At 56.3% G+C, this 469,289-nt stretch overlaps 24 protein-coding genes and 2 long non-coding RNA genes across 46 annotated transcripts; 20 read left to right on the top strand and 6 right to left on the bottom strand.

Moving 5' to 3' along the window:
- Nucleotides 1-5,349: 5,349 nt before the first annotated feature.
- Nucleotides 5,350-7,041, top strand: LOC125125023 (cytochrome c oxidase subunit 8A, mitochondrial). Its single transcript, XM_047775431.1, has 2 exons — nucleotides 5,350-5,564; nucleotides 6,711-7,041. Exons 1-2 carry the CDS (start codon nucleotides 5,451-5,453, stop codon nucleotides 6,804-6,806), a joined length of 210 nt encoding a protein of 69 aa, XP_047631387.1. The 5' UTR covers nucleotides 5,350-5,450; the 3' UTR covers nucleotides 6,807-7,041.
- A 5,988-nt stretch (nucleotides 7,042-13,029) lies between these two features.
- On the top strand, nucleotides 13,030-20,143 carry OTUB1 (OTU deubiquitinase, ubiquitin aldehyde binding 1). Its single transcript, XM_047775429.1, has 7 exons — nucleotides 13,030-13,152; nucleotides 14,989-15,050; nucleotides 15,294-15,392; nucleotides 18,959-19,077; nucleotides 19,267-19,351; nucleotides 19,453-19,647; nucleotides 19,784-20,143. Exons 1-7 carry the CDS (start codon nucleotides 13,095-13,097, stop codon nucleotides 19,979-19,981), a joined length of 816 nt encoding a protein of 271 aa, XP_047631385.1. The 5' UTR covers nucleotides 13,030-13,094; the 3' UTR covers nucleotides 19,982-20,143.
- An 828-nt stretch (nucleotides 20,144-20,971) lies between these two features.
- Nucleotides 20,972-170,395, bottom strand: MACROD1 (mono-ADP ribosylhydrolase 1). The gene is given in 12 exon segments (XM_047775430.1): nucleotides 20,972-21,112; nucleotides 21,318-21,354; nucleotides 21,450-21,531; nucleotides 21,879-21,952; nucleotides 22,092-22,122; nucleotides 22,244-22,365; nucleotides 23,353-23,469; nucleotides 36,379-36,408; nucleotides 158,350-158,466; nucleotides 159,052-159,155; nucleotides 169,913-170,019; nucleotides 170,021-170,395. Coding segments are annotated over 11 exon segments (978 nt in total). The 5' UTR covers nucleotides 170,210-170,395; the 3' UTR covers nucleotides 20,972-21,112; nucleotides 21,318-21,349.
- Nucleotides 57,068-137,933, top strand: FLRT1 (fibronectin leucine rich transmembrane protein 1). The gene is made up of 4 exons (XM_047775427.1): nucleotides 57,068-57,218; nucleotides 117,768-118,667; nucleotides 126,194-126,274; nucleotides 127,989-137,933. Exon 4 carries the CDS (start codon nucleotides 128,040-128,042, stop codon nucleotides 130,062-130,064), a length of 2,025 nt encoding a protein of 674 aa, XP_047631383.1. The 5' UTR covers nucleotides 57,068-57,218; nucleotides 117,768-118,667; nucleotides 126,194-126,274; nucleotides 127,989-128,039; the 3' UTR covers nucleotides 130,065-137,933.
- On the top strand, nucleotides 170,208-184,448 carry LOC125124110 (uncharacterized). The gene is made up of 3 exons (XM_047774272.1): nucleotides 170,208-170,225; nucleotides 170,392-170,703; nucleotides 183,644-184,448. Exons 1-3 carry the CDS (start codon nucleotides 170,208-170,210, stop codon nucleotides 184,055-184,057), a joined length of 744 nt encoding a protein of 247 aa, XP_047630228.1. The 3' UTR covers nucleotides 184,058-184,448.
- Nucleotides 184,449-184,510: 62 nt separating this feature from the next.
- On the top strand, nucleotides 184,511-198,162 carry STIP1 (stress induced phosphoprotein 1). Its single transcript, XM_047775428.1, is given in 15 exon segments — nucleotides 184,511-184,630; nucleotides 187,564-187,773; nucleotides 188,712-188,771; nucleotides 188,773-188,854; nucleotides 189,009-189,150; nucleotides 189,628-189,796; nucleotides 191,161-191,287; nucleotides 191,374-191,476; nucleotides 191,733-191,853; nucleotides 193,723-193,819; nucleotides 193,945-194,069; nucleotides 196,540-196,576; nucleotides 196,788-196,891; nucleotides 197,074-197,246; nucleotides 197,670-198,162. Coding segments are annotated over 15 exon segments (1,632 nt in total). The 5' UTR covers nucleotides 184,511-184,621; the 3' UTR covers nucleotides 197,743-198,162.
- Nucleotides 198,163-199,958: 1,796 nt separating this feature from the next.
- Nucleotides 199,959-222,580, top strand: FERMT3 (FERM domain containing kindlin 3). Of its 2 annotated transcripts, XM_047775406.1 has the most exons (15): nucleotides 199,959-200,124; nucleotides 200,636-200,808; nucleotides 204,422-204,655; nucleotides 204,868-204,987; nucleotides 205,088-205,256; nucleotides 205,458-205,560; nucleotides 218,989-219,096; nucleotides 219,226-219,360; nucleotides 219,440-219,489; nucleotides 219,584-219,708; nucleotides 219,932-220,038; nucleotides 220,142-220,375; nucleotides 220,723-220,847; nucleotides 221,646-221,787; nucleotides 221,909-222,580. In XM_047775406.1, the coding sequence occupies exons 2-15, from the start codon at nucleotides 200,649-200,651 to the stop codon at nucleotides 222,086-222,088; spliced, it is 1,992 nt and encodes a 663-aa protein (XP_047631362.1). In that variant the 5' UTR covers nucleotides 199,959-200,124; nucleotides 200,636-200,648; the 3' UTR covers nucleotides 222,089-222,580. The 2 variants fall into 2 exon arrangements, with proteins under 2 accessions (XP_047631362.1, XP_047631363.1); XM_047775407.1 differs by lacking the exons at nucleotides 199,959-200,124; nucleotides 200,636-200,808 and adding an exon at nucleotides 200,832-201,860 and having other exon boundaries at nucleotides 221,909-222,456.
- On the bottom strand, nucleotides 222,569-225,499 carry TRPT1 (tRNA phosphotransferase 1). 5 transcript variants are annotated; one of them, XR_007134349.1, is made up of 8 exons: nucleotides 225,410-225,493; nucleotides 225,008-225,088; nucleotides 224,680-224,761; nucleotides 223,789-223,958; nucleotides 223,523-223,697; nucleotides 223,266-223,443; nucleotides 223,079-223,189; nucleotides 222,569-222,682 (listed from the first exon to the last, which is right to left on the bottom strand). XR_007134349.1 is itself a non-coding variant. In XM_047775419.1 (8 exons), exons 2-8 carry the CDS (start codon nucleotides 225,077-225,079, stop codon nucleotides 222,591-222,593), a joined length of 759 nt encoding a protein of 252 aa, XP_047631375.1. In that variant the 5' UTR covers nucleotides 225,080-225,088; nucleotides 225,435-225,499; the 3' UTR covers nucleotides 222,569-222,590. The 5 variants fall into 5 exon arrangements, 4 of the variants coding, with proteins under 4 accessions (XP_047631375.1, XP_047631372.1, XP_047631371.1 ...); XM_047775419.1 differs by having other exon boundaries at nucleotides 223,266-223,322; nucleotides 225,435-225,499; XM_047775416.1 differs by having other exon boundaries at nucleotides 223,266-223,322; nucleotides 225,410-225,492.
- Nucleotides 225,500-225,525: 26 nt separating this feature from the next.
- NUDT22 (nudix hydrolase 22) lies at nucleotides 225,526-228,427 on the top strand. Of its 2 annotated transcripts, XM_047775411.1 has the most exons (6): nucleotides 225,529-225,627; nucleotides 225,884-226,381; nucleotides 226,726-226,824; nucleotides 227,511-227,608; nucleotides 227,747-227,840; nucleotides 228,142-228,305. In XM_047775411.1, exons 2-6 carry the CDS (start codon nucleotides 225,902-225,904, stop codon nucleotides 228,241-228,243), a joined length of 873 nt encoding a protein of 290 aa, XP_047631367.1. In that variant the 5' UTR covers nucleotides 225,529-225,627; nucleotides 225,884-225,901; the 3' UTR covers nucleotides 228,244-228,305. The 2 variants fall into 2 exon arrangements, with proteins under 2 accessions (XP_047631368.1, XP_047631367.1); XM_047775412.1 differs by lacking the exon at nucleotides 227,747-227,840 and having other exon boundaries at nucleotides 225,526-225,627; nucleotides 228,142-228,427.
- Nucleotides 228,428-228,756: 329 nt separating this feature from the next.
- On the top strand, nucleotides 228,757-232,780 carry DNAJC4 (DnaJ heat shock protein family (Hsp40) member C4). 2 transcript variants are annotated; one of them, XM_047775413.1, is made up of 7 exons: nucleotides 228,757-228,834; nucleotides 229,164-229,256; nucleotides 230,179-230,272; nucleotides 230,755-230,939; nucleotides 231,024-231,185; nucleotides 232,405-232,491; nucleotides 232,581-232,780. In XM_047775413.1, the coding sequence occupies exons 1-7, from the start codon at nucleotides 228,776-228,778 to the stop codon at nucleotides 232,681-232,683; spliced, it is 783 nt and encodes a 260-aa protein (XP_047631369.1). In that variant the 5' UTR covers nucleotides 228,757-228,775; the 3' UTR covers nucleotides 232,684-232,780. The 2 variants fall into 2 exon arrangements, with proteins under 2 accessions (XP_047631369.1, XP_047631370.1); XM_047775414.1 differs by lacking the exon at nucleotides 228,757-228,834 and adding an exon at nucleotides 228,893-228,974.
- Nucleotides 232,781-233,054: 274 nt separating this feature from the next.
- On the top strand, nucleotides 233,055-236,513 carry VEGFB (vascular endothelial growth factor B). Of its 2 annotated transcripts, none has more exons than XM_047775410.1 (7): nucleotides 233,055-233,374; nucleotides 233,937-233,979; nucleotides 234,330-234,526; nucleotides 234,695-234,768; nucleotides 234,960-234,995; nucleotides 235,341-235,475; nucleotides 236,061-236,513. In XM_047775410.1, exons 1-7 carry the CDS (start codon nucleotides 233,315-233,317, stop codon nucleotides 236,080-236,082), a joined length of 567 nt encoding a protein of 188 aa, XP_047631366.1. In that variant the 5' UTR covers nucleotides 233,055-233,314; the 3' UTR covers nucleotides 236,083-236,513. The 2 variants fall into 2 exon arrangements, with proteins under 2 accessions (XP_047631366.1, XP_047631365.1); XM_047775409.1 differs by having other exon boundaries at nucleotides 233,223-233,374; nucleotides 235,240-235,475.
- A 1,693-nt stretch (nucleotides 236,514-238,206) lies between these two features.
- Nucleotides 238,207-241,168, top strand: FKBP2 (FKBP prolyl isomerase 2). 5 transcript variants are annotated; one of them, XM_047775420.1, is made up of 6 exons: nucleotides 238,207-238,355; nucleotides 239,602-239,770; nucleotides 240,295-240,407; nucleotides 240,527-240,573; nucleotides 240,908-240,943; nucleotides 241,031-241,168. In XM_047775420.1, exons 1-6 carry the CDS (start codon nucleotides 238,294-238,296, stop codon nucleotides 241,090-241,092), a joined length of 489 nt encoding a protein of 162 aa, XP_047631376.1. In that variant the 5' UTR covers nucleotides 238,207-238,293; the 3' UTR covers nucleotides 241,093-241,168. The 5 variants fall into 5 exon arrangements, with proteins under 5 accessions (XP_047631376.1, XP_047631378.1, XP_047631379.1 ...); XM_047775422.1 differs by lacking the exon at nucleotides 238,207-238,355 and adding an exon at nucleotides 238,747-238,886; XM_047775423.1 differs by lacking the exon at nucleotides 238,207-238,355 and adding an exon at nucleotides 238,884-238,946.
- A 434-nt stretch (nucleotides 241,169-241,602) lies between these two features.
- PPP1R14B (protein phosphatase 1 regulatory inhibitor subunit 14B) lies at nucleotides 241,603-244,321 on the bottom strand. The gene is given in 6 exon segments (XM_047775425.1): nucleotides 241,603-241,876; nucleotides 241,953-241,985; nucleotides 242,568-242,651; nucleotides 243,742-244,023; nucleotides 244,025-244,131; nucleotides 244,134-244,321. Coding segments are annotated over 6 exon segments (609 nt in total). The 5' UTR covers nucleotides 244,168-244,321; the 3' UTR covers nucleotides 241,603-241,807.
- A 4,931-nt stretch (nucleotides 244,322-249,252) lies between these two features.
- On the top strand, nucleotides 249,253-264,690 carry PLCB3 (phospholipase C beta 3). Its single transcript, XM_047775405.1, has 31 exons — nucleotides 249,253-249,482; nucleotides 252,148-252,225; nucleotides 252,501-252,569; nucleotides 252,655-252,795; nucleotides 253,024-253,103; nucleotides 253,196-253,249; nucleotides 253,358-253,433; nucleotides 253,537-253,637; nucleotides 254,142-254,308; nucleotides 254,383-254,529; nucleotides 255,350-255,590; nucleotides 255,791-255,875; nucleotides 255,958-256,147; nucleotides 256,944-257,137; nucleotides 257,937-258,033; nucleotides 258,114-258,198; nucleotides 258,500-258,624; nucleotides 258,911-259,065; nucleotides 259,162-259,323; nucleotides 259,962-260,061; nucleotides 260,150-260,254; nucleotides 260,468-260,559; nucleotides 261,922-262,075; nucleotides 262,165-262,200; nucleotides 262,297-262,489; nucleotides 262,906-263,047; nucleotides 263,147-263,223; nucleotides 263,338-263,427; nucleotides 263,520-263,577; nucleotides 263,902-263,988; nucleotides 264,080-264,690. Exons 1-31 carry the CDS (start codon nucleotides 249,384-249,386, stop codon nucleotides 264,281-264,283), a joined length of 3,684 nt encoding a protein of 1,227 aa, XP_047631361.1. The 5' UTR covers nucleotides 249,253-249,383; the 3' UTR covers nucleotides 264,284-264,690.
- A 2,074-nt stretch (nucleotides 264,691-266,764) lies between these two features.
- Nucleotides 266,765-278,298, bottom strand: BAD (BCL2 associated agonist of cell death). Of its 4 annotated transcripts, none has more exons than XM_047775404.1 (4): nucleotides 278,215-278,298; nucleotides 277,740-277,934; nucleotides 267,760-267,953; nucleotides 266,765-267,262 (listed from the first exon to the last, which is right to left on the bottom strand). In XM_047775404.1, the coding sequence occupies exons 2-4, from the start codon at nucleotides 277,924-277,926 to the stop codon at nucleotides 267,137-267,139; spliced, it is 507 nt and encodes a 168-aa protein (XP_047631360.1). In that variant the 5' UTR covers nucleotides 277,927-277,934; nucleotides 278,215-278,298; the 3' UTR covers nucleotides 266,765-267,136. The 4 variants fall into 4 exon arrangements, with proteins under 4 accessions (XP_047631360.1, XP_047631357.1, XP_047631359.1 ...); XM_047775401.1 differs by having other exon boundaries at nucleotides 266,765-267,266; nucleotides 267,761-267,953; XM_047775403.1 differs by lacking the exon at nucleotides 278,215-278,298 and adding an exon at nucleotides 278,070-278,208 and having other exon boundaries at nucleotides 266,765-267,266; nucleotides 267,761-267,953.
- Nucleotides 267,189-268,563, top strand: LOC125125010 (uncharacterized). The gene is made up of 2 exons (XR_007134348.1): nucleotides 267,189-267,316; nucleotides 268,331-268,563. It is a non-coding gene; the product is annotated as an uncharacterized LOC125125010 (long non-coding RNA).
- Nucleotides 278,299-278,393: 95 nt separating the features above from the next.
- GPR137 (G protein-coupled receptor 137) lies at nucleotides 278,394-282,975 on the top strand. Of its 4 annotated transcripts, none has more exons than XM_047775398.1 (8): nucleotides 278,394-278,910; nucleotides 280,060-280,431; nucleotides 280,514-280,563; nucleotides 281,261-281,486; nucleotides 281,600-281,749; nucleotides 281,872-282,000; nucleotides 282,106-282,221; nucleotides 282,516-282,975. In XM_047775398.1, the coding sequence occupies exons 2-8, from the start codon at nucleotides 280,075-280,077 to the stop codon at nucleotides 282,673-282,675; spliced, it is 1,188 nt and encodes a 395-aa protein (XP_047631354.1). In that variant the 5' UTR covers nucleotides 278,394-278,910; nucleotides 280,060-280,074; the 3' UTR covers nucleotides 282,676-282,975. The 4 variants fall into 4 exon arrangements, with proteins under 4 accessions (XP_047631354.1, XP_047631356.1, XP_047631352.1 ...); XM_047775397.1 differs by lacking the exon at nucleotides 278,394-278,910 and adding an exon at nucleotides 279,825-279,902; XM_047775400.1 differs by lacking the exon at nucleotides 278,394-278,910 and having other exon boundaries at nucleotides 279,389-280,431; nucleotides 281,261-281,384; nucleotides 282,516-282,838.
- On the top strand, nucleotides 282,889-286,458 carry LOC125124106 (collagen alpha-1(I) chain-like). The gene is made up of 4 exons (XM_047774269.1): nucleotides 282,889-282,985; nucleotides 283,637-283,756; nucleotides 284,580-286,183; nucleotides 286,397-286,458. Exons 1-4 carry the CDS (start codon nucleotides 282,889-282,891, stop codon nucleotides 286,397-286,399), a joined length of 1,824 nt encoding a protein of 607 aa, XP_047630225.1. The 3' UTR covers nucleotides 286,400-286,458.
- On the top strand, nucleotides 286,357-292,073 carry KCNK4 (potassium two pore domain channel subfamily K member 4). The gene is made up of 6 exons (XM_047775395.1): nucleotides 286,357-286,662; nucleotides 289,646-289,769; nucleotides 289,905-290,065; nucleotides 290,247-290,433; nucleotides 290,842-290,981; nucleotides 291,660-292,073. The coding sequence occupies exons 1-6, from the start codon at nucleotides 286,474-286,476 to the stop codon at nucleotides 292,071-292,073; spliced, it is 1,215 nt and encodes a 404-aa protein (XP_047631351.1). The 5' UTR covers nucleotides 286,357-286,473.
- Nucleotides 292,074-292,632: 559 nt separating this feature from the next.
- On the top strand, nucleotides 292,633-295,777 carry CATSPERZ (catsper channel auxiliary subunit zeta). The gene is made up of 5 exons (XM_047775394.1): nucleotides 292,633-292,800; nucleotides 293,035-293,392; nucleotides 294,461-294,540; nucleotides 294,745-294,811; nucleotides 295,540-295,777. Exons 1-5 carry the CDS (start codon nucleotides 292,633-292,635, stop codon nucleotides 295,647-295,649), a joined length of 783 nt encoding a protein of 260 aa, XP_047631350.1. The 3' UTR covers nucleotides 295,650-295,777.
- Nucleotides 295,778-296,502: 725 nt separating this feature from the next.
- Nucleotides 296,503-305,866, top strand: ESRRA (estrogen related receptor alpha). The gene is made up of 7 exons (XM_047775391.1): nucleotides 296,503-296,716; nucleotides 298,156-298,492; nucleotides 302,877-302,993; nucleotides 303,134-303,262; nucleotides 303,861-304,028; nucleotides 304,130-304,399; nucleotides 304,807-305,866. The coding sequence occupies exons 2-7, from the start codon at nucleotides 298,168-298,170 to the stop codon at nucleotides 305,064-305,066; spliced, it is 1,269 nt and encodes a 422-aa protein (XP_047631347.1). The 5' UTR covers nucleotides 296,503-296,716; nucleotides 298,156-298,167; the 3' UTR covers nucleotides 305,067-305,866.
- TRMT112 (tRNA methyltransferase activator subunit 11-2) lies at nucleotides 305,814-307,095 on the bottom strand. Its single transcript, XM_047775393.1, has 4 exons — nucleotides 306,619-307,095; nucleotides 306,405-306,506; nucleotides 306,185-306,274; nucleotides 305,814-306,097 (listed from the first exon to the last, which is right to left on the bottom strand). The coding sequence occupies exons 1-4, from the start codon at nucleotides 306,694-306,696 to the stop codon at nucleotides 305,990-305,992; spliced, it is 378 nt and encodes a 125-aa protein (XP_047631349.1). The 5' UTR covers nucleotides 306,697-307,095; the 3' UTR covers nucleotides 305,814-305,989.
- Nucleotides 307,096-307,364: 269 nt separating this feature from the next.
- On the top strand, nucleotides 307,365-310,440 carry PRDX5 (peroxiredoxin 5). Its single transcript, XM_047775392.1, has 6 exons — nucleotides 307,365-307,605; nucleotides 308,766-308,900; nucleotides 309,661-309,792; nucleotides 309,866-309,904; nucleotides 310,034-310,095; nucleotides 310,206-310,440. The coding sequence occupies exons 1-6, from the start codon at nucleotides 307,591-307,593 to the stop codon at nucleotides 310,309-310,311; spliced, it is 489 nt and encodes a 162-aa protein (XP_047631348.1). The 5' UTR covers nucleotides 307,365-307,590; the 3' UTR covers nucleotides 310,312-310,440.
- LOC125125004 (uncharacterized) lies at nucleotides 310,418-321,167 on the bottom strand. Of its 2 annotated transcripts, none has more exons than XR_007134347.1 (4): nucleotides 321,135-321,167; nucleotides 316,572-316,864; nucleotides 311,498-311,674; nucleotides 310,418-310,526 (listed from the first exon to the last, which is right to left on the bottom strand). It is a non-coding gene; the product is annotated as an uncharacterized LOC125125004 (long non-coding RNA). The 2 variants fall into 2 exon arrangements; XR_007134346.1 differs by lacking the exon at nucleotides 310,418-310,526 and adding an exon at nucleotides 310,564-310,895.
- A 3,689-nt stretch (nucleotides 321,168-324,856) lies between these two features.
- Nucleotides 324,857-340,642, top strand: CCDC88B (coiled-coil domain containing 88B). The gene is given in 29 exon segments (XM_047775390.1): nucleotides 324,857-325,061; nucleotides 325,363-325,505; nucleotides 325,669-325,780; nucleotides 325,866-325,935; nucleotides 326,014-326,072; nucleotides 326,158-326,181; nucleotides 326,183-326,242; nucleotides 326,325-326,468; nucleotides 326,677-326,822; nucleotides 326,955-327,036; nucleotides 327,179-327,337; nucleotides 327,878-328,024; nucleotides 328,202-328,310; nucleotides 328,488-328,624; nucleotides 328,706-329,725; nucleotides 329,727-329,843; nucleotides 333,126-333,253; nucleotides 333,332-333,449; nucleotides 334,774-334,869; nucleotides 334,955-335,095; nucleotides 335,461-335,717; nucleotides 336,063-336,206; nucleotides 336,406-336,592; nucleotides 336,715-336,860; nucleotides 337,092-337,190; nucleotides 337,389-337,555; nucleotides 338,066-338,272; nucleotides 338,411-338,479; nucleotides 340,149-340,642. Coding segments are annotated over 29 exon segments (4,404 nt in total). The 5' UTR covers nucleotides 324,857-325,001; the 3' UTR covers nucleotides 340,205-340,642.
- A 2,370-nt stretch (nucleotides 340,643-343,012) lies between these two features.
- RPS6KA4 (ribosomal protein S6 kinase A4) lies at nucleotides 343,013-356,374 on the top strand. Of its 2 annotated transcripts, XM_047775387.1 has the most exons (17): nucleotides 343,013-343,166; nucleotides 343,268-343,339; nucleotides 344,033-344,251; nucleotides 344,344-344,459; nucleotides 344,996-345,103; nucleotides 345,571-345,651; nucleotides 346,066-346,169; nucleotides 346,264-346,414; nucleotides 349,836-350,000; nucleotides 352,815-352,943; nucleotides 353,110-353,243; nucleotides 353,339-353,432; nucleotides 353,918-354,091; nucleotides 354,172-354,366; nucleotides 354,663-354,822; nucleotides 355,016-355,179; nucleotides 355,434-356,374. In XM_047775387.1, the coding sequence occupies exons 1-17, from the start codon at nucleotides 343,112-343,114 to the stop codon at nucleotides 355,626-355,628; spliced, it is 2,316 nt and encodes a 771-aa protein (XP_047631343.1). In that variant the 5' UTR covers nucleotides 343,013-343,111; the 3' UTR covers nucleotides 355,629-356,374. The 2 variants fall into 2 exon arrangements, with proteins under 2 accessions (XP_047631343.1, XP_047631345.1); XM_047775389.1 differs by lacking the exon at nucleotides 343,268-343,339 and having other exon boundaries at nucleotides 343,019-343,166.
- The last annotated feature ends 112,915 nt before the right edge of the window (nucleotides 356,375-469,289 follow it).

Here is a 469,289-nt window from a genome sequence, read left to right as displayed (position 1 = left end):
GTCTGGTGGGAGTGGAGGGAGAGGGTGGTGGGAAGACCTCTCTGAGAGTCCTGTTCACTGGCTCTGTGACCCTGAAAGTTATCTGATCTCTCGGGGCCTGTTACCCTCATCAGAGAAGTAGGCACACTTTCCTTGATGAGTTATTGCGAAGATTAAAATAAACACCCTCCCTCTTTCTTTTTTATTTATTTTTATTTTTTGTCTTTTTGCCATTTCTTGGGCCGCTCCCATGGCATATGGAGGTTCCCAGGCTAGGGGTCCAATCGGAGCTGTAGCTGCCAGTCTAGCCAGAACCACAGCATCGCTGGACCCGAGCTGCGTCTGCAACCTACACCACAGCTCACAGCAACGCCAGATCGTAAACCCACTGAGCAAGGGCAGGGACCGAACCCGCAACCTCATGGTTCCTAGTCGGATTTGTTAACTACTGCGCCACAACAGGAACTCCCCTCCTTTTTTCTTGAATGTCCTCCTTCAGACACTGGGCCCCGCCCGAGGCTCTGCAGGGACCTCCTGCTGCTACCCTCACCCGAGGGAGATGGTGCCCACAGGCCTATAGCGAGGCTGCAGCTGCCCTCAGAGCCCTGGGGTGGTTCTTTCACTTTATAGCCCACACTCGATGTGCCAAGAGAAGGGTTCTGGCCAGGCGGGGAGGCTGGTGACCCCTTGCTCCACTGCAGACCAGCTTTGTGTCAGATGCTTTGTTAGGTGGCAAAGTCCCAGAGGTGTGTGTGTTTGGGGGCGGGCAACTGAGGGATTTATGCCCCTGGCCCACAAGGCTGAGGCTTGGCCCCTCCCCCAACTCACAGCTCCGTATTTGGGGAGAGCAGTTGTTAGGCCAGAGCCTTTAAAGGACAGGAGCCAAGAATTCGGCAGGGGTCACCAGTGTTTCTCTAAGCCCTGTATGGCCAGCGGGGTCTGGGCATCAGTCTTGGGATGGGGCACCTGGGATTTTCTCGGTCCACATCTGACCGTCAGGGCAGATGCTGGTCTCAGGAGTAGGGAGGCTTCCCTACCCGTCCCCAAGGCTTGGGATCTATTCCCATTGCCCCATTCAGGGAAGGGGGTGACAGCTTGGGCCTTTGCATCAGAGCCAGGACCCAGGCTGGGCTCTCTAGGCCTCATCCCAAGGCAGGAGAACAGTTGGAGCCTAGGGGGCAGTCTTGGGTGGGGGAATGAGCTCCGCATCCTTGCAGATGGCACAGCAGTTGCCAGGGCGTTAAGAGGTTAGGGAAGCCTAGTCCAAGGTCCCCGCCTCCTGGAGAGTCTGTCACCCATAGGCCAAACATCCCTCCTCCTCGGGTCAGCCAGCCGCCTCTCCTTGCTTTGCTTATTCTAATGCTGTAAGACAGGCCCAAAGGGCAGTCTTAGAAACGCAGCAGAAAAAGACCAAAAATTACCTATTTTCCTGCCACTGTCTAGAGACAACCACTGTTCACAATTTGTGTGTGTCTTTCCAAGCTTTTATCTATGCATACCTATTTCTCTAGATTTTTTTTTTTTTAAGCACATCTTTTTTTTTTTTTTTAGGGCTGAGGTGCAGCATATGGAAGTTTCCGGTCCAGGGGTCGAATCGGAGCTGAAGCTGCCGGCCTACAGCACAGCCACAGCAACATTGGATCCTTAACCCGCTGAGCAAGGCCAGTGATTGAACCTGCATCCTAGTGGATACTAGTCAGGTTCTCCACCCGCTGAGCCATGACAGGAACACCTTTCTTCGGTTTAGAAAAACGAGATCCTGTCACACATTATGTTTTCCTTGCTTTCTTCTTATCTGTTTTAAAACTTTTTAAACTGAAGTATTACAGGCACACAGAAGATTGCCTGAGTCATGAATGTCCAGCCACATGATGGGATATCACAGAATGGACACGTTCGCGTAACCAGAAACCCCACGGTGCCTCTCTGATCCTATGCCCTCTGTCTTCTCCCAGGATCCCCAGTATCTGACATCAGGTCCCACCCCCACCCCCACCCCCAGTCCTGCTTGCACTTCATGTAAATAGTCACACAGTCTGGCCGGTTCTCGGTACTGTGTCTGTGGGAACCATCCGTGTTGTAGCTGTCGTTTGTTTCTTGTCACTGCTATATAGTGTTTCATTGTGTAAAACATCACCCAGACTCACTGCTCTCTGGTCGAAGGACTGTCCCCAGTTTGGGGGAGGGGTGGGGGGCTGGGGAGAGAGCAGAGACTTAGATGCCAACCCTGCCCCAGGCATTTCCAGACTCACCTGTCTTAACCTAACCTTGGCCAGCCTCTTTTCTTTTCTCCTCTTTGACGTGGGTTCTTTTTTTGTTTGTTTGTTTTTTGTTTTTTTAGGGCATATGGAGGTTCCCAGGCTTGAGGTCCAATCGGAGCTGTAGCCGCTGGCCTACGCCACAGCCACAGCAACATGGGATCTGAGCCACATCTGCAACCTACACCACAGCTCATAGCAACGCCAGATCCTTAACCCACTGAGGGAGTCCAGGGATCGAACCTGCGTCCTCATGGATGTGAGTCAGATTCATTAACCACTGCGCCACATGGGGAACTCCTTTGACATAGGTTCTGAAAGACGTCACCTCACCAGAGTCATGTGGAAAGCCCTGGAACAGCACCGATGTGCCTGCTCAACACATGTACACTCCTTTTCCTCCAGCGGAGGGCGGAGGAGATGAATATAGGTTCTTCAAGGGAGTGACCCAGGGAACCAGAGAGGCCTGTCCCCTCCCAAAGTCTCTCCAGGCCTCCTGCCCGGCAACGCTCTAATCCAGGTGTTACTGCCCATAGGGCTGCAGAGAGGTCCCTCTCCCTTCATTCTCCCAGGGCCAGGCAGCTGGGCTGGGCCATTGCGCCTTGGGATGGGGGAGGAAGTTGCTTAGAAGCCTCTGTCCTGAGCTCTTTGCCAGGGCCCAAGCAGGGTGAGGGCAGGGGCCTGGTAGCTGGGGGTGAGGCTGGACCAAGACTGCTGGACATTAACAACACCCAGCAAAGCGGGGGAGAAGTTGGGAGGGGTGGAGAAGGGCCCTGGAGGCTCAGGGCCTGGGAGCCCATGCCTCCATGAAGTTCAGGCACGGCCGGCCCTTTGGAGCACTCTGGGTCCCTTCCCACCTTTCTGTGAGTACACCCACCTCCCTGCTCCCATGGGGCAGGGGCTTCTCCCCCAAAGCTCTTATTTTCCGGGTTTCTTGTCACCTTACCTGACCCTCATCCTTTGATGCAAAAGGAGCCTTTGATATTTATTGGCCATGATATCAAAACTGGAACTTCTGGAAATTCTCCCTTTGTAGCAGCTTTTGTGATGGATAAAAGTGTGAGTTTCTGACTTCCCGTGTGGCGCAGAGGAGATGAATCTGACTAGTAACCAGGAGGTTGCAGTTTCAATCCCTGGCCTCGCTCAGTGGGTTAAGGATCTGGCATTTTGCCGTGAGCTGTGGTGTAGGTTGCTGACAGGGCTCGGATCTGGCATTGCTGTGGCTGTGATGTAGGCCAGCAGCTGTAGCTCCTATTGGACCCCCTAGCCTGGGAACCTCCAAAAAAAAAAAAAAAAAAAGTGGGGGTTTTGGATGGATAGATCTGCCCTGGAATCCTGGCTAGGCAGCCTTGAAGCTGCATGACCTTGACTAGGCCATGCAGTTCTCCAGGCTCATTTCTTCATTTGTAAAACATTTGAAATAATAAGTACATCTTCCTCATGACATTTAGTGAAGGTGGAATGAATAAATCATACAGGTAAAGCCCAGCTCGGTGGCGGTTCCTCTGCCCCTTTCCTGTTCTCCTCTACCTACTCTTTAGTCTCCTGCAGTTCATTAATGTTCTTGGAATGTGGGTCAGACCCTTTGGAGACAGTGATGAACCCGATACAGGCAGGCTCTGCCCTCAGATGGTCCCTAGGCTAGAGACGGAGACCACAGCTGTGGCAGTCCTACCACAGGGGCTGCTGGGCACAGAGGTGGCAAAAGGCTTCCTGAGACGGTGCTGCCCTTCCCTTCCTTTCACATCATGGCACTTCTCATTAAGTGTCCGTCTCTGACTCTGGAATGTGAGTTCTGTGATAAGGGAGTCCTTGGTCACCTTGCTCAGTATGTGTCTAGAACAGTTCCTGGCACACAGCAGGGACTAGTAAATATTTGTTTTGTGTGTGTGTGTGGTTTTTTTTTTTTTTTTTTGTCTTTTTAGGGCCACACCTACAGCATATGGAAGTTCCCAGGCTAGGTGTCAAGTCAGAGCTGTAGCTGCCAGCCTACACCACAGCTGCAGCAACACAGGATCCGAGCCTCGTCTGTGATCTACTCCACAGCTCACAGCAACACCCGATCCTTAACCCACTCAGTGAGGCCAGGGATCAAACCCGCAACCTCATGGATACTAGTTAGGTTCATTAACTGTTGAGCCACGAGGGGAACTCCAATATTTGTTGACTAAAGTTAGCTGTATCAGTAAGTGGAGGCCTGGAAGGAGGAGTTTCAGTGGTGAAAAAGAAAGGCTAGGTAGGTAAGAGTTGAAAAAGTGTTCTGTAGAACACAGGATCCGAAGAAGCAAAAGGCTTGGGATGGGGGAGTGGGGGGTGGAGGGAAGAACCAGAGAGCCAGGAGGGTAGAATAGCCTGGACACTGACATTCAGGAATTGAGATTTTTGTCTAGTAAGCAATGAGGAGCCACGGGTTTTTAAAGTAGGTGTAATGACTAGACTTGGTTAGATTTATGTTTAAAGGGAGGGGAGTTCCCATTGTGGCTCAGCAGGTTAAGAACCTGACTAGTATCAATAAGGATGTGGTTTCAATCCCCGGCCTCTGCCAATGTGTTGAGGATCCGGCAAAGGCAGCAAGCTGTAGCTCGGATTTGGAGTCTCTGTGGCTGTGGCATAGGCCCGTAGCTGCAGCTCTGATTAGACCCCTAGCCTGGGAACTTCCATATGCCACAGGGGCGGCCCTGAAAAAATAAAGACAAGGGAGGAAGGTCGGGAGAAAGGTCGGCTGCTACTGCCTGGAGACTGGAAGTGGAGAGCAGAATAGTAGACGGGGAGATTCCATAAGGAAGTTCCAGACATTCAGGCCAGAAATAAAGGAAGCCTGGCGGGAAGAGGGGATTACTGAATAGAGATTTGAGAATGAATGGAGGGAGGAGTCAAGAGTGCCGCCTAGGCTGTTGGCTTATGTGATTGGGTACTCACATCTGGCACTCACGAAGATGGACTGCTTTGGAGGCGGGGCATAAAGGGAAGTAACTCCGCCCCCCGTGCTCCGCCCTTCGGTGGTAAGATGGAGTCGATTGGCTATTTCGAGGAAGGCGCCAAAAACTGACAGGGGCCGGCAGGAGGTGAATCCCTACGTCACTTCCTAGGGACTTCCGGGCCGCTCTTCTCCCCTTGCCTCCGCAGCCGCGGAACTTCCGGCTGAGGCCGCCATTTTGACTTCGCGACCTTGGGCTCCGGCTGTGAGCTGTTTGCAGGCGGCTGTTTGCCGTGATGTCCGCGCTGACTCCGCTGCTGCTCAGGGGCCTGACAGGCCCGGCCCGACGGCTCCTGGTGCCACGTGCCCAGGTTCATTCCAAGCCGCCGCGGGAGCAGCTCGGGTCCATGGTAAGGAGCAGGCCGCGAAGGGCCTGGGAGACGCCGCGGGCCCTACCGGGGGCCCTCAGCATAACAGGGAGCAGCAGCACTGGTTTGGGCAGGTCTGGGGGGCGCAAACGAGGGGACGGTGCCCGGGCGACAGACGGTGCTCAGTCAGTCCAGCCCTGACTTCTTCGCTGTGCACGCTCGAGCAAGCTTCCATTGCTCTGCCTGAGTCTGTTTACACATTGGCTTATTGGAGGGGGTGGGGGTGGCTGACGGCTGTCGGCGCTTTTAATTATTGGGGGGGGGGGGTCAGGAGGACCCCAGTAGGCCTTAGTAATTCTCAGAAATATGGGAGAGTTTAACCCTTAATGACTTTCACCTATTTGGCCCTTTTCTACAATTGCCTCAGTGGCCGAAGTCGGCCTTGAATGCGAGCTTTCAGAGTCCAGGTCAGTGGACCTGCGGTTAGGAGCAGAGCCTGGCGAGCGCAGCGGGTGGAGGAAATAACAGTGACAGTACTTGCAGCTGAGTGGCTGCTGTGTGCCAGGCACGGTGCTAAGACTGCCGGGCTGGTCTCCTTCGGTCCTGCCAGTGACCCCAGGAAAGGGCCGTTAATCTCCATTTCGTGGTTGACAGAGCGAAGTGGCAAAGAAGGCATTTGAACTCAAGCCTGACCCCTGGTTGTGTGAGTTGTTTATTTGTTTTTTTTAGGGCCTCACCCGCAGCATGTGGAAGTTCCCAGGCTTGGGGTCTAATCAGAGCTGCAGCTGGCAGCCTACGCCGCAGCTCAGGGCAACGCCGGATCCTTAACCCGCTGAGCGAGGCCAGGGATCCAACCCGCATCCTCATGGGAGGGGGCGGTGCTTTTTTTTAGAGTTACTGGTCTATGCAAGGTTCCTAGGTCCCAGCATACCTGCTCTAGGACACGTTTAAATCCTTGTTTCTGTCCCTTCACTGTCATCTGGTGGTAGGTTTCACCATGGATCCTGATCTGGGCTGACCCCCCACCCCCACATCTGACTCTTTACCTTAAGGGCTCAAGGGCGCCTTGGATCTGCTACCGCCCTCCCCTCCCCTCCCCTGGAGCCTGAATCTTGGTTCCTGGAGGGGCTTTCTGCTGTTTGAGAAGCCTGTGGAAGCCTTACTCTGGGGGTTCCTTCTCCTGTGCAGGATGTCACCATTGCGCTCACCGCCTGCTTCGTGAGTTTCCTCCTGCCCGCGGGCTGGGTCCTGTCACACCTGGACAGCTACAAGAAGCGGGAGTGAAGGGAGCTGCCCTCGCTCACTCGCGCTGTGACCTGGCCACCCCAGCCTGTCCTGACCATGTCTGCTGCATTCCTGGCCGGCCTCCTTGGGATCATGTCCTTCCGTTACAGTGACCTCTTCTGCAACCATGACCTCTCCATTCCTCCATGGTGACATCCTGGGACCACATGTATTGGTTTATAAGGCCCTGCTTGGTAGGGCCTCCCTTGTAACAATAAAGTCTATTTAAACCCTGCTGCAGGAACTCCTCATGCCTTGGAACCTGGGCTCTGTCTCCTACTTGCGCTGAGGATGGTGTTGGGTGGGGTGTGGAGAGGAGGGCCTGGCCGCCCCACGGTCCTGCCCGGCTCCCTGCGCTGTGGTGGGTCGGGTGTGCTCAGCCATTATCCTTGCTGCTTTGTGTGCTTTCCTCTGTTTACATGGTTTCTGGCTTCTGTGGAGGACAAACCCTGTTGTCATTGGGCAGCCTTTCCTGCTTCCCCTCTAGCTCTCTTGTTTTTGCCGAGCCCAAGACCCTGTGTCTGTCTGTCCAGTGGGGCCCACTCTGCGGCTGGAAGCCCTCTCTCTGCAGGGCCAGCCTTCCCTGTCCTTGGTCAATGGACTCCAGCCACTGCTCAGGTGCTCATGGCCCTTCCCGGGGCGGGGGGGGGGGGGGGGGGGGGGGGGGAGGTCACATTATTGCAGAATCTTGCATCTTTTTTTTTTCTTTGTCTTTTTGCCTTTTCTAGGGCCGCTCCTGCGGCACATGGAGGTTCCCAGGCTAGGGGTCTAAATGGAGCTGTAGCTGCCGGCCTTCGCCATGGCCACAGCAGTGTCAGATCTGAGCCATGTCTGTGACCTATACCACAGGTCACGGCAACGCCAGATTCTTAACCCACTGAGCGAGGCCAGGGATTGAACCCGCAACCTCATGGTTCCTAGTCAGATTTGTTAACCACTGCGCCACGACGGGAACTCCGAATCTTGCATCTTTATGTCAGCCTGGGACCCCTTTCCTTCTAGCACTGCATCTGGGGTAAATTCTTAGACACCAACTGGCTTTCTTGTTCTCCCTGCCTGCTTCCCCGGCCCCTCCCCTCCTTGACTTGGAGAATCACTGCTCCCCAGGGTCCTTCCGCAGTGATTCTTCCCTGGGTGCCTCCTTAGCTGGGACAGGCACGTGAAGCACTTGCTCCCGCTGAGCTGGAATTCTGACTGCCAGTGTGGAAGGAAGGCTCCAACCTGGTCGTATCTCTGGAGGAGGATGAGGCTTTCGTTCTCCTGTGCATCCTCTTTGTGGGGGGTGACCTGAATGATTTCTGAGCAGACACAGGTTCAGTGTCACCTGTGGAGCTGCCGGATGGAGGGCGAAGATGCCGGGTAAGAGCTGAAGGGTTCTAGGGTGTGGGTGGCTTTAGGCCCAGGTTGTCTGAATACACCTCTCTCCAGCCCCTGTTTCCTGATTGATGGTGACTGGAGGTTCCCAGCTAGGGGTCGAATCGGAGCTGTAGCCGCCGGCTTACGCCAGAGCCACAGCAACACCAGATCTGAGCCAAGTCTGCAACCTACACCACAGCTCAACAGCAACGCCGGATCCTTAACCCACTGAGCAAGGCTGGGGATCAAACCTGCAACCTCATGGCTCCTAGTTGTATTCATTAACCACTGCGCCACGATGGGAACTCCTGTCTAGTCTTTTTGGCAGGTGTCCAGTACCCCCTGGTTGCTGTGGGCACAGATTAGGCCGTGAGTCTCTGATAGGAGAGCTGTCTTTCGTATGGTAGCTCTGCCCTGCCAACGCGTTTGATTTGGTGTCTCCCTATTTTTGTGCCCCTGGAGCCCAAAGGGATGCAATGATCCCCTTGGCCCAGGACAGCTACCTTCGTCCAAAGGTGTGCATCTCAAGCCGCCGCCCAGACTGCGAGGCCGCTTCGTCAGGACCCTTGCTCTCCCACTGCCAGCAGCTGCTGCAGTGTCTTGAAGGGGCAGGACCATAGATTTGGGTGAACGGGAGAGTTTACCTTGTGAGCAAGCTGTTGTGCTGGAAGCCCCTCCTCCCTTGTCCTTTACTGGGCCTTACCTCTGATCACCTTGCTGTGTCCCTTCTTCCTGACCACGTCAGAGGCCTGGGGGCCGCCTTATGTGCAAGCTAGGCTGCTTGTCCTCCTGGAAAGCAGTGTCTGGCTGGCTGTCATCATCCTGCGTCTGGAGGCGTGGACGTCTGTGCCCTAGGGTGCACACGGGCTGGAGGGGAGGCTGCCTTCGTGGCAGGTGACGTGTCAGCAGGGGACTGCGGGAGTTCCCTTGTGGCCTAGCGCTTAAGGATCTGGCGTGTTGAAATGGGAGATTACCCAGTGGGCCCAGCGTAATCATACGGAGTCCTTAAGGTGGATGGGACCGGAAGATAACTGGCATCTCACACACGCCGCCCGAGGGTTCTGCCGGCCGCAGGGCTTAGAAGGTGGAGAAATGGGCTGCCTTCCAAGGAGTGCAGTGGCCTCTAGAAGCTAAGGACAGCCCTCAGTTTACAGCCAGCAAGGACAGGAGGACCTCAGTTCCAGAGCTTCAAGGAACTGAATTCTGCAAACAGCCTGCATGAGTAGGAAGCAGATTCTCCCTCAGAGCCCCTTGAAGGGAACACAGCCTGCACAAACCTTGATTTTAGTCTGACGGAACCCATGCCAGACCTCTGACCTCTCATTTGCGTTGTTCTAAACCGAGTCTGCACTAAGGAAACAAATGCGTCATTCTGGCGCTGCGAAGCCAGCAGGAGGGGCGGGTGCCAGTGGATGGATCCTTAACAGACTTGGGGTGAACTGGGATGTGAGGCATTTACAGGAGGAAAATGCCCCGAGGAGGAGCATGAGGGGGTGGGGGCTCTCCCTCCGCCCCCTCTGCCCCCTCCTCTGCTTGGTTTCTGCCTTAGGTGGTGCGAACCCCGCAGGCAAGTATCACCCCGGCCAGCACCCCCGAAGCACAGCGCCTGTTCAGTTTCAGCAGCTTGGCCTCTGTGCCATTAATGCCTTGCTAGACCACGACTTTGGAGCCGGCTGCTGTGGGCCACTGTGATTCCTGTGTGGCAGCTCTGGAGGTCCATTTCGGGGCTGGGCACGCCCCCGCCCTTCCCATCTGGACAGCTGCCTGACTCCCGAGCTCGCCTCCGGAGGAATCGCCAAGGCCTCATCTTTGGCTCACCTTGAGGCTTTCCCAAGGCCCGTGCCATGTCCCTGTTACCTGGCTCTCTCCCCTGAGACGTTGTGTGGCTCTGGAAGTCATGTGGCTCTCTAGGGCCTCTGCGCTTCCTCTGGCTGAGGCTTCAAAGTCCCTGGGTCCTGGTATGGAGTCCCCTCTCCCTCCACTTGACCATCCAACGGTCATGGATGTGGCATCTGGGCACATTCTGGGGCTGGGAGGAGGCATTTATGCCGTGTCAGTTCGCTGGCTGCTCGCTGTTACCTTTGCCACTGTCTCTAACAGCAGCCTGAACCCAAGCATCAGTGCTGCCTGTTTCATTATAGGCTCAGTGGGCAGGACCAGCAGTGCTGGACCATTGCTAGGTTTGCAAATTAAGAGGCAGAGATAAATGTCTGGAGCTATGCTGGTGATTCCTGGCAAATGTGCTGTTGGGTTTTAGACGCTTCCAGATGGAGAATCAGGGAGTTTCCCTGGTGGCCTGGTAGTTAAGGATCTGGTGTTGTCACTGCTGTGTCACAGGTTTGATCCCTGACCCAGGAACTTCTGCATGCTTTGGGTGTGGCCAAAACATCAAACTACAACCAAAATCCAAAAATGGTAAAAGTACCAGGAGAGATGGAATGAGGGTAAGAAAACCATTATTAACCACCAAATTAATTGGCATGGAAAAGAGTGGGGCAGGGCGTTCCCATTGTGGCTCAGCAGAAACGAATTCGTCTAGTATCCACAAAGGTGTGGGTTTGATCTCTGGCCTCGCTCAGTGGGTTAAGGATCTGGCATTGCCGTGAGCTGTGGTGTAGGTCGCAGATGCGGCTCAGATCCCTGTTGCTGTGGCTGTGGTGTAGGCCGGTAGCTGTAGCTCTGATTAGACCCCTGGCCTGGGAACTTCCATATGCCACAGGTGCAGCCCTAAAAAGCAAAACCAAACCAAACCAAAAGAATGGGGCAAAAGTTGACCAACCTGGGGCTGGATGAAGAGCCAAAGCTTCTCTCTGGCCATTTCCTTCCCATTCTGCCTGACAAGCGGGGAGTTGGGCAGCAGGTCGGGGGAGGGGGGCCTCATTTACACTCCCTGTATACGCTGAGGGGGCAGGTCTGTTCCTCGAGCCCCAGACCCTTGTGTGGGAGGGAGGCATTCATTTGGTGTCGGCAGCCTTGCTGCAGTCCAGCCCTGGGCCACAACGGGGATTCCTTCTCTCTCTCCAGAGCTGGACTCCCTACTCAAAACAAGGAGTGTGGGTAAGAGTGGAGTTGCCATATAGCTATTTTCAAGATTTTTGTAAAAAGCCAAAGAGAAATCATCTTTTCGTCATTAACTGTCTTAGCTTCTCCTTCGGCAATATAGGTGCTACTGACTGACAATCCGATTGGCGGTTTCAGATTTCATTGTTAAAACTGGGAAAGGGAATGAACAGTTTGATGGGCATGGGGTCCGAATGGTGGACCCTCGGCTTTCTTGAGTTTGGAGCAATCCCAAGGTTCAGTGACCCAATACATGGTGATTTGCAATGTTGCTGGGACACAGACTTGGCATTCCTAGTGTTGCCCAGACAGCCTCTGTGGGCTGTGTGATGAGCCCAGGCACCAGCTGCCCCTGCTCCAGGGCTGGATGTAGCTCACGAAGACATTGAGCCGCACTGTGCTCCCATACTGTCAGGAACTGAGGGGTCTGACTGGGGCTCAGGCACAGCCTCCTCAAGGGCTAACATATCACTATCATGTCACAAAAAGGCCCTCCATAGTGAAAAGTTGAGAAGCTGAGCCCCAGATTGTAACCTCATTAAATAACAGCATCTTTAGCACCCAAGGCCTTGCCACATTTTTTTGTTTTTCTTTTTAAGGTCACACCTGCGGCATATGGAAGTTCCCAGGCTAGGGGTTGAATCGGAGCTGCAGCTGCCGGCCTAGGCCGCAGCCACAGCAATGAGGCATTTGAATACAGCTGTGACCTACACGACAGCTTGCAGCAATGCCAGACCCTTAACCCATGGAACGAGGGCCAGGGATCGAACCTCACAGACACTATGTTGGGTTCTTAACCTGCTGAGCCACAATGGGGACTCCACATTTTATTTTTAGATAATTCACAGGCAATCTGAGTAGACACATAAAGATCCCATCTACCCTGTCTACAGGTTACTCACTTCCCGCCACGGGTAGCGCCTTGCACCTGAAACTATAGTACCGCACATTCCAGGATATTCATATATAATCAAGAGAAAGAGCATTTCCATCTCCACAAGGAGGCTCTTCTGTTTCCTTTTCACGATCACACCCACTTCCCTTCTGCCCCCAACTCCTCCTTAAGCCTGGGCAATCACTAATCTGTTTTCCCTTTTTACCAACCCTTCTTTTTCTTTTCTTTTTCTTTTTTTTGGACTGTGCCCACAGCATTCAGAAGTTCCTGGGCCAGGGGTCGAACCCACTCCACAGCAGTGACCTAAGCCACAGAAGTGACAATGCCAGATCCTTAACCCCTAGGCCACCAGGGAGCTCCCTCAACTCCTTTCTTTAACAAACAAACAATCCCCCCCCCCAAATCTCTAATTTCCTCCTATTCATAAGGGCAGAGAGTCCAAAGTTAGGTCTTTGACCCCAAGGGACATGTTCTTTCTGCCAGAAGCAGGATACCAATGCCCGCTCAGAACTGAGGCTCAAGGAAGAGGGGGCGGTAATGCCCAGGGCTCTGATGTTAACACCAGGTGATCCTCATTGTAAGCGCCTGAAATGAGTTCTAGAGCCCGAAGCAGGAATGTTGCCTTCAGTGATTTTAATTTCATCTTCCTGCTTATCTCAATAACACAATCCACGCTTCAAACTCCAGTGAAAAGAAAACTGAAGCGGCCCCAGGAGGCTCTTATCACTACCGGGCACATTGGGAGCCTGGGATGATGGAGCTGAGCAAGCTTGCGGGTGGAGGGTGGGCGGTGACTGCCAGGCTTTCGCTCGGCTTCCACCGCAGCCACGAGGGACTGAGAGCCCCTCAGGTGGCAACGCCTAAGGGGATCCTGTTGCTAGGGGCGTTACTAAGGAGGTGCCACAAGGAGGGGCTCTCTTCCGGGAGGAGGGCGACTGGTAACCCGGAAGTGGTCGGCAGTGCGGCGCTGTTTAAAGATGGCGGCGGAGGAACCCCAGCAGCAGAAGCAGGAGCCGCTGGGCAGCGACTCTGAAGGTACCCACCCAGGGAGGGCTGTCCGGCCTAGGCCAGCGGGGGCGATGCCGGGTCACCGGCTCACGAGGAGGCCAAGGGCGGAGCGGCCAGCGGCGAAGCGCGCTTATGGCCCCTTCCTCCTCCACCTCCGCCGCCGCCTCCTCCCCTCCCCCTCACAATGGAAGGAGCGGTCGCCGCGACCCCCGGCCGGGCGGGCGGCGTGCGAGAGAGCAGTGCTAGCCCGGGCCCGCCGCTCTTCCCCATCGCGCGTTCCCGGGGCGGAGCCTGGGCCGCGCCCGCCCCCCACCCAGCCCCCTCTCCGCCGGGCGCCTGGCCCTGGGGTCCCCAGCTGTCCAGCCCTGGACCTTGCAGTCAGGCCCAGGCCTAGTCTGGGCCCGGCCGCCTGCCTTCTCCAGACCAACCCAAGCCCGGGAGGGCGTCGAATTACACCGGGCTGCGGAGCACAAAGGGCTGGGCAGGCCGCCGGGGATGCTGCGGGCGCCCTGGGGTCTTGAGCGGCCGTCGGTGTGTGCCCCTGAGGGCAGCAGCCTTCGTTTTCGGTAGAGCCCCTTCTTCTGCCTTTGCAGCCCCTTTCCGCCTGACTAGGCGTTGTATCCTTAGACTCCTGAAGAGCTGCTTCTTTTAAAATGGTCCACTCTTTTCTTTTTCACCCCAAGATAGACTCTGGGGCCTGAGTAGGTCCTCAGGGTGAGAGAGACATTCCTGTTGCAGGGCAGTGTAGGGGATGGGTCGAGGCCCAGCCGAGGATCCAGGATGCTCAAAGTTAAAAGTATTGGCCTTAAAAATCATTCAGGACACACCTCCCGTTCTAATTGCACACTTGAAGGACTGAACTTTGGGAGACCCGTCCCACTAGAAGGGACTTGTTTGTAACCACATAAGTTAAGAAAGAGTTGGGGCCAGGATTCAGGTCCCTTGGCTTCTCCGCAGTGGCTGCTCAGAGTGGGGCCCACAGGGTGGACCTGCTCAACTCACGGATGAACACTTAACAGTGTGCCTCTAAGGAACCACTTCCTCAGGACATCGTGGTGAGGGGATGGTGGTGGTAGCAGTCCCTGCTTACAGCCGAGGACAGGCCTCTGCACTCAGGTGGCCGGGGGGAGTAATTGTGAAGAGCTCAAACTTTGAAATGAGACAAACCTGGATTTGACCACAGGTCTTTCTGGTTGTGACCTTGGGTGGGTTACTTCACCTGTCTGCATTTGTTATCTGTAAAATGGGCATATGCAGGATGGAGAGTTGTTGTAGCACAGTGGGTTAATGATCTGGCTTGTCTCTGGAAGCGCCAATTGGATCCCCGGCGGGGCATGTGGGTTAAGGATCTGGTGTTGCCACAGCTGCGGCTTGGATTCCATCCTTGTCCCAAGAACTTCCATATGCTGCTGGTGTGGCCAAAAGAGAATGAAAGAAAAAAAAGTCCCCAGGATGGCAGGAGGAGGAGGAGGGGTGTGATTGGGTAGAGTGCAGACTCACAGGAAGCTCTCATCCGGCCCAGGACTCTGCCGCCTCATCTTTCTTTCCCCAAGAGACCCCGCCTGGCTCCAGGGCCTCCCCAGGCTGCTGGGAAGTGCTGTTAGAAAGCAAGGGGAAAGGGGGGTTGTTAGAGCCAGAAGAGTGGTCACCTTTGCCCCCTCATTTTAAGGATGAGAAAACGAAGGCCCAGGAAAGGAAAGGACTTGCCAAGATCACACAGTTGGGGTGGGGCAGGGTTTGACGCGTGCCTCCATATTCCAGGTCTGCTCTCCTGGCCCTGGGCTGCTCCTGTCCTCGACACAGCTGCCCACAGTGGGGCTAACCAGGGCCCCTTGTAAACCTTGACTTTCTTCCTTATTCCAGGTGTTAACTGTCTTGCCTATGATGAAGCCATCATGGCTCAGCAGGACCGAATTCAGCAAGAGGTGAGGGGCTGTGGCCAGCGGCCCTACTCTGGGGATGCAGGAGCTGGGCCTGCGGCCTATTGTTTTTCTCTATTTTGGAAGTCCCCTCCTCTCCAAGCTGTTCTGGGTACGGAACTCCTGTAGGGGAGAGGGTCACTGCTACTGAGTGACTGGCCCAGCACCGTCATTCAGGTGTTCTCGCTGCTGGGGGTGGGTCATTGCATTCACCTGTCGGAGCATCTGATGGATTTCCTGCCCCTGCAGATTGCTGTGCAGAACCCTCTGGTCTCAGAGCGACTGGAGCTCTCCGTCCTGTACAAAGAGTATGCGGAGGACGACAACATCTATCAACAGAAGATCAAGGTGGGAGCCTGGCCAAGGGGGCAGGAAGAGCCCTTGGGCAGGGGCAGGGGCAGGGGCAGGAGCATGAGCATGCCTGCTTGAGACCTGCTCCTCGCTGGGCCTGGCCTCAGAGAGGGTAGGATGTTGGGGGGGCCCTCTGGTCACTGGTTCGTCAGTGTTCAGACTCTGGAACCAAAAAGACCTTGATTCAAATACTCCGCCACACAGCAGCTGTGTCTCCAGCAGCTGCTGCGCCATCTCTGAGCCATGGCGCTCATCTGTGAAATCGGGAAGGTGAAAGCATCTGCCCCCGGGGCAGTCGCAGGCTGAGGGAGATGGTGCCTGTGGGGCCTGGGGCAGGCGGGAGCCGACGGTCTCAGGGCTGACATGGGGCTGAGCCAGCTGGGAGGAGGCCTGTGGTCTCGGGGACCTGCGGAGAGGCAGGGGAAAGGGACCCGGGTGTCACTTACAAACAGGTGAGTTCCTTGACAACCCCCTGTCTTCTCTGGGAGCTGGGAGTGTGAAGTGTGACAGTGGCACGTGTAAACAGCATCTCATGGGCACAGCCTGCGGGCTTAGTAAATGCTACTCCTCCCCCAGCTCCCCCGAAGATCAGAGATGCATAGAACCTTCCACCTGAAAGGAGGGCTTGGGGATTAGCCATCTCAGGGCCAGGCAGGTTACCCAGGTGATTGAAGGTGCCCAGGCCTGGTGGTAACAGCCACACCACTGCTCGGCGTCAGGGAGTAGCAAGGAGTGGAAACTCCTGGGGTGACTCGGAGTGTCCATGGCCATCGCTGCATTGGGGCTTCCAGGACAAGCCAGAAATTAGTTGGTTGTAAAATTTCCAGACTCCTAATAGTTGGCAGCTACTCGAAATTGACAGTGTTGAGCGGGTGGGGTGACACTCCTGCCAGCTTCAGCTGTGTGTGGCCTGCGGTCTCCTCAGACCCCTTGCTCAGGGTGTGTGTGTGATATACCCAGGAGGCCTGTGGAGAGAGGAGAACACTGGCTTTGGGGCCTGGGTTCGAGTTCTGGCTTCATTACCTCTGTGTGATCTTGGGACTTCTTGGGTCCCCCACTGATCTCTTCCCTCTGGGGGAGCTGTCTGCCTTGTGGGCTGGTCGTGAGGCTGGAAGGAGATGATGGCGGAAGGTGCCGAGCCCAGGGCTCTGGGCCGTGAGTCCAGTGGGATGGCAGAGTGGGGCCCTGGGGCCGTGGTTCAAGGCCTGCCTGTCGCACGAGGCCACCCTGGTAAAACTGACAGGATGGGCCTGTCTTCTTCCCATCGAGTCGCTGGGCGACTGTTAAGTGGCCTCTGTGGGCTGTGCGGGCAGGAGCTCCGCCTCCATGTGCCGACCCCACACCCTCTGCTCCCTGGGAGGGGCCCAGGCGCAGACAGACCTGCGTGACTTGGCTTGCCTGTGAGGTGGGCCCCTGGGAGGAAGGATCCGAAGACAGGGATGTCAGCCCCCAGCAAAGGGCCTGGCCCAGAGTAGGTGGCCCCTGTTCTGGTCGCTGCAGTGATTTGGGCTCTTGGTACCCATTCTGTCCTGTTCACTTAACACGCAGGACGAGCACATCCTGTGGGCCAGGCACTGTTTGATGTTCTGGAGGTGGAGTCATGTCTACACCGGTCAGACTCCGGCCCTTAGAAGGTCAGGGTCATAGTGGACAGACAGGCATTAAGCCAGAGGTGACGCGGGATGGGTGTTGGAGGGGGCGAGTGCGATGCAGAAGAGCGAAGCAGGACGGGGAGAGCTCACAGTTTTAAATGGGCGGGGGTGTGGCAGCGGCCCCGCCTGGAAGGTGGTGTCTGAGTGATGAGCCGAAAGGGGCAGGGGAGCCGGCCGGCCGGGTGGAGGCCAGAGCCCCCGGAACAGGGAGCAGAGGAAGCAGGAGAGGGTGGGACGTGGGCGGGGTGGGGGTGGGGGTGGGGGAGTAGCCAGGGAAGGGGCTCCAGGGGAGCGGAGTGTCCAGGGGGTTTCTCTGGTCGCTGCGGGGCTGGGGCGGGGATAGACTGGGCAGGGAGGTGGAGGCAGCGCGAGGCGGCTTCTGTGATACCAGCAGCGGGGATGGGGACTGGGGCGCCCCCCCCAACCCCCGGAAGCGGTCGCATGAGGAAGGTCTTGAAGGTGAAGCCAAAGGATCCGTGGCCGGCTTGGGTGTGGCGAGGGCAGCGTCGACAGAGGCTGTGAGGTTCTGGCTCCTCAGCCGGAAGGTGGAGTCCGGGGTGCTGAGGGGAAGCCCGAGAGCAGCCCGGGAGCCGCGAGGCCACGGCTGCCTGTGGCTGGGCAGCCGAGGAGGTGGGGGCACGGCCGCCGGATGTGTGAGTCACAGCTGGAGTTGAGGCCCAGAAGCGGGTGGGGGAAGAGTCCCATTGAAATTCCACGAGCGATGAGGTCAGGAGAGGAGTAGAGCCAGACAGAAGCTGCCCCAGGCCTGAGCAGGGATGTGCCGTTCACGCGGCAGGCGCCGGCATGGTCTGTGGCGTGTGACTGTCTTCTGGCAGGTGACACGGGGTCTTGAGGCAGGGTGTGTGTGGTTTAGTGGCAGCCCTCACCTTCCCAGGTTAGATGAGGAGGGAGCTGCAGGCCCGGGAAGGGAAGTAAGAGGGGGGTGTCAGCACACACGTGGGCGCTGCTGAGCAGTCGGTCTGGGGAAGAGGGGCACCCTTGGACTTAAGAGGCATCCGTGACCTTCACTAGAGCAAAAGCCTGCTTGGATTGAGGTCACAGCAGGAGGGGACGGAGACAGTGCACGGGGCAGGGGAATTGGGTGGTAGCTGGAAAGGAATTTGTGTGAAGCAAAGGTTTTTTTAAAGGGAGAACTCTCCTGGTGTTTAAATGCTGACGGGTCTAAACCCGTAGGGAGGGCGGCGACCCCCTGGAACAGTGTCGCATCCCAGGGAGGCGTGGCTGGCTCTGGGCGCGGCCTCAGACCCTCCCAGGGCCCAGAGTGAAGGCCATGGGCAGGTGTGCCATCGGGGCTGGGGTTCTCAGGGGAAGTCTTCAGTCCAAAAGGAAACAAGGTCAAGGTGGCTGGGGGTTTGAAGAGAACAGAAAAGGTATGAGATGGGTGTCGGGGAGAAGGGGAGGGCACCTAGGCTGAGGGAGTGAGGCCTTGACTCCTACAGGGAGGTTCAGCAGACAGAAGAAGAGATTTCACTGAGTTTGGGGAGGGAACCAGAAAAGATGGAGCCAGTGCCTGAGGGTGGGCGGGGTAGAGCTTAGAAGGAGGTGAGGGAGGCTGTGTCCAGCCCCAGGCTGTGCCATGGGCACCACGCTGCCCTGGAACTCTCCAAGCGTGAAAGGTCCTTCCCTGGAAAAGCTGCTTTGATCAAGGACTCAGTCACTTGCCCAGCCGCTGGTGACCCGTGCAACCTGTGTGTCCAGAAGTCAGTTTCCTGAGGCTTTGGGGGCTCCTGGCAGCATCACCAGAGTCAGCAGCCAAGGATGGCAGGCGGCTGCTTGGAGCTTAGTTGCCACCTGCTGTAGAGCAACCTCGTCAGGGCGGTTTCCTTGGCCCGCCCTGGCTCTGGCCTGATGTTGATGGGCCCGGGTGGGGCGGGGGCTGCCTCTCTGCAGGACCTCCACAAAAAGTACTCGTACATCCGCAAGACCAGGCCTGATGGAAACTGCTTCTATCGCGCTTTCGGCTTCTCCCACTTGGAGGCGTTGCTGGATGACAGCAAGGAGCTGCAGCGGTGAGGAGGGCGGGCCCTCGAGCACAAAGAGGCGGGTGGGGCAGGGTCCTAGGAAGGGCCCGTGGGGCTCCCTCCATCCTCCTGGGGACCAGGAGGCGCGGTTCCCGTGCTGGCCGGGCCCCCACCTCTGAGCTGGCCTCTCGGCTGGCCGAGGAGCCCGCGCAGCCTCTCTTTCCCTCCTGGCCACAGGTTCAAGGCTGTGTCTGCCAAGAGCAAAGAGGACCTGGTGTCCCAGGGCTTCACCGAATTCACAATTGAGGATTTCCACAACACGGTGAGCCCAGCCTCTCGGCCGGGTGGAGGGCGGGTGGCCTGGCCGAGGCAGCATCGGCCCATCTCCTCCCTCACTTGCTCTCTGTCCCCCTTGGGCGGCAGTTCATGGACCTAATCGAGCAGGTGGAGAAGCAGACCTCAGTGGCCGACCTGCTGGCCTCCTTCAATGACCAGAGCACCTCGGACTACCTGGTGGTCTACCTGCGGCTGCTCACCTCGGGCTACCTGCAGCGCGAGAGCAAGTTCTTCGAGCACTTCATCGAGGGTGGGCGGACCGTCAAGGAGTTCTGCCAGCAGGTGCTGCCCCCCTCCCCGCGCCCCAGACTCGCTAGGGGCCTCAGGGTGGGAGCCTCGGGGGCCCGGGGGTGCACCGGGTGGCTGGGGGGTGCGGAGGCGCCAAGACCCAGGCCCTGAGCGGCCCCCTGTGCTGCAGGAGGTGGAGCCCATGTGCAAGGAGAGCGACCACATCCACATCATCGCGCTGGCCCAGGCGCTCAGCGTCTCCATCCAGGTGGAGTACATGGACCGCGGCGAGGGCGGCACCACCAACCCCCACATCTTCCCCGAGGGCTCCGAGCCCAAGGTCTACCTTCTCTACCGGCCTGGACACTACGACATCCTCTACAAATAGGGCTGGCCCGGCCTGCCGCCGCCCCGCCTGCCCTCCCCTCTGCCAGGCGCTAGACATGTACAGAGGTTTTTTTTGTGGTTGTAAATGGTCGTACTTCACCCCCCCACACCCTTCCCTGTCACACGACCTTCCATGTTTTATTAAAGGGGACGCTGGTGGTGAGCCGCGTGTGTGCGTGTCCCTGCTCTGCTGCTGCCCTCCTGGCTGCTCTGTGTCTGGCTGCCCCACCCCCCTCAGGTGGCTTCCTCTCAGCCTTCCACCTGTCCACCCCCAAGCCTCCCCGCCAGGAGTAGTTTTGAGGGGGCTAGGCCTCTTGGGGACCCCCTCCTGGTTATTGGGCTTCTGCGTCCTTCCCTTCAGGCCTCTGCCCCTGCCCTCCTTAGCCGGCCAGGCCTTCCAGGGGAATTTGGAAGTTCCTTGGAGACTGGCCCAGAGCCCCAGGACCACCAAGGCTTCCAGCTGTGCCCTCATAGGCCACGCCTCTGCCCTGCTGCCCTGGCCTCCCCGGCCACCTGCCCTCCATCAGGGGTCTGCGTGGTGGAGAGGGCTGGCCTGATGGTGCGGCCTGGCTCAGGGTAGGCGGAGGAGCTGGGCCGCCCTAGTGCACCCCAGGTGCTGCCCTCCGGGCGGGGGAGGGCTGTCCTCAAGCCTGTCCTTCCCAGAGTCTAGCGGGGCTGGCCAGGCCCCCGTTCTTCCCCCACCCCACCGCCCCCTGCCTGTGCCTGCTTTGCATCCCCTCTGCTTGGGCCGCGGTGTCTGCGTTGCCTTCCTCTCTTCACTTCCCCCGGCACATGTGGGGTCTCAGCCCCCAGGCTGTGATCTCCTTGGGGGCAGGCCCTCAATAAATGTGAAGTGCTGCCCACCTCTGCTGTCTGGCCCGTGCCTCCACCTGCCTGGCTCACTGAGTGCGCTCGCCAGCCCCTCTAGGCCAAAGCACCCGTCCACACCCGGGCTGCCTCCCTCCCTGCCAGCCAGGGCTGGGACAGGAGCTGCAACACTCATGGTCTTTATTAGGAGGCTCCTGAGGGGGCAGGAAGCAGAGGGACAGAACGGGGTGGCCAGGCCCGGCCCAGATGCAGGCTTCCTCGACTTCTTAGAGCTGGGAGCGAGGTCCGGCAGGCCTGGGCGAGTCTGCGGGGAGGGCAGAGGTCAGAGCCCCGGGGCTGTGGCCCCCCCCCCCCCCCCCCCCCCCCCCCCCCCCGGCCTCCCAACTGTCTCCCTGGCCTCCCTGCATGGGGGTGAGCGGCGGGCGGGGTGAGTGGAGGGCAGGGGGAGTGGGTGTGTTAGTGGGCACGAGGTTAGTGGGCAGCCACACGGAGGGCCAGGCCCTTCTTACCAGTCCTGGTCAGGGTAGGTGGCGGGGTGCCGTCAGGCTGGAAGGCAGAGGACAGTGAGAACCTGCTGGTGGGGGCGGGGCGGGGCGGGGCGGGGCGGGGGCAGCCCAGGGTTGGCACCGCAGGGTACATACCAACCGGGAAGTAGTAGGGGAGCCGTTGCCGGTAAATGTTCTCGTCCTTCTCCAGGAACACGCAGAGGATCAGCCGGTCCACCTGCGTCAGGGCCAGGGGGCTCAGCCTGGGCGGAAGCCACCGACACCCCCGCTCCCGGGCTCCTCACCGCCCAGCAGGTTTTCACCCGCCTTGCCCCTGGGGCGCTCAGTGTAGCTGAGCTGAGCTCACGCTACACTCTACAGAAGGGGCTCGTGGCGTGGGGTGCGCCCCCCTGTCCCCTCCTCGCACTACCCTGTCTGTGCCCTGGGGAGTTAACGGGAAAGGAGAGGGGACACAGAGCCCTGGTGAGGTCGGAGCCCCAAGTGCTTGGCGCTCTGGTCTTCGGGGCTGGAGTTCACCCCGCGCCCCACCCGCGTCTGATCCCCTGGGCTGGGCCCAGGCCTCACCTTGTCCTTGTGCTGCTCCAGCCACTCGCGCAACGCGGTCAGCACTACCTCGGCCGCCGCCTCATTGGGGTAGCCTGCGGGCGGGGCGGGGCGGGGCGGGGCGGGAGTGAGTCCCTGGGAGGGCCCGCCCACCGTCGCTTCGCCCCGCCCCTCCTCGGCCCGGGTCCCCGTCCCCTGCCCACCCGCACCCTTCCTCTTCCAGACCCCACTTACCAAACACTCCCGTGGAGATGCAGGGGAAAGCCTAGGTTGAGGGGTGAGAAGGGATTGGGGACCGCGTCACTCCGATCCGCCTCCCGCCAGGCCACCCCCACCCCCCGCCCCCGCGTCGCCCCTCCACTCCGCCGCCGCCTGGCGCCCCTCACCGCGGAGCGGAGCCGGTGCTCCAGCAACAGGTCGAGGCTGCTCAGGTAGCAGCTGCGGAGCTCGGCAGCCTGGCTGGCGCTGGGCTCTCCGTGGGCGATGGGTCCCACCGTGTGGATGACATCTGTGGGAGGCGACAAGATCAGACCGACCGGGAGCTTCACGCGGTCCTCATCTTTCTCGCCAGCAGGCCAGGGCCCTGGAGGGGACAAGAAACAGGCCCCTCCCCCCAAGCTCTGAGACTCCCCTGGGAAGGACTTCACCCATGAGCACACACAGGTGTGCCCTCGAGCCTAAACCCACACCTCGACACACGCGCAGGCCCATGCTGGGCCCACTCCCCACATCTGTAGGGACTTGGCTGAGGCTTAGCTCTTCCCTCCCCCAGTCTCCATGCCTCCCCTCCCCCCACCTCCTTCCGAAGGGGCGTTCGAGGAGGGGCCGGGCCCTGGCACTTAAGAAGTGCCTCCGCGGAGTTGCCTTGTGGCTCAGCGGGTTCCCGACCAGTATCCATGAGGATGCGCGTTCCATCCCTGGCCTTGTTCAGGATCCAGCGTTGCCGCCGGCTGCGGGCGTAGGTCACAGATGCAGCTTGTATCTTGTGTTGCTGTGGCTGTGGCGTAGGCCCGCAGCTGCAGCTCTGATTTGACCCCTAGCCTGGGAAACTCCATGTGCTGCAGATGAGGCCCTAAAAAGATACCCCCCCCCCGAAAAAAAAAACCCATACATACCTTACATAGGGAGTTCCCATTGTGGCGCAGTGGAAACGAACCAGACTAGTGGCCATGAGGATGCGGGTTCGATTCCTGGCCGCCATAATGCATAATGGGTTAAGGCTCTGGTGTTGCTTTTAGCTGCGGTGTAGGTCGCAGACTCAGCTCAGATCCGCGGTTGCTGTGGCTGTGGTGTAGGCCAGCAGCTGTAGCTCTGATTCGACCCCCTATCCTGGGAACTTACATATGCCACCCCACGGGTGAGGCCCTAAAAAGCAAACAAGCAAACAAAGCACACACCAGAAGGGGCCCCCGGAGGAGGCCTCCAGCAATTCTGTGGGGGTGGCCCCCTAATCTCCAATTATACAAGGCGCCCTGTTGGGGTGTTGGGGGCTCACATTTGGCTGGCAGCCGATAGCCGCAGGTGATCTTGGCCTTGCCGGTCTCGCAGCTCTGCAGAGTCCTGCACTCGTCGGTGAGCAGGGGTCCAGCGGCCCGGTGGATGCAGCCGTCCACTGCCGGGGAGGGGGCAGTGAACGTGGGGCTCCCCGTGGCAACCCTGTGAGCCCGTTTTACAGAGAAGGCCGAGGCCCACGGACTTAATATTCCCAAAGCTCTGGCTATGCGGGACTCACCAGGTACCGCGCCTTTCTCCCGCGGCCTCCAGCCGCTCCCTTCCTCCCCGGCCCACACTTGCTCCACTCCTGGGGGAAACCAGGCGCAGAGAGGAGCCAAAGCGGGCCCTGGCGGGAGCCGGCGCTAACCAGCCGGCAGAGGGCGCGCCCGGCCCGCCCTGCTCTTTCCCGGGTACGCAGGCGGGGCGCGGCGGGGCTGAGATCTCCCCAGACGGAGGCTGCTCCAGGAGGCGGGGTTAGCGGCGGTAGGAACCTCACCCGAGCCCATCAAGGGGGCTGGATGTTCGCCCCTCAGGCTTCGCCCCGACATGCCGCAGGGCCGGCTGCCGGTCGCTGCTTCCGCGCCAGGTGCTCGAGCGCGCCGACCCGCACCGCGTGCAGGATCCCAAGGTCGACCTCCCAAGGCGAGGCCCCTCGGACCCACTTTCCAGACTCTAAGACCCACTTTACAGACAAGGAAACTGAGTCCACCTGGTTACAAGTGGCAGATCCGCTCCTGGCCTTGAGCGAGGTCTTGCAGCTCCTTGTCTGCGCCGCGCGGGGAGGTGGTTGGAGCCTCGCCTCCCGGCCGCGCAGGTGTCTCCGGACGCGCGCCCCAGCTCGTTAACGAGCTGCCTCGTTAGTGCATCCGGCTTAATTGGGGCCAGGCCTGGGCTCGTTTATCCGAGGGCGGCCCTGGGGACCCAGACCCAGATAAACAACTCGGGCGCGGCGGGAGGCTCGGAGGAGACGCTTCTTCGGGAGAGGCGGGGTTCGGTCTTGGGCAGGGTCAAGTCCTGGCTCGCCCCCCTTGGCCTGGGGCACCCTGGCCAAGTACTTTACCCTCTCAGAGTGTCTAGAAAATAGGGACAGCGATTCTCCCCCCTCCTCAAGGAAGGAGTGAACATGACCCGCCTCTGGCAGGTCCCCAGCTCTGATTGCACCCTGGGCCTGTGCCAGGAGCGTGCACACCAAGCTCAAAGCTCTGCAGCAGGAAAGGACTATCATTTCCCCATTTTACAGATGCGCAAACCGAGGCCCTCGCTCCTTCATCATAGCCCCACCCCCAGCATCTTGGCCCAGGTCCAGGGACACCTGTTGGGTCACCCGCTCTTCTTTGGTTTTCTCTTGTGCCCTATGCGGTCCAATCAAACCTAACTTTGCAACTGCATTCAGAGCTGGAACCAGGCCATTTCCCAGAATGTCCCTGGAGTCGGGGGTAGAGGAGTTGGGGGCACCCTGGGAGGGAATCTGGGACTGGGTGCCCCACCCCCCTCCTCTCCTGGGCAGGGATAAGGGCAGCTGCAGCCCATGGAGTGGGGATGGAGAGCGGGCCCGGCTGTGTATCCAGGTGTGGCTCAGTGGGTATACAGCCTGCATGTGCAACATCCATGTGCAGTGTGTCTATTGTAGGTGGGGGTGCCAGGCAACCACCCAGTAGAGTATGCACCAGGTTTAAATGCCAGCTCTGCCAGTCACAGATGTGTGACCCAGGCATAATTAGTGTACTTGTGAATTAAGTACTGCCCCATCTATAAGCTGGGATAATAGCAGCACCCACCTCATAGGGCTATTGGAAGGATAAGTGAGTCAATTTCTGTAAAGTGCTTAAGCCAGGGTGCCTGGCGTGGGTGAAGGTGCTGGGTGTGTTGGCTGTTACTAGGACAGTGAGAGCAGAGGCCGTGCCCATGTGTGTACACCTGGGAGCGTGGTGAGAAGTGTCATCCAGGGTGTATGGGGTGGCACGGGGGCCTGTGGGAGCCAGCTCTCCTGGGGGTCCCCCCCCGGCCCCGCGCCAGTGGTCTCATCCACTTGGCACCTGGTTGCCTGCCATCTGCCAGTGCTGTCCATCCTGCAGGCGACCTTGGCCCGCGGTGGGGGCCGTGCGGAAGTGGCGCTCAGCGAGATCTGTGGTTCAGGGACTTAATGTTTCCTGCAGAAGTGAACAGGCCTGCAGCCAGGCCTTTGGGGCTGACCTGGGGGCATGAGGTGGGAGGAGGAGGGAGGAATTGGCGCTAACGGAGCCCTTGGGCTGGAGCCCCCCCACCCCCACCCCGCTCCCCAGCAGCATCCAGAACAGGGCAGGGAGCCGGGTGACTGCTGTGCAGGCGCCTGGGGAGCAGTTCAGCCAAAGCAGAGATGAGGGCCAGGCCCTGAGTTCCGCCCCTGCGCCCCCCCCCCCCCGCAACGAGAGCCTGCGCACAGATGCTGCTCTGGCACTCAGGGTTTCAGCAGCCTGGGCCCCTCCTGCCCCCTCCCTTGCACATACCAGCCTTGCTCTCCCCATCCCCGAGGGCCAGAGGAGGCCCCCAGCCCCTCGGTCCTTAGCCTTAGGCCCAAAGGCCAGCCCCTTCCTTGTCTTGTACCATGACTCACACGTCCCCTGGCTCTGCCCCCACGGCTCTGTCCTGGCTCCTCCAGTGGCCCGAGCTGAGCCCTGAGACTGGAAGGAGGAGGCTTCCTGGGGGCAGATCCAAGGGCGAAGTCCTTCCTCCCCACCCACCGAAAGGAGGGTGTCCCCAGTTCATACCAAGTGACCCTCAGTCCCCTCCCTGGTCCCCCCAGCTACAATCAAACCTCCACCTTGCCCCCCACCCTGCCCTGAGACAGCAGGAAATCTGGGGTCTCTCCTGGGGAGACTGAACCCACGTGGTAGGCGGTAGGGTCTTCCTTGGATGTCTCGGCTAGGTCAAGGTCAAATCGTCTGTCTGTCGGAAGATGGCCCTGAGGGCGCTCTGCCTCTTTCCTCAGCCCCCTCCTTGCTCCTCCACCTTTCAGCTCCCCCATCTGGCTCAGTTTCCGTCTCAGAGTGAGCAGGGCACTGGGCCGTGTACATCCATCATCTAGTTTGGTCCTCACGGCCAAGGCCACCCTAGGAAGTGCTATTATCTTTTCTGCTTTAGAGAAGAAGAGCTTGAGGCATAGGCAGGGTGAGGGACTTGCCCAGAGTCACACAGCTGGACGGCTCCACTTCCTCCAGGACCACGAAGGGACCCGTCTCTCCGACCCGCCCGGAGCCTCCCACTCAGCCTGGCTGACCGCGGTTTGCCCTCCGCACCCACACACCGGGGTCGGGGGAGGGGGGGGCCCTTCTGTCTGTGGCCGCTGTCTCCTCACTGCCAGCCCCTGCAGCCTGGCTCCTGTCCCCTCCACGCATCGAGACATCCCCCTCCCAGCGGCAGGACTGCTTGGGGACCTCTGGTTGCTGAGTGCTCTGGGACCACTCCCAGAGCACGACGACAACGACCAGCTGCACCCACAGCCTGGCCGCTGCCTCCACCCAGGCCGGCAAGGCTGTCTCGGGGTCCTGGTCCCCCCACCCCTCCTGCCTCCCTCATCTCTTCTGCCTCCTTCCTGAGCTCCTCCGATGCTGCCTGCCGGCCGAGGTCCTGCCTGCCTTCTCTCTGCTCCAGCCCTGACTCTCCACCCCGTCCCGTCCAGGGCCTTCCCCAGAGAAGCCCAGTGCCCCCCCGCTCGGAGGCCCACCCCAGCCTCCTGCCACCAGTGTGGCCTGCGCGCCCTGCGCTCAGCCTTCGGGAGCATTGACTCGCTCCGGGCCCTTTCCTAGCAGGTCCTGGGCCGGGAGGGCGCCGGGAGAGGCAGGGGCTGGAGCCGGAACCTCCTCAGAGCCAGCGGAGGCAAAGCAGGCAGGCTCCCAAGGGGGCCATTTGCCAAGGCGCTTAGGATATTTGGCCGCTATTTAGGGTGCTGTAATATTCATGAAGGGAAGATTAGATATTTAAATTTATTCAGCAATAAATGCGTCTCAGTGGGGGAGCATTCCTCATGCTAAACAAACAAGCAAGCAGGGGCTAATTAATTATTTACAGGAACACAGGAGGCCGGTGGCCTGGGGGAGAGGAGGGCAGCTGTGCCTCTGACCGAGGCCAGGCGTCCTTGACCGCTGGGCCTGCCCCTTGCCGCCCCCCCACCCCCACCCCCGCCTCTGCCCTCCCTGTGGGTCTGGCCCCCTGCGTCGCCCACTCTGGGATTTCTCTTTCCAGAAATCCTGCCTGCAAGCTTGCTGGTGGCTTTGGGCAAGTCACTGTACCTCTCTGAGCCTCAGAACTGGCCTCGGAAAGTTGTGGGAGGACTGAGCTTGCTGAGCAGTGGCCCGGGGGGTGGGAGACTCGGGGCTGGAGTGACTAAGCAACTCCTTCAATCACGGGGGGGCCCAGGCTCAGAGCCCCCAGCTCAGGGGGACCGGGACAAAGGCTCGCGGAGGCCAAGCCACCTCAGCCAGGTGGGGGTTGGGAAGCCTTGCCTGCAGCCCTCCGCCTTGCCCTGGCCTGCTGCTGTGTGCTCCTGGGGGCCCTGGGTCAGGGGAGGGAGAGGACAGGCCTGGGCGGTGCCATCTGGTGCTGGGACCCAGGGCCCCTGAGATGAGCTTCCCTGCCAGCCCATGGGGGGCGTGGCTCTGGGAGCCCCAAATCCCCCTCCCCAGGGCTCTTCCACCTGCTCTGCGCTCAGCTTCCTCTGCCCAAGGTCAATAACAGCACCTCCCTCTGTGTTTGGCGTGAGCATTCTGTTCGAGCTGGTACCAAAGTGCCCCGTGCGTTATCACATGTCACCCCATTTTACAGACGGGGAGACCAAGGCCCAGCCAGGGACTCCCAGGCAGAAGACTCCTCCGCCCCTCGTGCTCTCGGGGGCCCCCTTTGTCAAGGGGTGGAACGTACTGCGCTGCCAGGTGGCGATGTTGCCCCGAAAGCCCTGGGCCCAGGGAGGGCTGGGGAGGCGGGGGTGGGGGGTGAGCCTGAAGCCTGAGGGGCCGCGGTGGGGGTCAGGGGGGCTACGCCCTTCCCGAGGCCCAGAAGGCACGCAGGTCTGGAGGGCCCTCGGGATCACTGCCCACTTCGAAACTCGCCCCCTAGACCCAGGGTGTGGACTCCTGGTGAGAGGCCACGCATGCCAACCTTGTCAGTGTGGCCTGCAGCTGCTGCCCAGGCCCCAGCCACCTGCACGAACGCCGAGCGCCAGGGCTGAAATGGGCCAGAAACCTGAGCCGCCGCACCCCCAGCCCCTAACTTGCTGAGGGCAGGCCCAGCCGTAGACCCAGGACAATGACCCAGACCAGGGGCCTCAGCCCCCCTTCTCTCTGGCCCTCCCTCCCCTCTTCCTCTCTGGTCTCCATTTTCCTCCCAGGCCCTGGGCGAGGTTTGGGAGCCTTGACGCCACATGATACCCCATGGCCAGAGGTGCCTCCATGTCCCACTGCCGCCTGGTCACTCATTCAGTCAGCAGATCCATGCCAGCCCTGGCTCTGTGCTAGGCTTGGGCTCAGCCCGCTGGGGGGATGCGGAGCCCACCCTTGTCAGGCCCCACCCTGGAGGTGCCAAGGCGGGTGGGCACCCCAGGGAGAAGATGGATGGACGACAGCTCCGTGATGTGATCTGAAATTCATTACGGGCTGAGATCAGCTCCTTAAATGGGGATTTGAAAACATTAGGGCTTCATTATGTACACAACGGCAGCGCCTCATTCATCATGCAAAAATCACTCCCGTTATTAAAAATCCCCATGGCAGCCACAGGCCGGGGCTGGGCGGCACCTCGCCCGCTGGGGGCAGGGGACGGGCCCCACGGGCCCAGGTGCGAGTTCCCGCCCAGGGAAGGCCCGCTGGGGTCGGGGGGAGGGCAGTGTGGCTCAGCTCGTGGGACTTGAGCCTCCTTTTCCTCATCTGCGAAATGGAGATGCTAGCGGTACCCTCGCACAGGGCTGAGAGGACGGTACGTGAATTCCGCAGGGAAGGCTCAGCGGGGCCCTGGCATCCACGCAGTGAGCGCTCAACGCCCGCAGTAGTCAGCGCCACCGCCGCCGGCCTCAGCCGGGGTCGGGCAGGGGCGGCAGGACTTGGCGAGACGGCCTCACTCCCTTGCTCATAAAACCTCCCGTGGCTCCCACGAATCCGTAAAATAAAATCAGCAGCTCAGAGTAAGACTAGGGCTCCCTTCAGCTTCCACCTGAGATGACATCTGGCCGGACACGGCCTGGGACAGTGGGGAGGTGGGCCCGCCAGGCGCCAGGCCCTGTGCGAGGGACGGGACGCATGGCTCCAATATCACCCAGTGAAAGAGCAGAAGAGACCAGAGTCCAGAGCCAGATGCGGGGGGCAGGAGTGGATGCGGCTTCAGGGCTGGGCCTGAGTGAGGAGAAAGAAGGCTTTGGGAGAGTCGGGGGTGAAGGGCTGCGGGCAGGGGGCTTGGGCAGAGCCTTTCTGGGAGCCGTGGGAAGCAATCACGGATTAGCGGCGCTGGGTGATGGGAGATAGTGCCGGCCGGGCGCAAAGCCCATGAGCCCCCTGGGGGAAAGGTGGGAGGAAGGGCTGCATCTGCAGGAACCCTCAGCAGAGGGAGATTCCAGCCAGGGAGGGGCGGGGTCTGAGATGGCCTCTGGGGCCCTTGGCCGTGCCCTCCTCCAGGAATGCCCTTCCCCCTAGGCCACAGCACAGCCCGCTGCTCCGGACAACTCCAGGTCAGAGGGTCCTTGCCATACACGCCCGGACACCCGCCGGCCCTGAGCCAGGTGCACAGCCACGTCCAGCCCCTGGACGGGCCCCTTGGGCTGCCTGCTTCTGCCCAGCCTAGCCCAGCCCAGGAGGGGCTAGCTAAACACAACCTGGCCTCAAGAAGGCCAAGGGGCCTTGTCTGCCCGCTGTGCCAGGTCCTAGCTAATCAGAGCAGAGCCTTTCTGGGGGCCGTGGGAAGCAATCGCGGATTGGCGGCGCCGGGTGATGGGAGATAGTGTCGGCCGGGCAGGCGTGGGATGCAAGCGAGCCCGGCAGAAGTCGAAGCCTGAATCCTTAGAGGCCTCGCTAATCCTCCCAGGGCTGCAGGTCCCTATGAACAAGGAGAGAGGGCACGATGGAGAGAGGGCGTGATGGAGAGAGCGCATGTGCAGGAGTTGGGAGAGGACGTGAGTGAGCCAGGTGAGCCAGCGAGAGCCAGACAGGTGGGAGCAAAGGAGAGCCTCCGGGACAGAGAGAGGAAAGGGGAGTCAGGGTACCAGTGTGGAGAGAGGAGAGGGTGGGCTCCGGGTGGCAGGTTCTGCCTGTGCCACGGAGGTGGGTGAAAGAAGGACATGCACAGATACCTGCGCTGGAGCAAGGGGTCCATGAGCACCTACTCTGCTGGGAGGCGGACAGACAGATGCCCTGGGCTTGCCCCTTAGTGGGGAAGTCTGATGGGGAGCAGCTGGTACTTAATCACACAGACAGGAATCTGATTATCAAAGGTGACAGAAGGCTGGCCCAAGAGAGGTCCCATCGCCAAGGACAGTGCCAGGATGTAGCAGGCCCTCAGTGACTAGAGCAGTGTGTGTGTGTGTGTGTGTGTCTGAAGAGGGGGTGCTGCTGGTTGGAGGGGCTGCCCTGATGTGGACATAACTAGGCAGGTGTGGTAGGAAGGAGGAGGAGCCCTCAGGCACAAGAGCAGCATGTGCAAAGGCCCTGTGCCAGGAGAGGGCTTCTCCCTGGTATGGGATGCGGAGCACGGGACGCAAACTTGCAAGGTGGGCCCGGGAGCCGGGCTGTGCAGTGCTGGCGGGCAGGAAGCTTGTGTGGGACCACTGACCAGGAGAGGGGTCCTTGGCAGGCGCCGTGTGGTGTGGGAGGGAATGGGGCAGCATCCGGCTCTGCCCCTGCCAGGGACCTGCCTGACCCCAGCCGCCCATCCGTCGGGTGGGCCCTCACTGCCCCGGCGGGGTCCCGGTGGGGCGGAGCCCAGATGGCCGCTGCAAGCAGGGGAAGGCGGCCCCGAATTAATCTGTCAGTAAAGCTTGGCCGTGGCAGGCGCAGTCATGATTTAGATGAATAATTGAAACGCTCCGATACATTTATTATCCCTTTAGTGCGAAAGTGGCAGAGAAAGACGAGGGGTAATTGAAAAAGAGCGCACAAATCTCCACGAGAAAGCCAGCTTCTTATCGCCGAGTAAACATTTCAGTCCTAATAAACAGGAGGGACGCGTCAGGGCCCTGTCGATTCCCATCCAGATTTAGGGCCCGCCTCCCTTCTTACCATACAATAGGAGGGTGGTTAAAAAAAATTTTTGTTTTTTGGATGGAGCCAGTAAAAGGCTCTTTAGGAGGGAGGCGGGAGCAGGATGGGCCTGGCATCCCCAGGCCTGAGGGTCTGGCTGGGAGGCTGTGTGTGTGTGTGTGTGTGTGTGTGTGTGTGTGCGCGCGCGCGCACGCCCTGGCAGGTCTCCCCACCAAAGACACTGGGCCCTCTTTCTGGTGGGCTTTTCTATCTCTCTGTTCCTGTTGAACTCCTATGCAGCCTTCAGGACCCAAGTCAAATGCCTCCTCTGCTGGGAAGACTTCTACCAAAATGGGTCTTTTTAAGGGCAGAGTCAAGTCTTGAGTCCCAATGTTTGACACAGGTGTCCTCCTCTACCCCAGACACACACACACACAGAGCCCTGGGAAGGAATGGGGAGTAGGGGCCTTCACTCTGTTGTCAGAACCATCCAGCCCCAGAGTGAGGCAGGACCAGGGCCCTGGACCCTTTGGGTTAGGTCCTTTTGGCCCGGCGGCCCCTGGGGGCTCCACTGAGGTTTGGGGTGCCAGCAAATTCCTGCCCCTACTACTCAGGGGGAACACTGTGGCTCCTGGCACCAAAGCCCTGTAGGGCGGCCCCGGGCCCTGTTAGGAATCCCTTTCTGACCTGATAGCTGCCCTCCCCCAACAGGACTGGACGTGAACCTGGGGCGGGGCTGTCAGACCTCCGACCCAGCTCCTAGGGCAGCACCTGGTGGACAGGAGTGCGACTAAGCGCCCCATAAAGGCTGTACCAGGGGCTTGGAGCTCCTGAACCCTGTTCCTGGAGAGAGTATATTCTAGTGGGGACAGAGGCAATAAAAACAAACATAAAACACAAGCGTGTTGAAAGGGGATCCATGGTCTGGGAAAAGCCACAGAGCAGGGGAGGGATGGGCACGGTGGGCGGGACTGGCTGGGGGAGGTTTTTTTTTCTTTCTTTTTTTTTTGATTTTTAGGGCTGCACCTGCAGCATATGGAAGTTCCCAGGCTGAGGGTGAATCGGAGCTGCAGCTGCCAGCCTTCGCCACAGCCACAGCAACTCTGGATCCTTAACCCACTGAGCAAGGCCAGGGATCGAACCTGCGTCCTCATGGATACTAGTCGGTTTTGTCACTGCTGAGCCACGACAGGAACTCCTGGGGGGGGCTTTAAAGAGAGTGGCCAGGGCAGGCTTCGCGAGACCAGTGCTTGTTAAACACATGGATGAGGGGGTGGGAGGAGGGAAAACAAGGTTTGGACTCTGGAGAGAGGGCACGTGGGCAGACCGGGTCTGTCAGGACCCGTCCAGGTGGGGACCCAGGCCCCCAGCCCAGGCAGCTCCTGCCTCTGCCCTCTACCCTGACAGGTCTGGGGTTAGGGCTGGATGGACCAGAGGGCAGGGGAGGGCACAGGCGGCAGAGGTGAGAGCACAGGACGTCCCGGGGCGGGTGGTTCTGGGATCTGTTTCCATTCCAGCCTCCCCGGGGTGTGTGCCAGGCCCCCCCTGCCAGCCCCAGCTGCTGCGCCGCAACCCCCGTCCCCTCCCCGCCACCTCCGCCTTGTTCCAATCACATTAGCAGAGTGACAGCCCCAGCGAGCACTGGCGGCGGCTCCATAAATCTCGGCCGGCGTTAAAAGGCTGGACTCCGGGCCCACTTCCTCTCGGGTCCTGTCCCACCCCCGACATCTCTACATCAGTCAGGCTGGGCTTGGGACCTGCGCCAGCCTCCGTGCACCCTCGATGCTGCAGGAAAGGGGGCTAGAAGGACCGTACTGGCCCTCCCCTCTCCAGCTAGCTGCCCGTTGACCTCCCAGAGGGAGGTCACCAGGCCATCTACGAGCCACTTGCTGTCCTGTCTAAAACCCCAGTGGCTCCCGCTGCCCTTGTCAGCAAGTCCTTTGCTTGACATGGATGGCCGTCCCTGCCTTTACCTGTAGTCCGTTCATTCATTCATCAACCATTTATTGAGCACCTACTATATGTGCCAGAGCCACTTCTAAGTGCTGGAGATAGAGTTGTGCCCTCTGGAACTACTGTTCTCAGCAGGGAGACAGACAATAAACAATGAACAGAATAAATAAGAAAATCAGTATATGGCATGCTAGGACAGAGGTAACTGGGGAGTTCCTGTTGTGGCTGAGCCAGTTGAGAACTCGACATAGTGTCCGTGAGGATGCGGGTTTGATCCCTGGCCTCACTCAGTGGGTTAAGGATCTGACATTGCCACGAGCTGCGGTGTAGGTCTAATACGTGGCTTGGATCTGGTGTTGCTGTGGCTGCGGCATAGGCGGTGGCAGCTTCCGGTTCGACTCCTAGCCTGGGAACTTCCATATGCCACAGGTGCGGTCCTAAAAAGCCAAAAAAAAAAAGGAGAGAGATGATTGGGAAAAAGGAAAAAGCTAGAGCAGTGTGAGGGGCCCAGGGAGGGCAGGGTAGGGCTGGGGCAGGCAGCTGCAATTTCAACGGGTCACTAAGACTATGACATGCAGGGAAACACTCGTAAGAAGGGAAGGGCACAGCCATAGCGCTCTCTGCAGAAGGGTATTCTGGACAGAGTGGGGAGCTGGTGCAAAGGCCCTGAGGCACGAGCCGGCCAGGTCTGTTCCAGGAACTACAGGGAGGCTGGTGTGGCTGGCACAGGTGGGAAGGACCAGGCAGTGTGGTGGGGAGTCTGATAAGTGACAGGAGACTTTGTGGGCTAAGGTAAAGACCTTGGCCGTGGCCCTGGTGAGGTAAGAGCCCTGGCAGGGTTTTGAGCAGAAGGAAGGGTGATGACCTGACTTAGGATTTATAAGTCCTACACCTTTTTTTTTTGTCTTTTTGTTGTTGTTGTTATTGTTGTTGTTGTTGCTATTTCTTGGGCTGCTCCCGCGGCATATGGCGGTTCCCAGGCTAGGGGTCGAATCGGAGCTGTAGCCACCGGCCTACGCCAGAGCCACAGCAACGCGGAATCCGAGCCATGTCTGCAATCTACACCACAGCTCACGGCAACGCCGGATCGTTAACCCACTGAGCGAGGGCAGGGACCGAACCCGCAACCTCATGGTTCCTAGTCGGATTCGTTAACCACTGCGCCACGACGGGAACTCCCCCTACACCTTTTTTGTGACCCTTTGTCTTCAGAACTGAATGGCTAAAAGTCTAGCACCTCATGTGCCCTCTGAGGCCCCTGCTTCCTCTCCCACCTCCCCTCCTTCCGGCTGGGCTCCGGCCCCTCCAGTCTCCGGAGTCTCCCTGAATGCCCCGCTGTCCCTCACTTCAGGCTTCGCCTGTGCTGTTCCCTCTCCCCAGCACACCCTTCCCACTCTTTTTCACCCGCTGTCTCCTCCCCGTCCCTCGGGACACAGTGGGGTCACCACCTCCTCTAGGAGCCCCCCGCTGAGTGCCCCCGCAGGGACAGGTGCTTCTCACTTCGAGCCCTCACCCCCCCATCACCAAGACCACCCTGTGTCATGGCGGCGCTCTTGTCTGCTGGGCCCAGGGTACCCTGCCTGGCAAATCTGTCCAGGCACCCAGCTCTGCACCTGGCACACAGTAGGCACTAGATTACTGGGTGATGAATAAACTGATGAAGGAGAGGGTGGTGTGGGCACAGCAAGGCAGTGTCACATCAACGAGGCCCCCGAGTCCTCCCCAAGGACAGGTTTCCAAAGAGGGTCTGGATGGGCCTGAGGGCCCCCAGCTCTCAGGGAAGCCCCCACATTCTGTGACGCCTGCAGGGGAGCTGTGACCTCCACCGGGACGGCTGGAGGAGAAGTGGGGGAGGGAGGGAAAACATCTCTAGCCACAAACAGACGCCCCCCGCCCCCCATCCTGCATCCTGGCCGGTCACCGACAGCTCTTAACGCTGCTCTTATTTATTCCTGACCTGTGTGCCCCTTTTATTTTTCCCCCTTTTAAAACCTGGCCTGGGCCCCGCCATGACTGCCGTAAACACGGCCCCCGGGATTTATCCGACGGCGCATTAACCCCTGCCCTCTGGCTCACCAATCATGCTGCTGCCTGCATAGACAGCGGGCAGCCCAGCCAGCTGAGGGGCCGAGGGGCTGGTGTGGTCGGCCTGAGCAGGGTGGCCAGGGGAAGCAGGTACCAGGGCCAGAGGGACTGCACCCTCCCCCCACCTCCCCCCAACCCCCGCTCCTCTCTGCGGGTACCTGCTGACCTTGGCCTGCAACCCTGGGGGCCGGGCCCACCCTGACCTCCGACCTCCTGCCCAGCCGGAAGCCCTGCTTTCCTTAACAGCAGTGAACACACACGCATTCTCGTGGTTAACAGGTGGCAGAGCTCTCCCCGACATTATGAGACCTGGTCCTGGCTACAGAGCCGCCCCGCGAGGTTTCAGGGCAGAGCAGAGATGCTGATTTTGCCCCCACAGGTGGGGAAACTGAGGTCAAAGGGGCCAGGCGGGGCTTTCCCACCACACCTGCGGCGGCCCAGCCCCCACCCCAACCCCCGGCCCTGGCCTGGCCCCTTGGAAACCTCCAGTGTCCCTCCAGCCCCTGGTTACAGACCAGGAGGCCTGGGTTCAGAGGGTGGGGACCTGCCCGGTCACCCAGCAGCGAAGGACCCTGGCCACCTTCCTGTTGCCCAGCTTTGTCCACAGTGACGGCGGGCCGGGCAAGGTCAGGGTGTGCAGAGATGGAGAAATGGGAGTGACGCATATGGGCACGAGGAGAGAGGCTGCGGAAAGGTGCCCGGCAACCAGCTGGGCACAGTGGCCGAGGGGGCCAGGAGGACAGAGCAGACCCCCACCCACCCCACGCCCCAGGCCGCAGGAAGGGTCTACTCACCACCGCCACCTCCGAGCAGGGAGCTGTTGGCTGCAAGAGAGAGAAATAGAAAGGCAGTCAGTCTGGGGGTGGCTGGGGGCAGGCAGCTATGTGGAGGGGGCCATGGGGGCTGCCAGCTGGACCTGACTGCCACCCCTTGTCCTGGGCACAGGCTCTCTGAGGCAGGGGCAGACAACCAGGAGGTGGCAGGGCTGGGACCTCCTCTCCTGCCCAGGCTCCCAAGGGGCCTGGTAGGGTGGCAGAGCAGAGGAAGGTCTAGCCCGCTGGCCCCTGAAACAGTGGCACATGCAGGAGGAGTGGCAGACGACCCTCAGCCACATGTATCTTTTTTTTTTTTTTTTAAAGGGCCACACCTGTGGCATATGGAGGTTCCCAGGCTAGGGGTCTAATCGGAGCTACAGCTGCCAGCCTACACCACAGCCACAGCAACATGGGACCCGAGCCGTGTCTGCAACCTACACTATAGCTCACGGCAACGCCAGATCCTTAACCCACTGAGCGAGGCCAGGGATCGAACCCACAATCTCTTGGTTCCTAGTCAGATTCGTTTCCGCTGCGCCACGACGGGAACTCCAGCCACACGTACCCATTCATTCATTCCTTCTTCCTCCCCCAGTGTCTCCAGAGGCCACCGGTGGCCAGGCCTGCTGCAGAGACGCAGGGCTCACGGGCTGGGAGGGCATGAGAACCGTGAACCAGGGCTGGGGCCTCACGGACGACAGCGCCGGTGCGCGAGGTAAAGGACTCAGGTCCCAGGGGCTGGAACCAAAGCCAGTTCAACAGGCGGGTGACTTGAGCCGCTTTGCTCTGTGCCTCAGTCTCCCCATGAAATGGAGCACAGGCCGCCTGACAGGGTTAGTGTGACGTCCTAGGGGGTGGGAGGGCTCCTTGGCTTCGGCCCCTGGCCCCCTCCCTCCACCGGAGCGGCCCTGTCTGTCTCGCTCTGCCTGGCCCCCTGCCTGCTCCTGCCTCCCCACAGGGCTGACTCGGGGGTAAAGTGGAGCCGGCACCTTCTCCACCGGAACAGCAGGGGCTCCTCCCAGCCTGGCCTCCAGCTTCCGGCCACGCAGCTGCACCTGTGCTCAGCCCCGGTGCTACTCAGGGCACGTGATGGGCGAGCAAGGCAGGTGCTGCCCGGGCGGGGAGATGGATCAGCTGGGCCTCCGGCCCTCTGGCCACAGAAGCCTGGCTCCCAGGCAGGGCCTTCAGCGCCCGCACTGCTCTGCCATCCCACCCCACCTCCCCAGGTCCTGTGGTGCTCCCTCTGTAGGAAGGGGACATGGAGCGGAGCCAAGCCAGAACCGTTTCTGGGCCAGCCAGGCCGCAGGCCCCGGGGTGCTGTGTGGAAGCCGTGGACACGGTTAAGTGGTGTCGGGTGGCTCCGAGTGGCTGGTCTCCCAGAGCTGACAGCTCTTCGCTTGGGAATAATTAATTCCACAGCCCAAAAACCCAGGGCTGCAAGTTGCCACGTTACTTGCAAGATTAATACAAGCAGCTAATTAAGATGGAGAGGCGAGGAGCGGCTGGGCGCTCCCAGAGCAGGGGTGGGGGGGCCGCAGGGAAGGCGAGAGGAGGCGGGCTGAGCAGGCAGGCCAGGCAGCCGGAGCCAGAGCAGGAGATGGGCCACAGCAGGACGCCCAGGCAGAGGTGGCGGGCTGCCGAGGGGCTGGGCCCCCCCAGGCTCTCCATGTGCCTCTGCCTAGGGACGCACACCTCCGATGACCCAAGCAGAGGCGATTTGCCAGGCACAGACTGATCCCATTTACTATAACACAGCCACGGGGGCGCTGCTGGGGCTCCACTTTGCAGATAAGGACACCCGAGCTCAGAGGTGGAGCTGCACAGTAGCAGGATGGGAACTGGTCTGTCTGACTCCAAAACCAAGCCACCAAGCAGGCCGACCTCAAGGGAGACTGCCTGAGGGACTGTCAGAGGGAGGCTCTCTCCTTGGCTAGGGCCAGGCCTGCCCCCTCCACACCCAGGGGGAGTGCACAGCGGGGACCCTCAGATGCCGTCTTGATCCACCCCTGCCCCAGCAGGTTGGCTGCAAAGATGCAGGGTTGGACGTCGGGGACAGCCCTGCCCTGAGCCTTCAGGGGAGCCTGGGCGTCCCGGGTCAGTGCAGGTCCAGCTCCCGGCCCCCTTGGCCATTTTAGTGGCTGTCAGAAGCTGCACCCCCCCCCCCGCGTCACCTCTCTCTCTTAATTAACATCGGCTGCAAACGAGCTGGCTCGTGCTCGTTGGTTCCTAGCTCGCTCGTGGAGGGCTGGGTGCCAAATGGATTGGCAGCGAGCCTCAAAGGGGTGGGAGGGGAGGGGGCACTGACCTGCTGTTCTGCAGGCCCCTGTTGGGAGGAGAGGCCAACACCCCTCTGCCCTGCAGCCCCTAAACCCCGGCACGTGTGGCCCTACCCAGGTGAGGGGACTGGGGTGAGCTGGCCGGATGTCCGCCAGGCTGGGGACATCAGGGGGGCAGAGGGAGGTGGGTCTGGGGCAGGAAGGACTATACCCAGGCTGGGCTGGGGGAAGGGGGGACCAGGGAGCCAGGTGGCTCTACCTGTCACAGGTGGGAGGGGAAGGTGTGGCCTAGCACTGGGGGCTCAGACTCAAGCTGCACAGAGGGCCCATCACTGGCCTGTCCCCAAGCTCAGGGGTATCCCAGGAGGCTGGTCTGCAGGGTCCCCTTCCCCCAGCGCACCACGCCCAGCAGGCTCACGGGTGGGGGCTCGGGGGAAGGACGGCAGCGAGGCAGCCTGTTCCCCGCTCCTCCTTCCCCTGGGCTCCTGTCTGGCCCTCTCCCCAGGGGCCTGGATGCCTGGCCACACGGTGCCCTAGAAGACTGCCCAAGGCACTCACAGCTGGGCCAGGCTGCTGGGGGGATGGCCCAGAGGCTTGGAAGGAACACGGAAAATGGGGAGCAGCGCCGAAGATACCACAGGCCGTCCACTGGATGCGCCGCCCAGCCTCCAACCCAAAGCAGGGCAGTTCCAGGGCTTCCTGTGCCGGGGCCAGGGCTGGCCCTTCCCATCCTACCTCACCAGACGCGGCGCAGCCTTCGGGGCCCCGAGCTCCCCTCCGGATGGTCTGAGGCTCTAAATCACAAATGGTCATTAGCCCTGTTTCCAGATGAGGAGACCGAGGCTTGCGGCGTGACCGGGGAAGGCGGCTTGAGCCAGGATGGCTGTGGTCAGTGCCCATTTTCACGGCCCTGCACGGCCCCCGTGTCTGAAGGAGCCTCTTGCTGAGGTGTGATGGCGAGAGTGACAGGGACGAGCACTGGACTTCACGTCCAAGCCAGAGTCTGTGCCCCTGCCCAGAGGACCGCCACCTGCCCCAGCAAAGCATCAAGGGGCATCGAGCTTGCGAGCGGCCGAGGGAGGGGCCCCAGGCCTGGCCCTGGGGTTTGCGGGGCTCAAGGCTTTTTCTGGCTTTGGGAGCACAGGCTCCAGGGCCAGAGTGGGTGCCTCCAGGGCTGTGAGGTGCCCGGGCGGAAGTCTGCCATTCGGGTCTCTGTGTCAGCTGCCACTGCAGGGTGAAGTGGTCCAGCCCTGCCACGGCCCCTGCCCGTGGATGTGCCTGTGTCGAGTTCCACTGGACACCATTAACCGGCTCTAAGCCTCAGTGCTGGGCCTGTGACCTTGGGGTGGCAATGAGGTCCACCCCGGTCATACCATATCCTCTGTCCCCTGATGGTGGCTCACCTCCCCGCCCCCACCATGCACACATTCTGCAGGCCCCGCCCTGACCCCACAGTGCTGCTCCTGCAGTGCTGTTCCCCCCACCTCATGTCACCCTCGGCCCACGCAGCACCCTCCCAGACCTGGGGCACTGGGGGGGCAGCCCCTCCCTGACCCCAGCCCCTGCTGTCCCCTGGGCAGGGGAAAGCCACTCCCCAGTTTGTGCCTCAGCTCCCAGCCCAGTTCAGGAGCTGGCATGTGGCCAGTGCCCAGTGCAAAGGAGACGGCTGCACCTGGAGTGCTTGGCTACTGTCACTGCAGGGGACCCAGTACCACCTCTCTGTCACTCTCTGCACAAAACATTTTAATTGGGTGCCACTCATGTGCCAGGGACCACCATGTGTACCCAAGTTGGAGGGGGCATGGGTAAACATCCAGTGAGGCATGGAGTGGCCCGGAGACCGGGGCGGAGGAGGCGGCCTGGGAACTGAGGCTCGAGGGAGGGCAAGGTCTGCAGGGAGGGGCATGGCCTGGGAACGGGCCGAATGAGCCTGGGCATTGCCCTGCTCGGGAAGGGCAGCCATAGGGGTGCCTGTGCAGGGGCAGGACAGGTGGGTCTCACTTGAATCTCCACAGGCCCAGGGAGGATCAAAGGCCAGAACGTGGTTGAACCTGGGCAGCTCGAAAACTGGATGGGGGGGGGGCGGAGGCTCTGGGGGCACACAGACGCCTCTTCCTCTCCTGGTTGCTGCCCCTGCCTACACCCTCCTGCCCTGCCAGGCAGCACCTCAACAGAAGAGCAGCCCCCGGAGTTCCCTGGTGGGGCAGCAGGTTAAAGTTCCAGTGCTGTTCCTGCATGGCTCAAGGAGCAGCTGTGGCTTGGGTTCGATCCCTGGCCTGAGAACTTCCACATCCTGTGTCATACTTTTTAGGGACCATGAAAATGTAATTTCTCTTATAATCAGAAGAAAAAACTGAGCCTTTAGGTTGAGGAAAATGTTATATATAATGTATATATGTATATACACATATATAATGTACATATATAATATATAATGTATATACATAATGTTAATGTATTTGTCTTTATGCCAACAAAGTCATACAATCAAATTTTAATTTTTTTTTTTTTTGGCCACCCCATGGCATAATTTCTCATGTTTTTATAGAGGAAGGGCCCACAGTGGCAGAAGTGCCTGGGCCTGGGCACTTGCATGGGCTCATTTAATCCTTACCCTGTGGGGAAGGCACTATCACTAACCCATTCTGCAGACGAGGGAGCTGAGCCGTGGAGAAGGATCTTGTCTCTTTCTCTCTCTCTCTCTCTCTTTTTTTTTTTTTTAGGTCTTTTTAGGGCTGCAGCTGCGGCATATGGAAGTTCCCAGGCTAGGGGTCAAATCAGAGCCGTAGCTGCTGGCCTACACCACAGCCACAACAATGAGGGATCCGAGCTGTGTCTGCGACCTACAGCACAGCTCATGGCAACCCTGGAGCCTTAACCCACTGAGCGAGGGCAGGGATCGAACCTGCGTCCTCATGGATGCTCGTCACATTCATTTCCGCTGAGCCACGACAGGAACTCCAAGAAGGATCTTCTCACAACGCAAACTTGAACATCTCCTGTGTTACCCCCGGCTTCCTGACGAAAGGTCCAAAAGCCCCCTTTTGCTCTTAGGATAAAGAACCGGCAGCGCCTCACCCCCGCCAGGCCCACAACCTTCGGACGCATCACCTCATCTCCTTCCCTTTCCGCCCATCTCTCCCTCATCACACGCCAGGTCCTCAACCTTGCTCTGCTTCCTCTGGCCCCAGGGCCTCTGCACAGGCTGGTGCCTCTGCCTGGAGGAGACCCCTATGACTCTGCCCAGATCTCGCTCTGGGAGCCAGGAGTGTGCCCAGCTACCCAGGTCTGGAGCTGGTCTCGGGCTACACCCTCCCGTGGGCCATGCATCACTGCCTCCAGCATTCTTCCCTCCCAAGCAAGTGCCTACCTTGCTACCCTACCCTGTGCCCGTGAGTCTCATCCAGTGTCCCCTGTGTCCCCAGCGCCCAGCACAGAGCACGGTGCACAGCAGGTGCCCATGAACAATTTCCTGAAGGAAACTGAGAGGTTGTGATTATGCCCAGACTCACTCGGCCAGGCCACACAGGGTCCCCCCTGGCTCTGAAGGCCAGGCTGTCATCCATTGGACCTTAGGAGAGCCCGCCTGAGGGGGCCCTGGGAGGCAGGACCTGGGGCGGAGGCTGGGCAGGTGACAAAGCTGGCTCAAGGGCAGTGGCAGGAGGCAGTGTAGGAGCTGCCTAGGCTTTTCCCTGACAGGGACTCAATTCTCCAGCCGGGTGGGGGAGTGCCGAGGGAGGGAGGGAGCCAGTGGCGGGGAGGACAGTGGGGGGTGCTGGGCCGCCACAGAGGAGACTCGGTGACCCGAGGAAAGAGCTGAGCAGGTTACTGGGCCAGGGAGAAGCCGGGTGAGTGGGCACAGCGGTGACTTTGTGGCAAGCACAGCCCTTCTGGGTGTTTCCGGAGGCCACGGCTGCCATGTGTCCTTGTCTGGGTCTCCAAGGCCTGAGAGGCTGCCAGCCAGGCTCAGGAGGCGTGCTACTCCCCCAAATCACCCAGCCCCCTGCCTGGCCTGCTTTCTCCACCCTCCCTTGCAAAGCCAGATCTCAGCTTTCCATCATTAGACAAAGGCCCATCCAGCCTCTACTCTGATGGTTCTGGGACACAGATGGGCAAGGACCTACTGGCACACAGCTCATCATCTAGCAGGGAGACAGTCAAGAAACAACAGGAAAGGGAGTTCCCGTCGTGGCGCAGTGGTTAACGAATCCGACTAGGAACCATGAGGTTGCGGGTTCGGTCCCTGCCCTTGCTCAATGGGTTAACGATCTGGCGTTGTCGTGAGCTGTGGTGTAGGTTGCAGACGCGGCTCGGATCCCACGTTGCTGTGGCTCTGGCATAGACCGGTGGCTACAGCGCCGATTTAACCCCTAGCCTGGAACCTCCATAGGCTGCGGGAGCGGCCCAAAGAAATGGCAAAAAGACAAAAAATAAATAAATAAAGAAACAACAGGAAGGGAGCTCCCACTGTGGCACAACGGGATCAGCGGTGTTTTGGGAGTGCTGGGACGCAGGTTCGATCCCTGGCCTGGCATAGTGGATCAAGGATCTAGCAGTGCCAGAGCTGCGTCTTGGACCTGATCCCTGGCCTGGGAGCTCCATATGCTGCAGGGCAGCCAACAATGAAAAAAAAATAAATAAATAAATAAATAAAAGAGAGAGAAAAAGAAACAACAAAATAAACTTGAACAAGAATTACCATTAGCCCCAGAGGCTGTGAAAGGGCTAGAAGGGTGGAGAGCGTGGCAGGAGGGCGGGCGCGGGCTCCTCCAGGAGGAGGGGGCTCACTGGAGAGGGACCCACTTGTGAGGAGCACACACCAGGCAGGGGTCGCCGGTGCAAAGGCCCTGAGGCAGGCGCCAGCCTGGTGGGTTGGCACAGCCAGGAGCCGCTGTGGCGGAAGCAGAGGGAGAGAAGGAGGAGAGGCGGTCAGAGGGCGGTGGGGGCAGGGGGGGGACCTGGGGCATCCCTTTTGCTGCACTTTCCAGGGCATCCCTTTCCAGACCTTCTCCCCATTGTTCCCCCGAGCCTGTGTGTCCCTCAGACAGCGCCTATTCTTCCACTGCCACGGCCCCGTTCCGGCCTGGCGCCCCCCAGTGGGGCCCCTGCTGCTCACCCTGGAGTCTAGCACAGTGCCTGGTTTCTACGGGGTGACAACTGACTGCTGGACCCCAGGTGGAATGGTGGGCCCAGCCACACGGGCGGTTTGGGGGCACAGTCTTTGTTCCCAGGAAACCAACAGCGTCGCCTCCCCCGGTGCCCGTGGGCCTGCGGTAGGTGTCCGTGTTACTTGAGGGCGAGCTGTTTAAAACACGGTTTAGATTAGAAACGCCCCACAGATGGAATAAGATGTGAAATGTGCTGAATTTTTGAAGATAAAACAAGAGACTTCAAAGGCATCTCAAGCTGTGCGAGCAGTTGCCATGTTTGACAAGCTCTGTCCCCCAGGCCAAGGTCACTGTTCTGGGAGGTGGGGCTGCCTGGTGGAAAGTGTGAGGCTTACTGGACATTTCCCAGGCTCAGGGAGGCCCTCGGGGGGACCAAGGGCCCCCACGTCCCAGCACCAGGCTTTCGCGTGGACCTCTGCTGATCACCTGAGCCTGTGTGTGTGTGTATACCTGTGTACACACACCCCTTCCCGCCCTGTTTACAGATGGGGAAACTGAGGCCCAGAGAGGCCAAGTGACGTGCCTAAGGCCACAGCCCTTATGGGGGGGGGAGTCAATGTCCTTATGCTTTGCAAGGCCTGGTCCTGTACACCCCGCCCCCTTCATTGGGCCCTTGGGCCAGTGGCTCCACACCCTGGGGCCTCAGTCTCATCAGTTGGGTGGGCACATCCGTTAAGGGAAGGCCTTTGGGGCATGGAGGATAAAGTTTAAAATGCCCGTAAAACTGTGACAACACCATACAGCTTTGTGGTGGCACTGGGTGCAAGAGCTGGGGTCCCCGGGGTGGAGGGTCCCCAGCTCTTCCCGGTCAGCCAGGGAGAGAAGGGTGAGATCAGCTTGCCGACTGGCTGGATTAATAATAACAACAGTAGCTTCTGCCCATCAAGGTTTGTTCACCAGCCTCCTAGGGAGAGCCGTGGGGACCTCGCTGGATGCCCAGCTCCATTTTACAGGTGGGGAGACTGAGGCTCAGATAAATGGCTGGTCTGAGGCCACTCAAAGTGGTGGAGATAGGATGCGAATCCCATTGGTCTGCCTCTGGAGCCTGGACCACTGAGCATCCTGCTCAGCCAGATGGGGCTGATTGGCCTCCAGGACTGAGCTCCTTGCTCCATCTTCTCTGAGCGAAGCCCTGGGATGCCCCGAATCTGTTGGGAGGTATCCCCACTGGGTGTCCTCTTCTAGAATCTCCTCCTCAGCCTCCTGCATCCCACTGGGCCTGTGCCAGGCCCCCCTTCCTCTGCTCTCCTGAACCTCAGACGGGGCTCCACTCTCCTCTTTCCCCACGTCCACCCCAGCTCTGCAGTCCCTTCGCCGGACCCTGGGCATTCCACCCCCAAGCCTCTCCCTGCAAAAGCCGCCCAGTCAGCCATTTCGTCAAAGCAGGTGACTTGGCTGGGCTTCCTGCCGCCCTAGGCCCCTCCTTCATCCCCTCCTGCCTGGGTTCCTTGGGCTCTGCCCCCAGAGACCCAACCTCCCAGCTGGCAGCCCCCAAACTGGACCCCCAAACCCTTGGACCCCCCCCTCCGCCAACACCCAGTCTCCAAGCTCCCCCGACACCTTGCACTCATTGGCATTTTGTTTTGCAAGACATTCATGTTCATTGCCCCAAATTGGATAATATACATCAAAAGCCAAAGAAAAGTGAGTCACCCATTAGCTCACCACACAGATTCGGCTGGGCCCTGGTTGCATCTTTCTGGAGGAACTTTTAGACTTTAAACAAAACCAAAAAATAGTTAATAACATATTTATCGAGCAAATTCTTTGTGCCAGGCATTGAGCCAAGTGTTTCCAGTGGATTCTTTCATTTTATCCTTCTCTCCCTGGAGAGCCTAATGCGAGGGTACTATTATTTTTCTCACTTTACAGATGAGGAAATAGAGGCCCAGAAAGGTTGAGTGACTTGCTCAGGGAGCCAGGGTTTGACTCAGGCAGCCTGATTTCTAAGGGAGCGCTGAGTCTGCAGGGCCCTGGGACCCTGGCTGCTGCCTGGCCTCCCCTCCCCCCGGAGCCAGGGGCCCGTGCTCAGCGTCCCACCATTAGCATAACCACTAGCATCCCTGAAACCCAATTACCAAGAGATGACTTGGGCCCCAGCCAGGCGGGCACAGCCTCCATCTATGCAGGAAAGAGGGGCTGGGGCCCAGGGGAGCCCTGGCGGGTGGGAGAGCAGCCAGTGAGGGGAGTATGTCCTGGGGGAGGGGTCTCGTATCCACTCTGGCTGGTGGGGGGGGGGGTCCTTAAGGCAGCCTTGGGCCCCGCTCAGCTCCGTCTGGAGAGGCCCACTATCACCAAGGAAGGATGGCGAGTTCCTGCCAGCTTGCTGGGTGATCCCAGGCAGCTCTTTGCCCTCTCTGAGCTTCAGTTTTCTTCCTAAAAGGGGAGAACGAGGGGCTGCTTGAGCAGAAAACAAACCACAGAGGTTTGAGCGCTGGATCTGAACAGCTGGGCAGGTCCGGGACCGCATTTCTTTCTTTTTTTTTTGTCTTTTTGCTATTTCTTGGGCCGCTCCCGTGGCATATGGAGGTTCCCAGGCTAGGGGTTGAATCGGAGCTGTAGCCTACACCAGAGCCACAGCAGCGCAGGATCCAAGCCGCATCTGCAACCTACACCACAGCTCACGGCCACGCCGGAACGTTAACCCACTGAGCAAGGGCAGGGACCGAACCTGCAACCTCATGGTTCCTAGTCGGATTCGTTAACCACTGCACCACGACAGGAACTCCGGGGGCCGCATTTCTTTTTTTTCTTTCTTTTTTTTTTCAGTGTGGCACATGGAGGTTCCCAGGCTAGGGGTCGAATCGGACCTGTAGCTGCCAGCCTACACCCCAGCCACAACAACGCCAGGTCTGAGCCATGTCGATGACCTACACCACAGCCCACGGCAACACCAGATCCTTAATGCACTGAGCAAGGTCAGGGATGGAACCGACGTCCTCACAGGTACTAGTTGGGCTCGTTATCACTGAGCCATGATGGGTACTCTGGGCTGCACTTCTCACTCCCCTGACTCCCCCCAGCGGGCTGCTCCTTTGCTGGCTCTCACCGTCCTCACCCTCCCCTGCTGACTCAGCCCCACTCTCCAGCTGGGGCTCCTTCTCTGGCACACGCACGCACACACACACACACACACAGCCTGTTGACCTACCAAAGGCCTGACAAATACAATGACAGACGAGTCGAAGGTCTCCCCTCCCCAAACCCACCAGCCTGAATTTGGCTTGTGTCTTCTCCAGAATTTTACTGTTTTGGCTCTCAACAGACTTCTTCCCCCCTTTATGGCCCCCCTGAGGCATAGGGAGTTCCTGGGCCAGGGATCAGATGCAAGCCACAGCTGCAGCAATGCCAGATCCTTAACCCATTGTGCCAGGCCGGGGATGGAACCTGCGTCCCAGCACTCCAGAGACGCTGTTGATTCCATTGCGCTGCAGTGGGAAATCCTTCAGTGGTTCTCCGTGTCTTCACTTTTCTTTTCTTTTTTTTTTTTTTTGGAAGCATGTGGAAATTCCCAGGCCAGGGATTGAACCTGGGTCACAGCAGTGACAATGCTGGGTCTTTAGCCCATTGAGCCACCAGGGAACTCAAGTCCTAGGATTTTTTGTTTGTTTGTTTGTTTTGTATTTTGAGGGCCACACCTGCGGCATATGGAGGTTCCCAGGCCAGGGGTCGAATCGGAGCTGTAGCCGCTGGCCTACACCACAGTCAAAGCAATGCTAGATCCAAGCCTCCTCTGCGACCCATACCACAGCTCACAGTAATGCTGGATCCTTAACCCACTGAGCGAAGCTAGGATCGAACCTGCATCCTCATAGATACAACTTAGATTCATTTCCCCTGGGCCATGATGGGAATTGTGTGTCTTAGTTTTAAACACAGTGGGACTCCTGGGATTGGCTGCTACCATTCACAGCGACGATCGGGAGGCTTAACCAGGCAGGCCCATGCCGCTCTGGTCGGTCTGCTTTCACTGCTGTGTAATATTCCAGGCAGGGACTGTCGACACTCATCTGCCTGTCCTCTCACTGACCACCAGTCAAGTGTGTCCAGTTTTGTCTCTTGCAAACCCAGCTGCAGTAGCAACTTGCACTTAGCCCGTGAGCCCGTGTGCCGGAATCTGTCTAGTGTCTGCCTTGGAGCAGGATTGCTGGGTTGCGGTCTAGGCACATCTTTAACTTGACTAATTATTGCTCACTTGTTCTCCAAAGTGGTTATTCAGATGATTGTTTTAAAATATAAGTTAGATCATACCGTATCCCTGCTTAAACCTCTCACACGTCTTCCTATTACACTATGAATAAAATCCATGTTCCCCTCACAAAAGCACAGCCGCGCCCCCGCTCTGTTCTCCCCACTTTGCTGGCCTCCTTTCTCTTCTGCGAATAGGCCCAGCTCTTTTGTGCCCCAGACCCTTTGCACACAGTGCTCCCTCTGCCTGGCACATTCTTCTTCCAGCTCTTTCTTTCCTTTTTTGCTTTTTAGGGCCACACCTGTAGCATATGGAGGTTCCCGGGTTAGGGGTCAAATCGGAGCTACAGTTGCTGGCCTATACCACAGCCACGTGGAATCCCAGCTGCATCTGCAACCAACACCACAGTGCACAGCAACACCAGATCCTTAACCCACTGAGCGAGGCCAGGGATCGAACCTGTGTCCTCATGGCTGCTAGTCAGATTCGTTTCCACTGAGCTGCAAGGGAACTCCCCCGGCTCTTTCTAAGCTAGCTCCTGCTCATCCGTCCAGGTCCTCAACGAAAATGTCGCCTCCGCTGAAAGCCCTCCCTGAAGTACCCCCCCTTCACCCTGTTTATTTCCTTCGGAGGGCATGTCACCCACATCATGGTCCTGTAGTGATCTGGTCCTCTCATTTTTTGCCGGTTTAGTACCATCATGGCAGCCGAGGGGAGAGGGACCTGGTCGGCTTTGGCCATCTCTGTGCCCCTGAGGCCAGCGCTGAGGATCTGCTCTCAGTGCCTTTCATTCATTCATTCAGCAGATGTTGATCCAGCCCCACTTGGCTGAAATGTCCAGAGGGGAGTGAAGCCGAGTTAGGGCAGAGGGGCAGCCAGGCCCACGGGGCCCTGATCTTTCTCCTACAGCCGTGGGGAGCCATGGCGGGTGCTAGAGTGAGGGAGCAGCAGGGCCAGGCTTGTGTTTTGAAAGCAGCCCCTCAGCGCTGAGGGGGGAGGGGATCGAAGCGAGTGGGCGTGAAGGCGGGGGCCGGGGGAGGGTGGTGGAGGACCGGCTGATGGAGGGCCAGGAGGAGAAGCTACGCTAAACCCACAGGGACCAATTAGGGGACCAGGGGAGGCAGGATTGGATCGGGCAAGCGATGGACTGCAAATGCGGCTCAATCTAGTCAATGGAAGGAGCTCACGGTGTGAGGAGATGGCGGGGTCTCTGGCCCCCTTGCTCCCACATCAGGAAGCTGGAGGGAGCGCTCCCTATGACATGAGAGGGCTGCTGGAGTCTAGAGGTGCCTGCCTCAATGGAGGCAGGTCAAAGTCAAGGGTGAGGCAGCCTTGGCTCAGTCCAGCCCCTGTGTGTACAGACGGGGAAAACGAGGCCCTAAAAGGAAAGGCACTGGAAGCCCACAGCGCTGAATCCTCACCCTCGTTGCTGCTTTTGGACTACGAAGTGTCCTGACACCAAACACACTCCCTCCTTCTCGACAGAGCCGGAGGAAGGCGGCAAGCGCTTGCTGTGCGGGAATTGGGGTTAGACAGCAGGAAGGACTTCCTTAGAAACTCCGCCCACTGGACACAGCCTTGTCAGGCCTGCCTCCTTGGGGCGGCCCCATGACTGACAGCCCCGCGTGTCTGGGCACAAGGTTGGGGAGGCGGCTCATTCGATGTTCCGTCTGGCTGTAAAGTGAGTGCTCTTTGGGGAGGGCCAGGGCTGGGGTGAGGCGTCTCAGTTCCCTGGGGTTCTGGAAAGCCAGAGGCCCCTTGCCCTGAGGGCCTCTGGACGGGCCTTCTTGCCCCCTCCCAGGTTGTGTCCTATGGGGACAAGATAGGACCTCGCTTGGTTAGGCCTGGCTGTCTCAGGTCCCCCTGGGCTGGGCACCCCTCCTCTCGGTCCTCCTGCCTCCCCAGCTGGAGCTCCACTCTGGAGGGCGGAGGAGGAGGCCGGGGTGGCAGCCATTGGTATGCGAGGCCAAGCCTCAGCCCCTCCAAGGCCCAGCCTTTCTGCTCAGCGCTTTAAGGATCCCTCTCGGCAGAGGCAGCGTGGTGGTTGCGTGGTGGTTGCTGGGCAACCCCATCCCCCACCATCGCTGGCGCCCTCCCCCTCCTCTCCTCCCCCAGCCCCCCTCGGTGGCTCCTCCCAGCGCCCAGTCTCAAAGGTGTACTTCACTCAGAACCTGCCAGGCCTGGATACACCTGTGCTGGGCAGGTGAGGGGCCTTGAGTGACCCCACCCAACCCCTGGACCACAGCGCTGCTCCACCAGGACTCAGGACACCCCATCTGCAGATTCCCATTGCTCCACCTGCCCCTTCAGTGGCTTCAGCTGCCCCGAGGTGTTGGAGCCTGTGGGGGGGACAGAGAGGACCCGAGGGGAAGGCCCAGGAATGGAGTCCCAGGGAGGTGGCCTATTCAAGACCCCCTGGGTGGTGACAGAGGCCAAGGCAGTAAAGTGGGACTGGGGCAGGGGAAGGAGAGGGAGGAAGTGAGGAGGAGCCTGGGGTCCCGAGCCCCTGAAATGAAGGTCTGCAGGGGGTCGGCAGAGGCTGGGATGGGTGGAGTGTTGTCACTGGAGGCCAGGGTCCAGCAGAGGTCTCCCAGCCTCCAACCTCAAATTTCCACCCCTCCTTCCTCCGCCCTGCCCTCCCCCTCCCTCCTCAGCAATCAGGGGGACACTGCTCCCTGACTCCCCAACATCCTGGGCAAGTGCCCTCTCTTTTCCTCCGTCCAACTTCCTTCCTGATTGGGCCAGCACTTCTGGTCTCAACTCGGACTCCCATTCCCACAGCCTCTCTGCCCATGAGCCGCTTACCCTCCAGCCCTCTGTGCCTTGGCCCGTGCTGGTCCCCCCGCTTGGACCGTCCTTTAAGAACCAATTCATGTCTCCTTTCCTGAACTTGACCGGGGAAGGGTGTAACAGGTGAGTTTCAGCCAGAGTCAAGAAATGCTTAAATCAGAGGCATGACTTCTGCTGGGAATAATGGCCTCGGAGCGAGGGAGCGAGGCAGGCACCAAGCCTCAGGTGTCTGGAGGAGGTGTGGGGGTGGTGGTGATGTCATTTGTGGGGGCAAGACAAGGTTCCCAAGGGAGAGGAAGGCTGATCAGAGACAAGCCTGGGCAGCAGCCTCGGTCCTGCCAGGGGCTGGGAGGGTGGGCTGGTGTGGAACCCTTGCCCCAGGGATGGCACGGTCCTGCCTTTGCCTGGTCCTGGTTCTGACTCTCTCTGGCATCTTTCTCCTGACCCATCCAGGGGCTTGGAGTGGCAGCTGTCAGTCCTGGTCCCCCTCCTTCACTTCCCATCACCCCCTACCCATACACACACACCAGGACTCCACCCTGCCGTACTCCAGTAGCTGGAAGTGTGTCCCCTCCCCCCCCCACCTGGAACCATCATCTTGGGGTGGCCTCGGGCAGCTCTGTCACCATTGCCTGCAGGGCTGTTTCATCCTGAAGCTCAGTACTGTCTGACTGTTCTCCCCACATGCCTGGCCCTGCAGCAGGTGCTGGGGACACACAAGGGACCACAAGAGGCCCGGGCCGTGTCCTCAGGGGCTCACGGTCTGTTGGGAGAGAGACGCTAACAAAACACGCAACACTGAACACGGGCTTCGTCGGTTCCAAGTCTCACCCTGGCTTTGAGTACAATCGGGGGAGAAAACACGCTGCCAGCCACGCCCTGACTTCAGAGATGTAACCTGTTGTCCAGCAGATGAGAAACGAGTCACACAAATCGCGGCTCATCACGGACTGAGCTAAGCGCTACCAAGGAGCAGCTGAGGGGGGAGAGGGAACAGGTGATCCAGTTGGGGAGAGGGGTTCAGGGAGGCCTCTCAAAGGACAGGACGGTCAAGCCCTGGGCTGACGGGTGGGTAGGAGCTGGCTGGGCCTAGAGAATGGGAGAGTACAGGGAAGTGGGACCCCTATTTCAGCACCAAGGCAAGAGCCAAGGGAGTACCTGGGGCAGGGGCAGGCGGAAGGGATGTCTCCCAGCCCGGCCGGAGGCTTTCCAGGCAGGTGCCCCGGCCACCCTTCCCCACTGCTCCCAGCACCCATCCCTGGGAATTGCTGGCTTTGTCCTACCCAACTTTGTCCCTGCTGTGTCTGCTCCCTGGAGCCCCTTCGCTGGGCGTTCCTTCTGGGCCGGGGCCTTGCTGTCCTTGAAATTCTGTGCTGGGGCTCAGGCCTGCCTCTCCCGTGTCCCGACCTTGTGCTTGTGAGGAGAAGCCCCAACCCTCTGTGCTGTGGGGGATGGGGAGGTTGGGTGCCTGATGGCCAAGGGGGAGCGTGGTGGTGTTAGGACTTGCATCAGAGAAGCTGTTGGATTTTTCTGGGGAGAACTGGTGTGGCCTGCCAGGTGTACCCGCCAGCCTACCCACAGGCCAAATACCCGTGACTCATGGAAACGTAGGGGGCACCTGGGCATCCCCTGGAGGCCACGGTCTGGGATGGGCAGGTATTCAGTGACTGATTCTCTAGGGCCCCCATCAAGTGCCCCCAGGTGCAGAGGACACTGAGGACCTTGAGGGCAGTGACCTCCAAGGCTAAGAGCCCTTTAGGAGGCTCTCTGGCTCGGTGGGGGGGCGGTGGCTGGAGGTCTTCCTCTCCCTGGGCCTGTGGGCGAGGCTGAGCCTCTGACTCTTGGGCAGTGGGCTGAAGTCCAAGGTCATGCCCTCTGAACAATAGCTCTTGGCGTTTTCAGTGGTATTGACCCCTGACCACTCCCCCAGGAGGCTTCATTCCTGGGCACCCAGCACAGGGCCTGGGGCCAAGGGGTCCCCGGTGATGCTCACTGACTGTGCAGTGGGGAAGCCCCTGCCCCTCTCTGAAGTCAGCCCAGCCCTTTCTGCTGCCCCCAGCCCAGAACAGGCCCAAGCAGGGCCAAGGGTGGCACAACCTTGGTTGACAGGCGTCTAACCATGATGAGTTGTGTTGTCGCCACGCCTGACAGTATACAGTTTTCCCCTGGGACCTCATCAGCCCATCACAGCAGCCTTAGGCGGCCTGCGACGGCCCCACTCAGATGAGAAGCAGGGAGGCTGGGATGGTGCCTGGGGTCGGCAGCGGGTGAGCGGTAAGGTGGTGAGCAGAGTCCTCAGCTGAGGGCTCCGAGGGCATAGGTGGGGGTGGGGGGGCAGGGTGCTGCGGGCAGGGCCAGCGTGACCCCACTCTAGGGCCTGCTGCACCTGGATGCCAGACGCTGCCTGGGCTACCACTGCCCTGGGAGCTGGGGACCTGGGGCTTGGCGAGCCCAAGGCTGAAGGGACACCCATGAACTGTCCCCGGGTGACTACTTGTGCTGCCTCGTGCTGACAGCATCTCCATGAGTGCCTGGCTTCAGGCACTCCTGGGCTCCCGCCTCCTGGGCTACCACTTCAACACCGACCGTGCCCTCGAGGACCCCACAGCACACAGAGACTCAGCAAGTGTTTGCTGAATGAACAACTGATCTTTCTAAATCTCAGAGCCAATCATGTCCTTGTACTTACACTCTCTCCCTGGCGGCCCTCCCCTTCCAGGTGAAGGCCAGACTCTCCAAGCTTGTTCAAGGCCCTGTACACCTGGCCTGGCTGACGTCACCTGCCTCCTCTTCCACCACGGCCCCCCCCTTGACTCCTACCCCCCAACTCCAACGGTGAATTCCAGATTTCCAAACTGCAGGCTTTTTCATGTCACAGTCCCTGTGAGCCAGCTGCAATGAGCTTATAGAACATTCCTCCTGACCCTCTAAGACCAGCTCAAGAGCCACCGCCCCTGGAGGCTGGCCTTGGATGTTGTAGTTGCCCTGGCCCCGTGTCCTGGGGTCTGTGATAATGTCTGTTTCAGCAAGATCCTGCTAAACCATAACTACCCAGGTCGCCCTCCCCTGTCCCCTGGCCAGATTTCCAGCTCTTTCAGGGGGGCCTCCAGCAGGGCCCGAGTCCCTTCATTCTTTGATACCCCAAAAGCACTCAGCGCAGTGAACCTCCATAAATATTCCCTGAACTGTATGCAGCCACCAGGTGCAGCATCAGCTTGATGGAATATCACACGGCCATTAAAACCACTACTATGGAGTTCCTGCCATGGCCCAGCGGTTAATGACCCCAACTAGTATGCATGAGGATGCAGGTTCGATCCCCGGCCTTGCTCAGTGGGTTAAGGATCCGGTGTTGCCACGAGCTGTGGTGTAGGTCACAGACGCAGCTTGGATCCCGTGTTGCTGTGGCTCTGGTGCTGTATCCCAGCGGCTATAGTTCTGATTCGACCCCTAGCCTGGGAACATTCATATACCATGGGTGCAGCCCTAAAAAGACCAAAAAAAAAAAAAAAAGTGCAAACTCTGGAGTCTCTGCTGTGGCACAGCAAATTGAGGATCTGACATTGTCTCTGTAGCAGCTCAGATTCAATCTCTGCTCTGGGAACTTTCACATGCCGTGGCTAAGGCTGGGAAAAAAAAAAAAAGAACAAAAAACCACTACCATGAAGATGATTTTTTTTTTCTTTTTGCCTTTTCTAGGGCCACACCTGCGGCATATGGAGGTTCCCAGGCTAGGGGTCGAATCAGAGCTGTAGCCACCGGCCTGCGCCAGAGACACAGCAATGTGGGATCCGAGCCACGTCTGCAACCTACACCACAGCTCAGATCCTTAACCCACTGAGCAAGGGCAGGGATCGAACCCGCAACCTCATGGTTCCTAGTCGGATTTGTTAACCACTGTGCCATGACGGGAACTCCTGAAGATGATTTTTTTTTTTTTTTTTTGTCTGCACCTACAGCATATGAAAGTGCCCGGGCCAGGGATCAAACCTGGGCCACAGCAGAGGCCCAAGCCTCTGCAGTGACAACACTGGATCCTTAACCTGCTGCACCACAAGAGAACTCCTGAAGATGATTTTTTCTTTTTTCTTTGTTGGCCACTCCGAGGCACATGGAGTTCCAGGGCCAGGGATCCGACTCAAGCCACGGTTGAGAACTAAGTCGCAGCCGCGGCAATGCCAGATCCTTCACCCACTGTGCCTGGCTGGGGATCGTCGAGCCTGCCTCCCAGTGCTCCCAAGATGCCACTGATCCCAGGGCACCACAGTGGGAACTCCTGAAGATGCTGTTTTGATATCTAAGCACAACCCATCAAGTACAGCTATATCCATCCCACTCACTCCACTCTGAGGCCCTGAGCACCTGCTTCATGCCAGCCCTGTGCTTGGCATGCGGGATGGAAGGGATGCAAAGGGGTCCCTCCTTCAAGGGATACAGTTAGAAGAGAAGGAAGACACACACATAATTCCTGAGCAAGATGCTAAGTGCCATGATAGAGGGAAGATGGAGCCCGAGGGTCCCCACCTCCATCTGGGGGTCTGGGGAGGCGGAACGGAAACCACAGCTCTGTAAAATTTACAGCCGACAGTGCATGGACAAGCCTGGAAGGGAGCAGAGGAACGGAGACTGTTGACGCCACAGGGCGGTGGTGTTGTGGGTGATTTTTCTTTCCTTTATTGTTGGTATAATGTTGTTTGGACAATAAATAAAAACTGGGGGGAAAATAGCTGTTTGGTGAGTTGAGTATAAAGCAGGGGAAGGAAGAAGATGAGAGAAGGGGAGGAGTGGGAAGGGAGGGGGAGGAGGGAGAGGCGAGAAGGGTCCAGGCAGGGATGCTCTCCCCATGAGGACAGCAGCAGTGGCCTCAGCAAGGCCTCAGCCTACTCCTGGGCTGAGGGCAACAGGGACAGGGGAGCACAGGACAAGGGAGAGAGGGGCCGGTATCCCCTACAGAGACGCTGGGAGGGCATCCCAGAGGAGGGGGGGGAGTACCGAAGGACAGCAAAGCTGCGGGAGGGGTCCCAGCCAGATTGTGGGGAGTCTGGGGGTGGGCCTGTAAGCAGTGGGGCCTAGGGGAGGTGGGGGGGTGGTTCTAGGCAGAAGCCAGGACTCACTCAGGGCGCCCTCCAGGGAAAAGGGTTGCCACCTGGGTGACAAGGTCTGGCCAGGGGGAGGCGGGGCCGACAGAGAGCTCCTTCTTTTCTCCGAGGCAGCCAGGCGCATGGGGACTCCCACCCACCCCCACACCAGACCCCACCCACCCCCACACCAGACCCCACACAACACGTGTAGGCATTTCCTAAGTTCCCAAGGAGTGCCAGGCATAGCCCAGCCACCTTCCTACTCAGGGTCTCCCTCGACCCTCCTGATAACCCTTGGAGCTCGGTTGTCCATGCTCCCATTCTATGGACAGGGGACACTGAGATTTAGAGAGGTTAAGTAACTTGCTCAAGGTCACAGTCAGCTAGCGAGGGGACAGGAGGAGCTGGGATCTGACCCTCGGGCAGCAGCTCGGTGGAGCCAAGCGAGCAAGGCAGGTGAGGGGGTCGGAGAGGGGAAGGGGCGCGAGTCAGGGAGGAAGGGGTTACCCGCACGCAGAGTAGGCGGTGGGTAGCTGAATGAATGAATGAGTGAATGGATGGACAGTGGGAAGGATGAATGAATGAGTGCAGAGAGGAGGGGAGTCAAGGGAAGGCGGCCCTTTCCTCTCTCCCCGCCCCCCGCGCTGGAGGCTGGCTTTGGGAGCCTCCCTCCTCACCCCCGCCTCAAGGACCGACACCCCAACCCCCCCCATCATCCATCCTAGCCTAGGGCTGGGGGAGGGAGACGCGCAGGCCGGTTCTCCTAGGCTGGGCCCTAGTCCCCGCGCGGCGGCGCAGCCTCCCGCGCCGGGTCCCGCCGGCCAGTGCGCAGCGCGGCGCCCCCGCCCCCGTCGCCTCCTCCCCGCCCGCTGTCTCCCCCCTCCTCCCGTCCCTCCCCGCTCCGCGCCTGCACGCACGGCCCCCGCCGCCGCCGCCGCCGCCGCCGCGAGGGGAGAGGCGGCCGCACAGCCTGGTTCCCCGCGCCCTGCTCGCCGCCGCCGCCGCTCGCGCAACCACTGCTGCTAGCCCTACCCCCCGAGCGCACCCACCTGGGTACACGCACCTCTGCCGCCGGGCGCACCCCTGCGCACGCCCCCCGGGCTCCAGTGTGCGCCCGAGCCGGGCAGATGCGCCGCCGCGCGACCCCCGCCCCGGGCCCGCCACCGCGCTCCGCTGCGCGCGGGGGGCTGCTCTCCCGGGCCCCCCTGGGCGCCCTCCGGCTCCAGTTCCCGCCCGCTCCTTGGAATAACCCCTGAGGCTCCAGCGATCGCCGCAAAGTTTCCCGAGGAGACCCGCCTCCCCGGCCGCTGCGCAGGTAAGGATGGATGCAGCGGGCGGGGGCCCGGGTCCGCGCGTGCGGGACGGGGCGCTGGGGCCAGCAGAGCGGGGTGGGGGAGTGCATGGAGGCGCCGCAAGATCCGGCTGCCTGGCTTTGCCGGGCCGCCGCGGGGACCGCGCAGCCTTTGGGATTTGGGGTGGGGGGCCCCTCGAATCGACCGCCGAGTATCCGCGGCGCTAGCTCGGCTGCGGGGAGGTGCGGGGTGAGCGGCCAGTGGCTCCACTCTCCCCAGCAGAGGCTGGAAAGGGCGAGGGCTCGGGCGGGAGCCCCAGTCCGAACCCTCGCTGCACCCCCCAGGGAGCCGGCCCTGCCCGCGGGGGTCGCCAAGCTGGGCTGGCCGTTCCGGCTCGGGAATACCCGGGAACTGGAGGGCTTGGGGCGCGCGGAGAGAGGCAGCCCGCCGGCCCGGGCGCCGCGCTCGCGTCCCCACCAGCCGCGTGAGTCACGGTTGGAGCGAGGTTTTATTTTTAAAACGACTTCAAGGGGGGCATAAGCAACCTCCAACTTCCCTCCCTGTGCGCGCACTGGACTGTCAGCCCTGTGCGGGGCAGGGGGCCAGGGCGGTGCACCTGGCAGCTGGAATGGTGGGACCGCCGGCCCCAGGCGGAGGGGCGGGGGCAGCGGCTGCCCCCCCATCAAGCCAGAGGCCGGGCGCACGCCCCTCCTCCCAGGGAACTGGAGGCCCAGGGGCGGCAGGCTGGGGAGTGTTGTTGCCCAGATGCAGGGAACTGTGGCGGATCAGATCTCTCCAAGGAGGAGAAAGTTGTGGAGCATGGACCTCGGGGAGCTGCCCCAGGCTTCCTAGCGGTCCCGGGGGCTGGGAGGCTCTTGGGGGGGGGGGCGGTTTTACGAGAACACAGCCCAGCTGGGCTGTGCGAGGCTACTGGGGCTCAAGCCAGAGCCCTGATGTGAATAAAGCCCAGGCTGGGGCAGGATGGGGGGGGGGGGCAGCTGGGTCCTGCCCTGCCCCACACTGGCCCCTGCATCCTCAGGGAGGCGGGAGACCAGGCTCTCCTGTCTCCCTCCCCAAGTGGCTTAGGAGTCGGGGAGGAGGCCACCTGTGTGGGGGCCCAGAACCCCACAGAATGCGGGCTGCCACTGGCAGAGGATGTGGGCTGAGGCATGCCCTCTCTGCTCAGCAGCCGTGGGCAAGGCGGCCACACTCAGGGGCTCTAGGCTTCGGTTTCTGGAGTGAAAGCCAACTGCATCTCTTCCTGCCAGCCCCAGGAGGAGAGGCGCAAACATCACCTGTCAGCTGGTGCCGACTCCGTGGGCGACTGTTCAGGGCTTCCTGGAGGTTTAAATGGAAACAGCCTGAGCTGCCAGGCCCCAGCCCAGAAGGGGTTACTGCCCAGCTGAGCAGGCAGAGAGGGGCAGGAAGAGCCGAGGGGCTGCCACATCCTGGCTGAAGGATCAGCCGTGGGCAGGTTTGAGAGCAGGAGCGAGGAGGGCAGAGTGTGTACTGGGGGAGGGGTGTGCGCCCCGGCCCCGCGATCTCACATAGACACGGGGACTGGACGCTCTTCTGAAAAAAAGCCTCTCCAGCGTGATTTTAAGCCAGGCGTGCCCCGCTCCTAGACCGTGGTCTGTGTGCCTTTGCTCTACCACTTACTGCCTGCAAGTCCCTCTGCCTCTGAGCCTCAGTTTCCCTTGCTGGTAAAATGGGGTTGACTGAGCTCACCTCCTGGTGCTGAGCTTAGGGGGCTGCAGGATGCATTAAAAAATGGGGTGAGGTGGAAAGATGTCCTGCTCCTGGGTTGAAGGGGTCCCTAAGGGCCCCCCGCAGAGGCCTCAGAGGGTTGGGGGTGGGTGGGAAGCCCACCAGCCAGGAGGCAGCACCCTTCCTGGTGTCCCTCCCCTTTGCACCTCCTCCGAGTCCTCCCATCGTGAGCCCCTGAGAGGTCCCCCCAGCTGGTCTCTAAGGAGGTGATGGGAGGGGTGGTGTCACCCCATTGCGTCACCTGCTGCCTGGGTTCTACAGGGAGGGCCTTGGCCTGCAGGGCTCAGTCTGTGCAGACTGAAGCCTGGTGGCTGAGCCTGTGTCACCCGCTGGGTGACCCGAGGCCTGCACCTCTGGGGACCTGTTTCCTCACCTGCACGGGGTGATAGAGTGGCTCCCCCCCGCCGCCCTGAGAATGGGCGCACACTCTGAGTGCGGGTGGCAGGGAAGGGCAGTGCACGAGAGGGGCGGCTTTCAAGTTAGCTGAGAGATGGATGGGAGCTCCAGGTGCACCTCAGATGGCGGGTGTCGAGGGACAGAGAGGCAGGCCTGGAACCGGCTCACTGCCCGCAGAGGCCCAGTGCAGCGGCAGTTGTCAAGAAGCAGCGGGAGGACAAAGTGCCTGGGGCCCGCTGGGCACAGCCCCGCTGCCTAGTCTGGTGGGACAGTGACAGGGAGGCAGTGCTGGGCGGGGCAGGGCAGTGTCCCTCCTGCAGCCCTGTGTGGGGAAGGGGCAGATGTGAATGGGTGAAGGCTCTGCCCCTCGGTGTGGATGGCCTCCTGTGTGTCCTCTGGGAACTGGGGACCTGCTGGCAGCCACTCCTGAGCCACCTCCTGACCTTGGAGTCAGGGCTGAGAAATGGGCTGAGCTCAGCGATGAGGCCTGTCTGGGGCTGTGCGGGGCTCTGGCTGGGCCAGCCCTTCTGCTCCAGGGTCCTAGGTATTTGTAGTTCCTGGGGAGAGTTTCTCGGCCTGGCCTGCTGACCTCAAGCAAATGCCTGGAGCTCACTGGGCCTCAATATCCTCATCTGTAAAGTGGGATGACAGCAGTGCCCACCTTGGGGGTACCTGCTGTGAGATGATGCATATGAAGCTTCTGGAAGAGTTTATGCCCAGCAGTGTGGCACCCCCTGTGGTCCCTGGCCCTGGTTCACACTGGGCTGAGGGCTTTCAGCTTCTCCAGGCCTTGGAGTGGAAGGAAGGAGACTGCTTTGCCACCCCCCGGCCTGGCCCCCAGCCATCAGAGTCCATTCTGGGCAGGATCTCACTTGCCTGCTGACTGGGGGTGTCCACTGCAGTGACAGCGGGAAAGTTCAGGAGAAACAGGGGTGAGGTTGAGAGGTTTTCATCTTGGAGCCCTCATGGGATGGGGCGTATGGGCTGTGATCAAGTGTGTGGACCAGGAGGGGTGTGAGGGGTGTGGGTGTAGCTGGAGTCCTAAATGCCTGCAGTGTGTGGGGGGGAGCGCCCCTGGTCCAGAGAGGCCACCAGGCTCCAGAAGGATGGGGCTGGTGCAGGCCTCAGGCCTTGCTGTCCTTGATGAGTGGGTTTGGGGGATCCTCTCCCCAGAACCTGGGTTGTTCTCTCTGAGACAAAGTTCAGGCCTGCTCTGGCTTGTGGCAGGGCCCAAGGCAGCTGCCTTCTGTCCTCTGCCACGAAGCAGTCACCCCGAGAAGGCTGGGGTGGGGGTGGGGTGGCTGGAGGGAAAGAGTGGGACCGCAGGGTGCTCCTGCCGTGCTTCCTCCCCCACCCCCGCCCCCACTGGCTCAGCACCCCCAAGCAGCAGCTGGAGCGGAGAGGCTCCGCCGCCGAGAGGGCCATGTTTGTGCAGGCCTGTTTGCCTGAGCGGCGGCGGGTGGATGTCTGTTTACCGCTGCCTGCGGCCCCCAGAGCCCAGCCGCTCCCTGGGGTCAGCAGCTCTGCAGATGATGTCAGCATTTGGGGGCCTCCACTCTCTGTGTGGAAGTTGTTTGCTGGATTTGCTGTAGCCCTAGGTTTTGAAACTCCCACCACTGAAGCCTGGCCTCCTGGGGGGCCCCCCTCTTCAGAGCTGGGGGAGGGGAGATCAGCGCAGGCATTGCTGGGGGGCAGGGTTGGCTCACAAGGCTCCGAGCGGAGCCGGGCACCCCCTGGTTTCCTAGCTCTTTTTTCATTGCTTCCCTCCTTCCCTCCTTTCCTGCTCATTCATTCATTCATTCATTCATTCGGTGTTGAGCACCAGTCATGGGCCAGGCCCAGTGCTGGGCTCTGGGCTCTTAGAGCAGCTGTGGTCTTGTCCTCAGGGAGCTACAGGTGGGAGGTGGGGTTGAACTGCAATCAGAGCCTTGGCTCTGAAGGGGAGGAGGCTGACCTGTCAGGGGATTGGGGGGTGGGGGGCTTCTGGGGCCTGGGATTGGGCAAGGGGGTGCTTGAGCCAAGGACACGCAGGTGGAGCAGGAGCCGGAGAGGAGGAGAGACAGGAATGAGGGGCCGGGAGGGCAGAACCGGTAGAAGGACTTGGCAGGAGGGAGGAGCTTGGGGACGGGGAGGCCTCTGGACAGAGGTCTCTTTGGAGCTTGTGGTCTCTCTCCCTGGGCCTCTGCCGGCCTGTCCATCTCCATGTCTCAGGACTCCGGGGCCTGCCTGCATGGCCACGTGCCTGGTCCCCCCGGACGGGCCCCTGCAAGGGTGGCTTCCTGGGCTCTAAACCCGTGCCGAGAGCTGTGGGTCTGCCTGTGTGGGCAGCCTAACCCGGCCTCTGATGGGCCAGGAGGGAGAATTTCTGGGCTTGTTTGTGATGGGGCCAGTGGCCCCGGTGTAGACGGAGGGCTGCGGGTGAGAAGGGGTGTTCCTCAGAAACCTTCTCCCGACTCTGAAGGTCCCTCCTTCCGGGCTGGGGAAGAAGAGAGAGAAGAGGGGGCGGGTTTCCCGGAGGCCTGGGGCCCCGCTAACCACTAGGGGACGCTGCCTTCCAGGCAGAGCGCAGGACCCAGGCATCCCGGCGGGCGGGCGGCCCGGCCCAGGTGCTGCAGGCTCGGCCCGCGGGCTGCGGGTGGGGTGGGGCACTGGCGGCTGGGAGGCAGCCGCCCGCCGGCGAGGGGATGGCGTTGGACCTGATTGCAGCTGGGGCGGCCGAGGCGCCGATCCGGCACTCTCCCGAGGAGCTGCTCTGTGGCAGCGTGTTTTTTGCTCCCCGTTCCCTCCCTCCGCCTGAATTAATCGTTGGCACCAGATTACAACAGATTTAGCAAACTGTAAAAAAAAAAAAGAGAGAGAGAGAGAGAGCAGGCGCGAGGAAGAGAGAAAAGAAAGGGGGACTCACTTCGGAGGAGAGGACGACGGCATTTATCTACCGAAGCGAATTGCTCTTGTCGCCGTGTCGCCCCTCCAGCCTCCACCCCCAGTGACGCCGGGGGAAGGGCCGAGGAACATGTCCTCAGTACCGCTGCTGGGCGCCGGCGCCAGATGGGCTTTCCCTGGGGGCGGCCTGCCAAGGGCTGCCTGGCGGAGCAGAGGGGAGAGCTGAGTGTTCAGGGGGCCATGGGGGGCGCCCAGGGCCGCTCGGGGGGGGGGGGCACGCCTGGCTGGCTGGTCCTGAGTGGTGGGGGGGCTGGGGGTGAGGGGCTGGAGGCAGCGTGGCTGAGGGCAGGGGGTGGGTCTATCTCGCTCACTGGTGCAGCCCCAGGGCCTGGTAGGGGGGCGGGCACATAGTAGGTGCTCATTATGGATGACCGGATGAGTGGAAACCATGACTGAACCGCCTTAGGAGCTGGTGCCAGTGGCCATGGAGAGTCCGAACCTGCCAGCTGGGACTCCTGGGGAGGCAATCCGCTGTGCTGGGCTGCCCCTCAAGGGATACGCCCCCCTGGGTCTAGGTTCCCTGCAGGCCCTGCCCGGGAGCTGCCCACTGGCTTTCCCGGGATGACCTTGATTTAAAACCTGCTCCTCTGTGATGAGACCTGAGGGGCCTGGCTCTGGCACAGGGAGTCTGGCTGCCTGCAGGCCCACTGGGTTCATAGCCTGGGATCAGCGGGGGCAGGAAGGGCTCATGCTCTCTCAGGCCCGGAGCTGACCACAGATGAGTTACCCATAGTCCCAGTCATGGCAGAGCCAGATCAGGACGGGAGAAGGCTGTGCATCGTGTTCACAGATCCCACCCACACAGGCTCACACCCACCCCTCCTACCTGCCCAACTCTGGTGAATAAACCCCACAGTCTGCTCCCTCCCCTAGGACCCCACCGCTAAGAAGAGCCTTGAGTGGCTGCTGGCTGCCCAGCTCAGGGCCTCTCCCTGCACAGCCCCTGCCATCCTGCCCCCACAGACAGGGCTGGCTGTCATCTGAGGGCTTTCCCTGAGCCCCTCTCTGGGGAGGGGCTGGGTACAAAAGAGAGAGCAGCCGGATGAGTGCCCCCTCCCCAAGCCCTGCTCCAGCTGAAGCCGCCCTGGCAGGTTGTTAGCCTTGCAGGCTAACCTCTGACCCCAGGAGGGAGCCCAGCAGTCTGGCTGGCACTTGGCAGGGCCACCTGCTTGCAGCCAGCAGGCAGGGAGGGGCTGGCCAGTGAAGGGAGAGATGGCGGTGGGGGTCGTGGAAGCCCTTCCCCTCCTCATGGAGACCATACCTAACCCCTACAGACGGCCCGCCTACCTCAGGGAGACAGAGCACACACTGCCACCCCCCAGTCAGTCCGTGCCTCGGTTTCCCCACTCCTGCCGGCCAAGGGGTTGGACCACCAGGCCCCAAAGGGCCCAAGAGCATCATGGCTCTGGGACTCTGAGCCCTGAGACCCCAGGCTTGGGCTGTTGAGAAGGCCGGGCCGGGCCATGCACCACTCTGCCTGGCTTGTCTTCTTCCCGCTGTGGGTAGGGAAGCGGAGGCACAGAGTGGAGAAAGGCCTTGTCCAAGGCCACGCGGAAGTCAGGATCCACTAGGAGGCAGCCAGGCTGCGGAATGAACGTGCCCGTGCTCTGGGGTCTGGTGGACCTGGGTTCCAGTCCTACTTCTGCTGGGTGCCCTCGGACACCTCACTTTCCTCTCTGTGCCTTAGTCTCCACAGCTGTGAAATGGGCCAACAGAATGCACTTCCCAGGGTCAGTGTGAAGATTCAATGTGAGTGTCCGTGGGAGGTCTCTGTAGGAGCCAGCAGTTCCTGCCCTTCAGCAAGCAGGCCAGGCTCCTGCCAGACACGGGGCTGGGATGCTGCCCTGCTCGGGGGTTGGAGGAGCTCAGGGCCTGGGGAGGGCTGCACACACTGGCCTCTACCCCTGGCAGCACCCACCTTTCCTTTCCTGGCCGGCAGCCTCATGGGGCACTTGCTAAGCTCCTCGCTGGCCCCCTCATGGGGCAGAGGTTGGACCCTGACGCCGAGGCCAAGATGTGCACATAGCAGGTGGGAGATGGGGGAGGGGAGGAGCCCCCAGACCACTCAGCTGTGATGAGGGGAAGGTTGGAGTGTGGGTGACTCTGGGTGGGCTGAGAACTGAGCTCCTGGAGGCTCTGGGAAGCAGTAAGGGTTGGGGCAGGAGTAAGAGGGGTTGGGGCCAAATTATGAAAAAGGAGGGCATGAGGCTCAGATGTCTCCTTCTGCTCAGGGTGAGTCCCCTGGTAGCAGGTCAGGTGAAACCCCCATGGGTATTTGCTGGGCACCTGCTGTGTGCCAGGCCTCACGGTGGAAGCCAGGCCCAGGGACCAGTGACTTGATCCCTCCACCAGGGCAGCAGAGAGAGGACGTTACTGCTGTGTTTCCCATCTACTGTGTTTTCTGTCTACACCACATGCCCTGAAGCATCTGCTACCGACTTGGCTTGTGCACAACTCCTTGAGGCTTCACAGCAGCCCACTTTACAGAAGAGTAAACTGAGGCGCAGACAGATTAAAGTGACAGGACCAACCGTCACACAGCGGGGACAGGGCATCTTACCCCCAATCCTCCAACACACAAGGAGATGGTGGTCACTGCCTAGAGGTAGCAGCAGGCAGACTGCGCTTGCTCGGCATCCGGCGGTATTAACTGGATTAATCCCCACAACAAGCCTCTGAGGTAGACGCTTTGATTATCCAGATGTGACCCCAGGAAACTGAGACACAGCTGAAGTGACTCACCCAAGGTCACACCGAGGAAGGGCAGCTGTTGAGGCACCCTTGGTCCCATCCCCGTCCGGGTCCTTACAAAGCCCTGGCAGTCTGGAGCCGGGGCGCAGAGGTCTCTAGGGCCCGAGGTTCGTCTCTCATGCTCTCGCCTCCCCCTGGCCCCCCCGCGCTGTCCCCTCCGGTCCTCCCTGTGGCCCTACTATGTGCAGGGCGGCGCTGCCCTTGGCGAGGGCGGCCTCGTTGAACCAGGGGCCCTCCGGGCGGGGTCAGGCTCCCAGGCGCGCATGGTCAGCGGGGCCTGCGGGGCCGGCGGTGGGCAGCTGGGGGCGGGCACGTGCCTCCCGCTCCCGCAGCTTCTCTCCAGCCAGACGCTGCCCGTGACGTCAGCGGGCGGCCGGGCTGGGCCTCGCTGCCCGCCGGGCGGGCGGGAGGAGCTGGCGGCGCGGGGGGCGCGGGGGCGCGGGCGGCCCGCGGTCACGGAGCAATCTCCATTAGGGCCCCGAGCGAGTGGCTGCAGCTCCTGGAATCCTATTAAAAGCTTTTTCATTGTTCCCTGCGATGTGCTCGCTCCGCCGGGACCTGGGCATGTTGATAATTTATTTGTGGAAGGGAAAGGGGCGAAGAGCGCGGGCGAGAGGAGGAAATGGCATTATTTACTCAGCCGGCTTGCTTGCGGCAGAGTGGCCCTGCGCGGGGCAGCTCCAGTGGGGGCCCCCCATTCAGGAGGTGGGGGACAGCCAGGCTCTGCCAGGGTGCGGCCGAGGTGGCCTGGGCCTGGGGCGGAAGGAGGCCTGGGGAGGTGAAGGCCAGGCCGCGGAGGCCCCAGACCTCCCCCTGCGGCGGTGGGGGACTCGGGCATCCTCATTCAGCCCCAGCCTCTGATATGACTGGGGGTGCGGCCCTGATGCTGGAGCGGGTGGTGGTGGTGGCATCCTTGCTGGGTCCCGAGGATGCAGAATCCAGAGGTGGCTCCTGGGTCTCAGGTTGCTGGGAGAGGGTGGCTGGGGGCCCCACACCCCTGTAGCTGCTGGCTGTGTGGTGACACAAGTCCCTGTGCCCCTGGACACCATAAAACAGGAGGGGGCCTCGGCCTCTCTGGGGGACGGGGAGGGACTCAGAGCTGACACTGTGCAAAGCACTGCGATGCTGGCCCGTCTGCTGCGTTCTCTCCGTATGCTGAGCACTTCGCAGGCAGCGTCTCGCATAATCCTCACAGCAGCTCTGGGCGGTGGAATGCCATTTGTGCCTCTTCACATACCAGGAAACTAAGGCACAGAGGGTCACGACCACTCAGCTTCTAAGAGGCAGGGGTGGGATTCGAACTCCGGCTTCTCTCAGTGCTGCCTCTGGTGGGGGCTCCACAGAGACCCAGCTCCCCCTTGGTCCCCAGCCCCTCCCCCTTCCAAGGTGAGGAAGGCCCAGAGGAGGGACCAGGGGGTCCCCTCCAGCAGGCACCTTCGCGTGTTGGACTTAATGGTCACAGCAGCATCATGGGGCTCGGGCCCCCTTAATTCTTTCACAGACGTGGAAACAGAGGCTCGGAGAGGTGATGTCATTTGCACAACGTCAGAGCAGATGTGAACCCAGGCTGGCTCAGGTTCTCAAAGTATCTGCTGTGGCGGATGCCAGGCTGCCCATAGGGCACGTCAGGGTAGCCCTGGGCAGTGGCGGCTCTGGGAATAGGACCTCACGGAGGGTCAGGCACCGGACAGCTCTGCTTGGCCCGGAGTCCCCTCGCACAGGCTCTAAGCTGCAGCAGAGGATGTCGCGTGGAACTTGCTCCATCCCTGCCCCTCTAGCACGGACACTGCCAGACCTTTTAAAAATTCATACTTGAGCCATTCACTGGCTCTAAGATCGTCAGTGGTGCCTATCTGAAACATCAACCAAAGCCCCTGGCCTGGCATTTCAGACCCTCCCAGCTCTGGCTGGCCCACCAGCCTCTCCTCCAGACCCTCCCACACTAGGCCCGTGGATGTCATGGTGCACCTCCACTGTTCCCAGCGTCCAGAAGCCACCCTCAATCCCTACATGAGGTAAATGCTGCCTCCTGCACGAAGCCCTCCCCGATTGACTGCAGGAACCAGCCCTGCCTGCTTCCCATCCCCCCAGGACTTGGCAGTTCTCCCTGTGACAGTGTAGGTGGCTTTGTTTAGACATCTGTCCCACCTCCGCCCATGTGGATTCCTCCTCCTTCCCCTCCCAGGTCCCTGCAAGGCGCCATTTAACCCTGGAATCAAATCTTGAATCTTGGATACATTCATTCCTCCAACCAAGGCTTCCTGAGCCCCAGGCATGTTGGCAAATGCTTTTCTCTTTACAGCAGCCCTGGCAGTGGGTGGCATTAGCCCATTTTATAGAGGAGAAACCAGAGACTGTGAGAGGTTCTGTCACCAGGCCAAGGTCCCCGGGCTGAACTGGGGATGAAGCTGGGCCCCAGGTAGGAGTCTTGCCGGGGCTGTGATTACAACCCTGTTGTGCTGGCAACCCCTGAGTTCTCACGCCTGCCTGGCACCGAGTAGAGCTGGCCTCTCTCCTTTGATCTGCACAGATGCTCTGGCGGTGGGGAAACTGAGGCTAAGAGAGGGAGAGAGGCCTGGAGGCAGAGCCCCAGCCCTGCAGTGACTTCCTGAGAGCCCTGGGTGGGAGGGACGGGACTTTTCCTGTGTTCTGTGTGCCAGGCTGGGAACTGTCACTTCAGACAGGGATGTGGGCAAGCCCTCCGCTCCACCCTCGAGGCCCAGCCTGGCTCTCCGGCCTGCAGCCTTCCCTGGCCAGGGATTCTCCGGGTGAAAGGAGGCTGGGGAGGCGGTGTGCCCGCAGCAGGGTGGGCCTGGGCCCTGCCCCCACGGCAGCTGCCTGCCTGGCCCCGTGGCCTCACAGACAGACAGGGCTTGTGAGAGCAGGGGCCCTTCAAGGAGAGCTCCGCTCCCGCCGGCAGCTGCTCAAAGCCCTCATTGTGGCAGGAGGGCCCTCCCTGGGCAGCTGCCCCCGCCGCAGGCAAAGACAGAGCCCAGCCTTTGTGCCAGCCAGCACACTGCCCCTGCCCTGACCCGGGGTCAGCGGGACAGAAGCTCTTGTCTGCGGGATGCTGGGGGCCTCCCAGGAAGGGGCTGCCTAGGATGGGTGTGGTCTGTGTTGCTAAGACCCAGGAATTCCTCCCAGCACACAGATGGGGGCTTGGAGGGAGCTGGTCCCTGGCCTGACACAGGCTCAGGGAGGAGATGTGGAAGCTAGAGGGTTAATAATAATGATAATAAAACTAATAACGATATCAGTAATACGGATGACGGCTACTGCCGTTTGTGGACCTTTCGTGGTGTTTCTGCCGATACGTGTGTATGTGTCTTATCCCATCAGTTCCCCAAAGCAGCCCTGCAGGGGAGTTCCCGCTGTGGTGCAATGGGTTGAGTATCCGATTGCAGCAGCTCAGGTCGCTGCAGAGGTGGGGGTTTGATCGCCTGCCAAGCACAGTGGGTTGAAGGATCTGAAGTGGCCACAGCTGAAGCGCAGGTCTCAGCTGTGGCTCAGATTCAATCCCTGGCCAGGGAACTTCCAAACTCCGTGGGTGTGGCCATTAAGCAAAAAAGCAGCCTTGCAGGTTGTGGAGGTTACTTGCCACCTTTGAGAGGTGAGGGGGACTGAGGTCCTGCAAGGTGAAGACATTCACTGCCTGTCAGGTAGCTCGTGATTCAATCCTGAGCCCATTCTTTTTTTTTTTGGCCACACCCACGGCATGTGGAAGTTCCTGGGCTAGGGATCCAGCCCGTGCCACAGCAGCAACTCCAGCTGCTGCAGTGACAACATTGGATCTTTAACCCTCTGTGCCACAAGGGAACTCCTAGAGCCCGTGCTTAAGTGCCATCCCTGCCAAGCACCCAAATGGCCCCCTTGGTGTACAGAGACAGAGCCACTGCCCTGCCCTGCAGAGATCTGAACCATCAGACTTGGTCTGCACTGCCGCCCCAGTTTAGGGCCCGGGAAACTCGTGCTCTAGGAGGTTCCTGCCTCTGGCTGGTGAGGGGCAGGCTCCATCTTCTCCACCAGGTCGTATCTCGGGTTTTCCCTTTTGGGCAGGTAGGATGGTTGCCCAGATTTTGTGGGTGGGGCACCAAGGTCCCACGGCAGGGGTGGTGGAGGAGGGGAGGGAGCCTCCCCCACTGAGAGCTGCTCCTGGGAAGACCCCCCCCCGCCCCAGCCACGAAGAGACCATGTGTTCTACGACCTGGATAGTTAGGGAAACAGGCACAGAGACGGGGAAGGGGCCTGGCCCAGGTCCCACAGCCGTGAGGACTAAACATGGGCCCGCTGGCCCCCGAAGGCTCTGCTGTTCACTAGGACACGGCGTTGGCCTTGGGCAGGGGTGGGGGGAACAGCACACGCAGCACTTGTCCCAGGCCCAGTTCCTTTTTTTTTTTTTTGTCTTTTTAGAGTCACACCTGTGGCACATGGAGGATCCCAGGCTAGGGTCTAAATCAGAGCCGCAGCTGCCAGCCTATGCCAAGCCACAGCAATGTGGGATCTGAGCCACATCTGTGACCTACACTGCAGCTCACAGCAATGCCGGATCCTTAACCCACTGAGTGGGGCCAGGGATCGAACCCACGTCCTCATGGATGACAGATTCATTAACCACTGAGCTGTGACAGGAACTCCCCAGGCCCAGTTCTGAGCACTGACCTGCGTAACTAATCAACCCTCCCAAGGACCTTATAAGGATGTACTGTTAGTGTTGCCATTACGCAAATGGAGGCACCTGCCCTCAAGCCAGGCCCCAGGCCTCCCAGCCCGTAGAGCTGGACAGCCCCTCCCCTCCCTCCCGGGCCCCGACCTCTGGCACACACGTCCTGATGGCTGAGGGTCAGAGATGTCTCCGGGACGAAGGACAGGGGCTTTGGGGCCGGATGGATGGCCTGCAGGGCAGTGTCCTGCTGCCGAACCTGCCTTCTCATCCTGAGCCGGGTTGGTTTTCCCATCTGTGAAATGGGCATCAAGCCTGTGCAGCCCCTTCCTAGGGGACCCCCAGGTGAAATCCTCTCTGTCGACCCCTCGTTGCTGGGCTGGGCTTCCCCTCACCTCCCCCTGTTCTTCCCTTGAAAGGTTCTGCCCCAGACCCCGACCCCACATCCCTGGGAAGGCCAAGCCTCGCTCAGAGCCTGGTGGCCTGGGGATCACTCACAGTCAGCCGAGGCCTGGAGGCCAGATCAGACCTAATTAATGCTATTAATATTCATAACGAGCGGCCTGCTCCTCCTTCGGGCTCCCTCCCGAGGATGGGACATCGGGCTCTCAGGCCCCGGTGGCCCAGCGTCTCCTGGGCAGATGTAGGAGACCCCAAAGCCTCCTCAACACTGCTGGCTCCCTGGCGGGAGGGTCTCCGGGGTGGGGAGGGGGCTGGTTGCTCGGTTTCTCACACAAGGGACCTGAGTCCCAGAGAGACGAGTGGTCCTCAGGCCCCTCAGCCACCAAGAGGCGGGGCCGGGGCTCGGTCCCAGGACTTGACTCTGTGTCCAGAGCTCTCCCTCCCTCTGGAGATGTGCAGGCTGCCTGCTGTCGCTGGGGGGGTGGGGGGGCTGCTGTCCCCCAGGCAGAGCCTTAGGCAGCCTTCCAGAGGACACAGTGAGGGGTGTGGCCCTGCTCCTTCCCGAGCGGGTAGCTTCTGTTCACGGGTAACCAGGGGAGAAGAGTCCCCCTCCCCAGGCTGTGTGCCAGCCGGTGGCACAGTGAGGGCCGCACAGGGGTTGATGGGCGTCACTCGGCCACCAGCCTGAGCATGTGACTTTCAGCTGAACTGCAGTGGGTTCCAGGTGTATCAGCCCCCGCCCCGCATCTGAGGGTAAAAAAAGACACTACAGCCTCCCGTGGTCCTGGGCAAACTGCATGCCTGCTGGGGCGGGAGTCGGGCAGGGCTGCGGTTCAGTGGGCAGAAGGTCACCATGGGAGGGTTCTGATTTGTGGGGCGAACATGAGGGCCCTGGGAGCCAAGGCTGACTCTCCTTTGCCCCCAGGTCTGAGCCGGGCCTCTGGCCCTCGGCCTGCCTCTTGTCCAGCCTCCAAGGCCTTCCTGTTGCAGGCGGCCCTGACTCCTCAGCCACCACGTCTAAGTTTGCCTCACTCAATCTTGCCAGGGGGCAGCCGGATGTCCCCCACCATGCATCCCAGGGGTTTGGGCCCAGGTATCCTGCCCACCTGGGTGGCTTGACTCCCACTGGGTGCAGCTCCCAGACCCTTAGGTTTGAGTCCTGCTAGCCTCTCGCCCAGCCACCTCTCTCGGGCTCAGCTTCCTCGTCTGTAGCATGGGCCCAGAGCAGCAGGGTGGGAGGACGTGGGCAGAAGCTTGCCTCTTGTGGATGCCTGGTGGGCAAGAGGAGGGAAAGGGCTGATCCCTCTGGCTGAAGCAGCTTTGGGAAGACCCCTGGATTGACAGTCCCCTGGGCACCTAAGTGGGTGACACAGTTGGTGTGTGGGTCTTTAAGCCCAGGAGGAGCTGGGGAGGGGGCAGGGGACTCGGGTGGCATGGCCTGACACTGTTGGGCCCTCCCTCCCCGAGGCCTGGCTCTGATTGAGTCTCATTATTACAGGGCAGGGGCGCCCTCACGGGAACCTCGCTCTGGGTCGGCAGCCGAGTTGTCTGCTGAGCGGCTAACAGCTGTTTGCACAGAGACTAAATCTGTCCGGGCCTGACAGGCGGGCCTTGAGCCGCCGCTGCAGCAGTCTCAGTGTGGGAGAGGGCAGCGAGCTGCCGACGGTAACGCGGGGCTTGAGTCTATTCACTTAGGGTCCCTGAGCATGTGGAGGGCAGGGCGCCACAGGCGGTGGGCTGGCCAGACTGCCCTTAGGCCTCGTCCATGAGCTGGGCAGCAGGGTTGGACCCTCAGGGTTCGCGCTGACCCCATGAAACCTTTTACATCCTAAACCGAGCACCCAGGGCCCCTGGCCTCACTTCCTGTCCATCCCCCAGGGACTCTGGGGCCTAACTGGGCTCCTTTGGATCTTGGGGGCCACCCCGCCCCATCTCCAGGTCCTATCTTTCCTCAGGTGGGGGGACGCTTCGAGAAGGGCAATGAGTAAATATTCCAAGGCCACTTGGTCCCTGTGCACCGTGTTATGTGTCTAGGCCATTTCTGCTTGAGAGACAAGTGGTGGCTGCTCATGAACTTGGCTGGCATCTTGGGCAGAGTTTGGGGGTGAGGAGGGCCAGGTTTCCATACCAGTGCAAATTTCTTCCTTGGAGGATGTCCCTACCCTCCTCCTCCTAGTGACCCTCAGAGCCAGGGGACAGCTCCAGACAGGCCACTCCAGAGTCTCAGTTCTGAACTGGGGACGCTCAGTTCAAATCCTGAGGGGTAACGGGAAGCATAAATGAATATTGTCTATTAAAAGCCTTTTTCAGCTGTGAGGTCTTATATTTGAGGATTTGTGAGACTTGTTTTCCTCGGACTGTGATAAAGGTCTGAAATGTTGACACAGAGATTCGCCTTCTCAGAGGCTGGCAGGATGGTTGGGATCAGAGTGGCACACGAGCCTCTGCTCCTTTCCTTCTGCCCAGGGCAGACATGACTAATCAATCCTAGCACTCTCCTCTGCCGAGCTGGGGAGGGCCTGCCTGGGAGGGGGAATTGCCGGGCAACCCTAGCAGGTGTTTTGCAGATGAAGAACAGGGACTCAGAGAGCAAAGCTGCTTGCCACAACCACTCAGTCTCTAGGCTGGAGGTGGGATTTAAACCTGGTTCTCCCGACCCCAGAGCTCCGTGGTCACAGAAGCTGATGGTCTAGGGGCTCCTGGCCCAGGTGGAGTTCTGCTACATTGTGGATCATGCTCTCACCAAAGCCCACCCAGCTCCCCAGGGACAGGCACAGTGTGGCCAGGCTCGGCCTCCCTACCACAGCCATCCCTCCCTCCTGGCCTGCTAACCTTTATGGCTGCAGCCTGCCTGTGCTGTCTAATTACAGCCACTTATATTCCAGGCTCTTAACTGCAGCCAAGTGGTGCATGAGAATGTGGGGTTTCTGACTCCCTCCAGCGCGCTGAGCCCAAATGAGGGGTGTGTGGTGTCAGGGAGCAGGTCGGCAGTCACGGGGCCGATGGATGGAGGCTGGGAGCTGCCAGGGATGGGCTGGGCCCTAGGATGGGCAGACTGGGAGGCAGGGCAGGGGGCTTTCCTCTTCCCAGCGCTGCCTCCAAACAGCCTCATGCCTTGTTAGGAGTTAGCTCTGCTGGCTTCCAGGTTACCTTTTTAATTAAGCCAATTAATTAGTGCCTTTAATGAAGCAGATTAACCAGGCTGGGCTCTGCACACGGGGCTGTCGCGTGCACAGTTTCCTGTAGTTTGGGATGTGGAGGTGGCCGCTAGGCCGGGGCTGTAGTCCTGGGGAGCTGAGGTGCGGCTCAGACACGGATGTCTGTCCCCCCCTTGGGAGTGTGGCCAGGAAACCAGGCCTGGAAGGGGGCAGGCAGGGCTGGGCTGAAGCCACAGGGAGGTCTCTGGACCTAGATGCCACCGAGCTGGAGCGGGAGAGATGCAGGGATCCTGCCCAGAGGACCCACAGGACACTTGCTCAGTGGGGTCCTTGGCGGCAGGTGTGACCGCCTGGGGGAGGAGGCCTGGGGGAGCTGCGTCTCTGCTCCCCTTCCCCTTCCCTCTTTGGCTGCTTCCAGCCCCGCTCCAGAGCCCCTCACTCGCCTGCAGATGGGGGTGGAGACTTGGGGAGTGAGTCGCCGGGAGCTAGTGCCCGGCTGGCATGTGAGGCCACGTCTGGGGTTCCTTCCACACCATCCCGCTCACCTCCCTGATGGCCTGGGGGCAGCTGCCTTTCCAGGCGCTTTCTACGTGACGTACTAGGCACCACTCAGTGCTCCACACAGGTGATGCCACTGCCTCCTGTCCCCAGCCCCGTTCAGGAAGGGAGGCCTGGCCCCCGGGTGCCAGGAGGTGTCCCAGCCTGTGTCCCAGCCTTCTCCCACAGGCGGGAGAGAGGAGCAGGTGCTACTGGGGCCAGAGGACAGGTCCAAGCTAAGAGAGGAGCTCTAGGAGGAGATCAAGGAGGCCCCCAGCTCCCTGGAGGCACCCTCGTGAGAAGGGCAGGAGGCGTCAAGGCGTTTCTGTCCCTAGTGCCCATAGCCAAGGGCGCCAGAGCAGGGCAGGCCTCCTAAGCAGGCCAGGCGGCAACCTGGTCCAGAACAGCTGAGCCACTCAGAGACAGTTAGTGCAGCCACAACGGGAGAGATTTAGGTTAGACTGACGAAGGACTGTCCGACAGCAGGGATTATTAATAAGTTTGTGGAGAAGGCAGCATCTGCTTCCCCAGGAGACGGCATTTGGCACTGGGCTTGATCAGGGCCCTTTGGAAAATGTGCTGCCCTACAAATGCAGGTGGCGCTTCCCAGCGCAGACCAACAGAGTGGGAACTGGGTGCCCTGTGGGATGTCCTCAAGCCGCACCCCCTTCATCCCCTCTCAGCCCAGAGTCTATGAGGGTCTATGAGCCAGGGCAAGTCATGGAATTTTCCATGGGCCTCCGTTTCCTCATCTTTTAAATGGGTATTTCTTGGGGAGAAGGAGGGCCTCGTCTCTCACGTCTCAAAGGAGACAGAAATTTCCTTCTTGCTCCCCAACTATAAACGTTCCTGCTCCTGGCTTCCCCTCCCACCTGGCCAGCCCCTTCTTGCCTCGAAGGGTCTGCCCTTTGAAACTCCTCTCTTCTTGAATGGCCACCCCCTCCTCTGATAGCATTTCCAGGCTTTTTAGTGTCTCCTTTTAAAAACACCCTCCCCAAACCTCCCTTTTCCCTCTAGCTACTGCCCTCCTTCTCTCTTCCCCTTCATGGCCACATTTCCCAAAACGGTTGATGAATCTCCCCACCTGCCATTTCCCAAAGCCCTGAAGTCCGGCTTCCATCTGCCTTTTCTGTGCTGACACTGCCTCCTCCAGGAAGTCTTCCCTGCTTCCCCCACCCTGATCCAGAAGTTGAGCCTCATTCACAGGAAACTGGTGGGACCTAAGAGCAGCCCCAGGCCTTAGCTGTCCCCAGATCTGCTGTGCCCCACACAGGGCCTGGCAGGGAGCCCAGCCTGGATGCGGGGCTCCTCTGGGGCCAGAGAAGGGGTGAGGCGCAGCTAGTAGCTCTGTTTCCAATGTACCTTGAGAGGGACACTGTGGGGTGGGCGGGAGACAGGAATGGGAACAAACGCCATCATCACACTCAGAGACACCTCTTTAAATACCAGCTGGAAGCAGCCCGGTTTCTGGGTGGGTGGAGTTGCCCTTCATTAGCAGGAACCACAGGGGACAGGCGCTTCGCATAGGATGGGGGCTGGGGGGGAGGCAGAGCCAGAGCTCTGGGTGGGAACAAGCCCCTCGGGGGTCTGCCCGCCCCCATCCCACATGGCTCCCCCTGCAGAGGGTCTAGGAGGAGCGGGGCAGCATCTCACCTGTGTCCTTTCCCCAGCTGGGCACAACGTGACATTTTCTATCTATAGCGTGGCTCCTATCCATTGTCTGTCCCCACCAGGCAGCGAGCTCTGCAGAGGCAGGCGCTTCAGCTCTCTCCTGTTCCCCGGGGCCTGGCGCCCTCGACCAGCAGTAAATAGCTCAAGTGGCTGGAGGATGGCCGTGGGCGGAGGGACAGGTGTCTCCCCTGTTCCTCTGCTCTGCCTTGGGGCCCCCCCACCCCGGTACAGAGGGCACCGGCCAGGTACAGCTCTCAGCACCAGGCCTGGCTCGTGACTGCCGGCTGTGCTCTTGTCCCTTCGGGACTGTTCGAGCAGGCAGGGCACAGCAGAGTGAGACAGAGGCCACGCTGGCTCCTGCCAACAGCCATGTGGGCCAGACGCTTGGGGGATCATGTGAGCAGTGGGCCCCAGGGGACCTCAGTCCTCGGGGTCTCAGGCCCCCTGGGCGCAAAATGGGGGCACAGTTTGTCCTCGCTGTGGGGAAGGGTTGACAGGAGGGTGCGTTGGAGGAGGAAGAGAAAAGGGGGTGCAGGTGTCTACTCTGAGCCCCCAGCATGGAGCCGGGGCAGCCGGGACCACAGCCCTCTGTGCTCTTAGCTATCGCCTGTTTGGCTTTGCAGGAGGTGCCGTGGCAGGCGAGCCCCTGGAGAGGCTGAGGGAGCTGGACCTTAAAGCCCCCCCCACCCCACCCCTCGCTGCCTGCTCCCTCCCCAGGCTCCGCCTCAGGAACAGAAGGAACAGGCCCTCCCTCCTGGTGGAAATTCACACCCGCGGCCCCACCAAGCTGTCTGCAGGGAGGAGGGTGGTGAGGAGGGGGAGCAGCTGTGGGAACAGGAGGCCCACCGAGAGAATGGACAGACGGACGAGGAGACAGAGCCCAGGTCCCCATCTGTAAGTGACAGCTGGGGGCCAGGTGGGCCTCCAGCCCCACCGGCCCCCAGCCCAGTCCTCATGGGCCAGAGGGATGGGGCCTGGCGCTGATTCCCGAGTCTGGTGGCAGCAGGCAGGGCTGGTTGTGATGAAGATGCAGGGCCAACAGGGGTTGTGGGACAGAGGGGGCCCCCCAGGGGCTCTGCCCACTGGCAGCACTCACCAGGGACAGTTGAAAACCTGGCAGGGGTGCCAGGCCAATCCTAGGCTCTCCATGACATGGGGCAGGGGTGGTATGATTCTCAGGCTGAAGTCAGGGGTCTGAGACACCGGGTGAGGGGCCTGTCCCACCCCCGGGAAGCCTCCCAGTATGTCCTATAAATCACGCCTATGCTCCCCAGGCTCAAGGCTCTAGGCTTGGGGCTGGTCTACACTCCAGACTCATGGCCATAAGGACAGCCTCCTCCTTTCTGTCTGGTACCCCTGCCCAGCCCAAGGCCTGTCCTGGCCTTGCCTTTGGCCTCTGCTCCTGTGTTATCTCCCCCGAGAAGCTCCCTCGGCCGCTGGGCCTCGCCCTGCAGGCCAGTCTACACCACACCCATTATCATTAAACGAGATTTTCAGTATACCCATCTGGTGGTCCGGGGTGGCCCCTGTGCCATTCTGGGCCTTAGCCCGCTGCTGGTTTATAAGGCTGGGAGAAAGGGCAGGACCCAGGTCTCTGGGGTGAGCTGACTGGGGGCTAGATTTAGGGGAAGGGACAGCCTGCTCCGGCTTCCTCCCAGTCCCCAGCCTGTGGCTGAGAGTAGGTGGTGTCCCTGTGCTCAGGCCAGAGGAAGGGCGGGACCCTTTGTCTGACCAGTTCGTGCTCAGCTCCTGTTTCTGGAGGTGGAATGAGAACCTCGTGCGGAGTGATCACTCGGTGCCAGGCTCCATGCCAGCTCCAGGACCAAGAGGAGCCAGACAGGCTGGGTCCCAGCCCCGGCAAAGCTCAGCTAGTGAGGAAGCCTGGCGTGGCGTCAGTGCCTCTGGGGCCAAACAGACCCCCTTTCAGATGAAGAGAGAGGGGGCAGAGGGGCAGAGATGCTGAAGCCGTCTGGTTCCTCCTCTCCGGCTGGGGAAGGGGGTCTTCCAATAGGAAGGGGGCTTTTGCAAGACTCTGTGGACCCCGGGTGCACATATGTGTGTGCCGTGGGAAGGCACCCAGCACCCCGAGGGCACAGCAGAGGGCACTGAGCACACCGAGGGCGCACCCCGAGAGCGCACCCCGAGAGGGGGCTGCCGAATGGTGGACTTTATGCAAAACTGAGGGAGACTTTTCCGGAAAGGGGCGTCTGACACTGGAGCGCTTGTGGGAGGACGGGGAGGGGATGGTCATTTGTTGGCATCTACTCTGTCCTCAGCACTGTGCCAAGCGTTATGTTTGCGAGTGCAGTTGAGTTCTCACAACGAGGCAGGCAGCAGCACCTCCACTTTATAGATGCAGATATGGAGGCATGAATTGGTGAAGTCACAGGATTTGAATGCAGGCGGGTCTAATCGCAAAGCCAGTTCTCTTTCCGGCGTGCCACCCCTGGGCCGAGGCTGGGCACACGGCACTGCCGGGGCATCCCCATTGCCCGTCTGCAAGGGAGGCCCAGCCCCGCCTCGGCTCAGCCCCGTGGGACAGCCATCCCCTCTCGATCTGTGAGCCACAGTGTGATCCGCTAATATCGGGCTGCGTTGCGTACAAATGCAAACCCATTACAGTCCTGTTTTCCTAATATATGACAGACTCTCACAGCCCCCAGTGGTGCTGTGTTTCTGAGCGTTGTCCACCCACGGCATAATTATTAATCCTCTCCTTCGGTGGCTGGTAGAGGGGGCGAGGCATCTGAGCAGGGCGACCTGCTCCTACAGTGCTGGGGGAGCCCTGAGATGGGGCAGCTGGGGACCTGTGATACCCTACTGGGCGCCCCTCACCACCCCTCTCAGCTCCCAGCCTGAATACTCCTGATACTTTGGAGAAGAGGCAGCCCAGGGCAGGGACAGTCCCCTGCAGGTGAGGAGGGCCTGGGGAGGGGGACCTGGCAGCTGCTTCCCCGTGTGCCAGGCCTGCACACCTAGATGAGGGGGCCTCAGGGAAGGCCTCTCTCTGGGCAGCTGCCTGGTGCTTTCTGGAAGGGGCAGCAGGTGCTTCCAGGCACAGGGATGCTATAAGGACACTGAGGAGGGGGCAGCGGTGGAGCGGGCAGCTGTTGGGTGGAGCAGGCCCGGCCCTATAATTGGGCAGCCTGTTCCCTGATAAGGCCGATGACACTGAACAGCTTCCCGCTCCACAAGGACTGCGGCCGCTCATTTCCTGCTCCCGCGGCCGGCGATGCCAATTACCTCGCCTCCTGCTTGCTAGCGGCCGCTCCTGGGGCTGCCAGACGATTCCTCTGCCATCGGCCAGGCCTGGATTCTTTCTGGCGGAGTGGGAGGGTGTGGAGAGGGCAGCGTGGCGGAGTGAGTAGGACGGCGATGGGGGGTTGTGCTAGGCGTGGCCGGAGGTAGGGGTGTGACACACAGACCCAGGCCATCCTGGGAAGGCCCCATGTCTTTCCTGTGGGTTCACTGTTGGCTGAATGGCCTGAGGAGCTGGCGAGTGGACATTGAACAGAACAGACAGCTCTACCCACCCCTGCAATGTCCCCTGGCCCTGCCACCCCTCAGCCTGCTGACTGTGTCACCCCCGGCCACTCCAGAAGACCCTGGGCATGTCACTGACCCCTCGGCGCTGTTGCCTCATGTGTAAAGCGGGGTGATGGGGGCACTGCCCTTGAGCGGGTGAGGTGAGACCTCCGAGTGGGGAGGGCCAGCTCCTGCTTTAGTGTCCCACACTCACAGTGCAGCTCCCCACACTCACACCACGCTCATAGGATGAGGACGGGCACCCATTTTGCACTGGGGTAAACTGAGGCTTGCACAGGGGGTTGGCTAGTGCTGAAAGGAAAGAACAGCCCCTGGCGATCCCCGGGGGATAGACTTGGGGGCAGTGGGGGCTGAGGGGCAGCCTGTCTGAAAGGAGCGAAGATTGCCTGCAGAGCCCGCCAGCCCGAGGAGGAGGTGGGAGAAGCACGTGAGAGATGTGGGCGGTGAGGAGGGGACACGCAGGTCCCACCTCCACTTAGGGTGGGCGTGTCCAGCCACTGAGGGCGGAGGTAGGAGCACCTGCCGCAAGAAGGGGGGTGGTGGAGGCGTGGCCCCCTCCTCAGGTGGGCTACTTGGAGGTGGGCGAGAGGCCGGACAGGGAGGGTGGCTTACCTGTTCTGAGGGGCATTCCCAGGGCCTTCCACAGCTGGACTGTGAGGGCTCTGGGTCCCCCAGGCCACACCTGCCTGCAAGGCACATCCACTCAGATTGGGGGAGCAGGTGGCCCGGAGGCTGTGTCTGGAGAGGGGGCCTATGGGGGCAGCCCTGCGGTGGTGCAGACAGGAGCCCCAGGCCCCGTGAGGGGTGGGCTGCCCAGCCACTCCGGGCGGAGACAGACCTAGGCCTTCCCTTCCAAATTTATGTCCATCTCCTCTCCAAGGTGTTTCGGTGGCGAATTGTTAGGTGGAGCGCAGGCAAGCTAGGCCTGGAGAGGCGGGCCCCTAGGAGCTGATTGGTTGCCTCTCCGGCCCTGGAGCGGGGCTCGAGACCCCCCCCCTCACTCTGGAACCCCCACTGGAGCACTGGGGCTCAGCAGGGCCCGGAGCCCACGTGGCCCCACTGGCAGGGAAGGGCAGGGCAGTGTGGAAGCGCAGGGACCGCTAGGGGCCCCCTCCCACACGGCGTGGTGGGGGGGGAGCGGGTGACCAACTCCCTAAGGGGCAACTAACGGACCAATTAAGCTGCCAATAAAAAATTTAATCAAGTAATAATGCACCTTACTTTGTTTAATTAGTGTTCTGTCAAGTGAATGAATATTTAAGGCGCGGGTGGCGGTGCCGGCATCTGCCCAGCGGGCAAAGAGGCCGAGCCCACATTTCAATCGGTCTGACAGCTCCCCACGCAGGCATTGATCGCCTCCACCGCCACTCAGGAGGCCTAACAGCCACCCAGGAGTGCAGCGCGGCGGGGAACTCTCCGTCCCTGCGCAGGCAGCCTGCGGCCAGCCTTGCCCCCGACAGGGCCTCAATTTTCTCATCTGTCAAATGGGAACAGGAGTCCAGACAAGCGCTGTCAGTCCTTGGATTGATTTTATTTCTGGAATTCTGGAGTCCCAGAGAGCCTGAGAGCCCAGTGTGCGGTCCCCTGAATCTACACCCCAAGGATGCTGGCGTCTGTCAGCTGTGTGGCTACAAGGTCAAAGCTGTGCGCACCTGTGAGGCCTACCTGGAGAAGACTCCAGCCCAGCTTCACCCTGGAAGGTAGCGCCTCCCTCCCCCTCCCCACAAAGTCCCCAGGGTTCTCAAGCCTGTGAGATCAGGGCAAGGCCTTGTCTGGGGTATACTTCATCCTTTCATTCATCGGCCAACTCTAGGACTTGTGCTCCTCGCAGGCCCCAGGTGGCTCCCTTTTCCCTTCCCTCACCTCTCGCCTCCTGGCCGTTCTGGAGGGTGTGGGTGGTGGCGGGAGCCCCAGGGGCCAAGCGTGTCAGCCCCGCCCCGAACACGAATATGTTTGCATATTCATGACCTGGGCGGGCATGCGCACCCGCTGGGGCGGGGCCGCGGGGCATCCTCAGCCAAAGCCGTTCTTCCCTCTTTTCTTCACGGAAAGGGCCTGGCGCCCCCCTACCTCTCTCCCCAACCACCTGAGAGCCTCGCGCTGGAAGGACTTTGGTAATTATTTGTTTCAGTTGAGCTGTTTTCAGTCTAGGCTAGGCTGAGTCTTGTAATGAGTATGGATTTGCCAGTAAATAAGTCCCCCGCTTCTAACCCCTGTAATAAATGCATTTGGAGTAATCTGGCGATCACGCGGTGTAATTGCTGGCTGTCAGGGCAGATGGATGCGCCGTGAGCTGACTTTGCCGCTGTCAGCCCTTCCTTCACGCTGTGCCTCTGACACCCCCGCAGCTGGAGGTGAGGGCCCTCCTGCTACAGGAGAGGAGTGGGCCTGGCCTGCTTGGAGGTAATCCAGCCACTGGGGCTCCGGACCCTCCTTGCTGGCATGGGCTTTCTAAGCTACTTGCTTCTGACCCTTTAGCCAGGGCCTTGTTCAAAATGCGTGGTTCTGGGGGCCACCGCTAATTTGCTGGGTTGGATTATCTGGGGGTGGGGTCCTGAATCTGCATGTCGAGACTCCTCCCCCTGGCCCCCAATTTGGTTGCCAGGGCACTTTGGAAGCATCCCTCAGTGGAATATCATGTTCCAAGTTTACTTTTCAAAGGAGTAAATGACACAGTTTTGTACTTGGCCACCCCCACCCCACGTCCACTTCCTCCTGCTGCCTCATTTTCCAGGTATTACCTGCTCATACCTCTGAGACTTTGTTCAGGCCTCTGCCTGGCATGCCTTGGCCCCTTCTCTGCTTGGAGAATGGCCTTGCTGAAATGCCCCCTCTTCCATGAAAACTTCTCGAAATCCCCTAGAGAGGGGTCTCCCCTCTTTCCTCCTCTGATGGGACATACAGTTGTCTTTCTACACAAGGGCAGGTCCTGCCACACTACTCAGGGGCTGTATCTCCCCTTTGCTTTTTTTTTTTGTTGTTGTTGTTATGCCAGCACCATGTGGAAGTTTCCACGCCAGGGACTGAACCCACACCACAGCAGTAACCAAAGCCCCAACCCTCTGAGCCACCAAGGAACTCCCCCCTTTGCCCCTTTAAGCAGCCGTCTGAGCCTTGCACGGTGCCTGCATCCAGTAGGCGCTCAATCAAAGTGAGGTGCATGAGTCAATGAGCAAGTGACGGCCTCGGCTGCCTCCCAGAGGGAGTCCTGAACTTGTGGGCTGACTTGAGCTGTGCTTATGCAGAGGTCTTCTATCTGCCAGGTCCTCTGCCCTCCCCCTGGGACCACCTGGACGTTCTGGAGATGGAGGGGGGCGACCATCCCCCCACCTCTCAGTCTGCAGGAAAGGCCACAGATTTCGGCCAATTCAACCTAGCCTCCTCCTGCACCCTGGCACCCAAACTGGGGTGGGTGTAAGCTTCTTATAACAACTCGGTCAGTATTTACTGACCACCTACCCTGGGCAGACACTGGGGGTGGAGCCGTATTGACAGATACTGATGTAGCATGTGCCTGACACCTGCCGGGACTGGGATGCCCCAGCTGCAAGGGGACAGGGCTCCTGCCCTACCTCTGGGCTGTGAGGGGACTAAGAGAGTGGGAAGACCTAGTCACTATAGCGCGATCCCCAAGGGCACAGGTGCAGCGCAGGGTGCCCTCGGGCTGATCACTTAACCCCTCTGTGCCTCAGTTTCCTCATCTGAGCAGCGTGGCGCGGGACACGAGCGCGCTCCTCACAGCGTTAATATTGGCTGCAGAAATGAACAGCTATAAACTGCCTAGAAGAGCCTGTTCATCAGAAGTGCCCCACGTGGGTCAGCTGAAAACAGAGTCCGCATACTGGATGTCAGGGAGACCCACAGAATGAAGGAAGGCGAGCAGGAAGACTTCTGGGGGAGGTGACATGCTTTTCTTGAAGGATGAGCAGGAGTTCATCAAGGGCTGAGGGACGGACCATCTCAGGGCCCCAGCAACCCTCCTGGCCGCTTCTTCTCCCTCTGTTCCCTCACGCACATGTGGAAAGAAAACTGCCTCTGGAGGAGTGACATGGGTGACATGGGTGCGCACCGGCGGGGGCGGAAGTGGGGGGTAGGGGGCAGGCCTCAGTGTGTGCGGAACCCGGCTCCCCCACCTGGGCGCCCAGGCTGGTTCTCCGGCGGCTGTCAGCCAACAATCACGTTTAATAAAGGCCCCAAATTAGACAGCCGAGCGCAAGCACCTTGGTCTAACAATGCAATTAGCACAGACAAAGCCTCCCGCTTCCTCCCGGGCCCCCGGCGAGGGTGGTGGAGGGCAGGAGATGAGCCGGGCCCTCCCCAGAGAGCTGTGGAGAGGTTTGAAAAGGAACCGGGGATAAACGAAGAGGTGACAATGAATCGCACCCCGAGTGACGGCTCCTCTAGACCGTCAACCGCGGGAGACGCGCATCTTCCCGGATCTTTGTTGGTTATCTGGCTTTGAACAGGGACACACCCACACAGGCTGCGATCTCCCCTCCGAGCCCCTCAATCTCTCTGAGCCCCTCTATCTCTCACTCTCTCTCCTGCATCTCTATCGTCTTCTGAGGACAGATGCAGGCTGGGTTTACATGAATAAAACATCAGTGAAGGGGGGAAAGAATCCCCAACTGCACAGCCTGGGCGTGGGGACAGAAAGCAAGCAGGCAAGCGACGGTGCCAGCTCCTCGTGCAGCCTGCGTGTGCTGGGGGCCGAGGGCCTGCTTGTTGAGGGTAGGCCCATCCAGTGCCTCTGGCTCCACAGGGAGGGAGACGTGGGGTCTGGGGGGCTGACCAGGGTCCACACAGGAGTCCTGCCTCCTCAGCCTTTTCCTCCCAGCAGTGGGAACGGCAGTCTCTGTTTGCTTTTGGCCAGAGAGCCAGAGGCCTCGGGCCCTGCGCTGGCTGGGCACGCGGGGCCGGGTGTGTGTATGTGACATATGGCCCGTGCCTGAGACCTGCCTACTGGATGGCTGTGGCTTCTCTCGGGCCCTGTTGAAACCCAGAGCGTGTCCTGACGGCGTGAGAGCAGGTGGCAGAGGACGAGGCCTCTGGCCTGACATGAAACAGTACGGAGCAGGGAGCTCTCGCGGCGAGATACCTCGGGCACCCAGTGGCCGGAGTTGCACAAAGACCGTAATCACTCATTCATTCATTCGTTCATTCATTCACCAAGTGCCTCCAGAGACCACCTCGGATCCGCCAGCCAGGCAGGAGGGACACCACGTCACTGAGACAGGCTTGGGTCCTGTCCTCCCCGCCGGCCCCCGTGCGGTGGGTCCTGTCCTCCCCCGCCGGCCCCCGTGTGGTCTAGTGGAGGGACGGGCCGGACGTGGGGCAGCAAGGGTGGAAACAGTGATGTGACAAAGGAGACGGGCAGCTGACGGTGTCCTGGGGCCTCGAGAAGGCTTCCTGGAAATGGGCTGGACACGGGCCCGGAGGCGCGGCGGGGGTGGCCGAGGAAGGGCGCGTAGGGCAGCATTGCAGGAGAAGGTCTGGGGTAGGGGGGCCGAGGAGCGAAAGCACAGAGGTCGAGAGGTGAGGCGGAGGGCGGCAGGTTGGGGCCAGGGTGAAGGCAGGCCCCGTGCAGGAGGCTGAGCTTTGTTCAGAGGTGGCCTGGGCCTCGGAGGACTGTAAGCCAGGGCTTGGCATGGTCAGATCTGCCTTTGCTGAAGATTTCCCTCCCTTTCTCCTTCCTCTCCTCCAAACTGAGCATTCATGGAGACCGCGGTGGGCATGGCAGGGTGTGTGCTTGTCCTGAGCTAGAGAAGCTTTAATAGATGAAAAGGGGAGAATCCATCCTCCCTTGATGCACAGGCAGCGGGCTGGGAGAAGGACGCAGCAAGGCTTATCCAGCGCTGCCGCAGCACAACTCATCCTGCCTCAGGAAGGCTTCCCAGAGGAGGCGACCTCTGGGTGGGCCTCGATGGATGGAGAGGAGTTTGCCAAGTGGCTATAAAGGTGCCTTCAAAGAGGCACCTGGGGAGATGTCTGCCTCCGGGGTGGGAAGACGGTGAGGCCTACTGGTTCCTGGTGCTTCTGAGCACATCAACACACTTCAGCCTCGAAATGCTCCTCTGCGGACCCGTTTTACAGAAGGGCCACTAGACTATAAATCAGATGGCCTAGGATCACAGAGCTGGAAAATAGCAGAGCCAGGATTCAGACCCAGGCACCCAGTGGCAGCGCCCGCACTGATCATTGAGGTGCGTGGCTGTCCCCGTGCACGGGAGAGCTCTGCACCCCACGCCGGCTGTGTTGGGCCCCTGCCAGGTGCCGCAGAGGAGGCCGCAAAGTGTCACCAGGGTCCTGGCCCTCCTCCCCCTCCTAGGCAGACCCTAGGGAGACTGTTGAGGTGTCCGGTGACTCCCAGTCCCCAGCACCCCGGTCCGGTTGCCAGGGGCAGGGTAGCTCCCAGGGAATGTGAAGTTAGGGGCAGAATGGAAGTGTCCCACTTCCCCACAGGCCAGGACCTGCTTGGCTGAGTGCTGCTGGGGGTCAGGGGGGCAGGACGGTGGAGGTGAGGGGCCAGCAGCCCACCGGTAGGAGATGTAGCTCCAGGAGGTGAGTGGGAGAGCACTGCTGAGGGGGTGTCACTAACAGACACGTGGCCTCCGACAGGCTGCTTCCGTCTCCTGCGGAGAGCGGCGAGGGGGAGTCCATTACCGGGCAAATAGCAGCTGCTGATGTGAAAATGAAACATAGATGCAATTCCTGTGCCTTTGGCTCACAAATCATGCCCCGGGCCCAGGTGACAGCCAGCACGGATAAGAGAAGGAGGGGGAATGGTCCTCACACCCAAAGCCCCAGCACTTCTCCCTGGGGCTCAGGGACCCACTGCAGACACCTGCTGCCCTGTGGCTCCTGCACACATACAGGTCACCTGGTGTCCCCAGAGCAGGGAGCCTGGGGAAGGCATAGGACAGGTGGGCCCTGGGGGGCCTGGCAGGCGTGGCCCCACTCGGGGACAGGGAGGGGGATGTGAGGTGGGGAGGGGGGTGGCTCCAGAGCCGTCTGCCTTCCAGACTGTGCCTTGCCACCCCCGCACCCCCAAAACGGGCACCGAGAGGGGTCCGGGAGGAGCTGAGCGGCCCACTTCTTGCTCCCGTCCGTGTCCATTTAGCCCGCGTTCGCTCGACTTTTACGAGTGGGCTGGCGGTGAACGCATCCCCATTACAATGCACTCAGGACCCTGACAACTAATTTAATTTAAAACAGCCTTGCAATAAAAGCTCGGAACGGAAAACCACCGAGTCTTGGGGGTTATTTAACAAATTGCCTCACAGATAAATACATTAAAATGATTCTCAAACCAGAGTCGTGCGGAGTTAAAGTAAAATTAAGAAAGTTGAATCAAAATGTAAATTAATGATGTTGAGATACCGCGTTTGAATTGGCAGGAGTCATGCGAGGGGAGCCTTGGCAGGGGCTCTGCCTTCTGTTCAGATGATGTGGCACCCCCAGGCAGTGCCCGAAACCCTTTCAGTACCAGTCCTAACCCCACCCCACACCTGCCTGGGTCACCCTTCCACCTTGGGGGACACTGACCCCTACCGGTCCCGGCAGGGACTTGGGTGGCTGGCTCCCTGCCTCCGGGCCCAGCTTCCAGCATGCCCCAGCTGTTGTAAACTGGAGGTGCCCATCACGCCTCCAGCTGGCATCAAGAAATCAAGGAGATTGGGCATGTTAAGGCCAGGTGCGAAGTGGAGGCTGCCCTAAGCGCTAGGTGCTGGGATAACGGTGGTGGTTGTGGTTGTGGCACAGATTTATTGCTGAGTGAAGCTTTGAGTGCCCTGCAGCTGGCAAGGCCAGCGTTCCCATTTGACTGCCAAGTAAACTAAGGCCGGGGAGGCAGAGACAGAAGTGGGAAGAGCTCCACACCCTGAGGAGCTTTTCCTCCCTCTCTTCCAGCCGGCACGGAGGGTCCTGCTTTCAGTTCTGTCTGTGTTTCTCTGTTTTTCTCCCCTCTGAGGACAGAGAAGCTGGGGCTGGGCTGGCTGCCAGCCTGGTGCCCAGATAATGGGCTCAGGTCCCGGCTGTACCCCTGTGGGCATGCCCCCCCCCGCCGTGGGCATGCCCCCCCCACAAGGAGCCCTCTCAGCCCAGCCAGGGTCAGTCTCCGGACTTAGTCTGGAGGTGCCCAGAACTGTAGGGGGCTTGGCGAGAGGTGGGCACCCACGTAACCCCCCTTTCCCCAGGCTGGTGTGGCCTCAGGTGCTGACAGGCAGCGTTGGGAACATTATCTGGAACTGCCTGTCTTGATAGGGCCACGAGCTAATCAGTCTGGGAGGGAAAAGACGAGGGAGTCGCCAGGAAGAGTGGGAGAGGTGAGGAAGGATGGGCAGGAGATGGAGCCTAGGAGACGGGAGGGGGGCATGCGGTGCCAGCGACCACCCCTCCCGAGCCTTCGCTAGCAGGTGCTCAAGGGAGGTGGAGGGAGCACTGTGTGTGTGTGTGTGTGTGTGTGTGTGTGAGTGTGTCAGGGCCAGGGGCGGGGGGTGAGGCAGCTGTCTTCACCTGGAATCACAAGCCCATCTGACGCCAGAGACAGCTCTGAACGGGTGAACGGGGAAGGGGAAGCTCAGCCAGGCCTGGCTGAAGGGCAGCCTGTCACTGTCGGCTTCAGGGGCGGGGGCGGCCTCCCTGGGCTCCCCCCACCAGCTCAAGGAGGGGCTGGGTCTTGGGTGAGCACAACCACTAGAAGCCTAGGTGGGGAGGCGGGGGGCCTCCCCAGATGTGGGGCCACTTGGGAGAGGGCTGGGCAGCTGGCTATGCCCTGCAATGGCTGGACCCCATCCTGGGCAGGGGGAGGCAGTCCTTCTCCTGCAGGGACCCCTGCAGAATGGGATGCTCAAGTGGGAGGGACACCATGACCACGCCTAGTCTGGGCAGCTGCGTCACCTCAATGCTTCACAGGGAAACCTCTGCGAGTTGGCGGTGCTGCGGGTGCAACAGGCTACTACTGACAGTCATTAAGTCTTTAGCAAATGGTTTTGGGAGAAAACAGCCACGATGAGGATTTATTTATCTGGGGTGCCCATCCCAGAACCTCCGCGATGAGGGTGGGTGCTTCCCAGGTCCATGTTCCCCAGCAGGAGAGCGAGGTGGCGGGTCCAGGATGGGGTGGGGGTGGGAGGCGTCGGCAGGTACCAGGCCCTCTGCCAAGTGTCCCCAGCATCTCAGTCCTCATGGTGGCCTTAGGAGGGAGATGCCATTCTTCTTATGTCCCTTCTACAGAAGTGGCAACTGAGGGCCCGAGAGGCCAGGTGGTGTGCTCGGGGTCAATGGCTGGGGGTGATGGAGATGGGAACCCAATTCCTGCTGCACCAAGTGAGGTGACTGAGACTCCAAGGACGCCAGGCCGGCCCACCGAGCTGCAACTGAGGGTTAGGATTCTCCGGCCTCGGGCAGATCCCCGAGCCTTTCTGAGCTTGAGTTTTCACTCCTGTGAAATAGCGGGCCGGGCCCCGAGAGGAAATGTGCAGGAAGTGTTTGGAAAACTATGAAATGCCAGACAAACAAGAGGCTGGCGGGAAGCTTCCCCACACTCCTTGCAGGTCAACAGAGGGCCCACCTGACACCTGCAGCAGGTCTTCTGGCGGGATCCAGCCCCGCCTGCCCCTCGGGTGGGGGAGGGCTGCTGCCAAAGCGGCAGCGGGCGAAGGAAACGCTGCCCGTAACTAACCTGGCATGCTGGGGCTATGGGGCCGCCCCGCTGATCGGGGCAGATTTAACAGGACTTTGAAAAATAAAAAACGTAAAATAGCAAACGGCTGCCCGCTCCTCCCGCTGCAATAAAAATGGATTTATTTGTTCGTGGAATGAAATTTAATAACTTTGGTGGGAGATGAGGCGTGAACAATAACAGTTCTTTTGCTCTTCCTCATTTTTGGAAGGGGAGGAGGAGGAAGGAGGAGTGAGGAGGGGGCGTCTGGGACACTGTCAGGAAAGGGGAGGCTCGGGGGGCCGCGTCCTCCGGGGGTTGGTTAAGCAAGGCCAGGAGGGACTGTCTTTATTCACTGCTCCCAAGGAACGGCTCACACAGTTCGTCCAACTTTTGCATTTCCCGTGCTGGCTGTGCTCATCCCTCTGTTCTCCCCCGGGGCTCCCGTGTGGGACGCCAGGGCTTTGCACCTGCTGGGCCCTCCTGCGGGTGCCTTTCTGCCCTCCTCAAAATTCAACTCATCCCTTGGAGGCCCCTCAAAAAACCCTCCCCCTGGGCTCCCATGGTGCCCTAGTGGAAGCAGCCTTCCAGCTCCCCCGAACCCCCCTTAACACCAGCCCCCAGTCTCCACCCAGTGCGGGGCTGGGCGGGCGTCTGGGATTCCTGGGGCCTGGCACAGAGCAACAATCTGGCAACATGTGTTGAATGAATGCGTGAGTGAAGGGCATGGCCAGAGACCCAGTGTCTCCTTTACCCTCTAAGCTGGCATGTAAGGACCTGAGCTGGGCTGGGACCAGCCTGGGACCTTCCCTGGACTGGGGGCCTGTTCCTGGGAACTCCTGTTCCCTCAGGTCCACCTCATGCCAGTTCACCCCTCTGGGCCTCAGCTTCCCCATTTGTGAGGTGGTTGTGGGGGCTCCCTGAGACCAGGGCCCTTTGTCAAGCAGGAGGCCCCGGAGGAGGCCGCAAGGGGCCCCCTTGACCTGCCCAGTGGGGCTTCCAGGTCCAGGCTCAAAGCCTGGATGGAGAGGCCTGAGCGGCCGAGGGGGATCGGCCGGCTCCTGCGCCGTGCGGGCAGGTCGATAACAAAACAAACGCACTATTGACCGACCGCGCACTAAATCCTCCCGGCAGACAAGATGATGTGAGCCTGAATCGACTGCTGAACTCATAACCCGCGTGGCCCTGCCCGGCCGGCAGCCAGAGGAGGGAGCAGGCGGAGTGGTGGCTGGAACCTGGTGTCGGGGTGGGGAGGGGGCACGGGCCCCCAGGTCATTCTCCAGCTGCCTGGGATGGAGGGGCAGTTTCTGCCCCCCGTCGGCGGCCCGCCTCCGGGTGGCAGGTGGGGAAGGGCAGGCCTAGGACAGCGGCCCTTTGGGGGCTGCCTCTAGGGGAGATGTTGGAAATCCAAAGTGCAGGAATCCCAGAAGCTAAAATTAGGAGGTCAGCTGATCTGGCTCTTTTGTTTTTAATTAAAGTAATTACATAACATCAGATAAATACAAAAAATGCACGCGGCATCTCTGTAAGTCATGAAGCATCATGATAAACCACACGTTCAGAACGCACCATGCAAATTAAGCCCAGCAGTTAAATGCCCAGACTGCTGGGTGTAAATACTGGCTGTGCAGCTTCCCGCTGGACAGGCTGCTTCACCTCCCTACACCTCTGTCTCCACGCCATAAAGTGGGGACGGGGAAGAGTACCTCCCACCCCCGTTACAGGGCTGTCCCCAGGATGGAATGAATTAAGATTTCTAAAGCGCGAGGGGCCCCGGAAAAGGTAATTGCTTTCAGAATCTGGGGTTTATTTCTTCCTTGCTTCCTGTTGCAGCTTCACCCCACATATGGCCTGGGGGTCCTCTCCTAGCCCTCTGTGAACCCCAAGACTCCCTTATAACCTGAATGTCTAGGGGAGGGGGGTTCATATTCCAGGAACAGGGTCCGATTCTCAAGCTGAGGCCCTGAGAGGGAAGACTTCAGATCTTCTCCAATGGCCCCATTCTTTTTTTCTTCCTTTTTATGGCCATACCTGCGGCATATGGAGATTCCCAGGCTAGGAATCAAATCGGAGCTGCAGCTGCCGGCCTACACCACAGCCCACGGCAATACCTAATCCGAGCCGCGTCTGTGACCTACCCCACAGCTCACAGCAACGCCAGATCCTTAACCCATTGAGCAAGGCCAGGAATCGAACCTGCATCCTCATGGATACTAGTTGGGTTCTTAACCCACTAAGCCAAACAGGAACTCCCTAATGGCCCCATCTTATGAGGGACCCTATGGCCCCTCAGGGAGAGGCCTCACCTGAGTCAGCCAGAGCTGCTGGCTCAGAGGATGCTGGGCCACAGGCAGGGGGCCTGGGGAGGGGGCCAGAGGCCCCTCAATGCACGGTTCTAAGGGCTATGGTGCAACATGTTCAGACCCCCAGGGCTGCCTGATGCTGGGCACGTGGTATGTGCTAGTGTCCGGCTGGGACCAACGTGCTGTCCCCCGGCCAGGGTCCTGTGGTCTCTGTAGGCCCTGCTGCCCCTACGCCCATCCTCGCTCCTTTTTAAGGCAGCCAGCAGACTCCAGGTCCCACAGGTTGGCCTTTGAACCCCACTTGTGGCCCTCCGGCTTCTGCTCTGGCCAGGTTACTCAGCCGCCCAGAGCCCCGGCTTGGTCATTGTAAGAGGCACAGAATGAAACTGAGAGGTTTGGGGAAGGACTAACGGAGGTCATATGTGGCACGCGTTTACACATTAGTTCAAAATTGGTGCCAGGCCCCAGCATGGCCAGGCCCCCGGCTCTGGCCCCAGTCCAGGAGGCGCAGCCCGGCGCCGAGGTGCACATCTGCGCCTGGGCTGTGAGCCTGTGTGGTCTGACACGTCAGATGGTGTGTGAGCGTGTGTGCGCGCGTGTGGGTTCTCGCCTCCTAAACACACTCCTTGGGGAGTAAAAGCTGGGCCTCTGCAGGGTAAACACTGCAGCTTCCGGAGGAGAAGCCGGCGTCCAGTCTTGTGCTCGGGGCAGTGCGGGGACCTGGCAAGGGCTGGAGTGGCAGCTGGGGCTCTGGGCCTGGGGCTGGGGCTGGGCTGGACTGAGCACGCGGCGGGGAGGTCCGGCCATGATGGGGACGGGGGCATCGTGCTAGCCACATTGCCAGCATGTCTGCACCCCGGCCCAGCCAGTTTGAGGGGTGTTGGGGGGACAGGCCCTCCTGACTCCAGTCCTGCCTTCCCCCTAGTCACCTAGACTGTCACAACTTGACAGAAAGCTGGCTCTAGGCAATGGTCTCCTTTTATGATGGGGAAACTGAGGCACAGAGAACGGAAGGGCTTCCCTAAGGCCCCTGAATCCTCTTGGTGGGCTCCTTCCTCTCTACCAGGGGGTGAGCCTTATGAGGGAGGTTCCCTCAGCTTTTCTACCTCCTGAATTCCTAGGCATCCTTCAAAGCCCCAGCTCTGGGAGAAATTTCCTGACCCCTGGCCTCTCGGCTCTGAGTTGTAACCACAGCTTTCTGGGCTGAGCCCTGCCCCCCTTGGGTATCCCATGAGACTCTCAGAGCAACCCTGGGAGGGAGGACTTGTTTCTGTGAGGGAGGCAGAAGCGAGCTCAGAGAGGTTGAGTTTCTGGCCCAAGTCACACAGCAAACACAGAGCGGATAAGCAGCCCACACGCCTGTGCCCTCAGCCTCCCTCTCTGCCTGCGTTCCACGACAGCTCTTCTCCCACTGCTGGACGGCGCTCTCCTCAAGGGAGGGCCTGACCCTTCCAGTGCATCCAGGTAGTCAGACCTCCTTTTTCCCAGGAGCCAGATACCATTAATCAGCCCCTTGCACCCCTGAGCTGCTGCCCTCGAGGCCTGGGGTGCCTGGGCTCAGCACTTTGCTTGCAGCAAGCAGGTTATCAAATCACCAAGTTCCTGGAGCTCAGGATGGGGAAGGCTCTGGTGGCCTCAGTGACCTCTGACCTCACTTTGGGATCCTGAGCACGCTTTCTATCTGGGAGTCTCCTGCACAGTCAAGGAGATGCTGTCTGGGGCCCAAGGGGGTTGTTACTCCCTATCAGATCAGTTGGCCTCCTGACTTCCCCAGGGCCGATGAGGGAGGTCTGGGACCCAAGACCCTGCTCCAGCTACCTGCAGGACAGAGGAGGGTGTGTTTGCTGTGGGACCAGAGAACATGGGTCTTGAGGAGGCCTGGTCTCCATTATGACCTCAGGAAGCACCTTAGCTTCACTGGGCTTCTTCTTCCTACTCAGAGAAAATGGGAGGTGAGGCTGACCCTGCAGAGTGGCTGAGGAGGACCCTGGGCCACATCTAGATAGGCTGGGACCTACCTGGCTGGCCCCTGGCCCCCCTCTCCCAATGACCCCCCCCATCACCTTGTCTGGATAGAACCAGCCCTGCCTGGGGGTGGCTCTCCCTGGGGGGTCTGGGCCACGCCCTGGGCACCATCTAAAGCCTGGCACTTTAAATGCTTTGCTTCTTTGGATCCTCATCACAATCTGCTATTATTCCCATTTTACAGATGGAGAAACTGAGGCTCAGAGGAGGAGCTAAGTAACTTGCCCAAAGCCACCCAGCTGGTCCCACATGGGCTCAAACCAAGGCTCAGACAGAGGTGGATGGATTACCTAGTCCCGCTGCCCCTTCCTCTCAGCGGCTGGATTCTTGTCCTGTCCCCTCTACATTCAAAGTAACAATCTACACAGCTCCTAGATCCCAAGCGCCCACACAGGGCCCAGCACAGACGACACTCATTCATTCACCCAGAGCCTAAGGCTGGCCCATGATATGCCAGGCACTGCTCTGGGTACTGGCGACAGATCAGGGATCACAGCGCCAGGCTGCTCTGGGCACCCGGGATCGAGAGGTGGCCGGCTTTTATGTCACCGCTCTAAGCTTACAGCCAGTATCAGCTCCTTTAATCCTCACACAGCCTGTGTGGTGGACACTATCATCCCCATTTTCCCGAGGCACAGAGAGGGACATGACCTCACTTAAGGTCACACAGCCAGGAAAACATGGGCTGGCCCCCTTGTCTTCGGGAGCTGGAGGTCTGGTCCCGCCAGACACTGGGATGACTTGGGTGATAGGTGGCACCAGCACAGAGGGTGTGACAGCTGCCCCCCGCAGTGAGAGGGGCAGGACCCAGTGGGCAGTACAGCCCGGATGGACCAAATCCTTGCTGGCCTTTAGCAGCTGGACTGGCTCAGGCAGGAGGGTGGGGACAGGCTTGACCCAAGGAAGGGGAATTCAGATGTAGCAACTAAAAATACAAGATGCCCAATTAAACCTGAATTTTGGAGAAATAACCAATAATTTTTGTAGTATTAAATATATCTCAGGTGATCTTTGGGACTTATTTATACCAAAAAAAGTATTTGCTATTTTTCTGAAATATACATTTAAGTGGGTTCCTATATTTCACCTGCCGGCCCTAGAAAGAAGAAGTAGAAAGGACCCCAGGGGGTAAAAGCCAGGCTGTAATGTGAGATCACAGCCCACTTTACAGATGGTTCACTGTAGGCAGGGTCCTGTTGACAGAGCTAAGATGAGACCCAGGCTCTGGGCTCCCAAGCCTCATACTCAGTGGGCTGCCCCAGGAGGCCAGGCTAGTGCCCCCCCGCCCCCACCCTTTGGCAGAGGTGACTGCGGCAAGCCATGGAGCACGCCGGTGGGCTTCCTCCCCAATTTCCCCTCCCGCATCCCTCTCCTTTCATGGCCCAGCCTCACTCATACCCTCGGCTTGGGGCTAAGACTTCCTCACGTGGGAGGGATCTGCTTGGAGTGAATTTTCACAGCTGGGTTATCACCTCCTAAAAATAGGGCTGAGTGATGGATGGGAGCTGTCGCCAGGCCCTCCAGCCGTGGGGAACAGTGGTGGGAGTGAGGGAGGGGGGTGGGGCCTGCTAGTGCCCCTAACCCTGGGGTGACTCCCCAGCGCTGGGTGGGCTTAAGCCCCCTCTCACTGATGAGGGGAAGCCGCTCTGCGCCTGAGGTCTTCAGACAGCCTGTGCTTTAGGAGGAGCTGCCCAGGCAGGCACCAGCCACACCAGGCCAAGTGATTCATCTGCCCAACAGGTGCCCCTAACTGGGCGGCCAGAAGTGTCCATATTGGGTGGCACTGGGGATGTGCCTGGAGCAGGGATGCCTTGGAATCGAGGACCCTGTGACAAGGCCACCCTGCCCTCTCCCTGCTCCAGCTGTGCCCCATTCTCTGTGCCCCATTTTGTCTTTTAGCTTCTTGGTTTTTAAACACCCATCAGCCTGGCCTTCGCCTCCAGGTCCTGATGGGCATTTGTGGAGACATAGCTGAGCTTCGGGCTGCAGGGGCGGGTGGGGCACGGGGACTCCTAGCCGCAACACAGAGGCACATGTATTCAGACACACACGAAGACCCACAGACACACAGGCCACCAGGCACACACCCACCTCCAGCCTTGGTCTGTGGAGAAGCTAACATTTAAGCACAGGTCTTGTGGGGGTGGGGATCCAGCTGTGTCATTTCCCATCACTGCGCATCACCTAGCACTGGGCTGACACAGTTGGCGGAGGACGCCCCGACCCACAGCCGGCCCGGGCCTCTGGCCACTTAGGCGCCTCGGAAGGTCACTTGGACACTTGGGCCCAGGGCCTCCCATGGTGATGGGGGGGCTTGAGGAGACCATTCTGGCCGCGCCTGGCCTCCTCTCCCCACTCCCTCCTCAGCCAGGGTCCCAGGGGAGTGGCCTGCCCCTTTGAGACTTGCCCTGGGTCCATAGATATGTACAGAGTGCCCCCTGTGGGTGCCGGCCTGGGCCCCTGGCCAGCCCAGAGAAGCTGGAAGGACAGGCTGCGTCCCCTGCCCCCCAGGAGGGAGATCAGATGTCATGCTCACTACCTACCGTCTGCACAGGTGGGAGATGGGAGACCCCGCCCCTCTTCTCTAGGCCACTGCCCCCACCCAGTGCCATCTGTGTCCATCTGCCAGTGTTCTCAGGGGTCGAGGTGGCCTCGGAGTTGTGATATTAAATGCAGCTGCACCGAAACAGGGCCTCAATCCAATTACACCAGGAAACAAGAGGAGCCGCTTAGGCTAATCCGGTTATCCTGCCCTGCTCACCCGGCAGACTCAGAGGGATGCCCAGGAAGAGCAGGCGTCTGGGTGGGCAGTGGCATGAGCACGGCCCTGGGCCCCATGGGGTCCCACCGGGTGGCCACAGGGCAACTGCCCCGCACACTTGGCTCCAGCTGGCGGGGAAGTCACGGGGCTGCGGAGGCTTTTCGGCTCGTAGCCCGCAGCCCGGCAGGAGAGTCCACCACCCACCATCCTACAAATATTTACTAAGCACTGAGCTTTGACGTACCGGGGCCTGATCTGGGCAGGGGGACCCATTGTGAAGGGGGGGGGCTGGAAGAGGAAACGCTGGAGCAGAGGTGGCCGTGGGAGGCAGAACCACAGAGGGAACAGCTAGAGCCCCGAGGGCAACGGACTGGCTGGTTCCAGGCCCCAAGGGAAGGCAGTGTGTCAGATGGAGGGTGGTGAGTGGGGCAGTGGACGCCTCGAGGACCCTGGTAAAGAACTTGGATTTGTTCTAAGCGAAGAGCTGTGATGGGATTTAGTTTTCCAGGGGCTCAGTCTGGTCGCCGGGTGGACAGAGGCAGTTCTGGGGCAGGAAATGTGGGCTCCAAGCAGAGGCGGTGCTTAGAGCAGGGTGGGAGCTGTCGGTGGACAGACAGACGGGGTGGTGGACAGACAGAAGGGAGAGAAGTGGTTGGATTCAGTTGCTTCTGAAAGCACCTGCTGACTGTGTGTGGGGAGAGGGGGTCCGGGAGGCCCTGTGGCCTCTCCCTTCTCCCACCCAAACAGCTGCCCAGGGGCTCTGCCACATTTGCTGTGTGCACCCCAGCACTGGCCCTGAGGCCGCCTCTGGGAATTAGACACTCCAGGGGCTGCCCTCCGGGAGGTAGTGGTTAAAGGGAGAGACCGATTTGGAGCAAGAGCTTATAGGCAGGAAGTGGTGGTAGCTCTGAGGCACCCACAGGGGGCGGTGGGTGCAGAACTAGGGTGAGCAAGAGTCAGGCAGGGTCGGGGGGTGGGGGTAGGGGTGGGGTCAGTCTCGGGAGATGCCCCAAGCAGCGGGACCAGCATGGCCAAGGCTGCTCCATTTCAGCTGTCATGGATCAGAGAGCGGTCCAGTGAGGCTGGGAGAATGAGATGGAGGGGCCTGGGGTGGGAGATGGGCTGGACAGAAAGCCTAGAGGCCCTGGTAGGGGCACAATCTCTGGGAGCCGAGACCCCTGGGGGAAGGGGACAGGTGGAGTGGGTGGGCTGGGCACAGGCAGGACTGGGCAGTGGCGGGGGAAAGTGGAGCAGGAGGAGGAGGAGGAAGAAGGCACTTCTATCTGGAGGTGTAGCCAGGCCTGGAGGAGCACTTGGGCCCCAGGGAGGGGCAGTAGGGAGCCAGGGAAAGTTCTCGAGCGAGAGCGCAGTGAGATTAAAGCTTGCCTGTACTCATAAATGAGGGCAGCAGGGGTGTATCGTGGGAAGTGCTAAAGTGACCTGGGTTCCAGCCTCAGCTGTTTATCTGTTTACTTGAGACCTTGAGCAAGTTCCTTGCCCTCTCTGAGCCTGGGTTGATTTGTTTTTTGCTTCTTCTCTATAAGCTTAGTTCAAACTCATCTAGTATTAGGTGTAAATTGCATGGGAAAAATTTTTTGTTTTAAAGTATAGCGTTCACTGGCTTTTCATACAGTCATGAAGTTGTGCAACCATTGCCTCTGTCTAATTCCAGAACATTTTCATCACCCCAGAAAGAAGCTTCAGGTTTTTCATCTGTAAAATGGGTACATAAATAAGCACTCGAGTCCAAGGGAGGTGGTGAGCGTCAAAGAGAGGTGCCCTGTACAGTGTCGGGTTGACAAGGGGGCGTTACTTTTATGATGTAGGAAAGGCCCCTTTCTGTGTCCCCATTTCATCCTTCCCGCTAGAACTTCCTTCCTGCACGTGCCCACTGCGCAGACCAGAATACTGAAGCAGAACCAAATACTGGAGCCTAGGGTTACTTTAAGCTCGGAGCCCTGGTGTGGCCCCAGGGTGACAGTGACAGGGAAGGGAAGTGGAGGAGCATCGTCCTGCAGCCCCCGCACTGACACTCTTGGAGTCTATTTAATGAGGGGATCCTCTGCCATCACCCCCTAAAACCTATACTCCGTAATTCTTTTGTTTATTTATTTGGTCATTGTTGGCCACCCCACAGCATGTGGCGCTCCTGGACCAGGGATCAGAGCCACAGTCACGACCTAAGCCACAGCTGCGGCAACACCGGATCCCTAGCCCACTGTGCTGGGCCGGGAAACAAACCCGCGTCCCAGCGGCCCCCAGGACGCTGCCAATCCCCTTGCACCACAGCAGGGGCTCCTGTAATTCTTTTAAAATCAGTTACCATCAACCAGTTTATCCCAAGTTTATCTCAGCTTGTCGGACACACTCAGGGCTCATCATAGCCTCATAGTGGTCCTGGAGGCTGGGCTGTTCAGGATGTGGACAGACTCTGATGTTTGTTCTGGCCCTGTAAATGCTTTTCCACTTGGACTCAACAGGTGAGGGAGGCTGAAGCCTGTTCCTACAGGCCATTGGCTGCCTGTACCCCCCCTCCCTCGAGGTCCCGAGCTGAGCTGGGCAGCCGCATGCCTCTCCCCATCTGTCTCCTTCCATAGCAGCTGAGAAACCACAGGAAGGATAAGTCACAGATGGGAAGCCAAGGTCATGGCTCCAGGGACCACTTAGTGGTGGATGGGGGGATCCACCCGCAGAATCCCCCGGACACACACTCTCTCTCAGTGGGTGTCGGGGGGATTCTGCACTGAATTCCCTGGGCTCTCTCCTGGGTGCCACTTCCCACCTGGTGTTTCTAATGGGCGTTCAGTCCCCAGGGCTTTGTCAACAAATTGGCCATTCAAAGAGCAGGCAGCCACCTGCCAGGACAGGATGACAAAGTATGTGAGCTCTGGTGTCCTGGGCTGGGCCAGAGGGGGCCTCTGCCTGCTCTGCACACCCCTCAAGCCGCCTGACCAGCCTGTGGACCAGGGGGCCCGTGCCCAATTCCCTGACCCCCTCCTGGCTGCCGGGCCTGGAGCCCCCGGAAGGGGATTTGGGGGAAACCACTGAAGACCGGATGGGGGGTCCGGAGCAGCTGAAGGCTGCCAGGGAAGCCAGGCCGCGCTGCGGGCAGGCTGGGAGCTCCCCGTGGAGGAGGCGATGATGATGGTGATGGTGAGGGTTGGGGACAGTTGTGGGCTGCGCCAAAGGACGGAAGGTCAGGTTGGGACCAAGAGCTGGTCTTGGGGAGTGAACCGAGTTCAAGGCTGAAGTGGGGTTTGGATATGGGGGGAGGCTCAGGGGCCAGGAGCTGTAGACCCCACCTCTGGGGGCAGGCACCAGGTGTGAGGGTGGGGTCCCCAGCTTGGAACCCCAGACCTCTGCCCCCTTCCACCCTGCAGGCTCTAGGCATCTCAAGAGGGGCATGTGCGGTGTTAGTGGGGTTCTCTGGAGAGGAATCTGGGGGGAATCCCTGAACCCCAAGATTTGAGAAGGTTGAGACTCCTGTCCAGGCCGCTTGCCCGCAGCTCAGATTTTGCCAGCGTCTGGCCACAGGATTCAGAGCTGGGCTGTGCTGTGCCCGCTCCAGCTCTTCCACCCCCATCTGTCCTCCCTGACTTAATTCTCCTTCATCTTCTCTCCAACCGCAACAGCGCCCAAGGGCTGTGTGCCCCTCCCATGTGCCAGCGCCCACAGGTCTCCCTGCCCTTTCTCCTTTCATCCGCTAACAACCCCTAGGTGGGCATCATTATCTGCATTTGACAGGGGAGGGAACTGAGGCGCGGAGAAGTGAAGTGACTCCAGGGCAAAAATGCGTAGCAAGCAGGATTTGAACCCATGCCTGCCTGTCTGATTCAGAACCTGGGTGTTCCCACCCCAACCTATTCCCTCCTCTTGATGCTCTAGCATTAGGTCGTATGTCTATAAGCTGCTGCAAATCCTTTAGGATGAGATGGGAATAAATAAATAAATACACAAGGAAATAATGAGAGGCTGCAGTGAGATGCTGACACCAGGTCAGAGCTGGGAGGGGAGACGGCGTGGACAGGGCTGTCTCTGGGCCCTTCTGTGTGCGTGTGCGTGTCTGTGCATATGCGTGTGTCTACTGAAGTGCCCCAGCCCAAAGCTGGGTCTCCCAAGGTCAAGGCTGGCATGCAGTGGGGCTGGGGGTGGGGCAGCCCAGGGAGGGTGCTGGGTGCGTTGGAAGGGGCGCACATGTGGGGCTTGGGGGCCGCTGCAGCTTCTGGCTCCTCGCCCTGCTGCTCCCTTCTTAGAGCCAAGCTCCTGCTGCTCCTGGTATAATGCAAATATGTTGACATGTTAATCCCTCCCCCTGGGGAGCCCCCTGGCAGGATTAGCCCAGCGCTTGCAAGGGACACAGCTGGGTCGCCGCGCAAGAGGACACAGGGCCCTCCAGCCCAGTCTAGAGCAGAGGTGGGACTGACTGGTGCAGTTGGGGGAGGCTGGGTCCAGGCTCCCCGATCCCCAGGCATCTGGAAGAAGGACCTCAGATTCCTGGGGGAGACCAAAGGATAAAAGAAACCCCCAAGGGGCCCTGTCCCCCCTCAACACCTTGGCTCCAGCTCTGTGCGAGGGTGCTGGGCAGCCTCGGCTAAGGTCCAGCACTGGCCAGGAGCTGGCGGCCCCCAACCCCCAGGCGCTGCTGTGGGGCAGTGTGAACGGTCTCATGGCAGCGCTAGAGAAGAAAGATGGTGGCTCTAGGCCGGACCTTTATTGGTCCCTCAGGAGGCCAGGACAGTGGCATCTGAAGCTTGGCCCTCCCACCGTGCATGCATGTGTGAATGTGTGCCTTTGCGAGTGGGCACATGTGGAGGGTGTGGGCAAGTGTGCAGGTGTGCAGGTGTGCAGGCACACCTGCCTGTACAATCCCGGGTTACTGCAGCCTCCTGTTCCTGTCAGCCTCCTCCCCAAGCCCGGGCAGAGCCACGACAGGGACCCAGCCTTGGAAGGTGACATGGCTATTTCTGGGCCTGGACTTCTGCCAGTGGCAGCACCAGGGTGCGCAGTTGTGTGTGTGAGTTCCGGGGTCAGGGGGCTCCTCCTTCCCCTTCCTTGAGCTGCCCAGCTCCCCCTCCTCGCTCCAAAGCCCCCCCACTATGGACAGGAGCTTGGCGGCAGCAGAGAAATTGAAGGGGGGCAGTTTCTTCACCTCCCTGAGCTCACTTTTCTTCTCTGTAAAATCAGTGGCCAGTGCCCACTCAGGAAAGCACCCAGCAGGGTCCCGGCACACAGCAGTGGGGTGAGAATCGTGACAGGGCCACTCAGGCAGGGGATCAGCAGGGAGGGAACGGGGTTATGCTGTCACAGCTCTGCCTTGGCCTCCACACCCATGCTTTGGGGACCCCAGCACCACTCCTTATCGAATCAGACTAGGTGGACCCAGAGCAGCATCCCTGGGCCAAAGAAGTGAGGCCCTGGCCCCGGTGGGGCGCAAGACCACAAAAGTCCTAGAAGGTCAAAGACTCTCTGCAGCTCTGCAACCCGCACCCCCCTGGCAGCCCGGGCGCTGCCCTGTGACTACCATGTCCCAGGCCCTGGTTACATTATTACATCAGCTAGTAACAAGAGATCCCACTTTACAGATGCGGAAACAGACTCCAGGAGGTTCAGTCGCTTGTATAAAATCTCCTAGCATGTCTGGGAACCCAGCCCAGGCAGTCAGGGCCCAGGGGAGGATCGGGGTTCTGGGCAGAAGACAAGGCTTGAGGACAGAGGGCATCTGGGCGGGGGGGCAGGCACGTGGGAGTGGACAGGTGTGGTGCCCGGGCCGCCTCTCCCAGCGAGGGGGCTTGGCCCGGCCCCGAGGGAGGCCCTGGCAGAGGCAGTTCCCACCCAGAGCCCATTCTGTCCTGTTCAATTTGGAGCTGAAGTGCAAACAAGGCTCAGTGCCCGCTGCTCCTGCCCCAAATCAAATTCGGTGCTATGATTTCTCGGCGGGGCGGCGGCCTGCCTTCCGGGGAGGGAGTGCGGGGGTGGCTGGCACGGGGGCCAGGCCCAACCATGGGGCGGGAGCCGGCGGAGACGAGGCCATTTGTCTGGGGCAGCCGGATCGGCTGGCCGGGATCTTCCACCCAAATTAAATTTTAACCCAGCTCATAAATCTCCCAAGTCTGTCCCCTGCCACCCGCCAGCTCCACCACAAGCTGCAGCGTGGGCCGGTGCAGGGATAGCCTTGTCCCATACTCTGACTCTCCGTGCGGCTGCGGGGCAGCGGGGTCTGCCTGTCTTGGGGAGAAGGGACAGTCACGCACCGACAGGCCCGTGGCTCCTGCCAGGCACTGGCCACTGGGGTTGGCCAAGGGCTGGCCAGGCTGTCCCAGGTGGAAGCTTGGTATCATCAGCTGGGGGCCCTGAAGGCCTGGGCCAGGCCCAGTGGGGCTGTGAGCAGCTCTGCTCTAAGAAAGGCCCGGGGTCAAATCAGAGCTCCACCTCTTCCCGGACAGGTCCAAGTAGGTGGGTTTCCGAACTTCTCTGGCCAGCTGTGCAGTGGGTGGGGGTGGGGGGTGCCCGTGGGGGATTAGGAAGGTGATAGAGATAGTGTTCTGGGGACAAAGGCAGCGGGCTCCTTTGGGGCCCGCCCCGCCTGCGCGGTCAGAGAGGCTGCCGGTGCTCCTTCCTGTCTCCTGAAGCCGAGGAGCAGGCGGGGCGGCCGCTGTAGGAGCAGCGGGGGCCTCCCTTCTGTGCCCCTCCCCGTGGAGCTCTGGGGGCTGCACCTGGCATGCGACAGGAGCCCCAGGGCTAGAGTGGGGGACGAGGGGCTTGGCTGCCCTGCCCAAGGTCCTCTGCGCAGGGCCAAGGGAAGCCTCCCGTAGTTGCTGGTTTGCTGTTTAGTGAGCAAGGTGCATGGTCAGCCACGCCCAGACATGCCCGCTTGGGGCGTCTACCTGCACGCTTGGCGCTCAGTGGTGGCCCCCAGCCCAGAGCATAGAGCAGCCCCATGCCAGCCCTAGACCGCCCTTCTCCAGCTTTCTACTCTCGCATCCACCCAAGACCCCCGTCCCCCGCTTCCAGGCACCCCCGCTGCCCTCAGGATGAGTGCAGATACCGCCCTCATGCACCCCTGCCTTCCAGCTGCCCCCAGGTGGGTGGGCTTCTCTCTGAAGCTCCCAGAGCCAGCCTCCTCCCTGCCTGCTGGCTCCTGCTCTGCCCAGGAACCACGTGGTACATGCTGGGTCACGTGGGAAGAAGAAAGGAGGGAGAGAAGCAAGGAGGGAGCATTAGCGTGCCCGCAGCACAGGCGACAGCACTGAGGGGTTTGTGACTCACCCAGATGCCCCCCGGACTCTAACTTCGCCCTCCTTCCTCCCGCCCCCTGGGACTTCTGCGGCCACACTGGAAGTGGTGTTAGGAGGGAGCCTGCCAGCCCTTCCTGACCTGGCAGGGCCGACGCTGTCCTCGCTCCCCATCACAGGGGTACAAAGAGGAAAACCAGAGAAGCCTTTTCCACGTAGAGACCCTTTCCGCGGCCCCCCCATGTCTCCTGGCTGATGCCCCCGGATCATGTTGAGTCCTGACGCAAGCAGGGTGCCTGGCTCCCCACCCTTCACAGCAGCCACGCGGCCACCTCCTGGGTGGCTGCCACCTCATCTACGCCCCCAGATGCATGTTCGTCCCGCACCAGTGGCGCACAATTAACATCCCCACCCCTGGGGCTGTATTTCACCTGCACCCAAATGCGGACCACAAAGGTGTTAAAATAAATGATGGCACGGCGATGCAAGGCCGGGATCTGCAGGTCTGGCAGAAGCGGGCATGCACCGGCCTGGAAGCCCATGTGGGCAGGCCTCCTGCCCCACTGAGGCCCCAGCCCCACCTTGGTGCCCAGAACAGGGCCTTATGGAAGGGCTCCCAGGATCTAAGGAGGAAAACGAGCCGGCTGCAAGTCCTGCTTCTGCTGCTCAGGGAGGGGAGGGGGGAGAAGATCAGGGCAGAGGGGTCCCTTCATGGGGCTGCCCCCCAGACCTCACTCCTCTTCCACTGTGCCCCACCCCCCAGGCTTGGGTCAGCACCCCCCCCGCCACCACACACACAGCCCAAACCGCTTGCTGAGGACAACAGGCAGCCAAGACCAAGGGAGGGGCTGGGGTGTGTGGCCCCCACCGAGCAGCCCGTGTCTGCTGAGCCCTAGAACGGGCAGGGTCTAGCTGGGTGCACCCCTCACCCTCCCTACCCCTGGATCCACGTCCCGGGCTGCCAGGCACTGCCACAGATGCCCCAAGGTGATAGTGGCCCGTGGAATGGGCACAGCCGGAGCCAGCGTCCTGGCAGCCTCACTCCCAAGCCGGGATGTGGATAACTGGAGGTGGGACGCCTGGCCCAGTGGGGACCTCTCTGCATGACCAGATCCACTGACCACTTTCCTTGCGAACGGGGATGGGCAATGCCTTAGTGCCCCTTAGCTTCTGGGTCAAGGGAGAGGCAGGAGAGGCTCAGGAGGGGGTCCAGGCTGTTCGAGGGCCCAGAGAGGACTCTGCCCAAGGTCACCCAGCTTGGCGTGGCTAGACAGACAGGTTCCCACATCAGCACTGCTGCCCTCTCTATCGGCCTCTCCCAGCCTCCTCCTCTGGCTCTCCCCATAGACCTTGGACCCCCGTGGGTCTCCTGCCCCCACCCCAGGGCCCCGGGGACTCTGTTACTCAGGAGTGCTTGCAAAACTAAAGCAGGGCACCTGGGGACTCCTCCAGGTGGGGCGATTAAAGCTGCTCGGTTCCCCTGGGGAAACACCAGGCGGGTGCCCCGGGGAGCCGTAACCGGGAGATGGAGGGGCCTGTGTGTCTAGAGGCTTGGCTGCCGGGCAGGGCTGGGGAAGGGCAGCAGGGACTTGGGGGCAGGGAGGCCAGGTCCAGCCCCTGCTCTGCTCCTCTGAGGCTGTGAGACCCCAGACATGCTGCTCTAGAAGCCTTCGATTCCTCACTTGCGAAAGGGAGGCTCGAAGATGCTCCTTGTGGGGCTGCCACGTGGGAGGGTGGGCCACAACGGATAAGGTGGGGAGGGGGCATCTGTAACCGTCGGCCTCGCCTCCTCTGCTTGCCTCTACTCTCGCCTGCATGTGGCAGCTGGGACCGTGGCCGTCAGCAGTGGAGCCATGTGACGCCTCAGTCCCTGTGCTCTTCTGGGCAGGGCTGCCCAGCTCAGGGCTCCCAATGGGGTATCTGTGTCCCCCTCCAACCCCAGAGGGCTCAGCACAGCCTCATCCTTTCATCATAGCTCCTGGCACCCCCGGGCCTCTGCACCCCGTCTCCAGCATCCTGCTAGCAGGTACCCACAGCATCCATTCTGGCACCAGGACGCCTGTGAGGGGCTGCACTCTATCTGCCTAGAAGTTCCTGACGGCACCACCTCTTGTCCCTGTGGCTCCAGGGTGCACAGCCCTTTACTGTTTGTCTCTTGACCTTAAGACTTTAAGCAGATCCTTCCTCCTCTCTAGGTTTTCATGTTTCCATCCAGAGACTCAGAGCCAGGCTGCCTGATCATCTGTGTGACCCAAGGCAAGTCACTTAACCTCTCTGGGCTCAGTTGCCTTATCTGTGAAAAAGGGAGCAACATGCCTCCTCATAGGGTCATTAAGAGTATGAAATGGGTCAGTGCGGACAGAAAAAGACTTTGAATGTGCATGGCATACAGTAGGCGCTCAGGGGGTGAATGCGGCTCTCCCGTTTCACTTGGCAGGGGGTCAGAGTGTCCTGGAGGGGCTGTTCACAAAGCCGGGGGACCAGCCTGGGAAGGGTGGGCGCTCTGGGATGGCCACACCCGGGAGATTCGCCACGCAAGCCAGAGGCGGAGGGGAGGCAGAGGTTACCAGCCCAGAGAGAGAAGCCAGGAGAGGGATGCTGCCCAAGAGTCCACGCTCCACCCGGCTGCCCTCCCTCCCTCTGCGCGGCCGCTGGGGCTCCCCATGGCCAAGCCAGCCGGAAGCCAGGGCTCCAGGACCCCTCAGGTGACCGCAGCCTCCTGGGCCCAGAGAAAGCTGGAGGCATGGCCTTCGAAGTCCCGAGGGCCTTGGTGGAGCAGGATGTAGGCAAGTGAGGCTGAAGACGCCTCACACCGGTTAAGAGCACCCAGCGGCTCTGGGTTGAAAAGAGCAGGTGTCTTGGCCTTGACTCTGCTGTGAGACCAGCGCAGGGGGACCCACTGTCCTGGGTCACCCAGGATTTGTGCTAAAACTGGAAAAGCCCTGGGCAAATCCAGATCTGAGGGTCCCCCTGGACCTGGGCCAAGGTACCTCACATCTCTGAGCCTCGGTTTTCCCATCTGTAACGTGGGGCAGGAGCCCTCTGCCTCAGGGAGTGGGCCTGGGAGCGTCAGATCACCCAGCAGGGTGGATGGGAGGGTGTGCGGGTCTCTGGCCCTTGCCCATCCTCAGGAAATGGATCCAAGGGTGTTTTTCCTCCCATCCAGGAGCCTAATACTTGGCAGTTATTTATCGTCAGGTTTCCTAGTGGGTAGGAAAGCCACAAATAAGTACATTTAGGCAGCAGGGCACAATTACTGAGCCCAGTACTTTATCTCCCTATCTCGTCGCCAGCCCGGCCATCTTCAGGTCAATAGTAATTTACGATGCAGCCCCGCAGCAGAGGTGGGGTGGCCAAAAAATTGCTTGGAGTCACCCTCCTTGCACCAGCACTGTGCTCACAGGTGGCTGTGCCAGCCGGGGTGGGGGCTGGGGAGGGGGGCCGGCGGCCCAGCGCACGGGGAGGTGGCAGAAGCTGGCGCATTGGCCGCAGGGCATCCCTGAAGCAGAGCAAAGGGAGCGGGCAGCTAAAGGGCTGACTGGCCCCAGGCTTGTCCCTGCCCACCAATCAGGCCCATGTTCTGAGCCAGAGGCCTCGGGAGACTGAAATGGGGCCCAGGAAGAGCAGAAGTTGGGGTTTGTCTCATGGGGGACCCCAGGGGCAGGGCCTGAGGCAGGGGTCCTCAGGGAGGACCTGAGAGAGGATGTGAGCTGGGGGATGATGCGGGGAGGGACGAGATAGGATCTGATCCCCAGCAGTGAGCTCCAGGGCAGAAATCGCGCAGAGTGGTGTCTTGCTGAGGCCTCGAGGTCGGTCAGGGGTCTCTAGGACCCTGCCTGCCAGAGGAGGAGGGCGAGGGCGGGAGTGGCTGGCGGGCAGCTGGAGCCGCCAGCAGCCACCACTCACGCCCCCGCCCCTGCTCCTGCCCCGGGCAGAGGTTCGGTGGCCTGGAGACGTGCACCACGGGGTCTCCGGTCCCTGGGGCCTTTGCCAGCATTTACCGCGCTGCGGAAGGCACAGGGCTGTGATTTGGATTTCACAATTTACATAGCTGATTTCATCATGTTTCGTGTTCTGTCATGTTTCCTGCCACTACAATTTCATTCTTCCCTCTGGGGACATGGATGTGAGGGGGAGGCGGCACCGAGCTAAGCTCACCCCAGCACAGGGCTGGTGTGAGGGAGAGTCAGCCGCGGGAGGAGCCTGAGGGTCGAGGGGCCCGGGCTGAGGCTGGGGGAGAGGGAGTGGGTGTCAGGCCGCCTGAGGGGCGGGGGAAGCCGAGGGGAGAGTTTACTGAGAGCATCTGTCTCAGAGGTTGCACTAACCATTGTCGCTGGGGCTTCCGTGAGGGCGCAGGGGGCCTGGCTGGTCCTTAGGGCACCTGCGAGGCGCCTCCTTTGACCGTCACCGCAGGCCTGGGAGGGCGCGTCCCTCTTTACTCCGCCTCATGGATACGGAAACCGCGGCTCAGAGACAGAACACACGGGCCCACGTAACAGCTGTTGAAGTTGCACAAGGGGTTCAACTCTGACCTTCAACTCCAGAGGTGTCAACCACCTGCTCTCCCTGTAGCCGCCCTCCTATCCCTGCAGCCTCATCCTAGTGCCCCAGCTGAGGCCCCAAGAGGTGAAGGGCTCATCCAAGGTCATCTGGCCCGGAAGCGCCCTCCCTGTCCCTCTTCCCAGGTGCTCCTGCCCCCCAGCCCTCCCTCTGTCCCCACTGTGACCCCAGCCCAATCAGTGGCCTGGCTCCATCTTCTGAAGGGAGCTGGGCAGAAACCTAACTTGCAAACAATGGACAGGGGAGAGGTAGCCTGGCTGCCCCTCTTAATTAGGGGTCTCCCTTCTGAAGGCCTCCCGAGCCAAGGCCTGCAGCCTGCCCTGGTGTGTTCAGAAGGCCAGCCTGGGCCCCCACCCACTGGAAAATGGGCTGCCTCCTTGCGTGGCCTATTTTGGGGACTGTCAGGAGGTCCTGGGTTACCTAGCAGCATGCACGGGGCCAGCTCTCTCCTGCCCTCATTGGGGGTGTCGTGACCATGGGGAAGGAGTGGCACCCCACATTCTCAAGGCAGCTGCCCAGAGAAGCTCTGAACACAGCTTCAAGGAGGCCCCAACTTCCACCACTAATGCCTCTACTCTGTCTTTTCTTTCTGCCGGGCTCTTAAAAAAATTAAACACGGATGGTTTCATCTTAGGAGGATTAGCATTCCAGGCAGGGCTGGGGGATGTGATCGGAATGTCAAGGCCGGAGCCGCAGAGCTGGAAGGGAAGGGAAGTGGTACATCGCCTGGCAGGGGCCCTGGGGTGGGGGCAGAGGGCTCCGACCCGGCCAGGAGGCACAATGGGGCCTGTTTCGGCCTGGCCGCTGGGGGGAGGGGGGAGGCCAGAAGGGGCGACATTGGATCCAGGGCTGCAGGAGGAGAGGGGGCGGCTTAGGACGGAGGCTGTGTCTGGCCAGGACCTGTGGCTTGCCGTGGCCCCAGTGCAGCTACACACCTGCTCCCTCCTTCCTTGGGCCCTCGTTTGCTAGTGTATGTGCCTCCTGTGTGCCAGGCACCAAGTGGGGCCTGGGGGGGCTGAGGGCAGAGACATGCTTGCCCTCACCACCGCCCAGCGTGGGCGCATGGCAGACGCTCGCCAGTCTTCCTACCACGTCTCCCAAGGCGTGTTCGGAAGAACATGCGAAAGCTGGGAGGTTAACAGGTAACAGCTAAGAGCAAACCATTCAACTGGTGTCTTTGAGACGGGACTTCTCAGAGCCTTTAACACGCTATGTGCCCCGTGCACCGGGTTGGGGAGCGCTGCCTTGAAGTCCTGGCCACGCGGGAGACGTGCCTTGAGCACAGGGTCGAGACTAGAGTGGGTTTGTGTTCCGGCTCTGCATCGGACCCACTGTGTGACCTTGGGCAGCCTCCTGGATAGCTCTGTTTCCTCGGGTGGGACATTGAGACGGTAATGATAGTGCCTGTGGGTTCAGTGAGGTGAAGGAAGAATAGTGCCTGCCTCGGGCTTAATACGGGGCTGCTGCGGCTGTTGCTGTATTAGTACTATCATCCATGTAAAGCACTTAGCTCCCTGTACCTGGGCTGTCCTCAGAACTCAGTCAGGGAGTTCCCGTTGTGGCTCAGCAGAGACGAACCCGACTAGTAATCATGAGGTTGTGGGTTCGATCCCTAGCCTTGCTCAGCAGGTTAAGGATCTGGTGTTGCTATGGCTGGGCTGCGGTGTAGGCTGGAACCTGTAGCTCCGATTTGACCCCTAGCTTGGGAAATTTCATATGCCACACCTGCGGCCCTAAAAAGCAGAAAAAAAAAAAAAAAAAAAGCAAAAAACAGAAAAGAAAGAAAGAACTCAGTCAGGTTAGCTAAGTTGTCACTGGCGCTGCAGACACACAGCCTTTACCCTTAAGAGGTCACTGGCGGGGGTTAAAGACAATGTGAGTCCAGGTGGGGGGGCCAGGGCCAGGGCTGGGAGGAGGTGGACAGAGGCTGGGTGGGGGTAGCCAGAGGGAACAGCAGTCTGGCTGCAAGAGCAGACCTCCGGGGAAGGGAGCCTGGGCTGGCTAGGCCCCCGCCTGATGGGTTCACCCTGGGCCCACCTCACTGCCACGCAGTGGCAATGGTACCCCTGCAATGGCAGTCTGGCTCATCTTGGGGCATCTGTGCCTGTTACAGGTTTCTCCCTTAACTGAATCCCTCTCAGAACAGGTTGGTCTTCCATGTCCAGGTCACCTGTCCAGAAAACAGTGGGCAGGGAATTGGCTCTCTTCCCTGAACTGTCCCACCCCTGTCACTGCCCCCTGTCACTGAACTAGCTGCTTCCCACCCCCTGGGCCTCCTGCCCTCAGTGTGGCTGCGCCTCTCCCCGAGCCCAGACTGAACAAGGTTCCTGTCCGGTCCGACTGGGGCAGAAGCAGAGAAGGAGCAGGTGGGAGAGGCCCTCCTTTAATGTGCCGTCTCTCCCTCCTTTCATGCCGCCTGCCCAGACCCAGGAGCTGGGCCCTCCGCGCCTGGAGCCGTCGGCCACCTTGTTCTGCAGACCCAGAGGAGGCCAGGCTAGTAGAAAGCAGGATGCCAGGGGGGCCCAAGAGGCCATTCTAAAGCAGGCTGGGGACAAAGGGGGGTGTGTGTTCTGGCTCACTCGTGCTCCCTTCCTGGAGGGCCCCCAGAGCTAAGACCTTTTGAGTCAGCCCACCTGCCCCATCTGACTGCAGGGAGCTGGCAGAGCCATTTGGTTGCTTGCATCGTAGGTCAGACTCCAGAAGCTAACCAGACCCGTGTGGTAGAGGGATCATTTCTCTCTGGGAGATGGGGCTCGGGGAGGCCAACTGCAAAGGCCAGAGACCTGGCAATGCTGGACTCCCAGCTCCCTGTCCACCAGGATTCAGTAAGTCCTCCCACACCCCGTGACCACGGCAGCCTTTGCTGTCCCTGGGGCCCATGGGGGTGAGGGAGGTACCGAGGCGCAAGTGCTTCCACGAGGTCACACGCAGGTCAGGCACCCAGGAATCTCCTTAGCCTGATGCTCCCTGTCCGGGCCTGGATCCTGGGAGGCGAGGCTGCTGGGCAAGGCCGGCCCATGTGCTCCGGGAGCAAAGGTACCCGGGGGCTTGTTAGTTGCAGCCTCAAAGAGTCCCGTTATTAACAAAGTGCACTGTGAATCCTTTTTCTTCCTCTTTCTATCCTTAAGGCAGATTCCCAAATGAAAAGGAAAATATACAATGAGCGGCAACGAGGAAACCTCAGAGGAAAGCCAGGCGGCTGCAGAGCCGGGCAGGAGCGTCGGTCACCCTCGTGTGAGGTGTAGGCTTCCTTTCTTTATTTAAAACAGTCTCTCTCTTTTCCCTTCCTCCCAATTCAGCTGGTCTCTCAGGCTCTGCTTTAAGTCCTTTTGAAGTGTTACAACCATTTTCTCCTCTTTCAATTAACAACAAGAAAAGGAAGCTAATAGCTTCCTGAGCCATTCGCTGTAAATATTAACAAAGTCTGGCCGCCTGGCTTGGGCGCGTGGCGTTGTTGCTCCGGGCTGGAGAGTGAGTTTACGGGAAGGAGGGGAGGGGGTGAGAGATTTCCAACACAGAGGCGAAAATCCCTTGGCATGGGCTTCTGCCGGTGCAGGGAAGCTGAAGAGCTGGGGGGAGCTGGGCAACAGGAAGCCTGTCCCTCGGGGTGGGAGGTTGGCACAGCTGGCGAGAGGGGAGTGGACAGTTTCCACCAGCTGCACCGGAGCCACAGGTGTGTGACCTGGAGTCCCCAGCTCATGGCTTTGTGTGTGGCCAGTGGTGGAGGTCTAAGGAGGACTGGCGTTGCCAATGCAGCAGCTGGCAGGGTGCTGAGGGTCCCTGGGATGCATGCTCAACCCTGGGTACCTGCCTGTGCCGTACGAATCTGAGGCTGGAGAGAGAGCCGAGGGCAGTGGTGACAGAGGAGGGGGACCTTGAGCAGAATCTAAGTTCTGAAAGCACCTCAGCCTGCTCCCTGGGAGGCCTCTAACTGTGACCCCCATGGTCCCCAAGCCCACCAGACATACCAGCAAAGTCCTCCTTCAAACACCTGCTCGAGAGCTGTGGCCTGTACACTGTGTGGGGCCCATCTTGTGGGCAGGGTGGTCTAGGGCCCAGGTGAGCGCACGCGGAAGCCGGCCAGTGACCAGGAGGGGACGGGGGCTTCTGTCTGGGGCTCCCACCGCCCGCACCCGCTGAGGGCCCCCTCAGCTAAGAGCTCACCGCGGGGCACAGCGGAAAGGCATAGCCACTGTTCTGCCAGCAAAAGCAGGCCAATTTCCAGAGAAAGGCCTGGCCTTTGCTGGCTGTACCAGACTCGTCCTCGCCGGGCTGCCACGGGCTGGACACAGACCCTCGTGCATGGAAACCGAGTTACAACAAGCCCTGCGAGGTAGACCGGAGCAGCAGGCAGCTCCTTCACAGGAGCCTGCGGCAGGGGTGGTGGGGACAAAGGCCATGAATGTGTCCTGTCTTGCATGGGTGGGCTCTGGCCACGGCGCCCCTCCTGAGGGCAGGAGGACAGGCCTTGGAGGGCCCTGTGCCCCCCCTCCCCTTGCCCCCAACAGCAGAGCCGTCAAGCCCCCTCGAGGGCCTCCCTGCCCAGAGGCTGAGAGCAGTGGTCACGCGCCCGGCTGAGCGCCAGCCGCCCTTGACCAGCCTGAGCCCCCTCTCGCAGCTCCAGCCGCCCGCTGGCTGGGAGATTTCAAAGACGCGAGCTCACTCCAGGCGCTGGAGGCCTCTTCAGGCGTCTGCTGGCTCTTCTGTCTCACCGCTGCCTGCTCAGTGGCCTTTCTAGGTCCCCAATGCTCAGCCACACTGTGGGGAAGGCACCCTAAACTGGTACAGCCAGGCGGCCAGAGCCCCCAGACAGCGCAGGGAGGGATTGCTGGGCCTGGGGCCGGGGGGCGGCATGGCCGATAGTCCAGGCTGGGGTGGCCCCTGGCCCGCTCTGCTGGCCTAGCACCAGGGGATGGGAGTCAAGTCCCAGGCCACCTCTGGCCATAGCTGCCCTTGCTCCCCAGGTCCTGGCTCTGGCCCACATGTCAAGGGAAGCGGGGAGGACAGCCGTCACAGTGGGAGTCCCATGTTTTTTCTCCAGAGAGGCTCTGTCCCTGAAGAGTGGCTTCCTGGGACACTGGAGCCGCTGGCTTCTCTGCTCTGGGCACTGCCCACCCGGTTCCCAGTGATCTGCCTGTGAGGGGGGCGCCAGCCAGGTGGTGTGGGCTCCTACAGCTGCCTGCAGACTGGCTCCCACACCCATCCCTGAAAGCCTGAGTTTTATCAGGAAATGGTCTAATTAGCAGAGTGGAGGCTTGGAGGGTTCACGCCCGAATGCAGGCTCTCTCACCTCCTCCCCTTCTCACCTGCTATGCTATGCAGGTGCCATGCTGCGGTGCCAAGCCTGGGGGCCAGAGTGAGTGAGAAGGGGGCAGGGTGGGGCCGCCTCGCGTGCAGAGGGAGGAGCTGGAGCCACCAACAGGCCCCCTCTGGGGGCCTTCCTGCTGCCCTCCCCAGGGCACCTAGAACTGGCACCCCTCCCCAAGAGGATTCTGAGACCCCAGCTACTTGGTGTGGTCACCAGTGCACTTGGCTATCCTCCAGTGAGGAGGGGACGGGGGGGACCCCCTCAGCCCCCAGGCCTGTTTTCAGGGATGCCTCTGAGTCAGCCCCTTAGCCTCAATCCCTCTGCTCCTCACTTCTGCTCTTGAGGACACTCCCTGCCTTGTGGTCCCAGCCTCTCAAGGGTCCCCTCTCATGCACCCTGGTACCCTCCAATCTTGCCCCTCTGCCTGGGCAGCCTTGCTGGCACCCCACTGCCCTCAGAATGAAGACCAGGCCCCTCAGCAGAGCATCCAAAACACTCAAGGCCAGAATCCCATCTCCCACTTCAACTTAGAGCCCTTCCCTCTAAGTCAGAGCTCTAGGACACCAGCCTTCTCACTGCACCAAGCCCTCTCGCCTCAGAGCCTTTGCTTATGCTGTTCCCTCAGCCTGAAATGCCCTTCCTGCTCAACCCCCTAGCATGCTGACTCTGTTACAAGAGTAGTCCACACTCCCAAAGGAAAAGCTCTCCCTGCCCTGTGGCCCCGGCCCCCAGCCCTCTGCCCCCTGGAGAGAGAGAACTTGACCAGTAGCACCCAGGTCCATGCTGGCACAGGCGAGCAGTGACCTACACCCTGCAGTGGGGGAGAAGGCACAGACCCTGAGGAGGGCCATCCTGGTGGGAGGGAGTCAGCAGCCATGGAACAAATTCTGGGTTTGAGTCACAAAGAGACTTTTCATCTCTAAAGGTCGGATACAGATGTTGACCTCAGCCTGGGAGTCTAAAATGAAAGAACACCCCTGGTCTCCTAGCTCCCGCCAGCTCTGACCTGCTTACAGTGATCTAAACTCTGCCCTCTTTGCCACAGGGCAGCTCTGCCCAGGGAGGGGGGCAGGTGTGTTGTTCATTTAAAATGCCACTCAGCTAAGTCACCAGCCATAAAGCCCACCTGGGTTTCCAGCAGTACATATAGGCGTCTGATTAATGACACACACATAAAAATCCATCCCAAAGAGCCAGAGGTTGGAAAGAAGCAGGAGGGCTAATTGCTAATGTAGAAATTAACATCAGTGAGAACAGCTCTCCAAGGCAGTCGAACCGAACCGAACCGAACCGTAAAGCTGAAGAGCATTCCACTTCAGGGGGGGGCCCTGAGCTCCAAAGCTGGGCGGCGGCCCTGAAATTTAGACGGGGGAACCCTGGCCCCACCAGCCCCACTCTAGCTTGTCGTTGAATCCACATATGACTTTTGTGACATGGGAGTCTAGAGGACCCCAGCATCACACTCAGTGTCCCCTTCCCCAGAAAGCCCCCTGTGTTCCAGCTGCCCCCACACCCCCACACCCAGATCGGGTCAGCCAGGGCTTTTGGCCCTGCTGGTGCTCTGTGTGTCTCACACTGTGGCTTCTCCGCTGGACCACGAGCTCCTGGAGGACGGGGTTCCTCTTTGGGTCCCTGAGTTTAACACAGTGGCAGGAGCATGACGGGTCTCAGTACAGATGGATGCATGGATGTAGAGATGGAAAAATGGACAGATAGATGGAAAGATGGCTAGGTAGATGGATGAATGAAGAGACAGAGGGTGGGATAGAGGGCTGTTCGGATGGATGGATGGATGGATGGATGGTTGGATGGTTGGATAGATGGATGGATGGATGGATGGATGGACAGACGGACGGATGGATGGGTGGCTGCATGGATGGTGAGATGAAGAGACAAATAGTTGATGGATGATTGGATGGATGACTGCAATGAGAGGGACTCAGGAGAAACCCAAGGTTCTTGGGTACATGGGCCTCAGGGCCATCTTGTGTTTCTGCTGGTGTCATGTCAGGGAGAAGGGAACTGGCCTGGAGTCCGAGGTCCTGACTGGCATGTAGGTCACACACACTTGGACAAGTTCCCTCCTTATCAGTGTCACTGCACCTGCACAGTGGGGACAGTCCTCCCTACTCTGCCAGCTGTGCTGGGTTTTCCCAAGGCTTGGGGAGATAGCAAAGCAGAAATGACCTGGAAAAGGATAAGGGACATTGTCCCCTTGTCAAGTGTATGTGTGCAGGCAGACAGATCCGGCCAAAAGGCAGTGTGTGTTGCAGTGTGGGGCTGTGTACTTGGCTTTCTTTCCCTCCTTTCAAATTCCTTTTAATACAGCTATGATGTTGTTATTTATAACAAAAAGTAAAATTGTGTAAGTGTCTCAAATACTTACAGATGGAAGCTTTTATTACATTGACCCAAAAAATGGTTGTTTGGCACCCAAATGCAGGGACCAGACCTATGGGGACAGGGACGGCCGAGGCGGGGAGGGTGAGCGGAGGCTGTCCCGTGGTCAGAAGGCCCAGAACTAGTTAAGGAGCAACTCCCGGTTCCTGAGCCCTTGAGACCACCCAGTTCACTCTGTCCTCGGTCAACTGGCCTCAGAGAATGCCCACATTCAACACTGACTTTGCTCGCACTGTGTGGCCTCAGCTTGGCTGATCCAACAGTGTGCCCCCTGGGGCCCTCTCGGTGGCTGTGTGTAGGAGGGCTCACTTAGGTAGAAATTCCTGCACCCAGTGCATACAGGCGACTACAAACGATCACCCTCACATACCCACACATGGAGCGCTCACACCTGCAGCCTGGCTGCCCTGGCAGTACACACACATACTCCAGAGGCACCTGCTCCCCCAGGACAGAAACACTCAAGGAGCCCGTATCCTCAGTGCTGCCTGGTTCCCAGGAGGCTTTGCAGGACCACACACAGAGAAGGGGGTTCAGGGAAGGGGGCCCGAGAATGCACAAGGCGGACAGGCTCTTTGATTTCCTAAAAGAACCCAGAGTGGGGAGTTCACTAGCTGCATTTATTGAGCACCTATTGTGTGCAAGGCACTGACTCTTGCACTGGGGGATCAGCCTCAGATGAGCAGATACGGCCTCTTCCTTGAACCAGGAAGACAATTCATTTGAAGATGTTATGTCTTGTAAATCAACTACACTCCAATACAAAATACAAATGAAGAAAGAAGATATTATGTCATGGCCATCGTGGTTTGTGCAACCCCGCAGACGGGGAGGAGGTGAGGGGTAATGTTCGAGGGACTCCTGCAGGAGGGGAGTTAGGGGGAGATGGTGGGAGATGAGGCCAGGGCAGGGGGGTGGCAGTGGGGGCAGACAGGGCCAGGCTCTGTGGGGCCTTAGAGAGGCTGCCATAGGAGTGTTGCCTTTATCCCGAGGGCTGTGGGAAGGACCTGACGCCAGCAGGATGAAGCTGCCTTCCTGGATTCTTATTTTCTAGGGCGGAACTCTAGATCAGGGGCATGGCTGGCTGGAGCCTCTGGGCTCCGAGGGCTCTGCCACCATCCTCTCTAAATGCGGAGGCCCAGCTGCCTCTGCCCCCTTCCCCCAAGGTACCAAACAATCTTCGTGCCCTGGCCAGGGAGGCGGATGACCTCACTGGACTCTTTCCATCTCTCGCTCTCATAGAGAAATTACAATTTATAATTGGATGAAACCACGTGGGTGTAACAGCAATAAGGCCAGGGCTGGAGCCCAGCCTTGTGTGGGGACTTTGTCCTCATCTTCCCTCCTGCCCGGTCCCTACCCTGCCCCATCCCGGGGGGCTGCACCCCACCCGTCTGCGAGTATCTGCCAGACCCTAGCCATTCAGGGCTGCTGGGCTCTTAAACCTTGTTGCTTCTCAAACCTCCTTGCTCCTGGGGAAGATTGTCCCAGGGGCTCCCTGCTTATTACCCCGTCACCCCGTCAGCTTCAGCCTGCCCTCCTCCTGGCCTGCACCTGCAGCTCCTCCCACATACCCCCCTGCAAGGCTGGGCACCCAGTGGGCAGTGACCCCCCGCAACTGCGCTCTAGACTTACTAAAACACGCACCTGAAATATCCTTGTTTTTATTTGCCACAGCCCCAGACAACACACATTTCTCAAATCAGCCACCTTCGGCCCTACAAAGAAAAGTGCCCAGATGCAGCCGAGCTCTTCTGGATCGGATTTCAAACCAGAGCTAACACTCTCAGATGTGTAATAAAAGCCCTCTTCCAAAGAGGGCTCCTGCAGGCCGAATGCAGACACCGGCCGGTGAGCCTTCAACGTGCCACGCTAATGAGAGACGATCCGGAGGCTCGGGTTGTTTTGGATTCTGCGGAACCGCCGGCCCTGCCCCTGGGGTCCCTGTGGGAGGGGTGGGTGCGGGCAGAGGGCAGCTGGGGTGCAGAGCACTGACCCTGGCCTCGGAGGGGGCCCAGAGATGCGCCCCCACCCCCGCCCTGATGCTCCCGCTTCCCACGGCGGGGAAGGGCAGCGCTTATTCTGGAAGCTGAGGCAATGGTGGCCCAGTTGGAGCCTTTGAATGACATTTAGCAAGAGGAGCAGGTGCTGGGGGAAGCAGAGCCAGCTCTGGGCCAGGCGGGCGGCCGCTGCATGGCCAGGAGCTCTCAGAACTTCATTTATCTCTTCCCCGTCCTCCCACCCCCAGGAAAAGGGACAGCAGGGAGCGGCGAGGAAGGGTGCTTGGCACGGCCAGCTGTTTGTTATCTGGATTTGAAAAGAGAAGGAGATGGCAGAGAACAATCCCAGCCCCCTCCCAGATCACGGGAAAGTGGCTTCTAGAAAACAGGTTTCAGAGGGATGAGAGGAGAGGGGGCTGCAGCCCAGCCTGCCTGTCCCTGCTTGGCTCCTCATTTCCCTGGGCGTAATCACTTCTATTATTTTTTGGCAGGTGAGAAGGCAGGGAGTGGGTGAGAAGGACCCCTTCTTGGACAGACAAGGCTGGGGATGAAGCAGGAATAAGCCGTCCCCACCTCCCCAGCAGGAAAACCTTTCCACAAACAGGAGCAGCCAAGCAGGACTGAGCGGCCCCAACATCTTCCCAAGGAGGGGCAGGTGAGGCCTGACAGCTCGGCAGCGCATGTCAGCAGCTCCAGCCCCGCCGTGAACATCTGAACTCCTCAGCAGGGTAATGGGCCCCCTCCTTCCCCCCGGAGACACAGCCTGAGTGGCAGGAATACCGATTCTGTGGAGGGTGGCTCCTTCTCGGCTCTGTCACGCAAGAACGCTCTCTGCGCCAGAGCCCATTCCGCCAAGTGACTTAAAGGGATTAAAAAAACAAAAAACAAAAACTTGGTAAAGAAAAAGAGGTAAAAGCCACGCAGGAGCCTTGCACAGGAGGTGGTGGCCAACAGACAAAAGGGTGAAAGTTGAAAGGGGGCGGTGAGGCCACCCTCCCCGGAATGGACGCTGGGTCATAGGGCATGCCTGGGCGGCAGGGGCCCAGAACACCTTCAGGCCTCGCTAGGGAGTCCTGGGGCCCCGGGGGGCGCCCCTGCCGGCCCCTCACACAAGCCCCTTCCTCGGAGGGGAGAAGCCAGCAGTGCTCCAGGCCAGGGGCGTGGGGGATGTTGCTCTGGACCCGCAGCCACGTCTGAACACGAGGAGCCCAGCAGAGCGCAGCACTGGGTCTCCTCCCTGCGGCCCAAGCACCCCCAACACCACCCAGGAGCCCGGGTCTGCGGTCTACGCCCCGAGTGCCAAGGCTCGTGGGCTGGAATGTAAGCACGACCCAGGCCCACCCCGACGGAAGCGTGGCATCAACGCGAGCTCCCAGGCTGCAGAGAGGGAGGTAAGACCAATGCTGATGGGCTCTGGGTGGCCCTGGAAGGCCTGGGGCTCCTCCTGCCCAGAGAGGGCACAATGCAAGGGACAGCTGGGACCCGTCCTCTTTGGGATGGCTCTCAGGTCTTCAGCTCCATCCCACCCACCCCATGCATGCGGTTCAAGTGGCATCTGTTTGCCAGGGGAGGGGTCATTAGCTACCTACCTGGTGGCCCCACACTCCTGGGCTCTGCCCCAGGGCAGGGAGACCCCAGGTGTAAGGGATGTACTTTCTGGAGGAAACTGTTGCCCCTGGGGCAGGTCTCACTTGGAGCCCTTCTGAGTTCTAACCAGAGAGGGGGTAGCTGCGAGGCCTTGGGAAGGCGGGACCTTTGGAAACCTAGCCGCTGGCCATGGCGCCTGCTCCCGTCCTACTGGAGAGGGTCCGCAAGTCCCCTTCCTGCAAGGCCTGCCCCTGCCCTGACCAGGAGGACCCACGGTGCGGTTGATCCAAAGCCACCAGCCATGGCCTGGCACCTGCTGGCCCCTGGGCATCATCTACTCTGGCCTCCAGCTCAGCCCCTTTGTTGATGAGAGTGGCATGATGGGGCGCAGAGAGAGAGAGAGCACGCCCTGAGGTCACATAGCGGGTGGTGAGCATGACTTCGAGGCGGTAGGGTCTTGCGAGGGGCGGGTCTACCCCTCCCAGCTCAGCTCCCCCAAGGCCAGGAAGGGAGGGCTCGTGCCTCCCCAAACACAAATCCCAGGCAACCTCTATCAACAGCGCCCTGGGCAGGGCAGGGAAGCCCCGATTCATTACCAAGATGGAAAATGACACTTCCCCACGCTCTTCCCCAGGAGAGGGGCTGATTTATGACTGCACCAGGGCCCGGGACATCCGTCAGCGCCGCACAGCGCGCACGCCGTCTGCGGGGGCATTAATAGCCGTGTTATTAGCCACCAGCGTGAAAGATGCCCTGCGGATCGGCTATTTGCTGTTATTTATTATAAAGGCACGCCAGCCGGCAGCGGCAGCGAGGCTGCGAGGCGACTGGCGCTCGCTGGAGCCTGAGCTCGGTTGGCCCAGGCCCAGCCGGCCTCCCTTCGCCAATCCCAACCTACCGCACCTCCCCCACGGCCCCATCACTTGCCCCTCCTCTCCTCCCATCCCCCTAGGAGGGACTAGGGAGGAATTCCTGGGGCTGAGGCAAGGACCGAGGGGGCCAGCAGCAGGCCTGCACCCCAGGTATTTATGGAGAACCTTCTGGGTGGTGGGCTCTGCCTCTGCTGAGCTGGGCAGCTCCCCTCCATCTCAAGGCAGGAAAGCAAAGACCAACAAACAGGGCTATGGAGCCAGAGAGAGGCTGGCTGGCGCCCTGGTCCTCCAGCTGCGAGCAGCATGACCTTGGGGATGTCCATTCCCCTCCCCTTTGTGCACTAGGAACATGGGCTCCACGGACTGTGCTCAGCTGGGAAGAAGAGGGGTTTGCACAGGGCCGTGAATGCAGCAGGCACTTGGTTCTACAGCCCCCTGGGGCCAGAGGGGTCTGCAGATGTGCTGGCAGAGGAAGGCAGCCCCCATGAGACCCCGCTGGAGCTGGGTCCAGCATCATCCTCTCCATGCCATCCCCTTGGGAAAGGCCAGAAGAGGGAGGCAAGGGCTGTCTGCACTGCTGGAGGCATCTCCCTGCCCTGGCCCCACCGCTTCTCCTCTCCAGGACTCAGGTTTTCTGAGGTCCTCCAACCCTGGATTCCAGGGGCCTGAGGGTACGTTCCACCCTCCTGCGTGTCTGTGGGGGTGGGAGGGAAGGGGCCATCTCTAAGAAAGCAGGGCCAGCCTCTATGCCGGGAAGCAGCTCTGCAGTTAGAGGGGTCATATGGGCCACCCCTTGTCAGAGGAGATGAGAGGGGACAGCCAGGGGTTTTCCTGGGGTTTGCTCCCTTTGGGGCCTGGGGAGGCCCCCGGGGGCAGCTGGGAGAGGCAGGTAAGACACCTGGGAAAGGAAGGTCTGGGCTTGTGTCCAGCTCCTCTACCACTCTCATCAGTCCCTTTGCCCCCTTGGGCTGCCGTGGTAAGGGCACCTGGCATTACTACAGCCCGGGGTGGGGCTAACGGAGGGCCAGCTTCCCTCTTCTCTCCCACTGCCCTGTCCTAGGTTTCAGATTCTAGGGCCTCCTTTCTGCCATCTTCATCATTCGTTCGTTCACGCGTTCATTCATTCACAGGTGCTTAAGAGCACCTGCTGCACTATGCTCGGCCAGGGACCATGACAGAACATATCCTGACTCCTTGGACTTTACAGCCTAGCGGGGGGGGGGGGGGGGGGGGTTGGCCAACTGACTTGTGATAAATAAACGGAGGAGGGGAGGATCTCCAGAGGAACAGGACCCCACAGCTCCTGGGGGAGCCCCAGCCCCACCCAGCTCCCAGCCTCTGCCTTATTATCTGAAAGCATCACCAATCCTCAGTCTTTCCTGGTCACCCCGCTCCCCTCCTGGCCTCTGGCTGCCAGAATCCCACTGGCTGTTGAGAAACCCAGCAGCGCAGACCCAGGGCCCTCACCCTGCTCTGGGTTGCCCCTCAGAATAACAGCCCTCAGGCCCCTCTCCTACCTTCTGCAAATCTCCTGACCTTTCCTTTTTCCTTTGCAAAAGGAATTAAGCCTCCGTCTAGGCAGCTTGACTAAAAATGCACACAGACAGAAATATTAAGTGCAGGCACATCTTATTAAATAATGCAGAGAAAAAAAGAAACAAAATTACATGTGTCTTTTTTCATCCCCCCACCCCCCCCCGGCCCTGAATAGTTTAATATCGAACACTGTTATCAATATAATTAACCTCCTAAGACACAATTTTAAAGTCTTGTTTTTTAAAGCAATTTGCATTCTCTGAAGTTCAGGACATCCCGCCGCCTGGCACCGCCCAGACGGCCCACGCAGGGAGGTGAACTCGAGGTACATTTGTAGTGGATTTGCATACCTGCCTGTAATTACCGCTGGTGATAACAGCTGATGCATAATGCATGCAGCATGAAATTAGAAAAATAATTAACTTTAGGTTTTAAAAGAATCCCCTCCCTCCCCCCATGCGTTACAAGTTCTCAATGGCACTGAGATCAGAAGAAAGTTGTGCCTGGCAGGGCTGGACAGACCTTGAGGTCATGGCATCCAGCCCCCTGCCTGAAGGAGGGCCCTCCGACGGGCCCAGACTGACCTGGGCAGGAGCAGCCACAGGGCGTCTGCCTGAACAAGGGTGGGAAAAGCCCACATAGAAGTCCCGAGCCCCCCTCCTGGCCCCCAGTTCACATCTCCGGGAAGCACCCCCTGATGCCAGCAGCTCTGGGTCCTTGCTGTGAACACAGCTCAGCCGCAGGCTCTGCTCAGCCCCCGCCCTAGTTTGTCCTCACAGGAGGTCCCAGATGAAGGCCTAAAACCCAAGGCCTAAAACCCAAGGCCACCCTTGGTCCATGGAGCAGCTGAACTGAGCAAAGGCAGGGCCTTCTCAGGGAAGGGGCTTCCTGGAGGGGAGCTCTCCCCAGGCCTCCCTGAGCACCAGGAGGTGGACGCCGGCCCCCTGCCTTTTGCTCCCCTTCCCTCCATGCTGCTCGTTGCTGAGCCCCAAGAGGTAGTGCCAGCTGGTGGGGAGACAAATGCAGGGTCCCTCATTAATACAGACAAAGGTTTGCTGAGGACCTGTGGAGCCCCCAGCCCATGGGGCAGAGGTCCTCCTGGAGCTGAGAAACCGCTTCCATTCCCAGCCTTGCATGCCTCGCTCCTGCCGCGGGCCCTGCTCTGCCAGTGAGGACCCCAGGGCCCGGCAAGTTTAGGGAAAGCGCACTCCTGCCTGCCCTCCCTCTTTCTGAAGCTCAGCCACAACAGGTGGGTGGCTCCCCAGAGTGGGTCATAGAAAGAACTTGGGTCCCTCCCGGGAGCCTTCTTCCTAAAAGCTCCAGGCCTGTGCTGGGCACTCCGTACAGCCCCTCCGCTGTCACCTTCCCAGAGAAGTGGGGTTCTCGGCAACACATTACAGACGAGGGGACTGAGGCCCAGAGAGGCCCGCAGGTCACACAGCCTGGGACTGGGGAGGTCACATTTGAACCGAGCCTATTGTCCTCTCCCTGTTTCTAGTCCACACGCCTCCTTCTTGGGGAGAAGGAATTCTGGCTCCAAACTGGGGACTGAGACTGTACCTGGCACAATGGGGGAGCCAGCGATGGGGCGGGAGCCAGCGATGGGACGTCCCCACACAAGCTGCTGTCGCTGGCAAACTGGAAGGAAAGCCAGGCCTGCCCAGACTTCCCTCTCCTGCCTGGGACTCCAGCTCCCTCCAGAAACGTGCCCCCTGCCCCCACTGTGGCAGCCCCCTGGTGTGCTCATGGCTAACTCTCCCCTCTACCCCGTCCCCACTCCGGGCACCTGCAGAAGTCGATGCCATTTCCCATCCAGCATGCCAGGGCCTGGGCCGGGCCTTGGGTCCTGCTCCCCTGCATGCTGCCCTCACTTTGACTCCCCAAGAAGACCCCCCAAAGGGGTCTGGCAACCCCAGCTTGATGAGTTTTGGGAAAGACAACAGGGCAGAGAGCTGGGAGGCCAAGAGTCTCCAAGAGGGAGGCACCTCCATCCAGCTGACAGATATTTATAGATATTACTTAGTGCTCATGACCACCAGTCAAGTGGGTATAGAAAGCAGAGCCAGACACAGCTCAGGGGAGGCTTCATGGAGGGGGTGTCCAAGCCAAGGCCTGAGGGGTGAGCAGAAGCTGGCCTGATGAGGCTTGAGTGGGGAAGGTGTATTGGAGTTCAAGCAATGGGACCAGCATGTGCAAAGGCCCAGAGGTGGCATGAAGGAGGGCAGGGCCTTCAGGAACTGGGGCTGGGCTGCATCTCAGATTCCGGGGAACAGAGGCAAGAGCTGAGCTGTGGGCCCTTCCCACTCACATCCCTTCCCAGGACTGGACCCCTATAAGGATTCCCATGAGGGGCTGGAGCAGCCTGGGGTCACATCGGAGGAGCCTGGTGTTGATGCGCCAGCTCTGTGTGGCCCAGACTTAGGGTCAGTGCTTCTTCCCTAGCCTAGGGGCGGGGCTGAGGGCGCACTATTTGAGGCGGGGGAGACCCAGCATCACGGTGCCTGACAGGGAGTCTGTGCCTGGAAGCAGCTTGGCCTACAGGCTCGCGGTCTACCCTGAGGGCTCAGCAGGGCCAGGGCAGGGAAGAAGAGGCCTCTGGATGGCAGAGGAAAGAGACAAGCAGTTAACACAGAAGCCAGACCAGTGTGCCCGGGACAGTCAGAGAATTACAGCAGCTTTTAAACCTTATGCATCAGCACATACGGGCTGTACTAACAAGGGGGCACTCTGCACCTCTTATCTCACTGAATCCCCAGTAGGGGGAACTCGGATGACATTTACAGATGAGGAAACTAAAGCTCAGAGAGGACAAGTAACTTGCTCGAGATCACACAGCCTGGGAGTGGCAGAAGCAGCGCTTGAACCCAGGTTTCTCTGTCCAGAAAGGCAGGAGCTGGCGACTGATGGAGAATGCCAGGAATGATGTCCAGGTCACCCCTGGGGCTAACTGGGGGTCTGGGTACCTCTAGTCTGAGCCGTCGCACTACTCCCCTCCCCCTCCTCCCCCACATACCAAGGAGCCTGCTGTCAGTCACGCAGCTGGCAGGTCCTAACTCTCAGCACGCTGAAGTCTGCGGGATTCTCGCAACGATGACAAGTGACCCCGTAAAAAACAGGCGATTTACCAGGTTTAATTTGATGGCCATATAAACCATCTAATGCACGACAAGGGAATAAAAAGGCCTTGTGGCATCTGGGCAATTAAAGGGCTCCTCAGGCAAGGCACGCAGTCTTCCTCCCACCCTGGGCCCCGCCCTGCCTTGCTGGAGCCAGAGGGCTTAGCATCAGCGGCAGCCTTGGGGAAGGGGGCGCTGGGAGCCTCAGCCAAGACAGATGAGGCCCGCAGACAGGGGAACGGAAAGGCCTTGGGTCCCTGCCTCCCAAATGCTTCTCGGTTATCCATCAGGCATCTCTGAAAGGTGCAATTTAGACTCTATTATGATGCCGGGGCCTCTGGAGGCTGAGGGCTGTGGCCATGAGCTGAGCGGGCACCGGGAACTGATGTTCATGCCAGAGAATGTGGTCTGGCCTTGGCTTTGGCCTGAACAAGTCTGCCCCCCTGCTCAGGGCACTGCTCTGGAATCCCTGAGCCCGGGGGCCACACCCGTCCCTTCTGCCAGGACTTAGCAGCTGACAGACTGGAGGGTGTGTGCCCTCTGGCCAGATGCTGTGGCCCTGGGCAGAGGTGCCCCTGAGCTCAGACCTTACCCCTGAGACTGAGGCAAGGTCCCTGAGCAGGCCTGAGCCTTCCTACCCTGGCCCTGCCCCTTTGCTCATAAGCATCTTGAGACAGGACCTCCAGGCTCCATGACCATGGCTCTGGGTCCGTGCAGAGAAAGGGACAGACGTGCAGCCGGAAACCTGGGCTGACTGTGACCTCACTTCTCTGAGCCTTGGGGCGCTCAGCTGTAAAATGGGACTGAGGACCTGTGTACATGTGACAGGAGGGCACAGATACAAACGTGCCTGTGAGGGTGGGCGGGGCCTGGCCCGCGGGTGGTCCTGATGCCTGGGTTCATTCCCGTCCAAATACACTGAGAGCCAAGCGCGAATGTGAGGGAAGCAAAGACGAGCTCTGAGTCCCAAGGGGCGGGGGTGAGACTGGGGTCATGGCCTGCAGACTAGGGCGGCCTCCAGAGGAGCGCCAGCGGTCATCAGACAAATGTCCTCAGCCCCTCGAGCCAACAGGGGCTGGTGGGAGGGGCTTGAGCTGGCCTCGGAGGCCCAGAGCATTGGTCATGGCTCTCACCAGTCCCCTTCCTCGCGGCTTCCCTCGGGCCCTCGCCGCCCGCCGGCTCCCTGCGCAGACGCCGGACACCCTTCCCTGTCACCCTCACTTGCTTCCAGACTCGTGTGTGTCCTCAGCTGGCCCTCAAGTCACCTTGGGTCCGCCTCCTGGACGAAAGCCTCAAGCTGCCAACAAGCCCTAAGTAGGGTTGGTGCCTTAGCCGTGGGCAAAGCCTGAGCTCTCTCCAGGAGGCCGTAGCCTGGGCAGAGGCCCCTGTAATGCAAATGGGACATGAATTGAGGGGGCAGCAGGGAGCTGGCAGAGGCATCCCCGCCCTGCTCGGCACCTCAGCCAGCTCCCTCTCTCCTTGGGTGGTCATGGATAACAAGCCACACTGGGCCTACGCAGCCCACGGTCCCGGCCCTCGAGCCCCTGAAATTTAATCAGGGAACCTTAAAACACTAGTTATCAAATATCGTGACCCACAGCCCACAGAGACGGGCACTAGATGCAGTGCCACAAGCCTACTGGTCAAGATCCTGGCCTGGGGTCTTCCCCACCACTCCTCGAGTGGTCTTGAGTAAATTAACATGGCCGAACTCCGGTTTTCTTCGTCGGCTAAAGGGGAATAACAAGGGCACTGACCTTGTGTTTGCTGGGAGGATAAATGACTTAAGAATTGCTAAAATTCCAGGTGAGGTCATTATCATGGTGTGAGCTACCATCCGACTACAGTGGAATGCCAGCGGCTTGAACACAGTTTGGCACATAGGAGGTACGCAAAAGAGATCTGTTGGATGGTTGGATGGATAAGTGAGTGGGTGGGTATATGGACTGGTGGATGGATGGATGGATGGATGGGTGGATGGATGGGTGGATGGGTGGATGGATAAATGAGTAGGTGGGTGGGTGAGTGGATGGATGGATGGATAAGTGGGAGGGTGGGAGGGCGGGGGGGTAGATGGAGAGCGGGTGGACGGGTAGATAAGTGAGAGGGTGGGTGGATGGATGGATGGATAGGTGGGTGAGTGAATGGGTGGGTGGGTGGATGGATGGATAAGTGAGAGGGTGAGTGGGTAGATGGATGAGTGGGTGGATGGAAGTATGGATGGGTGGATGGATGGACAGATGGATGGGTGGCTGGATGGAGCAGAGGGAAGCTCTGTATGGCATCAGGAAGACCTAGTGGGGAAGAGGCACTTGAGCACGGTCCTGAAGGGTAACGAGCAGTTTGCTAGATGGAGAGGAACAGTCCAGAGATAGAGAGAGACAGAGGGAAGAAGGGTTTGATATGGCTGAGAAATGGAGATGCTGGATCCCTGGGGCACGGGAGCGAGGTCCCCACTGACTCATTCAGTGAATTGGTCCCGGTTCTGCTCTGCACACCAAGGCTGCCCTCCAGGCTGGGCCCCAGGTCAGACTCTAAGAGGCCACACTGAGTGTCCCACACTGAGAAGCCTTCACAAACCGGGGGTTATAGAACAGACCTTTGCCAGCTGTACGAAGACACCTTCCCCACTGAGCCTGAAAGAGAATTTCTCTTTAATTGATTTTTTCCACCATGAACAGTAAAGTAATATGAGAAAAATCCACACTGCAATTTTTCCATTTGTGAAAACTGAAATTACACCTTGCAGACAATTCCCTCAGTGCGTGGACCCCTCCCTTTTTTAATTTGTCTCCTGTCTTTAAATGCAAGAAATATATATATATTTCAAAATAGCTGAAAGTTTCGTGATTTGGGAAGGGGGCGAGGTTGGTATAATTTCTCACATGGTATGGAACACGGTAGGGAGGGCACCTCTGATAGAGATTTCTGTAAATATATGAGGAAGCGGTTCTGTTGACACCTCATTCTTCTGTCTATAGGATGCACGAGTGACAAATAGGACATGTTGTTTTAATACCAGACAATGAGGCCCCTCACTTTCCCTGCTTGCCAGTGACGATGCTGGCAGCTTCCTTCTGCAGGTTCTAGTGATAACCCCCCTACCCCTTTGAGCTCGCAGTCCTTGCAGAAGCAAGCTTTCCCTTCAGACCCTGGGTCCGAGCCAGAGAGGGATGTGATTCCCTGTTCCGATGAGAAATGGTGGCTCTGAATCCATAAAAACACCCTAAATCCCTCCCATCAACACTGACCAGCTACTTTCAGCATCAGCCAGAAAACCTGGCTTAGTGCGAAGTCTGGAAAGAAGAGAAGGAAACTGCGGCCCCGCTCCCACTAAATTAACCTCACGCGGCCAGGGTCACAGTCCAGGAGGACCGCAGCTGCGTCCGTCTCATTCAGGGGCAGCGTCTTTGCTCCTGGTGAGATTAATGTTAGCCAGATGTCGTTAGAGGCTGACTTCAGCCCAAGCATCCCCTGGATGTAAACGTGGCATTCGAAAAGCCGTGACCCTGACGCTGCGGCCCCAACTGCAGGCGACCGAGGCAGCAGGCAGGTGAGAGCCCCACCTGCACTCACGGTACGTGTCTTGTGCTCCTTGCAGGTGCAGAGGCTGCACATCAGGCGGGGCCCGCGGTTCCCCCAGCCGTCCACCATGGTGGTGGCACACCCCACTGCCACCGCCACCGCCACCCCCGCTGCCACGGTCACGGCCACCGTCGTGATGACCACAGCCGCCATGGACCTGCGGGACTGGCTCTTCCTCTGCTACGGGCTCATCGCCTTCCTGACGGAGGTCATCGACAGCACCACGTGCCCCTCCGTGTGCCGCTGCGACAACGGCTTCATCTACTGCAATGACCGGGGGCTCACCTCCATCCCCGCCGACATCCCTGACGACGCCACCACGCTCTACCTGCAGAACAACCAGATCAACAATGCGGGCATCCCCCAGGACCTCAAGACCAAGGTCAACGTGCAGGTCATCTACCTGTATGAGAACGACCTGGACGAGTTTCCTGTCAACCTGCCCCGCTCCCTGCGGGAGCTGCACCTGCAGGACAACAACGTGCGCACCATCGCCCGCGACTCGCTGGCCCGCATCCCGCTGCTGGAGAAGCTGCACCTGGACGACAACTCCGTGTCCACCGTCAGCATCGAGGAGGATGCCTTCGCCGACAGCAAGCAGCTCAAGCTGCTCTTCCTGAGCAGGAACCACCTGAGCAGCATCCCCTCGGGGCTGCCCCGCACCCTGGAGGAGCTGCGGCTGGACGACAACCGCATCTCCACCATCCCGCTGCACGCCTTCAAGGGCCTCAGCCGCCTGCGGCGCCTGGTGCTGGACGGCAACCTGCTGGCCAACCAGCGCATCGCGGACGACACCTTTAGCCGCCTGCAGAACCTGACGGAGCTCTCGCTGGTGCGCAACTCGCTGGCCGCCCCGCCCCTCAACCTGCCCAGCGCCCGCCTGCAGAAGCTCTACCTGCAGGACAACGCCATCAGCCACGTGCCCTACAACACGCTGGCCAAGATGCACGAGCTGGAGCGCCTGGATCTCTCCAACAACAACCTGACCACGCTGCCCCGCGGCCTGTTCGACGACCTGGAGAACCTGGCCCAGCTGCTGCTCCGAAACAACCCGTGGTTCTGCGGCTGCAACCTCCTGTGGCTGCGGGACTGGGTGAAGGCACGGGCAGCCGTGGTCAACGTGCGAGGCCTCATGTGCCAGGGCCCCGAGAAGGTCCGGGGCATGGCCATCAAGGACATCACCAGCGAGATGGACGAGTGCTTCGAGGGGGGGGCGCAGGGTGGCATGGCCAACCCCGCTGCCAAGACCACAGCCAGCGACCACGCCTCCGCCACCACACCCCAGGGCTCGCTCTTCACCCTCAAGGCCAAGAGGCCGGGGCTGCGCCTCCCCGACTCCAGCCTCGACTACCCCATGGCCACGGGCAATGGCGCCAAGACCCTGGTCATCCACGTGAAGCCCCTGACCGCGGACTCCATCCGCATCACGTGGAAGGCCACGCTCCCCGCCTCCTCCTTCCGGCTCAGCTGGCTGCGCCTGGGCCACAGCCCAGCCGTGGGCTCCATCACGGAGACTCTGGTGCAGGGGGACAAGACGGAGTACCTGCTGACGGCCCTGGAGCCCAAGTCCACCTATATCATCTGCATGGTCACCATGGAGACCGGCAACACCTACGTGGCAGACGAGACACCCGTGTGCGCCAAGGCGGAGACGGCCGACAGCTACAGCCCCACCACCACGCTCAACCAGGAGCAGAATGCCGACCCCATGGCGGGCTTGCCCCTGGCGGGCATCATCGGGGGCGCCGTGGCCCTTGTCTTCCTCTTCCTGGTCCTGGGGGCCATCTGCTGGTACGTGCACGGGGCCAGCGAGCTGCTGACCCGGGAGCGGGCCTACAACCGGGGCAGCCGGAAAAAGGACGACTATATGGAGTCTGGGACCAAGAAGGATAACTCCATCCTGGAAATCCGCGGGCCGGGGCTGCAAATGCTGCCCATCAACCCTTACCGCGCCAAAGAGGAGTACGTGGTCCACACCATCTTCCCCTCCAACGGCAGCAGCCTCTGCAAGGGCACACACTCCATCGGCTACGGCACCACGCGGGGCTACCGGGACGGCGGCATCCCCGACACAGACTATTCCTACACATGATGCCGGCGCCCAGCTCCCGCCTCCTCCTGGCGTGGCGACCGTGTGTCTTTGCCCAGCCTGCTGCCATCTGACAGAGCAAGGAAGAGGAAGTCCAGTGACTTTCCCAGCAGAAAGCAGCGTTTGGGGAGGGTTGACAATTTTGTAGAACACAACAGTGAAAAAAAAAATTTTTTTTTTTAAAGAAGACAAGGCAGGAGAGGGATTTGACGTTGCTGAAGACATAATTTATACCAAATTATGCCAGGTGGGGAGGGAAAGACTAAAAATAATATTGCAGGAAGGGATGGGTCGGGGCTTTTGTTTTTCCTGAACTGGAAAGATGCTACCTGTGCAACGTCTTATAGGCCTCATGCTCTGGGCAGGATTGTCACAAAGGAGCTGTTAGCGAAGCAGCCGACACACAGAGCCCCCACGCAGCTCTTACTGCTGGCTGCTCGCTGGAGACAACCTGATGGAAGGTTTTCAGGCTTCTCACAAAGGAGAGGGGAAAAAAGATCTTTTGCTATGGAGATATTGTCCTGAAATCTCTTCCCTGGTTCTTTCCATGCCATGTCCCTTACAGATTTGCAGAAATAGCGCGTCTTTCGCTGCATTCTTTGAACAATGATGTAGTCAATTAAAAAGCAAACTTTCTTTTTCCTATACTGAAGCCCTCCTCAATTCCACACACCCTCCGCTGTGGCAGCCCCATGGAAGGTGTGGCTTTCGTAGCCGCTTGGAGGCGCATCTCCCAACCTGTCTGTTTACGTCTCGTCTCTAAATAGACGGGTAGATAGAGCCACCTACACTGTCCTTACAGTACTTCTTGGGTCAGTTTGTATAATTTCCTGAGACAATAGGGTCACGATAATGTTGCTTTCACCTAGAAATCACTGACTAAGTAGACAACGTGTGTTGGGGAATGGGAGTAGGGTGGGGGATAATGCTGTTCCTAAAGGCAGAGGCATGTCTATCCTGGCCAGGTGGCTGGGGAGACCAGGGCAAGGGGTGTTTTCAGTTCAATCCGATCTCAGGTTGGCTAGAGGTGGGCCGAGCTCCTTTCTGACATAGAGCAGAGCTTGGCAGCATCCTCATCTCTCCCCCTCCACCCCACAGATGTAATCACCTCAACAGCTACTTTCCGAGCATTTTCTCTACACTATGCGCTTCCTCCAGAGACAGGTAATTGTGCAGGGACTTTTTTTCTTCTAATATCAGCTGATTAGACCTAATGGTTTCCATGGCTGCTCAAACAAAGCCCAGAAAAAGACATGAAAATTCTCAGAAAAGCCCTGGGAGACAGCACCCCACCCCGCAGAAGGCAGAACACGCAGCTGTGCCCACCCTGGGAACTCTGCTCTAGATCTCTCTAAAGATGCCAGCCTCCAAAAGGTACTGACCGGAGCCCTCAGAAGAGTTAAGATTTTTTTTTTCCGCCCTCTGGAATCAATGTTGCCATCATTTATCAACTGACAGTGCTGTTTGGCGAGCCATGAGATTAAAACAATGATGAAATAATGACAGCGAATCTGGAACGAAGAGAGGAGTGGTGCCTGGGGTTCTGATGTCTCCCGCATCCCAGTACGTGGGGAACGCAGGTCACCATCTGTCACGATGCCCATTGGCCGGTGCCCGAGAAGGGCCATGTCAAAGGATAGATGCTGGTCTGAGGGCAGGAGGCATGAGAAGGGGTCCAGCTCCTGGCCGTGGCGTTTTCAAAAGGCCTCGACTACTTTGACAAAAGCCAAAGGCAGGAAAAGGAAGCTGAACAACAGTCACAGGGCTGCCGTGACAGGCCTGGGGACCAGCCGCTCGCTGGACTTGAAAAGATAACTGCTGGCCCCACAGTGAAGAAGCCGGGGTTGAAAGAAATGGACAAAAGAGCCACTCAAGCGAGGTGGAGAAGAGACGAGGCCCAGTGCCAGGCTGGAGGGACGGTCTCGCCAGGCAGGGAACCCGGAGCCCCAGCCCCAGGAGAGACCAAGGGCGGGGGCACGCTTCTTTCTCGCCTCCAGCTTTTTCCCTTTCCCCACCTGAAGCATTTTCTCCTACAATGAGGTCAGGGGAGAAAACTTTCCAAGCCTTAATTTCACATCTGCGTAAAGGCCGGCAGCCCCCCAGACACAGGCCCGCTCCCTGTGGCTCAGGGAGGAGCAGAGGGGCCCTGCTGCCAGAGTCCAGAGGGAGACAGTGCACGAGGGCATGGGGCGCTGGCCAGGGGTCAGAAGTCCAAGATCACTGCTGTTCCTAAAATGCAGCCTCTGCCCTAGAGGCACCGGTCCTGTCTGGCCGGCCCCTCCACTGCCAACCCCAAGCTCTGCTGCCGACACCCTTGGGCACTCACCCCAGATCCTCCTCTCTCCTCTCCCTGAGCCAGGCGGGAGCTCAGACCATCCCCTTAGAGGCCAGGAAGGCATCTGGGGAACAGCACGTGGCCCCATGCGGAAAGGACCACAGGGGAGACCTTGCAGCTTTGAGGCCTGCCTGGGTCAGCGGCGCCCTCCAGGCCAGGCCTTGGTGGGCATCTTTCCTCCCTCCGTGGCACAAAGCAGGTCGAGGCCCACCTGGGCCTGTGGACACATCGGTCTCCTGCTCCTGGCTCTTGCCCTCGTGAGGTCAGCCCCACCTCGCCCCAGGCTGTGGAACCCAGGCGCCCTCCTGCCAATGTAAGTGCCCAAGAGAGAGGAGACTCAGTCCCACCGGGGCCCCTGAGCCCCCTCTCATCTTCTCTGCCCTCAGCATCCCAACATCTCCCCAGTGTCCTTTCTGAGAGCAAGCCTCTAAATGTCCGCTGTCTCACAGCCACCCAAGCCAGAGATGGGGCCTGAAGCCCGGCCCTCTCTGAAATCCGCCCTGGTCCAGCCTCTCCGGGCCAGCCATGTAACATAATGGTAAAGGATGCTCCAGAGTGGGCAGCCACCCCCCCCCAACACCCCGAGAAGCACGCGAGGACAAGAGCCCTGGGCCACCACTCCTGTCTAGAATCTCCCTTCCGTGGGCAGCCGACCTGACCCATGCAGCCTCTAACCATCCAGAACCACCTCACTGGCCTCAGGGCTGATGAGTGTATTTTGTGGCATTTAAGGCAGGTTTAAAGTTAAGGGGAAAAAAAAAAAAAAGCCCATGACACTTCTTTGGTTAAGTGGTTTACCCTCGTGGTAATTAGATGTAGTGATTGGAATCTCTTTTCTATTACATGGCAATTTTCCTTTAAATTTCCCCTTTAAAAAAAAAAAAGGAGGAAAGAGAAGGCAAGGAAAGCGAGAAGGCAGCAGGGCCAGTCATTTGCATTTTGCGAATGAGGCCTCTTGTAAGCTCAGCTCAGGCGTGGGGCCCAACGTATGGAATGCTTAAGAGATTACTAAGAATAAAATCTATTAATTAGTCATACTCAATTCCGCAGACATGATGTGCATCAAAAGCTTCTTTTCCTCCCTTTTTTCCTTCCCTCTTCCCGCCGCCTCCCGCAGGAGCCTCTCTTCTCTAAATTGGCTCCTGCTTCGCCAACCACCTCCCGTTGACGTGGTGGCTGTGTGGCTGACTGAGGGGCCTGCGGGCTGTAGGGGTAGGAGCCGGGGCCCAGGCTTCCCCAGCCAGAGTCCAGAGCCCACTCCTGCCCGTGCCTCTTCCCGCTTCCTCAGTGGGCACTGGCCTCCACCCTCCCCCAGGAGTGTGGGGAGGCCCACCAGCCTGTTTTATAAAGGAGGGGTGGGCTGAGAAAAGCTGGCGCTCTGGAGGCTAAATGGAGACTCCTTCCATCTGCTGATTCTGGAAGGTTCTAGTTGCCCCCAGGCAGGTGACCGAGGCCCAGAGCGAGAGGCCCAGGCCAGGTGAGGAGTCCTGGGGGTGAGGGGGCTGACCGGGGCCTTGAGAAGGGAAGGGGCCGGGCAATGCACCTGTACGGCTTCTGCACCTCCCTTCTTCACCCCCTTGGAGCTGTAGAGCGAGGGGAAGACACTGCCACCCCCTCCAATGGCAGCTCAAGTCCCAAAGCCAACCCACTCCAGAAATCTGCTTCCTGCTGAACGTGCCAGGGAGGACGGGGCTTCTGAGTCTCGCGCTTATGAAAAATACAACAAGAAAAATTGGATGCGGCAGACAGGGAGCAATGGAGCTGGAAAGGCAACCGGGAGAGAGCTGGGGCATTTGCTGCCAGGAGCGGCCTCAGGGCACACATCGGCCTGAGCCCCCAAGGGCAGGGCTTAGGTAGAGTCAGAGCCAGCTGTGGGTGTCCCTTGCGCATGCCCCCTGCCCCCAGATCAGCGCAGGTGATGGGTGGCGGACGCTTGGTGCTGGATCTGTGCCAGGGTGAATGCTAACAAGCAATTCACAGCCCTGCACGGGCCTTCCAGAATGCAGGCAGAGGAGGCATCTTTTTTCTTAAGGAGGAATAAAAAGCCTCAAAATGCAAATCATTACCGTTTACAACCAAGCCAGTCTGCTAAATTGATTAGAAGAGATTAAACTCCTTGGAGGTGAAGGGAAAGGGAGTTTTTTCACATTTTATGAACTTGCCCCCAGTGGCCACAAGCAAAGCAGAGACTTTCTGGGCCTGGCTCGCAGGGAGCCGGGGAGTGTCTGAAGGCTGACACCAGGAGTGCTCCCTGTGCTAAGGATACACTGTGTTGGGTGGAGCCTGGGCTTGAGCGGTTCTGCCTCCACAGAGGGCCTTCGGGCAGCCTCCGGGATGCAGGGTGGTAACGTGGCCCACGCAGGTCATCCAGAAGCTGTCCCGGGCCCCAGGCGGAGACTCTGCCCTGCCTCCGTATCCCACCTGTCTTTGGGGTGAAAGCCAGGAGGAGTGGCCAGGCCAGTCCCTTAGTGGGAAGGACTCTCAAGCCATGAGCCTTTCTGCTTCCTTCCTGTTCCAAGGTGGGTCTGTCTCTGATCCATTACCTGCAGCCAGCGTCAGGGAAGCAAGGCCACCGTAAAGGAAAAACAGAAGGTCAGGCAAGGGACATCTGGCCCAACCAAAAGAATCAGCCAGTGAGTTCTCTGTCACAGGGAGCATTCAAGCACTTGATGGGGAGGTGGCGGGTATTTTTCTGCCTAAGCCAGTGTCTGGTTCTTTGACGAGAAGATCTCGGCTCCCACTCTTACTGTACCATCCCTGAGGACCCTGTCAGGAAGATATCAAGAGATGGCTCCAAACGACCAGTGTCTCCTGAAAATCACGGATCGGGGCCACCCCACTTCCAGGCCACTCGGCCCCATCAATGAGTCACTTGTGCCACCACACTGCCTGCAAAATTCCCATGGGTGCACCGCCCCATCTAGGAGTCTGGACAGACAGGGAGTGCGGAGGGGACCCCCCCCCCCCAACCTGCGGCTGGCACTCTTGGGGCCACTAGAGGCCACTGCAGCCCTCCCTGCCCCCGTCCCAGGGTGCCTCCCCGCCACCCTCGGTGCCAGGACTGGTGCCCCCTTCCCGAGCTCCCTCCCTGTCCCACCCGCTGCTCCCACGCACAACCCACTCAGCGCTGGCGGCTCCTGCCGTCTCTCCCAGCCAGGTTGACGGCTGCCCGCGGCACTCTTCACTCCACGTTTTTAAGCGTTTACCATTTCTTTTGAAATGTTCCCAGTAGTTGCCTGAAATATCCACATTTGCTTCTTTAAAAACACTCACAAGAAGATTCCCTTGGCTCTTGATCCCTCTCCCTTTACTTCCTCCCTCCCTTCGCATTTTAATACATCATTTTTCTCCAGTTTCAGATACTCCATTATCTCTGGGGTCAGGCCCACTTTCTCACATTAGTGTGATTTGCAGGTTTACCCAAGACACCCCGAAGCTGCAGGGGCCAAGCCTGCCTTCTCTGGGGACAGCTGCTGCCCTGCTCGTCACTGGGGAGCCCGGTCACTGTCCCCTCCCACCCGTTACTTGTGCTGGGAGAGCAGTGTGGACATGCCGAGGGCACAGGGGCCCTGCGGGCTGAGCGGGCCCCCACTTCCTGCCAGGGCCCATCTAGGAGGCACTGTGGCCATCGGCGCCCCCATGCTGCTGTGGCCCTGTTTTTCCCACATTCACCCATGCCACCCCCACACCTGGAAGCCCAAAAGTCCAGACCTGGAGAGTCTTTGCAGGAAGGACTCTGTTGTCCCTGCCCCTCATCTCCTTTGTGACTGTCAGGGTGGCCAGCCACTTGGGCAATATGCCAGGTCCCCATGCTCCTCTGCAGTGGGTCACTGAGGCCCAGCAGGGCGCCCAGCACCCAGGGGTGTCTCTCATCTCTTCCTTCTTCCTTGCTTGTCCCTTGGGCTCAGTGCAGAGGGCCCAGGCAAGTGTGTTGGCAACGGCCTTCCCCTTGTCCTGCACCCACCCTGCGGGCAGCCTGGCCCTGGGAGGGGGTACCTCCCCACCAAAGCATCTCACTCCACCCACCGATCACCAGCTGAGAGCTTGATGGGGAAATCCAGCCAGTCGACAAGATCCGGCCACCAGCCTGGGTGACTCAGCCGGCTCCCCCTCTCTGAGCCGAACCTCAGGTGGGTGATGAGGGCAGAGAACTGGGTGTCCCGCCTTGCCTGACGCTCCTGTTGAGAGTTCCTGCACCTGAGCCACTCATCTGGAGGAACTAACCAGGCTTTCTCCTCAGGACAGAGGAAAACAAATACAATACAAACCAGCAATCAAAGGCACAGCAGACTCGGGGCTGCCACCTGCTCATTTCCCAGGAGCCGGCAGTTGGGGAGCCCCTCACCTGCCCTCAGCAGAGGCATGTGCTTGCGGCGTCCGAGACCACCCACCTCTGGGTGGTCCTGTTTTCCAAAGGTTCTGGGTACCCAGGAGGAAGACACACAAAACCCTGAACCTGGCTTAGATTATTTTACCCGCCCCAGCACACCACCTGCCAGCAGGGCAACGGCCTCAGCTGAGAAACCCACCCGGCATCCAGCTCATGAAGACAGGCTGGGAGCCGTGGGGAGGAAGCCGAAGAATCCAGCATTAGAGGTTTGTCATCTGAGCAGGAGAGAAGCGGGAGAGGTGGTGCTGGAGGAGGGGGACGGCTGCGGGGCCACGAACACAGGCGAGCCAGAGACGCCGTGCAGCTGTGCAATTCTGCTGCCTGGAGCGGATGCCCCGTGATGAATGACACAGGGCGGGGGCGAACAGGGAGGCAAAGCAGAAAAGTAAACTAGAAGAAACCCCACGCGTAAGCCTGCAGAGCGAATGTTCTGTAAGAGCCACCAACCAGCGGTGACTCCCCTTCCTGGCGTTCAAAGGTGACCTGTGTCTGGTGAGGCGTGGTGCGGCAGGCGCTCTGGGCAGCACCGGGCTCAGCAGATCGGCCCCCACAGCCAGGGGAGGAGGAGAGCAGGGAGGGGTCCTCGGCCAGACCCTGGAGAGTGGGAGGGTCCCTCTGCGGCAGAAGGTGGATGTCTGGCCAGACGAGGGCACGGGAGGGCAGGCCTGTGACCAAGGTCCCTTCTGCCCTTGGAGAGACCCCTGCCAGGGGCAGTCCCAGCTTCCCCTGAGCCCCTGACCCTCCCCTCCTGCACAATCAGCCCCGGGGGCTGCTTGGCCACTGCTCCTTGTCTTTTTCCTTTTCCTCTGAAGGGCAGAGCAATCTCGGGGTCTGAGTGACAGGACGACTCCCACTGCCACCTGCGCCCACTGATGCCCAGCTGACCCGGCCTGGCCCCGGGGCCACCTGCCTCCCTCCCAACCTCACCACCAGACACACAAACACCCACCACGACGACGACAACACAAACCAAAGTGCACTGCGAACCGCCCTTGAGCCTCCTTCTTGTAGGTGCCTTGAAACTTCAATGCTGAGATGAATGTGATGAACTATTTGGTCCTATTTTCTGTTTGTCTGTTTTCATATAAAATGTCCAAGTCCACTTTCCTTGTCCTTTCTTGAAATAAATAGAAAGATTTAACTTTTACAGTCCTCTCAGCTGCTGACTCTCAGCTTGGCGGCCCAGTGTGCCAGGGGCCAGTGTCTGTCACCTATGGGTCTCAGCTGCCTCCACCCGCACCCCAGGCTTCACCCCGAGGGTCAGCCCTGCTGTCAGGGTCCACTGGCACAGAGGTGATGGCTGGGTGGCGAGGAGGCTCTGGGTAAGTGTGTTCCTGGAGCAGCCTGGGAACCAAAACAATGACTCTGCTGTGGGACGGAGAAGGGACCTCTGACCCCATCCCATGGGCCCCAGGAAAGGCGACCGCCAGCTAAAGGCAGACTCCAAGAACGGCTTCCACGTGGAGCTGTGTTAATAGGAGCTGTGAATTATCCCGTAAGGGGCTCAAGCAACCATGTGGGCACCCAGATAAGACGGGAACTGCAGGCATCGGGGACACGGCTGTTCCTCTGCCTGGTGTCCCCCACCCTGGACACCCCTCATCCCCCAGCACCCACCGCGCTCACAACTCTCCAGGCCCACTCTGATGTCTCACACCCCCCAAGAGGGGGAAAAGGAAAGAAACTATTTTTCCACGAGAACAATAGCAGCTTCTGCTAAATTTAACATAAAATAAGAACTCATTACTTCTGCCTTAGATCTGATTTCACATCTGGACACGGGTTAATGAGCTTTTCCTCATAGTCCAAGGAAGCCAAGTTATTTCTGGATGTGCCTTGGTGGCAGGAAGCCTGGCTGGGGTGACACGCGGTGCTCTGTCCCCACAGGGGCCCCCTTCCCCCCCCCCCATCATCCTCTTCTCTTGGTCCTCACTGCTGGCCCCCTGGAGGTAAGACCAGCCCAGAGGCCATTCCGAAGGGCCGGGCACCACGTGGGCTTCAGGGAAGGGACCGCGTCTGTCTCCCTGGCCTCGGCCTCGGCCTCGGCCTGGCGCACAGCAGGTGCTCAGGAGGGCTGCTGAGTGATCATCCCAGAACATGATCAGCCAGCCAGTCAGTGGCTATTTAGTGAGGGCCTACTATGTGCTGGGCTGGCACCCTCCTGCCTCGTGGAGAGAGAGGGAAGGGTCCTCGTGGGCAAGATGGGGCCCTGACCCGGTTGGGGGTGGGGAGGCCCGTGGGAGCCATGTTTCCACGGAGGGTGTTTCCTCTGCTGAGAAGGACTCGGGTGAGAGGAGCAAGGGAGAGAGGGGCCGGCACACGGGGCACGAAGTCCGATTCTGTGCCCGCCTCTGGGAGACTCCGCTTCCCGCACAAGCACAGGACCCGCCTGCTGGCCCGGCCTCTGGCCATGCCAAGCGGAGTTCACTCCCTGGGCAGGCCCTGTCCCAGGCTCCGGTCTGTGCTGACTTCTCAGCCCAGATGCCCTTGAGGGTTCAACTCAGGCATGGCCTCTGGAGAGGCCGCCCCTCTGGGCCACACCTGCTGGTGGTCACCTGCTCAGGTGGCCAATTCCAGCCCCTGGTTCACTAGGGGCCCCTGGTGGGCAGGCCTCACCTTCCACCCCTTCAGGTCCAGAGCACACAGGCCTACCATGCAGGAGGTACTGGAATCATGAATGGAGGGGGCGAGTCAATAAACACAGGCAAATCAGTCGATCTATGTTAGGTCCAAGGAGGACGACCTTTCCCGGGAAGGGAATGAGGCAGTCTCACAACTCCTCCCACGCCTTCCCCGAGGGCAGGGGGAGCTGGGCATGGGGCTGCCCTGGCTCACCTCACCCTCCACACACAGGCAGCAGTGCCACAGAACAGGTGCCCGCAGGCTCTCTCCAAGCCAGGCAGGAGGGCCAGGCTCCCAGACTGTGTTCCTCAGCCGCTAGAGCTAACGGAAGTTCTGCCCAGGGAGGGTTCACGGTCACATGCATTTGAGAACCCCTGGATTAATGTCACTGCTGTCCTAGGGGCTCCTCAGGCAGGGCCCTGGAGTCCCTCAGAACTGGGTTAGCCCCGCCTGTGGCAGCGCCTACCCTGGACCTCAGCTCCACCCCTTGTAAACACCTGCACGATGACAGGCAGCTGCTCTCATTTTTACCACGACAGTACCGACCCTGCTGAGGGTTGGAGCACCAGCTCCCCCCGCTTGTCCAGGGAGTTCAGGCCCCACCCCTGGGCCCTGCAGTTTCCTGGGCATCCCAGTGCAGGCGCTGAGCTGGCTGGCACATCTCATGGGAGGCCTGGGTGTCCCCACAACAGCAGAGTGCCCCCAGGTCTGCACAGAAGAGAGGCATCTGAACAGGGCCTGTACCCCAAGCCACCCCGACCACGCTCAAGGCCTGCAGCCTGCTCCCAAACCTGCTTGAGGGCATCTCGGGCTGACCTGAGCTTTCGGCTTCAGGAGAACAGGGCTGGGGATGGAGAACCTTAGGTTTTTTTGTTATTTTTTTTTCTTAGGGCCGCACCCACAGCATATGGAGGTTCCCAGGCTAGGGTCCATTTGGAACTACAGCTGCCAGCCTATGCCACAGTCACAGCAATGCGGGATCCAAGCCACATCTACGACCCACACCATAGCTCACGGCAACACTGGATCCTTAACCCACTGAGCAAGGCCAGGGATCGAACCCGCAACCTCATGGTTCCTAGTCGGATTCATTTCCGCTGTGCCACGAAGGGAACTCCCCCCCCACCTTAGGTTTTAATAAGTGCCATGGGGAGCTGGGGAAATCAGGAACGATGGGGGAGGTTGCAGGATCTGTATTTCAGGTGAATGGAGAGAAGACCCCCAAACATAACTGACCCCTTCTGAAGAGGAGGAGGAGGAGCCCTGAGAGGTGGTGACCCTGTCCTCACAGGACCAAGGGCAGAGCGGGCTGGTCAAGGGGGTGTGAGTTCTGGACAGTGGAGGGGACAGGCCGATGGTGCAGAGCCTGCATCTCCCTATCATGTCTTCAGATGGACCCTGGGAAACAGAGTGGTCTCCCCACAAACCCAAGACCCCTCCCGCTGCAGCCCTCAATCGGGCCAATCAAGCTTCTGGCCCTTTCCTTCCCAAAGAAATCTCAGGACACACATATCACAAGGGTTACAGACGTGTGGGATCAGCCCCCTGAGCAGCTGCTCTGCAGCCAAGGAGCACCCAAAGCCCAGAGCCCTGAGTCACGCATCCAAAGCTTCCTGTTCAGGCAGACTCAAGACTAAAGTTCCAGGAGTTCCCACTGTGATGCAGTGGGTTAAGAACCTGACTGCAGCAGCTCAGGTCACTGTGGAGGCGTGGGTTCAATCCCCAGCCTGGAGCAGTGGGTTAAAGGATCCAGCTTTGCCACATCTGTGGTGTGGATTCAATCCCTGGTCCGGGAACTTTCATATGCCAGGGGCGCAGCCATAAAAATCCAAAAATAAAAAAGACTAAACGTTCCAGTTCAAGTGGAAAAATAGTGGGTGGCTGCCAACTCCATCCCTGGACACTGCTCTCACCTGGCTACCACCAGGTTCTAGAAGCTTCCCTCTCCTCCTGCCCCCACTTTCCAGGAGGGGTGGCTGGCCTTATCAAGCATCCTGGAGAAGAGGCATCCAAGCCCTGGATGGGCCTAACACCCCAAATCACAGGCCACACCCAAGTTCCGAGGCCAGTTCTTAGCACCCTGCCCACGAGGCCGCAGACAGACCCCAGGTCCCCGGCTGGCCCCAAATGCTGTCCCAGAAGGTCTGAATGGAGCTTATTCATCTACCGTCAGGCGCCCCAAACAAAGTGTGCCTCCCGGCCACCCCCTGCCTGTCCCCACTTCCCTCCTCCACACCTGTCCTCTTGTCAGCACCTGCCTCTATGCGGCCGGCCGCCCCGGGTCTGGCGCCGGCACCTCCGAGGGACCCTCTCCTCCAGAGGCGAAGTAAACAGGCTCCCTCGAGCCGCTAACTGACAGCACAAATGAAATCCTGGCGCTCCCCCCTCGGAGATTTACAGGGGAAGTGAAATCTTATTTGCACTGCTGCCAAGCCTGGGATGCGATGAAATTATGCCTGGAGAAGAGACCGGCCGAGTCCCGCATAAGCGGCTGCATTGGAGATGGGCTTATTAAAAGCCATGGTGGCCACATTTCAACCTGTTTCAGGTGTTAAGTAATTTACTGCCACCAGGATTCAGTGGCATGTTTTTATCATTTTTATTTCCGTGACGCAGGCCCGAGACGTCCCTGCCCAGGGACCTGTGGCTCTAAATGCTCCCTGCATTCCCAGAACTGTGAGGGAAATCGGGGAGCAGGGGCCTGGGAGGGCTGAGGGTGGAGGCTGGCGTGGCAGCAGACACCCCGACTCTCCCCAGGGTCATACCCGGCTTGGCCCAAGTTCAGAGTGACAAGAAGTGCCAGCTCGAAGACCCCCACGCCACATGGGGGCCTCAGTGATCCCGCAGAGACCCTGGGGGGGCATTTTCTGAAGACAGCAGTCGTGTAAGCTCTGAGCGCAGAGACTACCTCTCCCAGGACCTGACCACCAACCACACGATCAACGTCTTTCTGAAGCACCTACTGTGTGCCAGGCCCTGCCCTATGAACTGCCCATTCTGCTGGCAAATGTTGAATAAATATTTATGGTTGGTTGATTAAAACCTCCAAGAAGCAAACAAGCTCTTGAAGGAAACAGTGCTGGGTGGGGGGGCGGGGGGATGGCGGAGGGGAGGGAGGAAGTGAGCCCACCTTTTCGGGCACCTGCTCTGTGCCAGCCACTGCAGCAGCCCTTGAAGCAGAGGCCTCGCCATGACACTGACGAGAAGGCTCAGAGCCACAGTGCTTTCCACCGCTTGGCAGATTGCGCAGTGAGGGGCCCACGGCCTGTCCTTCCATAGCCAGACTCTTGGGGAAGGCCCAGCCTCACGTCACAGAAAGCCAGGGACACGGAGCCATGTGGTCTGGGGCCCACAGGGTCACGAGCCTTGAGCACCTTCTCAGCAGTGCTGGGCGGAGGGCCGTTTGACGCCTGTCAGCTTTGGGGAGATTAAGCCTATTACTGAGCCTCCGGGGGCTTATCCGACACCTTTCTGAGGCCCCCTTTCTGCACCTGTTTTCAGATACTCCAGGAAGACTGGGGGAATCTTCAAAGTCCAGGCAGAGCCAAGAGCAGGAATTCTTTAATTAGCTTTCTCTTGGATCAGGGCCCTGGCGAATGGATTAGTTGTGGTGGGGCCAGAAAAAGGGATTGCGGTCCCTTAAAACTGAGATTACAAGCCCGGGGTGAAGAGCCGAGGGGCTGCCACCAGGGATAGCGGCTCCCCAGGGGCTGGCAGATGGAACCTGTCACCAGGAAGACACAGGAGATGTGCTCTCAGCGAGGCCTTGGTCCTCGGAAAGCTGGCACAGAAAGACGCTTGGCACGGCCGGGCCGTGTGCCTGGGTCTCCTAATGAATGTGCTTCTTCCCACGTAACTGGCCAGATCTGGAACTTCAGAACTGGGGGGGTTTCTAAAGGGGCACCCATCTGTGAGAGGCGAGGTAGCATGGCCCGATGGTGCCAGGCACCAGACACCTGTCCCCATGTTCCATCCTCACTCATCCCCATTTTCAAGCAAGTAACCTCAGGAGTTGCCCAAGGCCATGGCGACAGAGGTGAGCTTGGAAGCCAGGTCCTGGCCCATGAGGTAGCCCGGTTGGGAGTTTGTGAATCTAGAGAGGCACAGGTGAGCCCCCACCAGAAATCACTGCAGGGAAGCAAGCATCCCCAGGCAGGCCTCCTCCAGGAAGCCTTCCCTGACTGTCCCACGGCGCCTTGGATTCCCCATCTAGGCACTTACACCCTGTGCTGAACCTACCGCCCCCACCATAGACTGAGCGTCTAAGAGGCAGGCACTGGCCTACAGCATTTCACACGGATGAAGGAAGGAGGACTGCAACCTTCCCAGAATGGGAGGCCCAGAAGGAGAAGCCTGGCAGGAGGCTGGGCCTTGGGGGCAGGAGGATGGGAAGGAGGGAGCCGAGAGAGGCGGCAGCTGAGGATCCCGGGAGCCTGGGCTTTCCGCTGGCCGGCTCTGCGTGGGAGAGCATGAGGGGCAGACAGGCAGGATGCTTCAAGGACTTGGAGACCCAGATTCCCGGGGCCGAAAGCCCTTTGAAGTAGGACTTGTGCTCTCCCCCTTGAGCTAAGCATCAAAGGCCGCTCTGCTGTGGTCCAGCCACGCTGGGCTCTACAGATAAGGGCGGCCCTCTTGGGGCAGGTGGAGAAAGGGCAGCCGAGCCTCCAGGAGCAGCCGCCACCCACCCCAGCCTCCCTCTGGCTTCCCTGTTTCCCGTGCAAGAAACTAAGCCACTCCCCAACCCGCCGGGCGCTGCCTCGGGCCCCTGTCTGGGATGCTCCCCCGCCTCCCCACCCTGACCCTCTGGACAGGTCTGCCTCCAGGATCAAGTCTTGCAGGTGACCACATGGGTCCCCAGGGTATCCCAGGTGCCTGGGCTGTATCTCCCTTGGCCCCCTCGCAGCCCTAGCGCCCACGCTGCTGAGTGAATGAACAGCTGTACTAAGAAGCACGAGTCAGGGATGCCTCACCCAGGTCAGGGCAGGTTCCAGGAGGAAATGACATCCAAGCTGAGACCTGGAGCATGACCAGAGGCAGCCAAGTGAAAACGGGAGGAGAGGGTACTCCTGGCAGGAAGAAGAGCTAGGCAATGGCCTGGCGGAGGTGAGAGAGAACACGCAGGCATGCAACGCAGAATCATTTGGCTGGGCTGGAATGCAGAGGGAACCAGAAAAGGCAGGAGAGATTCTGGGGCCACATGAGTGTCCCAGGCAGGATGCCCAGGAAGCCAACTCACTAGCAGGGCAAGACCTTCCCTAAACTGAGGATCCCAGGGATGCTGGAAGAAGCCATGGTAATAGCCAAGGCTGCCCAACCCTGGGGGTCCCCATTTCCACTGTGGTCTCTGAATACCCTTCCCCCCCAGTGCACCCCTGGCATCAGCCATGAGGTTGCAGAGAGAGCCGAAACCCAGGGGCACTGCCCAGCAGCAGCAAACAGCATCCACCCCACATGAAGCCAGGCCCAGAAAGACCCTGGCCAAGGAAGCGTGTGGATTCTGGGGCAAGGGAGCAGGCAGTGGAATGAGGCCGGGCACCAAAGCCCCCAGGAGCATCTCTAGCCGCCAGCGTAGCAAAGCAGGGCCACGGAGGCAGCAGTGGTGGCTCTGCTGAGACTTTCTATGACCAAGAGGAGTTCTCTGTGTTTCCTGGGATAAAGCAAGTGTTTCCAAGCACCTACTATGTGCCGGTTGGTGTGAGCACAAGTGTGAGCCCAGGTGTGAGCCCAGGAAAGCCCTGTCTCCTGCTGCTGCCGCGGCACCACACCTGCGAGTATCAAGACTTCTGGCCTCGGCCTCACTAGCTGAGGAGAATATGTCTCTTTTTTCAATTAGCTGTTTCCTGATTACCGGAGGTGAAGTTCTGCATCTTTTCACTTGTTTGCAGGCCATTTATTTTTCTACAGCTGGGAATTGCCAGTCCACACCTTTTACCTACTTTTTCTTATTGATTTGTAGGAGCTCTTCGCATATCAAGAGAGGAGTAGAAAAGCAGCCTCCTGGGGCAGAGCCTCAGGGCCTCCCTTAGGGCTCCTCAGGCCCAGGAAAGAGAGGAGGATTTGGGGGCTTCTGAGGCTCCCGCTGCATCTCTACGCCCTGCCCAGCTCCCGGCGGGCCAGCCCTGCTGGAAGATGATGCACCTTCTGCAGACGGGAGCCCCCGCGAGGCCTGTATCTCAGCTGGCAAAACCCAGAGGGCTGATTTTTTCACTCCACTGAGAAGTCTACACTGCCAGTGGCTGGCGGGGTGCCCTGGATGGTACCCGAGGGGAGCCAGCTGGTACCGCTGGGCATCTAGAAGGAAGAGATGACTTTCACCATCCCAGGCCAGTCCAATGGGAACCAGCTGACAAAATAGGCAGGTCCCAGAGCCGCAGGCTGCCCCTCCCATCGGAAAGCCAGGGCCCTGTCTGGCACACACCTGTCCCCCTTTGAGCTATGACGGTCCCTACCGAGTGACCCAGGTGTGGGAGACAGGTAAGCCCTGCCCCCTTACCCTCAGCCACCTGACCTTTCAGGGTCAGAAGCAACCCTGCCTGCGGTTCATCTCCCTCCGGCGTTTTCCATATTTCAGCAGACAAACAACACAGGCCATAAAACCGATCTCCAAAGTCTAGAGAGGCAATGACATTGGGAGCCGGGAAAAACAAAAGCCCTTCCTCTCCCGGAGTAATGGCTGCCCAGAGCCCTGGGGCGGGGGTGGGGTCCTTTCCGTAGCTGGGGGTGGCAGGCACAGGGCCATCCACAGACTTCCCCACATCAGGTGGAAAACAGCTGCTCAGCCTGTGTTCCGAGGGGGCCACAGCAGCCAAGGGGGCTGCAAAGCGCCCACTTACCTTCTCCCTGAATGCCCTGTGCCAGGCTGCAATGGATTCCAGGCACCTTGTGCCCCCGCCCCGCAACTGCCGCTAAGCTCCTGGCAGAAGAGCCAGACTGTGGACTGCAGGCCAGCCAAGGTCCCCCCACTGCTCTGCACCATGCTTGGGTGAGCACCCCCAGAGGACAAACAACACTGCCACAAAGGTGACCGCAATGACCTCCGCATGACAGAAGGAGATTGGGGCCCCCTGATTCCCCCTCTCAGAAGTCACTCATCCTCTTCCTCCTCCAGGATGAGAGCACATCAGGGTATGGAGTTAGCCACAGGCTCAGCCTTCGGCTTAACCGCGAGGAAGCACAGAGCCCTGAAGATCTTCTCATCAAGCCCCCCCCCCACCCACCGAGAAGGGGCCCCCAGCGTCTGCGGGAACACGAAGATGGGAGCGGGGTGCCAGCGCGCACGGGAGCTCCGAGGGCTCTCCAGGCTCGCTGCGGGGCTGAGAGGCAGCATTTGCATGGAGACCGCTCTGTGGCTCCGGAATTTATGCAGCTGCCTGTGTGATTCCTAAGGCGAGACGAATCTCCAGGCCGCTTTTCTCAGCAGGAACAAGTCTTTTCTTCAAATCGATGGTGACACATTTTTAAACTCTGATATTAAGGAGGGAAAGATTTTGCTGGTCCCCCGGGGGCAACACTTATTAGTCACTGGCTCATCTGAGAGAAGTCACAGCGCAGACCCAGTAGGCCTAAGGGAGGCAAGAGGTCCAGAGGCTAGCTGCTGCCTCCATGGGAATGGATAGTGACAAACGAGAGGGCAGAGGGGCCTCCCAAATCAGGAGCAAAGCCGCCTGAGGGGAGGTGCACTTAGAGAGTGAGACCGCAGGGCTCTCGAGCAAGGTATGAAGCCTCTATGGGGGAAATGATGGTTGGTAAGAGTGATAGAGGGAGAGAATGGAGAAAAAAGGGAGAGAGTAAAAGAGAAAAAAGACATTAAGCTAAAGTATAAATGGACTTCTAAGTTTACAGTTATAGAACCTAAAATCCTATTTCCCATTTTGCTATGGCTGCCAGGAAGCTCATATTCAGTATTAGTAGACTTGTCTGGCCTAGTGTCTCTCTCTCTCTTTTTTTTTTTTTGCTTTTTAGGGCCGCACCCTCGGCATATGGAGGTTCCCAGGCTAGGGGTCTAACCGGAGCTACAGGAGCCAGCCTACACCACAGCTGCCAGCCTACACCGTGGAATCCGAGCTGCGTCTGCGACCTACACCACAGCTCACGACAACACCAGATCCTTAACCCACTGAGCAAGGCCAGGGATCGAACCTGCAACCTCATGGTTCCTTGTCAGATTTGTTTCCACTGCGCCATGACGGAACTCCCTGGCCTAGTCTTAAGGTGTCTTCTGGGCAGGGCCAGGTAAGTGCCAGGAACCAACCTACCCCAACCAGCCACCAAGAGCATGACATACAAGACCAAGCACGAACCATGCAGACCAGATACCAGCAGCCTGTGAGGCTGGTGTCCGAGCTGAGCAGAACCAGGAATGAGGTAAGAGGCTGGCAGGTTGGAAAGCTGGTGCCAGGAGCAACCAGGCCGAAGGGCTCCAGGTGTCGCCAAGGGCTTGGGGCACATTCTTATTTGATGCCCAGGTCAGCATTCTCCTTTGCCATTTGTTTCTCTTTAGTCCTGTTTCCGTGGTTCCCCAGTTTTATTATTCCTATTTTCCAGTGGAAACAAGTTAAACACTTTTTAAAAATCAATTCCAGCTCAAACACCCACTTGCTCGGAGATAGCAGTCACTGTTTCTTGAGTTCCAAGGATTGTCAGGCATTTGCATGCATCTCCATCCTCCCAGCCACCTTCGGAGGGGACAGCATTCTTCCCGGTTTACAGACAAGGAAACCACGGCTCAGAGAAGACTTGTATCTTGGTCGAGATCCCAAGAGCTTGTAAGTGGCCATGGCAGCCCTGTCCTGCCTGCTCAGCCCCCGCCAGCCCCAGAGCCCTGCTCTAACCACCAGAGGGGGCTCCCACCTGCCTTGTTAGGAGGGAAAGGAGGCAGAGTCAAGGTCAAGGCCAAGAAAGTACAAGAGGTGGTCAGGTGACCCACAGAATTCCATCATCCCCTGGCCCTGCCTCTGGCACCCTGGTCCCCTCCCTGCCAAATGCCAAGGCTTCGGCTGCAACCTGCCCCACCTTTGCATGACCCATGAGCCTCACCAGAAAGTTCCCCACCAGCTGCCAGGCAGGCCTCAGCTCCTTTGACAGAGCTGTAAAGCTCCCGTCGCAAACGTCAATTCTGGGCCATTTGCTTCCTAGATTTTAATGTTCCTGTTTCTTCTCAACATCCTCAGCAAGGTAGCTCCTGCTTTTCAAAAGGGATGTGGCGTTTGATGATGTTTAAACCTACGTGAAATACAGCCAGGCGGCAATAATAAAACAGACGCGAGCCCTGCTGGCAGGGGGATGGCTGACAGCCGGGCCTCTCTCTTCCCACATGCTACGCAGCCGCTGCAGCTAAGCTCCTATTTTTAAGGCAATTACAATGTCCGAAGTGGGGGGGAGCAGCGAAGGCGAGGAGGAGAGGTGGGTACTTCTCTCCAAGGACCACTTGTTGCCGTTGGGAGCAGGGCACCGCTGATGAGTTTTTATTTTTATTTTTTTTATGATTTTTTACTTTTTTCCATTATAGATGGTATACAGTGTTCTGTCAATTTTCTGCAACTGATGGAGTTTGAATGAACCAAAACGGGTGGTGCCAGCTGGGCACATCCACCATGCGTGGTCACCCTCTCAGTGCCTCCTGAGCTCACAGCCCCCCAGGCCCACTGTCACACCCAGCTCCACCTCCCAGTACCTGTCCTTCCCCGGGGCTGCAGCCCAAGCTCCTGGCTCCCAGGTCTTCTCAGGCTTCTGACTCCTACATGGACAAAAACAGCTGCGATCCCTCCCCTGCCCCAGGGGGTGGGCAGCAGGACTCCTGGCAGCGTTATGCTCCCTGGGCAGCCTGCTTCCATCCAGTGGTCCTTGGCCGTAATGAATTGTGAGTTCCCGTCCTTTCGTGTCCCTGCTGGGCAGCCATGTGCAGACATTCTCTGGTGGCCCCCTCCACAGATGGGCATGGCCATGTGCCAGGGATGGAAGCTCTGGGTCGATGGACCTGCTTCTGCCCTCCAGGGGTTCCCATCTAGTAGGTGGGACACTGAGATACTCACTTATGAGAAGAGACGTTATCATCTCCTGAGCCCTGCCAGTGCGCAGGCCCTACACGCACGAACTCATTTTCCCTTTAATCCTCCCATGGGTACACGTGGAAACTGAGGTCCAGAGAAGCAGTCAGTGGAATTGGATTTTTCCGCAGTCTTTTTTGTGAGCAGCCTCCGAGGCCGGCCCGTACTGCACCCGTGGGGACCCTACAGCCCAGGCCTGGCCACCCCCGCCCTCCACCCAGGACAGCTGCATCCTGTCCGTAAGTGATCAGTCGAGATCGCAGGCAGAGGGACCCTGGGATGGGGCCACCGCAGCCACGTGGAATACCTGTACCTGCCGCAGGGCCTGAGGAAGCACCAGCACGATTTGCAAAATAAATAAATAAGCCCAAAAGATGAGCTTCTGAAATGCATGAAAACCCCAAGGAAAGGAGAGAAGGGGAGGGCTGGAGGCTGCAGGTGGCTTCGGCTCTGCCAGCTCGGGCTCAGCCATGCCCAGGGCCACCAAGCTCTGACAGAGAGCTGCAGTCAACATTCCCCAGTGCCCCTGGGAAGGGGAACAGCCCTGTCCTAGCTTAACGCCAGGCTGTTCCCATGCGACACATACACCATTCCTGACAGAAGGCAGAGCAGACGCTGACAGCCCTGCCGCAGAGGCGGGGGAGGCTAGCCCACCTGCCCTGTGTGGCCATGGTCAGGGGAGCCCAAATCCACAAGGCTGGCAGTCAAGAAGGGCCTTCTCCCAGCCTCCCTGGGCCCCACAAGCGCTCAGCTCGGCACGGGGAGGACAGGAAGGAGGTGGCTCAGCATCCCGACCCCCCGGCCCAACCGAGAGCTAGGTGTTCAGCAGGCCTGGTTCCACAGGTCCAGCCCTCCCAGAGAAGCAGCAGTAGCAGCGGGTCCCAGAGCTGGCACTTCTTGGGTTCCCTCTATACCAAGGGCGGTCACCCCGCTGAGTGTTCCCCACGAACTGTCTCCTTAGAAACGCACAACGACCAGGATGTGGGTCCTAGTGTGCTCTTATCCTCATTTTACAGACGAGAAAACCGAGGCTCAGAAGGGTGAAGGCGCTGGCCTGAGGTCACACAGCGGAGCTGGGACGCACACCCAGGACACCAGCTCCCAACCGCAGTGACCTGTGACGGGGCGCCCAGAGCAGGCAGGCTGTCTAGAGAGGGGGGGAATGAGGAAATGGGGTCTGAGGGGAGCAGATGCATCTCCACACATAGCGCTGTCTGCGCAGGGCCGCAATTTGAGAGGAAGGGAAGGGGACCCCAGCACCTGGGGGCATCCGTGGCTTTCACGTGCCACACCAGACCCCTCATCTAGGGACACAAGGTACCCGGGCATAAATGGCAGGCAAGCCAGAGCCTCCCGGGGAGGCCTGAAGCCGGCTGCGCAGCCCTTTGCCAAGGCGCTGGCCGCTCATTCTGGGAGAGAGAGCCAAGGGCTGCAGATCCAGCCCTTTTCATGCTTGGCCAATTTCATGGTCCCCATTAATTTCAAAACACACACATTCCCACAAGCTCCGGCCTCCTCAGCTCAGTGCTCGGGGTGGAGAACACGTCAGGGACACAGGCCAGTGCACAGGTGCGGGCGCTGCGGCCAGACAGCCTCAAGGACGGCAGGAGCCGGACGGAGGGTGCTCGGGGCCCCTCAGCAGGAGGCAGGGGGCATCAGAGCCCGTCCGGCGCTTCCTGATCACGTGTTTGCTGTGAGGGGGAGAAAAAAAGCCCAGTGCTGGGAGTCAGGAAGGCCTGCTTTGTCACTTCCCTGCTGTGGGAACCTGAGCAGATCACCGTTCCTCCCTGGGCTTCCGCTGCTCCCCTGTCTCCCCTCCATGACGGCAAACACCTTGGGGGCAGTCATGGGTCACCGAGCCTCATATCGAGCCAGGAACCTCACAAGCGGCCCTCCTGCACCACAGTCTTCCAGGGTCTCTTCTGCACGATGTTATAGTCCCTTGCAACCAAGAGGGGCTGCGTGGGGTCTGGGCTGGGGTGCCAGGAGGGGACCCCGAGGGAAATCACTGCTTTATCCAGTCCCTCCCACTGTCTGGCCAACTCTCAAGGGCATCCGATCACTCACTCATTCAACAAACATGGCACTGAGTTTCAGGACAAAGGGTCGTGGGTCCCTGGCCCACCGTCACGTTAATATGGAAGGGCAGGAAGGATCTGGTTAATAAAGGGAGACTTGGCAGAAGACCTTGTGGGTGGAAGGACCTTCCAGGACGCTCGAGTCCCGCCCATTGGCCAGAGCTCGGCTCACTGGACCGGGCTCTGAAAGCCCTCGAGGGAATCTCAATAATTCAGGAGGGCTCCATCATTTATGAATTTATGTAACCGCTCTCGACCTTGTGGAAATGAGCCGCCTTCCTCCTGTAGTGCTGGAAATGAGGCCTTGGCACTGGCTCTGGGGTCCGGGGCTTTCCAGTGGGGGGAGGGGGTCACCTGGACCCAGGCCGTCCTTTTGGCCTCCTAATCCACTCTGCCCCCACCCCCAGGCTAGACCCAGGGGGAGCCTCTGAAAAAGCAACTCTGATGATGTCCCTCTCAAACCCCAAGTTCAAAGATGGGGGTTTGATGCCTGGCTTGGCCTTTTACCCAGCACCGGGGTCCCGTACGTGCCTCGGAAATGGGGCTAAATGTTCAGTGTGGGGGCAGCCCTGGCCCGGAGGGCACGTGCCATATCATGCTGCCCCCAGTCCAGAAGCAGGGCTCCATGTAGGGCACTGGGGGCAGGGACTGGGGCACAGGACCACTGAGCAGCCACAGGAGCTGAAGCGCCCCCCAGAGGTGTCATGGGGTCCAGGAACCTGGAGCCATCTTTTCTGCACTGACCACCACCATGCCCAACCCCCACCCCACTTCTGTTTCCCTGCAGTGAGAACAGGTGACAACAAACCCACTCTGGGGACCCCCAAATTTTAAACCATAAAAGGGAACAAAGAGAAAGTATTCCCACCTACTCTTTTAAAAGGGAGGGGGTGTGGCTCAGTGGAAACGAATCCAACTAGTATCCATGAGGACGCAGGTTCGATCCCTGGCCTCGCTCAGTGGGTTGAGGATCCGGCATTGCCGTGAGCTGTGGTGTAGGTCAGCAGCAGTTGCGGCTGGGATCTGGAGTTGCTGTGGCTGTGGTGTAGGTCAGCAGCTACAGCTCTAATTCGACCCCTAACCTGGGAACCTCTGTATGGCACAAGTGTGGCCCTAAAAATAAGAGGGGGGATCTCCTGGAGGCTCTGATGTCTGGCAAACCTCCCCCTCTTTGTGTGCCACTTCTGTTTAGCTGTGTGGCCTGAGGCAAGTTGCTTCAAGTCTCTGAACCTCAGTTTCTCATTGACACTGTGGGGCTGATATAACAACTCCAGGAGGCCAGGAGAGGTAGCATGGGGTGTGAATACCACCTAGGCCTAGAGGGAGACCCTCAGCTCAGGACCCATCCTGGCTCATTCCAAGCCCCTCACAGTCCCACCACCTCACCCCTCCCTGCGAGTGCTCTCCCCCTCTCCCCTAGAATGCCCTTGTCCAGCTTCTCACTCAGCTCCCCACTTTGTAGCTCAAGCACCGCCTCCTCCAGGCAGCCTCCCAGACTGCCCACAGGTGTGACTCCCAGCCCTCCCATGTGCTGCGGTCCCTCTCCATCCACAGGTTTCACTCTGCATCTGGGACTTGAGATTGAGTCTTTCGTAGCCCAGGACCTACCCTGACGCTTGGTGTGCAACAGGGCTGCCAGCTACGTTTGCTGAACGAGCAAAAGGCCACGCTTGAGTTTGAATTCCGACTCAGCCACTGGCCAAGCTGGGGCATGCTGCCACTTTCTCTGAACCTCCAGTCTCATCACTGGAAATGGGGATGGCAGTCCTGCCTGCCTTGCAGGGGTGGCCAAGTGGTCAGCAGGGAGAGGGTCTCACCCTGCTCCCCAGGGCACAGGGGCCAGTGAGTTGTCCCCGGCTCACAGATTCCCGGCCCCGCTCCCTGCCCACTGCAGAGAGGTTGCTGCAGGAGGAGAGGGCTGAGGAGGCCTGGCCAGCAAGCCTCAGCAAACACATTTAAATCTGAAGTGACAGATAAAGCGATTTACGACGACAGTTTAGCGTCAGATCACTTCCCACAAGGCAGTCGGTGTCCCTCTCCGCCCCACCCCCACCCCCGCTTGCGAGTCCATGGAGGCGGTCTCTAAATCACCCACTCGGAGCTGTGGCCCAGGGACAGCCAGGGGCCAGCCTCCTCTGGGCCCCCCCAGGCAGCGGAAGGAGGCAGCAAAGGGCTTCCGAGGGCTGCGGGGAGGAGGGGGAGCAAAGCAGCTGGCAGATTTTCAGAAATCAAAGCCCCAAGACTTAAGGAGACAGAGCGCCACTTCATGCCTTATTTTAAATAAATCAGCAGCTTAAAAAAACTCCCAGTGAGGCCGGCGTGTCGCTGTGAAACGTGGCTTTTCCCACCCATTCTGATGGCCTGGCCTGCTCGCCTGGGCCCCTCAAAGGCTCCCCCGACCTGTCTCGCCTCCGCCACCTCCTTGCAGAATTAATTGGTCCCTGAGGCGCCGCGTGGCGCTTTGTTCAGACCTGCTTCCAGTGCTTTGTCACATTATATTCCACTTAGTGGCTCTCATGCTGACTTTCCAATACTAATTTGCTGGGGGCTCCTCAGGAGCCAGGCCCTGACCCAGCACCCAACGGACCTGAACTCCCATCGTCCTCACCCCCCCCGGGGCTGGGGGCTGGGGGCTGGGGGTGGGCAACGATGCTCCATTTTTCAGACAGGAAAGCAGAGGCTTGCAGAGGCCTGGCTGAGGCCACAGCACAGCCAGAGGGAAGGCTGGGATCCCAACCCAGCTCCTGGCCTCTGTGCCCAGGGCCCTGACTCGCTGGCCTGGGACAGCTTTACAGTGAAAGAGTCTGCCTGTCTTTGCACAAAGCGTCACACTCCTCCATGCTCTGCCCCATTGTGCCCTGAAGGCCAAAGGTGGCAGGCGGACCCTGAAGTGGCTGAGAAGGGGGGTCTTTCTTTGTACCGGGACATTTCCTGCTTGGGACTCAGCTGTCTGTCAGGAACTAGGGGCCCACAGGCATAGGCCTGGGAAACTGGGAAGCTCAAGGACACGGAAAGGACCCAGTCAAGGTCACGCTGCCTCACCCGGGCTGCTTCCCTCCACCCGGTGGCAAAGAGAAGACAAACACTCCAGGAGTTGACGAGCCCCCTGGGTAGAGCCCCCAAGACCTGAGCTTTCTCTGGAAGAGATGCCAGGCATGGTTCTCCCCGGCACATCCTGGGGACCAGGGGCCAAGGTGAACAGGCAGGCACTGCTCCTGAGATTCTCCTGCTCCAGAATGGGGGCCTGCAGGGGCTCCCTGGCTTATTTTGCCAGCATGGCAGCCCAATTTAATTAAGATGGATGCACTGTACCCTCGTGGGCAGGAGCCGTGGCTGGCACAGATGGCGGGAGCCTGAGCCTCTCCAGGCTCTGCCCGAGCAAGTGGCCTCGGCCAGCAGCCACTGGGGCAAGACCGAGGAGGGCCCAGGGAGGCCTGCCCGACACCTGGGAGGTGGTGGGGGGGGGTTGTTCCTGTCCCCTGTGACCTCAAGCCCTGCTACCAGCCAGGCCTATACCCTTCTCCTCTCACCTCCACATACCACCTAATGCCCATCACCCTACACATGTCCACCATCACAGGCACAGGCATGCCTCGTACGCGCCAGTCACATCTCAAATGCCAACAGCTTGGGGTAAAAACCAGTCCTGGACTTCAAATGCCAGGGGAACAGTTGGGAAACAGAGTCTGACTTTCCAAAGTCACTCTGTGGGTGGGGGAGGAGTGAGGAAGGCAGGCAGGGAGGCCATCCGGTCCCTGTCCTCTCTAAGGATCCCCAGGGCCCTCTGGGGACAGGAAGAGCACCCACAGGGCTGGAGACCCCCCAGGCTCAGGCGCTTCAGGATGGAGGGGATTCTGAGGAGGTGGACCCCTTTCTCTCACAGGCCCTTCCCTTCCCCCTCAGGCCTCCGCCTCCACAGTCCCTGCCGCTGGAGCGAGGCCCAGGCGGGGATGGAATCATCCCTACCACCCTCCAGCTGGCCTCAGGGACAAAAAGATACCCCTCGCCCCGAGAAAATCCAGAAGCTCCACAGCCCTGGACCTCAAAGCCCCCAGCCCTGTCCAACCCACACCGCTCTCCTTGGGCCACCAACCCCTGTGGGGCCAACACTGCCCTTGGCTTCAGAAATAAAATTTTAAAAATTCCCACCCCGAGATAATTGCTCACTCCTTTTGCCTGTGGTGGTGGCTCCGTGGTCGGCGCAGAGAAGCAATTATTCACGGCTAATGATTATAATCAAGTCAAATAGAATTTAATGGACACGTATTCTCTTCCCGCTTGAAACTTTACATATGAATTAAGCACATATGGGTTTCATGAGGCACAAACCAGATTTATGCAGCCCTGAAAAGCCCTGTGATGCCACGACTTTTATTCTGCTAATAAACAGGCTGATTTACGGGCCCTGCTGGGCTTGGGAACCACGATCTCTGCTGCCCCCTGGTGGGAGGCAGCGGGATTTCCCCCTCCCCCGCCCCGCCCCCGGCCCTCGCCCCTGCCGGGCAGGGAGGAGGCTGGACGTACCAAAGCTATCACAGACCATGGACGTCTGATCAGTGCCAAGGCCACCCAAACCCTGAGGGAGGCCATGCACTCCTGGGGGAAGGGTCTAGAGAGGATGCAAGCTCTGGGTGGGAGGCCCACATCCAGGGCCACTTCGGCCATCCTCTGGGGCTCCAACTGGGTTCTGGGTCCTCCCTGTTAGGACTCTTTCTAGAAAGGAGATTCCAGGAAAACACACCAAGGGGTATTGGGTAAACTGAGGCAGGCACAGCAAGGTGCAAGCTGCTCATTTGTGGGAGGTGCCCAGCATTCCTTGGCATCCCTGGGCCAAGGTCAATATCCAGAGTGATGACGGTGGCATCAATTCCAGCACCGGTAACAGCGGCAGGTGCTGAGGGCAGATGCCAGGCACTGTGTAAGCATCACAGTTCACGAGCATCAGCTCCTAATATCTCCAACTACCCAGTGGGTGGCTTTTCACCATCTCCATCGTGCAAGGAGGAAAACAGAAGCCCAGGCAAGTACATGCAGAAGGGGAGCCCCCAGAGAGACGCAGCGAACACTACCACCCCCCAGTCCCAGCAGATCAAACGCAGCCAGGAAGTGCTTTACTGAGAGCATGAGAGGCTGACAGAGCCGCTGTACTCGGAGTCGGGCCAGGCACAAGGGCACTTACGAAGAGCCATTAATCATGCCCACAGCCCCATGAGCAGCTTCCAGAGCCCCCACCCCGTTCCATCTGCATCTCGCCGACACCCTGCCTCGGTCCCCACACCCTCCCTCCTGGCCGCCAACCACCTACCTGGCTGGGAAGGAACTGCTAAGATGTCCCACTTTTCCCTCTGGCCACTTTGAAGCTCAGCAAGAAAAGTACCAGCAGGGCCTCCCACACCCTTGCCAGTGACTGACAGGGCCAGGGACACTGGGTAGGACAGCCTCACAGGCTTGTGGCACTGTCCCTTCAGCCAGGGCCCCGAGGCTTGGTCCTTCCAGCTCAGGCCAGCCCCTCTGGGGTGCAGGCAGCAAGAAGACCCCTCTATCCTGGGCCACTAGGACATCTGCCAACCTAGCTTGACCTCACTGCCACCCACATCCTAGTGGCCCAAGAGAAACACATCAGGAGAAGCTCCAGGAGAGACCCTAAGGTGATCCCACCTCCCCCTGCTCTGAGTCAGAACTGCTGCCTTCCCGTGAAGAGTCGCCTGTGCCCTGAAACAGGCAATGGAGGGGGAAGGGACGCCCATGTGGCCGCACAGTTCTGCAACCATCAGTGGGGAGACACAGAGCAATGTCACTCCAGAAGTGCAAACCAGGTCACAGACCAGCAGGCCCAGAGTGGCCACCTCTCTCCAGGTCTCTCGAGCCCAATCCCTTCGCAAGAACAGCTGAGCACCCAAGACTGAATCACTCGCCCGCGCCGCACCCTGGCCGACACTGGGATCAGACAATGGCTCTAAGTCCAAGGGTGAGACAGGCGATTCGAGATGCTCCTGCGGGGGCCTGAGACTGCACAGTTGGGGAGAGGCCGGCCTAGTGGGCTTTGCCCGTGAGTCAAAGCCCAAGATAAGAGGGTCTTCCCAGGTCTGCAAGCCATTCTCCAAGAAGGAGGCTCTTCTCCGTGATGCTTGGCAGCCACAGTGGGCAGAATCCGGCCCCCACTTGCCCTTGCTCCATGAACCACCTGTGCACCTGGTGGACTGGACTGCCCCTTGACCCCGCACGCCTGATCTTGGCCAGACAATCACCGCCAGGGAGGAGAGCAGCCACCTTCCTCCCTCCCCCCAGAGAGGGGGAAAAAAACAGCAGGCTCCGCGAGGCATCACAATAAACTGCCAAGCCAGCAAGAGCCGCTGCCACCCACAGGAAGCTGAGCATGGGTGCAGGGGCCTCGCCCCCCACCCTTCCCCAGACACGCTCCCTGACACGCTGCCTCGCCTTCCCCAGTCCCAAGGCGGGCAGGGTGGGCCGGAGGCTGAGGAAGGAAAGCAGCGACCAGAGCACCTGCAGCCCCCAAGGTCAGACCACCCCATTCTGGCCTCTGCCTTCCTGGCAGTACAGCCCGGCGCAACTCCAACTGAGCTCTCTCCCCTCCCAGCCGATAATGGGCCTCAGAGCTTCAAGGCAGCTTGGCCAAGGTGCCCTCAACACAGCGGGTCACGGTTTCAAAGGGAGAGGAGTCCACGTGGCCAACACACTGAGCTCCCACGGCGCCAGCAGGCCACCCTCGGCCAGCCGCCTGAGCCTCACTGGAGCCAGGTGGCATCGCCCACGCCTGGCACGGTGACGACGTGGCCAGCCAGAAGCCCCCACTCACCGGCGTTGACGATGGCGTCCACCTCCAGTTTGGTGATGTCGCCTCGGAACAGGGAGATCTTCTCGTTGAGCTGCTTGTCCTTCTTATACTTGGGCTCCTCCACCTTCGCCGTTATCCCTGGAACAAGCAGAGGCCCCCACTGCAGAGAGACCCACTAGGGGCCACAGGCCGGGTGTGTCCCCCCAAACTGCCTTTTACTTCCAGAGCAGCCGCCAGGCGGGGACTGGTGATGCAGTGATGAGAGCCCGCGCCAGTGAGCATCTACTGTGTGCAGCCCACGCCCGTCTCCTTGAACCCCCACAACAACGCTACCCACAGGCACAGTGTTACCATCACCCCCAGTTTACACTTGGGGTGACTGAGCCCTGGGAAGGTTAGCAGGCCGGTGATTTGCAGGGTCCAGGCGCTCACCAGGACGCCACGCTGCAAGCCGCTGCATCACAGCAGCAAATCCCAGCTCCAAGGGATCAAGCTGGGTCTGGGCTTAGTTTCCCAACCATATAATGGGGATGAAAGCCCTGCCTGCCTCAGGCTGTGTTAATCTTTAAGTGAAGTGACACTGCAAAGTGCCCCGCACACAGCCAAGCACTCATAAACGCTGCCACTCTTCTGGGCCTTGTCTGTATGATTCTCCCAAGACAAGGGTCTGAAGGGGCCACCCCCCAGCCGGCCAGCTGGGACCCCCACCAGTGCAGAGCCTACCTTTCGCCGTCTCCTTCCAAGTCGGGATCTTCTTTAGCCTGATGAAGTCCCGGCAGAAGTAATGTTCCTCCCGCTGCTTGTCACTCAGGCCCTTCAGAAAGGCTGCAGGGGGGCGGGGAGAAAAGGAAAGTCAGGGGGGCAGGGAGGGAGCAGCCCAGGGGGCTTCCCCGCCACCCACAGGTCTCCTGCCCTCCAGGGGATGCTCCCCCTCCCCCAAGGATGCAAACTAGCTCTGCATGGCCATCCTTCCCACAGACACACGCGGAGGAGGTGCGGGCAGAGGGGCTAGAAGATCCCTCCCTGAAGTTCCCGTCGTGGCTCAGCGGAAACAAATCGGACTAGCATCCATGAAGACGCAGGTTCGATCCCTGGCCTGGCTCAGCCAGTTAAGGATCTGGCGTTGCTGTGAGCTGTGGTGTAGGTCACAGACATGGCTCAGATCCCGCGTTGCTGTGGCTGTCATGTAGGCCAGCAGCTGTAGCTCTGACTCGACCCCTAGCCTGGGAGCCTCCATATGCCGTGGGTGCTGCCCTAAAAAGATTCAAAAAAAAAAAAAAAAGAAGATGCTGCCGTGGCCTCTTTGTTAGGAGGGGAAACTGAGGCCCATGGAGGAGAAGGGCATCTCGGGCACCATAGACCTGAGCTCAGAATCCAACTCTGCCACTTTCCAGTTGTGTCCACCCCTCTGGGTCCCTAATATCTTCACTTACAGAATGGGGACTAAGATGGCCCTTGCAGAATAATTTCAAGCTTGCTCATACATGTTAAGGCAGTTTGACGGCACTGAACCAGTTACATCGTCATTGTCATTATTTGTTGGCAGCGGGACACAGCAAACCAGGACAACTGCTCTCCTCAAAGAGCAAAGAACAAAGAGATCTGGTGCCCACTTGCGACACCCCCCAGCCCTGGCAGAGGGCTCCCCACAGACGGATGCCCAGCTGGGGCCTCCCCTAACATGAATCAAGGCAGTGGCCGCAATGGTCCCCTTTCACAGAGGAGGAAAGGAGCTCAGGGAGGTTAGGAAGCTATCAGGAGTCATGAAGCTGGTGAGCGGGAAGCCAGGCGCCCCCATCTGTGGGGGGTGGCCCCCCCCAACAGCCCAGAGGCCTGAGCAGCTTGTGGCTCGTGAGCTCCCCCTGCTGGCCTGAGACAACCTGCGCAGCCAGGCTCTCAGCCCAGCCCTGGTCCCTCGACCTCCACTGCCAGAATGGAGCAGCCCCCACCAACCACTGGGAGGGGGGTCAAGGAACTCAAAACACGTCAGAAAAAGTGCAGATGGGGGAGGGCAATTAGAGGGGGCGGTGGGAAAGGTAGGGTTTGCCTGCTGGAGGCTTCTGGGGGAAGGGGCAGGTGTTCAACAGACAGGTGGGTCCCCCACTCGTGCCTTTGCCCTGTCAAGGTCAGCTCATCCAACCTTCTGTTGCTCAAGGACGCCTGAGGAGCCCAGAAGGGCCCAGGTCACAGTTTGGCTCAACACTGGTGAATTACTATCAAAGGCTGGTTACACCCCAACCTGCTTCAACTCCAGCTCAAGACAGAGCCACAGTCTCTGGCACCCTTCCTACCTGCTTCCACAAACACCTACCATGCACAGGTTCTGCAGGCAGTGCTAGGCTACAACCCCAGCAGACATGGTCCCGCCCTCATGAAGTTAGAATCCAGCAGGAGAGACGGAGGCTGATCAGGCTCCACACAACCAAGTAAGCAATTCCAAGAAGTACGAAGGAAAGGACGATGGGGGGGTTGGGATAGGAGGTAACCAGAACCTCCTCCTGGGGGCTTAGCTGAGCCTGGGGAGAGGGGTGGGGACAGCCATGACGGAGAAATGGCATGTTCCAGGCCCTGGGTGGGTGAAATCCAGGGGGTGGGAGGCAGCAGCAAGCACAGGGAGAATGATGCTGAGAGGTGCAGGGCCGAATGCAGAGCCGCCAAGGCCCATTAAGGACTGACCTGGGCCCAGGGGCACCCGAATCAGATTAAATATGCTCCAACCAGATATAGATTAAGAATCCTGGGGTTCCCCATTGTGGTGCAGTGGTAACGAATCTGACTAGGAACCATGAGGTTGCAGGTTCGATCCCTGGCTTCATTCAGTGGGTTAAGGATCTGGCGTTGCCAGAGTGTAGGTTGCAGATGAGGTTCAGATCTGGCGTTGCTATGGCTGTGGTGTAGGCCAGCGGCTGTAGCTCCGATTACACCCCTAGCCTGGGAACCTCTATATGCTGCAGGGGTGGCCCTCAAAAGACAAAAAAAAAAAAAAAGAATCCTGTCCCCGCCCCTGCAGCAATGCCGTTCTCACTCTCTTAGAGGCCAAGGGTATCCTCTGAGGATGGCATCGTCTGAGCATGGACAGTCCCCTCTGTCCCTGGATGTTCACATTTCCCACTTCCCTGCCCCCTTCTCAAGGGTCTGTGTGCCCCATGATCTGAGAAACAGGCCAAGGTCTCCTACTTAAATAAATGCTCCTTTCTTTGTGCGTTGGGGGTGAGCGGATGGGGGGGAGGGTGTGGGTACTTGAAGGGACCGAAGTGCTTCTCCAAGCCTTGCTTGTCTTCTCCTGTAACATGAAGGTAACAGAAAGCTCCCACTTGTTAAAGGAGAAGCAAAACAGTCTTAGGGAGGCACCATGCAGAGCACACTGCAGGCAGTACCACCAAGCAAAGAACAGGCAGGGCTCCATCCAGGCCCTGCCTCTCCCTGGCAGGATGAATACAGATCAGTCAGTTAACAAACATCTATTAAGCATCCACCATGCACCAAGCCTGGGAGGCAGGGTGGGGTCCCAGGCCTAACAGAGCAGAGGGGAGGCCAGAATAGCTTCCTGGAGGGGGTACCCCAATTCTCTGGTCTGCCCCAGGAGCTGCAAATTGCTGGAGAAAAATCCCACCAACCAGGCAGAGGCTCCCCCTAAATCCTTACCTCCCCCAGGTGGCCACTCCAGCTGCTGCTTTGGAAATGGGTGCCCCCCTCCGCAGCCTCCTCCATTCGTCCTTCCAGCCATCCAGCCATCAGACCCCGCCTCCTCTTCCCACCGAGCCAGGAACCACTGACACATTCCCGCCCACACCTCGTCCTCCCTCCCTCAGGTCACTAGGCACGAAGGTCCTTCCTCCCAACCGAGACCACCCGGCCTGCCTTCCCAGGGACTCACTCCTGCGGCTCCCCTGTCACCAGACTGTCCTTTCTGCCCCCAAACACCCCCGTGTCTTTTAAAACGAAACCCTCCCTTGCTCCTCTGCCACCCTCCTCCGCTGTCTACACTTCCTCCTCCCAGGCTCCCCACCCCCAGCCCCACTTTTCCATCAAGGCCAAGGTCAGAGACGCCACACCGGCCACTTGGTCCTGTGGCCTCCCTTGTAAGCTCAGCACCCCCAACCCCTCTTCCCCCCAGGAACCCCCCCTTAATCTACACCCTCTGCCTGGGTTTTCACCCCAGTTCCATGTGTGTGAAAACCTTCCTTATGTTCAGGATCCTGAGGCTGCACCTCCAGCCCCTCATCTCCTCTGAGCATCTGCTCCCCAAAGCCTGCAGCCTCTCACCCCCAAATTCTCCCTGTGCCAAACTGAACTTCTGAGTCCTGCACCCTTACTCCTTCTCAGTGAATGGCCCAGACTTTGCTGGAACTGCAAAGCAGGGGTCTTTCCTGTCTCTCCCACCCCTTTCCTGCCATCAGCAGGCTGTTAGACTCACCCTCACAACACCAAGGAATCCAGGCCTTCTGCTTACCCCCACCAGGCCACACCTCCATCACTGATGGCTCCTAGACCCTTCCGGAAGCCCCCACTCCCAGCTGACTCCGTGTCCATCCTGTGGTCTCTTTTTTTTTTTTTTTTTGGTTTTTAGGGCTGAACCTGCAGTGTATGGAGGTTCCCAGGCTAGGGTCTAATTTGAGCTATAGCTGCCAGCCTAAACCGCAGCCACAGCAACGCCAGATCCAAACCTCGTCCGTAACCTACACCACAGTTCACGGCAATGCCGGATCCTTAACCCACTGAGCGGGGCCAGGGATCGAACCTGCAACCTCATGGTTCCAAATCGGATTCGTTTCTGCTGCACCACGACAGGAACTCCCTGTGGTCTATTTCTAACCCAGGAGCCCAGAGATCTTAGGAAGAGGCGTCAGAAACCATCTTTCTGTGTAACACTCAGTTCAAACTCCAAGTCCTCACCCAGGCCTGCATGAGAGCCTGCCTCTCTCTCAACTACCCCCCCCACCCCCACCCCTGTATTTCACTCTGCCGCCTACCCCTCAGCTTTCAGTCCCCCCAACAGCCAAGCCTCCGTGCCCTGCCTGAGGGCCTCTGCCTGCCATGCCTCCTGCCTGGTCTTCTGCTGCAGTCCCCTCCTCACCGCCATCCCCTCCCAGAGCAGCTGCCTCCACGACCACCTGTGCCTTACTCCTTACTCGACCTTGGCCGTCCAGGGATGTGTCGTGTTTATGTCGGGTTCCCAACACCTGGCACCGCATAAGGCATAGGTGAGTGTGTCCGGGCAGCTGTGGGATGAATCAATGAACCAAGGAGCTGAGACCTGAAGGTCGAGGGCAAGTTTGCTAAGAGAAGAGGTCTCTCCTCGGCGGAGGGAATAGTGTGTGCAGAAGCTCTGACATATGAGACAGCATTTGTGTGAGCAAATGGAGAGAAATCTAGAACAGCTGGGCCGGAGAGCAAAAGCAAGGCCGTGGCAGCTCTGCCGGCCTGTCTGAGGCACGCGCTGGCTCAGGGCCGGGCCGCTGCTGTGGGTCTGGTTCCGCTCTCACTCCCTGGTCCCACCAGGTTTGGGATCATGACCCCCAAAGATCATGTTCGTGAGTAAGGCGCCCACCCTCCCAGCCTCAATCTTCTCATCTCTAGAACAGGGCAAGGCAGCCTTCAGCTGGCACCCAAGCTCGCTGTGAATGAGAAGGTGGCCGTGAAAACACAGAGGAAGCTGTCAAGAGCAATATACACGTCAGATCTGCTCGCTCCTCCCTGGGACTGAAATAAGAAGGCCTAGAAAGAGTGAATGAAAACAAGACAAAACCTGAGAGGGCAAACGGTATTTTTCCAACTTGGGGTAAAGAAGGTAGAGCAGTTTGGGGACTGTCACGGGCACCCATATTTGTTGTCTCGCACAACCTTGACATCCTTGCTCCAAGGCCCTGGCGGGTACTCACAGTCAGCTGGACCTGCGGCCAGAGCAAAAGGCCCTGCTGGGACCCTGCAGGGACTGGCCTGCCAGGCCCCAGACCGACCCCAGAGGGCTCCCATGAGCCGAGTCTCTCTGGCTGAAGCATATCCCAGACGCCCCTTGGAGCTAGTCTGGGACGCCCAGAGATGGCTCAGCTGCCCAGTAGACACCACCTGCTTTACAGAAGAAGCACAGCAATCCGCCCTGGCCACAGGCAGGCGAAAGGAAGCCCGGGCAGGATGCAGCCCGAGGAGCTCTCCTGCACTGCCCTCGCCGGTACCAGGGCCTGGCCCGAGTGACCCCAAGCCCGCACAGCCCTCTCCCAGTAAACACCAAAAGACGGCTCTGCTTCCCAGACGGCAAAGGAAGATGACCAGAGATGATACCTGTCAGCCTGCCCTTCTGGTCTGTGGTCCCCCAGGGCACACCCCTCGAGGCTTACTCCTTACTCGACCTTGGCCATCCAGGAATGTGTCGTGTTTATGTCGGGTTCCCAACACCTGGCACCGCATAAGGCATAGGTGAGTGTGTGAGGCTGCGGCCTGGCTGGCCCCTAAGGAGCTCCACGCTGCACGAGTCTCCGATTCATGGGGAAGAAGCCAGCTGGAACCAAGTGTCCTCACGGCCTCAGCTTCATCTGCCAGGGGGGCTGCCCCCCAGGTGGGGAAGAGGAGAAGCAGGACCCTTAAGCTAGGCACATGCCCCCGCATTTATAACATGCGCTCTCCCTCTGCCAGAAGGACAGGTGCAGACTTAAAGCACAAGTGAGTTTTATTTTTCTTAAAAAGATGTACAACATACGTTTTAATTTTCTTTCTTTTTTGGAGAGTTGAGAGTATTTCACAGCTCAGTGAGACAGGTGCTGTAAAAAGATATTTGCAGTAAATTTTGATGGGGAGGCCTGACCCCAGACAAAGTTTTCAGCGGCTCCAGGGCACAAAAGCCGCGCTGGAGGAAGCGGGCTGCGCCAGAACCATAAAGTGTGGCGGGTGAACGGGAATTCAATGATGTGTTTTAAGAAGTGTCTTTATGGCACCTGGCAAGAAAGGCTTCAGAAAGGTGAGCACGGGCTGGCGCGGAGGGAGGCTCCTCTTCTGGAGCAGGTGGGCCCGGCTGATAACGGCTGGGCTCTGGGAACGCGGCGGCAGCAGGGGCGACAGCGGCATTAATCACCTGGGCTCACCGCCCCCCCACCCCCCTCCCCGAGAGCAGGGAGGAGACGAGGAGTGGGGAGACGGCACCAGGAGTCTTGGAGCCTTCCTGACCTCCCCAGGCCCGTGGCCGCAGCAGGAAGTGCAAAGGCTGCTTCCCCAGAGGACAGGGGGCAGAACCACCCCCCAATTCCCAGGTGTGTCTGGAAAATTTCCCTGTTCAGAGGTCGAATCAGATAAACCATCTCATCTGCATGAAATCCCACAGGGGATGAAATTAGTCCTCGCTCTGCCCCGTGCAAACAGGCTGGAAGGTGTCAAGCCTAGACTGAGCCACCAGGGAGAGAGGAACAGGGCTCTAGACATGCGAGTCAGGGCTCCAGCATTTGAGACCATGAGGGAGACAAGTTTACATGAGCCCAATGTCCTCATGGCCAGAACGGCAGAGACAGGAGACCAGCCTGAGGGGCGACAAGGAAGGGGGCCACCGGGACCCTTTGGCTACTGTGGACAAAAGGGTTTCTGATGTGATCCCAGCATGACCTACAAGTCAGGGGTTGCTGGTCCCATTTTACAGATGAGGGAACTGAGGCTCAGGGTGCGGGGAAGCAGTGGTGCTGGGCAAGCCATGTCTAATGGCACCGATGCCTGTTCTTTTTTCAGCACACAGCTCTACCCCCCTGCAGGTCAGAAGGAGGCTCTGTGCTCTTCTCTGGAAGACACACCTGTGGTGACAAAACCACCAGAAACCCCCGGGCCTGACCTTAAGTCCCCTTGGACCTAACTGCCTTACAGCAGGACTGTTTCCACAGTCTTCTGATGAAAAGGCACAACCTCGGGGGGAAGGAGGTGCCCCAGCACCGAGAGGATTAAAAGAGAAATGAACCCCTGGCCAGTGAAATCAGATATTACAGAGGTCTCTCAAAAAGACTGAATGTCTCCTGGGAGTTCCCTTCGTGGCTCAGCGGAAAACGAATCCCACTACCATCCATGAGGACGCAGGTTCAATCCCTGGCCTTGCTCAGTGGGTTAAGGATCCGGTGTTGCTGCGAGCTGTGGTGTAGGTCGCAGACATGGCTTGATCTGGCGTTGCTGTGGCTGTGGCGTGGGCTGGCAGTTGCAGCCCTGATTCGACCCCTAGCCTGGGAACCTCCATATGCCAAGGGTGTGGCTCTAAAAAGGAAAAAAAAAAAAAAAAAAGACTGACTGTCTCCTAGCCAGGAAGATCCAGTCTGATGCTATTTACTTACCTAGAGGGAGAATGGGTCCAGAGAAGTGGGCAATCAGCTTGAAGGTGGAAAAAAAGGAATACGCAGAAGCCAGGCAGAATTTGGCCACCTGTCCAGAGGGCTCACTGGGCCACGAGCTGAGGCCCCCTGCCTTCTGCATATGGAATGAAATACCGAGCAACAGCCCAGGGAAGGGCTCCTCGGCAGGTAGGTGTACCCAGCAGGGAAGCTTCCCAGCCTGCCCAGGCCAGCAGGATCCGCTTCCAAAATCATTCAATTGAGAACACATGCTGCTGAGCAAACTTAAGGCTATGATTTGGCTTCCACACGGCTTTCCTCAGGGAGAGGAGGCCCTGCCCAGGTGCTTGTGAGTTCCAGACCCACTGCCATTGTATTTCCCCACCACGAACCACACCTGAACCCTCTGAACTATGCATGGCTCTCGTGAGTTTGGTTACCATGTGCTAGAGAGAATCATCTGAGGCACGGATGGGTCTTTAGAGGCCTATGTAGGTATATCCACCAGAGAAAGGTGAGCACATGTCCATCAAAGACATGTACAAGGATATTCAGAGCAGCTGTATTCCCAACAGGCCTGAATTGGAAGCCAACTGCCCATCAACAAGAGAATGGGCACACAAACTGTGGTGTATCCACACTACGGAATATTACGCAGCAAGAAAAAGAGCAAATGTCGCACCCAATCATGTGGCCAAATCACACAAGATATTTAGTAAAAGGAACTGGACACACTGTATGCCTTGGTGATACGAAGCTCAAGAAAGGAAATGAACAGGTAGAAGAGTGATTAGCTGTAAGGTATTGATTGGAAAAGGGCTCAAAGGAACCTCTGGGGCAATGGCAATGTTCTACCCAGAGGTTGCACAGCTGGATACTCAGGTACGAGTACACTGTTCACTCAAAGTCTGTCCACTTGATGAATCTCACTGTACAATACAACTCAGCTGAACAAGCAAACCGAAATGTAATGAAGAAAAAAGTGTGCGGGTCTTCAAGGCTCAAAGCTCAGATCCCAATCAGAGGCAGAGTCCAGCTGAGGCAGCCCCTCCTGTGGGTTTTTAAATTATTCCCCAAATTCTTTGATTCTCTGCCCTTCCAAAGGTGGAAGCTAATTTCCCTCCCCTTGAACGTAGACTGGACTCTGTGACTTGATTCTAAATAAACAAAAGATAAAGCAGAAGAGACAGTGTGGACCAAAGTCACAAAAAGGCACTGTGGCTTCAGGCCTGGTCTCCTCACCTTCCCTCTCTTGGGTCACGTGCCTGGGGGAAGCCAGGTGCCATGTGGCGAGGACACTCAAGCAGCCTGGGGAGAGGCCCTGAGGTGAAGAACCGAGGCCTTCAGCCAACAGCCATTTCACTTGAACGGGCCATCTGGGAAGGGCTCACTCCGGCCCCACCCAAATCTCCACCGACCTCCTGAGAAATCCACAGCCTGACCACCCAGCTAAGCTACTCCCAGTTCTAGACCTCAGAGACTCTGAGAGAAATGTTTACTGTTTTAAGCTGCTAAATGTCCAGTAATTTGTTATTATGCAGCAAGACGCCACTAAAACACAGAGATCTCTGCGTCTCACTCCCACAAGCTACCATCTAAGGGCTGCAGGCGCTCCTGAGGCAAGCCCACCCGCCTCACACCGCCCCCTGGCTGGACACTGGACTCGGCCAGCCCCATCCGCCATGGCTTCTCCACTGCATTGACCTCTACCTGGCATTGTCTGGTTGCCTTGCTCACATCCTCTGCAGTCCCTTCTCCCTAAGCTCTGGGAGGGCAGGGCCCCTGCCTGTCTCCCCAGCACCATGGCAGTGCTGGTTACATAGAAAGCACTTGATAAAAATGGACTCAATGAATGGCAATCCCAACAGCTGGGAATGGCTGGCCGGTCAGCTGCATGGGGTCTGGAAGTTTGGGGCGGCACCAACGATTGGGAGGGGGCGGGGAGCTGGGTCCTAGAAGGAACGGTGCCTGGGTCCCCGGCTGCCCCAGCTCTCTTTCCTACCACCCTGAGCTGCTGTTCTCTGAAAAGAAGGGAAAGCGGGCATCCCTGTGGGGCAAACCCCCTACTCCCCACCAGGGTGTTCTGGGGCCAGAGCTGGGGGCGTAACAAGCACTCCTTGCGCTCCAGGAGCAAAGTCAAGTGCCCCCTGCCGGCGCTTTAAGATCCCCGGGAAGGTGCCGCAGTTCCTGACAGGGGCAAGTCATCTTGAACTCCACCTCCAATCCCGAGAGGACGCCGTCTGCTGGCCCCCAACCACACCCCGCCCCAGGCCTGCCTTCCCAGCCCCATTGGCTGAAACCCACTCCACCACATGGGCCCAGCCAATGAGCTGCCGTCCCTGCCCTTTTGAAAGGGGATCCTGCCGGGAATGGTCACAAGAGCCCAGGGAGCAGGCCCTGAAGGGCAGGGGCAGCTGGGGCTATTTGCGGCTCCGCAGGTCAGGTTGCTTTGCCTTCCCTGTTCCGTCCAGGCCCAGAGTCCAGCCCTGGGCCTCATGCCCACCAGGACTCATGCCCTGCCCCTGAGCAGGAGGAAATGGCTTGATTCCTGGGGGTGGGCGGGAGGGGGGTGTCACTGTTCTCAGACAAAATCTCTGCCATGCCCTCCAGCTCCTCTGCCCTGTGCTCCCCAGGAATGAGACAGAAACTGCTCACAAGTGGCCAGAGGCCAGCGATAAGGGCAAAAGGGCACCAGACCACGTGCCCAGAGAGGCAGGCTCCCAGGGTAGGGGTGGGGGGGAACCCGCCTGCACAGAGAGGCCCCTCCTCTTGGCCATCTGATCCCACCAGGTGGGACACCAGCCCCAGAGCTGTTCCCTCTGCCCATTCCCTGCCACTCTGCCTAAAATGCCATCACTTGAGAAACCGTACTTTGCAAAGCCTGCGGAGTTCAGAGCCTTCTTTCAGATCTGAAGCAAACTCCGAGTGACCTTGGGCTCCTGGGTTCAGGCACTGAGCCTCAGTTTCCCTCCTGCACAACAGAGTAGGCAGCAGGCCCTCGATGATCTCCGCAGGTGCCCTGTGACCCATCCCAGCGAGGGGAGGCCACCCTCCTCACACACCCCTCGACTGGGGACCTAGACCTGGTCTGGTGCTAAGTGGTTTACGGCACTGGGCACATGGGGGGCGTGGCTGTGAATGGGGGGGGGTGTCCCTACCAGGGGACAGGGGGTCTTAACTTCCCCAGGTCTCTGGGGTGGACGAGGCTGCTGGTGGGGTGTCGTCCAGCCGGTGAAGGCCCAAGTAGGGCTGCCCTCGCCCCTCGCCCCCCTCCTGCTTACACTTACATTTTGCCCTCCTTCCAGTCGGTGGAGGTGCTCAGGTCCACCTTCGCCGCCATGGCCAGGGGGGCCCAGGTGCGCACCCCGGCTCTCCGCCCCACCGCTGCCGCCCCCCCCAGCCCCAACTCCCGCTGGGGTCCGCGCGCCGGAGTCGTACGCGCCCAGGGACGCCGGGGGACCGCACGCACTGCTGCGGGTCCGCGTGGCACCCGCCGAGGGGCCGGGCCAGGGGCGCGGGGCGCCGAGCAGCTGCCCCGCCGCGCGCAGCTGTGCCAGGCGGCCGGACACTCGGCTCTGCAGAGACATGAGCGGGCGGCGCAGGGCGGCTCCCCGCCCACTTGGACTCTATTTACGGTGCTAGGAGAGTCTCTCCCTTATTTACACGGGGACCGGGTGGCTCGTGCCAGCCCGCGGCGACCTGCTCGGGAGCCAGCGAGCCGCGCGGCCAGAAAACCCGGGCGCGCCGCTGGGCACCCTGGAACTTGTAGTCCCGGCCGCCGGAGGGGCCCGCACACTCCTATACACACGTGTGCGCCCCGCCCGGGCCTGCGTGGGTCGAGCCGCACGCAAGCCCTGCTCTCGGAGGGTCGCCGGCAGCCGTGCGCTCTTTTGGGATTGGCCCAGCCACGGCCAACTTCCTGGGCCGAGGCGCCTCCCGCGCGCGACCCCGGCCCCGCCTCCGCCCCTCGGTACTGAGCCGAGCGCAGCTCCCCAGGGGTCAAGCGGCCCCACCCTGTCCCCGGTTCCTGAGAGCCGCGGGTCCCAAGCGGCCCTGGGAAGGTGACGAGTGGCACGAACAGGTACGTCCGGTTGGGCAACTTTCCCCAGGCCGCTGAGCGGCTGCCTCTTAGCCCCAGGGGCGGAGATGCGCGGGGGCCGCGGCTGAAACCAAAGCTAGAGCAGCTGAGGAGGCAAGGCTGGAAATCTTGGAATTTGAAGGCAAAAAACTAGAGCTCCAAGAGCGTTCTTGGGTGGAAGAATTGGGATGATTTTTTTCTTCATACTTTTCCTAATTTCTTACAAGGACTGTAAAGGTGGATTTTTAAAATACATTTTGTCTTTCTATACCATTCTATTATTGGATAAATATAATAGTGCATATTTTTAAAACCTGGGACAAGGAGCCAGGGTTCCAGAGAAAGTTTTAGTACCAGCTCTGCTCACTCTTACCCTTGTGACTTGCTTCTTGGGCTGTAAATTAAGAGGAAGGATTTCCCCATGTGGCTCAGCTGAAACGAATCTAACTAGTATCCATGAGAACGCAGGTTCCATCCCTGGCCTTGCTCAGTGGGTTAAGAATCCGACATTGCTGTGTGTAGGCCGGCAGCTACAGCTCCGATTCGACCCCTAACCCAGGAACCTCCATATGCCTCTGGTGCAGCCTTATAAAGACAATTAAAAAAAAAAAAATTAGGAGGAAGACATAGTTCAGGTCTAGCTGGTTGCAGACCTGCTTCTGTGTACCTGGCCTCTCTGGTGCTGTGTAGCAGGAACCCTGGACAGGACTGTGGGGAGGATCACAGAACGGCTCCCTGTGGATGCAGCTGATGTCACCATGGTTCCCAAGAAAGGATCAGCAGCAGACCTGTAGACCGGGAGGTAGACAGTGATCAGCCCTGGGAGGGAGGGTGGAGAGGGACCATCATAAACCAGGGGACAGGAAGCCACTTGTTGCTTCTCCAGTAACTCAGCAGTGTAAGAAGGGCCTTGCCAACTGCATCCAGGACAGCAACCACCCACAGGGTACGAGGTACCAGCCCTCGCCAAGATAAGGCCTCTACAACCATTTGCTCTCCCTTTCTTAATATGTGTTCCTGGCGAGGCAGCACTGCCCCAGAGCACAGATAAGAAGCCAGGACTGGCTCAAGGCCAACGCGGCCTTTGAGGGTCAGAGCCCAGGCTGAGCTCAAGGTTGTTTGATTCCCATCTGTGGTCTGGAAAGTCATTAGGCAGATGTAACTGATTCAGGCAATGAAGCATGTGGGTGACCCTGTGTTTGAGTTTCCTATTGTTGCTATAACAAATTATCATAAATTTAGCAGCTTAAAGAACAAACAAAATTCATTTTCCTAAAGTTCTGTAGGTTAGAAGTCTGAGCTGAGTCTCACTGAGCTAAAATCAAGGTGTCAGCACCAGCTTCCAGAGACCACCCCTCTTCTTCGACTCTCGGCCCTCTTCCTCCATCTTCAAAGCCAGCAGTGTCGCATAACTCAGACCAGTCTTCCCTAGTGGCTTTTCCCTCTGACTTGCTTCTGCTTCCCTCTTGCATTTTTCAAGGACCTGTGCGATTACGGTGAATCCACCAGGATAATCCAGGATCATCTCCCCACTTAAACTCCGCTGATTAGCAACCTTAATACCATCTATGCCCTTAACTCCCTTTTGCCTGTAAGGCAACATATTTACAGGCTCCGGGGATTGGGATGCAGACATCTTTGGGGGTCGTTATTCTACTTACTACACCCTTCCTGGCAAAGTCTAGGGAGGAGGACAAGGAGAAGCAGGGAACCCGGCAATAGAAACTCTCAGTGCCTGTCAGGAGGCTGCCTTCTGTATGGTCTGAAATTTGTCTCCCAAGGCTAGGCCATTGAATCACCCTGGACATCCTGGGCATCTGAGTTGGTTTTTCTGTTTTTCTTTTTTTTGGCCACACCTGCAGCATGCAGAAGTTCCCAGGCCAGGGGCTAAACCCACACCACAGCTGTAACCAGAGTCACAGCAGTGCCAACACCGGATGCTTTTTTTTTTTTTTTTTTTTGCTTTTTAGGGCCACATCCACGGCACATGGACATTCCCAGCCTAGGGGGCTAATCAGAGCTGCAGCTGCCAGCCTGCTATGCCACAGCCATGCCAAATCCGAACCACATCTGCAACCGACACCACAGCTCATGGCAATGCCAGATCCTTAACCCACTGAGCAAGGCCAGAGATCGAACCCACGTCCTCATAGATATTAGATTTGTTTCCACTGAGCCACTATGGGAACTCCCGTTTATTTTTGCCAGGATTTAGCTCTGTTCTCACACAGCAGTCAGGATGGAGAAGGCCCCAGCCACAGCCCACCAAGTTCTGGTCTAAAGAGAGACTGGGCCCCACACTCGGATGGGTCTAGGCAGGGAGGTATGGTTCTGACTTGGCAAGGCAGGACCTCTTCACAGAGTTTCAGCCCTGAACCTTTTATTTACTTATATATTTTTGGCCTCACCTGAGGCTTGTGGAAGTTCCCAGGCCAGGGATTGAACCCACACCATAGAAGCAATCCAAGGCATAGAAATGACAACACCAGATCCTTAACCTACTGCACCACAAGGGAACTCCCTCAGCTGGACCTTTTAGAAAAGGTGAAATTTTGCCTGGTACCAAAAATGTGTGTGTCAGGAGCATTCCAGGCCAAGGGACCCACAGAAGCCAAATGGTGGAAAAGTCTATGGAATGCTGAACTTTAGGTGGGGCCATAATAGCCGGTGTTATCTGCTGAGGATTTTTAATGCTGGAGAGGGGCTTTCATACAGAGAAAAGCTACCTGCTACTGCCTGTGTTTAAATTAACACTGTATTTATTAAAATTATAAATTTAAAAACTAGTTTTTCTTAAACATCCAAATGCAACTTGCAAATCTAGTTTTCTATTTATAAATCTGATTTTTGTATAAACATAAGAACAACTACCTTCACTTAGTCTTTGGTGAATATTTAATTAACTCACAGGTTCAACAGATTAAATTCTAAAAATGAACACCAGTTACAAACTTAGGTAATTAAATTCTTTAATAGATTTTAAACTGCATTCTACAGAGTTGAAATAACTTGTCCTGGGAGTTCCCGTCGTGGCTCATGGGTAGCAAACCCGACTAGTACCTGTGAGCACACACATTCGATCAGTGGGTCAAAGATCCGGTATTGTCATGAGCGGCAGTGTAGACCAGCAGCTACAGCACCAATTCAGCCCCTAGCCTGGGAACTTCCATGTGCCTCAGGTATGGCCCTAAAAAGACAAAAAAAAAAAAAAGGAAATAACTAGTCCTCTCAAACGCCTCACACTCTCAGCAGAAGAGACTTACACATGTAACAGGCATATTTTTTTTGTTGTTCATTTTTCTTACAAACAGGGAGGGAACAGGGGGTGAAGACCCCTTCATTTCCCACCTTATCCAGCCCCTCCCAAGCCAAGCATATTTTTTTATAATCATTACTAATTCCCATACACAAGTAGATTAAACTTATAAGTATAGTAAATTAGTTCTCCTAAATACTCAAATGCTGCTTATGAACTTAGATCTTTTTATACTGTCCCAGTTATTTACTGCTGCCTAATAAACCACCGAAAATGTACTAGCCTAAAATAACAACCAGGCCTCTGAATCAGCAGTTTGGGCTGGGATGAGCTGGAAGATTCATCTGCTGGTCTTGTCTGGGTCACTGCTGTGGCCAGTCATCTGACCACCCGACTGGGGCTGAGGGCCCTGGACCACCTCACTCATGTGATGGGCAGTTGGTGCTGGCTGTCAGCGAGACCCTTTGGTTCTGCTCCGCGTGGCCTCCACTATGCCAGACTGGACATCTTCGTAACCTGTGGATCTCAAGGCCCCAGTCCAAGAGGGTGACAGCAGAGGCTGCAAAGTGCCTCTTGAGGCCTAACTTGGAAGTCACTCTGCATCATTTCCACCAGGTTCTGTTGCACAGTTCACACAGTCACAGGATTCAGTGCGTGTCACAAGCCAGCCCAGAATGCAGGAATTGAAAAAGAGATTCCATTTCTTTTGGGAGGAGCTGCCAAATCCCAACGCAAAGGGCAGGCCTACAGAAATCAGAGGCATTATTAAAGCCGTCACTGCAGGCTGTCTCCCCCCTCTCTCATTAAAATCACAAATCAACTTAAAACACTTGGGGAGTTCCTGTGCGGAACTGAATCTGACTAGGAACCATGAGGTTTCGAGTTCAATCCTTGGCCTTGCTCAGTGGGTTAAGAATAGCGTTGCTATTGAGCTGTGAAGTAGGTTGCAAACACAGCTCGGATCTGATGTAGCTGTGGCATCAGCTGGCAGATGTAGCTCCAATTTGACCCCTAGCCTGGGAACCTCCATATGCTGCGGGTTGACCCTAAAAAACAAACAAAAAAAAAAACCCTTGGATTTTAGAACATGATTACAAAACTTCTTCCTAAGCTGGTACCAAGATTCTGGGTTTGCTTTGCTGGCTTCCACACTTTTCAGGGTTACAAAACTACCCAGAGGAGTAGATTCACCATCTCAGCAGGGCTGAAGTGCAGCGAGCTGTGAGATCACAATACAGTGAGGGTTTCCTGCTTCTGGTCTGAATTTTAAGACCAGAGCAGAAATCAGGAGAACTACCAGATCTAAAGGAACCCCAGAGGGCCCTCCTCTCTGCAGGGGCTTGACTTTAAAGCCCAATGCATTATTGTTTCCTGAGTCTTTCAAGTTTCAGCAATACCCCCATTTTACCCTGCCATCTTTCTTCTTTCCATCCTTTCTTGTCTTTTTAGGGCCACGCTTGTAGATATGTAAGTTCCCAGGTTGAATCAGAGCCACAACTGCCGGCCTACACCACAGCCCAACAACTTGGGATCTGAGCCGAATCTGCAATTTATACCACAGCTCACAGTAGCACTAGATCCTTACTTAACCCAATGAGCAAGGCCAGGGATCAAACCCTCGTCCTCATGGATATTAGTTGGGCTCGTTACCACTGAGCCACAACGGGAACTCCCTTGCCATCTTTACTGCCCCGTTTGGGCAGATGATCCTCTGCACCTCCCAGGCCCCTAATGTGGGATCACAGTTTTGCACCTCCCTCCCTCCAGGCTGTGATGCCTTTTTCATTTTTTACTTTATCACCTGTCTGTGTTTCACTTTACTGTCTGTTTCAATGGCCAATATTGTGTAGGTATTATATTGAGGGGTGTGAAGGGGAAGGATGGATTACAAGGTAGTAAACGTCCAGAATGTTTATGTGGCTATAAATCAGGCCTGGCTAGCAGAGGCCCCGCCATCTGCTTCCTCTCGGGGTGGGTGTGAGTATCTGGCCAATGGTCTGGAGAGGCTCACACTGCCTTCCTCAGGGGAAGGAGCTGACTTCAGAGAAGGCCTGGGAAGGAGGCAGATGCTCTGGGTTAGGATACAAAACCCTCAGACAGTGGTGTCCATTGTAATATATTTTAACAACATAATAAAACGTGAGATGTTCCCAGGTGGTACAGTGGGTTAAGGATCGGCATTGTCACTGCTGTGGTGCAGGTTTGATCCCTGGCCCAGAACTTTTGCACGCTGCGGGCAAGAACCCCCCACCAAAAAAAGAAAGGAAAACCATGGAAGGCCCTGTTATGGGCTGAACTATTTTCCTCTCAAATTGGCATGTTGAATTCCCAACTCTCAACACCTCAGAAGGGGACATCATTTGGAGACAGTCCTTAAAGGGGTGATTAAGTTAAACAAGGCCCTTAGGGTGGTCCCTGATAGAGCCTGCCTGGTCTCCTTCAAAGAAGAGGAAAGCTGGACACACATAACCAGGGATGGGTTCCTGCACAGAGAAAAGACCACATGGGGACCCAGGGAGAAGGTAGCTGCCCGGGAGCCAAGGGGGGAGGCCTCAGAAGAAACCAGATCTGCCAGCACCTTGATCTCGGACTTCCAGAACTGTGAGAAAACGAATTTCTCTGGTTTAAGCCACCAAATCTGTGGCTTTAGTTATGGCAGCCCTGGCAAACTAACACAGTACCCCTCCCTAGGGAGGGCCACAAAGGCCAGAGTGGCTGCAGCAGCGGAGGTGGAGAAAAGGGGGGAGAAGCAGAGAGGGAAACAGGACCTACTGGGATTTGGATTCCTTAGGGAGGGAACTCTGGGGGTGCTGATCAAGTCTGTGGATGAGCTGACTTGTAAAGAGCAGCCTTTGGCACCTAAGTGGAGCATTAGAGACAACGGCTCTTGGACAAGCCGTCCGGGCAGCACTGGGGAGGAGTTTATCACCGTGAACAGGCAAGAGGAAAGCACAGAAAAACCCTTGGGGGTGACCGGTCTGGTTATCTACTGCTGTGTAACAAACTAGTATCCTAAGCTACTTTGTTTTAATGGCTGAAAACTTTCAGCATCTCATGATTTTGTGGGTCAGGAATTGGGTCAGAGCTCAGCTGGGTGTTTCTTTTGCTCCATGTGGCCTCCACTAGGTCACACAGTGACCTTCAATGGAAGACTAAGCTGGGCTTGAGGGTCCAGGACGGCTTTCCTTCTGAGCTGAGATGTGGGAACAACCAGGGCTCTCCAGGTGGCCAGCTTGGGCTCTCTTGCAGTATTGTGGCCTCGGGCAGACTTCTCACATGGCAGCACAGAATTCTAAAAGCGAGTGTCCCAAAAGAGTGGAAGCTGCCAGTTTTATAAGCTTGGAAACTGGCAAAGTGCCACCTCCAAGGTTTTTTTTTTTTTTTTTTTTTTTTTGCTTTTTAGGGCCGTACACAGCATATGGAGGTTCCCAGGCTAGGGGTCAAATCAGAGCTACAGCTGCTGGCCTACACCACAGCAACACAGGATCCGAGCCACATCTGCAACCTACACCACAGCTCACGGCAACGCCAGATCCTTAACCCACTGAGTGAGGCCAGGGATCAAACCTGCAAACTCATGGTTCCTCGTCAGATTCGTTTCCACCGCACCACAAAGGGAACTTCCCTCCACTGTATTCTATTGCTCAAAGTAGTCCCAGAGCCCATCAAATTGGGGGGGGGGGCATAGCCCCATTACCTTCCAATAGGAGGGGTGTCCCACAGTGCTCGTTGACAGCCCTTCTTGGTATTAGGTGCATATTATGTATAGTGGTCATCTTTTTCCTTTTTTGGCTGCACCTGAGGCATATGAAGTCACCAGGCCAGGGATCGAAAGTGAACTGCATCTTTGACCTACACCACAGCTGCAGCAACGCCGGATCCCTACCCCACTGCGCCAGGCCGTGGATGGAACCAGCAACGCCCCAGAGACGGTGGGATTATTAACCCACGGCACCACAGTAGGAACTCCTGTGCTGCAGTCAATTTAAATCATCTTGTCATATAACAGGTTTCACTCTCAAGTCTCAACCAAGCTCAGGTGTGCAAGAAACACATTCTACATTTCCTCAGACCAGGATTTCTGAGCCTCGGTTCTGTTTACATTTGCCCCAGGTCATCATGGGGAGCTGTGCTGTGTATCGTAGGATGTTTAGAGCCGCATCAGTGGCCTCTGTAGCACAGCTACCCCCGAGTTGTGACAACCAAAAATGTCTCCAGACATTGCCAAATGTCCTCTGGGGACAAAAATCACCCCTGGTTGAGAACCACTGATTTGGGATCATCTCATTCTGACTCCAAGCCCCCATCCTACCCAGCTGTCACGTTGTATCTCAGGTACAACCAGAAGCCCTTCTCTGTCAGGTGGTCCTGAACTGGCATAGCGTGGGGTGCCCTAAATCTCGGGAGGAGGGTTAATCTGTCCTGGTGGTATCAGTGTCCTCACTGGACTCACCCAGACACAGCAGCTCTTTCATCTCCCACCCCCGCACCTCTCATGGGATATGTCCTGGGATACCAGCTAGGGTCCCCTCTGACCCTCAGGGAGCCAACATTCCTGTCCCCTTCCCAAAGCCAGGAGATGGCGGGGACCTGCAGAGGGGTCCATGTCCAGCTGACAGAATTTCCTGGTGAACTGAACGTGGTTGTGAAAGACAGTCAAGGATGCCTCCAAAGTGTTCAGCCTGAACCAACCCAAGAATAAGGAGGCCACTGATGAGAGGGAAGTCAGGGGCGAAACAGCTTCAGGAGAGAATACTGGGAGCTTGAACATGTCAGGAAGTCCATTTGCCATCCAGGTGGAGACGTCAAGGAGGCAGCTGGGTAGACAAGTTTGGAACTCAGAAGCGAGCTCTGACCTGAAGCTAGAAATGCAGGAGTCCTCCGCTGTGGGGTTTATAGCCCCAAGACTGGCTGAGATCACCCCGGGAGGGCGTGTGGATGGTGAGGCCCTGGACTGGGCTCTGGGGCTCTCTGATGAATAATTGTCAGATAATAATTACCATCATTCTGGGGAACTTCCATATGCCCTGGGTTTGGCCCTAAAAAGATTAAGAAAAAAAAAAAAAAAAGACCACCATCTTATTCCTTGAAGTATCTGGCAGTTTCCGGCTCTTGGTGAGCTCACTGAATTGAGCACAACTCCACGGCACTTTATTCTCCCCCAGGCTTTTCCCACTAATCAAGACTTGGATTCCATGTGACTGGGTAACTGAAAGTCGGGAAATGAAGACACTCTTGAGGAATTTCTCAGAACCCAGAGTGGAGCTTCACTCTCCCTTGCAGAAGGAAACTCGAGTTGTCTTAAATTCCCGTTCCAATAATGGAAGTTCTTATGAAAACAAAATTCCGGAGTTCCCGTCGTGGCGCAGTGGTTAACGAATCTGACTAGGAACCATGAGGTTGCGGGTTCGGTCCCTGTCCTTGCTCAGTGGGTTAACGATCCGGCGTTGCCGTGAGCTGTGGTGTAGGTTGCAGACGAGGCTCGGATCCAGAGTTGCTGTGGCTCTGGCATAGGCCGGTGGCTACAGCTCCAATTCAACCCCTAGCCCGGGAACCCCCATATGCCTCGGGAGCAGCCCAAGAAATAGCAAAAAGACAAAAAAAAAAAAGAAAACAAAATTCCACGTTGTACACACCCCAGAATTCTGTACCACACCCCTTCCCCAACCCCCACTCCTCCCTCCTGTGCTGAGTTTCATGAGCTCCAGCTGTTTCTTTTTTCCTGCTATTGGAAGAACTTTAAAACTGGGGATTTGCTCTGCAGAGAATGTGGCTGCACTGGGTGACCCCTTCAGGTCAATTATTTGCTGCTGGATCTCCGGCCTCAGAGTTGACTCCAAACGCAGCGCTTGCCATTTTGCTCCCACCTTGAGAGCAGCAGCACCGAAATAGCAGCATGAGTCACTCTGGAAGCGACACACATCGCATGGGCCTGGACGCCCGCTGGGGAGCAGCTTCTGCTTGAGTTCCAGGGATCTGGGGAGGGGACAGTGGCCAGCTGGCCTACATCACTGCCTTCCTCAGGAGTGCTCCAAGTACCATTGGGGATTTGGACAAGCCTGAGTTGATGAAAATGCTAAGAGCTAACATTTCTGAATGTTCAGAAGAGGCTTTACCATGACACCAAATAAGCTTAAGCCTCGGGGTCCCTCATTTGCACCCTTTCTAAAGCTCCATACTTTTTTTTTTTAGTTTCCCTGTTTCTTTTCTCAAAAAGAGCTCTCAAACTTTTGTTTCAGGTCTGCCAAGCCTTGAGCATGGGCCCTTGTAATCCTCACAGTAACCTTGGGATGTCATCGGCACTTCATCCTCTTCACTCACAGACAAGGACACTAGAGCATAAAAAATTCTTTGGGTTCCTTGGACATTCCAAACTTGTTTCAGCCTCAGGGCCTTTGCATTTTCTGTTGCCCTGTCTGGAACGCTGTCTCTGACAGGCTTCTCATAATTCCAAGTCTAAGGGGCCTTCACTGACCACCCACCTCAGGTGCTCCTTCCCCGCCTCCCTGTTAACTCTTTTTTTGCTTTTTATGGCCACACCTGCAGCATATGGAAGGTCCCAGGCTAGGGGTCGAACTGCAGCTGCAGCTGCCAGCCTATGCCACAGCAACTCTGGATCTGAGGCATGCCTGCGACCTATACCACAGCTCATAGCACCCTGGATCCTTAACCCACTGAGCAAGGCCAGGGATTGAACCCACATGCTCATGGATACTAGTATGTAACCCACTGAGCCACAATGGGAACTCCTCCCTCTTAGCTCTTCATCCTGTATTTTTTGTTTTCTTCATAGTGCTATGAATTACCTTCATTTGTGTTTTTTTTCTTGTTAGGGCCCCACCTGTGGCATATGGAAGGTCCCAGAGTAGGGGTTGAATCGAGCTGCAGCTGAGGCCTGGGATACAGCCACAGCAATGTGAGATCCTTAGCACTGAGCAAGGCCAGAGATCAAACCCAAATCCTCATGGATGCTAGTTGGGTTCTTAACCTGTTGAGCAACAAGAGGAATTCCAAGTGCATTTATTTTTATTTAACAAATGCATATAGTATTTAGTCTGTTGTCAAACACTGTTCTCAGTATGTTATAAATATCAAGTCATTCAATCCTCACAACTACTCTAATATTGAAGGTTTCTTGGGAATTCCTGATGTGGCTCAGTGGTAATGAACCCGACTAGTATCCACAAAGATACAGGTTCGATCCCTGGCCTCTCAGTGGGTTAAGGATCTGGCGTTGCCATGAGCTGTACTGTAAGTCAAAGATGCAGCTTGGATCTGGTGTTGCTGTGGCTGTGGTGTGGGCCAGCAGTTGCAACCCCTAGCCTGGGAACTTCTATATGCCATGGGTGTGGCCCTAAAAACCAAAAAAAAAAAAAAAAAGTTTCTCATGAGCATTTTAAAATGAAAGCAATTGGGAGTTCTTGTGTGGCTCAAGAGGTTAAGGACCCTGTGTTGTCACCACTGTGGCTTGGTTATAGCCGTGGCACATGGTTTGATCCCTGGCCCGGGAACTTCTGCATGGTGCCAGCTTGGCCAATAAATAAATAAATAAAATGAAAGCAACGGAAGCCAAGAGAGGTTAACCTTCACAGAGGCTAAGGAAGTCATGAAGCTGAGTTTCAGTAGGATTTGCCTCTCCGTCTAGAAGACAAGGTCCACACTGCAGAAGCTGCATCTGAGGACTGCCGTGTTCACTGTTGAGCCTCTGTACCCAGAGTAATGTGCCACACACAGAACTATTAAAAAAGATGTGGGAGCAGAGACCAAGTCACACAGAGGGAGGGATGGGAAAGAAGCCCAAAGAGGCTGGGGAGGTGGGGGCGGGGGGTGGGGGGCAGTGACGGAAGGCCTCAAAAGGAAAGGCCTCCAGGGGTGAAGGAAGAGCTGGGGTGGGGGCAGCAGGGGGCTGACAGGAGTGTGGTGGTCTGGAGACAGTGCCAAGAAGAAATGAAAAGTCTTGTTGACAGTTTCGACTTAGATGACTAAGAGGCCAAAAGCCTCGGAGTCACCCCCTTCCTTCATGCTGTGTCAACAGATCCTGGTGGCTCCTCCAAAATGCATCCAGAATCTAACTTCTCTCACTTCCTCTGCTCCCACCCTGGCCCATGAGACCACCACAGCACTCTTGGCACCTGCAACAGCCTAAGAGGTCCCCTCTGCCTTTGTCCTCTTCACCGACACAACTAAGTCAGATCACGTCACTTTTCTGCTTAAAACCTGTTGGAATGTTCAAAGTGAACAGAGTGGCCTCCCATCCTGCAGGACCTGGTACTGCTTCCTCTCAGCACCCTCTCCCAACCTTGCCAGGCTCCTGCCATTCTGGCCACCCACTGGCCACTGCATTTGCTGTTCCGACTACAAGGTTCTTCCCTAGGTTTTCCGTGAATCTTATGCCTTTAAGCAGTCGGAATTTTTTTTTTTTTTTTTCTCAAACATTAGCTCCTCACTGGGGTTTGATCTGGTCTCTTACTGGAAATACAACAGCACCCTCCTTGCTCAATGCCCCTTTAATCCTTTCCCTACTGCAGGCACACCAGACTTCAGTTCATCTCTCACTAGAAAGAGCACTACAAAAACAGTGATTCTTGCCAGTATTGCTCACTGCATCTCCCCAGTACCCACACTTACACATAACACATTATAGGGCATGTTTGATGGACTAATAATTGCCTTCTACGGGCTAGACACTGTACAATGCACCTGGAAGACAAAGACAAAGAAAAACAAACACAAGGCTGGTCGTGGGCCTTACAAAATGTGGTACGGGTAGCCAAGCCACTGGTTTAATGTGACTGGACACGTGTAGCCTGTGATGTTATGAGAGTAAATGACATGTTGGGGGCAGGTGAGGAAGGAACCTTGACAGCTCACCTCAGCCTGAAAGACCAGAAAAGACGTTAACCTGGCAGGGTTGGTGGAAGTGGGGGTGCCAGCAGAGGAAACATCTTGCAGGCAGGCCTGGAGTGAAGGAACCCACCTAGTTCAAGGAAGAGACATGTCAGTGCGGTGCTGAAAGTGGAAGATGGGAAAGAAGAGGTGGGAAAAGTAGGCCTGCCCTATCAGACCGGCCAAGGCCAAGTCCCAATCTAAAATCCCCCAAAAGCTTTTGAGGGGGTGGGGGTTATCAGGCATGCAGACCTGCAGTGACCTTGGCTTCAGTGCCAAGATGGGTCAGACGGCTGGGAGGGAAGAGGAAGCTGAGGAGACAAGCTATTGGCATAGAAAGCAGTTAAAACCCTGGGAAGGAAGAGCATTAACCAGAAAAGGGTACAAAATAAATGTCACAGCAGGGTCCAAGACTCTCATCCAAGCTCCCGCCAGACCCCAGTTATGCAGCTTTGTTCCCTTAACCACACACATCGGTCCAGGGCGAAAAATAATTTTTCAAGGGGAGTTCCCGTCCTGGCTCAGCGGTTAAGGAACCTGACTAGCATCCACGAGGACGCAAGTTCCATCCCTGGCCTCGTTCAGTGGGTTAAGGATCCAGTGTTGCCCTGAGCCGTGGTGTAGGTCACAAACGCGGTTCGGATCCCCCCGTTGCTGTGGCTGTGGTGTAGGCCGGCAGCTACAGTTCTGATTTGACCCCCCTAGCCTGGGAATCTCCATATGCTGCGGGTGCGGCCCTAAAAAGACAAAAAATTAAAACAAAAAACTTCTCCAGGCCTATACCCTTTCTCTTCTCTCCAGGCACCTGCCCTGCCCCTCGCTGAGATTTCAGGATCCAGATTACCAACCCCTCTACCCAAGCGGCTCAGAGAGGGTGCGCGTCTCCATCAACGGCGCCGCCGCGGTGAGATCTCAGGCCTGTCCTACCAAAGCCCCAGTGCCCTCACCACCTCGCGGGATTTTGGAAAACGCAGAACACAAGGGCGGGATCCGGGAAGCCCTCCTGAGGCCCACCCAAACGGTCACAACCCCCCAGCCCCCCACCGGCTAGGACCCCGGAGCTCGATGCACGGGCGAAGGGCCAGGGCTGTCGGCCGCCGCGGAGAAACGAACAGCCTCGCTGGACTCGCCGCCGCCCCCTCCGCCAAGAGACGCAAGAGGCGGCCCGGAGCTCCTGCAGCCTCGCTCGCAGCAGAGGATGGCTGGGGCCTCTAACGCTCAGAGACCAAGACTGCAGAGACACCCCACCAAGCTCTCTGAAGGGCAGCCATTTAAACCTATCATAGCAAGGTGTCTGCAACTCACCGCCCAATTGAAATTTTTTTTAACCTGAAGGCGGTTCTGTCAGGGAGTCCGTCAGCCCAATGGGAGACGTGGAAATTTCCAGAAAGAACAGGACCAATGGGTGCGGCTAGCGCGGCTACGATTGGCGGACCAAGCGACCAATAACAGTCGCAGAGGTCCACCCCTCCCTCCAATCGTAGAGCCAAAGATGGGTGGGGCTTGTCCGGGGAGAACCCAATCCCGAGGCGCGGGGGAGGCAGGGCTGCGGGGATTACTCTCCAGGCCCAATGAGAGAGAAGCAAAGATGATGGGCTAGACTTCAAGCCAATAGTAGAAAAGCTCAGAAAGTGCCCCAGAGGAGCACGACCAGTGAGCCGGCGAGGAAGGGGCGGGATCTGGGGGTCCCGGCAGCTTCTAGTAGGTTCCAGAAGGCGGCGCGTGCGGTTGGGAACGCGGAGCAGACGGAGTCTATTCAACGGGGTTCCGGGCCGGACTATGGAGCAGGTGAAGGGGGAGGGGTGGGCTGAGGCCTGGGGCCGCTCGGGGATCGGCCGTGGCCGGGTGGAGGAGCGAGGCGGGCACCCGATCGGGGCGGCTGGGTTTGGGGCTCGGGCCGGGGCGGCCTAGTAGTCGGGGCAGCAAGAGAGTGAGAGCCGCGGCGGGTGGGGAGCAAGGCCTGGCCTTGGGGAGTGAGGCCTGGCCGCGGGGAGCGCCAGGGCTCCTCAGCTCCCGTCGTCTCCCGACTCGGCGAGGAGGGGTAGGGGAATCATCAGTTCGGCGTAAGTCCGGCCCGCGGCAGGAAGAGGGACCGCGGCCAGGAACCGGAGGCCTCCCGTGAAGTGGGTTCAAGCTGAGCGGGGCGCTGGCGCCCGCGGCACTGGGAGGGATGGAGCTGGGCGAGGGGCCTTGCGAGAGGCAGGAAGGATGATCAGGTCATTTGGAAGGGAGACGGGAGATTGCCGACGAAGACTTGGCCCGAGTTAACTTGGTGGAATGCAGGGAGCAGGGACGAGAATACCCTGTAAGCAGCTGAGGCACTTAGGAATCAGTTGGGGAGAGTTCTACTTCTCTGCATCTGAAAAGGCCGAGATGGAAGAATGTAGAGTGAGGGTAGGATGTGTAGCAGGCCAACTAATTTGCCTTCTGCTGGAAAGGGGAGGGTGCCGCAAAAGCCCTTGGAATGAATTCCGTCTTTGCCAGTGTTTTACATGTTTATGTGCCGCCCGTCCTCCTCCTTGTGGGTTTGGGTTTTGGTTTTTTTTGTTTGTTTGTTTGTTTGGGGTTTTTTTTGGTTATAACTGAGAATTCAAGCTTCTAAAAGGTCGGTTTCTAATTACACAAGGAGTTAGTCTCTGTAGAAAACTTGAAATATATAGGTAAGGAGCAAGAAGTAAGTTACTTGGCTCCCCTCATCCCCTCAGCATCGTTGGGGGGCTGAGTTGGAAACTGCTGGTTGCTTCCAGTGACTTAATTATACTCTCTGGGGCCCGAAGGTTGTGAAAAGCCTAAAGAGGTTTTTTTATTCAACTAGAAGCTGTTATTGAGTTGGAATGATGGATCTGGGGGCAAAAGAGAACAGCTTGGGTTTTTGATCTACAAAGCCAGACCTTTCGCGCTAGTGTAGCTCTTGCTCTTTAGCTTAACCTGGAGCCTCTAAATTTTCAAAAACGGAAGTGGAGATTAAGAATTTAATTAACATTTTGTGCCTTCCTGGTAATTTGTTTGGGATTAAACAGGCTGTGATGTAGACAAACGGGTCTGATGTGGAAAACACGTTACTGTGTTAAATTTAAGAAAAGGTCTCCTCTGGTGACTATCAAAATAGAGAATTTTTTTTAATGACATTGCCCGTTGTAGAAGAACACACGTAGATAGCTTGGGAGTGAGTGTGTGACTCGACTCAGAGCTGCACGTTTACAATGATCGTTGTACAGATAGCGTTTTTACTCCAGATGCATCAATAGCCTGCTCTCTTGCACCCACTTACACATAACTACTTTTTGTTTTCATTTTCGGGGATCCACGTTTTGGTTTTGGGAAATACTCGAGTTGGACAGATTTGGGTGTCTAGAATTGTATTTTTTTAAGCTAAGTAGCTTCCATATAGATCTCGCAGTGATACATTTTTCACATTTGTCTCAATGCAGTCACATATAACATGTCCAGTAAAATAATCATTTTTATTGTGTGCCCCATTTTGGTATTCTCTGTTGATTAGCTCTTTCAAAGTGCTGGTTATGACCTACAGACTTGCTTTCCTGACCTTGCAGATGGCGCTCAGTTTGGAAAACATTGGGGGGCATAGGCAGGAAAGTCACCAGCTAAGCTCTTCTCAGCTGCTTCATGGCACTAGTTGAATTTTTTAACTTTTTGCCTTCTGGCCTGCATCCTGGGCTTGTAAGATTTTTATCCCTTGCTTGCCAAATTTTTCGGTCTCTTTCCTTTTCCCACTAAAAAGTTTCCTAAGATCTGTCTGGTTGATGGGGTTCCAGAGTGGTGTGCCTCGGGTTTTCAGAGCCATTTCTCATAACAGTTCTTTCTAGTGTCAGTACACTGGGCAGATGATACATAGCAGGAAAGAATGACTTAGTAACTTGAGTGACACAGCTTCATCTCACAAAGTGTGGATGCATTTGAGGGATGGCCTGCCCCTCTGGGGGGGGTTCCCTGGTCAGGAGAAGACCCTACTGTGATATGGCCAAGGTCTGCTTCACTTCAACCTTTTGGTGAAGAGCCTGCTGTTGTTGTGAACATTTGGAAGGATAGAGGATTGAACCACAAATGGTGGGGGTTTTTTAATCCTCATCCATTGTTTTGGTAATATATTTAAGCATGGCAAAAACGGATTTTTTTTCCTTAGCTTTTCTTTACTCATTAAGGAATAGCTGTAATCTACTGTGTTGTGAAGTATTACCACACCTGTAAACGGAACTAGATTGTTCTCTGATCACAGGTGAGCGTCTTGATGTTCCTCAAAGCATCATCCTGCAGGCTGATTGCTGGAGCCTCTCTCCTGGCACTCAGACTTCCTCCCGGGTTGTCTCTTCCTGTGAGGACTGACTAGCCCTGTGTTCGGGTTATCATTTGAACTCTGGAAATCTGTGGCAAATGAATTTATTTTTACGCAAAAGGAGCTCACGGGTATGTCCTGAAGTAGCTTCGTCAGGTCCAAGTAAAGGCTCAGAAGAGCAGTTGGACGTCTTACCAATCCACATGGGAGCCGGCCAAGAGCAGTGTCAGGCAGCTTCTTCCCGGTTATTTGATTTTTTCCTTAGCAAAGCTGTGGGTCACGTAAATTAGTTAATCTGTGATTTCTCTTTCCTGGTCCATGAAGTAACCTGTCTGTCGACAGCTGTCAAAACAAATGGGTGTCACTAAAAAGTTGGGCCTGAAGTAGCCCGTTACGGAGAGAAACTGTATTGGCTCCTCCTCCTCAGGTAAATGAGCTAAAAGAGAAGGGCAACAAGGCCCTGAGTGCCGGCAACATCGACGACGCGTTACAGTGCTACTCTGAAGCCATTAAGTTAGACCCCCAGAACCATGTGCTCTACAGCAATCGCTCCGCAGCCTATGCCAAGAAAGGAGACTATCAGAAGGCTTATGAGGATGGCTGCAAAACCGTCGACCTAAAGCCTGACTGGGGCAAGGTAAGCTGTATGTGAGCTGGGGCTCCTCAGACACCCAGCAGACTCCTTTGGGGGCAACTTCGGAGCAGTTCTTGTGTCTCGGGTTTTTTTTTTTTTTTTCTCCTCAATGAATTTTATTTATAGTTGTACAACCATCAGCACAACATTTCCATCCCAAACCCCCAGCCCATCCCTCCCCTCTCCCCCATCCTGCCTCCTTTGGTAACCATAAGTTTTTCAAAGTGGGGCAGTTCTTGAATACTGATTCTTCTGGTCTGCCTAGTTGCCTATCCCGACTTTAGTTGATTGACCCCCTCCCCCAATCCTCCTCGCTGTTTGAGAACGTTGTTTCTCAGAGTGACGGCCTATTTCATCAAGTCTGAGGTGCCATCAATTGTCAAGACATGTCTTGCTTCTTGTACTACTGAGAAAATGGTACCGGAGTTCCCGCTGTAGTGCAGTGGGTTAAGGATCTGGCATTGCTGCAGCTCACATTCAACCCCTGGCCCAGGGACTTCCATATGCCGTGGTGAGGCCAAAAGGGGGGGTGGGGAGGAAGGAGTTCCCACTGTGGCACTGGGATCAGTAGCATTTCTGCAATGCTAAGATGCAGGTTCAATCCCTGGCTTGGCACAGTAGGTTAAAGGATCCAGCATTGCTGCAGCTTTGGCCCAGGAACCCGGTATGCCAAGGGGCAGCCAGAAAAGAAAAAAAGCTACCAAAGAAACCGACCATACCTAAAGTCATCTGACAACACTGAGGTGGGGAGGCTCTGTGCCTCAGATCTCTGGCAGGATGGGCAGATGCTGCTCTTGTGTCCTCGTCCTGTTTTTCCTCTGGCCCACACGTGAATCTCCATTTGGTTCCATGAAGTGTAAAATAGGGTCTGTGGGTTCGTCTTTGGAATTTACCTCTAAGTGTCCTTTATTTTGTCTTGTGTCTCTTTTTGCTGTTTTAAGGGCTATTCCCGAAAAGCAGCGGCTCTTGAGTTCTTAAACCGATTTGAAGAAGCCAAGCGAAACATATGAGGAAGGTTTAAAACATGAAGCAAACAACCCTCAGCTCAAAGAAGGTTTGCAGAATATGGAGGCCCGATTGGCAGGTGTGCACTGTGTCCTTTGTGGTTCTTTTCTTTTCCCAGGGTTATTTTTTAAATGGCGTTGATTTTGAGGCTGTTTCCCCAGGGTTGGTCTAGTGGAGTGTGGGGCGTGGTAACTGGCTGGCTGGTAAGAGCGCTTTCCTTTATTTGGGAACAGAGAGGAAGTTCATGAATCCTTTCAACATGCCGAATCTTTACCAGAAGTTGGAGAGCGATCCCAGGACAAAGGCTCTGCTCGCCGACCCTTCCTACCGGGAACTGATAGAGCAGCTGCGAAACAAGCCGTCGGACCTGGGCACGTAAGTCAAGGCAGCACGGTTTGTCTCTGGAAATGGACAGGCACGTTGTGCTTTTTCTTCCTGGGATTCTGTGGCGGGGAGTTCCCTCATTCAGACTGGGGGTCTCTGCCTTTGCTCTCTTCCCAAGGAACATTAGGAGTGTGTTGGGTTTTGTTTATTTGTATTTCTAGAAAGGATGGAGGAGACAAAGTAATCCAGCATGTTTGTTCGAATCCTCGCCTGCCTCCTCTCTGCTGTCCTACATGCTGACCTAGCAGAACCCCGCCCTTCTGTGCACACGGGCCCCACCCTCTCTGTTGGTATATTGGAGAGGAAACCCAGGGTGAAAGGATGTCTCTCTCAGTCTTGTTCTGGTATCTGTGACTATCTGAATCCCTCTGACTCCTGAGAGCAGACAAAGCGTATCTATAATTTGTTTCCTCTGTGTATCTGCTGGCCTCAAGAAGTACACCTTTTTTTTTTAAAAACCAATACTAGGAAACTGCAAGATCCTCGGATCATGACTACTCTCAGCGTCCTCCTTGGAGTCGACCTGGGCAGCATGGATGAGGAGGAGGAAGTTGCAACACCTCCACCGCCACCTCCTCCCAAAAAGGAGCCCAAGCCAGAGCCCATGGAAGAAGATCTTCCAGAGAACAAGAAGCAGGTCGCTCTCCCTCTCTTTCTTCCCCCCTTCCCCTCTCATTTAGATACTCTTTACCGTCATGCATTCAGAAACAGCTTGCTCGGGTGGAAATGTGTGTCGGGCAGGACCATCTACAGACCTGGAATGGCTGTAATCATTTTTGAGTGCTTAGTATGTGCCAAGCTTGTTACCGTTAATTAAAACTGTCAACATAAGAGTTCCCATCGTGGCGCAGCGGAAATGAATCTGACTAGGAACCATGAGGTTGTGGGTTCGATCCCTGGCCCCGATCAGTGGGTTAAGGATCTGGTGGTGGTGTGAGATGTGGTGTAGGTCGAAGATGCGGCTCAGACCCCACATTGCTGAGGCTCTGGCGTAGGCTGGCAGCTGTAGCTCCGATTAGACCCCTAGCCTGGAAATCTCCATATGCCGCAGGTGTGACCTAAAAAGCCAAAAATAAATGAATAATAGTGGTCAATATATCAGGAAGGTCCATGTAACAAGCAATGTCATGGGAATTGTGTGTCTCAAGAAGTCTTGGGCAGTAGGAGCTACCTGTCCACAGGCCCACGGCCGCCGTGGTTCTCGCGGTGTGGATGTTGGCCAGGGCCAGCCAGTTAAGTTGAGCGCAGCCCCTGTCCTTGCCGTGATCCAGAAGAATGTTGTTTGTCAGTCTTTGGGCTTCTGTTTCCTGGTTGGACACGGTGTGTAATTGAAAGGTGTCCATTTAGCAGCATTGTCTTCCAGAGCAGAAGGCACATGTCTGAACGTTTTTATTTCCTTTATAAATGGGAACAGCAGATTGTTGCCAAATTTAGTCCCTCTAAACGGATAAGTGCGTTGGTTGTTCACAGTGTCTCAAGGCTGGAAAAAGGCCCTACGTACAATGTGGGCGGTAGTGCGCTCTGCTGAAGACTCCTGCCACCAGGACAGCCCCCCCTGCCCCTCTCCTCCCCCCCCCCCCCCCCCGCTGCTGTTCCCTGACAGCCGAGACCCAGAGACAGCACATGACAACCCAGACTTGCTGAGCCTCTCAGGACAAGACCTAGCGCAGAGCTGTACTGTCCTTTCTGAAGGGATTTCAGGTTGAAGGGATTTCCTCTCCCCTGAAGAAGCACTCATTTCTGGCAAATGAAGAGATAGGTGGAATAGGGCGAGTCTCAGAGGAAGCAGGGGTGAAACTCTTTGACTTCTCTTCCTAACAGCTGGGACTTCACGGTCTGAAATCTCTCGCTGGCTGGGCGAGAGCGTGCTGGGCATGGAGAACCTGCTTCGGTAGACTCGGTGCTGCCGCGTGCTGTGTGGCGCTGGGATGCCAGGGGCTCTCGCGCTCTGCCGTCCGGGTGAGGCGTGCTTAGCGCTCCCGTCTTCCGCCCCTCATCTAGGCCCTGAAAGAGAAGGAGCTGGGGAACGAAGCCTATAAGAAGAAGGACTTTGACACGGCCTTGAAACACTACGACCGAGCCAAGGACCTGGACCCCACCAACATGACTTACATGACCAACCAAGCAGGTGAGGCCCAGGCCGCGGGCACGGGAGTGTTGGGTGGTCCTGGAGGAGGTGAGGACTGACTCTTCCTCGACCCTCCTGCCTGGCAGCCGTGTACTTCGAAAAGGGCGACTACGGTAAATGCCGGGAGCTCTGTGAGAAGGCCATCGAAGTGGGACGAGAGAACCGAGAGGACTACCGCCAGATTGCCAAGTACGCTGGGGCTCCCGGAGTGCCTGGAGTGGTGTGCAGGGTACTGTGTCTGCCCGGGGAGGCGCGCAAGCTGCTCTGTTAACCTTGGGCTGGGAAGAGGCTGCAGGAGCCAGGACAGGAGGTGTTGGGAGGGCGTGATGCCCGGGCAGTGATGTGGGCCTTCTGTTTAGTTGGTTGCAGATGTTGTTCTCCGCAGGGATGGACTTTGTCTCTTCTGCCCTTATTAGCAAATTCTTTCCCCTTTTGCTTCTGTCAGAGCTTATGCTCGAATTGGCAACTCCTACTTCAAAGAAGAAAAGTACAAGGATGCCATCCATTTCTACAATAAGTCTCTGGCAGAGCACCGAACTCCAGATGTGCTTAAGAAGTGCCAACAGGTGAGTAGATAAAGTCCTTATCATGTGAGGGCTGTCTTGCAGGGAGAGAATTATTGCATGATAATCTCACTTGTGGGATATTAAACACTCGTGATTAAATTTTTCTGAGTCAAAAAAACCTTGAATTACAAGAAATGTCAACAGGTAGGTAGGGAATAAGGGTGTTTTGTTATTTCATGTTTTATGTATCATCATTAACCATTTAATAATGAACGTTAGGTTTTTTAAGTGTTGTCTTTGGTCATTTTATATGATGCTGCCCTTTTCACTTAATAAAGACGATGTATAGAGAATAACCCGTTTTTTTTCCACTGTCTCTTTTTCTTTTGTGTCTGCCTTGCGGCATAAGGAATTCCTAGGCCAGAGATCAGATACCGTAGTTGCGGTGTAAGAGGCAGCTGTGGCAACATCAGATCCTTACCCACTGTGCCAGGCCAGGGATCGAACTGCATCCCAGTGCTCCAGAGACACTGCTCATCTCACTGTGCCACAGCAGGACCTCCACTGCTGTCCTTCTCTGTCAGCCAACGTTTTGCTCTCAAATGTTCTATTGATTGGGGTTCCCTGGTGGCCCAGTGGGTTAAGAATCCAGCATTGTCCTTGCCGTGGCACAGTTTCAATCCCTGGCTTAGGAATAGGAACTTCCGCATTCTGCAGTTACAGTCCCCCCCCCACCCCCCAAAGTGTGTTAGTGGTGAGGCTCAGTGCACTGACAGTGTTGTGGTTGTTATTACGACCTGAGATTTTCCTTCCTGTCTTTTTTTTTTTTTTGGTCTCTTTAGGGCTGCTCTTGGAGCATATGGAAGTTGCCAGGCTAGGGGTTGAATTGGAGCTGCAGCTGCTGGCCTACACCACAGCTCATGGCAACGGCAGATCCTTAACCCACTGAGTGAGGCCAGGGATCAAACCCACATCCTAGTGGTTACTGGTTGGGTTTATTACTGCTGAGCCACAACAGGAACTCGACTTCAGATTTTTCAAAAAAAAGAAAAATTATATATTTTTCTTACTTGGTGCAACCAAATTGTGTGTGGGGAGTGATTTTATTCACAAAAAGATTGGTCCGAAAATTATTTGACCTATTAACACATCGTTTATACATAGGACATATCTTTGTACCAAGTGAATGTCGTTTTCTTCTCTGTATACCTTGATAGATAGTGAGGAGGAAGTTTTTTTAATGGAGATACAGAAAATTTACAATATTAGTTTCAGGCAGGAGTTCCTGTTGTGGCACAGCAGAACAAATCCAGCTAGGAACCGTGATGTTGCCGGTTTGATCCCTGACCTTATAGTGGGTTAAGGATCCCACGTTGCCTTGAGCCGTGGTGTAGATCGAAGACGTGGCTTGGATCTGCTGTTGGCCATGGCTGTGGCTTGGGCTGGCAGCTGCAGCCCTGATTCGACCCTAGCCTGGGAAACTCCATATGCCGTGGGTGTAGCCCTAAAAAGACATGTATATATATGTGTGTATGTATGTATGTATTAGTTTCAGGCATACAGCTTAGTGATACAAAACTTACAGATCGCACTTCATAAAATTATAAAATATTGGCTGTATTCCTTGTGCTGTACAGTGTTGTCTTTGTAGCTTATTTACTTTATAGTGTTTGTAAGGAGTGTAAAATTTTTATTTTTTTATTTTTTCATTTTTTTTATTACTCAAATGAATTTATCACATCTGTAGTTGTATAATGATCACAACAATCTGATTTCACAGGATTTCCATCCCACAGTGTAAAATTTTTAAACCAAAAATTCAATCTTGCCAGCAGTACTGTGAAAGTTAAAATTTTAATTAGGTTTTTTAGCACAATAGTTATGTCTCTGAAACTTTAAATGACTATTCCAAGAATTAATTTTTCTTAGGCAGAGAAAATCCTAAAGGAGCAAGAGCGACTGGCCTACATAAACCCTGACCTGGCCTTGGAGGAGAAGAACAAAGGCAATGAATGTTTTCAGAAAGGTGCCTCCAGCGCGGATGATGGGCCTCTCCGATAAGCGTGGTGTGGCTGGGCTCCCTGTGCTTCGGCAGCCCTAGTGCGGGAGGGTGGCTTTGGCTGCTTTTAAGTTCTTCTTTTCCTTGTTCAGGGGATTATCCCCAGGCCATGAAGCATTATACAGAAGCCATCAAACGGAACCCAAAAGATGCCAAATTATACAGCAATCGAGCCGCCTGCTACACCAAACTCTTGGAGTTCCAACTGGCGCTCAAGGTTAGGTTGTGGGACATAGAGCAGCCGATCTGGTAACTTGTACATAAGGAGTGTGCTTTTTCTCTTTTCCATGTTTTCGTCAACATCAGCTTGATACTCCTGTCTTGATTTTGACTCAGTGGTTGCACATGCGTGAGGCTTGTGAAAATAGCAGGGCCTGTGTCAACCCCATCCTGGCCCGTGGACTGTTCGTGGTCAGCACTGTGGGAAAGTGGGTCCTTTTCCCTCCCATTGCCCTTCCATACGTTTTTCTTTTGCTCTGCTTTTTGAACATTTTAATTGTACATTTGAGCGTCGTTAAGTATCTTCACATTGTTGTGCAGTTGTCACCACCGTCCATCTCCAGGACTTTTTCATCTTCCTAAATGGAAGCTCCGTGTCTTCTAAATACTTAACTCCCCATCCTTCTACCTGAGCTCCTGCAACCACTGTTCTCCTTCTGAATCTGATTGCTCTAGGGACCTCTTGTAAGTGGAATCATACAATATTTGGCTTTTTTGTATGTGGCTTATGTCACTTAGTGTAATGTTTTCAAGGTTCGAGTTGTAGTGTGTGTCAGCATTTCTTCTTTCCTTGTCTTGGCTTTTTAGGGCAACACCCGTAGCATATGGAAGTTCCCAGGTTAGGGGTCGAAGATCTTAGTTTTGCTATTATTAGGTGCTATTGTGGCTGGATGGAGAGTCACTTCAAGAGATATGCTCATGAATTTAGAGATCAAGTGCTAAAATACATCATTTCTTTTCACAAATGGTTCAGCAAAAATGTGCCAATGCACAGCTGCCGGCCTATACCACAGCCACAGCAGTGCAGGATCCGAGCTATATCTGTGACCTAGAGCACAGCTCACGGCAATGCCAGATCCTTAAGGATCGAACCTGAGTCCTCATGGACTCTAGTCAGGTTTGTTATTGCTGAGCCACGACAGGAGCTCCCCAGCATTTCTTTTTTTAAGGCTGAGCTACAGGCCACCTGTTTATCAGTCTTTCTGTCCACGGACCTTGCGTTTCCACTTTTCAGCTGTTCTGAAGAATGCTTCTGTGAATGTTGGTGTACAGATACAGTTCGAGTCCCTGGTTTCCTTTCTCAGATACTGTGTCCGTTGGTGGAAGTACTATCTCCGTGTCTTTTGAGGAGCTGCCCTATTTCCCACAGCAGCTTTGCCGTCCTTCCTTACTCCAGTTGATGGGTCTGCTGTCCTCCGGCACAGCGAGTGTGGTCGGGTAGGATGGATGCTCTTCCGACACCTAGAGGAGCTACTTCTGTGGCTCTCTGTCTAGTGACAGCAGTACCTGAGCTCTGATGGTTTTGTTTGATGCTCTACTGTCTTGATGTAGAGGCACCAAAACAGTATCAGTCACCTAGAGGTGGAGCAGGGCTTTCCCAGGCTGCAGATGGGAGGAGGGAATAAATGGAATCACATCTGGCCTTGGAGCTTCTTGGGGGAAGAGTTTGACGTAGGCTTCGGTGCACGTACTACACGCATAGCATTCTTTTCCCCATAATTTTTTTGTTTATGTTTTTTTTGGGTTTTTTTTGTCTTTTTGCTATTTCTTTGGGCCGCTTCTGCGGCATATGGAGGTTCCCAGGCTAGGGGTCTAATCGGAGCTGTAGCCACCGGCCTACGCCAGAGCCACAGCAACGCGGGATCCGAGCCAAGTCTGCAACCTACACCACAGCTCACGGCAACGCTGGATCCTTAACCCACTGAGCAAGGGCAGGGACCGAACCCGCAACCTCATGGTTCCTAGTCGGATTCGTTAACCACTGCGCCACGACGGGAACTCCTCCCCATGATTTTATGTTTTGAAGATACTTCAGGCAAAAACGCACAGAATACTTAAGTGTTTACCACTTTCATTCACATGTGAGCATTGGCACATTTTTGCCGAACCATTTGTGAAAGGAAATGATGTATTTTAGCACTTGATCTCTAAATTCATGAGTATATCTCTTGAAGTGATTCTCCATCCAGCCACAATAGCACCTAATAATAGCAAAACTAAGATTGGTAATGTTGTCTATCATGTGTGTGTATTCAGATTTCCCCATTTGTCTGAAAAATACGTTGTCAGTCTCAAGGCCTATCCATGTCACCTGGTGATCATGTCCCCTTCAGTTTCTCAAACTGGTTTTCCCACCTTTTGTGTCGTCGTTTCCCCCCCTCCCCCCGCTCCACAACATCAGTCTTTTGAAGAGTCCAGGCGCTTCGTCCCAACACAGAACAGTCCATGGTCCACGGTCTGGACTCTCGTCCCTGGTGGCTCTGCTGACCTTGCTTTCTCTGCTGTCCTTGTGCCAGGCTCCTGTCAGTTGTCCAGATGCCGGGGTTAGGGAGCACTGGGGTCAAAAGTAGAATGTTCTGTGATGGCTGCGAGTGAACAGTCAGATTTGTAATTCCAAGTAATCCACCTGCTCTAAAGTAGCTTGACTGAAGGAAGAAGCCTAATTCTTTTTTGCCTTTCCTTCCTAGGACTGTGAGGAGTGCATCCAGCTAGAACCTACCTTCAGTAAGTGCCTTTCTGGGCTGCTCCTCTGTCCCTGATGTGCCAGAGAATTGAGAGGAGGAGAGAGCCTGCTCTTTGCCTGTGTCTTTGGAACCTTGCGTGTTTACGAGCTCACTTTGGGCCGGGGATGCTGGTGTTGAGATAAAGGGGTGGCAGAGCAGCCTTCAGAGGTGTGTTTGGGGTGATGTCTCACCGCTCCCCTCTCTGCCTACAGTCAAGGGCTATACCCGGAAAGCAGCTGCCCTGGAAGCCATGAAAGACTACACAAAAGCCATGGACGTCTACCAGAAGGCGCTCGACCTGGATGCCAACTGTAAGGTGGGGCTGCGTCTGGCCTTCGGCGAGCTCTCCCCTTTGCGTCTTGGCGGTGTCCTTCACCCGCCCCTCCTCGCCCGATTCTCTGTAGTCCGTCCCCTTCTCAGTGGCTTCTGTTGGTTACCTTGCCAGCAGTGAGCCGGGCAGTGCTAACGCCCTCCCCTTTTGGCTTTGCTGAAATGCAGGAGGCCGCCGACGGTTACCAGCGCTGCGTGATGGCCCAGTACAACCGACACGACAGCCCGGAAGATGTGAAGCGGCGGGCCATGGCCGACCCTGAGGTGCAGCAGATCATGAGTGACCCAGCCATGCGGCTCATCCTGGAACAGATGCAGAAGGACCCTCAGGCGCTCAGCGAGTAAGTCCGGTTGGGGGCGGGGTGTGCAGCCTCAGCAGGAGAAGGCGGACAAAAGCAGGGAGGAGGCACGTGTTGGCAGCAGTGTGATGGGGCTGGGTGGAATTCTTATTCAGGAGGTTGGCAGTGGTAGTGAGCTAGCGTTAGTGATGACGGCTCCAGCACTTTGTTGGGAAGGCCACTTTTGCTGGGGGAAAGGTCTCGGCTGAGAGCTGTTGTCCGTGGACTCCTGCACAGTGGGGCAGGCCAGGTTCCCAGCAGCCGGCAGAGGGGGCCTGTGCGGTTCTCTGCTGGGCGGTCTTCACAGTTCCCCCTTCCCCACCTCCTGTTGGTGGCCTCGAGGGTTTGCAATGGAGCTTGCTCTGCGAGCAAGTAAATTTTTTAGGTAAAGTCTCATTTCAAATAACTTGGCCTCTTCTTTATCAGACACCTAAAGAATCCTGTAATAGCGCAGAAGATCCAGAAGCTGATGGACGTGGGTCTGATCGCAATTCGGTGATGACGTGTTCGTCATCCCCCTTCCCTTCGTCCTCCTGTGGAAAGAGGAGCTGGGACGGCGGCACGCAGCACGGAGCAGAAGGGAGAGGAGGGGAAACAAGCGAACAACTGCTATATATTTATACAGACCCCTGTGGACGATGCAGAGACTTACACTCCGTCACTCGTGCAGCCGCTGCCTCTGGGCCCTCCCGGCACACGCATGGTCTCTTCTGCTGCCCTCGAGTTCCATGTCTCCTTCCCCTGCCCCCAGTCGCTGTCTCAGCTGCTCTCCCATAGTTGGTTATTTTTTATTTGGGACAGTGGGCTTGTATGGGGAGGGGAGGGTGTGCTTCCCAACCTCAGGTCCCAGCTGTTCTCACATTGTTAACTCCACGTCCTCTTCTCCAATAAAACAAGCCAGTCAGCCGTGGTTATACAAGGCCGTGTCCCTAATTTTTATGCCAAAAGATTTTGATGTCCTGCGGGGTCACAGCCTGGGTTGGCAGAGGTGTGAGTGCAAATTGGCTCCTGGGAACCAGAGCCTGTCCGTCTGTCCTCAAGGGGTGGGGTCTGTGTGAGCTTGACCTGGTTCCACGGCCTAGTGAGGTGGCTGCTAGGTGGTGCTGTTGCTCCGTGAACCATTGGAGGGAAACCGGAGGCTCCAGCCCAGAGAGGCCCAGCTGCAGAGGTTCAGATGAACTTCCAGTTCTCCACATTCTGATCTCAAATCCACAAACCAGTTAGACCCAAAGGACGCTGGATCTCGCCCGTGAAACAAAACCAATTTCCATTGCAAGAGATGCTTCAGACCTCCCTTTTGGAGAGCTGAAGTCTGTCAGCGTTGCTTGTTAAGTTTTACTTCTTAACTCCCTGCCCTGGACTGAAGCTGAGCACTTTATCATGGTTGCAACAAACTTTCTAAAACCTTGGCCTGGGGTTTCTTCTGGGGCTGGAATAAAACTTCCTCATTTGCTCCATGAGTGCAGCTTGTTGGTTAGGAAGCAGCTGAGGCCAGCAGCTGGCTGCACTTCCTGCTGCCTTGACTTTGCATAAACTGGCCCCCTGGGAATCCCCAGCAGGCCGCCTCACTCATTTGGGTGGCATAGTTCAAAAGCCACCTCCACAGGGATTCCTCTGTACCTTTGTTGCTACTGTCTCTTCAGGCTCTGTTCCATCCCCAAACTGATCATCTAGAAAGGTTGGATTTCTGCTTGGGGAGTTCCCATTGTGGCACAGCGAAAACGAATCTGACTAGGAACCATGAGGTTGTGGGTTTGATCCCTGGCCTTGCTCAGTGGGTTAAGGATCCGGCATTGCCATGAGCTGTGGTGTAGTTCACAGACTCGGCCCGGATCTGGCATTGCTGTGGCTGTGGCGTAGGCTGGCAGTTGTAGCTCCAATTCAACCCCTAGCCTGGGAACCTCCATGTGCTGTGGTTGAGGCCCTAAAAGAACAAAAAACAAAGAATTTCTGCTTGGGAGCTGGTGGTGAATATAAGGCCTTGCTCCCAAAGCTCAGGTACCCATGTGCGTGATAGGCAGGAAGATGATGGGCTGCCAGGAGCCTCCAAGTCCTGTGTGCGTATGGACTTAACAGGAGTGAGCCTCGTGGGCCCTGGCCTAGGGAAGCACAAGCAGGTGGTGCCACAGTGGCAGGAACAAGTCTGGAGCCTTAAGACCTGAAGGTGCGGGGCAGGCAGGTTGGGAAACATCAGGGCTAATTTCTGTTCAGCCACTCCCGTGGGCAGCTCTCTGGCTGACAGGTTTGGAGGTAGAAGTCCCTACTTGGGCAGAAAAGACAAAGGGGGTATTTCCCTCGGGGTTGGGGGGCTTTCACGGATCTGCTTTGTGGTGATAAAGGGCCTCCTAGGCTTGAGCTGACTTGACCTGCCAAGTTCCCAAGCAACCCGGATCCCACCCACAGCTCCCCCTCTTGGCAGCAGAGTGATGTGTACAGCCCAGAGACCCCCCCCCCCCCACCTCATGACAGGTTGGAGATGAGAGATGGCTTTCTCTAGGGGAACATGATTTGGTAACTTCTCTGATTTGAATTGAGCTTTCCTCCAAAGGAAGGGACTCTTGGTGTGGTCTTGGGTCCCCAAGCCCCACTTGCTTCCTGTGCTCACTGGGAGCAAAGGCAGGGCCCCAGTGGAACCCTCACCGCCACCGCCACCTCCACCTCCCTACTGGCAGTTGCTTCCTGCACCCAGCTCCAGCCCGCCCTGGGGAGGGGCTGAGCCCGCCCTGTTCATGATAAGACGCAAGGGCTGCCGTCTGAAGAAAGCTCCAGAGAGAAAGCGGAGGGGAAAGCAGCGAGCAGTGGCCTGCAGGTGTGCGGGCTGAGGCCAGGAGTGGCTCACACCCCGACCCCCCACCAGCAACCCCACCCCCTTGCAGACAAGGTAAGTGGGCGGGAGGCCGGAGGCCCAAAGACCTTTGTCTTCCCCGGCCTCCTGGTGCCCCTCTGCCCAGCGTGCCTCTCTCCATGCGGCAGCCTGGACTTCCCACTGCCCTAGAGAGGCTCCGGCTGGTTTGGGGTGATGGAGCTGAGCTTTGGGCCTGATCCGGACTATTTTCTGACCTGGGTTTACAACCATTTCCAGGGTGGGCAGCTGCCAGTGTGGGCTTGGGGCCGGGCTACGGGCATGGAGCTGAATCATCTTGAGGGAGCCCCTTCCTCTCTTACCCGCCCTCATCTTCCGTCTGTACGAAGGGAGAGGGCTGGGTGACGTGGTCGCCGAGGGTCCCTCCAGCTCAACCATCTCCGCTCTGCCTGGAATGACTCGGCCCGTGTCTTGCTGCCGTTGTGGCGTTCTGGCCCGTGGGCTCACTCCCTCCCGCTTGCCCCCGGGAACCACAGGCGACCTGCCAGGCCCTGGTTGCCCACCCAGCGTCCTGCCCACCCTCCCGCAGAGCCACCGCAGCCATGGCGGGCATGCAGACAGCCACGGGGAACTACATCGACTCGTCCTGGGAGCTGCGGGTGTTCGTCGGAGAAGAGGATCCCGAGGCCGAGTCGGTCACCCTCCGGGTCACAGGGGAGTCGCACATCGGTGGGGTGCTCCTGAAGATTGTGGAGGAGATCAGTGAGTGCCCACGGGTCCCCTGGCACTTCCGGGCCAGCCCTGCTGCGCAGCTCTCAATAACAGAGTCGCAGTGACTCAGGCAGCAGCTTAATCATTTGGTTCCAAAAAAGATATTTCCCCAACTTAACTTCCGCTCCCTCCCGCTGTCTTTCCTTCCTCCCCCTCCAACTGGCTTTGCTAAGACCCCAAGGGGCAGCCCCAGTCCCCCGTTCACCCACTTCTGGGCAGGAGAGGCCTGGCCTTGGGGGTCATTCTGGGGGTCTGAGGGGAGAGCAGAGGGGGCTCTTGGTGACAGGGACTCACTCCCACACCCTCTCCTCAGGCGGAAGCCCTCAGCCGGCTGGTGACAGGCCCAGCCTGGGTGGGAAGGCCCTGCCCCCACAGGAAGTTACAGCAGAGCGGCCTGTGGTATCAGCCTGGAAGGGAGCAGGCCTGGTGACGGGGGGCTTCTCATCGCCTTTCTCTGCTGGGAGCGGGGGCGGCCCCTTCCTGGGAGGGCAGCAGGCCCACTCCGATAGCCAGAGCCGGAAGGCAGACCCACCGATAGGCCCAGGCAGCCTGGGTCCCGGGGCCCTTGCCCGTGGGGACAGGTGGATTCCTCAGACCAGCTGATGCGCCCTGTAGAGCCCAGGAGGGAGGTCGGTCAGCTTGTGGACAGCACGGGGCCCCGGGCAGCCCGGCCAGAGGCTGAGGTGGTGTGGGGAGCTTCTAGAAGGCAAGGCCCAAGGAGGCCATGAAAGCAGAAGTGGAGAATGGCAGGTCCCTCAGGAGACTGGGCGTCAGATGGAGACTCAGGAGGCCTGGCCGCGTAGGGCAGAGAGGACGAAAGCCCGGTTGGCCCTGGGGCATGGCCCACGGCAAAGCAAGAGACCTAAACAAAAAAGCTGGTCAGACCCCACTCTCCACTGCTGCTGGGCCCCCGGGGTCAAGTCCCTCCAGTTCCTGTCCCCTGGCCTGGGATACTGTCCCCATACCTTTTCTCCCACTCCGACATCTCTGAGGCTCAGCCAAGCCGCCTGTGCCAGCTGCTGGCCTGGAACGCAACGGGGCAGGTGAGCCTCCCACTTTAGCCGCCAGCACAGGGCTGAGCATTAGCTGATGCAGAAGGGGAGCCATCCTGGGAGCCTGGAGCCAGAGATGGGCCACAGCTAGCCCAGGACAGAGAGACTTCCCAAGAGAGGCTGCTTAATATGCGTCCTGAGAGGAAGCTGCAGCAAAGAGGAGCCCCACCAGTTTTGGGGCAGAGCTGAGGTCCAAATTGGGGCCCCTAGGCCAGGGGGGACTCCTGGAGTGTCACAAGAAGCAAGGCTGGCGTGACCACCATAGGGCATTTTAGATTCCATCCTGGGGAGTTCCTGTTGTGGCTCAGTGGGTTAAGAACTTGATATGTGCCGGCGAGGATGCAATCCCTGGCCTTGCTTGGTGGATTAAGCATCTGGGGCATTGCCACAAGCTTCAGCGTAGCTCACAGATGAGGTTCAGATCTGGTATTGCCGTGGTTATGGCATAGGCTTCAGCTGCAGCTCCGATTCAACCCCTAGCCTGGGAACATTCACCTGTGGCCCTAAAAAGAAAAAAACAAAAACAAAACAAAAAACAGAAATAGATGCTCCATCCTGGATGTGGAGAGCCGCAGCCAAAGGGTTTCCAGCGGGAGGCCGGAGGCAGGGACACCAGGTCTCTATGGACGGCAGTGAGGATGGCCAGGCGGTGGGTCTTACCGGCAGGATGAGCACAGATGAAGTGTGCTGGCTGAAAGTGCAAGGAATGATGCTCGATCTGGAGGGAGAGCTGTAGTCACCCAGCCCCCAGAGGCTGCAGCGGCGGCGTGAGGGGAGGCGGCAGCGCCTCTGTCCAGCGTCCGGCAGAGTGAGGTTAAGAGGACCTGGGGCGCTGGGACTAGGAGTCATCACACTGAAGTCCCAGAGCCCGGCACATGGTCTGGTGAACCAAGGCTGCTGGAATGATTGAAGGCAGCAGCTGGTGGGTTTTTGGCTTGGGGTCTCTCACAGCGAGAAGAGGAAGCTGTAGACCACGTGAGACCCCCCAGGAAAGGGGCTGCGGCCAAGGAGGGCGAAGAGGGTTCTCCTACCGAACCAACAGGGAGGGACGGGGGCGGGTCAGGAGAGGTGCCAGTGAGACAGAACCAGGGCAAAGGGTCAGAAGGAGACGGGCAGTGGGCGCCCCAAAGCCAAGAACAGAGTGAGGGCGCACTGGGGAAGCGCTCAGCATCACTGTCGACCTCAGGGCAGGAGGAGGAGAGAGGCAGGTGGGAGGGCACAGAGCTGAGGGCCTGGGACCACTCCCCTGGCAGGGCTTCCACCCTAGAGGCTCTGCTCAGCCTGTGCCTTTATTTTATTTATTTATTTATTTTTGGTCTTTTTGTCTTTTGAGGGCCACACCCACAGCATATGGAGGTTTCCAGGCTAGGGGTCGAATTGGTGCTGCAGCGGCTGGCCTACACCACAGTCCCAGCAATGTGGGATCCCAGCTGTATCTGCATCCTGCACCACAGCTCACGGCAACACCAGATTGTCAACCCACTGAGCAAAGCCAGGGATTGAACCCGCGTCCTCATGGATGCTAGTCGGGTTTGTTAACCACTGAGCCATGACAGGAACTCCCATCCTGTGTCTTGTGCTCACCTGGCTCTAGTTCAGGCTCCTGGCAAAAGGATGGAGAGTCGAGGCTGTGGCCTCCATGGCTGGCTGCAGGACCCTGAGGTGTTCACGTTTCTTTCTTTTTTTATTGTTGTTTTAAGGCCGCATCTGAAGCCTATGGAGGTTCCCAGGCCAGGGGTTGACTCGGAGCTGTAGCTGCCGGCCTACGCCACAGCAACACCAGATCCGAGCTACATCTATGACCTATACCACAGCCCCAGGGCAACGCCAGATCCGTAACCTGCTGATGGAGGCCAGGGATCGAACCTGCATCCTCATGGATGCCAGTTAGATTTGTTTCCCCTGAGCCACAATGGGAACCGCGAGGTGTTCGCATTTCTAAGCGAATGCCCATGCACTGTATAGATGCAGCCGCATGCCTGTCAGACACCACGCCCTCGCCACATGGCGGCAGAGGCTGCTCGGGGTCCGCTGTTGCTCGCATCTCAGGAACTTAAAGCTGAAGGCCAGGGAGGTTCTAGTCAGCGTGGCCAAGGTCAGATAACCCCTGGATATTTACAGATTCTCTGCTGCTGCAGTGCCCAGCATGCCCCCAGGCCCTGCAATCGCCTCTGCCTCCTGAGCTGGGGGGGGGGGGTGGCACAGAGGGGCCATGAGGCCAGGAATTGCGGAGGACATGGGAGGAGCCCACAGGGGAGCCCAGTGGGCTGGAGTGTGTGAGGCGGGGGGTGGGACACTGAGATTCTGGGTTGGGGGCTGCCCTGGGAAGGGACTCCCCTCAGCAGCAACTGAGCCTAGCAGGACAAGCAGGAGTACCCAGCAAAGAGCTGTTCTGCCGTGACCCCGCCCTAAGCTGACCCAGCCTAGCCCTGCCCTTGGCCTGGGCAGAGGTGGTGGCGGTCAGCACCTCTGAATCGCAGGCTTGTGCTCCAAGTTGGGGGCAGGGCCCCCAGGGCTGGTGTGGCCCTCACCCTTTGCCTGTGGCCCTGCAGAGCGCAAGCAGGACTGGTCGGATCATGCCATTTGGTGGGAACAGAAAAGGCAGTGGTTGTTGCAGACCCACTGGACACTGGACAAATACGGGATCCTGGCCGACGCCCGCCTCTTCTTCGGGCCCCAGCACCGGCCCATCATCCTGCGGCTGCCCAATCGCTGTGCCCTGCGCCTCCGAGCCAGCTTCTCCCAGCCCCTCTTCCAGGCCGTCACTGCCATCTGCCGGCTCCTCAGTGAGTCCCTGGCTGGTCCCCATGCTGCCCCCTGCAAGGGTCTTGCCGGGCGGTGGGCCCCTCCCTTTCCAGGCTCAGCATTATCATGGGTCCTTGCTGAGCTGTCCCTCACTCTGCCGGCTGGGCGGTGACCTGCCCCAAATGGTCTGTGGGTGGGGCGGGAGGTCACAGGCCAGGACCCTGGCCCCCGCTGAGGCCCCAGCTCCCCTCAGGTATCCGGCACCCTGAGGAGCTGTCTCTGCTCCGGGCCCCTGAGAAGAAGGAGAAGAAGAAGAAGGAGAAGGAGCCGGAGGAGGAGGTGTATGACTTGACCAAGGTCGTCCTGGCCGGGGGTGAGCGCAGGCCGGGCAGCTGCGGGGGCGGCCGCAGGGGCAGGGGGCTGGAGGCCTGGGGCCGGGGGCTGGGCCTGGCTGACCCCGATCTGCACTCCAGGTGTGGCACCTGCCTTGTTCCGGGGGATGCCAGCCCACTTCTCAGACAGTGCCCAGACGGAGGCCTGCTACCACATGCTGAGCCGGCCGCAGCCACCGCCAGACCCCCTCCTGCTCCAGCGCCTGCCCCGGCCCGGCTCCCTTTTGGACAAGACCAAGCTCCACAGCAGGTGCGCCTGCCGGGTCTGCTCGTCCCCTGGTGTCTGGGCTCCTGTTCCCAGAGCCCATCCCGTCCCCTGCCTCCGGCTCACCCCCACATCCACTCCTGTCCCCAGGCCTTTCCTTGTATGTGTGTGCTGGCCCCCAGCCCCCACCCACCCCGCTGCCCCTGGCTCAGCCCTGACCCCGCCCCTGCCTGTGTTGTGGCCCAGGTGGCTGGACTCGTCGAGGTGCCTCATGCAGCAGGGCATCAAGGCTGGCGACACACTCTGGCTGCGCTTCAAGTACTACAGCTTCTTTGACCTGGACCCCAAGGTGAGCAGGGTCAGGGAGAAGGGGGGCTCTGGGTCAGCAGGACATGGAGACCTCAGGTCTGGGCTCTGGGGACCTTAGGTATCTGTCTGTCCATCTGTCCATTTGTCCATCCACACCCCTGTTTATTACCTCCAACCAACACGGTGCTGAGGCCTGGTCGATGCCAACAGCTGTTTCTCGAGGCCCGTCAGGGAGATAATGACCACAGCTCAGTGTAGACAGTGGTAGGTGTCCTTGGGAAGCCTGCCTCTGAGATCAGGGAAGGCTTCCTGGAGGGGGTGGCACTGGGACCTGCAGCATCTAGGGACAGGTGAGGGACAAGGCTTTGCAGGCAGGCACCTGTATGCCCCTCTCCCTCCCTGCCTACTATCCGCGCCCCCTTCCTGGCAACTGACAGGTTCTGTGGTCTCAAAAACCTCCAGGCGCACCCTCTACATGTGGCCCCAATTCCCCGCCCTGCTTCACGGCAAAACTTCTAAACGCTCTCATCTACAGAACCCTGGGGGCCAGTGTCCTTCCTCCACAAGCTTTCCCGTGGGTACTGCTCGACTCCCTCTCTCTCCTCAGCCAAACCTAGCCTGCCAGGTGCCCGTGCCCTCCATGCCGTCTGTCCCCTGTTCACTGTCCATTTGCCCCCTTCTTCTTTGGCCACTGGGGATCCACACATGCCCAGGGGTCTGCATCTGCGGCGGCCCTGCCCAGGCTGCTCGGCTCTTCCCGGTGTCTGGGGCCTCAAGGTGTGGCAGGTCCCAGGGGTCCAGCCCCAGCTCCTTCTCTCCCCCGATTCCTCCAGGAAGTTCCAGACTCCTGGATTTAAGTACCATCTCTATGCTCTTCATGGCACTCAAATCTGTCACCTCGCTCCTCTGAGCCCTAGACCATCTCTGCTCTGGCACCTCAGGCTTCTGCCTAAACCGGACCTCCCAGTTCCCAGTCTGCCCAGCACATCCTCCCACCACGGGCTCAGGGCCAAAGCCCCGTACTGACACCATTCTGGAGCCTTCCATTGCTCTCCCATCTCATGCCTCGTTGTGTCCTGCTTGATCCTTCCTTGAACTAAAATCCCAAACCAGCCATTCCTCTCTGTCCGTCTGTCATTCTCCTCTGCCCCTCGGCATCAGCCTCTCTCATGTGAGTTGCCACCGCCGCTCCAACAGACCTCTCTCCTCCTGGGTCTCCCCAGCCTCCACAGAGCCTCCAGCATGAACCTTTACAAAGGTGCGTGAGGTCCTGGCACTCCTGCTTCAAAGGTTCCTGTGGCTGCCCAGGCCCCCCATGACCAGGCTGATCAGGCCCCGGGCACTGCCGTGCACCTGCTCCCCCTCCCACTGCCCCCCTCTTCCTCTCCTCCAGAGGGTTGGGCCCTTCTCCCACCTTCCCCTGCCTTCTTTTGGATCGAGTGATTTTCACGGGTCCATTTATCTCCTTTGTATTCGCTATGCTGCTTTGTACAATTTTTGGCGGATGCTTTAGGGGTTAGAATGCACCGATCCTATTATCATCCAGCAACACGCTGCATCACTACAGTGTAAGCACCTTACAGTAGGAATCCTGACCTCTGCGCTTCACACATCACACGCTCCTCTTCTACGTACATCAAAGCCCACAAGACACTGTCATCCTTGTGGCTGTTTTATTATGATGGTGGCTGTATTGAGAAATAATTCATTACCATGTAACTCGCCAATTTAAAGCATACAACTCAATGGTTTTTAATATATTCACAGAGTTGTGCAACCATCACCCCAAGCAGTTTTTTTTGTTTCGTTTTTTGTCTTTTTGCCTCTTCTCGGGCCGCTCCCGCGGCATATGGAGAATCCCAGGCTAGGGGTCCAATCGGAGCTGTAGCCACTGCCGGCCTACACCACAGCCACAGCAACGCGGGATCCGATCTATGTCTGCAACCTACACCACAGCTCACAGCAATGCCAGATCTTTAACCCACTGAGCAAGGCCGGGGATCGAACCCACAACCTCATGGTTCCTAGTCAGATTCGTTAACCACTGCGCCATGGCGGGAACTCCCACAAGCAGTTTTAGAACATTTTTGCCATCCCCCAAAGAAACCCCCGTACACATGAATAGCCACTCCCCATTGGTCTCTCACTCCCCAATCTTGGCCCCAGGCATCTACTAATCCCCTTTCTGGCTACAGATGTGCCTGTCCTGGGCATTTCGTGTACATGGAATTGCACAATATGTGGCTTTTTGTGGCTGGCTTCTTCCACTTAGTGTAATGTTTTCAAGGTTCGCTCACGTTGCGGCATGTCAGCACTTTGTTCCTTTTTATGGCAAAATATTTCATTGTATGTATTTGCCACATTTTATTTTTTCTCCATCCATTAATAGTCATTTGTTTTGCCTCCCATTTGTTGGCTGTTATGAACAAAGCTGCCGTGAATGGTCACGTACAAGTTTTTGAGTGAACATGTATTTTTATTTCTCTTGCATATATTCCTAAGAGTAGAATTTTTTGAGTTGTCATCATGATTATTTTTACTTTAACCAATCCACTGTTTTTTTTGTTTCTGTTTTTGTTTTGCTTTTTAGGGCCTCACCCATGGCATATGGAAGTTCCCAGGCTAGGGGTTGAGTGGGAGCTACAGCTGCCGGCCTACAACTGCAGCCACAGCAATGCAGGATCCGAGCCGCGTCTGTGACCTACACCACAGCTCATGGCAACACAGGATCCTTAACCCACTGAGCAGGGCCAGGGATCAAATGCACTACCTCATGGTTCCTAGTTGGATTTTTTTCCGCTGCGCCACAATGGGAACTCCAATCCATTATTATTTTTTTTTAATCAAACTTTTGGTTTCGAGATAACTACAGATTCATAGGCAGTTGTCAGAACTAATAAACACAGATCCCAGATACCTGGGGACTCGTGACCCAGTTTCCCCCAATCAGTATCACAACAAGAACCTTGACATGATACAGTCGGGATACAGAATATTTCCATCAGCCAACTGTCCTGCAAATACATTTCAAAAACATGAAAAACATTCTTTTCTCTCTTCCCACACGCCCACCCTTTCCTGTGCTCTTAATTCCTGTGTATAGATCCGGATTTACAACCGGTATCATTTTCTGCCTGCACGAAGGACTTCCTTTAAACATTGCTTGTTGAGTTGATCTACTGGTGATGAATTCTTTCAGCTTCTGTATGTCTGTAAAAGTCATTATTCTGCCTTTGATCTTGAAAGATACTGTCACTCGCTACAGAGTTCTTGGTTGACAGGTTTTTTTCTTTAAAGATGCTGCCTCACGGTCTCATGGCTTGCACTGCTTCCAGCAGCAGATCTGCTCTCTTTGTTCACCTGTATGGAACGTGTATTTTTTTTTTTTATGGTTTTCTATCACTGGTTTGAAGCAATTTGATGATCATGTGCCTTGGTTTGCTTCAGGTTTCTCATCCGTAGGGTCCATTGAGCCTTTTGAATCTGGGTTTGTTTTCATCAAGTTTGGGAAACATTTGGCCATTATTTTTCAGAGGTTTTTTCTGCTCCCCCTTTAATGGGATTCCAATTAGACAGCTTAACATAGTCCCCCAGCTCACTGGTGCCCTATCCTGCTTTGCGTTTTTTTCCCCAGTCTTATTTTTCTATATTTCATTTTAGAGAGTTTACTGCTCTGTCTTCAAGTTTACTAATCTTGTCTTCTCCTGAGTCTGATCTGCCATTAATCTCATCCCTAGAAGTCTGACCTTTTAAGTATTTTCCATCTCTTCTTAACATGTTCATGCTGTTCTCTCCTTTCTTGAAGTACAGAATATATTTAATGTCACTTTTGAGTTTTTTGGTCTGCCAATTCTATCATGTGTATCATTTCTGGACCTACTTCTATTGACTATTGATCTCCTCACTATGAGTTGCATTTTTGTTTGCTCTCGTGCCTGGTAGGTTTTGTTTTTGTTTTTTTTAATTGAAGTATAGTTGACTTACAACACTGTGTTAATTTCTGCTGTACAGCAAAGTGTTTCAGATAAATAGATAGATAGATATTTCTTTTCATATTCTTTTCCATTATGGTTTATCTCAGGGTATTGAATATAGTTTCCTGTGCTACACAATAGGACCTTGTTGTTTATCCATCCTGTATTGAATAGTTTGCATCTTCTAGTCCCAAACTCCCAATCTTTCCCTTCCACACCTCCCTCCCGCTTGGCAACCACAAGTCTGTTCTCTGTGTTTCTTTCTGTTTTGTAGATATGTTCATTTGAGTCATATTTTAGATTCCACATATAAGTGATATCATACAGTATTAATATTTTTATTTATGACTTCCATTACTTAGTATGATAATCTCTAGATCCATCAATGTTGCTGAAAATGCCTGATAATTTTTTTTTTTTTTTGGATGCTAGACATTGTGAATTTTATGTTCTTGGGTGCTGGATTTTTTTTTCCCTTTGGTAGTCCTTTAAATACCTTTAAACTTTGTTTGAGGATGAAGTTAAGACACTTGGAAACAGTTCGATGCTTCTAAGTCTTGCTTTGAACGTTAATTAATAACAAAATTTATAATAATTAAACAATAATTAGACCAGATGAAAGCAACTTTTAATCTAGGGCTAATTTACCCTCTTACTGGGGTAATAGCTTCCTGAGTATTCTGATGAGACATATATGATGAGGTTTCTCTCATCTCTTTTGGGAATGTGAGCTATTCCCACCATCATGTGAGCTCTGGTCAGTGTTCCACTTGCTGCTTTCTGGTGTTTTCTTCCAACAGCCTTGCGTCTTTCCCTTACATGGTATGCTGGTCAGTACCCAGCTAAAATTCAAGAGGAGCCCTCAGCTGACTTCAATTCAGAGCTTTCTCTCTGTATAGCTCTCTCCTGTCCAGCACTCTGTCCTGTGAATTCCAGCTGCCTTGCCTAGCTACCCCCAATTCTGAACTGCACCTGCTCACCTTGGGGAATATGTCAAACTCTGTTTGGGGTCCTCCTCCATGCTGCGGTCACTCCAGGCAGTAAGCTGGGGGCAATCTCATAATTCATTTGTTCCCCTTCTCTCAGGGATCCCTATTCTATGTGGTCTGTTGTCCACTATCTAAAGCCCATATGGTCTTTATTCTTTTCTTTGTTTTAGAAATTAAATTTCATTTTTAATCCAAGTAATATATGAATAGTCCTGAGAGTAATGACAAAAAATCAGTTCCCTACCCCACCTCTTCTTATCCCAGATTTCTGATCTCTAGAGACTGTAGCTTTGGTTTTTTGGCCACACCCATGGCATGTGAAAGTTCCCAGACCAGGGGTCAATCCATGCCACAGTAGTAATTAGAGCTGCTGCAGTGACAATGCTAGATCTTTAACCCATTTAGCCACCAGGGAACTCCTAACTTTGTAGCCCTTTATTCTAGTGTTTATATCTATATGGCCAGCTTGGGTCTTTCCCTTGCATGGTATGCTGGTCAGTACCCAGCTAAAGATTTTTGATTTTTTATTTTTCCATTTCACACATTATCTGTTCACTTTGTATGAAAGATGAAGATTTAGGAGTTCCCGTCGTGGCTCAGTGGTTAACGAATTCAACTAGGAACCATGAGGTTGCAGGTCGGATCCCTGGCCTTGCTCCATGGGTTAGGGATCCGGCGTTGCCGTGAGCTGTGCTGTAGGTTGCAGAGGCGGCTCGGATCTCATGTTGCTGTGGCTCTGGCGTAGGCTGGTGGCTACAGCTTCAATTAGACCCCTAGCCTGGGAATCTCCTTGTGCCATAGGAGCAGCCCTAGAAAAGACAAAAAGACAAAAAAAAAATTTAGCTGTCTTTTTTTGGGAGGAGCCATGCCTGTGGCAAGCAGAAGTTCCTGGGGCAGGGATCAAACCCACGCCACAGCTGTGACCTAAGCCACAGCAATGACAACTTCAGATCCTTAGCCTGCTGCACCACCAGGGAACCCCTACAACACACACATCTCTGCATAATTTCCAATTGAGTTATATTATAGATTTTTGTTAAAACATCATGATTGTGGCTATAAATGGTAACTCATATAAATAGCGTTCTTAGCTAAGCCACAGAGTATCTATCTATACTTCCTTTTCTGGTCAAATTTTTTCTTTAAAAACTTTTTTTTCTAATACAGAAACTTCATTGGTCAAATTTTTCTTGGAGTTCATAAATGTTATATTTTTATTTATTTTCTATTAATTGTCTGTGTACAATTAGAAGAGAGACCCCAAAACGCTATCTGGACACTCTCTGTGAGTCTGTGCCTTGTCATGGGGATCTTGACAGTTATGAGGTGGGATGTTCCATGACCAAGCCCCTCCAACACTGCAACCCAAACACAATGCCCCTTTCAAAATGATTGATTACTGGAGTTCCTGCCATGGCACAGTGGAAACAAATCCGACTGGGAACCATGAGGTGGCAGGTTCGATCCCTGGCCTCACTCAGTGGGTTAAGGATCCGGCGTTGCCCTGAGCTGTGGTGTAGGTCGCAGACGCGGCTCAGATCTGGCGCTGCTGTGGCTGTGGTGTAGGCTGGCAGTTACAGCTCCAGTTCAACCCTAGCCTGGGAATCTCCATATGCTGTGGGTGCGGCCCTAAAAAAGCCAAAAAAAAAAAAAAAGAAAGATTGATTACTTAAGGATATCAGTCAGTGTGATCTTCTGGTCAGAACCATGGAATGGTAGCAGTCTAGACCCACTGCTTGATGTTTGTCCTAGAATTTCTCTTCTGGATTTCCTAGGAATTCCTGTGTTGGACTTCTTGATTCCTGGATCTCTCCTGTTCCTTTTTCTTTTTCTTTTCTTTTCTTTTTATTCTTTTTGGCTGTGCCTATGGCATGTGGAAGTTCTCAGGCCAAGAACTGAACCTGTGCCACAGCAGTGACTGAGCCGCTGCAGTGACAATGCCAAATCCTTAACCCACTGTGTCACCAGGGAACTCCTTTGTGTTTCTTTCTCTTGACTGATGCTTTCATTTTGGTGGAGCATGTATTTTGATAACTTCCCCCAGATGGTAAAATAGTAACAGCTTCCCCTAAATGGTTCGAAATCCTGTTTGTTTGAAAAGGTCCCTGTTCTACACTCACTGGCATGATAGTTTGGCTAGTTATAGAATTCTGGGTTTGAAACAGTTTCCTGCCAAATTGTGAAACCATCTTCCCGTCGCCCTCTAGTTTCCAGTGTTGCTGAGGAGTCTGATGGAATTTTATTTTCAGTCCTTCCTTGTGACACTTTTTTCTTGGAGGGGGAAGGGAGGCACTGGAAGCTTTTAAGAATCTTCTCTTTATCTCTTGGTGTTTAAAAATTTCTCATTTCCCTGATTGCAGTGGCTCAGGTCACTGGAGGTGTGAGTTTGATCTCTTGCCCAGAACAGTGGGTTAAAAGATCTGGTGTTGCCACAGCTGCAGGGTAGGTCACAGCTATGGCTCAGATTCAACCCCTGACCGAGGAACTTCCATATGCCATGGGTGTGGCCATAAAAAAACTCTCCTGGTAGCCTAATGGTTAAGGATTTGGCATTGTCTTTGCTATGGCTTGGGTTTGCTCCCTGGCCTGGAAATTTCTGCATGCCGATTAAAAAAAAAAATCTCTCAGTAGGAAGTTCATTGGTGGTCAAGTGGTTAGGATTCAGTGCTTTCACTGCTGCGGCCTGGGTTCATTCCCTAGTCTGGGAACTGAGATCCCCTATCAAGTTGCTGCATGTCACAGCAAAAACAAACAAGCAAACAAACAGAAAAACTCTCAATATAATGTCCTAGTATGAATCTTTCTTCACTGATTGTCCTACACACTTGCTGAGACCTTCAAATCAGAAACCTGGGTCCTCCAGTTCTGGAAGAATGTTCTCTACCATCTCTGTAATAATTTCCTCCCCTCCATCTTCTGGTTTTCTTTCCTGGAACTTAGTAGATATTCGATCTCCTGGATTAATTTTGTTAAAGAAAAAATTAGACATATATATATTCTATAATATATACATATGATGTTTGTTGTCTTTTTTGTTGTACTTTCTGGGGCGTTCCTTGACATCTTCCAAATAATCTAGTGAATTTTTAATTTCTGCAATGATCTTTTTATTTTTATTTAATTTTGGGTTTTTTTTCTTTTTTCTTTTCCTTGTTTCTTTTTCTTTTCTCTCTTTTTTTTTTTTTTTTTTTTTAGGGCTGCACTCATGGCATGTGGAAGTTTCTAGGCTAAGGGTCCAATCAGTGCTGTAGCCGCCAGCCTACACCACAGCCACAGCAGTGCCATATCTGAGCTGCCTCTGTGACCTTCAGCGGAGCTCACAGTAATGTCGAATCCTTAACCCACTGAGCAAGGCCTAAAACTGGATTGTGGTGATGATGGTTACCTAACTGTATAAATGAACTAGTCAAGTTCATTTCAGCTGAGCCACAACAGGAACTCCTGCAACTGTCTTTTTAAATTCTAAGAGCTCTTATTTCCTGAGTACGTGTTTTTGTTTTGTTTTGTTATTTAGTGTAAGTACATTTAGAAATAGTCATAAGTGGGAGTTCCCATCGTGGCGCAGTGGTTAATGAATCCAATAGGAACCCTGAGGTTTTGGGTTCGATCCCTGGCCTCGCTCAGTGGGTTAACGATCCGGCGTTGCCGTGAGCTGTGGTGTAGGTTGCAGACATGGCTCAGATCCCTGCATTTCTGTGGCTGTGGCATAGGCCAGTGGCTACAGCTCCGATTGGACCCCTAGCCTGGGAATCTCTATATGCCGTGCGGGAGCAGCCCTAGAAAAGGCAAAAAGACAAAAATAAATAAATAAATAAATAAAATGAGAAATAGTCATAAGTGTAAACAACATATCAAGCAACAGAACTTTCTTAGCCTTCAAAAGCCAAGCAGTATCTCCTACAGGGAGAACCACTCATGTTACGGCCAACACCATAGATTCATTTTGCCTGTATTTGAAATCTGCACAAATGAAATCACACAGTCTAGACTCTTTTGTGTCTGGCTGCTTTCACGCAGCATGGTGCTCGTATGATTCATCCATGTGGCATGGAGTGGTAGCATATTCTTTCTCATGGTTTGAAGTATTCCGTGATGTCAATTTACCACAATTAATTTTCCAACCTGTTATTGACAGGCATTGTGTAATTTCCAGAGTAGGCTACTACGCTCTGACCCTCCCAGGAAATATCTTTTGGCAAACATATGTAACATGTTTCTGTAGGGAATGCACCCAGAGGCGGAAGTGCTGGTTTGTGAGGCAGGTGATGGTTTAGCTGTAGTAAATAACTGTTAAACAGATTTCCACAGTGGCAGTACCAATTTACACCCCCATCAGCAGTATATGAGAGTTTCTGTTGTTCCCTATCTTTTTCAGCGCGTGATATTTCCTATCTTTTCCCTTGCAGCCGTTTTGGTAGGTGTGTAATGGCATTTCATGTGGTATTTTGTTTTTTCAAGTGGCTTTACTGAGCTGTAACTTACATACTATAAAAACCAGCAGTTTATTTTAAATAAATTTATACAGGTAGGTAAACCATCACCACCACAATCCAGTTTTAGAACTTTTCCATCACCCCAGAAAGTTCGCTAGTGCCCATTTGCAATCATGCCTCCTCCCACCCCACAAACCCAGACAACCCCTGCTGTGCTTTTTATGTGGCTTTAATTTACATATCCCTAATGACCAATCAAGTTGAGAACTTTTTCATATGGCTATTAGCCATTTGGACATCCTCTTTTGTGAGGTTTCTGTTCAACTGTTTGCCAGTTTTGTTTTTTATTTTTGGGGGTTTTTAATTTTTTTTTTTTTTGGTCTTTTTGCCATTTCTTGGGCCCCTCCCACGGCATATGGAGGTTCCCAGGCTAGGGGTCGAATCGGAGCTGTAGCCACCAGCCTACGCCAGAGCCACAGCAACGCTGGATCCTTAACCCACTGGGCAAGGCCAGGGATCGAACCCAAAACCTCATGGTTCCTAGTCAGATTCATTAACCACTGAGCCACGACGGGAACTCCTGTTGCCAGTTTTTATATTGAGTTGCTTGTCTTTTTCATATCGCTGTGTAGGAGTTCTTGATATATTCTGTATTTGAGTACTTTGCCAGATAAATATATTGTGGAAATATTTGCCCATTCTATGCTTTGCCTTTTTATTCTCTTAAGGGTTTATTTTGACAAGAAGTTCCTAATTTTAGAGTTCCCGTCGTGGCGCAGTGGTTAACGAATCCAACTAGGAACCATGAGGTTTTGGGTTCGATTCCTGGCCTTGCTCAGTGGGTAAGGATCCAGCATTGCCGTGAGCTGTGGTGTAGGTTGCAGACGCGGCTCGGATCCCGCGTTGCTGTGGCTCTGGCGTAGACTAGTGGCTACAGCTCTGATTCAACCCTTAGCCTGGGAACCTCCATATGCCGTGGGAGCGGCCCAAGAAATGGCAAAAAGACAAAAAAAAAAAAAACTGTGGTGTAGGTCAGAGAATGTGGCTCAGATCTGGCATTGCTGTAGCTGTGGTATAGGCCAGCAGCTGCAGCTCCAATTGACCCCCTCGCCTGGGAAATTCCATATGCTGCAGGTATAGCCCTAAAAAAAAAAATTCCTAATTTCAATATAATCTGATTCATATTTTTTCTTTTATGATTAATAGCTTTTGCATCCTGCTTAAGAAATCTTTTATTCTATGATCACGCAGATGTAGTCCTATTTTTCCTCTAAATATTGTACTGTTTTAAATTTCATATTTAGATCTGCAACCCATCTGGAATCGATATTTTTGTATGTTATGTGAGATAGGGGTACAAACACTTTTTCTACCGTATACAGTGGACTCAGTTCCATTACGGAAAGAGCATCCTTTCCCCAGCAATGGCAGGGTCACCTGTGTCCTAAGTCAGGTGATCAGATCACACGTGTGTGTGGGTCTCTCTCTCTCTCCGATTCCATTGATCCGTTTGTCTCTCTTTGTCAAGGCCATGCTGTCTTAATTACTATAACTTTATAATTACATTCCTTTAAAAAAATAGCATCCTGTTCCTGGGAGTTCCTGCTGTGGCCCAGTGGGTTAATGATCCAGCAGTGCTTCTGTAGCAGCATGGGTTCAATCCCCAGCCCAGGACAAGGGGTTAAAGATTTGGCATTGCCTCTGTTGTGACATAGGTCATGGGTCACAGCTGCAGCGGGGATTCAGTCCCTGGCCTGGGAACTCTGTAACCCGCTAAGCCACAATGGGAACTCCTGACCAGGAACTTCCATATGCCACGGGTGCGACCAAATAAGAAAAACAATATAGCATCCTGTTCTTGTTTTATGAGTGCGGTATTTTGTCTCTGTAAGGATTTTGACATATTTGATTTTTTTTCCCTTCTCCCTACATTGTCTTTATTTTTCCCCAACTCTTTTTCCCTGTCTGACTTGGTCTCTATAGTTTCACACCAGCAGTTTTCTTTAAATGTGGGTAATTGTTGAAGTTCCTGTTGTGGCTCAGTGGTAACAAACCCGACTAGTATCCATGAGAACGTGGGTTTGATCCCAGCCTTGCTCAGTGGGTAAGGATCTGGATTGCCGTGAGCTGTGCTGTAGGTCGCAGACGCAGCTCGGATCCCGTGTTGCTGTGGCTGTGGTGTAGACAGGCAACTGTAGCTCCATTTGACCCCCAGCCTGGGAATGTCCATATGCCATGAGTATGGCCTTAAAAAAAAAAAAAAAAGAACAGTGGACAATCTTTGCCTGTACTTTTATATTTTGACACAAGTTTCTAAGAAGCCAATTGGAAACCCTAGGTGGATGAATGGGGCTTGGCATTCTGAGGGTCTCCTGCAGGGGTGGGGCAAGGATGCCACTCTTTTGTGGGGGTTTCTCTTTGGCTTCTCAGCAGTGACCCCTCTGCTCTCCTGAGTCGGGGATAGAAGGCTCACACCAGTGTCTTTGCTGACAAGTGGGGAAAGACTGGGGAAGTGTCACCTTTCAAAATGCCAACTTTCTCTTAATTCAGCAGCTTTCAGCATAGTGCACCCCACCCAGCTGTGCCTGGAGTACCAAATGCAGGGGTACCTCTGGCTCAGCATCTCCAGAGAGTAAATCTCTGGCTTCCACTAGGTGCCAGCTTGCCGTCACTGGCTACGGGGAGTGGGGAGGGACCTGCTCCATTTACAGACTTTAAAAAAAAAAATGTTTTATTGCCACACTTGCAGCATATGGAAGTTCCCAGGCCTGGGACTGTACCTGAACCTCCACAGCAACCTGAGCCGCTGCAGATTCTTAACCCATTGTGCCACAGCAGGAACTCCCATTTATAGACTTGTGAGGGTTCTCATTTCCGCCCACCCTCCCCTCCCAGAAGACCCCAGGCTGGAGCCTGCCTGCTACTCGAATTGGATGCCTTTGTTCAGATCTTAGTTCTTTCTGCTGTTTGCTTTCTGATACTTTCAAAACTTGTTAGTGCCTTTGCCATAGAACAAGCGAAGGAAAAGGGTGTGAGATCCCAGCTCACCTTCCCTGCAGGGCCCATCCAGGCATTTGCTTTCTGTCTTCCAAAATTTTGTTGCCATCTCTCACCTGCTGTAGTTGCCTCTCTCTTCTTTGTGCTTTTGGCTTTATCCTTTTTATGCTGTTGCTATCCGTTTTGGTGAGTTTCAGAGGGAGCATGGGCTTGGTCTTCCGTGGGTAACCGGGATCCCCCTGTGAGCTCCCTGTCCCTTCTCTCTGGAATGTTCTTCCATCACTTTTCTCTTCAGTGGCTTGTTGTCATCCCTCAGGTCTCAGCGCCGCATGTCACCTCCTTCAAGGAAGCCTTCCCTGAATGCTTGCTCCTGTAGCGCAGTCCCCTCCTCCCACCCCAATCCCATTCTCTCTCATCACCACAGAACTGTTGAGGTTCTTATCTGAGGGTACCAGTGAGCCGCCCTTTGGAATCTATTTCCTTTACAGCTTTTTTTTTTTTTTGTCTTTTTAGCACTGCACCTTCGGCATACAGAAGTTCCCAGGCTAGGGGGTGAATCAGAGCTGTAGCTGTGGCCTACACCACAGCCACAGCAACACAGGATCCGAGCCACATCTGCCGACCTACACCATACCTCACGGCAACGCCAGATCCTTAACCCACTGAGCGAAGCCAGGGATGGAACCTGCGTTCTCATGGATGCTAGGCAGATTCGTTTCTGCTGAGCCACAATGGGGATTCCCTATTTCCTTTATAGCTTTGATGGTACTCTTGAATCACTTATCGATTGATTTACTCAGTCCCCCTTGTCCCTTCAGCAGCCGGCAGGGCCAGGGCACACAGTGGACAAATACCATCTGCACAAAAAGTTTTAGAGAGAAGAGGCTGCCACGGGCCTAGGCAGATGGGCTGGCAGGCTGGGGTTGGGTCTGCTCCCTGCGTAGTAGGGCCACTAACTGAGCTTGCACAACACGGAGGGCATGGCTCAGGCCTGAGGCTCGCAGGAGCTGGGCATGTGGGATGCCCAGGGCAGTTGGCACCCAACCAACCCAGCCTCCCCCTCCCTCTGCTCCAGACTGACCCAGTGCGGCTGACCCAGCTGTACGAGCAGGCTCGGTGGGACCTGCTGCTGGAGGAGATCGACTGTACCGAGGAGGAGATGATGGTGTTTGCAGCCCTGCAGGTGCCTGGCAGGCCTGGGGGCTCCGGGTGGCTCAGTGCGGGCCAGGCCCAGGGCGGGCAGGGTCTTCCATCTCTGGGGAAGCCAGGCTAAGGGCACTGCAGGGCTGAGGGTGCCATGTGCCCCACCCAGTACCACATCAACAAGCTGTCCCAGAGCGGGGAGGTGGACGAACCGGCCAGCACAGACCAGGGGCTGGATGACCTGGATGCAGCCCTGAGCAACCTGGAGGTGAAGCTAGAGGGATCGGCGCCCTCGGACGTGCTGGTGAGGAGGGGCTCCAGCAGGGGCTGCGGGCAGGCTCCATCGCAGGGGCCGGCCCCGCTCTGACTCCCCTCCTCCTCAGGACAGCCTCACCACCATCCCAGAACTCCGCGACCATCTCCGGATCTTCCGGTGAGTCTGGGCCCAGAGGTGGCAGCCCTGCTGGAGGGGCCCAGTGCGGAGAGAGGACAGGACAGGTGCCACAAAGCTCCCGCCTCACCCTCAGGCCCCGGAAGCTGACCCTGAAGGGGTACCGCCAGCACTGGGTGGTGTTCAAGGAGACCACGCTGTCCTACTACAAGAGCCAGGACGAGGCCCCCGGGGACCCCATTCAGCAGCTCAACCTCAAGGGTGAGTGAAGGTGGCCGGGCCAGGAGAGGGACAGGCCAGGGGCTGGCTGGGGGCTTAACTGGCCGACCCGTGGGCTGGCCAGGTGAATGTTTTCACTTGTCTCCTCCTGGGGGCCCACGACGATGCCCTCTGGCCCGAGGCCACTGTGTGGGGCTGGCATTCATCTAGGGCCCTCCTGGCAGGGCTCCCTTCCCTGGCCTCCTAGCCCACATTCTTCCTCTAGGCTGTGAAGTGGTCCCTGATGTCAATGTCTCAGCCCAGAAGTTCTGCATCAAACTCCTGGTACCCTCCCCTGAGGGCATGAGTGAGATCTACCTGCGGTGCCAGGATGTGAGTGGGAGCCGGGCAGGGGCCCAGGCCAGGCTAAGGCAGGGATGGGGCTGGGCCAGGCCTGGCCAGCCGCTCACCTCTCTCCTCATCCCGCCCGCCGCAGGAGCAGCAGTATGCCCGCTGGATGGCCGGCTGCCGACTGGCCTCCAAGGGCCGCACCATGGCTGACAGCAGCTACTCCAGCGAGGTGCAGGCCATCCTAGCCTTCCTCAGCCTGCAGCGGACAGGCGGCGGGGGCTCAGGCAGCAACCCTCAGGGCCCTGATGCCTCCGCCGAGGGCCTCAACCCCTATGGCCTTGTCGCCCCCCGCTTCCAGCGCAAGTTCAAGTCCAAGCAGGTGCCAGAGGGCGTGGGTAGTGGGGATGACCAGAGGGTTTGACCAGCCACCCTTGGCCCCTGGGTCTCCAGAGCCTTCCTTGGAAAGGCACATGTTCGCTGGCTCCTTCTCCCACCTGGGTCCCTGAGACGGAGCACGCTGGTCCCCACCCTCTGGGAGGACTCACGGTCCAGCTGCCCACGTGCCCCTCAGGGCCCAGCTCAGCTCAGATTTGCCAAACCGTGAGAGGGTGCACTCGGGCGGCTGCACACCGGGCACTGCCCCTGCCCCAGCATCCTGTCTCCCTGATGGGGACAGGCACAGGGTCTTAGGGACCTTGGCAGCTCCTCACCAGCGTGGTCCCACAGCTCACCCCCCGGATCCTAGAAGCCCACCAGAACGTGGCCCAACTCTCGCTGTCTGAGGCCCAGCTGCGCTTCATCCAGGCCTGGCAGTCCTTGCCTGACTTCGGCATCTCCTACGTCGTGGTCAGGTACGAGCCCCTCCCCGGCCCATCTGCCAAGCGCCAACTGGGCGCTCACCTGCTGTCTGGGGGGGCGGCACCAGAAGCCTTCCTTCCGGTCCCTTACGCCTGACTGACGGCACCCCAAGTGCACCCCCTCCATCCTGCACCTGCACAGCAAACGCAAGAGAAAGTAATCAGGCCAGGAGAGCAGGAGACCCAGCCCCCCAGCCCAGCTCTGCCACAGGCAGTTCCCTCACTGAGCCGGGGATAGCTGGTCTGTAGGACAGGACTAACGGTGTCTGCTGTGACCGGGAGTGCCCCCTCTGACTGCCCATTTTCTAAGCCTGCAAGTATATGACCGAATGGATGACAACGCTACCCAAAAAAGTGGCTCTTTTCTAGGGCCGCACCCGCAGCATATGGAGGATCCCAGGCTAGGGGTCGAATCCGAGCTGTTGCTGCTGGCCTGCACCACAGCCACAGCAACACCAGATCCAAGCCGTGTCTGTGACCTACACCACAGCTCATGGCAACGCTGGATCCGTAACTCACTGAGCGAGGCCAGGGATCGAACCCGCAACCTCATGGTTCCTAGTCGGATTCGTTAACCACTGCGAAAAGTGGCTTTTTTAAAGGCATTTGCCCCATGCTGCTAAATGCCGTCATCGCGATTGTCCATTAACCTCCACTGTTCAGATGAGGAAATGGAGAACCTAAGTGACTTACTCGCAAGCTTGCTCCCTAGGGCCACACCAGGCTGTCTGGGAAGACACTAGGGCCATGCAGGATTGGGGCCCCGGCTCACTCTCTCCCCTTGGGCTCCAGGTTCAAGGGCAGCCGGAAAGACGAGATCCTGGGCATTGCCAACAACCGACTGATCCGCATTGACCTGGCCGTGGGGGACGTGGTCAAGACCTGGCGCTTCAGCAACATGCGCCAGTGGAACGTCAACTGGGACATCCGGCAGGTGGGCCCGGAGTGGAGGAGGATGGGGGCAGGGACACAGGGCTGGGCCAGACCCGGCCAGGCAGGGTGGGGGCTGCTCCCCGATCCCACCCCCACCAGCCCTCCGATCGCTCGCCCTGCAGGTGGCCATCGAGTTTGACGAGCACATCAACGTGGCTTTCAGCTGTGTGTCTGCCAGCTGCCGCACCGTGCACGAGTACATCGGAGGCTACATCTTTCTGTCAACGCGGGAGCGGGCCCGCGGGGAGGAGCTGGACGAGGACCTCTTCCTGCAGCTCACAGGAGGTCACGAGGCCTTCTGAAGCCCGTCATGCTGCCCCTGCCCTGCTCACCACCTGCCACTAAGCCCACACCCATAGGGACTCACCACCCACGCCCTCTCCAGACATGCACCGAGCTGGGCACATTCACCCACTGTCACTGGCCTTGTGCAGATCGGGGACCCGGCTGGGCCAGACTCTGCCAGCCCCCAGGCTAGGGAGGGTGGGCCCTGAGCTTGCACAGCACCCGCCCTTCCCTTGTCCAAGTGGCCAAGACCAACACCCTTGACCTGGCTGTGGTCCCTGAGCACACAAGGAAGGCCGGCTGCAGCTACAGGAGGATGACTCATGGTTTCAAACTGGAGTTTCTTTTTGTTATCTTTTTACATTTTTAAAAAATAAATATTTGAGGAGTTCCCTGTTGGCCGAGGGGATAGGATCTAGCATTGTCACAGCTGTGGCTTGGGTCACTGCTGTGGTGGGGGTTTGAGCCCTGGCCCAGGAACTTCCGCATGCCATGGGCACGGCCAAAAAGAATCTTTTTTTATTGTGGGGTTGTCCTTCTTCCTCTGGAGCTGTGCTTGGGGCCACGCTGACACTCTGTCTCTTCATTACCAGCCAAGGAGAGGGGCTTTCCTGAGAGAGCAACAAGAGCTGGTTAGAGAAGGGGACCTCAGGCAGCCTGAGGTTGGGAGCTGGGCAAAGCTGAGGGCAGGAGTTCCCGTCGTGGCACAGCAGAAACGAATCTGACTAGGAACCATGAGGTTGTGGGTTCGATCCCTGGCCATGCTCAACGCGTTAAGGACTCGGCATTGCCGTCAGCTCTAGTGTAGGTCAAAGACACAGCTTGGACCTGGCATTGCTGTGGCTGTGACGTAGGCCGGCATCTGTAGCTCTGATATGACCCCTAGCCTGGGAACCTCCATATGCCGCGGGCGCGGCCCTAAGAAGACAAAAAAAAAAAAAAAATGGTGAAGGCAGAGGGCCACTGGCTTTGGGCACAAAGAACTGGAGTAGGGTGGTGGTTCTTACGGGTAGGGCGTAGCTGCAGGGCCTCCTTGAAGTATTTGGGAAGCAAGACGCCATCAGCGTTCCCTGGAGTCAGGATCACCCCATTGGCAGAGCGGAAGAAGGGGATTCCATCTGCAGACAGAGCCAGAGATGTGACTCAATGCCCTCTCTGAAGGCCTGGGGCGGTCCCTGCTGTGCCCAGACTCACCTGCCAGGGCCTGGGGCCCATTGATGAACACAGCCACTTCGCAGTTGGGCCTCATGCCTGAGGAGACAACGAGCGGGGGCCTGGGGCGTCTGGGTTACAGTTATCCAACCTGGGCAGGCCGGGGCCTGGGCTCTCTGCGAGGAGGGGGCTGCTCCTGCCAGCAGGGTAGGGACTGGCCCTGGACAAGAGAGGCCATGACCCTTGGAGGAGGACCAGGGAGGACAGAGTGGGGGGGGAGTCGCTGGGGGGGCACTGACCACTGATGACGCCAGGGTCCCCAGGCAGTCCCGGGGCCAGGTGGATGTGCGTCCTTCCCTGGCAGGACAGGCCCTTGAGCAGGATGGATGGCCAGTGCCGCCAGAATGTGCCGTGGACGAGCATCAGAGGCAGGGCCTGCGGGGTCTCCAGGGGGATCAGCTCCAACGCGGGTACCTGAGGTGGACGAGGGAGTGGGCCGCCGTGAGACCCCCCCTCACAGGCAGGGGTCTCGCGTAGCTCCCCCCCTTGTCCCCTCAGTCCCCACCTGCAAGGAGTGACCCTGATTGGCCCGGATGAGAGGGCCCGTGCTGGGGTCCCCCGGCTGCAGGGTGAACCGCTGCTTCTCGTTGGTGTCCACCACGCGCTGCACATCCTCAGCTGAGAAGCTGCGGAACTGAGGCAGCTGCAGGAGGGCGCCCAGGGGCACAAAACCATCTGTGGGCAGGCAGGTGGTTAGGGGCTGAACTTGCTTCGGGCTGGGCGGAGTTACCGGGGGAGCCACAGGCAACTGGAACAGAGCCTGTTTATCCTTTAGAAAGGCTCCCCTTCTGGGGCGTCACTTTTCTCATGGAGGGTCATAGAAATAAAGTGACCCCCCCCCCCCCGCCTTTTTTCTGGGTTGCACCTGCTGCATATAGAAGTTCCCAGGCTAGGGGTTGAATCGGAGCTGTAGCTGCCAGCCTATACCAGATCTGAGCTGCATCGACCTACACTGCAGCTCGCAGCAACGCCAGATCCTTAATCCATTGAGCGAGGACACGGATCGATTCCACATCTTCATGGATACTAGTGGGGTTTGTTTCCACTGAGCCACAATGGGAACTCCTAAAGTGATCCTTTTTTGGCACAGTGTCCAGCTCAGAGTGGACACAATAAACATCAGTTGTCCCAACACCCCCCCAGTGGCCACTCCTGGAATAAGCGTTTATTGGGCCACTGCACGGGAGGTATCACCAGGCCTGGCCCAGACAGAGGCCCACTCCCAGCCCACCCTGGACAGGACACTGGACTGTGGCCTCGGTCTTCTCTGTCCATGAGAGGGACGCACCTTCCGTGCCGTCCCCAAAGGACTGTGGTGGGAGCCATGGGAGAGGGCAGTCACACTGCTCCCCGGGCCCAGCCTCCCCTCGGCCCAGCCTCTAAGATGCTCACTTACCGGCCCCCATGGGAAGCCCCAGCTTCAGGGCCCCGTGGCGCAGGGCATAGGACAGAGCCTTGGACAGTTGTACATCTCGGTCCTGAAAGAGCCCAGAGGTGACCCCTAGTCCCTGTGGGGATCCTGCCCTGCTGCTCACCCTGAACCCTGAGTGACCCCCTGCAGAGGGAGACCAGAGCGGTTGGAGTCCCTGTGCTCCTTGGGAACAGCACGACCCTTCAGCCCTGACTCCCCCCGCACCAGCATTTCCCAGGGAACAGGCCTCAGAGTCCCCTCTCCCCTGCCCTCCCACACTGGGAGCAGGGGTGAGGGTGGAGAGGGGGGGCACCTGTTCCCGGGGTCTGTGAGCCCTTCTACCCCTGGGCCCTGCTGCTTCCTGCCTCCTTCCTCCAGAGTTCATGGCCAAGTCCTGTGAAGAGCAGTAACATGTGAAGAATTTTAGGGACCTCCCCATGTCCCCACGCTGCCCAAAAACTCACAAAGCCTCAGGACTTGAGAGCTGGGAGAGGGCTGCTCAGATCACTAAATTCACTTCCCACCCCGAACTCCCAGGTGCTGAGGCCCAGCAGACAAGACTTGCCCAAAGTCACACTGTGTCAGCCACGGGCTCCAGGCTCGCGGGCCTGCCCCGCACGGCGGGCCTGGGGAAGGGGCTGGCATCCAGGGTAAAGGGGCGGAAGCGTCTAGGCCAGCCAGGACAGACAGACTCGGGACGGACAGGAAGGCTCACCGACTGCGAGGGCCCGACAGCTTACCCCGCCGGGCCCTGAGCGCCGGGCCGGCCAATGAGAAGCGGAGGAAGAAAGGGGCGGGAACTTCCGCTCTGGGGGAAAGGGGCGGAGCCTGCGAAAATTGTGGGCGGGTGAGTGGCGGCTGGAGCTTCCGGAACCGGGGAGGCGTATCGGCGCGTCAGATGTTGGAGAGAGGACCTTCGGTTTTGGGAAACAGGTGTATGGGGGGGGTGACTGGACCGAGGACCTCTGGGTGGTAGGGATGCCGGGGAGTCTCAGGGATTCTGGCAGCGGGAGCCTCGGAGCTCTGGCCGGGATGATGATAAGACACTTTACTGCCCAGGGAGTGGTCAGGGAGGTGCAGAAGGGCTGAGGGTATCCTCAGGAAGTCTGTGGCAGAGGGGGCCAGCTGCCGGGCCCAAGGGTGGCTGTGGGTCCCCCAGGGTGACAGACTTGGTTGTGTCCTCCCCCAGAACTGCCCTGTCCTAACCATGGACCCTGAGGTGTCCCTGCTGCTACAGTGCCCCCCTGGCGGGTTGCCCGAGGAGCAAGTACGGGCTGAGCTGAGTCCAGCCTATGACCGTCGCCCATTGCCAGGAGGGGACAAGGCCATCACTGCCATCTGGGAGAGCCGGCTTCAGGCCCAGCCCTGGCTCTTTGATGCCCCCAAGTTCCGCCTACACTCTGCCACCCTGGTGCCCACTGGCTCACCGGGGCCACAGCTGCTCCTGCACCTGGGCCTTACATCCTATCGAGACTTCCTGGGCACCAACTGGGCCAGCTCAGCTGCCTGGCTGCGACAGCAGGGGGCCACCGACTGGGGTGACAAGCAAGCCTACCTGGCGGACCCCTTGGGGGTGGGGGCTGCCCTGGCCACTGCTGATGGCTTCCTTGTCTTTCTGCGCCGCTCTGGGCAGGTGGCTGAGGCACCTGGGCTGGTGGACGTGCCTGGTGGGCACCCTGAACCTAAGGTGAGATGCCAGGCTGGGCGCAAAAACACAAAGACCCAGGGAGTTTGGCTTTGTTTCCCTCATCCCTTAAAGGAGTTGGCCGGATGCTTCTCCCAAAGTCTCTGCTCACAGTGGGGTTTCAGCCTCCACAGTGAACCCAGCCCCCAGACCTGGGGGAATCTAGGGAAGTGGGGATGGGGGTGGAGGAGCTAGCTGGACCTCTGGCTGTCCATCTGGAAAAAGGGGGCCTGGGCCAGGGGCTCCCCAAGACTCATGCTGTGCCCAGCCAGGCCCTCAGGGCCAGCGAGTATGGGGGAAGGCAGGGCAGGAAAAGGGGAGCAGGGGTTCAGCCTGACCTCTCGCAGGCCCTGTGCCCAGGTGACAGCCCCCTGCACAAGGACCTCCCTGGGGAGCTGGTGGTACATGAGCTCTTCTCCAGTGTCCTCCAGGAGATCTGTGATGAGGTAAGTGAGGGGCAGGTGGGCCAAGCTGGTGGGCAAGGAGAGAGTGGGTAGAACATGCCAGAATTCCACAGGTCTAGGCTGGCAGGAGTATCTGCAGGCATCCAGCATTGAGCAAAGAGCTTGGCTTTGTAGCCAGGTGCGCACGGAATGGAATTCTAGCCCCCGTTTCTGTGTATGCCTCAGGTTCTTCCTTTTTTGGTCTTTTTAGGGCTGTACCCGGGGCATATGGAAGTTCCCAGGCTAAGGGTTGAATAGGAGGTGTAGCCGCCGGCCTACGCCACAGCCACAGCCACACCAGTTCCTTAACCCACCAAGCAAGGCCAGGGATCAAGCCCATGTCCTCACGGATCCTAGTTGGGTTCATTGCTGCTGAGCCACAACGGGAACTTCCAGGTTCTTCCTTTTTACAATGGGAGCAATGATAAATGTCCCTCCCGGTTTGTGAGAAAGAGGAGTGAATGGTGGTCCCAGTTACTAAAGCCACTTCCCTTGGGTGACCCTGAGCAAACCGTTCAATCTCGCCAGTTCTGATTTTCCCATGAGCATGCCCAAGATCTGACATTCTGTGATGCTGGGCACTTGAAGCACAAACTGTAAAATGCTGTCCAAGGGTAACACACTCGTCTACGCTGAGAGGAGCAGGGAAGCAGGCGGTGGGCACTGACAGGTGGTCTCCCTGATCCTAGGTGAACCTGCCGCTGCTCACCCTGAGCCGGCCGCTGCTATTGGGCATCGCCCGCAATGAGACCAGTGCCGGCCGTGCCAGTGCTGAGTTCTACGTCCAGTGAGTGAGCTCTGGGGGACAGGGTCCTGGGTCCTGGGGTAGGTGGGTGGTTAAGGGGCATGGCTGAGGCAGCTGGGGCCCCCCAGGGACCCTCCAGGAGCTAGGCACTCACCAGGCCACTCTCATATCCCTGTCCAGGTGCAGCCTGTCTTCTGAGCAGGTGAGGAAGCACTACATGAGTGGGGGACCTGAGGCCCACGAATCCACGGGAATTATCTTTGTGGAGACACAGGTTCGAAGTGGCAAAGTGTGTCTTCTTTGGACAAAGAGCTGGGCTCAGGGCTTACAGAAGCCTGGTGATGCATGTCTGTCTCCCAGGGCTGGGTCAGAGAGGGCTCCTGAATCTCTCAGGGCTTCCCTCCGGAGCCACAAGGCCCCACTAGGGATTCCCCCAGCCCAAGGAGAGAGGCCACTAACCTGTTCAGCCCCCTCGACATGTCTCCTTAGAGGGCTCCGAGGCTCAGAACCTGTGGGCACAGCTCCCGCAAGAAACCTGAGGTCCGGATTGTCTGGGTCTCACTGTCTCCCCACAGAAGGTGCGGAGGTTGCAGGAGACTGAAATGTGGCCCCAGCTCTGCCCATCGGCCAAAGGCGCCATCTTCCTCTACAGTCGGGTCCAGGGAAACTCCACCTGAGTTGCCGAGTCCCCAGCCCTGTCACCACCGCTCGAAAGACAATAAAGGACTTTATTCTTGGATTCCGCTGACATCTGCTGTTTCCGTGGGACAGGGAGGGGCCGCTGGGAGAGCCCTAGGTGGCCGACAGAGACAAGCGAAGGGCCTGGGGTGGGGGGTGGGGTGGTAAGGCCCAGCCTCGGTTTACCCCTCTGAAGCTGAGCGCCTTGCTCCCTTGCCAGGCTCTGATGAGGTTCCAGGCCGACTATGGTGTGGAAACTGCTTTGTGAAACGCGTCTCGCTGCAGAGCGGAGTAACAGGCATATCCGAGGGAGGGACAAGGCAACTGCGCCTGGGCCTAGGGTCCAGGGTCGAGGGTCAGGGTCGGTCGGCAGGCTTCCCAAGTGGGTGCTGGCGCCCTCCTGCCAAGACCACAGGAGCCCGCCTCTATGGGTGGGTCCGAGGCATCAAAAGCCAGTCAGCGGGAGGGGGCGGGCCTTCGCCGCACGTCCTCACCTTCAGACGAGTGGGCGTGGCCTTAGCATCTAAGCCAATGAGAGTGAGGAGGCCGGGCTTGAATGGGAGCAGGAAATGGCGACCGCCGCGGAGTCCGTGAGTGCAGCAGGGGCGGGGTTTGGTGTGGCTCCTCCTGCACCCGCCCCCCAGGCTCCCAGGGTGGGAAGGGGTCGCTGCATCCGGGGCCGGTTATCCAGACCCTGAGACAAGACTGGAGAAAGGCCCCGGACGCCCTGGTCAGAGGCGGGGACAGGCGGGTCTGGTCTAGAGCAAGGAGGTTCCATTTCCCTCTGCGTCCCCTGGGCCGCTTCAGTTTTCCTTCGCGTCTAAACGGGATCGGGCCCCTTCCCTCTGCCCGCCACCCCCCTCCGCAGTGGTTGAAGTCTGGTCCCATCCCACTCCTCTTTGTGGCCTCCTTTCACCAGCTGCCCGCCTGCCGCCATGCTGCCCCTGCGTCTGTGCCGGCTGTGGCCTCGCAACCCTCCCACCCGGTCCTTCGCTGCGGCCGCCGGGCAGCGGTGAGTTGGGCGCCTGGGTCATTCAGAAGGTTTCTGCTGCGGGCTTGCCCAGTTCTAGACCCTACACTAGGTTCTGGGATAGTGGTGATCTCTTACTCTGGGTCAGGCGCCTTACAGCCTTGTCTCCGGTCACCCTTGTCTCTGGTCACCCTCACCTTCATTGCTGAGGACATAGGATCAGAGATTAAAGGATGACCCCCAAGGCCATAGAGTTAAGTGGCAGATTTGGAATTTGATCCCGAGCCAAGCCCTATGTGCTGTCCACTACGCTGGTGGTTGTCAAGCACCCCTGTACAAAACCCACGGGGGTGGGATTGGGGATGGGGGGAGCTCACAAAAATGAAGATTCCTGGGCCCTGCTCTGGAGATTCTGATTGGCGGGAATGAAGGAGGACTCAGCAAACCACTTTTTTCTTCTTTCTTTTTAGGGCCACAGCTGCGGCATAGGGAGGTTCTTCCTAGACTAGGGGTCAAACAAATGGGAGCTACAGCACATGGGGCCTACACCACAGCAACACAGATCCGAGCCGCATCTGTGACCTGTTCCTCAGCTTGCAGCAATGCCGGATCCTTGACCCACTGAGCAAGGCCAGGGATTGAACCTGCATCCTCATGTACAATACTTGGGTTCTTAACCAGCTGAGCCACAACAGGAACTCCAAGAATCTATTTTTTTAAACATGCTTTTCAGGGGCTTCTGATGCAAAGGGTGCGAAGACTACACTTTGAGACATTCTGATGTGGTCCATACCTGGAACACTCAAAGAGGGAAGAATGATTTAGAGATCTCCCTTGGCCCCTGCCTCAGCCCCCTCAGCACCTGGATGCTGAGTTGAAGGGCGTGGCCCACAGGGGCTGGGAGGGGCAGAAAAGGGGTATCCTGTTTTCCTCATCCCCTGCATGTTTGGGCCTCTTTCCGCAGGTCTGGCCCCAGTAACTACTATGAACTGTTGGGGGTGCATCCTGGTGCCAGTGCTGAAGAAGTTAAACGAGCTTTCTTCTCCAAGTCCAAAGAGGTACCAGTGGTCTTAAATGGAGAGGGGGAGAGAACGTGTGAGCCACATGGGGGAGGCTCCAAATTCTTAGGAATGGAGCTGAGAGGCTCCTTCTTCTGGCTGTGCATATTCCCTCAGTATTTCACAGGGAATGGGAGGTGCCCCAGGGGCAGGGATCTGGCCAGGGGGGAAGAAAGGTTGGGAGCAGGAGCCAGGGGTCCTGTCTGATGGTCTGGGCTTGGTTCTCTTGACCCGCCTGCTCTTGGGACCAGGGTATATGGTGAGAGCCAGGCAGCAGGTGTGGAGGGTGTCAACAGGGGAGGGGGCAGGAGTCTTTGCTTCTAGTCTCTACTCTTCTAGAGGCACAGGCAGCCCTGAGAGTGAAGGTCACTGCCCAGGCAGGGCCTTAGGAATAACATGAGCCCAGGTGGGTGGACATGATCAGGATGGGTCCTGGGAGGGGGCATGGAAAGGGAGATGAGGGGAGTCCTACCCCCCCCCAGCTGCACCCTGACCGGGACCCCGGGAACCCAGCCCTGCACAGCCGCTTTGTGGAGCTGAGTGAAGCGTACCAAGTGCTCAGCCGTGGGGAGAGCCGCCGTAGCTATGACCACCAGCTTCGTTCAGCGACTTCCCCAAAGTCTCCAGGAACCGCAGCCTATCCCAGGTCTGCTCATCAGGCGCACAGGTACAGTAGTCCTGCCCCCAGCTTGCCACCGCCAAGTCTCACCAGGAGACTCTTCCCTACATTCTCCCTTCTCCCTCCCAACAGCTCCTGGGAGGACCCCAGCGCACGATACTGGGCCCAGTTTCCTGGTGTCAGGCCTCAGGGACCAGAGTCAAGGCAGCAGCAGCACAAACACAACCAGCGAACGCTGGGGTACTGCCTCTTGATCATGCTGGCAGGCATGTGCCTGCACTATGTTGCTTTCAGGTGCGCTTCCCCCTGGGCTGATGGGCAGAGGGCAGGAGGGTGGGCAAAGCCCAGTGTCAGGCATCCACCCACACTATCCCTGTGGCCTGCATTCTTGTGTTTCTCAAGCTAAGAATTGCGGAGTTCCCGTCGTGGCACAGTGGTTAACGAATCCAATTAGGAACCATGAGGTTTTTGGGTTTGGTCCCTGGCCTTGCTCAGTGGGTTAAGGATCCGGCGTTGCCATGAGCTGTGGTGTAGGTTGCAGACGCGGCTCGGATCCCACACTGCTGTGGCTCTGGTGTAGGCCGGCGGCTACAGCTCCAATTGGACCCCTAGCCTGGGAATCTCCATATGCTGTGGGAGCGGCCCTAGAAAAAGGCAAAAAGAAAAAAAAAAAAAAGAATTTCATGAAATAGGTCTCCTCCAGGGCCTCTTCTTCTTTGTCGTCTTTTCTTTTTTTTGCTTTTTAGGTCCTCACCTGCGGCATTATGGAGGTTCCCAGGTGAGGGGTCCAATTGGAGTTGGAGTTGTAGCCACAGCCACAGCAACACCGAATCTAAGCCGGATCTTTGACCTACACTGCAGCTCAAGGCAATGTCAGATCCTTAACCCACTGAACGAGGCTAGGGATCGACCCTGCATCCTCACAGATACTAGTAGGGATTGTTACCACTGAGCCACACCAGAAACTCCCAGAGCCTCTTCTTACTTGGCAAAGGCAGCTCTGCACTAAGGGGTAATGTCATTTTCAGTTTTTTATAATGCGAATGTAAGTTTTTGGTGCTGGCTGCCAGAGAGCGCTGGAGCTAAACAAAATTTTAACACCAGAAGGAAATGTATCGAATTGGGCGACCATCCTCATTTGTTTGTCAGTCGCTGTTTTCCCACCACCCTCTCACACACGCCATGCCACCGAGGTTCGACAGCAAAGACACCTAAAGGCGGGTGCCCACTGCTAGCAGTGTGCCTCGCTTAGTAATGGAATTGGAGGAACAACCCTTTCTAGTTCCCCTCCAGGACACTGGGTCTGCTGTCACCACCTTCAGGACAGTCAGGGACCTAGGTGGCCATTGGACTCTGGACAAGCCACTCTGTGCCCCTCTCCTCATGTAACATAGGCAGCGAGGCTGAGGTCCCCACAGATCTAAAGCTCTGAGACCCTAGAGTGGGGTGGAGAGGGTGGGACTGGGGGACAGAAGGTACTGGGGGCCCAAAGTTAACTGTACCCCCCATGCAGGAAGCTGGAGCAGGTGCACCGTAGCTTCATGGATGAAAAGGATCGGATCATCACAGCCATCTACAATGACACTCGGGCCCGGGCCAGGTCTGTCCCAGCTCTTTTCTGCCCTCCCTTCACTGTCCTGGCACCACCCTCCGGATCCCTGTCCTGACCACAGGTGCTCTCCCCTGCAGGGCCAAAAGAGCCAGGCTCCAGCAGGAGCAACAGCAGAGGCAGCTGCTGCAGCCAACACCTGGCCCTCCTGAAGGCCCGGGGATCGTGCCCCCCAGCCCCTGAGCAGCTCACCTGGATGGGGCCCGGGGTGTGCTCCCTCTGTGCTTCCCTCCTGGTACGTCCCACTCCCAGAAACGCGGGCAATAAAGTGGTTCTCAGAGCTCTTGTCTGGTTCCCTCCTTCAGGCCTGGCGCCCCCGGCCCGGGCCCCGCCCTCCGGGATCCGGCGACGGCCACCCGGGAGCCCGGCCCCCTGGGCGGTGCGTCCCCTTTCCCCTGCTGCGGCGGGAGGGGGTGTGTGTGCAGGGGGCGGGCCCCGCCGGCGGCCTCGCCCCCTCCCCCGCCCCGCCCCCGCCCCGCGGCCCGGTGGGGAGCGCGTGTCTGGGTCACATGAGCCGCCCGCCCGCCATCCCGGGCCCGGCCCCCCGCCGCCCCCGCCGTCCCCGCCGCCCGCCGCCGCCGCCGCCGCCACCGGCCGCCCGCCCGCCCGGCTCCTCCGGCCGCCGCCGCCGCTGCGCTGCGCTGCGCTGCCTGCGCCCAGGGCTCGGGAGGGGGCCGCGGAGGAGCCGCCCCCCGCGCCCGGCCCCCGCCCGCCGCGCCCGAGCCCGCGCCATGGGGCTCTGGCTGCCGCCGCCCCTCGCGCCACCGGGCTAGGGCGATGCGGGCGCCCCCGGCGCGCGGCCCCCGCGGCCACCATGAGCCCCCTGCTCCGCCGCCTGCTGCTCGCTGCGCTCCTGCAGCTGGCCCCCGCCCAGGTACGTGCGTCCGCGACATCCCGCCCGCCCGCCTTGCCCTCTCTCAAGGTTGGCGGAAGTGGAGAGGCGCGGGGCAGCCGCGGCCTCGGGGATCCGCGGGGTCGGGCCGCCGCCGACGGGGGAGTCGCAGGGTCCCGGCCCGGGCATCCCCCAAGAGGTGTCCCTCCCCGCTGGCCCGCCGGCCCAACGCCGGGGCCACTCCCCCGCCCCACCCCGTCCCCTGGGCGCCGCCGGGGGCGGGGCCGCCTCGGTGCCTACAGGACGCGCGGTTCGGCGCCCACTGTACCCCCTCCTGACCTGCGGCCTCGAGAACTAACCCGCTCCCGAGGCTTGGAGATTCGACGCTGCGGGCAGAGCGCGCCTGGCTGGTCGTGGCCAGGGCAGGTCCCAGGTGGCCAAGAGAGGACAGGTAAAGCTAGAGTGGCCCCAGGAACAGAGCAACCTGGAAAAATGTCAGAGAGGGGTTGAAGCCTCCTGACGGCAAGGGCAGAGCCCTGGGGACAGTGACAGGGCTAGCCCTTCCTGGAGTGCACCTTGGGTCCAGCTCTTTTCTCTCTCATAGGCCCCGGTCTCCCAGCCTGATGCCTCTGGCCACCAAAAGAAAGGTAATAGTAACAACAGTAACTGCACTAGCCAGCACTAGGAACGCTTTGCTCCAGCCCGGATTCCAGACTCTGGGTCACCTCATTTTGTGTAATCACGGATGTAAGATGTAAGATGCAAACTTTTGTTCTGCCCATTTCCCAGAAGGAGAGATTGATTGAGGCAGTGGGGTTCCTGGATCCTGGATGGACATGGCAGGGGAAGCAGCTGGGGAGGGCAGAGTGGAAGCTAGTGGAGAGTGGCCATGACTTGGAGACTAGGGAGAAACAGCTGCTGGGCACAGGGGCAGGGGAACCAGGGAGCAGCCACAGGAAACCTAGTGGGGACTTAACCCTTACTTATCTGTCCCCAGTGGTGTCATGGATAGACGTATATGCCCGTGCCACCTGCCAGCCGCGGGAGGTAGTGGTGCCTCTGACCATGGAGCTCATGGGCACTGTGGCCAAGCAACTGGTGCCCAGCTGCGTGACTGTGCAGCGCTGTGGTGGCTGCTGCCCTGACGACGGCCTGGAGTGCGTGCCCACTGGGCAGCACCAGGTCCGAATGCAGGTATGGGGCAGGGGGGCATGCCCGGCTGCGGTGGATGCTGGTGTTCTGGGGACGGGGGGGGGGGGGGGGAGGGGGGGTGGCTCGTGGGGGGGTGTTCTCACCCCTCCAGCCCTAGAGCTTTGTCCCGTTCCTTTCTCTTTCATTGTTCTTTCCTTGTTCTGAGCACAGATCCTCATGATCCGGTACCCAAGCAGTCAGCTGGGGGAGATGTCCCTGGAAGAACACAGCCAGTGTGAATGCAGGTGCCAGCCAGGCTCCACTTTTGGGTTTGCAGGGAGCAGGCTAGGGGAGTGCTGGGTGTGATGGCACCCCACAGCGGGGACCAGGTTTCTGACAGGAGAGCTGGGTAGGCCTGGGATCTGGGGCACAAGAGGAGGATGCTTGGCTTCCTGATCCTCTTCTTCCTTGTCTCTGTCTGCTTCTTACTTTTCAGACCAAAAAAACGAGAGAGTGCCGTGAAGCCAGACAGGTGAGTCTTGGGCTCTTGCTGAGGTGGGATGGGAGCCCAGGCCTAGCGCCCAGAATGTGATGTGGGGGTTGGGCGGGGGGTGTTAAGAGTGGGGCAGGAAGTTGTGATCCCCTCCCCTCCTTTTCCTCCCACTCGTGTCCCCCTCTCCCTTTTCCCTCTGCCCCCTAAGTCTATGCTCTGCCCTGATCCCAGCTCCTGGGAAGATTCTTCCTTCCCACCCGAGACATGTTGCTTCTCCTCCTAGGGTTTCCACTCCCCACCACCGTCCCCAGCCCCGCTCTGTTCCGGGCTGGGACCCTGCCCCCGGAGCACCCTCCCCAGCTGACATCACCCATCCCACTCCAGCCCCAGGCCCCTCTGCCCACGCTGCCCCCAGCGCCGCCAGCGCCCTGACCCCCGGACCTGCCGCTGCCGCTGCCGACGCCGCAGCTTCCTCCGTTGTCAAGGGCGGGGCTTAGAGCTCAACCCAGACACCTGCAGGTGAGGCGTCCGCGTGGCGTTTGTTGGGGCAGGGCTCAGGGCCCCGTCCTGGAGCAGGTCCAGGTGAGCCTGCCGCTGGGAGAAGAGCCAGGGAAGAGGCCGCTTTGAGTGTGTTGAACAAATATTGCCCAAGTGCCTGCGGGCGCTGGGGTCAGCACAAACAAGGTTCACGTTCTAACGCGGGAGTCAGACACGAGGGCACATGATGCCAACAGAGGATGTCAAGTCATGGGCTGTGGTGAGGGGCACTGACAACACCTTTGAGCGATCAGAGATGTCCTGGAAGAGGTGATATCTGCCAGGAGTAGGAATGAGAAAGACCCCTTTCCAGTTGGCAAGGCCCTGAGCCACAGAAAGACAGTTGTTCCACCGTATGGGCTCTGAAAGGCCAGGGGATGCAGTGGAACCTTTGTCCGCCCTTGTCCAAGGTGCTTCTCGCCACCCTCCCTTCCATGGCGGGCCTGTGGGACTTCCCAGGAAGTGTTAGGGGAGAATGGGGTCCACGGGCGGTGACAAGGGGGTGGGTCCAGAGGAGCAGGGGCTGAGCTGTGCCAGCATGAACAGACCCCCTCGTTCCCTCCTCAGGTGCCGGAAGCTGCGAAGGTGACACATTGCTTCTCAGACTCAGTGGGGCCACTTGCCTCACAGCCCCTGCCCCCCGACCCCGAGGGTATAGGGGCCACAAGGGCAGTCTGGTGAGAAGAGTCCAGTTCCCAAGACCTCAGCCTGGGCAGAAGCTCCTCTCGGACCCGGGCCTTTCAGAGGGCTTTCTGACCGCCTCGTGTCTCTCTGAAGCTGCCGTCCAACAACACGGGCAGCGCTGGATGAAGAGACTTGAGGGCAGCAAGAGGGATCACCTATCAACTTGAGAGACAATGGGGGCCCGTCTCGGTTTTTAACCACCTTGTGCCAGTTGGCATCTTACAACTGGCTCCTCCGTCCCCTCACTAAGAAGACCCTGATCCCCTGCAAAATAATGGGAGTTGGGCTTCGGTACAAGAACTGTGAACCCCAGTCCTGATAAAAGAGATGGAAGGAGCTGTCCCGGCTTCTGTCACTGTTTGTCACTGTCCAGGCTGGCTGGTTTGGGCATGAATGTCTGTATCACACTGCCTCCTAGACACAGAGCTTGGAGATGAGGCTCAAGGCCCCACAAAGGTCACAGAGCCAGAATTCTGCCTCCTTCACATTCACGTTGTGATTACAGGCCCTGGGGAGTCCCTGTCCTTATTAATCACAAGGGTTCCTTTCTGGAAGGAGATGGCCTGTTAGGGCCAATGAGCTTGAGATGGGACCCAGATCTGCTGAACGACCGTGGTTGTCACTGTCCCTCTCTCTCTGAGCCTCAGTTCCCACATGTGCATGGAGGGAACAGATGATTGCCCTTGGGCTCCAAGAAAAAGTGTCTTCATGTAATAGAAAAGAAAACGCATCTTCCCTGCCAGGCTACACTCTGCGTTTGCAGCTTTTTGTTTCCTAGAGCTTAACTCTAAGGCCATGCACCTGCTCTCTCCCCACCTCCCCCCAAAGGTCTGTGGCTGGCGGGCTCTCCCTCACCCCAACCACAGTCTTCTCCACTCGCGCCTCTCTTGCACCTTGGGTTCCCCTTCCCAGGCCCTGCTTGGGACTTTCCTGATCTTCATTTGACCCAGCCCAAGTTCAGTGGCCATCCTGCCTCCAGTGCCCTGGGGGCTGAATGATGAAGGGGTGGACTGAAGGCCAACCTTGGGCACCAATGCTTTGCCCTGATATGAGGCCGAATATTCAGCAGCAGTTAACACAAAGCAGCTCCCCCAATGGAGGCCTTCTCTGAGGTGTTAGAGGGTGGAGTAGTGATCTTGTTGAGCCCAGAGCAAGAGGGGAATTAAATCAGAAGAGACAATTCCTGATGGTGATTGCTACCTTCATATTATTTTCTCAACCCAAAGAGTAAGATGAGGTAGGCCCACTTAGCCTACCTTTCATATGTGCCTCCTCACCTAATGCTCAATTCTGAGGTCAGTGTTGTGATTACTTTCCTCTTTCCTCTTAAGAGGCCCTGAAAGGCTGACCGACCTAGGTATTGGACCTCAGGTCCGCTGTCTCCTTAACACTCAACTTAGGTTTAGCTGCCTCTCACCTGCAGGTTCACTACTTCAATGGACAGGTATTTACAACTAGGTGGTGGGGCTCCGGACACTAAGTCTGGTTGGGGAACGGACCCAGCCTGACCATGACAGTCACGGGTCAATGTGTGGCAGGCAGAGGAAGATCTGGATGCTGGGAGCAAGAAAAGGGAGCATGCCCTGTGGGCCAGGGCCTGGAGGTGCAGGCACATCATTCCCGCAGTCCTACTGTGGCTCTGCCAGCCGGATGGTATCGCGCCGGGGTTACAGGGACGCCAAACCCTACTAGGCCGAGGAACTTGCTCAAGGTCACAATGAGTGGCAGACTCCAGATTCAAACCCAGGGCGCTCTCTGAAGCCCAGGCTCTTTCCACAGCAACTAACTGAGGACTGTGGATCCAGAAGACGCCCAGGAGCAAACAAGGGCGCTGTGGAAGAAGCTGGGGGGCGACATAAAATGGCGTCTCAAGACCCCCTCCAGAAACCCGCGCCCGCCTGACCTTAATTTCACCTAGACCGGAAGTGCCTTCAGCCCTTTCGGAAGTCACTTTCACCTAGTCTCACGGACCCTGGGGTCCACCGGACGTGGCGCATAAGTCACGTGGTGGCGCCAGGGGTGGGGCTGGGGAAGAAGCCGCCCCGCGCGGGCGTGAGGCAGCGGGTTTCGCACGGTCCAATGAGGGCGGGCGGCGTGGCCCGGTCTGCTGGCGACAATGACGCGCCTGCGCAGAGACGGCAGCACGACTGGGGTTGACTCCGGGGGCGCGGCGAGGAGGTGAGCGGGGGCCACAGCCCGGGCTGGGGGGAGCCGGGGTGCAAGGCGGCAGGCTGGATCAGGCGGGGCAGGAGCGGGCCGGGGCTCCGAGTGTCACCGAGGGATAGGTTACGAGGAAATTGAAGGTTGGGGGTCAGAGCTGTCTGGGGATGCCGCAGGGGGAGGGTTTTCACGCCGCACGGGGCGTGGCTCCGGGAGTCGGGGCGGGACGAGGAACCGAGACGGGTGGGACCTCTGAGCTGGTGCCAGGGGAAGGCGGAGCTCCGGAGCTGGGGGCGGAGCTGGGACTGGTGGGGGGCGGAGTCTGGTCTTTGGAGGAGGAGCTGGAACAAACGGAAGGAGGAGCCTCGGGTTTGGAGACCGAGAGGGAAGGAGCCCAGGCGCTGGGGGCGGGCCTTCAGCCAGTGAGCGGCGTGGCTACAGTTCAGGAAAGGGGGGCTAGTTCTTTCGGAGGTGGGGTTCCAGGGCCAGGGGCGGAACCACGCCCTCTAAAGGGCGGGGTCAAGGAGTCCCACGAAGGGGTAGGCCCAGGTAATGGCCCGGGGCGTCCACGCGGGGGCGGTCTCCGTGGTGGCCGGGCGTGGGGACGCGGTAGGCCTAGAACTCCCCCAGGAGAGGTGGTGTGGGTGGAGCGGGCTCGGCGGCCACCCGACACGGGGCCAGTCTGGGTGCCCCGCAGGCCTCCGAGGGCTCAGAGCTGGGGTGGCGCCCCGGGCGGTGGCTCAGGGGCGGCCTGGGGGCTACCCCAGGAAGACCGGGGCTCCCCGGAGCCACCCAGTGGCGATGTGTGGGTGCCTCGGGGCCGGCCCCCTGCGGCGGCCGCAGAGGTGTGGGTGTGCTGGGTGGGGGGCAACTGGGTGTGGCGTGAGTGGGGTCGCCCAGTCGGGGCAACTGCTGTGCAGCCAGATAGGGTCTGGACTTTGCGGAAAGGGACGGGTGGGAATTGAAGAACAGAGCTGGGGACCGGGAGGGAAGGAAGGGCAGCGGGTGAGCGAAGGGGCGGGACCCTGGCTGCTGTGGCCTCCCCTGACCCCCTCCCCCCGCCGCTGGGGTCCTCAGGCAAGCCCCCTTCTCACTGAACTGGTAAGTGTGGCCGCGGACCTGGGGGAGGGGGCGGTGACCCGGGACAAAGGGATCCCCAGGGGCAGGCAGGGTACGGTGGGGTGGAATCCTTCTGGTACCTGCCCGTATTCCATGCCCTTCTGGCCTTCTCCCCCGGTTGGTCGGTCGGGGTCTGTCCCCACAGAGACATGAGGCTGAGCTGGGTCCTGACAGTACTGTCCATCTGCCTGAGCGCCCTGGTCACGGCCACGGGGGCCGAGGGCAAACGGAAGCTGCAGATCGGAGTCAAGAAACGGGTAGACCACTGTCCCATCAAGTCGCGCAAGGGGGATGTCCTGCACATGCACTACACGGTGGGTGACCTAGTGGTGCTTTGGGGGATGGGTGGTGGGGCTTCTGGGGACCAGAAAGGACTTGGGAGCCAGGTTCCTTCCTCTGCCAAAGGTGGGTGACCTTGGGCAAGTTTCCTCTTCTACTTTTTTTTTGGTCTTTTTGCCTTTTCTAGGGCCACACCTGCGGCATATGGAGGTTCCCAGGCTAGGGGTCTAATCGGAGCTGTAGCCACCGGCCTACGCCAGAGCCACAGCAGTGCGGCATCTTGAGCTGGTCCTAGTCAGATTCGTTAACCACTGCGCCACAATGGGAGCTCCTCCACTTCTTCTTTCCATAGTTCTTTCCTGCTCTTCACGGTCTACTCCCAGGTTAGCACCAGCAAGCAGTGACAGTGTACTGAGAACTGCCCAAGTTTTCTGTCCCCTTCTAGGCCTATGGCTGCCAGTGCTGTGGGGTGCTACCTGGATGGGAAGAGCACCTGGGGGAGGGGGGGGGGTCCAGGCAGACCTTCTTCCTCACTGGCCTTCCCATGGTCTCAACACAGGGGAAGCTGGAAGATGGGACGGAGTTTGACAGCAGCCTGCCCCAGAACCAGCCCTTTGTCTTCTCCCTGGGCACAGGCCAGGTCATCAAGGGCTGGGACCAGGGGCTGCTAGGGTGAGTTGAGGGGCCATGGCTGTGGTCCAGGTGGTGAATTGTGGGAGGCAAGCCCCAGGGACTGGGCAGAGGCAGGGAGCCCGGGTGTTGCCACGTGCTGAACATGTGTCGTCCTACAGGATGTGTGAGGGGGAAAAGCGGAAGCTGGTGATCCCATCAGAGCTGGGTAAGAGGGCCTTGCTGACTGGGGACAGAGTTCGGGGTGTATATCGGGATAAAGGTGACGGCTGCTTTAGCTTCTGCATTGATCTCCATTCAGTACCTGCCTCTTCCAAGTCTAGCTGTGTCCAGCAGTGGGGACAGGGCAAGGCCCTTGGGACACCTGCCTCTGGTGCCCATTTTCTGCCCTCTGCAAGACCTCTTGCAGCCCCTTCTCATCTCCATTACACCTTCTCCATTTCTAGCCTTTGGGCTGCGATGGGCAGAGGCTTGCCTTCAGCCTGGCTGTCTGCAGAACACTTGGCTACAACTCACTTTGTTTCTTTATGCATCTCTGACAGGGTATGGAGAGCGGGGAGCTCCCCCAAAGATTCCAGGTAATACACCCTCCTGCCCCCATCTCTGCCCCCATGCCGTCTCCCTGTGGCCCTGGTTCTCATTCTGACCCCACTTCTCCCCTGCAGGTGGTGCAACCTTGGTGTTCGAGGTGGAGCTGCTCAAAATCGAACGACGTTCAGAGCTATAGCCAAACTGGGGAGGGGCGGTGGAGAGGCCCCAGCAGGGACCAAGCTGTTTAAAACAAGAAAAAACCTTAAAGCCCATCAAGTGTGCTGTGTGTGTGTGTGTGTGTGTGTGTTCGTGGGCCCCGAGAGGCTTCGAAACCACTGCTTCAGCCTCCCCGCTCCCTCCCCCCATCCCTCTCCCCTTTCCTGGCTGCAGAGCCTTGGGGTCTGGGCTCGGTGGCATGGTGGCCCTTGTCCAGAGGGAAGAAAGACTGTTCCTGCCTGCCAGCAGCAACACCACTCCCCCCAGCTCCCTAGCCACTTCCAGCTCCTGGTCTGGGAGCCAGCACTGGGCTATCGCCATGGCTACGTGGCCCTCAGGAAGGCCTGCGGGTCACCTGGGGAGAAGCTGAGCTGGCAGCAGTAGTGGAGCAGTGTCCCCCCTAAAAGAGACCAGCTGAGCCTGTTAACTGCACCTAAGGTGTATCCTAGCTTTATTAAAGGGCCCGCGCCGCAGTCAATATAAAAACACAAAAAGTCCCATCAGTTTAATAATAATAAAAAACCCCGAAAATGGAAAACTGAGGGGGCAGGGAAAAGGCCCCTGGGCCAGGGGCACGGGGAGCCCTGCTCATGGCACCAGGCCTGGCTGCAGGGCCCCCCCGTATTGCTGTTGCTACGAGGTCGGGGGGCAGCGATTGTCCTGTGGGAGCCACCATTCACCCGGGTCGAGGACCCTTACTTCTTCTGGGGTGTGCTCAGCTTCTGCATGCCCCGGATCTTGTCCAGCAGGCCAGAGATGAAGGCCTGGAGGGAGGGAGAACATTTAGGAGACGGGACCCCAGGCTTCTCACCCCACCCTCTGAGAAAACCACTTTCTTACCTCAGTGGGTTTGTAACAGTCAACCAGCAGCTCCTAACGGGGCAGGGGAGAAAGTATAATCGTGAGTCTTAAGAACACAAGCCTGGAGTTCCCGTCGTGGCGCAGCAGAAAACGAATCCGACCAGGAACCATGACGTTGCGGGTTCGATCCCTGGTCTTGCTCAGTGGGTTAAGGATCTGGCATTGCTGTGAGCTGTGGTGTAGGTCGCAGATGCGGCTCAGATCCTGCGTTGCTGTGGCTCTGGCGTAGGCTGGCAGCTGCGGCTCTGATTAGACCCCTAGCCTGGGAACCTTCATATGCAGTGGGTGTGGCCCTAAAGAGATAAAAGACCAAAAAAAAAAAAGAACACAAGCCTAGAGTTCACTTATATCCACCTAGGCACCAGGGCTCCCCTGAGGCACCGGAGAGGCCACAGCTACTGAAGAGCTAGGCAAGTACCATTGGCCTCATTTGACAGAGGCAGAAGCTGAGAGGTCCAAGATGATGGAGCTGGCTGACTCAGACCAAAGAAGGCCCGGCTTCAGAGGCTTGCTTACCCAAGGGGCAGGGCCTCCAGGTAGCCTTCTATGCCCTGCTCCCCTGACCTGGCCCTGCTGCCCCCTCGCCCCCCTCACCTTGACCCTGGCAGCCCGGGTATCATCGCTCTCCATGTCCAGGAGTTCATCCACATCAATCTCCAGCTCTGGGATCTCCTCTTCCTGGGGTGGGGATGGGGGAGGAGGGAGAGACAAGGAAGAGCCTGAGTTGGGTGAGACGGGCTCGCTGGCTGAGGCCCCTGCCCTGCTGCAGAGGAGCCAGCCCTCTTTGCCCAGCAGACAGCGGCAGCTGCTCTGAGGAAGAAAACAGATCAGGCCCGTGCCAAGGCAAACTGCCCAATGGGGGGGCTAGGGGGGGAGCTTCCTGTCTCTGCCCGTTGGACACCCTGGGTGCCAGGCAGCTAGGACTGGGATCCTGGGCTGGGAACCCTGCAGATGTGTCTTCCCAACTTCCGGGCCCCCCATTTCAAAAAGAACACAGGTGGGGCCAGCTGTCCCAGCTCATCACAGCCCCTTCCCCTCCCCCAAACACCTGTCACAGCTTCCCGGGAGTGAGGAGGAAGTGAAGGGTGAGGGGTCACTGAGAAGGACCCAAGCCTGGTAAAAGGGAAACAAAGAGCCCATGCTTTGCTGAGGGAGGGGGTGCTTGCCACCCCTCCCCCCCAGGAAGCATCTCTCCTGTCTGGAGCCAGCTGCATTCCAGGGCTGGGCTAGGGTAGGCAGCACAGGACAAGCCCACTCCTCCACCCTGCCCCTCAGGGGCCTGAGTCACCATTTGAGCAAGGAAGGAGTCATGGGGTGGAGAACCAGACCGCAGAGAGTGGGCTAGCCTGCCCCCATGCCAAGAAGCTCCAGGTTAGCCCATTAGAATAGGAAACACCGGTACCCTCAGCAACCAGGCTGATGCCTTTTAATCAGTCTAAGCTAACAGGCAATAGGCAGACCTCCTTCCACTGCCAGCCCAGGCTAGCTCGCCTCTCCTGTCCACTTTCCAGGCTATCCCTTGAGGCTTCTAGAGGACCCCAAGCTTGACCAGGTAGTGAGTGACATTAAAAGAGACAGCGTCCGAAGCAGCGGATAAGAAAGGAGTGACTTAGGTCAGACAAGAAAGCATACATTGGGGGCGGGGAGTCCGGAGAGGAGGGGAGCGCACGCCCATTGACTCCCGGTGACAGGCGCGCTCAAGGTGGGGTTCCCAGGCGGCCCGGATCAGGACCAATTTTAGGGTGTCGACGCAGGGTGGGGGACACACCTGGCAGTCGTAGAGGCGAGTGAGCTGCTCCAGGATCCACTCCTCCAGGTTGAGGCGCTTCCGTAGCTCCTTGCGGTCGTACTTGACCGTGACCTTCCCTTGGCGTCTCACTGGGCCCTCGTCGTCCGCGCCTCCCGGACCCTCGCCTGCTGCCCCAGGGGGGCTCTGAAAGTAGACGCGGGGCCCTGCGCCACTACTGCCCGGCCCCGGGGCCGGGGCCGCCAACGCCGCGCCCCCCGCGGGGCCGCTGTCCGCCATGGCGGCCGCCGGGGCCACGTGCGAGCGTCCGGCCCCTCCCTGCGCCGCCGCCTCCGGGCCGCCCGCCGGCTGGCTCCGGGCCGCTGGCTCGGGTTAGGTCTCGAGCTCCACTCCGCTCAGCTCCGCGGCGAGGGCGGCGGCGGGGGTGCCCGGGGGCAGCTGCAGCATGCGGAGCCCCCGGGCCTGGCCTGGCCGCGCCCCGCCCCCTCCCCTCCGATCCGCCCGCCCTTTGTCCCCCGCGGCCGCCGCCCGAGCCGCCGCCGCCGAAGCAGCTTTCTCTGTCTCGATCGCTTCCCCCGCCCCCCGACCACACCCCCTTAAAGGGCCAGTCCTGAAGCGGGCTCCTCACCACTACCCCGCTCCGGGACAGGGGCTGGGGGAGGGTCTAGTCTCTAGAGATTTGGACCTAGCTGTCCGCTCACCCTTTTAACCTTCCTGCCCCTTTTAACCTTCCTGTACCAGGATTTGCACTCCTGCGGGGTCCCTACTGTACTGTCCTCATTGAAGCAAAAATAGGGACCGTCTGAAAATGGGGGACAGGGAGTGAGCATCGCGCACAGGGCAGAGGTCCAAGGGGGAGACGTGGGAGCTCCCGACTTTTGGGTGCTTCGGCTCTTGGCCAACTGGGGGCAGAGTCGGACAGACACGTGGACCGGGTTCCCGGGGGTGGAGGAGTGGAGAAGTCGGCAGGAGCTGTCCAGGTCACGCGACACCCTACTCGTCTGGGTTCTGCACCTCCCCACGAAGGAGGCCTGGGTTGGGGGTGAGCTGTGCCGGCCTGGTGACTCGAAGGTCCAGACCCCAGGCAGCCACCGCCCACCGGCCAAGATGGCGGGGAACGAATTATGGGAAATGTAGTTCACAGGGTCCGGCTCCGCATGTCTGCCCCTCCCCCGCGGCGGAACCGGGGCGGGGAAGCGCCGAACTCCTTTGCAGCGCCCCCCACCAGGGCTGGTGTCTTTCACAGGGCGCGGTCCCCCGCATCCAGCAACCTCTGTGTTTACAAGCTGCAGCGGAAAGAGCTGGAAATGAGGAGCCGGTACCAAAACAAAGATAGTAATAAACATGCTAATAAGAATTCCTACAGTTGGTTCCACATAGTCGGTTCCAGCATGAGGGCACCTCGCTCTCCTGAAGATCTTCGCCCTGGGACTTCTGTCCTTCAGATCTCACAGGCCCCTTACCTGGCCTTTATGCAGACCGTGCATCTCATCCCCACACCGGGTTGGATTGTCTACATCTTTGAATAGTCTCTCTCAGTCATTTGTTCATAGTCTGTCTCCCATATCTTGATTGTGAGCTCCATGAGGCTAGGATCTGTCTGGCCCTTGTTTACTGCTGATGCCCATGACTGAGTGAGCCTGCTGGGCTTCACACCCACGCGTATCCAGCAAATCACCAGATTCTTGCTGAAATCTCAGCACCTAGAAGGGACTAGTGGTAAGTGTTTGATAACTACTAGTTGAACAAATGATCAAATGAAAGAATGAATGGCTTCCTCTGTGCCTCCATTTCCTTTTAAGGCTGCGGCAAAGGTGAAATAAGAAAATTCATGAGGAGTTTTGTCGTGGCTCAGTGGAAACGAACCTGACTGGCGTCCATGAGGATGGGGGTTCGATCCCTGGCCTTGCCCAGTGGGTTAAGGATCTGGCATCGCTGTGAGCTGTGTTGTAGGTCGCAGACGCGGCTTGGATCTGGACTTGCTGTGGCTGTGGCATAGGCTGGCGGCTGTAGCTCCAATTTGACCCCTAGCCTGGGAAGCTCCATATGCCTGGAGTGTGGTCCTCAAAGGTGGAAAAAAAAAAGAGAGAGAGAGAGAAAGAAAGAAAAAAAAGAAAATTCATGAAAGTTTCAATGATGGCACCGCAAATGTTAAGTCACACAGCCAGATAGACATGGAACTCAGCTCGTGTACCCAGGTCCCCGGCACAAAGTCTTGACTCCCATCACGCAAAGTTGTGCAGCTTCCTTTGAGATGCTTCCACAGATAGCAGGCTCACCTTCTGCAGTCCCAAGCAGAATCTGAGAGGCATGGATCCCAGCCTCTCATAGACACCCCCTCTCTGGATGCCAGAGAAGCCTTCTTCGGTAGGTGGGCTTCAGAGAGAGGTTGGCTCTCAGTCACACAGCTGGTGCTGCAGACAATCCAAACCCAGGACTTCAGGCTTACCCTATAGTTGGGGAAAACAGACAAAGAGAAGGCAGTGTCCGAGAACGGTCTGCGTGGTGACGGTGGTGGTGGGATTCATGCCGGGTGGGCTTCTCCCTGGGAGGGCAGGGGGACAGGATCACGTGGCTCAGTCCAGGGCTGTACCTCCTCCCTCCCCAACCACCTCCTGGCGTCCCCAACCTGGGGGTCAGGGAAAGGGTGACCCTGTTCTTGACGATTAGGCAGGACCCGCCCTTTCTAAGAGAGCCCCATCCTCAGCCTGGCCTCTGACTTTGAACTTGGCCTCACAGGTGAAGAAGTTTATCCAAGTCCAAATTCCCCACCACACCCTACTTCACCCCACCAGGGCGCGTCTGCTCTTTTTGAAATGGAGCGTTGATTCAGGTCTTAGGAGTGTTTGTGGTTAAGAGGGAGGATATACATACTATAGCTTGTTTAGGGAGTGGAACCTAGAAGGAAGACCTGGGTACCAGCCCCAGGTCTGCCCCCCCAGATGCCATGCCCCTGAGCTATGCCCTTCCTATCTCTCCTCCCCTCAAGGCTGGCGTGAAGCCTCCTGTCAAGTCCAAATGTCAGGGTATCCTCTGCGAGTGGTCTGGGCAGGACAGGGAGGGGCCAGGGGTGCTTTTCCTGACTCTCCGTCTTTTCACCTCCTATGCCACCCCCAGGGCACTCCCAGATTCCTGGAGCTGAATCCCCTGTCTGTCCAGTCCCTTCCCTTGGCCACACACCCTGCAGATGGCTAGGATGGCCTGCAGCCATCTTGGTCTCTAGGCTGCTCTGCACGGAACCTTGGAGTGGAAGAACTGGGTTCGAATCCTGCCTCTGCCCTAGGCGAAGAGGCAGCGGGCAAGTCACGTACCTGCCCTGAGGCTCTTCAAGGGGGCTGATTCTGCTGCCTTCTGGTGGTTGGGGGTGGAGGTCAGTGCTCCAAGACCATATCCCGGCCCTTGCTCCCCTGTCTGAATGCTCCCCTCCGGATGCTGCTCCTCATCCTTGAAGCCTCAGGCTGTGGCCTCTGCAGCCCCACCCGTCTTGGGATCTTGACCCCCCTCCACCAGAGGGCAGCTAAGGCTGCTTATAGCACCTCCTTGAAGCAGAGGCCCTGGGGAGGGTGCCGGCAGGCCAGGCTCCCTTAATCGAGGGTGGAGGCCGGAAAGGCTTCCACCATTACTGCTTGCCAAGAAGCCCTGCTACCATTACCAGGGCTGGAAGAAAGTGTCCGAGGAGGAAGGAGCCCACTAATGGGGGCGGCCCTGGCCTCGGGAGACACAGGGGTGGAGGGAGCGGGGGAGGGGCTCAGGTCCAGGCAACAGGCTCCCATCCTGTTTTTCAAGGAGCTACTGCCTAAAGCTTCTACCCCTAAGCTCAGGCCCTGTTCACCCCTTTCCTCCTTCCTCCCTGCCACCCCCACAGCTTACTCTCCACTCCTGGGATAGTCAGCTATCTATAGCCAGGAGTCATCTCATACCCATTTGTTTATTTCATTCTCTGAGAACCTCCAGCTTCTGGACAAGGTGACTGGTCGCACAGAGAGACCAGGTTCTGCCGGTAGCCTTGAACCCAGGCCAGCCAGCACAAAGGCCAGTCTCCACCCTGCATGGCCTTGCCCAAGGAGACCTCTTGGTCCCTGAGTCTCTGTTGCTCGGGGCTCTGTTGCTCTGATGAGAGAGGACAAGGATCACAAGTCCTGTCCCCCATCTCCCCTTCTGTGTCTCCTCAAGGGCAAGGAGTAAAGGCAGGACTTAAGTCAGCCTTCTAGACAGAGGGCTGCAACCCGCCTATGAAGCTGTGTGACCTTGGGCAAGTCCCTTCCCCTCTCTGGGCCTCAAGTGGAGATAATAATCACACCCCACAGGGCCTCAGCCAAAGGCTAGGGGATCGGCTATGTTTGAGTTTGTGCCCAACGTGGCAGGGATTTTGAAGACGGCCAGTGCCAGGCAGACCTGCCCCTGGGGGTCTGAGAGCCTGGGGCAAAGGCGCCTGTAGGGCTGGCTCCTCCTTAACCGAGCCCTCCTCCCCCAGAACCAGCTCCATCTCTTTCTGGGTTTCTAGGTGACTTGGCTGGCCCCTCTGGATGAGTTCTACTTTAAACCTGCTGCTGCTACTGCCTCTGTATTGGGGGGGCTCCCACAGGGCCCCCAGGCAGGAGCCCCCCCAGCCAAGCCCTGCGGGAGGGGCCGCAGCCCCCACCCACCTCTGTTCTCCTGCCTTCCCTGCTCCCATCCCTGGAACAGCAGATTTCAGGGCACCTGCTATGGGCCAGGCGTGTCGGAGCCCCTCCTCAATCCTCCTTGTTCGCGGACACCCAGGAGGCTTCCGACCCCTCTGGGCAAAGAACCAGCTGTCTCCTTCTCAGTTTGCTGTCGGAAGCGCCACAGGGCCACCAGGCACCCGGTTGCGTTGTGAGGGTCTGCGGAACAGGAAGAAGGGGCGGGGCGGAGTGGAGGCTGTACCAGGGATCGCTCTGGAAAACCAGGGTGCTTGGGTCCTCCAAGGAGGCGGCAGGCTCCCAGCCTCCTTGGGCTAAGGATGGGGGAGGGGCATCTATCGGCTGGAGGCCCATTAGCTTGCTAAGTGCTCCCAGGGAGGGGGGACCGAGCTGCTGCGGGAGGTGGGGGTGAGGCGAAGGGAGGGCAGAGAAGGGGTGGGAGTGGCTTTTCCAGCTCTCAGCTAAGTGCTGCAGGAGTAGGGTGGGTGGCAGGTCTCCGGCGCCCCCCGGCCCAAGTCCTGCCATCCATTAGTACCCCCACCCCCGGCGCCTCAGAAACCTCAGCGGGCTGACCCCCGCCAGTCTTCAGCAGCGCCCTCTACACCCAGTCCCTCCAGCTGCACCCCAACAGCCCCCGGCCCCTAAGCGCCCTCCTCCGACCCCAGGTCGTTTCTGCGGAGCCCCCCCAGCCGAGGGCCCCGATCGGGGCGTGCCCCTGTCCCATCCCTCCTCTGGCTGCAGTCGCCACCCCGGCCGCCAGGGGCAGCAGACGCGGGGCAGGCGAGCCAGACGCCGTGGGAGGGGGCGGTGCCGCTGCGGCCCCGCCCCCGCCCCGCCCCGGCCGGGCCCCGCCGATTCTCTAGTCTGTCCGGGACAGACTGGCGGGCGGGCTCTGACGCCGCCGGGCCGGAGCGGGCCGCGCGGGAGCGCTCGGAGGGAGCAGCGGCGCCGTCGGGTCCCCGTCGGGGCTCCGTGGCTCCCCGACCCGCCCCGGGCCTGGCCATGGCGGGCGCCAGGCCCGGCGTCCACGCGCTGCAGCTGGAGCCGCCCACCGTCGTGGAGACCCTGCGGCGCGGGAGTAAGTTCATCAAATGGGACGAGGTAAGCAAGCGCAGGGGCTTCCTGCTTTGCACAGATCCAGGGACTCCCTCGCCCCTGCTCGGCCAGATGCTGGGGACCCCTAGCGCAGACTGGCCTGGCCGCCCGCGCCCCCCCCGCCCCCGCCGCATCCTAACCCGGCTGCGCTCCGGAAACTTGAGTCCCCAATCTTCCCTGTAATGAAGACTTTGTCCCCCACCCCCAACTCCAGCCCGTCATCTCCGGAAAAATTTGACTTTTACTCCTTGTCTCGGAGACTTCGAACCCCAATAAATCCCAGCCCCCCCTTTAAACTCGCCCTTCTCACCTCTCCCTGCCTGTCTAATTCTGGTTCCCTTACCCTGGCCTGGTCCCCAGACAGACCCTTTCCCGGCGCTGGACAGTCTGGCTAGAGAACCTTGGCCCCCAGTCTGGCTCAGTGTACCCCCAGTTCTGAGTGGGTGCCGCTGGGACTCTACCCTTCCCAGTGCCCTAATCTGAACATTCTTCTCCATTCATCACTTTTTCACCCTATTCTGGCTGGCACCCCTTGCCCTGCTTTAGATCCCAGTCCAGCTCCCTGCTTAGGTGGGAGCATCAAGTCACCCCATAGTGGAGACTTTGCCCCCCAAGTTCCTCCACCCCGGGGGAACTTTGCTCTCCGCTCCTTAGCATCGGGACTTTGAACCCCAATAAATCCTGTCCCCCCCTTTCTACCTGCCCTGCCCCTGGTGCTTTTCAGAGGCCCTGCTCCCACCTGCGGCTCTGCGACCGGTCTCGCACCTCACTCTCGATTTCCCACCGCCCCTCCTCTTCCCCCTGGGCCCCTCCTTCCCCAGGGCTTCCCTCGCCTGCCTGAGCTTCCTTGCTGCTCCTTCCCAGGCAGGCCGGAGGCCCGAAAGACTCTGGGCTCCTTTCCGGCTGGGTGGGGCGGGTAGGCGTGGGATCTGGGAGGAGGGGCTGGGGGCGTGGCTTGAGGTAGCAGGTGTGCCCCGGAGGGGTGCCTCGGCGCCCCTGGAGTTGGGGGAAACCCCTCCCCCCAGGCCGGCCTGAAGGGAAAAGTTTCTCCTTTTCCTTCCAGTGTGATAAACCCAAATAAGGAAGTGGGAACAGGGAGAGGGCCCTGGGGGTGGGGTGGGGGTTGCTGACAAGAACTTGGGGCCTGAGAGCCTGGGGCCTGTGCTGCCTTTGAAGACCTGACCCCTGAGGAGAGGCAGGGGGAGGCCCTGGGGGGCAGTATGCAGAGAACACCCCGCTTCTTGCACTACTGGGGGGCTCTGAGCCCCAGAGCAGAGTTAATCCCAGAAAGGGGCCGAGGATGGGTGCAGCAGGACGAGGCAGCAAAGGCGATGCATCCCAGCAGTTCCCAAGCCTCCTGTCCCCTCTGCCCCCAGATCAACCTCCTGTCCTTTGTAAGCAACGCCCGAGATGGGCGGGGCCGGTGCAGTCCCCATTCTCCTGAAGATAGAAACTGAATCTGCAGAGTGGAGGCTCATCCCAGGGTCCCCCCCCACCCCCGTGGGGTTGCGGCTGAGGCCTGCAGCTGGGAGCCTGGCGGCGGTCCTGGTTCGCTGCTTCCCAAACTCAGGACTCTGGAGCCATACTGCCCGCAAATCCTGGCTCCTCTTGTTGACCTTCGGCAAGCTAGGCAAGGCTCCCTGGGTCTCAGTCTCCTCGTCTGTAAAATGGGAAGAGCAATGGGGCAAACCTCATAGGTGGCTCGCAGGACAACATGAGCACCTAGATATCTAGTGCTTGGGCCTGTCCCTGGCACGCAGCAGGGGCAGCGTGAGGGTGAGCTGTCGCACGATCGTCCACCAGGGAGCAGCAGCTTGGGGGTGGCACCATGGGGAAGCAGGGTCTTCCGGCCTGGGGCAAGAGAGTTCTACCTGTGGCCCCTTGGTCACTGGGGCTCTGGCTGAGACTAAGCCCCCGATGAAATCCCACCCCTCTGCCGCCACTGCTGGTTCTGAGTCACACAGGGTGGCCCTGCTGAGAAAACGAGGCCAGTGTACCCTTTTCTGCCCTCCGTCCAGCCATGGGGCTGTTTGAGTGAGGACAGAATTCACTGTCTGGTCCTGAAGATGGGGTGGGTCCCCTTCCCAGGGGACTTGGTCTGTGCTCTGTAAGACGAGGTGAACCGTGAAGTTCTGGGGCTTCAGTGGGGTGCAGGGTGGGGATAATGGACTTTGAAGCAGATATAAGGGGTGACTGGTCAGGGGACCCCAAAGGACAGAGAAGGACTGTGGGGATCGGGCTTCCAAACCCTCTTCTTTCAGTCTATAAATATTCCAAAGGGGGATGGGGGAGGTGTTCAGCCACCAGGGAATTCTCAGAGCTTCTGAGGAAACTGAGCCCAGGGTTGGGTTCTGGGGAGCCCCTCCCCAAGGAGGTAGGTCAGATTTGAGGTGCAGAGAAGAAAGGGAGAATATCCTTGCAGAAGAACAAGGATGCCAAAGCTGGAGGTGGGGAAAGGTTAGTTCGTGGTCCATGTGACAGTCTTAGATGAGGCTGGGAGGGGCCTAGGACCTCAGCTTTGTCCCCAGGAGAGAGCCACAGAGGACCTCTGGGCTGGATGAGGCTTTGTCCTTGCTCACTGGCAGAAAGACTGGGCTGGGTGGCCTGAGGTTTCCAGGGACCAAACCTCAGCGGCAGCCTTCACTCCCGGACCCCTGCCATCCGTCCCCAGGAGGCCTCCAGTCGGAACCTGGTGACCCTGCGCGTGGACTCCAATGGATTTTTCCTTTACTGGACAGGACCCAATATGGTGAGGGCAGGAGCTGGTACAGCTTGCTCAGGTCTGGGGCCCCGCCCCAGGACCCCCCCCCCCGCCCCCCGCTTCCCTCTGCCTCTGCCTATGCAGGTGGGGCCCTGCTGCCCCCGATGTCTCCCAGGGTTCCCTGGACAGGAAGCACTAAGGGCAGCGGCTAAGGCTGGGGCTGTGGCAGAGGGCCGACACTCCCTGGCCTGGGCGGGAGCTTGGGGGCTCCCTGCTCTCACCCTCTAACCTCTCAGACCTACCTTGGCATCTGGTTTCCCCAGGAAGTAGACACACTGGACATAAGTTCCATCAGGGACACGAGGACAGGCCGTTACGCCCGCCTGCCCAAGGTGAGTGAGGTGCTCGGGACTCAACAGGGGTGCGGCCGTGGGGGATGGGCACGAGCGGCTTCACTTTTGGTTCTCACCCACTCAGGACCCCAAGATCCGGGAGGTGTTGGGCTTTGGGGGCCCCGAGGCCCGGCTGGAGGAGAAGTTGATGACGGTGGTGGCCGGGCCAGACCCAGTGAACACCACATTCTTGAACTTCATGGCCGTGCAGGATGACACAGCCAAGGTGGGCTGGGACGGAGGGCTTGGCCTGGGCGGGCTGCATCGGTCGTCATTGAGTGAGCGCCTGTTGTGTCCTAGGCTGTTCTTGGCCCCTGTTTCTAATCATCCTCCGCCAAAGCGGTATTTGAGCACTTGCTGTGTACCAGATCTAGTTCTGGGCATGGACTGCACTGGGCCAGCCCCTCTGTCCCCCACTCACCCCCTCCCCCTGGATCCTGACCCCCCCCCCCAGGTCTGGTCCGAGGAGCTGTTCAAGCTGGCTATGAACATCCTGGCTCAGAACGCCTCCCGGAACACCTTCTTGCGCAAAGCGTGAGCCCTGGGCCTGCCTCTGCGGGAGGGGGCGGGGCATCAGGGTTCAGGTGGCTGTTCCTAGGGTGTGACCCTTCCACCTGTCTCCCCAGGTACACGAAGCTGAAGCTGCAGGTGAACCAGGACGGGCGGATCCCGGTCAAGAAGTGAGCTCCCCTTTCCCTCAGTATCTTCACTGCTGTCCTGACCTTGGTGACCTTTGCCCCCACTGACCTTCACCCCCCCCACCCCCACCCCCACCCCAATCTGCTCAGCATCCTGAAGATGTTCTCAGCAGACAAGAAGCGGGTAGAGACTGCACTGGAATCCTGTGGCCTCAATTTCAACCGGGTGAGGGGGCTGGGAGCAGGGGCCGGGGGAGGTGTCGTGGTGGGCGCCTGCTCTTTGAGGGCTGGCTGTCCCTGGGTTCTCACCCTCCACTCCCGGCCCCTAGAGCGAGTCCATCCGGCCTGACGAGTTCTCCTTGGAAATCTTCGAGCGGTTCCTGAACAAGCTGTGTCTGCGGCCGGACATTGACAAGATCCTGCTGGAGATGTGAGCAGGGCTGGGCCTGGCTCCCAGCCCCCCATGCAACCCTGTCTGGCCTCTGCTGGCGTTCCTTCCAGCCCAGGGAGGGGAAGCCGAGCTGTTGGGGGTCCCCTCACAGCTGGGCTGTGGCCGTGCTCAGAGCCGCTTTGCCTGGGGCTCTGTCGTGAACCCTTGGCCAGTTGCTGTCATCTCCCCAGGCTGGGGTTGTGGATCCAGTGGTCAGATGTGTTGTGGGTGAGGGCTGGAGCCGAGACTGGGTCCAGGGTCCAGAAGCGTGGCGTGGTGGGCAAGCGCTTGGTGGCTTCCGAAGCCCTTGCTGATACCCGTGCCAGCACCAGGTGGTCAGGGGAACGGATGGGGATTCTGAGGCCCAGAAGAGCCAGCGACTTGCCAAAGTTCCAATCAGGGGGTGCTGGAGGCAGGCACAGACCTTCTGGCTCCTCCCAGACTGAGGGTTTGGAGCTGGGGCTGGTGAGGGTACAGCCTCACTCGGCTACACGCCCCCTCTAGAGGCGCCAAGGGTAAGCCGTACCTGACGCTGGAGCAGCTCATGGACTTCATCAACCAGAAGCAACGGGACCCAAGGCTCAATGAAGTGCTGTACCCGCCTCTGCGGCCCTCCCAGGCCCGGCAGCTCATCGAGAAGTATGAGCCCAACAAGCAGTTCTTGGAGAGAGGTGAGCTGGCATGGGGGCTGGGGGGCTGGGGTGGGGTGGGGGGCCCCAGCTGACCCTGCCCACCCCGCCCCTAGACCAGATGTCCATGGAGGGTTTCAGCCGCTACCTGGGAGGTGAGGAGAACAGCATCCTGCCCCTAGAGGCCTTGGATCTGAGCGCGGACATGACCCAGCCGCTGAGCTCCTACTTCATCAACTCCTCACACAACACGTATCTCACCGGTGAGCAAGCCACCCTATCATGACCGCCACCATGACCGTGACCTCTGCTCTCTGGCCCTTACGCCGCCTCCCTTCGTGGGGGGAGGCCAAACCAGGGATGCAGGCAGGGCGCAGGCCGCCTGGCGTGGGGAGCGGGGCTCCACTGTGTGGGCAGGCGTCACGGATGCTCCGGGCGGCCTCCCCAGAGGGAAGGGCTAAGGCCTGTGTCTGCCTGAGAAGGAACAGCCTGTGCGAAGGCCTGGAGCCGGAGAGCGCTGGGTGCTGCTAAGCAGAACGGGGGCTGGGGGATGGGGTGGGAGCTGGGGCAGGTCGAGATGAGCGGGGACCCTGGGGGCACAGAAGGAATGGCTGGAATTCGGACCGATCCTGGATGAGTGGGGAAGACTTCTTGCAAGGTGTCGAGCAGGGGGAGGTGACCTGGTATGTTTTTAGAAGGATGACGCCAGGTGCTCCGCAGAGACCGATGGGAGGCAGGGAGGGGCCTGCCGTCCCCAGGAGGAGGTGATGGAGGCCATTTCAGGGCAGCGGCGGTGGAGGGAGGAAAAGGAAGTGAGGGGCCACGGTTTCGGAGGGGAGATGGACGTTGGGGGACCACTCCACGGTTCAGGCTGGTGGGCTGGAGTGTTCATCCGCGAGAACGGGAGACCTGGAGGAGGAAGCCACCAGGCAGCCGCCGCCGGCAGAGGCCGACCCTGGCAGCTTGGGACGCTGGGGAGGGACAGTGCAGGGTCCCCAGAGGCCGGCCGGGCCGGGCCACCCCTGGGGCTCTGCGTCCCCAGCGAGGAGCCAGGCCGCCGAGGTGACGGAGCCTCGCCCCCAGCGGGGCAGCTGGCCGGGGCCTCGTCGGTGGAGATGTACCGCCAGGCGCTGCTGTGGGGCTGCCGCTGCGTGGAGCTGGACGTGTGGAAGGGGCGGCCGCCCGAGGAGGAGCCCTTCATCACGCACGGCTTCACCATGACCACGGAGGTGCCGCTGCGCGACGTGCTCGAGGCCATCGCGGAGACCGCCTTCAAGACCTCGCCCTACCCCGTCATCCTCTCCTTCGAGAACCACGTGGACTCGTGAGTGGGCCCCTGACCCCGGGACCCCAATCCCAGGCCCGGGGACCTCTGAGGACCCAGAGACAGCCACCATGGCACGATGGGGCTGCTGCCGTGACCTCTGACCCTGGGACCTTGCACTGACCCTGCCAGCCTCTGCCGTGCCCTGGGGACCTCAGCCTCACCCCAGGAACCTCTGACCTCTGACCTCGGCCCCACAGAGCAAAGCAGCAGGCCAAGATGGCCGAGTACTGCCGCTCCATCTTTGGGGACGCACTGCTCATTGACCCACTGGACAAGTACCCGGTATGGGGGCTCGGAGCCGGGCAGGGCGTTGGGGGGGGAGGGCAGGGCGCCCAGCAGGCCCTGACCTGTCCGTGCCCACCAGCTGGCCCCGGGCGTCCCCCTGCCCAGCCCCCAGGACCTGATGGGCCGCATCCTCGTGAAGAACAAGAAGCGGCACCGGCCGAGCACGGGCGGCGTCCCGGACAGCTCCATACGCAAGCGGCCGCTCGAGCAGAGCAACTCGGCCTTGAGCGAGAGCTCCGCCGCCACCGAGCCCTCCTCGCCCCAGCTCGGTGAGGCCCTGGCCCGCCCTTTGACCCCAGGCCTGACCTGAACTTCCCCCTTGGCTGAGCCCAACCCTCTCTGGGGACCCTCTGTCCACTCCCAACACAACCTCCCCTGTCACCAGGCTGCCGGCCACCTCTTAGCTGAATGTGGGACCTCTGACCTCTGACCCCTGGCCCCATCCAGCTCCTGATTCTCTCAGTCTCAGCCTCCGCCCCGCACCTCCCAGAGGCCTCCCCCTCAGCTGGGTTATGACTCTGAATTTTGACCTCTGACCTCAGGGAACCACCTCTGTCCTGAGAGCTCCCCCCTACTGAGTCTCCCCAGCCAGAGGGTCCTAATTTGGACTCACCCCGGACCTCTCACTTTGTCGAGCTCCCGCTGACTGCCTCCCTGTAAGGAGGACTGTTCACCTGTTTGCCTCACAAAGCTCCCTCGTTGGGTGTGGCTCTGACTGACCCCTGACATGCAACTCCACCGTGTCAACTTTACAACCCCCAAGCCCCCCCCCGTCAAGGCTGCTGTACCCCCGTTCCTGGCTTCTCACCCTCTCTGAGCCACCCTGCAGACCTTCCTGATGGATGTAACTCTGGAGCCTGACCTCTGACCTTCGACCTCTCTTCACTCCCCCTGGGTTTAATCCCATCCGATTCCTGACCTCTCCCCTCTCCCCCAGCCTCCCTGCCCTGAGAGTACCCCTTGACTCCGTGAGTCACCTCCCCACACTGCGCACCACCCTTCCTGGCTCCTGAGCGTCTGTGTGTGCCCTGACCCCTTACTGCCTGGTGGCCTTGTCCTCTGCAGGGTCCCCCAGCTCTGACAGCTGCCCAGGCCTGAGCAATGGGGAGGAGGCGGGCCTCGAGAAGCCCAGCCTGGAGCCTCAGAAGTCTCTGGGCGAGGAGGGTTTGCCGCGGGGCTCTGATGCCTACCGCGAGGAGGAGGAGGAGGACGAGGAAGAAGAGGAACAGTCGGACCCCAAAAAGCCGACCACAGATGAGGTGAGACCTGTAGGAAGAGGGGGCAATGGCCATCACCCTCCTGGAGGTCTGGGGGGGGTGGAGGCGGTGGGGGGGTGGGGGGCGGCGGACGGGGGTCCTGGATAAACAGTTGTAGAAGCAAGGGTGAAACTGTGCTTAGGACGTGGGCCAGGGAGGGCTGAGTTAGGGCGCAGAGCTGGGGAGGGAGGAGAGTCTGACCTCGGTGGGGAGATTAGGCGAGCAGACCTAAGGAAGGGGGAGCCCTGTGCAAAGGCCCTGGGGCAGGGCCAGAGACTGCATGGGAGGGAGCATTGGCTTCTGAGGAGAGGAGGTGACAGAAGGGGTCAATCAAGAGATGGGATTTGAGAGGGGTCCCCAGTGGGGAAGCGTGTGGGCAGCGTGGCTGCGCTGAGTGTCACGGGGATTGAATGTGAGGCTCTCGTGAGCCACCCAAGAGGGGCTGGCTAGGTGCTGGTTGGGAATGATTCTGGGGATAGGAATTTGGGGCTTATCAGCCCCAAGTGAATAAGCGAACCTTTGGCTTTGGGTGAGAAGTTCCAGCTTCCAAGGATGAGGGCGGCAGGTGGCATCCCAGGAAGGCAGGGTCCAGGGCACAGCGTCCACACCCAGCGAGAAGGCTGCGGGGGCAGTTGGGACTGGGACTCCCAGGCCGTGGCGGGGCTGAGAGCCCCTGGGCCGTGTGACTGCTGGTCTGGGAAGAGGGCAGCGCCTCCTTCGAGGTGGGGGTAGGAGAGGGAACTTCTAACTGACAGCTGGGGGTGGGCAATGGGACCGCTGACTCTGTATGTGGGGGCCACAGGGCACTGCCAGCAGTGAAGTCAATGCCACTGAGGAAATGTCAACACTGGTCAACTACATCGAGCCTGTGAAGTTCAAGTCCTTCGAGGCTGCGCGAAGTGAGTGGAGTGAGAGGTGGGGGCGTGGGAGCCGACCCGGCTCTGCCAGGCCTGACCCCTCCTTGACCCCCACGTCCCAGAAAGGAACAAGTGCTTCGAGATGTCCTCCTTCGTGGAGACCAAGGCCATGGAGCAACTGACCAAGAGCCCCATGGAGTTTGTGGAGTATCCTTCCACGTTGCCGGGCCCAGGGGCCCAGGTGGGGCCGCTCACCGGGAGGCTGGCTCAGACAGTTCCGGCCCCGCTTACACTGCTGGCACAGCGTCCTGGTGCTCTAGAACCCCGGTCTAGGTTCTCGGGGGGCCTGGGAGACTGCAGAGCCTAGGCTGGGAGGTGGGGGTGCTGAGAGGCAGCTTGAGCAAAGGCCGGGACATGGGTTCGAGGAGCCGAGGATGGGCTTGGAGTGCTGGGCTCAAGGCAGGAGGTGGGGCCAGTGCCCGGCGTGGCCCTTGACTGCCAACCTCAGATACAACAAGCAGCAGCTCAGCCGCATCTACCCCAAGGGCACCCGCGTGGACTCGTCCAACTACATGCCCCAGCTCTTCTGGAACGTGGGCTGCCAGCTCGTTGCACTGAACTTCCAGACCCTGGGTGAGGGCTGGCCTCCATTGACCTTTGACCTCTGCCCCATGACCCTGCTAAACATGTCTGAATGGATCTCTGATGCTACCTGATCCCAGGTCCCCAAACCCAACCGAGACCTCGGTTGACCCTAGACCCTTCCCCCGGGGGATCTTTCCCGAGTCTGGATCCCTCCCTGATGCCATTTGATCTGAACTTAACGCTCCCTGGCACCCCTCCTGCATGGCACTGGCCTTCCTGCCTCCTGACCCCATTCACCCTGGCGACCGTTGCCCTCCCCACGTCGCCCCCCCAGACGTGGCGATGCAGCTCAACGCGGGCGTGTTCGAGTACAACGGGCGCAGCGGCTACCTCCTCAAACCCGAGTTCATGCGGCGGCCGGACAAGTCCTTTGACCCCTTCACCGAGGTCATCGTGGACGGCATCGTGGCCAATGCCTTGCGGGTCAAGGTGGGGCCGGGGGCGGGACTGAGGCCAGGGTGTCGGGGGGGCGGGGGCGGGGGGGGCGGGACGCTCAGCAGCCGCCTCACCGTCCTGGCCCCCCAGGTCATCTCGGGGCAGTTCCTGTCCGACAGGAAGGTGGGCATCTACGTGGAGGTGGATATGTTCGGCCTCCCCGTTGACACCCGGCGCAAGTACCGCACGCGGACTTCTCAGGGGAACTCGTTCAACCCCGTGTGGGACGAGGAGCCCTTCGATTTCCCCAAGGTGAGCCCCGCGCCTGTGCTCCCCCGGGGCACAGACAGCCCCAGCCCAGACCTGCTGGGCTCGCTTGCCGGGTGGAGGGACAGGAACCAGGAGCACTGGTGGCAGTCAAGGGTCAGAAGGTGAGGGTGCACAGGGACCTCCAGGCTGGGCCTGTCACCTCCAGGGTGGGCTCGGCTCTCTGCCCTCTGCGGGGTGAGATGAGGACAGGAAGCCACGACAGCGGGAGTGGGAGGTCTCATAGCACCCCCATGGGGAGTTGGGCACGACCCCCTCCATCTCCCAGGCAGGAGGGATGTGCCACAAGGTCCTGCAGCTCGTCCCCGCCTCCCCAGGGATGGCTCTCTGGAGCTGCTGGGGCGGGAGGCGGGGGAGGCGAGGCCTCAGTCCCAGACTCGTGGCTCAGGCTAGTTTCTGAGCTGGCAGTGACCAGACCTGTCCCAGCACAGCCAGGCCTGGAGGAGCCCGTCTGCCTGTTCTCTGGACGTGGGGCTCTGGTGGCTGCCGGCCACAGAGGTGTGGGTCCACTGTGGGCTTAGTGGCGATGGTCTGGGGTTGGGTCAGATGGTCCAAGGTTCCACGCTGGGGGTCGACCATGGTGGCTGTTGCCAGCTGTGGCTCAGACCAGTCTGGGCCCTCAGGTGGTGCTACCCACACTGGCTTCTCTGCGCATCGCGGCCTTTGAGGAGGGCGGCAAGTTCGTGGGCCACCGGATCCTGCCTGTCTCTGCCATTCGCTCAGGTGAGGCCATCTGGGCTCCAGGCAGTGTGGGGGCAGGGTGTGCGGGGACCTCTTGGGGCCCAGCCACCTCGTCCTCCCGCCCTCCCAGGGTACCACTACATCTGCCTGCGGAACGAGGCCAACCAGCCACTGTGCCTGCCAGCCCTGCTCATCTACACCGAGGCCTCCGATTACATCCCCGACGACCACCAGGGCGAGTGGGGGCGGTGACAGGCTGGGTGGGGCCGGGCGGGAAGGGGTTGGGGGACGAGGACACCGCCGGGGCCTGGGGGTGGCAGGGACTGGTGGTAAACACATCTGAGGCCGGGCTCTGCTGTGGTCCCTCCCTCTCTGGGAGACCAGAGCTGGGGAAGCCGTGGCCCTGGGGGCGTGGCCTCTGAGACCCTCGCCCTCTGCCCCCACGCAGACTACGCAGAGGCCCTGATCAACCCCATCAAGCACGTCAGTCTGATGGACCAGAGGGCCAAGCAGCTGGCCGCCCTCATTGGGGAGAGCGAGGTGAGCCCCGGCAGGTGGGGGCAGGCAGGAGACAGCAGGCTCGGGCTCACCTGGATCCTGGGGGCCCTGCGGGTTGGGTGGGGAGGGCTGACCTCTGGGAGAAGCCCCCTGCGGCCTTCTGCACCTGCCCTGGCCCACCCCACTCCCAGCTGAGGGTCTGACTCTTCTCCTCGAGGGGGCCCAACCCTGCCTGCTGCAGACGCCAGCGTCATGCGTTCACCCCCATCTTCCTCCCGGCCCTCGGCTCTGCCTCTAGCGCTGGCCTTTGTGCCACGCTGCCCAGTGTGGGGCTTCTGGCCTCGCAATTCAGTAGGGCTCAGTGACCTTGGATTTTCTCCACATTTTAAGGAGGTGGAAGACACTCCTTTGGCCATGCAAAGGGCCTTCAGGCCCACCCTGGGCTGGAATTCTTCCTGCTACTAGTGGGGTCGAAGCCAAAGTGCAGGGTTTCACCGCTTGACCAGGGCGGCTGGCAGCCCTAGAAGCTTTTAAAATGTGGGGCTTAGGAGCTGTGGGCCGGGCAGTGGCTTCTGCGGGGAGGGGTCAGGAGCAGAGGCTTGCCCGTACATCTAGACCTGGTCCCACGGGGGCCTGCGGCAGGCAGGGAGGAGAGCTGGCTGCCTGGAGCTGTTAGCGGGAGAGGCTGGTGCCCGCTCTGTGGTCACTTCCGTCGTTGATTTAATCAGGAGCTAAGCAACGAGGAAGATGAGCGGCTGTGGGCAAGGGTGGAGGGGGACTCGAAGAGGGGAGGAAACTTGGAGCTGGGCCAGGGCTTTTCAGAACAATCTGGAAGTTCCTATGCACATGCAGTGAGGCCTGGCATTCTAGAGACAGCATCTCATGTTATCATTCCCACGCCCTGTGTGGAAAGGAAAGTAGAAATGCTTGTTTTGTTTTGTTTTTTTGTTTTCTGTTTTTTTACTTTTTAGGGCTGCACCTGCGGCATATGGAAGTTTCCAGGCTGGGAGTCGAATCGGAGCCACAGCTGCCGGCCTACGCCACAGCCCCAGCCACAGCAACTCCAGGTCCCCGCTGCGTCTGTGACCTACACCACAGCTCACAGCCACGCCAGATCCTTAACCCACTGAGTGGGGTCAGGGATGGAACCAGCACCCTCATGGATACTAGTCGGGTTTGTTGCTGCTAAGCCACAGCAGGAGCTCCAGGAAATTTGTTTTGTACCTCTTGTGCTCATGGAGTTCTCCCAATAAGCCCACATTACAGATGATGAGCCAGGGCCAGACGGGCTGAGGAGGCCAAACAGGGCATTGGGGAGCCCTGGGAGGCTGTGAAGGACAGAGGGCCCGGAGAGAACCGCTTTTCTGAAAAGAGCATTCTATTTTCTGCCCCCTGCCCCTTCAGGCTCAGGCTGGCCCGGAGACAAGCCAGGAGACCCAGTCTCAGCAGCCAGGATCCCAGCTGACCCCAAACCCCACACCCAGCCCCCTGGACGCCTCCCCCCGCCGGCCCCCGGGCCCTACCACCTCCCCCACCAGCACCTCCCTCAGCAGCCCAGGTGAGGGGTGCCTGGGGCTGGGGTGGGGCAGAGAGGAGTCGTTCCCTGTTCTCTCCTCGGCTTCACACAGCCTGGTCTCTGCTCCCCAGGTCAGCGTGATGACCTCGTTGCCAGCATCCTCTCAGGTAGGAGGCGGGGCTGCTCCTGGAGGGAGCGGGTGCTCCTGCAGGGTCGGCCTGCCCCAGCCTGGCCCAGCCCGCCTTTGCCTCCGCTGCCCACAGAGGTGGCCCCAGCCCCGCTGGACGATCTCCGAGGCCACAAGGCCCTGGTGAAGCTCCGGAGCCGGCAAGAGCGAGACCTGCGGGAGCTGCGCAAGAAGCATCAGCGGAAGGCTGTGGCCCTCACTCGCCGGTTGCTCGACGGCCTGGCCCAGGCCCGGGCTGAGGGCAGGTGCCGGCCCCGGCCAGGTGTCCTGTGAGTGTCCAGCCTGCCCGCGTGCAAGTGTGCTGCACGCACGGTGAATGTGAGGCCATGTGTGCACGTGGGTTTCTGCCCTGGGTGGGCGTGGCGAACAGCCAAGGGCTGCCCCTTGATCCTCAAGGAGGAGGATGTGGTGCAAGGCAGACAGAAGGGGCTGGGTCCCATCCTCTTTCTGCTGGGGAGGGATACCTCTTTTGAAGTCCCTGTGAAGAGCATGTTTCTAGAGCCTGTCACCCGAAGAGGCTCCCATCATTTGGGTGGAGCTCCCTGGCCTCCTCATTGGCATAACAGACCCCGCCCCTCTGGGCTGGCATCTGCCACTGTCTGCTGGGATATGCCCTGTCCCCCAGCCCTCCCAGCCCAAGTGCATGTGATGACCTGAGCATCACCCCGAGGGGTTCTCCCCACAGAGGCGGGGAGGACGAGAAGGAGGAGGAGGAGGAGGTGAAGAGGTATCAGGAGTTCCAAAAGAAACAGGTGCAGTGTCTGCTGGAGCTGAGGGAGGCCCAGGCCGACATAGAGGCCGAGCGGAGGCTGGAGCACCTGAAACAGGTGAGGTGGGGGGGCATGTGATAGTCGGGGAGGGCCTGCCTGCCTCCTGGTCAGGCCTGTCATCAGCCTGTGTCACCTCTGGGCCACCTGTGTCTACAGGCTCAGCAGCGGCTCAGGGAGGTTGTCATGGAGGCTCACACAACTCAGTTCAAGAGACTGAAGGAGATGAATGACAGGTGAAGGCAGGGGATCTCGCGTGGGGGGTGGGGCGGGGACTCCTGCTGCCAGGGGGAGGGCAGAGACCCCAGTGCTGCCACTGACCCTTCCTCCTCCCCCACGGGCTCGTCCAGGGAGAAGAAGGAACTGCAGAAGATCTTGGACAGGAAGCGCCACAACAGCATCTCGGAGGCCAAGACCAGAGAGAAACATAAGAAGGAGGCGTAAGGGCATCGGGGCCGGGAGCCATTTGGGCACTGGGCAGACAGGGCCGGGTGTCTGGGCACCGAGCCCATTCTGCCTTGTTCCTGTGCAGGGAACTGACAGAGATTAACCGTCGGCACATCACTGAGTCGGTCAACTCCATCCGTCGGGTGAGTGCAGCTCAGGTGGCACCCCTAGCCCACCCGTGACCCTGCAGTCATCAGAAACCCGGGTCCTGGGTGGAGGGTCTTCTGGAAGCTTTTCTTCTGGGCCCCACAGCCCTCTCTTGCCCACATCATATCCAGAGCCAACCATCTACAATAGTGCCCATGGCTTTGGAGTCTTTGGGTCGGGAGATGCCGTAAGACTCACCTCAGGACCCCGGCCACACAACCGCAGGCGCCTATACCTGTCTGACGTCTGTGCCCAGGCAGAGCCCTAGGGTCCGGGTCCTGTCCTTGGAGACCCTTGACTAAGCCCCTGCTCCCCCATAGCTGGAGGAGGCCCAGAAGCAGCGGCATGAACGCCTTGTGGCTGGGCAGCAGCAGATCCTACAACAGCTGGCAGAAGAAGAGCCCAAGGTGAGGCCTTGGTTGAGCGGCAGGCGGGCAGCAGGCAGGCGGAGGGCTGGGTGGCCTGGCCTCGCCCACAATGCTCCTCCTCCTGCTGCAGCTGCTGGCCCAGCTGGCCCAGGAGTGTCAGGAGCAGCGGGAGAGGCTGCCCCAGGAGATCCGCTGGAGCCTGCTGGGCGAGACACCGGAGGGACTGGGGGACGGGCATCTGGTGGCCTGTGCCAGCAATGGTCACGCGCCTGGGAGCAGCGGGCACCTGTCGGGCGCTGACTCGGAGAGCCAAGAGGAGAATACGAAGCTCTGAACTGGCTGAGCAAGAGGTGGCCGCAGGACCAGGGTGGGCACTGGGAGGAGGGCAGGAGGCTAAGACACTAATGCTTTTTTTTTTTTTTAAACTTTTTATCTTTAGAAATTTTATTTTTTTAAACCAGGGCAAACACCCTACACTAACTCCCTTCCTTCACCCTCCGGGGGCCCCCATTAGTCCACAGCCCCTCCTTCCTGCCCTCAGTCCTAGGGAAGGTGATGAGCAGGTCACTCTGGGCCAGAAGGGCCTCGCCCCCATGGCACCCACACCCTAGAGCGGGAGTCATCTCCCTCACGTCCCCAGGGAGCACTGGGTGGAGACTTCCGACCTCTGGGAAGTCGGGGTCACATTCTTTCTCTCTCCATTGGGGATTTTTTTACATGAATAAAAGTGGATTTCAGGGACCCTGTGTGCAGCGTGGTTCGGGGTGGGGCAGTGCTGGAGAGGACCCTGGGCCCTAGATCTGGCTCTGCTACTTCTGGAGCCTCAGTTTCCTCATCTATAAAGTGGGCTTGTGGGCATTACGGAGTTGAAGGCAGGCCCCCAGCAGAAAGGGCTGCCGGGTTTCCACCTTGACACCTCCTGACCCGGGAACTACCTGCACATCTTCCCAGGGAGCCCACAGCAGAGGCCCTCTGGCTTCTGCCAGGCCTTCCTGGCTCTGTGCCCTCTGCCCGAGCTCTCACTCCCGCTCTCCTGCCCCCGCTGTCCATTACTTTTCTCCCTCCTGGACTCTTCGTGTCCTCCCTTCACGGAGGCTCTCACGCCTCTACTTCAGGAAGCCTCCCCTGTGCGCCCCCCCCCTTCCTGTTGCCTGATATGACCCAAGTGCCCAGCATCTTCCGCCGAGGCCGCTCAGGGCCACACAGGCAGTTGGCTCTGTATCAGGGGACGGACCTGCTAGGGCTGACGCTGGGCAGCTCAGAACCTGCCCCACGTCAGGGGACCTGGGCTCTCAGCGATGGGTGGGAAGTGGACGGGCCTGGAAGTGACCCTTGGGAGAAGGGAAGCTGACAGTCACAGACGCTCCCAGGGGCTAGGAGACCCACACCTCTCTCATCGCTGTGAGGGAGATGTTATGCCTGTTTTGCAGATGAGGAAACTGAGGCCACTACTAAGTCAAGATGACCTGACTTGGAGGCAGGGTGGGCCTGGACCCTCTATGGCAAACTGTCTTCGCCCAGCCTGGAGGACCTGCTCCTTGCCTCCCCGTCCCACCCACCCCGGGACAGCGTGGAGTGGCCCCCGCAGTGAGGGTGCGGCTGGGTTCTGCAGCAGGGTCAGGCTGGCACTTCTTCAAGGCCTCTCCCAGCTTCCTGGCGCTTCCCAGGCTGATTGCCTCCCTCCTCCGGAGGAAGGCAGCCTCTTATCTGGGCTTATCTCCTGCCAATTGAGTGTTTTCTTTCTTTGTTTTTGCTGCAACCTCAGGCAAACAGATGGGGTGGGGAGGCCAGAGAAACAGGGCTTCCAGAGCAGGGCCTTCCCAGGGCTGGGGACCTCTGCCTTGAGCCCTGCTCCCTTCTGCGGTCAGGCGTTGTCCAGGCCCCTTAGCAGCCGACTCCTATCTTCCTTACTCCACACGGAAACAGGCCCTCAAAGACCAGGCTAGACTCCAAACTCCTGGATATGACATTCCAACCCTTGAGATGCCTGGCCTCTGCTACTCCCCGATCCTTCCAGGCTCTTCCCTCTGCCTGAAATGGCAGCCCCTCCCCCACCTCTTCGAAGTCCCAGCTCTAGCTCACCTCCTCCCTGAAGCCCTCCTAGATTTCTCCCTGCCGAAAGGAGCCACCCTCAACCCCGGTTCCAAGCCCCTCTTACAGTACTTGGCTGGCGGTTACTTCACTCAGAGAGGCTGGCTCTCCCCTTACCAGGAAGCTTGGGATAGCAGGGGCTGTGGCGAAATTCTTCTCTGTGTACCCAGTACAAAGCGCTGGCTGGTCTATAGAGGGCGCCAATAAATCTTTCTGGAATTGAGCTTTGAGCTCTGCTCCCAGGTCCTGGTGAAGCTTCCCGGGTTCCCTAGCCATCACTCTACTCAGCCCTGTGCGGAGCCGTCGCCCCCCTCCCCCGCCCTGCGCGCCCTGCCAGCTCCTTGAGAATGGCTGGCCCCAGGCCGGCCACACAGTAGCTGCTCAAAAGGACTGACCCAAATAGGAACAAATGACCCTCCCTGGGGGACGGCAGCATGGTTCGCAGTTCGCGGAATTCCGGCGGCCAGCCAGCCTGCGGTTCCCAATTACCATATTAGAGATAAGGACCTGGCAGTCCCTGAAGCCTGGTCGCACTCCGCTTCCCGGAGGCCAAGAGGCCGTGGCTCTGCTCCCCGTCTCAACCCCTCGCTGGTCTCGGTCCCGGGGTGTCACTCAAAAAAAGAGCCTCGGTTTCCCTTATATGTAAAACCCGGGCATCTTTGCTAACTCTGTCAGTGCTAGCACTCCCCCTGCCCAGGAAGCCCCAAGCGACCGACAAGGAGACTCCAGGGCACACACGCGGGCTTTATTAGCACGTCTCCTAGCGAGCATCGGCCCGCGGCTTTCCCTCTGAGCAAAGGACTCTGGCGGCGTTAGGGTTAATCTCGGCTGGCAACGGACGCAGGCGCCTGCGGCAGCCCAGCGCCGGGGGCGGGGTCACAGGGCCACTTCCGGCAGCTAAGGGCGGAAAAACTTCAAAACTTCCGATGAGGGTCGAGCCCTTCCGCGGTCCTCGCACACACAGGAAGGGAATCAGCCTCTGGGTCACACTGCCTTCTTCCGAAAGGGACGAAACGGCTCTTTTTGCAAGGACGCCTGCAGAAAAGACTTCCGCCCATTCCCAGGATGGCCGCCAGCGGCGGTGTGGGACGGATGGTCATTGGGAGGGGGCGGGGCCCCCTCTCCCCGAGTTCCGGTACCACCAGGACTGGATGAAGCGCTTCCAGCTGGGGCTTTGCCGCATCTGCGTCGCTGTGCCCGCGCTCTTCGGGCGAGGAAGTCCCTTCGGGGTGGGAGGAGGAAAGGTTAAATTCTGCTTCCGGAATCCTACCGCTAAGTGAGACTCCCCGGGGAGATAAAGGCCGTAGCTCCCAGCAGGCCCTGTACCGAGGGTCCCCTGACTACCTTATTAAGCATGAGATCGCTTGGGCCCTTAGGAATGGAACTGGCTAGATCCCAGCCCCTCCTAGCCGGGGGCGGGGAGAAGGGACGCCTAGGACTCTGTAAGAGCCAGAATCGGAGATCTAGCACCTGGTAGATAAGACTGAGAATGAAAGAAGTGTTTCAGAAATTGAGGCCAAAGGACCCAGATACCCAAAAGGGGTCGGCCAGTCAGGAGCCCAGATGCCAGCCTGCCTCGCGCTTCAAGGATTTGGGGAAGCCAGGGGTCTTGCCCTTCTGGAGGGGGGCCTGGACTTCAGATCCCGAAAGGCCCTGGGACTCGAACGGGACAGCCCATTGGGAGGAGACTCGAGGGTACAGTCCCACGCGCGCGCTCACCTTGAAGGAACCCTGGAACTCGTCACTCATCCTCCGGAGCTCGCGGCCATAACGCTGTGCAGCCCAGAGGATGGGGGGCGCCGAGAGCGATCGGCCGCGGAAGGGGCTGAGCTCCTCATCCTCAGTCCCTTCATCCTCCTCGGTCCCCTCTGGGTAAGAGCTGTGGCGACTCCGGGTCTCCACAGCCCCAGCGCCTGCAGAGAGGGTCAGAGGGTGGGGACGACGTGAATCTCAACTCTTCTGCGCCTCCAGCCCTGCTGATGCCAGCATTACCTCCGCCAGCCCGCTGATGGCTTTGTGTGCCCACGCTCTACCTCTCAGAGCCCCAGTTCCCTCCAAAGGGAAGCTCATGGGGCTTTTGCGGAGATTCGAATTAACTTCTCATTAATCCCACAAATCTCAGTTGAGCCCCAATAATGGGCCAGAACCTTAGTGTATAAAATGACTTCTCTGCACCGGGCACAAACTAAGGGCATAAGAAATAGCAGTTACAGCTGTGAGTGCAAGACCCTGGGGCTTCCCATCAACCGCCTAGGCTGTTAGGTCTTTCATCAGCTCCATTCTTCTGCAGCGGAAACACGTCCCCTGGATGAGGCCATGTCCTTCCCCAGCCAGGCAGGGCTGAGCTCCAGCTCTGCAGGCCACCTGCTTGACCATCTCGTGACCTATATGCAGCCTTCGGCCCCCGGAAGCCAAGAACCAGTCGGCAGGGTATCTGCATCTCCCACATCATCCACTTTGGGAAAAATGTCCAGAAAAGTCTGTTGGCTTTTTTTGCTAACACTAATGAAGCACTGACTGCTACGCCCGTGTGCATTTTCTCATTATCCTAACCCTCCTGGGAGGTGAGTGAGCATGCACGTTGCAGATGAGAAGAGGGAGGCTTAGAGAGACTAAGACTTGCCCAGGGTCACACAGCTGAAGCTCTGAAGAGAGACGACCCTGGAGGTTTGCTGGAATCCATGGTCCACTGATTATCCCTTGAGCTACACGTCTTCCCTTGTCGAGGCAGCCTTAACTCCCTGCGCCTGAGTCCTCCCCTGTGTGGGGATAGACCCAGTTCTCACTACCAGTGACAGTGTAAGGGCCACGTAAGATAAAGAGCCTGGAGGTCTGTGACGGGTGCCTCAAAGAGGCACCTCTACTGGGTCCTAACAGTCCTGGGAGGTTAGGAGTTTGACTGTGTGTTGTGTGCCATCCCCCTCATTCCTGCCAACCCCAACCACTTACCCAGACCAGCAAAGACCTAGAGCGCCCCCAGGAGCAAAAGCCCAGAGCTAACTAAGCACAGAGTGAGAGACAGGCACGGAGCAAGCGCAAAGGTACGTACTCAGCGCCCACAAGGCACACCTGTCAGGCGCTGAGGAGAAAGATCCAGGCCAGGAGTTCCCCTCGTGGCTCAGTGGTTAGTGAACCCACTTAACATCCATGAGGACACAGGGTTCAATCCCTGGCCCCACTCAGTGGGTTAAGGATCCAGCGTTGCCGTGAGCTGTGGTGTAGGTCGCAGATGAGGCTTGGATCCTGCGTTGCTGTGGCTCCGGCTCTGGCATACGCTGGCAGCTACACTTACAATTGGACCCCTAAGCTGGAAACCTCCATATGCCGTAGGTGTGGCCCTAAAATATCCAGGCCGGGTCTTGAAGCCAGAGGATAACCGTCTCTCGTCCTCCCTAGAGGCCTTGGGTCAGCTCTAGGCCTGCAGGGCCTCCACGGGTCCCAGCTCCAGACACATGGCTGAGAAAGCTAAGGGCAGAGGGGGCTGGATCCAGAAAGGCCTAGGCTAAGAGGGAGGTCCGAGCTCCTGGGCTGAAGCTCAGGCCTGAGGTCAGGCACGAAGAGACACCATAAAGACCTTGAGGAACGGGGTGGCTGTGGGGAATGGCCGGCCAGGTCAGCAGTCGGGATTGGGGGGCAGGGGCCGGAGGAGCTGAGGACAGCAAGACCACTGCCGAGCACAGGCCTGTCTGAGAGCATTTTCCAGTTCCGTGGGGCGTGGGCAGCGGGGCAGGGCAGCGATAGCTACATGGGGCCCACCTCCACAGGTTCCTGCTTTGTGACCCCAGGCCCTTTCATCCCCTGGGGCCTCAATGTTATCCTCGGTGAAAAAAGCCTGCAGCCTCCCAGGACCAGGGCGGGAGCAAATAAGACAGGAAGTGCACGTTGTGCTGCCTCTTTCATGTCCTGAAGCCTCCCAGCTTCAGATGCCACTATCTCCCTGTTCTACAGATAAGGAAATGGAAGCACAGAGAAGTTAGGAACTTGCCTGAGGTCACACAGCTGGCACACCCTGTCCGGTCACTTAAGTGCTCAGGAAACAAGGGCTATTGTTCCCCTTGATTAGTGCTAGAACCCACACCACCTCCACGCTTGACATGTGCAAGACCCAGGTTTAGAAGGTGAGGGACTGGCACGTGGGCCCTTGGTCTGACTGCTGCCCCCTCGCCTAGGAATCAGAATAAGCAGCCCTGTGTTCCACTGGAAATGTGCTCCAGGTGTATTTCTTCCTTATGAGGGAGGTTACTCCCTCTCTGCATTTTACAGACGAGAAAACCAGGAGGGCTCCCCGCTCCCTCAGTGGGTGCCGGCTTCACCAGGAGCCTGCCCTATGGAGCGGGAATTTTATTTTATTTTTTTAAGGCTGCACGTGCAGCATATGTAAGTTCCTGGGCTAGGGGTCAAACCAGAGCTTCAGCTGCTGGCCTCCACCACAGCCACAGTCACACAGGATCGGAGTCCTGTCTGTGACCTACACTGCAGCTTAAGGCCATGCCAGATCCTTAACACACTGAACAAGGCCAAGGATTGAACCCACATCCTCACAGGCACTGTCAGGTTCTTATACCACTGAGCCTCATCATTAAGATGACACTTCCATGTGTACAGTGAATTTTTTTTTTCTTTTGCCCTACCCACTGCGCCACAGCAGTGACAGTACCAGGTCCTTAACCCACTGAGCCACCAGGGAACTCCATCTAAACTGAACCTTTTAGTGTCCTTCTATTTACTAGAAAAAAACCTGAGGGATTTTCTCTGAACTCCCTGGGGGAAGCAGATATGCCAATCATCCAGCCCTCAATCAGCTCTCACCCCTCCATGCCCCTGAGCAGGGCGGAGGTGGCCCCTCCCATCTGGGTGTGAGCCCAGGATGGGTGCCCAGGCCTGCCCCACCCGGATCATTCCCTCAGCCCAAAGAGCCTGCCTGGGGCTAGGGTGGGGAAGTGGGAGGGGCCTATGGCAGAGGTGCCCCCGGCTTTTAAGTTCTTTACTTACTCAGTGGGCTTCTGGGTAAGTGGGTGGGACTGGACATGCTTCTGTGAGTATTCTTGCACACTTCATTGAAACTGTAGTGTTCCAGACAATTGGAGGCAGTGATGCTCTGCCACCTGCTCTACCCCACACAGGCGGGTCACGCAGTGTTTGCCCCCAGCAGGCAGCGTGGCGTGGCGCCCCACCTGGAGCGGGCACCACAGGCTCCCCGTGTCCCCTAAAGCCATCTGGGGTATAAAACCCCTACTGGCCTGTAAAGAACACACCCTCACCGTGCTCAGAGCTGAGGAAATCAGAAAACACTCTAAAGCAGAGGCTGGTAAATGTTTTCTGTAAAGGGCCAAAGAGTAAATATTTGGGGAATTGCAGGCCACACAGTCTCTGTCATAGCTTGAAAGAAGCTGTAAATAAATGACTGTGCCCTGCTGTATTCCACTCAAATTGTGTTTAGGGACATAAAGAAAATATTGTTTTTGGATTTCTGTCAACTATTTAAAAATGTCAAAGTCATCCTTAGCCATGAGCTGTACAAAAAAGAGGGATCAAAAAAGAAAGAGGAGTTCCCATCGTGGCTCAGCAGCAACGAACCTGACTAGGATCCATGAAGATGTGGGTTGGATCCCTGGCTTCACTCAGTGAGTTAAGGATCTGGCGTTGCCGTGAGCTGTGGTGTAGGTTGCAGACGCGGCTCAGCTCGGATCCAGTGTTGCTGTGGCTGTGGCGTAGGCCAGCAGCTATAACTCTGATTCGACTTCTAGCCTGGGAACTTTCATATGCAGCAGGTACGGCCCTAAAAAAAAAAAAAAAAAAAGAAAGAAAGAAAAAAAGAAAAAGGAGTTCCCTGATGGCTCAGTGAGTAAGGATCCAGCATTGTCACTGCTGCTGTGGTGTGGGTTCAACCCCTAGCCTGAGAACTTACGCATGCTGTGGGCATGGTTTGCCAGTCCCCCTACTCTAAACCCAACTATGTCTCTCCTCTGCCTAAAACCTTCAATGGCTCCCCATTGCCTAGGAGATAAACTCCAAACTCCTGGGTGTGGACGTCAAGGTCCTTACATTGATTTTTTTTTTTTTTGAGGGCCGCACCTGAGGCATATGGATGTTCCCAGGCTAGGTGTCAAATGGGGCTGTAGCCACTGGCCTACACCAAAGCCACAGCCACAGCAACAGCAACGTGGGATCTGAGCCCGCTGTCTGCAACCTACACTGCAGCATATGGCAATGCTGGATCCTTAACCCACTGAGCAAGGCCAGGGATCAAACCTGTGTCCTCATGGATACTGGTCAGATTCACTTCCGCTGATCCATGGTAGGAACGCCCTTAACATTCTGGATCTAACCTACACTTCACTTGTCCGCTATCAGGGGGGTACTGATTATTCATGCTTCTCTCCCCACTGCTTGAATGGCAGTCCCCAGTTCTGCTCAGAACTTCAGCCAACTCAATTGAACAATAACAACAACAATTGCAGTAACGGTAAGAACAGCAAACCCTCCTCTGTGCCAGGCACTGTTTCTAAGCACTTTTCCTGTATTAACACATCAGATTTCTCACAACATGATGAGGTGGGACTAGTTCTATTTCCCACTTTACAGATAAGAAAACTGAGGCACCGAATGTTCATAGCAGCACTATTTACAACAGCCAAGACATGGAAGCACCCTTTAAATGTCCATCAACAGAGGAGTGAATAAAAAGGGTATGGTGCTCATGGAGGCGCCACAGACACACACAATGGAATATTACTCAGCCATGGAAAAGAACAAAACTACTGCAGAACTGCCATTTGCAGCAGCATGGATGGACCTAGAGATTATCAAATTAGGTCAGAGACAAATATTCTATGCTATCACTTATATGTGGACTCTATGATAAAATGAACTTATTTACAAAACAGAAATAGAAAAACAAAACACAGACATAAACAAACTCATGGTTATCAAAGGGCGGAAAGAGAGGGAGGGATAAATTGGGAGTTTGGGGTTAAGAGATACTAATGTATATAAAACAGATAAGACAGAGGATTTACTGTAAAGCACAGGGAACCACCTATACTGGAAAAGACTCTAAAAAAGAAAAGAAAAAGAACTGAATCACTCCGCTGTCCACTTGAAACTGACAGACTGTTGTAAATCAACCATACCTCAAGGGGAAAAGAAAAAAAAAACCTGAGGCAGAATGAGCGAAGCAACCTGATGGAGCTAACTAAACCTGCCAATAGAGGGGAGAGCAGAGCTGGAACCCTGCAGCCCGGCTTGGGGCTGCTTCTCCCACCGCCTATCCCTCCTTCTCTCATCCCCCAAACCACCTTCCAGGGCACCGGCTCTGTACGGGGGCTGTCACAGAGGTGGCCACAAGCCTGCCCTGGGCCTGGAGGCAGAGAATATGAACAGTGGAGTGACAAGGGGCAGTGGCCTTGTGGCTCTGGCATGTCAACAGCACTTGTGGATCTTTTCCGGAAGACTTTTTTTTTGGCGCATGTGCAAGTTCCCAGACCAGAGGCACAGCAGCAACAACACAGGACCCTTAACCTGCTCAGCCACTAGAAAACTCCAATCACTTGCTTTTTAGACACTGAAAACGAAATCAAAAGTTTGAGGGACTTCTCCAGGGGCTCAGTGGGTTAAGGATCCAGCATTGTCACTGCTGAGGCTTTGGTCACAGCTATGGCGCAGGTTCAGTCTCTGGCCAGGGATCTTCCACATGCCACTGGGGCACCAGACAAAAATGTTTAAGGAATATCCAGTGGTGCCTGCAGGTTTCTGGAGCTCCCTGCTGCTCTCTCCGTTAGTCGCTGCTGTCTTCATCCATTCACAGCACTGAGGCGGTCCTGCCCAGCTACCTGCCTTGGTACCACGTCTCTAAGGATACTGGGGCTCCTGACACTTGGGCAGCTTACGCCCTACACGAGCCGAGCCTTCCACCTGCACTTAACTGGGCTGAGACCAACACAGCTCTGCTTAACACCAACTCCCTGCGAGCCCCCCCACCACCCCCCCGCCTCGAGTGGCTGGAGAAACGTGCAGCTGTGCCGCGTCAGTTCAAATTCACGGCCACAAGACCCAGCCAGAGGTGCCCTTGATGTTGCGCCACATGCCTCCCATACGTCACACTCTGGGCCAGAAGACCCCTCCAAACCTGTTCCCTTCTCTCCCCCAGGCCCCAGCCCTGTCGCCACCCTCACTCCTGGCTTAAGACCTGGCTTCCTTTCACTGAGAAATCGGAGTCACCCTCAAGAGAAATTTCTACTCATTCCCACGAGGTATCCACCCACCCCCCAAATGCATTTAGCTGAGCCCCCCCGCCACATCAGACCACTCCGACTCAAGGACACCTCTCCTGCAGCTTCCCTTCTTTCCCGCAGCTTCCAGTATCTTCCTCACTCCATCAGCTTATAAAAATGCTCTTTTCTTTTTTCTTTCCCCTTTTTTCTTTTTCTTTTTTTTGCATTTTTGGCCACCCTGTGGCATGTGGAGTTCCCAGGCGAGGGATCAGATCTGGGCCATAGCTGTGACCTAAACCGCAACTGTGGCAAGGCCAGATCCTTAACCCACTGGGCCAGGCTGGGGATTGAACCTGCGTCCTAGTGCTCCCAAGCAGCCATTGTGCCACAGCAGGAACTCCTTTGCCCTTCCTTTTTTTTTTTTTTTAAAATAAAATTTTATTGCAGTATAGTTGACCCCCTTTCTATCTTAAAAAAATAAATAGGCGTTCCCGTCCTGGCCCAGGGGTTAACTAACCCGACTAAGAACCATGAGGTTGTGGGTTTGATTCCTGGCCTCGCTCAGTGAGTTAAGGATCTGGCATTGCCATGAGCAGTGGTGTAGATCGCAGACGTGGCTCCAAACCCGTGTTGCTGTGGCTGTGGCGCAGGCCAGCAGCTGTTATCTCCAATTAGACCCCTAGCCTGGGAACCTCCTCATGCCGCAGGTGCGGCCCGAAAAAGCAAAATCAATCAATCAATCAGGAGTTCCTGTCGTGACTCAGTGGTTAACGAATCAAACTAGGAACCACGAGGTTGTGGGTTCGATCCCTGGCCTCGCTCAGTGGGTTCAGGACCCGGCGTTGACGTGAGCGGGGTGGTGTAGGTCCCAGAAGTGGCTCGGATCCCAAGTTGCTGTGGCTCTGGCGTAGGCTGGCGGCTATAGCTTCGATTCGGCCCCTATCCTGGGAACCTCCATATGCCGAGGGTGCGGCCCACAAAAGACAAAAGACAAAAAAAAAGAAACCAAAAAACAATCAAACAACTGTTCTTTGACTTTCCTTGGGCCTTCAGCTGCCACCCTCTCCTCTATTGCTCTTTTTTTCGGCTCTTGAGGGCCCCACTAGCAGCACGTGGAGGTTCCCAGGATAGGGGTCTAATCAGAGATGCAGCTGCTGGCCTACACCACAGCCACAGCAACACGGGATCTGAGCCACATCTGTGACCTACACCACAGGTCAAGTCAATCTCTGAGGAGAGGGATCGAACCCGAAACCTCATGGTTTCTAATCGAATTTGTTTCCACTTCGCCACAATAGGAACTCCCTCCGGTGCTCTGCCAAGAGCAGACTCCCCTTCCTACTTCCAGCTCTTTCCCCAGCACCCCCTCCCATTCTCCACGCAAACTGCACTGGCCCCTCGTGTTTGTCCAGTCCAGCACTCCACTCCCAACCCTCCTGCAGTGGCCCTCCCAGCAGGTCACCCAGTTCAGCACCCGCCCGCCCCCACTCAAGTGGGCTCACTCCTCAGGATGCCCTCTGCAGGCGGGAACCCCAGGCTCAGCCTGGGTGCCCTCTGGTCTACACAGGCTCCCTGGCCTCACAAAGCACTACCTCAGCAACTGCCAACTCCCAGGTGTTCAAATCACCCTTGGAGAGTTCCCTGGTGGTCTAGTGGTTAAGACTCAGCACTTTCACTGTTGGAGCCCTGGTTGAATCCCTGGGCTGGGAACTGAGATCCCACAGCAGGCAGTTGCATGCCTGCAGGCCACAAATAAACAAATAACCCAAATCCCCTTTAGATGTATCCCTACTAGAAATCTCCACCTGAATGCCCCAAAGGCACCTCTGCCCTGACCTGGCCCAAACCCGGCTCCTGATCTGACCCCAGGCCATCTCAGTTCCCAGTGCCTCCACCCAGGTGACTCTACCTGGTGCCCAGGCCAGATCCCTCCCTCCGCAATATCCTCTCTATGCCTCCACCACACATCTGTCTAGCAGCAAATCCTGCTAGCTCTACCTTCAGGATAAACCTAGAGTCTATAAAACCAGAATCTAAAATGAGATCCCCACCACCGCCACCCTCCCCTGTGCATTTCGCCCAGTGCAGACCCGTCTCAACACAGGGGCCCAGAGGATTCTCTTGATGCCCAAACCAGACCAAGCCCTCCCGGTTTCCCCTCCAAGTAAAAGGGTCAGAGTCCCAGCCTTGGCCTTCAAGGCCCTACCCAGCAGCCCCCTCCTCCTCCCTTAACTCCCGAGGCATTTTCAGCTCCCCCTCCCCACCCCTCCTGGCCCAACCTTGTCCTGCCCTCAGGGCCTTTGCATTTGCCCTTCCTTCTGCCTGCATCTCCCTACCCACAGGCATCTGTCTGCCTGGCTCCCCCCTCATCCCTTCCAATCTCAAGGCCCAGCCCAATAAGAAGGCCAACCCAGGCCACCGGCTCCCCAGTTCTCCGGGTTCCAAAGAGAAAGTCAAGAGTGTGCCATGTGCTGCATATCTTCTAACACATTATGTCTGTAGTTTCTTTGTTTGTTTACAGTCTGTCTCCCCCCACCTACTAGACTGTAGACACCATGAGGGCAAGGACTTCTCTTATCTGGTCCCTGATGTGCCCCTGGCAGCTGGGACAGCATGTAGCACACACTAAGCACCTGATACAGAGGGTGAGAAGGGACAGCTATGTAGGTGGTGGAAAGCTGTTCCAAGCAGAAAAACAGCGACTGCAAAGATCAGGAAGTTAAAGAAAGCCGGAGGAGTTCAGCCCCAGACAGCAGGCTGGGGCCGGGGCCTTAATAAGCCGTCCTGCTCCTGAAAAGGAGGAGGGCATGGTTTCAGCCTCAGCAGGCGAGGGGCCCGCGCTTTGTTTTCGGAAGATCTCTGTGGTTGCTCCAGGTGCCAAGCCTTGGGCCGGGCACCGGGGAGGTGGGGACTACTGAGCAGTGGCCGCTGCTGCCCTCCAGTGCTCATCCTTCCATCTCAGCGCTGGGTCCTCTTCCTAGGGGGACCAGGACAGCCTAGGCCTCCCCAGTCCCACACAGACCTGCTGCCCGGTAGGGCTGTCTGCTTCTTGGGGTCACCCGGCCCTGGTAACTGAACATACCTGGGGGCTAGAAGTCCCAATCCCAAGGAAAGTGATAGCCTGGGGCAGGGCACTGTGGCGTCTCCTGGCCCAGCTATACCACAAGAAATGTGTGTGGCCTTAGGCAAGTCACTTCCCCTTTTGGGCTGCCTCTCAGGGATTCTGTCCTGGTCCTACACTAATAGTTACATACTTTGACCACTTACTAAGCATCAGCTCTATAATTAAGTGCCTCTTAGGTATTCCTGGTAATCCTCCCAACAACAGTGGTGACTAATTACTCCGATTTACAGAAGAGGAAACTAAGGTGCAGAGAGGTTAGGGACCCCCTCAAAGCCACCCAGAGAGGGGGGACGTGGCTGGGGTGCAGGCAGCTCCCAAGCCAGAGACAAGGTGGACAGGCAGGTGGTTGTTGGGGTGCCTACCTCCATGGTGGCTGCTGCTGGCCGGCTGCCCCTGCTGGTGACCAGCTTCCCCCAGGTGGCCTGGGGCCGTGCGCCAGGGCTTGCTGGGGCCTGGGGGTCTGTCCCCTGTGGGGCTGGGGCCCAGGCCCCTGTCTGCAGGGCTGGAGTCTTCCTGCTCACTCTGCTCAAACTCTGGGATCTGGAACATGCTCTGGGCTGTAAGGGCAAGATGGCAGGTAGTTAGGACCCAGCTGTGGCAAAGGCTGGACAGCCAGGTTGGGGCACAGGTACCCCTGGCTCCCTCTCCCACCTCCAAGCCCCAGGTCCTCCCTGCCTCCCAGGCCCCCATCCCTCGGTTGAGTCTGGCCTGGTAGGAAGCTCAGCGTATCCAACCAAGATCTAAATCTCTCAGAGCTCTGAGGCTGCAGAGCAGCCCCAGGCCTCTACCCAGGCCTCGGGCCAGACCCGCCCCGTCGTCACGGCACACAGGTCTCACCCCAAGCCCGATCTCAAGGCCCCTAATTGGGGCCTGTCCCCTCCCTCTGGCACTAAAGGAGCCCAGCCCTAGTTGCCTGGGCAACGGCAACTGTCACTGACCCGGCCCAATCAGCTCTCGAAATGTCACTAGCTAGGTCAGCAGGCGGGGCCGCTACCGGCTCCGGCCCCGCCCACCGCCTTCCTCCGGGGTCCCTGGTTCAGCTCCGGACTTCCTTATTCCTTGGGTGTGTGTGGAAGCAGATGAGGGATTTTCTGGGATGCCCATTTGGGGACCAGCTCCTACTGACAAGTCCTTCGGCTCCTCTGGGCCTTAATCCCCACCCTTGTAAAATGCGGATAATGACACCTCCCTCAGGAGCCAGTGATCCTTGTAAACAGAGTGGTGATTACTGTGGGTGAAAACACAAGCCGTAATTGAAGCTCGGCCGTCGGATGCAACTGTTGTTGAGGTGTCACTGCTCCGTCTGAACCGGGTGATCGGCTCGGGAAGTCCCCCTTCCTCCTCCCCGCAGTGGAAAGCTCGCACCGCCCGCGTCAGGGGCGCCACTCCTCGCGCCAGCTCGGGAGCACTCGAGATAAGCGAGGGGGCCTCCACCCTGGAGGGATGACTTCCCCGGCGGAGAAATGGCCGGGGCCCCTGTGAGGGGGGACCATAGGACTTGCGGGGCCTTGCACCTGGCAAGCGGCTGGCCAGGTGAGCGGGAACCGCCGCCGGCCAGGGCGCGGGCGGGCGGACTCGCGCGGGCGGACTCGCGCGGGCTGCGGGGCCCCGGGGCCCCGCGGGTTAAGGCCCGGGGGCGGGTCCCGGAGGCCATCTTGGCTGCGGGCGGAAGTTTCCTTCAGAGCCCGGGTGAAGGGAAGTCGTTACCGCCCCAGGTCGGGCAGCAGGATGTCGATTTGGGGATGGAGAAGCGAAACATGGGAACCGGCGGCCCCCTAACCAGGCAAAGGCCGGTGGCCCGGGGCACGGCCCACCCGGGCGCCGGCCGGATGCGGCGTGGCCCGAGCGTCACGGCCGCCCGCCGCCTCTCGTAACCCCTGGCGCCCGCCGCCCGCGCAGCTCGCGCCAATTCTCGGAACAGCTCCGCGTCGGGTGCGGCGCGCGGGGCTGCGGAGCAGGGGCCAGACTCCTGAGCAATTTGCGTAGCGGACGGCGCCCGCGCAGGCGCAGGAGGGGGCGGAGCCGCGGGAGCCGGGGAGCCGGAGCCCCGGGTCCCAGCGACCGGAGCCCGCTCCTCCAGCGGCGGCTTGAAGATCCGGCGTCGGCCTCCTTCCGCCCCCTACGGCTGCAGAGTGGACGCAGTGTGGGGTGGTGCAGTGGGCCAGCGTCCGGAATTCCGAGGACTGAAGGCGGAGGCCCTCCCTTTCCGGATTGTTGGAGGGGAGAGAGTCCCCCAGTTTGGGGAGGGGGAGAGCCGGGCGTTGAGCGCCCCCCCCCGCAGCGGCCGCAGCCCTGAGCTGACTGGCTTTGGCCGGCTCTCCCCCTCCTGCCAGGACGACTCCAGCGACCAAGGCCAGGGACCCCTCTCCTTTAGCCTCTGCACCCCCAGCCCCCACGCCCGGCTCTGAGACTGGTCCAGGCAGGAGACTCCCCACCTCCCCACCCCCCGCTCCGCCTGGGAGAGGAAAGGCTGTCTGTCCTTCCACACCTGAGTGAGGGACCCCGGTTGCCTGTGCTCGGCAAAGGCAAGGGTTCCTCTGTTGAGGGGGGAGGGCCTGGCCAGCCACAACTTCTTTCCACCTGAGCTCCCCATCTCTGTCTCTGCACCCGACACCTCCCACCCCTCCGTATTTATTTCCCTGGCCCCCTGCCAGCCCCTCCATCTCTGTCTCCTGGATTCAGGCCTCCCTCCCTGACATGGAGAGTAACCTGTCTGGCCTGGTGCCTGCTGCTGGGCTGGTGCCTGCGCTGCCGCCTGCCGTGACCCTGGGGCTGACTGCGGCCTATACCACTCTGTACGCCTTGCTCTTCTTCTCCGTCTATGCCCAGCTCTGGCTGGTGCTCCTGTACGGGCACAAGCGTCTCAGCTATCAGACGGTGTTCCTGGCACTCTGTCTGCTCTGGGCCGCCCTGCGTACCACCCTCTTCTCCTTCTACTTCCGAGATACACCTCGAGCCAACCGCCTGGGGCCCCTGCCCTTTTGGCTTCTCTACTGCTGCCCTGTCTGCCTGCAGTTCTTCACACTGACGCTTATGAATCTCTACTTTGCCCAGGTAACCATGGTGACGGATGCGGGGTGGGTAGTGGGTAGCAGGTCCAGGGGCCCAAAAGAATGATGGGTGTCTCTGCTCCCAGGTGGTGTTCAAGGCCAAGGCGAAGCGTCGGCCAGAGATGAGCCGAGGCTTGTAAGTACCCGGAACGCTGGTGGGTTCAGTCCCCTGGTCAGGGACAGGGAGAAGCCCTGTGTCTGTTCCTTCTCCCCAGGAGGGCTGAGGCGAGCACAACCCAGGGCGTTTGTGGAAGGAAAAGGAAGGCACCTGCAGATGGCTCAGCAGAGGCGTTGCATCTGTGAAGGGCACCTATAATAGAGACAGTCGTGATGCACTGAGGGGAGAGGGTACCAGGGTCATCCTTGATGGAGAAAGAGCTGCAGCCTCCAGCCCTTGGATGCGCCAAAGCCAAAGGACACTTTTGGGTGACCTTGGGCAGTGCTAGTCCTGTTGTTTGATTAACGGCTCATAGTTTATGAAGAGCTTTCACAGACATCTTTAATTTTTACAACCTCCGAAGCCGACATTGTCCCCATTCGAGAGATGAGGACACTGAGGCTCACCAAGGCAAAGCAGCTTGTTCAAGGTCACACACCTGGCAGGACACAGAGCCAGGGCTTGAACCCAGATTTCTGACTCCTGGTTCAGTGCTCCTTCCCCTGCTGTGGGTCACCTTCTGAACTCTTTGGGCCTCAGTTTCCTCATTTCTAAAACCAGAGGAGCCGGGTTCAGGCTGGCTGACCTGAGGTTGTGATCGACACCGGGGTCTCCCGGGGGGGAGGTTGGGTGATGGGGGAGGGGCGCCAGGGCCTGACTGTGCTGTGGGCCGCAGGCTGGCCGTCCGAGGGGCCTTCGTGGGGGCCTCGCTGCTCTTTCTGCTGGTGAATGTGCTGTGTGCGGTGCTGTCCCGCCGGCGCCGGGCGCAGCCCTGGGCCCTCCTGCTGGTGCGTGTCCTGGTGAGCGACTCCCTGTTTGTTATCTGCGCACTCTCTCTCGCCGCTTGCCTCTGCCTTGTGGCCCGGCGGGCCCCCTCCACCAGCATCTACCTGGAGGCCAAGGTAGGGCCACAGGCGCTGATGCTGGGTGCCCCTTGGGGTGTTTGGGGTCTTCCGGGTAGAGAGGAAGCTGGAGCCTGCCCTCCCTAAGGGTCCCCTGTTGTCATCTGTGCCAGGGGACCAGTGTGTGTCAGGCAGCTGCGATGGGTGGCGCCATGGTCCTGCTCTATGCCAGCCGGGCCTGCTACAACCTGGCAGCCCTGGCCTTGGCCCCCCGGAGCCGGCTGGACGCCTTCGATTACGACTGGTACAACGTCTCTGACCAGGTGGGCGCGGGGCACGTCTGCTGCCTCCTCAGTAGTGGCTCTTGGCCCCAAGCTGGCCTGGGCCCTGTCCGGGTGCCCCACTGGCACGATGGCAGATTGGCACAGCCCCTGCCTCCCCACAGGCGGACCTGGTGAACGACCTGGGGAACAAAGGCTACCTGGTGTTTGGCCTCATCCTCTTTGTGTGGGAGCTGCTGCCCACCACCCTGCTGGTGGGCTTCTTCCGGGTGCACCGGCCCCCACAGGACCTGGTGAGGGCCAGTGGAGAGGGGCTCCCCGGGCTGGGTTCCGGAGGTTGTGGGAGCCCGGGGGGGGTGGGAGCAGGTGAAAGCATCAATGGTGGCCCCCTCTCCCAGAGCACCAGCCGCATCCTCAACGGGCAGGTCTTTGGCTCCCGTTCCTACTTCTTCGACCGGGCACACTGCGAGGACGAGGGCTGCTCTTGGGAGCACAGCCGGGGCGAGAGCACCAGGTAGGAGGCCCAGCCCCATCTCAGGACCTCTGGGCTCCCAGATTGCCCCATTGAGCCGTGGGGACCTAAGCTGGGTCTTGCCCCTGCCCCCACGCTGGCCTTTGTGTGCTGTCTGTACTAAGGAGGGCCCTTCTGGTTTGCTGTGGCTAAAGCCCCCGCCTCTCCTCCTGAGATGGAATTTGCCTTGGTCGGAGAGGTCTGGATCTCTGGCTCTAAGTCTCTTTCCTTCCCCTAGCTCTTGTGTCTGTTGTCCCAGTCACTGCCGGGGGACTGACCCTGTTTCTCTGCCTGCAGCATGTCAGGCAGCCTAGGCTCCGGCAGCTGGTACGGTGCCATCGGGCGGGAGCCAGGCTGGTGCGGAGGCAGCCAGACGCGGACCACTCCTCTGCTCTTCTCCCAGGTTCTGGGACCAGGCAGCCACCACCACAGTCTCTACTCCACCCCACAGACGTGATCCCCCTCCCTCTCCCAACAACACCCAGACCCCAGTCCCTCCCCCTCCAGGCCCCTGTGCAGAGTTCGTCCGCCGCTTCTCGCCCAGGATTCCAGGGGCTGTGGCTGCCTCTTCCCCAGGCTGGCTCCTTGCTACTCCTGTCGTAGTGAGCTTGTGCTGTCCCCTAGGATGGGGGGTATGGCCCTGGCTGCCAGATGCCCACAGCACCCTGGCATGACCTGCCACTTCGGCTTCTACACCGGAGCCAGCTACCTCTCCTGCACCTGCCACTCAATAAACACTGTCTGTGCCCCGAGTCCATTCACTGTCTGTCAGTTGTCTGCTTGTGTTTCTCACGCCATCGCCTGTTTGGTCTAAGGCTGATCAGACACTGGCCCTGGAACGGGGCTGCGAGGCTGGGCAAGGCCATTTACCATTTACCTCCCTGGAGGCTGGTGGGCAAGGACTGGGAGGCGCCCACAGTGTGAGGGGAAGAGACCAGAAGAGCCCTGCCCCCCGCTCCAGGCCCCTTCCCACTGGAACAGTTTCTACTCTTTCTTCAAGACCTGCTTCACACTTCACCTCCTTGCAGTTCCTGTCGTGGCTCAGCAGAAACGATTCTGACGAGTATCCGTGGCTCCATCCATGGCCTCGCTCAGTGGGTTAAGAATCCAGCATTGCCCTGAGCTGTGGTGTAGGTTGCAGACATGGCTTGGAACTGGCATTGCTGTGGCTGTGGTGTAGGGCTGGCAGCTGCAGCTCTGATTCGCCCCCTAGCCTGGGAACCTCCATATGCTGCAGGTGCGGCCCTAAAAAGACAGAAAAAGAAAAAATTCACCTCTTTTATGAAGCCCTCCATCTCCAGGTCAGGGAACTGTGGCTCCTCTTCCTGGGTCCCTTGGCTCTGACTGTGGAGCTTCTCACTGGATCGGGATCTCCGGAGACCCTACTTCCCTGTCATTATGCCCAACTTGGCCTTCAGGTCCAGGAGTTAGCCCAGGGCCTGTGGAGGAGGAGCTGGCCCCCATCTCCCTAGCAGGTGTGGATTTGGCCCAGTGGGTGGGCTGCCCCGACACGGCCTGCCTGGTGGCCGGGGAGGAGGGTGCTTCTCTGGCTCTCCCTAATAGTGCAGTCATTGCTAGTCACATAGTCCCGGCCCTTACAGATCTGTCATTTGTCCCATGGCTGGGAGCCATTTATCAGAGGGTCTGTCTCCTGCCCATGCACTTGACCGTTTGTTCCAGCTCCTTGAAGTTCCTGGGGTCCAGCACTGGGCCTGTGTCAAAACTTCACCTGGGACTCTCCTGAGCACCAGGCCTCCAGAGGGGGTATTGAGACTCAGAGAATCAGCTCAAAGCTGGACAGTCACTTTTTGTTGAAAGACAAATTGCTAACACTTGTAGGGCACCTAATTGTAAGTGTCAGGCTCTGTTTTGAGCATTTACTAAATTTACCTCTTTAATGCTCACATCCAGAGGCGATAATCATCCCTCTTCTGTAAGTGGGGACTAGGAAGCCAGGAGAGTGTGGTACCTGCTAGGCCCCCTACTGGTGGGGTGTGGTCAGCCTTAGAGACCATGCTCAAAGCCACCCGAGTGAAGGCGGAAGATCCCAGGCAAGAGAAAGTCTTTGGCAAGATCGGAGTTGTAAAGAAGTGGAGGAGGGCAGAGACTCGGAGTTCCAGGACCTGCCAGGGGCCTGCCTCGTCCAGACAATGGGGGAGGGTGTGCTGACACCAGTTCAAGGCTGGGATGGGCCTGGAAGTGAGGAGCAAGGGATGGGGGCGGGGTACGGGAGTAGGGGCAGGAGGCATCCGGGCTCGATTTCCCAGAGCTGGATCCCAACCCCACCTCAGCCAGCTCCAGAGGGCCTCGATGGATCCCGCACCCCTTTGTCCCCTGAGGTCTCTCCTCTCATGAGTGCAGAGCACAAGGACCAGGCTGTCCCTAGAGGGAGGGAGTTGAGGCCCTTCCGATCTGGTAGTGGGCCTGGAAAATGCTGGGAGAGTAGCGGAGTCGCGTGGCGCCTGTCGGAAGAGGTGAGCGGGCTGATGTCCAGGCCGGGGGCGTGCCGCTGGCCACACTGGCTGGCCAGCAGGGCAGTACCAGGGCCACGGTCTGAGACTCCAGGCCTGACCCAGCGGCGACCCCTCCCGGGCTCCTCGGCCACTCCTCTCCCAGGACGAGCCGGGATTGGGGGGGCTGGGCAGCCACAGGTAAGGGGCTGCGGGGAGCGGCGCTGGAGGCGAGGGCGAGGCACGGAGGGAAGCGCGGCGCTGGAGGGGTTAAATGCGGGAGGAGGGGGGCTTCTGGTAGCGGGAGTGGGGGGGGGGTCCCAGCCCCGGCGGCCTCCCGCTCCGCCCCTGCCGCCGCCGCCGCCACCGCCTCCGCGGCCCAGGCGGCACCGGCGAGGCCGTTCGGGAGTCCGGGCTGCAGCCGCAGCCGCAGCCGCAGCAGGGCCGACAGTGAGTGCGGGGCGGAGAGGGCGGGCAGGTGCGGGCAGGGAGTGCGGGACGGCGGGGGGCTCGGGCCGGCCTCCGGGGGCAGGGGCCTGCAGGGGCGAAGAGGCCGGGAGGGAAGCCCACCTCCTGCGCGTGGGCGCCTCCGGGAGTCGCGCGGCCGCGCGTCCTGCCGCCCGTCACGCTCCGAGGCGTCGGCGTGAAGACGCGGGGAGGCGGTGGGAGCGAGCGGCGGGGTGCGGTGTGTGGGCGGCGGGCGATGCGCGGTGGCCCCACGGTCTGGGTGTGCGTGTACGTGAGTGTGTGCACACGTGTGTGGGGGCTTCTGGGGGCCCTGGCCCGGCGCGCACGGTCCTGAGGGTCCGGTGCGCCCGTGAGCAGGTGGAGTGTGTGCGTGCAGCCTGGGCAGCCGGGCCGCCTGGAACCGCAGGGTGGAGCGTGGGCGCGCGGGTCTTTGTGCCCGCGTGTGTGTGCGCGTGGGCGCCACCGCCCCCTGTCCCAAGGGCTGACAGCTGTCCCAAGGGATGCGCTACGGTCGGGCCCTGGTCGCCCCCACCCCGCTCCTTCCCGGAACCGGCACCCTCCCTTCCCCTCCGCCCTGCCTCGCCTCTGCACAGCGACCGGGACCCGCCCCTGGGTTCCTCGAAAGCCCTGCGGGGCGCTGGGGGACCCTGGAGGCTCCCCTCCAGGCCCATCGCGTCTAGCAGGTCTAGCAGCGGAACAAGGAGAGGCTGGAGGGGAGGGAGAAGCCACGAAGATGCTGCCGCAGCCTCAGCGGACGAGCCGGGTCCTGCCGTCCCCGTCCCCGTCCCTGCCCTGCGCTGCGCGGTCCGGCCTCCCCTCCCGCTTTGCCTTGGAGCGCCTCCGCGCCCCCTCAGCCTCCAGCTGGAAGGCGGGTTCCCCACGCACCCCCCTCCCAGGCCCCCAGCATTTCCCCACTCGCCCCACCTCTCCCTTGGCAGGCCCAGCCTCGCTTCCCCCATCCACGCTCCTTCCTTTCCCTTCCCGGTGCCCACTTATCTTCTCACACCCTGGAGTCCCCGGACTGGGGCTGAGGGCCGGGCAGTGGAGGTAAGGGGGAGGACAGGGCTGAGGGGGCGGCGGGGGGGGGGGGCGCTGGGCGTGTCCTGGTATCCAGTGTCTGGCCAGAGGGATGTGAAGAGAGGCCCTTTGTGGGTAGTAGGGCTGGGGGCTCCAAGGACCTCTGGGTGTGTAGGGGTTGGAGGAGGGAGTAGGGGTGTCAGGCCAGGTTATTGATCCCAGCATCCCTGGTTCTGCCCGCAGTGACTGCAGCTCCCCAGGAGCCCCCTGCCCAGCCTCCCCAGGCGGGCAGTGGAATTGGCCGGGCCCCTGGGCGCGCCATGCGCAGCACCACACTACTGGCACTGCTGGCGCTGGTCCTGCTCTACTTGGTGTCCGGTGCCCTAGTGTTCCAGGCCCTGGAGCAGCCCCATGAGCAGCAGGCCCAAAGGGAGCTGGGGGAGGTGCGAGAGAAGTTCCTGAGGGCCCATCCCTGTGTGAGCGACCAGGACCTGGGGCTCTTCATCAAGGTGCGTGGGTGGGGGAGAGCCCCTTCAGCAGTCACCCATGACTCCCCGACACCAGCTGCATGCCACTGGGGCCCTGTGCCGGGGTGTTGCTTCCAGACCACCCTTGAAATGCGAGTGCAGCTGGGGGTGCAGGGCAAAGGCTGGGATCCAGGTCTCTGTATTCAGTATGGCGGCCACAGGGGCATTTGTTTTTCTTGCTGTGCCTGGCATTGGGTTCTGCTCCTAGAGTGTCTCCTTCAGTGTGTTTTGGTGGTTGAATAAAGGAACGCATGAAGGAAGAAATGAATTAATGGCTGTAGCATGAGATATGTTGCATTTTCTCAGGTCTAACTCACTGGCTTAGGGTTGCCAGGTGAAGTCTGGAACACCCTGTGAAATGTAAATTTCAGCTAAAGAATGAATACTTTGAAAACCTAAATATGTCACATGCAGTATTTTTATTTGCTAAATCTGGCAACCCTGCACTAGTCCTGTGTTTCTTTGGAGTCACAGATGCCTTAGAGAAACCCAGGAACACTGCGAACACTTCCCCACCTGCTGTCCCCAGAGAAGTGCAGGTATAAACAAGTACCACTGATTCTGGAGGGTTCTGGAATCCCCTAAGCTGGTCCATGCCATCGTGGATGCCAGGTGGAGAACACCTTCCCACCAGGACTCATGCTTATGATGTGGAGGCCGGAGGGAGGGCAAGTCAGGGATGGGGTCGGGTCGGCTTTGGTCCAGGGACCAAAGAAAGTGTGGGCTGCAGGCTTCTGGGCCACTGTCACGCAAGCACCTCTGCTGCTCTCTCTGATTTCTGAGCCACTGTCATATTAAACAAACAAACAAACAAACAAAAAAACAAATAAATTTAACTTGAATAAATCACTTTACTATTTTATGGAAAATGACTCCTCTTTCCTGCCTATTCTTTTGGAGAGAGGAGCCATCCATCAGCATGGAGCCTCAGTGTTCCAGCTGATTCCCAAGGTGGCAGGACCTGGAGCAGAGATGAGGGTGGGGTGGGGCCCAGGACACAGGCAGCTTGACTTTGTCTCTGACACTTCCAGAAGGCCCAGCAAGGCTCCGAGAGGCCTGGGCCGGAGAGAGTGTGGCCAGACCACAGGGCAGGGAGAGGGAGGGAATCTGACCTATTTTACCTTCACAATGGAATTGCTTTTTTTCCTGGATTAAAAAAAAGAAGAAAGAGAAGGGCAGAACCTAGCAGGGTGGGCAACAACTGCTTTATTTCTCTTCTATAATTGGCCAGCCATGCAGCAATTGTGCACCTACTGTGTGCTGGGTGCTGTGCTATATATACCACAGGGTGAGCAGGGAAATTGCTGCTGGGGTGAAGCGGGTGCAGGCTCTACCCTAGAGGATGGCACATCTAGAAGAAGGGACAGATCCGTGCTTAGTTCACTGCAGGATTTAGTAGAAAGGATCCCTTACTTCCTTCTCTGTTAAGTGCCTGTTGTACCCTGGGCCCTGGGCTAGATGCTGAGGGCAAGGAGGGAGATGCCAGGGGCCTTTGGGAAGCGCTGGTAATTGCAATGAAGCAGGTAAGATGGGTAGAATTTAGAGCTGTGTGATTGGATTGCAAGAGACTCACAGGCAGAGGAACAGCATGGGCAAAGGCGTGGAAGCTGGAAAGCTCTGTGTTTCGCAGTTCTGGGATTTAGCAGATGCCTAGTCATTTGAAGCAAAAATTAGAACACATAGAATGACAAAGGGTTTTTTTTTTCCCCTTCCGTAGCGAATTTATTGGAAAAGCATTGCAAAATAAATCACTTTTAATCATTCATTTCACTTGGCTTTATTTAAAAAATTATTACAGGAAATGGAATCATCTCAGAAATTCTGGGGACAAGGTCACTGTAACTTGGGTTCCAAAATGGGAGTCCCAGAAGAGAAGATGGGAGAAGGGGAGGTTGGGACCAGATTGAGAAGGGCCTTACATGCTGGGCTGGGGAGTTTAGACTCCATTCCGCCGAGAGCGCAGAGCTATGGAGAACTTGGGACTGTCACTTTAGGAAGATGAATTTGGACTGTGTCTTGCTAATGAGGACTGCGGTCAGAGAGAAAGTAGGTGGCTTCTGACCTCCCCCACACCCACTGCCTATGTGTCTTGGCTCTTCGAGACGTGGAGAAGGGCCCCTCTGCACCCCCTCCTCATTATGCCCTGCCCTCTGTCACTCTGGGCGGGCACTCTCAAAACACAGACTCTCCTCCCGAGGAAGCAGACTGGTTGGCAAGAGGGGGCAGACACATGGCCATGCCATTAATTCTGTCATTTTTATTGAGCACCTACTATGTAGCACAGGGTTTGCTTTGGGCTTCAGCAGGGCAGGCAGGGGGTTATGTGTCCATGACTCTCCTAAAATGGGATGCAAAATTTGATGGTATGTGAACCTTCCTGGAGAGAGGGTCCCTAACTTTCATCAGATCTTTTAAAGACTTGAACTCAGCTTCCAAAGGGGCAATGGGAGCGGTGGGGTCTATGTGAAGCTGGAACTCACTGGCCTTGCCGTGAGCTCACTGCGCTACACGGGGACTAATTTAATAACCACAGTGCTTACTGTGGGTGGTGTGAGTGCTTTAACTCTTCTCAATAACTCTCTGAGGTGGGTACTATTGTCACCACCCCCAACTGATAGAGACAGAAATTGAGGCACGGCTCAGCATCACACAGCACCAAGATTTGAACCCAGGCAGTCTGGTCCCAGGGTCTGTGCTCCTGGCCACTCTAAAACTGGACATTTCTTTTGCGAAGTGGAGGCCAACAACTTAAATGTCTCTAAACTGACGTGTTGGCCAAACAAAATTGAGCTTCCCAATTTGTCAGGTCTGTTCTAGGGACCACACTGCCTTCAGGGAGACCAGAGGGTAAGAGGAGAGCTGGGAGGGATGAGGAGGGAGCCCTTCAGAGAGACCAGAGGGACAGGGTGTGGGCCACGACCAGAGGGAAAGGCTGAGGTTCCTCCTTCTGCGCCTTGTCCTGCAGGAGGTGGCTGATGCCCTGGGAGAGGGTGCGAACCCTGACACCAACTCAACTAGTAACAGCAACCACTCGGCCTGGGACCTGGGCAGCGCCTTCTTTTTCTCAGGCACCATCATCACCACCATCGGTGGGGGAGGGGACTGGGCATGTGTGGGGGGAGGGGTGACTGGGCTTCCTCCCGGGGGGAAGGCACAGAGGGAGGTGGAGGTGGGGGAGGTGCCAGGCAGCCCTTAGACGCGCTGCCGCTGCCCCTCTTGCCCAGGCTATGGCAACGCCGCCCTGCGCACTGATGCCGGGCGCCTCTTCTGCATCTTTTATGCCCTGGTGGGGATCCCGCTGTTCGGGATTCTGCTGGCAGGGGTCGGGGACCGGCTGGGCTCCTCCCTCCGCCGCGGCATCGGTCACATCGAAGCCGTCTTTCTGGTGAGCTGCTCCACGCCCTGCGCGCCCTTGCCTTGGGGTCGGGAAACCCTTCCCTAAGTCCCCGGCTAACACGTGAGCGCGGGCGCCGCGCCGGGATCACGGGGAACTTAGAGATCCCCGAAGAAGGGCTAAGGGATGTGAGAGGGGAGGTTTTGGCGACTTCTCGCCCCCCTTCCTGCAGAAGTGGCACGTGCCACCGGAGCTGGTGCGAATTCTCTCAGCGGTGCTCTTCCTGTTGATCGGCTGCCTGCTCTTTGTCCTCACGCCCACGTTCATCTTCTGCTATGTGGAGGGCTGGAGCAAGCTGGAAGCCATCTACTTCGTCGTGGTGACGCTCACCACGGTGGGCTTCGGAGACTACGTGGCCGGTGAGGCCACTTTTCTTGGGCTGCACTTCCCCACCCACTTTGCGATCTTGCTTCTCCCGCCAAATTCACCCCGGTGCTTCTGCACTCACACGTGCTTGCTCCAATCCCTACATCCGCTCATTGAATGCACCCTCACATTTGTGCATGGATGCAACACCTCATGCTCGCATGCCTGCTGACATATATATTAAATGCACCCCTCACACGGCTCTTCTCCTGCACACCATCAAGTCACGCCCATTCATCTTCTTGCATCCATTCACACGCTCTAGCACATACCCATTGCTCTGGGGCGGGCAGATCAAGGCGTTGCGATGGGAAGGGGCGCGGTGAACCCGAGACTCACAGGCTCAAGACTTGCTGAGCTCACCATCAGCTTCTTTCTGCCCTCCCCGGTGGGGTCCCAAGGCGCCAGTCCCAACCAGAACTCTGCAGCCTACCAGCCTCTGGTGTGGTTCTGGATCCTACTCGGCCTGGCCTACTTCGCCTCAGTGCTCACCACCATCGGGAACTGGCTGCGAGTCGTGTCCCGCCGCACCCGGGCAGAGGTAGGCGCCCCCCGCCGCAGCGCTGCGCCTGCGCTTTGGTGCTGCCGTGCTGTACCCTAGCGGCAGGTTGACCATCCTGCCTCCCTTCCAGATGGGGTCTCCCCCAAGGCAGGGACTGAGGGAGCCCCAGTGTGCACCTGCGGAGGACAAAGGGATAAACTCCAACAGGTTTGCAGGTGCTCCATCTCCACATTCCGGGATAAGGTTACCAGATTTAGCAAGTAAAGATGAAGGAAGCCCAGTTACATGTGCACTTCAGATAAGTTGCAAATAATATTTGAGTATAAATATGTCCCAAGTACTGCATGGGACATACTTATCTAATACTGTATTTGTTGTTTATCTGAAATGCACATGTAACTGGGTGACCTGTATTTTGGAACCCTACTCCTTGCGTCTGGCCCCAGAGTGGATGGAGGGGCAAAGATGGGTGAGGGGGGATGGAGGGAGAACTGAAATAAAACCGGGGTTTTTCTCCTGGAGAAGAGGACACTTCGGTGAAGATGGAGGAAGGGAGCATGTCGCTGGGTCATGAGCCTTTCCCTCCTCCTGAGGCAGGAGGACCGGGAGGAAAAAGAGGGGCAGCACCTGATCGGTGAAGGGTGAAGGAGCAGGCTACCGGGGTTGCGGAGACGGTCAAGGACCCCCAGCCAAGGACTGCCTTTCCTCCCCGCGCAGATGGGCGGCCTCACGGCGCAGGCCGCCAGCTGGACCGGCACGGTGACCGCGCGGGTGACCCAGCGAGTAGGTCCCCCGGCACCACCGCCTCAGGAGAAGGAGCGGCCACCCCTGCCTCCACCGCCGTGCCCAGCGCAGCCCGCCAGCAGGCCACTATCCCCTGTGGCCCCGGAGAAGACCGAGCCGCCCTCGCCGCCCTCACCGCCCACGCCGCCCACGCCGCCCACGGCCTCGGCGCTGGACTACCCCAGCGAGAATCTTGCCTTCATCGACGAGTCCTCGGACACGCAGAGCGAGCGCGGCTGCGCACTGCCCCGCGCGCCACGGGGTCGCCGCCGGCCCCTCAACGCCCCCAGGAAGCCCGCGCGGCCCCGGGGCCCCGGGCGCCCCCGGGACAAAGGCGTGTCCTCGTAGGGGCAGGACCCCGGCCCGGGCCTCTCAAAGGGCTTCGTTCTTGCCCTCTCCCCGGCATGCTCTGCTTGTTTGACCAAAGAGCCCTCTCTCGACCGGACTGAAACCTGGGGAGGAGGCTACGGGGTTGCTTGACTGCCGCCCCTTGCTCCTGGCCCTCTCCTCACTTCATCCATTTCCAGACCCCCCCAAGGCTTTCTGTCTCGCTGTACCGGCTGGGCCTGTCCCTCACAACACCTCACAACTGTGCCTCAAAGCCTGCATCAATAAACGAAAACAGTCTGCACCGCTGCGGGAGTGGCGCTCCGAGGACGCGAGAGGGTGTGGGAGTGCTTGCGTCAGGCCACCTCCCTCGGGGCAAGTCAGGTCCCCCAGGACCCTCAGGCTGAGCCACCCCCACCCCCACCCACGTCGGTCAAGGTGCGGGGGCTCGAGGCTGTGCTTGGACCTGTGTTTTTGCCTGGAGGTTACCGGTAGGGTCTGGCATGGGAATCTGCCAAGATGGCCTTTGCGTCCATCCTCAGTACAGCTACTGGTATTGGGGGATGAGGGAAGGGGGACAATGGCATCTAATGCGGAGGGCTGCAGGGTGAAGTCTCCCAGAGCCAGGTCCCCGTCGCCATTCCAGACCGGGCCCTGCCCCTCCCCCTTCCCGGAGCGTGAGCCCCTCCTCCACGCCAGTGGTGCCTGGGTCCGTTGGGGCAGAACCATGGAGGAAAAGCCTTTCAAAGTAAGAACTCTTCCTGGGCCGCCCCACCCTGTCAGCACCCAGACTCATCCTAGGTCCAGCCTGGGCTCCTGGCTATGTTCTCACTCAGTCCCGGCTCAGGGCAGCTCCCAACAATCCCCCTCTTCCCCCGCGACAGAGTCTTGGCCCCGGTTGGGCTCAGGATCCCCGCCTCCAGCTTGCTCTTCCTCCCCTCCCCAATTCTCCTTGGCTTCCTCCGATGTATGTGGCCCACAGGCGTCGGCCAAGTCTTCGGGCCGCCGTGGCTCAGGCGCGTCGAGCCCGCAGGACATCCGGAATCTGTGGACCACCTCGACGCTGTCGCAGCCGAAGCTGAGTGTGCAACTGCCCACTGTCTGCGAGGACCCGGAACTGGAGGGCAACAGTCTAGGCAGCAAGGATGGCGGGTGGTACCATCAGAAGGCCGGCCACGACTCGGATGGGGGCTGGGAAGAATTGGATGACGGAGGGGACAAGGACGACTTCAAGCCAGAAGAGCTGGACGAGCACCCCTTGATGGAGCTGGAGATGCACCGCGGCAGCTCCCCGGGAAGCACTTTAGAGGACGGGGACGACGACTCCAGGATCGACTCAGGTCAGTGTGGTCTCACCGGGCAGGGGGCTGGCCAGAACCTCAATTTCTATTGTTGGGAAATGGGGGGAAACTATAGGACCAAGTTGCTAGGATTCCTTGAAAGGGGCGCCAACGCCTATCTTTCAAACTGTAAATCAAGCAGACGTTCTAGGAACGCCCCCTACTGGGCAGGCGTCATACAAAGTCCTGGGGCCACAGAGACGAGCATGAAAATGAGCACAGGCAGCGCGGTAGGACCTGTGCTTTGAATGGGATCCCAGAGATGGTTGAGAGGAGGGAGTTAATACCTTTTCTGTGGACCTGCGCTGTTTGAGAAAGTGCTTGTCTTTCATTCATTCAGTCATTGGCTACAGTTTTAAAGTGTTTACTTCCTCCTTTGTGCTGGGCGCTGTTTGGGCCGAGCCTCCCCCTTCTCCCTACCACCTCTGCTCTCCAGCCTTTCATCAGGGAATCGGAACAGATAACAACATAACTGCCTTTGACTGAGCACTTACTGTTGTGCCAGACACTAGGCTTCATCACCTTTAAACTTCATTTTTATTATTCTATCATAAAATTGAAGACCCGGAGGGTCAGCAAGTCAGTCACTGGCCCTAAGTCTCACACAGTGGGGCAGTCAGAACTGGGACACTGGAGGGTGGGACAACAAAGCTGAGGCTTGTAAACCACTGTCCCATACTATTTCCTTCTTTTGTCTTTTTAGGGCTGCACCCAAGGCATATGGAGGTTCCCAGGCTAGGGGTCAATCAGAGCTGTAGCTGCCAGCCCACACCACAGCCACAGCAATTCAGGATCTGAGCTGCATCTGAGACCTACACTACAGCTCAGAGCAACGCTGGGTCCTTAACCCACTGAGTGAGGCCAGGGATTGAACCTGTGTCCTCATGGATTGGTTTCTGCTGAGCCACGATGGCAACTCCCCAAACTGTTTTTACTCAAGAGGCACCTGGAGTTGGTCTCTGAAGGTCACTCCCCTTCCACTGCCACATGGCTACCTACACATCGCCTCTGCTCCAGGGAAGTCCCTGAAGTTTGCAGATGACTTATCCCTCTTCTCTCTTCTCCCAGAAAATTCTTCCTCAATGTCATCGCTCAATATCCCGAAGTATACACCCCATCGAGCCTACTGGGTGGAGCAGCAGCACAGGGTTGGAGGCAACCTCTCCCCCCCGGGGGGGGGGGAGGAATCGGGGAGTTTAGGGGGGATGGGAGTTGGGGGTTCAGGGGTGGAAGGGTGGATGGAGGTGCTTTGCAGGGTGGGGGTCTTGGGGCTGGAGGGAGCAGGTGGGGCATTTCAGCTGCAAGTGGAGCTGGGGTCCCCTGGCCATCTGAGCCTCTTGCTGCCTCTTCAGCTGCCCCTGCCCCTGACTGTACTCATGGAGAACGAAGCTCTGGAAATCCTCACCAAAGCCCTCCGGAGTAAGCCCCCGCCCCCCCAGGGCTCCCACAAGAGACCCTGGGAGATTTTGCAGGGTTTGGGCCTGTGAGAGTGGGGTTTCAGAATGTGTTTCCTTTGTCAGATTTCCTTACCACCCATAAATATTCCAGAAGCCCCACGAAACGTAAAAAGTTAGGAGACTGACCACAGGGAGACCCAGTGGGAAGAACATGGCGAGACTGTCAGGGGCCTGGGCTCTAGCCTTAGTGCAGCCCCTCTACCTGATGTGGCTTTTCTAAGGCCATTTCTGCATTTTTCCTCTTGCCCATTGGGAATGACAGCCTTTGTAGGGCCTTGGCCCCTCTGTGGGTGCTGTGAGGAGCCTTTGGACAGTGGATTATTTGAACAAACTTCCTTTGGTTTGCTCCGCTTACCTTATGAATGTGGGGGTGGGATGGGGAGGACTAATAACTTAGAGTGGGTGGTCCAAGAGGTGTCCGAAGAGCTGCCTTCTCCCAGTGCCCTAGTTCAGGCCAGCAACATCTATCTTATCTAAACTTAGCTTCCTCACACATCCTTCATGGCAACACCCCCATCCTGCTCTGAATCCACCATCTGTTTGGAGTAATGGTCTATGACTCGACCATTTTAAACAAACAAAACCGGCAGGTCCCAGTACCCGGAGTTCCAAAGTTCCCCAAACCTATATAGACTGGCTGCGGGAAGCCATGCCCCTGCTTACTGCCCTGAGTGGAGCTCTGCTCTGTAGGCTACCGGTCGGAGATCGGCCGGGACCACTTTCTGACCAACCAGCTGCAGCGATACATCGAGGGGCTCAAGAGGCGCCGGAACAAGAGGATGAACGTAGCGGGGCTCTGAAGAGCACTGCCTCGGGCTCGCGTGACCGCCCGTCTCCGTCCCTGGTCCCTGTCCCGTCCCCAGATCCAAGCCTGACCCTGTTCACTTGGAATTTGAGTCCTAGAGAAATAAAAAGAGTCTGTACATGGTCCGTGAGTCAATGCGTGGCTGCTCGTGTGAGGCAGAAGCACGTGGCCCCGCCTTTCCCTGTGACCTTCACTTGGTCACCGCAGTGACCTTGAGCGTTCTCCGTCCGGGCCCTATCGGCTCCGCCTTCCAGGGACTCGAAATCCAGGACTTCTTGTATGTTTTATGTCTGCTTCTCTCACCCCAGGTTCGGCAGCTTTGTGCGAATATTTGGGTGTGCGGTCCAAGTGCCCTGATGGTGTTATCTTGGGGAAGGGGGAAAAGGGAAACGGGCACCACCTCCCTTGTAACTTGGGCTGTTAGGCTCCGCCTTTCATGCATATGCAGATACCCAGCCTCTGCACTCGTCCCGCCCTCTCATTTACATATGTACGTCGTCTCTCGGCCCCGCAGCGGCTGCCACCGAACCACCTTTCCCATTCCTCTAACGCACAGCGCGCCCCGCCTCCTTCTTTACGTGAGAACGCTCCTGGCCCCACCCACTCCGGGAGTCGCTCCGCGTCTCCTTTGGCCACGCCCCGCTAGCGGCCGAGTACGCAAGCAAGTGCGCCACTCGGGAACTGCGGCGGCGGGGTGGGGACCTTCATAAAGGCCCACCCACTAACTTCGCTGGCTCCGCCCCACTTGTCCGGGCACGCAGGCGCTGCCCGCCCCGCTTGCCTGATTAGCATTAGGGCGCTGGGTCCCGCCCCCTGCTTTGCATGCGCACGGCCAGCCCCGCCCCCGCTGTCAGCTGGAGGAAGCGGAGTAGGAAGCGGCCGCGATGTCCTTTTGTGTCCTACAAGCCGCCGGCGGCGCCGCCGTGTGAGGGGACGCGGCGCGGCGGGGCGGCGCGGCCCGAGGAGGCGGCGGAGGAGGGGCCGCCCGCGGCCCCCGGCTCACCCCGGCGCTCCCGGCCGCTCGGCCCCCATGCCTGCCCGCCCGCCCTGCGGGAGCCCCAGGTCCGGGGGCGGAGGGGAGCGCCGCTGGGGGGTGGGCGGGCGGGGCGCGGGGGCCATGTGCGAGCGCGGCAGGGAGGCGGGCGGGGGGCGGGCTCCAGGCGGGGTCCGGCTCCGGAACCGGCCCGGGTCGCGGTCGGAACCCAGTTGAAAGCCAGATGGGGTCAGGGTCCGGGCGGGATCTGGCGTCCAGGTCTTAATACGCCGGCCTGGGACCAGGGCTGGCTCTGGCTCGGGCAGCAGGTCCTGGCCAGGGTCAGGCTTGGGCCTCAGATCCAGTCCCCGGGCAGGGTTCTTTTCTATCCGGCACCTGGAGCATGCCGAAGTCCCAGGGGCGGGTCGGGGTGGAAGATGGGAAGGGTTCCCGGTCTGGGAAGGGGCTTTGGAGACCACGTGGGGGCGCTCGAAGGGGCTTTGGGCCACCCTTCTCTCTGGGTCAAAGGTCATCTCACTGGCTGGGGAGAACTTCCTCCTCCTTTGCGCTCCCCCATTACTTCCTGATAACCTGATAGAGGTCCCCCGCGGGCTGAGGGGGAGGGGAGGCGCAGCAACTTTAGGCAACTTCCCGTAGGTGTGCGCAGGTTGGGGGGGCGGGGCGCCCCGTGGAGGAGGCCTCTGCGACAGCAGGACTGTAAGAGTGAATGTGCTGGGGGAGGGGGGTGTGCAAGGAGGTGGAGCCACGCCCGCTGGTGTGCCTGGGGCTGGAGGGGTAGATGTGTCAGATGTGAAAGGCTCTGAAAGTGTTTCCACGAAGGTCTATGTCCCTGTGTGTGTGCTGTCGGGGGCGGGGGCGGGCATGGTGAGAGTGTTTGTGAGCAAGTGTGATTATGAGCCTTGAGTGTGACTGTTATGAGGTGTGTACTTCTGGAGGAGTGTGCCAAAGCACGTGGGCGCATGAGTGAGAGCTGGGGTTTGGGAAGGGGCGTGTGTAGGTGTGACACTGCCCAGCAGAGTGATCGTGTGTGAGGGTGAGTCTGCGGGTGAGGACACCTGAGACCCCAGGTGTGAGCACATCAACTGCTCTTGAGTTTGTGTGGCTCAGTTTGCACTCCTTCGCGGAGGATACCTCGGTGTGGGGAGGTCACTGAGATCCCCAGCATCTGGAGAAAACGGGAATTCCAGATGGGTTTAAGGTTGTTTAGGGGCTAAGGTCCCGCTCTTCTTTGCCTGGGTGGGTGCAGGGGGTTTCCGAGCCTCCAGCAGGCTCCTGAGTGGGAAACCTGCTGTGTTACTGGCCCTGGACGCTCTGGAGACTCTGTTCCCATGGCAACAGCTGGGGGGGGCCCTCTTCATGGGCAGCGTTCCTTGGACTCTGTCCCCCCCTCCCTCCCTCTCACTGAGCCTGGAACCTGGCCCCAGGCCCAGGGTTGGGCAACCAGGGTGACAGGGTTCTCCATCCCCCATCCCAGCCTCTCTGTGACCTGACGGGTCTCTTCCCGCAGGTGACCAGCGCCATGTCCAGCCAGGTGGTGGGCATTGAGCCTCTCTACATCAAGGCAGAGCCAGCCAGCCCTGACAGCCCCAAAGGTTCCTCGGAGACCGAGACTGAGCCCCCCGTGGCCCTGGCCCCTGGCCCAGCTCCCACCCGCTGCCTCCCAGGCCACAAGGAGGAGGAGGATGGGGAGGGGGCTGGGCCTGGCGAGCAGGGTAGTGGGAAGCTGGTGCTCAGCTCCTTGCCCAAACGCCTCTGCCTGGTCTGTGGGGACGTGGCCTCCGGCTACCACTATGGTGTGGCATCCTGTGAGGCCTGCAAAGCCTTCTTCAAGAGGACCATCCAGGGTGAGCCCCCACCCCACTCCTGTGCCCTTTGCCCTCTGGGCTTGGCGCTGCCCAATTGGTGCCCTGCTGGGTGTCTGTAGGCCTCCAGCCTGCTGCAGTACCACTTGGGGTTGGCAGCCTGAAATTCTCAGGCCCTCCTACCTCCCAGGAATGTCCTTTCCCTTAAGAGTTAAATAAAGCCACCAGAATATGTTGATGGATTGGACGTGGGCCACGAGAGCGGGCCTCACGATGCCTCCCAGGTCTCAGGGTACTACAGGCCCAGCACCTTCCACAGTGGCTCTGAAAAGCGTGAAGCAGCCTGTACCTGCTCCTGACCTCGTCAGCAGAGAACATGCCCCCTTTGGGGTTGATTTCCCTGAAGCAGCCCCAGCACAAAGGCAGGATATGGGTAACTGAGAGGGGCTACATCATATTTCAGTACCTAACTTTAAAAAGACCTTTAGACATCCCTGCTAATAGTACTCGCTGAGGCTTTTTTCACTCAGGAAAGCATAACAAAATATGAATGAGCAAGATGATGACAGACATTATTTGTGATATACCTGTAACTTATGTTTTATATAATCCATTGGTTACTTTGGGAGTTCCCTGGTGGCTCAGTGGGTGAAGGACCTGGAGTTGTTACTGCCATGGCTCTGGTTGCTGCTGTGGCGTGGGTTCAATCCCTAGCCCAGAAACTTCCACATGCTATTGGAGTGGCCAAAAAGAAAACATTTCTTTTTCTTTTTTTTTTCTTTTTGTCTTTTGTCTTTGTTGTTGTTATTGTTGTTGCTATTTCTTGGGCCGCTCCCGCGGCATATGGAGGTTCCCAGGCTAGGGGTCGAATCGGAGCTGTAGCCACCGGCCTACGCCAGAGCCACAGCAACGCGGGATCCGAGCCGCGTCTGCAACCTACACCACAGCTCACAGCAACGCCGGATCGTTAACCCACTGAGCAAGGGCAGGGACTGAACCCGCAACCTCATGGTTCCTAGTCGGATTCGTTAACCACTGCGCCACGGCGGGAACTCCTCCAGAAAATATTTCTTAATTGCTTCCCCTGTGCCAAGCACTGTGGCCTATTACGTTTATGCTCTCAGTACCCACAGAGCAATTTCTAAGGTACCAGCACTATTGTGACTGTGGCTCAGAGAGGTTCTCAAAACTTTGTTCAAGGCAGAAAATGGCAGAAACAGGATTTGGAGTTGAGTCACTTGAGGTGCAGAGTTAAGCTCAGAAAGGCGAGACTCTGCCTCTGCTTATATTACTAATAACTGAACTTTGGACAGCTGCCTCCTGATGGATTGTGACATTCTAGCAAGTTGTGACTTGGCTGAGACCCACTAGTCTAAAAGCTCTGTGCTCCCTCTGGCTCTGGAGACCAGTGAGCCAACAGATCCGGGTCTGGGTCCGGGTCCGGGTCCAGGTCCAGGTGTCTACTCCCTACCCTGGGACCCTTCGTTCCCTGTTGATAAATATTTGTCAAGCACCAGCCATAAATCGCGATCATTTATTGAGCATTTAAGGGGCTGCGAGCCATGGGAAACACCCTCCCTTGGTGATCCCGTTTAGTTTTCACCCTCACCTTTGTAAGAAAGAGTTTTTAATCATCCCAGTTTTACCAGTGGGAAAACAGGCTTAGGTGTGGACCATGCCCAGGGGCACACAGTTGGCAAGGGGCAGCCTCAGGATGGGCCCCAGGCAGCTTCCAGGATCCTTGCTCTTTGCATACATGTGCTCTGCTGTCCTGGCCACGGTTCCAGGTATGGGGACGTAGCTGGGACTAAGGCAGGGCCGCTTCTCTCCTCAAGTGGTTTCTGTTCCAGCAGAAGGGAGAGAGAGAAAGCGATGAACTGCACACCTTTGTTACAGCACAGTGGTGGTAAGAGGGCAAAGAGCAGGGTGTGAGCCAGGGAACCTGGGTCTGCGGCTCTGGAGGGCCTCCCGGAGGAGGTGTCTTGAGAGCCGAAGGAGCCCCAGTAGGGCGTGGGAGAAAGCAGGCTGTGGGGAGAAATGCACTAGGGGCTTGGCGGCTGGTTGTGTCATGAAGTCCTTGCTGTAGCCCTGTGAGGCCGGGAGGGCCGCCTCACATTCATTCATTCAGCCAGACCCTGTTCCTAGTGCTGGGGACAGTCCTGGCCCTCACGGAGCAGACACTAAAGTGGATAGACAGAAAACAAAGAAGATAAACATATGGAGCTGATAAGACGGTGCCAAGAGCTGATGAGAAACCATAAAGCAGGGGCAAGTGGCCGGGCTGTCTGCGCCGGGCCCTCTGGCATTCTCCTTCCAGGGGGCAGCGCTCCCTAAGGCTGGGCCTGTTTGAGGAGCACTAAGTCAGCCCCCTGAACCCAGCAGAGTGCAGAGGGGGGTGAGGTCAGAAAGGTGGCAAGCGGGGGGTTCCCATTGTGGCTCAGCAGGTAACCAACCCAACCAGCATCTGTGAGGATGCAGGTTCGATCCCTGGCCTCGTTCAGTGGGTTAAGCATCCAGCATTGCCGTGAGCTGTGGTGTGGGTCGCAGATGTGGCTCGTATCCCACGTTGCTGTGGCTCTGGCGTAGGCCGACAGCTGTAGGTCCGATTGGACCCCTAACCTGGGAACCTCCATATGCCGTGGGTGTGGCCCTAGAAAGACAAAACAAAAAAAAAGGCGGCGAGGACCAGGGGCATAGGCCTCATAGGCCATGGGGTTCGCCTGGGCTTTTGCTCTGTGAGGGGAAATTACTGGCGGGTTTGGAGCGGGGGGTGGGGGCGCAGGATATGACTTAGGTTGAATAGGATGCATCTGTTGTGAGTAGCTGAAGGAGAGAGAGCAGGAGGGGAGGTGACAGTGCCTGGTCAAGGATAGAGACAGCTGCCAGGGGAGTTCCTGCTGTGGTGCAGGGGGTTAAGAATCCAACTGCAGCAGCTCAGGTCACTGCAGAGGCACGGGTTCAATCCCTGGCCTGGTGCAGTGGGCTAAAGGATCCAGTGTTGCCACAGCTGCAGTGTAGGTTGCAGCTGCGCCTCACATTCAGTCCCTGGCTGGGGAACTTCCATATGTCACAGATGTGGCCACTAAAGACAAAACAAAACAAACAGTTGCCAGGGGCAGAGGGGGTAGGTTCTGCACCTGTTAAGAGGTAAAACCCCCCAGGATCTGTCAATGGATTTGGAGTAGGAGAGAGGAATCAGATGTCTCCTGGATTGCTTTTTTTGCCTTTTTTTTTTTTTGCTTTGCTTTTTAGGGCTGAACTCGCAGCATGTGGAAGTTCTCGGGCCAGAGGTTGAATTGCAGCTACAGCTGCTGGCCTACACCACAGCTCACGGCAACGCCAGATCCTTAACTCACCGAGTAAAGCCTGGGATCGAACCCGAAGCCTCATGCATCCTAATTGGAATCGTTTCTGCTGCACCACAACGAGAACTCCCGTCTCCTGGGTTTATACTTGAGCAGGTGGACAACTGGGTTTGCGGATGGAGGGGTAGATCCAGGGCCCATTTAGGACGGGCTAAGTTGGCAGTGCCTTCTAGACATGCAAGATGCCCAGGAGGCATTAGGATTTGTGCCTAGAGGTCAGGCAGGTCTAGACTAGTGATAGTTTTTTTTTTGTTTTTTTGTTTTTGTCTTTTGTCTTTTGTCCTTTTAGGGTCACACTTTGGCATATGGAGGTTCCCAGGCTAGGGGTCTAATCGGAGCTACGGCTGCTGACCTACACCACAGCCACAGCAATGCCAGATCCGAGCCACGTCTGTGCCCTACACCACAGCTCACGGCAACGCCAGATCCTTAACCCATTGAGCGAGGCCAGGGATCGAACCTGCAACCTCATGGTTCCTAGTTGGATTCGTTTCCGCAGCACCACGGTGGGAACTCCTAGAGCTACAGATTTGAAAGCCCACGACTGGGTGAGCTCACCATGGGAGTGAGTCAGTGGACGTGAGGTCGGAGGTCAGCCCTGGGGCTCTTCCGTGGAAGGACCGCGGGTAGATGCACAGAAACCAGCAAATGGCCATGAGATGCGAGGAAGCCCAGGAGTGTGGTGTCCTAGAAGCAGAAGCCAAAGAAGCAAAGTGTCGAGGTGTTTCTAGGAGTGACCGTCTTTAGGCCAAGAAAGATGAGGACAGGAATAGACTGCTGGGTGTAGCAGTGTGGAGGCCACTGTGTCCCTTGAAAGCAGATGAGGGCAGGACAGCCCAGAGGTGTGACTTGACAAGAGGCTTGGGCCCGATGCAGCCTGACTCCCCTGGTGCCAGCCCTGCGGCCTTGCCCCTTCCTGCCCCCGGCTTCCCCGTCCCACTCATGGCACTCCTGCTCTCCCCAGACCGGCGCTTGTCCGGGCTGAGTCAGGGCTCTGCTGTCTGCTGGGTCCCCTCCGGGCTCCGGGAGGCTGCCACTGGAGCCCTGCCTCTTCCTGGCAGGGAGCATCGAGTACAGCTGTCCGGCCTCCAATGAGTGCGAGATCACCAAGCGGAGACGCAAGGCCTGCCAGGCCTGTCGCTTCACCAAGTGCCTGCGGGTGGGCATGCTCAAGGAGGGTGAGCGCCGGCCGGGGCCTGGGCAGGGTGGGGGGTGCTGGGCAAGGCCCGGGAAGTTCTGGTGGACTGGGCTGGGCAGGCGGGCTCTGCACAGGAAGCCAGCCCAGCCCCATGGACACAGCCCTGTTCTACAATTCAAGGGGTACGTCTGGACCGTGTCCGGGGTGGGCGACAGAAGTACAAGCGGCGGCCAGAGGTGGACCCGCTGCCCTTCCCGGGCCCCTTCCCTGCTGGACCTCTGGCAGTAGCTGGAGGCCCTCGGAAGACAGGTGAGAACACCGCGGGGTCCTTGGGACTCTGGGGTTGGGGTGGGTTTCAGACATGGGAGGCCTGTCTGATGTCATCTTGGGCCCTGGGACCCCAAAATACCCTTTTTTTGGAGTTCCTGTCGTGGCTCAGTGGTGACAAACCCGATCAGGATCCATGAGGATGTGGGTTCGATCCTTGGCCTCGTTAAGTGGGTTAAGGATCCGGCGTTGCCGTGAGCTGTGGTGTAGGTTGCAGATGCGGCTTGGCTCGGATCTGGCGTTGCTGTGGCTGTGGTGTAGGCCAGCAGCTGCAGCTCTGATTCAACACCTAGCCTCAGAACCTCCATATGCTGTGTGGCCCTAGAAAAACAAAAACAAACCCAGAGACCTTTTTTGTGTCACACCTGGAACAGCACAGCTGGGAGCAGGGAAGTTTTTTCTAACACTCAGAACCGGCCCTGGGAGGTTTGGTGTGGCCCTTCCCAGAGGGAGGTGTCTGAGCCTGGCTGGCCAGTGGCTACTGAAGAAGGCCACTGGGGGACTGACTCCGGGAAGATGCTTGACCTTGAAGGGTCGGCAAGGTGATGAATTTGAGCGCTCCTTCCACCTGTCACTGCAGCCCCGGTGAATGCACTGGTGTCCCACCTGCTGGTGGTTGAGCCTGAGAAGCTGTATGCCATGCCTGACCCCGCGGGCCCTGATGGACACCTCCCAGCCGTGGCTACCCTCTGTGACCTCTTCGACCGAGAGATTGTGGTCACCATCAGCTGGGCCAAGAGCATCCCAGGTAAAGGGCCCAGGTGATGTGGGCGGCTCCCCTGGGTAGGTCAGGCCACCCCTGGCTCTGGTGCACTTGCTCAGCCAGGTCTGCTCCCCACTGCCCTCCAGGCTTCTCGTCGCTGTCACTGTCTGACCAGATGTCAGTACTGCAGAGCGTGTGGATGGAGGTATTGGTGTTGGGTGTGGCCCAGCGCTCACTGCCACTGCAGGACGAGCTGGCCTTTGCTGAGGACCTGGTCCTGGATGAAGAGGGGGCCCGAGCAGCTGGCCTGGGGGAACTGGGGGCTGCCTTGCTGCAACTGGTGCGGCGACTGCAGGCCCTGCGGCTGGAGCGTGAGGAGTATGTTTTGCTCAAGGCCCTGGCCCTTGCCAACTCAGGTGAGTCTGGGGCAGCTGCTGACAGGTGTTTCCATAAGGCCCTGGGGTTGTTAACACTGATGGTGGCACAGTCCCATTTTGCAGACAAGGAAAACTGAGGCTTAGGGAAGAAGAGTGATGTGCTGAAAGTCACAAAGCCAGGCAAGGGCAGGCCCAGAAACCGCAGGTAGGAGTTGAGCCCTAGTGCCCCTCCTTCTGCAGAGAGGTGAACCATTTAGGGGGAGGGAAGTGATGGGGATAGGAGGCTGCACCTCAGGGAGAAAGGGTGGGCCCAGGCTCATGGGCAGGCGCAGTGAGTGGAGCCCCAGCAAATCCTTGTCTGGGTCCTGCCTGGGTCCCTATCCAGCAGTACCCAGAGATATGGCTCTGCCCTTTCTGGAATCAGCGGCTCTTGCCTCTCCTCCCAGACTCTGTGCACATTGAAGATGCTGAGGCTGTGGAGCAGCTGCGAGAAGCTCTGCATGAGGCCCTGCTGGAGTATGAAGCTGGCCGGGCAGGCCCCGGAGGCGGGGCTGAGCGGCGGCGGGCAGGCAGGCTGCTGCTCACGCTGCCACTCCTTCGCCAGACAGCGGGCAAAGTGCTGGCCCATTTCTATGGGGTGAAGCTGGAGGGCAAGGTGCCCATGCACAAGCTGTTCTTGGAGATGCTCGAGGCCATGATGGACTGAGGCAAGGGCTGGGCACGGGTGGGGGTGCTGGCAGGACCCGCTCAGCATGGGGTCCACCCGGAGGGGCAGAGCTAGGGTCTGGGCAGTGCCACAGCCTGCTGGCAGGGCCAGGGCAACCCCATCAGCCCCTGGGAGCAGGCCCTACGCCCTCCCCTCCCCCCTCCCAGGGGGTGTTAGAAGCTGGCAAAGTGCGTGCCCAGGCTCTGGGCACAGTGCTGCCCCTCGCAAGCCATAACGTGCCCCCAGAGTGTAGGGGGCCTTGCGGAAGCCATAGGGGGCTGCAGGGGACATGTTTGTGTGTGTGGTTGGGGGGGAGCAGACGCCTGATCTCAGGGAGGGAAGGGAGTGGAGGCCACGGTCTCCCAGTGGGTGAAGCTTTTGCTGCTGCTTATTCCGACTTCCTCTCCAGACCAGAGGGGGATTTGGAGAGCAAAGGCCCCTGCTCTCTTCGCTCTTCTCCTCATCATTTGCATTGGGCATTACTGCCCCCCCCCCCCTTGAAGCAATAACTCCAAGCAGGCTCCAGCCCCTGGACCCCTGAGGTGGCCAGGGCTCCCCCATCAGCTCCCACCCAGCCTCCTCAGGGGGTAGGGAGAGCACTGCCTCTATGCCCTGCAGAGCAATAACACTATATTTATTTTTGGGTTTGGCCAGGGAGGCGCAGGGACATGGGGCAAGCCAGGGCCCAGAGCCCTTGGCTGTACAGAGACTCTATTTTAATGTATATTTGCTGCAAAGAGAAACCGCTTTTGGTTTTGAACCTTTAATGAGAAAAAAGAATATAATATCAAGCTCAATAACACTGTGTTTGGTGTGTCACTGGGCCCGGGGTCGGGGATACAAAGGACAGAACTAGCAAACAAGACTTATGTACACAAAAACACACACGGTCACAGAATGACAAACTGGTGCCCGGCACGGTGTCAGGTCTTGGTTTCCTCATCCGTCAGCAGCATATTGGGGATCCCACGGCTGATGGGAAATAAACGTCCAGACTCTGGGCACTGCAGGGTGCCCTCCAACACATCCACCTGCGGGAAAAGGGTTACAAAGCTGAGCACTGGCAGCCTCCAGGTGTGAGTACACAGCTGCAAAGCAAGTGACAGGCCGGTTCTCACCTCCAGCAACACGTGGTGCATCTTCCTCAGGAATGTCTCATCGTGCTCGTATCCCTGAATCGGCTCTTTGGGCACCTCGACCAGATGCAACTGTGGGCAAGACGCCTAAATCATCTCTGGGGATCCCCGACCCTCGCCCCGAGGCCAGGCTCCTTGGCCTGGTGTACAGGGCTGCAGGGACACCACCCCCGAGGACGTGCAGGGGAGGGAGGGTCCTCACGGTGTCGGCCGCCTCCAGAAGCGCCGCCCACTCTACTTTGGGTATCATACGCGCCACGAAGTCCGGGTTGAACTCGACGGGGTTGATGCGGACCTCGGTGGCCTGCGGGGCGGAGAGACTTTAGTCAGACAAAGCCCGGATCCTGGTTTTCCTAGTCGCCCCCCCACCCCGCGCCCGGGAGAGGGGGCCTGAGGTCGCCCCCGACAGCAGGTACCTGGAGACGCAGTGGGAAGCCACGGGTCCCCACCCCCCGCACATGCGAGCTCAGCAAGTTGTGGGTGAGCAGCTTCATGTCGCCACAACGCGCTCTCGCCAAGCCCGAACCGGAAAGAGCCCGGACCCCGCTGGCGTCACTTCCCGGCCGCTCCGCTCTAGCCTATTGGACATGTGGGAGGAGCGGAAACAGCGAACTTGCTGGAACTTCTCGCGCTCCCGGGAGAAGAAGTCGGGTGGGATCACGCGCGGCTCCCGGAAGCATCTCAGCAGGAGCTTGCTATGACGCAGGCCCAGTGGTTTTGGCTGACAGACCTCCAATTGCTACAAATCGTGTACAATGCGAATTACGTGTAAAACAGCGGGGATGCAGGAGCCTTCCTTGCATGCAAGATAAAAATGTTTTACTCGCATACAGGCGCCTGACACCATCGTTTCCCTCCCCTCGCCACCTCGTCCTCGCTTTCGGTGAAGGAACGGAAATACCGCCCCAATTTGTAACTTCTGCCCATCAGAACAGGCACCCTATCCTTGAAGGAAAATAAGCTGCGGGGCAGCGGAAGGCTCCGCCTACAGGAAGGTGCGCCATTAATCCCGTCCCTAAATCAAATCCGCCGAGATCACCGAAAGTTCCGCCCCTGCGCGCGCCGCCCGCGCCTGCGCAGTGGAGGCGCCTCGCAGGTCACCTGGGGCGCCCAAGCCCCGCCCCTTGCCCCGCCTTTCGCAGGGTTACGTAGCCCGTTGGGCAGGCCTCGGACTCAGCCGCTAGCTGGGGGTGGAGCCGTTGGGGCTTCCAGGCGCCGCAGGCTGTTGGTGCGGCTGCGCCTTCTGCGCAGCAGGGCAGGTTTGGTGGGCTCCCGGGCGACTGCCGTTGAGTGTGCAGCAGTGGCAGCGGCGGGAGCCGAGGGTGCCTGGAAGGAGACCTCGAGTGGACGCTTGGCAGGGTCCGAGATTTGAGAAGCGCGGTGTAGCCATGGCCCCGATCAAGGTGACTGCTGGACCAGCCAGTCCTGACCCCCGACCCATCTTCGTCCTCCCCAGCTCCCCGGCCTGTTTCTCCAAGGCCCTTCGTCCCCCTTGTCTTGGAGAGAGACACCCTCTTTCTTGCTCTCCGACCCCAACCCGCCGCCCTAGAGGTACCTCACGCCTGTCTGTCCCTCTCATCTCTTCAGCAGGACCCTGTGGCTGCAACATTTTCGCCAGTTTTACCGGCCTCGGGTCCCTACCCCCCATCACCTGGGACAGTCTCCATGGTCCAGGGCCTTCCCCTCGTCTTCCGTTCCCCGTCCACTCCATGGGTCTCCACCAGTTTCAGGAGATTGAGTATGGCTTCCCCCACCTTATGGAACCATCTCCTTTGCCCTTTCCAGCCCCCATAGGTGCCCTCCCCTGTACCCTCCCTCTGGCTCTGTCGTGTTGTTGGATATCCCACTCTTCTGCCAAGTTTAATCTTCTGGGGCCATCCCCAGCTCCTTGGGGCTCCCCCTGCCCCACCGTCTTCTGAGACCCCCTTCTCCTTTTGCTTCATCCTCCAACCAACTGCTGCGTTTCTCCGAGGCTCTCCCCTCACCCCCGAATCTCCTCCGGTTTGTCTACCTCCTCTGGCCCCATGAATCCCACACACACTCCCAGGTCCACTGATTCTTCCCCCCTTCCAGAGATTCCTTTGCTCCTTCTCTACCTTCTGGTTATAGGGACCTGCATCCCTCCTCCCGAACCCTCCCACCTTCTTCTGCTGTCCTCCCTTTTTCTCTTCTTGGGGTGGGACCTTCAGACATGGCCAGTGTCCCTTCCCTCTGGGTCCCTTAGGGCCTCTTCCTCCTGCCCATTTATCCCACTCCTTTCCTGTAAGTCCGCTTGTTTACTCAACCTCTTGCGACACCCAGGGGGGCCTTCTCCCACTTCTTCTGTTGTCACCAACTGGCCCTTAAGAGGAATCAGGCCACCTTGAAACCTGGAGGGTGTGGGATAACCAGATGGCAGCTGGGGAGGTACCTCTGAAGCTCTGACAGGGTTGGACTTTGCCGCTGGGTGTCTTCCCCTGACTAGGCAGGGCTACTAGGCCCTCTGTGCTGCCCCCCCGCCCCCACCACCGTGCCCTTGGCCTCCCTCGCACCCACCCCCTTACCTGGCTGTCATTGCCTCTAGGTGGGAGATGCCATCCCATCGGTGGTGGTGTTTGAAGGGGAGCCTGGGAAAAAGGTGAACCTGGCAGAGCTGTTCAAGGGCAAGAAGGGGGTGCTGTTTGGAGTCCCTGGGGCCTTTACTCCTGGCTGTTCCAAGGTGAGGCTCCCCCTTCTGGGGCTCAGCACCTCAGACCTGGTGTATGTGGAGGTTGTTCACTAACCTCCATGTAGTCCCGGGGCAGCTTGTATCCAGAGGGTGTAGATGATGCGGTAGTTAAGAGAGCATACGAGGTTTTTATTTTATTTTGTTTTATTATTTTATTTTTTGTCCTTTGAGGGCCCCACCAGCAGCATATGGAGGTTCCCGGACTAGGGGTCTAGTTGGAGCTGTAGCTGCTGGCCTACACCACAGCCATAGCAACGCCAGATCCAAGCTGTGTCTGCGACCTATACCACAGCTCACGGCAACACTGGATGCTTAACCCACTGAGCAAGGCCGGGAATTGAACCCACAACCTCATGGTTCCTAGTTGGATTTGTTTCCCCTGTGCCACAGTGGGAACTCCGAGAGCATATGAGGTTTTTAAAAAATAAGTTGAGGCTGTGAACCGGTATCAGGAATGTAGGGGAAAAGGGTGATGCATTGAAATTCAGCACCTCTCATTGATCTTGCTGGGTGAAAGGCACTCTGGAAGGCACTTGGGACTTGGGTAAATGAGACATAGCCCATGGGAGGGAGGTTTGTGATCCTGGCCAAGGAACGCTCAAGTTTGGATCTGAGCTTCCTAGTGGCCAAGGCAAAAAAGGAAGTGTGGTTTACACAGTTCTCCTTGTCTGATCAAAGCTGTTGAGAGAGGAAAGTCAAGAGGGCCTGGAGATGAGTTATCCCTCTGCTGACCCATTTTTCCCCTCCCCAGACCCACCTTCCAGGGTTTGTGGAGCAGGCCGAAGCACTGAAAGCCAAGGGGATCCAAGTGGTGGCATGTCTGAGTGTTAATGACGTCTTTGTCACTGAAATGTGGGGACGAGCCCACAACACGGAAGGCAAGGTGAGTTGTGGGTCCTGTAGGGGATCAGGGGCCAAGTGGGAGATTTTTCTCGTGACCTTTACCTTCTCCTTAGGTTCGGCTCCTGGCTGACCCCACTGGGGCCTTTGGGAAGGTGAGTGCGCCGTGTCCCCGGCCCCTCAGCCTCCATCTTGGAAGCAAGGACTTGGAGGGATGTGGCCAATGTAGGGAGCAGCCAAGGGGGTTCAGGGGTCCCTGACTTCTCCTCTGCCTCTCCTTTCAGGAGACAGATTTATTACTAGATGATTCCTTGGTGTCTCTCTTTGGGAATCGACGGCTCAAGAGGTAAAAATAAGAGGGTCCCCCGTGGGATGCCCCTGCCACCCCCGCCCATGTCCCTTCCCAGCCCCCAGGCCCAGGCTGCTGCTCCTGGCCCAGCCCTTGCTTTCTGGCAGGTTCTCCATGGTGATCGAGGATGGCATAGTGAAGTCCCTGAATGTGGAGCCAGATGGCACAGGCCTCACCTGCAGCCTGGCCCCCAACATCATCTCACAGCTCTGAGGCCTTGAGCCCAGATATATTTCTTCTCCCCTTTTCACGTGCCCAGCTGTGGGGAGCGGGCCCCGGGCTCACCTCAGTCGGAACCTTGGCCAGATTTCTGCAATAAACTCTTCTGGTTCGTGTCTGTCACCTTGATTTTGAATCGCTGCTTTGCCCAGGGCCAGGCTTCCTGCCAGTCAGGCTGCGAGGGTAGTGGGCAGGGGCTGGAAGAGGAGCTAATAGCAGACCCTGATCAATAGGTAGTCAGGGAAAGCCTCTCGGAGGAGGGGTTTTGAAGCACCCAAGGCATCCCTGACCTGGGCCAAACCTCAGCCCCACCCTTGTTTCAGACTCTGCCGAACCTCTCTGGGTGCACCCATGTCCCCTGATGGTACCCCCGGGCACCATCCGATGGATGGGCAGAAAGGGCTGCACAGTGGAGGCTGTGTTGGTTCTGCCTGGGTGGAGGGGTCCCTGCCTCTGGTCCCTGAGAAGCCATGACAGCACGCAGTGATTTTTAGATGAGTTCTACGGAAGGCAGATGCTTGAGGTGGTAAAATCCTCACCGTGATCCATGATCCTGTGGGCTGTGAACCGCCTCTGCCCTGTTGTAGCACAGAGAGGGTTGGTACGTAGGCCCTGCTCATTCAGCCACTAAGAGGAGTTCCCATACGGAGGTTCCCTGGCTAGGGGTCTAATCGGAGCTGTAGCTGCCGGCCTACACCACAGCCACAGCAACGTGGGATCTGAGCCGCGTCTGCAACCTACACCACTGCTCATGGCATCGCCGGATCCTTAACCCACTGAGCAAAGCCAGGGATCGAACCTGCAACCTCCTAGTTCCTAGTCAGATTTGTTAACCACTGAGCTACAATTTGAGCCAATCCATTGGCCTCCAGAAGCTTTAGTCACGCACGAGAGGTGCTGCCCTGCCTGCACTGCATTCAGAGGTCCCGGGGAAGGTCAAGGAGAGGCCTCTTGGCAGACACAGCCCTTGAGATACTGGTGCTTGTGGCCTAGGAAGAAATGTGATCCCAGATACAGAGGGTGGAATGGCCTCAAGGTGCTATAACAAGGGATTGGCTGAGTGGGAGGTTCCTGGGAGGGTAGGGGTCCTTTCAAGCCTGGGAGCTGCTTATCTTTGACCCTGTGGGCCCCTGAGGCCGGGGAGTGGTATCTGGAGGGCAGTGACAGGTCAGATTCATACCTGGGCTCCTGTGTGCTGGGTGAGCGGAGGCGGGGAGAGGCCTGGTGCCATCTGGCTCCACATTCAGGCCCAGGGAAGGCTGGATGACCGCGTGGTGTCCAGGAGGTGGGGGCTGAGACGGGGGCCCTGGTGGGTGTCGGCCGGAAGGGCGAGTCCAGGGGCCAGTGGGCTGGAGGCCTAAGGGGTGAATGGTTGAGGTGGTGTCCAGCCTCCCTGCAGGGTGGCCGCTGCTCAGCCTGCCTGAGACGGCCCGCCCAATGGCCTTTGTCCCTTTAGTTCTCTCCCACCCCCTGCCACCCCTCAGGGGTCCTGGGCTGGGGCAGGGCAGGGGGCTGACCACCCCTCCAGCTTCCCAAGCCCGGAGTCACGGTGCTGTCCTGGACCTGAAGGCAGGAAGGCTCTTCCTTTCCCGGACACCATCTCTCAATCCTCTCATCATAAAATGAGGCAATTGAGTGGGGGTTGCCACTGTGGCGCAGTGGGTTAATGATCCAGCCTGTCTCTGTGAAGGCGCCAGTTCGACCCCTGGCCTGGCGTCGTGGGTTAAGGATCTGGTGTTGCTGGAGCTGTGGCATAGGTTGCAAATGCAGCTTGCTTTCCATCCCTGGCCTGGGGATGGCGAAAAAAGGGGCAAAAGATGAGGCAACTGAGGCGTGTGTAGTTTCCCTCGTCGTCGCTGCATGCATCCGGGTGAGCGGTCCTGTGCCCCCTGGGAGCCCCATCCTCTCACCTGGGGAGCATCCTGGGCCTCACCTCTGTTAGTGTAGGTGGCGGGTCCTAGGGCCCCTCACGGGCTGGCATCCTTATTCCTCTTCCCAGCAGAACTTGAGCCACCCTGGCAGCCCCTCACCGCCAGGGCAAGCCCAGCCTCCATCTTTTTTTTTTTTTTAAGGCCGCATGTGTGGCACACCGAGGTTCCCAGGCTAGGGGTTGAGTCAGAGCTGCAGCCGCAGGCCACAGCCACGGCTGTGGCAACGCCGGATCTGAGCCATGTCTGTGACCTACACCACAGTTCACGGCAACGCCGGATCCTTAACCCGCTGAGCGAGGCCGGGGATGGAACCCCCATCCTCATGGATACTAGTCAGTTTTTGTTATCTCTGAAGCACAACAGGAACTCTCCCAGCCTCCATCCCAGTGCCACTCAGCTGCCTCTGTTTCCCCCACTCCTGGCCTCTCATCTGGGTTGGCTGAGGTCCAGTGAGGCCCGAGAGGAGGTGTCCCCTCCAGGATCCTCTTGCCGCTGGCAGGGCCTTTAGGGCAGGATGAATGGGCTTCCAGGGCTGGGGTGGTCCCTTTGGACAGCATGATGGGAGTTGGGTGTGGGCGGAAGCGGGCCTTTGGCCTCAGGGGCCCGGCTGCTCCCCACGTGGCTCAGCCTGCTGGGCCGGGGGTGTCTCGTGAGCTGCTCCAGGTGCTGGATGGCCTGAGATCAACCATCACATGACGAGAGAATCTGGCAGAGCCAGGAGGGGTAGGTCAGGCCACAGTGACCTGGACCTAAAAAGCCAAAAAAAAAAAAAAAAAGCCAACGATTTTTCTCAGTACCTGCGGTTCTGAGCCTTTTCTGGGTTAGAAATTCTTTTGAAGGGTTGCTGAGAGCAATGCTCTCTTCCTTAGAAATATGTCTTTGACAAAAAGACAAAAAAAAAAAAAAGAAAGAAATGAGGGAGTTCCCGTCGTGGCGCAGTGGTTAACGAATCCGACTAGGAACCATGAGGTTGCGGGTTCGGTCCCTGCCCTTGCTCAGTGGGTTAATGATCCAGCATTGCCGTGAGCTGTGGTGTAGGTTGCAGGCACGGCTCGGATCCTGCATTGCTGTGGCTCTGGCGTAGGCCGGCAGCTACAGCTCCGATTCGACCCCTAGCCTGGGAACCTCCATATGCCGCAGAAGCGGCCCAAGAAATAGCAAAAAGACAAAAAAAAAAAAAAAAAGAAATATGTCTTTGAACATGTGTGCCCACACGGACTGCTCCACGCTCTTTAAAAGTGCCCTGAAGTCTTTCCAGAAATGCCGGTTGCGCCCCCGCCTCCACCTGGGAGGCATCCTAGCCGAGTGGGATGGTCTGCTACCAAGAACCCGGGGCCCTTGGGCAGCAGGCTAGTTAGTCTCCCCTGATCCTGCTTCTGTCATCTTTAGTGTGGGAATGACCTGGCCCTCCTCACTGGGTCCTCTGGGAAACAAATGAGACAGCATTTGGCACAGTGCCCCGCACACAGTAAGTGCCTAATACACAGTTGTATAAAGAGGGTGTTCTCGCATGGTGCAGCTGGTTAAGGATCAGGGCTTGTCACTGCAGCGGCTTGGGTTGCTGCTGTGGCATGGCTTCAGTCTCTGGCCCAGGAACTTCCAGGTGGCACCGGCGTGGCCCCCTCCAAAAAATGATTGTAAAAAGAAAGAGAAACCCCTGTTCACCACTATGCAGCCTGCGTGCTGGTAGGGAAGGAGCTAAGAGTTAGGAGAAAGGCCAAAGCCCCGGCCTGTTCTTGGTGATTCCTGTTCTGTGCTTCTCTGGGCCTCGCTTTCCGCATCAATATAATGGGGCTAGTGATGCTTTTATTGTCTAATGCCTTGAGGGCCCAGGATTCTTCTTGTGCTGTCTGGTGCCTGGAGGTCTCATCTTAAGGAGCTAGGAGGACAGCTCCAGGATGATTCCTTATCATCCTCTAGAAAATGGGCTTCAATCAGAAACCTGAGCTTCTGAGAGCAAGGGAGAGTTTCTGGCCCAGACTAGGTTCGGGCTGCAGCCATGCAGGCGCTGTGATGGGAGGTCCCAAGAGAACACACCCTGCTGGTCTTGGTTGGGGTTTGATTACACAGGCATCAAGGAGTGACAGTGTGACAGTGGAGAGAGAGTGTGCGTGTGCGTGCATGTACAAGTGTGCTTGTGTAACTTCTAGAGAAGCTTGGGTAATATCTGTGTGAATTACAGATTCTTGGTGTTAATAAACCTGCATTTTTTTCTTCTTCTCTTTTTTGGCTGCCCTGCAGCACATGGAGTTCCCAGGCTAGGGATTAGTTCCAAGCCTCCATTGCGACCTGGTGGATCCACTCTGCCAGGCTGGGGATTAACCCTGCTCCAGAGATGCCACCCATCCCGTTTGGCCACAGCGGGAGCTCCTAAACATGCATATCAATCTGCTATGTTATTAATATTTGTATCAACTCTCCCAGCTTGAGCTGGGAATCATATTTTTGGACTTAACACAGGTGACGTGCCCTGCTTAGGGTGGGGAACATAGGAAATAGGTAACGTGTGTCTTGGGAAGGAGTAAAGGAGTGACGGGAGGGAGAGAGAAAGCTGTCTTCTCTCCAGCTTCTTCAATATTTGTTTCCATTGTTTCAGCATGAACTTGACCATAGTGCTTCTGAGTTAGAATTTGACTTGCTAGGAGGTCCTGTCGTGGCGCAGCGGAAGCGAATCCGACTAGGAACCATGAGGTTGCAGGTTCGATCCCTGGCCTTGCTCAGTGGGTTAAGGAGCTGGTGTTGCCATGAGCTATGGTATAGGTCGCAGATGCAGCTCGGATCTGGCGTTGCTGTGGCTGTGGCTGTGCTGACAGCTGTCGTTCTGATTTGACCCCTAGGCTGGGAACCTCCATATGCCACGGGTGCGGCCCTAAAAAGACAAAAAAAACAAAACAAAAAAAAAGACTTTGACTTCCTTGAGAGTGATATAAATACCAGTGACTTAACATAGAGGCTTAGCTCACAGATGTGCAGTAAGGAAGACTGATAACCTAGGGCTAGTATGGCAGCTCCATGATTAGCTTTTTATTTTTATTTATTTATTTTTTATGGCTGCATCTGGGCATAGGGAAGTTCCCAGGCTAGGGCATCAATCGGAGCTGTAGCTGCTGGCCATAGCCACAGCAATACCAGTTCAGAGCCACATTTGTGACCTACCCCACGGCTTGCAGCAACACCCAATCCTTAACCCACTGAATGAGGCCAGGGATCAAACCTGCATCCTCATGGAGACGATGTCAGGTTCTTAACCTGCTGAGCCACAACAGGAACTCCAACAACCCACGTTCCTTTTATCTTGCCGTTCTGCCATTTTTAAACAAGTGACTTCTACCTCATAATCCAATGTGGCTGCTGGAGTTCCAGCCATCACAGTCAAAGTCCAGCCAGCAGGAAGGAGGAAATAGGGAACAGGAGATAAAAGGCCCCTAACAGCTGGCTCTTAAGAAGTTTTTCCAGAAGCCTCCATGTATCATTTTTACTTAAATTTCATTGACCAGAACTTAGTCACCGGGTCATAATAGCTGTAAGAGAGGCTGGGAAATATTGACTCTATTCCAGGCTGCCATGTGTCAGGGATTCTGATACCGGGTAGACGACAAGCAATGTGGGCCACATGAGGGGACTGCCTCTGAGGAGAGGAAACTTTGAGACTCCATGGCCTACCAAAAGACAGTGTCACTCCCCTGCTGTTCCCTTCAGCCTTGCAGGGCACATACGAAGCTGTCCTGGCTCCTTGTGTGGTTGCCTCATATCCCCCAGCTCTGCCCCTGCAGTTTTGGTCTTCACGTCCTTCCTTAGCGGGCAGGTCCTGCAAACTCCTGCCTCCTCAGCATCTCCCAGCAGGTTCACTGCCTGGGACACCCCTCCCTTCCCTACCCCTGCCCAAGTCTCTCTAACCTTCCAGGCTCCGACACCCATCCTGTTGCCCAAGGACAACAGCCTATTTATTCCTGGTTCCTGCTCTGAACAGGTCCATGTGGGCCACACCTTCAGCTTCATCTAATATGGAGGGTTTTTGTTTGTTCGTTTGTTTGTTTTTAGGGCATATGGAAGTTCCCAGGCTAGGGCCTACTCCACAGCCACAGCAACGCCCCATCTGAGCTATGTTTGCAACCTACACCACAGCTCACGGCAACGCTGGATCCTTAACCTACTGAGGGAGGCCAGGGATCGAACCCGCCACCTCATGGCTCCGAGTCAGTTTGGTTTCCGCTGAGCCACGACGGGAACTCCCAAAGATGGATTTTTAATCTCAGTGACCTCTCCTAAGATGAAGCTGCCTGTCCTTTCTGAGCATTGCATTGCATGTGTGCAGGTCCTCACCTAGTTATTCAAGCACATTCGGACGTTCAGGGGTTCCGCTTGCTCCCAGGACCCCCACGGTCACATCAGTATCTGGTATCCAGTGGCTGTTTGCTGAGAGTCATCTCTGTGGCTCCAGGGACACAGCGGTGGAGATGGAGGCACGGGTCCTGCGGGGGCCACTGCAGGCTGCAGCTCCAGGCCCAGCAAGCACGGGTTCTCCGGCACTGGGCAAGGCCAGCACAGCTCTGGTTCCCACCTCGATGCACTCACAGTCTAGTGGGGGCGCCAGACTCCAGATCAGTGTGGTGAGGCTGTGAGTGAGAAGCACAGGTTGGGTCTTTGGGGTATTACAGAAGGACCCACTCACTATCCCACCCTCTCCTGGTGGGGGCGGGGGGGACAGGGAGGGAGAAAAGGACTTCCAGCTGCAGCCAAGAAAGGAAGAGGTGACAGCCAGGTGAACAGAGGCGGAAAGGGTGTTCCAGGTGGCGGAACAGCCTGTGCGAAGGCCTAAAGGTGAAGCAGATGAGAGAGTGCCGGCCGAGGGTTAGGGCAGAGCAGGGACTTTGGCCACAAGCCACAGCACAGCTGGGTCCTCCTGGTGGACATCTGGGTGCCTCTAGGATTTGTCCAGCAGCAGCTGCAGACACATTCCTATTTATTCTGTTTTTTTTTTTTTTTTGGGTGGGGGGCAGTTTAGGTCCACACCTGTGGCATATGGAGGTTCCCAGGCTAGGGGTTGAATGGGAGCTACAGCTGCAGGCCTACGCCACAGCCACAGCAATGCCAGATCTGAGCTGCATCTGCGAACTACACCACAGCTCACGGCAACGCCCGATCCTTAACCCACTGAGCGAGGCCAGCGATCGAACCCTTGTCTTCATGGATCCTAGTTGGGTTCGTTACCACGGAGCCACAGAGGGAACTCTTCACATTCCTATTTTTGTTTCCTCTTGGGCTTCTTCCTCAGGGTGAGTTTCAAATGCCAGAAGTGCTGGGACAAATGGTGCTGGCGATTTTACAGGTGTCTGGAAACCCCGAGGCTGTTTTAGGGCCTGTTGGGGATGTTTGCATGTGCTTCTGTCCCGCACAGTGTGCAACCTGAGTTTTACCTTCTGGATTTATTTGTTCCTCACTTAATGGATATTTAATGGTACCTTGGGGCTGTCTTTGATGTGTGTGTCTTTTATTATGAGGGAGGCTGGCAACTTCAGGGCTTGGCACTGGGCCTCCCTGTGCTTGTTAACTGGCCTCTGGGCTTCAGCCTTGCCCTCCCTCCAGGCAGCAACAAGGCTGAGACCATGCAGCTCTCAGAGCAGGATTCGGGTTTACCCTCCTCACCCCATGCCCCTCCGAGCCTCTCTTTCTTTCTCTCTGAAATAGGAATGCATTTGTTCAAAAACATTAATTCAGGATTTCCCATCGTGGCTCAGAGGAAACGAATCCGACTAGGAAGGATGAAGTTGTGGGTTCGATCCCTGGCCTCGCTCAGTGGGTTAAGGATCAGGCGTTGCCATGAGCTGTGGTGTAGGCCACAGATGCTGCTCAGATCCTGCGTTACTGTGGCTATGGCGTAGGCTGGCAGCTGTAGCTCTGATTTGACCCCTAGCCTGGGAACCTCCATATGCCACAGGTGTGGCCTCAAAAGGCAAAAAAAACCACAAAAAACAAAAAAAGCCACCCCAAAAACCCATTATTTCAGCTGCCTTCAGTCTGTGGCTCCAGCACTTCGTAGCTGTGTGGCTTTAAGCAAGTGACTTACCCTCTCTGTGTTCAGTTTCTTCATTAGAAAAGGGGGATGGTAATGATAGGACCTGTATTTTACGGCTTTGGAGGGGATTGAGTGATTAATGCAGGTGAAGGACAGAGCTGGTGTGGGCAAGCAGTCAGCATACTCAGGCACGCTCCTGGTTTGTGCAGCCCGGGCTGCAGCCCTGGCCAACCCTACATGGAGCTTCCACTCTAGTGGGGAGCAGATGAAGCAAACAAGGGACGATGCAGAGCGGAATAAGACTCTGAGGGGAGGGGTCCCCATTGTGACACAGTGTAAATTAATCTGACTAGGAACCATGAGGTTGAGGGTTTGATCCCTGATCTCACTCAGCGGGTTAAGGATCTGGCGTTGCCATGAGCTGTGGAGTAGGTGGCAGACACCTCTCGGATCCTGCGTTGCTGTGGCTCTGGTGCAGGCCAGCAGCAACAGATCTGATTAGACCCCTAGCCTGGGAACTTCTATATGCTGCAGGTGTGGCCTTAACAAGACAAAAACAAACAAACAGTGAGGAGAGGGTTGGAGAGAGTGTTCCAGGTTGGGGAACAGCAGCTGCACAGGTGCTGAGGGTGGGAGAGAGACCGAGGAAGCTGGGGGGTAGAGCTGTGGAGGTGGGGGGAGTAAGGGTCAGGCTGGCCCCTGTGGGGCTTGGGAGGTCATGGTGAGAAGCTGGAACTTAATTCAAAGTACAAGGGGAGTGGGAGTTCTCTGGTGGTCTAGTGGTTAGAACCCGGCGCTTTCACTGCTGTGGCCTGGTTCAATCCCTGGCCTGGGAACTTCAATCTACATCAAGCCGCTGCATGTTGTGGCCCAAAAACTTTTTTCTTTTTAGGGCCACACCTGCAGCATATGGAAGTTCCCAGGCCAGGAGCTGAATTGGAGCTGCAGCTGTCAGCCTAACAGCCACAGCAACACAGGGTCCCAGCCGGCTCAGATTTGCATAAGCTGAGGCTGCGGCTGTTGCCAGCAGCTGTAGCGCCGATTCGACTCCTAGCCTGGGAACTTCCATATGCCGTGGGAAGGCAAAAAAAAAAAAAAAAAGAAAAAAGAAAAAAAGAAAGAAAGGAAAGGAAAAAGAACAAGATTTGTATCTATAAGGAGTGCAGGTTCGATCCCTGGCCTCGCTCAGTGGGTGAAGGATCTGGCATTGCTGTGAGCTGTGGTGTAGGTCGCAGGTCCGGCTTGGATCCCAGGTTGCTGGGGCTGTGGTGTAGGCTGGCAGCTGCAGCTCCAATTCGATCCCTAGCCTGGGAACTTCCATACACTGCAGGTGAGGCCCTAAAAATAAATAAATAAGAACCAAGCAGACAAAAAAGTGCATGGGAGAGCCATTGGAGGAGTTTAAGCAGGCAAGGGTCATGAGTCAGTATTTCCCAATGATTCCTTGGGCACTGGGTGGAGGCCCTCAGGAGAAGGATTGGTGCCTGGTGCCAGGCATGGTGAGAGGCTCGGGGTAGGGCAGGGCTCCCAGGAGCATGGGAGTGCCCTGGGGAGCACAGGAAGGGAGAGCTGGCTGAGCTAGAGGGGGCTGGGCTGCGCCAGGCCCTCTTCAGGGCTGGAGCCCAGACCTTGTAGACATACCTTGAGTCCCTGGGCACCTGGCCTGGCACTTGGCAAATGGCCCTGGGCCCCACACTCCCTGGCTCTGGCTTCTCACTGCCTCCTCCCACCTGGGCCGCTTGTTTGGGCCCCTGCGCGCTGGCATTTCTGCTCTTGTGCAACTCTGGCTGGTTCCACCCCCAAAAGGTGGGTGGAACCTGGTGGGACACCCTCCCCCCACATTTTTCTACCTGGATGGAGAGGAGGGAGAGTTCCTCAGACCCAACGCCAGAGGGCCACGTGCTCCAAAGGCCATGGAGGCTGTTTTTTTGATTTTTGTTCTCAAGCCTGGGGCCCTGAACCATCTGGTTAGAGAGCTGGGCCCCAGCCAAGCCGCTGGGGTGCCAGGCGGGGCACTGGGCCCCCCGCAGGCAGGGAGGGAGTGCTGCTCTCTGACTTGGCCCTGGTTGGTACTGGACTCTGGCAGAACCTAGCTGCCACCTGCCCTGGCCTCCCTAGATTGTACTTTCTGGAGCCCCAGAGCCCTGCTGTCTCTGGCCTGGGCGTCAGACCAGGGCTACCCAGAGAATTCAAAACCAGAAGGGAACTGGAAGTCCTTCTTGCTCCTGCCCTGTGTGGGTGGTGAAGCTGAGTCCCGAGGAAGGAGGTTGCAGGGAGACAGTGGCAGGTGACAACATCGTCTGTTTGTCTGTTGGTCTTTCTCTCCTTGCCTGCCTCTTGGTTCCCCATATTGGCAGTAGTTGGCACCAACTCCCCTTAGAAACTGCCAGAAAAAGGTATCTGAGAAGGGCAGTCATTATGGCACTGTGATAGTAGCAAAAGATGCAGATGTTTTAAATCTTTGCCAACAAGAGACATTTGAGGGGATGAAGAGGTAGCACAGTGAATTATTATGTAGCCCTTAAAAAGGCCAAGGCCAGTGATCCTGAACTGAAATGGAGCAGATTGTGAAATGTATTTTGAAGTGTGGAGGTGTGTGTGTGTGTGTGTGTGTGTGTGTGTGTGTGTGTGGTTGCAACCACCTATTATAGACAGACTTGGGCAGCTACAGCTCCGGCAGGACACAGAAAATGCTAACGGAGCATTGGGGGTTGGGGTTGAGAGTTATGAGATAGAGACTGGGTTTTTTTCTTTATATCTTCTTGACATTTGTTTTTTCTCTTTTTTGGCCACCTGGTGGCATATGGAGTTCCTGGGCCAAGGATCAGATCTGAGCTGCAGGTGAAGCAACACTGGATCCTTTAACTCACTGTGCCGGGCTGGGGATGAAACCTATGTCCTGGTGCTGCAGAGATGCTGCTGATCTCGTTGAGCCACAGTGGGAACTCCCTTCTTGATGTTTTTGCACATGCATCTGAAAAAAAATTTTTTTTTTGTCTTTTGTTGTTGTTGTTGTTGCTATTTCTTGGGCCGCTCCCGCGGCATATGGAGGTTCCCAGGCCAGGGGTTGAATCGGAGCTGTAGCCACCGGCCTACGCCAGAGCCACAGCAACGCGGGATCCGAGCCGCGTCTGCAACCTACACCACAGCTCACAGCAACGCTGGATCGTTAACCCACTGAGCAAGGGCAGGGACCGAACCCACAACCTCATGGTTCCTAGTCGGATACGTTAACCACTGCGCCACGACGGGAACTCCGAAAAAAAATTTTTTTTGACTGCGCCTGCAGCATTTGCAGGTTTCTGGGCCAGAGACTGAACCCACCCAACCCAAGCTGCTTCAGTGACGACACCGGATCTCCCGCTAGGCCACCAGGGAACTCCTCGAACATGTTTTTAAAGAAAAAATTTAGTCTAAGGATAGGGACCACTGCCAGCTTCTGATGAACCTCCTTAAATGGCTAATTGAGCCTCAAAATCCCAGGATCTCTGTGTCAGCTGATGCGGGAGCCCCTCCCCAGCTTCCTCCATCCTCCCGACCCCCCACCCGCCCTCCGCCTGACTCGGCTGAACTAAGTCATAGATCCAGCTTGAGAGACTGAGGTGCAGCCAGGCATGTCCCGAGTGACAATGTGAGAGCAATCAGCAAGAGCAATGTGGCAACACAGCCCATGTCTCTGAGGAGGCTCGAGGAAGGGTGTGACTTCAAGATGTTGAGCAAGGCAGGGGCCCTCGGCCACCAGGAGGCAAGGCCCCTGTCACCACGCTTGGCTAACACAGGGCAGGCGCGTGGGAGCACTTCCTGCCCTGGGATCCCTGGGGGACGGACACAAATAGGCAGAAGATGCGCTGAGGGTCAAATCTGGGTGAACTCAATATTGCTAATGCTAAAGAGAACGACCACACCAGGGACCATTTAACGAACACTTAAGCTGGGTCCCAGCTCATGGAATCCTCGCAACAACCCTCTGAGAGGATTATCTGCATGTTCAGATGCATCTCGGGAGGCCTGAACAACCAGAGACGCTCTTCGGCTAACAACCCTGGCATGGTCTCCCGTTGCCTGGTCAGGCTACCACTTCAGAGCTGTGTGATTTGGGGTGTGCTCTTTTTTTTTGGTCTTTTTTTCGCCTTTTCTAGGGCCACTCCCACAGCATATGGAGGTTCCTACACTAAGGGTTGAATTGGAGCTGTAGCTGCCGGCCTACACCACAGCCACAGCAACGCCGGATCCTTAACCCACTGAGCAAGGCCAGGGATCGAACCTTCAACCTCATGGTTCCTAGTCGGATTCGTTAACCACTGAGCCACGACGGGAACTCCTGGGCGTGCTCTTAATCTCTCTGAGTCTCAGCTTCCTCCTCTGTAAATTGGAGCGAATCCATGGTGCTTATTTCATAGCCTAGCCCACTGCAAATAAGTTAATTAGTGTAAAGTACTTGAACCGCGCTGGCTCATGGGAAGCCCGTGTTTGCACAACTGCCCCACGTTTCAGCAAATCTAAGATGTCAACGACTATAAAAGCTGCCACTAAAGAAAAAGGAGTGTTGCCAGTTAACTATGTCCCAAGGCCCTTTCATCACTAGAATCTTTATTTTATACTTCCCGAAGGAGCTCTTTTTGACTTAGACATAGATTCTCATCATATATAATTCTGACGCACACATAAAAAGGAAAATAGAAGCAGAATACATTGTTTACGGTGTTACAGCTCATTCGCATTTGGAATCAGACAGAGGTTCGCTGTCTGCTTGCCCTGCCACCTCCTCCTGTGAGGCGTCAAGAGTTCAGGAGAGCAGCTGTCCCCCCCAACAATTCATAAGACAACCCTAAACCCACCAGCAGCCATGGGAGTCCGAAGCCAGCTTTGCAGGCCTGCAGAGCCCCCTGACTCTGGGTTTCTGCTTTGGGAGCATTGCTGACAAGTCTGCTTTCTGCCGCCCGCCCCCATCCCCACCCCCACTCCCTGCCACCGGGGGGGCTCCCACCATTGGGTCTTGGGGTTAAGAGTGCTCTGCTCTTTCCTCTGGGCTCCTCTTCCAAGCTGCTGATGCCCTTTCTGAAGGGTTTGATGCTTTTGAAGTGTGGGCACGTGCAGGCAATGACAACAATGTCAGGACAGCTGCCAGCCAGCCAGCAATTCTGCCGTGCAGCCTGACTTCAGAGATTTATTCATGTGAGAAATAAAGTGTCTGGGGAGGTCCCTGGCGGCTTAGTGGTTAAGGATCCAGCATCGTCACTGCTGTAGCTAGGGTTTGATCCCTGGCCTGGGAATTTCTGCATGCCATAGGCTGGGCCAAAAAAAAAAAGAGAATAATAATGAAAATAAAGTGGGAGTGAGTTTCTATTGTGGCTCAGTGGTAATGAGCCTGACTAGTATCCATGAGGACTTGGGTTTGATCCTTGGCCTAGATCAGTGGGTTAAGGATCTGGTATTACCATGAGCTGTGGTGTAGGTCGCAAATGTGGCTTGGATCTGGCGTTGCTGTGGCTGTGGTGTAGGCCGGCAACTGTAGTTCCAATTTGACCCTAGCCTGGGAACTTCCATATGCCGCAGGTGTGGCCCTCAACAAACAAACAAAAAACAAACAAACAACAAAAAAGTGGGAATCGATGAAACATGAATAATGTCTGGGCTTTACGCTGGCCGTGCTTCCAGCTGAGGCCTTGCAGGTTCTGTTTCAGCTGCTTGGATGTCCTTCCCTCTTCCCCACTTTGCCCAGGTAACCCGGTCCTCCCGATCTCAGCTTCATGTCAGCCGCCCTCCCCCTGCCCTTCCTGACCATCCCCCTGCCGTCAAGCGCCCTCCCTGTCAATGCCTGTAGCACAGCTGCAGTGTTACAATGTGTGTGTGTGTGTGTGTGTGTGTGTGTGATTTGCATAGCTGCCTCCCCAGGGTACTGTGCACCCACGGGGGCAGGGACTATGTGGCTTTTTACCGCATCTCAGTACCCAGCACGGCGGCCCACACGGAGCCTCATAGTGAGCTGTGGGGTGTCCTCCTGGCCTCCTGGTTTGTCCATGAGGCATGTCTCTGGTCTCTGCATCAAACTGCTTCCCTCAGAGGCTGGATTCCAACCCGCTTTTTTTACAGATAGGAAACAGAGACCTGTGAGGTCCCTAGCCCCCAGGTCAGATGTCCTGTCTCTGTCCAGTGCATAGAGAGTAAGGGGGGGGGGTAGCCCCTCTGGTGAGGGCTCAGAGGGGGTCTGCTGCGGGGGGTGGCATCTCCCGGCTTCACGGGTTGGAAGGGTGTTTGGGATAAGTTTGAGGGGCATCAGAGGGAGAGGGGAGCTGGGCAGATCAGAAGAGGCAGGTGTGGGCACCTAGACGCACCATGTGAGGCCTGGAGCCCCTGCAAAGGCCCTGAAAGGTACAAGGCCGAGGTGGCCCTCGTGGGTTTCAAGTTGGGTAAAGGAGGCCCAGGGAGGGGAAGGACTCACCTACCCTTGTCCATGGAGCTAGGAGAGCCGTGGGCCTTGCTCCTGGGGGGCCCTGACCCCACTGCTAATCCCTGGGCCAGTCCTGTCAGAGATGCTGGGAGGATGTGGAGTGGTGGGGGCGGAGGCAGGGTGGCGAAGCAGGAGCCTGGGGGTGCACGGCCTGCCAGCACCCGGAAGGAGGAAGCTAGCTGCACAGGGTGTCTGTGGCTGGGGCCGGGATCCCCCACCCGGGGACTTCCTCTTCCTCTCACGGCAGGTGCAGCTGCCACAACAGGACCAACACCCTGACCCCGTCATGGATGGGGGCAAGGGGCCCAGGATCAGAGACTTCCTCAGTGGGAGCCTGGCCACCTGGGTGAGGGGGCAGGGGGAGGGGGGCTGGGGAGGGGAAGTGAGCAGCGGGGAGGGGCTGGTGTGGGGGTGGGGAGGAGCGGGGCAGAGGGGGGCCTGGAGGAGAGGGGTGGGCTCAACCGAGGATGGAGGAGTCCAGGCAGCTGTGGGGCAGGGAAAGGGGTCCAGACCCCGGGCCACTGGCATTCAGGGAACTGGTGAGGAGGGGGCTGCGTGGGCTCGGGGGCAGGTCAGAGGCGCTCGGGAGTCGCTCCGCTGGTGGAGGGCTCCCACCCAGGCCAGCTGACTCCTTTCTGTTCCCACAGGCGCTGGGACTGGCTGGGCTGGTGGGGGAGGCTGAGGAGCCAGAGGGGGAAGCAGAGGAGGAAGGAGATGGGCCCCTTTGTCCGGAGAAGAGGTTCTTGCGTCTCAGCGATGGGGCCCTGCTTCTCCGGGTGCTGGGCATCATGTAAGGGGCACGAGAGAATGACCCCGGCAGCTCCCTAGGGGTTTGAGGGGAGGGGGGCCTGGCAGCCTGGTGGGAGGAGCCTGAGGGGCTGTGGGCAGAGCCTGGTTTAGGGGAGGCGGGTCCTGGATTTTCCCTCCCATCTATCACCTACCTGTGCCCACAGTGCCCCCAGCTCCCGAGGGGGCCCTCGAATGACCAGAGGCCATGAGGGGCCCGTAGCCTGGCGGGTGTGGAACCTGAACCACCTGTGGAACCGACTGAGGGACTTCTACCAGGTGAGGGATCTGGGGAGGCCGAGCCTGGGACCCCCCCCCCTCCTTCGGGAAGGCCCTTCCCACATCTCCTGCCCCTCCCCCGCAGGAGGAGCTGCAGCTGCTGATCCTGTCACCACCACCAGACCTCCAGACTTTGGGGTTGGACCCCTTCTCAGGTGCTCTCTCCCACCACCCCTTCCTGCTTGTACCCCCCTTCCCCTGCCCGTTAACCCCTTGTGGCTTGTGCCCTGCAGAGGAGGCGGTGGAGGAGCTAGAAGGCGTCCTTAGGCTATTGCTGGGGGCGTCCGTGCAGGTGAGCGGGGGAGGGAAGGGTACGGTCCTGCTTTGGCCACAGAGGTGGGAGACTCCGGCTCAGCCTCATCCCCTCTTCCCCGCAGTGTGAGCACCGGGAACTGTTCATTCCGACACATCCAGGGCCTCAGCCTCGACGTCCAGAGTGAGCTGGCTGCCGCCATCCAGGAGGTACACCTTTGGACTGGCACTGCCATGCAGGGACACCCTGTCCCCCACTTCATTGGCTGAACTGCTTTCCCTGCGCCTCCAGGTGACCCAGCCTGGCACGGGCATGGTGCTGGCACTGGCTGGGCCTGACCCTGGCGAGCTGGCGCCCCCGGAGCTGGAGATGTTGTCCCGGAGCCTGATGGGCACACTGTTGAGGCTGGTTCGGGAGCGTGATGTGGGGGCCCAGGTAAGACATGGCAGGTGGAGAAGCAAGGATGGTGGGGGGATCCAGATGTGTAGGGGAGATGGGGGTGGGGGCCCAGGTGTGGGGTTGGGGTTGTAGGTCTTGGGCCAGGAGGGTTGCAACGACTAGATTCATCATGTGTAGTTGGGGGGCAGATGTGGCGTTCTTGGGATGGGTTTACTCCTGATTCCTGACCCTTGACCTCCCACAGCGGCTGGCTGAACTGCTGCTGGAGCGAGAGCAGGTCCCCTTGTTGCCCGAGGCTCCCGCCAGGACCCCCCCAGAGGCTTCCTCACACCATCTGGCCCTGCAGCTGGCCAACGCCAAAGCCCAGCTGCGGCGCCTGCGGCAGGAGCTGTGAGTGCTGGGTGGGGGGCTGGGAAGGACCTGCGGGCAGGGGGATGGGGGCCTGGTCCTAGGTGGCAATGGGTCCTAGGAAGGGCTGGAGGGTGAGGGTCCCCAGACCCCCTCCTGTGTCCCTTCCTCCAGGGAGGAGAAAGCTGAGCTGGTGCTAGACTCCCAGGCGGAGGTGCAGGGCCTGGAGGCCGAACTTCGAAGGCTCCGCCAGGAGGTGCGCTCAGACGCTCCCCGCATTCCCTGTCCCTCTCCTCGCGCCTCCCTTGTCCTGTGGCCTCCCCCCAACCCGGCTCCTTCCCGTCCTAATCCCTCTGGCTAGTGGCTGGCCGTTCCCAGCTCCGCATCGTCTGGCCCAGGCCCAGGCGCTGTCGGGACAGGCCAAGCGGGCCGAACTGTACCGCGAGGAGGCAGAGGCGCTGCGGGAGCGGGTCGGCCGCCTGCCCCGCCTGCAGGAGGAACTGCGACGCTGCCGGGAGCGGCTGCAGGCGGCCGAGGCTTGCAAGGGACAGCTGGAGGTGAGGCGGGAGGCGGGGCCTGGGGCGGAGCCTAGGGGAGGGCGGGTCCTGCCAGGGATGGGGGTGGGCCATGAAAGGAACAAATTTGGGCCTAGAGAAGAGAGGGTCCGGCTTTATGGAGGGAATAGTCACCGCTAGGAGAAAGGAGTGAGGTGGTGTCTGGGGATGGGTCCTCTGGAGGATGCGGCAGTTGGAGAAGAGAAGTGGGAGCTGTAGGTAAGGGCAGCTTCTAGAGAGGAGGGTGGCGCCAAGGGTGGGGGAGGCAGTGTCTGGAGAGAGCACCCAGCATCGGGGGCTAAGTGGGGCCTAGAAGGATGCCACCTTGGAAGGAGGTTCCTGGGGAGAGTGGGCGGGGCCTACGTAGGAGAAGGGCGGAGTCAGGTGCAAGGGTAGTGGTACCTTGAGAGACCCTGGAGAGGGAGGGGCAGATGGAGGGGGAGGCGGGGCGTCGTGTCCGATGGGGCGGGGGGCGCCAGGGTCTGCGGCCCTGGAGTGTTTGGGGGCAGCTTTACACAACGGTTCTCTCTCCTCTCCCACCAGGAGGAGCGGGTGCTCTCGGGGGCTCTGGAAGCCTCAAAAGCGCTGCTGGAGGAGCAGTTGGAGGCCGCTCAAGAGCGCTGTGCTCGGCTGCATGAGACTCAGAGAGAGAACCTGCTGCTGCGGACCCGGCTGGGCGAGGCCCACGCGGTGATTGCCCGCGCGATTCCGGTCCTTCAGTGATCTGGGACCCCCTGGGACCCCGGGGTTCCCTGGTGATCCCTGTGACTCCTACCCTTGTTTCCTCTAGTGACCCTCTAGTCCCCACCCTTGGCCCGGCCATGGTGGGGAGGGCTTCTCTGACTCTGCGCTGCCCCCCCCCCCCAGGAGCTGGACTCTCTGCGGCATCAGGTGGACCAGCTGTCAGAGGAGAACGTGGAGCTGGAGCTGGAGCTTCAGCGGATCCTGGAGCCACCCCCCGCCTCTCCTGGGGAGGGTGAGCCGGGCCCTAGTGGAGGGTTGCGGGTGGGAGGCTGCCTATGTTTGCCAGCAGCTACAGTGGGGACAGGGGCTTCTGATTTGCTCACTTCCCCCAGAGGGTAGGAGTGGGGGTGTATGTGAGAGCTGGGGCCATTGAAGGGCAGGGGTCCTGACCTCATCCTGCACACGCCAGCACCCTTGCCAGGAGCAGCCCCCTCTCTGCATGATGAAGTGAGAGAGGCAGAGGCTGGGCGGCTGCGGACCCTGGAGCGGGAGAATCTGGAGCTTCGAGGCTTGCTACGGGTGCTGCAGGGGCCGTCAAGTGGCCAGGTGAGTTCTCTCCCCCGGCTGTCCACCGGTCCTTTCTGGCATCCTCCTCTGGGTGTGACCAATCCTCTCGTGTGCTCTCAGCCCCCCCTGCTGGAGGAGCAGAGCGAGGACGTGGTGATTCCAGACCCGGACCCAGATCCCCAGGTTTGCCTGGCCCCAGACCACCCCCCCCAGGGCTTGGCCGCTCAGGCAGGGGATGCAGGCCCCCTGGCCATGGACCCAGCTCCTCTGGCATCAGATTCAGCCCTCACGGAGTTACCTGAGTGTCCCCAGGCATCTGATTCAGACCTACAGGAGGTGGAAAGTCGCCTCCAGATGGCTGCTGTGGTCACTGCAGACTTGACGCCCCAGGAGTCAGGCTCCATTGCGGAGGCACAGGAGTCCCTGGACAAGGCTGGCTTTGGAGCCCCCCTCCAGACCCCTGACTCTGTGGCTCCACCTCTGGGTCCAGAGATCAAAATTCAGGCCGAGCTGTCACTGGGAGAAGAGCCTAGGGAGTCAGTGCCTGAGGCCCCCAGACTGAGACAGGAAGCCTCTGGAAGCAGGTCTGGACTCTCAGAGCCCAGCCTCTGTGTGCAGCTGGAGGAGCCGGTGACGCCAGGTCCGAGGCTGGATCTGCCCAAGGGGCAAACAGAGGCCAGAGAGCACGAACAGCAGCTGGAGAAGACGGTCAGGGATCCAGCCCGACAGAACCCACCGCAGATGCTAGAAAGGGTGCCTGAGACCCAGACCTGGGCGGGGCTGAGCCCAGGGGAGATCCTGGCCAGCGGTGTCCCCGAGCAGGAGGCCCTCAAGGAGAAGGTAGCGCAGTTGAGTAGAGAGGCTGGAGCCCTTCGAACGGAGCTGGAGGCCCAGGCCTGGAGGCTGGAGGCCCGAGGCACAGAGGCTGCCCGTCTCTCTGAGGAGCTGGCTCAGGCGCGGAGGGCCGAGGCTGAGGCCCATCGGGAGGCAGAGGCCCAGGCCCAGGAGCTGGCCCGGCTGCGGGAGGCGGTGGAGGCAGCCGGCCGGGAGCTGGAGGCTGCGTCGCGGGAGCGGGAGGCGCTGGCGGAGGCGCTGGCAGCAACGGGCCGTGAGCGGAGGCAGTGGGAGCGAGAGGGCGCCCAGGCTGCGGGCCCGGGCCGAGGCTGCCGAGGAGCGGCTGCAGGTGCTGGAGAGCGAGGGCCGCCAGCACCTGGAGGAGGCTGAGAAGGAGCGCCGGGAGAGGCGGGCCGTCCAGGAGGTATGTCGGAGCTCCCAGCCAGGGTCAGGAAGCAGGGCTCCAGGCCAGCTGCTGGGGTTTGAGGTTACTAGTCCATCAGCAGCTACTGGGCGCCCAGCACTGAGCTGGGGCTGGAGATGGAGAGGCCAAGTCCACTCCGGCCTTCCATGGGTGCACCTGGCCTGGGACAGGGGCAGCTGTCCCCTCCCTCTGATGGGGTGGCTGGAGGAGGCTGGCATGGGTCTAGATGGTCTGGGTAAAAATCCTGGCAGTTTGCTCCGCGCTGCCCCAGTGCCTCCATCTGTAAAATGCGGATGCTCTTCAGAGCTGCCTCAGTGGGTCTTTGGGAGACCAAGGGAGGTAGGATGTGAAAAGCCTAGTTCATGCCGGGCAAAGGCTTGAGATATGTTGGTTATTAGGGACAAAGTACAGGGGGAGCCTGTGGGAGGGGGCGCTGCTGCCAGGGTCTGGGCAAGGGGGTTTCGGGGAAGGTTCTAAGGGAAGATGGAGATTTCACTAGGTGGGGAAGGACATTTCATCCAGAGGGAACAGCATGTGCAAAGACCTGAAGGCATTAGTGATACTCAGGGGCCCAGGAGATGTGGGGGAAAGGGGAGCGATGCGTTGGGCCAGCTTTGCGAGGGCTGTAATCCATCCCCAGGCAGGGGATGCATCCAAAGGTGTGGGCTGGGTTCGAGGAGGGTCACTTTGGTGTACGGGGGACCCTGGGGTCATTAGGAGGCAGTGTCAGTGGTCCAGGCGGCAGGTATGGCTGACTGGGGCTGGGGCAGGGGCTGGAGTTGAGAGAAGACCCGGAAACTTCCTTATTCATTCATTCAAGGGTGTTCGTGGGCATCTCCTTGGCCCCGGGCCCTATACCAGGCATCCAGTGCACCTGTCTGGCGGATGTTCGCTCACAGTCTGGGCTGGAGACAGGACCCTGCAGGGAGCTGTGGCGGGTCCAGGAAGCACCCTGGATTCAGGCGGGGGCATGTCAGGGAAGACTTCCTGGAGGAGGAGAGAGAGTGGCAGTGAGCCAGGAGGAGGCGCAGGCCTGAGTTTATCTTATCGGGGTGGAGTGCGAGGCGGGGAGCGCAGGGAGGTGAGACTGGAGGCTTCATGAAGCAGGTTTCCTATTGGGCAAGCCTTCATCTTCCTTCCAAGCAAAGGAAGGAGTTGCAGCTGCTTTCAGGAGGGCAGTGAGGAGTCACTGGGGGGTTTAAAGCAAGCAGAGTGGTCGGGTCTGTGGGTCTGGGGGCCCCTCAGGGGAAGGGGAGGAGACCTTGAGGCAATGGGAGGGGTGTTCCGGCCAGTGGGGCCCAGTGCTGGGGGAGGGTGTGCTGCAGACAAGGAATCAGATCCTCTGACTGAGCAGTTTCTAGTTTCACCCCCGTTGCACAGAGGAGGACCCTGAGATTCCGAGAGGGGAGTGGGGAACACGCTGTTGGCTTGGCCGGGGAGTGTGAGAACTGGGGGCATGAGTGACATGGGAAGGTTGCCTCTGGAGGAGGTGACTGAGAGATGCTGTCAGACAGACCAGGGTATTATCCCAGGTCCCCTACTAAGCTGTGTGGCTTTGGGGCCAATTACTTAACCTCTCTGAGCCTCAGTTTCCTTACCTGTTAAATTAGAATAAAAATGGTACCTGCTAGGGAATTCCCTGGTGGCTCAGCAGGTTAAGGATCTGGGGTGGTCATGGCTGTGGCTTTGGTTAGTGCTGCGGCTGGGGTTTGATCCCTGGCCCAGGAACATCGGCATGCGGTGGGCGTGGCCAAGAAAAAGGATCCTGTAAGATAATGAAGAAGGCTTGAGGCAGCGCCTGGCACTCAGTTTGGGCTTAATCTGTGGAAAGGGAGTGCCAGGAGGTGGGTAGTGAAGGTGAGGGCAGGGCTGGCCGGCTGGAAGAGCTGGCTCCGAGGACCAAGCTGGTGGAAGAAGCTGGGGACAAAGGGGAATTTTCTGAGGTTTCCTGGTAGCAGTTCCTGGTGATAAGTGGGTGTGGTGCCCGAGGAGGCTGCTGGCCAGGGGGAGGAGGTTAGGGCATCTGGTGCCAAGTGGGCCTCCTGGGTAGGTAGGCTTCTCTGGTGAGGTGGAGGATGGGAGGCAGTAGATGGGGCACTGAGGGCTGGGGCCAGGGCCAGAGGGCCAGGGCAGGGCTCTGGCCCAAGATTGAAGTCTTTATTCGCATGGCCATCCTTCCAACCCTCTGCCCTGGGGCTCTCGTGGCTGCTGGCTGCAGGCAGCAGGGCCTCATGGGACTTTTAGTTTTTCAGCAAGAGGCAGTGGCCAAGGGTGGCTGGAAGTGCACTGTGGCCTGGGTCAGGTTGCTAAGCCAGGAGATCAGAGCAAAGGTTGGCAGACTTCTAAGGGCAGGATGTGGCGGGCGCTGGTCGTAGTTGGCCCTCCCCCGTGGTTTCATCCAGCCGGGGCCCCCCGTTCGTCGGAGTGGTTTGACCTACCTCTCTCTGGGGCCCACAGGCCAGAGTGGGTCTCCTACCCAGTTCCGCAATGGTATGGCCCAACCGCCAGCAGCTGCCTGGCCCTCCCCCTCCCAGCTCCCACTGTGGTTAGGCCTGGCCTTCACCAAGGTCCTGCCCTCTGTGGCCATCCCCCTGGGGCTGAGGGCGCTCTCCAGGCCTGGCCCCCCTGAGCCCCTCTTTCCCTCACGTGGCCTGTGTAGCCTCGGCAACTAGGATGTGTTCAAGTGTCCCTGGGCCCATGAGGAACCAGGGGCTCAGACAGGTGAAGACATTTGCCCCGCGAGTGTCTCTGCGGGCTTGGAGCCCCCCCCCCCCCAGCAGGCTTATTTTTTTATTTTATTTTATTTTATTTTTTTGTCTTTTTGTCTTTTCTAGGGCCATTCCCGCGGCATATGGAGGTTCCCAGGCTAGGGGTCAAATCAGAGCTGTAGCCACCGGTCTACGCCAGAGCCACAGCAACGCGGGATCCGAGCTGCGTCTGCAACCTACACCACAACTCACGGCAACGCCGGATCGTTAACCCACTGGGCAAGGCCAGGGATCGAACCCGCAACCTCATGGTTCCTAGTCGATTCGTTAACCACTGAGTCACGACGGGAACTCCCCGGCAGGCTTATAATCCCCAGTTCCTTCAGACCCACTCTGCAAGGCCACCAGGCCTTGGCTCCCATTTTACAGATGTGGGAAGTAGAGGCACCAGCGGTTAAAGATATTTGCCCAGGGTGACAGAGCAAGGACAGAAGGCCAGGTCTCCCGACTCTCAGGCCTGGGGGAGGGGGTTGGTCTGCCCTCCTGGCCCTGAGCCTGCTCTGCCTGTCCTCAGGAGCTGGAGAAGGCCATGGTGCGGGGCCGGGAGCTGGGGGCCCGGCTGGAGCGTCTGCAGAGTGAGCTGGAGCAGGCGGCTCGGGAGCGCCAGGAATTTCTTCGGGAACAGGAGTTCCAGCACCAGAGGTGGGACCTTGCCCGAGGGGCAGAGTGGGGGCAGGCAAGGACTTGGGGAGGGGCAGCTGCCAAGATTTCTCTCGGCAGGTACCAGGGCCTGGAGCAGCGGCTGGAAGCCGAGCTGCAGGCAGCGGCCACCAGCAAGGAGGAGGCGCTGATGGCGCTCAAAAAGAGGGCCCTGCAGCTGGAGGAGGAGCTGTCCCAGGTGAGGCCCGGGTTGCCGCGTTGGTGCCCTGGCTGCCGGGATCTCGGCCACCCCTCCCCACATCCTGCATGGGGACGCTCAGAGCTGTGTGTCCCCCTGTCCCTCTAGTGACCTCTCTGGTCTCACCGCTCAGTTCTTGGCCAGTTGCTCACCTTGCACCCCCTTTTGGGGCCTGGAGGAGGGAGTGCTGTGCTGGGAGTCAGGCCGCTCTGCCTAGGCCTTGTCTACCCGACTCCTCAAAAGGACAGAGCCTGGTGGCTTTACTCTGAAGTGACTGCTATGTCTCTCTTGCTCGAGCCCCACCACTTCCTGAGCTCAGTGACTAAGTCCTTGAGCTCTGTTGTCCAAAGTCAGTAATTGTTTCTTTTTTTTTTTTGGTCTTTTTAGGGCCACACCCTCGGCATGTGGAAGTTCTCAGGCTCGGGGTCTAATCAGAGCTACGGCTGCCTGTGCACACCACAGCCACAGCAATGCAGGATCCGAGCCACGTCTGCGACCTACGCCACAGCTCACGGCAACGCCGGATCCTTAACCCACTGAGCAAGGCCAGGGATCGAACCCGCAACCTCATGATTCCTAGTCAGATTTGTTTCCGTTGTGCTGTGACAGGAACTCCAGTAATTGTTTCTGATGCCCCTGCTGTGGGCAGGCTCAGCGCTGGTATGGCCCGGTACCAGGCCGCTGTCTTTCGGGAGCTCACTGTCCACCTGGGATGGAGGCAAGAACGCAGGCGAGCACAGCCTGTGGGCCCCCAGCAGACTGGCTCGCTGACATATGTGCGATTGGTCAGGGGAGGTTTTCTGGAGAAAGCAATATCGAAACTGGGGCCCAGGGAGTTCCTGTTGTGGCTCAGTGGGTTGCAGACCCGACTAGTATCCATGAGGGTGCAGGTTCAATCCCTGGCCTCCCCCAGTGGGTTAGGGATCTGGTGTTGCCATGAGCTGTGGTGTGCATCGCTGATGAGGCTCGCATCTGAATTGGCTGCGGCTGTGGTGTAGGCCAGTGGCTGTGGCTCTGATTGAACCCTAGCCTGGGAACTTCCATATGCTGCGGGTGTGGCCCTAAAAAGCAAAACAAAACAAAACAAAATAAAAAAAGAAACCAGAGCCCCAAGGAGGAGTAGGATGTGTGGACGCCACGCTGTGCCCAGAACCAAGAGGCGAGAAACGCAGGATGGAGGGGACGGAGCTCCAGGAGCCCAGGCTGCAGGGTTCAGGGGGGGCTGTGATGGGGGAGGGGCTGCCAAAGGGGGTAAGGGTCCATGTGCTGTCCCCGGGCCAGTGCCCCTCCCCCCCGTGTGACCTCCCTGGGCCTCTCCTTGCAGCTGCGCCAGGGCCCTGTGGGGCCGGGGTCGGAGGACCAGGCTGAGCCGAGGGTCTCGGCGGCCCAGAGCATGCGGCTCATTGAGGTGGAGCGCAGCGTGAGTGTGGGGCCAGGTGGGCCCGGGGTTGGGCTGTGCCCTGGAGCCCTGGCCCCCCCCAACTCAGCTCCTCCCTTCCGGACAGAATGCGACGCTGGCAGCCGAGAAGGCCGCTCTGCAGGGGCAGCTGCAGCACCTGGAGGGGCAGCTGGGAAGCCTGCAGGGGCGCGCCCAGGAGCTGCTGCTACAGAGTCAGCGGGCCCAGGAGCACAGCAGCCGCCTGCAGGTGGGTGATGGCCTGTGTACCTGGCCCCTGCCTCGTCCCTGCCCCCTTCCACTGCCCGCCCCAGCCTTGCTCTGTTTGTTCCTACCCCTTCTGCCTGCCTCCAGCGCCCACATCCCTGCCCTGCCTCCAGCGCCAACATCAGTGCCCCTCTCTGGCCCTCTCCTCCCCAGCCAGCCTCCTGCTTGCCCAGCCCCCACCCCAGCCCCTGCCTTGTGCCTCTTGCTTCCTCTCCACCATGGCTTCTGCCTCTGGCTCCCTGCATAGCTCTTTCCTCTGTCCCACCTTCTGCCTTTTGCCCCGTCCCTTTACCACCTTTCTGACCCACGAGGCCACGCCAGCAGCCCCTGCTCCTTCCTCTGACCTAGGCTGAGAAGTCTGTGCTGGAGATACAAGGCCAGGAGCTGCACAGGAAGCTGGGGGTGCTGGAGGAGGAGGTGCAGGCGGCACGGCGTTCCCAGGAGGAGACCCGCGGGCAGCAACAGGCCCTGCTTCGGGACCACGAGGCGCTGGCACAGCTGCAGCGGCGGCAGGAGGCTGAGCTAGAGGGACTGCTGGCCCGGCACCGGGACCTCAAGGCCAACATGCGGGCACTGGAGCTGGCCCACCGGGAGCTACAGGGCCGGTGAGCCTCCCCCAAACACCGAGCTCCGACCCCAGGCACCTGCTGACTGCTTGGAGCAGATTCCCTGGGTGGGTCTGACGTCACCGGAGAAGGGCCACCACCAACTGACCCTCCTCAGCTGCTGTGCCCTCTTGGGCAGCTGGGCTCCCCGCCCTGCCAGGGTGGGCTCACCCTGGGGCTCACTGGTGGTCGGGAGTGGTGGGTGCCACCTGGCACAGCGTTCTGCCCTGGGATTCTGCCCTGGGGCCTGTGCTTAGGAGATGGCACAGGGTCCTCACAGTCTAGCTGCCCTCTTGTCCCGGCTCCGGTCCCTGCAGCCCTACTATAGCCCCTTGTTCATTGCAGGCACGAGCAGCTGCAGGCCCAGAGGGCCAGTGTGGAGGCGCAGGAGGTGGCCCTACTGGCAGAGCGTGAACGGCTGATGCAGGATGGGCATCGGCAGCGGGGCCTGGAGGAGGAGCTACGGAGGCTGCAGAGTGAGCATGACAGGTACCAGCACTGGCACAGCCCCACCCCCTCTCGGGCCAGTGCTCAGTATTCCCGTCTGAGAAGTGGGTTGGTGGTGATTTAGGTGCTTTCCCCGTGGTGTCCTGCTTTGCCTCCTCTCCCCTTCATGGCTCCTCCGGCCCTCCTGAAGGGTCTGGATGGGGGGCAAGTCCCCTTGGAGAGCAGCTCTCTACCTCTGCAGAGCTCAGCTGCTGCTGGCGGAAGTGTCGCGGGAGCGAGGTGAGCTGCAGGGGGAGCGCGGGGAGCTGCGGGGCCGGCTGGCACGCCTGGAGCTGGAGCGGGCACAGCTGGAGATGCAGAGCCAGCGACTTCGCGAGTCCAACCAGCAGCTGGACCTGAGCGCCTGCCGGCTGACCACGCAGTGTGAGGTGTGGTGAGGGGCGGGTGGCAGCCTGGGGGAAGGTTGAAGGGGGGGGCGGGTGGAGAGAGCATGGAGAGGGTGGAAGGCGGCATCCTGAGCCCCATCAAGCCCACTGGCTGCCCCCGACAGCTGTTGACAGAGCTCCGGAGTGCCCAGGAAGAGGAGAACCGGCAGCTGCTGGCGGAGGTGCAGGCGCTGAGCCGGGAGAACCGGGAGCTCCTGGAGCGCAGCCTGGAGAGCCGGGACCACCTGCACCGCGAGCAGCGCGAGTACCTGTGAGGGGCCGGGGGGACCGGTGTGGCTGCCCTTGGGTCTTTTATGGGGAGAAGGCCTGGAGAGGGCCTGGGTACAGGGTGAGGCTGACCCCCCCCCCCAAGGGCTGGGGCAGTGGCATTTATCAGCCCATCCTGGGGCTGTCAGTGCGCTAACGGGCAGGGTTGTGCCGGGGCGTTCCCCCTGCTCCTGCCCAGGCCTCAGGCCCGCCTCATCCCTCCCCATCCTCCCAGGGACCAGCTCAATGCCCTGCGCCGGGAAAAGCAGAAACTGGTGGAGAAGATCATGGACCAGTACCGCGTGCTGGAGCCCGGGCCCCTGCCCCGGACCAAGTGAGCCGTCCTCCACCCCGCTGGGCTGGGCTGGGGAGCTTCCCTACTTAGCCCCTGCCCCGCCCGCCCTCAGAGTCCCGGCCCAGGCCAGGTCCAGGCCCCAGTGAGGGTTTGCCTGGCCTTTGCCGTCCCTGCCATGGCCCTCGTGTCCCTCCTTCTTCCATGGCCTTACCCCCTCTTGTGCCCTCTTGCCCCCAGGAAGGGCAGCTGGCTGGCAGACAAGGTGAAGAGGCTGATGCGGCCCCGGCGGGAGGGGGGCCCCCATGGGGGGCCGCGCCTGGGGGCCGATGGGGCTGGCAGCACCGAGAGCCTGGGGGGCCCCCCAGAGACGGAGCTCCCCGAGGGCAGGGAGGCGGATGGGACAGGTGGGTCTGGGGGCCAGGTGACCAAGATGGTCCCTGCCCCGTGTCCCCTCCCCGCCTTTCCCCGGGACTTGTCAGTGCCTCTGCTCTCTGCCTTCCTGTGTGGCTTGCACACATGCCCTCCCCCCACCTCTCAGATGGTTCAGGGGTTCTTTGCCCCAAGTCCCTGTTGTGTCCCTCTTGGCTGGCACCTCCTTCCTGCCTGCGCTGCCACCCACCCAGTCCTATCCATCCTCAGTGGTGCCTAGGACCTCGGAGCAGCAGGGGACTTTAGTGAGAGGTCATTTATCCCAGTCGACAGACCAGGAAACCAAGGCCCAGGGAGGGGAAGCGCCTTGCCCAAGGTCACACAGTGAGTTAGAGTCAGAGCCAGCTCAGGGTCCGGCCACCTGTCGCCACCCTCCTTCCCCCAGCCACCCCCCACACACAGCTTCTCCTCCCTGCTGGCCCCTCCGCTCTGCCCAGCCCTTCCTTGAGCTGCCCTGACACCCTCCATGCCTGGGCCTCTTGCAGGGTCCCCCTCACCAGCACCCATGCGCCGGGCCCAGAGTTCCCTCTGCCTGCGGGATGAGACTCTGGCAGGTGGGCAGCGGCGCAAACTCAGCTCAAGATTCCCTGTGGGGCGAAGCTCTGAGTCATTCAGCCCTGGGGACACACCGAGGCAGCGATTCCGACAGCGGCGCCCTGGCCCCCTGGGGGCACCCAGCTCCCGTGGCAAAGGTATGGGGACAGGGTCCCTGCCCCCATGAGCCCCCCAGCTCCCTATTGACCCACCAGCTCCTGTCGCCTATGTCTCCCCACAAGCCCTGCCAGCTCTGTTCTGGTCCTTGTGGCCCAGTGTCTACCTGTGTCCCCCAGGATCTGGCGTGGAGTGGGATGGCTCTGTCGAGACCTTGGCAGAACACGATGCAGATGCCAACCGAGAGGGTGAGTGGGGGCCTGGGAGGGAGTTCGGGATATTTGCCCTGCCTGAGGCCCCTGGCAGGCCTCCTTCACACCCTTTCCCTCACTGGACAATGAGCCTTTACTAAGTGCCAGGTGATGTGCCAGCCGGGTGGGGGTGCAGTGGGAATGCTCTGGTATGGAGAGGCGGGAGACAGTGAATAATAATTATCTAGAAATATGATGTGAGCTCCATGTGCAAATTTAAAATTTTCTAGTAGGCTCATCAGAAAAAGTAAAATGGCACATGTAAAATTAATTTTTTTGTTGTTGTTTTTTTAGGGCCACACCTACAGCATATGGAGATTCCCAGGCTAGGGTTCGAACTGGAGCTACAGCTGCCTGCCTATGCCACAGCCACAGCAATGCAGGATCTGAGCTGCGTCTGCGACCTATACCACAGCTCATGGCAACACTGGATCCTTAACCCACTTAAGGGAGGCCAGGGATCAAACCTGTGTCCTCATGGACACTAGTCAGATTTGTTTTCCACTGAGCCATGCTGGGAACTCCTCATTTTTTTTTTTAAGATTTTTATTTTTTATATCGTGGTTGATTTACCCAAGTATTTTATATCATCTTTTTCACACCACGTCTTTGAAGTCGGTGGTTTTTTACACCCAAGCCCATCGTCACAATTCAGTCTGGCCACATGTCACGCGCTCAGTCCTGTACTGAGCAGCTCCGCCCTGGGATATTAGGAGGTGATAATATCCTGGGAAGAAAGGAGAATAAGGCGCAGCGGAAATGACTCCGACTAGGAACCATGAGGTTGCGGGTTCGATTCGACCCCTAGCCTGGGAACTTCCATATGCCATGGGTGCGGCCCTAAAAAGCAAAAAGCAAAAAAAAAAAAAAAAAAGGAAAGGAGAACAGGGTGAGGGAGATCAGGAGCACTGGGCGGGCAGTTTTATTTTTTATATATTTTTTTGTCTTTTTGCCTTTTCTAGGGCTGCTCCCGTGGCATATGGAGGTTCCCAGGCTAGGGGTCCAGTCGGAGCTACAGCTGCCAGCCTTTGCCAGAGCCACAGCAACACAGGATCCGAGGTATGTCTGTAACCTACACCACAGCTCATGGCAATGCCAGATCCTTAACCCACTGGGCAAGGCCAGGGATCAGACCCGCAACCTCATCATTCCTAGTCAGATTCGTTAGCCACTGCACCATGACAGGAACTCTTGGGTGGGCAGTTTTAATCAGGGTGCTCAGAGCAGGCCTCAGAGAGGAGGTGGAGCTGTTCCTGCTGGTGAGGTGGTGAGGTGTTCCTGCTGTGGCTCAGCAGAAACGAATCTGACTAGTACCCATGATGGATACAGGTTTGCTCCCTGGCCTCACTCAGTGGGTTAAGGACCTGGTGTTGCCATGAGCTGTGGTGTAGGTGGCAGATGAGGCTTGGATCTGGTGTGGATGTGGCTGTGGCTGTGGCCGGCAGCTACGGCTTTGATTCAACCCCTCGCCTGGGAACCTCCATATGCCTCGGGTGCGGCCCTAAAAAGACAAAAAAGAAAAAAGACTCAGAGGTGAGAATTTGTCATGTCTGCATGTCTGGGGAATGGCCTGCCAGGCAGAGGGAACAGTCGAAGCGAAGGCCTGGCAGGGCTCCCAGGAGTCCCTGGAGGGACTGTGGTGCCTCAGCTGAGCTTTTTCTTCTAGGCCTTGAGGTGCAGGAACCGGAGAAACGGACTCTCACACCTTCCCTCAGCCAGTGACCCTGCGTGGACGGGGAGCTTGGGAGTGGAATCTTCTCAACACTGGTGTCTCAGCGGGGGGCCCCAGGCAGCCCAAGAACTTGGGGAGGCAGGACACTTGTGGGGATGCTTTGGCCAAGAAGGCCTGGGTCCCTAGACCCTCCACAGCCTGCCCTGGAGCCTTGAGTGGGGGCCGGTTTCAGTGTATGGACGGGGCTGCTGGCCGGTGCCCACCAACAGCTCCCTGCTGGGGCTCTGCCCTGCGGCCCGTGCTCAGGAGGCGGTCTCCGGGGAACCCCTCCGCTGGAGGAGGCAGGCAGGAATGGGCGAGGGAGCCCCTTCTCCGGTCCCGGCGGGGAGCCAAGGACCATTCCCTGGGGACTGTGGGCTGGGCCCACCTCTGAGCCTTAGCTGGGATGTGAGGGGCCCATGAATAAAGCTGGGCTGTAAACGCCTGAACCTGCGCTCCGTGTCTACCGGCCGCATCCAGGAGCAACTCGGGGCCAGGCCTGCGGCCTGGAGTCAACCTCTGCTGGCAGGGAGCTGTGGCCATCGGCTTCCTTGCCCAGTCTGCAGAGGGGGCTGGCCTGGTGTCTCAGGGGGGTGGGGGGGCATTCTGGGAGCCAGCAGTGGGTGGGGTCTGAGCCTCCACTCAGCCTTTGCTTAAAAGGTGGGGTCAGGGCCCACCCCTCCCCCTCCCACTCCCATGTATCTTCTTCTCTCCTTTCACTTCTCCTGCCTCTTCATTCTTTTTTTTTTTTTTTTGGTCTTTTTGCCTGTTTCTAGGGCCGCTCCTGTGGCATATGGAGGTTCCCAGGCTAGGGATCCAATCGGAGCTGTAGCCACTGCCGGCCTACACCACAGCCACAGCAACTCGGGATCCGAGCTGCGTCTGCGACTTACACCACTGCTCATGGCAACGCCGGATCCTTAACCAATGAGCAAGGCCGGGGATCAAACCCGAAACCTCATGGTTCCTAGTTGGATTCGTTAACCACTGCTCCATGATGGGAACTCTCCTGCCTCTTCCTTCTTTCTCCAATGAGCCTTTGGGGCTGAGACCCTCCCCAGGGAGTTTACAGCCCCCGGGGTGTCACCTAGGGCCAGGGCCTGTTGGGGAGGGACGCATGAGGCGGGAAGGCCACTGGGGTCTCTGACCAGGGCCTCTAGGATGACGCCCGGGAAGGGGGCAATTAGTCCGGGTGACAGGATGACAGGACGTGACTCAGGGCACCTGGGACTGCCCAGGGTAGGGTGGGGCTGCGGGGCTGAGGTGAGGCACCTGAATCTGAGGGCGGGAAGAGCTGGGAGGGCTGGGCCAGCCTCCCCATTGGTGACCCGTGGTAGCCTGACTCACAGGGTTTCCACAGTCCCTGCCCCCCCACCCCGCCTCCCTGGGGATAACCCACTGTTCTGTCCCCCTCCTCTCAGCCTGAGCTTCCCGGGCTGGTGGCGTGGGAGCACATGCCCTGGCCTCCAACAGGGCTGAGCTGCTGGAAGCCTCCTCCCACAGGCCTTCGGGGAGGGGCTCTGATGGCTGCCCCAGGCTGTTGGTGGCCCCTTCAACGGTCAGGGAGGGGATGAGGCTCTGAAGCACAGGCCAGCCCAGGGGTCCTGGGCCCGATGGGGAAAGGAAGCCATTCCGGTGTGGCTCTGACATCTTTTTGAGGTCTACTCTGTGCCAGGCTTGGGGATGACAGGGGACAGAACCAAGGGAGGTGCGTGGCACCGGCGGGGCAGCGAAGGGTGGCTGGAGGCTGAGGCGCTCTTACAGGTCTGCTCTAGAGAGATTCGGTCAGAAAATTGGCTGCCCCTCCCTGCTGGGGGTCAGGCGGGGCTCCCTCTCAGTGTCCCCTGCAGGTGGTCCTCTGGGCAGGGGGAGCCCAGAGACAGGGCTTGGTCTTCAGGGTGCCTGAGCCCCCAGGCCTTCCCTGCACAGGCAAGTCCGCAGGGAGAGGATCTCTGGCTGTTTGGGGCACAGACAGGGAGCCCAGCCGGATGGCTTTGGGGACCCAAACACCCTCCCAGCCTGCCCAGCACCAAGATCGAGAGCCACAGAGTGAGGTGCTGAGCTGAGGCTGCGCTGGCAGCAGCTGGAGAAGGGTGGCCGTGCGGCCTCAGGCTGCTCATCTGTCAGGGGATCTATAGATCCCCTCTCCTATTTGCTGCAGTCAAGGAATGATCAAAAACAGCTTGTGTTTTTTTTTTTTTTTTTTTGGTGCTGAAACCCGGGACTGAGTGGGTTTTTTTTGGCTGCCCCTGAAGCATGGAGAAGTTTCTGGGCTGGGGATTGAATTCCAGCCACGGCTGCAACTTATGCCACAGCAGCAGCAATGCTGGATCCTTAACCCACCGCTGGGGCCAGGGATGGGACCCTCCGCACCACAGAGACAGCAAGGGATCCTTAACCTGATGCACCACAGCAGGAACTGCCCGTGGGTTGTGATTTTAATAAAATCCTTCACTGTCGCTCGTGGCTAAGAATTGGACAGAGCTGCTTGGCTGCCCTTAGGCCTGGCATCCCGGACGGGGAGGCCTCTAAATCCCGAGTGGGACTCCCAGCCCCCTTGGGGCGCAGCCTGAGGCAGACACCTGGCTTGGGAGTGTCCACCCCATGGAGGCTCCAGGTTATCCACGGAGTCCAGGCACGGGGTATTCGCAGGTCCCCTGGGGTCCCCGAGCGCACAACCCTGGCGCCAGCCCCGCGCGCCCGCGGGAGACGCACCGCCCCCGCCCGCCCACCGGCGGCCCGGCGCTGTCACGTTCCAGCGCCTGACTCAGGCCGCACGGGGCGGGGAGCCGGGAGGCGGCGCCGGCGCCCGCCTGGGCCCCGGAGGCGGCACCAGGAAGCGCCCGCCCCGGCCGGAGCCGCCATGTAACCGGCGCCGCCCGGAGCCGAGCCTCGCGGGCCCCAGCGACCCGCCCGCCATGGGGGACGAGGACGAGGACGAAGGCTGTGCGGTGGAGCTGCGGATCACCGAAGGTGGGGCAGGGGCGGTGGGGGCGCAGGCCGGGGGAGGGTGGTCCAGGCCGGCCGGGAGGGTTCGTGCACTGGCTGGGCTCATTTGCCCCCTGTGCCCGCAGCCAACCTGACCGGGCACGAGGAGAAGGTGGGCGTGGAGAACTTCCAGCTGCTCAAGGTGCTGGGCACGGGAGGTGAGGACCCCCCCATCCACCGGCAGGTGTCCCAGGCGTGGTGCCCTGGTCCACCCGCCCCGCACCCGCCCAGGCCGGGCCAGGCCACCCACAGTGTCCCCCACCCTCTCCTGGCACAGCCCGCTTTGCCATCCTTGCCCTGCCCTGCCAAGGTTTGCATGCCCACTCCCGGGGCTGCTCCACGTTGACACTGCTTCTCCCTGGAAGGTCCTCCCAGGTTTGCCAACACTCTTGGGGGCTTGTACCCGCCTGTGTGATTCCAGGGTTCCTCCTCTAGAGAGATGAGAGCCCTCTCCCCTGATTTGCAAACTGCCCCCCTCGGGTTTGACCATCCCTCCCCTCTGCACGCACCTCTGCCTCCCTTCCTGGGCTTTGCATCCTCTTGCATTTGTCTGATCAGCCACAGGTTTGCACATGCCCCGCCCCCACCCTGCGCTGCAGGCCTCCTGGGGTTGCGTGTCCCCCCCAGCCTGGTTTACACACTGCCCCCCCCAACCCGGTTTTGCTGAGCACCCTCCGGGGGTGTGCACATCTTTTCCTTAGAGCTCTGCCAGCTTTTGCACACCTGCCTCTCACCCCAGCTCCTTCCCCGCCACTTGCACACCCTCCCAGGGTGGTGTCACTCCCACCCTCACCAGTCTGCACCACCCTCCTGCTCACGGCCTACTTTCCGCCCACTGGCCGATCCCGCAGCCTACGGGAAGGTGTTCCTGGTGCGGAAGGCGGGCGGGCACGACGCGGGGAAGCTGTATGCCATGAAGGTGCTGCGCAAGGCGGCTCTGGTGCAGCGGGCCAAGACGCAGGAGCACACACGCACGGAGCGCTCCGTGCTGGAGCTGGTGCGCCAGGCACCCTTCCTGGTCACGCTGCACTATGCCTTCCAGACTGATGCCAAGCTGCACCTCATCCTGGGTAAGGGCAGGCACGTGCCAACCTTGGGGGCCATGGTGGCAGGTGGAGCGACCCTTGGGGGCCACTCCCCAACCTCCACCCCCCCTCCCCAGACTATGTGAACGGCGGAGAGATGTTCACCCACCTCTACCAGCGCCAGTACTTCAAGGAGGCCGAGGTGCGCGTGTACGGGGGTGAGATCGTGCTGGCCCTGGAGCACCTGCATAAGGTGGGTGAGGACCCGGCCACCTGCCTGTTGCCGTGGGGACTGGGTCTGGGCCTTAGAAGAGTCCTGTGAATAGAGCAGCCGGGGGCTTCCTTTGGGGAGGTGCCCTGGGAGGGAACTGGAGCTGCTTCTGTTAGGCCTCCTGGAAGGAAGGCCTTGTGTTGCCTGGTTGGGGTGGGGTCTCTCCTCCCCTCGCACCTCCTCGAAGGGGCTTTCCTGTCGCGGGAACTCCGGGCTGCTTCCTGGGGCCATGTTCACAGAACTTCCTCAAATAGAGACCTCACGCCTTGGCTCCCAGAGCCAGCATGAAATGCGGCTCCGCATGGCTTTCCTCTCTCTGGGACCTCGGGGCCCACTCCCTCGCATCTCCTTTCTTGCTTTCATATCTTAAGTGGCTTTTTCTATCCAATGGCCTAGGTCTTCCCCCGGCCACCCTTGCTCGGGAGATCTGCTTCCCCGGGGATCTGGTGCAGGGATGGGAGCTGTAGCAGCGGGGGGAGGCAGGGGAGGAATCCTCAGTGCCTTCTTGCTCCTGCCAGCTGGGCATCATCTACCGAGATCTGAAGCTGGAGAACGTGCTGCTGGACTCCGAGGGCCATATCGTCCTCACGGACTTTGGGCTTAGCAAGGAGTTCCTGACGGAGGAGGTGAGTGAAGGGCGGTCTTGGCCTCCTGCAGCCCCACACAGGCCCTCCCTTCCTGGCTTCGGCTCCATGCTGGGCTCTGTGTTCCTCGGGGGCCCAGAGCTGACTAGAGTCAGGCCCTACCTTCAGGAAGTTCCCACTGCTCCAACCCTTACGAAGTCCAGCGAGTCTTATCTTGAGCCTTGGGGATGGCTGGATGTCCAAATGGGTCCTCTTGGAGTTCCTGTTGTGGCTCCGAGGTAACGAACCTGACTAGTATCCATGAGGATGCAGGTTCGATCCCTGGCCCTGCTCAGTGGGTTAGGGATCTGGCATTGCTGTGGCTGTGGTGTAGACTGGCAGCTGTAGCTCTGACTTGACCCCTAGCCTGGGAACGTCCATATGCCGCCCCTGTGGCCCTAAAACAAAACAAAACAAAACAAAACAGGAAACAAAACAAACAATACAAAAGGGTCCTCTTGCCTTCCCAGAAAGAGCGGACCTTCTCCTTCTGTGGCACCATTGAGTACATGGCTCCTGAAATCATCCGCAGCAAGTCAGGCCACGGCAAGGTGGGTTCATTTATTAAAAGCACACACATGAGTTCCCATCATGACTCAGTGGTTAATGAATCTGACTAGGAACCATGAGGTTGTGGGTTCGATCCCTGGCCTCGATCAGTGGGTTAAAGATCCGGCATTGCTGTGAGCTGTGGTGTAGATTGCAGACGTGGCTCCGATCCCGAGTTGCTGTATCTCTGGTGTAGGCCAGCGGCTATAGCTCTGATTTGACCCCTAGCCTGGGAACTTCCATTTGCCGTGGGAGTGGCCCTAGAAATGGCAAAAAGACCAAAAAAAAAAAAAAAAAAGCACACACAGGTGCAGTGCAGAGCTCGCGGGGGTGGGGGGGGGAGTGGAGGGGAGTGGAGGGGGGTGGAGGAGGAGGCAGGGGTGGCCGCAGGCCCTCATCCTGCCTCTGCCTGGCAGGCTGTGGACTGGTGGAGCCTAGGCATCCTGCTCTTTGAGCTGCTGACAGGGGCCTCGCCCTTCACCCTGGAGGGTGAGCGGAATACACAGGCAGAGGTGTCTCGGTGAGTAGGGCTGGAAGCAGAGGGTGGCCGAGGGGCCTGGGCAGGGCTGGGGGGGGGGGCTCGCTGCCCCTGACGCCCCCCCCAATCCTCCCAGACGGATCCTGAAGTGCTCCCCTCCCTTCCCCCCTCGGATCGGGCCAGTGGCACAGGACCTACTGCAGCGGCTACTTTGCAAGGATCCCAAGAAACGGCTGGGTGCGGGACCCCAGGGGGCACAGGAAGTTAAGAATCACCCCTTCTTCCAGGTGAGGCTCCCGGCTCACGCCCATACCTCTCTGCACACACTGGGGCCCGGGCTATGGCTCTGGGCTGGGGGATGCTGGGGCGGGGGTGGTCTGAGACTGGACAGTTTCACTTGCTTTAGAAAACTCACCAAAGCTGGCTTGTCTTCTCATCCATCTCTATTGAAACTTGGAAGATGTTCTCAGGGGAGAGAATTCTAGGTTCGTTGCCTGGCAGGGCTGATTCATCAGTCCTTTTATTGGACAGGTTCAGAGAAGCAAGTGACCTGCCTGCGATCACACAGTCAAAGTGTAGATTGGGTATAGCCCTTGCGTCTCCTATTGGTCCAAATCTTATGACTCTTAGCATCCACCCAGGTTTTGGTCTCTGTCCCTGTACAGCCTGTGTACCTGCACAGTCGATCAGCCGGGTGGGTTTTGTTCACTTATTAAAAGCACACGCAGGTGCGGTGCGGAGTTCGTGGGACCGCGCTGGCGTGGGCACTGTGCGCGGCCAGCGTCATTGCCTAGTAGGACCGTGTAGCAGTACCATCTGCGTCTGGCCCTTGCTTACATTATTCCATGGAAGCCTCAGAACCATCCTGATTAGCCTCGTCTTTACAAATGAGGAAATCGAGGTTCAGGGAGTGAAGTAATTTGACCAAGATCACTGGGCCAACTGATGGAGCTCGGATTCAAACCAAGGTCTGGGTGGCTTGAAGGCCCATGTGCTCTTTTTTTTTTTTTTTGGCTTTTTAGAGCCGCACCCCTGGTATATGGAGGTTCCCAGCCTAGGGGTCTAATCAGAGCTGTAGCTGCTGGCCTAGGCCACAGCCACAACACCGCCAGATCCGAGCCGTGTCTGCGACCTACACTATAGCTCACGGCAATGCTGGATCCTTAACCCACTGAGCAAGGCCAGGGATCAAACCCACGTCCTCATGGATCCTAGTTGGATTTGTTAATCACTGAGCCACGAAGGGAACTCCATGGGCCCATATGCTCTTAACTGCTGTGTTCTGTTTAACCTCTGGGTATTAAATCTGTCCCTTGTCTGGTAACAAAAAGCACCCATTTACAGTCACTCACTGTGGGCCAGGACCAGTTACCATTGCTATGAGTGCCATCTCCCTGAATCTTCTCGGCCAGTACCGCCTAGAAGGGTCCTCAGAGAAGCTTTCTCAGGAATCGGAGTCTCTGCAGTGATGATGTCCCTTTGTGGGCAAAGTGGCTGCTGTGTTGGTTTTTCCCCAAGCCCACCCTGAGCTGGGCCCTGGGTGCTGGGAGCAGGTGGACCAGCCATCAGATTGGAGAGGCCGTAAGGTCTTCGAGGCCTGATGTTGCCCTTACTCTCCCTCCTCTCGAGACAGCCTCTTCAGTGATAGTGATGCTGAGGTCCCTGGTGTCGGGACCGGGGCCTTCCAGCCCAAGCCAGGCCTCTAGGCTGCAAGTGACAAAAAGTCCCAACTCGGAGTTCCCGTTGTGGTGCAGTGGTTTACGAATCCGACTAGGAACCATGAAGTTGTGGGTTTGATCCCTGGCCTTGCTCAGTGGATTAAGGATCTGGCGATGCCATGAGCTGTGGTGTAGGTTGCAGATGCAGCTCCGATCCCACGTTGCTGTGGCCGTGGTGTAGGCTGGCAGCTACAGCTCCGATTTGACCCCTAGCCTAGGAACCTCCATATGCCGAGGGAGCGGCCCTAGAAAGGGCAAAAAGACAGAAAAAAAGTCCAACTCAAGACGGTGATATCCGTGGACTAGAGTCTGGCTGCTAAGAACAGAGATTGGAATGAGCAGTGGTCTAAACAAGACCCAGGTCTATTTATTTATTTTCTCATATAAAAGAGAGCCAGAGGTTGGCAGGCTAGGGCTGCTGTGGTGTCTTCATGAAGGCAAGTTCCATCTTTTTTTTTTTCCTTTTTCCATTATTCTTCCCTCCTTCCTGCCTTTCTCCCTCCCTCCTTCCTTCCTTCCTCCCTCCCTTCCCCTTTCTCTCCTTCTCTCCTTCTTCTTCTTCTTCTTTTTTTTTTTTTTTTGCTTTTTAGGGCCACACCTGTGGCATATGGAGGTTCCCAGGCTAGGGGTCGAATTGGAGCTATAGCTGCCCGCCTACGTCACAGCTCATGGCAGCGGTGGGTCCTTAACCCACTGAGCGAGGCCAGGGCTCAAACTCGCAACCTCATGGTTACTAGTGGGATTCGTTTCCGCTTTACCACAGAGGGAACTCCTCTCGTTATTTTTTACAGCCGCACCTGAGGCATGTGGAAGTTCCCAGGCTAGGGGTTGAATTGGGGCCGCAGCTGCCAGCCTATGCCACAGCCACAGCAACACCAGATCTGGGCTGCCTTTGTGACCTATGCTGCAGCTTGCAGCAATGCCGGACCCTTAACCCACTGAACGAGAACAGGAATTGAACCCCCATCCTCGTGGAGCCAATGTCAGGTATTTAACCCACTGAGCCACCATGGGAACTCTCTTTTTTCCTTTTTAAATGCTCCTCTAGGAGTTCCCTGATGGCTCAGTGGGTTAAGGATCTGGCATTGTCACTGCTGTGGCATGGGTTCCATCCCTGGCCTGGGAACTTCTGCATACTGTGGGCGTGTCCAAAAAATATTCCTCTCTTCTTAGCCTCCATCCCCAGGGTTACCTCCTGGTACAAGATGACTGCTGGAGCTCTTGCTATCTAGGCTGCTCTCCAGGCAGGATGCAGGAGGAAGAAGGAGGGGAAGAAAAAAGGGCACTTACCAACGGTTCACTTTCCTCTTGAGGCTCTTTTCCTGCATTCCTACCTTGTAATTTTTGCTTACAAGTAATAAGTCAGTGCTAATTGCAAGGAAGTTTGTAAAACCCTATTTTTTAGTTGTGTCCATTGCTTCCTGCAATAAAATGGGGGCTATAGTACCAAGGAAGACAGGAAAAATGGACGTTGGATGTGGGGCAGGCAATGAACAGACTCTGCTATGCTAGTTTAAACATAAAAAGGCATGATTTAGCTGCCATAAATGACAAGTCCAAGGCAAAGTGGTCTGATTTCAGGCAAGGCTGCATCCAGGTGCTGAATCTATGTTATTAGGCATTTCTTTGTCTCTTGGTTCTGTTTTTCTCCATGGGCACTTTAGACCCTGAGGGGTCCTCAGAAGTTCCAGTAATCCTCCCAGATGTAAGTCCAGTAGGAGAAAGAGATTGGCATTTTTTGGCATGCCGATTCTGTTCACAGTCCCAGAATTGGCTGAGTGTGGTAGAAGGGTGATTCTCCAAGGGAAATAGGGATCCTGTTATCAGAGGGAGGGAAACAGAAGCTGGAGAGGCAGGAAGAACCGCTTCCTACCCAAATACCAGAGAGACCTTTGCCTCACCGAGGAGCTGCCCAGAGAGGATGACCTGAACGGACAGGGGTTTCCACTTCCTGCCCTTTGATCCCTTAGCTCTCATTCCTTTTCTCCAGGGTCTGGATTGGGCTGCTCTGGCTGCCAGGAAGATTCCAGCCCCCTTCCGACCCCAGATCCGCTCAGAGCTGGATGTGGGCAACTTTGCAGAGGAATTTACCCGGCTGGAGCCTGTCTACTCACCCCCTGGCAGCCCCCCACCTGGGGACCCTCGCATCTTCCAGGTGAGTGAGAGCTCACAGAACCACAGTGCTGACCCCCTGGGTCCTGCTCAGGACCCAGCCTGTCCCCCAGATCTCTCCTCTCATGGGGTGCCTGGAGTTCTCAGTCATAAAGACTCCTTGGGGAGCTCCTGTTGTGCCTCAGCGGTAATGAACCCGATTAGTATCCATGAGGATGCGTGTGTGATCCCTGGCCCCACTCAGTGGGTTAAGGATCTGGCATTGCTGTGGCTGTTGCATAGGCCAGCAGCTGCGGCTCCAATTCGACCCCTAGTCTAGGAACTTCCATATGCCAAGAGAGTGGACCTAAAAAGGGAAAAAAACAAAAACAAAAGACTCCCTGACAGGACATGCCTTTGAATTTCCTGTTTATTTATTTTTTTGCTTTTTAGGACCTCAACCATGGCATATGGAGGGTCCCAGGCCTAGGGTCGAATCGGAACTATAGCTACCAGCCTACACCACAGCAGTGTCAGGTCTGAGCCGAGTCTGTGACCTATACCACAGCTCAGGGCAATGCTGGATCCTTAACCCACTGAGTGAGGCCAGGGATCAAACCTGCGTCCTCATGGATGCTAGTCATTCGTTTCCACGGAGCCACCACAGGAACTCCTGGTTTATCTTTAAATTTCACACTAATTTCCCTTCTTCTCCATTATATCTCTTTATTATTATGCAAAGATATTGTTTTAAAGTATTTACTTGCTGGGAGTTCCCATCATGGCTCAGTGGTTAATGAATCCAACTAGGAACCATGAGGTTGCAGGTTCGATCCCTGGCCTCACTCCGTGGGTTAAAGATGTGACGTTGCCGTGAGCTGTGGTGTAGGTCACAGACGAGGCTTGGATCCTGCGTCGCTGTGGCTGTGGTGTAGGCCGGCGGCTACAACTCCGATTAGACCCCTAGCCTGGGAACCTCCATACGCAGCAGGTGCAGCCCTAGAAAAGACAAAAAAAAAAAAATTTACTTGCTTAAGAGGACGCAAGGAGGAGAGGCCTTGTTTGTACTATGGCTTTGCCCTCCTTGGGGTCGTAGACCCCCTGCACCCACTTTGCGAAGCTTGGGCCAAACTCTTTGCTTCGCATTTAAGGCCTTGCATGATGTGGTCTTTGCTTGGCACCCTAGCCTCGGCATTCACTATCATTCTCCTCGGTGCTTTGACACCTCCAGACACAGATGGCTTTGCATGTGCGGTTCCCTCCACCTGGAGTTCCTTCCCCACAGTTGCCCACCTGGTAAAATTCAAGCCTTGTTGTCCAGCGCTGCCCCCATGTAAAGTCTCTGCTCCTCTGGCCCTGGTTTGCCTTTTCCTTGCGCGCCAGCCCTCTGCAGATAGCACATCTATTGGAGCGGTTTGTCTGGTCGTATCCTGAGACTGCCTTACCTGGTCGGAAGCTCCCAGAGGGCAGGGACTGTGTATTTAATTTTTTTTTTTTTTTTTTTTTGTCTTTTAAGGGCCGCACCTTCGGCATATGGAGGTTCTCAGGCTAGGGGTCAAATCAGGGCTGCAGCTGCTGGCCTACACCACAGCCATAGCAACGTGAGATCTGAACTGTGTCTGTGACCTCCACCACACCACACCTACACCACGGAGTGGGGCCAGAGATTGAACCTGCATCCTCATGGATACTAGTCAGGTTTGTTACCGCTGAGCCTTGATGGGAACTCCAGTGTATTTAATTTTTGTGTCCCTCTGTCCAGCTTGGGGGTCTGGCCTGGAGGACACGGGCTATACATATTAAATAATACTAGGTCAGTATCAGCTATGGATGGATCAGTTCTCTCTATGAGGTGCTCACAAGTGACAGCTCTGTTTGAACATCCCTGGATCCACAGTGTTTCAACCTTGATCTCACAGTCCTGAAGCATAAATTTTCTTGTGAATCAGTAGTTACTTTCTTTCTTTTCTTTCTTTTTTTTCTTTTTTGCTTTTTAGGGCCACATCCGCAGCATATGGAGGTTCCCAGGCTAGGGGTTGAATTGGAGCTACAACTGCTGGCCTACACCACAGCCACAGCAACTCGGGATCTGAGCTGCGTCTGCGACCTACACCACAGCTCACGGCAATGCCAGATCCTTAACCCACTGAGTGAGGCCAGGGATTGAACCCCCAACCTCACGGTTTCTAGTCGGATGGAGTGCCTTTAGTGTGCCAGGCACTGATTTGGGCACTGGGGACGTATCAATAAACCTGACAGACAAAAATCCCACCCTGTGGGGCTTGCATTCTAGTGCACAGTGGCACTGCATTTTTAGGAGAAAACAAAATATTGTTAAAATTACCCTTGGGAATCTCTTGAATTGCCAGGATGGGATCCTTAGGAAAGGCAAAGAACTTTGATGTCTCTTTACATTTCCTTAGTAGCTCCTCCTTGCAGAGGAGGCCAAAGTTTGATTTGAAAGGAACGAAAAAGACTTTTTGTCCTGGGGGGCAGGGTTGAATTCTCATGAGCTAAGCATGTGTGATGCCAGGCCACGTTCTTTCATGCCTTCTGCCCATCATATTCTGGGCCACCGCATTGTGCCAGTTGATGTCTTTGGTACTTGGGGAGGGGGGACCACTGTGATGAGAAAGGTGGCGTCGCAGACTGGTGGGGGATGGACATGGTCCCAAGAGATCATAGAGCAAGGTGGAATACAATGTCCACGCATCCTGTGTGCATCGGGATGCAAAAGCAACAGCCCCTCTACCCTCCAGTCCTGGGTCCTTCCTTTGCCCCCATCTGTCTTCCGCCGGGTCTGGACCTTTGGGGACTCCATTTGCATCTCCAGCTCCCGGATGCCCATCCACCCCTGACAACCCCCCTTCCCCGCCAGGGATACTCCTTCGTGGCGCCCTCCATCCTGTTTGACCACAACAACGCGGTGATGACAGATGTACTGGAGGCGGCTGGTGCTGGAGACCGGCCCGGCCGGGCAGCGGTGGCCAGGAGCGCCATGATGCAGGTGGGTTGGGCCAGGATGGGGATAAGTGGGCTTGGGGGCATCTGGGTTTAGGGACTCCAGACCTGACTTCACCAGGCGCCCGCTGTGACTTCCTCTCTGAGGTGGGGCGTGGCATGGCCTCGAGGCTCCTGGGTAGGACCTCTGACGCGCCCCCCTTCGCCCCCAGGACTCGCCTTTCTTCCAGCAGTATGAGCTGGACCTGCGGGAGCCCGCGCTGGGCCAGGGTAGCTTTTCCGTGTGTCGCCGCTGCCGGCAGCGCCAGAGCGGCCAGGAGTTCGCGGTCAAGATCCTCAGCCGCAGGTGGGCTGACCCGGGGTGGGCGGGGCCAGGAGGAGGGGATTCCGGGAGGGCGGGGCCGGAGGGCGGCTGTCCTGACCCACCTCCCCCGCCCCCAGGCTGGAGGCGAATACGCAGCGCGAAGTGGCCGCCCTGCGGCTGTGCCAGTCGCACCCCAACGTAGTGAAGCTGCACGAAGTGCATCACGACCAGGTGACGCCTTCTTGGGCCGGGGCGGAACGCAGGGGCGCAGGAGGATGAGGGGAGGATGCTGGGAGGCGGGGCCTGAGAGCGCCGTGGGAGGGGCCTGAGGGTCGGTGCGGGTGCCTGAAGACCTGGCGCCAGGGAGGAGGGATTTGAGGGAAATAGGGCCTGAAGGCCTGAAGGCAGGGCTGAGGATGGCCAAGGGAACGGAATTGGAGGGCGTGTGAGGGGGAAGGGAATTTATGGGGGCGGGGTTTTAAGGTGACCAATGGAACGTGGGCCTGGAAAACAGTGGGGGGGAGGGTAGTAGAACTTGAAGGTGGTTCTTGGGGTGGTCTTGAGGTCAGCACGCTAACGTGGGCGGGGCCTGAGGCTGGGGAAGGGGTTTGGTGGTGACCGCAGAGCGGGATCTGGCTCCTCGTGGGTGGGGCCTGGCCCGGGCCAGAGGTGATGCGTGACCTGGTGGTGACCGTGGCCCGCCCTGCCACCCGCAGCTGCACACGTACCTGGTCTTGGAGCTGCTGCAGGGTGGGGAGTTGCTGGAGCACATCCGCAAGAAGCGGCACTTCAGCGAGTCCGAGGCGAGCCAGATCCTGCGCAGCCTTGTGTCGGCCGTGAGCTTCATGCACGAGGAGGCGGGAGTGGTGCACCGCGACCTCAAGCCCGAGGTGGGATTGGGGCCTCGGTGGACCGGGAGGGCTTCGGCGAGGAGGGCCCGTCTCTGACGGCCGCCTCGCCGCCCTCACAGAACATCCTTTACGCCGATGACACGCCTGGAGCCCCAGTTAAGATAATCGACTTCGGGTTCGCGCGGCTGCGCCCGCAGAGCCCCGCGGGGCCCATGCAGACGCCCTGCTTCACGCTGCAGTACGCGGCCCCCGAGCTGCTGGCGCAGCAAGGCTACGACGAATCCTGCGACCTCTGGAGTCTCGGCGTCATTCTGGTATGGGACGGGGTCCCCGTGGAGATGTCAGGGTCCTCTGAGCTTGGCGGGGGTGGGAAGATTTGGTCTGAGCCTGGGGTCAGAGGTCGTCCTAATACAGCAGCGGGGTCTCTCTGGGTCTGGGGTCCAGGCATCCAAGTATTGGAGGTTTGAAGTCAGTGTTCATCACGCATGCGCCTCACAAGTTACCCTGGCCGAGAGGATGAATGGTCCTGCGGTGGGCTGAGAAGTCAGTCTCCCGGCCTCCACTGGCCCCTTAGCCTGGACCGGTCTCACTTTCCCCCTCACCCCCCTAGTACATGATGCTGTCAGGCCAGGTCCCCTTCCAGGGGGCCTCAGGCCAGGGCGGGCAGAGCCAGGCGGCCGAGATCATGTGCAAGATCCGCGAGGGGCGCTTCTCCCTTGACGGGGAGGCCTGGCAGGGCGTGTCTGAGGAAGCCAAGGAGCTGGTCCGAGGTGCGGAGCCGTAGGTCACACGTCATGGTTGGGGAGGGGGAAGCCACGGGGTGATGATGGGACAGGGATTGCCACTGGGTCAGGTGTTCTGGTGGGGGACTTGTCGGGGAGGAGAGCGGGCTGTTGAGATCTCTCTGGGGCGCAGCCTCTACACACGGCCAGGTCCCAACACTTCCCTGCCCTGCTCCCCCAGGGCTCCTGACTGTGGACCCCGCCAAGCGGCTGAAGCTCGAGGGGCTGCGGGGCAGCTCGTGGCTGCAGGACGGCAGCGCGCGCTCCTCGCCCCCGCTCCGGACGCCGGACGTGTTGGAGTCCTCGGGGCCCGCCGTGCGCTCTGGGCTCAATGCCACCTTCATGGTGAGGCGCAGGGCCTGAGATGGGTGGGGGACTAAGCCTGGAGAGGCGGGGCCTCTGGGAGGCGACTCCGCAGAGTCCCGGAAGGTTGAGTTCCACTGAGTCCCGGCCTCTGACCTGTCGGGGGGCCCTGACCTTTCCAGAGGTTGGAAGCCAAAGACCTGCTGGCTCTGACCTAGGGGGAAGGGATGGGGGGCCAAAGCTAGGATTTGGAAGTCGAGGCTGGCCTGTGGGACTTAGCCTTTCCTTTCTGCCAGGCATTCAACCGGGGCAAACGCGAGGGTTTCTTCCTGAAGAGCGTGGAGAACGCGCCTCTGGCCAAGCGGCGGAAGCAGAAGCTGCGGAGCGCCGCCACATCCCGCCGCGTCTCCCCCGCGCCCGCCGCCCCGGGCCGCGCTCCCGCCGCCAAGGGAGCCCCCCGACGAGCCAACGGTCCGCTGCCCCCTTCCTAGCCCCGGCCACTGTGACCCCCCTCTCCCGTCGGGTCTGTGATCTAGGAGGCCAGCTCACTGCCCCCGGGGGCTCCTGCATCTGCCCGGCCCCATTCCCAGATTGTTACCTTCCGCTCCCCTTCCTCCCACCCCACCCCCAGACAGAGCAGAAGTATTTTTATAAGCAGAGAATTTTTTTTATGTCTTACCAGATAGAGTTAGAGATGCAGGGAGGGAGGGGGCCTGCTGGGGAGTGGGGTGTTGGGGGCCCTCTGCCAAGATCCAGCCTCATCTGGTGGAAGGCACTTCCCCCCCAGGGGCCGCCCCAGCAGGGAAGGGCTCCTCCTCCATTTCTAAGCACTGAGTTGCCACAGGGAGAAACTGGGACCTCTCTCCTGCCCTCCCCTGAGGTCCTGCTCTTGGGAGGGAACACCCTTCAAGCTGTCACTTTATGGACTGTCTGTGCAATTACGTCCACCAAAGACCTGTGTTGGGGGGCTCAGCTAGAGGCCCTGGGGGACCCCCTGAAGCATAGCTGCCTCACTTTATGTCACCTGCTTCTCCCCTTTTGGGGCTAAGAAGGAGGTAGGCAAACCCCTAAAAGGGGAGGCCCCCTTTTCACCCATCCCCTCTCCTTTGGCACAGCAGCCCCTAGCTGGGGGTGGGGCCTTGGGGGTCTGGGCTGGGCATCCACTGTCACTGCCTCAGCCCATCCAGGCTGTGCCTTTGACTTTAAAATAAAAGTCTACCCAGTGCTGTGTGTGGCATCCGTGTGTGGATGTGTGTGGATGGGTGGGGGCCTTTGTCCTTGGGTTTTTTTTTTTTTTTTGGCCGCACCCATGGCATGTGAAAGTTCCCCAGCCAGGGACTGAGCTCACAGCAGAGCAGCAACCTGGGCTGCTGCAGTGACAACGCGGGATCCTTTACTTAACCTTGCCACAAGGGAACTCCTGGCCTTGGCTTTTGATGTGAGCAGTAGGAGGGTCAGACAGTCATCTTGGGTGTGCATCTGACAGCTCTGCCATGTCTCATACAGGATTCTCCTGGTGGTAGGTAATAGAAAACCCAAATTAACTTGCTTCAGCAGAATAGGATTTTTAGGCTCTTTGAACTACACAATCCAGTGGTTCCTTCAGGCAAGGCCTGATCAAGATGCAAACCCCTGATTAGGACTCAGCTTTCCAGTCTCAGCTTTTCAGTCTGATTTTTGCTGTTGTTGTTGATTTGTTTTTTTGGGGGGTGTTTTTGCAGTCTGCAGCTTTTTATTGTTTTTTTTGGGGGGGTATTGTTGCAGACTCTTCTTTTGGCCCCAAGATGGGTGTCAGGTGCTGGGGGCCTCACCGAGATCTGGTGATAAACAGAGCCTTTGTGTTCATATTCCAGGCAGGAATCTCTAGATGTACTCTGATTGGATGCATTGAGGTCAGGTGACTACCCTGAGCCAATTGCTAGGACCAGGGATGTTGATTGGCTCAGAAGTGGATCTTGAAGCCACTCTGGAAGCTCATTGGGTGGAGAACAGGAGAAGGGGTGGTTCCCAGAGAGAGGTCAGCTGGACAGGCCTTGGTGCCTGTCTGGGAGGGAGAGCAGGAGGGAAAGAGCTGTGCCCATGGCCCTGGCAATGGTCAGAGTGTGGCTCTCTCAGGGAGAGTGGGACTGCCCTTGTGTGATCCCTGCTGGGTGGCTGTGGCCATAGGGCAGTTTGGCCTGAGCACTTTGGGTCAGGGCTCTTTGTCCATGGGGTGCTGATGTCCTGAAAACTCCCACCCTTTGCTCCTGCCTGGACACCACTTGGCTGCCTCCTGGCCTTTGTTCCCCATAGCCACCCTGCTGGGTCTTCTCAGGATGATGTTCCCATCTTGTTCTGAGGTGTACCTCTTAGAGGAGGAGGTACCCGATAGCCTGGGCACAGAAGCCAGGGCTCCAGAGATGCTGAAGTCAGGGCAAAGCCAGGCAGGCTTGGTGGGCAGGTGGGGTCCCATGGGTGTGGATCAAGGGCAACTGGGGTATGTGGGGACCCTCAGCTGTGTGGCATCCTACAGGTCTGAGGGATGAGGGCGGGGCCCGGGAGAAGCTTCCCAGGAGGAGATGGAGGGAGGGGCAAGTAGCTCTAATTCTGACCCCTGTTTCACTAACTGATTTGAGCAAGTCACCTACAGCCCCAGGCTTCCCAATTGGTCAAAAGTGAGTCCTGTGGTTGTGACAACGAACTAGGGAATAAACGAATGTGAGCGTGTGGTCATTGACCCACCAGGTATTTTTTTGTTGGTTTGTTTTTTTAGGGCCGCACCCGTGGTGTATGGAAGTTCCCAGGCTAGGGGTTCAATTGGAGCTAGAGCTGCTGGCCTACACCACAGCCACAGCAACACTGGATCCTAAACCCACTGAGGCCATGGATTGAACCTGCATCCTCATGGTTCCTAGGTAGATTCATTTCTGCTGCACCACAATGGGAACTCCTGTATCACTTTTTTAGATTCCACATATAAGCAATATCAACTTCGGATATTTGTCTTTCTCTGTCTGACTTACTTAGTATCATAAACTCTAGGTTCATCCATGTTGAAATCTGTGCATTCAAAAATAGCTTTAGGAGGAGTTCCTGTTGTGGCTCAGAGATAACAAACCCGACTAATACCCATGAGGACGCAGGTTCGATTCCTGACTCCACTCAGTGGGTTAAGGATCTGGTGTTGTTGTGAGCGGCAGTGTAGGTTGAAGATGTGGCTTGGATCCCATGTTGCTGTGGCTATGGTGTAGGCTGGCAGCTGCAGCTCCGATTCAACCCCTAGTCTGGGAACTTCCATATGCCATGGGTGTGGCCCTAACAAGACCAAAAAAAAAAAAAAAATAGCTTTAGGAGTTCCTGCTGTGGTACAGTGGGTTAAGAATCCAACTTCAGGAGTTCCCGTTGTGGCACAGTGGTTAACGAATCCGACTAGGAACCATGAGGTTGCGGGTTCAGTCCCTGCCCTTGCTCAGTGGGTTAACGATCCGGCGTTGCCGTGAGCTGTGGTGTAGATTGCAGACGTGGCTTGGATCCTGAGTTGCTGTGGCTCTGGCGTAGGCCGGTGGCTACAGCTCCGATTCGACCCCTAGCCTGGGAACCTCCATATGCCGCGGGAGCGGCCCTAGAAATAGCAAAAAGACAAAAAAAAAAAAAAAAAGAATCCAACTTCAGTGGCTTGAGTGGCCTCAAGGATGAGGGTTTGATTCCCAGTCCAGCAAAGTGGTTTAAAAGATCTGTCATTGCAGCAGCTGTGGCATAGGTTTCAGCTGAGACTTGGATTTAATCCCTGGCTGGGGGGCTTCCACATGCTGAGAGTGTGCCATTAACAAAAAAAGCTGTATTGAGGAGTTCCTTTGTGGTGCACAGGTTAAGGATTAAGTGTTGTCAGTGCTGTGGCTTGGGTCACTGCTGTGGTGTGGGTTTGGGACCTTCCACAGGCTGGGGGAGGAGCCAAAAAATGCTTTATGGAGATATAATTTTTATTTTGTTTTTTTGCTTTTTAGGGCCGCACTCATGGCATATGGAAGTTGCCAGGCCAGGGGTTGAATCTGAGCTGTAGCCGCTGGCCTACACCAGAGCCACAGCAACGCGGGATCCGAGCCGCGTCTGCGACCTACACCTACACCACAGCTCACGGAAACCCTGGATCCTCAACCCACTGAGCAAAGCCAGGGATGGAACCCGCAACCTCATGGTTCCTAGTCAGATTCGTTAACCACTGCACCAAGATGGGAACTCCTAATTCTACTCTTAAATGGCTTCAGAGTTCAGGCTCAGGCTCTTAAAATGCTGATGCCTCTCCAAAAGCCTGGCTGCCTGTAAACGGTCACCTCCCTCGAAGTCACTGTTCACTAACTGCTGTTGGAACTGAAGTGGGGATGCTGGCTTTTAGTCTGTGCCCCGGGAAACTGTCCTCTGACTCTGGGAAAGTTGTCGCTCCCTGAAGTTCCCTGCGGCTCTTAACAAGAACATTCACAGCAATGCAGTGGGGATGGCAAACTGGAGCCTGTGCCTTGTTTTCTTGGAGGGGGAGGGCAGCACATATTTTTAAAGTGAGAAAATGCATAGGAAACCTGGATATTTGACTTTTTTTTTTTTGTCTTTTGGTCTTTTGTCCTTTTAGGGCTGCACCAGCGGCACATGGAGGTTCCCAGCCTAGGGATCTAATCGGAACTGTTGTTGCTGGCCTACACCACAGCCACAGCAATGCCACATCCGAGCCGCGTCCATGACCCATACCACAGCTCATGGCAATGGTGGATCCTTAACCCACTGAGCAAGGCCAGGGATTGAACCCGCAACCTCATGGTTCCTAGTAGGATTTGTTTCTGCTGCACCACTACGGGAACTCCGATATTTGACTTTTATGGATGGCCTGAGCAGCCAGAGCAGAATCCTGTTGCCACATAGAGAGGGCCCCTGCTTTCTGGTTTGCCCCAGTCCCCACCATTCCCTATTGTTCACTCTTGCTCTGTCCCTCATTTATCTTCCTGACTCCTTTAGGTATCTGAGTTTGTGACTTTGATACAGTCTCCTTCCAATCACTGCTGCACAAAAATGGCATTTATGGAGTTCCCTGGTGGCCTAGCGGTTAGGAACTTGGTGTTGTCACTGTTGTGGCGTGGGTCACTGCTGTGGCTGGGGTCCAACAATCCCTGGCCCTGGAAATTCCATGTGCTGCAGGCGCACCAAAAAAAAAAAAAAAGAGAGAGAGAGAGAGAGAAAGAAAGGAGTTGTGAAATGTTGAAAATCCTCCTTAAATATTTTGTTTTTTGTTTCAAAATGTAAACTTAGTTTATATGTGTGTATATATATATATATATATATATTTTTTTTGTCTTTTCTAGGGCCACACCCTTGGCATGTGGAGGTTCCCAGGCTAGGAGTCTAATCAGAGCTATAGCCGCTGGCCTATGCCACAGCCACAGCAACGTGGGATCCGAGCCGCGTCTGCAACCTACACCATAGCTCACAGCAACGCCGGATCCTTAACCCACTGAGCAAGGCCAGGGATTGAACCCGCATCCTCACGGTTCCTAGTCAGATTTGTTAACCACTGAGCCATGAGGGGAACTCCATTTTGTTTATATTTGTGAAAAGAGATAAACTTGAATAATTCAAAATTCAAAGATTACAATGGCACAGAGGGAAAAAATTTCCTTCCACATGTCCTGACCCTTAGCCACGGACTTTTTGTTACCAGAGGTGCCAATGTCACCAATTCTTGTGTAGTCTTTCAGGAATATTTCATGTAAAGTCAAACCAATATAATAATATGTACATATGATTGAAAAAAATTCATCTTTGTTGAAGGTCAATTTTCAAAAAAAATCTGAAAATACAAAAAGGAAAAAATGAAAACTCACCAGTGGCTTTATTCTCCATTGATAATCTGTGTTCACAGTCTGATCCATACACTTCGCGATCTTTGTTTATTGAAAAAGATTTTGATGGAAATGGTATCAAGTGTAAGCAAGTTATTACAGCTCGTCTTAAACTCAGAAATAGATTGTGTCTATGCCAATAATTACATGACAGGTTTTTTTGTGTGGTCACATAATACCCTATTGTTTGGGTCTATTATGATTATTTGGACTGTTCCCTATTTTTGGCTACTCGGGCTGATTTCCATTCCTTGCCGTTTTAAACAGGGCAGCGGCAAGCATCCTTGCGCCTACATCTTTGCTCCCCTGTGCAAATATTTCCTTAGGATACATCTCCTAGACGTGGAATTAATGGGCTAAAACATGTGCCCGTGCATGCACGTTTTAAAGGCTTTCCAGATATATGATCAAACTGCCCTTCAGAAGGAGCCTATCATTTTATATGACTCGAGGCAGCACTGGCGCGATCCAAGATGCGCTGTCTCCTTGAAAACGAAAACAGCGAGTGTGTCCTTGCCCGCCCAGCCGCCCGCATTTTTCTTGGCAGGGCTCCTGGAGATCGCCAGGGGGCCCTTCTCTCCTCTGCCGGGGTCTGGCAGGACAGCGATGGTGATTGGGGGGGAGGGGATGGTGATGGTGGCGGTGGCCGGGGGGGATGGGAGGCCCCTAGCGGGCTGATGGGAAGCTCCTCCCTCTCTCCCCTCTACTCAGGGATGGGCTGTGGGTGTGAAGGTGGCAGTGAACCCTGCCGAGTCCCAGGGAGTTGGCGTGCAGCGAGGTCACAGGGGGCGCGGCTGGGACACCTGGGAGCCGAGCGGTGCAGTTGTCAACAATTCACAGTGGCTTGCTCTCCACTGCCTCTTGAGTGAAGCGGGGCTGGCACGGCATCCACCTCCAGAGCCGCAGGCTGTCCAGCGGGACTCCTGGCGAGGCGTCCAGGCGCACAGTGTGAGTCCTCCACAAATCGCAGCTTCACTGGGGGGAAAAAGTATTCAGAGAACCCAGGGAAAATCAGGATGGGCTCAGGCCTGCCGGGGGCCAGGACCCAGGTCCAGGCAAGACAGGGCTGGGGCAAGGGGGATGCTCTTCCCATCTGCCCAGTCCCCACGGCCCACAGGTCCTCCTTGCACCTGCCGTCTGACAACTGACCACCCACGGCCATTAGCAGCTTGAGGACAAATCAACCATCTGGGAGTGGGTGGCAGTTGGTGTGCATGTGAATACACAGATGTGTGTGCATGTGAGTAAATTCATGCGTGAGCATGAGGATGCATGTGACTGCGCGAGGATGAGTGTGCATTGGGAGCGTGTGAACGTGTGCAAGCGTGTCTGCACAGGTGTGTGGGTGTGTATGTGAGGGTGTTTGTGGACCATGAATGTCTCGTGTGGGTGTGAGTGTGAGGCTGCATGAGTTTGTGTGAGTGCGAATGTGCCTGAGTGTGTGAACAAAGCATATGTGTTGCGTGAGTTTGTATATACGTGAGAGAGAGCATGCACATATATGAGTGTGTGCGTGCGTGTGTAAAAGTGCTCTCAGGGGGCTCCCCGAAGGAGGCACAGAGCCTCGGGGTGGAAGCTTTGCAGCAAATACTTATTCTTTGTCCCAACCTGTGCCCACTCCCCCGCCCCTCAAGGTTCCTGGACATGCTTGATTGATATATTTATTTATTTAGTTTTTTTAGGGCCACACCTGCAGCCTGTGGAGGTTTCCAGGCCAGGGGTCTATTCCAAGCTGTAGCTGCCAGCCTACAGCACAGCCATGGCAATGCAGGATCCCAGTTGCATCTGCCACCTACCCCGCTGCTCACGGGAACGCAGGATCTTTAACCCACGGAGTGAGGCCAGGGATCGAACCCGTATCCTCATGGATACTAGTCAGATTTGTTTCTGCTGAGCCCTGACGGGAACTCCCTGGATGTGCTTTATGAACTACAGGGGTCTGTGTGTGGGCTTCAGATTTAGACCAGGATGGAGGGTCTGGTGGCCCCCGGTGGAGCTGGTCCGCCTTGGGGCTGCAGAGGTGAGGCAGGGAGACCTGCGGATCTCAGAGATCAGCCTCTGGGAGCTCCACCGCTCATTGCAAATCTGGCTCCACCAATTCTTAGCTGGGTCACCTTGGGCAAATTACTGAACCTCTCTACGTCTCAGTAACCTTATCTGTGAAATGGGAACAAGGATGCTGACTACCTCATGGGGTCGTTGTGCGGATTAGATGGAGTGAAACCTGCAAAGCCCATGGACCACCTCCCAGGTGTCACTGAATGCTGGTGATGGAGCAGAGTGAGGGGTGGAGGGGTAGCGGAGGGCAGAAGGGCCCCTGGGAGCGAGGCAGGGAGGTCACTCCCATCCAGGCCGGCCCCCCCCACTCCCGGCTTCTACAGGACAGTGCGTGCCTGCCTTTGAGTGTCGTCTTGCCGTGCATCCTCCTTGGAAAGGAAAAGCCCTGACTTCCTTACTGACAGGGCATGTCTCCAGAGAGCTGTTCCTTTCAGATTTCTGAAAATCTCAAAGGTAAGGACTTTTCAGCAGGAAAGGCAAGGAGACCAATTTCCAGAAGGTGCTGCTCCCAGCAGCGCCTGCGTTTGGCAGCTGCCCTGCTGGTGCCGGGAAGGTGGGCGGGCGGTACTCAGCAGGTCTGCGTGGGCTTGCTGTGGGTCGTGTGCAGACAGAAGCCACCAGGCCAGGGCCTCTGGGACCCCCTGCCTTTGATTTGCTCTCTTCTTGGACCCTCCTCTCCCTTTGATTCTCCCAGGAAAGGGTCATGCTCAGAGTGAGACTCTGGGATGCCTGAAACCACCAGCTGAAGGGCAGCCAGTGAAGCCCTGTCCCCTGGGAGGAGGCTCAGGTGGGTTCCTGGGCCCTCTGTGTCCATCTGAGTCTGAATTTATGGGGTGGGGGGTAGTTTAGGGCCAAATCTGAGGCATATGGAAGTTTCTGGGCTAGGGGTGGAATCAGAGCTGCATGGCCTATGCCACAGCCACAGCCATAGCCACAAGAGAGCCAAGCCATACCTGTGACCTACGCCACAGCTTACAACAGTATCAGATCCTTAACCCACTGAGCAGGGCCAGGGATCGAACCCGCATCCTCAAAGACAGTATGTTGTGTCCTTAACCCGTTGAGCCACCTTGGGAACTCTGGGGTGTGTGTTTTGGACTCTGTCTTTGTAACAAGCTTTGCTGATACACATTTATTTTATTTTTATTTTTATTTTTTTGTCTTTTCGAGGGCCACATTTGCGGCATATGGAGGTTCCCAGGCTAGGGGTCGAATCGGAGCTGAGCTGCCGGCCTACACCACAGCCACAGCCACAGCCACAGCCATGCCAGATCCGAGCTGAGTCTGCAACCTACACCTCAGCTCACGGCAATGCCAGATCCTTAACTCACTAATCGAGGCCAGGGATTGAACCCACATCCTCATGGTTCCTAGTTGGATTCGTTTCCACTGTGCCACGTCGGGAACTCCTGATACATGTTTAGAGTTTAGAGCCACAGTTCTCATCAACCCCCTAAATATTCCTGTTGGGGAAACTGAGGCACACGGGAGGGAAGGAACTCAGCCACAGTCACAGGGCTGCAGGAGGGCAAAGCCATGTGTCCCGGGGCTCCCTGCTTGAGACTTCCACCTCACTGGCCGTGCTTTCTGTAACGTGGAATTTTCCGTGGGGACACAGATCCAATTGGCTGGCAGGAGCCTCAGAAACTAGTGCCCTCTGCCAGAAATTCAGGCCTTTGCCATTCTACTGGAAGCAGGGTATTCCGTGCCAGGCCTCCCGCCCCATCCCCACATCCTCTGTGTGTTCCCTTCCTGCTGATTGGAGGCCAATGGGGCCTGCTCGCCGACAGATGTCCCTGAAAACCCATCACAAGGCTCAGAGGAGGCTGGACCCAGAAAGGAGCGAGGAGAAGCCACCTTGGAGCCCGTGAACCCAGATGGGCCCTGCAGGTCATCAGGGAGGGAGTCGCAGATGCCAGGCAGGCTCCGAAGCTCGGGACCTTCAAGCGTCCCCATGGGGGCTGCTGTGTCCTGCTTCTCCCCTGAGGCCCGGAGGCTCACTCTGGAAGGTTCACGCAGGAGGAAACCAGATCCAGAGGAGGTGTTTTTCATTGCCTGTGGAAAGAGGAAACCCTTTCTGGATATTTCCTTCATCACCGACAACGATAATAATGATGTTGAAGCTGTTTGTAGAGTCCTGCGCTAAAACCTTCCGTGCCGTACAGAGCAGGTCAATGCCCTTCGGATCACTATAGTTGTTAAGCAAATAGCAGTAATCGCTGATGTTTGGGGGTGCCCTGGCCCTGGACCAGGAGCCAGGCACTGGGCCAAGGGCTGTGCTTGGATGATTTCATTTCGTGAATAGGTCCTATTTTACGACGATTATCTATTATTGTTCCATTTTATGGATCAGGAAACTGAGGCTCGGGAAGGTCAATTGTCCGAGGTCACACCTCCGGAGGTTCGGGCCCTGGAAGCCGGGTCCCGCTACTCCAGACCCTAAGCTCTTAAGCATAATGTTAAGCTGTCTCAAAGTTTTCTCCTACCTTTGAAATGTTCTTTCCTAACAGATGTGTGGTTATTTGCCTCCCTCTTTCGCTCTAAGTTTTAGCTTTCTTTGCTCCTAGAGTCTGGTTCTTGCCTCCATTTGTAGAGCCTGAAGCATCATGAATGTCAGCTCTGGATTTTCTTTATTGGAGGCAGATGTGCCAGCTCCAAAAGACAGACATGGAGTTCCCTGGTGGCCTAGTGGTTAAGGATCTGGTGTTGCCACTGCCGCGGCATGCGTTCCATCCCTGGCCCTGGGAACTTCCATATGCTGCAGGGGCAGCCCCCCCACCGCCTCCAAAAAAAAAAAAAAGGCAAGTCAGCAGCTCTTTTAAAAACAAAGCATGCTGGTCATCACGGGACATTGTGGGGTCCCTCATCTTAGCTTGGCTTTCCAGTCTGATCAACTTGGGTCCACAATGTGCAGGCTGTGGTCCAGAAAGACTAGAAACAGGGTTCTCATGTAAGCTGTTTCAAGGAGAAAAGCAAACAAGGAGTTCCCGTCGTGGCACAGTGGAAACAAATCTGACTAGGAACCGTGAGGTTTTAGGTTCGACTCCTGGCCTTGCTCAGTGGGTTAAGGATCCAGCGTTGCTGTGAGCTGTGGTGTAGGTTGCAGATGCAGCTTGGATCTGGCATGGCTGTGGCTGTGGTGTAGGCTGGCAGCTGTAGCTCCGACTCGATCCCTAGCCTGGGAACCTCCATATACCGTGGGTGTGGCCCTAAAAACCAAAAAAAAAAAAAAAGAGAGAGAAAATAGCATCCCATCTTAGGTATAGAATGGACTGAGAATGTCGGGCACGGCCTTATTTTTGATGCTATAATCACTGTTTAGGGATTTTTTTTTTGTCTTTTGTCTTTTTTGTTGTTGTTGTTGCTATTTCTTGGGCCGCTCCTGCTGCATATGGAAGTTCCCAGGCTAGGGGTCAAATCGGAGCTGTAGCCACCGGCCTACGCCAGAGCCACAGCAACGCGGGATCCGAGCCACGTCTGCAACCCACACCACAGCTCACGGCAACGCCGGATCATTAACCCACTGAGCAAGGGCAGGGACCGAACCCGCAACCTCATGGTTCCTAGTCGGATTCGTTAACCACTGTGCCACGACGGGAACTCCTGTTTAGGGACTTGTATTATTCTTCTCTTATGGCCTCCCCACAATAAACCAAGTGGGAAATTAGTTTGAGGCTCTATTCCTTTACTTCTGTTTAGCTCTCAAGCAGTTGTGTCCAAGGCTGCTATTTGCTTATCCAAAATCTATACGCCCCCTCCCCGTCTTCTTTAGCAACAGAAAGCTGAAAGTGTTGGTTATGTCAATGGGCTCCCCCACCGAACCCCACCCCGCAGCATGCGGAAGTTACTAGGCCAGGAATAGAAACTGAGCCACAGCAGTGACAACTCCAGATCCTTACCGAGAGGCCACCAGGGGACTCCAGTTTATGAACTTTTTATAATACCACATTTCCTAGCCTCTTAGAAAGAGGCCAGTAAGGTGCAAGCAAAAATTATTGGAGAGTTTCTGCTGTGGTGCAACAGGATTGGTGACATCTTGGGAGCACTGGGACTCCAGTTAGATCCCCTGCCTCAGTAGGTTGTGGTGTAGGTTCCAACTGTGGCTCAGATCTGATCCCTGGCCCAGGAACTCCATGTGCCACCTGGCGGCCGAAAAGGAAAAAAAAGTTATTGGGTGAGATTTCTGGGAAGGCTCTTTAAAGCAGGCCGAATTAACTGGGAGGCATGCTCTTTTGCCCTTGCCCCTTTTTACTTCCTGCTGCCTGGGATGTGGATGTGATGTCTGGAGCTGCAGTAACTGTCTTGGCATCATGAGGTGACTCTTGGATGTGACCCTCATGTTAATGATAGCAGAGAGCAGGATTGAGGAGCCTGGATCATGGGTGGCTATGGTGCTGCTGTATTAACCCTAGACTGGCTGCCTTGGACTTCTTTTTACATGAGGGAAAAATTTAACCTCTGTCTTATTTGAGCCACTGTGATTTTGGTTCTTTGTTACTTAACTGACACCAACAACTTTTGAAATGGTAATTTCTTTTTCTTTTTAGGGTCACCACATGGCATATGGAAATTCGCAGCTTAGGGGTTGAATCAGAGCTGCAGCTGCTGGCCTAGGCCACAGTCACAGCAACGCCAGATCTGAGCCGTGTCTGCAACCTACACCACACTTGTGGCAATGCCGGATCCTTAACCCGCTGAGTGAGGCCAGGGATTGAACCCACATCCTCATGGATGCTATGTTGGGTTCGTAACTCGATGAGCCATGATGGGAACTCCACCAATGGCTTTTGAGCACAACTGGTGAGTCACTTCCCACATTTATTCCTTTTTTTTTTTTTGTCTTTTTACCATTTCTTGGGCTGCTCCCGAGGCATATGGAGGTTCCCAGGGTAGGGGTCTAATCGGAGCTACAGCTTCCATCCTACACCAGAGCCACAGCAATGCGGGATCCGAGCTGTGTCTGGAACCTACACCACAGCTCATGGCAATGCCGGATCCTTAACCCACGGAGCGAGGCCAGGGATCGAACCTCATGGTTCCTAGTCGGAATTGTTAACCACTGAGCCACGACGGGAACTCCCCCAGCTTTATTCATGAATAAAGAGGCATTTGATGTGAATATAGCAGTGAGTCCCTCAGGTGTGTATACTGGGGAGCAGAGCCTGCTCTTTGCTGGCCTGTGTCACTTGGTCCTCTTTGAAGGATGGGACACACAAGGGGGTTTCATCTCATAGGACTGGAAGAAGAGAATGAAAAAGTTTAGTGCAGAAGTGCCCAGTGAGAGGAGGGGGAGGTAGGAATGGTGGAGCAGGGGGGTGGGTGGGGAGGGCAGGGCCTAGGGCTAGAGACCCTTGGAGCTGTTTCCGTGAGAGGTGGTGAGCCTCGGGCCCCAGGCACTGATGTGGGTGCGGAGACTTCATTTGTAACCTCAGGCCGCTGACCGGGTTATTCAGGGAGTTGGAATCTGGTGAACTTAATTAACGTCATAAATCCTGCTGGGCTCCCGACGTGGCAGCCCTCTTATTACCTGGTGGAGACTTGGCCCTTTGCAAAGCTGGTTTCAGCAGTTGCTCCATAAACATCCTTGAAGTTCACAGCCCTCTTTGCTGTCTTGGAGTTCACACCCCATTTTCCAGTCTCTTCTGTATTTGTTTATCGAATCAGCAATTTAACCAAATGGATTTAAAGGTATAGACACCTTTTGTTTATTTATTTATTTATTTATTTTTGTCTTTTTGCCTTTTCTAGGGCTGCTCCCACAGCATATGGAGGTTCCCAGGCTAGGGGTCGAATTGGAGCTGTAGCCACTGGCCTACACCAGAGCCACAGCAATGCAGGATCTGAGCTGCTTCTGCAACCTACACCACAGCTCATAGCAACACCAGATCCTTAACCCACTGAGCAAGGCCAGGGATCAAACCCGCAACCTCATGGTTCCTAATTGGATTCGTTAATCACTGCGTCACGACAGGAACTCCAGACGCATTTTGTTTTTAAAGTAAAAACTTCTACCTCCATCTAAGCTCTAAGCTGTGGTCCGGTCTACTGTTTACCCAAAGACTCTGTTTTCAGAAACATTTCCTTTGCCAGCTGATGCTCATAATAAGGATTTGAAACACGAAGCAAGGGTCAGAAACGTAACAGCCAACCTTTCTTTGGTTTATAAAGTCTGATCTCTGACATTTTATTTTTTTATTTAATTTTATTTTTATTTAATTTTATTTTTCTGTCTTTTTGGGGCCACACCCGCCCCATATGGAAGTTCCTGGGCTAGGGGTCAAACTGGAGCTGCAGCTGCCAGCTTATGCCACAGCCACAGCAATGCAGGATCCTTAACCCACTGAGCGAGACCAGGGATTGAACCCACATCTTGTGGATACTAGTTGGGTTCTTAACCCACTGAGCCATGACGGGAACTCCCTCTGACTTAATTTACAGCTCTTTTATTTTATTTTTTACTTTTTAGGGCTGCGCCCGAGGCATGTGGAGGTTCCCAGGCTAGAGGTCGAATGAGAGTTGTAGTTGCTGGCCTACACCCCAGCCACAGCAACACCAGATCTGAGCCATGACTATGACCTACACTAAAGCTCACGGCAATGCCGGATCCTTAACCCACTGAACAAGGCCAGGGATCGAACCTGCGTCTTCATGCATAGTAGTCAGGTTCATTTCTGTTGAACCACAGCGGGAACTCCCTATAGCTCATTCTCCAGACAGAGAATCTAAGGTGGGATCCTTCTTGTGATGATGTGGACAGTGATTTGTTTCTATCAGTCAAAAAAGAAATGTAGGGGATTTTGGGGGGGCCATGTCCGCCTCATTCAGAAGTTCCCGGGCCAGGGATTGAACCCCAGCCATAGCAGCGACAGCACTGAATCCTTAACTGCCGGGCCACCAGGGAACTTATAGGGCTTTTTTAAAAAAATCATGTTCCAGGGGTTCCCGTTGCGGCTCAGTGGTTAACAAATCTGACTAGGAACCATGAGGTTGTGGGTTCGATCCCTGGCCTTGCTCAGTGGGTTAAGGATCCAGCGTTGCCGTGAGCTGTGGTGTAGGTTGCAGACGCGGCTCGGATCCCGCATTGCTGTGGCTCTGGCGTAGGCTGGCAGCTACAGCTCCGATTAGACCCCTAGCCTGGGAACCTCCATACGCAGCAGATGCGGCCCTAGAAAAGACAAAAAGACCAAAAAAAAAAAAAATCGTGTTCCACCATCCTTCAAACTATTATCATCAAAGGAAGATGGGCTCACTGTTAGCCAAAATATTTGTTGAAAAGGAATAAAAGTGCTAATGATCTGTGAGCATATGAACTTGGCCCAGAAACAAGTGCTTTCAATACGTGATTTCACTGAACATGTACAGCTTGCTCAGCATCCTTGCCTCCCACTTACACCTTCTTAAAAAAGCTCTGTCTTGGAGTTCCCGTCGTGGCTCAGTGGTTAATGAATCCGACTAGGAACCATGAAGATGCGGGTTCGATCCCTGGCCTCACTCAGTAGGTTAAGGATCCGGCGTTGCCGTGACCTGTGGTGTAGGTTGCAGATGCAGCTCAGATCTGGCGTGGCTGTGGCTGTGGCGTAGGCCAGCAGCTGTAGCTCCGATTTGACCCCTAGCCTGGGGACCTCCATATGCCAAGGATGCAGCCCTGAAAAGCCAAAAAAAAAAAAAGCCAAAAAAAAAAGAGCCCTGTCTTCTTGTAGGTATCCACTCTGTCCTCCACAGCCCAAGCCCATCCACACACAAGGCCCAAGTTGCAATGCCTGGAATACACCCTCCCTGTGTCCAGCAGCTCTGGACACGGAAGCACAGGGGCCCAGTGGTGTCTGGAGCCCAGAGACCCTGTTATGTCAATGAACAGAGTCCCATCGGGACAGAGGTGTGTAGCTGGCAGAGGGAGTGGGCTCAGTGGTGGTGGCGGTTCCTGGGAAGCCTGGCCCAGCTAAGGGAAGGGACGTGGACACTGGCGGCACAGAGGCCGGGAGCTCCAGCTGATGGCTGACAGGCGGGAGTAGGGCTGTTTCCTTCCTTGTGCCCCGAGCATTCCTCAAGTGTCATGAGCAGGTCCCTGGAAGGTGTTGGGGCTTCCCAGAGGGCTGAGATTCTTCATTTACCAGCCTTCCTGTGACCTGTGGGGGAAGAGGGTGGGGGGGAAGGCAAGGATGGGAGAGAGGACTTGGGGGTGGGGGTGTGTGTGTGTGGCCTCGGAGCCTGTGGCTCTGTGCCTGGTGGCCTAGCTAGAGCTAAGGGTTGAAGGATCTTTGCTGAAAACTCCATCTTGTCCTTCTTTACTTTATCCAGTCTTCCTGCTTGAAAAACAGTCACAGTGCTGGTAAATGACTTAAGCTTAAGACAGAGTAAAAGCTTAACCTTTTACCAGCTAAGTGGCTTTTAAAATAGTAAAAGAACTTATAAAATAGTAAACAAACCCTATATCCTCCACCCAGAGCCCCTCCTCACTTGATCTCATCTAAAGAGCACAATAAAAGCGGTGTGGTTGCTTGAGGCAGTGCTCTTGGTCCCTGAGACCCCGAGTCCCCTGGTTCCCACCTTTACTGTCACAAAATGGGGGGGGCGGGGAGGAGAGGGGCCCCGGGGAGGAGGTGGAGGTCAATTCACCCCTCAGGTCTGCGTTTTGGCTCAGCAGGCTCAAAATATCACGTCACAGAGAGAGCCTCAGTGAGGGGACAGCAGGCTGAGTCCCTACTGCGCCCAGTAGGAGGGGGGACCTCAGTGTCCTTAGCTGGAGAGCAGTGGGGAACTGCCCTAAATGAGCAGCCAACGGTGTTCCTTGGAGCTCAAGGTATTTGTAAGACATAATAGATGTTCTGTGGAGTTCCCGTCGTGGCTCAGCGGGTTAAGAACCTGACTGTATGTCCATGAGGACGCGGGGTTCGATTCCTGGCCTCATGAGTTAAGGATCCGGTGTTGCTGTGAGCTGTGGTGTACATCACAGAATCGGCTTGGATCCCACATTGCTGTTGCTGTGGCTGTGGTGTAGGCCAGCGGCTGCAGCTCCAATTCAACCCCTAGCCTGGGAACTTCCATGCGCCGCAGGTGAGGCCCTAAAAAGACAAAAAGAAAAAAAAGAAATAATAGATGTTCTGTAAAAAGCTTTTGTCATCATCCGTCTACTTTACCCCCTCTTGGAAAGGAGGCAAGGCTCTGAGGGTACATTCAAGGCTCTGAGAAGTCCTGTATCACAATGCCTGTATGACGCAGGATTCCCCGCCCCAGGCCCAGGCACACCTGTGAAGTACCAGGGTCCCCGGGAATGTATTTTGGGAAACTGCCCTGGAGGTGGCTGGCTCTGAGGCTGGACGTTCTCTTGGGAACAGGCCAGGCTTGTCACAGGGGGTGATTTATGAGCTAGAGAGCCAATTCATTAAATTGCAGAGAAGCTATCTCTGTCCACGTAATCGATCCCAGGCAGCAAATTGCTTGTGGCGGTCCCTCCTGGCCTGGGGGTGCGGGAGGGGGAGGAACTGCAGGCTGAGGCCAGCGAGGGCTCGCAGGTGGGGGCTGGGGCTTGAGGAGGACGAAAGGGGTTGGTCTTCTTGGTAAAGTCTGTCTTTCCCCAGGCAGGCAGGCAGAGGCTAAACAGACTCTTCGTGGTGGGATTTTCCCAAACATCTTTCCTCATGTGGCACCATCTGGGAACCTCGTGGTGACCTGCTGGCCAAAAGCAGTGAGAGCACAAGCCGTGTGCTACACACCTCCCAGGTGTCATCTCTTTCAGCCTGTCGTGGGTCTCACTGGGGCCCCATTAACAGATGGGAAAACTGAGGGCAGGGAGGCTTCATCGCTTGCAGGACGGGTCAGGGATGGGGCTCAAGCCTGGGGTCCAAGAGCACCACCACCTCATGCCACTCAGGCCCTGGCCAGCCCTCCCTCTCCCCGCCCAAGCCTGGGAGGCCAGCCTTCCCTTTTAAAGCAGCAGTTGCCACGGCTCTGTGTCTAAGGATTTCTTTTTGGGAGAGAGACCGTTTATGTTTTTCATTTTTTGCCCTCCCCGAGGCATATGGAGTTCCCGGGCCAGGGATCAGATCCAAGCTGCAGTTGTGGCAACGCCAGATCCTTTAACCCACTGTGCTGGCCTGGGGATCAAACCTGCATCCTGGTGCTGCAGAGATGCCAAGACTCTTGCTTCTGTGTGGTTCTTTCAGCTCATTGGATGACGGGGAGGGGACAAAGGATCTTAGAAAGCCCATCCTCCCCTTTTTTTTTTTTGGTCTTTTTTATTTTTTATTTCCATTTCATTTCATTAATTATTTATTTATTTTTGCTTTTTAGGGCCACACCTGTGGCACGAGAAGGTACCCAGGCTAGGGGACTGATCAGAGCTACAGCTGCCGGCCTACGCCGTAGGCAGAGCAGCACTAGATCTGAGCCGTGTCTGACCTACACCACAGCTCACAGCAACACCAGATCCTTAACCCACTGAGTGAGGCCAGGGGTCAAACCCTCAACTTCATGGTTCCTAGTCGGATTCGTTTCTGCTGCGCCACAACGGGAACTCCAACAGGCAGGTTCTTAACCCATTGAGCCACAATGGGAACTCCTTTTGGTCTTTTTTTTTAGATCCGCACCTGCTGCATGTGGTGGTTCCCAGGCTGGGGGGGTCGCATCTGAACTACACCTGCTGGGCTACACCATAGCCAGAGTGTGGATATTAGTTGGGTTCGTTACTGATGATAAGCTACAGCGGGAACTCCCTGAGTTCCATTTGGGGGCCGTTTCCCGAGCCTCTGTAGAGCTGGGCCTGCTGGGCCTGGGGGATTCTCAAACCTTACATGCTCCGTTCCTTGAGTTTCCCTGCAGGATGGGGCCTTCGAGTCAACCCCCTCCCAGATTGTTTCTGTTCTCAAAGAATCAGATGTTCCTTCAATAGGCGGAGCCCGTCTTGGGCTGGGGACGAGGCTAGAGACGTGAACGAGACAGACGTGGTCCCTGCTAGCCTGGTGGGGGGACAGAGGTGTCAGCTGAGAGGGCAGGGAAGGAGGGGGTGCCAGGGAGCACTAAGGGGGATGCCTGACCTTGCCCATGGCCCAGAAAGGATCCTTCTTGGGTCTGAGTTCCCTGGAGACGGGAAAACCAGGCAGCAGAAAGTGAGGCTCCCAGACCCAAGGCAAAAGGATGAGCAGGACTCATCTGCCAAACACTGGGCACGGCCCTGGCCCGCTGTAGCCTCTGGCTCTGTACCCCAGGTGCCACCCTGACCCTGCAGCCCCGACTGTCCCTGAAGTTGGAAGTTGGACATTGTGACCAGGTCTGACTCTCCACTGTCCCTGACTCTTCTCTGGTCGAGGCTGAGCCAGGTGCCTGCTCTAGGGCCGAGAGGGGGGCTGAGAAAGTGAGGGGCTGCTTCTCTGCTTCTAGAAAGGGAGGGGGTCTCCGCTTCTTCCCACGCCTTTCTGGGGAGGGAGGCCCCAGAGATGGGGAGGGGCTGGCCTGAGGGACCGGTGTCCTTCCATTGCTCCCAGAGTGACTCAGCAAAACTGCCTCCAGATGTGGGCTCTGGCCACCCCTGCAGAGCGAGGAGAAAGCTGGCAAGCTGCGCTCTCTTGCAGCCTTAGGGTGGAGCCTCATCGGTCCTCATGGTTTCAATGTCCCCTTGACACTGAGGCCACCTGGGTGTGCATCTCCAGCTCCGTCCCCACGAGTGGACTCCAACCTGGGCATCCACTTTCCTACGGGGCACCCTCCCCGCACCAGCCCCGGGGGAAGTCCCAGAGCTTGAACTGCATCCTCATGGATACTAGTCGGATTCATTACCCGCTGAGGCACCACAGGAGCTCCTATTGTCCTTTTTAATTAGAGCCACCCTAGAGGGTATGCAGTGGTATCTCATTGTGATTTTGTTTTGCATTTCCCCAGCAACTAATAATGTCGAGTATCTTTTCATGTGCTTGTTGGTTATTTATTTATCTTCGACTCTGGGGAGCAGTCTTAGAAATTGGAGTTCCCTCGTGGCTTAGCAGTTAAGGGCTCTACTCTTTGTCACTGCTGTGACTTGGCTTCAGTCCCTGGCATGGAAACTTCTGCATGCCTTGGGTGCATCCAGAAAGAAAGAAAGAAAGAAAGAAAGAAAGAAAGAAAGAAAGAAAGAAAGAAAGAAAGAAAAAGGAAGTCCTTGTAAGGGAGTGGAGGAGACCGAATTTGGCAGAGGGAGATGCTGAATTATGATGGAGCAGCTCCCAAGGGCTCAGCCAGTCCCAGGGGAGCTCTGAAACTGGGTTAGCCCTTCAGCGAGGTCCCAAGCTGAGGCAGGGGAGCTGGGCTGTTGTCCCCTTCCATTGGCCGGGCCATCAGAGGCAGGCTTCCTCCAGGGTGGGGCTGTGTCCTTGGGCGGTGGCAGCAGCTCCCTGCCAGGGCGGGCCAGTCCCAGAGTGACTCAGCGGTGAGCCCCTGGCAGGCGCCATCCCTGCGGCTGGGGAATGAAGCTATCAGCCCTGGAGGTGAGGACCACGCCGAACAGGTGGGTATCCTCTAGGTCCTCATGTTGGAAGTTGGGTGTCATTGGACCCACCGGACCAGGAGGTAGCATGTGCAGTGGCCCCTGGCCTCCAGCAGGGATATGCCCCGACCCAAGGATGCTGCCTGCGTGAGCAGGTGGTCCAGTTCCCTCCACAGCGACCCTGGGTGCAATCTCCCCCCATCCGCACCTGCAGCCTTGCAAACATTCCATCGGGGAGGAAACATCATGAGCCTGGGTTACAGATAATTCTGCCTGATATCCTGGCATTGAGTGGAAGTGGATGCTTGCAGCGTGGTAGCCCCATCCAGGCTTGTCCTAAAGGACATTGGGAAAGGAAATCCAGGCGGCAGACATTCAGGCAAAACACAGTTTTTCCCTTTGTGTGGACAAATGGAAAACCAGAAGTCTGGATCTCCTATAATTCATGGGCAGCTGCTGATGGGTGAGCTGGGGGAGGCCAGATCAGGCCAGGGGCTGATTTTGTAAATCGAGTTTTATTGGCGCACGGCCACACCCATTTGTTTGCTTTCTGTCTCTGCTCCTTTCAAGTCACAAGGACACAGCTGACTCGTGGTGACAGAGAGCATACGGCCCACCAAGCCTAAGTATTTATAACCTGGTAGAGAAAGTCTGCTGACCAGCAGAATGGTCAGGGATTTGGAAAGAACAGAACTGGAAGATGAATGACAAAGAGGTGACAAAGAGGTGTGGGTAAGAACTCAGGGGTGGGCGGACCACCCGGCTGCTCCCAAGGGGCGTTCCCACTGCAGACGGGCTCCCATGGGGAGTGAAGGAAAGGGTTTCTCAAGGATGGAGGTCGGTCTCTTTCCCCACCAGGCTGGTGCTCGCTCATGGAGTCCACGGTTCTTTGGTTTTTTTCTTTCTGTCTTCCCTTTTCTTTCCTTTCTTCTCTCCCTTCTTCTTCTTTTTTTTTTTTCCTCTATTTAGGGCTGTGCTTATGACATATGGAAGTCCCTGGGCTAGGGATCAAATTGGAGCTGCGGCTGCCAGCCTACCCCACAGCCGCAGCAACACTGGATCTGAGCCGCATCTGTGACCTACACCGCAGCTTGTGGCAACACCGGATCCTTAACCCACTGAGCAAGGCCAGGGATCGAACTCGCATTCTCAGGGACACTATGTTGGTTCTTAACCCACTGAGCCACAACAGGAACTCCTCTTTGCTGCTTTTTTTTTTTTTTTTTTTCCCCTCCAAACCCTAGCAATATGTACTCACATTTCAGGATTCGGAAGAATGCCCCCAGCCCCATATTGAATGAGCTTTGGGTACCACAAACTCTAGCTCCCTCAGAGCCCCTCCCTGGCCTTTGGAATGAGCCGCTCAAGGGAGGGGTCCATTGGCTCAGGGTAAATCCTGCCTTTGCCAATGGCCAAAGTCGTACCCTTGGGGCTGGCACTCTTTGAATTCCAGGTTTGACACCCCTCGCTTGCCTCGCCCTTTTGGCTGAGTTGCAGGAATGCTATCCCCTGGAACCAAGCTAAGGTGTCAATTTCATTTCAGAACCACAGCATGCTCCCCATAAAAGCTGTCTTGGGAGAGGGAGTGGGATGGACGGGAATTTGGGGTTAGTAGGTGCAAACTATTACATTTAGAATGGATGAGGAGTCCCCATCGTGGCTCAGTGGTCAACGAATCTGACTAGGAACCATGAGGTTGTGAGTTTGGTCCCTGGCCTTGCTCAGTGGGCCAAGGATCCGGTGTTGCTGTGAGCTGTGGTGTAGGCCGGCGGCTACAGCTCTGAGTTGACACCTAGCCTGGGAACCTCCACCTGCTGCAGGTGGGGCCCTAGAAAAGACAAAAAGACAGAAAAAAAAAAATTAGAATGGATGAGCAATGAGATCCTGCTGTATAGTGCAGGGAACTCTATCTAGTCTCTTGGAATAGACCATGATGGAAGATAATATAAGAAAGGAAATGTATATGTATGTATGATTGGGTCACTCTGGCTGTATAGCAGAAATTGGCACAACATTGTAAATCAACCATACTTTAATAAAAAAATAAATACTGTTAAAAAAAGCAGTGATTAGACGGTCAGACTTCCCTTGACCAAATCAGAAATTGAGTGAAGAGAGAAAACTGACACACAGGCAAGTGAAAATTCACTTTATTCCAAAGGCATTCTGGGGCCCAGTCCTCCATTAAACTTTGCCCCTAGAGGTCAGCTGTCACTTACCCAACCCTGGGCTCCATCCTAGCCCCCGGGTCCTGTCTGTGCTTGGGGAGTTCCTGGACAAGTCTCCATCTGTCCTGGAGTTCCTGTTGTGTCTCAGCGGAAATGAATCTGACTAGGAACCACGAGGTTGCAGGTTTGATCCCTGGCCTCAATCAGTGGGTTAAGGATCCGGCGTTGCCGTGAGCTGTGGTGTAGGTCGCAGACGCGGTTCGGATCCTGCGTGGCTGTGACTGTGGTGTAGGCTGGCAGCTGTAGCTCTGATTGGACCCCTAGCCTGGGAACCTCCATATGCTGTGGGTATGGCCCTAAAAAGCAAAAAAAGTAAAAAAAAAAAAAGAAAGAAAGGTGTCTTGGCCTGTGCTAAGATGAACACTTCCTCCATGTGTGGATTTTTTTCCTCCTAAATCCTTCCTTGTGCCACCCGACTTTATCTGCTGAGCACACACCCTTCCCTATCAGCAGTGCTGTAACAAACGCCGGTCCTGTCCTGCTCAGACTTGTGGCCTGGGGATGGCCAGAACCTTTCTCCTTCCACGTAGTACCGGGGCCCCGGGATGCCAGTCCTTATGGGTCATTTCTCAGAGAGGTGAAGGTCGCCGATGATCACTCAGAGTTCCCTCCTCCCCGAGGACAGACACAAGGACCCCAGCAAGGGTCACAGCTTTTTAGTGGCAGCTTGGTAGCTTCTGAACTGTGGAGTCTAGGGTCTCTGCCAGCCCCTCTGAATGGAGCTCTTTTTTTTTTTTTTTTTTTGCTTTTTAGGGCCACACTTGTGGCACACGGAGGTTCCCAGGCTAGGGGTTGAATCGGAGCTACAGCTGCCGGCCTACACCACAGCCATAGCCACTTGGGATCCAAGCTGCATCTTTGACCTACACCATAGATCCCGGCAATGCTGGATCCTTAACCCGCTGAGCGAGGCCAGGGATCGAACCTGCATCCTCATGGATTCTAGTTGGGATCGTTAACTGCTGAGCCACGAAGGGAACTCCTGAATTGAGCTCTTGGTCACAAACAGGCGGTGCAGACTGAACTTTTGGAGCTCAGGCAGGTTCAAGGAGGGGAGAGAGCGGTCCTCGGCCTTCAGTGTGGGGTACTGGCCCTGGGGAACCATGCCCAGTGCAGCCAGACTCCCCAGTTTTCCTGGCTGAGAAGTCAGGCCAAAGGGGTCCCTCTAAGACTTTGTGGGTGGGTAGGGTGGAGGGTGGGGTTCTCTGGCCCAAGGCTGTGGCATCCTCCTCCCACTGCCTGCCCACTGGGCTCCCCTCACCTCCCTCTGCTCCTTTGCAGACCCCAGGCCTTCAGCCTGGGGGCTCTTCCTCCCATTCTTGGCCCATTAAACTCCTGCTAACCCTTCACGAGTCTGCTGGGATACCGCCTCCTCCAGGAAGCCTTCACCCCCCTTTCCAGGCTGGTTAGGTTTCCCGCTCGCTGTTCTTATACCTGCCCCCCGCTTCCCCTGGCTGGTTCCACAGAGTTCTCATTTCTTTTCTTTTTTTGTCTTTTTGCCTTTTCTAGGGCTGCTCCCACAGCATATGGAGGTTCCCAGGCTAGGGGTTGAATCGGAGCTGTAGTCACCGGCCTACGCCAGAGCCATAGCAACGCAGGATCCGAGCTGCGTCTGCAACCTACACCACAGCTCACAGCAACGCCGGATCCTTAACCCACTGAGCAAGGGCAGGGACCGAACCTGCAACCTCATGGTTCCTAGTTGGATTCGTTAACCACTGTGCCACGACGGGAACTCCCCTTTTATTTTCTTTCACAACCTTTTCCAATTTTTGTTCCCTTGCTGTGGTTGATAGAGCCTCATGAAGCCCCCTCAAGTCCCGTCTGGAATGAGGGAGGATGGGCCCAGATGTGGCTGCTTGCCCACCACTGAGTTTGATACAAGACACCTGTAGCCCATGTCCTGGGACAGGCAGATCTCAGGAGTAGCTCTCCAGACTGCACACCCCCCACCCCCACCTCTGCAGGCTTGGGGTAGAGGGGTGCGGGGAGAGGAGCACCAGCTGCTAAGAAACTGGAGCTTCCTCAATCTGCCGCCATGAAAACATCTGTCTGTAGAGACGATTTTTTAAAAAAAATTAAAGTATGGTTGATCTGCTGCCTTAGCGCAGAAGGCAGCATATCGGACTCATAAAATATGGTTGATTTACAATGTTGTGCCAATTTCTATTGTACAGCAAAATGGCCCAGTCATAGATTTTTTTTTCCTTTTTTTTTTTTAAGGGCTGCACCCCCGGCATATGGAAGTTCCCAGGCTAAGGGTCAAATCAGAGCTACAGCTGCCTGACTACGGCACAGCCAGCAACTCGTGATCCAAATAGCATCTTCGACCTACACCACAGCTCACGGCAACACCGGGTCCTTAACCCACTGAGCCAGGCCAGGGATTGAACCTGCATCCCTATGGATACTAGTCAGGTTCTTAACCCATTGCACCACAACAGGAACTCCTATGTTTTTTTTTTCATATATTATCTTCCATCACGGTCTATCCCAAGAGATTGGGTGGAGTTCCCTGTGCTACACAGTAGAACCTCATTGTTTATCCATTCTAAATGTAGTTGTTGGCATCTGCTCACCCCAAACTCCCCATCTACCCCACTCCCTCTCCCCTCCTAAGATGGCTTTTATGGGGAGTCGTGCTGTGGTCCTGAAATGACCTTGACACCTTAGCTTGGTTCCCAGGTATTGTATGTCTGGGAAGCAACCCAAAGGCGGAGGCCATCAAGGGGCCCAGGGTGGGGAATTTAAGCGGGTGCTCGTGTTCAGAGTCCCGCCCCACAGAAGCCCCTCCCACCTCACTTCCCCTCCTTCCCAGGCGCTGCCTCTTTCAGGATGACAGTGACAGGTCTCCTCCCTCCAGGGCAGTCGTAGTCAGCCGACGTGGCTAAGATGGAATATTCTGAGTTCTTGGCTTTTGAGTTACACCCTGGCTGGGGCGCTCCAAGCCAACCCAGTTCCTTGTACAATCTCGCCTGGTTGGTGGCAAATCTTCTCAGCTCTGTGTTTTCATCTCCTGCCAAGTTCCCGTGGGCCACGCTTGGACTCGTGTGCGTGCGTGCGTGCGCGTGCGCACACGCACACGCCCCCATAAAGCAAATAGGAATAGACGGGCTTAGAGGAATTCAAATCCCTTCATTCATTGGACAAACATCCATCGGGTGTATTCTCCACGGAGGCACCGTCCTGCGTGTTGAAGACAGAGCAGGGAATGAAAAAAGGAGATCTCCAGCCCCTGTGGACCTTAGGTTTTAGTGGAGGAGACAGACCGTGTACAACCCAAAGAGGTAAATGCTATGGTCGCCGAGCGAATGCTGAGTGATAAACTCCATCAGGGGAGGAGCGGAGGTGGGGTTTTGGGGGTGCTGGGCGTGGGGCTGAAGAAGGCGGAGGTGTGAGCCATGCAGGTGAGACACCGAGGGGCTGAGAGCTGGGGAGAGGGAGGGACCCCAGGGAGAGACCGAGGGGCTGCAGAACTGGGGAGGGAGGTGGCTGGCACATGACTGGGATAGCAGAGATGAGGGGCACAGGGACAGGAACTGCAGTGGCCTCGGGTCCCGACAAGAACTTTGGCTTTGACTCTGGGAGAGATGCCCGTCCCCAGAGGTTTAGGGCGGAAGCAGGATATGACCTGACTCGTGTTTTAACAGGATCCCCGGCTGCTGTGAGGAGCATAGACCAAAGCTGTGCCAGGATGGATGGCAGGAGGCCTGTTAGGAGGGTCCTGCAGTTCTCTGGCAAGAGGGGACAGTGGCTAGGAAAGGGGTGGGAGGGGACAGATTTTTGATGGCAGCTGGATGAGGGGTGCAGGAGAGGGGGAGGAACTTGTTAGTTTATTGAGGCAAAATTCCACATACTGTAAATTAACCGTTCGAAGTTCCTGTTATGATTCAGCAGGTTAAGAGCCTGACGAGGATCCATGAGGATGCACATTCGATCCCTGGATGAAGGATCCAGCGTTGCTGCAGACTGTGAATGCAGCTCAGATCCTGCGTGGCTGTGGCTGTGGTGTAGACTAGCAGGTGCAGCTCCTATTCAGCCCTTAGCCTGGGAACTTCCATATGCTGCAGGTGCAGCCAGCCCTGAAAAGAAATAAAAAATTAATCCTTGGTATTCCCTGGTGGCTTAACAGTTAAGAATTTGGCATTGTCCCTGCTGTAGCTCAGGTTTAATTCCTGGCCAAGGAACTTCTGCATGCCTCAGGCACAGCCAAGTTAAATTAAATTAACTGTTTTATGATATACAGTTCAGTGACCTTTTGTACATTCACAAAGCTGTACAACCACCACCTGGACCTGTCTAGTTCCAAATCATTCTCCTTCCTCCCAAAAAGAAAACCATGTGTTCTTTAAGCAATCACTCCCTCTTCTTCCTCCCCCCAGCCCCTGACAACCTCTAACCTTTCTTTCTTTTCTTCCTTTCTTTCTCCCTCTCTCCCCCTCCTTCTCTCCCATCCTTCCTTCTTTTCTTTTGCTTCTGTGACCAAGGCCTGCGGAAGTTCCTGAGCCTGGGATTGAACTATTGCCACAGCAGTGACAATGCCAGATCCTTAACCTGATGAGCCACCAGGGAACTCCCCAATCTGCTTTCTGTCTCTGTGGATTTATGTATTCTGGATGTTTCATATACATGGAATCAATATGTTGGCCTTTGTGTCTGGCTCATGTCACTTAGCATAATGTCTTCAAGTTTCATCTGTGTTGTAGCAGGCATCACAATTTCCTTCCCTTTTGGTTTTGTTTTTTTGGTCTTTTTAGGGTCACACCTATAGTATATGGAGGTTCCTGGTTAGGGGGCAAATCGGAGCTTCAGCTGCCGGCCTACAACCACAGCCACAGCAACGTTGGATCCTTAACCCACTGAGCGAGGTCGGGGATGGAACCTGCAACCTCATGGTTCCTAGTTGGATTCGTTAACCACTGAGCCACGACAGGAACTCTTTCCCTTCCTTTTTAAAGCTGAATAATACTCCCATCGCAGGGTTATACTGCATTTTGTTTATCCACTGCTCTGTCAACGAATCTTGGAGTTGCTTCCATCTTTCGGCTACTGGGAAAAGTACTGTCATGAACATTTATGTGCAGATTTTTGTTAGAATGCCAATTTCAATTCTTTGGGGCACATACTTAGCAATGGACTTGCTGGGCCATATGGTAACTCTATGTTCAATTTTTTGAGAAACTGCCAAGCTGTTTTCCACGGTGGCTGCACCATTTTACATTCCCACCAGCAATGGAGGAGGGTCGCATTTTCCCCGCATCCTTGCCAACATTTGTTATTGTCTGTTTCTTGGTTTAAATTACAGCCGCCCCAGTGGATGTGAAGGTGTCTTTCATCGTGGCCTTGATTTGCATTTCCCTGATGACAAGCATATGGAAATGATGCCTGAGCATCTTTTTCATATGCTTGTTGGCCATTAGCAGAGCTAAGGTGAAGGCCTGAACAGCCAGAGGATGGACTTGTCAATACGTGGAACGGGAAGGCAGGGGTGGGGTGGGACGTGCTCCGTTTGAGACTTCTGACACCCCCCACCCCATGGAGGAGCGTGGACCTGGCCGCTGTGAGTCGGGGGTGCAGGGGTGAGTCCTGAGCTGCAGTGTAAACTTGGAAGTGATTGGCGTACAGTGGCACCGAGGACACCCGTGGCAGGGCTGGGCCTTGAGGAAGGAGGAACACCAGGTAAGCAGCAACCTGGAGGCCCAGGGCAGGGGGTGGCTCAGGAAGGGAGGGTGAGCACCGGATCGGATGCTGCTGGAGGTGACGTACAGGGCTGACAGTCGACTGGCTACCATGGGATCGAGAGACCTCGACAAGAGCTGCTTCACTTGTGAGCCTGCCTCGAGTGGCTTTAGGAGTGGGCGCCAAAGTGGAAAGAGGCAGAGACCATGCTTCCGAGAGGCTTCAAGGGACAGGAAGGAGAGACATGAGATGGCATTTGAAGAGGGAGTGAGATCAAGAGGGATTTTTAAAACGTAAGGCAAGCAGGTGAGTTGCTGATGGGAAAGCTTGAGCGGAGAGGAAAACCATTGTGATGCACAAGGAGGGGAGACTCAGCAGAAGGATGTCCTTGAGCCTGAGAGAGGGCACGGGCTCTGGGGCACGGGCTCAGATGCACGAAGGTAGCGGCCAGGATGGATCCTCCAAGGACCAGGAGAGAAGGCTGAGCCCGTGTGCAGGTGGGGGCTGAGGAAGTTCTCCGTGAAAAAGGAAGCAGTGACGCAGGTGCAGAGGGAGGCAGAGGAGGAAGGCAAAGAAGCAGGAAATCGCCACCAGGGAGAGGGGGTGGCCCTGCCAGGGAAGTGGGGCCCGCTGGCCAGACAGCGCCACCTGCCCACCTGAGGTTAGCCCAGGAATCCAGATTTAAGAAGAGACACAGTTTCCTTTCCTTTTCTTTTCTTCTTCTCCTCCTTCTTTTTTTTTTTTTTTAAATTTTTATTTTTTTGTCTTTTTATGGCTGCACCTGTGGTACATGGAAGTTGCCGGGCTAGGAGTCACATTGGAACTGCAGCTTCTGGCCTATCCCACAGCCACAGGGAGGCCAGATCCGAACCACATTTGTGACCTACACTGCAACTCACCTCAATGCCAGATCATTAACCCACTGGGTGAGGCCGGGATCAAACCCTCATCCTCATGGATACTAGTCGGGTTCATTACCGCTGAGCCACAATGGGAACTCTGAGACATTTTTTTTTCTTTTTGCTTTTTAGGGCCGCACCTGTGGCATATGGAGGTTCCCAGGCTAGGGGTCTAATTGGAGCTGTAGCTGCCAGCCTATACCACAGCCACAGCCACGCCAGATGTGAGCCATCTCTGCCACCTACACCACAGCTCACAGCAACACCGGATCCTTAAGCCACTGAGCAAGGCCAGGGATTGAACCCGCCACCTCATGGTTCCTAGTTTCCACTGAGCCTCGACAGGAGCTCCCATATTTTCCTTAAGCAAGCAGAATCTGCAGAAATGCAACCCTGTGCAGTGGAAAGTTAATTGTTTACATTTATAAACGGAACCCTTTAACTCCATAGAAAAGCCATGTGCCCCTCTCCATTCTAGAAGTCTTTGGGGCTACATCTAGCAAACCCAAACTTTGTAATCTGGGGTCCATGGGCTCCCTGAAGTCTGTCATGCATGTGGATCAGAAAAAGAATTTTCCAGATGCATAGTGGGGTGAAAAGATCAAAGAGTTTATTGAGGTAAGAGATGTTGCTAGTGCACTGAAACGACTTCCTGGTAATCACAGAGAGCCGACCCTGAGCCCGTGGTCGGGTCTGTTTTTATAGCCCCGGGAGGGGAACGATCTTAAGATACACCTGTGGACCTGCTGATTGGCTGGGGAAAGAGGGGTCTTACAATACACTTGCTGGTTGGTTGGGGGCATATAAGGCCCCTATAGGGGAGGGGTGAGGAGTGGGCCACATACCTTTCTAGTAGGGGCAGGAAGGAGTAGGCCAGGTTGCTGGAGGTGGGGGGGGGGGGGGCATTGCGATGAGACAGGTGGGGTGAGGATAAGGGGCCGGCAATCCTTGTCTTGGCCAGAGGCTCTGAGTCCCATCTCCTTGAAGGGGCCTTGAAGTCCCACAAGAGCCTGGATGTATTTTCAAGATTCACGAGTTCTTTACAGGAATTCTTAATTTAGGGTTTCCCATCAATAATAACATAAACTCTTGCGTCTGGCCCACTTTCGTGACCATGTGTGAAGGTACACCGCTGTGTGGTTTCATGCTCACCACGTGTGTGTGTGTGTGTGTGTGTGTGTGTGACCACGTTGGAGTATTAAATGTCACAGCTAATGGGGGCAGAAACGAGGCAGACTACCGTGGGAATAGATGCATTCAGTCCACGCGGTTCCAGTGGAGAACCGTGTTGGGATGGTCCATTGGCTCTGCTGTGCCGCTGCTGAGCCACAGGGATTTAGTTTCAGCTAAAGAGCATCATCCTTTACGTTAATGTAGTGCTGTTTGAATTTTACTTGTCCTTTGTTTTGTTGGTGTTTAATGTCTATGTTCATTTTGGCTTAGAGTTCTGTAGGAACTGTAAACAAAGCTTTTGTGTTTGCATGACAATAATTTAGTCAACAAATGGTGCTGGGAAAACTGGATAGCCACATGCAAAAGAATGACGTTGGACCCTTACCTTATGCCATCTCCCCAAATTAACTCAAAATGGGTAAAAGACCTGAACTTAGGAGCTAAAACTGGAAAACACTTAGAAAGAAACATAGGGGAAAAGCTTCAGGACTTGGGTTTTGGCAACGATTAAAGGACGTGACACCAGGAGTCCGGCGGGCTAAGGATCTGGCACTGTTACCGCTGTGGCTCTGGTTACGGATGTAAGAGTTTGATCCCTGGTCCAAGAACTTCCGAATGCCTTGAGCATGGAGGGAAAAAAAAAAAAAAAAGGACCTGACACCATATACACAGGCAACAAAAGAAAAACTAGATAAACTGGATTCTAACAACGTTAAAAACCTTTGTGCCTTTATTAAAGGACACCGTCAGCAGAGTGAAGAGGCTCCTCTTCTGACAGGAGAAAATATCTGCAGAACATTATCTGCTAAGGGGTTAATATCCAGAATATACAGAGAATTCCTACAACTGAACAACAAAGAAGCAAACAAACCAATTAAAAAAGGGGCAAAGGACTTGAACAGACACGTCTCTGAATACAGCGTCCAAATGCCTAATAAGCACGTGAAAAGATGCTCAATATCCCTTGTCATCAGGAAACGGGAATCAAAACCACAATGGGATACCGCTTCACACCCATTAGGATGCCTATTATTTATTTACTTTATTTTTTATTTATTTTATTTTATTTTTTGTCTTTTTGCCTTTTCTAGGGCCGCTCTCACGGCATATGGAGGTTCCCAGGCTAGGGGTCGAATCAGAGCTGTAGCCACCAGCCTATGCCAGAGCCACAGCAACTTGGGATCTGAGCTGCGTCTGCAACCTACACCACAGCTCATGGCAACGCTGGATCCTTAACCCACTGAGCAAGGCCAGGGATCGAACCCGCAACCTCATGGTTCCTAGTCGGATTCGTTAACCACTGCACCACAACGGGAACTCCCTATTTACTTATTTTTAAAAATTGAAAAAAAAATTGTGGCGACACCTGTGGCCTATGGACGTTCCTGGGCCGGGGATTGAATCCAAGCCACAGACGTGACCTATGCTACAGCTGTGGCAGTGCTGGATCCTTTAACCTGCTGTGCTAGGCCAGGGATCAAACCCAAACCTTTGCAGTGACCCCACCTGCTACAGTGGGATTCTTTTTTTTTTTTTTTCTCCTTGATTTGTAGGGCCACACTCTCGGCATATGGAGATTCCCAGGCTAAGTGTCGAATCCGAGCTACAGCTGCTGGCCATAGCCGCAGCCACAGCTACAGCAACATGGGATCTGAGCCACACCTGTGACCTACACAACAACTCACGGCAACGCCGGATCCTTAATCCACTGAGCGAGGCCAGGGATTGAACCAGTTCCTAGTTGGATTCGTTTCTGCTGTGCCAGGAGGGGAACTCCTCTTTTTTTTTTTTCCTGCTTTTTAGCCTTTTCCCTCAGTGTATGGAAGTTCCCAGGCTAGGGGTTGAATTGGAGCTATAGCTTCCGGCCTACACCACATCTACAGCAACGCCAGATCCCAGCCACATCTGTGACCTACACCATAGCTCAGGGCAACACCGGATCCTTAACTCACTGAGCGAGGCCAGGGATTGAACCCGCATCCTCATGGATACTAGTTGGATTCGTTTCCGCTAAGCCACGACGGGTCCTCCCAGCTCTGCCCTTGCTCAGGCCTCACCTCTCCTAGGGGACCGTGAGTTCCCTGTACCCCCCAGGGAGTGATGGGATGAAAGAATGTTGGGGTGCTTCTCTACCCGGTTTTAGGAGGAAACAGGACTCAGAAGATCCGGAGGAGTTCCCGTCACCGCTCAGTGGTTAACGAATCCAACTAGGAACCATGAGGTTGCGGGTTTGATCCCTGGCCTCGCTCAGTGGGTTAAGGATCTGGCGTGGCCGTGAGCTGTGGTGTGGGTCGCAGGTGTGGCTCGGATCCTGAGTTTTTGTGGCTCTGGCGTAGGCTGGTGGCTACAGCTCCAATTCGACCCCTAGCCTGCGAACCTCCACATGCCATGGGAGTGGCCCAAGCAATGGCAAAAAGACAAAAAAAGAAGACGATCGGAGCATGGCAGGAGGGTGGAGAGGCGGATTGCCAGCCTCTTGTCTGTGTGTCTCTTGGGCCTGTGTGTGCAGGCTGCACCTGTGCTCCTCCCCCAGGGGCAGCCCCCCGGGAACCCTTTGCTGGGGGCCTGCACCTGACCAGCTCTTCTGCCTGGGCCTTGGTTGGCAAGCTCCATTCAGGGGAATGAGGGTTCTAGTCTGGCTTTGCCAGCAACGGCCTAGCCTGGACATCTGACCTGGGCCTGCGTATACATCCTAGTTGGTTCGGGTCCCTCAGTCTCAGGGGCATCCCCCCCCCCAATTGCCCTACTCTTCAGATGATCCCCTCTCCACCTGCGATGCTGTCCCCCCAGAGATCCTGGTCACCCTCTTGTCTCTCCCTTCCTGCTGGTTCTTTCTGCTTCACCCACAAACCACACCAAGGTCAAAATCAGCCCCAGGGGAGTTCCCGTCGTGGCGCAGTGGTTAACGAATCCGACTAGGAACCATGAGGTGGCGGGTTCGGTCCCTGCCCTTGCTCAGTGGGTTAAGGATCTGGCGTTGCCGTGAGCTGTGGTGTAGGTTGCAGACGCGGCTTGGATCCCGCGTTGCTGTGGCTCTGGCGTAGGCCGGTGGCTACAGCTCCGATTCAACCCCTAGCCTGGGAACCTCCATATGCCGCGGGAGCGGCCCAAGAAATAGCAACAACAACAACAATAACAACAACAACAACAACAAAAAAGACAAAAAAAAATCAGCACCAGGAACCACTGGTCATCGAGTATGTACCACATGCCCATGTGACTCCTTGGCAGACTTGCGGCTTTAGCAGTTTCCTAGCCTCTCTGAGCCTCAGTGTCCACTCCTGTCAAATGGGCTTATTCCTTCTGCTCCTGCAGAGTGGTCGTGAGCAGGGTCGTGCCCGCCCCTGCTCAGCATTCAGCCACCCGTCTTTTGGGTCCTTGACTCTGCCTCATGGCCTAGCATGTCCGTTTGGCTCTGATTTGCACCTTTGAATCTGCCGTGGGCTTGGCAACCACATCATCAAGCTCGTTAGGTGGTAGGTTTAGACGTTTAATTAGGCTCTGAGGAGGTTGGAACGCTGTCCAGAGGGTCAAGTTCCCAAGCCTTGGAGGGTGGACTCGTGACGTCTTTTCGGTCCCCAGAGACTTTCTTCTCCAGCTGGGGGGAGGTGTCTGTGCTCCGGACTGTGAGGGGCCAGAGGGCAAACTCCCTCAAGTTCCAGAAGCTGTAGAGCAATCGTGTGGCCCTCGGATGAGGGAGGGACGAGGCCACTGCTCCCGCTCCGTCCTGGTGAGCCCCAGGGGTCACATTTTGAGGGAGAGTAATGAGCAGAGAGCGTTCTGAGAGGGAAAGCCGGAGCAAACAGCATCCCCCAGGGCGGAGGCGGTGTGACTGCATCTTCAGCTTTCTCCGGGGGATGTCGAGACATAGAGCAGTTACGGTAGTGAAAGTTTGTTCTTCCTAATACTACCTGGTGGCCGTGGAGGCTGCAGTTCTGTTCCATGCTCTCTCCATTCCAGGATTCAGGCTGAAGGATCAACTAGGAAACTGCTTTTTTTTTTTTTGCTTTTTTAGGGCTGCACCTGCGGCATATGGAGGTTCCCAGGCTAGGGCCGAATCGGAGCTGTAGCTGCCAGTCTACACCACAGCCGCAGCAACGCCAGATCCGAACCACATCTGCGATCTACACCACAGCTTGCTGCAACCCTGGATCCTTAACCCACTGAAGGAGGCTAGGGATTGACCCCGCATCCTCATGGATCCTAGTCGGGTTCATAACCCACTGAGCCATGACAGGAACGTTTCAACAATGCTGCTTTTAGCATATTTCTTTCTGATCTCATTTTACAGAGGCAAAAAAAAAAAAAAAAAAAAGAAAAAAAAAGAAGAAAAAAGGGAAAAAAGAAAGAGGCGGAGGCTTCAGGATTCTGTTTGGCAGCCTCCTTAGCTGGATCACCTATCTCATTCAGTTCGGTTTCCACTTTTCACATTACCCTGGGGGACAGACAGTGCTGCTAGGCTTTCTGACACCGTGTAACAACCATCTTCTTACACCCTCACCCATGCCATCCTCCAAGGCCCCTGGGCTCCAACTCACACTCAAAGCCTCTGGCTAGATATCAGCACTGCTATGGGTCAGTGACGCCTTGTGGTCTGTTTTCCTGCCTTCCTTGAACAAAGCAAGCCCACTTCCTACTCTGCGTATTTGCATTTGCTTCTCTCTGTCTACACTGCTCTTCCTTCAGGCAGCCTCCTGGCTTCTCTCTAGTTTAACTCAGATGGCCACTTAAATGTTACCTTTTAATAGAGGCTGCCTGTGACTCCCTAAAATAGCACCCCATCCTCTCTTTACATCCTCGTCCTATTTTGTTTTCCTTGCAGCTCTTCTCCCTACCTGATGTTATATTGTACTTTTCTTCATTTATTACCTGTTGCCCCTATTCCAGTGCAAGCTTAAGTGGAAAGGGACCTTGTCTTTTATTCACTGTTAAAACTCTAGTGCCTGGAATAGTGGCTGGCAAATACGGGCATCCAATAAATACTTGAGTTTTCTTTTAAATATATATATATATTTAGGGCTACACCCGCAGCATATGGAGGTTCCCAGGCTAGGGGTCGAATCGGAGCTACCACTGCCGGCCTACACCCTAGCCACAGCAACTGCTGTGCCACCGAGCTGCGTCTGCGACCTGCACGACAGCTCATGGCAACACCGGATCCTTAACCCACAGAGCGAGGCCAGGGATCGAATCCGCATCCTCATAGATACTAGTCGGATTCATTTCTGCGGCGTCACAGTGTGAACTCCTTTTAAATTCTAATTTGTATTATCTTTTTCTTTTTCAGCTGCACTTGCGGCACATAGAGGTTCCTGGGCCAGGGAGCGACTCTGAGCCACAGCTGTTACCTACACCACTGCTGTGGTGATGCCGGATCCTTAACCCACTGTACCACAGTGGGAACTCCCCACTAAATACTTGTTGGATAAATAAATTAAATGGCCTCTGCAGAGGCGCCTAGCATATAGGTAGACGAATCTTATAATGGGACTCAGAAGCCAGTTCTCTTAAGGCCAGTCTGAGAAAGGGAGTCATTGAAAATGACAGGCAATAGGGAGCCACAGCAAGTTCTGGAGCAGAGACATGGATGGCAGGTCTCAGACTCAAACAGGGTCTGCTTTGCCAAATTTGGCCTTCTATTTCCCCAGAAGAGGTGAAACCTTGAGTGGGTCAGGGGCTCGGAACCCTTTTCCTGAGACAAGGGGCAAAGGGTGTATCTTATTTCAAAATATCACACGGGTGGCCATTTGGTCCACGGCTCAGCCTTAACAGGGTTTGTGTACACAAGAGCTTTTTCTGCAGGGCTTGCTCAGAAAGTTAGGGATGGACTCTAAGCCCCAAGAATCTTCAGTCCCCCTAAGGCTGGGCACATAGGCTGGGGCTAGAGAATACGGTGAAGGTAGGCTTTTGTGTGGAACAAGGGTAAAGGGGACTTGGATGTGGCTGAAGTTTTAAGAGTAAGTGTAAGGAGGGGTCCCTAGAGGGGGTGAAGGCAGAGGCTTCGAAGCAGACAGACCTGGTTAGACCCTCAACTCTGCAGAATGTGATGTGGGCTGATGAAAGGCTATTTATAGTTTTTATTTATTTTACTCAATGTGAATATTCATGTGTCTCGCTGTGGAATATTAATATGTTTGATTAAAGGGCACTGCCCCAGCTCCCCCTAGGGAGATTCATCATACACAGTGTATGTATCACATTACCTGCCTACAGTTTGAAGGAATCTGATTTCTGCAATGCCTCTGGCCTCAGGGCTTTTGGAGAAAGGTCTGTGGATCTGTAAAAACACAAACCCCCCAGAGTTAGTATGAGAGTGCATGAGAAAACAGATGCCAAGTGCCAAGCACAGGCCCAGGAAAAGATTGTACAAGGAGAGGGCCAGGTTATGGTGACAGAGGAAAAATAAGATCAGTCTTCAAAGGGGCTGTGAGGTTAATGGCTTCACAGGCAGGGAGTTATTTCTCAATGGATGGATGCTCTGATGGATGGATGCTCTCCTCTGGAAGCCAAGAAGAAAAGACCTGGCACTTTCTTGGGATTGCCAACCTCTTTTTTTCATTTTTATTTTCATTCGTCTTTTTAGGGCTGTATCCACGGCATGTGGAAGTTCCCAGGCTTGGGGTCGAATCTGAGTGTAGCTGCCCGCCTACACCACAGCTCGTGGCAACGCTGGATCCTTAACCCACTGAGCAAGGCCAGGGATCGAACCCGCAACCTCATGAATACTAGTCAGATTTATTACTGCTGAGCCACAGCAGGAACTCTGCCAATCTCTTTTGAACTGCTCTAAGTCGGTGCTGCTAGGTCTCTGGTCTTGAGGGGTTTGAGGTGGGATAAAGCTGTGTCTTGGAATCTGGGTACCATGTCAGAGAGTCTTTCCCTCTGAAAGGAGCTAATTTGTGTGGATATAACCATTCCTCTTGGGTGTACCTAGCAGTATAATTACTGGACTCTATGGTCATTCTATGTGGAATCTTTTGAGGAACTTCCAGACTTTCTTGAAGAAGCTGCACCATTTTATATTCCCACCCGCAGGGTGTGAAGGTTCCAATTGCTTCAAATCTTTGTCAACACTGTTATTGTTTGTCTTGTTGATTATAGATCCTTGTGGGTGTGAAGTGGTACCATCGTGATTTTGGTAGCATTTCCTAATGACTAATGATGATGAGACTATTTTTTCATATGTCAATTGGCCATTTGCAGATATTCTTTGAGAAAAGTGCATTAAGACTTTTTGCCCATTTTTCAATTGGGTTCCATGTCTTTTTTTTTTTTTTTTGGCCACATCTACGGTATGAGAAGGTTCCCATGCCAGGGACGGAACCCATGCCATAGCAGTGAACCCGAATTTGCTGCAGTGACAATGCTGGGTCCTTAACCCGCCTGCACAAGAGACCTTCTACTTGTCTTTTTTGTTATTAAATTGTCAAGTGTTCTTTATGTATTCTGGATATCAGCCCTTTATGATATATATGATCTGCAAACATTTTCTTCAATTATGGAGGCAGTCTTTTTACTTTGCTTGATGGTTTTATTTGAAGCGCACAAATTTTCAATTTTGATGATGTCTAATGTACCTATTTTTTTTTCTTTTGTAGCTTGTTTTTTTTCATATCAAAAAATCTTTGCCTAATCCAAGGTCATGAAAATTTATGCCTATGTTTTCTTCTATGAGTTTAATAGTTTTTTTTGTTTGTTTGTTTGTTTTTGGCTGTGTTCGCAGCATGCAGAAATTCCTAGGCCAGGGATTGAAGCTGAGCCACAGGAGTGACCTGAGCCACAGCAGTGGCAATGTCAAATCCTTAGCTGCTAGGCCACCAGAGAACTCCCGGGTTTAACAGTTTTAGCTCTTATGGTTAAGTATTTGATCCATTATGAGTAAATATTTGTATATGGTGTGCGGTAGGGGGTCTAACCTAATTCTTTGCAGGCAAATATCCATTGTTCCAGCACCATTTGTGAAGACTGTTCTTTCCTTATTGAATTGTGTTGGCATCCTCGTCAAAAATCAAGGTGACCACAAATGTGAGGATTTATTAATGAACTCTCAATTTTTTTTTTCTTTTTTATGGCTGCAGGTGTGGCATAGGGAAGTTCCTGGGTAGGGGTCGAACTGGAAGTGCAGCTGCCAGTGTATGCCACAGCCACAGCAATGCCAGATCCGAGCTGCATCTGCAACCTATACTGTACCTTGAAGCAACACCAGATCCTTAACCCATTGAACGAAGCCAGGGATCAAACCTGAATCTTCGTGGGTACTAGTAGAGTTCTTAACCTGCTGAGCCATATTGGGAGCTCCAATGAACTCTCAATTCTATTCTGTTGTTCACATATCCTGCAAGCTTGCTAACTCTCTCCTTATGCCAGTACCATACTCTCCTGATTACTGTTGCTTTCTAGTAAGTTTTGAAATTGGGACGTGTGAGTCCTCTAAATTTCTTCTTTTAAAATATTGTTTTGGCTATTCTGGATCCCTTGAGTTCCATACGAATTTTATTTTAATTATTTTTTCAGCTGCACCCATAACAAGTTCCCAGGCAGGGAATGAATCTGAGCCACAGCAGTAACAATGCCAGGTCCTTAACCACTAGGCCACCAGGGAACTCCTCCAAGTGAATTTTAGAGTCAATTTATCGATTTTTGTAAATATTCAGGTTGGGATTTTGATAGAGATTACACTAAATCTGTAGATCAATTTGAGGAGTACTGTCATCTTAATAACTTTAAATATTCCAATCATGAAAGTGGGTATGCTTCCATTTATTAGGTCTTTCTTTAATTTCTTTCAACAGTATTTTGTAGTTTTTAGAGTCTACGTTTTACACTTCCTTTGGTAAACTTATAAGTGTTTTATTCTCTTTGAGGCTATTGTAAATGATTTTTTTTTTTTTTTTTTTTGCTGGGACCTGGTGTGCAGAAATTTCTTAGGTGAGGGATCAAACCTGCACCACAGCAGCAACTCAAGTCAGGCAATGATAATGCTGGATCCTTAATGTGCTGAGCCACATGGAAACTCCCTAGAATTGTTTTTTTTTTTTTTTTTTTTGTCTTTTTAGGGCCACACCTGCAGCATATGGAGGTTCCCAGGCTAGGGGTCAATCGGAGCTACAGCTGCCGGCCTAAGCCACAGCCCCAGCCACGTGGGATTCGACCTGGGTCTGTGACCTACACCACAGCTCACGCCAACGCCGGATCCTTAACCCATTGAACCTGAACCTCATCGTTCCTAGTTGGATTCGTTTCTATTGCGCAACAACAGGAACTCCTGGAACTGATTTTTAAATTTCATTTTTGAGTTGTTAATTGCAAATGTTTAGAAATAGTATTGATTTTTGTTTATGACCATAGATCCTGCAAGCTTGCTGAACTCATTTATTAGCTCCAATTGTTTTACTTTTATTTTATTTTATTTATTTTATTTTATTTTTTTTGCCATTTCTTGGGCCACTCCCGCGGCATATGGAGGTTCCCAGGCTAGGGGTCTAATCGGAGCTGTAGCCACCGGCCTATGCCTAAGCCACAGCAACGCAGCATCTGAGCTATGTCTTCGACCTACACCACAGCTCACGGCAACGCCGGATCTTTTAACCCACTGAGCAAGGCCAGGGATCGAACCCACAACCTCATGGTTCCTAATCGGATTCGCTAACCACTGAGCCACAACGGGAACTCCTAATCGTTTTTGTTATTAGATTTCTTAGGATTTTTTTATATGCAAGTTCATTTCATCATCAAATGGAAATAGCTTTTTTTTGTCTTTCTGTTTTTTTAAAGCTGCACCCTCGGCATGTGGAGGTTTCCAGGGTAGAGGTTCAATCGGAGGTGTAGTCACCAGCCGATACCACAGTCACAGCCACTCGGGATCCGAGCCGAGTCTGTGACCTACACCACAGCTCACAGCAATGCTGGATCATTAACCCACTGAGCCAGGCCAGGGATTGAACCTGCATCCTCACAGGTGCCCGTCAGGTTCGTTAACTGCTGAGCCACGATGGGAACTCCAAAATGGAAATAGTTTTATGTCTTTCTTTGCAGTATAGATGTCTTGTTCATTTTCTTTCCTCATTGCCCTGGATAGAGCTATAGTACAGTGTTGAATAGAAATGGTGAGGGCAGGAGTTCCCGTCGTGGCTCAGTGGTTAACGAATCCCACTAGGAACCATGAGGTTGCGGGTTCGATCCCTGGCCTTGCTCAGTGGGTTAAGGATCCAGCGTTGCCGTGAGCTGGGGTGTAGGTCGCAGACGCAGCTCCGATCCTGCATTGCTGTGGCTGTGGCGTAGGCTGGCAGCAACAGCTCTGATTAGACCCCTAGCCTGGGAACCTCCATATATTGCGAGTGTGGCCCTAGAAAAGGCAAAAAGATGGAAAAAAAAAAGGAAAGAGAAGCGGTGAGGGCAGATATCCTTGTCTTGTTTCTCATCTTTGGAGAAAAGCTTTCCATTTTTCAACACTGCTTATGGTAGCTGTGGAATTTTCATAGCTACTCTGATTGAGAGAACTCTATTCTTAATTTGTTAAATGTTTTCATCACGAAGTATTGTTGAATTTTGTCAGTGGCTTTTTCTGCATCTATTTAGATGATCATGTGGTTTTGGTCTTTTATTCTACTGATAAGGTGTATCACATTAATTAATTTTCAGGTGTTAAAACAACTTTGCATTTCTGGGCCCAATCCTACTTGATCATAATGTGTAATCTGTTTTTACTTGTTGCTGGATTCAGTTTGCTAGTATTTTATCAAGGATTTTTGCATTTGTGTTCATAAGAGATATTGGCCTACAGGTTCCGTGTAATATTTTTTACGGTTTTGGTATCAGGGTGATACTGGCCTCATAGAATACATTTGTAAGTATTCTCTCCTATTTTATATTTTGGAAGAATTTGTGAAGAATTAGTATTAATTCTTTAAATGCTTGGTGGAATTCACCAATGAAGCCATCTGGGCCTGGACTTTGAGGATAGTTTTCTGATTCAGTCTCTTTAATTGTTACAGGTGTATTTAGATCTCCTATTTCTTCGAGAATTAATTTTGGTAGTATGTATCTTTCCAGGAATTGGTCCATTACACCTGAGTTATCTGATTTGTTGGTATATCCCTTATACGTTTTTATTTATTTATTTATTTATTTTAATTTTTAAAAATTTTTTGTCTTTTTGTGTTTTCTTGAGCCGCTCACGCAGCATATGGAGGTTCCCAGGCTAGGGGTCTAATCGGAGCTGTAGCTGCCAGCCTACACCAGAGCCACAGCAATGTGGGATCCGAGCCACGTCTGCGGCCCACACCACAGCTCACGGCAATGCTGGATCCTTAACCCACTGAGCAAGGCCAGGGATTGAACCCGCAACCTCATGGTTCCTAGTTGTATTCGTTAACCACTGTGCTACGATGGGAACTCCCTATGCGTTTTTATTTTTAAAAATTTTTTTGGCCAAGCCCTCAGTATGGGCAGAAGTTCTGGGGCCAGGAATCGAACCCGTGCCACAGCAGCGACTCAAGCCACTGCGGTGACAGCTCTGGATCCTTAACCTGCTGGACCACAAGAGAATTCCTACATTTTCATTTTTAGGAGCACTTTTCAGTCTTGGACCACTAAGGGATCCTTTTTTCTTGAAAGTCTTCCCTCTCTGTTTTCATGACACACTCTTAACAGACATGTGACTTGGCACAAGTCATTAACTGCATTAGAATGGGGATGATCACAGAGTCTTCTTATTGGGTTCTGACGAGGTGGTACCTGGGAAGTGAGGAGCATGGTACCTGGCACGGATCACTTTTGTCTTTATCGCCTCCTGGTGTTCTTTTAGCTGACTATGCATCCTTGGTCTTGGCAGGTATACATTAGGGCAGTGGTTTTCAACCGGGGGCGATTTTGCCCCACCAGGGGACATTGGCAATGCTTGAGGACATTTTTTGTTGTCAAAGTCGGGAAGATGCTGCTGGCAACTCACGAGCAGAAACCACGGATGCCGCCAACTGCCCTGCAATGCCAAGGATGTGTCCCAGCAGCAAAACATTTTCTGGCCCCAGATGGTAATAGTGCTGCAGTCTCTATGGGGATGGCTCTACGAGGCTATTGGAAAACGGGTTGAACATACAGAGAAGCCAAAAAAAAAAAAAAAAGAACAAAAAGATAATCTCATAATACTGTCATAGTGTTAAGGAAGAATATTTGAAAAAAACAGGGATTTTTGTAGAGTGAGAATATCCAGGCCCTTTTGGATTTTCCCAGCTATACTGCCTATCTGGTTATGTAACATTATGTGGGTTTTTAATTTTTATTTTTAATTTTTTAAAATTAAAAAAATTTTTTTTTGTCTTTTCTATGGCCGCACTCACGGCATATGGAGGTTCCCAGGCTAGGGGTCCCGCTGGCCTACGCCAGAGCCACAGCAATGCAGGATCTGAGCCGCGTCTGCGACCAACACCATAGCTCATGGCAACACCGGATCCTTAACCCACCGAGCGAGGCCAGGGATCGAACCCGAAACCTCATGGTTCCTAGTCGGATTCGTTAACCACTGCGCCATGACGGGAACTCCAAAATTTAAAAAATTTTTAAGAACTTAAAAAATATTTTTTATTACTCAATGCATTTACTACATTTATAGTTGTTCAATGGACCTTATGTGTTTAGTGCCATTTCAGTGCCCAGAAGGTTTTGCCCAGTCTGTGGATGCGCCATCCTTTTCTTCCTGATGAGTCAGGCAGGTAAGTGCCCGTGTCTATGGGGTGGTCCTTAGAAGGAGGGCTTTGTAGGTGCAGGTGGGGCAGGGCAGCTGGTGGGACTTAAAAGTCCTTCTCTGGGTGACCTGATGACTTCCCGTGAGATCTGCGTGTACCTGACTGTGTGTGCACAGTGTGGTCCCATATCGTCATCTGGCTGGAGGGTAGACAGGTGTCCCGGAGACTCTGTAACTCTGTTAACTATGGCAAAGAATCCACTGTGTTAATTTTGGTGTCTTCATTTGGATGGAATCCTGTGATTGCGTAATGGTTCCCAGGAGTCTTTCTGGGGCTGAGGACTTCTCAGCCTGGCCATGTGGCTTTCCTCTGGCTGAACATACCCACCCCTAGTCCCCCCTGAGCTGTCATACCTTGAGCCTTCTTGCCTTTTTTTTTTTTTTTGGCCACACCCATGATATGCAGAAGTTCCAGGGCCAGGGATCGAACTTGCACCACAGCCGTGACCCAAGCTGCTGCAGGGACAATGCCAGATCTTTAACCCGCTGTGCCACAGGGGAACCCCCTGATGTGCCTTCTTTGTGTGCTCAGGTAAGACCTGGGGCTCAGACGACATCTCCCAGGAGATACCCTGGGTTCTCCTTGGAGAGGTAGCAGGTGTTAGACCCAGATCTGCTTGTGAAACATTCAGCTCGCTCGCAATGGCTGTGCACTGCTGCAGGTCAAACGTGCCGATAGCCTTGCCCTGGTGAGCAGGTGCTCGACAATTTTCTCCCCACCCTTTCACAGTTCACGGCGTCTCAGAGGTCAGGGCCCTGGCCCAGCATCCGGCCCTGCTCCCGACATACAGATGAGCCCCAGAAAGGCCCTCAGCTGTGGCTGGGCCCGGGGCTCGTGATCTTCAGGCCAGCAACCTTTTCCCCTCACTCCTTTCCTTCCCAGGAAGTGTGAGGCAGCCCGTCTGAGCCCCACGGGGGCCACAGACTCAGGCCCTGGGGCCCCCAAAGGCTACTCTGAGGACCGTGACCTGGAAGCCAGCGGAGAATTTAAAAATCAGGCAGAGGAGTTCCCGTTGTGGCTCAGAGGGTTGAGAACCTAACATAGTGTGCATGAGGATTCGGGTTCAGCCCTGGCCTTGATCAGTGGGTTAAGGATCCATTGTTGCTGCAAGCTACAGTGAAGGTCACAGAAGCGGCTGGGAGAATAAGTCACAGAAGCTGCTGTGGCTATGGTGTAGGCTGGAAGCTGTAGCTCTGATTTGACCCCTAGTCTGGGAACTTCCATGTGCTGCAGGTGCAGGCTTAAAAAAAAAAAAAAACTTCAGGCAGAATTCAAACCTATGGAAGAGACACTGCCTAGGAGGAGGGGGACCAGGAGAGAGGACCCCTAACCTAGCCTCTCTCCACCGCCTTTTTTTGCCTTTTTGTCTTTTTAGGACCACACCTGCGGCACATGTAGGTTCCCAGGCTAGGGGTCTAATTGGAGCTGTAGCCGCTGGCCTACGCCACAGCCACAGCAACTCGGAATCTGAGCCATGTCTGCAAACTACACCACAGCTCACGGCAATGCTGGATCCCTAACCCACTGACCAAGGCCAGGGATCGACCCTGCAACCTCATGGTTCCCAGTCAGATTTGTTAACCACTGAGCCACGACGGGAACTCCCTCCTCCCTTTTCTTTACGGAGGAAGAAGCATCATCCAGCCTGAAGGAGGACTGGCCACAGCCAGTGAGTTCCTACTGAGTGTCTCTCCCTCCCCCTTTTCTCTCTCTTTGTCTCTCTCTCTCTCTCTCATTGGGAAGGACATGCACATGTGGGCTTGTATGTGCCACGTATCTGACCTTCTTCCTTCCTGTAGCGTGTGGCTTGCAAGAGCCATTGGATGCCAGTGTCACTCCCCCCCCAGTGGGGACAGAATGCTGGGGACGGGCCCTCCCGGGGAACGGCCCACTGTTCTTCAAACCTGCCATCCCGCTGAGCAGAGGTCCCCGCAGAACAATAGGTGGGGTGGAAGGTGACAGCCTCTGGCTCCGCAGAAGGTGACTTTGAAAGGCTGCCCTTGTTCCTGACCAGGTCTGGGCAGCTGAGCTTTACTGTGACAAATGATTCTAGTGTGAGGCCACACTGTCAGGAGCAGCAGGATAAAAGGCTCCCTCTCCATGGCTCCCCTTTAGACTTTTCTTCTTATTATGAACTATTTCCAACACGTGCACCAGTGGGAAGAATAGAACAGCAAAGCCCCGATGCCCATCCCCCAGCTGGATTTGATCCTGAGCAAGATTCTGTCACATTTGCTTCATCGGCTTCCTCCTCACTCTTTTATTTCTTACTTTCTATTGAAGTATTTCACATAAAATCTCAATCATATTGTGACTTCACTTCTATATATTTCTTTTCTTTTTTTTTGGTCTTTTGTCTATTTTTTTTAGGGCCACACCTGCAGCATATGGAGGTTCCCAGGCTAGGGGTCCTATCGGAGCTGTAGCCCCCGGCCTACACCACAGCCACAGCAACTCCGGATCCAAGCCGCATCTGCGACCTACACCCCAGCTCACGGCAACGCCAGATCCTTTACCCACTGAGTGAGGCCAGGGATCGAACACACAACCTCATGGTTCCTAGTCGGATTCGTTTCCGCTGCACCACGACGGGAACTCCTATATATTTCTCTAAACACACCCACACGAGTTTTCTTACATAACCGCAAGGCCATGATCACACCCACCAAAATCAATAACAACGCCTTGGGCTCTTCCAATACTCAGTCCATAAGCAAAGTTCCCTGTTTGCCTCTCAAGTGTCTTTTTGTCTGACCGTTGGTCTGTTGGACTTTGGATCCAGAAAAGGCCTGTGTGCAGGGTTTTGTCTTTAAGGCTCTTAAGGACTCTCCAGTCTAGCGCTGGTCCTCTCCCTTCTCTCTTGATCTTTTTTCTTTTTCTTTTTCCAGGGCTGCACCTGCAGCCCATGGAAATGTCCGGGCTAGGGGTTGAATTGAAGCTACAGGTGCCGGCCTACACCACAGCCACAGCAACATGGGATCAGAGCCACGTCTGCAACTGACACTGCAGCTTGTGGCAACACTGGAACCTTAACCCCTTGAGCAAAGCCAGGGATTGAACCTGCATCCTAAATGATACTAGTTGGATTCTCTACCCACTGAGCCACAATGGGAACTCCTCCCTTCTCTTTTTTAATTTAATGCTATGGACTTAGTGTAGAAGCCTTGTCATTTCTGCTGAAGGTCGTTCCTCACTCTGGACTTCCTGTTTGCTTCCTCTTTCCCCCTGTACTTCCGGGAAATGACGTCTCAGTTGGAATTAGGTTCAACCCACACTCCCTGGTGATGCTGGGGTTTCCCATTGCACCATGCCGGGAGGCACACACATCAGCTTGTCCCTCTTCTAGGGGCACTCAAAATGATCTGTGGGTTCCAGTTGGCAGTGTGCTGCCTCTGCGGTAAGGCTCCTCCCTTGGCAGCTAGTCTCTGCGGAAGCTCCCCCATCCGACGGTGTCTCATCTTAGTCCTGTCCTTTGGGATCCTGGCCCTTGAACCTGGCGGGCTCTGAGCCTTGCTTTTGGCACAAGATAGTGTTGGGAGTGACACTGTACTTTGCGGGGACGGCTTGCAGCTTCCCCCTGCAGGCTTGGGGAACACTCACTCTAGGGGAAGCTGGCCGTCACGCAGGAAGCCTGCTACCCTAAATCTGCCATGCTGTGAGGAAGCCCAAGCCAGCCACGCGGAGAGGCCGCATCACAAGGGGGATGCCCTGCCCGTCCCCGCTACCCCTGTCATCTCAGCCGAGGCATCAGACCTGAGAGTGATGGAGGGAGAGATGATTGGGGACTCCAGGCCCAGCCTTCTCTGACCCCAGCTGTCGGAGAGGCCCCGAGAGAGACCTGCCCACATGGACTGTGAGGCAGCCTGTGGAATGGTTGTCAGCCACTGGGCTTCGGGTGGCTTGTCATTGACCGGAAGGAACACCCAGCCACTCATCCTCTAAATGGTCCAACCATTGCTCTTTATTGCCTGAATCCATTATTTTATTAGTAGTTACAAAGTGGTGCTTTTAGCTTATTTATTTATTTTTGTCTTTTGGGGGCTGCATCCACAGCCTGTGGAAGTTCCCAGGCTAGGGGTCGAATCAGAGCTGTAGCCCTACACCACAGCCACGCCAGATCCGAGTTGCACCTGCAACCTACACCACAGCTCATGGCAACGCTGGATCTTCAACCCACCGAGCGAGGCCGGGGATCGAACCTACACCCTCATATGCTAGTAGGATTTGTTACCATTGAGCCACGATGGGAACTCCCAAAACGGTGCTTTTCTAATTCTACTCTTCCTCCCACATTTGTTTGCAGGAATTCTTCAGCAGCTAGCATTCTTCGGTGACCCAGAAGTATGGACCTTGCATGAAAGAGAAATTGTGAGGTTCTTTCTCCTTTATTAGTGGAAGGTCACCCTTTTACAGCAGTGGCCTGGCCCTTCTTGGATTTGTGGCTGAGATCAAGGAGGCAGAAAGGGAAGAAGAAGCCTGGGGAAGGTGAGCAGGAGACGGTTTCCAAGGAAACCACAAGGTAACCATCAGGTAGGTCCTTTGAGGATCATTATTTTTTGTCCTGCTAAAAGCCAGATGCTGTCACCTTCTAAGCCAGCTCAGATGCTTGCGCAGGCACCGAAATGGGCCCCCAGGGCAGGAGATGGCTCTAAGAGCCTTTGGGCGTGGGGAGCTGCTCCCTCCCCCAAGTCCGGGCTGCCTCTCGCATGCTCTCCTTTCCCTCTCAAAACTCAGTCTTTAGCCCATATCTCCTTAGGCCACGAGGAGAGCCTGGTTTAGGCGAGGGGTGCATGGAAAGTTATCTTCCCTGGAGCTGGGGTGGAGGGGCAAGGACTCTGCTCTAAATTCCATCCTGGGCCTTCTTCTTGAGGATTCGAGACTGAGGGCCCTGCCTGGTCCTGGGGTGGAGGGATGGCTGAGCAGAGTCCTGCATCCTCCAGAAATTAAAAAGAGCAATGACCCAGCATCCCGTGCCTGGACACGGTGGTCTGAGGCAGTCACAGTGCAAGGTCTGCCAAGACCTGCCTTCTAACCAGTGCTTATTTCTGAACTCAGGAGCTGGAAATACAGCACACAACCCAGCTGACCTCCCTCTAGAGGCCCCACCCTCAGGGGTGGTGGGGGAGCTCCCTGCTCTTCTTCATGGGTTCTTCCTGGTCCCCAAAGACCTGCCGTTTACACTGCCCCAGGGGCCCCCACACACACCCGGACCTGTTATCTCACCTCCCCAGTAAACTTGAGAGAGAAGGACCGTCTCAGGCCCATTTCTCAGGCGAGGAGGCTGAGGCATGGGGCACCTGCTCACTCAAGGTGACTCAGCTCGTTTGCTAAATGGAGCCAGGTTTGCATTCGGGTCTTGGAACGCCCTGTTCTCCCCCGCCCCCCCCCGCCCCCCAGGAAAGCTTAGCATTGCCAAGACCTTAGATGATATTTTGTCTGATCACAAAGGAAATACCTCCTTCAACAGAGAGATTTTAGAAAAGACAGAGAAAGCAATGCCATCCCGCTGTATAGCACAGGGAAGTATATCTAGTCACTTGTGATGGAACATGATGGAGGATATGTGAGAAAGTCATGTATATACGCCTGGGACACTTCGTGGTACAGCAGAAATGCACAGAACATTGTCAATCAGCTATAATAAAATACTAAGTGCAGAGAATGAAAAAAGAAAATGCAGAGAAAAAGAAAAGCATAAAGGGCGCTGCCCCCCCCCTCCCCCGGAAGATAAAACACAGATCTTCTAGGACCAGTGGGTCTCCAGCTGGAGGCTGCATTAGCAGCATCTGGAAGGCTTGCGAAGACGCAGACCTCCTGGGCCCGCCCCGCAGGGTTTGAGTCAGTAGGTCTGGGGCAGGGCCAAGAAGCTACATGTCTCACAAGTTCCCGGGGGATGTCACCCATCCCAGGTCCCCACGTTGAGAAGCATGCTTCCGATCAGGCTTGCTCAGCCTGACCCGTGTGCTTCAGGACGCACCCCTGGGCTCCACCTGCTAGATCCCAGTAGCACCCCCTCCCCTACCCCCCAGATTGTCCCCAGTGAGAACCTCTGCCCTGTTCTTGCGTCTCATGTCCATTTATATTCACACAGACACTCCATAACACACACACACACAGAGACACGTTTTCTTTTCCTTAGGAATAATGTCAAACTATAAATACAGTTTCATAATTTGCTCTTTTTCACCTAACAACACATTGCCAATTAACTCAGCAATTAGCTCTGCTGGCAGCAAAGAGAAACAGGTTTCTGCACAGACGATGTGGGAAGGACCATGTCCAGCCCACCCCGCAGCTCTGAGCCAGGAAGCGGGCAGCGGAGGAGGGGCTTCAGGTCCTCAGCCTTGGCCCGGAGCAGGTGCCAGCCCTGTCGACTTGGGGGAGCTGTGTCATGGCCTCCCAACGCCGTCTGTCGGGCGTCCCAAAGCCAAGGGCGCAGCTTGAAAGAAAAATGAGCTGCCTGACACAATCGTAAATCAAGACAGAGGTGGTTGCAATATCGGCTTCGAAGCTTCTTCTACTCACAGTGACTTTCAGAGAAGGTCCAAGAGAGCTTGTGGACCTGGAGTGAGGGGCACCAGCAAAGGCTGCTGTTACTGTCCAGCAGGCAGACTGCCTCCAGGCACACATGGTGAAGGCTCATGTTGTGGTTCTGGAACCTTTTATGGGATGTGGTCTTTTGCTGCCCCTGGTTATCTCTCAATTCTTTTGATTGGCCACCCTCAGGGCTTCTTTGTCCCTGGAACAACCAGGAACCAACCACTGCCCAGCACCACTCTGGGTGGGGCTTGCTCCTGAGGCTGCTGGAAGCTGCAGGATGCTGGCTGCTTCGGGATGCTGGAAGCTGCAGGAATGCTGGGAGGGTGAGAGGTGCCCATCAGGGCTGCCTCTCCCAGCAGCTACTCTTCCCTCCTCCGGGCCTCACTGTGCAGCAGCCAGTTTAGGGGGACTTGACCTTGCTCCCAGCCCAGGGATGGGCCCTGATTGGTCGAAACCCATCCATGTCGTCCTATCCTCGTCCCATGGGGATTTTCTTGTCTAGGAAAGCAGGTGCTGGAGCTGGTTAGGACTTGCTCGTGAGAGTCTATCTTAGCATCTTTTTCCAGCTGTGTTGCCAAGTTGGTAGCTTGTGGTCAACTGCAAAGTGAGCATTTACACCACAGAAATTGGCAGGTGCTACAATCAGAGCTCTGCCAAAGCCACTCCCCGAGAGCTGGCTAACTGGCACACTTCTGACCCTCTCCCACTAACTATGATCCAGGGCCAGGCAGCCCCAGCTGCTGCTGGCAGCCATGCTTGGGCCATCAGAGGAACTGCTGGTAGGACAAAGCAAATGCCTGGGAAGACAGAGTGAAAAGATAGCCAGAGCATGGTTTTGGATGATATTGTCTGAGCACACCGCACCTGTGGACTTTGGGGTGACGTTCCCCCCTTTACTTGAGAGCATCCTGAATGGTACCTCCTGGCAGCTGGGGTGGGATATTACCAGGGAAGGACCTTCAGCTCCAGTGCACTCGCTTGGGAGCAACGAGAACTCATTTTTGATAAAGAGAAAATTTCTCCAGCCTTCAAGTGCTGCTGGATGGTCCTTCCCCCTCCTCCTGCCTCCTGAGAGGGCTTCTGTCCTTGAAAGGATCAACTTCTCTGGCCTTTGAGATGAAACTAGACCCTGCCAGCTCAGTCCCCAGACTCCTTGATGCAAAATTGGGAGGATGGGAAAGAGTCAAGGAGAGGGCGGGAGCTGCCCTGCTGGGTTTGGGGGGCTTTAGGGGTGGGGGGAGGAGAGGAGAGAGAAAGGATGCCTGGATGCTGACTGCTCATGAGACAGCAGGAGAGGAGATGCATGCAGTGTCATTTTCTGAGAACTACTAGTTGAGGATATTTTGATGGAATAAAATATTTTGGATATTTTGAGCCTGGCCCGGCGTAGAGTCTGAACAAGTGTATCTTGTCTGATCTTGGGCTCCACTCACGCCCCTGCCTGCTAGGGGCTCAGATCTCCAGGGCAGAGGTGGCAGTGGATGAGTTTGGGTGGCGTCTTGGCTTGTTCTCCTGGGATCTGTCTAGAAACAAAATGATGGACCCAGGTATTTAGGGAGCAACCACTCTACAGCTATGGCAACCAAAGTGTTTGCTGTTTTTTTCTGGGAAATCTCCCAACCCTATTCAAGTACATTTGTCTCTTCTGTACCAAAGAATGTGGAGCAAAGCCGAATGGAGAGATCTGGGGAAAATGGAGGAAACAACCCAATTTTAGGAGCATTTCGAGAAGCAACGGAGAACCTGTTTTCCATAGGAGATCTCTGGGTGTCCACCAGCCAGCGCGTGGACAAAGCTGGAAGTTTGTCCAACCAGCCTTCCTCCAGCTGGTGTTTTGAGTCCTCAGGAGCTGTTTCTGGCCTTTAGGAAAAAAAACCTTTTGAGAGTTCCCGTTGTGGCTCAGCAGGTTACAAACCTGACTAGTATCCATGAGGATGCGGGTTCGACCCCTGGCTTTGCTGCTGGGTATTTCTGTGGTGTAGGCAGCAGCTGCAGCTCTGATTCGACCCCTAGCCTGGGAACTTCCATATGCTGCAGGTTCGGCCCTAAAAAGCAACAAACAAACAAACAAACAAACACCTTTGCAGCCTAGCTCCTCGCCCATTGTGCTGTGGAAGCTGAGGTCATGGTCCCCCTCCTGCTGCCTGAAGTGGGGTCTTTGACGGGTTCTCCTCTCTGTGCCTTTCTGTGGCATCCGCTGGCATCCTTCCTTCCACAGATAAGGCTTCTCTTCATGGCTTCTGGACATTTCTGTCTCTCTCAAAAAAAAAAGGCTGAACGTGGTTGCCTCTGGAGCAGTCTCGGGAATCAGAGAAAGGAAGCCGAGAACTCATTTTCTTTTCAGGTCTAGTGATAGTATTTGACTTTATGTATGTGTGTATGTTTCAACATAAAATATTCAAATATAAATATTTGCATGAAATAATAACTGGAAATTTTAAAAATTTAACACGCGGGTGAAGAGTTTTACAATCTTGGATGCCAGGAGGCCTTTCTAAACACGACTTCAACATCAGAAAAACAACGGAAGTGGTTGATCTATTTGCATAAGAATCTACAATTTCTTTTTTTTTTATTACTTTATTGAAGTAGAGTGGATTTACAATGTTGGGTTGGTTTCAGGTGTACAGCAACGTGATTCGATTACTTATCTATATATATATATATATATATATATATGTGTGACTCTAAAATGTCTTTCCGGGAAAGGCTGCTGTGTGTACAAGTTTGCGAGACACATGAAAACCAGAAAAATGCTTTGCAACAGATAATGCGGACAAAGGGTTAACATCGCAGCTGGGTTTTGTTGTTGTTCCAAGCAACAGAAATGGACCTTAGCTGATTTGCGCAGAAAAGCGATGGGTACTGAGTCTGGCACAGACTCTCTGGGAGGGAGCACGATCCTCCCGGTCAGAAACGGCGATTGTGCTGCAGCCCGTCAGGCCAAGCACCCCTGCTGTCCCTCATGCTGGGCACTGGCAGGGCCGTAGGTCGACTGCCATTCCTTCCACCCTCTCCAGAAGAAAATCTGCCCAGTTCCTGCTCCTTCCCATCATCAGCTTCCAATTGCATTTCTGAGCATCCTCGATACAAGGGGGGCTGGAAGGCAAGCTCCTGACATTTCCCGCTTCCACTGCAGAAATCAGGGGATATTCCAAAGGGAGGACAAGGAATCAGATGCCAGGTGGACAAGAATAAGGACAGATGGGTGATGTCCCTGATACATCAGAAGACCTTACATGAAAGATGAAAACCTTGGAATTCCTGTTGTGGCTCAGCAGGTTAAGGACCAGACGTCGTCTCCATGAGGATGCAGGTTCAATCCCTGGCCTCACTCAGTGGGTCAAGGATTGTCTCCAAAGGATGCAGGTTCAATCCCTGGCCTCACTCAGTGGGTCAAGGATTGTCTCCAAAGGATGCAGGTTCAATCCCTGGCCTCACTCAGGATCCGATGTTGCCATGCCTGTGATGTGAGTGGCAGCTGCAGCTCTGATGTAACCCCTGGCCCAGGAACTTCCATATGCCACAAGGGCAGCCATGAAAAGAAAAAAGAAAACCTTGATAGAAAAAATAGGCAAGGAGTTCCCACTGTGGCACGGTGGGTTAAGAATCCACTGCAGCATCTCAGGTCAATGTGGAGATGAGGTTCGATCCCCAGCCCAGCGCAATGGCTTAAAGGATCCAGTGTTACAGTAGCCGAAGCACAGGTCGCAGCTGTGGCTCAGATTCACTCCCTAGCCCAGGAACTTCCATATGCTGCAGCTGCAGCCATAAAATGAAAAAAAGAGAAAGAAAGGAGGGAGGGAAGGAAAGTAAGAAAAAAAAAAATAGGCAAAGTAACACAAAGAGGCAATTGACAAAAAGTAAAATAGGCCATAAATATATAAAAAGCTGTTTGGCCTCACTAACGTAGCAGCCACCAGTGGTCGCCTACTCCAAGTCAATTCCCACCTTCTCCCTTGATTGTTTGAACACCAATCCCATCGGCAAACAAGTTGGGGAGTGTGTGGGATCGAAAGCTGGTCAATGAGCAGGGAGGGAGGTCTGCCAGGAGGCTGCCAGGGAAGGTTTCTGAGTTAGCTCAGGTAAGCTGCTGGAACAAGCATGCTCCCCATCTCTGTAGCTGACACAACAGAACTTGCTCATGCTAAAGTCCAACAAGGGCATTCCTGGCTGGGTGCTCGGTCCATGTGGTCCTGCTCAGGGAGTCACTCAGACCCTAAGATCCTTCCTCCATGTGGATCTGTCATCCTCAAAATATACTCCCAGGAGTTTCCCTCCTGGTGCAGTGGAAATGATCCAACTAGAATCCATGAGGATGTAGGTTCGATCCCTGGCCTCACTCAGTGGGTTGGGGATCCAGCATTGCTGTGCACAGTGGTGTAGGTCGCAGATGCAGCTCGGATCTGGCATTGCTGTTGATACTGGAATGATGATATCAGAATCCAGGTTCTTGTTCACGGCAGTCGAAGAATGAGCTCCACGAACACACAGGCAGCAAGCAAGCCAGCAAAATCTTTATTAAAGGAAAGCAAATAGCTCCCAGCGTTGCTGGGAGCAGGGAAAAGGGCCCCCTTTCTCTATTGCCCTATAGGGGTTTTTATATCTTAAAGGGGGGGGAGGGTACCAACGTGGGGTCCAGAAAGATGTGGTTTTTTCTCCCATTGGCCTTGCTCAATTACCCATATCAGTCCTTGTCCAATAGGGTCTTAGGGGTGGAAATATCCGATAAGTCTCATAGTCTCTCTGTGCTTTTCTTCCCGTAGACTGAGTCACAGGGGATTAGGGGTTAATGTCCATCTGGGCGCAGGAACACTCCCTATAGTAAACAAGGCCTGTGGGGATGTTACTCCCTGGAGCCCATAAGCCACAAATGTTAATCAGTGGCCATATCGAAGAAGGCATCGAAGCCCCTGCTCCTACACTGACTACCTGGGTTATCATGCTCAGTGTGGCTCTGGCGTCAGCTGGCAACTGTAGCTCAGATTCAGCCCCCAGCCTGGGAACTTCCATATGCTGTGGGTGCGGCCCTAAAAAAGAAACAATTAAAAAAAAAAGACAAACTCCCAGATCACTGCAAGGTGCCGTCTGCTCACATTCCATTGTCCAAAACAGGTCACATGATCACCTGGACCCACCCAGCTGCAAAGCACACTGGGAACTGTAGTTTACTCTGTGCCAGGAAGAAAAGGAGCCACATTTAGCAAACCCCCCATCCCCCCACCCTAGCACCGTCCTTGCTATAGTCTCCCTCTGGTCACCACATATCTGTTTGGCTCTTCCTCCCACATAAAGGACTCTCCTTGCCTGGGCCCTAATTCTCCTCTTTTTTTGGCAAAACTCCCTTTCCATTATTCGCCACAACCTCAGAGTCCTTCTATTTTAACCTCCTTGCCCACAACTGAAGTGGGGGTTGTGGGTCACGCCACCTTGGGTTCTGTACAGCTTTTGCCCCTGGCTCTCTGTTCCCTCTGTAGTGCCCTCCCACCCACAGCCTGGCTCGGTGAAGGGTCCCACCAGCCCTGTTCTACCCGCCAGTTTCCTGCTGCCCCTTGGAGTGGGCAGAGGAAAGCACCAGCCCCAGCTGGACCACACCTCCTCTGCTCTCTGCATGAAAGGAAAGGGCCCTAATGATACTCATGAGAGCAGCCGGGATGGGCAGAGGTTGAGCTCAGTATTCGGAGGAGAGGCTCATGAGAACTTGAGACAGACACGCACACAATTTCCAGAACTAAAGTTTTGATAGAGGAAGTGAAAAAAGGAAAGTTCCTCTGAGAACAGAAGACAGGCTGGAAGGGCTTGCTCCCAGCACAAAGAAACAAAACCACAAATAAAATCATCAGACCCAGGACCCCAAATTGTGGGTAATAGAGTTTCTAGACGAAGAAAAATGACAAAAGGAGATGTCATTTAAGAAATCAGCAAGTATGGAGTTCCCTTCGTTGTGGTTAACGAATCCAACTAGGAACCATGAGGTTGCGGGTTCCATCCCTGGCCTTGCTCAGTGGGTTAAGGATCCGGCGTTGTCGTAAGCTGTGGTGTAGGTCGCAGTCGAGGCTTGGATCTGGTGTTGCTGTGGCTGTGGTGTAGGCTGGCAGCTGTAGCTCTGATTAGACCCCTAACCTGGGAACGGGCTGCAGGCAGAAGGGATGAATGAAGAATACACACCCAGATGCAGCCTGGCAAGATGTCTGAGCTCCACAGATAAAGACAAAGTCTTTGGAGCTTCCAGATGGAAAGGGTCTTGACAGACGGAGAGGCAGGCTTCTCCCACGGTCCCTGGAAGCGAGCTGGGAGGGACCCATCCACAAACCAGTGAGAGACGGCAGCGAATGGGAAGAGAAAGGCTTCTTCACCACGAGCAAGGAAAACAGACCAGGAAGCACTCTGACAAGTTGGAAATCAAATCAGAACAAAAGTCTTCAAAGAGTAGAAGACAGAGAATGTAAGAAACAGCATTGAGCAGAAAGTTTCCTTATAGTTACACTCAGTAGATGATGATTTTTTTTTTTTTTGGTCTTTTTAGGGCCGCACCCATGGCACATGGAAGTTCCCAGGCTGGGAGTCAAATCGGAACTACAGCTGCTGGCCACATCCACAGCCACAGCCATGCCAGATCCAAGCTGAGTCTTTGACCTGCACCACAGCTTGTGGCCACGCAGATCCTTTAACCCACTGAGCAAGGCCAGGGATCGAGCCCCGAGTCCTCACAATGTCAGGTCCTTAACCCCTGAGCCACAACAGGAACTCCAGAGAAGAGTATTTTTAATACTCAGCTTGGATATGATCAGAGGGAATTTGAAGGTTAAATGAGGTTATTTAAGATGGAAACCTAACCACTGGTAGAATCCAGAAACCCGGTGGAACTTCTAAATCGGAACAGGGCAGGAGGGGGAGGGGAGAGATAAAAATGAAATCGTTCAACCAGGAAAAGTGAAGAGAGGCAAGACGATAACCACAAAGGCAAGCACTGGGACAAGCCCCATGGTTCCACCCCCTCGTAGAGCACCTTGCTGCCTGCTCGAAGGCGGAAAACAAAATGCATTCCCCAGACCCCCTTCAGCTCTGTGCTGCCCACGACCTTGCTTCCACCAACAGCCGCACCTGAGATCTGCGGGCAAAAGTGAGGCCAAGCCCTGCTTCTGCTTCAGGCGGGGCCAAGGTCCCAAGGGCAGAGGCCTTGGAGAGCATGGCCTGCCGGGGTGGGTTATCACCAGTCGTGGCAGTGTGTCCTGACTCCCGTGTCTGGCAGGGATGGTGTGGCCCTGGGCCAGCCTCTGGGGTGGTGGCAGGCAGAGTCCCCAGCTTCCTGGTCATGCTGGAAATAACTGCTCCCTCTCAGGCTGGTTCTGTGGTGCCACTCAGATGGTCACTCCTGAAAACTCAGCCCCAAACTTGTTCTTCCAGCTATGTCACCAATGCACTAAGCAGCTGGGTCCTCGTATAAACCTCTTTGCTTAAACTAGGTGATTTCTGTTACATGCAACTGAACTGTAACTGATACAAACCTAAATATAAAATAAGATGGAAACGATAAAAAAAATGTTAGTTATCACAATAAATGTGAATGGGCCAAATTCCCCTATTAACTTTGAAGTTGGGGAAGAAAGAAGGAGAGAGAGAGAGAAGAGGAAGGAGGGGGAGGAGGAGGAGGGAGGGAGGAAAGGAGAAATGAAGAGAGAAAATCCCGAATCCCATTATATGCAACCACTTTGGGGTTTTTTTGTTTGTTTGTTTTTGTTTTTGTTTTTTGTTTTGTCTTTTTGCCTTTTCTAGGGCCGCTCCCACGGCACATGGAGGTTCCCAGGCTAGGGGTCCAATCGGAGCTACAGCTGCCAGCCTACACAACAGCCACAGCAATGTGGGATCCCAGCCCTGTCTGCGACCTACACCACAGCTCAAGGCAATGCCAGATCCTTAATCCATTGAGCAAGGGCAGGGATCAAACCCGAAACCTCATGGTTCCTAGTCGAATTCGTTAACCACTGAGCCACAACGGGAACTCCTATGCTACCACTTTGGAAAACCATTTGGCCCTGTCTGCCTGCCAAAGGTAAACATATGCCTGCCTACACAGTGGTCCAGCAGCTCCATTCCTGAGGAAATAGCCAAGAGAAGTGCATATATATCTCCACCAAAAGGCAAGTTCAAGGCAAGGTTACACAATACAGACCTCAGACTAGCAACAACCCAAATGTCCATCAACAGCAGATAAATAATGGTATATTCGTGCAGCAGATTACCGCAGAGCAAAGAAAAAAAGAACAACCTACTGCTATACCCAACAATATAGATGAACTTCACAAACATAATATTAGGAGAAAAAAACACCATTATTCAGCCATTAAAAGGAAAGAAATAATGGATTTGCAACAGTATGGATGGACCTAGAAATTATCGTGCTAAGTGAGGTCAGTCAGACAGTGAGACACCAACGTCCTACGCTATTACTTACAAGTGGAATCTAAAAACAGGACACAATGAACTTCTTTGCAGAACAGATACTGACACACAGACTTTGAAAAACTTATCGTTTCCAAAGGAGACACCTAGGTTGGGAGGTGGGGGGATGGGCTGGGGGCTGGGGATGGAAATGCGATACAATTGGGTTGTGATGATGGTTGTACAACCATAAACCTAATACTTTTTTTTGTCTTTTTGCCTTTCTAGGGCCGCTCCCTCAGCATATGGAGATTCCCAGGCTAGGGGTCTAATCAGAGCTGTAGCCGCTGGCCTATGCCAGAGCCATAGCAATACGGGATCCAAGCCACGTCTGCGACCCACACCACAGCTCACGGCAACGTCGGATCCTTAACCCACTGAGAAGGCCAGGGATCGAACCCACAACCTCATGGTTCCTAGTCGGATTCCTTAACCACTGAGCCACGACAGGAACTCCAATGTAATAAAATTCATTGAGTTAAAAAAAATCTGCATTCAGCGTAGGCAGGTTGTCTAGTCAAGATTAGTGTGCTTTGCACTCAAAACTAGATGCTTATTATACCCCAGTAAATGTTTCAACTCAGTCGTACCATTTAGAAAGAAGATATATTTAAAACAAAATGCAAAGGAATACTGAAAAGACTCACTTGCTTGAGGAAAAAAGAAAACCCTAAAGAAATACATTTCAAGCCCGAATCCAGACTCCCTTGTCCTGTTCCCTCAGACAGCGCTTCCGGCTCTGTGGGAGGAAGGGGCAAGTCCCTTAGAAGTGACACCAAACCCCCCAGGTCCCCATTCTGGGCTCCTTCCCACCTCCACCCCAGGGAAAATCTACTTCCTTCACTCCTGGACAGAAGACAGGACTTCTTTTTTTTTTTTTTTTTGTCTTTTGAGGGCTGCACCCGCAGCATATGGTGGTTCCCAGGCTAGGGGTCCAATTGGAGCTACAGCTGCCAGCCTACACCAGAGCCACAGCATCACCAGATCCGAGCCATGTCTGTGACCTACACCACAGCTCATGGCGACGCCGGATCCTTAACCCACTGAGCAAGGCCAGGGATCGAACCCACAACCTCATGGTTCCTAGTCAGATTCATTTCCACTGAGCCATGGAACCTCCAGAAGATAGGACTTCTGGCCTTAGACTTAAGTTCCTTGTTTGAACACTGAGTAGGCGCCTGCTGAATGCACCGCGGGACCAGGTGTGTCCTTCTCTCCCCACCCCTGACACACACACACACACACACGGAATAGCTGACTCTAACCATTTGCTAATCCATTTCACCTGGGCTGTGTGAACACTTGTCTCAGCAATGGCTCACAGCAGGGTCCCAGGACCTCTCAGGAAGGGCCGTGCCCCACAGAGCCAGCCACTGCAATGAGGCACTGACCCAAACCAGGCTGCCCATTCCATCCCATAGACTGAAGTGTCAGTGCCAACCCCAGCTTGCTGTGGCTGGGTCATGGATGGGGGCACTTTTCCTGCTCCTTGACTTGAGATTGCTCATGTCTTAGGCGTTGGTCAGTGGTGGAAGTGCCAATCAGCCGGGGTCCTGAGAGGCTTCATGTGTCCTGCGCACACTCTGGTGCCTCTGTCATAGACACACACCCCAGCTGGCCCACCAGCCCAAGGAGGATGAGAGGCACGGAGGGCTGCGTTGCCCCAGCAGCAGAAGCAGAGTCTGAGCAGCCACAGACCAGCTGGATCAGCCACGTCCAACCCACCCATGAATTCATGAGAATAAAATTATTGTTCTAATCCACTGAATTTGGGGGCACTTTGTTACATGGCAATAGCTGACCAATACATCCTGTCACTTAAGGACGATGAGCAGGACCACAGGCGGGTATTACAGCTATTGCAGCCATTGAAGGAGGGCAAGATCCACAAGGAAGAAGATCAGAGGCTTCCCAGAGAAGGAGGCTCTGTATGTATATTGGTGGCCTGTTGGGTGTCAGGTACTCTGTGTCTCTCATTTATCCTCATCATGGTCCCTGCAAGGTGATGCTGGCAATGCTGAGCCTCTTTGCTCCCACATGACAACAGCCAGCGAGAGCTGAGTGGCCACCTGTCCTTTCCATGGAGCCCCCTCGGTCCAGGTCACCACAGCGCCCTCCACTCCCCAGTGCCTCACACCCGGCCCAGGCACCTGCCTGGCCCTTTCAGACGCTGGCGTTTGAGACCCCTGCGCTGCCTGGTCCCGGAATCTCTGCGAGCCCTGCAGAGTCGCAGTGTGTTTTAGGGAGAGGACTGTTTCTATGTTGAGAACTCACGACTGCCCGGGGCTATCCTCCCTCTCTGCAGAGAGAAGGGACAGCTGGAACGGTGGAGAAGGTGAAGTGGTTGAGAGGCACCTACGGGGAGGAAGTAAAGACCCAGACGCCCATTTTTGGTCTTTTTGTCTTTTTTTAGGGCCGCACCCATGGCATATGGAGGTTCCCGGGCTAGGGGTCCAATCGGCGCTACAGCGGCTGGCCTGCGGCACAGCCACAGCAACACAGGAATGTTTAGCTTTTTAATAGATGTTTCCTCTTTTTTTTAAGTCACCACTTCTCAGTGAAGCGGTTTTACTTTAATTCCTGGTTTTCAGTTTTAGATGTAGCTCTTCACTTGCTACTATGGAAAATGAGGTCTTACTTTCTTACCATCCATACGCCTCTTCTTTTTTGTCTTTTGTCTTTTCTAGGGCCGCACCTGTGGCAGACGGAGGTTCCCAGGCTAGGGGTCGAATCAGAGCTGTAGCTGCAAGCCTACGGCACAGCCACAGCAACGCGGGATCCGAGCTGCGTCTGCGACTGACACCCCAGCTCAGGGCAACGCCGGATCCTTAACCCACTGAGCGAGGCCAAGGATCGAACCCGCAACCTCATGGTTCCTAGTCAGATTCCTTAACCACTGAGCCACGACGGGAACCCCACCATCCATACTTCTATTATCTGTCCCTGCCTGGCCATTTGGAAACCTAGAGGCACCTTCCATTTTTTGCTGTTGTGGTGGTTGCAAATTATGTAGTGAAGAGATTGGTGGTTTGTCCTATGGTTTCCTGTAGTCTGGCTTTTGCTGGCTGCATGCCTGCCATTGTCAAACATGTTCCTCTGTCCCCTATACTTCCTGTAAAATTTGGTGGTTGGATGGAGAGTAGGGGGCTTTTCTCTCAAAAACCAGATAGTAAATATTTTATGCTCCATGAGACATGTAGGTTCTTCTTTTTTTTTTGACTCAATCAATTTTATTACATTTATAGTTGTGCAATGATCATCACAACCCAATTTTATCGCATTTCCATCCCAAACCTCCACCCATCCCCCCAGACCCCAACCTGTCTCCTTCGGAAACCATAAGTTTTTCAAAGTCTGTGTGTCAGTATCTGTTCTGCAAAGAAGTTCATTGTGTCCTTTTTTTAGATTCCACTGTAAGTAATAGCGTAGGACGTTGGTGTCTCTCTGTCTGACTAACTTCACTTAGCACGATAATTTCTAGGTCCATCCATGCTGTTGCAAATGCCATTATTTCTTTCCTTTTTACGGCTGAGTAATATTCCATTGTGTGTATGTACCACATTTTCTTTATCCACTCCTCTGGACATTTAGCTTCTTTTCCAAGTCTTGGCTATTGTATGTAGTGCTGCAGTGAACATTGGAGTACATGTATCTTTTTTTTTTTTTTTTTTGCTTTTTAGGGTTGCACCCAAGGTATATGGAAGTTCCCAGGCTAGGGGTCTAATTGGAGCTGTAGCCACCAGCCTACGCCAGAGCCACAGCAACGCAGGGATCTGAGCCGCGTCTGCGACCCACACTACAGCTCACGGTAACGTGGGATCCTTAACCCACTGAGCAAGGCCAGGGATGGAACCCGCAACCTCATGGTTCCTAGTCAGATTCGTTAACCACTGCGCCACGACGGGAACTCGTTTTTTTTTTTTTTTTTAATTTACTATCTTAACCATTTTTAAGTGTACAGTTTAGTGGTTATTAAATACATTCACATTGCTGTGCAGCCATTAGTATCACCCATCCCATAATTCTTCATCTTGTGAAATGGAAACTGTCCCTATTAAACACTGACTCCCCCATCTCCTCTCCCTTTAGCTCCAGACAATCACCATGATACCTTCTTTGACCCAAATGCTTTGAAAATTAAAAAAAAAAAAACTAAACTAGAGTTGATTTATAGTTTGTCGTAGTTTCAGGTATTCAGCAAAGTGATTCCGTTTATACATACGTATTTCAGATTCTTTTTCATTATAGGTTATTACAAGATATTGACTGTAGTTCCCTGTGCTATATAGCAGGTGATTGTTGTTTATATACTCAATGGCTTTTTAACTTCAAAAATACAAAACGAGGTCAAAATTGAAAGTGGAGTTCACCCAGGATCCCGCCACATGTTTGGGGAAGTGTATAAACTGAGAACTGAAAGCTGTCTCCTGCCCCCACCCCAGCCTCTACCATCAGCTGGGTGGTTTCTTCCAGAACTTCTCCTGTCCTTAGAGAACCTATATCTTGTAATGGTGTGGAGGCTGCCTCCTTTCTGCGCAGAGAGGGGTCTCCAAGGGGAAGGTTGCAGGACCTACCTTTCATCTCCGGGTGGCTGTAGGCTGACTGCTGAGGGGGCGGGCCAGGGTCCCCCAGGCCGCTATGAAGAGAGGACCCTGTCTCCCCTTTCTGATTTTTTCCTTACGCTATGTCTTGGAATAAAGCCAACACCAGAGCCAAATGGATTTTGTTTCTCTTGCCTGGAATGTTCGGGCACTTTGCCCTTGGCGTCAGGGAAGGGGGCAGCGGCTGCACCTCTGCCCTGGGGGGGGCCAATTCCCTCCCTTGTGTGGGCAGAGGCAGGCTGGGGCGGGACTCACGGCGCCCCTGTGGAAGCTCCTGGGTGCCCTCACTTGCCCAACCCTCTCCCTTCGCATCTCTGCCCTCGGCTCCGAGGCCCCGCCCCTCCCCTGGGACACCGCCCTTCAGCCGCTTGCAGAGTCCGCCTCCCCTGACGTCCACTAGGTGGCGCTCTCCTCCTCCGCGTTCTTCCTGGGTTTCCTTCGGAGGCGGGTGGGGGGCGGGACAGAGCTTTGGCCTTTGTTTCTGCCGGTTTGGGGCGGGGGTGGGGGCGGGGGTGAGCCCTGGTGCAGAGGCTGAGGGGTGGGGAGTGGAAAGCCGGAGTCAGAGGCAGCTCACATTCTAAGCTTATGTGTTGATGCCAGACTTTCTGACCCCCTTTGGCACAGGCTTTAAGAAAATAGGCAGGCACGTCTCCCATCCTTTGCAAAGCTGGGCATGGATAACTGGCTTCGAAATTTCTAGATGACCACCTCTGTCCAGCTTATCAAAGGATAGAGAGGCCACGGGGGAGGGGGGGGGGCTTCTTCAGAGAGAGTAGAGTGGCCTGCGGTCCCCCCGCCTCTTACCTGAGGTGATATGGAGAGACACCCGCAGAGCTGCTTGGAGGGGTTATTCTGTGTCCCCTGCAGCTTGGGAGACACACTGGGTGGGTGACTGACTCCCACGAGCGACTGTGAAGTGGTGATTGCCTAGTGATTCAGCCTGAGGTAGCGAAAAGGGGGCTGTGGTTCTGGTAGATGCGGGTGGCATCCTGGCCACTCCCTGCTCTTTGGCTGGTGCGCCCTGCCCCCTTCCCTGGAGACCGTCAGCTATGGAGCCACAATGCCTGGAAGATTCAGGTGATGGCCCATAGCCAAAGACTGACTTCTACAGGTGTAAGAAGCTGTCCCCTCGCCTCTAGACGGGGGTGGGGGTGGGGGGTGGAGGGGTCCTGTGGTATGATTTGTGCATGGGGTGAAGGCCAGGCTCAGCCTTTCCTTTCCCCTATCCTGCTTCCTTCACTCCCTGAGGGGCTGGTCTTGACACGCTCCCTGCTGGTAAACGCCTGCTCCTGAAACCCTGTCTCATGCTGTCCTTCCAGCCACCTGAAGGCAGGCAGTCCTGGGAGTGGTCCTAGGAAGCCAAGTCCAAGGATGAGATTCTGCATTGGATGCCTCGCTGGCCGGTTGTGGCGAAGCCCTGTCACTGGTGGGGAGCAGAGAGCTGACGGTCCCAGCTGCTCAGCGCGGTCACAGCTGGGATGGGACTCAGATAGACAGAGATGCACTGGCTCGTGCAGTATCCCTGGTGTGGGAGAGACACTGGGGACGAGGACAACCAGGGCTGTGAACTGGGGGAGGCGGCTGCTGGGTCCCCACTGAAGGGAAAATCCATCAGTTCAGGCCATTGATCACCCGTTTTAAAGCAAAGTCGGGAGGATTCCTTGGCAGCATTTAAGGGAACTTTCTCTTCTACAGCCAGAGGGCAGATGGTTCTAGACAGGCTTGGGACTCAACCATAACAGAACTTCAGAGAAGGCTGAATTCCCAGCCTGGGGAAGGCTCCCCACCAAAGCCAGGGCCCCACCGGAGAGTGATGGGGCCCCCGAGACCTGAAATGGAGCTTTTGGGGAGATGCTCCTGAGAAGCTCGAACACCAGACCTCCTGTGCTGTCCTGCAGCAGTGGCTCATCTGTCCCTGTTGGAATAAAGATGTCCCCTCTCTGGCTATGCAGAGACCTTAAATAAGGGACACTGTCTGATAAGTCAAGGTACACCCTCTTCAGGATCTGCCCCCACCACCCCTAGACCCCCAGGCCCCGAAGTGCAGTAACATCTCAGCAGGAGCAGACTGGGGAGTGTTTTGCCTGCTAAGGGACAAGAGGAACGAATCGCCGACGGAGCCACAGGAGCGAGCCAGCAGGGACTGGCAGAGACTGGCAGGGACTGGCAGAGTCTGGCAGAGACTGGCAGAGACTGGGAGAGTATTTCCAGAAGTGGCTCTAGATCCTAAGATTCCAGATCAGGGAGGCTGGATAGAAGCTGGATATTGAAGAGTTTGGCAGTATCAAAAGATTCTCTAGGAGTTCCCATTGTGGCTTAGTGGGTTAAGGACTTGATATTGTCTCTGTGAGGATGCGGGTTCCGTCCCTGGCCTCGCTCAGTGGGTTAAGGATCCGGCGTTGCCGTGAGCTGTGGTGTAGGTTGCAGACGCAGCTTGGATCCCACGTTGCTGTGGCTCTGGTGTAGGCCGGTGGCTACAGCTTCGATTCGACCCCTAGCCTGGGAACCTCCATAAGCTGTGGGAGCGGCCCAAGAAATGGCAAAAAGACCATCCCAGCAGCAGCAGCAGCAGCAGCAGCATTTTAATCAGATCTGAGCAGAAATAAGTGCTAAGTGTTCGCAAGCCTTGGTAGAATATGTGTGCTCTGGAGGCTGGAGGGAGGTAGCTGAGATTCAGGGCCCTATCCATTGGGGATATTTTAAAAGGCCCAGTGGCCTGCATGCTGCTCATCGCCTCCAAAGTCAGGGTCAGCTTATTGCACCCTGTACCTCCCACCATCAGGAAGGAAGCACACCTCCTGGGGGGCCCCCTGGGGTTTGGGGACAACATAGTCAGCACTCAGGAATCCTACTTTGGCCCATTCCTGGGGGATGCAGCAGGCTGTAGTTTGGAGCTGCAGTGGTGTATGCACCCATGCCTGGGACATGAGACCTGCCAGACCCAGTGGTACCAGAGGCACCTGTGGTAGCAAAGGTCACTGTCTGAGATGCTCCAATAGGAAAGCCACACTGCCGATCCCTAGGTGCCGGTGCAAGGCCTGGCCTCTGACCTGGGCACATCCAATGACCTTTGACCACAACTTGTCACACAGGCTGAGGAATCACCCACCAGATCATAAGGCCGGGCCTCTAAGATGCAAGCGGATCGGGCTCCCTAAGGCCCAGACTGCAAGAACAGGTGGCTCAGATTCCTGTGCCAAGGACCACTCTTGCCCTGATGCTCCCCCCCTCCCACCTTGGGGGCCTCCCTGTGACCAATTGAGAGGAGGGGAAAGTGAGGTGGGCTCATCAGTTTGGGGTGCTGGTGTGAGCTGAGGAGGGGGGGGCCACTGTGTTCATGTCCCAAGGGGCCCCCATCTCCCAAGGGGTGGTGGGCAGAGCTTCAGTCACTGGGTGCACTGGTCCAACTGCTGTGGCTTCTCCAGAGTCTTCCCTCTGGGATGGAGCAGGGCTGTGCTCAGTGGGAGCCCACACCCCTGCGCTGCCCCGTTCTCTTCCCCAATTCCTTCCAAACTTTGGCTGTAGTGTGACCTTGCCTTAATGGGCTCCAACCTAGTCTTAATGGCTCCGGGGCTTTCTTTTGAGTGATGGACGGGTTTTGGAGCTAGATAGAGGTGGTGGTTGTGTGGCATTGTGAGTGTACAAAATACCACAGAAAGCTATGCTTTAGAACCGTTACTTTTATATTATGTGAATTTCACCTTAATTTAAAAAATGACCTATGAGGAGTTCCCGTCGTGGCTCAGTGGTTAAGGAATCCGACTAGGAACCATGAGGTTGTGGGTTCGATCCCTGGCCTTGCTCAGTGGGTTAAGGATCCGACGTCGCCCTGAGCTGTGGTGTAGGTTGCAGAGGCGGCTCAGATCCCGCATTGCTGTGGCTCTGGTGTGGGCCAGCGGCTACAGCTCTGATTAGACCCCTAGCCTGGGAATGTCCATATGCCACGGGTGCGGCCCTAAAAGGACAAAAAAAAAAAAATGACCTATGGAAAATAAGAACCCCTCTCTCCTCTGCCATACACCCACATACACAGACACATATATGCGGACACACACAGACACAGACTCACACACATATGTGGACACCCACACACAGACACACACACACATACAGACACACATACACATCCCCCCAACCCTGCGAGCTTCCTGAGGTCTGAGCCTCAGCCTTAAATGAAGCAATCTGGATTATTGCATGGTCATTACTGCAGCAAGACTGTTGCAGCATCTAGAGGTGGGTGGATGACATGTTACCTACGGGGCAGGACTGCAGCCCAGGCTTCGGCCCCCGGGGTGTTGATTTCCTTCCTGGAATCCTCCTGCCTCACTATCATCACCTTTCCCTTCTTCCCCAGAACACGAACCCTGACCAATCAATTCACCTCTCTCTCTTTCTCTCTCTCTTTTTTTTTTTGTCTTTTTGCCATTTCTTGGGCCGCTCCTGCGGCATATGGAGGTTCCCAGGCTAGGGGTCGAATCGGAGCTGTAGCTGCCAGTCTACGCCAGAGCCACAGCAACGTGGATCCGAGCCGCGTCTGCAACCTACACCACAGCTCACGGCAACGCCAGACCCTTAACCCACTGAACAAGGCCAGGGATCGAACCTGCAATCTCATGGTTCCCGGTCGGATTTGTTAACCACTGAGCCACGACGGGAACTCCTTTTTTTTTTTTTTTTTAATAATTTTAAAATTCTAGTTGATTTACAATGTTCTGTCAATTTCTGTTGTACAACAAAGGGACCCAGTCATACATACATCTATACATTCTGTTTCTCGCGTTATCCTCCATCATGTTCCATCACCAGTGACTAGGGAGAGTTCCCTGTGCTGGACAGCAGGCCCTCACTGCTCATCCACTCCAAGGGCAAGAGTTTGCATCTGCTAACCCCCGACTCCCAGTCCATCCCACTCCCTCCCCCTGAGTCACTTCTTTTTAACCCGAGGGTTTCTTTACAAACTTGCCCTCATTCATGGACTAGGATGACATCTAGAGTGGATGCGCCTCCCTGGAAAGAGCCCAGGGCTTCCTCTGGCTCTTAGAGGAGGGGGAGGTGGGACTGAGAGGGCGGGGAAGGTGAGAAGAAGGAGGGAAGTTTCAGGAAATGTCACCGCTGTGCAGACCTCAGTCGGTTGCCCCCTTTGCCATGCGCCCCCCCCCCCGCCCCCCGCCCCCGGCTCTCCATCTCATGCCCACCCCCTCGCCATCATGCACCCTCCCTGCATTTTCTGCATGTTCTCTGTACCACTTACAGCCTCACATTTTCTCCTGTCTATGCTCGTTTGCGTCTTTATTGTCATTTCTTCCCCTGGAAGTCGGTCCCAGTGTTTCCCAAGCAAATGAGTACATCTCCCGAGGCTAATCAGTGTTATCTGCCCTGGGCCTTAAAAAGACATGGTGGCAAAAATAGACATGGCATAAAATATGCCAGTGTAACCATTTTAAGTGTACAGCTCGGTGGCCTGAAGTACAGCCACACTGTTGGGTGATCGTCTCATCATCTCCCCCCAGAATATTTTCGTCATCCCAGGCGGACCCTGCCCCCCTTAAGCTCAGACTCCCCTCTCCCCACCATCCCTGCCCAGCCCTTTAGATCCAGCATCCTGCTGTCCGTGTCTATGAACTTGACACTCCAGGGACCTCCTATAAGTGGAATCTTTCAGGACCTGTCCTTTGGTGACTGGCTATTTCACGTAGCCTAGGGTCTTTCAGGCTCCTTCATGTGCTAGCAGACGTCAGAATTTCCTATCTTTTTCAGCTGAATAGCGTTCCACTGTGTGTATAACCACGCTTCAGCTCTTGCTTCTCATGATGGAGTGGTATAGTTTCATGTATTTAAAAATTCTATATTGAGAGATATTTAGGTTTCCTTTCAAGCAGAAAATAAAAATATATTAAAGGGCATTTTTTTCTGCATAAAAGGTTATGCCTTTTAATATATTTTATATTTTCATGCTGTTATTTCTGGAGGATGCATTTGTTGAAGTGGGATGGCTGGGTCCCAGAGTATAAGCATTTTCTTTTCTTTTCTTTTTTATTTTTATTCATTTATTTATTTATTTTTGTCTTTTGTCTTTTTAGGGCCACACCCGTGGCATATGGAGGTTCCCAGGCTGGGGTCTAATCAGAGCTAGAGCTGATGGCCTACGCCACAGCCACAGCCACGCCAGATCCGAGCTGCGTCTGTGACCTACACCACAGTTCACGGCAACACCGGAGCCTTAACCCACTGAATGAGGCCAGGGATCGAACCCACAACCTCATGGTTCCTAGTCGGATTCATTTCCACTGCGCCACGACGGGAACTCCTGTAGGCATTTTAAATGTTTGTAGATAGTACCAACTTGTTCTCCCAACACGTTGCACTGAAGTCTGTTTGCAGCACAGGTTTAAGCACGTCCTTCTTCCCACTAGAAGTTTCCTTCTTCTAAGGTGTTGCTAGTCTGATAGATAAAATATGATTATCTCATGTTATTTTTCCTGGTTGTCATTTGTCTTGCAACCCTATACACATAATGGCTTTTCCCATAAAGAAATTTTAGATCCATATGTATGTATAACTGAATCACTTTGCTGTATACCTGAAACTAACCCAACGTTGTAAATCAATGAAATTTGATAATTTGCTATGAGTTCTTGATAGATATCTTTTTTTTTCTTTTTATGGCCACACTTGTGGCATATGGAAGTTCTCAAGGCTAGGGGTCAAATTGGAGCTGCAGCTGCCAGCCTACATCACAGTTTGTGGCAATGCTGGATCCTTAACCCACGGAGCAAGGCTGGGGATTGACCCTGCATCCTCAGGGACACCATGTTGGGTTCTCAACCTCCTGAGCCACGGCAGGAACTCCTCAAGAGATATTTTTCATCAAACTAAGGAAATTCTTTTCTAATTTTGGTTTGTATCATAAATAAGTGTTGAATTTTATTACATGTTTTCTGCATTTACTGATGTGGTGATGCTTTTTCTTCTTTAATCTGTTAATGTGGCAAATTCTCTTTAAATATTTTTCTAGGCGTTCCTGTGGTGGCGCAGCAGAAACGAATCCAACCAGGAACCATGAAGTTTCCGGTTTGATCCCCGGCCTCGCCCAGTGGGTTAAAGACCCGGTGTTTGCCGTGAGCTGTGGTGTAGGTCGCAGACGCGGCTCGGATCTGGCGTTGCTGTGGCTGTCGTGTAGGCCAGCAGCTGTAGTTCCAATTAGACCCCTAGCCTGGGAACCTCCATATGTTGTGGGTGCAGCCCTAAAACAAAAAAGACATAAATATTTTTCTCAAATTGGCCATTACATGCCTAGGATAACCCCAATTTATTCATGATGTATGTACTTAATTTAATTAATTTATTTTTTGGCCATGCCTATGGCATGTGGAAGTTCCTGAGCTAGGGATCAAATACGTAGCACAGCAGCAACCATAGTGACAATGCCAGATCTTTAACCCACTGTGCCACAGAGGAACTCCATGATGTATATATTTTTGAAATACATCATGTGAGTTCCCACTGTGGCTCAGAGGTAATGAACCCAACTAGTTTGTTACCGCTGAGGACTCTTTCCAGGTCTCATTTAATGGGTTAAGGATTGAGCATTGCCGTGAGCTGCAGTGTAGGTCTCAGACACAGCTCAGATCTGGTGTTGCTGTGGCTGTGGCACAGGCTGGCAGCTGCAGCTCTGATTCGACCCCCAGCCTGGGAACTTCCATGTGTCATGGTGCAGGCCTAGAAAGACAAATAAAATAAATTAGAATAAATCATGGATTTGTTTTGCTTGCATTTTTTTTTCTCTTTTTGCCTTTTTCTAGGGCCGCTCCTGTGGCATATGGAGGTTCCTAGGTTAGGGGTCTAATCAGAGCTCTAGCCACCGGCCTACACCAGAGCCACAGTAATGCCAGATCCGAGCTGCGTCTGTGATCTACACCACAGCTCACGGCAATGCCAGATCCTTAACCCACTGAGCGAGGCCAGGGATGGAACCCACAACCTCATGGTTCCTAGTCGGATTCGTTAACCACTGTGCTACCACGGGAACTCCTGCTTGTATTTTATTAAGGATTTTTGCGTATGTGTTTAAAGGTGAAATTGGTTTATCATTTTCTTTCTTGTGTAATCTTTGTCCAACTAGTCTATCAGTTATGCTGGCTTCCTAAAGTAAGTGAGGGCCGTCCTTTATATTATTTCGAAACTTTGTGTACAGTTTCATCTCAAGTTCAACATTTGTTGGTATAAATTTGTTCATCATCTTCTCCAATGGCCTAAAAAGATCCCTACTGCGTTAGTAGCTATGGTGTCCCTTTTGTTCCTGATGTTTATAACCCCATCCTTTGAATGGATTGGACTTGCTAGAAGTTTATTTTATGGGTCTTTTCAAGGAATCAATTCTTGGTGTTCTTGATTGAGGGGGTTTTAAGGAATCCAACAGATAGCATCTTTTCCTTTTTATGGAATTCGTAGATCACTTGAGAAATAAGACAAAAAGGGAAGCATCTTTATTATTGATGGAACGGATGTAGAATGAAACTCATATTTGGGGCAAAGGCACATCCGGGACTGAACCTGGAGTGGGGCAGCCTCAGTGGGTGTTTGTGCTCAACTTACTCTGTAGCGAACACGTTCTTGGCTGGAGTGGGGAGAAGGAGAGAGGCAGAGACAGAGAGAGACACACACAGAGGGACAGAGGCTGAGGGAGAAGCGGGGAAGGGAGGAGGCAGGTTCGTATGTGCGTGGCGTCCATGTCCAGGAGAGGGCCTCCTCCAGTCCCCCCAGGAAGTGTGGGGCGGAAGTGAGAGGAGAGGCTGCCATGTTTCTTCCTCCACTTGGAAGGACGCCTCAGAAGCAAGGAATGAGCAGTCTCCCCTGACACTAATTGTCTCTGGCATCTAACATTTCCTCTTTTATTGGGTTTGTATTTCATTCCTGCTAATAATTTCTTTGGCTTTTTTCCCTTTAATATTTTTCTTGCTTCCTGAGTTGAATGCTTTTAGTCACTGTTTTCCATCTTCATTGTTCTTAAAAATATAATACGGTTAAGGACGCACACTTTAAACGAAGCGCCTGTGTACTTTAACTGCATCCCACAAGCTTTGAAAAGCATGACTTGGTCGACAGGTAGTTCTCAATATTTTGTCATTTTTTTGTAGGTTCCTTTATAGTCTATAGTTATTTAGGCTAATTTTTTTATTTCTACATGAGTGGGGTTGAAATAAAAAAAACCATAGTGGTTCTCCAGTTTAACTGCCTTGTACTCAAAGACTGTTATCCAGGGAGTTCCCTCATGGTCCAGCAGGTGAAGGATCTAGCATTTTCACTGCTGCGGCTCTGGTTACATATGTGGCATGGGTTTAATCCCTGGCCTGGGATGGTCTACATGCCTCAGGTGTGACCCCAAAAAGATTGTTGTCTATAAAATATAGATTCTTTGACATTTCTTTTCTTTTTTTTTTTTGTCTTTTGTTGTTGTTGTTGTTGTTGCTATTTCTTGGGCCGCTCCCGCGGCATATGGAGGTTCCCAGGCTAGGGATCCAATCGGAGCCATAGCCACCAGCCTACGCCAGAGCCACAGCAACTGGGATCCGAGCCGCATCTGCAACCTACACCACAGCTCACGGCAACACCGGATCGTTAACCCACTGAGCGAGGGCAGGGACCGAACCCGCAACCTCATGGTTCCTAGTCGGATTCGTTAACCACTGCGCCACGACGGGAACTCCCAACTCTTTGACATTTCTTAAGACTTCCTCTGTGCCCTCGTAAGTGGTCCATTTTTATATATATTCAGTGTGTGCTTGAAAAGAATAAGTACCGTCTATTTGTTGGGTCCAAATATATAGATTAAGCTTGTGTATTATGTTGTTCAGATATTATAAATTATTAATTTTTAATCTAGCGAATCTATTAGTGTCTGGTAGATAAGTATCAAAGTCTTCCTCCATGCCCATGGCGTTACAATTTCGCATTATAAATGAGTCATTTTTTCCTTTGTGTATGTTGAAGTTATATTGTTAGGTGCATGCAAATTCAGGATTTTGGATGATAGTACACTTTGTCATTATGTTGTTTATTTATTTACTTTTATCTATTTATTCATTTTATCTTTCTAGGGCCGCACCCGCAGCATATGGAGGTTCCCAGGCTAGGGGTCGAATCGGAGCTATTGCTGCCGGCCTACACCGCAGCCACAGCCACACCAGATTCAAGCCGCATCTGCAACCTACACCACAGCTCACGGCAACGCCAGAACCTTAACCCACTGAGCGAGGCCAGGGATGGAACCCACAGCCTCACGGTTCCTCGTCGGATTCGTTTCCGCTGTGCCACGCCGGGAACTCCCCATGTTGTATATTTATTTTTGTATGCCTATTAATGCTTTCTGCCATAAATTCTTATTTTAATGTTGCTAGGCCAGCTTTTGTTGGTTAGTATTTACCTAGTGCAGCAGAGATTTCTTGTTCTCATACAGTATTAATTTGACCATGCTTTTTAGTAGCAGATACAAACCGTGTGTGTGGTGAAAATGCGCCTGGCTAAAAAACTGTCAAAAGGCCTTTTTTTTCTTCTTTGTCTTTTAGGGCTGCACCTGTGGCATATGGAGATTCCCAGGATAGGGGTCGAATCAGAGCTGTAGCTGCTGGCCTACACCACAGCCACAGGAATGCGGGATCCGAGCCACGTCTGCGACTACACCACAGCTCGCGGCAACGCCGGATCCTTAACCCACTAAGCGAGGCCAGAGATCAAACCTGGGTCCTCATGGATGCTGGTCAGATTCGTTTCCACTGAGCCGCAACGGGAACTCCTAAACAGCCTTTCTTGCGGCAGGGTGTGGCCCATGAGATGTTGGCAGGAAAGGCTGCTTGAAGGGAGTCAGTGTGGCAAGGAGGGCCCCCTCCTGTTCTTTCTCTCTTTCCCTTTTCTGCTATCAGGAGAGCCGATTGGATGGCTGGAGTTCTGGCTGCCGTCTTGGATCCTGAGGTTGCCTTGAGGGGGGCACCTGGTACTGGAAGAGTGGAACAGAAAGAAGCGAGGGAGTTCCCTGACGGTCTACTGGTTTGAATTCAGCTCTTCCACCACTGTGGCCTGGGTTCAGTCCCTGGTTTGGGAACTGAGATCCCACATCAAGCTTCTGCACATTGTGGCTGGGGGAAAAAAAAAAGAAGAAAGAAAGAAAAAGAAGGTTGGGTCCCACTCGACAATGGAACTGTTGCACCATTTCCGGATGGGCATCTGCACCTTCTCATGCGAGAAAGAAACGTACTTTTCCTGTGTTTATGCTGCTGTTTTTTGCATGTGTAGTCAAAACTAATCCTAATATACATCAACTATATGTTTTGTGTGCGTGCATTCATTTTTAATTTTTGTCCTTTTATTTTTATTTATTCATTTTAATTTTGTTTTTTCCTTTCTTTCTTTCTTCCTCCTCTTCCTCTTCCTTCTTCTTCTTTTCTTTTTTTTTTTTTTTTTGCTATTTCTTGGGCCGCTCCCACGGCATATGGAGGTTCCCAGGCTAGGGATCGAATCGGAGCTGTAGTCTCCGGCCTACACCAGAGCCACAGCAACGTGGGCTCCGAGCCGCGTCTGCAACCTACACCACAGCTCACGGCAACGCCAGATTGTTAACCCACTGAGCAAGGGCAGGGACCGAACCCGCAACCTCATGGTTCCTAGTCGGATTCGTTAACCACTGCGCCACGACGGGAACTCCCTTCTTCTTCTTTTCTATATCCTCAGCATATGGAAGCTCCTGGGCCAGGGATCAAATCTGAGCCACAGCTGTGACAACTGCTGTGACAATGCCAGATGCTTAACCCACTTCACTGGGCCCGGGATTGAACCTGCACCTCTGCAGTGACCCGGGACACTGCACTAGGATCCCCTTTGTGTATGTGTGTGTGTGTGTATGTGTCTTTTTAGGGTTTCACCTGCAGCATATGGAGGTTCCCAGGCCAGGGGTCAAACTGGAGCTATAGCCGCTAGCCTATGCCACAGCCACAGCAATGCCAGATCTGAGTCTGTGTCTGCAGCCTACACCACAACTCATGGCAATACCGATCCTCAACCCACTGAGCGAGGCAGGGGATTGAACCTGCGTCCTCATGGATACTAGTCAGATTCATTTCCGCTGAGTCACCGATAGGAACTCCTGCAGGAGGATCCTTAACCTGCTGAGCCACAGTGGGCATTGCTTTGGTGTTTATTTTCAATGTTGTTTTATTTTAGATGTATCAGTTGACATATTTTGGAGATAAACCCTTTGCTTCGTCACACATTATTAAAAATTGGAATAAAAATGCAAATTTGTGACTATGTTCTAAGTAATTTTATGAGCAGCTAGTATCGTGCCTGGGGCACAGTAGATACTCACTAAATATTTGTTGAATGATAAATGAAAAAACGTGCTACAAATATTTTCTCCCATCTGCCACTTCTCTTTTAACGTAATTAATGTCTTTTTCTGCACTGCAAATTAAAATTTTTATGTAATCAAATCTGTGAGCCTGGCTTCTTTGGCTTCTGGGTTTGTGGGTTATGTTTAGAGAGAGGCCCTACTCCCTGCAAATTTATAAATGCACCCTCTTATGTTTCATATAGCTGATATATATAAAAAATACACGTGTGAATGTTCAATTGATTAGGAATTTTTGTGTGTGTATGGTGTGAGGTAGACATCCAGCTTTGTTTCTTTCCAAATGGATAGCTAATGACACCAAAAATTTCATTGAATAATACATCCTGTTACCAATGAATTGGAATTTTAGTATAAATTAAACCAGCTGGCTAAACCAGCTGGAGTTGCTTGGAAGAATCAGTAACTCCATTCACTCAGATAAATTCCCTGCTCAGCAGCCCCTGGAAAGTGCTATAAAATTCAACCACGTGAGCAACAACTTACTTGGCTGCCAATTTCCTCGCTTTTGCAAACGTTCCTACCTGATTCCTGAGAGCCTGCACTGCGACGATGGCCCTTTGCTGAGGTCACAGTGGCCTCAGTCTGTGTCCGTTCCAGGAGGTCCGTCCACATACCCCTTCCCCAGATGCCCCTGGCACCAGCAATCCTTCTTGTTCTATCCTGTCCCCTGACGGAGGCATAATAAGAAATATATGTTTGGTCTTTACGCCCAGTTCCTGGCACAGAGCTCCTCAATCTCTTGGAATTTGCTGAGCATCTTTTGTTCTAAAGAAGCAACTCTAGGTGGGTCCCTAGCTGGCTCAGGATGGAGGCTGGTCACCAGGAGGACCAGACCCTGATTAGAAAGTTGGAACTTTCATCCCCACCCACAACCTCCTGGAAGAGGAGAGGGTCAGGAGATTGAGCTAGTAATTGATCATGCCTCTGTGATGAGGCCTCCATGATGAACCCCTAAATGACAGGGTTTGGGGAGCTTCCTAACTGATGAACACAAGGCACCTGGAGAAAGCATGCAATCTTTTTTTTTTTTTTTTTTTGGTCTTTTGTCTTTTTAGGGCTGCACCCAAGGGCTATGGAAGTTCCCAGGCTAGGGGTCTAGCTGGAGCTATAGCTGTCAGCCTACACCAGAGCCACAGCAACACCAGATCCGAGCTGCATCTGCAACCTACACCACAGCTCACGGCCATGTTGGATCCTTAACCCACTGAGCAAGGCCAGGGATCGAACCCACAACCTCACGGTTCCTAGCCAGATTCGTTTCTGCTGTGCCACAACGGGAACTCTGAAAGCACGCCATCTTGTGTACACACACACACACACACACACACCAATTTGGCTCTCCCTGACTCGTATCCATTATTAGAAACAGGTAGTGGTAAGTAAAGTGACTTCCTGAGTTCTGTGAGCTGTTCCAGCGAAATGTCATACCTAAGAAGGAAGTGGTGGGAACCTCCTATTTATAGCCAATCAGCCAGAAGCAGTGGGGAGCCCAGGACTTGCGACTGGGGTCTGAGTGGGGCAGCCCTGTGGGACTGATCCCTTTTGGGATCTGATGCTAAGCCCACACAGGGAGTGTCAGGATTGAACTGAATCACTGGACATCTGGCTGGCGTCAGACAATTGACTGCTGTCTTAGTCTGAGCTGCTGTAACAAAGGACCTCAGACTGGGTGGCATATAAACAAGAGAAATCCATCTCTCACCGTTCTGGGGTGGTGGTGGGGAGATCTGAGATCAGGGTGCCAGCCTGGTCAGGCTCTGGCGAGAGCTCTCTCTCCCTGTGGCCGACCAGACCCATCATACCCCCACTTGGTCTCTTCTTACAGGGGCATCCCCTGTTCTTGAGGCCACCTCCTCTTGACTTCATCAACTCCTATAGGTCCCACCTCCAAATGCCATCGCAGTGGGATTATGGTTTCGACAAACGAATCTGGGGAGATAAAGACTTTCAGTCTATTGCAGTTGGTGTAAGAAAAAAAAATTGCACACATTTGGTGTCAAGAGGATAAAATTGCACACATTTGGTGTCAGACTGGAATGTCCGCTGTGGCTCAGTGGGTTAAGAACCCACACAGTGCCTGTGAGGATCCGGCATTGCTGCAGGCTGCGGTATAGGTCCCAGATGTGGCTCGGATGTGATGTAGGTCCCAGATGTGGCTCGGATGTGGTGTTGGCTGTGGCTGTGGTGTAGACCTGCAGCTCCGCTTCGACCCCTAGCCTGGGAACTTCCATATGCCACAGGTACAGCCGTTGAAAGAAAACAAAAAACAAACAAGCAAAACAACCTCTCAGACTGACCAAAACCAGCCAGATCAGGAGCTACTGCCCAGAAGTCTGTGTAGATCTAGATTTCTGGCCTAGATCTCCTTCCAGGCACAGTGGACAATTAAATTATTCTCCTTCAAAGCATCCTTCTGCCCAACGGGAGGAATTCCTCTCCACCGTCCTTCAGGGCTGCTCTGAGTGGGGCTACGCCACTCTGTCCGCCCAGAACCGAGGCTCAGGATTTTTCTTTCTCAGTCAACGGATGGGCAAAATGCCACCATCCAGCAGGGGTGGAGGGTGTCCTGTCCCTGGATGAGACCCACTCAAGGCTTTTTCCTTAGCGGGATTTCATGCATCACTTTGTCCACACGGTGCCGAGCACATAGAAGATGCTGGCAAAATCGATGGATCCCGGAATCCGTACAAAGTGCCCTCTGCATCTGTGGGAAACAAACACGAACAGAGTAGGCTACAGCCCTCATCTTTAGGTCTTGATTCGTGCCACCAGTTTCCTGACTTCATTATGTCTTATATTGGAATTTGAAGTCGGGGTCAAGAGCGGTGGCCCCTGAACCAGACTGGCCCTGGCATGACGGGAGGTAGCAGTGAGTGTCCCCCCATGCAGGTAGACTTCAGGCAACTCGGGATCATGGGAGCCTGGGCAGGAGCGGGCAGCAGCTGGTGTGGTCCTTCCGGTGTCTGTTTCACCCTCTCGGGCACCGGTGCCTTTTCTTTTGTCTTCACGTCTCTGTATCATGTGCTTCTCCCTGGACACTGCCTGGAATAGCATCTGTTACCCAGAAGGTATTGAGTCCTAACCCCGAGGACCTCAGAAAGTGACCTTATTTGGAAATAAGATCTTTGCAGATGTAGTCACGTTACGATGAGAATCTTAGGATAGACCCTAAGCCCATATGACTGTATCCTCATAAAAAGAGGTATTTTTTTTCCTACCATGTGGTTTGAACAGATGCAAATTATCTCCTCATAGGAGATTTTTCCTTAGCTGATTCCCTGTTGGATTTTTTTTTTCCCTCCGGCACCAAAAACAACTCTGGGATGAATGAATTTTTTCCATCATGTCATTTCACTTGTTTGCTTCTCAACAAAAGGTAGAATTGTTGAGCCCAAGGCAATGCATATTTTCGGGGTTTTGTACCAATTAGCCTCTGAAAGACCAGCACTGTCTCCTTTCAAGCCAGAGGCACATGCTCCGTGACTGTCTGACCGCAGCTTTCCAATGGCCTCAGCCTTGGCCATGGCGACTGTGAGCATGGACCCTGCATTCTCCTGGATGTTTACGGGCTTTGTGTCCATGGCCTCAACACTGACCTCGAGAGGTCGAGAGGGCAGGAACCCATCCCTACGGCAGATGGGAGACCTAAGGCCATGGGACAGTGAGACTGTCAGCTCAAGCTCAAGCTCTAGCTGCCATAACAAAATACCGCAGACCGGGCGGCTTAAGCCGCGTTTATTTTCTCACACTTCTGGAGGCTAAAAGCCCGAGATCGAGGTTGGATTTCTTCTGCGTCCTCTCCCTTGGCTGGCAGATGGCCACCTCCTCCCTCTGGCCTCACCGGGTCTTCCTCTGGGTGTGAGCAACCCTGGGGTCCAACTTTTCTCTTCTTGTAAGGACATCAAACAGATTGGACTGGGAGTTCCCACTGTGGTGCAAAGAGATCCGTGGTGTCTTGGGAGCGCTGGGACGCAGGTTCAAACCCTGGCCCAGAAAGTGGGTTCAGGATCTGGTGCCGCTGCGGCTGTGGCTTGGGTAGCAAATGTGGCTCGGATCTAAATTCCTGGCCCCGGGGAACTTCATATGCTGAGGGGTTGCCAAAACAGAAAGAAACAACCCCCCCCCCCAAAAAAAACCAGATTGGACTGGGTCCCACGTAACGGCCTCATTTTACTTTAAATTTATTTTATTTTATTTTTTGTCTTTTTGCCTTTTCTAGGGCTGCTTCCCGTGGCATATGGAGGTTTCTAGGCTAGGGGTCGAATCAGAGCTGTAGCCGCCGGCCTACACCACAGCCACAGCAACGCGGGATCCGAGCCGCATCTGCGACCTACACCACAGCTCACGGCCACACCAGACCCTCAACCCACTGAGCGAGGCTAGGGATCGAACCCGCAACCTCATGGTTCCTATTCGGATTCGTTAACCACTGAGCCATGATGGGATCTCCAATTTTTTTTTTTTTTTAATTAAAGTGCAGTTGATGTGTTTCTGTCATGACTCAGTGGTTAACAAACCCAACGAGTATCCATGAGGACACGAGTTTGACCCCTGGCCTCACTCAGTGGGTTAAGAATCTGGCGTGGCTGTGGCTGTGGCGTAGGCCGGCAGTTGCAGATCCAATTCTACCCCTAGCCTGGGAATCTCCATATGCTGCGGGTGTGGCCCTAAAAAAGTCAAAAGACAAAAAAATAATAATAAAATGCCATTGATTTACAATGTTGTGTCAATCGCTGTACAGCAAAGTGACCAAGACATACATGTATATATATTTTTTTCTCATTTCACCTCCTGTCCTGTTCTATCCCAAGAGACTGGATATAGTTCCCTGTGCTGTACAGTGGTACTCATTTTACTTCCATCATCTCTGTAAAGGCCCAGGCTCTAAATATACTCAGGTTTTGAGGTCCTGGGGTGGGGGGGAGCGGTTAGGGCTTCAACATATGAATTTTAGGGAGAGCGCAATTCAGCCCCTAAAAGCAGGTGAGCCAATTCTATGTCTGCTGCGAGCCAGCCTCTGGCAGGGGCTGGGGAACTGAATGTAAAAGCAGAGTTCCGTGCTGTCCGGGAGCTGGCAAGTCACCAACACAGGCTGTGCTTCTGTTAATTTGGTTTGGGAGAAAGGACACACTCACCAGGGGATTCTCTCTCACCAGCGCCGCCACCCCCCTTTGGGAGGGAGGAGGGATGCTCCTCGGATCATTTTACCAGCCTTTGTGGCGAGGACTCTTCTGGTCCAGAGATTCTGATCAGTTTTCCAGAGTGGTTCCCATAAGCGGACCCTCAGGTCCTTTTACTGCCCATTTGCATTCATTAGCTTTAGGAGAAAGCAACACAGGGGACAAAGCCTTGGAGTGAAGATGAGAATGCAGATTGGCAAATTTGGCTTCCTAATCAGTACCTGCACAGCTTCATCTACAAAATGAGGAGGGCCCTGTTGACTGGGAAAGGTGTAAATGAAAGGCATTATTAACATTCATAAACAAAATATAAGATCGACCATGGGAGTTCCCTGGTGGCTCAGTGGATTAAGGACCTGACATGGTTACTGCAGTGGCTCAGGTCACTGCTGTGGCTCGGGTTGGATCCCTGGCCCGGGAACGTCCCCATGCTGTGGGTGTGGCCGAAAAAAGATAATAAAAAAGATATAAAATAAAACAAGAAAGAAAGAGACCAGAATCTGAATCACTGAGGTCTATAGAGGCGATAAAGTTGGTACAAATTGAAATAGCCTGGGAACTTCCATATGCCACCCCTTCGGCCCTAAAAAGCAAAAAAAAAAAAAAAAAAAAAAGAGAAAGAAAAGAAAAGAAAAAGTACGACCTTCTAACCTAGCTTTGAAATTCAAATCCATTTTTGTCTGCTCTGGGCACTAATCACCGGATTGAAAGACAGACTTCCGACTTCGAAAGAATGTGTACGCAATGCTGGACCCTAACAAGCTAGGCTGCTGGGGACGCTTCTTGCTGTGGGCATTCGTTATCCAGCCATTGCGGGTGTTGCTGAGCTGCGTTAAGTGTTTCTTGTGGGAAATTAGAGCCCAACGAGGTATTTGGAAGAATCTCCCAGTGGGCTGATTACCTCGGGTAAACTAGATCTGGAGTTCAAAACCCAGCCCCAGTGAATGGGAAAAAGAAGCTGGAGACACACTGGCCACTGAGATAAGGACGAACGCCGTCTGCTGCGGGCATTTCCCAGGAGTCGCAGCGGCTTTGGGGCTGGCGAGATTTTAATTAGCATCAAGGGCTCTTGTTTAAGTCCTGGCATCTCAGATGTACGCCAATCGATGAACCGAATCCAAATGTGGAGGGCATCATGGGACATTTGGGACTGGCCCTTAGGAGAGGAGCAGGGGTGGCAGTATCACCTCTGCATCCTTGACTCAGGCTGATAAGGAGAGCCTGGGAGGCACTGGGTCGTACTGCAGATTTTGGCCTTGCACTCGGCAGGCCTGGTCTGGACTTCGGAGGTGAACTTGGAATTCTCCTGGGTCAGGTAGGCCCAGCAAGGCCTCAGAGGTTTCGAAGATGAAATACAAGCCTGTAGTTGATTGTTTCGCTGAAATGGTCAGCCGGCAGCCATCAGAACGCATCTTTTTGTCCCCACCACCTTACCTCAAATTCATTTAGCGAGTGTATTAGTTTCCTAGGGCTGTTGTGACAAAAAGCCATGAACCGGGTCGCTTAAAACAACAGCATTTTTGGGAGTTGCTATTGTGGCTCAGCAAGTTAAGAACCTGACGTAGTATCCCTGAGGATGAGGGTTCGATCCCTGGCCTTGCTCAGTGGGTTAAGGATCTGGCGTTGCCACAAGGGGCAGCCTAGGTTGCAGATATGGCTTGGATTGGGTGTTGCTATGACCATGGCATAGGCTCCAGCTGCAGCTCTGATTTGATCCCCAACCCAGGAACTTCCATAGGCTGCAAGTGCAGCCCTAAAAAGAAAGAAACAAACAAAACAACAGCAGTTTTGCAGAGTACAGGGGACTCTACCCAAAATTCTGTGATTGTCTATTAATCCCAGACTCCCAGTCCATCCCACTCCCTCCCTCTCCCCCTTGGCAACCACAAGTCTGTTCTCCAAGTCCATCAGTTTCTTTTTTTGTGGAAAAGTTCATTTGTGCCCTATATTAGATTCCAGATATAAGTGATAGCATATGGTATTTGTCTTTCTCTTTCTGACTTACTTCACTTCATATGAGAGTCTAGTTCCATTCATGTTGCTGCAAATGGCATTGTTCTTTTTTATGGCTGAGTAGTATTCCATTTGGAGTGGATAAGCAATGAGATCCTGCTGTATAGCACTGGGAACTATATCTAGTCACCTGGGACGGAGCATGATGGAGGATAATGTGATAAAAAAATGTAAATATGTATGTGGTGCCTGGGTCACTTTGCTGTATAGTAAAAAATGGACAGAATACTGTAAACCAACTACAATGGAAAAGATAAAAATCATTTAAAAAATTCTGTGATGGATGGGCCATATGGGAAAAGAATCTGAAAAAGAATGGATGTGTGTACATATATAACCGAGTCTCTTGCTGTGCGGCAGAAATTATCACAGCATTGTAAATCAACTGTACTTCAATACAACTTTAAAAAATGAAATAAACAGACAACCCCCCAAACACCATGGCAATTTGTGCTCTCACAGTTCCAGAGGCGAGACGTCTGAACTGAAAGTGTCATCAGGGCCACACTCTCTCCAAAGGCTCTGGGAGGGTCCTTCCAGGCCTCTTCCAGCTTCCGGTGATGGAGGTGTTGCTGGGCTAGAGCCTCGGCCGTCGCGTGGCTTTCCTGCCAATGCGTCTTCAGATGCCTCCCCCGTGTGTGTCTGCGTCCAAATTTCCCTCTTTTTATGGGGATAGCAGTTGCTGGATTTAGGGCTCACTTTTTTTTTTTTTTTGGTCTTTTTGCCTTTTCTAGGGCTGCTCCTGCAGCATATGGAGGTTCCCAAGCTAGGGGTCTAATAGGAGCTGTAGCCACTGGCCTACACCACAGCCACAGCAACACAGGATCCAAGCCACGTCTGCAACCTACACCACAGCTCACGGCCATGCCAGATCCTCAGCCCACTGAGTGAGGCCAGGTCGAACCTGCAACCTCATGGTTCCTAGTCGGATTCGTTAACCACTGCGCCACGACGGGAACTCCCCTAGAGCTCACTTTTATCTCACCTCATCTTACCTTTTCTTCAGCAAAGCTCTATTTTCACATAAGCTCACATTCTGAGGTTCTGGGTGGCTGTGAACTTTGGGGAGACACTATTCAACCCAGGACAGCGGGAGGTGAAAATTTGGGTAGCCCTGTGACTTTCCCGATGACCCTTGGGGAGAAATGTCCCATAGCCCCTTCGGGTCCAAAAGAGGGTGTCACTTCAGAAATTCGAGGTGTCCACACAAGCTTCTTCCTCCCGAGCCGAGGTGTGTAGACCGGGCTGCAGGGGGCAGGTCTAAACAGCTTCCTCTCCCCTCCCAGCTGCAGGAGGGGGGCCCGGGGAAGAGTTTTATGTGAAGGGGTGGGTTTGGGGGGGTTGCCTAGGATAGCTCTGCAGCCCGAGGTCTGTGAGATTTGACGCTGCCACTTCCTCCCCTGGGGGCTGGCATGGGCGAGGTGGGGACACTCCAGGGCAGGGGTCCCTCATTGCGGTCCCCTTGCTCCTGACCGACGTCCTTTATTCCACGCTCAGTAACTCCTGTCTCAGATCCGGGGAACTGAGAAGCCCTCAGAGGCCCGCATGTCCTTCTAGGTGGCCCACTGGACTCCAGAGCTTCTCTCTCACACGCGTGGCCCCTCGCCCCCTCTGCCTGGACAAACTCTGGAATGCGGCTGGTCCCTGCTTGGGACATTGGCCATGAGGGCATCCCGGTCTCTCACTCCATCACTGAGCCCCTAATTGTGGGGTCCCCATCAAGGCCTTTGAGATGCCCAGTCTCCTCAGGCTGAGTGGGGTGGGTGGGACTTCCAGCTCTCTCCAAAGAAGTCCTTTTACAAAGACTTTGCGATCTTGGTCCTTTTAGGGTTGAGGGTTGATAAGCTGGGAAACCTCTTCTTGGCTGCCCCGCCCTCCTGGGGTGACTGCCTGTCTGGGGTGCGGCTCAGAGATGGAGAGGCCGGCCTCCGGGGGCTGTGGTGGTGGAGGCTGCGCATGAGGTCACGGGGGCAGGGCCTGCAGGAGGACTTGGAGACTGAGCCAGCCTTGAGGGTCCCCTGGGGTTTGAGCAGGAGAGCCTGTCCCAGACATGGGGGCTGCTCTGGCCCTGCCCCTAAATGCCAAACACAATCCCGGCAACGAGCAGAACTGCTCCTACTAACTTCCAAATGCCTCTGGGGCAGCAGTGAGATGAGAGAAGCCTGGTCCAGGGTGGGCGCTGGGGAAGGAGGGAGGGAGGGAGATGAGGTGGGAGTCTGGATTTATTCTGAAGGTGGCACTGGCCAGGCGTGCTGGTGGCTTGTGTATGACATATGAGAGGAAGGGTGGAACCAAGCATGGACGAGCCACTGGCCACACGCAGCTGCCATTTCTGCGAGGGGGCCTGGCCGCCTGGCTGATCCAGTGGAGACGTTTTGCAGGAAGCTGGACATCAAGCTGTTGAAGGTAGAAAATGCAGCTGGAGTGTAGATCTGATTGAGCCTTCCTGCCCCCTGCCCCCGGTGGGTGGGCAGAGAGCGGAGCCTCAGTGTGAGCCCTTAGTGGGCAGGGCAGGGCCAGCGAGGGAGAAGAGAGAACATTTCCAGAAGGAACGAGCAGGCTGTGTCAGGAGCTGAACTGCTCCTACTAACTTCCAAATGCCGGAAGTCCGGTAGCTGAGACGGGAGAGTTGCCCTCTGCATGTAGCAGCAAGGAAATCTCTGGTCGTCTCGACAAGAGAGGAAAATGCTGCTTATGCGGGAGGAAGGGAGGGATTCAATAAGGGAGAAGGGAGACTCCTATTCCCTGGCCTGGGAACAAGTGCAGAGGTGTGGGGGGGCGCGGGCAGGTGGGGGCCGGAGGGCTCACTCGCGGAGGTTCTGGCAGCAGGCAGGAAGCTCGAGGCAGGGAGCAGTGCCATCAGCTGATCGTGACAGCGGGATAGGCGGTAGGGGCTGGAGGAGGTGAGGGGAGGCGTGACACTCAGGGCCTGGGGGACACAGCTGCCTGGTGTCCTCATCTGTGGAATGGGGACGATCACTGGACGGATGTGAGGATGAGGTCAGTTAAGGCCGGGGAGGCACGTAGAACGGGGCGGGGCACACAGCACAGGCTCCAGATGGTTTGCTCTTGTGTTTGTCTTGAGAGGCGCTTTTCCCGGCCCTTTTGTAGGATGTTTATTCCCAAAGGGCCTTTCCCTGTTGCCCCGTCACTCTGTCCCTTGACTGTTCTGAGAGCTATTCCCTCTTCCAGAGTCCCCCCTCAGAGGTGCTGCTGGAATCTCTCCAGCCCCCTCCTCAACGTCTTCCACGACCCCCCTGCTGGACCTCTGCCCCGTCCTGCAGCCAGAGAGGACCCTCCAGAGGCCTCTTACGTGGACTGGCCACTGACCTCACTGCCCGGCACTGGCGCTGCTGGACCTCCTCACTCTCTGCTTTCTTGCGAGGAACCCCTGCGGAGAGTTTCTGGAGAAGAAAACTCAGGAGAACCGTGGCTTGGTGGGCATGCCCAGGGCGGAGCTTCCAGGGGTAGGGCCTGGTCCCTACAGAGGGACTCAGGATGGTCCCACAGGGCTCAGCACTAAAGCGCCGCTGGGGGGTGGGGGTCAGCCTGGAGGGATGGCACGCCCACCAGCTCCTGGAGACACTGGGGGGGCCCCTCGGGCGAAGGCAGGTGGATACTGTGAGTGCCATGGACCTGGTGGTGCCAGCCAAGGAGCTGGTAACTCCTAGGAGAGTGAGGCCAGGGGTCGGGGGTGGGGGGGGTGTCCCCCTCTGGGGGCAGGGAGTGGGGGCGGGGCATAAACCCGTAAATGGAGAATCACAGCACAATGGGGTAGGAGCTGTCATGGTGTCACAGGTGTGTGCAGAAGGCGAGGGACTGCTCCGTGGGCTGTCAGTGGGGCACGGGCAGAGGGCAGAGGGCAGGAGGGCAGAGGGCAGGAGGTCAGAGGGGCAGGAGTACATCGGGGGCGGAGGGGGGGGGTGTCTGTTCTCTCAGCTCCTTGGCTGCCGAGCCCAGAGGTTGGCTCCATCAGATTTGAGGGCACACACATCCCACCCTCCCAGCACCCCCAAGATCCTGTTACAAAACCTGTCCTACCCAGGGGCGGGGACAGGAGCCGGGGAGGGGGGTTGGCAGACCAAATACGTTTCTGTTTTCTCCCGCTGGAGACCCAGGCCCTGCCCCGTGCAGTGCAGGGAGCCTGCTGGCCGCCCTGGAGAGTGGACACGGGGTGCTGGCCAGGGCAGCAAGGACCACCGGGATGGGAGGGGGTTGGGCAGGAGAAGGGCCTGGGGGACTATAGGGCTTTGAGGCCAGGCCTCGTACTCAGAAGGGTCCATGCTTGGTCTAATGCTCTTGAATTTTTTTTTTCCTCTTTTTTTTCGGCCGCCCCTTGGCACATGGAATTCCCAGGCCAGGGGTCAGATCCCAGCCGTAGTTGTGACTTGCACCTTGGCACCGTGGGATTCTTAACCCTTAACAGTCACCGCCAATCCTGTTGTGCCACATCGGGAACTCCTTGAGATTCTTAATTTGAAACTGGTTTTTTCCTGCTTTTTCTTTTTGTAGCGGATCCTGGTCCTGCTTTGAGGAATTAGCTGAGGAGGGTGTGGGAGATGCTGAGAAGAAGCTCTGAGCAGGGACCTGGATACACTGGGGGGGGGGGGGGGAGCTTGGCTGGTGTATTCTCTGTTCTGGTTCAGGGAGCAAAGGGCCTGCAGGTGACTGGGGACCAATATCCTTGATCTCTGTCTTGAACAGGGATGAGCACAGGCCCCAGAGGTGGACTTTGGCCTCTTTTATTGCTTTTCTCATTAGAGAAAAAATCGAAGAGTGAAGGCCTAGGATGGAAATGTAGAAACATTCCTTGGGCTGCTGGGGAAATGCCCCTCCATCCCCCTTGAGTTCTCTCAGCAGGTCTGATAATTACATCGACACAAGACAGATCCACAGGAGAAAAAAGAAACTGAATTTTCACTTACGAGGGCTTATAGAAATGGGACCCCTGAGGTGACCCAAGCAGGCTGTGTATATGTCATTTGGGGTGGGGGGGTGCCCTCAGCATGCGGAAGTTCTGGGGCCAGGGATCGAACCTGCACCACAGCTGTAACCAGAGCCGCAACAGTGCCAGCACCAGATCATTAACCCACTAAGCCACAAGGGAAACTCCTTATATACCATTTTTAGACAAAGAAAAAATTATTTGTGGAGATATCATCAAACAAAGGGACCGTGCTTGGGGCAGCAGTTTAATGAAGTAACAAAAAATTCGTCTACACAGCTTTCTCAGCCTTGGGTTCCGGAACTCTGGTGATAAGGCTGCTCTCTCTCCCTCCCGGTATAGGGAGGGTGACTTCACATGGGAGGGGCATTTTCCGATTTCAGGGGGAAAGAGGAGTCAGAGTGCTTTTTTTTTTTGTCTTTTGTCTTTTTCTAGGGCTGCACCCATGGCAGGTGGAGGTTCCCAGGCTAGGGGTCGAATGGGAGCTGTAGCCGCCAGCCTACACCACAGCCACAGCACACCAGATCCGAGCCGCGTCTTCGACCTACACCACAGCTCATGGCAACACCGGATCCTTAACCCACTGAGCAGGGCCAGGGATCGAACCCAAATCCTCATGGTTCCTAGTCGGATTCGTTAACCACTGAGCCACGAAGGGAACTCCCAGGAGTGCTTTTTTAGATACCATTTTCCCCCACTGGCTGTTTCTCAAGTAACTTTATTTATTAACTTTAGTTATTTATTTATTGCCATGCCCACGGCGTGCAGAAGTTCCCCGGGCCAGGGATCGAACCCAAACCACGGCAGCAATAAACACCGGATCCTTAACCCACTGTTCCACCTGGGAACGTGTCCGGTAATTTTAATTCAAAATAATCACTAAGCCAGTGTGACATGTCTTGGGGTGGCCTGCTCTGAGCTCCAACAAGACAAAAGGAAAATCAAGTTCTTGGCATTCCATCACGGCTTTGCCAAGGTGACCTGAGCCCGGGGCAGGCCTGCTCCTGAACAAGCCCTGTGAGAGGCTGTCACCAAGGCTCCCAGCTCAGAGCCCCATCTCACATCCAAAGCTGCGAAATGCTCCAGGCTCCAAAGAGGGGCCAGCTGATGGAGGCCTGGAGAAGCCAAAGGCAGAGGCGGTGGGAGCCTCATTATTCGCACATCTGCTACCCTGCTAAGATTTATTTGCAACCCCAAGTCAACACTTGCCATGGTGTCCCAGTCATTTGCAGACATGCGCAGAGCGCCAGAACTTCTGAGCTGCCTGAAGGGCATGTTCCAGCCTGGAGCCCAGCAAGGCTTCTTGCTTCGGCCCTTATGCTGTAAACGGGTGTCCTTTTCAATGTCTATTTACTGCCCCCCCCCTTTTTTTTTGCATTTTTCTGCTTTCCCTCAGTGGTATTATTGTATTGGCTACACCTGCCTGCATGTGGCTGTTCCCAGGGTGGGGTGCGACCTACACTACAGCTGCGGCAATGCCGGATCCCAACCCGCTGCGCCACGGCAGGAACTCCTCGGTGATTTCATTGTTTAAAATGGTCCCCAAGGGTAGCGCAGAGATGCTGTCTACTGTCTACACGATGAAAGGACTGGCATGTGACCGAGGGAAGAAAACGTTTGTGTGAGGGACACTTCGGGTGTAAGCTGTTGGCCGTGGGTTCAATATTAATGAGTCAACAATGTATATTAAATAAGGGACTTTTGAACTGAAATACACATAAAACAAGGTTATGCATGGGAGTGGGTTGATAAAATGCCGGGACCAGAGGCTGGCAGGGTTTCCTAGCCCTGTATTTCCCCTTTGGACAATGGCTGGGTTTCGATACTTCCGTGTTAGTGGTGAATTTATAGAATATAACTACCTCGAATAATGAAAACCAACTGTAATCTGAAATTCCTAAGAGGTTTAGAAATGTGTTTCAGGTTTCTTTGCGTTGTGGAAAATAGATATAATCTCCATTTAATTTTTTTCTCTTTTTTTCTTTCATTTTGCTTTTTTATGGCCGCGCCCACAGCATATGGAAGTTCCCAGGCTAGGAGTTGAACAGGAGCTGCAGCTGCCGGCCTACACCACAGCCACAGCAATGTGGGATCCAAGCCACATCTTCGACCTACACCACAGTTCACGGCAACGCCAGATCCTTAACCCACTGAGCGAGGCCAGGGATGGAACCTGCATCCTCATGGATGCTTGTTGGGTTCGTTAACCACTGAGCCATGAAGGGAACTCCCCCCCCCTCTTTTTTTTTTTTTTTTGCCTTTTTGCCATTTCTTGGGCCGCTTCCACGGCATATGGAGGTTCCCAGGCTAGGGGTCTAATTGGAGCTGTAGCTGCCAGTCTACGCCAGAGCCACAGCAACTCAGGATCCGAGCCGCGTCTGTGACCTACACCACAGCTCACGGCAATGCCGGATCGTTAACCCACTGAGCAAGTGCAGGGATCGAACCCGCAACCTAATGGTTCCTAGTCGGATTCGTTAACCACTTGCGCCACAACGGGAACTCCCCCCCCCCCTTTTTTTTAATCTCCATTTTTTAAGATGAGACCACAGGTTCAGAGAGATTAAGCAATTCATCCAAGGTGGCACAGCTGGTTTTAGGCTGAGCTGAGGGTTTGAACCAGATCTTTCCGATTCTAAAGCCTATGCCACAATTTTCCACTCTTCCCCTAGAAGCATCCTCCACACAGAAGAGAAATGTGTACCCCTGGGAACACAGAGAAGGAGCTGGAAGTGACTCTCCCAAGGGTAAAATTACTTGCAAGTCTGATTACCTGGAAGATCCTTACGCATCGTTCATGCTACTCTCTAAACTCTCGGCTTTCATTTTACTATAAAAATGTAAAATGACTGCTGCTAAGGTTTCACCCCAGCGAACTCGACGTGCTCACTCGAGTGTCCTACACCTTCCCTGAGGGCAGGGGCTTGATGAGTCTTGCTCACTCCCGGGTCCCCTGGGCCCAGCAAGTGGAGGATGAATAAACAGAGACAGAGCATGACCTCATTGCCAGCCGCCAAGGTGGTGCAGGGGGGGAGCCTACACGTGGCATCACTTCCCCTTGGCATGGGCTCGCTCAGGAAAAGCCCCCTCTGGCCACTTTCCTAGAATCCTTCCCTCTCCGTGACCCGTACACGCATGCGCCTCTGCCATGACTGGCCACTTGGGGGCGCCCCACACAAGCGGGACCCCGTATTCCCTTAGGATTTGTTTCCCCGGGAGGTCTGCACCCTCCTCTGTGGTCCACCATGGTCGCCATGGAGACGTGGCCACCAGCCGGAGCAAATCTCAGGGCTGAGGGGCTCTGCAGGTTTGGGGCCTTCAGTTCAGCTTCGGCCATTTAGAAGACTTCTGGAGTTCCCGTCGTGGCGCCGCGGAAGCGAATCTGACTAGGGACCATGAGGTTGCGGGTTCGATCCCTGGCCTCGCTCGGTGGGGTAAGGATCCGGTGTTGCCATGAGCTGTGGTGTAGGTCGCAGACGCGGCTCGGATCTGAATTGCATGTGGCTGTGGTGTAGGCCGTAGCTGTAGCTCCTGTTAGACCCTAGCCTGGGAACCTCCATTTGCTGTGGGTGCCGCCCTAAAAGGACAAAGACAAAAGACAAAAAAACGAAACAAGACAAAACTTCCATTAATAAACACAGCCCGAAGGGACCACCGGATGTCCGGGGGGCAAGAATGAACACAGCGCTTTCCTGGCACCACCTCGATGAGCCGGCCGGACCACCTCGCTGGGGCAGCCACCCTTCCTTGGGGGGGTTCCTCGGACTCATCCCAGGGTTTCTCCCAAGCAGGAGGGGCCCAATTCCATATTCGCACTGACCCAGAGCAAGCCGGTGGCCCTGCAATTCTAGGGTCAGGAGAAATCTCCTCTGTCCCGTTGTCCTTTCCGTCACCTCAACTTAGACCCTTGATTGCTTCAGTCTCACCGCTGACCAGCATGGACACTGTGGACATTGGATCAATACATCCAGAGACAGGTGTTTTTTCATTTAATGATGGTTGCTTTTCCTGCTTCATCTCGTGGAAACTACACACACACACACACACACCACGTATTGCTCAAATCCACCAGTCCTGGGTTCCTGGGACTGGTCAGTTCCATGTCCTACAACCATCATATTCTGATTAGTAATAGTTGTGCACTCGGTTGGTGTAAATTCAGTAATTCGTGGCTCTGAGGAATTGTGTGAGGGATCTTGTTGAAAAACAACGTTACAGGATCCCACCTGAGGCTGCTGAATCCCACCCTTGGGAATCTTCCCTGGAGAACGCTGTGCTATCCGTCAGCTCCCTCTGGCACCCCTCTCCACCACCATCCGTGTGATCTGACACCCTTGGGTGTCCCTAGCCACCCTCCCGCATGCACCCTCCACCTGCGGCCACAGCCATTTTTGAGGAAATGCCTTCTGATCGCATGGCCGTGTTCAGGGCTTCTCTGTGCCCCAAGGATGGGGGCAAATTACTGGACTGTCCTCCCCGCCCACTTCTCCCTCCATCAACAGCACTATTGCCTTGTTAATTCCCCTTACAGTTTCTTCTCAGTAATTTTGTTTCCCTTTCCTGATTATCGCAAGGAATGTAAGATTTTCATTCATTAATTATTGTTCCCTTTTTAGGGCCGCACCTGCCTCACATGGAAGTTCCCGGGCTAGGGGTCAAATCGGAGTGGCAGCTGCCCGCCTACGCCACAGTCCACAGCAACGCCAGATCTGAGGCTCCAACCTATGCTGAGACTTGCGGCAATGCGGGATCCTTAACCTGCTCATCGAGGCCAGGGATCAAACCCACATCCTCATGGATACTGGTTGGGTTTTTAAAACCCACTGAGCCACAGTGGGAACTCCTAAAACCCACTGAGCCACAGTGGGAACTCCTAAAAATTTTTTTAAATTAAGGCATAGTCGATTTACAATGTCATGCCAATTTCTGCTGCACAATAATGTGACTCAGACACACAGACACGTGCACACGCACACACATACATATACATTATTTTTAAAATATATTATTTTCCAGCATGGCCTATCCCAGGTGATTGGAGGTATGTATATATTCTCATGGATGCTAGTTGGGTTTGTTACCACTGAGCCACAACGGGAACTCCAAAATGTACGATTTTACAAACAAGTTTAAAAATGCCCATTAAAGAAATTTGGAAGATATAAAAAAAGGAGAAAAGTTAATTATGTATCTGTTTCCATTTTATTATCTGGACATTTAGGTTGTTTCCATGTCTTGGCTATTGTGAATAATGCTGCAGTGAATACAGAGAGGTACATCTTTGTGTGTGTGTGTGTGTGTGTGTCTTTTTTGTCTTTTTTTTTAGGGCCGTACCTGCGGCATATGGAGGTTCCCAGGCTAGGGGTCTAATTGGAGCTGTAGCCGCTGGCCTACGCCACAGCCACAGCAACTCGGAATCTGAGCTGCGTCTGCGACCTACACCACAGCTCACGGCAATGCCGGACCCTTAACCCACTGAGTGAGGCCAGGGATGGAACCTGCATCCTCATGGTTGCTGGTCGGATTTGTTTCCGCTGAGCTGCGATGGGAACTCCTAGAGGTACGTCTTTTTGAATTATAGTTTTGTCCATACTGTTTCCCATAGTGGTTGTACGAAATTACATTCCCACCAACAGTGTAGGAGGGTTCCCTTCCCTCCACACCCTGTCCAGCATTTCTTATTCGCAGACTTATTCATGAGGGCCATTCTGACCAGTGTGACGTGGTATCTCATTGTGGTTTTGATTTGCATTTCTCTAATAATTAGCGATGTTGAACATTATTTCATGGGCCTATTGGCCAGCCGTCTGTCTTCTTTGGAGAAATGTCTGTTCAGGTCTTCTGCCCATTCTTCAATTGGGTTGTTTATTTTTTAGTTGGATTTTCATTCTTTTACTCTTCATCTTTCTTCTTTAATTAATTAATTAATTTATTTATCTTTTCGCCTTTTCTAGGGCCGCTCCCTCGGCATATGGAGGTTCCCAGGCTAGGGGTCGAATTGGTGCCGTAGCCGCCGGCCTACACCACAGCCACAGCAACGCAGGGTCGGAGCTGCGTCTGCAACCTACACCACAGCTCACGGCAACGCAGGATCGTTAACCCACTGAGCAAGGCCAGGGATGGAACCCGCAACCTCATGGTTCCCAGTCGGATTCGTTAACCACTGCGTCACGACGGAAACTCCTATCTTTCTACTTTAACAGCAAAAGCATCTAAAATAATGAGCTTTCGTCCAAGTGTATTTTTTGCAGGATTCATATAGATTTTGAGAATGAAGTGTCCTCTTTCTCTTGGTTTTCAAGATAGTAAGCCATTGTTTTTAAATTTCTTCTTTGAGCTAAGTGTGAGCTAGGACCATGCCTCTTACTTTTATAGTAATGAATGTTTTGGGGTCATCTCTGTATTAATTTTTTCTAATCATTTTGGATCATGTTTAGAAGATGTGGTTTAAAAGCCTCTACTTTTTTTTTTTTTTTTTTGGCTGCATCCATGGTGTTTGGAGGCTCATGGGCCAGGGATGGAACCCACACAACAGCAGCAACTTGAGCCACAGCAGAGAAAATGCCAGATCCTTAACTGCTAGGTCACCAGAGAACTCCTAAAAGCCTCTACTTTTAGAATATTCTCACGGAGTTCCCGTCGTGGCGCAGTGGTTAACGAATCCGACTAGGAACCATGAGGTCCCTACCCTTGTTCAGTGGGTTAACGATCCGGCGTTGCCGTGAGCTGTGGTGTAGGCTGCAGACGCGGCTCGGATCCCGCGTTGCTGTGGTGCTGGTGTTGGCCGGTGGCTACAGCTCCGATTCGACCCCTGGCCTGGGAACCTCCATATGCTGCGGGAGCGGCCCTAGAAATAGCAAAAAGACAAAAAAAAAAAAATATTCTCAAGGTTTTCTTTCTCTCTGTCTGTCTTTTTGGGCCATACCAAGCAAGGCACATGGAAGTTCCCAGGCTAGGGGTCGAATTGGAGCTGCAGTTGCTGGCCTACGCCACAGACATAGCAATGTGGGGTCTCAGCCGGATCTGAGACCTACACCACAGCTCATGGCAACGCTGGATCCTTTAACCCACTGAGTGAGGCCAGGGATGGAGCCTGTGTCCTCATGAATACTAGTCAGGCTCCTTTCCGCTGACCTATGACGGGTATTCCTCAAGGTTTTCTTGTTGGACAAAATAGGAATGGTTTCTATAGACGTGAAAAAAAAATTTTCTCCATTCAGGTGATATAAAGTTCTAGATATATTTTTGTTAAATGAATATTTTTTGTCTTTTTTTTTTTTTTTTGGTATTTCTTGGGCCGCTGCCGAGGCACATGGAGGTTCCCAGGCTCAGGGTTAAATCGGAGCTGTAGCCACCAGCCTATGCCAGAGCCACAGCAACACGGGATCTGAGCCGCGTCTGCAACCTACACCACAGCTCACAGCAACGCCAGATCGTTAACCCACTGAGCAAGGGCAGGGACCGAACCCACAACCTCATGGTTTCTAGTCGGTTTCCTTAACCACTGCGCCACGACGGGAACTCCCCTAAATGAAGATTTTTTATTGTATTTATTGTATATATTGAAATTTCCCGCTATACTTATATATATGTAAGTTAGTGTATGTATATATTGATTATTATATGGGTGTGTATACGTATACACATGTATACCTCTCTCGAGGTCTCCTACCATTACTTTTTTTTTCCTTTTTGGCCACACCTGCAGCATGTGGACATTCCTGGGCCAGGGATGGAACCTGAGTCACAGCAGCGACTAGAGCCGCAGCAGTGAAAATGCTAGATCCCTAACCCCCAGAGCCACAAGGGAACTCCCTTTTCTACCAGTTCTAATAGTATTTCTTTATATTTAGCTGCTGTGCTGCTTTCTGGACACGAGCTTACAACAATTTTATTTTCTTCATAAATAGGAACTTTATCATTACATAGATTTGCTCTTTCTTCCTAGGTAGCGTTTTTACCCTAAATCTCACGTTCATGTCAATGGTGCCCTCGTGTTTTCTTTCTCTTTCCATCTGCCTGGATTTATCATGTGCATCTTATCTGGGGTTTTCTATCGTCTTACTTTCCCTTTCCTCCTCTTTCTTGCCTATTTTTGGATTAATTTTTGCTCTTCCCCCCTTTTTCTTATTATTTGTTTACTCTTTTTGTGATAACCATAGCTTTTAAAAATACATTTTTAAATTAATAGCATCTAATAACTATCCAATTTCTTAATAATAAAATGCTGTAATTCCTAGCATAACCCACCCCACTTATACACCCTTGTCTTCTGGTCTTTTAACCTCTCTCTTTTAACCCTTAAAATTACACATTATGTTTATTATTTCAAGTCGATATTTGGATTTGCCCACATAGTTAGCAATTTCTTTGCTTATCATTCCTTCTTATTTGTTATACCAAAGACAATTTCAATTTAGAAATGATTTGGTACTTACAGAAAATTATCATAGTACAAATAGCTTCCCCTCCGCCCCGAACCATTCGAGAACCCATGGCCAGTTGGATGCCCCATTATCTCGGATACTTTAGAGTGTATTTCCTACAAACAAGGACTTTCTCCTGTGTAACCACAAGGCACCATCAGAATCAGAACATTAAAACTCACACCTTATCAGCATCGAATCAACAGAACCTCCCATTCAAGTTTTAGCGATTTCCCAATAACGTCTTTATAGCCTCTTTCAATCTATGGCAGCTTCTCAGGCTTTCCTTGACGTCCATGACCTTGACACTTTCCAAGCGTAGAGGTCAGCTCTTCTGTAGACTGTCCCTCCAGCAGGGTTTGTTTAATGTTTCCTTTTAGTTATTTATGTTTTTCATCTTTCATCTTTTTAGGGCCTCAGCCGCAGCATATAGAGGTTCCCAGGCTAGGGGCTGAATCAGAGCTGTAGCCACTGGCCTACACCACAGCCACAGCCACGCCAGATCCGAGCCATGTCTGCGACCTACACCGCAGCTCAAGGCAACGCCAGATCCTTAACCCACTGAGCAAGGCCAGGGATCGAACCTGCGCCCTCATGGATGCTTGTTGGATTCGTTTCCACTGAGTCACAACGGGAACTTCTAATGTTTCCTTTTGATTAAAGTCAGGTTATGCATTTGGGGCTGGAATAGCACAGAGCTTGTGTTATATTTTCCTCTTTGCATCTGATCAGAGAGAACATGATTTGAATTTGTCCCATGACTGGTGGTGTGACGCTGCGACTTTGATCACTTGATTAAGGCGGTATCTGCCAGGCTTCTCCACTGCAGCGTTACTCTTTTCCCATTGTAATTATAAGTGTTTTGTGGGGATGGGCTCTGGGGCCGTGTAAGTAACTCATCTCTGCAAACTTTCACCCACCAGTTTTAGCATCTATTGATTCTTCTAGGCTAACTGATAATAGCTGTGATGGTTGTTAAATGATCATTTTTCTAATTCCATCATTCTTTCTTCATTTATTAGTTGGTGTTTTAAAGTTTTTTCCTCTTTTCATTTATGTATTCATTCATTTTTATCTGCATGTTTTTCCACTTCATTCCATAGGTTCTAATCTGTTCTCTCTCTCTCTCTTCCTTCCTTCCTTTCTCTCTCTTTCTCTCTTTCCTTCCTTCCTTCCTTCCTTCCTTCCTTCCTTCCTTCCTTCCTTCCTTCTTTCTCTTTCTCTCTCTCTCTCTCCTCTCTCTCTCTCTCTCCTCTCTCTCTCTCTCTCTCTCTCTCTTTCTTTCATCTTTTTAGGGCTGTACCCACAGCATATGAAAGTTCCCAAGCTAGGGAATCAGAGCTGTAGCCACTGGCCTACACCACAGCCACAGCCATGCCAGATCCGAGGCACGTCTGTGACCTACACCACGGCTCATGGCAACACTGGATCCTTAACCCACTGTGCGAGGCAAGGAATGGAACCCACATCCTCATGGATACTCATCAGGTTCATTACGGCTGAGCCACGACGGGAACTCCAGTTATTTCCTTATTTATGTTGATGTTCAAGTCCTCTCAGAGCCAGTGGGAGCCCCTGAGAGCTGGCTCCTCTGTGCTTTTGATCTGACCACATCAGTTTCTGAGCACAGCCTTATTTTCTGGCACAAAAGATGTTATAGGCTCATCTTGTATTTTTCTGCCTCTATCTTCAAATTGGCCATTTCCCCAAGAAGCCCTGGTTCCTTTTAGGGGAGAAACCAAGCTCTGGGTACTGGGCAAGCTGGTTGCTCTTTCTCCCTGGCCTTGACTGTGTATAAAACTGGGGAATATGGGAGTTCCCTTGTGGTGCAGTGGGTGGAGGACCTGGTGTTGTCACTACTGTGGCTTGGGAGGCTGCTGTGGTGCAGGTTCCATCCCTGACCTGGGAACTTCCACATGCCTTGGGTGCAGCCAAAAAAAAAAAAAAAAAAGGCAATATTTATTCCAGTAAATATTGAAAACCATGAGTGCAGTGATATTCTAACGCACACGCTTCAGTTCTGTCCCGTTTTTATAACCCCTTCTCTGACAGTGAGCGATCTGGCTGCCATTATCCTCTGTATTTTACTTTTGAATCAAATCTCTTCTCGGTAACGTCTCTACTGCTGTGTTGCCACACGCCTCTCAGAGGCTGGGACCGTGGCCCTGACAGCCACACGTGCCAACCAACAAGGAGTGCTGTATCGGTGACACAAATATCAACACGCTGTCACTGCCGCTGCTGACCAAGTCTCAGTAAAAACTGGCACATGACAAGGTACAATTTCCCTTTGTTTTACATGGTAGCTGCGGTCTTGAAAAACTGAGTATTTAGTGAAAAAAAATAATCCATATAAAATGCTGTTAGGTTTTAGGTGCTGAATAATTATAAACAGGGACTTGCAATAGAAATTAATTTTGAAATTATAATTGTAACCTTTAAAAATCACAGTACATTTATATAATTTTTTTTTGTCTTTTTGCTATTTCTTGGGCCGCTTCCGTGGCACATGGAGGTTCCCAGGCTAGGGGTCGAATCGGAGCTGTAGCCACCGGCCTATGCCAGAGCCACAGCAACGCAGGGTCGGAGCTGCGTCTGCAACCTACACCACAGCTCACGGCAACGCCAGATCGTTAACCCACTGAGCAAGTGCAGGGACCGAACCTGCAACCTCATGGTTCCTAGTCAGATTCGTTAACCACTGCGCCACGACGGGAACTCCTATATAATGATTTTAAATGGTTGGAAATCCAGTCCAGGGACACCTGAAAGTCTCGTGTGATGGGGGTGATTCTCGCCTTGTGCAGGACCCCTCTCTGTCACTGCGACACCAAGTGCCCCCCCGGGAACTCATTTCCCGTTTGGTATGTTGAGGATGGGGTTTAGAGCAGGAGCCGGACTGGTACTGTGAGTGGTACCAGTTCTGCTGACTGCCTTTGGGCCTTGCCACCTCAGGGGGGGCTGTGGGGAAGCTGTGGCTTGTGTTGTGGAGCAAAGCGGGTCACAGGCTTGCCAACCAGTCCTCGTGGATTTCTTTTCAAACAGGACCCCTGGGATGGCTCCGGCAGCTCTGACAATGCGGAAGCCTCAGCATGTGTGTTCCAGCTCATACCACTGGCCACACGAGAGGCCAGTACATCGAGAGACAAGGTGTTGGGAGAAGACATAGTGACTTGATCTGGAAAGCTAGCAGATCAAGACAATGGTGGCTTAGTGTCCCAAAGAACCATTTTTCCCGTGTTTCTTTTATACTAAATATACTAAGGGGAGGGAGGGCGTTCCCGTTGTGGCTCAGTGGGTTGGTCATGAACCCAACTAGAATCCATGAGGATGCAGGTTAGATCCCTGGCCTCGCTCAGTGGGTTAAGGATCCAGGCATTGCTGCAAGCGGGGGCGTAGGTTGCAGATGCGCCTTGGATCCCGAGGTGCTGCGGCTGTGGTGTAGGCTGGCAGCTGCAGCTCTGATTTGACCTTTAGCCTAAGAAGGGCCATCTGCCACAGGTGGGGCCCTAAAAAGCAACAAACAAACAAACCCCAAATATAAATAAAAGGAGAGGGACGTGAAGTCCTGTTTCTAGCCAGACTCCAGAGGTGATGTGTTAATTTCTTCCTTCCTGCAGCCACTTTCCCTCCGGTGGGCCTGGTCAGGATGTTTCCTGGAGCTCAACAGATGTATTTTAGCTTAATGCTCATAACCTGGAAGGCAGGCTTCCCAGAGATGGGCTATTATGTATAATTTGAGTTTATAGGCAACATCCCTTTGGCGATTAACTTGTAATAGAATACAAAGTTATGACACATGTCCGGCCGGAGTTCTCCCCAGCTCACTAGAGAGGGACGTGGAGCAGAGAAAGGCTGGGAAGGGCCTGATTAAAAGCAAGAAGAGCTGCTGCCTCATCTTTCCCAGTGAGAAAAGATGCCAGGGTGGCTGTCAAGAGTCCTGCCCTCCTAGACTGGGCAGGACTGGGTATGGGAGGTGGGGTGGGGAGACAGACAACGAGAAAAAAACAGGTAAACACCAGCACACAGACAATAGCTGGAATGAACAGCTGCCAGGCCTTGAGAGAGAGCATTTTTGGAGGGCAACGCCCTTAGGGTGGCCCTTTGCTGACATGTCGTCATGGAGAGGCACCAGAGAAGTTGTGGACAATTGAAAGAACTTCCTAACTGTTAAGTTGGACCTAAATGCTGTGACCTCATTCAAATAAATACCCAACCCTATCAAATTCGGATACCCCCCCTCCCCCCTCCCTCCCTGCCCCCTCTCCCCTCCCCCCACAGTTAATGAATGAATCAAAAGCGGGCGGTGGGGCCCAGCCCTCTGATTGGTGGGCTCGGGTCACATGGTCCTTGCAGAGGGATTCCCACAGCCTTCGAGATTCAAGGTGGCGTCCGGAGTCCGCCTGTGGGTGGCAGCTGGGAGGGCAGGAGCGAGGAAGCAGGAGGCTGCCCCACTGCCTCCTCCCAGGTCATGGATTCTCCAGAGGGTCAAAGGGAAGATGTCTGAGGACCCTGGAAGTGTTGCTTCTTCCTTCCCCACGACTCTAGAGCTTTCTTTAGCATAAAAGGATTTCCTTTTCCAAGCTTGCACAACTTCTGAAATGGATTTTTAAAAATTTTTTGATTTTTTTATTCTGTGCTAGTTGATTTACAATGTTGTACCAATTTCTGCTGTACAGCAGAGTGGCCCGGTCATATATATCTGTATACGTATATTACTTTTCATCATGGTTTATCCCAAGAGACTGGATATAGTTCCCTGTGCTGTACAGCAGGACCTCATTGCTCATCTACTCTGAATGTCATAGCTTGCGCCTACTAACCCCAACCTCCCAGTCCATCCCACTCCCTCCCCTCTCCTCCTTGGCAACCACCGGTCTGTTTTCTATGTCTGAATCTGTTTCTGCTTTGTAGATAGATTTATTTGTGCCATATTTTAGATTCCACATGTAAGTGACATCATATGGTGTGTCCTTCTCTTTCTGACTTACTTCACTTAGTATGATAATCTCTAGCTGCATCTCTGTTCCTGCAGATGGCATTATTTCACTCTTTTTATGGCTGAGTAGTATGCCATTGTATATATGTGCATCTTCTTAAACCATGCATCTGTCCTGAAATTATGATTTTAAAAACAGGTTTAAAAAGAAATTTGGGGCGTTCCTGTGGTGGTGCAGTGGGAACAAATCTGACTAGGAACCACCAGGTTGTGGGTTCGATCCCTGGCCTCAATCAGTGAATTAAGGATCTGGCATTGCTCTGAGCTGTGGTGAAGGTGGCAGACATGGCTCGGATCCTGTGTTGCTGTGACTGTGGCGTAGGCCAGCAGCTGTAGCTCCAATTTGACCCCGAGCCTGGGAACCTCCATATGCCATGGGCGTGGCTCTAAAAAGCAAAATAAATAGATAATATAAATTAAAAAATAAAAATTAAAAATTGTTGCAATTCTCACTTAAAATTTAAAAGAAGAAATTTGGAAGATATACAAAAAGGAGAGAATGTATGCATTTGTTTCGTCTTATCATCCATTTATGGCTCTGGAGTATAGACTCTGTAATTGTATGGCCTACCACTCCCCCTAGGCACAGAGAGGCTAAGCAACTGGCCTGAGATCACACAGCTAGTAAATGTCAGGGCAGTTCATCTCTGCCTTGCAGCGGGGAGGGGGTAACCAGAGGAGCCGGAGCAGACCACCCTGGCTGACTCGAGAGAAGAGCAATGGCTTGCCTCCGCAGTGACATGATTTGGAGGGAGAATGTGTGTGTGGGGGGAGGGAGGGTGGTGGGGCCAGGGAGACCAGCCAGGAGACCAGCCAGGAGGCCATTGTACTTGTTCAGCTGACAGCTGATGGTTGTCTGAGTTGGGGCGGCTAGAAAGGTGGGGAGAAGCATTAGAGGTGAACCCTGGGATTAGGTAGTAGATTAGATGCAGGATGTTTATTATTTCTTTAATTTTTATTTTCTTTTTTGCTTTTTCTGCCATGCCAATGGCACATGGAAGCTCCTGGACCAGGGATTGAATCTGAGCTACATCTGTGAGCTATGCCACAGTAGCACCACTGGATCTCTAACCCACTGCACTGAGACAAGCCAGATCATTTACTCACTGTGCCACAGCAGTAACTCCCTGGATGAGATTCTTGCAGATGCAGATGGTGAGATAGGGCTCACAGGCAGAGGACGGATTGAGGAAGCGCTACCGGGGGAAGCTGGAAGTGGAGCGGGGAGCAGGATAAAGAAGCTGAAGCCAACGGAGGAGCAATCCCAGGGGTATTCAGTTAAAGTGGCTCCAGGAGCCGGAGAACATGGCAGGTGCCAGCCCAGGAGGGAAGTGCTCAGTGGCTCAGGGAGGGCACACAAGCAGGAAAGAGGGGTCTCAGGGGAGCACAGATAGCATTCGTTGCAGGGGGTGCGGTGGGGGGAGGAAAAGGACTCACAGGTGGCACCTGGGTTACCTGCGTCCAGGTGGAAGCTGCTGCAGGTGGAGGAAGATCGGGGGAGGATCAAGGATGGGACCTGTTACGTTTGAGAGGCCCATTAGGGAGCCCAGTGCCAATGTCAAGTAGGCAGTTGGGGTGAGTCTGGAGCCTGAGCTGGGAGCCATCAGGGAGTGGCTGGTGTCTGACGCCATGGGACCAGGCGGAGGTGACTGGTCAGATATATGACGGTGCATCTTTTATTGAAGGACCCTACCTACCTCTCTGCCTTCCCCTCATTCAGCTCTGGCCACATTCCTTCTCCCAGAATGCCCCACTCTCTATCCTGCCACAGGGCCTTGGCATATGCTGCTCCTTGTGCTGCTTCTTGTGCTGGGAGTGTCTTGCTTCTCCCTCTCCCTTGGTGAATTTCTACTCACACTGAAACCCTTGGCTTCCTCCGGGGGCTGTCTCTGACCTCTGCGGCCACAGCAAAGCCCCCTGTATACCCTGTCCTGTGAACCTGTATGCTTTTTGGAGTCAGCGGCCACAGTGGTCAGTTTCCATCTATTTGTGCAATTTGGTGAGTTTTGTCCACACCTGGTCCCTCTGCCCCTCTCCTCCATGCCTGGTAGGGAAACAAGCTCCCACAGCCCCACTCTGGCTGTGCCATTCCTGCCATAGAAGCTCGTGCTTCAGTCCCCACATCTCCCCAGTGGAGCCCAGGGGCCTTAGTGGGATTTGGGTCCCCCTGCCTTCAGCCTGCCATTTGTCCATCGTCATCCATGGCTGAGAACCTTCTCTGCCTGACGCAGCTCTCACGGCTCAGCCTCCCTGAGCAGGCTGCGTGCCTTTCTGCCCAGATGCCATGTGACCCAGTTAGCGGGCCTCCCTGTCCCCGCTGCTGAGTGCTGCCACCAGCATCCACATCTCAGGAACCCTTCCAAGGGCCTTTCCCTTGCCAGTCTCCCCAGCCCTCCCTCCTGGACACACCGTATTTCCGGGTATTCCCTCCGTGGCCTGTGTACCATCCCCTGGGGCCCTGAGAGCCTCCGGCCCTTCTGGAAACACTTCTTGGCAGGTCTTTCTTGTGTCCTTTGTTCCCGAGGGCAGCGGCCAGGCCTGATCACGTCACTGTCCCCTGGAACAGAGCCAGGCCTGACGTGCGCTGGCTGGGGCAGGAGGAATAGATTCAAGCCAACGCGGAGTGCTTCTGTGCTTTGTGCTTCTGTGCTTTGTGTGTCCCCAGAGCTTAAAACGTGACCGCATGTCCTCACCTGGTGTCCACAAGATCCCCTTGTTAAGGAAAAGACATAAAATCTCAGCCAGGATCCTGGAGCGGGATGGGTCATCCTGACCTTTAGGAAGAAGCCCCTTGCCAATCACGGCCGTGTTGTTTTGTTTTCAGTTTTATCAAGTAGTGTCTGAAAAGCTTAGTGATCTCAGAAAACATGTTTCTTGTAAAAGAGTCAGTGGAGAATAACCCAAAGAATCACATAAGCTTATGTATGTAAAAGAGGTCTTTTAATATCATTGGGAATTGGGTTTTTTTCTTTTTTTTTTGCTTCTTTTGGGCCGCACTCGCGTCATATGGAGGTTCCCAGGGCTAGGGGTTGAATTGGTGCCGGCCTACGCCACAGCCAGAGCACGCCAAATCCGAGCCTCATCTGTGACCCACACCACAGCTCACAGCCACGCGGGATCCTTAATCCACTGAGAGAGACTAGGGATTGAACCTGGAACCTGATGGTTACTAGCCAGGTTCATTTCAGCTGCGCCACGACGGGAAGCCTCATTGGGTTTTTTATTGGGTAAAATATACGTAACATTAAATCCACCATTTGAATCATTCAGTGGCATTAAATACATTTGGATAATTGTAAACCATCACCAAGTCCACCTCCGGACTTTCTCCTCTTCCCCAACAGAGACCCTGTACGTTAAACAGTAGCTCCCGTTTGCCCCTTCCCAGCCCCTACTAACCGCCATTCTATGTCCTATTTCTATGAACCTGACTCTGGTGACCTCCTCTGAGTGGGATCATACGGTGTCCTTCCTTTAGTGACTGGCTTATCGCTTGACGCAATGCCTTCAGAATTCCATCCGGGTGGTCGCATGTGTCAGCTTTTCCTTTTTTAAAAGGCTGAATGATAGTCCATTGTATGTCTATACCACTGCATTGACTATCTTTTCATGTTTTGTTATTCTGGATACTCTGGCCTTTGGGGCTTTGATCCTAGAGAGTCTGCCTCTCTCAGGGCTTATTAATTCCTGGACATAGAAACGTCTCTCCTCTGAGTGCACCTCTGACCTACAAAACACCAAGCCAGGGCCTGCACGGCCAACCAGCTTATCAGACTCTCCCACAGGCCGATATCCTCCCTGCTCTCATCACCCAGGGCTGGGTGCTGGACCACTCAGGACCACCTCTCTAGCCCAGAGCCTGCTGAAATGGTTCCATCTATCTGATCCCAAGCCTACTCAGCATCCCCACCCTCCTCTCCCATTCACTCCCACAGAATGGGAGCTTGGGGCCCTGCTTCTCCTTTGCTTCCATCTTTCTGCCTTCACATGGACCCTGGTGCTTCCCCATGTGGCCCTGTCTGGAGTTTTGTGTCTCCTGTTTCTAGGGATCTGTGAGTATAAACTTCTTCCTGACAATCTTTTTTTTTTTTTTTTTTAAGGCCACACCTGAAGCATATGGCAGTTCCCAGGCTACAGGTCGAATCAGACCTGTAGCTGAGGACTATACCACAGCCACAGCAACACCGGATCTGAGCTGTGTCTGTGACCTATGCTGCAGCTTGCCACAGTGCTGAATCTTTTTTTTTTTTTTTGTCTTTTTGCTATTTCTTGGGCTGCTCCCTGGCATATGGAGGTTCCCAGGCTAGGGGTCGAATGGAGCTGTAGCCACCGGCCTATGCCAGAGCCACAGCAACGCGGGATCCAAGCCGCGTCTGCAACCTACACCATAGCTCACGGCAACGCCAGATCCTTAACCCACTGAGCGAGGGCAGGGACTGAACCCGCGACCTCATGGTTCCTAGTCGGATTCGTTAACCACTGCGCCACAACGGGAACTCCAACACAGTGCTGAATCTTTAAACCACGGAGGAGGCCAGGGATCCAACCCGCATCCTCACGGACACTATGTTGGGGTCTTAATCCACTGAGCCACAACGGGAGCTCCCATGATCATCATTTTTGAGTCTGCATGTCTTACTGTAGTTGATGAAAACAAATCCTGGGTACATTTTAACTAAATCACATTTCAGTTATCCATCCATCTGTCAATGGACATTTGGGTTGTTCTACCTTCTGGCTGTTGTTTTTTTAATGAACTATTTCAAGCATGCAACGAGAAGCAGCAAGAGTAATATAATGAATGTCCACATCCAGCCACCTGCCCTCAGACACCACAGGTGGCCACCTGCGTCCCCACCCGCCATCCCTCTCCTCCTGGCTCCCTCTCTTCAGTTCGTGTTTTCCACCCAGCAGGGGCTCAACTTCTCCTCCACAGGAAAGCCCTCGGAAACAGAGCCTGGTAGTGTGTGGTATGTTTTTTGAGCTTTACAGAGACAGCGTTATCTGATACAGCCAGCAATGTGCTTTTTGCACTCAGCATGAAGAATCTGAAGTTCTCCCGTGTTGAGGCTGCTGCTCTAGTTCCTTCTTTTTACGGGACTGTTCAGAATCCCCTTGTTTGAATTGACTTTCACTTCCATATCATTCTCTAGCGATGGGCATTCTGGATGTTGCCAAGTTTCACTAGAACACGAATATCCGTGTGTGTGCATGTGCATGTGTGTGTGTGTGTGCACGCGTGTGCACGTGTGTGTGCATATCTCTAGGGGACAGACCCGGGGTGGGGGGGAACAGGAGCGCCTGTAGGTGCATCTTCATTTTATCTGGTCTGGTCAAACTGTTCTCCCAACCAAGATAGCAGTTTCACATCTTGAGCAGCAAACAGAAGGGTTTCTATCGAGACCGGAGCCGACTCCAGCCCTCAAATTCACCCCCAGACCAGGCCCCCCCTCCACCCTTGGCCATGCGGCTGCCTTCTCAGAAGCAAAGCCTCCTGTGTGGCTGGTCTTGGCATCAGCAGAGCTTCTTTCAGCCTTGGAGGCATCTCTCGGCCCGAATGTTTCTGCAGGGAACCCTGTGTTTCTGCTGCAGGAAGTGTGTGTAAGGGCACCAGAAGGAGCCTGGCTGACAGCAAATTGTTCCTGCCTGCGAAAGCCTTCTCAGGGGCCATGCAGTGCCCATGGGTGTGCGTGCCGGTCCCTACCTGTCCCTGGGAGCCAGGCTGGCTCCGGCCTGGGGTTCTGCATCCTGCCCATCTCAGGCAAGAATGGCTCCATCAATTTGCTGGCAGTCGGTGTGGCAGATGTATGGGCATCAAACAAAAAACTGTTTGCTTAATAACTTGCTGGTTGTGAAGTGCCTGTGTGCAGAGGGCTTCGGCAAATTCCTTTGAAATTAGGACATTCAAAGTAACTACTCAATGCAGGCCTCGTGGTGTTGCTTTAAGAAATCTGTTTTGCCCATAAAATCATGGCTCTGCTGTTTGTGCCATTCCACCCACATTTATTCCAATTTTCAGAGAGCAGCCTCTTCCACTTTACCTTCTGTAATTCAAAATCCGAATCTTTTAAGTCCGCGGGAAATTGTTTTTGTAATATTCGAAAGCGAAAACACTTGCAAATGTGTACTTTTTAGAACCAGTGTAAGTTTTAAATTTAGGACTAAAGTAACCTTTTATGTGCAATCTTGTCTGTACCATAAATCACCAAGTCTTTTATTCTCTATTCTTTGAGCAGGTCCCAGTTGCCCTTGTGTTTTCATGAGATTGGAACTGCTAGTTAGGCAGTTTGATGGCCTCAGAAGCTGTTCTCTGTGCTGTAAATGCTGGGAGCATCTGCTGGTGGGGCTGGTGCCCCCGCAGGCCTCCCCATCTGTGGGCACAAAGGATGCCTAGGGGTGGCTGGTGTCACAGGTCTGGTAGAACCTGGGATGGGCTCTGGTGCCACCCTTGTTGGGGCGGGGGCTCCCTCCCGCAGAGGTCTCTCAATGTGCATCCCCCCAATATCCTGGGCAGCCCACTGTGCTACCAGCTGGCTTCTGCTGGGTATCAAGACAAGTTAGCATACCAGCACCTGACTCTGCTGGGCCAAGCTGTCCCTTCCCTTGGCCCAGCCTCCTGGCTTCTGCTCCAGGTGGCAGGTGGGGGAGAAGTCCCTCTCGCTTGTCTGCAGAGGGATTAGGCCTTGCCATTGAGCCCCCTGTGCCCAGAACATTTCAAGAACAGCTGTTTCAAGAGGTCCCGTTGTGGCTCAGCAGGTTAAGAACACGACATAGTATCTGTGAGGATGTGGGTTCGATCCCTGGCCTCGTACAGTGGGTTAAGGATCCGGCATTGCTGCAAGCTGTGGTGTAGGTCACAGATGCGGCTTGGATCGGGCATCGCTGTGGCTGTGGCGTAGGCAGGCAGCTACAGCTCCGATGTGACTCCAGCCTAGGAATTCCCATATGCCGCAGATGTGGCTCTAAAAAGAAAATAAAAAAAATAACAAAGAACAGCTCTTTTATGTGTTCCCATCATGGCTCAGAGGAAACGAATCTGACTGGTGTCCATGAGAACGCAGGTTCAATTCCTGGCCTCGCTCCTTTGGGTTAAGGATCCGGCATTGCCGTGAGCTGCAGTGCAGGTCGCAGACGTGGCTTGGATCTGGCGCTGCTGTGGCTGTGGCGTAGGCTGGCAGCTGCAGCTCCAATTCAACTTCTAGCCTGGGGACGTCCATAAGCCACGAGTGTGGCCCTAAAAAGACAAAAACCAACCAACCAAACAAACAAAACCAGCTGTGTTAGGCTTGCCCTCTAGGGCCCAGATGTGTCCAGGCCAAGCAGTGGCCACCTGGCCTTGATCTTGGGCCCCCTCTGCAGTGCACTCCCCTTGTTAATGGGTCAGTGCCTCCTGCTCCAACTCCCTGTTCTTCTTCAGCTTCCTGCACTTCCAGGAAACAGACCTCTGGGGTTGCCTTCCCATTTGCCAGAAATGTCTTCATCCCAGCCTGAGCTCATTGTACTTGGGGACAAAGTCTCCTCCAGGCCAGTAATGCCTGTGGCCTGGTTCACTGTGTCCTGGAGGCTTGTATCTCAGACCCCTCCTCAGAGCACCATCCTGATGCTGTTTCCCAAATGGTATAGCCAGGGAGTTCCCTTGTGGCCCAGTAGGTTAAGGATCTGGCGTTTTCATGGCAGTGGCTCAGATTGCTCCTGTGGCTTGGGTCTGATCCTTGGCGGGGGAACTTCTGTATGCCGTGGGTGTGGCCAAAACAATCCCAAACAAAACCCAAAGGGTACATGAGCCCAGGATGCGCCATGGGGACATTTTGGAGGGCTCAGGACAGACGTAAGAGAAGGTGGGGACTGATGCCCCCAAATCTCCCAAGGCCCTGCTTCTCCAACCAGGAGTGAGTGATTGTACTAGTTGAGCTCTAAGGACTCTAAGCTCTTTATTTTTAAAAATTAATCATTATTTGTTTTAAAGGCCGCACTTGCAGCATATGGAAGTTTCTGGGTTAGGGGTTGAATCCTAGCGGCAGCTGCCAGCCTACACCACAGCCATGGCAATTTGGGATCTGAGCCACATCTGTGGCCTATGCCACAGCTTGCAGCAATCCCGGATCCTTTACCTGCTAAGCAAGGCCAGGGATGGAACCTGCATCCTCATGGATGCTACATCAGGTTCTTAACCCACTGAGCCACAGCAGGAACTCCCCTTTAAGCTCCTTCATAACCACTCAGAGATGGAATCAAAAATTTGTTCTTTTTTAAAACTGTAGTTAATGAGAGTTTACTGGTGGCTGAGAGAGTTAACAACCCAGTGTTTTCATTGCTGAGGCTCAGGTTGCTGCTGTGGCGAGTTCAATCCCTGGCCTAGAAACTTCCACATGCTGCAGGCATGGCCAACAGAAAAACCAAAAACCGAAAAGAGTGGTTAATGGACAGATTCGACAAACATCAAGGCACCTCTCTCTTCAGAGACCTCGTTGGAAATGCCCATTCATTCTCTGCCTTTGTTCTTTGGGTGTTTTTTGTTTGTTTGTTTGTTTGTTTGTTTGTTTTTGTCTTTTTGCCATTTCTTGGGCCACTCCCACGGCATATGGAGGTTCCCAGGCTAGGGGTCGAATCAGAGCTGTAGCCGCCAGCCTACGCCAGAGCCACAGCCACGAGGGATCCGAGCCTCGTCTGTGACCTACATACACCACAGCTCACGGCAGCGCCAGGGATTAAACCTGCATCCTCATGGTTCCTAGTAGGGTTACTGCTGAGCAACGATGGGGACTCCCGGATCTTGGTTTCTAAATGCTATTCCAAGAAAAAATTACGGGTCCTTGGAGAAAAGGCTGATTCCCTGGGGCAGGAAAGATGCAAGCTAAGCCTGGAACCTCTTGTGTCAGGATTAAAGAAGTGCTAAAAAACAAACAAAAAACCCAATTCACATTAATAGGGGAATATCAAAGGTCATAGGAGCCAACTGAAAAAGTGCCCAATGGCCAAAGTTGGAACTATATGAGCAGCAAAATAAATGCAATATTGGACTACTTTTGCAATTTTTCTGTATATCTATTCCTAGGTAAAAAGTTCATTTTAAAAGAGTTATTGTATTTCTTTGTATTTCTTTTCTTTTTGAATAGTTATCTCCCTTGCCAGTTTTTGTTCTTTAGGTTGCTGGTGTTGCTTATTTGTAGAAATTCTTTATGTACTAGGATTTCACTGGAATGTAAATCCAGTTTGACTTTGTCCTTTAATTTTACTTGCAGTCATTTTTTTTCCCCACTCAAAAATGTTTCAATTTACATAGTCAAATCTATTCATTTTCTTGGTGTATTTCATGGCTTTTATGTTTGTGTTATAGTTGAAAATACTTCCTCTCTCCAATAGTACAAAATAATTCCCTCATGGTTCACTCAAATGCCTAAGAAGTGTGTGTGTGTGTGATATTTCCAACATTAGACGATACAAACTTTTAATTTCTAAAACTGTCTCAGAGCAGTCAGGAGACAAAAACCACTCCAGTTCTTTGAATAAAGTGTATGATAACATGCAAAAAAAAGGAGAAGAATCTTGGAATTCCCTCGTGGTGCAGTGGGTTAAAGATCTGGTGTTGTCACTGCTGCAGCTTCGGTTGCTGTTGTGGTTCTGGTTCAGTCACTGGCCTGGGAACTTCCACATGCCTCAGGCTCAGCCAAGGAAAAAAAAAAAAAAAAAAGAATTCTAGGTTTACAGTGTTAACTAGGTAACAGAAAAGGTAAAGAGGAGTTCCCATCGTGGCGCGGTGGTTAACGAATCCAACTAGGAACCATGAGGTTGCAGGTTCGGTCCCTACCCTTGCTCAGTGGGTTAACGATCCAGCATTGCCCTGAGCTGTGGTGTAGGTCGCAGACGCAGTTCGGATACCCGCGTTGCTGTGGCTCTGGTGTAGGCTGGTGGCTGCAGCTCCGATTGGACCCCTAGCCTGGGAACCTCCATATGCCGAGGGAGCGGCCCAAGAAATAGCAAAAAGCAGCCCCCCATCAAAAAAAAAAAAGGTAAAGAGAGAATTTTAAGGTATTGGAGGGTTAGCAACCACAGGAAGGAGCTACCACCTCCAGGGCTGAAGGAACAAAGAGAATGGAATCTCCATGCTTAGAAACTGAGGGGCGGGCCCCTCCTCTAGACTGGTACCCACACGGCTGAGGGGAGGTACTGACTACCTGCAGGGTAGCGTGAAGGCATGATGGAGTTGGTTTGCCAGTGTTGGCAAAACCATGTTGACCTGACCATGTTAAAATAATAAAATAGCCAGTTACTTTACCAGCAAAATGGGTTTAAATGGGAACAGCAAAGCATTGCCTCTTGCAACCAACACTCTAGGGAACACCTTAGGCAAGTCCAAGAAAAAGGAGAAGAATGTCCTTATATAGAGAAGGGGAAGCTGGGAGGGGCTGTTATAAACAAAGAGCCCATTGGAGGAAACTGGGTATTCAAAGTGTAGTGACTTTTCATTGGCTGAATGTGGCTGTCTCTCATTGGTTGGGCTGTTGCTGGGCAGGGAGAAATTCTTCCTTTCTCCTGCTTGGGTGGTAAGTAGCAACCTTCTTCCTGTTGGACATTCAAGGTATCTCTTTTGGTTGGGTCTGCAATTGAGGTCAAGGGGCAGGGCATGAGAACTTCCCCTTCTGGACTCTCAATGCCTTTTTTTTTTTTTTTTTATGCACCTGCGGCATGTGGAAGTCCCAGGCCAGGAATCAAACCTATGCCACAGCAGCGACCTGATCCTTAACCTGCTGTGCCACAAGGGAACTCCTTTCCTGACTCCGTTTTAAATGAGGTTTCTGTTTATTAATAGTCACAACTGTAAACTGGTGCTGCTGCCGGATTGAAAGCGGCTTTACTGGGATAAAGTTCACAAAACAGGAAGCAAACAGGAAGGAGTTAGTCCCTTCGCCCTCCTCTAGCTTTGCAGTCTCCCTCTCTAGTGCCCCCTATGGGCAGAACTGAACAGGGACCCAGCTGGCAAAGCAGACACGTTTGCTGAGTTCCAGCCCTGGGATCACAAAGCCACACGAGTGGTTTGGAGGTGGGTCAGTAATTGCATAACTGACCCATTTGCCTCAATGACTTTTGCACATTTCAGTCCATCCTCTTCCATCTCATAGTGGGGCAGCAAATCACAGAGGCTACGTGAACGTGCCTTCATCGTGTTTGTTTATTTGCTTATTTATTCATTTGGCCTTGCCCATGGCAGGTGGAGGGTCCCAGACCAGGGACTGAACCCATGCTACGGCAGCAGCACAAGTCACAGCAGTGACAATACTGGATCCTCGACCCACTGAGTCACCGGGGAACTCCTAATTTGGTTTTTCAACCTTTCCAAGTAAATAGTAGCATGCCTATTTGACACAGTCTGAATCAGTGTAGACTTACCCACATTGCATCTTCCCCGACTGGCTTGCCCATCATTTCTTCTTCTATCTCAGACCTTCTCTTATGGGATTGTGTTCCTTCTTCCTGAAATGCATCCATTAGAACCTCCTTTGGTTGGTGTCTATGGCTGGTAAACTCTCGATTTTTACTTGGTTGTAATTTCTTTATTTCATAATAACGGCAGTTTGAAATTATCTCACTGTCTTCTGGCTCCCATTGTTGCTTGCGGTAAGTCTGTTTTCAGCCTAATGGTCATTCTTTTATTGATAATCTATCTTTTCAGATACCTTTTATATAAGTGGAAAGACACAAAGGTAGATTAAAAAGGACACTGATTTGGGAAGAAAGAAATGGCAGTCAAACTCCTGCCCCATCTCTGAGACCTTAGGCAAGTTTCTTAACCTCTGAGTCCCATGAAGAATGAATGTGTAGGAGTTCCCTTCGTGGCTCAGTGGTTAACGAATCCGACTAGGATCCATGAGGAAGTGGGTTCGATCCCTGGCCTCACTCAGTGGGTTAAGGATCTGGCGTTGCCCTGAGCTGAGGTGTAGGTCACAGATGCAGCTCCGATCCCGTGTTGCTGTGGCTGTGGTGTAGGCTGGCAGCTGTAGCTCCGATTAGACCCCTCGCCTGGGAACCTCCATATGCTGAAGGTGTAGCTCTAAAAAGCCAAAAAAAAAAAAAAAAAAAAGAAAAAAAAAAAAGAAAAAAAGGAGGAATGTGTACTCTGCATGGTGGTTTTGGAAACAAGAGAAGCCGCATACACAGCCTGGACAAATAGAGACACTCCACCGACACGGTGAGGTTTACTCCCATGGATTGTATCTCTTTTCACATTTTTATGACACTTCAAGGTTACATTTGAGTCAGTCAACAATGATGCTTAGTGTTTATTTTGAAACTGCAAGACATAATTCCAACTATGGCTCATTTGGTTATTTCCTGTTATATAGAATTTTCTTTGCAATTAACTTAATAAGAAAACTGACAAGCCTCTGCTAATTAACTTCTCTGCATCAACTACAGCAACTCAAACTCAGAATATTATCATGTCACGTCTCATCATGTCAAAATGGGACAAAAGGAGAAAGGGCGTTTCGGGTCCTCCTTTGGGCAAAAGACTGTGTTTTTGGTTTTTGCTTTTGTCCTTTTAGGGCCCCACCCTCGGCATACGGAGACTCCCAGGCTAGGGGTCCAATCGGAGCTGCAGCTGCCGGCCTACACCACAGCCACAGCAACTCTGGATCCAAGCCGCATCTGTGACCTATGCCACAGCTCACGGCGACGCTGGATCCTTAACCCACTGAGTGAGGCCAGGGATCGAACCTGCAACCTCATGGATACTAGTTGGGTTTGTTACCGTTGAGCCATGGCGGGAACTCCAGAGACTGTTAATTGCCCCCTCTTTCTATCCACATGGTACCACACTGGTCCTTTGCACATGTGTGGCTGTGGTCAGAACAAGGAAACCAACTAGTCTTGGGCTTGACAGCTTTGTGTCCTTTTTTTTTTTTGTCTCTTTGCCATTTCTTGGGCCACTCTCATGGCATATGGAGGTTCCCAGGCTAGGGGTCCAATTGGAGCTGTAGCCACCGCCGCGCAGAACCACAGCAACGTGGGATCCGAGCCACGTCTGCAACCTACACCACAGCTCACGGCAACGCCGGATCGTTAACCCACTGAGCAAGGGCAGGGATCGAACCTGCAACCTCATGGTTCCTAGTCAGATTCGTTAACCACTGCGCCATGGCGGGAACTCCTCCTGTTTTTTTTTTTTAATCACAAATTTTGATTTAGAAGTTTTTCCTAAAGCAGTGGTCATATTTGTATGTGCATGGACAACTCGACATTCGAAACAAGCCAGCTTCCCTTTGAATTAAAAGTAGAATATTCATGGCCTCATCAAAAAGTCTAGAAACAATAAGTGCTGGAGAGGGTGTGGAGAAAAGGGAACCCTATTACACTGTTAGTGGGAATGTAAATGGGTGCAACCACTGTGGAAAACAGTATGGAGATTCCTCAGAAAACTAAAAATAGAATTACCATTTGATCCAGCAATCCACTCCTGGGCATCTATCCAGAGAAAACCATGACTCGAAAAGATACACAGGTACGGT

Source organism: Phacochoerus africanus, chromosome 4 (assembly GCF_016906955.1).
Source record: "Phacochoerus africanus isolate WHEZ1 chromosome 4, ROS_Pafr_v1, whole genome shotgun sequence".
In the NCBI taxonomy this organism is placed as follows: Eukaryota; Metazoa; Chordata; class Mammalia; order Artiodactyla; family Suidae; genus Phacochoerus; species Phacochoerus africanus.
This window is presented reverse-complemented; position numbering and strand designations above follow the sequence as displayed.

What these genes read in the sequence shown, in the direction of transcription:
- ESRRA (XM_047775391.1), top strand. Translation starts at nt 298,168, where the DNA reads ATGTCCAGCCAGGTGGTGGGCATTGAGCCTCTCTACATCAAGGCAGAG. An exon ending in TGGAGGCCCTCGGAAGACAG is followed by an intron (nt 303,263 to 303,860) that starts GTGAGAACACCG and finishes CTGTCACTGCAG; the next exon opens with CCCCGGTGAATGCACTGGTG. An exon ending in CTGGGCCAAGAGCATCCCAG is followed by an intron (nt 304,029 to 304,129) that starts GTAAAGGGCCCA and finishes ACTGCCCTCCAG; the next exon opens with GCTTCTCGTCGCTGTCACTG.
- LOC125124110 (XM_047774272.1), top strand. An exon ending in GTGACGAGTGGCACGAACAG is followed by an intron (nt 170,704 to 183,643) that starts GTACGTCCGGTT and finishes TCTTCTCTCCAG; the next exon opens with GCACCTGCCCTGCCCCTCGC.
- FLRT1 (XM_047775427.1), top strand. Translation starts at nt 128,040, where the DNA reads ATGGTGGTGGCACACCCCACTGCCACCGCCACCGCCACCCCCGCTGCC.
- PRDX5 (XM_047775392.1), top strand. An exon ending in TTACTCCTGGCTGTTCCAAG is followed by an intron (nt 308,901 to 309,660) that starts GTGAGGCTCCCC and finishes TCCCCTCCCCAG; the next exon opens with ACCCACCTTCCAGGGTTTGT. An exon ending in CCCACAACACGGAAGGCAAG is followed by an intron (nt 309,793 to 309,865) that starts GTGAGTTGTGGG and finishes CCTTCTCCTTAG; the next exon opens with GTTCGGCTCCTGGCTGACCC.
- DNAJC4 (XM_047775413.1), top strand. Translation starts at nt 228,776, where the DNA reads ATGAGAGTGAGGAGGCCGGGCTTGAATGGGAGCAGGAAATGGCGACCG. An exon ending in TGGCGACCGCCGCGGAGTCC is followed by an intron (nt 228,835 to 229,163) that starts GTGAGTGCAGCA and finishes TCCTTTCACCAG; the next exon opens with CTGCCCGCCTGCCGCCATGC. An exon ending in TCTGCTCATCAGGCGCACAG is followed by an intron (nt 230,940 to 231,023) that starts GTACAGTAGTCC and finishes CCCTCCCAACAG; the next exon opens with CTCCTGGGAGGACCCCAGCG.
- TRPT1 (XM_047775419.1), bottom strand. Translation starts at nt 225,079, where the DNA reads ATGAACTCTGGAGGAAGGAGGCAGGAAGCAGCAGGGCCCAGGGGTAGA. An exon ending in GGACCCTGGCGTCATCAGTG is followed by an intron (nt 223,323 to 223,522) that starts GTCAGTGCCCCC and finishes TTGTCTCCTCAG; the next exon opens with GCATGAGGCCCAACTGCGAA. An exon ending in TGGGCCCCAGGCCCTGGCAG is followed by an intron (nt 223,190 to 223,265) that starts GTGAGTCTGGGC and finishes CTCTGTCTGCAG; the next exon opens with ATGGAATCCCCTTCTTCCGC.
- NUDT22 (XM_047775412.1), top strand. Translation starts at nt 225,902, where the DNA reads ATGGACCCTGAGGTGTCCCTGCTGCTACAGTGCCCCCCTGGCGGGTTG. An exon ending in GTGGGCACCCTGAACCTAAG is followed by an intron (nt 226,382 to 226,725) that starts GTGAGATGCCAG and finishes GACCTCTCGCAG; the next exon opens with GCCCTGTGCCCAGGTGACAG. An exon ending in AGTGCTGAGTTCTACGTCCA is followed by an intron (nt 227,609 to 228,141) that starts GTGAGTGAGCTC and finishes GTCTCCCCACAG; the next exon opens with AAGGTGCGGAGGTTGCAGGA.
- PLCB3 (XM_047775405.1), top strand. Translation starts at nt 249,384, where the DNA reads ATGGCGGGCGCCAGGCCCGGCGTCCACGCGCTGCAGCTGGAGCCGCCC. An exon ending in CGGCCCCGGCCAGGTGTCCT is followed by an intron (nt 262,490 to 262,905) that starts GTGAGTGTCCAG and finishes TTCTCCCCACAG; the next exon opens with AGGCGGGGAGGACGAGAAGG. An exon ending in GGCTGGAGCACCTGAAACAG is followed by an intron (nt 263,048 to 263,146) that starts GTGAGGTGGGGG and finishes CTGTGTCTACAG; the next exon opens with GCTCAGCAGCGGCTCAGGGA.
- LOC125124106 (XM_047774269.1), top strand. Translation starts at nt 282,889, where the DNA reads ATGACCTGCCACTTCGGCTTCTACACCGGAGCCAGCTACCTCTCCTGC. An exon ending in CCCGAGTCCATTCACTGTCT is followed by an intron (nt 282,986 to 283,636) that starts GTCAGTTGTCTG and finishes CTTGGCCTTCAG; the next exon opens with GTCCAGGAGTTAGCCCAGGG. An exon ending in CCTGGTGGCCGGGGAGGAGG is followed by an intron (nt 283,757 to 284,579) that starts GTGCTTCTCTGG and finishes TCATGAGTGCAG; the next exon opens with AGCACAAGGACCAGGCTGTC.
- FERMT3 (XM_047775406.1), top strand. Translation starts at nt 200,649, where the DNA reads ATGGCGGGCATGCAGACAGCCACGGGGAACTACATCGACTCGTCCTGG. An exon ending in GAAGATTGTGGAGGAGATCA is followed by an intron (nt 200,809 to 204,421) that starts GTGAGTGCCCAC and finishes GTGGCCCTGCAG; the next exon opens with AGCGCAAGCAGGACTGGTCG. An exon ending in CAAGGTCGTCCTGGCCGGGG is followed by an intron (nt 204,988 to 205,087) that starts GTGAGCGCAGGC and finishes TCTGCACTCCAG; the next exon opens with GTGTGGCACCTGCCTTGTTC.
- GPR137 (XM_047775398.1), top strand. Translation starts at nt 280,075, where the DNA reads ATGGAGAGTAACCTGTCTGGCCTGGTGCCTGCTGCTGGGCTGGTGCCT. An exon ending in CCAGAGATGAGCCGAGGCTT is followed by an intron (nt 280,564 to 281,260) that starts GTAAGTACCCGG and finishes TGTGGGCCGCAG; the next exon opens with GCTGGCCGTCCGAGGGGCCT. An exon ending in ACCGGCCCCCACAGGACCTG is followed by an intron (nt 282,001 to 282,105) that starts GTGAGGGCCAGT and finishes CCCCTCTCCCAG; the next exon opens with AGCACCAGCCGCATCCTCAA.
- KCNK4 (XM_047775395.1), top strand. Translation starts at nt 286,474, where the DNA reads ATGCGCAGCACCACACTACTGGCACTGCTGGCGCTGGTCCTGCTCTAC. An exon ending in ACCTGGGGCTCTTCATCAAG is followed by an intron (nt 286,663 to 289,645) that starts GTGCGTGGGTGG and finishes CTTGTCCTGCAG; the next exon opens with GAGGTGGCTGATGCCCTGGG. An exon ending in CACCATCATCACCACCATCG is followed by an intron (nt 289,770 to 289,904) that starts GTGGGGGAGGGG and finishes CCTCTTGCCCAG; the next exon opens with GCTATGGCAACGCCGCCCTG.
- TRMT112 (XM_047775393.1), bottom strand. Translation starts at nt 306,696, where the DNA reads ATGAAGCTGCTCACCCACAACTTGCTGAGCTCGCATGTGCGGGGGGTG. An exon ending in GCTTCCCACTGCGTCTCCAG is followed by an intron (nt 306,507 to 306,618) that starts GTACCTGCTGTC and finishes TCCGCCCCGCAG; the next exon opens with GCCACCGAGGTCCGCATCAA. An exon ending in TGCACCACGTGTTGCTGGAG is followed by an intron (nt 306,098 to 306,184) that starts GTGAGAACCGGC and finishes CTTTTCCCGCAG; the next exon opens with GTGGATGTGTTGGAGGGCAC.
- BAD (XM_047775401.1), bottom strand. Translation starts at nt 277,926, where the DNA reads ATGTTCCAGATCCCAGAGTTTGAGCAGAGTGAGCAGGAAGACTCCAGC. An exon ending in CAGCAGCAGCCACCATGGAG is followed by an intron (nt 267,954 to 277,739) that starts GTAGGCACCCCA and finishes CCCTCTCTGCAG; the next exon opens with GCGCTGGGGCTGTGGAGACC. An exon ending in GAGTTCCAGGGTTCCTTCAA is followed by an intron (nt 267,267 to 267,760) that starts GGTGAGCGCGCG and finishes TCCTCCCACCCC; the next exon opens with GAAGGGACTTCCTCGCCCGA.
- LOC125125023 (XM_047775431.1), top strand. Translation starts at nt 5,451, where the DNA reads ATGTCCGCGCTGACTCCGCTGCTGCTCAGGGGCCTGACAGGCCCGGCC. An exon ending in GGGAGCAGCTCGGGTCCATG is followed by an intron (nt 5,565 to 6,710) that starts GTAAGGAGCAGG and finishes TCTCCTGTGCAG; the next exon opens with GATGTCACCATTGCGCTCAC.
- RPS6KA4 (XM_047775387.1), top strand. Translation starts at nt 343,112, where the DNA reads ATGGGGGACGAGGACGAGGACGAAGGCTGTGCGGTGGAGCTGCGGATC. An exon ending in CAAGGTGCTGGGCACGGGAG is followed by an intron (nt 343,340 to 344,032) that starts GTGAGGACCCCC and finishes CCGATCCCGCAG; the next exon opens with CCTACGGGAAGGTGTTCCTG. An exon ending in CAAGCTGCACCTCATCCTGG is followed by an intron (nt 344,252 to 344,343) that starts GTAAGGGCAGGC and finishes CCCCCTCCCCAG; the next exon opens with ACTATGTGAACGGCGGAGAG.
- VEGFB (XM_047775409.1), top strand. Translation starts at nt 233,315, where the DNA reads ATGAGCCCCCTGCTCCGCCGCCTGCTGCTCGCTGCGCTCCTGCAGCTG. An exon ending in TGCAGCTGGCCCCCGCCCAG is followed by an intron (nt 233,375 to 233,936) that starts GTACGTGCGTCC and finishes TCTCTCTCATAG; the next exon opens with GCCCCGGTCTCCCAGCCTGA. An exon ending in CACAGCCAGTGTGAATGCAG is followed by an intron (nt 234,769 to 234,959) that starts GTGCCAGCCAGG and finishes CTTACTTTTCAG; the next exon opens with ACCAAAAAAACGAGAGAGTG.
- FKBP2 (XM_047775424.1), top strand. Translation starts at nt 238,890, where the DNA reads ATGGCCCGGGGCGTCCACGCGGGGGCGGTCTCCGTGGTGGCCGGGCGT. An exon ending in CTAGAACTCCCCCAGGAGAG is followed by an intron (nt 238,973 to 239,601) that starts GTGGTGTGGGTG and finishes CTGTCCCCACAG; the next exon opens with AGACATGAGGCTGAGCTGGG. An exon ending in AGCTCCCCCAAAGATTCCAG is followed by an intron (nt 240,944 to 241,030) that starts GTAATACACCCT and finishes TCTCCCCTGCAG; the next exon opens with GTGGTGCAACCTTGGTGTTC.
- CATSPERZ (XM_047775394.1), top strand. Translation starts at nt 292,633, where the DNA reads ATGGCATCTAATGCGGAGGGCTGCAGGGTGAAGTCTCCCAGAGCCAGG. An exon ending in GGGTGGAGCAGCAGCACAGG is followed by an intron (nt 294,541 to 294,744) that starts GTTGGAGGCAAC and finishes CTGCCTCTTCAG; the next exon opens with CTGCCCCTGCCCCTGACTGT. An exon ending in CCTCACCAAAGCCCTCCGGA is followed by an intron (nt 294,812 to 295,539) that starts GTAAGCCCCCGC and finishes TCTGCTCTGTAG; the next exon opens with GCTACCGGTCGGAGATCGGC.
- OTUB1 (XM_047775429.1), top strand. Translation starts at nt 13,095, where the DNA reads ATGGCGGCGGAGGAACCCCAGCAGCAGAAGCAGGAGCCGCTGGGCAGC. An exon ending in AGGACCGAATTCAGCAAGAG is followed by an intron (nt 15,051 to 15,293) that starts GTGAGGGGCTGT and finishes CTGCCCCTGCAG; the next exon opens with ATTGCTGTGCAGAACCCTCT. An exon ending in TCTATCAACAGAAGATCAAG is followed by an intron (nt 15,393 to 18,958) that starts GTGGGAGCCTGG and finishes GCCTCTCTGCAG; the next exon opens with GACCTCCACAAAAAGTACTC.